At 46.0% G+C, this 497,030-nt stretch overlaps 10 protein-coding genes, 1 long non-coding RNA gene and 1 pseudogene across 62 annotated transcripts; 5 read left to right on the top strand and 7 right to left on the bottom strand.

Annotated features, from left to right (window-relative positions):
- Positions 1–57,843: 57,843 nt before the first annotated feature.
- Positions 57,844–136,344, top strand: PPP1R13B (protein phosphatase 1 regulatory subunit 13B). Its single transcript, XM_081291733.1, has 17 exons — positions 57,844–58,129; positions 86,308–86,455; positions 94,428–94,547; positions 100,299–100,375; positions 116,053–116,154; positions 119,239–119,413; positions 120,352–120,548; positions 122,194–122,334; positions 124,173–124,353; positions 127,876–128,045; positions 128,365–128,866; positions 129,950–130,719; positions 131,353–131,490; positions 131,566–131,699; positions 132,819–132,985; positions 134,743–134,942; positions 135,688–136,344. Exons 1-17 carry the CDS (start codon positions 58,121–58,123, stop codon positions 135,727–135,729), a joined length of 3,273 nt encoding a protein of 1,090 aa, XP_081147859.1. The 5' UTR covers positions 57,844–58,120; the 3' UTR covers positions 135,730–136,344.
- Positions 136,345–136,892: 548 nt separating this feature from the next.
- Positions 136,893–151,676, bottom strand: ZFYVE21 (zinc finger FYVE-type containing 21). 2 transcript variants are annotated; one of them, XM_081293409.1, is made up of 8 exons: positions 151,441–151,676; positions 141,587–141,637; positions 140,980–141,148; positions 140,373–140,448; positions 140,192–140,283; positions 139,702–139,752; positions 137,617–137,759; positions 136,893–137,451 (listed from the first exon to the last, which is right to left on the bottom strand). In XM_081293409.1, the coding sequence occupies exons 1-8, from the start codon at positions 151,576–151,578 to the stop codon at positions 137,416–137,418; spliced, it is 756 nt and encodes a 251-aa protein (XP_081149535.1). In that variant the 5' UTR covers positions 151,579–151,676; the 3' UTR covers positions 136,893–137,415. The 2 variants fall into 2 exon arrangements, with proteins under 2 accessions (XP_081149535.1, XP_081149536.1); XM_081293410.1 differs by lacking the exon at positions 139,702–139,752.
- Positions 151,677–153,894: 2,218 nt separating this feature from the next.
- Positions 153,895–163,649, top strand: XRCC3 (X-ray repair cross complementing 3). The gene is given in 8 exon segments (XM_081293408.1): positions 153,895–155,773; positions 156,970–157,107; positions 158,279–158,491; positions 160,050–160,204; positions 162,387–162,599; positions 162,766–162,812; positions 162,896–163,106; positions 163,108–163,649. Coding segments are annotated over 8 exon segments (1,086 nt in total). The 5' UTR covers positions 153,895–155,718; the 3' UTR covers positions 163,162–163,649.
- Positions 160,832–217,476, bottom strand: KLC1 (kinesin light chain 1). Of its 29 annotated transcripts, none has more exons than XR_014021868.1 (18): positions 216,903–217,476; positions 194,492–194,753; positions 191,786–192,016; positions 189,002–189,080; positions 188,307–188,544; positions 186,396–186,483; positions 185,718–185,819; positions 183,344–183,517; positions 182,911–183,010; positions 180,809–180,858; positions 180,666–180,733; positions 179,285–179,393; positions 176,253–176,363; positions 170,405–170,535; positions 167,345–167,411; positions 165,905–166,394; positions 161,450–161,516; positions 160,832–161,226 (listed from the first exon to the last, which is right to left on the bottom strand). XR_014021868.1 is itself a non-coding variant. In XM_081293405.1 (17 exons), the coding sequence occupies exons 2-16, from the start codon at positions 194,750–194,752 to the stop codon at positions 161,481–161,483; spliced, it is 1,896 nt and encodes a 631-aa protein (XP_081149531.1). In that variant the 5' UTR covers position 194,753; positions 216,903–217,473; the 3' UTR covers positions 160,832–161,226; positions 161,450–161,480. The 29 variants fall into 29 exon arrangements, 22 of the variants coding, with proteins under 22 accessions (XP_081149531.1, XP_081149510.1, XP_081149511.1 ...); XR_014021869.1 differs by having other exon boundaries at positions 176,253–176,387; positions 216,903–217,475; XR_014021870.1 differs by having other exon boundaries at positions 176,226–176,363; positions 216,903–217,474.
- LOC308648601 lies at positions 216,191–229,067 on the top strand. Its single transcript, XR_014021875.1, has 3 exons — positions 216,191–216,722; positions 224,164–224,310; positions 224,413–229,067. It is a non-coding gene; the product is annotated as an uncharacterized lncRNA (long non-coding RNA).
- A 4,573-nt stretch (positions 229,068–233,640) lies between these two features.
- Positions 233,641–263,155, bottom strand: COA8 (cytochrome c oxidase assembly factor 8). 3 transcript variants are annotated; one of them, XM_081293382.1, is made up of 5 exons: positions 262,983–263,155; positions 249,927–250,124; positions 248,730–248,793; positions 237,508–237,598; positions 233,641–233,900 (listed from the first exon to the last, which is right to left on the bottom strand). In XM_081293382.1, the coding sequence occupies exons 1-5, from the start codon at positions 263,103–263,105 to the stop codon at positions 233,795–233,797; spliced, it is 582 nt and encodes a 193-aa protein (XP_081149508.1). In that variant the 5' UTR covers positions 263,106–263,155; the 3' UTR covers positions 233,641–233,794. The 3 variants fall into 3 exon arrangements, with proteins under 3 accessions (XP_081149508.1, XP_081149507.1, XP_081149509.1); XM_081293381.1 differs by lacking the exon at positions 262,983–263,155 and adding an exon at positions 262,495–262,976; XM_081293383.1 differs by lacking the exon at positions 262,983–263,155 and adding an exon at positions 262,126–262,468.
- On the top strand, positions 263,057–268,877 carry BAG5 (BAG cochaperone 5). 4 transcript variants are annotated; one of them, XM_081293380.1, is made up of 2 exons: positions 263,057–263,190; positions 264,621–268,877. In XM_081293380.1, exon 2 carries the CDS (start codon positions 264,649–264,651, stop codon positions 265,990–265,992), a length of 1,344 nt encoding a protein of 447 aa, XP_081149506.1. In that variant the 5' UTR covers positions 263,057–263,190; positions 264,621–264,648; the 3' UTR covers positions 265,993–268,877. The 4 variants fall into 4 exon arrangements, with proteins under 4 accessions (XP_081149506.1, XP_081149503.1, XP_081149504.1 ...); XM_081293377.1 differs by lacking the exon at positions 263,057–263,190 and adding an exon at positions 263,202–263,374; XM_081293378.1 differs by lacking the exon at positions 263,057–263,190 and adding an exon at positions 263,389–263,647.
- A 21,831-nt stretch (positions 268,878–290,708) lies between these two features.
- On the bottom strand, positions 290,709–297,537 carry TRMT61A (tRNA methyltransferase 61A). Of its 3 annotated transcripts, none has more exons than XM_081292207.1 (4): positions 297,392–297,537; positions 296,535–296,891; positions 293,894–294,160; positions 290,709–292,089 (listed from the first exon to the last, which is right to left on the bottom strand). In XM_081292207.1, the coding sequence occupies exons 2-4, from the start codon at positions 296,863–296,865 to the stop codon at positions 291,803–291,805; spliced, it is 885 nt and encodes a 294-aa protein (XP_081148333.1). In that variant the 5' UTR covers positions 296,866–296,891; positions 297,392–297,537; the 3' UTR covers positions 290,709–291,802. The 3 variants fall into 3 exon arrangements, with proteins under 3 accessions (XP_081148333.1, XP_081148334.1, XP_081148332.1); XM_081292208.1 differs by having other exon boundaries at positions 297,335–297,457; XM_081292206.1 differs by lacking the exon at positions 297,392–297,537 and adding an exon at positions 297,298–297,322.
- Positions 297,538–302,556: 5,019 nt separating this feature from the next.
- On the top strand, positions 302,557–306,004 carry CKB (creatine kinase B). Its single transcript, XM_081290831.1, has 8 exons — positions 302,557–302,678; positions 302,957–303,164; positions 303,366–303,520; positions 303,606–303,738; positions 304,079–304,250; positions 305,021–305,144; positions 305,349–305,538; positions 305,625–306,004. The coding sequence occupies exons 2-8, from the start codon at positions 302,972–302,974 to the stop codon at positions 305,801–305,803; spliced, it is 1,146 nt and encodes a 381-aa protein (XP_081146957.1). The 5' UTR covers positions 302,557–302,678; positions 302,957–302,971; the 3' UTR covers positions 305,804–306,004.
- A 12,075-nt stretch (positions 306,005–318,079) lies between these two features.
- MARK3 (microtubule affinity regulating kinase 3) lies at positions 318,080–427,861 on the bottom strand. 14 transcript variants are annotated; one of them, XM_081289648.1, is made up of 20 exons: positions 427,220–427,861; positions 426,698–427,066; positions 406,761–406,952; positions 391,778–391,909; positions 387,719–387,772; positions 367,071–367,119; positions 364,268–364,333; positions 359,681–359,751; positions 352,321–352,377; positions 350,069–350,305; positions 349,781–349,900; positions 349,216–349,315; positions 348,785–348,897; positions 348,129–348,282; positions 343,815–344,032; positions 336,525–336,628; positions 327,447–327,704; positions 321,888–321,914; positions 320,550–320,594; positions 318,080–318,623 (listed from the first exon to the last, which is right to left on the bottom strand). In XM_081289648.1, exons 6-20 carry the CDS (start codon positions 367,096–367,098, stop codon positions 318,278–318,280), a joined length of 1,944 nt encoding a protein of 647 aa, XP_081145774.1. In that variant the 5' UTR covers positions 367,099–367,119; positions 387,719–387,772; positions 391,778–391,909; positions 406,761–406,952; positions 426,698–427,066; positions 427,220–427,861; the 3' UTR covers positions 318,080–318,277. The 14 variants fall into 14 exon arrangements, with proteins under 14 accessions (XP_081145774.1, XP_081145773.1, XP_081145776.1 ...); XM_081289647.1 differs by lacking the exon at positions 391,778–391,909; XM_081289650.1 differs by lacking the exons at positions 364,268–364,333; positions 367,071–367,119.
- On the bottom strand, positions 338,055–342,436 carry LOC308646558 (AFG2-interacting ribosome maturation factor-like; annotated as a pseudogene). Its single transcript, XR_014024416.1, has 2 exons — positions 341,234–342,436; positions 338,055–338,113 (listed from the first exon to the last, which is right to left on the bottom strand). The product of XR_014024416.1 is annotated as an AFG2-interacting ribosome maturation factor-like (transcript).
- Positions 427,862–463,617: 35,756 nt separating the features above from the next.
- EIF5 (eukaryotic translation initiation factor 5) lies at positions 463,618–471,654 on the bottom strand. Of its 2 annotated transcripts, none has more exons than XM_081289666.1 (12): positions 471,405–471,654; positions 471,094–471,283; positions 470,612–470,752; positions 470,435–470,516; positions 470,010–470,182; positions 469,587–469,698; positions 468,316–468,461; positions 467,921–468,079; positions 467,087–467,248; positions 466,634–466,798; positions 466,076–466,210; positions 463,618–465,807 (listed from the first exon to the last, which is right to left on the bottom strand). In XM_081289666.1, the coding sequence occupies exons 3-12, from the start codon at positions 470,681–470,683 to the stop codon at positions 465,718–465,720; spliced, it is 1,296 nt and encodes a 431-aa protein (XP_081145792.1). In that variant the 5' UTR covers positions 470,684–470,752; positions 471,094–471,283; positions 471,405–471,654; the 3' UTR covers positions 463,618–465,717. The 2 variants fall into 2 exon arrangements, with proteins under 2 accessions (XP_081145792.1, XP_081145791.1); XM_081289665.1 differs by having other exon boundaries at positions 470,612–470,891; positions 471,405–471,651.
- Between the last annotated feature and the right edge of the window lie 25,376 nt (positions 471,655–497,030).

Genomic DNA, 497,030 nt, shown 5'->3' with positions numbered 1-497,030 from the left:
GCCTTGACAATAACTTGGTACAGCACATATCTGAGAAATGGCTAATTGGCACTAGCCCTTTTCAAGCTGGGATGTGCACTGGAATCCCTTGAAAGTCAGGCACAGACTGGGGGACTCCACATTTTTTATCCCACTGGTCTGGAAAAGAGCCTGACAATTTTTATTTCTAACAAGTTCCAAGGACATGCTGGTGCCCACTACTAGGTTTTGGAGATTGCCCATAGGAAGAACAGACTTCCAGCCCTGCCTTGACACCTACTGGAGGCCTAAAGGCCACTATTGTTCACTGTGGGAACACCTCCAACACCAGCCCTTCACCATGCAGCTTAGTGCATCTGGTCACTAGACCTTAATGAGGTTTAGAGCTCACAGAAGAGGAGACAGAGGCCAAGGAGGTAGTAATATGCCAAAGGTGTTGGAGAAGGTGAGGAATGGATAGATACAGAAGGAATGGTTACCCAAAGGGTGCTTCCCACAAGAGCTGAACTGTTGCTACCTAAGGGTTCTTCAGTCAAAATCACTTGTGGTGCAGGCCTACAATTCTAGCTACTCTGGATGCTGAGGCACAAGGATCACAAATTCAAGCCATAACAGCAATTTATCAAGAGCATCTCTATGAAAAAATAACAAGAACTAGGAGTGTAGCTAAGTAGTAGAGCAGTATTGGGTTTAATCCCCAGTACCAAAAAAAATGAAAATCACAGGTCATTCATTTCTTTTGTATAGAATGTCTATCATGCAATGGTGGATGAGAGACCAGTAGAATTGATTTGCTAGCCTGGAAACAGAGAAGCATGTCTTGTACTGAAGGTAGCCTGTAGGTGGAGCCAGAGCATGCCACCAGGCAATGGTCACTATAATGGTCTCAAAGGAACTGCAGGCCCATTTAAAGGAGTGTTTGGAGAGCTACAGGAGCACCCACAGTAGGGAACAGCCAACTTCAGGAAGGTGCGACAAGGATTCACACACCTGTTCTTAATGCAGTGCTACTACTTTGTAGCCCTAAAGGCAGAAGGGAACATGGATCCCAGGCTTCTGAAGATGGAATCTTAAACAGTATGTTTAACCTAGCCTCAAAGTGATCCTTTGGAGAAAGCACCCTGTTCCTGCTTGTCATTAAATATCCCAGTGGGATGTGCAGCTCCTGCAGCCCTCAATGGGGTTGTACCTCTAGAGCCAACAGATCCTGATGACCCAGTTGCAAACCCCGGTCTGACTACTTTGCATTGAACTCATGAATCTGCTCTGTGCCCTTTGAGCTTGTAAAGTTGCCTAGTTTCACTGATGAAGAAATGGAGGCCTAGACAAGATAGTAAGCTTGCATTAGAAGATATTCACCTGGTTGGTAAAGCAACTAGTTAACTAGTAGAACCAGGATTCAAAATCTGACCGTCTGACTTAGAATTAGGACTTGGAGTACAGTCTCACTTCCAGGTCTTTATCTGCACCAGCTCATGCATTACTGTTGGGGTCATAGGGGCAATTCGGATACAGCCCCTTTGTTCTCAAAGTTTAGGGTCTAGAGAACAGATGTGTGAACAGGCACTGATGATGTGTGGCAATACTCACCGCAGTGGATGTTTGGTTTCAGTGGTCTTTCGTGGTGGTGGGAGCATCAGGCCTGGCTGTGAGTCATATCAGGCTCAGAAGCCCAGCATCTGCCCAACAGCCAAGTCAGACATGGACCTGGTGTGGATCCTCATTCAGACACAGAAAAAGACATTTCTAGGACTGGGGTTGTGGCTCAGTGGTTTGCCTAGTACATGTGAGGCCCAAGGTTCAATCCTCAACACCACATAAAAATAAATAAAAATGAAGGTATTGTGTCCATTTACAACTAAAAAATATTTTTTTAAAAAAACAGGTATTTCTGTTGTAATTAGTGAAATTTGTACATGAACTGAGAATTAAGGATACCAAAGAATTGCTTCTTAATTACCACGATAATGAGATGGTAATTGAAGAAAATGTCTTTGATATCAGCAATGCAGATATAATTATGTAGGTGTGAGATGATATCTAGGAATTACTTTAAAATACATCAGGAAATATTAACCAATCAAAATAGATTGGGGAAGTAGCTTAATGGTAGAGCACTTGCCTAACAGGCAAGATTTCCCAGGCACTGGGGGGGGGGGGGAATTTTTGAGAGGAATGAGTGATGGAGGAAATGAAATTGGCTGTGATGTGTAGAAGTTGGGGGACAGATGTATGGGGATGTACTACACTATCTCTGCCTTGACATATGGATATATGTTTAACTTCCCTCAAAAGTTTTTTTAAATACTTAAGGAAAGGGCTGGGGTTAGCTCAGTGGTAGAGCGCTTGCCTCCCACATGTGAGGCACTGAGTTCAATCCTCAGCACCACATAAAAATACATAAATAAAGATATTCTGTCCATCTACAAATTGTGTGTCTGTGTGTGTGTGTGTGTGTGTGCGGTCAAAACTTTTGTTGGTATTATAATACCTATTTGAGAAGCCAGCACTGCAACCCTGGAAATGCAAGGTAGCATCTCAGTGAACTTGCAGTCAGTTATTTTGGACTTATGTCAGACACCCAGGATCTATTATCAAAATGATGGAAGAGTCAGCTTGTAGAATGTGTTTCCTTCTTTAATAGTGATCTAATACAGGCCTGAGCTAGTATAAATTCTTAAGCCTATGGGGAAGAAAATGTTGAAAACTCTATATTGGGGGATGGGCGGGTACCTGGGATTAAACTCAGGGGCACTCGACCACTGAGCCACATTCCTAGCCCTATTTTATATTTTATTAGAGACAGGGTCTCACTGAGTTGCTTAGTGCAACTAAATTGCTGGGGTTGGCTTTGAACTCACAATCCTCCTATCTCAGCCTCCTGAGCCACTGGGATTAAAGGCGTGTGCCACCATACCCAGCTTCTAGTCTATCTTTTAAATTAAATTTACAACTCAAAACTGAAATGGTTGTGACAGTGATTGTTTCTATACTGTCGTCTTATTCTTTCTTCCCTTAGAATATAATAACACTTTGGGGCTTTTCATTTGAAAATATATTCTACTCGATAAGAAAAAAGTCAAGTATTACAGCTTTGAGAACTTCCCATATAACTTGTCAGATGAGTACCGTTGGAGAAAAAATCAAATTTATGTGTTATTTTAAAGGAAATGAATCCAAATAATTAAAAATTTTGAGCAGGGGCTAAAGTTGTGGCTCAGTGGTAGAGCACTCATCTAGCACGTGTGAGGCACTGGGTTTGATCCCCAGCATTGCTCAAAAATAAATAATAAAATAGAAGTATTATGTCCATCTACAACTAAAAAATATTTTTTGAACTTTTTTTTGATAGGTGGGTATATTAGAACCCATTAAAGTGGAGGCAAAGGTCGGTCATGGTGGCACACATCTGTAATCCCAGCAGCTTGGGAGGCTGAGGTAGGAGGATTGCAAGTTCAAAGCCAGCCTCAGCAATGGCAAGGCGCTTAGCAACTCAGTGAGACCCTGTCTCTAAATAAAATACAAAATAAGGCTGGGGGTATAGCTCAGAGGTTGAGCTCAATCCCTAGTACAAAAAAAAAAAAAAAAGATTGCACATCCAATAAATGACATTCATTTCTTTAAAAAAAGGCTGCCAGAGCTCCCAGCAGCTGGGAGCAAGCATTGCGCCATCTCCTCAGCCACACACGCTGCATTGGTAGATCCCCGGATTCCAGGGCAGGTCAGGAGGTAGGTGGCAGGCAGACATGGCTGGGGCATCCTATGAGAACCACCTCCTCACTCCAGCATCCAAAGGAAGCAGGTTTCACCCAGTGGAAAAAGTGTATCATGTGGAGGTGGCAGTCAGCTGTTCATTTCCATAACCCCAGCAGCTCAGTTATCCAGGCCCCACCAGCAGCAGACTGGCAATGGTTCTCACCCTCCCTCCCCAGAAGAAAGCAGGAGGCAGGCGCTGGCCTCTAGCACTGCATCTGCCACTGCTGCAGCACCACAGACATGGTGTGGCCCAAAGAGTCTGTGCTCTTTGTCCTTAGCCATGCTTCCTGAACCCCCAGCAGGGTGCACACTCTGGTAGAGACAATGGCCCTGAGAGGAAGTAGAAGATGCTATCTCTACCTCAGCCAAAACTGCAAATTAGGTCAGAATGCTGGGGTTGGAATATTACAAGTGTTTGAAGAACTGATAAAAATTAGAAATGGTAAAAGAACAAGGCAGTACTGAGGTATCTTAATGTATGATAACATCCTATGTGGCATGCAGAATTTTCTGGTCTTATACAATATAAGGGTTTTTTTCCTGTTACTTTGGGAGTAGTTTTATTATGGGTTTGATCTCATGGCAATTTTTCCTCACTGGCAAAGTATGTGACAAAATTATTTTTAACATGGCTTTTTGCATGTGTGGTTTTGTGCAGTGCTGGGGATCAAACCAGGGTTAGGCAAGTGCTGAGCTACACCCCCGTTGTTGTTTTTCTTTTTTTTCAGTTGTCAATGGAACAATATGTGGTGCTGAGAATCGAACCCAGTGTCTCACACATGCTAGGCAAGCACTCTACCAATAAGCCACAACCCCAGCCCAACCCCAGTTTATTTAACAAAAGTTTAATGATCTGTATTTATAGAAGCAACCTCATAAACTGAGGCTACCATCAACCCATGTTTTAATGAGCTCCTCATTTCTGCTTGCACCTGCCACTCCTCTCACCAGGAATCCTGCCTCCAGGAAATTCTGCATGTATTTGCAACCATTTATCTTAAAAGGAGATGTCTGCAAATGCCTTATTCATATATAGCTTATGTCCCCCTGTACCTGAGATGATTCCAATAAGTTGGGTCCAGGTTTTGGGTACAGCTGCCACTTACTGCTTGTGTGGCTTCAGACAAACTCCTCAACCTCTCTGGGCCTCTCACCTTTCCTGTTTCTAATATAGGGATTTGGATTGGATGACCTCCAGAGTCCCTCTCAGCTCTATGCTGCTATAGCTAATGGATTTGTAATGAACTTGAACTCCATTATCCAAAAATAAACTAAGCTGTGAAGCAACTGTAGGACATTCAGATTTAGCACAGGTCATGAATTCATCTCTTTATACCTGATATCTAACATCAGACTAGGCATTTATAGTAGGCATTCTGATTTTTAAATTAATTTAATTGAATAGGTATGCCAGTTAAAAAATAATTTCCCAGCCAGGCAAGTGGTGCACACCTATGTCCCAGTAATCAGGAGGCTGAGCCAGGAGGACCAAAATGTGAGGTCAGCCTGGGCAACATAGCAAGAGCTTGTGTCTTTTTTTTTTTTTAAGTGTTTAATTTTAAAATTTCCTAGCTCTAGTGACTTTTTTTTTTTGGTACCAGGGACTGAACTCGGGGTGCTGGCCACTGAGCCACATCCCCAGCCCTGTATTTTATTTAGAGACAGGGTCTCACTTAGTTGCTTAGTGCCTCGCAGTTGCTGAGGCTGGTTTTGAACTCATAATTCTCCTGTCTACTACTCTACTAATACTAATGACAGTGAAATGAGAGTGGTTTCTGACTTCACTAGCCAGGCCAGATGGGAAGATCAGGTTCAGTCCAGTGATCTGATTCTTTCCATTACCAGAGCAGAAATTTGATTTAGTTTGTCTTCCAGAGCTAATCAGCCTGAAGGCAATGAATCTCACAGAACTGAACTCCCAAGACATTGCTGCTCAATCTAGACTCTACTGGATCAATTGACAGAAATCAAATAAAACTGCTCAGCAGACCAGAGATTGAGACTTAAGAAACTACAAAGAAAAAAGCAAACTATGCCCAAAGCAAGCAAAGGATAGGAAATAATGGCCAATAATTAAAAAAAAAAAAAAAAAAAGGAAATAAAGGGCTGAGGTTGTGGCTCAGTGGTAGAGCACTCACCTAGAATGCTTGAGGCACTGGGTTCAATCCTTAGCACCACATAAAAATAAATAAATAAAATGTATTGTGTCCATCTACAACTAAAAAAAGAATTTTAAAAATACTACTCATTTTTTTTAAAAAAGTAAATAAAGACATGAAACACTTTAATGAAACAGAACACAGAAAAACAATGAAGGAAGGTCAATGAACCCAAAAATGGTTCTTTGAAAAGATCAATAAAATAGATGAACCTCTAGCCAGATTGATCAAGAAAAAAATAAAGAAGACACACTTGCTCTCAGGAATAAGAGGGGTGTTACTGCAGGTTCTACAGATCCTCAGAGGAAGACAGGGAGGGCTGGGCCAGCTCTGGCCAGCTCTGGTGGGCACTTGCCTCCTGTGTCAAGGCCCTGGTTCCATCCCCAACACTGCAAAAAATCAATTTAAAAGGATAATAAGGGAGTATCATGAGCAGCTTTACACCGATAAATTCTACAGTGCATAAGAAATGGTTAGTTTCTAGTATGACACAAACTGCCAAAGCTCACTCAAGAGGGACTAGAACCCAATAACCCTGTACCTTTAAAGGCATTGACTTGTAGTTTAAAACTTTTTCTCACAAATAAAGCTCCAAGCCAAAACAGCTTCACTGGCAAGTTGTACCAGACATTTAAGAGCAAAACAAACCAACTGTACAAAGATTCTTCCTGAATAGGAGGCAACACCCCCAACTCAATCCATGAGGCCAGGATTATTCTGATATAAAATAGATAAGAAGTTAGTAAAGAACACTGTGGGGCTTCTCACGCTGGCCCCGCCGAGTCCCAGCCGGCCTGGCTGCCCTCCCCTGCCCGACGGGGGTGGCTGCCTGAGCAGGCGGGGAGCGGGGCACAGGGCCTGCAGGCAGGTGACCACGACCCCAGCGGACTTCTGCGCTGTCCCTGACTGCCCAGGACGAGCATGCAGTCCGACCTGGCCTCCTTGAGGTTCCTGGGGGATCCAGCCAGATGCCAGAAGTGGGTGGAGAATTGTGGGAGAGCTGACTTAGAAGATAAAACACCTGATCAACTAAGTAAACATTATCGATTATGTGCCAGACCTCTGTGATCTGTAGAACTTGTAGGACAGTTCTTCAAGTTAATGCAAACCATTGAGATGATATGATTATGTTAAGATCTGCATTCTGGGGCTGGGGATGTGGCTCAAGCGGTAGCGCGCTCGCCTGGCATGCGTGCAGCCTGGGTTGGATCCTTAGCACCACATACAAAGATGTTGTGTCCACCGAAAACTAAAAAAATAAATAAATATTTAAAAATTCAAAAAAAAAAAAAAAAGATCTGCATTCTTATGGATATTAGTCCCCTGCTGTCCACCTCGGCCTGCTAAGGGACTCCTGGAGAGTTCCCATTGGTTGGGGAAGTGCGGTAGGAGGGAATTCCGGAGGAGGGACTTCCTGTTGGCAGTTGGGGAGAACACCACTTGTGGCGGTGGGCAGTTTTTTTCCCCCATGAGCGTCAGGGGCATTGGCAGCAGTTTCAAAAATAAAGTTTGTTCCTGCTTGAGTGGCTCCTGATTTTGTGCCCAGCCAGACTGCGGCATTTTATATTTGGAAGAAAAACCATAAGGTGTATGTAGGTCACTTAATCACTAAATATCATTGTCTACAGGCCTCTCATGAACACATTAGCCATTGGTAATCTGCCTATGTACATGGCACCTGTTTGAGCTCTCATGCTGTGAAAACTTGTCTATTCTTCCAGAAGACCCCATTGGAAGCACCAGTTTCACCTCTGCATGACCTCTGCGACTAGCACTCTGGAATTGTTTTAGTTGAGTCTTTTAAAATATAAAACGTTTTATTACCGTGGATTCAGTTGTCAGGTATTATTATCAATTTTGAAGAAATAAATTTTGAGGAGGTATAAGAAAGGAATGCATCTTATGAAATGTTACAGTGAAGCCTACCTACTATTGACCTTTGACTACTGGGAGTTTTAAGTGTGTTAGAATCTGTAATCTACAATTAAGGGAATTAACCAGAGTTGTGAGCTATCACACAGATTTAAGTATAGATTTTGTCTTTATCAAATGAACTGAAAGAACAAGTTATAGTTAAAGTTTGAGTGGAAGAGCCGGCTGTGGTTGTTCCACTTCTGGTTGTTGCTGTTTACATTCCTTTGTTTAGCCTACCTCTTCATAAGCCTACACCTTCATTTTAGCAAGTAAATGTTGAATACTTCTGCTTCACAGTCAAGACAGAATCAGAAGCCATTGATATGGGCAACTTGTCTATTTTCTTTTTCCATGACTATATCTACTGCCTTGTCTTGATTTATAAGCAAAACCTGAAAACCTACAAAACAAATGTTTTGTGGTGTATCTAGAAATAATACAGAAAATATTGCTGTTATTTTTGGTGAAGAAAATCAATTTTGTATAGTTTATTTCAATCTAAATAAAATGTGAAATTTGTTTTAAAAAAAGAAAATTATATGAACACAGATGTAAAAGAATCTTAACAACAACATATATCAAGGATAATACATTATGATCAAGTGGACTTTATCCAAGAAATGCAGAGTTGTTTTTGTAAATTAAAAAATCAATCTGTGTAAATTGCCTTTCCCCCACTACTGCTATGCTGGAGATGGAACCTAGGGCCTTGGACATGCTGAACTACTGAGTTACAGTCCGGTATCACCATATTAATAAGAAGAAAAATCTTTTTTTTTAATATTTTTATTTTTTAGTTCTCGGCGGACACAACATCTTTGTTGGTATGTGGTGCTGAGGATCGAACCCGAGCCGCACGCATGCCAGGCGAGTGCGCTACCGCTTGAGCCACATCCCCAGCCCAAGAAAAATCTTATAATCATCTCAGTAGATGGAAAAATTAAGCCTTGGGAAAAATTAAATATTCATTCATGATGAATACTCTCAGCCAATGAAGAATAGAGAGAACTTTCACACTACTGGTGCATCTATGAAAAACTAACAATATTCTTAACAGTGAAAGACTAAATGGTTTCTTCTTATGAACAGGAACAAGGGAAGGATAGGTACTCAGACCACTCAACATTATACTAGAAGTTCTAGCCATTGCAACAAAGCAAGAAAAATATTAAAAAGGCTCAAATATTGTAAAAAAGTAGAAATTTATTAACAGTGTCTTGATCATCTTTGTACAAAATCTTGGGGATGCTACCCTGTGGCTATAAGACCTGTTATGTGTTTTTAGCAAGATTACAGAATCAAAAATCAATATACAAAAATCAGTTGTATTTCTATATAATGACAACAAATGAAAACTGAACTTTCAGAAGTTCTATTCACAAAATTATTACTATAGAAATATGATACATTTCAGATAAATTTGGCAAAAGATGTGCAAAACTTGACTACTGAAAACCACACAACATCATTAAAAGGAATTAAAGACCTAAATCAGTGGAGAGATATACAGTGTTGATGAATCAGTCTTGTTCATATGTCAAGCTTCTTCAAGACAATCCCAGTGAAAATCTAAATAGGCTTTATAAAAAGTGTCAAGTTGATTCTGAAAGTAATACATAAATGCAAAGGGTCCAAAGTAACCAAATGTTTATTTTTTGTTTTTGTTTTATGGGGGGTGTCTTGGGTTTTTGGTTTTGGTTTCGGTACAGGGGATTGAACCCAGGGGTGCTTAACCACTGAGCCACATCCCCAGCCTTTTTTATATTTTATTTTGAGACAGGGTCTTGCTAAGTTGCTTAGGGTCTCACTAAATTGCTGAAATTGGCTTTAAACTTGCAATCCTCCTGCTGGAGGAGCTGCTGGGATTACAGGTGTGCACCACCGTACCCAGCACCAAAACATTTTTGAAAAAGTACAAGTTTGGAAGACTACCTGATTTCAAGACTTATAATAAAGCTACTACAATCAAAACAGGAAGCAAGTAGTGAAAAGACCAGTGGAATGGACTAGAGGGTCCAGAAGTAAACTCATCCTTACATGCTGATTAATTTATGATTAGGTTAATTTATAATTAGGGGAGAATCATCTTTCCTATCTCAATAAATGGTTCACGATTGTGAGCTATCCAAATGAGACCAAAAAGAGCTGTGGCTGGAAACAGATCACAGAAATAAAAGCAAGAGCTGAGATTATAAATCTTCCAGAAGAAAAATTTAGAAAGCTCAGGTTAGATAAAGATTTCTTTTTTTAAAAAAAAATATTTTTTAGTTTTAGGTGGACACAATATCTTTATTTTATTTTTATGTGGTGCTGAGAATCAAACCCAGTGCCTCATGCATGCAAGGCGAGCACGCTACCGCTTGAGCCACATCCCCAGCCCCAAGATGTCTTAAAAAGTATACAACAAGCACTTATAATGAAAGAAATTCAGTAACTAATTGAAAAAACAGGTAAAAAATTTGAATAGATATTTCACAAAAGGGGGGGGGGGGCAAATAAGCACCAAAAAATTGCTGACTATCATTAGTCATTACAGAAATACTAGTTAAAACCATAAGCACCCATTGGCATAGCTAGCATAAAAATACTGATTACACCAAACATTGATGAGAAAGTGGACCAACACTTCCATGCACTGCTGGTGAGACTATGAGGTGGTACAACCACTTTGGAAGCAGTTTAGTCATCTCTTTAAAAGTTATTTGTATTTAGCATGTATAGCTTTTACAATGTTGAGGTATGTTCCTACTGTCCCTAGTTTTCTAGTGTTTTGAACATGAAGGTGTATTGTATTTTGTCAAATGCTTTTTCTGCATCGAATGAGATGATCATATGATTCTTATTTTTAAGTCTATTAATATGATGAATTATATTTATTGATTTGGTATGTTGAAAAAACCCCTGCATCCCTGAGATGAATCCCACTTGATCACAGTGTACTATCTTTTAATTATGTTTTTGTATGCAATTTGCCAGAATTTTATTGAGAATTTTTACATCTATGTTCATCAGGGATATTGGGCTGAAGTTTTCTTTCCTTGATGTGTCTTTGTCTGGTTTTGGTATCAGGGTGATACTCACCTCATAGAATGAGTTTGGAAGGGTTCCCTCCTTTTCTATTTCATGAAATACTTTGAGGAGTACTGGTGTTAATTCTTCTTTGAAAGTGGTGTAGAAGAACTGGGGAAAGCATTCCCGCTAAAAACTGGAATAAGACAAGGATGTCCTCTTTCACCACTTCTATTCAACATCATCCTTGAAACTCTAATGAGAGCAATTAGACAAAAGAAAGAAATTAAAGGGATACAAATAGGTAAAGAAGAACTCAAACTATCACTATTTACTGATGACATGATTCTATATCTAGAAGATCCAAAAAATTCCACCAGAAAACTTCTAGAACTAAAAAATGAATTCAGCAAAGCAGCAGGATATAAAATCAACACCCAAATGTATTTCTATACATCAGCGTTGAATTCACTGAAAGAGAAATTAGGAAAACTACTCCATTCACAATAGCCTCAAAAAAAAAATACCTGGGAATCAATCTAACAAAAAAGGTGAAAGACCTCTACAATGAAAACTACAGAACACTAAGAAAAGAAATTGAAGAAAACCTCAGAAGATAGAAAGATCTCCCATGCACCTGGATAGGCAGAATTAACATTGTCAAAATGGCCATACTACCAAAAGCAACAGATTAAATGCAATTCCTATTAAAATCCCAATGACATTCTTCAAAGATATAGAAAAAGCAATCATGAAATTTATTTGGAAAAATAAGCGACCCAGAATAGCTAAAACTTAGCAAGAAAAGTGAAGCAGGAGGCATCACAATACCAGATCTTAAATTATATTACAGAGCTATAGTAACAAAAACGGCATGATACTGGCACCAAAATAGACTTGTAGACGAATGGTACAGAATAGAGGACACAGAGACTAACCCACATAAATACAGTTATCTCATACTAGACAAAGTTACCAAAAACATTCACTGGAGAAAAGATAACCTATTCAACAAATGGTGCTGGCAAAACTGGAAATCCATATGCAACAAAACGAAATTAAACCTCTATCTCTCTTTCACTTCTCTTACCCTGCACAAAAATCAACTCAAAGTGGATCAAAGACTTAGGCACTAGAACAGAGACCCTGCACCTAATAGGAAAAAATAGGCTCAAATCTTCACCATGTCAACCTAGGATCTGACTTCCTTAACAAGACTCCTAAAGCACAAGAAGTAAAATCAAGAATCAATAAATGGGGGCTGGGGATGTGGCTCAAGCGGTAGCGCGCTTGCCTGGCATGCGTGCGGCCCGGGTTCGATCCTTGATCCTCAGCACCACATACCAACAAAGATGTTGTGTCCGCCGAGAACTAAAAAATAAATATTAAAAAATTCTCTCTCTCTCTCTCTCCTCTCTCACTCTCTCTTTAAAAAAAAAGAATCAATAAATGGGATGCATTCAAATTTAAAAGATTCTTCTCAGGGCTGGGGAAGTGGCTCAAGTGGTAGTGTGCTTGCCTAGCATGCATGAGGCAATGGGTTTGATTCTCAGCACCACATAAAAATTTTAAAAAATAAAGATATTGTGTCCCTAAAAAATAAAATATTTTTTAAAAAAGATTCTTCTCAGCAAAAAAAACAATAACATGAGGAGAGAGCCTACAGATTGGGAGAAAATCTTTACCACATGCACCTCCAATAAATCATTAATCTCTGGGATATATAAAGAACTCAAAAAACGTAACACCAAAAAAACAAATAACTCAATCAATAAATGGCTAAGGAACAGAACAGACACTTCACAGAAGAAGAAATACAACTGATCAACAAATATATGAAAAAGTTTTCAACATCTCTAGCAATCAGAGAAATGCAAATCAAAACTACTCTAAGATTTCAATCTCACTCCTATCAGAATAGCAATCATCAAGAATACAGGCAACAGGGGCTGGGATTGTGGCTCAGCGGTAGAGCGCTTGCCTCGCATGCAAGGCCCTGGGTTCGATCCTCAACACCACATAAAAATAAGTAAATTTAAAAAAAGGTATTGTGTCCAACTATGACTAAAAAATAAATATTAAAAAAAGAATACAGGCAACAATAAATGTTGGCCAGGATGTGGTATAAAAGGTTCACTCATTCATTGCTGATGGGAATGCAAATTGGTGCAACCACAATGGAAAGCAGTATGGAGATTCCTCAAAAAACTGGGAATGGAACCACCATTTGACCCAGCTATCCCACTCCTTGGTTTATACCCAAAGAACTTAAAATCAGCATACTATAGTGACACAGCCACATCAATGTTTATAGCAGCTCAATTCACAATAGCTAGACTATGGAACCAACCTACGTGTCCCTCAATAGATGAATGGATAAAGAAAGTGGTATATATACTCAATGGAATATTACTCAGCTTTAAAGAAGAGTGAAATTATGGCATTTGCCAGTAAATGTTTGGAGTTGGAGAATATCATGCTAAGCGAAATAAGCCAATCCCACAAAAATCAAAGGCCGAATGTTCTCTCTAATATGTGGATGCTAATTCACAATAAGGTGGGGGATGCTAGGGAAGAATAGCATTACATTAGATTAGGTAGAGGGAAGTGATAGGAGGGGAGGGGTGGGGATATGGGGATAGGAAAGATAGTAGAGTAAAACAGACATTATATGTGATATATGTGACTATATGACTAATATGATTCTGCAACATGTACACTCAGAAAAATAGGAAATTATATCTCATCTATGTATGATATGTCAAACTGCATAAATGCATTCTACTGTCATGTATAATTAATTAAAACATTAAAAAAAATTTAAAAGTTACTTGTACACCTACTGTATGACCCTGCTCATTGGACTCTTAAATTTTTTTATAGTTCAATCTGATAATTTTTTTATTTTTTATTTTAATTTGTTATATGTGACAACAGAATGCATTACAATTCATATTACACACATAGAACACAATTTTTTATATCTCTGGTTGTACACAATGAAGAGTCACACCATTTGTGTCTTCATACATGTACTTAGGGTAATGATGTCCATCCATCTCATTTCACTGTCTTTCCTACCCCCATTCCCCCTCCATTCTCAATCAATAAATGGGCCAAGGACATGAACAGACACTTCTCAGAAGAAAATATACAGTCAATCAACAAATATATGAAAAAATATTCAACATCTCTAGCCATTAGAGAAATGCAAATCAAATCTAAGATTTCATCTCTCTCCAATCAGAATGGCAGCTATTAAGAATACCAACAGGGGCTGGGGATGTGGCTCAAGTGGTAGCGCGCTCGCCTGGCATGCGTGCGGCCCGGGTTCGATCCTCAGCACCACATACCAACAAAGATGTTGTGTCCGCCGAGAACTAAAAAATAAATATTAAAAATTCTCTCTCTCTCTCTCTCTCTCTCTCTCTCTCTCTCTCTCTCTCTCTCTCTCCTCTCTCACTCTCTCTTAAAAAAAAAAAGAATACCAACAACAATAAGTGTTGGCGAGGATGTGGGGGAAAAGGCATACTCATACATTGCTGGTGACTGCAAATTGATGCAGCCAATATGGAAAGCAGTATGGACTCTTAAATATTTACTCAAAAGAAATAGAAGTATATGACCACAAGAAAAATTGTACACAAGTGTTTACAGAACCCTGTTTGTAATTGCCAAGAGCCTAACCACCCAAATGTCCATCAGCAGGTATGTAGACAAGCAAACTGTGGTATAGCCACACGTGGAGTACTACTCTACTTTCAAAATTCATACAACATGAGTGCATCTCAAAACCATCATACTCAGTGAAAGAAGCCAGACTAAGATGGATGCATGCTGATATTCCATTTGTATGAAATTCTAGAAAAGGAACATTAATCTGTAATGACATAAATACCAGTGGTTACCTAGAAACAGAAAGGGAGAAGGATGTATTATAAAGACACAGGGGGAAACTGGGGTGATGAATCTGTTCCTTTTCTTGATTGTGGCAATGGTGTGACTAAGGTGCACATACATCAAATTGTGCAATTATATGTAAAATTTATTACATATCAATAACCTCAATATCACATGGACCCAATATTAATATGTAAGCATATTATTATACCCTAATAAGGCTATAAAAAATCTTTTTTAAATGATAGACAAACTCAAAATATGAAGACCTGCTTGTTCAGTGAATGAATTGAAGAGGACCTGATGTGAGACATTAGATCTTATCAATTGAGCATCCACTCTGTTAAAACCAATGATAATCCTAAGAATGCCTGAGCTGAAAATTACATTTATTTCAGCAAATCGTTTCTTAGTAGTATTATTTAAATAAAAATGCAGCAGTAGCATTAAGATGTTTAAGGGCTCCTAAATAGAAGTATCCACAAGCATTCAGAAGTACCCATTTAGAGCCAGGTGCAGTGGCAAATGCCAGTAATCCTACTGACTGGGAAGACCAAGGAAGGAAGATGGCAGGTCCAAGACCAGCCTCGGCAACTCAGATTCTGTCCCAAATAAAAGTTCTAGGGCTTGAACATCTTCTTTGATATGAAGAGGCTGATTCATAGTGTGGTGGGAGGGGAGCAAGGAACTGGGGCTGGAACCTCTTCTCTGATATGAGGAGGCTGATTCATAGTGGGTGGCGCATGGGAAGATTAGACGGACTCTAGATAGGACAGAGGGAAGGAAGGGGAAGGGGGAGCAGGGGGTAGGAAAGAAGGTGGAATGAGATGGACATCATTACCCTAAGTCCATGTATGAAGACATGAAAGGTGTGACTCTATTTTGTGTACAACCAGAGATATGAAAAATTGTGCTCTATATGTGTAATATGAATTCCAATGTATTCTGCTGTCATATATAACAAATTAGAATTAAAAAAATAATTTAAAAAAATGCTGAGGCTGGAACTGTAGCTCAGTGAAGGAGAGCTTGCCTAGCATGTGCGAGGCACTGGGTTCGATTCTTAGCAACATATACAAATAAAATAAAGGCATTCTGTCCATATACAACTACAAAAATTTTTTTTTAAATGATGAAGTACTCACAAGTAAATGTGTGAGGAGGTAATTAATTACACTCCATTCTTTTTTTTAAATAAATATTTGTTTTTTAGTTGTAGTTGGACAACAATACCTTTATTTTTTTATTTTTTTTAAAGAGAGAGAGAGAGAGAGAGAGAGAGAGAGAGAGAGAGAGAATTTTAATATTTATTTTTTAGTTTTTGGCAGACACAACATCTTTGTTTGTATGTGGTGCTGAGGATCAAACCCGGGCCGCACGCATGCCAGGCAAGCGCACTACCGCTTGAGCCACATCCCCAGCCCAACAATACCTTTATTTCACTTATTTATTTTTTCTATGTGGTGCTGAGGATGGAACCCAGGGTCTCCCACGTGCAAGGTGAGCACTCTACCGCTGAGCCACAACCCCAGCCCTACATACCATTCTTATCTAGCTGGATAGACTACGTGAATTTGAAAGCCGCAGAGGCACAAAGCGGCCTTCTTCCTAAGGATTAAGTGAGTCGTCAACAGCTATTTTTAAATAATTCATTACTCAGTGTTATAGAACTCAAACTTACTTTCTCTTCAGTTCAATGAAAGATTTCATTATATTCACTGGTTGAATTCAAAACAGCACTCACTTAGGATTGATTTGGAAACATAATCTACTTGGAGCACAACAGAGAAGTCTACAGGAGTCACATATGGAAAGACAGGGACTCTGGATTCAGCTCTGCCAAAGTGCCTTCCAGAACATTGTTCCTGCTGGATCTGCAGGAAGTGAGGAGGGGTTTCAGGATGGCACCCATCATGCAGAGATAGTGCAAGCGCACATAGCACGTGAGAGGTTCTCAATCCTACAGGAAGCCAAATAAGATTCCACCTGTAGCATCCCCAGTGAATGTCACCTTGCACCCCCTCTGCCTGGAGCACACTCTGGAATGCAGTGTTCCAAGATCAGGAGTCTTGGCTCTTCCAGAACTCACACCCCATATTGAACAGCTCCTCTTTAGCCAACCCTTTCCCTTGAAGCCCAGGATCTGCCCCAGGAGCCCCAAGACAGAACCCACGGCTTCTGTCAGCCATGTGCTTTGCATATGCCTTCCTGTGACACAGAACTCATTACACACCTTCTTTGATTGAAAGAAGAGTTTCAAGGATGATTTCCACCAAGCTTGAAGGGTCTAGAAAAGACCCAGATAGAGTGAACAGTGTCCTGATTTAGATGTGTGGGACTACTCTCGGTCCCCGAGCACCCTTTTAACTTGGCTAACTTCCCGAAAATAGAGCCAGAGTGCTAGGAGATCATGCCCCCAGGGTGGCCTGTGACCACTGGTTGCCCAGGCCCATGCTGGGATCAGGCCTCCTGCCATTCCCCTGAACAAAGTGTCCCCTACCCAGGGCCCAGATTAACTCCTTCTGCTTCCATATAGAAACCTGCTCCCCACTGCTCCCATCCCACCCAGTCACCTGCACAAGAATCCTCATCTGGGAGTGGCCTTCTGACAGCCACCCAAAAACATTTTGAATGAATGTACCCAGAAATAGGGCTTGTAGGGAGGACCCGTGAGCATGTAGTCACCACAGCCTTCTCTTCTGCTCTTCCCGTCCTCTGCCTGTGGGTGACCCAACAGCTCTAAAATGAGGCTTGGGAACATCACCACAGGCCTACCAGTGTCCTCAGGTATCTGAGACACTGGCAGGAGGCCCACCACCTCCCCTACTTCACAAAGGGAGTGCTGTGGGGACAGCAAGGAGCCACAGAGGAGCTGCCTGTCCTGGCGGGCTCAAGTTCTCATGGGTTCAATGAAGACATTCTGCTATAGAGTACAGCCTTTCTTTCACTTGAAAAAGGATAGAAAGGGAGCCTGTATTTCTTGTCCCCACTCTGGCCTTAAAATCAAATGTCTTTTCCAGTGAAACTGGCACTATGGCCTCCCATGCACCCACCCAGAGAGGCTGAGCAGTTCCAAAGCTCGCCCTGTTTGCAGAGGCACTGCTGGCCTCGGTACCTGGGCAAGCTGTGTCTCCTCACCCACACGGGCTCCCCAGGCCCACTGAACAGCCGGCCTGAGCCATGGGCACTTTACGAAGGGGCTCTGCCCGCATGCACTGCTCCCTCCCCTCAGGCCCAAGCATGGGAAGCCAGGCTGTGGGAGAGCTCCTGTGTTCCCTGTGAAGAGAGTCTAAAGGCGGTGAATATCTGCAATCCACTTCTCTCTGCAGTGGCCTGCAGCCCGTAGCAGTAGTCCTCAAAGTGGGATTCTGGGGTGGAAGCTGCAGCAGCATCTGGGAACCTGTGAGAAATGTAGACCTGCTGCCTAAGGCCCTGGGGAGGGCCCAGCATCTGCATTTTGAGGAGCCCCTGGGAAAGTTCTGATGCACATTCAAGTTCAGGACCCATTGGCCTAAAAGAGCCTGCCTCTGGAGGAAGCCTGGAGGAAAGTCTGGGAACAAGCCTTCAGCAAAGCCGTCCCCACTTGCAGTTCTGTGGTGGGTGAAGCAGATGTCAGTAGCGGGTTTTCCTAACACAGGGGGCCCTCCCCTCAGAAGAGAAGCCCCTCTGGCCTGGGCTTCCAGATGTCTAAGCTCTGGGCACCTGGGTGCTTGCTCTGCCTGCCTCACCTGTCCTATTTATGCTAGGAACATCACCGTGCCAGGAGGCTCCATGGATTGTGTCCTGAGCTCCATCTGTGGTGGGCCTGGAGGGAGGCCCAGTTAGCCTCAGGCTCCTACTTTGAGGTTGACAGGTCATAATGGGTCAACTAACAACCCCGATCTAGAAGTCCTGAGCTAGAATGGGGACAATGGCTGTGCTACACCTGGGATCAGGAGCCCACACAAACTGTTCCCTCCCAAGTGTCTGGCAGGAAGGAGACCTTTGTTGGGCCTCTATTTCACTTGTCCTCCCACCAGTCCTTGAGGAAGGTCCCTAGGGTGGCTATGGTGCTCTGGTTCTCAGGGTCCTGGTGACAGCCACCCCAGCTGCTCCTGGGCTGCTGAGGAGGTGGCTAATCAACATCCAGGCTGGCAATGTGATACCTTTCCTCCAGGAAATTGGTTCAGGAAAGCTCTGTGGCCAGGATCCAGTTGCCTGTTAAAGAGTAACTTACACCCCATATTACATTCCAGTCCAGGAGTAAATATGCAGGGGAAGTGTTTGTTTTAAGGGGTGAACAAAGCATCCTTTGTCCATGTTCTGTCAGCTCTAGGCTTCAGTAGACAGGAACTGGCCAGTGCGGCCCCAGGGGAACTCGAGCCTCACAGGCGCCCAGTTAACCAGTGCAGGTCAGGCTTATCCTGCAGGCTGTTGCCCACCCAAAGTGAAGGGTTGACAGTTCAGGCAGCACCCCCACAAGGCCAGAGGGGTCAGCCTCTCCCTCCCAGACCCCCACGGAAGAGGAGGTGGCAGCAGGGGCCTCTGTCCCCACTTGGCAGCAGCTGGTCTGTGGTTTCTTTGCTTGTCTGGAGGGAAGGTGCTAGTCACTCCAAGTGGGGCCCTGGCAGATCCTTGTTCCTCCCCCTTCCCCTGGGGTCTTGCCACATCCCTGATCACTCAGCCCTGGCTCGTCCTCAATCTCCCAGGGCACTCTGCTGAAGCACTCCTTTCCTGGGCCCCACCTGGATGGCTGGGTCAAATTCCTGTGAGTGGGAGTCTGGCTCTTGTGCATTTTTAACAAAAAGCTCCTCAGGCGGCTTCAAAATAATATGAGAAGGGAACTGGGTGGAGGAGAAGTAAAACAGGCTGAGCACAAGCAGATCACTGATGAGTTCCTGGCGGTTCCTTGCAGGTTCTGCCTACATCCCCAAAAAGCTTGCTCTTCAACACCAGTGATGCTGGGAATTTTATCAGTGTTCAATATTCCATAATGGAAGTTTTTATCAATGCTTCCCAAGAGGTCCTACTGTGCAGATTGAGACTACACAGTGAGTGGGATTTGACAGGACAGGCTAGGGGCAGGGATGCAGGCTCAGGCAGCAAGAGGACGTCTTGTACCCCAGGCCAGGACTTGCTGTCATTCCTTTGGAACCCAAGCAGGGCCCTGGGAAGCGGAACTCAGGGTCTGCATTTTATAAAGAAGTCTTGGGCGTGCAGGTAGCCTGGCTAGTCTCCTGCTGAACAGGAGACTTGGAGTGGCAAGAGCTGGGCTGGAAGGGCTTCACAGGGGTTACTGGGACACTCAGACCCAGCTCAAGGCTCTGAGGTGCCCAGTGCCTCTGCCCAGGAACCTGCCCTCTGTGGAGGGGAATCACCGGCTGGGAGCAGTGCCCTTCAGCCACTGAGCACCTGTGGCTTTGTGAATGAGCCAATGGCCTCCAGGGAGCTGAAAACCAGGCAGTCAGGTGGGGCCCAGCCTGGGAAACCAGGTCAAGGACACCGCACCAGGCCTAGCACTACAGACACACCCTCGCCTCACCTAAGTATGTCCCCACCCCTTTCTAGGGGATGGCCCTGGCCTCAGTCAGCCACACACCAGGAATGGAGGAGTTCAGCTGACACCCATTTAGTGACAATGGGGGAACACCCAAGACCTGGCAGGTACCCCCCCCCATCTGTAGGCCAGCCCTGTGTCAGAAGGAGGCTGGGCTTGGGAGATTGGAGGCCACTTCCCTGCATTCCTCGAATGCCTGCCTTAATTAGCACCTTGGCCAGCTGGACCTTCATGGGAAGCTCTGCAGGTCACACCCTTGGCCCACCCAGCACCCTGTCCATTCCAGCATGTGCCAGGCCCTGACCCAAGTCCTAGGAGACGGATACCCAGCACAGAGGCCACACTAAGCTGGTGCGGTGGGAGGACTGGCATTCTCCCATGGGAGTGCCATGTGCTCAACTGGCACAGAAGTGGGCAAGGCCTCCCATCCTGGAAGGTAGGGCTCTCTGAGTCATCACTTATCTCCCAGGCCAGCAGAGGTGGCTCAGGGCAGCCTAGTGCCCAGAGGAGAGAGAGAATATGGCTGGACAGTGTCTGCATGACTCGCCAGCGTCCTCCAGAGCACACAGCATCCTGCCCCACTGACAGCAGGAGTCAACAGCATATCCAAGGCCCCCATCCCCTCCCTCAGGCTCTGACCCCCTTTGCTTGACACTTCTGACCCTTGCTCAGGTGGGTGGCAACCCTGAGAAAGTCAATAATCTCTCAGAGCCTCAACTTCCCTATCCATAAAATGGGGTCCCCATTCCTGTGGAGGACAACTGTCGTAGACAGGATCCTCTGTGGCAGGGGCAGGTGGTAGAGTGGAGCTCCACATGCCCCAAGAGCCCCAAGATGCAGTCTGTAGAGAGTAAAGGCTATTCACATGCCCAGTCACACAGCAGTACACTTGATCTAACACACACACACACACACACACACACACACACACACACCCCTAAAGCTGCAAACTTCCACAGGTGTATGCATACAGATAAGCAATGCTTGGGACAAAGTCTAGCAAAACAGACACCAAAACAACAAGGAAAGGGGCAAGATAAAGGGAATTGACCAAGATAGACCAGAATTTTATTGGTAATGCTTTAATTTTTTTGAGACTGTGTTTAAGAATTACTGTCTGGGGCTGGGGATGTGGCTCAAGCGGTAGCGCGCTTACCTTGCATGCGTGCGGCCCGGGTTCGATCCTCAGCACCACATAGACACAACAAAGATGTTGTGTCTGCCGAGAACTAAGAAATAAAAATATTTTAAAAAATTCTCTAAAAAAAAGAATTACTGTCTGATTTTAAATAAATAAAAATTTAAGTAGCAGCTTCTTGTAAGAGTGTGGGGAGAATGACACCCCATGAGTCTAATGAGGCTCCCACCCCTCCTGCCCTGGCTCCTCCCACCCCTCCTGTCCTGGCTCCTCTCATCTTCCTCGACTGTCAGTCGAGGTCATTTATTCACTTAACAAGAATGGGCTGCCCCCTCCTCTATGGTGCCCTCAGGCTGGGCTCCAGATCAGAGAAAATTCCAAGTGGCCTGGCCTGGAGGGGCCCTAGCCCTGTCTGAAGTTGCAGGAAGTCCTGGAAACCCAGCCCTGGACACTGGTGACTAGCTCCAGAAAAGGTGTGGAGAAACTGGAAAGCCCAGCTCTCCGGGCTGGGGTTGTGGCTCAGTGGCAGAGCACTTGCCTAGCACGTGTAGCAGCACAGCATACAAATATAAACAGCATTCCCATTATAGTAGCACCGCAAACAAATAAATAAATAAAATAAAGGTCCATAGACAACTAAAAAATATTAAAAGAAAGAAAGAAAACCCAGCCATCAGGTCTTTCATGCCAAACACCGTGAATATTTCCTACAAAAGAGAAAATGTGTCAGATCAAAATGAACTAATCAGAGGCTGGGACTGTGGCTCAGTGGTAGAACTCTTGCCGAGCATATGTGAGGCACTGGTTCAGTCTCCAGTATCACATAAAAAAATTAAACAAAATAAAGGTATCATGTCCATCTACAACTAAAAATATTTTTTAAAAAATTAACTAATCAGGGCTGGGGTTGTGGCTCAAGCGGTAGAGTGCTTGCCTAGCACTGCGAGACTCTGGGTTCAATCCTCAACACCACATATAAATAAAGGTATTGTGTCCAACTACAACTTAAAAATTAATATAAAAAATAATTAATCAGCCAGGTATGGTGGCACATACCTGTAATCCCAGTGGCTCCAGAGACTGAGTCAGGAGGATTGCAAGTTCAAAGCCAGACTCAGCAAAAGTGAGGTGCTAAGCAACTTAGTGAGACCCTGTCTCTAAAATAAAATACAAAATAGGGCTGGGGATGGGGCTGGGGATGTGGCTCAAGTGGTAGAGGGCTCACCTAGCATGCGTGAGGCACTGGGTTCGATTCTCAGCACCACATAAAAATAAAATAAAGATATTGTGTCCACCTAAAACTAAAAAATAAATATTAAAAAAATAGGGCTGGGGCTCAGGGGCTCAGTGGTCGAGTGCCCCTGGGTTCAATCCCTGGTACCAAAAAAAAAAAAAAAAAAAAAACCTAACTAATCAGACAGTAAAATGTACACCAAAACCAAAAAGAGGCCAGTGAAGAAGTATTCCAACAACCAAGAAATAACAACAGGCATGGTTGTTGTAATCCCAGAGACTCAGCAACTTAGCAAGGTCCTAAACAAACAACTTAGTGAGAACCTGACTCAAAAAAAAACGTAGGGAGCCGGGGATATGACTCGATGATAGAGCGCCCCTGGGTTCAATCCTCAATGCCAGAAAGAATAAAGAAAGAAGAGGAAGCAGGTAAGACCGCGGGCCTCTCCAAATGCCTAGTACCATGCTCCTAGGGCTGCAGCCCAGAACTTGAGGCTCTGCTGAGTGTCCTTCAGAGGCACCTCACTAACCACAGTGCCCATGAGTTCTGCCATTGGTCTCTCCCAGATGGACATCCAGGCCCTGCCCAAGGTCTTTCCTCCAAATCTTCCTCAGGACCCAAACTCCCAGATGAGGGTGTCCAAATCTATACCTTCCCTATGGGCACATTCAGCAAACACTCCTGGAAGACCTGCCCTGGGCCAGACTCCAGGATGCAGCACAGCCCAGGCTCCTGGGCTCCACATGGGCTGATGAGTTCCTTAGATCTATCACCTTGGCCTGAAGGATCAGACCAAGGCCTGGAAGAAATGTGTCAACTCGTAGAACATACTGCCAGGAGGGTACCAGGAAAATAAGTTCCAGGGACAACCTCCCAAAAGACCCTGCTTGCTGCCCAGTGACCACTGGGCTCCTGGGAGCATCCTGGGAGACTTTGTTCCTTGTAAACAGGCAGCAGAATTGTGCCCAGAGGGTCAGACCCTGGAGAACAGAGCTGGGGCAGGGAGCTGGGAGGGAGCATGAAGCCTGTCCAGGGCTTGGAAATGCCCTAGGAGAGGGTGGAGGAGGAGGCTGCCTGGGCAGGCAGGTAGGATGCCAGCAGTGGCAGGGGGAGCTCAGGGCCAGGGATTTTCCCTGGCAGGAAGTAGGGACCCAGTGCCCATGTGGGGGTTGGAGCTCAGAAACAGGCGCTGGCTGAGGCCTGGCCAGGAGAGTGCTGGGACTAGGTTGGGGGTCACAAGATGTAGCATTCATGGGCCTCTTCTGGCCAGATGCTCCCCAGAGACATGGCGGATCGGATAGTGGGCACCCAAGGGCCCCTCTGGTGCACCTGTGGGAGGTTTGGCTTGTAGACAGCCAAGTTAAGAAAGACAGCAGCCCACTACCATCCAGCCTACTGCTGCTTCAGGGTAGCCTCTGTGCCAAGCACGAAGGCCAGGCCTGCCTTCCTCAGGACTCTTGCCAGGATGTATTGGTCACTTCCAGTTGGCCTTGTCCCCCAGTGCTCTCATCCCTGGTCCATCTTGGTCCACCTACTGCTTTGTTGGCCACACTCCCACACAAGCATGTCCCCTCAGCTAATGCTTACACAGCTCAGGAGATAGATGAGGTCATCATCCCCACACTCTAGATAAGGAACTGAAGCCCAGAGACATTGAGTAACTTGTCTAAAAGCACAGAGCTTATATCAGCAGAACCAAGCTTCAGACCTTGGCAGACCAAAATTCCAGCTTTGGGCAGGCCCAAAGAAAAAACATGCTGCTCCACCAAAGCAGCATCAGAATAGGTGGTCCTGGCCCTGGCCCAGGCTGCTGACCCACTGGTCACATCCCACTTTCCAGTGATGGGCCCTTGCCTCTCTGGACCTGTCGTCTGGGCCTCAGTAAGATGAACGGGCAGCTGTGACACCTTATCAGCCTCTGGTCAAACTCAGTCTAGTGATGCACAAACTGGGCACTTGAACTTCACTTTCCCCAAGCTTCAGTGTCCTTCCCTGAAGGTGGGGTTGAAATGTCATGTCAGCAGGTCATGGTGAGAGCCCACTCAAGGAACTGAGATGACCTGTGTCCTTCAGGGCACAACTGCCTGAGGTAGGCTAGAGAGCAGGGGTGGAAGTCAGCCCTAGGATGGGGCCAGAGAAGCAGTCCCAGTGTAGAACTCCCCCGCAGGACTCCTGCCCCCCCCCCCAGCTCAGGAGGAGAAAATGGGGGACTGAGCTGTGCACAGGCAGAGCGCCCCGCCCACAGGAAGAAGGGCTCCCTCTGAGCAGCAGCAGACCCTCCCGCAGCTCCTGCTGGGCCGGCCACTGGGCACAGCACCTCCTGCTCCTGGGTCCCCATGGAGTCCATCCTCTCCCAGGCCACTCTCCACTGGGGCTGAAGGTGAGTCAGACGCAATGATGATCCCAAGAGTGGAAGGAGCAGGTGAGTCACCTGGGCCAGGAGAAGGAAGTGGGTTTTTACCAGAACTGTCACTGCTGAGGCCCAGAGAGCGAGAGCGTGACATCACAGCAGTGACTTCATCAGCAGGGACAGGAAGCACCTGCCTGGCTCCCCAGGGGCCTGTGCTCCACTGTCCCCTGTCAACCCACTGTGCCCTGGGCCTGCATTGAGCCCTTGGGCTGAGAGGACCATGATGGAGGACCGTGTCCAGGCCGATGCAGGTGGGCAGGAGGTGGGGACATGCAGCAGCCACCCTCACGAAGGCCCCAACTGTGGGCTGGCAGCACCATCTCCAGGCTGCGTGGGGGCTGCAGCAGGGAGAGGTTGCGCTATGAAATGGAAACTTTGGGGAAAGTTGCAGGTTTCTAACTCTGGTTTGAAATTTTTCCCTTTGTTTTCCTTTGTTGTTGTTGTTGTTGTGAGTTTCTGCTTTGGTTTTGTTTTACCCAACTATGATGGAAGTGGCTCTGGCCTCAGAGGCCCATGGGAAGAACCTCAGAGGGTCCAGGCTCCCAGAGCTGGAGCAGCCAGAAAGCCCCAGATGGCCCAAAGGAGAGCCAAGCCACAGCTTGGGGTGACCAGTGACCCCAGATGGACCACTCCCCACACCCTGGCCCCAGGCCTGCCTGCTCCTCTGCGTGACATGGGGGAAACAGAGGCCACCAATACTATCAGTCTGGGACAGAGGGGTAAGGAGTGCTACTCAGTGGGACCTGGCCGTGACCCACTCACACTGCCCCAGGGCCCCAACCCACCCACACTTGGCTGGACGCTAGCCTCACAGGAAGCAGAGTCTGTTTTCCTTCCTGGCGGGAGGCAACCTGGTGGGAAGGAGGGCACCCATTACAGGTAGTGCCCAGGGCAGAGTCATTCACAGCATCTGGGTGCAGCCTCAGGTGCCTCGAGCCCAGCTCTCCAGCCTGGGAAGACCAGGGCAATGGGGCAGCTCTGAGCTCCGCTCAGTGGCAAGGGAAACCCAGCCCTCACCCCACCCCAGGCCTGGCAGCAGGAAGCATCTGGGGAAACAAGATAGGCAGCATGCTGGACAGTCAGGGCGGCCTGGGGACTGGGGTCCTGTCCCGCCTCACCACTCGGAGCCTTCCACCAGCCCAGCCCACACAGTGTTAAGAAAATACTGAATTGTGAGTCAGTGTCAAGTGGGAAGGGCCAGGGTTCACCGGGCCTCTCTGCTAGGGGCCTTACCGGCCCCAAAAGGACACTGATGCCAACACTGGCAAATTATGATTGGGCGAGTCACCTCCTCCTGCCCAAGCTGAAAACACCACCCACTCAGTGCTTAAAGGTCTTTATCAGGAGCACCATCACCTCTGTAGTCACAGGGCACTTCAAAACAATCAAGTAATAACCCCTAGCCCAGCGCAGGAGGGCCAGACCTTAAGCTGGTGTGGGGGCAGGGCTTCTCTGTCCAGATGCCTGAGGCCACCAGCCTGACCACCCCAATGCCAGCATTGGCACAGTGACCTCGGCTGGCCCCTGAGGGTGGCTGAGGGATTACTCAGCCTTCTTTGCACCCCTGTAGTAGGTGCCCTTGTTCTACACTGAGGCTGTACAAGGCCACCACCTGTGGGGAGGTGCGACCTCTCCAGGCCGAAGCCTGGAGATGGTGCTGCCAGCCCACAGTTGGGGCCTTCGTGAGGGTGGCTGCTGCATGTCCCCACCTCCTGCCCACCTGCATCGGCCTGGACACGGTCCTCCATCATGGTCCTCTCAGCCCAAGGGCTCAATGCAGGCCCAGGGCACAGTGGGTTGACAGGGGACAGTGGAGCACAGGCCCCTGGGGAGCCAGGCAGGTGCTTCCTGTCCCTGCTGATGAAGTCACTGCTGTGATGTCACGCTCTCGCTCTCTGGGCCTCAGCAGTGACAGTTCTGGTAAAAACCCACTTCCTTCTCCTGGCCCAGGTGACTCACCTGCTCCTTCCACTCTTGGGATCATCATTGCGTCTGACTCACCTTCAGCCCCAGTGGAGAGTGGCCTGGGAGAGGATGGACTCCATGGGGACCCAGGAGCAGGAGGTGCTGTGCCCAGTGGCCGGCCCAGCAGGAGCTGCGGGAGGGTCTGCTGCTGCTCAGAGGGAGCCCTTCTTCCTGTGGGCGGGGCGCTCTGCCTGTGCACAGCTCCATCCTGCACTGAATCAAGGCAGGGGCTGGGATTTCCAGTGGGTTACAGAGGTTCCAGGGGTCCCAACTGTCTGGTCAGGGCATAGTCAGAATGGAGCCCTGGCCTCCTGGTCCTGAACCTAGTGCCCTTCTGGGTAAACCAGGCCAAGGCTAGAGCAGGGAGCCCCAAGTCCCTGCTGGACAGCAAGATGAATGTGGCAGCAGCCGGGACAGGACCAGCAAGTATGGTGCTGGCACAGTGTCCATGAGTCCCCAGCCCTGCCAAGCCTTCACAAAGAGGCTGAAGGGCATACCCAGCTGTGCTGGAGTGGACTGGGAAGGTCAGAGGGGCCCACACTAACACTGCATGCCTTGTCCCTAGCAGGGCAGCAGCCCCAGGGTGAAGGTCCTGGTGTACAACCATTTGCTCAAATTTTCCTGTTAGAGGTCCACGGTGACAGGGTCTCTCTCCTACCTGCTCCTTCAAAGGCTGCTTCCTGTGCTACCACAGGGCTGACCTGGAGGGACCCACAGGCCTGGGAAGCACAGGGGGCGGGCACATGTCCTGGACCCACGTTCTGAACTGGCCCTTTGGTCTGGGGCTGGCTGGCCATCCTCGTGAATCAGCACCCCACCAAGTGTCCAGCTGAGAAGGCCTCAGTGGCCCAGAAGGGACCCAAGGAGCAGAGTGAGGAGGCTCAGTGGCACCTGGAGTGGCAATGGGTGCCTGAGCCCTACCTCTGGGCAGAGGAAGGGAAGAAGTGTCGTGGGCAAGTCCAGGCCTGGGGGACCAGAGCTTCTATTTCATCCCCACCTCCACCTTTTCCCAGTTGCAGATAAACCTGGTGGAGCTCCCCAGAGCCTTTCTCTGAGGAGCCAGAGGCAGCACCACTGGTTTCTCACCCAAACCTGATTCCACTCTGGACAGAGCCAGGAAATATATGGTTGTGCCTGTCCTCAAAGGGAATCCTTCTGCTACAAGGTGGCCTTGGGACACCTCTGTTTGCCAGTTTGAACAGGGGTCAGATCCAGGGTGCTGGGGGACCAGGAGCTCTGGAGCAGCCGCTGCCCACTTATCCCATCTGCCCTGTCCCTGCTCTCCTCTTATCCCAGACTCATTCTCTCCCACCCTGATTGGCTTAGAGGAACAGAGAGGAAGGAAAGGGTGGCCCTGAGGAATGGGGAGGAAGCTGCTCGCTTTCTTTACAAAGAGCATTCTGAGTATTAATTCTCAGGCACCCAGCCTTGGATCTGCAGGACTCGTCCTGGCACCCAGTGGGCTGCTCCAGCCCTGAGCAGCAAATGCACCCTGTGTCTTCATCCATGGATGGGGCGCTGGGTGTGGTGGTGATGAGAGACACAGCCTCCTGCACAGGTCAAGCCAAGGGGAAGCCACCAGCACTGACGTCAGCTCTGGGCAGTCCTCGGGGGGACTACCGGGAGGATCTGAGGGGCCTCCAGCTTCTGATACTGCCTCCTGGAGATGGGCCGCTTCCAAGAAGCCCACTCCCTGTGAGGCACAGCAGGCTCAGTGGCAGCACCCCAGAAACATCTCAATTTCTCCAAAACCAGAAGAAATCAGGCTTTCAGACTGAGAAAATTGCTTCAATGTATAATGTTGATGTATGCATCTTCATACTGCTACATAAAAATAGGAGAGCACACCGGGCCCACCAGAGCCAGCTAAAACTCCAAATGGAGGCGTTTCGTGAAGTCCCACATCTCCAGACTGAGCCACCTTGTTATCTGGCCTCCCGAGAAAGTGGATGAGATAACAAGCAGGTTTCCCAAACAGACCAGTCTTAACCCGCATGATGATGATGCTTCATTCCTTACCAAATAAAGCCATCTGATGTCAACCAGCTAGTCATTTCTCTGTTGTTGTCTCTGCTGGTCCCCTTCATTACAAAAGAAGTGACTTCAAAATGACCAACCTGATTTTTTTGTTGCTACTATCGGCAGCTTTCCTGTCTGTAAGCCAAACACCTTGGCTCGAGCTGCCGGAACACTTATGTGTTTTTATGGAACAAGGCATTGTCCAATTCTAGAATTGAAAATCAAGCCTTAAGCCATGTGTGTGGGACAGTGCAGCAGCTGGTAGTTAGGGGTCCAGTCAACCTGTGTTTCGGACAGGGAGCGGTGCATGGCCGACCAGCAGTTGACAGACCTGCTTGTCCTGAAGCTCCATGAGTGCCAGGCAGGGTGTGGGGGTGCATGATCTCCTCAGGAAAACAGGAAGAAAGAAAGAAAGAAAGAAAGGAAGGAAGGAAGGAAGGAAGGAAGGAAGGAAAGAAAGAAAGAAAGAAAGAAAGAAAGAAAGAAAGAAAGAAAGAAAGAAAGAAAGAGAAAGAAAGAAAGAAATGTGCTATAATTGGGGGCTTTGACACTGCTGGTCCAGTTACAGTCCTGCCTCTGGGCTACGGCCCTCAGGGCTCCAGGACCCACACAGGCACCCATAGCCTGAAGCTGCTAAGGCAGGCTGACATGCCCAGATGTGTCTGTGGGCCAACCCAGGTAAGGGGTGTCCTTGGACAATGGGATGTTGCCCTTAGAACCTCCCGTCTCCAGACCAGGTACCGCCCTCTGTTTGCCCCTCGTGCAGTGAGCAGCTACAGCAGATTCACCTGGCCTCCCCAGGTGCACACCCAGAGCTGCAGGCAGCGTGAGGTTCTCCCCACAGCATCAGCTCTGCTGCCTTCAAGGAAGCCCAGTAGTGGCTATGACCACTTTCAAGGTCAGCATTGCCGACCACAGCTTTGCTCATGCCTCAAGGATGCCCCTGAGCATGGACCCCAGGGAGAGGTCTCCACCAGGCTTCCCTGGTAGCTATGGGAGTGGCATGGGGGTTCTTTGGGCCAAAGAAATTTGAGGTATGATATAAGACAGACCCATCCTTTCTGGCCATGGATAGAGCCAAGATCAGTCCCTTCTTTGGTTCACTTTGGGTCCCTGTAATAAAACCTCCTCAGGCCAAATCAGAGTCCAGAGTGGGTGACAAGTGGCCCCATACAACACCTCCTGGGTGTCCTAGATCAGTTTTTCAGAATGCCAGTTTCCAGGGCCTGGAAAAAGAGGTGTGAAAATGCAGGTTTACGGGGGTCAGTGACTGAGGTATGTGGAGATAGCCCGGGGCAGGCATGTCCCTCCCTGGAGCAAACAGCATCCCTTGGACCCCGGGAAGGCTCCTTAGAAACCCTGAGGATTCAGGGCGGGGGACCCACTGGGGAAAGCCCAGCTATTATTTCTGGGACTTGTGCAGCTGTCCAATACAGAGGGTCTAAGGCACCATCATTGTGTAGATAAGGAAACCAGGTCCACAGAGTGGGGATCGGCTAACTGAGGGACACACACCAGTTATGGCAGAACTAGGGCTACCCCCAAAGGATGATGCCTGAGGTCAATTGGGGGGCTCTGGGGAGCTCTTTCTTCTCTGAGCTGTGACTCTCTCTTCTGAAAGACACCAACCATAGGGAGCCAACTGTGTGGCATTCCTGGGTGGCAGAGAGAGAGTGCCTGGCAAACCTTGTGGCACAACAGATTCTCAAGCTAACAGCTACTGATCCCTTAATATGGGGCCCAGGCTGACTCCTTCAGGGGCATCCTGAGACTCTCAAATGGAAATGAACTAGCCCAGGCCTCCTGGGGTCCAGAGGTCCCAAGTGCAGCAGGAGCCAGGGAGACACCTGAGGGTGTTCGGGCAGGCAGGCCACCTGGCCTGCAGCTGGCTCTTGAGACCCTCCAGCCAGCTGGGCCCTGGCCACCCTCCTAAGCTCAGCCCCCTTGAACACATTTTCTGGGGCCTCAGAGTCTGCCTAAGTCTGTGTCCTGTACCAAGGTGCCCTTGTCCACGCATTTAGCCCAGTCCACTCCATGCAGACATGGGAGTCCTGCCTGATTCAGCAAAGCCCCCTGCCCCTTGTCTGGCTTGCTGCACACCTGGGCATACCCAGGATCTCATCCAGAGTGTCAGCACCCAGGCTGTGCCACCTCATCCTCACCATGCTCATGGGGAGGTGCCCTGATTCTCACCCCCATTTGGCAGGGTAGGGCAGGGGGCTGGCTGTGCTCCCTCTACAAATCCATCACCTCGATCTGTGGACCGTGGCAGCTGATGAAGAGCGGCCTTCACACCCATCTTGCTGGATCTCAGGAGACTGGGGCTCTCCCCAGTGGCACCCAGTCAGGTGTGCAGGAGTCCCCAGCCAGCCTCCTGCCCCGCCATCTTCCCTCAGGAGCCAGCTCTACTTGGCAGTGAACTAGAGTAGGCTGCCCTGGGGCTGTCCCAGCTGGGTGGGGAGTGCCTGAGGGCAGGTTGGGCCCCCAGTGCTGATCCACACAGGCCCATACTGAGTGTTTGCCAGACAGGGGACCCCGCGTCCCATGCTGCTGCAGGGCCAAGAGTCACTACTTGACTCACACACAAAGTATTCCGCAGGAGCTCAGCCTGGGTAGGGCTGGGGGTGGGAGGCGGCTGCCGACACATCTGGAAAGCATCATCTCCCTGCAGATAGCACAGCCTGTTTGCTGGGGAGACGCGCACCCCGCCCACGCCCAAGCCCAAGCCCACGGTCTTTGTATCCAAACTGTTCTTGGTGATGAGTCCTGGGGAGCAGGCGCTGGTGCCTGTGCCCCTTGGAAGCTGAACGTCCCTCCCTGGGAGTTTCCCACATCCATCTAGCTTATTCTAGAGGCTTCAGAGTTTTGAGTTTGCTCTGGAATGTGTCTCTGAGAATGGTGTGGAATAAAGCTCTGGAATAACCAGCTCACATCTCTTGAGAATTACCTTGACTTTTTAGAGAATAATCTACCCTTTCTCCTCTGATTTGCAGAGCCGATTTTAGGATTGATCCTAATCCCAAGAGCCAGGGCCTGACAGTGGACAGGTACAGCAAGAGCTAACCTGAGAGGCCAGCTGGTCATCTGTGGGGGGTGTAGAGGCAGCAGGGCCAAGGACACTCAGAAGGCCTGTTCTTTCTCTCCTGGGAGCATCCTGTGGGCAGGGTCTGCTCTAGAGAAATGGGTCTGGCTTCCCAGTCAGGGTCCAAAACAGGCCCAGAGTCCTGTAGCAGGGCACAGGTGGTGCTGTCAGAGCCCCGGGTCTCCTGTCTGAGTCCGCCTCAATTTCCTGGATTCTGGGAAGCCTCTGGGGGGTGGGGTGGAAGAGCATTGATCAAGCCCCTAACAGGGGTGTGCCCATCCGGCAGCTCTGGCTAGCCCTTCCTGTGAAGACTGACCACACGAAGCTGGGTGGAGTTTCTGGGAGGTTGTCCGGCCATCTGGAGTCAGGGGCTGGCCAGCAGAAAGGCCCTACAGGTCACACAGGCCCAAGCCTCACAGAACAGCAGGAAGTGAAGCCCAGGGATGGCCCGCAGTCACAGCCAGAGCCACACAGGGAGGGCCTAGTGCTACTGGGGAAAGCAGGCAGTGGCTGTGACTGGGCCCAAGCACTGGCCCTGTCTGTGCGCCATAGGCCTCTAGCCCTCCCATCTTAGAGCTTTTGACTGACCATCCCCCAAGGCTGGTCTTCCAGCTGACCAACTCCAGAGTGTCCTGGGCTATGCCGAGCTGACTGTGCAGTCACCCCGGAGCCAGGCCATGCCGACCAGGACGGCCAGGCCCTGGAGAGGCTGAGCAGCACGCAGGAGGATGAAACAGGTTCTAAGGCTTCAGTCTCAGGTTAGGGGTGCAGTGCTGGGCTCAGGAGGCAGAAATATGGTAGGACAGGAAGTTGGGGAGATGCCAGATGGCTCTAGATGCCTCAGTGGGGGCCTGATGGGGTCCCCTCATGATGCTGGGTGCTTGAGATTTCAGGCTGGGCCGTGGGGAGCAGGCAGATCTCGAAGGGCTGAATCTGAACGGAGATGTGCTAGGGCACTGGGGGGCTGACTAAGAGGATGTAGAGAAGGAGGGACCTAGGACCCTTGAGAACAAAGCCCAGGCAGGAGGGCAGGACACTGTGGAGGAGACTGGACCACCACCCCTCCTCCCATGCAGGCCTCCCTACGTCACCCCCACCCCTCCAGCTAGCTGTTCCCAGAATGCTGGAGCAGCAGAAATACAGCGGCCGCTGCGCCTGTTGGCCCCATGCTTGGTAGGACTGCCCTGGGGACGGGGTGGGCAGTGGGCCAGCTGCCACTAGGGTCAGGGGAAGGAAGGAGAGCCCGAGCTTTGGGCTCCTGCACTAGGATGAGGGAGGCAATTGGGGCATCCCCGTCTGCTGGGTGCCCATGGAGGGGCTCACAGCCAGACCCCTGGCCTGACTGGGAGTTGGGGAGCACAGGGCCCTCCTTCAGGAGCCCAAGAGCAGGGGGCAGAGTGGGCACCAACTCTTCCCCAGCCCCAGTGGATCTGCAGAGGGGGCACCTCTCCAGGGCACCCTGACAGGCTGTAAACCACAGGCAACACGTGCAGAAGGTCTGGAAGCAAGTGCCCTGCAGCAGCCCTGGGCACGTGTTTAAGCGCATCCGCTAGTGAGTTTTCACAACCCCAAAAGGCCACCTCCCAGGCAGCCCCAGATGCTGAGAGGCCAGGGCCGGTTAATGAACCCCTCTTTATTTCAGCTTTATCAGCTAAAAGTGATTTTACACAAAATAATGTGTCAGAGGTAATTGCTCCTGGGCACAGATCCCAAATTCCAGCCTGCAACCAAAGGCTAAATGTGTCCATTAATGATTCAGCCTCTGGAGCCAGTCCCAAGGGACAGAGCACAGGGAGTTGTCAGAGAGGAGACCCCCCCACACACAAGTTCCTGGCAGGAGGCCAGCCCAGCCCTGCCCAACAGGAACTGATTCCTGCCCAGTGGGGGCGGTGAGGGTGGAAGCTTCTCCACAGGGGAAAATTAAATATTGTCTGATTCCAGCACCCGCAGGGCAAACAGGCTTCCCTTTGTCTGTCCCAGAGCAGGTCACAGTCACTGCCCAGGTGCCACCTGCCTGAGGTCAGGACGAAGGCCCAGGGAGCTTGGAGCAGAGGGGCTAGGCCTTCCCCCACCCCCAGTTTCTCTCTGCACTAAGAGCTGTTCTCTGGGAAATTCATGGATGGAGAAAGGACTTGAACCATGTACAAAATCAGGAGTATGGAGCACAAGCATGAGGAACCCAACTGAGCAACAGAAGCAGAGGCAGGCACCTGGGGTCCTGTCCCCCCAGGAGATCAAGAGCTCCTGGACAGAGAAGTCTGGGCTCCACCCAGCTCTGCTGAAAGGCCCCTCCCATCATGTCTCTTAGCCTGAGCTTCCTCATCTGTAACCCGGGACAGGGCACTTGACCCCCGCCGCCACGAGGCTCCATGAGGCTGGGCATACCAACACCTAGCTGGCTTTCCAGCATACAGAGGTCATTTGTGCTACAGTTTGATCCCCAGGCTCCGGCTCCGGTCCTTGCCAGATCCTTTTCCAGCCTCAGCCCCTGGCGGGGGTGGGGTGGGGGGGTATATTTGCAGGTCGATATTGGATGGCGTTCACATCCAGCGCTTGGGGCTGACGGGGGAGTCTGGGGGGGGCACCAGGAATCTGGACGTCCCCAGAGGAGGTCAGGGCCAGGGTAAAACTATGCATATTTTATATGCAACAAGTTTATTGCTCTAGCACATATACATCAAATGGACACTTTCATGTAATTAATGGGATTGAACCCAGAGCCTCAAGCATGCTAAACACATGCTCTACCACTCAGCTGCCCCAGCCCCAAAATGTACCCTTTGAAAGTGTACAGTCGTGGGGCTGGGGATGTGGCTCAAGCGGTAGCGCGCTCGCCTGGCATATGTGCGGCCTGGGTTGGATCCTCAGCACCACATACAAACAAAGATGTTGTGTCCGCTAAAAACTAACTAACTAACTAAATAAATAAATATTAAAAAAAAAAAAGAAAGTGTACAGTCGGGTGGTTTGTAGCACAATCCCGAGGCTCATAGCCACTACCCAATTTCGTCGTTTTCACCTCATACCTGTTAGCTGTCCGCCTCCCCTGTCCCACGGCCCTTGGCATCACCGATCTACTTTCTGCCTCTGTGGGTTTGCCCATTCTGGACAACTCACAGAAATGGAGTTAGACAAAATGCAGGTTTTTTTTTTTTTTAAACTGTCTTTTCCCACTTAGCAAGTCATCAAAGTTCCTCCATGTTGTGGCCTGTACCAGAAATTTATTCCTTTTTATGACTGAATAATATTCCACATGTTGTTCTTCATTCATCAGCTGATGGATGCTCGGCTTGTTTTCCTTTGGGTCAGTGGTGAATAATGCTACTAACAAACACACATTCAAGTTTGGGTATGAATGTGTGTTTTCATTTGCCTTCATTATACACCCCGGAGTGGAATTGCAGGGTCACATGGTAGAAAGAATATCAGTTACCAAAAAAAAAAGTAGAAGAAATAGAGGAAAGTATGTATAAATGTTAAAGGTTACAGGGCAACAGGAGTCTACTAAAACTCCCCAAGTCAGTGTGCATCTAAGAGCCCAGGGCACAGCAGGACTCAGTGCAGACACACAAGGCCCTGCACCTCACCTGCACAGGGTGCTAGGAGCCCCTCCAGCCCCCCCTTTCTAGCCTGTGCCTGCAGGCTCTCCCAGGGAAGACTCCCCAATGACTGGCGGTGGTTCTGGAAACCTCCTTTCCCCCTTAAAAGTAGTTGGGACCAGGCAGGCGTTGTAGCTTGGTGGTAGAGTGCTTGCCTAGCGTGTGCAATGTCCCCAGTTTAATCCCCAGGAGTGGGAAAAAAACAACTAGGGACCTCCCAGGTTTGTGGAAAGGGACATAGATGAGATGTGGCCTCGCCACCTTCAATCTCTTCCAGCTCAAGGAGAATGAAGGCCACCACTAGGGGGATTGAACCCAGGGACCTTTACCACTGGGCTACACCCTCAGCCCTTTCTATTTTAATTTTGAGACAGGGTCTCCCTAAGTTGTTAAGGCTGGCTTTGAACTTGAAATTCTCCTGCTTCAGCCTCCTGACACCTTGAGTCTAGTAGGAGAAGATCCTGTGGCTGAGATGGGCCACAGCAGAGGTGGCCATTGTGGAGGTGACCTGTGGATGGCCATTAGCGATGCCATTTGCTCTCACATCCATCTGTCACCATGTCACAGGCTGTTGGGGAGAGGTGGAGGAGTGGGACTCTTTGGGGGTAAAGAGATTAAACTGAAGGAGAACAGGGGCAAGGAGAAGCCTGAGCCGAGGGGTCAGCAGTTGGGTAAGACGTCTGGGTGCAGGCAGAAGTCGGGGGGACCGAGGGACAACTGATGAAGGACGTCTCCCTCCAGGGTGGGAGGCTGGGAAAGGGGGTGGTGCTGCCGGAGAAGCCCAGGTTTTCCTTATGCCCATGTCGCCATGGTCACCCAGTCACAGACACAGGACTGGAGGAGAAAGGGTGGCTGCAGGCAGGGGAGGGGCCCCAGGGAAAGCACAGCAGGACCCCTGAGCCAGACAGAAGCCCCCAGAGGGAAGGAAGGTGGTGGGCAGGAGGAACCTGAGCAGGATGGCCCCAGAACCACCTGGAGGCATGACCTCATGGGCACCCCTGCAGACCCTGGACACCTGCTGCAAAAACCAGGCCTGCGTCCTGTGGGCCCTCTGTGACCTGCAGAATGGTGTGTCCAGGGGCCTTTGGTTGGAACTTTCCACCTCACCCCCATCCAGTGTGCCCCCACCCTCATCCTGTCCCCTGCACAGAGGGGATGCTGTCTCACCACATGGTACGCCCTACGTTGGACATTCACATCCTAAGGAGGGGCCTGCCCGGCTGGACTGTGCCTGAGTGTGGTGTCAGGCTGTGGCCACCAGGACAATAGGAAAGGGTTCAGGAATGAAGAAGGCCAGGTCCTGACCATGGCCTGCACCTGAGAGGCACTTCCTACTAGAAGAGGCTCTCTCTTAGAGGGTGAGCTGCTCAGGGCCCTTCCCCGAACCCCTCTGGACAGGAAGCACTGAACCACGGAGCAGGAAAATGTCCTGGTGACTGCCCCAGTTGCCCACTCACCTAGATTATTGGTCCATTAACAGTGATCCCAGGGGGCCATGGCTGGGAAAGATGGTCCCAGAGCCCACCCAGCAGGTGATCAGGGCCAGCCAAGAGCATAGGGTGGGTGTGCTCAGAAGTCCTGCTAGACGGCCATGGGTCACAGGAAGGGCAGCCACAGGATGCAGGTGACCGAGAATGGCACCCAGAATGAGGCCACAGCCCTGAGGGCCCAGCAGGGTCTGGTGGTTGGACTAGTCAGGCTTCTGGAGTCACCAGCTTGGAGGGCCTGCGAGAGGATTTGTGCTGAGCTGCAGGACAGGGACCCACTGCTCAACCCCTCCCACCTCAAATCTGGTGACACCCCTGGGGTTGGCAGGAGCCAAACAGGAGGCCTGAGAGAAGGGTCAGCCATGTGGCCCCAGTGACCTGGAGCAGGGAGCCAGGACAGGCCTGAGACTGCACCCACAGTGGTCAGAGGCCTGACTTGGGGCCCCAATGTACCCTCCTCTGGCAACCTGCTGGCTCTTCTGACCAAGGCCAGACCTTGCCAGTGAGGGCCTCTGAGCCCAGGTCTCGGGGGGAAGGCAGAGGTGGAGCCTCAGGGGCCAAACACCTGGAGCAGGTGTCGCACTGTCTCCTACCTGTGGAACCTCCTGCCCGTGAAGGGCGAGGAGTTAGAGAGCCTGGATGCAAGAGAAGGAGCTCAGACTTTATCCTGTGGGCAATCAGGAGCCGGAGCCTTACAGGATGGCCTGATCAGATCTGTGGGCAGGCCACTGTGTGGACACTCAGGAAGAGTATAATGGGGACAGGAAGCTCAGAGGATGGCACTGGTGTCCAGAGAGAGGGGCACAGGGGCCAGGACTGGACAGGGAGCTGCTGGAATCCAAGGAGGCTAAGGCCTCTGGCACGCACCCCAGGGTGACTAGCGGGACATCTGGGGACACAATGTGCCACCCTGGGTCTTGGGGTCCCCTTCCTCTCCTGGGAGACCCCCAGAGGGATGCCACTTGACATCCCAGCATCCTTTGTGGGGAGTGCCCCACCTCTGCGCTCCCTGCTTCCCAGACTGCTATAGTCCCCCAGATACTGGAGCTCTGGCAGGCAGGCTGGGCAACCGTGTCCCCAGGTTGCCCCACACACTGGCCTGAAACCCAAACTGTAACTGCAGCTCTTGGTGGCTTCCAGAGCCCAGAGTCCAACTGTGATCCCCACAAGGGCATGGCCAAGCTCCCTTGCTTGGCTTGCTGCTTCCCATGCTGCCCACCTCACTGCACAGCTGGGCTAGCCTCCTGGCCTCCTGGCCTCTGCGACCTCGGCTCACCCCGTGTGCAAAGTAAGCGGGGCTGAAAGGTCTCTGCTACTTCACCCTTACCCCCTGAACTTCCAAGTGCCATGCCCTTGCAGAGTGCTGGTGTCACAGAGAGATCAGAAGGGAAGGACAGACATGTGCAGAGAAGGTAGCTTATGTGACCAGGGGACAGAGAAGGAGGGGGAGGTCAGAGCAGGGACACAGAGTTGGTGCTCGAAGCCTGGGGTGAGGCAAGACTGGAGTTACTGCTCCTTCTCTCCCCCAGGCGTGAGCACCTAGCACTGGCTCTTGCCCATAGGCATGTTGCTGAATGGATTAAATTGTCATTGTGGCAGCTGCCAGTACTTCAATATGTGTGAGTTACAGACCTGTCGTGCTAGAACCTGCACCTGGCTTGGAGGTATATCTCATTATTTCCAGTTTACCAATGAGGAGACTGAGGGTCAGAATGGTATAAGTCCCTGTCAGTGAGAAGCCTTGCAGAGTAAGGTGGCAGGGCTGGTTCCAGAGGCCCAGCGAGGGATCTGATCTAGAGCCTTGGGACAGCCCAGTCCTGGAGACCCCTGAGGGAGGAGCCCCTGGTGACCCCTAGGATGGCTGATCCTCAGGGCCAGCCCCCCTCCATCTAACCTGACCTGCTTGGAGCAGGAAGCATGGGCCAGGCTGAGCTCCCCAAGCCCAGTGGGTCAGAGACAGCTTCTTGGAGGGGGGAGGACCTGAGCTGAGCCTTGGGGGCCAACATGATCCTAACTAGAGGAGACAGAGGCCAGGGCATTGCGGGGCCAGCCACAGCAGGAGTAAGGGGGGCCGGGAGGCTCCGGAGCTGAAGAGGGAGTGATAATCCAGAGGCTAGAGGTGTGCAGGGCCCAGGAGCTGGAGTGGAGGGCCAATGGGAGTAGGAGCCACCAGCCCTCTAGCATGTGGCCCTTGGGATTCTGGAGATCATGTTTGTGGGGACTCTGAAGCAGACTCTGGGGAGACCTTGGCAGGGTCATGACCTCCAAGACCATGCCCACTTTGCCTATAGGACCAGCCCTCCTGGGGTGCACCAAGCCTGGTGGCCGCCAAGAGGCAGGGAGTTAGGGTCTAAGGGTGCTCCAGGGTGCCCCAGAGGAGCCCTGTCCCCTGGCCTCTCCTCATAGCGGCCAGTGAAGGAGACATGCACCCCTGACAGCCACGTCTGATCGCTCACAGATGGATTGCTCTTCCCAGGCAGCAGGCCCCAAGCCCAAGCCTGCAGCCCCAGTGGGACTGCGTCCTCAGCCCGCCTCGCACCTGGCACTGCCTGGCGCACGGCTCCACCAGGCCCCAGGCCAGGCTGCTTTGCCGGTGGAACTGCAGGCAGGTGGCGGCCACCCACAGATCAGGGAGCACCTGAGCCAGGCTGCAGGGCTCCAGGTGCACTGCCGCCATGTGACCTCACGCATCTCTGCATGGGTGCCCTCCTCTGTGGGGTGGGATGGCAGCAGTGCCCACTCAGAGGCCACAGAGAGGGAAGGAGGTCATGTGTGTAAAAGTGCCCCAGGGAGCCAGCAGATAGGGAGACACGTAGGAAGCATTCAGCTGCACAAAGGGTCACCTGCAAGCCCACCAGCTTCCAGGAGGCCACCAGGCGGCGAGGGTGCCTGCCCAGAAGGCACCCAGTGGGAGAGTTCTGGAATACAGGCCATGCTTGAACCCCTCAGTGTCCCTCCAACAGTGACCTCCTCACCCCTCCTCCAGGTACAGCCCTGACTCCTCCCTCTCCAGCAGGGCCTGGTGTGAGTCTCCTGGCTCCCTCGGACCCTGCAGCACATCCCTGGGCTCTGGAGACTGGAACCACCATAGGACCCACAGTGGCAGTGGTGCTATATGTGGCCTGTGAGCCCAGGGCAGGTTGCCTGCACCATCCTGTCCTGGGGCCTTTGCCATTTGCCAGGGTGCCCAGTGAGCCCTCTTTACCCTGTGCTCAGCATGGAGCTGTAAGGTGCCCCATCCTTCCTGCAGTGCTGCTCTAGGCTGCTTCCTTGGCTTGAGGGAGGCAGACATTGGCTCTGGGAGACTCCAGGAAAGAGGAGCAAGTTCCAAGTTCCCCTCAGCAGCCCAAAAAGCACTTGGCAGGCAGTTTAGCCTCACACCAGAGACCTAATTACAGAAGCACTATACCAGGGCCTTCCAGCAGAAGGCTTGCCGGGGCAGGCACTTACCACCACCATCTCAAATCCAGAAAAACCCAGCCAGGGGCATGTGAACAGTTAGAGTCAGAGGCTCTGTGGTCAGTGGCCAACATTCAAGTCCCCACCCCACCACTTAGCAGCTGTGTGGCCCCAGGCAAACTGCTCAACCTCTCTGATTTTGTCCACTCATCTAAAAAGTGGGGGTGACAATTGTAGTATCTTCTTCTGGGCATGGTTATGAGGGTTAACCAAGTTGGCAAGGGACTGGAAAGGAGCCTGGCCCCCAGGGAGGGTAACAACCGCCTTTTAGAGGAGGGAGACAGGATTGAAAAAGGGCTAGGGACCTGGTTACAGTACACAGGGGCCTACTGCCTTCCAAACGCCACATCAGTGAGATCTGGGAGGTCCACAGGGCAGAGACAGGGAGGAGAAATCAGAGCACTTTTCAAAGGCACATGGCAGCTGGGGTGACGGGCCAGGTCTGCGGACCCAGGCCCCATGTGGCTGCAAAGGCCCTGTGGGAAGAGAGCCCACCAGCTCCTGCTCACCCGCCCACCTGTTCCTGCAGCACATTCTCAGGGCACTGAGTGTGTTGCCCGCAGGCTGGAGGGTTCTGCCTGGAGGAGCAGCTTCCAGGTGCGAGAGGCAGACGTTAGGCCACACATAGGAGGCCACCCAAGGAGGGTTATGCCAGGAAAGGGCAAAGGCTGAGGACGTGCCCCTGATCAAGGGGGCTTTCCCCCTGAGCTGGTATTTGCACAGAGATCTGACAGAGGGGAAGGAGGAGTCTGTGCCAGGCTGGCTTCAGGGACAGCATGGTGACAGGACCCATGCTACGGAGGGCCCACCTGGGGCCTGTGCGGGCAGGCCCACCTCACACCCTGGATCACTGGAGTTTGGAATCCATGTTTTGTAAGCAAATCCAGCGGGATCCTGCAGCACGCCCCGCAGGTTGGAGCCTCAGATCCTGAGTGGCCACTTTCCACTGGCTGTTTGGCTGTCCCGCCCCAGGTGACAGAGCCACAGTGTGGCGGGTGGATGAGTTGGTGGCCTGAGTGTCTAGCCCACCTCCTGTCCAACTACTGCTCAACTTGGGGGTTGAGCGCAGACAGAAGAGGAGGCTTCCTTGCCCTGAGGCTGGGCTGCACGACATGCCAAAGAAGCCGAAATTGAAAGACCAAGGACAGGGGGAGCCTTCCTCTGTAACAACCCTCTCTGGAGAACCCACCTGGTCCTGTGGAAGTTCATCAATGCCCTCTGAGGACAGTGTCCCCATAACCTAACCACCTCGCACCAGGACACCTCTCAAAGTCCTACCCACTCACCACCACCACTGAGACCAAGCGTCCAGAAACCCTGGGACAACTCAAACCACATCCAAACCACAGTGGGGATGACACCCATGGTGGTAGCTCTGGAGTTGGTGACAATGGAGACATTGAAGGAAACTGAAGGACTTTCCAGGTAGACTGGATATAGGGTGATTCCCAGGTTTTGGCCTAAGCACAAGGAAAGATGCGAGTGCCCCAACTGATGTGAGGAAGGTTATGGGAGAAGCATGGGTGAGGAGTAGATCTGATTGCTGCTGTAACAAGTGGCTCCAACCATGGGGGCTTAGAAAAATGCTCAGTAGATCTCATACAGTTCTGGAGGACAGAAATCGCACATCATCTCACTAGTCTAAAGCCAAGGAGTCATGGGGCCAGTTCCTTCCTCATCTTTTCCAGTTCCTGGAGGCCCCCTGCATCCTGTGACTTTTGACCCCTTCCTCTCATCCCTCCAGCCACTTCCTTCCGGTTGCCACGCTTCCTCCTGTGACCTTCTCACCCTCCTCTTATGAGAATGCATAAGATGGCAGGTAGCCCCCACTTGAATGATTCAGGATCCTCCTCCATCTCAAGATCCTTGGCTTATCCACATCCGTAAGTCTTCTTTTGCCATATAAAGTTGCAGCCAGAGATTCCAGGGATGAGGATGTGCTGATCTTTTCAGCTGACCACAGGGGTGAGAAATAGGAATTTAGGTTTGGACATATTAATCCAAATGCCTTTTGGACACACAAGTAGAGATGTCAAGAAGGCAGTTTGATGAAGGAATCTGGAGTTTCCTGGAGAGGTCAGGTGGACACGTGCATTTGGGAGTCATGAGTATATAACAGCATTTAGAGCTGGGAAGCTGGACACGATTTGTTCAATATTGTCATTCCATCCAGTTGGAGAAATCTCCCAAAAAGTGGAACCAAAAGAAAAAGAGATAAGAACTGGGGGAGAAAAGATAAAATTGGAAGAACTAACTGGTAGAACTAAAATCTGCATATCAGATTACATAAAGAAAACAGAAAAAATGAAATCTGTTAGAGTCTGTAAACAAGTCAGGATGGCGCCTGGCATTTTGCCAGGGGGAGTGGTTTGTGAGGTGGTGCCAGCGAGCCATTAAGTGTGGAGATTTCTTATTGGTTGACTGCTGTATCTAGTTTATGTTAATTAAGATAAGCTGTGTGGAATGTATAAATACCTCTGTTGTCCTACAATAAACGGCTCCCACTCCTGCTGTATCAATGTACACAAGTTGTTCGTCGTCACACACCCCCACCCCACCCCCGTTATTTTGCTGCAGCCGGACTGCCGCAGAAATCATCAAATAAGCCAGGCATGTTAGCAAAGGCTGTAATTCCAGCCTCAAGAGGCTGAGGCAGGAGGCCGGGTTCAAGCCCCAGGGCCACAAAAATACAAAAAGGGTTGGGGATATAGCTGTGTGATAAATCACCCCTGGGATCTATCTCCAGTCCCAGAAAGAAAAAAAAAAATCTAAGAAATAGCACTGCCTTACAAGCAAGGAGCAAGGAAAATCCCAGCACACAGCAGACTGGGGAAGATCTGTCAGGTTGCAGCAGGTATTAACTCCCAGAAGAACAGAGCAGAAAGGAAAGAAGGTGTCATCGTAACAAGGACATTTTACAATAATTAAATAAATGTCCCTTAAAACTCGCCTTCTACAAACCATTCGCTAAAAATGCAGGGCTTATGAGAAAAAGTGGCTTAGGAACAGACTGCTCAGAACTTAGGGAACATTTTATAAAGGGATATTGACGTGTAATTTACATACAATAAAACTCCCCCCTTATGAAGTGTACGATTTGGTGAGTTCTGAGCAGCATACGGAGGCCCCCAAGCACCATCAGGAACAGGAACCATCTCCTTACCCCACAAGACTTTCCTCGCACCCCCTGTAGCCATCTCTCACCCTCCGCAACTGTGGCCCTGTGGCAATGGCTCCAGTGTCCCAGGAAGGGCACCCACGTGGCTTCTGTGTCTGGCTCTTTTCACTTGGCCTGATGTTCTTGGATGCCCATTTTTCTGCATTTGTTGGTTTGTTCCTTGTTATGCTGTCGCATCCCATTATCCAGACGTTCCACACTCACCCGCTGAAGGGACCTGGCAATATCTCCAACCGGGGGATGTTATGGCTGACCCTGCTCTGCACATCCACCTTCAGGTCTGCGTATGAACATGTTTTCATTTCTCAAAGGCAAATGGCTGGAGTGGACTACATGCACATTCGTGCACACACACACACACACACAATTTCATAAGAAAATTTGAAACTGGTTTCCAAAGGAGCTGAACTCCCTCTGCTTTCTCGGTGACTGGGAGTTACAGGCACGTGACATTGCAGGTGAATTGTGGTCTTATTCATTTCAGACTTTATAGCAGGAGTGATGAGCCAGTAGTGAGCTTCTCATGTGCTCATATGTCATCCACATCTCTGCTGAAGCATCTGTTCAAGTTCTTTTGCTTATTTTTATTGGGTTGTTTGTCTTACTATTGAGTTATGAGAGTCTCTTACATGTTCTGGATACAAATTCTTTATTAGGTTTATGTTTTGCATCTTGGAACTTTGTAACCAGAGCCCTCATTAAAGCAACAATGATACCAATAAAAACACTAACATAGTCATTTCTTCTCTGCTTTATTACCTAATACTGCAACTGGTTGTGCCTCCTCCTGGGACATGTAGATCCTTGAAGACCAGTTTCAACATTAAAAACATACACCAGGGCTGCGGCTGTGGCTCAGTGGTAGAGAGCTTGCCTAGCATGTGTGAGGCCCTGGGTTCCATTCTCAGCACCACATACAAATAAATGAATAAAAATAAGGTCTATCAACATCAAAAAAATTTAAAAAAAAAATCCATACGATGTTTTAGCATGGGTGGAGGGGTCTCCTGTGTTCTTGGAAAGGTCCCTTGTGTCCTTCCTCACCTGGACACTCAACTTCTCCAGAGTGAAGGGTGGGAGGGACATGGTTCTGCCCTGCACTCTCAAGCTAGGGAAGGGATTTTCCATAGGGTTTTCAGCTTGCCTTTTTTAAAGACTCTTCATTTATTATGGAATTAAGTGTTTTAATTGATACTTGCTTCTCCTGGCTTAAAACATGCTGGGAGAAACTACACATGAGCAACTTGACTTCCCAGTGACATTGACCTTGCCCCCTGCTTGCCAATCATCTGTGAGCTAATTTGTGTGAACAAAAACCCTTGCTACAGCAAGAGGATCTGGATACAGTTGGCATCAGCTGTGAACAGTATTTGCTGGGCACAACGCTGGAATCCTGAATGTCATTTTACCAAACATATGATGTAACTGCTCTGTGAAAAGGCCAAACATGAGTTTAGAAGAGGGCGAGTAAGAGGGCTACCCTCACCTGCTGTAGCAGGAGCCATTGGTATACTTCAATGGGAAAAATAAGAATTCACAGTGTAAGCACGATATTTAGAAATACAAATATAAAACAAACAAACAAAACCTAACAGAACTAGAAGCAGTTGCCCCTGGGGTGTGTGACTCAGGGATGGGTCTGAGTCTGTTGTTTCTCACTGCAAACCCATATACTCTTTGTCTGCTTAAAATGAAAGAGATAGAAACAACAAAATATAACCGCCATATAATCCAGCAATGTCCCCCCTTGGTATTTCCCAAGTGCATAGAAAACTTATGTCTACTCTAAAACCTGCACTTTGGCCCTTATAAAGCTTTATTCAAAATGGCAAAACTTGGATGCAATTGAGTTGTCCTTCGATCTGCAGAGAAGGGAAATATATTCAGTGCTAAAAAGAAATGAGCTACTAAGCCATGGAAATACGCGGAGGAAACTTCAATGCAGATTCCTCTCTGAATGAAGCCAGTCTGCAAAGACTCTAGGCAGTGATTTCAGCAATTTCACATTCTGGAAAAGGGGAAACCATGGGAAATTAAAGGAACCCGGGGTGGTAGGGCTGGTGAAGGGGACAGCTACACAGGAGAGCACAAAGGACATTTTGGCAATGAAGCTACTCTGAGGCTGCAGCGGTGGGTTCATGTCAGTGCACATTTGTCCAAACCCACAGAATGCACAGCACCAAGAGTGACTCCTCAGGCAAGCCAAGGACTCTGGGTGACCATGATGTGTTCCATGTGGGCTCACCAACTGTAACAAAGGTCCCCTATGAGGCCTGTTGGAGACGGGGAGGTGGGGTGCATGGGAAATATGTGTACCTGCCCCTAGATTTTGCTGTAAGCCTGAAACTGCTCTAAAAAGTAATCTATAAGAGTATTTTTAAAAATGAAGAATACAGATTATTTTGATAAAAATATGAATTAATAAATTACTTTAAATTTTTTTTTAGTTTTTGATGGACCTTTATTTTATTTATTTATTTACATGTGGTATTGAGAATTAAACCAGTGCTTCACACATGCCAGACAAGTGCTCTACCACTGAGCCACAACCCAGCCCGTGAATTACTTTTAAACATAAAAAAGGTGGATATTTCATCCAAGCAACAATTTTTGTGTTTTGATATTTGAACTGAAATCTGAATTCAGATCTTTCTGACTCCAATTACTATGTTGCCAGTAAAGAGCATTAGAAGCCAGTTTGGAGGCGACAAAGAGCAATTATATGCTATAACATACCTTTGTGTGTGTGTGTGTGTGTGTGTGTGTGTGTGTGTGCGTGCAAGCGCGCGCGCCCTGCACGTGCAGAGCGAGTAAGAAGGAGAGGGGTGAGGGGACGAACTCTGGCCCACGTCCAAGACCAATGCTCTCCAGCAAAGCCCCCAGTGAACTTGACTGTGTCCACCCCTCCTTCATCTAAACAGCCCTGCAGGCTAAGGGCTTGGCAGTTCCCCTCCAGTGACTAGGAGCCACACACACAGCGCCCTCCGTGTTCACTTCAGAGGAGTTTGCTGAGCTTTTCCAGTATTGTCTCAGGCACCTTGGTACAGCACCCGTTTCATTAGCTCTAAATACCAAGAGAGCCAACCGGTTGCCAGCTGCCTTCTTCAGTGTTGGCACAGAGCACAGATCACCCTGTTCCCAATAGTACTCATTCGTGTGGGGGAGGCCAGTGTAGGCGATCAAGGGAAGAAGATGCTGTTGTTCAGCTGGTGGGGGTGTCTCAAGGTCAGGCTGGGGTGCCAGAGCGCCCAAGGCTATAGGTCGATGGATACATGTGTTGATTGGAGACCTAGGACCCTCCTGGCCAGGTGGCAACATCCCACCCAGGAAATACCAATGTGGCTTTTGCTGTGGAGCATGCCATCATTTTATGTAAGTATGATAAAAGTTCTCAAGGTAGGCATGATGATGATGATGATGATGATGATGATGATTTTCCCCATTTTTCTTATTTATTTATTTTAGTTGCAGATGAACACAATACCTTTATTTATTTTTATTTGGTGCTGAGGATCAAGCTTAGCGCCTCACATATGATAGGCAAGCGCTCTACCACTGAGCTAGCTACAGCCCTGGCCCGATTTTCCCCATTTTTCAGATGAGCAAACTGAAACACAGAAACATTATTTAACCTGCCCAGAGCAGCACAGCCCAAACGAAATAGCAGGTGCTCTGGCTTCCCAGTCCGAGATCACAGGTAGTATGTGAAAGCACATTTTGATAACCTTTCCTTCCTTCCTTCCTTCCTTCCTTCCTTCCTTCCTTCCTTCCTTCCTTCCTTCCTTCCTTCTTCTGTACTAGGGATTGAATCCAGGGATTCCCACATTCCAGGCAAGCTCTCTACCACTGAGCAACATCCCCAGCACTTTTTATATTTTATTTTGGGACAGGGTCTCACTAAGTTGCCTAGGATCCTCTTGCCTCAGCCTCCTGAGTATCTGGGATTACAGGTGTGCATCACCATGGGCAGCTACATCTTGATAATTCTTGTTACAAATTATCCACATTGTTATTGCAAAATGGATCCTGAGCTCATAAAATGGGACAGGGCACCTGGTAGGGTTCAGGATTCATAGAAGAAGGGGATCAAAACCTTGGCCTCCCACTCCGGCTGAGACTCCAGAGCTGCCTCCTCCTTGCTGTAACAAAGGGGAAATGTCATCTCCTTCCAGGGGTGGAGAAACTGGCGAATAAGATAAAATCTGTCCAAACACCTGGGAACAGTACAATGACAATTTTTAAACTCAAGGTTAAATTTCAACATAAGAAATTAAGAGTCCCTCAGAGGTGGCCTGAATTCCATGTCTGGAAAGCACACCCCAGACAGACCAGGCGAGAGATCCCCAACGCAGGGAATGGAGGAAGGTCACAGAAGCTCCAAGGAAGGTGGTTTGTTTTATGAGGCAGAGGACGGACTCGGCACTGCAGCTTGGGATGGCGGAGAGGCACTGTCCTTGGGAGTATGAGCCAGCCTTGATGTGGACGGCAGATGGCCAGCTGGAGGGCACAGGACAATGGCTGGGAGCCAGCGTGCAGGCCCAGGCCCTTGTCCACAGGCCTCAACTTCCTCCCAGCTGTGGGCACCTGTGAAGCAGGTGCAGCTGTGGGCAGCTGTGGGGAAGAACAGGGAGCTTCGGCAGAGTTGGGTCCAAATAGACCCTTGGGTGCCCACTCAGGGCATTACAGGAGGCCAGCACTGGATCAGGTGGGGTAGAGCCTGGGACCTGGCTGGGGAACAAGCAGCAGGTGGGCTGAGCACCAGAAACAGCCACTCCTCTCTGCCACTTGGTTACATGTGAGGGAGCCAGGATCAATGCCAAGGGGCGGGTCCCCAGGGAGGTGGTTGGTCAGCTTCAGAGGTGTCCTCCTCCCTTGGGTCTCCTCCCACCACACATTTTTCCATTCACATGTTGTCCACCCTCCCAACTGACCCCTCCCCAACATTCACAAAAAAACCACCAAGGTTCCACCAAGGGCTGTGGCTCCGTGGTAGAGTGCTTGCCTCGCACATGTGGGGCACTGGGTTTGATCCTCAGCACCACATAAAAATAAACAAAATAAAGGTATTGTGTACATGTATAACAAAAAAAAAAAATTTTTTTTTAAAGTGAGTCATTCACTGAGGGCCTTCCCTGTGCCCAGGGCCGTTCCAGATGCTTGGGATACAGACATCCATGCCCCCCCTGGGACTTACATTCTGTGAGGAGCAAGAGACAAGAAACACATTGAACTTTTAAGCAAAATGTTGTATTAGAAAGTATCAAGTGTTATGGAAAAACAAAAAGTAGAGCCAGTATCCGGAGATCCAGAAGTCACTGTGAGGACTATACCTGGGTCTCTGCATCCTGTGCAAGTGGCCTCCCTCCGCCCTCAGGGGCTGCCAGATGGATGGGGTGATGACAGTGTTTCCTAAAGTACAGTCCCTGGGTCACCAGGGCCTAGTGAGAAATGCAGAGCCTCAGGCTGGGCCCTCTTGAATTAGCCACAGGTGCTGGCACTCTGCCTCCCAGTACTTCTGAATTCTGCAGATGGAGAAGCACTGGCTTTCAGGGTAAAGAGGTACCACTCGTGCCTACTGTGTAGGTTTTGGGGTGTTGTATTGTGGGGTGGGAAGTGGCTGTAACAAAATACCATAAACTGGGTGACACAACAGGAATTTCTCACTTCCTGTTCTCCAGTCCAGGAAGTCTAACATGAGACCCCAGCAGAACTGGGTCCATGAGAGCCTGCTTTGTGGCTCACAGATGTCCTCTTTTGACAGAAGGGAGGAGAATTTTCTTTCCAACCTCTTTTACAAAGTCAGTAAGCTGCCAGGTGTGGAGACACACACATGTAAACCTACAGTGGCTCGGAGGCTGAGGCAGGAGGATCACAAGTTCAAAGCCAGCCTCAGGAAAAGAGAGGCACTAAGCAACTCAGTGAGACCATGTCTCTAAATAAAAATCAAAATAAGTCTGGGGATGTGGCTCAGAGGTTAAGTACCCCTGAGTTCAATCCCTGGTAACTCCCCACCAAAAAAAAAAAAAAAAAAAAAAAACCCAACAACAACCCACAAAGGCCATACACGAGGTCTCATGACCTACTCACCTCCCAAGGGCCCACCTAAAGTACCATCACCTTACGGGTTAGGATTTCTTTCTTTCTTTCTTTCTTTCTTTCTTCCTTTCTTTCTTTCTTTCTCTTTCTTTTTTAATACTTTCTTTTTGGAGTTGTAGTTGGACACAATAACTTTATTTTATTTATTTGTATTTGGTGCTGATGATCGAACCCAGGGCCTTGCCATGTGAGGCAAGCCCTCTACTGCTGAGCCATAACCCCAGCCCCACAGGTTAGGATTTCAACACATGAATTTTGGAGACACATTCAGTTCATGACAAACGGTGATGTTAAATGTATTTGAGCTTCAGAACAGGGCCTGATGGATAGGCTGGGGTTCAGTAGATACACCTAGAAGGGAAGAGAGGGGCCACTGAAAACCACAGCCCAGGGCAGGCAGATAGAGCATAGCAGTCCAGCTTGCCAGGTGTGGGGCACAGTGGAGCCAACTGTAGGGGTCTGGCAGATAAGGCAACCAGGTATGGCTGCTTCATAGTGGGCACTGATGGGACAATGGTAGGGTCTTAAAAAAGGAGCAAAGCCATATTTTTGAGTCTTGTTAAAATGCAGTTGCTTTTATGGCCTAAGATGGTTCTGGCTTGGGAATTCATTTGTGGGAGCTTATCCTACAGAAATCCCCTAAAAACAAAAAAACTTGCACAGGTAACTCCTGCAACCCCTATGCTGGGGGTCTGGCTCTCCTCCCCGCAGATTCCAGCTCCCTCCTTCTCCCTGTTCTCCAGGACTGTGCGACCTTCAAACCCAGGCCCAAAGAGTTACCCCAGCAGGAGGTCAGTAAAAATCAATCTGACTTCTCCCTGTGGGGTCACCTCTGACAGGCTGTTTCATTGGAGCAAATGTACTTGCTTCAAGGTCAGGCCTCTTCTGGATAACACTCCTCTGCCACTGGTTGGAAATGTCCCCTCCCTCTCACTCTAACCCAGGGGATGAAAACAGTCCCCATAATGCTGGCTTCAGAGCCCCACACCCTCCCTGTGGTCCCCCACTTCTGTAAGCATTGCCCTTTGTAAATAACCATCCTGGAATTTCCCTAATTTGCGGAAGCCATCTGTTTCCCAGGGGACCCTGACTGATGTGACATCGTGGAGAATAACAGCGGATACTGGAAGCACCTGAGGCGGCTGACAGCGCGGGGAGACTCCACAGCTAGTTGTTGGGTGGAAGGTGAAAAGAATGTCATCAAAAACGCCAAATAGGGCTGGGATTGTGGCTCAGTGGTTGAGTGCTCACCTACCATGTGTGAGGCCCTGGGTTCGATCCTCAGCACCATATAAAAATAAATAAGGGGATGTGTCCAACTACAACTAAAAAAAAAAATATAAAAAAAACCCGCGAAATTGGGGCGGAGGGGGGATGCCTCGTGAAAAGTAAAAGACGGGAGTCTAGGGGATGGTTGAGGCTGTGGCTCAGTGGTAGAGCGCTTGCCTGGCATGTGTGGGGCACTGGGTTCGATCCTCAGCACCACATAAAATAAATAAAGGCATTCTGGCGGTTACAACTGCAAAAAATAAAAAGAAAGAAAGAAGGGAGACTAAACTGTGCACTCACAACCTCCCAATGGAAAGCTGTCTGTGGGGTAGGGACTGCGACACCCTGGGTCCTCCAGTCTAGCATGGGAGACAGGAAAGGTCAGGAAGGAACGAATGAATGGATGTAGTGTCCGGGTCCACCATGGGCCCCTTTCCTTCATACAATTCCCCGTTTCCCAAGAGGAGGGGAGAATGGGGTTCAACCCCGAGAGGACTGACCTCTGTGCGTGCGGGATGGAGACTCCCAGCTACCGCAAAAAGGCTGGAGGCCCCGCCCCGGGGCGGAGCTGCGGGAGCCCGGGAAGCTGGGGCCAGGCCGGACCCGCGATCTGGCCGTGGGTTCGAGCCCACTTCCCAGTAGACCTCGGCTCCGGGCCTGGCGAAGGGTGACCTCCCGGGGACGACACCGGCGATCCGTCCCCCGCCCACCCCAGGGGGCTTGCTTGTAGGCACCGAGACGGGCGGGCCGGCTCCCGGACTGTCCCCGAGGCCCAGGACTCGAGCGGCAGCTCCCACGGGATCACGCCCTGCTAACCCCGCAGCCTGAGGTCGTGGGCCGCCGTCGAGTTGCCCCAGGTGCCCGCGGCAGTGCGCTCCGCTTGGTCACCGGGCGCCTGCCCCGAGCCGGCTTTGGAATCGGCGCGGACACCCGCGCAGCCCAGCACAAAACGCGCCGCTCGGGCCCCTCGCTGGGCGTGCAGTGCCGGCACTTTCAGCCTCGGTGACGAAAGGAATCCCTTAATGCCTCAGAGGAGGGATGGAACCGCGCGGCCTCACGGCCGGCAGTTGTAGAAACAGGTCTCCCGGGAGCCGTGGGGGCGGAACGTCCCCATTGTCCTTCTGCCCCACCCCCACATCGAGGGAGGGGCTGCCAGACGTGGGAGGTGTAGGAGTTGGCTGGGTGGGAGTGGGGTGGGGGTCGGCAGAGGGAGGGGCTGAAGCTGGAGAGCCGGTGACCTAGGTGCGGTGGGGGTGGGGCTTAACTACGCCCTGCGCGGGTGGGCGGTGGGAGGCCCCCCAGGGGGCCCAGCTGGGAGTGCTAGGTCTGTTTCCGCTTTAGAAACCCCCTTCTCGCCTCTGGAAGGCTAGATTGGGGGCCAGAGATAAAGCTGCGAGGTGAGCACAGGGCGTGGGGGACGGGGCTGGAGAAAGAGTGCGGGTAGGAAGCAGTTAGGGGAGGGGGTGGGGGTGGGGCAGTGCCATACTGGTTTCTGGCTGCAGGTGGACAGCCTGGGGTGGGGTGAGGTCCGGGCTGAATAAGAAGAGGAGTGCTGAAATACAGGCTTCCCGGGACAGCAGGCAGTACTGACTTCAGCCCTGAACCTACTGTCACCCACCTGGTAAACTGAATTCGGTTCCAGCAGTAGGCAGGAGCCATCTGAGTCCTTTCTTTGCACCTCCCAAGTCCATGGTTCAAGCCATACCACAAATAGGACTCCCCCATTTCCATGCCTCGGCCTTAGTCTTCCTCAAGGGCCTCCTTTCTCCACTCTCTGCAGGCTAGCCAGCCTTCCCACACTGGCCACTGAAAAACATCAGTGAGACCTCTTTAATCCTTTGGAAGCCCTCCAGGACAAAATGTAGACTGGCCATAGTATATATAAGCTGAACTTAACTTCATTTCCCCACCCCTACCCCACCCCATCAAGCCTCTAACACAGGACAGACCCCTACAATGCATCTCTCTCACCTGCCCTTCCCCCTCCTCCGTAGCCCCCACAGACTGCCTCCTCAGAATTCAGGTCCCAACTCAAATGCCACCTTCTACTGGTAACAGCTTCTATCTCTGTCACATTATCTGTCCATTTCTTTCTTTTTCTTCTTCTTTTTTTGTACTGGGGATAGAACCCAGAGGCGCTTTACTACTGAGCCACTAAGTTGCTAAAGCTGGTCTCAAACTCACAATCCTCCTGCCTCCGCCTGCAGAGCTGCTGGGATTACAGGCGTGCACCACAATATCATTTTTAATGTCAGCATTATGTTCTTATTTCTCATCTTCTCCCTTGACCAGAATACAAACCCCATGAGGACAGGCAGATCTTCTGTCTTGCTTGAGATTGTGTCACTAGGGCCTAGCACATAGGGGAAACCCAGTGGACACTTGTTAACTGAGGGCTCACTGGCCCTTGGGGAGACACAAACACTGACAGCTCTAAAGCTGCATGTCGTGACAGGGGCCCCAGGACTGAACAGACCAGGAGAAGGTGGGGGGAAGGTTCTCCTGAGGGGTCAGGGGAAATGTTGCAGAAGGAGGATTTGAATTGTGATCACAACAGGGACATGGGCGAACGCTTTCTCACACACAGGAGGTGGATAAGCAAAGACTTTAAGGAGAGAGTGGTGGGGTTCTCTGTGGCTAGGGCAAGGATGAGGTGTGGGCTGCTGGGGAATGGGAGATGAACTTGAAAAGGGAGGGAAGAGTCATACTGTGAAAGGTCCTGTTATGGACTGTATTGTGTCCACCAAAATTTATATGTTGGAATCTAACCTCTGTATACCTCAGAGAGTGACTACACTTGCAGACAAGGCCTTTAGAGAGGAAATGAAGGCCCAAGGAGGTCCTGTGGCTGGGTCCTAACCCAACATGACTGGGGCCCTATGAAAAGGGAGACACCAGGATGTGCGCCTGCTGGAAGAAAACTATGTGGAGAGCCAGGCAGCCACCTTCAAGCTGAGGAGAGGGGCTGCAGAAGACCCCCTGCCAGCCCCTCGACCAGGGACCTCCAGCCTCCAGAACTGTGAAAAAACACATTTTGGTTGTCTGAGCCCCTCGGTTTGCCACATGTTGCTATCATAGGCCTGGTAAACTAACATAGGTCTTAAGCTTTTTACATTTTATTTTAATACAGTGGTAATAGTCACCTGATTAAAATGCCAAGCATAAAATGCAATAGTGATAGGATAAAAGTTGGCTTTAACAGTGAGATTCGCATTGATAGCACATGCCCTTGACATGATGTGATAAGAATGGCGTTCACCTCTGTAATCTTCTTCCCAGAACCCTCTAACCTCAGTGCAGTCATGAGTACCACAGACATAAATCTCAGTTGAGGGATATTCTACAAAATACCCGACCAGCACTCCTCAAAACTGCCAAAGTTATAAATAACAAGCAAAGTCTGATAAACTGTCACAGATAAGAGGAGTCTAAGGAAACCTGCCGACCAAATATGAGGTGGGGTCCTGGAACAAAGGTCATTGGGTAAAAACTAGAAATCTGAAAGAAGTATGGGCTTTAGTTAATAGCAGTGTTTTGATATTGGTTCATTAATTGTAGCTGATGTGCCATACTTATATAAGATGTTAATAGGGAAAGCTATACAGAAGGTCCCCAACTTATGATGTCTCTACTTCAGATTTTTTTACTTTACAATGGTGTGAAAGTGATACACATTTAGCAGAAAACTTTCTCAGATATTGAGTTCTGATCTTTTCCCAGGCTAGCTCCATTCAGCCTGACACTCTGTTGTGATGCTGGGCAGTGGCAGTGAGCCAGAGCTTCCAGGCAGCCAGGCCCTCACCAGGGGAGACCACCAGGGGTATTCTGCAATGTGCTGTGCTGCCAAGGTAGGGCGTTGGGTAGGTTAGGGCGTTAACTGCATCTTCCACTTAGGGTATTTTCATCTATGATGGGTTTATTGGGGAAAACCCTATCATAAGTCAAGGTGATCTGCATATGGTAATTCTCTGTTATCTTTGCATTATTCTATAAATCTAAAGCCATTTTTAAAATGAAGTTGATTTTTTTAAAAAAAGTAATACTGAAAAGCCTCACTCTCATTTATGTTCCTTATCTACACAGTTCCCACTTTCACCTGAAATCATTACTTTATTAGTGTTCTGTGGATCCTTTCAGAATTTCATTAGGCAAATATGAATATATACTGATTTTCTCTCCAAAGGTCCTTTTTCTTTGTTTTGAAGAATACTTAGTCATTTTTAATATACTTCAAACATGCAAAGTAGAGAGAAAGGTGCAACGCACCCCATAGAACTGTTGCCCAGGTTCAACAATTATGGAGAATTTGCCACTTAGGCCTCAGCTATTCCTAACTGTCTTGCTGTCTTTCCCTCTGCTGAGCTGTTTTTAAACAAATTCCAGACCTTTCACATATACTAAGATGCATCTCTGAACAATATGGAAATTTTATGTAACCCTAATACCTGCATTGTACCATTACAGGTGCTTCCTGACAGGCCTCTTGTGAACTTTGGCCTGGGCCAGGGAGACACCTAGGGTTTTATGGTGTGTGTGTGTGTGTGCGTGCGCGCGTGCAAATTCTGTCTGTGCTCCAGGAAGGTTGAGTGCAGGAGTATGTGGGAGGTGGCTGGGGCTGGAGGAGTTTACAGCAGGGAGAGATGAGTTCAAGCTGATGGGGCCTAATGCCTGCTGTGTCTGGCAGGATGGACAGGAGGAGGACTAGCTGAAGAGGAGCCATTGGATGCCTGCCTTGAATGGACACCTGCCTGTAGGCTATCCTGGAAGCTGGAATTGGAGCTTTGGCCTCTGCCATCCAACCTTGGTTTGAGGGCCAGGCAGCTGCCACCACCTGTGCTCTGGGGTCCTGCAGTAAAGAGTAGGACCCTTGTGGTCAAGGGTCTCCATCTTAAGAGAATGGGCTCATTTGGATCACCTTACTTCAGGTGGCACCTCTCTGCAATGCCCTAGCAGAGCCTGGCCTTTGTTTGGCTTAGTGGGCCAGCACCAATCCATTCACAACTCATGGACATTAGTATGTCTGAGTTGGAAAGCACTCAAAGATCTAACCCTTCTCCTGTTACAGATGGGTAGATTGAGGCGCTCCACAGGGAGTCAGAAGCAGAGCTGGAATTGGAGCTTTGGCCTCTGCCATCCAACCTAGGATCAATCATTGCCCAGAGCTTCCTCTTATCTCCAAACACTGCTCCCAGAAAAGTTGTGTCACTAGCCATTTATGTCCCGGTGTAAGTTTAAAAATCCCAGCAACATCTGTACTCTAAGCCTGGCTGTAGGAACATAACTATAGGAATTCAATTTAGAGGGTAGCTACCCTGTGTGGCAGATTGTGGTAGGTGCTTTTCAAGCATCATATCTGAGCAGGATTATCCCTACAATCTCCTATTGCAGAGTCACCTGAGATGCAGAAAGATGTGGCTTGCCTAAGATCACACAGCAAGGGCGTGGCAGAGGTGGTGCTGAACCAAATCTGTCCAACTGGAAAGTCCACGCTCTCAACCACTAACCCCCGTGGCCTCCCAAGCACAGGCCTGGCTCCTCACCAAGGGGGCTGGTGGTAACTCCCTGGCCTCCTCCCTTTCTGCCCCTAACTTGGCAGCAGCCTCTCAGAGGACCAGACAAGCTACAGACCGCCCCTGGTCAACACAAGCTGCTCTCTACAGGGAGCGGGGCGCTTCCCAAGGTGGTTTCCAGCTTCGGTGTTTGCGGCTATCCGTAGGCCTCCGTGTTCTGGGTGCTCATGGAAGTTTGTGCTGCAGAGGGAAGTCCATTAGCCACTTGGCTTCCTCGTCTGTGAAGGTTCAGGGTTATGGCACAATGTGGAACGTACAGAAAGGGTGCCTGCCAGTTCGGCAGCCTTTACTGAGGGTATGCTCTGGGTCCTTGTCTGACCTGTGTCACTCAGGCTCCGAGGCCAGACGGCGAGGTGACACAGGAGGCAGAACTGTAAAGAGAGACCTGGACACTGGAGATGGGGACTGGACCTTTCCCTGGGACTTTGAAGGCGGACCTCGAAGGATGCTGGTACAGGTGGGCACAGGCATTTTAGGCGGGGGTTCGCTGGCCTACGCTGAGAGTCGACAAGAGTCCAGCAAGGCCAGCGTGGCCCTCGTGAGTCGCGCGGCGGGATCAGGTGTCTTGGGCCCGACTGCGCCAGGAGGGATCCCGAGTTCGTCCTGAGCAATGCGGAGCCGGTCACGCGGACAGTCGGGGGCACTCCGCATCCATCCCCCAGGCTCGAGTCTGCAGACCTGCGGGGCGCTAGCACCCGGGGGTCAGGCTGCGGTCAGAGCAGGGATGCGCCCCGCCCACCCGCCGGCCCCGGGGCCTGCGGTTCGAGTCCCCGCCTGCTGGGGCTCGCTGCGGGACTAGGGCTGGCCTTCCCTTTCCGGCCCATATTCCCTTGGTCCAGGATGCCCGAGGTCTCCCGGAGTCCGGCACAGAGCCCTAGCACTGCCCCATGTCACCCGCCCCCATGCAGGAGGGGCGGGAGCCCGGCAGCCGCAGCGCGCCCCTCCCCCGCCGCGGGAGCGCGGACGCGCACGGGCGCGCTCGCACCTGGCCGCCGCCGGGGAAGCCCCTCCCCTCCCCGCCCCCGTGGAGGCACGGCCAATCAAGAGCGGCGTAGGTCCGTGGGGGCGACGCGCGGGGCGGGGCCTGCGCGGCCGGCTGGGCGAGCGCGGCGGGCGGCTGGAGGCGGCCGGCTTCGGCGGAGGCGGCGGCGGCGGCAGCCGGTCCGGGACGGCTGCGCAGCACGCGAGCGGCGCGACAGTGCGGGCGAGGGCTCCACAGCCCGCCGCAGCCGCCGCCTCGCCGCGGCCCAGCTGGAGGACGTCGCGGCGGGCGCGCGGCCTGTGAGGGCGGCTAGAGCGGCGGGCGCGGCGCGGCGCCAGCGTCCTGTCAGGCGGCGGAGGGCGCCGCGGACCGCGCCGCGATGATGCCGGTGGGTGCGGGCGGCGACGGCGCTTCCTCCACGGCCGCGCCTCCTTTCCCCGCGGCTCCCCGCCCCCGCGGGCCCGCGCCAGGCGGGCCGAGCCGGGAAGGAAGTGGCCTGGCTGGCGCGCCCGGCCTCACGGCCCCAGGGCGGGCAGGTGGGGGCGGTGCCGGGCTGTCAGCGGGCCGGGCGGTGGCCGGGGTCCCGGGGGTCGGCGGCCGGGGGCTCGAGGCTGGTCGCCAGGGCCGGGGCGGCCTCTCCGGAGCCGCGGAGACCAAATGGGAGGTAGCGCGGGGTCCAATGTGTCCTGGCGATCGGTCAGACCAGGTGTGGGTCTCGCGGAGTATCTGCGACCCCGACCTCGATTTCCTCGCGGCGCCCGGGAGCCGGCAGCGTGGGCATCCCAGGGTGGGCACCCCGGGTGCTGCTCGGCGCTCGGAATCTACATTTCCCCTTCCGGATTTTGGAATTCGGTTGTAATGAGGAATGCGCTTAGTGCACGGAATCGGAGAGCCATCTTAGGAGTCCCCTTTCCCCGGTCTTCCCCATGGGCATGTTGTGCTCAAACTGGTGTGCTGTCCCTGTGTCCTGAAGGTTGAGCAGGGTCCTTGGTGCTGCTAGCGCCTTTGTCCAGCTCTCTGGGATGCCTTCGGCGAGAAAGATGCTGGCCTTTGGAGTTGCCATCCTCCTACCCAGCCTTTTCCTTTACCTGCGATCTAAATAGTAGTGGTCACTGAATTCTCATTTTTACAATTTGCTTTTTGTTAAGTAAGCATCATGACTTATGAAAAATTATGGGACCGGTTGTACCCAGTATGTATTGGGGTTTGGAGTGCCTATAAATTAAGTAAAATTCTCAAACAATATAAAGTAACAATACAATTTTTTTTTTAAAATATACAGCTATTACATTGAAAAATCACATTTCAGGGGAAGGTACATTTTCTACTAGAATACTATTGTTCTGCACCCAAGGACATTTAGATTGTATATTTTCCCACCTGATCTTTCAAGTCATTGCCTGACTCTTAGTAATTTCTTTTCCCTTTTTTGAATTGATTAAAATGCCTGGTGTTTTTCAAAGTCTTAAGATTTGACCTAGTCGATCCTCCTTTGATCCTTCTTTGGCATTAAGCTTGTTGGGATTCAAAACATGGTTTTAAATGAATGATTGTTTTAGAAAGGGAATCAACTAGCATCAGAAGATCTGGGGTCAAATGCTGGTTCTGCTACTTTTTAGCTGTGTGACCTTGAATAAGTCAAAGTCTCTGAATTTGGGATTACCTCTAAAGTAGAAATAAAAGCACACCAATATGTAAGGGCTAGCTTAAGGATCAGATAGGTTGATGTGTCCAAAAGTGTTTGTAAAGCAGAATGCCATGCAAATATGGCTTTGAATTTTCAATTTCTAATTTCAACCTCTAGAGACCAGGCATTTGGAAACTATGCCCTCTGTAATTCTTGCTGGCTAGATTTTGAAAAAACATTGTGGTGTTTTGGAATTTTGAAAAGCAGTTTTAGTTAGATCCTATGATAGTTGATTGATGCCCTGCTATAGTAATATTGAAGGATATCAAAAGTTTGGCTGGTTTCATCGTAGTGTAGTGTTTACTTAGTAATGCCCTGACAAGAAGCTTGACTTGTATTTTCCATATGGTACATTCAGGCATTATCCCTCTCTTCAACATGATCAATTTCCAGTCTACTTTAACAGGTTTCCTTTTAACAAGTTTGTTTAGCTGGCAGTTGGAAAATTTCATCCTACTATTCAAAATAATCAAATAGTATTTTTTTAAAAATGTCTATTATCAGCTATTAAAAGCACTGCTTTTGTTTTAAAATGCCTTTTCAAAACAGATGGTATTTCTCTTAATCCCGCTTTGAGGCTTTTACTTTTGTATTTCCTTCTTGATCCCTAAAAATACTACTTGTAGGATTGAATCTTTCCTTTATTAACATAGGTAGAGATGGTTGTAAATTTAATAGAAGTTTCAAGAACATGCCATTCTTACTTGAGAATATCTTAAAGAATGTATCCAAAGTGTAAATAAGATTTTTCTTGCTTTATTATATATTTGGTATTCATCATTATGATGAATCATAAAAGGAAAATTGGGTCATATTTTGTGGTTTGTATAAAGCAGCTCTGTTTGATAGAAATGTAATGCAAGCTAACAATTCAATAAAAATTTTTAGTAATTACATTAAAGTAAAAGATTAAGATATGAATCTTTGTGTCTTTATTAACTCAGTATATCCAAACTTATTATTTTAACATGTAACTGATATGAAAAAATCACTAATGTGCTATTTCACTTTTTTTTTTAACTAAGTCTTTGAAAGCTTGTGTGAACTCCAGTGAAATTTTACATTTACATCTTATTTCCATTCAGACTGGCACATCTTAAGTGCTCAATAGTTAGTTGGTGGCTACCATATTGGGTTATAGATTTAGAATATATTTTATTTGAAAATTGGTAATTCATGTGTAATATCTGTGTTAACTTTAATTGATCAGTTAGTTCAGTACAGCAGCCAGTCTCAGCTACTGGAAATAAATGAGTATATCTGGCTAAGTTCTCGTCTGCCACAATAAAGTCTTTGTAAAAGTTTATTTGCTTGTTATACAAAGTTCCCTGTCTTCTTTTAAGCAAAATTATATTTTGGAATTTTCCTTTATGAAAATAGTATTGCATTCTGCTATCTGTAGTCCCCTTTCTGTCAGGGGACTACTAAGTAAACATTTTAAAAATGTTTACTTAGCCAGTCTTGGTGGCACACTGGTAATCCCAGCTTCTCAGGAGGCTGAAGCAGAGGATTGCAAGTTTGAGGGCAGCCTGGACAATTTAATGAGACTCTCTAAACAAAATAAAAAGGTCTGGGGATATAGAGTGCTACCTAGCATCATGGGGTACAGTACCTAGTACCACCAAAAAAAAACAAAAACTTTTACATAAAGTTGGAAAGGATGAAAACTTCCTAGATTCAGCATCATTCTTTTTGAAAGATGTTCAGAAGCTGGTAAAACTTCATGAGGAGGTAGGGTTGTCGGTAGGATGGGTCTAAGGATACTTTACTCCTTTCCAAAGGAGTTGATTTGAATGGGGGAAGTCCAGTATTTCTGAAGTGTTTTATTCCCAATGAAGGATTCTGGTGGACAGACACACCATGCCATGTGACTTCCTGGTTCCACTCACTTCTGTCCTAGGAGCCCTTTCAGCTTTTTTTACTGTGGGGTATAGATAACATTCCTTTGTGATTGATATTTAACTTTCTAAATACTTAATACTAAGGAAATACTTATTTCAGGTATTTAAATGAATGATCTTTCCTTTTTTGGTGGTGCTGTGGATTAAACCCTGGGGTGCTTTACCACTGAGCTATACCCCTAGCCTTTTATTTTTGATTTGGAGATGGGTTTTCCTAAGTTGCCAGTTGGCCTTGTGCTTTTGATCCTTCTGTCTCAACCTTCTTGAGTGGCTGGGATTATAAGAATGCACCCAGATAACTGAATGGATATTTTTCCCCCAACAATGTAGAAACATTTTGAGGTGTAGATGTTTCTCTCTCTCTCTCTCTCTCTCTCTCTCTCTCTCTCTGTCTCTGTCTCTGTCTCTGTCTCTCTCCTGAATTTTCTTTTTTATTTGTTCTTTTTAGACATACATCATGACAGTAGAACGTATTTTGACATGTTCTACATACTGGGCCTTTCTCTTTTTAAACCATTTGTCATATAGTTGACAACACTGAATGGGAATTAGTGAGACTTGTTGGTAACCTTTGGATTTTATCTCTTTGGGCCTCAGTTTCTCATCTGCAAAAGATGTGTACGTGGCGATTTCCAAGTGTCTGTGGCTGGGCTGGTTGATTTATAGTGGATATTTTCATGAAACTCCAACATTCATATTGGCTTCATACAAGTTGAGGCTTACCTGATTCTTGTTTTGGCAGTCTTTTGGTAAACCCACTGCCTAAGGATCTTTGTATGGTAGGGCAGATAGTAAGAACTCAAGAAATGTTGGCTATTATTGTTAATTAATAATTCAGCCACTTGATGAACTTGACTTATCAACTTAATTAAGTAAACAAACACTGAAGACTGGACAAGATTTTTTTTTTTCAATTTCCAGTTTTGGGGGGAGGGGGGTTATGGATGTAGCTCAGTGATAGAATGCTTGCCTAGTATGCATGAGGTCCTGGATTTGATCCCTAGTACTTCATACATACCAAAAATCTGATTTCTTTAAAATAAAAATTATATATATTACCATTTAAGATAATCTGTTTCTGACCTTGGAATACCCAGAGATTTCTAAAATGAAGCAAAGTATCAATGATTCAAAGATGGGTTAAAAAAGCCTTTATTACAGTGCTTCTCAACTTAAAATATCTAAATGGATAACTCTCCATAAAACTATAGTTCAATCAGAATTTTTTTTAAATTTATTTTTTCTTTTTTTCTCAACGAAAAAGTTTTGTAGCTACTTGTTACAGTTTCGTTTGGTAGCAGTGAGTGCTTAGTAAATGGCATTTGTCCTTGTGTGCTAAGGTACTGTGGTCATAGACTTTGTTGTGATGCCTCTGCATGGAGAGCTGATGCTGAAAAGGTAAAGAAACTTGACCATTATCTCCTAGCTAGTGAGTGGCAAAACAAGATTGGAAAACAAGCAGTCTGATTCAGATGCCTTGCTCCTAGGCTTTGTACTAGTCACTGGGAGAGTCAGCTGTAGTTACATTGCTAGAGATGCTGGTATATTGAATTTGCTAGAAGTTTTTCCCTTTATTTATGTTAAATGGAGCTTAATATTTAAAAGAATCCCAGGGTGAACCCCAGAAGTGATAGCTTTCTTCATCTTGTGTTTACATTTAAATAAGTCTTCTTTCCTTTTTTAGCATCATGCTTTGAACACTCCATGACAGTATAAGTGATTAACAGGATTTTTAGCATCATAAGAACTCAGAAACCACCAGGTCATTGTGTTGAACTTATATAAGGGATTGTCAGTGTGCATCTTTGTCCAGCTGGGGAATAGTTTCTCAGCTAAAGTGTGGTGGGATTTGGGGGCCTTGAAGTGCTGTTGCCATAGTTATTTCACAAACAGTGGCTCTAGGGCTAAACTGAGTCTATTGCGACACTTTCTTGGCTTAATAGCTTTGCTTTATTTTACTGCAAAGATGGCTTTACAATTGTTGTTCATACTAACTGGAAAGCAACAGCTGCTGGTGCTTATTTTAGAAAATATAAACCTTTGCATGGTGATATTATGCAGAACAGTAAAAGGCCTGGAAAGATGAGGCAGGTTTCATTAAAATTAATGTGGCATTTGAAATATTAGTGTGCAGTTCAGAGCAGGATTTTGTTGGTGGCATTGTTGGTATGCTTAGAGAAAAGTTTAACTGAAGTTTGGGCAATAATGATTTGTACCATATGTTGTGATTGTCATCATCATCATAGTTCAGGCAGATGCAAAGGCCCAGTGACAAGGTGAGAGGGAAAATAATTTACATATGATAGAAATTCATCTTTTTTTGGTGGTGCTGGGGGTGGAACCTAGGCCTCACACACACTAGGGCAAGTGCTCTACTACTGAGCTATGTCCCAGCCCCAAATTCACCTTTTAAGATGTACGAGTTTAGTGGTTTTAGTGTTTATACAAGGTTGTACAACTATTGCCACTATTTAACTTGAGAATATTTTCCCTGGTATATCTTTGCAGTAACCCTATCCCTCATAACCTAACCCTGTCCCTCATCTGAATTGCTTGTGACCAAAAGTGACATTTGAAAGTATGATTTCAGACTATTTTTGATTTTAGAATATTTGCATATATATAGAGAGAGGCGGAGAGAAGATATTTTGGTGGTGGTTCTCAAATCTAAATGTAGAATTCATTTATTATTTCATATATACCTTATAAACATACCCTGGAGATAGTTCTGTACAATATTTGCAACATACTGCATTTTGACTACTCCCATCACATGAATCAAGTGGAATTTTTCACTTGTGACCTTGTGTGAATGCTCAAAGTTTTGGGTTTTGGAGCATTTTGCATTTCATTTTTTGGGCTAGGGATGTTCAGCCTATAGTTATAGTTGTAATCTTAAACATTTGTGTGTGTGACTGATAAATTTCTGTTTCTTTTCTTGCCTATAAATGTCATGAGAACAGGAGTTCTGTCTTTTTATTCATCATTCTACCCTCTTCACCCAACCTAATTACTGGCACATAGTTGGTGCTCAATAAATATTTGAATGAAGAGAGAAATGACATGCAAAGTAGAATTGGCCCTGTTGTAAAGGGGTGTGTAGGTATGTGTGTGCATGCCTACTATAACAGGATTTGGAATTTGTCCTGCGAGTGATCATAAACCACCAATGATTTTAGAAAATGAAGTGCTTCAGTCAAATTTGTACAGAAGGAAGGTAATTCTGGAGCCAGTGGAGGATAGAGGGTCTGTGGAGAAAGGGAGATTAAAAGAAACAGGGAAGAGCAGTTGGGAGACCAGTTGGTACAGGCCTGACTAGAGGATCTGAGGCGAGGTGGAAGTTCCAGTTGATAGGTCTGTTGGAGTGAACATGAGTGCCTGTGAGTGTGTGTGGGAGAGAGGAAGGAAGGAAGTAGAGGGGCTGGAGCTGAGGATAACAAGTTTATTGCTTCAGTGTCTAGGCTTGTCTTTCCTTTAAGTTAGAGAATAATTGAGAAGGAATAGGTTTAAAGAGCTATGGGAAGAATGAGCTTTGTTTTGGCTGTGTGGGAGCTTGAGATACTGGCTATATCCTGAAAAGTATTGCTCTTAAATCTTAAGCTACAATATACGAAGTTTTAAAAAGTCTTTGCCTTACACTAAGTGGATTTATATATGTTTTGGGCATGATAGGTTGCTGTCTGGGCATCTGCAGCACACCACACAACATCACCTTGGACTAGTTTGCCTGGTCAGCCAACTCCCAGACCCACTGACCCAGCAGGCTTCCCAGGAAGTGGCTTGACAGGCTCTTCCATCTTGGTGCTGCAAGAACCTGGCAGTTTCCTGTGTACTTTTTTATAGAGGTGTAATTTGTGTCTGCAGGGTAGTTTGTGTTCTTCCTTTTGCTCTATTTCATATTTACATTTTTATCTAATGACAACCTTGAAAATAGTATTGGTAAACAATAGTTCACATCACAAGTGGCCAAAGTATAGACAGAGATTTTTGGGATAGAACTAGAAGTAAAAAGTAAAGTTTCATTATAATGTAAAGAAAGATGTTTGGCAACTTTAGGATTAATAAGGGGAAAAATAACAATTGGAGCAAAGTGCCTTGTGATGGAAAGACAGACGAGAATATGCACAGCATACGCTCACCAGCACAGCCCCAGACCAAGGCGGGTATCTGCTTCTGGCTTTGCACTTAGAGCTCTGTGAGGCTGTGGACAAATTATTTAGCTTTTTTATGTCTTATCTTCTTTAAAATGGGTTTAGTGGCAGTGTCTTTGGTAAGGTTGTGAGGTTGTCAGGTGCTTAGAGTGTTAACCTGCCTAACGAGCTTTTGGTAAACTTGGCTTCTCTTATATTTTCTCCATTGACAGTAGGGCTTCATGGCAGACAGCATTCAGTCAGAAAAGGTCTTTATTGCATTTGGAGCATGTTTATGCCCTTCCTTGTGAGGAAAACATGAGTGTAATTGCAAAATATATCAAGTTGATAGGACAGAGAGGGATGGTTTGCTTTTCTTAGAAATTAGAGTTTACCTTCCCTGTCCAGTACTTGTGTTATTCAGATCCAGCTAGAAGCAGAATATGATGCACTTCACCCAGTGTTCACTCCCCATGAACTGAAATCTGAAGCTCACTCCCTTTTTTCTGATTAATACCTAGATGGCTCCTCTCAGGCCACCTTGTAGGAAACACCCCTCCCCTCACAGTGATTTTTTTTTTTTCTCTGTATAGTACTATGTCTGCCTGACAGTTGTGTGTGGCTGCCCCTTGAAAGCAGTTTTGTTTTCTTCTCCCAATGCAGTGTCCTGGTACTGAGGATATCATGCCCCTGGTTGGCATTCAGTAAGTGCTTGTTTACTGAATGAGCTCAACAGGCATTTAGGATGCATTAATTACACACTGTGTCTGTCCCAACTCTCAGTGATCTCACATGTGGAATGTAAACAAAAAATGCCAAAGATCAAAGTGATAGAGTACCGGGTGCAGCAAAGCACAGTGGTGAGAATGGTGTTCACAACCTTGAAAAGTAGAGAAAGTTTCAGAAGTGACATGGAGTGTGTTTGAGGAGGAAGCTGGGGGTAGAGAGGATGGGGAAGAGCTGGCAGGTAGAGAGGTTGACATGTGCAGAGCACTGCCGTCTCAGTGTGGGGGGAAGGTGGCTGGCATGAGGCCTGAGGGAAGGATGATGTTAGAAAAATCAGTGGAGGTCAGAATCTGGGGGTCACAAGTGACCTGCATAAGAGTGTGGTTGTGATCCCTAGGAGAGTGAAACTGGTGAGGGTTTTTTTTGTTTTGTTTTTTTAAATATTCGCAAAATATACATGACATAAAATGTTACATTCAAGTGTGTGATTCAGTGGCATTGGGTTCATTCATGTTGTTCAGCAGCCATCTCCATCTTTCATCATCTTCTCAAATTGAAAACACCATTGATAAGTTTAAATTGAGTTTTACATTGCTGGGGTTAGAGATGTAGCTGGGGTTAGCATGTGGAGTGGAAGAGTCCCCCTGGCTGGCAGAGCAGTGCAGTCAAAATAGTTGTCAAGAAACTGAGCACTGGAGCAGAGTTGAGCTTGCCGCAGACTCCTCCACCTTCACAGAACCTTGATTATTCCATGTCTTGAAGTTCTAGTTGCCTGGCTGCTACATGTGAGGGTGCTGAAGGGCGGTAGCTATAGCAGACGGATGCTGGAGAGCGTAGCTGTGGGCTGGAAGTCATACAGAGACACAGCTTCAAGCATGCCCAGAGACTGTGGTAGGGGAGCCTGACCTGTCAGCACCTGAGGCATCACAATTAGAGATCACACACAGGGTGTAGTTTAAGTTTCTGTGATGCCTGAGTCATCAGAAAGGAGTAAATAATATCGGTGACATAGACAGCTGCTCGGTGCATTGTAGATGAGTTGTACTCAGTGGAATCATAACTGGCCACAAATGCAAGTCAAAAATTTCTAGGAGTTTCTGGGCACGTTGGCACACACCTGTAATCCCGGCGACTCAGAAGGCTGAGGCAGAAGGATCTCAAGTTCAAGGCCAGCCTCAGCAACTTGGCGAGGCCCCAAGCAACTTAATCTTTTTCTCAAAAAGGTGTGTGTGTGCTAGGAATGTAGATCAGCAGTAAAGTGCCCTTGGGTTCAATCCTTAGTGCAAAATAAATAAATAAATAAATTCTAGGAGTTACATAGAAAAGTAAAAAGATGTAGGTGAGGGCTGGGGTGCCTAGCATGTGTGAGGCACTGGATTCGATCCTCAACACCACATAAAATAAAATAAAATAAAGCTATTGTGTTCACCTACAACTGAAAAGTAAGAAAAAAAGATACAGGTGAAATTAGTTTTAACATATAAATAAACTAGGCTGGGATTGTAGCTCAGTGGTAGACTGCTTGCCTAGCATGTGTGAGGTACTGGGTTCGATTCTTAGCACCACATATAAATAAATGTCTGTCTATAACTAAAAAAAAATCTATCTATATGTATATATACGTACATATATGTTTAAACCTATTTTATCTAAGATATTTCAACATATACTTAATACTAAACTATCATTGGTGTATTTTGCATTTTTTTTCCTTGTATTAAGTCTCTTATATTCTGGAACATTTTATACATCTATTCCATCTCAATTTGTGTTGACTGTATTTCAGGTTCTCAGTAGCCACATGTGGCTAGTGGCCATCAGATGGCCAGTGCAGTTTCAGAGTTTGGCTCAGAGAAGGGGGTTAAACCCCCAGCCGTGCAGAGAATGCTGTTTGTCCTAAGAATTAATTCCATGAGGATTATAAATGGCTGGGGCTTTAATATAGTAGTCCTCACTTGCTAATCTTTACTTTTAAGTTTGTAAAACTATTAAGAGGCAATATAGTCAAGGAGTACAGATTTTGGAGCCGGTGGTGTAGGGTTTGAATCCCAATTCTTGTTATTTCTTGGGTAAGTGACTTACTTTTCTTTTGTTTCAGTTTCCTCTCTCATTGAGTTTTGTGAAGATTAAATAAATGAGTTGTCATTGTGGAAGGGACTTACAGCAAGACCTAGTGTGTTAACCCAATATGTTTTTCCTCAGAGTGTTAAATTGTTTCGATTCAGTACATTTCAAAGCTATTCTTGGTTTGAAGACTGATTAATTTCAGATAAGCATTTATAAAACAAATTTTCACAGGTGAAGAAAAATGTTAAATTGTCATTTTGTGAGAATGCATTCAAATTGTCTTTGGGTAACTAATTGTTTGCTACAACATTTGATTCTGCCTGACAACAACAGAAATAGTGCAATTAATAATTAAAGATTTAAGATTATAATTAAAAATAGGAAAATTTTGAAGAGGTGATTTTAATCAACATTTAATTGCTAGTACTGTTATAATTAAGCTACTCTTTTTCTCTGAAATACTTTGTTAGTCTCACTATGTCTAGGGAGACTTTAGTTCTAACTTAATTTTGCCATCAGTATATTCTAGCACACTGGATTATTTTGAGTTTTGCCTTCTTCTATTTTTTGTAAGTAGACTAGAAAAGCATAGCAAAAATAAAATCAGTGGGTAAAAAGGTTACTGTTTAGCACTGGATGAAGCTGTGAGCCAGTCCTGTATCACCACGCAGAGTGACACAGGCTAGATGTCTGGCCACAGGGTCCTGTGGTTGCTCCACTGTCCAGTGTTTGCCACAGAAGATAGCCCCCTAATAGGGCCATCGAGTTGGGCCCTGCTCTCCAGTTTTTTCTCTCTTTCTGGCTGCTACAGCACGTCTGCTCACCTCCCAACCCTGTTCCATCCAAGGCTAACTCCTTTTCTGAACCAGCCTGCACGTTGCTTCCTTTGGGAAATCTTTCTTGACCCTGAAGTCTGGAGCAGATCACACCATGTGTGATCTCATGGTGCTCTGCACTGTGGGTTTCTGGTATCCCTCATCTCTTTGCTCCAAATTCAGTGAGGATCAACTCTTTTTGAGAGTTGCTAGTAATTAGATACTTGTGTGGAGAGGGAGAATGGGATTTTTTAATAATAGCAATAGTAGATGCTCATGCTTTTGATGATAAAGTCAAAAGTAGTTAAATTCTAGGACTAAACGTAATGGAAAAGTGAACTTTTGTGTTTTGCCTGCATGTTTTACCATGTGACAGCTGTTATTAAGTGTCTGAGCTTTATGGTTAATGACACAATATAAGAACCTGTTTCTAAAAGTTTATGAGGTATTATTGGCCATTACTTAAAAGAAGTGTGGTGCTATAAATTATCAAAACCAGAATTGCCTTGCATGTGGAAGGCACTGGGTTCAATCCTCAGCACCACATAAAAATAAAATAAAGGTATTGTGTCCATCTACAACTAAAAAAATATTTAAAAAAACAAACCAAATCAGAATTCTTTAGTAATACCAAGATGGCATGACAAGGCATAAAGTGGGGGTTTGTAGTTTTTGGAGGCTCAAATAGACATTTGAATCTATGCAAACTCGCTACCCAACCCCGAAAGTAGTACCTAGCATGATCTAGCTTCATTGCTTCATACTTTTATTTAGAAATTTTCATTGTATTTCTTGTGGTGTGCAGCCTTATTGGTTTGCCATGAAGCAGTAGTTTATGACCCGTGTCTCTCCAAAATGAGGAGGGATGCAGAGGACTGCTAAAACTCTAAGAAGTGCTTACTTCTTGGGGTATATGAATGGAGCAGAGGGCTCTCCATGTGAAAGCCTTTGCTGGAGAAGCTCCTACTGAAGCAGGGGGTCTGAGTCTTGAGTTGCAAATGATCCTGGGAACCTGGAAGGCCAACAGGCCCCAGCAGAGTGGGAGGTGGTTCTATGCTGGGATCAGTGCTTTCAACTCTGTGCTCCATTTATCTGAGAAAGATAGGGCTCAATAGGGAAGATAAATGTAGTACCTTTAATGTGGCATACAGCATATATTTATTAATATATATTTATATATTTATTTCCCACACAATGGTAGGTACCGTCTCCAAGGTGTTTGTAGTCTAATTGGTGAAAACATGCAAAGCAGCTACTTCATAGGGAAGGAGTGCTTGAGAACATGGTCTTTGGAATCAGGTAATCCTGGTTCCAGGCTTGGCTATGCCACTTACTAGCTGTGTGACCTTAGACAACTTATATACCTCTTGGAACTTATATTCTGTTGGGGATTGCACCCAGGGGTGCTTTACCACTTAGCTACACCCCCAGTCCTTTTTTTGAGTCGAGATCTAGGTATATTGCCTATTGTTGATTACAGGCATGCATGCACCTCTGTGCCTTTCTCAGCAACATGTAAGATGAAAGGAATAAGTCCTACCTCTAAATAAAGAAATAACATATAGCCCATAAAAGGACAAAGTAGAACTATGTAAATGCTCATGAGAAAATGCCCAAAATATATTGTCAGTTAAAAAACAAGTATTCTACCTTCTGTGGCTTGTAAGAAAGAAGAAAAGTATTTTGTGTTGTAGAAGAAGGTGTGAAAGGATATATGCTAGCTTTGCAGTATGGGTCACAGGAGACTGTCTCTTTTTTATTTCCTCTATTGTTGACACTTTTAAAAAATGTGTGTTGTCACATAAAAAGTAATAAAGATACTTAAAAGAAACAAAAGCCTACTTTCCAAGATTTCTGGTGGGACTGAGAGATGTCATATATAGAAAGTGCTCAGTACGAGGTTTCGTGCATGGTGTCAGCAGATGGGTGCTGGTACAGGGCTACGGTTGTCAGAGGGGGCAGCTGAGGAGGAAGACTGCTAGACTGCGTAGCCCTTGATGGTTGAAATTGGGTTCTGGGGATTTGAATCCCCAAGGTCAGTTGATTTCCCAGGTATAGGATCTTGGTTGTCAGGTGCAGACTAGAGTCCATGAGTTTGGCTGGCCTCTTGAGAAGAAGCCAGCCAAGACCAGAGAGGATGAGTGTGCCAAGCACATGCGGACACTGCCCTTTTCTTCCTCTCTGTCCACCCACCCCTGGCTCTTTTTTGAGAGAACATCACCGTCCATCTCTCCTTGAAGAGGGGGAGAGTGGCTTGCCAATTGTGCTGTCCTAAAAGAGGCCTAGGGACCCTTGTAGCAATGTGCTTTTGCAGGCACACTGTTGAGTCATCTCTGCTTGGATCCTGGTATGGAGCCAGGGCTTCAGCTTTTCTTGAACCCACTTCTCCATCAGTGAGATGGGCATGCTGCTGCTTGCTGCATCTGCTCCCAGGTCATCAGCGGTTCTGTTTCTTGTTCTTGTCAATTAAGGCAAGATAAGGAGAGTTTTTTTTTTTTCCAGGAGGAATTGATGAATCTTTTTATAAGGTTGGCCTTTTATCTGCTGGTGAAGTAGATAATTGGAATGAAATGTCATGAAAAGGTAAATTTATTCTGTGGGTTTTTGGTGTTTTTTTCTTAGCATTGGCTTATTAAATATGTGTTGCTTTGTGATACTCATCTCTTAAGAGTGTGTGTGTGTGAGAGGGGATTTAATAGGTGAAATAAGGCAGATATCCATAGGCATGATTCATATCGGGTGGCCCTCCCTCCAGATGTACAAGGGAAAGTCTTGGTTTGACCAGTTGTCCTGGAAAGCTGTCCTGTTAGCTCTTTTTTTCCTCACTCAAAAGTGGCATATTTGGTTCTTAATTATATGGTCACTTCAATTATGCCCCTAAATCAGGTGCCTTTGATTTATTCATTTAACAAATTATTGTCACTTAGCTTGTATTTTCTAGGATCCCACTGGTATTTATGGAACCCTCTTATATTTTCAGTGCATATCTTAGATATTTTTGTGACTGGCTACCCTTTCTTTGTAATTTGTATTTGATCATGTTTCTTATGTTAATTTTGTTTTATGGTTCTCTGGTGACTTAATTTCTTAATTTACAATTTATAAAGTATTGATAGGTTTTCCCTATTTTTTAGTGCCCCAAAGTATTGTCAGATACGGAAATAAAAAAAGGGAGGGGGAATGAGATTTGAGAGAACATCACAGGCCAGGTTGTGCTAGGCTTCAGAGACTGTCTGATGTGATAAGAAGCATAGCTAGTACCCATGGTAGGGAGCCTGCTCTGCTGAGTCCAGAGACCCTGTTTCCATTCTTGGTTCTGTTGCTGATGAGGTTTATTAATCTTGACAGCTTGTATCTCTGTGCTTCAACTGACTCCTCTGTAAAATGGGGAAAGGGTGTTGGATTGGGTTCTAGTCTGGCTTCAAGATTTTATGACTGATCTTTTTAATAGCTTGTTTGAAATTCTCAGTATAGCCCTTTGAATTGAACTGAATTGAATGCTTTACAGAGGATTAAGAAGCAAGTGCCACTCATCTGATCACTAACTCAAAATTCCAAAAAGTATTTTTTATCACTTCTTTCCCAAAAAACTTTAGTTTGAAAAGAATTGAGGCACCAGGGCTGGGGATGTGGCTCAAGTGGTAGCGCGCTCGCCTGGCATGCGTGCGGCCCGGGTTCGATCCTCAGCACCACACACAACCAAAGATGTTGTCTCTGCCGAAAACTGAAAAAATAAATATTAAAAATTCTCTCTCTCTCTCTCTCTCTCTCTCTCTCTCTCCTCTCCCTCTCCCTCTCTCCCTCCCTCTCTCTAAGAAAAAAAATAAAAAAAATAATTGAGGCACCTATAAACAGTTGTCTCAAATTTTCAGTTTAAAGTGTAAGTTTTTCTTTTAATAGGCCTGGTATGAATGTTACCTTGGTGGACAAAACATTTTGTTTTGAGTTAAAATATGGATTCTTGCGAGAACATTTTATGTGCTGAGCCAATACTAATGTGGGCTATTTTGAGACCATAGAGGAGAGAAAACTGTTTGTAATGTGTAGGAAGATGATCATATAAGCAAAGGCTATCTGCCCCATTTTTTCCTCTTTGTATAGAAACAACCAAAGCCTTAAACTGGGTGGAGCTGGGCTTCCCTGTGTTTGCTGAGCAAAGGAGCTGAGGCCTGAGCCTGGCATGGTGGCCAGGAAGGAAGGGCATTCTCCATGACAGGATGCACCCACTTCCCAGGCCTGCCCGGGAGCTCTGGGGGCTGTGGGATGTCTGCTTGCCCTGCCCCTCGTTGTTAAGCTCCGTACCTGTGGGCAGGTAGAGGACCAATCAAGGTCTCCAGGGCAGCTGTCCTAATGCCCCAAGCACAGCTTTGGAGCTGGTCATGCTGTCCACATCTCAACACCTTCCTGAGTGTCTGAGATGCCTGGGGTGAGGACTGGGCCTTTCTCACCTGATGTTTCTTTTCATAAAGTGATAATTGTGATGAAGTTCATCTTGGTTCCAAGTGACAGAAACCAGCTCTTATTTTATAACCTTAGAAAAGAGAGCATTAGAAAGATACCGGAGGGAGAGCTGGACAACTAGACCTTCAGATGGGGGCAGGAATAGGCAGCTCTGGGGACCTTGTCAGCAGGGTTGTAGGGCTAGGACATGGCTCTTTTCTCTTGTAGTTCACATCTGTGCCATCAGTGGGCCTTGTCCAAGCTACCTTCAGAGTCTCCTAAGACTCTCTCTGTCCTGAATTCTTAGCTACTGAGGTATCTTCATAATTTGTGCTTGCTCCCCCTCAGTCTGTTCTCAGCAGAGCAGCCAAAGTGATCCTGAAAATCCTCATGTCAAAATAGGCCATGGTCTTCTAATTTCCTTCCAGGAAAAAGCCTAACTGGTTGCTTATCTCATTTCCTGTCCTCCTTCCATTTTTTCCTCTCCCCGGGCAAAACTGGGCTCACCAGTTTTGTCAGGCATTCATTCTGCCTCAGGGCCTTTGCACTTGCTGTCTTTGCCTGCGTCCTCTTCACAGTCTGTATCATCATCCACTATACTATATGTTTTATTTGCTTTGTGGCTTTCCCCGGTCTGTAATAAAAACTCTAAAAGGGCAGGAAACTTTGTCTGCTTTGTCCGTGCGGTTTCTCCAGCACATGGTAGGCACTCAGAATACTTGAGGAATGATGAGTGTTTTTCATTGTGTCTTAGTTGAGCCAGCAGTGGTAAAGGAGACAAGGCAAGTAAAATAAGAATGACCCCTGGGAACTGAGTCCCAGTGAGGGAGGAGAGTCGTCATGTGAAGGCTGTCCTGGTTGATGTTGCTGTGAGGACTGAATCAGTGGTGTATGATGGTCTCATAGGTGTGGAAAAATGCTCATTATTCTCCCTCTGTGAAAATCACACCTGTTAGCATTCAGAAATTCAACCATTCACAAGACAGCTTGTGTGGAAGATTAGAAATTATGGCTGTGTGATATATGAAACCTAATTTTCAGCCTCATATTTTACTAAGTTGTGGAATACGTAATTTTCTCTTCAAAAAGAATAGTGATAAAATTCTGCAGATTATACTTGAGTTTTTTTTTTTAAACTTTATTTTGTTTTTTTATGTGGTGCTTAGGATCAAACCCAGTGCCTCATACATGCTAAGCAAGTGCTCAACTACTGAGCTACAACCCCAGTCCTATATATGAGTTTTTATAAGGGCCCTTTGATACCAAAGTAGACCCAAACCTCAGCACCCAGGCCATGTTTATAAAGAGGTGAGTGTATAAAGGGGGAAGACACTGAAGTTTTTATTTTTTGTTTTCTCCTCCTCCCCCCCCCTCTTCTTCTTCTTCTTCTTCTTCTTTTTTTTTTTTTTTTTTTTTTGTTGTTGTTACTGGAGATTGAACCCAGGGGCACTCCACCACTGCACTTCATCTCCATCCTTTTATTTTATTTTATTTCTATTTTGAAACAGAGTCTTGCTAAGTTGCTGAGGCTAGCCTCAACTGTGGCTCTCTTGTCTCAGCCTCGTGAGTTATTGGGAAAACAGGTGTTACTCACCATGCAGCTCTTTTCTTCCTAGGAAGTTTCTTGCCTGGAAACAGTCTGTGCTGCCGAGTACATTATCTTTCGATTTTAATGAATATCTACCAGTTTACTCTCTTGTTGTCATATGTTTTGATTTCCACAGGTACATGTACATTATATGTTATGAAGTGAGTTCATGGTTTGATTTTTGTGTTTCTATCTGGTCACTTCTGGATAAAGCATATTTTCTGCAGTTTTCTCAAGATGAAGAACGAGGCTAGTTGGTATCCATGAGCCAGTGTTCATGTTTTGTTCCTGAACTCTACTTGAAGCCGAAATGTGAGTCTGGAGCAGATGCTCTTGGGTTAGGTTTTTGTGACCTTGGACAGTCTGTTCTATCCTCAGGCTGGGATCATCCCAGTATCTGAACCATAGGTCTGTTGGGAGAATTAAATGATATAGTTTGGATATAAAAGGGGACCTGTTTCACATGCACAAGCCCTGCATTCAATCCCTAGCACCACACACACACACACACACACACACACAGGGGATGGGGACCTGTTATTTATTTATATAAATTAATGATTGGTGAAAGTCTTTTGACATTATGTATCTTATAAGTTTCATTCTGACTTTAAGCACCTAAAATATGTCAATTTCAGCAGAATTTAGAAAAATAGAATTTGTAGTTATGTATATACCTTACTCCAAACACTCAAATAATTTTAATGATTATAAAATATTTATTGTAGAGACTTATTTTAAAACTTTTAGGCCTTACTTTAAAGTTGAAAAGCAAGTTTAGACAGACTTTTTAATATAATACTTGAAATAGAAATTAGCAAATTATAGTCTTCATTTTGATAGTGATTTCTGGTCCTGCTTGCAGTTTTTGAACAGTGCAGACTCTGAGCCCTTTCTCTCCTGGAACTCACCTCATTAGGTGTGACTTAACCCCCAGGTTGCTCTGCTGTAACAGTGGGGATCTGTCTTGTTCCATTAGGCGCCTTATCATGGCTCCTGTCACTGGTGCCTGAGTAGAGATTCCACAAGGCCTAGGGACATCCGTGTAAGTATTTTCTCTTTGTAAATGGCATAGAGAATCTCCAGGCATTGGCCCTTTGTTTTCCACATTTCACTTTTGCTTAGTTTTCTAAAGATGAGAAACATTTTGAGAACAGTAGCTTGAAGCTCTATGGAGCAAATTCAAAGTAGCATCATCACTTTTAAAAGCTTACTACCATCTGAAAGAGAAAGTGGATAGAGACATTTATAAAAAGACAAGGGGCTGCTGGATTTACTTTTCTCTTGGAAATTGTATTCTGATTTTGATGTATCTGTACACATGATTATATAAAAGTGCTCTTTGAGGATATTATTTTACTAATTTGTTTTAAGCCCCATTTTCTTGCTGACAAAAGGATTATTAGTGAATTTGTGGCATTTGCATCATGAAAAAAGGGGATTTGTACAACTGTCAATGTTTACTACTAGAAAAGTAAACATTGACAGTTGTACAGAAGGAAATAATACAATGTTTTATTTAAAGTTTTCAGTGAGGAAAAAATACTGATTATATAGTTGAATAACTGGCATAGCTAGATATGTTTTTTTGATACGTAATTTATATGTCATAAATTTAACCCCTTTTCAAAGTGTACAATTTGGTGTTTTTTGTATATTCACAAGAGTTGTGTAACCATCACCACTATCTAATTGTAAAGTATTATCACCCCAGAAAGAAATCCTGTCCCATGGGCTTTCACTCCCTCTCTCTCATCCCCTCCAGCTCTTGATAACCACTAAGCCTCCTGTTCTGCACAGTATTTTTGTGCCTGACTTCTTCCATTTGGTATAATGTTTCCAAGGTTCATCTGTGTTGCAACTTTCATTTTCTTCCTTTTTTAAAAAAATTTTTAGTTGTAGGGGCTGGGGATGTGGCTCAAGCGGTAGTGTGCTCGCCTGGCATGCGTGCGGCCCGGGTTCGATCCTCAGCACCACATACCAACAAAGATGTTGTGTCCGCCGAGAACTAAAAAATAAATATTAGAAATTCTCTCTCTCTCCTCACTCTCTCTTAAAAAAAAAAAAATTCTCTCTCTCCCCTCTCTCACTTTCTCTTTAAAAAAAAAAAAAGTTTTTAGTTGTAAATGGACACAATACCTTTATTTTTATTTACTCATTTTTATGTGGTGCTGAGGATCGAACCCAGTGCCTCACATGTGCCAGGCAAGTGTTCTACCACTGAGCCACAATCCCAGCCCCATTTCCTTTCTTTTTTTTTTCTTTTTAAAATATCTTTATTTTGTTTGTTTATTTTTATGTGGTGCTGAGGATCAAACCCAGGGTCTCACACATTCAAGGTGAGCATTCTACCGCTGAGCTACAACCCCAGCCCTCCTTTTGTTTTATGGGCAAGTAATATTCCATTGTTATGGGTATACCACATTTTGTTCAGCCATTCAGCAGTTTGGATTGAATGGCTGTTATGAATAATGTTACTGTAAAAATTTGTGTACAAGATTTTGTGTGAACATGTTTTTAACTCTCTTGGGTATATAAGCAGGAGTGGATATTTACATATATTTTAAAAATACATATAGGGCTGGGCCTGGTTGTGCACATTTGTAGTTTCAGCTAGTTGGGTGAGGATTACTGAGTCAAAGAGTTTGAAACAGCATGGGCAACATCGCAAAGCCCCATCTCAATCTCCTTCCTCCCCAGAACAGAATTATATTTTACAAAGCAATGGAAGAAAGAGGAATTCTTATTCTGAGAATTGTTGATGTACCTGATATAAATTTTTGGAAAAATCAAGAAGATTTGATTAGAGTATTAATGTAGTTTTAGTTAATTTTATAGTTGATTAATTAGAAAAAATGCCATGATTCTTTGTTCTGGTCCCCTTGTAATGATTATATTTAAAAAGTTCTCACCTTGTATTTGATAGTTTTACATGTAAACACTAGGTAAAACTTGATTAGTACAGAAGTTATTAAATAATGGGGGAGTATATTTGGAAGGCATTTGTTGAAACTTTTTTCCTTTTCTTTCTTGTAGTGCTGGGGATTGAACCCAGACATACCAGGCATGTGCTTTGAACTATACCCACAACCTTTTATTAAATTAACTTCTTCATTTTGTGGTTCTGGTGATTGAACTCAGGGCCTTGCCTGTTGCTAGATAAGTGCTCTACCACTGAGCTACATCCCAGCTCTTATTATTTTAAGACAGGACTTGGCTAAGTTGCCCAGGCTGGCCTCAAACTTTGATCCTCTGCCTCAACATCCCCAGTAACTGGGATTATAAGCATGTACCAGAACATCTGGCTCTTATTTTATTTTGAAGCAGTTCAGAGTAGTAGTTCAGAGCCTAAGCTTCGGAGTCATAGACTGGGTTATATCCTGGCTCTGGTATGTATTAGCTCAGTGACTGACCTTGGACAAGTTATTTAAACTCTCCAAGCCTGTTTCCCTGATCTATAAAATGAACAGTAATACCTTATCTCACAAAGTTGGTATGGAAATTGAGAATATGTAAGGTACATATACCTCAGTGCCCAAAAATGAGCACCAAAAAATAATGATGGGAATGGACTTTTTTTAAATTCAGTGACTTTTCATTAGTGTTTTGTTTTTGTGAAAGTTTTATTAGGTTTCGTGAGAACTTCGTGTTTTTTTTTTCAAACGTGTTGGACCATGACCCCCACTAAGAAACATGTTTGGCAAGGTGACTCTGTACTTACACTCCTCCCCCCAGCTACATACAGAAAAATGGGATAGAAAGTACAGTTTTCCAACTACTGCCTCCTCCCACAGCTTTCCCTATTAAATATATGTATGTATATATGTGTGTATGTATATATATATTAGTTGGACACAATACCTTTATTTTATTTATTTTATTTTTATGTGGTGCTGAGGCTCAAACCCAGTGCCTTGCATATGTGAGGCAAGCGCTGTACCTCTGAGCCACAACCCCAGCCCCCTATTACTAATGTTGAATTAATGTGAGATATTTATTACAGTTGATGGACCAATGTTGGTACATTTTTGTTGACTGAAGTCTATAGCTCATACCATGGTTCACTTTTGGTGTTGTAGAATTCTGTGGATTTTGACAGATGTGTAAGGAGATGTAGTTGCCATTGTAGTGTCATACAGAATAGTATCACTGCCCTAACAGTCTCTTAAGGTCTACCTGTGCTGCTGTCCCTCCCTCCTAACCCTGGAAGCCAATGATCCTTTTACTGCCTCCATAGTTTTGCTTTTCTAGAGTCTTATAGTTGGAATCCTACAGTACTTTTTCAGCTTAGTTCCTTTCACTTAGCAATATATATTTAAGGGTCCTTGTGTCTTTTGTGGTTTGACAGTTCATTTCTTTTTTACTGATGAATATTATCCTGTTGTCTGCATGTTCCAGTTTGTTATGTACCTACTGGAAGATATCTTGGCTGCTTCCGTGTTTTGGCAGTTATGAATGAAGCTGTTATAAACATTAGTGTGCAGGATGTTAATTTTTTTTAGTTGACAGACATCTATCTATCTATATATCTATCTATCTATGTATGATGCTGAGAATCGAACCCAGTATGTCATCATGCTAGGCAAGTGCTCTACCACTGAGCTATAGCCAGCCCAACCCTAGTGTGCAGGTTTTTGTGTAGATATAAGTTTTCAGCTTCTTTGGGTAAACACTAGGGAGCACTATTGCTGGATCACATGGTAAAAGTCCTTTTTGTTTTGCAAGAAACCATCAAACTGTCTTCCAAAGTGGCCATGGCAGTTTATATCCATGCCCATGTGTTTTTTTGCTCTGCGCTACTCTCACCTTTGGCGTGGCAGTGTTGAGGACTTTGGCCCTTCTAATATTGAGCATGGTGTCTCTTTGTTCTGATAGTAGTTCCTGGTGGCCTGTGATATTGGGCATCTTTACATATGCATATTTGCTGTGTGTCATCTTTAGTTATATGTCTGTTCAGATCACTCCCATTTCAAAAATTGGCTTAGGATGTTTCTGAGTTTTAAGAGTTTTTTTTCTTGTTTATTTATGATACAAGTCCTTTACTAAATGTATATTTTCCAAACATTTTCTCTCAGCAAAATGGTGCTGATCCACGATTGATTTTGCAGTCCACCGGTGGGTCATTGTTGCAATTGGAAGTTCAGTGCTTGTTCTGCTTCTGTAACATTTGTAGGGATGCCAGTAAAGCAAGTGTCACCGCAAGCAGAGATTTCCAGTACTGCGGAGCCTTGGTGTCAGAATAGAGGCTACTCTTTTTTATTTGTTTATTTATTCATACATGCATGCATACATACATACCTACATACCAAGGATTGAACCCAGGGTCACTTAACCACTGAGCCATATCCCCAGCCCTTTTTTTTTTTATTTTTTTTTTAAAGAGAGAGTGAGAGAGGAGAGAGAGAGAGAGAGAATTTTTAATATTTATTTTTTAGTTCTCGGCGGACACAACATCTTTGTTGGTATGTGGTGCTGAGGATCGAACCCGGGCCGCACGCATGCCAGGCGAGCACACTACCGCTTGAGCCACATCCCCAGCCCCCCCTTTTTATTTTTTATTTTGAGACAGGGTCTTGCCAAGTTTCTTAGGGCCTTGCTAAGTTTCTGAGGCTGGCCTTGCATGTGTACTACTCCTGCTTCCTCTCATGAGCCACAGGGATTACAGGTGTGTGTCACTGTGCCTGGACTCAAAATACGTTTTTTAGATAATGGTAGAATTATGTGAATAAGTTAAAGGGAAACCGAGATGTCTTTCTATTCTCAGCAAATGTGCCAGTTCAAATTGGCGAGAGGAAATTTTTATATGATGGAATGAATTTATGTTAAATGTTAAATTACTAAAGTAAATAGTGACTTGAACTAAACTGATATGGTTATTGGGGGTCTAATTTAATGGCCATTTAACTTAGACTAGATACTTCTGAAATATTTAAGTACACATGTCCTCTTAAGAGGGTTAAATATGTACCTCTGCAGTCTTATGCTTCTCATTTTTTTTAAAAAAAAGTTTTTTCAGGGCTAAGGTTGTGGCTCAGAGGTAGAGCACTCACCTCCCACATGCGAGACCCTGGGTTCAATCCTCAGCACCACATAAAAATAAATAAGTGAAATAAAGGTATTATATCCAACTATAATTAAAGGGTAAATATTTTAAAAATAAATAAAAAGATACATTTAAAAAATAGGTAGTATTTAAAAAATTTTTTTCATCACTTTCCTAAGGTCAGTTCTGCTTTTTTTTCCAAAAAAGAATTCCATGATTGGAATTTGTATTTAATTTGATCCTACCTCTGAGAGAGAGGGGGCGGGGTAGGGGAGTGTGTGTGTGTGTGTGTATGTGTGTATGTGTGTATGTGTTTAGGGGCACATGGTTTGGATCAGGCTTGGGGAGGAGTGAGGGGCAGGATAAGATGGGTAGCAATGGGGATAGAATAATTAAGATTTATAAGGGTATATGGTTAGGATATACAGTAAGGGTTAGGATTATGGATTAGGGTAAAGGATTATGGTGAGGTTATGTGTGAGGGGTTACGGTATGAAGTATGAGGTATAGTGTGAAGGTTAGGGTTATATTTTAGGGTTTAGGGTCTTCAGAGTTTGTAGCAGGTGGGAATCACACCCCACCCCGTTACCCTGCAGTGCCACCTTGTGGAAAGAGGAAAGGCTTTGGGAAGGAATATCTAGGTATGAGTGAAATCTGCTGAATATCATGTCCTTGATTTGTTCAGGGCACCTGACTTTCACACTGACAGGTTTTTTTTTCAGGATTTTTCTTTCTCTCTGATGTGGACTAAGTAATCAAAGGGGTAAAATATTGACTAGTTTTTTGTGTATGAAAAGGCAGACAAGCCTCTATGTTTCATAATTCAAAAAACATAATATGAAAAGGTATTTTGTATATAATTAGGGGAGTTGATTGAGTGCACACTATGTGCTTGGCATTAATGATACAGTGGTGGATTAACTAGAATTTCTGATCTTGGGGATATTATGCTCTAGTGGCAGGAGACAGGGGTAAGCAGATGAGGATATGGTGGTGAGTATGGAGGCTAAAAGGACTGAGAGGTGGAACACTGCCATTTTAGATGGATTGTTAGGGAACACTTCCTTGACCAGGTGTTGAAGGAAGAGGTAATCCAGGCATGTGAGCAGCTATCCAACAGAACAGTGGGTGCCCAGGCCCTGAAGTGGGCATTGGCTTGCTCTGTTGGAGGAGGTGCAAAAAGGTTAGGTGGCTGGAAATGAAGAGTGGCAACTGGAGGTGTCCAAGAAGTGTGAATGTATGTGTTGCAGGTCATGCGGGCCTTGTAGACAGCACTTAGGACTTGGGAATTTTCTCAGACGAGAGCAAACCACAGGAAGGTTTCCAAGGAAGTGATGTATCTAAAGGGCAAGCATCAAAACAGAAACTCTTGCACACATCCTGTCTGAGAGGTGGTAGAGGCTTGAGCTAGGGTGGCAGCAGTGGGTACATGTGGCAGATTCTGGGTATGTTTTGAAGTTAGGGTTGACAACAGGCTCCTGTCCTTCATTTCTGAGAATCTCTGTGTGTCCAGTGTTCTACTCAGGTGCCAAGTTAGAGAACAGAAGGCCTGTCCTCTGTAGGCTTAGGATCTAGTTCTGAGTTTTTCAAGATTTTTTTTTTCAATTAAAAAAAATTGAATACACAGGATGAGATACACTTAGGTGATTTCAACATGAGGTAATGGGTCACAACTCACTCTTGGGAGTTTCAAAACACTGAGTAGAGGATGTAGTCAAGAAAAGTGCTGGTTATGTAATGTAATAGTGCTGTACCACAGAGGAGGCTCCTTCCCAGGTTGGGTCAGGTGGGTGGACAGTGGTGGTCGTGAGCAGGTGTGTTCATGTGATGTGGGCAGAGGAATGGTTTCCAAAAAGAGTAAAGAGCACCCCGTCAGCATGCTGTGTTCCTTACAACGTGGTCGCTCAGCTCTGCTTTCCTGCTGTAGCTAACCAAATCTCTATTTATAACATATTAATCTTTTAGGAAGGATAACATATTAACTTCTTTTTTCCTTTAATTGTTTTCCTCAGTTCCCTAATCCTATTGTGTTTCTTCTCTGTTCTGTTCATATTATTAAAGAGAAAGTTACATTTACCCATTAAATTGTGATATGCCATCAATTGTGAAATACATTGTGATTTCAAAGATGTTTAAATATGAACAAAGGATGCTTCTAGAATTTGCACAGTACGACATTTGTATTGAAGATTCTTTAGTTCATTAAGGTAGAGAGCCCCAGCACACAGAAAGAAAACGTATTTAAGGAGGATGGATAATGCAGGTTTATTGAGTAGACTGGGTACATCATGCTCTGCTAGTGTATACGAATTTCTCAGGCATGGTGGGGTTCTGACTTTTGTGTCATTCATGAAATTAGCTAGATTTTAGTGTGCGTATCATGTGTCAGGTACTGACTAAGCAACAGGAAACTAAAGATGAGACAGCAAATTGCCAGGAAGGCATGGTCTAGAGAGGGAAGGGAGACATGGTAATGCTCACTGAAGTGAAGAATGATTGGGAAGAGTTATAGATCACAGAGTAAGGAGCTTGTGGCTTCCCTGGAGAGAAGAGGAGATACATGAAGTTTTGCAGTTGGTTGCTGTGAGCTGAGTTTTGAAGAGTGAATAGGAGTTTACAGCAAAAGGGAAATGGGTAGAGGGACCATGACCAGTGAAACCTGACTCACTCCTTTGGAGCTAAGAGTGAAGTTCCATGTTGAGAGGAGTAAGACCTGGAAGGCTAGGACTCTGCAGTTTGTCCTATCCTCTGGGTTTTCTCAGAGTGGATATCTTGAGCCCTATGGGATTCTCTGAGGGGAAGTTAGAGATTCACACAAATATCACATTAGACTCAAGAAGAAAAAAAACCTGTTTCCTGTTTATATACCATTTCCTGTTTATATACCAAATGTTTTGGGAACAGAAGACCTGAGTGTTTTAAGCAAGTGAATAACATTGCTGATTTTTACATTTAGAAAATGACCCTTTGATGCAGCCACATTAATGTTTTTTTTTAAAGGATTATAATTATTTGATTATTCTTTTTTTTTTAAAGAGAGAGTGAGAGAGGAGAGAGAGAGAAAGAGAGAGAGAGAGAGAGAGAGAGAGAGACACAACATCTTTGTTGGTATGTGGTGCTGAGGATCGAACCCGGGCCGCACGCATGCCAGACGAGCGCGCTACCGCCTGAGCCACATTCCCAGCCCCCACATTAATGTTTATAGCAGCTCAGTTCACAGTAGCTAAGCTATGCAAGCAACCTAGGCACACTTCAACAGATGAATGAATGAAGAAAATGTGGCACATATACACAATGGAATATTACTCAGCTAAAAGAACAACAAAATTATTGCATTTGCTGGAAAAATGGATGGAACTGGAGACTAACGTGCTAAGTGAAATAAGCCAGTCTCCAAAAACCAAAGGCCAAAATGTTCTCTCTGATATGTGGATGTGGACTCACAATAGGCATGGAGCATCTGGGAACAAGGAGTGAAGGTTCACTGAATTGGACCGGGGAATGAAGGGAAGGGAGTGGGGAGGGGAATAGAATAGATAGTAGAATGAATTGGACATAACCTTCCTATGTCCATATACGAATACACGACCATTGTAACACCACAACATGTACAACCACAAGAATGGGTAGTTATACTCCATGGATGTATGATATGTCAAAAAACAGTATACTGTCATGTATAACTAAAATGAACAATTAATAAAAACCAAAGTAAAAAAAATGGCCCTTTGGTGATGGAGGATGGGCTGGGGTCCCAGAAACCAGTGTCAAGGAAACCAGCTTAGAACTGTTACATAAAATCCCACCATTGATACAAACATGTTTAATCTAAAATGCTCCAAAGCATTGGAGCATTTCTAAGAAAAAAAATTTAACAATGAACTGAAATTACATTTAGTTGGCATATATTTTAAGGGAGGAGAGTTTTGGGACACCTGATCTTTGATCAAAGAATAAATACAAATACTCTGCAATACTTTCTGATTTTCTTTTAAAGAAAATTTTGGTTTAAATTGAACATCTAGGATATTGTTTTTAAAAAATCCCTTCCAATATGATATCTTGAGGTCTTAGATCAAAGTAGTAGAATTTTGAGATTTTTATAAAATTGACCTGGCAATTTTTATTTTTTAATTTTTTAAAATGCATTGTAATTTATTTTTATGTTTGAGACCATTTATTTTTCCTTTACTGTATTAATTTATATCTTTGGAAAGTTTTTTAATGGATTGGATTTTTAGTCTTTTTATCAATTTTTAGGAGCTCTTTATTTATTGAGATTAGCCACTTATTTGTAATATGAGCCACTTATTTACAATATTTTCTTCCCTAGTTTATCTCTTTATCAGACTCTTATATTTAATATATTTGAATATGTCAATCTTTATCTGTGGTATTGGACTTTAAGTTATAGTTAAAAGGGTTTCTTTTCCCCCCTATATTAGGGATTGAACCCAGGGGCACTCACTCTACCACTGAACTACACTCTCAGCTCTTTCCAAAAAAGTGTTTATTTTGAGGCAGTCTTTGAGTTGCTGAGCCTGGCATTAAATTTAAGATCCTTCTGCCTCAGCTTAAGTGGCTCAGATTACAGGCATGCATCACTGCACCTGGCTAGGAAGAGTGTCTATACTCTGAAGTTACAAAAAGGGATTTACCTCGGTTTCATTATGGAATTTTTATGATTTTGTGATTATATCTAAGTACTTGAGCAAGCAGGAACTTATGTTAGTGTATGAAGTATAGTATGAATTCATTTTTTTCCCATGTGGATATTTTAGTTGTTCAAACATCATTCATTGTATCATCTTTTCCACTTGATTTTGAGGCACCTCCTTCGTCTTTTGTCATTTTTTTTCCGTATGGAATTGTGTCTGTGGGACACCAGTTTGTCCCATTGATCTATTTGTGTGCTACTGTGATATGGCTTTGAGGCTGTATAACACCTGGGAATACTAGTTCTTTGCTAATGTTATTCTTTTTTGGCATTTTCCTGGTTTATCTTACTTTCTTAAATTTTTTACATGAACTTTAAAGTCAATTTATCTATTTCCAGAAAGTAATCCTGCAGGCATTTGGTAAGGGAGGTGTTAGAGGGATCATTTTAAATTTACTTAATCTCTTCATAACAAGTAAGCTAAATTGGAGTTTTGATCTCTTTTCTTACAGATGATATTAACCGTGTTCTTGAGCAACAATGAACAGATTTTAACAGAAGTTCCCGTAACACCAGAAACAACCTGTCGAGATGTTGTAGAATTTTGCAAGGAGCCTGGAGAAGGCAGTTGTCATTTAGCTGAAGTGTGGAGGGGAAATGGTATGTATTATGTTTTATAAGAATGAGAATGTTGTCACTTGGTTGTATGAGGTGATAAGGAGTTGCGTAATTAATATAAAAACAGTTATATTACATGAGGGTAGGGTTTTATAAAATGGTATTTGTTAAAAAGCAAGGTGTGAATTGACTCTTACCATAACCATTTAAGATAAGCAGGGAGGGTAGATCTAGCTTTTTGTAAGATGTCTTTTCCTTTCCCCATCAACCAAATGAGAAGACCCCGGTCCTCTTAAGCCTTCATTGTCATAACACATGTCAGGTTGGTCAGTGACTCTTCTTTTCTCTTCTGATAATGTCATGGAGGCACTAGCTTTGTGTTCCCTCACTTGAGGAACTTTGTAAATGGTGTGTCTTCCATAAATATTACTAAATTGAGAAAGGTAAAATCCTGATTCATGTTGAAAGAAATTGTCAACAAGCAGGGCAGAGAAGATCCATGTAGGTAATATGATTAGCAAGCACCAGAAATTCTGCAAAATAGTTTGCACTGTAAAGAAGGGGTTGAATTTGGATAGGATAGTCTATCCCAGATAGCAGAAGTAATGCAAATGAAGAAAAGAGGGGAACAGAATATGGTGTGCTGCCAAGACAGCTAAGACCAGGAAGGTTGGCAACAGGCAGAGGCTGGAGCAGCTCGTTATACCAGACCTTCAGCACTGCAGAGTGGTGTGGCTTTTTCTCAGCAGAAGGAATTCGTATGGATTTTAATTAAGGAATGACATTCTAAAAATAATGTTGGTCAATAAACAATGAGCCTGAAAAAAGTACCATGCACATGGGTCTATGTTAGACAGCGAGAGAATGATCAACTGGAACATGCTGAGTTTGAGGTGATGAGAGATGTATAAAATGAAAGTGTCTAAAGGACACTTAGAGATAATCAAGTCTTAGCATTTTTTTTCAACAGCCTTTTTGAGATGTAATTCACCTACCATACAGTTCACCCATTTAAAGCATACAGTTCAGAGGTTTTATTATATTTACAGAGTGTGCAACCATCATCACAGTTATTTCTAGATTATTATCCTTGCCACCAAAAGAAAAAAAGAAACTCCTTACCCATTAGCAGTGACTGACTCCCTTTCCTTTTGACCCCCTCATCTGTCGGTAAACACTAATGTACTTTCTGTAGATTTGCCTATTCTAGACCTTTCATACAAAAAGAATCATATAATACAATCCTTTTTAGATTGGCTATTTACTCAGCTTAGTGTTTTTGAGGTTCATTCATGTTGAAGCACATATTAGTAATTCATTTCTTCTTGTGGCTGAATGTTCCACTGTATGGATGTATTACATTTTCCTTATAGATCGGATGGGGAGTTACTTATTTTGTTGATAGACATTGGAGTTATTTCCTTTTCAGGGGCGTGTTCTATGAACGATGCTCTGTGAACTTTTTTTTTTTTTTTTTTTTTTTGGTACTGGGAATTGAATATTCAGGGGCATTCAACCACTTACCCACATCCTCAGCCCTATTTTGTATTTTATTTAGAGATAGGGTCTCACTGAATTGCTTGGTTTAGAACTCACAATCCTAGTGTCTCAGCCTCTGGGATTACAGCCATGCGCCACCATGCCTGGCTGCTCTGTGACAAAACGCAAGTTTTTGTGTGGATATTTTATCACATCTCTTAAGTACATACCTAGGCCTAAGTCACCTTGCTAGGGCTTACGGTAATTCAGTGTTTAACCTTTTCAGGAACTGACAAACTGTTTTCCGAAGCAACTGTACTATTTTATTCCAGCATCAGTGTATGAGGATTCTGATTTTTCCACATTTTTGTCAACACTTCATATTGTCTGTTAGATTTCAGCCATCTGACTGGATAAGAAGTGGTATCATGGGTTGAGATTGTGGCTCAGCGGTAGAGTGCTCACCTCGCACGGGTGGGACCTGGGTTCGATCCTCAGCACCACATTAAAATAAAAGCATTGTGTTGTGTCCATCTACACCTAAAACATAAATAAATATTTTTTAAAAAAGAAAATTTAAAAAAAAGAATCCTTGTGGTTTTGGTTTGTATTTCCTTAATGATGAATGATGTTGAACATCTTTCATGTTTTATTGGTCATTCCACATCTTCTCTGGATAAATGTCCATTCATACCTTTTGCATGCATGTGTGCGTGTGTGCTAGGGCGTGTGTGTGTGTGTGTGTGTGTGTGTGTGTGTGTAGATAGACAAAATGCCTTTATTATTTTTATGTGGTGCTGAGTATCGAACCCAGTGCCTCATACATGTGAGGCAAGTGCTCTACCACTGAGTCACAGCCCCAGCCCAACCTTTTAATTTTTTATTATTTTGAGAAAGGGTCTCACTAAGCTGGCCCCTTATTTGCTGTTCTCTGGCCTCAGTATTCCAAGTAGCTGCACATCACACCTGGAAACTTTTGTCTCTTTTTAAGTTGGGGTATTTATCCTTTTTTTCTTTTCTTTTTTCTTACTTATTTACATACTTACTTACTTTTTGTGGTATTGGGTATTGAACCCAGGGATGCTCTATCACTGTGTTATATCCCCAATCCTTTTTAGTTTTAATTTTGAGATAGATTCTTGCTAAGTTGCCAAGGCAGGCCTGGAACTTGGATCCTCCTGACCTAGCCTCCCAAGTAGCTAGGATTACAGGTAGGGTATTTGGTTTTTTGTTATTAAATTGTATGAGCTCTTTATATATTCTAGATACCAGTCCCTTATAAGGAATATGACATGGAACTATTTTCTCCCAAAGTCCTATGCTTTTAATGTTACCCTTAGAAATCAGAGTAAAATCTTCAAGGATAGATTGAGTGAAACTTGACTTCAGTAAACATTGGATTCTTACTTAACTATAAGGATAAATGTCCATTATATAAGGAAGAGGACAGGTCCTCAATTGTCAACCTGATGATAGCCATAGGAAGGGAGATAGTAAGTAGAACTAGTGTTTTCTAGGAGACCAGTGTTAGAACCTGATTATTCCATCCTCTGGACTCTTAGCACTCTGTCACTTCTGATTCTTTTTATTTGTCTCCCTCTTCTCTCTTACTTAGCTTGAAAAGAAGTAAAATTTTGCAAAGGTATCATAGCCTCCAGTGGTCCATGGCTACCCAGGAATGCTCATCTCCCTGATGCAAACCCTTTGATTGGTGCCATTCTTATCTCCAAGCCTATCTCAAACCCTTGGTTTTACTGCAGCAGGGATAAGGACTGCTATCTGAAGTACCAAGGGTCACTGCACATCTATTGGCTATGCTCTTTACATTGGGTATAACATTTCCTAGGAGCTTGACTAACTTCTGTTCATTCTTTGCTTCTCATCTCTTCTTTGACTTTCAGAGGATGTTAGTTATCTCTCCCCTGTGCTCCAATACTGTCATGGTGTTTATTAAACAATTATTTATAAATTAAACCTCATCTTTTGTTGAACTAAAATTTTTGAAGGCAGGAACTTCTCTGTTCACCATCATATCCCCAGTGCCCAGCCTAGTGCTCATAATAGGCATTAGGAAATACTTGTATCATTGAGTGAAATGAGGAAGAAAAAGATTTTCTAATGAGTACAATTCAAAGGGAGGGGAAAGCTCTACCAGCCTTTCTCAATTTTAACTTGGAGGAACCCTAAAAGTAATTTTCAGGCTTCATATAATCAATATGTCATAGATATGGTAGTCCAGTATTTTTTTTTTAAGAGCTTTGTCTTGGCTCATGATTCTGGAGGTCCAAGATCGAGGGACTATAACTTGATGGAGAGACCTGAGACAGTGCAGGGCATCACGTAGTGAGAAACAGTGCACCTGTGTACTTGTCTGTTTTTTGGTGCTGGGGGTTGAACCCTGGACCTCATGCATTCTAGGCAAGTCCTCTACCACTGAGCTATATCCCCAGCCCATTGGTGGTGTTTTTGTTTTTGTTTTTTTAATATATTTTTTTTAGTTGTAGATGGACAAATACCTTATTTTGTTTATTTATTCTTATGTGGTGCTGAGGGTTGAACTCAGGGCCCCCTACATGCTAGGCAAGTGCTCTACCACTGAGCCACAACCCCAGTCCCCATCTGTGGTTTTCTTGAGTATTGGGAATTGAATCCAGGGGTACTTTACTACTGAGCCATATTCCCAGTCCTTTTTATTTGTTTTATTTTGAGACAGGAGCTCACTAAGTTGCTAAGGCTGGCATTGAACTTGTGATCCTCTTGTCTAGTCTCCTAAACCACTGAGATTATAGTCATGCACCCCATGTCTAGCCCATCACTGCTTTTGAGTAGAGAACATTTCTCTGTAAATCTTGTGTTTGTTTACTAAGGCTGCCATATCAAAGTACCATAGGCTGCATAGCTTACACAACAATTTTTTTTTTTTTTTTTTTTTTTTTTTTTTTTTACAATTTCAGAGGCTAGGAGTCTGAAATCAAGGTTTTAGCAGGTTTAGTTTCTTCTGAGGCTTTTCTCCTTGACTTGTAGGTGTGTCTCCTCCTCCCTGTGTCCTCAAGTGGTTTCTTTTCTTCTCTAAAGGACACTAGTGATGTTGGGTTAGATTGGATTAGGGTTCACCCAAATGACCTTATTTAACTTATTACCTCTTATAAAGACCTTATCAGTAAATGCAGTCACATTCTGAGGTACTGGAGGGTAGGACCTCAACATCTGGATTTAGGAGGGATACAGCTTAGCCTATAGCAGTGTTAATTTGGCCAGTTTATCATCCTACTCTTTCTGTGGTTCCCTGCCCTACACAGGTGTCAACCCCAATGCAGATCTGTGATGTGATAGAACCTTTTGTCTTCTCATTTGTTACATTTCCTCCTTGATTTTTTTTCACCTTATACAAGAATGCCTAAAAATTTTATCATAGATTCCCACTTTACAAGATGTTAATGAAGAATATTTTATATATTATGGTATGTATAAGGTAGATTTTTTTCACTTTAAAATGAAAATAATGTTAATTAATTAGACAACCTTTTTTAATATTTATTTTTTAGGTGTAGATGGACACAACACAGTGCCTTTATTTTTATGTGGTGCTGAGAATTGAACCTGGGTCCTGCCCATGCTAGGCGAGTGCTCTACCTCTGAGCCACAATCCCAGCCCTTAGACAACCATTTTTTAAAAATATGTTTAGCTGTAGATGGGCACAATACCTTTATTTTATTTATTTATATTTATGTAGTGCTGAAGATCAAACCTGGTGCCTCACATGGGCTAGGCAAGTGTTCTACCATTCTTATAATTTAAAAAATAGTGAAGCTTAGTTTACTTTTAAGAAATTAATCTTTCCTTCTAAAAATTTTATAAATTCGTAAAGTGAGACAATAAATTTCTCTTAAATAACTGGGTTAAGACAAAATGGAATTTAATTTTTATTAAGTTATGTTCAACTTGGTGGATTTAAATAAAACTTGTATATAGATTTTGTGTGTGTGTGTGTGTGCGTGTGTGTGTGTGGTGTTGGGGATTGAACCCAGGGACTTGTGTATGCGAGGCAAACACTCTACGAAGTAAGCTATATTCCCCAGCCCCTATTGATAATGTCAACTAGTAAAGCAACCAAAAATAAACCTAAAACCATAATTCAAAGCAATAATAATAAAAATATGGCCTCAGACACAATTTTATGCTAAACTAAGGGACATGGTTAGATTAAATACAGGCCATGCTATTGAAAAAGGTAAATACACATGTATTTTAAAAATCATTTTATAGGCCTATATATATGAATTGTATTTACTTCTGAAACTAAATATATAGAATGAAATTCACCTCCTGAATATTTCATCTCATGCTTGTTTTGTTTTTATTTTTGTTTTCTGTACAAATACTCAATTCTGAGTTGAACTTGAGCTGAGCACACATGGGTTCAGCCAGACTGTTGCTTTAGCGACACAGCCTGCCTGAATTTGTAAGACCACAGCAGCAGCCATATTCACAGTGCGTGTTGCATGTCTGCAAATGGCAAGGCTTTCCTTATGGGAATTAGACTGGACCTAGGAATAGAGCAGGAAGTCACACCTTGAATGTGTGAGTAGATTGCAGCTGATAAGTTTTTTCTCTTCTCTACACATCAAGTTCTCAGAATGACCCAAAGATTTAGAGGAAGGGTCTCTTGCTCAACCACACACTTGTGTTGAAAGGAAGGAAGCACTGTCCTTTGTGCTTAAGCTCTCCCAGGTGGTTTCCTAAGCCTCAGGGCTGCTGAGCTTTAAAGTGCTTCCTCACTTTTAAGCATAAGCATAAGTGGTGATGTGCCTTGAATTCCTTTTTATATCTTTAAGATAAAAGTCACATATGCGAACATGACTGCGTAAACATATATAATTTAGCAGTTTTCAGTGCAGTCACTATGTTGTACAAATATCATCAAACTCTGTGCCTCCACATCCTCCTCCCCCACTCTCTGGCAACACTGTCCTGTACTAACAGTATGTGTTTGACCATTCCGGGTACTGAATATAAGTGGAATCATATAATATGTGGCCTTTTGGGTCTGGCTTCTTTAACTTAGCAAGTTTTCAAGGTTTATCCACGTGGTAGCATATATCAGTACTTCATTCTTTTTATGGCTGAATCATATTCCATTGTTTGTTGTACTTTGTTTATCCATTCATAAGTTACTGGGTATTTTGATTGTATCTTAGACCTTTTAGGCTGCTATAGCAAAATGCCTGAGATTGGGTAATTTATAAACAGCAAATTTTTTGCTCAAAATTCTGGAGGCTGGGAAGTCCAAAATAAGAGAGAGCATAGGTTTAATCCCAGCACTGCTAAAAGAAAATAAAAGAAAGAAAGGGCCAGATGTAGTGATGCGCACCTACAATCCCAGTGTCTCATGGGGCTAAGGCAGGAGGATCATGAGTTCAAAGCCAGCCTCAGTAAAAGTGAGGCACTAAGCAACTCAGTGAGACGCTTTCTCCAAAAAAAAAAAAAAAAAAGAAAGAAAATAAGGTTGGGGATGTGGCTCAGTGAGTTCAATCCTTGGTATACACACACACACACACACACACACACATAAAAATCTCAACAAAAATCAAAATGAAAGTTTATTGTCAATATGTGTAACAAGCCCAGGATTAGTTTCCAGAACATAAAGAAGTACTTCAAATGGCTAAGAAAGAGGCAGACCACCCAGATTTTTTTTTAACTGACTCGGAGTACCTGAGACAGTTCACAGATAACAGTGGAGTGCATTGTAAACATGAAAGTGGTGCTTTAAAATTTAACAGCTATGTGTGTGCTCTTCTTGAGTGTTTAACACAGAGAGTGATTCTGTGAACAGTATTGGGAATTGAACCCAGAAACCAGGGCCTCACACATCCTAGGGAAAAACTGAGCTACAACCCTAGGCCCTTTTAAATTTTATTTTGAGACAGAGTCTTGCTAAGTTGCTGAGACTAGCCTCAAGATTGAGAGCCTCCTGCCTCAGCCTGCTGTGTAGCTGGAATTACAGGCATGTGCTACCACACTGGGTATGAGCCTTCCTTTTTTAAAAGAAATGTTTGAAATACTTTGAAGTTCTGTAGAATTTGATTTTTATTATTAACTTGGTAAATTTTAGACTCTACAAGTACTGGCAAACATTCACAATAATGTTGCCAGGAAATGCCCTGGTCAGCCTTTGTATAATTGCCCTGTGTAACATTTTAATGAATACCATGGTGAGGGCAATTTGTTGCATTTCTTTGAAGAATGGGAGGCACACTTGCTTTGTGATAAGTAAATATGCTGAAAAGCCTGTTTACATTGTTCACTATTTAATGTTGCAAAATTACTTTTATGTATCCTTCTTATGTATACATATTACTACTACTTTCCCATTCACACTCTTGTTGTTACTCATTAAGGTTCAGTGCTTAGAATGTCCTGGATTCTATCATATATGTATATGTGTGTACATGTATACCTCTGTTTAAGTTTCTTTTTACTTTTGGCTAGAGTGGTGTTTCTGGAGTGAGTAAAGTGTGGTCTCTCTCCTAGAGCGTCCTATACCTTTTGACCACATGATGTACGAGCACTTGCAGAAGTGGGGTCCTCGCAGGGAAGAAGTGAAATTTTTTCTTCGACATGAGGACTCCCCAGCCGAGAACAGTGAACAAGGTAGATAAATACTTTCTTCCTCATTTGCTAACTTTTGCCATATAAGTTAATTTCAGAAAAAATGGAATAAATGCTAAAGTAAGTCATTCACACTTTTTTTTGACCCTTTCACTTACAAGGGTGGTGAGAGGGAGAGTTAGTATTTCACGTTTTTTAAAATTCTGTTATTGCAGGTTAAAACCGATTTCCTTCTCAGGACTCTAAATTGGTCAGATAATGCACTCAAATATATAAAAGGACGTAGTGTGTAATGGAATTATTTTTAATAAGTACCAAATGGGCCAAAATATCTAGATTTTAAAATAAAGCCATGAGGGCTGGGGATGTGGCTCAAGTGGTAGCGCGCACACCTAGCATGCGTGAGGCACTGGGTTCGATTCTCAGCACCGCATAAAAATAAAATAAAGATATTGTGTCCACCTAAAAACTAAAAAATAAATATTATTTTAAAAATAAAGCCATGAAATGAGTAGAAAAAGTTCTGAGGAAAATTTTTATTTTTAGATTGAATTAAGCCTAAGTGTAGCATTAAACCATAAAGACAAGACTGAGAAATGAATTATTTAAAACAAAACAAAAAAGACTGCCCAAACATAACCATCCTGAGCAAAGTCAGAAGATAATTTATGAGCTGGGAAACGGCATGTATACCTCATATTGCAGAGGTCTGCTTTCCTTTCCTTGTAAAGAATTCCTAAAAATGGGGGGCTAGGATTGTGGCTTAGTGGTAATGCTCTCACCTAGCACATGTGAGGCACTGGGTTCAATTCTCAACACCATATAAAAATAATACATAAAATAAAGGTATTGTCAATTGATCAACAAATATATGTAAAACTGTTCAATCTCTCTAGTAATTAGAGAAATGCAAATCAAAACTAAGATTTCATCTTACTTTTGTTAGAATGGTAATCATCAAGAATACAGGCAACAATAAATGTTGGTAAAGATGTGGAGAAAAAATTACAGTCCTACATTGCTGGTGGGACTGTAAATTGGTACAACCACTCTGGAAAGCAGTATGGAGATTCCTCAGAAAACTGGGAATGGAACCACCATTTGACTTAGCTGTCCCACTCCTTGGTTTATACCCAAAGGACTTAAAATCAGCATACTATAGTGACACAGCCACATCAATGTTTATAGCAGCTCAATTCACAATAGCTAGACTATAAAACCAACCTAGGTGTCCCTTAATAGATGAATTGATAAAGAAAACGTGGTATATGTACTCAATGGAATATTACTGGCTTTAAAGAAGAGTGAAATTATGGCATCTGCCAATAGATGTTTGGAGTTGGAGAATATCATGCTAAGTGAAATAAACCAATCCCACAAAACCAAAGGCTGAATGTTTTTTCTAATATGTGGATGCTAATTCACAATAAAGTGGGGGGGGCACTAGGGAGGAATAGTGTTATCTTAGATTAGGTAGAGAGAAGTGATGAGAGGGGAAAGGAGAGGATGTGGCGATAGGAAAGATAGTAGAATGAAACAGACATTATTATTCTGTGTATATATGTGACTGCAATGACCAATATGATCCTGCTACATGTGCACTCAGAAAAATGAGAAATTATATTTCATCTCTGTATGATATATCAAAGTGCATAAATGCATTCTAGTGTTATATATAACTAATTAAAACAAATAAATTTTTTTTAAAAAAATAAAGGTATTATGTCCATCTACAACTAAAATTTATTAAAAAAAAAAAGTTCCTAAAAATTGATAACATGCCTAAATCCCCAGTTACTGGGGAGACTCAGGCAGGATGATCCCAAATTCCAGGCCAGCCTGGGCAATTTAGCATGATTGTCTCAAAATAAAAAGGAGTGGGAATATGGCTCTGTGGTAGAGCACTTGCCTAACATGTGTAAGGCCCTGAGTTCAATCCCAAGAATCAAGGGAGAAAAAACTGAAAAGAATGGGGAAAATACATGCAGAGTTCACAGAAAAGGAAATACACATTGCCCTAGAATGTGTGAAAAGATGCCATACTCCTAATTTAAAAATGCAGGGACAGCTGTACTGAGATGCTCTTGTTTTACCTGTCATGGTGGCAAGGCTCAGCACGGTTGCTAGCTAGCACATGTTGATGGTGCTGAGAAACAGGCCCTGTTCAGCAGTGCTGGGGCACAGCAATGCTCTGCAGCACTGCATACAGAGAAACCTTGTGCCCTGGCTTGGCCCCTCCTGGAGATGTGCTCAGGGACCAGAGTATGGTGCAAAACCCGTGCTGCCTTTTCTGTGACCTTGAAAAGAACAGCTTTGTGATTGGGTGTGGATGTATAAAGTGCCTTTTCTATATCTATATAAAAGAAAATTGTGCCCCTCAGTCTAGCTGATCTCTGCTTTAAAATCATCTCCCTGTGGCTGTAAGCATTGCTGACTTTACAGAACACTGTCACATCTGTATTTTCCTCCACTGCTTCTGGTCATCTGGAGTCAGGCCCCCAAGGCTCTGGACAAGGGCCTTCCTCTGTGGGAAAGTTGCCCTGAGAAGCTTTGCTAGCTCACAGTGGAAGGGCTGCTCTAGCACTAAGGGTTTATTTTAATTCTACTTGAGCTTTCTAGGTATCTGTACCCCCGCTTCCTTAGCTATACTTAAATAAAAAGTTTTATTTCTCACTTTTATTGATGTGTAATTTCTGTATGTAAACCTTAATGCCCCAGAAAAGGGTTATTTTTTCACTCCCTCTGCTGCTCAGTCTAGGTGTGGAGATGATAGTACACTCTAGAGAAGGGCCCTACCCAATGTATTTTGTCACCATCTTAAGTTCAGGTCATGATAAATCTTGAGACTCAAAAAGATCTTCAAACCGCTGCTGGACAACTTAAATGTGCGGGGACTGGGCCCCAAGGTGCTGAGATCCGTGTGACAGAGCATTGAGAAGGATGTGGGCCTTGAGGAAGAGTGGGGCATGAGGGCAGAGCGAAGGCTGTTGCATGCCAGGCAGGGATTATGTGGAGGGCCCCTGAGGGGCCAAGCAAGACTTGGGTGGTGGGGAGCACCCCTTCTCCATCCAGGCTAGATCAGGAGTTTGGTCAGCACTGGAAAAACTGAATTCAGTACTTATCCTTCACACTGCACTACCTGGATCATTCAGTAGAGTGCCTGTCCCTTTGTCAGTGCCCTTCAGATCGGCTTCACTAGCATTTCTAATGTGACCTACCCAGATACCCACCCTCGCTGTCCCTTTCTCTCCTCCAGTCAGGCTGTCTTTCTCATTCATTGTCTTGTGTACCCTGACGCAGAGTCCCAACCACCTGACCCTGCCAGGCTCCACCCTAGGCCTTGTTCCTCTGCCGGTGCCAAGATGTGTTCCACCCCTCAGCTGAGGAGCATCTGGCTCACACACCATGTTGCCTCTGCCCTGGCCCACTCTGCTGTGTTCATGACTTATCTCCCCAGCTTATGTTCTAAAGCCACATTTGGGACTCAAGACTTGTGCTTCCTGCTGAGGGCAAGGCAGTTGTCTCTGATTGGTGTCAATTAAGAAAAATCTCAAGTGAATGTTGCATAGAACTATAGGAATCAAAAGAAGTAAGAGACAACTCTTAACTTGAAGGTTGGGGACTCTCTGTTTAGAAGTCAGAGGAGAATGTAGAGGACTTTACTTCAAGTCCCCTTTACACTTGGGAAGCAGAAGCACAGAGCTGTGAAGTGAGGGCCACCTGTCCAGCCAACCAGAGCCAGGAGGTGTGTAATGGAGGTAGGATCGAGAGCACGTGGGTTTCCGCCTGTGCCTCCTGGTGGGACCTTGACAGATGATTTCTCACCCCTGTGCCTCAGTTTCCTCATCTGTAGAGTGCACAGGTTAAGAGAGGTACTGTGAGTGCATAGAGGGCTGGGAGCATGGTGAAGCACTCACTAAATGTCAGCTTGTTATTATTTTCTGACTCTGAAATGTAAGATTATATTAAGTTTCTGCTTTACCATCAAAGATTAAGTGGCACTTGGTTTAGTTTAATGCTGTATATTTATATAGTGTTCTAATTTCTTGTTAGTTTACTCTTTGGAAGAGGAATAGTATTAAATTATCCTGAATTTCTTGTTCCTTAAAAATACTAAGAAAAATAAAAATTTAGAGTGTAAACTGATAAACACCATAGCTTTTGTAATCGCTTATCATTATTGTCCCCCAAGGAAGATTTTTTGGATATTATATTCTTTTTTAAATCATTTTTATAATTTGTTCAGAGATACGGAATTAAGGAGTCATTTAAAATAAAAACATCTGATAAACATAAGGAATCCTCTAATATTTGGAATCCATAAGATTCCAGTTCTCCTGTGTGTCTCTCCACATGTGAACATTTCTATGATTAGATATGTGGATGTTGGGTTCTTACTTGTCCTTCCTTCTCCCTCCATTAGCTATACTGTTTATACATTTATGTACTATATATCTTTGCTTTGTACATAAAGAGTGAGGTTTTTTTTTAACCCCTTAAGCACCAGCTTCTGCCCTGTGGGGCACTGTCATCACCATTTCGAGAATACATGGTTTAAGGAAACCATACATCCAAAATGTGAATTTTGTTTACACTTTTCAAAGTAGGCAAGGAATAAAAGGAAAACATTTTTAAACATTAGGCATGACCCTTAGGTCATGTGTTCTTGGGTATTAAAATAGCTCTGGGCTTGACTTTTCTTTATGGCACCAACTGCAAACCAGGTGGTCAGGCAGGAGCAGCCCTGCAGCACCTCAGAGACCCAGGGCCTGCTCTGCAGAGCCACATACTGCTGCATCCTCACTATGCTTTACCTTTTTCAAGAAGGTGCCAGAACAAATAGGGAATTTTTCCAGTTTAAATTGATGCCTTTTTTTAAATAAAAAATTTAATTTTTACAGAACAAAGGGAGATTCATGACATTGTCAGATTGGCGAGGGTATACCATCTCAGTTTTAACCCAATAAGTGTAGGTGAGTTTTTTTACATCCATTTTTTCATTAGTGGATAATAAATTCTGTTTTAGTGTCTTCTGAAATATAAAAGCCTTTTTTGAAAATTTATTTTATACTGTGGTAAAATATACTTAACCCCAAATTTACCATCTTTGCCATTTTAAGTGTTAGAAACCTTTTGACAAGTCAGTTTCAAGATTGAGATAAAATGTAAAAAGAAAGGATTCCATTTAACAATTTTTTGTTGGTTTGTTGTTGTTGTTGTTGTTTTTGTTTGGTACTGAGGACTTAACCACTGAGCCACATCCTTAGCCCTTTTTATTTTTTATTTTGAGACAAGGTTTTACTGAGTTGTTTATTAGGGTCTCAATAAGTTGCTGAGGCTTACCTTGAACTCAAGATTCTCCTACCTTGGCCTCCGGAGTTGCTGAGATTATAGGCATGCACCATTGTACCTAGCTAAATAATTTTATGAAAGATGAATGTGGAACAGTTTTTAGCTGTGCTTTTTTGGGGGATGGGTACTGGGCATTGAACCCAGATTGTTTTACCACTGAGCTATATCACTAGTGCTTTTTGTTTATTTATTTTTATTTTGAGATAGGGGCTCCTTCAGTTGCTGAGATAGGCTTTGAATTTGCGATTCTCCTGCCTCAGCCTCCAGAGTGGCCTGGATTACAGGCATGCACCACTGTGCCTGGCTCAACTGAACTAAGTCTTGACTTTCTCAACTTGGCATTTTAGATTTGTGTTCAATAAGTATTTAAATAGAGAAATGGGAGAATATTTTTTTTTCTAATATGCATGTTAGTAAATCTGGTTCTTTCATTTCTTTTAGGTAACCGTCAGACCCAAGAGCAAAGAACTCAGAGAAATGTAATAAATGTACCTGGAGAAAAACGCACTGAAAATGGGGTAAGTCATGGTGAACTGTTGTTTTTTTTTGTGTGTGTGTGTGGTTTTTTTTTTTTTTTTTTTTTTTTTTTTTTGGTACTGGGGATTGACCCACGGGCACTCAACTACCAAGCCACATCCCAGTCCTTTTTTGTATTTTATTTCAAGATAGGGTTACTCACTGAGTTGCTTAGGATCTCACTAATTTGCTGAGGCTGGCTTTAAACTTGCAATTCTTCTGCCTCAGCCTCCCAAGCCACTGGAATTATACGTATATCCCACTGCACCCCACTGAATTGAATTTTTTTATTTTTTTATTTTATTATTTTTTTTTTAAAGAGAGAGTGAGAGAGGATAGAGAGAGAGAGATTTTTTAATATTTATTTATTTTTTTTTAGTTCTCGGCGGATACAATATCTTTGTTGGTATGTGGTGCTGAGGATCGAACCCGGGCCGCACGCATGCCAGGCGAGCGCGCTACCGCTTGAGCCACATCCCAGCCCTGAATTGAATTTTTTTAAAGTAGCATTATAGAAACTAATGGATTTTTTTTTCCTTTTGGAGGGTACTGGGATGAAACTCAGGGCCTCACATGTCTAGACAAGCTGTCTACCACTGACTGTATTCCTAACCCCAGCAACTAATGAATTTAGGTTGTAATTGATTTTTATTTTATTTTTTAATATTTATTTTTTAGTTGTAGGTGGACACAATATCTTTATTTCATTTTTATGTGGTACTGAGGATCGAACTCAGTGCCTTACGTGTGCTAGGCAAGTGCTCTGCCTCTGAACCACAACCCCAGCCCCTATAATTTATTTTTAAAGAATTATTTGAGGGAATAGAAATTCTCATTTCCATTAAGGATTTAAAAATATTTTATGAAATTATAAAGAAGCAGTCCCTAAGTGATTTTTGCCTGTCTACACTGTGGTTCATAATGCAGACAGAGTCTCCACCAGAGCAGAACCCTCTGGCTTCCTTCCACATGCTACCCACTCCCCATCTTAGAGCAGTAGACATGTGCCTGATGTATATAGAAGAGCAGAGGGGTTTCTGAATTAGTTGTCAAGTGGCATTCTTACTTCATGTCTTCAATGTTGACAAGATGGGTAGTGAGTGAATTCTTCTGAACAGCTGGCTCAGAGAGAGGTGTCTTCCTTTGTCACTCTGGTGCAGAGGTGATGAGCAGGGTAAATGTTGGTTATTGGTGAGGAAGAAAATGGAGAGTTAGCCAGGCTCGGTGGTGCTTGCCTGTAACCCTAGCTACTCAGAAGACTGAGGCAAGGAGGATCTTAAATTCCTGGTCATCTTATGCAATTTAATGAGACCCTGTCTCAAAATAAAAAAAATAAAAAGTGGTGGGGGCATAGCCCCAGGGATAGACCACCCCTGGGTTCAATTCCCAGTACTATACAAGAACAAGAAAGGAAAAAAAGAACAAGAAATGAGAGCCTTTTTAAGGATGTGCATTGAAAGAAAGAGCAAGTAGGAAATTTTAGTAATAACTTTTACAAGTTGTTTAGTAGTTTTGTTATTATACATTTTGCAGATATGTACTGCAGAGCCATGTGTTATAGATTATATTTTAATTTCTTTTTGGTTTCAATGTCATAGTCCTTTTGTGGTCAAGGAAGAAACATCCTTGATATCAAGATTGTGGTGGATTCTCCTTTCCTACATTCCAGAATATAAAAATCATTGCACAAGTCCTCCTCTTACTCGTGCCATCTGACTTATTTGTGCAGCCCAGCTCTACAGCCCTGTAGCAGTCTGCCAACCTTCTCTACTTTAGGAGTCTTTTTTTTTTTTTTTTTAGAATTTTTTAATATTTATTTTTTAGTTTTCGGCGGACACACATCTTTGTTTGTATGTGGTGCTGAAGATCGAACCCGGGCCACACGCATGCCAGGCCAGCGCGCTACCGCTTGAGCCACATACCCAGCCCTACTTTAGGAGTCTTAAAGAGTAGAGGCATTGATGGAAATTATGTTTCAGTAAATTGGATGGAGTCTAGAACACTCCCATGTGACTGTGTTGTCCTGCCAGGTTTGAGAACCTCCAGGTCACAGGTACACACTATTGTAAGCATTCAAAATTTACTTGTCTAGCAGAGGTTTGAAGATCTTTTTGAGTCTCAAAATTTATCATGACCTGAACTTGAGATGGTGACAAAATACATTGGGTAGGCAGTGTGTTAAGGTGGAGTGACTGTGTTTATATGATACATTGAGGGGACTCAGAAGGAAAGGATTCCAGTGGTACAATAAAATACGAAGGCCGATTTTGATGTGATGGGTCTATGATCTTTTCTCACTTGATGAAATTGATTTGTTAATTTGGAAATAATGTATACATTTTAAGAGCAACAAAACTGAAACCTTAAATCAAAAATTGAAATATGTATATACACTTTATGTGAGTTTATAATAGAGGAAGATATGAGACCTGGTCTAGAGGAATAACCTTGTGCTGGAAGCATCACATCAAAGATGTTGCTGTCTTTTATAGTACACACACCTGCCTTTTAAGCCTAGTAACACATTCCCTTGTAAAATACTTCCTTGTCTACAAAGCACTTTTACATGCATTTTTAAATTAATACTATGTTAAAATTTCTTTCCCAAAAAAGTTTTGGTTTTTTTGGTGTGTGTGTGTGAGTGTGTGTGTGTGTGTATATATATATATATATCCTATATCCTTGGTATAGAATAATGGTACTACTGAATTGCTTCAGCACTTGGGGCTGAGGCAACTCAGAGCAGATCAAGTGGCAGCTATGAGGAAAGGGTGGGTTGGAAGCAAAAGGCAGGATGCTGAGTTAGTATGATTCATGGCTATTAGCAGCTGCTGAGGCAAGAGGCTGGGAAGTTCTAGTCTCTGAAAATTGCAGGCTAATCTGTGTGGCGGCTTTTTTTTTTTTTTCCTTATAAAGGCACACTGCTTTATTCTCATTGTATGTTCCTGTATTGGGGTTCCCAAGAATACCCCCAAATTCCAATTTGCTAGGAGGACTCATAGGATGATGTACTATAGCAAAAGGACATAGCCCAATCAACAAAGGAGAAAACACATTCTGCTTAGTGTCCTGGAAATACTGTCCTGTTTTCTTAACCAATCTAGCTTAAAATAAATTGGTTTCTGCTTTATTCCTATATACTATACAAGTTCCCAGGACCAGTTAATCTTGCCTTCCATGTTTTCTTCTAAGAGAGTTTTATCTCTTGCATTTCTGTCATCTGTTTTGAGTTAACTTTTGTGTATGGTATGAGGTAGGGATCTGTATTCATTCTTCTGCATGTAAATATCTCATTATTCCAGCACCATTTGGTGAAAAGACTGTTCTTTATCTCACTGAATTTTCTTAACACCTTTGTCAAATCAATTGACCATAAATGTCTGATTATTTTTGGAAGCTTTTGTTATTATAGTCACTCAACCCCCCTTTTACATTATGGTATCCAGGACTTAGCCATACCTGTCAGATAACATTTTAATTGTCTAGAAAAAAACTTATAGACTTCTGCCAGGGTAGGATGTCTAGAAGGGGAGGAGATCTAGGGGTTTCCCTGCTGTCTTTTACTCAGTCTGCCTTACCTCAGTGCTCTCCATTTTATTCGCCTTTACAGAGGTGTTGGCACTTTCTGTGGCCATGACCATCTGTGATATGACTGGACTGCTAATCCAGTTTCACTTCTGGCCAAGGGTTGTCTCAGATGTACTATGGCACAGCTCATCCTACCCTGCTGCTTCCGGCCTGATTGTTGTCTGTGCTCCTAGAGTCCTACTTCTTGGTTTGGGGAACTAATTAAATTAGGATCAAATAATCCTCCACTTGGAGCAAAACTAGGTACAGATTTCTTTTAATTTCTCTGAATTTCTTTTTAATATTTTCATTTTGTATTGTATTCAGGATATTTGTAAATATATCAAAGGTGATTACCTTTGTCCTCAGCCATGTCCATTTGGCTGTTTAGTTCACATAAAGTGCTTTTTAATATTTATTGTAAAAAGACAAGACAAGGTCTGGGATTGTGGCTCAGCAGTAGAAAGCTTGCCTGGCATGTGTGGGGCCCCAGGTTCAATCCTCTGCACCCATAAAAATAAATGAATGGAATAAAGGTATTGTGTCCAACTACAGCTAAAAAAAATTAAATAAATCTTTTAAAAATAAATAAATAAAAATAAAAAGACAAGAGAGTTCCTCCTGTACTTACAAATCTTATACTTGATGAATGTTATCCATAATATATAAGGAACTCTTAAAATTCAACCAGAAAATACACATCCTGGTTTTAAAAAGAGATGGACGAGAGATTCAACAGTCCCTTGACTAAAGAGGATATATGAGTGTCAAGCTCATGGGAAGGTATTCAACATCATCCCTTGCCTTTGGGAAAGCACGAAGCACTAGGATGTCTGACGTTAAAAGATTGGATCATAGCAAGTGCTGGTGAGGAAGGAGAGAGTAGGAACTCTTGGGCATCGCTGCTAGGAAGGTAAGACTCCATGATCTACAAAACAGTTTGGCTGTTTCGCTAGATTTAATCAGTTATACAACCCAGAAATTCTCCTCCTAAACATCTGCTGGAGTGAAATGAAAGCAGATGTCTGTGCCAACTTGTGCATCAAATGTTCACTCCAGCTTTTGGAGTTCGAGTGTCCACGTGGGCAGAAGCCTCAGGGCAGAGCCAGCTTTGGTGTTCCTTCAGTGCTCAGAGTATCTGCTTTCTTATTTTTTTTAAAAAATATTAATATTTTAGTTGTAGATGGACACAATACCTTTACATATTTATTTATGTTTATGTGGTGCTGAGGATTGAACCCAGCGCCTCACACATGCTAGGTGAGCACTCTACCACTGAGCCACAACCCTAGTTGTTTATTATTGTGTCAACTTGGTAATGCTTTTAAAAATATCTTTCTTATGTTTTGTATTGTCTTTTATTTATTTATTTATTTATTTATGTGGGGTTTTTTTTAGTTGTAGATGGACACAATGCCTTTATTTTATTTTTTATGTGCTGAGGCTCGAATCTAGGGCCCTCCACATGAGAGGCAAGCAGTCTACTACTGAGCTACAACCCCAGTCCCTGTCTTTTATTTATTTTTTGGCTCTGGGTAGGGTAGCGCTTACCAGCGAACTTCTCCCCAGATTCCTCTTTTTTTTTTTTTGAGACAGGATCTTGCTAAGTTGCTAAGGTTGGCCTCAAACTTGAGATCCTCTTGCCTTAGCCTCCCAAGGCACTGGGATTCCAGGCGTGTACCACCTAGGCTTGTGTTGTGTTTTAGATGCTGTTATTGCAGGTGCAATTTAGAGTGTCCTGTCCACCATGCTGCTGGAAGTAGTCCCCCCGCTGTCTTGCTTGCAGTTGTCTAGCAGCGGGGTATGGTGTTTTTCTTATTCTGTTGATAGCTCTATTTTCCTACTGATCCCTTAGCCCTAGCTGTTCCTAGCATCTTGCCTTAGGTATAAATGTGTGTTGAACTGAACTGATCACTCACATATATATAATTTACACTTATAGTATATATAGTTTACACTTACAAAACAAAATGACATTTTGTAGTAGTACTGCATGGGGTAGGGTTATATAAGATATATATGTTTTAGATATCTAATTGGGTCCTGGGGGTTTTTGATTGTTTCTTAGTGCTGGGGGTGGAACCCAGGGCCTTGCACATGCTAAGTATGTGCTGTACCATGAGCCATGACCTCAGCCCCAATGGGCTCTTTCTAATTTGTGAGGTTTAGTGCTTATTGGAATATGAAATATTCAATTTCCAGAATACAGTGATATGTTAAAGAATCAAGAGCCTTAGTTTTACTAAACATTTCTTATATATTGATGTTATCATCACTTTTTTATTTGCTTAACAGATAAGTAAAAATACTCTTCAAACCTGAAAATTTATAACCTTGAAAAGGTAGGGAAAAAGAGGAATGACTTAATATTCTAGAATATTTCATGAGCATAAGTAGATTTTATCCTAATGATTTTGCATGAGTTGTGTTTTAAGAATGTTAGTTTTGAAATGACATTATGCTTGAGAAGCCACTTATACTTTAAAAAAATAATTATAGCTTTTTAAAAAATATTATGACAATTAAATTACAGTGTAATTACAAATAATATAGGATACTGGACATTCTGTCTAATTCTTTTTTATAGTAAGAGATTCACATAGAAGAAGAACCTATGAAACATGTCAGTATAAAGAATTACTAAGGGTTACTTAGGGGATTAAACCCAGGCTTAGAATTTCTCTTTTATTTTTTTTAAACTGTTCTATCCAATTTATTTTAATTTCAGAGAGACCAAAGAAATTATAAAAGATGTGTGGTAGAGGCCAATTGGAGTCTCCTCTCTGATTTGATAAAGAAAAGCTGTTTTTAGAGATATGTATATATGTATGTATATACATATATACACATATGTGTGTGTATGTATATATATATATATTTTTAAGTTGTTGATGGGATTTTTATTTATTTTTTTATTTATATGTGGTGCTGAGTATTGAATCTAATGCCTCACACATGCTAGACATGCACTCTACCACTGAGCCACAACCCGGCCCTGGAGATAAGTTTGTAAACAAATAAATTGTCTGAAAAGTGTAGAGAAAGTAGAACAAGCACCGCAGTAGTAAGGCATGTTTGATCAGCTGCATCCAGGAGGCTATCCAGAAAGATGTCCCAGAGAGCAATCAGAGGCTTCTGCAGAGGCAGAGAAGAAGCAGGAGATTTTTTGGTAGTAGCTGTAAACTGGGTGGGTCAGGAAGGAAGGAGACCCTGAAAGAGGGGGCAAACAGAGTACTACCTGGGAGGTGCTGGGTCTTCATTTACTAAATGCTTCAACTAAATTCTACAGATTTTAAGTGAGCTGTTTCAGAGGGGTCCTGGTACAGTCTGCAGCAGTGAAGGATGGACAGGGAGCTGGGGATAGGAAGCTGCCAGGAGGCCCTGGTCTGTGGTGCTCCAAGAGCAGTCATCACTACTTGAATCCTGGGGAGAGAATCATTTTCAAAGAAAAATATTGGAAAGTAAAATTTACAAAGCGATGGTGATATAATCATAAAAGGTGTACAGCTATCTACAAATTACAATTTAGAAAAAATATGTCTTGAGATGATATCTTAAACCAGAAACATTATCAGCTAACAAAATGATCATTATAGAAATCTTTTTGTCTGTGTTTTTGCACATGGGGGATTGAACCCAGTACTGCTCTCCCACTGAGCTGTGCCCAGTCCTTTTTTATTTTTTGTTTTGAGACAGAATCCCACCGAATTGCCCAGGCTGGCCTCGAGCCTGTATTTCTGCTGGGCATGATGTAGTGCACACCTATAATCCTAGCTACTCCTGAGGCAAGAGGATGGGGAGTTTGAGGCCAGCTTCAGCAGCTTAGCCAGACCCTATCTAAAATAAAAAAGTAAAAGGGGCAGGAGATGTGGCTCATGATAACGTACCCCTAGGTTCAATCCCCAGTACAAAAAAAAAAATCAGTTCATTAGCTCTTATAATCGATTCATGACTGCTTCAGTGAAGTTACCCTTAGAAAGATGAGGATGAGGTTAGGCTTCCTCTGGAGTGCCCTGGCAATGTCACCCCAGCCATCACTACCCTCCAAAGCCCCTCAATGCCTCTAGGCAGGAGACATTTAATCTATTTTGTTATTTCTCAAAATCTTCCAAAAACTGTCACTCTTATTTCATTACTCTTTCCTCTTATCTCACTCACACTCATTTTTTTTTTTTTTTTTTTTTTTTTTGCTTTGCTGAGGATGGAGCCCAGGGCCTCATGAGTGGTGGGCAAATGTTCTACCATTGAGCTTCATTTCCAATGCACTCATCATTCTCTCTTTATTTTATTCTCAATCAAGTTATCTTTAGCATTCCTAATTTTCAAGGGGGAGGATTAATCCTTTCCTGTTAGGTTGAACTGTATGAAATTGTTGATGTATATGGCCATATAAAAACAGTATTTTCATGTGATTAAGGTAGTAACTTTCCATGGTGTTTAGAGTGTTTACCCTCTGATGTGATAAATGCTCTTGGTCAGGAGCAGTCAAGAGTGCCTGTGCTGCAGCCTGGCACATAGATAGGTGGCAGTGTCCTCTGTGTGATGGAAAGATCATCTGCCAGCTATCAGGGGTTTAGCTAGGGTCCTGGTCTGCTATAGACCCACCCCAGAAGGTTAGAGCAGCCAGTCACCAGCTGCCCAGAGCTGTAGCTTTCTTATCCCTAAAATAAGCTTAAGAACTGTTTACCTAGGACTTCTGTAAGCTTAATTAAGGTATATAAAAATGTTTATACAATCTGCATATGTGCTGACATGCAGTAGACCCTCGTTATGCATTAATTGTGGACTCTCTAGAATTCAGAATTAATTTAAAAGTACTGAGTTCTTCCCGTCTCTGAAAGTGAATAAACATCCTGAATTCAGAACAATTGTATGGGCAGTTCCTTTGTGAATCAGGAACAATTTCAGGAAGCAGATGGTCTTGCCGCTAGGTCTTTCTTTAAGGATAGGCAAAGTTTAGAAATTAGGGGCATGGGAATTATAGACATCAGGAAGAATGAAGCAAATACCCATGTGGAGAGGAACGGGAAGAGGCAAGCCCAGGCATGAGAGGGTAAAGAGCACTTAAGCAACAGTTTGAATGTCAGGCAAGGGAGGTTCAAATCAGTGGCCATGCTGGGGTCACAATAGGGAATTTAGGGAGGAAGCCAGTCCTGGGAAGAATGAGAGGAGTTTGGCTGGAGAGAGGCTGGACTGTAGTGGAAGTGTGCTTTCCAGTATGACCCGAGTGCTGCAGCAGGCAGGACAGAAGTGGAGCTGTTCTGTGTCATCTCACTGAATTCATCTTTTTTTTTCCAAATAATATAACAGTGAATTTCTTATTTATTATAACCAAAGGGGAGGTAGGTTGGTTGAGTATTAAAATTAGAGAAATCTGAAGTGACCCATTTACTAGTAGGTGTTTAATTGCTAACAAAATCTACTGGTCTTTTCTATCAACTGATTGCCAAGGACTCTATGATGGGCTTTGAGGGATAAAAGTACCATTTATGTTTAAAACCTCTGTTGGTGGTAGTAGCTCCCTTGAAGATAGGTACATTAAGACATTGGGTATGGAAAGGGAAAAAAGATAGGCATACTCTTTCTCTGGATTGTGATAGTGCTGTTTGGAATAACATCTGAACTCCTGTAAGTGGGGAATAATTAAGAAATAAGTTTAGGTACATAGAGTTATTGTAGGAGTTTACAGTAAATGGCTGAGGTGGTTTTTAAGAACATCTGCAGATTTTTTGACATACCTCCTTTCAAAGGAGTTTAATTTCCCTCCTCTCACAGACTTGGTGACTTGCTTCTCCTTCTGAGGCTAGTTCATTTACAAAAAATTCAAAAAGATAATTTCCTCCTGGTGCTCCTTCTTGATTGCTTGCTCTGGGGGAAACCAGCCATCATGTCGAGAGGATGCTCAAGCAGTTCTATGAAGAGGCCCACTTAGGGAACAAACCATGGCCTCCAACAGCAGCCAGTACCAAATCACTAGCCATGCACGTGAGCCCTCTTGGAATCAGATCCTTGATCCCCAATCAAGCCTTGAAATGACTGCAGCCCTGGCTGACATGGGACTCAACCTTGGGAGAAACCTTAATCACCCTGCCAAGCTGCTTCCAAATCCCATGCCTACAGACACTAAGCCCTAAGAATATTTTTTGTTGTTTTAGGCCACTAAGTTTTGGGGTGACCTGTTCCTCAGCAGTAAACAGTTAATACATGGTACCTGTGGAATGGGTAAAGATGGACTGTTGATTCCCAAATTATTTTCACAAATACAAAAATGTATGACCAATAAAGGCATGAAGAAAGATGGATTGTTGTCAGATGTGGTGGCACACACCTGTAGTCCCAGCTATTTCATAGGCTGAGACAGGAGAAGCACTTGAGTCCTCCCACAAGTTCTAGGCCAGCCTAGGCAGCATAGCACATAGCAAGACCCCATCTCAAAAAAAAAAAAAAAGAAAAAGAAAAAGAAAAAAAAAAGCCTCTTGATACACTAGTAATTTTCCCAAACCTAAATAACATACAGATTCAGTCGGCACATAAAGTGCTGTGTAATGAAAGTGTGGTGCCTCCCAGAGGAAGGACGGAGTGTTTCACATAGGTGTGATTAGTGGAGGCAGGATACAAGGGAACCACTCTTTGGAATGACTTCAAAGTGTGATTCCCTTCTGCATCTTATTCTTCACCAAATTTTCAACTTTTGGAAGATTGCACTGGCTGAATAGTCACAGGACAAGAAAGCACCTTTAGGGTAGCATGAACAGGAGCACTTGAGAGTCACACGTGCATATAAATAGAGAAGCATGGAGAGCGCAGAAGCTGCCTGTTGGATTCATCTGTGCTGTACAATTTCAAGTTGTACCATGGTCTGTGAGTAGAAGGATGGGTTGAGTAAGATGGTGAGTGTGTCTGTTTGCCTGAAACTGTAATATCCAAGTATCATTTCTTTTTTAAAAAAAATTTTTTTTATTAGTTGTTGATGGACCTTTATTTATATGCAGTGCTAACCGCAATTGAACCCAGTGCCTCATACATGCTAGGCAAGCGCTCTACCACTAAGCCACAACCCCAGCCCTGCAAGTATCACTTCTTATACAGTATTTAGTTAGTGCATTTTTGGATGAAAGAGTCCTTATGCCCACCCCCAAAAAATATATGAAGAATGGTGTAGTTTAAAAAACAAAAGTCTGCAGTGTTAAGAGTTAAAGTCCATAATGTGACGACCCTTCTGTTTTCTGGATGAAATTACAGTCTTTGATAAAGCTATTACTTTTGGTACATATTGGCAGATTGTTTTCCTGTTAAACAGAATGTAAACTGTCTTCTTTATAATGTTTGGAGAGACTAAAAAATCTACAAAAACATGTTATTATGGTGGAAGATGTGTATTTTATATTGCATAATTGTTGATCATGACAATATATCTTTAATACCTGGGTTGCTGTACTACCAATTTAAAGTAACATTTAAAACATTGCCTGGAGAGGCAAAAAATGTGCTTGATTAAAGCCATGTCACCAACTGACCTGTGATCAAAAGCCACAACTATAGTTTTTAAGTGAGTTGTAGCTGTTTTTAGTATCTATAAAAATCTCATTCTGGTAGCCTAGTTTTCAAACATTATTTATTTTGGTAGCTTCTCAAGTTATGATTTACACACACATTAACAAAGATGAGAAATTAACATGGAAAATAAGCCTCCTTTTCTTATCTAACTTTTGGCAAATCACAGGCTAGCTTCTTTGTTGAAAGTCTGATCCTTAAATACCATTTATTTGTAATCCCTTCTTTGTCAAAAACAGTCTAACAGTTACTGCAATTAGACATATACCTGCCATACCACACACCTGGTCCACCTCTTGATATTGGTCACCCAAGAGAAGTAGAAGCCTTTGTCCATGTAAATATCAGTGCATGATTGCTCGTCGCACCTTTTATTTATCATAGCCACAAAATGAAAATAGTCCTCTACTATCCATTTATAGAAGAATGGGTGAACAAAACAGGATGTGTCCATGTGTTGGGAAACTAGTCAACAATACAAAGGAATAAATCACTGATAACCTCCATCTAAATAAATGAACACTTTTGCTGAGACTGGCTTTGAACTCACTATCCTCCTGCCTCAGCCTCCCGAGCTACTGGTATTCCAGGTGTATGCACTGCGCTTGGTGGAATGTCTGCTTTTATGTGCTTCTCATGAGCTTTTTGGGATGGCTGCTTAGCTTGAGCAGTGCACTTCTCCCAGAGTGCATGGTGATGATCTAGGTTCTCACTGTTACCTGGGAAATGCTACTTTTATTTTGCAGTAGAAATACAAAAGAAAACCTGAGCTCCGTTTCTCATGGTCATAGTTGAATATGATGGAGTAATCTAGTTGCTTCCCACATGAGATTCTCTTTTCTTTCATCAGAAGAGAGTGTCATGGAAAATAACAGGAGAGCAATTTTACCTTTGTGTGGTCCTCAGGGTCTAAGATTGTGTGTCTGGCGCATGGGAAGTGAATGGATTATTACAGTATTGTGCTGTGCGTGGATAGTTTAGGACCAGGAAACAAGCATTGCTCATGCCTTCTCAGCCTTGTGTGTGGAGTGGGGGACTGCACCCAGTTCTTCTTTGGGTGCCAAGTCTCAAGCACATCGTTTAGCTTTTTTGTTTATGAACTGCCATGGCACCACAGCATATGGCCATTGTGGACAGACAGGGATTGGGGGACATGGTCAGAAGGAGGTGATAAGGGCCCGAAGCCATTTGGGTTAATGAGGGATTGGGAGAGATCTGTAGGGAAACCATAATGACAGGAGGATGTAGACTCTTCAAGGAAGATGGAATGAAAGAAGTCTGGGTGTTTGAGTTTGAAAAGAGGTCATCCATGGCAGACTATGACATGGATCTGGTGGAGGGAGAAAAAGGATTGAGTCACTTAGAAAATTCTGGTCCCTGGTGGCTGTGGCCAGGGCCAGGACAGGACTTATTGCTCCTATAGCTTATAGCTTCATGAAGCTTCATGTTAGCTAATAGGCTCTTGGTACAAGCCTTCCATCAGCTAATACTATGTATGTAAAAATGTTGCACAGCAGAAGTTAGTCTCTTGAGTTCCCATTTCCACAATAGATTTATGAGAGTTAGGAGAAAAGGGTGATCAGATGAGCAATCAGAAAAACTGTCTTTGGCCACTCTGCCGGTGCTACGGTATATGTGTGTAGTCACACCTGAGTGGGCTGAGCTGCATCGACCATGGGGAGTGAGGATGCCCGCATTAGCCGGAGAATGAACCAGGTTTATTAGGAACATAACTGCTTTCCCAGAATCCAGAGCTCAGATAGTGAAGAGGGACATTAGCAAGGTCCCTGAGCCCTGGGTGCAGGCAGCTGTTCTCAAGGAGGATCCCAGGAGCAGACAGAAGGCTGCCAGCCCTTTCCTTTGGGTTCTGGCCATGTTGCCATGCTTGCCTGGCTGGCTGAGAGGACTTTCTAGCCATTTCACTCAGTGATGGAGGTGGCTGTCCTGGTCTGCACTGGGGCCATATTCATTGAGTGATTCTGCCATCACCAGGGTCCCTGAAGGGCCTGGTTGCAAGATCTAATCTCATCCTGCAGTGAAGACAAATAAGAACAAGTTAGGGCATAAGTTTGTTTGAATAAGTTGAGATCAAAGGGAATTTTAAAATTGTAAGCTGGGATTGTTTAATGTAGTACAGTGATATATCCCTGTTATAAAAGGATCAAATTTTCACTGAAGCATTTTTGTTTTCTTAAAAAACTGAAAAAGTGGGGCTAGGGTTGTGGCTCAGTGGTAGAGTGCTTGCCTCACATGTGTGAGGCACTGGGTTCAATTCTCAGTACCACATATAAATAAATGAATAAAATAAAGGTCCATCAACACTAAAAAATATTTTTAAAAAACTGAAAAAGTGCTTTGTGTTGCTAAATGTTCACAGTGAATAGTTAAGGGAATATATACTAAAATATAAATTGCTTCATGTTGGTTGGCTGTATGTTTTTATAACCCATTTAAGTACAATTGAATAACACAAAGTGAATTATTCACTTTGAAATAATTGATTCAGTTGTATATTATGGTTTACCACACTTTTCTGCACATAAGATCTACTTCACTAAAATATTAATGCTGTATATTAGTGTATATACACAACACCGGAATGCTTTCTGACAACATGGTATAATTTAATTTTGTCATTAGAAAAACACATGCAACCTCTGCAAAGAGTATAAATGTTTATGATGGTGAATAAAATGTTTCAGTTTAAACAAAAATAAAATATTTTATAAGCTCTACATTTTTTTATGTTAAGCGCCAGAATACAAACAGTTAAAAGTTTCACTTCTATCCTTTTGATTGATATTCTAAGCATTGATGGAAGCAGGAAGATTACAAGTTTGAGGCCAGCCTGGGTCACTTAGTGGGACCCTGTCTCAAAATAATGGAAGTTAAAAAAAAAAAAAACCTAATTTTGGGGCTGGGGATATAGCTCAGTTGGTAGAGTGCTTGCCTTGCATGCACAAGGCCATGAGTTCAATCCCCAGCACCACAAAAAACAAAAACAAAACAAAACAAAAACTTAGTTTAAGAGAGGTGAGCTTCACATTACTCCTTAGGAGCTAATTTAGATACATAGAATGGTAAGACCGCTGGACTAATACCTATTCCATTCTTCTGGAGTAAAGAATGTGCTCTAATACATAAAAATTTGGGAAGACATGGAGCCAGAGGGACAGGGATTGGAACTGACTCAAGAATCATGAGAGATTTAAGGGTGGTAGAAGGCGAAGGGTCTTGAGAGTTGATGTGGCCGCCATGGTTGGAACTGAAGGGGCGCAGGAAGGCAGTTTGATCAGAGCAAGGCTCTGCTGTTTTGTAAGCTGCCTCCTCTGGCGTGCCCTTCACTGAGTGGTCTCATGCCTTGCAGAGAGGCTTGTCTTGGAGAATGTGTGGCATGGTGCCCGAAACACTGGGCACAGTGCAGTGCACACAGTGGGATGTAGGGAGATGCCTCTGCTTCTTTCCTTTTCTGTGAAACGGGGATTTTATAGCACTTGCCTCTGGAGTCCACTGGCTTATAGGGCATTGCTACAGAAGAAGGTGTGTGGCCAGCTGCCACTCCAAGGTATCACCTTTTTGTATTCATCTCACATACTTGATTCTGTCAGATCATGTGTCACTTTTTCCTGTAGGCCATTCTAATCCTTATTGAAGCACTTGTATTTTAGAAACTGTTATGTATTTCATTTTCTCAAAAGCAGATGACAGGGGCTGAGGCTGTGGCTCAGTGGTAGAGCACTCGCTTAGCACGTGCGAGACCCTGGGTTCGATCCTCAGTACCACATAACAATAAATAAAAATAAAGGTATTGTGTCCAACTACAACTAAAAAAAAATAAATAAAAAAAAGCAGATGACAGTAAGTTGATGCCCTTGGGTATCATCCATACAATTGTGGTTATATGTTCTTAAATATTTTGACAGCCCCATCTGTTCAAATACATTTATTAAACCTCCAGTCCATACTAAATAATTTACTTATAAAACATTTTTTTTACAGGTGTGTGTGTGGGGGGGGGGGTGCTGGGGATTGAATCCAGGGCCTTGTGCATGTGAGGCAAGCACTCTACCAACTGAGCTATATCCCCAGCCCCAAGACACATTTTCCTAATGTTTATCCCTGTATTATTATAGTGTCTGGTTTTTATGCATTAGGAAAGCTGTTCGGGAAAAAAAATTCAAACCTGTTATTCATAGTTAATAAAAATAGTCAACAATTAGGAAAAAGTCTTTTTTTTTTTTTAAAGAGAGAGTGAGAGAGGAGAGAGAGAGAGAGAGAGAGAGAGAAGAGAATTTTTAATATTTATTGTTTAGTTCTCGGCGGACACAACATCTTTGTTGGTATGTGGTGCTGAGGATCGAACCCGGGCCGCACGCATGCCAGGCGAGCACGCTACCGCTTGAGCCACATCCCCAGCCCAGGAAAAAGTCTTAAGAGAAAATAATTTGCATCCTCTTAACTTCTATCTAAAATCTGGATTTGTGTGAATTCTGGCACCACAGAAAAATGATTTTGCAGGTGAACATAGATATCAATGAATACCTTTCATTCTTGGCAGGTTGGGAATCCACGTGTTGAACTTACCCTCTCAGAGCTCCAAGATATGGCAGCTAGGCAACAGCAGCAAATTGAAAATCAGCAGCAAATGTTGGTTGCCAAGGTAAGTTACAAATACAGAGTTATGGAAGCATTATTCAAAATGTGTGTGCCTCAAAAGTCTTTCAGATTAGAATTCATCTATTTTGCACGAGTGTTAACACAGTGTCTTTTTCTCTGTGTGATCCCTTCTGTGTTAATGGATGCTCCTTAGCATCGTGATGGTGGGGAGGCATCCCAGCAAGAGTCCCTGACCCTTGCCATGCAGGCACTCTAAACAGGAGATAGTTGGCCCTTTTCAAATGAAGGACAGAATTTGGAAAGGATACTTTCTGCTGTTACCTCTGCTTTCCTCTGGCATGTTTTCTGCCAGGGGTTGGTGTTGGTATTGTAGAGGAGCCCCACAGTCTGTGCTGGAAGGTCTGGCTGAGCCCTGGATGTAGACAGCTGGTGAAAGGCTGCCTGGCGTGCTGCTCTGTGCTGGACCTATCTGGTTGATGGCGTGCGGACTTAGTCTATTCACTGCGTTCTGCAATTGTGATTGGGATTCTGTAAAGCTGGATTTGGAATTTTTCTAAATCATATTTTAGTCATACTTGATAGACTAAAAAAATCAGACCTGTTGCCCATGCCTCCTGGAACTGACTCATGTTGTAAATGGCCTTAAAATGCTCTGAAACTGCTCTAGGGAGAACCTTTAAACCTTACCAGCTAAGTTCTTATTGCTTTCTTCTGTAGAGAGATTTACTTAGTTGAATAAATGACTATTGCAGGGTGACCAGCACCCTACCAGGATAGGTTCCTGCTCAGGAGGTGTGAGCTGCCCGGGAAACAAAAAGTCTGAAATAATTAGTAAGAAATAGAGCCAGAGCCAGAAATTGATTATAAAAAGGGGAGCATCTGATAGGTCTTCCAGTCCTGGTAGGAGCTGGAACTGAACAACTTTAAAAGGGCTCAGATTCTTTATTTAAGGGGGAGTACATCAAAGGCAGAAATAAGGTTTCAGCTGGAGGAGTCTTGGTTGGTGCTTGCTTCTTGGTGTGGCAGGGGTCTTGCAGTAAACAGGTTGATTGGCATTTTAGCAAGCCAGACCCATCTCCAACAGGCAGTGTGGCTCCAGTGGGTCACCTCCTCTCTGGTGCTGTGCTGAACTTGAGATGGAGCTGGGTAGGAAGCCACATGAACCAGGCATTCTCAAACCACTGGGGTTGCTGCTGGAGTTCCTGATACCACCAGGCTTTCCTGCCTAATGGCTTCAACAGCACTTTAGTTCACATACAATTCACAGATGGCCCCCAGGAAATTACCAATTCATTTTTTTCATGCATTGGATATACAGTTCATTGTACTATCTGTCTACTTTTATGTAAATAATAATTTGTTGGATTTGTTTAAAACATTGTCTCATAAATTTTATTGGATTTATAAGAATAAAAGCAATTAAAATTAGAAATTATTTCACCCTCTTGATAATTTCTAAGATGAAATACACATAGTATTATGTAATTATAAATTTTCTAATTCTGCATATTTCCTTTCAATATATTGATCCAAGAATATTGCTATTAAAAAACAGCAAAAAGAACAATAAATAGGCTAGGTGAGGTGACACATACCTGGAATTCTGGCTACTAGAGAGGCTGAAGCAGGAAGTTTGAGGACAGCCTGGGTCACTTAGCAGGACCCTGTCTCAAAATTTAAAAAATAATGGAAAGGATTGGGGTTGAGTATAGCTTAGTGATAAAGTGCCCCAATTTCCAGTACTGGGTAAAACAAAATCAACTTTATAGCCAGATGTATTATCACGTGCCTAAAATCCCAGCTACTCAGGAGGTTGAAGTAAGAGGATCACAAGTTCCAGGCCAGCCTGGGCAACTTAACAAGACCTTGTCTCAAAGTTAAAAAAATAATAATAAATAAAAAGGGCTGGATATATACCTCAGTGGCAGAGTACTTGCCTTGCATGTGTGATATCTTGGGTTCAACCCCAGAACCACAAGAAGTAATAATACATAAAATAAGGGCTGGGGTGTAGCTCAGTAATAGATAGCTTGGCTAGCACATGTGAGACCCTGGGTTAAATCCCGAGTACCACACACACAAAAAATTATAGATATATTTATTCAGTGATGCAGACCACAGTGAATGCCAGATCTTAAATACTCTAACCCTAACGTCTTTCCTTTCCTTCAGAAAGTGGTATGTAATGCCTGCAAAATCTTACCTAAGCCTCTCTTTGTTTGGGTATATTTCATGCATACATGTGGGCATGAATATTTAATTTTGACTGTTATCCTTAAGGTATGTTTTCACATTAATAAGGGAAAAACTACTGAAAAGCATTACATATATTTTTTATTTTAGAAGTATCCTTTTTTAAAATGTTTTATCATTAATACTTAAAAAAGCAAACACTTCCTTGATTGTTCAGTGTCCCTGGAAATTGGAGGCTCATCTCCTGACTGATGGCCTTTTCTGTTTTCATGTAAAACTCTGCTGCTCACGCTCATTTCCTTTGGGAAGTTAAGGAGTGGTTAAAGTGTTGTAGCAGCAGAAAGCCTATACTCTGGTGGAAACAAGTTTGACAGAGACTTGACAGGTATGGTGGAGTGCAGAGATTTGGCATTGGGCACATGCTCTCTGCAGTGAGCCTATCTGCACCTTCCATAGTGGTGCTGATATCGACCAAGTGATGCAGAGCAGTGCACTTAGTCAGATCCTCTTGAAAATCCCCAGACTCATCTCACATTAATACCCAGTAATTTCAGGCTTTTGTGAACTACTCTGTACAAGATTCCTTTAGTGCTGGGTGTGGTGGCACCCATTTGTAATCCCAATGGCTCAGAAGGCTGAGGCAGGAAGATCGTGAGTTCAAAGCCAGCTTCAGCAATTTATCTACTCTGCGAAGACCCATTCTAACAAAATACAAAAGGGGGCCTGGGGATGTGGCTCAGTGGTTAAGTGCACCTTAAAGAATTTTTTTAAAGAAATTTTTTTAAAGATTTTTTTTTAAAGAATTTTTAAAAATTCTTTTAGTGTTTCTTAAATATTTGTTAAAGTAGGAATGGAATACACTCAGTTAAAAAGTATATACATGTAATTGTAAGTTTTAATTTGCAAAGTTAAGATTTTTTCCCTTCTTTGTCAGGAACAACGTTTACATTTTCTAAAGCAACAGGAACGCCGCCAGCAGCAGTCTATTTCTGAAAACGAAAAGCTTCAGAAACTGAAAGAACGAGTTGAAGCCCAGGAAAACAAGCTGAAGAAAATTCGTGCCATGAGAGGACAAGTTGATTATAGCAAAATCATGAACGGCAATCTATGTAGGTTCCCGCGGCCCACTGTGTCCATACGCTCCAGGCCTAGATAAGTCAGAGGCTGGTTGCTGATGGTTTAGGCATGAATTCATGTGGAATTTTGCTATAGCAAGTGCACTAAAGTTTTACTGTTTTCTACACCTAAGAAAACTGGGTTGGTTAGGTTAAGTGATTTTTTTTTTTTAACTATACATTCCCCCAGCCCACAAAGAAGTAAATATAAAACTAGTGAAATCCAAATTAGGTTGTATTTGAATTCATAATGTAGTGTTAACGTCAATTTTCTGGATTTGGTTTTTTAAATATAATTTTAATTATACATATTTTGGGGATACAGTGAGATAATTTGATACAGGTATACATTGTGTATTGATCAAATCAAGGTAATTTCTTCTTTGAAAATTTTTATTAACAGTAGCAATTGTGCATATTCATGGAAACGGTCTATTTTAGTCCAACCCTGATGATGCAGTCACCTCTTGTACACTGGTGACTGGAGTCCTTTGGTTGGCCAGGGCTGCTCCAGGACTCACTCATTATTAGTATCCTTTGTCATGAAATGGCTGAAATTTTAAGCTTCACCACGAGATTGCTGTTTTTTGTTTCTGTGTGGGCTCTGTGGTTTTTTCAGTGATTACATACATTATGTTACAGTGATTAGCAAGACCTTCACCAGGCCTTTGTTCTGTTGGTACCTGAAACTCCTGAGTAGTGTGGCCAAGCTAGCTTCTGAATCAGTTGCCTTCAGGAACATTCAGTAGTTACAGAGAAAATGGTTTGCTCTGTAAGTCATGTCATGTCACGTGTTCCAAAGACTTGATAACGCAACACTTAATCCATGGTCTGGCACTAAATAATACCAGAGTTGAGTGCAGCATATAGATATTAAAAAGACAGAATGTCAGTTTAAATGAGTTTTTTTCTTTTTTGGTGGGCAATTATAGCTGCTGAAATAGAAAGGTTCAGCGCCATGTTCCAGGAAAAGAAGCAGGAAGTACAGACTGCAATTTTAAGAGTTGATCAGCTTAGTCAGCAATTGGAAGATTTAAAGAAAGGAAAACTGAATGGGTTCCAGTCTCATAACGGCAAGCTGACAGGACCAGCAGCGGTGGAATTGAAGAGACTTTACCAAGAACTGCAGGTGATACACCTGAGTCTGGGGAATATTTATATAAAACTTTCTCCTCTTTCTGGCTTTCTCCTGAGTAGAGGATGGATATAACTTCAGCAAGTCCCTAAGCAACTTAGTGAGGTCCTGAATCAAAATCAAAATAAAAAGGGCTGAGGATGTAGTGCAGCAGTAGAGCACACCTGGGTTCAACTCCCAGTAACTGCCCCCCCCCAAAAAAAAGTAAAAAGCAGGTGTGGTATAAATATATATATTTGGTTTCCAAAGAACTTCTTCAATAAGACATGTAGAGGACTCTAGAAACTTGCATTTTTAACAAGACTTTGATTAAAAGTAGGGTCTGGGGAAGAAATTTTAACCTTCATTTTATGTCAGATTATATAATACAATAAAATAAAATTAAAAGTCATATACTTAAACAAAATCTTTTTGTACAAAGTAATAATAGATACCTAAATATAATCTGGTTTGTAAAATGAGGTAAAATGGAATCATGAGTGTATGGTTGTAGTCATAAGACACATGTATTAAACCAAAAATCACACAGCAGTAAGGAACATTCATGGGTTAAATTCAACCACAAATGAATCCAAGTACCACTCCTCTAATTCCCACATTCCATCACATCAAAACCCACCAGGCTTTTGGTTCTGTTCTTGTCCACAGGCTCTGCATCTGATTGGATCCCTGAATTCTGCTCATTCTCTGTGTGACATACATACTTTGTGTGATATACATCTCCGTAGACATATATCACTGGCTGCTGCACTTTTTTTTGCAAGTGAACCCAGCACTTTTTTTTTTTACTTTGAGACAGGTTCTCACTGAGTTGCTGAGGTTCTAAGTTGCTTGGGCTTGCCTAGAACTTGGAATCATGCCTCAGCCTCCCCAGTGATTTACATCTGATGACAGATGTACATCACTGTGCCTGGCTCTCTTCTTAGAAGGACACATAATCAACACATTGTTCGGGCTTGCCCTCTGACCTCCTCCAAACCTCATCACCACCCACAGGCCCCACCTCCAAACAGCATCACATTGAGGGCTTCAAGGTATGAGGTTAGGAGGGCACCAACATTCAGTCCATAACCTCTAGATTTCTATTTCTCATAAGTTATCATTCAGGTGAATTTCCAAGCCGGAAACAAGTTTTGTGATTTTATTAGTACTTGCTAAGAAAAGTACTATATCATTTTATGAAATGAAGGTGTTGAGAAATAAAATGACTCGTGCTTGCTGTTAAGTTCTTTAACATTCTTTTATGTTTGAAGCAATTGCTAAGCATGCAGACTTTTTAGGGTTTTGGTGAGGTATGATGAATGTATGTGATTTACTCCTAAATGGAGCCCTAGGTGGTTGTCCCCAAGGCTCCAGGATGGTCTCCTAGAGTTCCTTTTGGCCCTAGTCCCTGTGTCTACTTTGAAGAGAACTTGTAGTTCCATGCATTTGGTCTCTTTTTGTTCCATAAGAACTCTGTTCTGGCTTTGCCTGTGCTGATTTACAGAACATGTAGCACATGGATGGCAGTACATTTGTCTAAACACATCCAAATTTAATTCTACTTTTTCTTTTTTCTTTCTTTTCTTTTTCTCCCTGCAGTGAGAATTTGACCTCTTCATTAATACAGGTCTTAAAAGTTGTTCTTTCTGTTTTGCAGATTCGTAACCAGCTTAACCAGGAACAGAATTCAAAACTCCAGCAGCAGAAGGAGCTCTTAAATAAGCGCAACATGGAGGTGGCCATGATGGACAAGCGAATCAATGAATTGCGTGAACGTCTTTATGGCAAAAAAATCCAGGCATGTGATAGAGAAAATGTCTGTGAGATAAACCTCAAAAAGTAGCTCATCTACAAATGCTAATCTCACTAAATGAACCATGCTCCCTCCCCTTACTTGCCACAGCTGATCAGACAAAACTGGCTATAAGCCCATGAGAGCAGAGCAGGTGCTGATAGCAAGGATGTCTTCCTAGAGTTCCCATACACATACTAAGTGATTGATGCTTTTGTGGTGTGGTGGCAGTGTCTTCTTGTCAGCCTCTGCTATACTGAAGGATGCTGTGAGGAGGCAGGCATGGATGTCAGGGCCTTCCCTGGGGGGATGGGTGTGGAAGATGGTAGAGGAAGAGGGGAGCTGCCGTTCCACAGCAGAATCCATCTTTTACTTACGCATCTACCCTTCTTTCAACCCAAGCTTGAAAGTCAGTAGTTTGTGTAACTGTGATTTCAGATGATAGTTTTCCTTTTTCTCTCTTACCAATAGCACAGACCATAGGTGAGAGGATTCATGCATCTGCTCCACACTGAGTTACATGGCAGAACTTTAGTAATGGTATGATGTTCAGGGTTTCTCAGAGAAGTAGAATCCATAGTGTGCGTGCATGTGTGTGTGACTGTGTGCGTGTGTGTAGAGAGAGGGATTTATCTCCAGGAGTTGGTCATGTGAACATGGAGTCTAGCAATTCCAAAATCTGCATGCAGGCCTGTAGCCTGCCGGCCCAGGGGGAGTTGGTGTTGCAGCTCACGTTCAAGGCAGTCTATTCTAGCACCCCTTCTGGGGGATCCTCAATCTTCTTTTAAGGCCTTCCACTGACTGGATGTGGTCCACCTTTCCATGGAGAATCATCTACGTTACTCAGAGTGCATTGATATGAATGTTAATCTCCTGTAAAAGCCAAAACTCTGATAACATCCAGACTCCTATTTAGCCAAGTCTCTGGGCACCAGAGCCAACCAAGTTGAAGCATAAAATTAATCATCAAAATGTCCTTATCTGGACTGGGGTTGTGGTTCAGGGTAGAGTGCTCACCTAGCATGGGCAAGGTCCTGAGTTTGGTCCTCAGCACCACGTAAGAATAAGTAAATAAATAAAAGACATTGTGTCCATCTACAACTAAAAAATAAATATTTAAAAAAAAACCCCAAACAAAAATGTCCTTATTCCTTTTATCTGCTGCTCCAGTGGATCTCTGAGAAGCCAGTCAGTGCTTCTGCAGAGATGTGCCTCCCCCTGAAGGTCCTAAGTATTCTGAGCAGTTATGAGAGTCTTGAATCCTCTCATCATAGTGACACATGCAGACGGTTGTAGGAGGTTGTGGACCTCCACAGAAGGTGTACCTAGGGACCCTAAGGAATCGGGCCTTTTTGTTCTTGTGCAGTATTTTGTAGCCAGTATCCTCTGTCTATGTCCTTGCTTAGAAAGGCACAGCTGCCCTCAGAGAACCAGACTCACCATCAGGAGTCAGAGCCTCACCTGGGCACCTTGCCTCTTGTCCTAGGGCACCTCTCATTCTGAATTTACAGGCAGAGGCTCAGTCACTAGCCCAGGGCAGCACAGTAAGTGGGGAGCAGGATTTGAAACAATGCTTGGAACACAGGCTTTGACACAATGCTTGGAGCACAGGCTTTGACAAGTGCCTCTGCCCACCCAGGGGAGAGAACATGTCCCCAGGACGAGGGAGGTCATTGTGGTCCTTGGAAGCTATGCTGTCATCACATTGGTCCCTGCTTTTGTAGCTCTCCAGGGTGGCTATTACTGAAAGAATGACTCCCACACTTGGGGTCCAGTGAACTGAAGGATTAGTGTTTTTTTTATTTTGCAGTATCTTAACTCTTCCATTTCCTCCTGATTTACAGTTGAACCGTGTGAATGGCACATCATCACCGCAGTCTCCCCTGAGCACATCTGGCAGAGTTGCCGCTGTGGGGCCTTACATCCAAGTTCCAAGTGCTGGAAGCTATCCTGTCCAGGGGGACCCTATAAAGCCCCAGTCTCTCACTATTGCCTCAAGTGCTGCCCATGGGAGATCTAAATCTGGTGAGTGGCCCAGGCCCTCTCTTGGGGGAAGTGCTGGAGTAGGGTAAGGGCCCTGAAGCCCTGCCTCCACACCAGGCCCCAGGCTGTCCCCTGAGGGGCTTGGTCTTCTAGACAGTGTTTGAGCAGTTAGTTGTGTGTCACTGTGATAATGATGCTCCCAAAACAAAAGTGAATTACTCTTATTCATCTGAGGTCTTCATTGACATTTCAAAACAAATGGTTGAATAAAACACTGCTTTGTGTGCCCTGAGGGCTTCAAGTACAGCTGTGGACAGGTAGAGACCACTGCCCTTTAGACAGTGTTTTAGCTTGTCTTTACTTTCCCTACTCAGCTAATAGGTCTTCCTTGATCAGAAAGTCCACAAGCCGTTACTCTCATCTTGGCACGGTAGTGCTGTGTGATGAGCCCAGGCAGGCTTGTGTAGAGAGCACCATGCAGCATAGCTGGGCACCAGGTGGGTTCTGCATTGATAGTCTGTCTTTTAAACCCACCACATTAAAAATTTGGAGCTTCTAGCCAGGCACCATGGTGCACACCTATAATTCTGGCAACTCAGGAAGGTAAGGTAGGAAGAATACATGTTCAGTACCAGCCTCAGCAACTCTATGAAACCCTGTCTCAAAATTAAAAGGGCTAGAAATGAACCACGTGATACATACCTTAATTTCAGCAGCTCAGGAGGCTGAGGCAGGAGGATCACAATTTCAAAGCCAGCCTCAGCAGCTTAGGTCCAAAGCAACTTAGCGAGACCCTGTCTTTAAAATATAAAAAAAAAGGTCTGGAAATATAGCTCAGTGGTTAAGTGCCCCTGGGTTCAAACCCCAGTATTAGAAAAGGGTGGTGGTGGCTAGGGATGTAGCTAAACAGTAGAACACTCTTGGCTCAGTCCCCAATACAAAAATAAGAGAAAGAAGTTGGGGCTCTTTTACAGTAGAACTTTCTTTATGACTCGGGTTGACTCGTCTTCCTATAACACAATGTCAGGAGGTCAAGTCCTGACACATTGGGACATCTCTTCATTTATGAAAGCAGTGCTGCTGCTTGTTTGCTGTTGTGTCCTGTTTTCAGGATTGGTGACTGATATGTGCTGGTCTTTTGTTTGTGACACTTGCTCCTACCTGGCACCTAATAGTGATACAGTGATACATCTGCTGCTCCCACTGGGAGGCTCAGGGCTCCATCTGAACCAGCAAGTCCTTGGGCGCCACAGCCCCTGCTCAAATCCCTCCGAAGCCCTGATCACAGTGGTGTTCTTTGATAAGCTGTTGCTTATGGTTTGAGCCACCCTGTCTGTGGGAGGTGTGGCTGTCTGTGTCAATGCAGGTAATGAGCACAGCCAGCTCCTTCCAGATGAGAAAGGCTCCCGTGCCCTCCCCTCTCTGTGTTGTGCTGCCTTACCAGCTTGCTGGAAGAAGACGGCCTTACAGAGCCCTGGCCTCAGTCCTTCCACTGTGGTGTAAAGCGACTGGACCCAGGAAACCTGAGTCCACCCAAGCTGGGGGCAGAACTTCACACATGGAGCTGGGACATGAAATCTCCATGTGGGGACTCTAACCCCTTGCTGTTGGCTGTCCTGGTTCTGTGTCACACAGATGGCCACAGTAGATCCAGAGTGACCAGCGCGTGGACAGTGTCAGACCTGGACGTCAGGCTTGACTGCAGCTCCTTGGGGCACTCTGCAAGCCCACTCGTAAAGCGTATGTGGGCTGACGGGCTTAGCGGGGTGCTTTTGATCTCCTTTCACACAGACTGAATCAACAATCATTTGTGTTTCCAAACTGACAACGGGCACGACTATGGGTCCGGCTGGCTCCATGTTCATCACATCTGGACATGGAAACAGCACTGTGCAAATAGGTGTCTCTTCCCAGGCAGGTGTGGAGTTAGGCCCCAGGCCCAATCACTGGCCGGGAGAGTTGGACACCAAGTTATAGGCCCTGCCACACAGGGTTTTGGTTATGGAGAGTGTTTGCTTCTTTTTCAAAAGTTAATATGAGGACAGGGGATATCACTGAGTTGGTAGAGTGTGCACAAGGCCCTGGGTTCAATACCCAGCACCACCCCCCAAAAAAAAAAAAAAAAAAAAAAAGTTAACATGATTTTGAGTTCATGATGAGGCTTTCAGTTTTATGTTCAGTGCAAGAATCTCCCATCACAATGAAAAGTATTACAGTAATAAGAAGCAGCATCTGGCCTTTTGTGCCTCCAGCTCTGTCCTCAGGAAAGGAGATTACTTCATAATTTCATAAAAACTTCCATTGCTGTGGGCTTTCAGAAGCCACTGAACATCCACGTGCCCTCAGACCCTGAAAGGATAGAAATCCAGGTCCTTTGGCTGGCACCTGCCCCTTCTGCTTGTCTCACAGGGTCTCAAGTGGGCTCTGCTTTTCCCCGCCAGCACAGAATGCTCCTCTCAGAGGACACTGAGAGGATGGAGGCACACGCATGTGTGGTCTGCAGGAGGCTGACAGCTTGTGCTGGCCCAGATGCTGGTGCCCTCAGCCCTGTAGGAATCATTCAGCAGCACCACTGTGGGTCAGGCTGGCTCCAGAGCAGCCTGTGTGTGGCTTGCTGCACTCAGACTGTGCCAGAGCACATTTGGGAAGCTTACTCTTCATGTTTTGGCTCATTTTTGGCATGAAGACAAATAGTTGCCTGTGCTTCTTAGTTACCCCTCCTACTTATGCTGATTTCTGCCCATCCCAAACTGCTGGTGGCTAGAGCAGTCTCCGCGTCAGAGCAGTTCAGCACCTTGCCTGTTGAAGCGAAGTAGGTGTCCACTCAGGGTACACATCTGTGATCCATAGATGCCATGACACACACAGGTCATGGTGTGTGGCCCCACATGACTAGGGAACACCTCTGCACCCTTTTTCAGTTTGGAAAATGCTCTATAAAAACAAATCTTTTCAGTGGCTTTCCTGGAAACTTGGGGATGATGACGGCTTTCTAATCACTGCAGCACTCAGTGGGAACTGTGCTGGCCTCTTGTGATTGCAAATTATTTTAGTAGAAAAGACTTCCTCACTAAAGGAGAAACTTGATTGATCATGCTACTAGTATAGGTCAAACCTGTTAGGAAATCAAAAGATAAATCTTTAAGAATTAAAAAAAAAAGATCTTTTTTTTTTTATTGCTGAATGCAATTGTATTTATAAACAGTGTTCAAAAGCTAAGTGCTGGTACTTGGTTTATTCTGTGGGTTTAATGGACTTGACCTGTACTACAGTGGGTGTAGCCTGTCCTACACCAACCTTAGCATGGTCTTTGAGTTGCTAGCCTTGCTGGCCACACAGGCCAGGAGTTACCCACAGAGGATGCCCCTGGTCTTGTTCACAGGCCTGTGGGGGTCTGTGCGGATCGATAGCTCCATGTGCCAGATGGTGGTTGTCCATTTGGTTAACAGAGCTCCCTCAGAATGTGAAGTCCCAGTGCTATTTTTATTTCTGGCAGGGTGTACTTTTAGGTTGGTTCAACTAATATCAAGAAAAATTTCACTTAAATTCTGTGCTCTTTTCAAGCTAATGATGGAAGCTGGCCAACATTAAAGCAGAATTCTGGCTCTTCGATGAAGCCGGCGCAGATGGCCAATGTGGATTGGAAGGACCCAGGCGTGGAGGGGGCTCTAAAGCAGGGTGCGATCTCAAGCCAGCCTCTGCCCTTGTCTGCACTGGGAGCCACAGAGAAGATGGTAGGCCATCTGTACTAGGAGTTTAAGGACCAGCCCCTTCTGCCTTAGTCATACTCAGAATTTGAGGCAAATTAATACACATTACCCCCAGAATCCTAGAGTCACTATACCTTTAGGGCCTGTGCAGACAGAACACAAGTGCACATGACTTTTGCCTCAGTTTTGCAAATGATGAGCCCAACAGTGTTCCCTGTGTCATAATCGCAAGCTGATTTGAACGATTTCAGATCTTACTGTGGATTCTTTTGCAAGTATGGGTATAAACGTGCTTCACTTTTCAAAGGGTGACTTTGTTTTTCTTCTCAACACCTAAATTTAGGGTGTGGATATTGGTAAAGGACCACCTCCCATCCCTGGTGCAGGCAAGCCGCTGCCTCCAAGCTATGGAACATACCCAAGTCCTGCACCCCTGGGCCCAGGATCAGCAAGTTCCCTGGAGAGGAGGAAAGAAGGCAGCTCACCCAGACCCAGTGCAGGCCCACCCAGCCGGCCGAAGCCTGCCCCGCTGCCCCCTACAGCCAGTGTCCCACAGCCAGGCTCCTCACAGCAGATCCAGCAGAGGATTTCTGTGCCTCCAAGTCCCACATACCCGCCAGCAGGGCCCCCTGCCTTTCCAGCTGGAGATGGTAAACCCGAACTCCCACTGACGGTGGCCATTAGGCCCTTCCTGGCTGATAAAGGATCAAGGCCACAATCTCCCAGGAAAGGACCCCAGACCGTGAATTCAAGTTCCATATACTCTGTGTACCTCCAGCAAGCCACACCACCTAAGAATTACCAACCAGCAGTGCACGGCACCTTAAACAAGTCAGTTAAAGCAGGTATGATGAGTTTATCCCCTCCTTGGGGGGCTAGGAAGTTATACTCTAATTAAGAAAGTACAGATTCACATCCTGACATTGGAGCCACTTGCTGTTTAGGTTAAAGCAAAAGCTTACATTTCTTACATACATCTCTCCATGGGTGTCGGGTGGATGAGTGGGCGCTTTGCTGCTCTGACTACCTTTCTGACCACCCTCCCACACTACGTGGAAATCCAGCTTCTAGAAGGGTGAGATTCTAGGAATTTTGTTTTTCCTCCTGCTTTGTGGAAACTTGTGCTAGAAGCTATCTGGTGAGCAGAGGCCAGGGGTAAGCCTTGACCAATGCCTTCTGGGCTTCCTCTCTGTGACTAAGCCAGACCTGGGTGTGGGTGAGTTGAGGAAGGTGTTACTTCTTTGGAGCCCCCACCCCCAGCCCATGGGGGAGAAAAGCTGTGGGGGTGGGTGAGGCCCTTCTAGGAAAGCAAATGAAAGAATGTAGTTCAGTGCCATACACCCTGAGCTGAAAGTACCTCTGACCCTCGCAAGAGGGTCCTTTGGGCCAGATCTGGGTTGGGCTGCCTCAGGTGTTCTCAGGCTCTGACTGCAGTGTGCAGACTCATAGTTCTTGGGTTCCCGGGTGTGCCCAGGACCTCCCAGGTGGCATACAGTGTTATCAGTGGGCAGGATTCTGGCTCCTGGGGAAGCTCCTAGGCTACCAGGTCCCACCTTCCTGCTCCCGGAGCCAGTGTCCTCATGTTGTCTTGTCTAAGGCTCACACATGAGTGTAGCAACTTTATTCTTTCCCTTGGTTGGAAAACAAAGCAGGCTTGTTGAAGGCAGCGAGTCAGATCAGCAGCCTTTTTTGCCTTTGAAAAAACCCACTTCTAGGAACCTCAATATAAAAGCCACTACACTGGAGAGAGATTCACCTTGCAGAAGGAGCCAGAGGAGGTTCTTGTAAGAGAAGGTTTCCACGGGGTTTAAAATCAGAATCCTCAACAGCAGTAGGAACCCATCTCTGATGGAGTAGGTGCTTAGGGACTAGCCCCAAGACCCAGCAGCCAAGTTGAAATTGTGCCCTATCCTCTGTCTCTCTTCCAGTGTATGGCAAGCCTGTCCTACCATCTGGGTCAACATCTCCATCGCCCTTACCCTTCCTTCATGGGTCACTGGGCATAAGCACCTCACAGCCTCAGCCATCTTCAGAATGTGCTGAGAAAGAGCCAGAGCAGGAGGGCCCTGCTGCACCTGGAGAGGGCACCTCGGTGGAGAGCCTGCCGCGGCCACTCAGCCCCACCAAGCTCACACCCATCGTGCACTCACCGCTGCGCTACCAGAGTGATGCGGACCTGGAGGCCCTGCGCAGGAAGCTGGCCAATGCACCCCGGCCCCTGAAGAAGCGCAGCTCCATCACAGAGCCAGAGGGCCCCAGTGGACCTAACATCCAAAAGCTGCTGTACCAGCGTTTCAACACCCTGGCTGGTGGCATGGAGGGCACCCCTTTCTACCAGCCCAGCCCCTCACAGGACTTTGTAGGCACCTTGGCTGACGTGGACAATGGAAACACCAACACCAATGGCAACCTGGATGAGTCTACTTCTGCCCAGCCCACAGCCCCACTCCCTGAGGAGCCTGCCCCATCCTCAGATGCCAACGATAATGAGCTACCTTCCCCTGAACCTGAGGAACTCATCCGTCCCCAAACCACCCACCAAACTGCTGAGCCCGCAGAGGATAACAACAACAATGTGGCCCCAGTCCCCTCCACAGAACAGATCCCAAGCCCCGTGGCTGAAGCCCCATCTCCAGGAGAAGAACAAGTCCCTCCAGCACCTCTTCCCCCTGCCATCCACCCACTGTCAGCCTCAGTGGTGGGTGTCCTTGTGAGACGAAAGCAGGACTCCCCTCAGCACTCACCTTGTTAGGGGCCAGGCGTGTCCCTGCCACCCACAGTTAGGTCTGAGAGGGCTGTCGGGGTAAGGAGAGACCAAGGGGCCCAAAGGAGGGGTGCACAGTGCCCCTTGGAGGCTGCCTTTGGGACCTGGGAAATGGGCAGAAGGAGGGAAGAACCTTCTGGACAGAGGCCCCTAGGTGAGTCAATTTTGGTGGACCAGAGAGCAGCTGGGTGTCCTCTCAGGATCCAGTAGTCCTTTCACCTGCAATCTCAGTGCTACTGCTGACAGCTATGTTAGGTGTCCCTAAGGATGAGCTGCCAGCTCCCTGGGAGCTGCATCTGCCTAGCAGTTGGCTGTGATAGACCCCATTCCTTCCCACAGGGTCTTCCAAAAAAGTAGGCTAGCAACTCACACCAGCCATTGCCCTCTGTGAGAATAGTCAGGAGCTCAGGCCCATGCCACTGCCCTCCTCAGGTAGCCCCTGGGCTGCTCTTGGAGAGCCACTGCCTTAGGGTTTAGTTCCTGCTGTTCCTTCCTATGGGTTTAGGTCTTGGACTAGCCCTCACTTCGTAGGTCAGCTGGACATTGAAGCATGCTTCCTTTCCACAGAGCAAGCGGACCAACCTGAAGAAGCCCAACTCCGAGCGGACAGGGCATGGGCTGAGAGTACGCTTCAATCCCCTGGCACTGCTGCTAGATGCTTCTCTGGAAGGAGAGTTTGATCTGGTGCAGAGGATAATCTATGAGGTGAGCCACACCCACCCCATGGGTGCTGCAGGGGATGGAGGACTGGCTCTAATGTGTCCCATGTCCTTGTCCTAGGTGGAGGACCCCAGCAAGCCCAATGATGAAGGGATCACCCCACTACACAACGCGGTCTGTGCCGGCCATCATCATATTGTGAAGTTCCTGCTGGACTTTGGGGTCAATGTGAATGCTGCTGATAGTGACGGATGGTGAGGGCCCCCAGCGGGTTAGGTTGAGGCTCACTTTCTCCTACCTTATAAAAGGAAAAAGCGCAGGTCAAGAAAATTGGGGGGGCTGGGGATGTGGCTCAAGCGGTAGCGAGCTCGCCTGGCATGCGTAGGGTGCTGGGGGCGCTGGGTTCGCTCCTCAGCACCCATAAAAAAATAAAGATGTTGTGTCCACCAAAAACTAAAAATAAATATTAAAAAATTTTTTTAAATAATAAAAAAAAGAAAATTGGGAAGTATGTATGGCAAGAATACCCATCAGTCATTCCCCAAAAGACAGCTGTTGCCAGCATTTTGTTGCATATCTTTCTTCTAATTATTCACTCTTCCTTTATTCAGACATTTTGTATGAAATACGAATTCACATGTATGAATATGTGAACAGTAAATCCAGAAAGCCCCCTTTGTTATTGGTTTAGGTGTATGTGTTCTTGTTTCCATTTGCCTTCAGGATCAGGACTCGGCTGCTGTGCAGGGCCTGTGGTCTCATTGGGGGTATTTTGAACTTATAGCTCTCACTGTGCTGTTTGTCTTTTTAAAAAAAAAATTATTATAAAATATACATAAGATTTGCCATCTTAGCCGTTCGTAAAAGTCCACTCAGCATGTTAAGTGTATTGACATTTCTGTGCAGTGAGCATATTTATAAGCCATTCCTTAAACTGTTCTCTGCCTGTCCCCTTCTCAAAAACTGATATGTGGCCAGGCACGGTGGCACACGCCTATAATCCCAACAGCTTGGGAGGCTGAAGCAGGAGGATCATGAATTCAAAGCCAACCTCAACAGCAGCGAGGCGCTAAGCAATTCAATGCAACTCTAAATAAAATACAAAAAAGGGCTGGGGATGGGGGTCAGTGGTTAAGTGCCCCTGAGTCCAATCCCTGGTACCAAAAAAAAAAAAAAAGAAAAAAATCAAAAAATAAAATTGATATATGGTCCACAATCCATCAGTGGAGGTCAGACCTTTAAAAACACATGGAGAAACTTGCCCAGTACGAAGGCATGGTACCTTTGTAAGGATTCCTTTGAGGGTAGCATCACATAGGAGCCAGGTAGGCCTGGACAGCACCAGACCCACACCCTTGCCCCTCTGGTTCTAGGACACCACTACACTGTGCAGCCTCTTGCAACAGCGTGCACCTCTGCAAGCAGCTGGTGGAGAGTGGAGCTGCCATCTTTGCCTCAACCATCAGTGACATCGAGACTGCCGCGGACAAGTGTGAGGAGATGGAGGAAGGCTACATCCAGTGTTCCCAGTTTCTGTATGGTATGTAGGGTGTCTGGTGCATCTTGGCTTCTTCGCCCAGGCAGGGCAGCATCGTGTGCAGAGGTGCTGCCACAGTAATCCCAATGGCCAGAGAGTGTGCTTGAGTGCTCCTGGTCTTTGAAACTGGGTACGCTGCCCACTCACTCCTGCAAACATATTTGGATATCCACATTGTCAGAAGGATTCTGTGCTGTTGCTAAAAAGTAAGTGACCTCACTGTGCTTTGCACAGAGGTTCCCCTTGGGGCACAGGGGCTGGGTGTGTGGATGGCTGGGCAGCACTCATCTGTTCACTGGCTGCTGTGGCGCACCAGCACTTGCAGTGGGGCCACTCCATCCCTGTGCTGGCCTGGAGTTGGCCACGTATCCCCTGAACCATTTGATGGGTGAAGCTCTTCCCCTGATCAAGCTGTTGTAGCCAGGGTCAGGTTTCCCCAGAGCTTGGATGTTTTCTCTGTTCCAAGGGTTAGGCAGTCATAGGCATTCATTTTATATATGCCAAGCCCTGTGGGAGGCCCTGGGAGAGTGACATAGAGCCAGCTGACAGGTTCCTGCATTGTAGTGGGACTCAGCAAGCACAGAGGCTGCCATCACAGCAGCACCTACTGAGGGAAGATGGCTCCCCAGTGTGACTCTGCTGCCTCTAGAAATGAAATGTCCCACAGAAGATGCTTTCTCCTTTCTCGGGGCACTCCATGTAGTGCTTGGCCATGCATTCACTCTGCAGCCACAGCACAGGGTCGTGAGCAGTTGCTGCTGCTTAGCCACCAACTTCTGAAAGTTTGTTCTAAGTTTTAAGTTTTATCTTAAAAATGCCCTTTAGGGGCTGGGGATGTGGCTTAAGCGGTAGCGCGCTCGCCTGGCATGCGTGCGGCCCGGGTTCGATCCTCAGCACCACATACCAACAAAGATGTTGTGTCTGAGAACTAGAAAATAAATATTAAAAAATTCTCTCTCGCTCTCTCTCCTCTCTCACTCTCTCTTTAAAAAAAAAAAAAATTCTGTCTTAAACAAATAAAATGCCCTTTAGAACAACGTACCTCTACCTCTGGAACCAGCATTTCAGTAGAACTTCATATCCAGGAGTTCCACATCTGGATTCAACCTATACCATGGATCGAAATCTGAAAAGCCAGGCATGGTGGCACATGCTTGTAATCCCAGCAGCTCAGGAGACTGAGACAGGAGGATAGCAACTTAGCAAGGTCCTATCTCAAAATTTTAAAATAAAAAGGACTGGGGAAGTAGTTCAGTGACAAAGTGCTCCTGGGTTCAGTCCCCAGTACAAAAAAGAGAAAGAAAATATCTGAAAAACAGTGACATCTGCACTGAATGTATAGATTCCCTTTTCTTGTCATTATTCTCTAAACCCACTTACCTTGCATCAGGTATACTAAGTAATCTAGAGATGATGTACACAAGGATACATGTAGGTTATATGTGGACACCACTGCCATTTTGGCAAGGAGGACTCAAGCACCTGAGGATCTTGGTATCTGCAGGGTTTCTGGAACCACACCTCATGGACACAGAGGGAAAGTGTACTATCTTGCAGGGATGGAGAGAGGGTTGTGTGCAGTAAGCTGAAGGGCTCAGCTAGGCCTGGGAAGTGTCAGGTGGAATGACCCTGGTTTCTAACCTCACTGGCCTACGGCCCGTGTGAGCCACCTTGAGCAGCAGAGTGTCGCCTTGTTCCTTGGTGGGCTGCTTTCTCTGGACTGCCCTTGCTGAGGCCTTACTGTGGCTTTCTGGTCCCAGGGGTACAGGAGAAGCTGGGAGTGATGAACAAAGGTGCAGTCTACGCCCTGTGGGACTACGAGGCCCAGAACAGCGACGAGCTGTCCTTCCACGAAGGCGATGCCATCACCATCCTGAGGCGCAAGGACGAAAGCGAGACTGACTGGTGGTGGGCTCGGCTCGGGGACCGGGAGGGCTATGTGCCCAAAAACCTGCTGGGGGTAAGCACGTGGTATGCTAGAAGGTTATGTTGGAAAGTCGGCTGGTTTTGTGTACTTGGCCAAAGTCACAGGATCCCCCCTCTTGGCATGGGTTCTGGTTCTATTGGGGACCAGGGCAGGGGGCACCTTTCTTAAAGCCTCAGCAGCCTGCTCTGCACATGGGCAAGCCCCTGCTCTGCAGAGTTGAGGTGCTGGGATTCAGGCAGAGCTCTTGGAGATGACTGGCCTGCACCCACCCCTGGAGCAGCTGGGCCATGTGGAGGCCAGGAGCACTGGCCAGCTGCTGCCCAGTGTGCTCTGCTCATGGCACACTTTGGCAAGCAGCTAGGCCACCCACCTAGACCTTCCCCATCTTGACGGGTGGCGGGCTGGGGCAAATTCTGTAGGTTGCCAGCTGTCTCCTTCATGGCAGAGGGCCACCCTGCTTGCTTTTCCCGTGTGCTGCAACAGGACTATCAGGTGTTCCTCATCCACTGGCAGGCGCCTGCCCTGAGGGAGCTTATGCTGTCAACGGCCTAGTGGACAGTGATGCATTTTAGGGTGGCATGAAGTGCTGCCAGAAAGATAGGAACAGATCACTCTGGGGTGGGATCCTTTGAAATAGTAGTTTGGGAGAGTCTCAGAGGAGAGGGGCAGCTGTGTTTGGGCCAAGGAGGACAAGCCTTCCGGGGGCATGCAGAGGCAGATGTGAAAGGCCCCTGGAGGCCAGTTCCTGGTCACCCCAGCTGTGTCCATTTCTTTCCAGTTGTATCCACGGATCAAGCCCCGGCAGCGAACACTTGCCTAAGCTTCCCCCTGGAGCACCATGGTCTTGCTGGCTCCCAGGAGCTGCTGGAGAGGATCAGCTGTCCAGGGGAAAGCTGACACTAGGATGGCTTCATGGTGCTCACTTTAGCAGACACCACCCACAATGTGAATTCCTGCACTTCCCAGGTGAGGCCTTCTCCAGTCCACCGCAGCTGGGAGAGGTACTTTTGCTTCCAAGAGGACCGAGTTTTGCCAATTACTGTAAATCCAAATAAACACCCAACTTTCAGAACTCCCACCCCTGTTGCCAATAAGAAGCCCTGTAATTATTAGGACCCCTGTTGGTTGCCAGTGAAAACTGAGCTCTGACCTGGCCCCGAGGCCACCTCTTGTACCCCCACCGTGAAGCCAAGCTGCTGCCAGATGCCCCCACTGCAGCCCACCTCTGAGAGCCCCAGAACCCACCCTTCCTTACCTCCCCACAGTTGTTCCTTTTACTACCAAAGGAGCCGCTGTGGGCATACTGTCCTGTGGTTATCCCCAGGGATCTTTTGCACAGATGAGTGGAGTGTCCAGCTTCTTGCTGGCCCTGTGCTGGGGCTGGACTTCCATTTCTGGGCACACATGGTTCGGATTCCTACAGCCTCTGGCTACACACCTTGAATCTGTTTTTGTTCTGAGTATAGTCAGACACAAGTCTGGGCAAGGACAGGTCAAGGCCTCTGAGGCAGCAGCAGCAGGGCAGGGACCAGTCCAGACAAAGCCAGCTGGAAGGCAGCAGTGCTGGCCCTGATCCCTGGTTCCACACAAGGCAGACCCTGAATTGTGTGGACAGGCTTTTTATATACCAAGATTATTTTTCAACTAGATCATTCAAAACTACCAGAACTATGTTGGAAATGTTCTTTCTCATTAACACACAGGCCCTTAGGCTTTATTTTCCATGTGCATCTTGTGTATGATGTGTGTGTAAATATGTGTATGGACTCAGAGGCAGAGCTGCAGTTGATGGCTGACTGCACGGGGTGTGGCACTGAGTGACACCACTGGGAGCAGCTCTGCTGTCCCCGACACTGCTGACGCTGTGTAAATGTGCACAATAAACTGCTGTCTCACACCCAGCTGTGTCTTGTGTTCTGGAGGCAGGATTGAGCTAGGCCACACACTCAGGTTAGAGGGACACAGTAAGACCAGAGACTGCTCTGTACTTCCAAAATAGGTTTTAATCATATGCTTTATATACAGATTGCTGTACAGTCATTTTAATAAGATGAAAGAGTAAGTGAAAAGTAGAAAACAAGGCTGATGCTGTCTGCTTTATGAAGTATCAAAGGATTGTTCATTGCCCCAAATTAGTGACAAGGTCAATGGAGAGTCTATAAACAGGCTAAGGCAACATTGTAAATTGGCTACTGGAAACGGGCAGGCTCCAGTGCAAACCAGAGGCCCTAGTTACCACCACTCTCTCTGTTTCTGTGGGAGAACTAGTGAAGTGAGCACTGACGGGCCTGGACACGTCATACAGGTTATGGTAAAATTAGCTCAGCAGTAGTAGCTCAGCCTCCAAGACTCTGAAGCTGCGTGCATACGGCACTAGGTAAGTGAACACTTTGCTGCTCTAAATAGGTGGATTGTATTTCTCAACATAGCAGGGTGAGGCCCTGTGGTGCCTGGCCAGGGGCAAGTGGCTTAGCCCTGGTGACAGTTGCACTCCTTCAGCTCACGGTCACTGGTCCCGAGATTCATAGAGGAGCTTGGCGGCCTGCAGGGTGACCAAAAATAAACACCAGGAAGCACACCCAGCCCCGTACCCAGCTGCACCAAGCCAAGCCCTGTGCCTTCCAAAGGCACTGCTTTGGCAGGTCCTTCTCTGGGAAAAGCGGGCTCTCCCCTGAGCCCACAAGCTGTCCGCCCACACCCATGGTACCTTATGCATGGCTACCAGCCATGCTGTTGCCTGCCTCCTGCTGGTATTTGCATCCTCCCCTGCGGTCAGTTTCAGCTGGGCCTCGCCCTCTGTCCCTGGCACCGTGTACTGCAGGAACATGCCTGTGGCCCGAGCATTACCTCCTGGAAGAAGGGGATAATGTGAGATGGCCAAAAGGGGCCCTAATGAAGTGGTGGCCAGTGCTGACCCACCCTGTGCTACTCAGGAAGCAGCCCTGTTGGGACCATGAGGTGATGAGAGCCCCTGTCTCTGTGGAGAACACAAGTTCAATCTGGTCTGGTGCCTCCAGGGACAAACTCGTGGAGCTGCATCACCAAGAAAACTGTTCTTGGGAAAATCCAGAAACTGCTGCACCTCCTGAGTTCCATGGAGCCCGTTCCTGCCTCCAGAGAGCTCCCAGATAATACCTGTCCACAGCCAGGGCTGCAGGAGTGCTGAAGCCACCTCAAGAGCACTGGTCATCAGACAGGCCAACTGGACAGTCACTTCATAGCTGGTTTCATACCTAGAGGTCAGAGGCTACAGCCATCCTCTACTGAGACCAGGACCTCAGCTGAGCAGACCGTTGATGTCAGAGAGACGCCACACCATCCTATCACGTGCTGCTCCCTCAGACCTGATGGGATGCCATTAAGGTCTGGTTTGGGAGCTGGGTGGCAAAGACCTAGTCTCCTGTTCCTGGGCTGTGATCAGCTGCCCCAGACACTGTGACTTGACTCTAGCACCTGCTCAACAAACAAAGCGCTAGAGAAAGGACCACAGGTCTCAAAGGGCCCCTGTGCAGCTGCACCTGTAGCCGCCTACCTGATGACAGGAGGAAGCCCCACATTCACGCTGAGTCACCATGGAGATCAGTCATAGCTGATTCCCACTGGTTAGCAGGTGAGTGCACTGACTATAAGGCCGGTGGTCTTTAGGAAGCGGCCTGACCAACACAAGAGCACCGTGTCCGCTGCAGAACTGTGTCCAGAGCTTCCTGAGCTGCTCCTGCCGAAGATCTCAGGCTGAGCTGCTCCCCGAGACTCTGCAGCAGGCAGACCTTAGCTCTGCCCACCACCTGTAAATACTGGAACATGGCCATGGGCCCCTGTTGTCTATGAGGGTTTTTGCCCTTTGACCAGAAAACCCTTCTTTTCTGGCAACAAGTGTCATCCTGCTCTAATAGCCTGGGCTGCTACAGCTCAGGAAGTGGTTCACACTATCCCTACTCCCACCCTCCACAGGAAGAAGGGTTATGGGACTTTAAGGGTTCTAAGAAAATGCTGGGCAGTACAGGGGTCACTACTCCCAAAACCTTCTGAGGACATGTGGTGCCAGTAGTCCTATGACCTGCCCAGCAGAAAGTCTACCTATACTCACAGGATCTGAGGAAGGTCTACCTACACTCACAGGACCTGCCAGAGGCCATCCCTGTCCTGGCCACCTTCCTCTTGGCCTTGGGAGGGGTTGTGGTGAATTGTATTCCTGGCCTTGGGCTCCCTAGGTGAAGGCAGGCAGCAGGGTCATGGGGGCTGACCCTAACTTATCCAAATACTACCCTTGGCACCAGGGTTTCTTCAGCCAGCTCGTTGCCCCATGTGTGTCCCTACATTCAGGGAACACAGGTAGCACAGCATAGGCCTGATATACTCTGTCTCAGCCCCTGAAGCAGCACTAAGGTGCTAGGAGCCAGGAAGTCACAGTGGGCACAGCTAGCCAGGCCACAGGGCAGCAAGCTGCTGCCCTCTCCACAGGCCCAGTGCCTCTGGGCTTCCATGGCTACCCACAGCCCTGGCCTTAGCTGCTCAGGGCTGGCAGACACTGACAAAAAACCAGCAACTATGTGGTAATGCTTCTTCCCTGAGATAGAAGAACTAAGCAAATATATTTTTTTCTGGGACATTTTCATTTATACTCTGTAGACCCATGTACTGGGCCCACTGTTTACACAAATCAGCCAAAAGAAGCAAGTTTTACAAGGAACCTTGGCATGAACCATCCACCCCAGACAGAAGCAAAGTGGCCAGAGGAGAAACAGGGCCCACTGCATGCTGGAGGGAGTGGCCAACAGAAAACGAGGCTGACCTTTGGAGGCGGGCTGGCTCTCCAGGACGCTGTAAGTGTGTGTGTCTTTTTCTACGTCAAGAAGGTAGGCAGGCAGTGGAGAGAAGAACAATCAAGAGCCACTCAGAAAACGGAGAGCAAGAGGTTAGGTCAGGTGGTTTCTTCAGCACCATCTTCAGGTTTGGAACAGGGACATGTGCAGGTCAGCCACCTCAGGAGGAGGCAGTGGGAGCATGCGAGTGCCGCTTTTCTGCCAGCCGCCACTCCACCAGTTATAGCAGTAGGAGCACTGTCCAATAGTGACAGTGGGACACCATCGCGACAGGCATGCAGAGCTTCCTCCTTTATCTTAAGGTTTTAAGTCCCCGCTCACCTGGCACATTCTAAATCCACTGACTGAAGACAAGCCTCACAGAAGAGAAAGGCAGGCCTCTTGGGCCCGAATGCTCATGCCTGCTGTCCCCCTCATGTGATCATACCCTCCTGCTCAGGAAGGCCACCAAGCACATACCTCCAGGAGCAAAGCCTTCCGTGAGAACCTGCACAGTGGAGATGTGTGCGACCTCAATTTCACAATGGCTGTCCCCGTCCAGAATCAAGCATCTACCCAAACAAAAGGGTTCCAACTACATGACTGAGGCCCACAACACGTGACAGCACCATCCAGCACCAAGTGGGGTTCTGGCTCTTACCTCTGGTTGTTGGAAAGACGACAAACCATGGTTTCAGATTTTTCTGAGTTTCCAAAAGTCACAGTGAAGGTGGCTCCTTGGGAGACAAAAACCAAATGAGCAAATTCCATGTGCTGCTTCCACTTGCCCTCTCCAGGCTGCGCACGCTCACCCTCGCCTCCCACAGAGACAAGCGGAGGCAGGGTAAGCCCCATGGAGCAAAAGGCAGCAGTGAATGGAGGCCGAGTGGAGGCCAAGAAATCAAACAGGGAATCGGTCTTGCTGCCTGTAGAGCACCTGGGATTCATTTATTTATTTTTTTCTTAACATCCTTTAAGGAAAGGACACAAGGCCCAGACCAGAGCAGCAGTAGGCCTGTGGTCAGGGGGTTCTACCCTGGGGTTCTCCCACCCTATCCCAGGACAGCCTCAGAGCCAGGGCTGCACCTGCTGAGGTGCTGTCTCTGGACCACTTCTCTGAGGGCCAGTCACAAATGACAGCCACCTGAAGGCTATGCCCAGGGAAGTCAGAACCACACTGTAGACAGAGCAGGCTCTAAGACTGCTCCTAAACGAATCCAGAGGGCGAGACAGAGGTGGAGTGAGGGGCGCCTGCCCGCTGTGCTTACCACTCAGGAGCACCTTGAGCTGCCTGTCATAGAACTCTGCCTCGCGGTGGGACACAAGGGCGCACTCCGCGCACTGCCGCACAGGGTCCACAAAGCACATGCGTCGCAGCGGCACCTTCTGGCTGCAGCACCTGTCACAGAAGCACTTCCCGCAGCGGCGGCAGTGGTGCTAGCGGCAGAGGCAGGCAGTGAGCACATGTCCTGAGCCTGCCCTGCACCTGAGGCTCTGTGCCACTTCTGTGGGAGCCCAACAAGGGTCTTCCTCACAGGCTGGGCTCTGCTTGGCTTGGGTCTTTTTAAAAAAATAATCAAAAAGGCCACTTTCCAACTTTTTTCAACTTTCAAACCTTGCTGCCCAGGACACCCTTCTGTGTGCTGCCGAGGCAGGAAGGGTGCTCCTGAGGGCAGCCTGTGGGACCTGTCCCTGCAGGAGCCCCACCAGTGCGGAAGCAGCATGTGACGCATCAGGACCCACCAGAACAAGGCATCACTTGAATCCAAAGGATCCTACAGTATCATCCCCTCCCAGAAAGAGGCTTACTGTCCCACACTGGGTCCCTGCCTGGTGAATGCGCCTACCACCACCCACTGGATGGCCTCAGCTCACCTTTCTTGTGATAAAGTCAAACTTGGCATCACATTGCATACATCTCGGACACTAGGAGAGAAGGCAACAGAGTATTAAAATCCAGCCGTTACTTAGCTAATCTGCTGAGGCAGGGGCAAGAGGGACCGAGACTGTCCAGAAAGCTAGTCTCCCGTCCTGCACCTGGAGACAGCCAGCAGCAGGGCAGCTTGCCTTAACTCAGGACCCAGCTCAGAAGCCAGGTTCACTGGGCCCAGCCCCAAGGCCTCAGATGAGACAGATGATTCCAAGACCTGCAGGAGCACCAGCTGGGACTTGGCCTGAATGCCTAGTGGCCAGAGTCTTGCAGGGTCCCCAGGGCATGGGACTAGCTGTCTGCATCACAGTGCCTTGGGTCATTTTGACCCCAGATCCAGTGGCAGCGCATGCTAGTGGCTTCTGTCCAGCCCTCGTGCTGTTACAGCCAAAGGCTGGCATGATGAAATGACCATGACACTTCACAGCAAGGATTAACCTGGACCAGGAAAGGACATATTACCACTCTGATTTACAAAGGAAGAAAGTCCAGGGAACCTGCTCAAGCAGCGGAACTCCAAGTGATGAAAGTCTACACACTTGAGAGTGGATTCTGGGTTTGGGACCTAACCAGGGCCTGTTAGGGAATATCTGGGACAAGGGGTTTCAATGTGGATAGGTGCCTGGCCTGGAGATACCCTGACACTGCTTCCTCGAACAGGCACAAGGAGGGGACTGTTGCCCACAGCCCAGGACTCTAGAGGCTACACCTTCTGGCAATTAGACTTCTTCTATGCATTCAGCATTTGCACATGCAGACAGAATGGCTGGTCATGGGATTGGATGTGCACCTGCCACGTGGTTAGCATACAGGGCCAGGCCACATGGTGAACAGGGCTGGACAGAGCCCCTCGCAGTGCTTGCTTCCTCTGCTGCACTCCCTCCTGCCTCTGCTGCAGTCCCTCCCATAGAAGCAGCCAGAGCGCTGTGTGTGCTGCGTTTGGCTCACACTTGAATTTTCTTCAAGGCAGAACCTCAGAATCAAATTAAATAGCCCCAGTTTAGAGAAGCCGTTTCATAGCAACGCCCAGAGCAGAGCAGAAAACAAATGTTCTCTCTAGGTGGCCTGGTGCCAGTGAAATCCAGAGAACAAGAATGTCTCCCAGTACTCTAGGGCCTCAGGTTTTGTGGCTGGGCACCACCAGGGTCACTATGACCCTGAGGAAGTACATTCTCTTCACTATTCCAGAACAGAGCATAGCACGGGAGGCTCTGTGGCTCCTGACCATGGGGAGTCTGCTCACTCCCAACAGGGCTTGATCATCACCTTCTTTCTGAATTGTCTAAAAGAACCCCATGCCCTGGATAGCCTTGCACACACAGTGCATGACCCCAGCTGGGGCAAATGGGACGCGGGCACCCAGGGGAGGCCTGAGCCTTCACAGACACGGGACAGGGATGTCCTGACACTGAGGAAGCACTGCAGGAAGGGAGGCTGAGAGGCTACAAACCACAGAAACCTGCTTCCAAGCTTGTTTCAGACCATCTGGTCTTCAGCAGTCAGAACTGAAATGGATCAATCCACTTAGAAAGCAAATTAAAAGGCTCACTACAATGCCCAGCATGTTGACCCAACACCCCGCAGTGATTCATGGGTGGTGGTGGTAGCCCTCTACCCAAGACCCTGTGGACTGAGGCCTGTCCAATTCCTGCTGCTGGACCCCTGCCAGCGCTGAGCTCGCAGCCCTCGCTGGACAGCCCGCAAGCCCAAGGTCATGTTGCACTGTGTGTAGCCTCAGCTAGAAGGCTAGCCAAGTCTGCAAGGTCTCCTTGCAGGCAACAGAGACCTTGGAACAAGTCACAACCCAGTCCTCATGTCACCACCTAGGTGACAGCGCTGCCTCGAGCTTCCACTTGTGCACATACAGCCCTCGGTTGCTTCTAGAACCAGAGGTCCTAGCTTTGTGTACAGTTCCCACTCAGAACACAACCAGGACACACTCAAATTCAGGTAGGTATCCTGGCACAAACTCCTGTGGCCACAGGGTGGTTTCTGGGAACTTGTTCATCCCCAACTGGGAAGGTTCTGTCCTGAAATGGCCTCCTGCTGGTAGGAGACACGTTGGCTAAGCCAATACAGAGCTGTTCCCCTTAATTCCCTGCCTGACACTCAGGTGGCAGACACTAGGACCCTGGCTAGTAAGGAGTTCCATCACACTTCCCTCTAACAAAGCAAAGGAAACTATCACCATGAAAATGGAGACTCTCATGCCACGAGCTGTACTTACTTTTCCCCATGTCCCGCTCATTGGGCTCCCCAGGCCAGGACCTATAGCCCTGGAAGCCTCACAGCCTCTGTGTGGACCTAACTAAAAATGTGCCAGGAAGGCTGGAGGGTGGGCAGGGTGGCCTCTTGGTGTGATAGATGCATCCCTGTGATTAGACTTGCCAGAGACCCCAGGTCAGGACATGGGCCTGGGCAGCCAGTGGCAACCTGGACACAAGTGCACAATGAACAGGTTCCTCAGCAATAGATCCCAAGAGGAACCCGAGAGAGAGATGAAGGCCACTTTGCCCTCAGTGACTAAGGACTCGGTTGAATATTCATCCGGAATTGTCCGCATTCAAGACGTGAGCAGAGACTCCTCCACGGAGAGCCTCCTTTCCCATTCCAGTGGCCAGGAAGACCAGAGATGGCTTGAAGAACTCAAAGAGGAGGCAGGATTGGAAATGGCCACATTATAACAGAGCTAAAAAAAAAAAAAAAAAAAAAAAAAGAGCTGACTCTATCTCACTCACACTGACTATCTAACATGAGTGGCTCCACATCTTACAACTAAGGACAAAGGGCAATGTTACACTGTCATCTTGGCACTCAGCATCCAGTTGAGACGTCAGCTCCTCAACACAGATCTGCAGCTCTGACAGCCTGCACCTGGGGCTGAAAAACTGACAAATGTGGCATGGCCCATCTGCCCTTGCCTCAGTCCAGAGGAGGAACACGGGCTCACTATGGCCACTGGGCATCTTCTATAACTGGCGACATCAGGTCTGCACAGTGCAGGGACCACTTGTCCCAGATATCTGCCTCAATTGTCACCAGCCATATTCACTCTGGTCAGTCAGAAACACAATAAATCATACACTGGCTGCCGCTACAAGTCCCAGAGGCTCTTCACTGTCCTCTCTGCTGCCCTAACTAGCAGGCTCATGAACACTCCCCCTGCTCTGCACGCCCCTCCAGGCCTCAGCCTCTTCACATGCAGACCTGGAAGACAATGGCAAGGAGCACTGTCAAGGACATAGAACTACCATCACCTACTGCCCTGCCTCAACTCCATGAGCTCTGCATGTTTCCCAAAGGCAGGGGCTTCCCTCCAGTCCATGGACCCCTGTAGATGGTGTTTCCAGCACCAGGCTGGTGCACAGGTACTCTGCAAAAGCTATGCATGTGAACGGGCAGCCTTGAGGAAGTTCCATCAGGTCCTGAGGGCCTGCTGTAGTACTGGTCCAGTGCAGAAGCCAGTGGTGCTGGGACTCTGCACGCCTCAGGAGGAAGTCCTCGGAGACCCATAGCTGCAAATGTGTCCTCATTTGGAATGCCAGGAGCCTTTTAGGACATCGCTGCACTGCAAAGACAGGCGCATCACAACTCCACTCTGCCACATTCCACATGGCACTGTACACGGCTTCCAACTCTGAGCCTCCATGACTAATGCTCTTTCCCTCTACTGCCAAGCTGGCATCTGGACTTGGAGACCAGGCCTGACCCACCACAGCTTCTGAGCACCGCAGAGGCCAGTCAGCAGCTCTGCCGTGGGCTGCCTTCACCCTCAAATGCCTGTAGGTTCCAGAAGGCTCTGTGTGCTGGGCACAGTCCTCTTGGCTTCCTCCTCAACCCCAATTGTCTGTCAATCACAGAAACTACTAGCATACCCTGGAGGAGGTCTTACAGTGTGTGCCTAGAGTTAAATGAGGCAGCCGTGACCCCACCAGCTGTGGTGAGAGCAGCTCTGTTCCCACCTCTCCACAGCTAACCTGAGGGCCTCCAGTACCACAGCACTTTGCTGAGCTGTGCTACTCAAGACCCCATCTAGGTCTTAAATCTGCTCCCTTAAAAATATAAAATGATTCACAGGTTCTTATTACTCTAAATAACGATGAACTTATTCAGAAAATGAACAGTGGTTTCTTTTGAGGGCTGGGGTTCTTTTTGGTACTAGGGATCCAACTCAGGGCCTTGCACAAGCTAGACAACCACTGAGCTACATTTCCAGCCCTTTGGTTTTTTAATTTTTCGAAACAGTCTCACTAAGTTGCTGGGGCTGACTTTGAACTTGAAATCTTCCTACTTCAGCCTCCTAAGACACTGCGATCACAGCCAAAAAAAACAGATTTTTAAACAAGTTGATTCCATTAGTTAAAATACAATTTTTAAATTTCAAACAGAGCAATTTATATGAAAAGAGAACAAGGAAATAAAGCAGGTGAAGCTATGAGAACAAAATTCCTGCCAAAAGCCAGATGCAGCAACACATGCCCACCAGACTCCAGAGGCTGAGGCAGGAGGATATCTAGGTCAAGGTCAGCCTGGGAAACTTGGGGAAACCCTGCCTCAAAATAAAATAGAAAGGACTAGGGATGTGGCTCAGTGGTAGAGTGCTTGCCTAGCACATGTGAGGCCCTGGGTTTGATCCCCAGTACTCAGTACCCAGACAAAAAAATTAACAATGACAATAGTAATAATGAAATCCTGCCAGATACCAACCCCAGGTCAGTAACAAACTTCTCCAGAAGGGAAAAAGGGCAACATGCCAGAGGCTGCCAGCTCTTGCCTGCTGCTTCCAGAGCTAGGCTTGTGGGCTCTGCAAGGGGCAACATAGCTACTTCAGGAGGCTGAGAGGACACACCAAAGCCCAGAAACCTGCCTGACTCATCTGCCTCCACCAAGTGCAGCAAAGGGTATTGGCAACACCAGCCTGTCAGCCCACACAGTCACATGTCCCAGCAGGAGGACACCAGCAAGAAGAGCCACCGGGTACGAGGTACAGATTGTAACAAGTGCTCAGGGACGGGGAAGCCCAGGAGGAAAAGAGGGGCAGAGAGTCAACTTGGGAGGTGGCCTGATGAGACCCATCTGCGATTTGATCCTCTGGACAGGGATAGACAGACAACCCACCCAGGACAGACTGCCCACCAACAGCAGAGGGAGAGCAGGGAGCCCACTGTCACCTTCTTTAGAAGCCCAGCAAAGACTGGGCAGGATGAGCTATGAGGAGCTGCCCAGAGGGCCACCAGATGAAAAAGGGAGGAGGAGGTGGGGCTCCCAGTAAAATCCCCACCTCAGAACCCACTTCCCTGCAGCCAGGCCCCTGAAGGCACCTGCCAGCTCCTTGCTGATCCAGTCACTGACACTGACTCCTGCCACCTGGTCAGTACCTACACTAAGTGTCCTGCTGAAAAGTGAGATGGCCGTGGGCACAAAAGAAGTAACCGCAGAGGCTGTGGGCAAACTCAGGCCAGATAGAGTGCTGATGAGTCAGTACTCTGCCTTTCTAACAACCAGAGGCTCCTGGGGCCACACCCTCACGCAGTAAGGGGCAGTCCCCAAAGGCAAGGCTCACGACTGGCTCTTCAGGACTAGCCAGAGTCCACCTGACAGCAGGTGGGAGACCAAAAGGTGGACATAATCTGAAAATGTCGTGTGGAGGGCTTAAATGGATGTTCAGAGAAAGTTCCTATAAAAAGGACAAGCTTTAGGACACATACCTCCCTCCCTTGGAGGCTGGAGAGACACAGGGCAGGTCTGCCCTCTTCCCCACTGTTCTCTTTCGGGCCACTATGAAAACACCGTCAGCTGGGCTCTCGAACAGCACTCAGGGGTTCTTCAAAATTCAGTTATTAATGAGTGTTTTATATGAGTTTCAACGTGCCATCAGTTAAAGACCACTCTTCAGGGCGAAAGCACAGCTGCTACCAGTTTAAAATGAGCCCATATCAAAGACCTAACTAACTCCTTGCTTAGCACGGGAACCAACCAGATGTGAAATTCTGAAGAGCAGGCCCACACCTGACCACCCGTGAAGAAGTGCATGTGATGAAGCTGTGAAGCGGGCTTCCTTCACAGGGCAAAGCTGAGAGGACACTGCAGAAGGGGCAGGCATCATCCGCACCTCGTGCACTAGAACCTTCTGCCTTGCTCTCCGGTTTTCAGTTTACAGGGTTGTCAGGCAACTCAGCCAGTGAAAGGTGATCCAGGAGGAGGACACATCCAGGATCCCCTGCCTCGAAGTGTCAGCCAGCTTCTCCTAACATTATCAAAAGCTCAGCCAGCCACAGGGCTTCAGGAAGCTCTGTGCCCCAGGCAGCGTCCTGCCACAGGTGGGGAGGCTGTGGCAGCCCTTGGCACCTCACAGGGTGAACCTTACCTGTGGTCCTGGAAAACAATTATGAAATCCCTGCCTTCAGCACTGGCCAAGCCCTCCCCTTCCCTGCATGACCTACCGAAGGTTACCAGTGTCCTTGACCCCCCTCCACTGGGCCACGCTTGGCAGGCCATCCAAATCCCTACTCTCTGCCCACAAAGCACTGGCTCAACTTGGGTCGCTACTGACCAAGTGGGGCAAAGGCCCAGATACATGATTGACTGGAGAGAAGCTTCTCTACCAGCAGCCCCGGCCCGCCTCGCTGCTGGGTTCAGGCCTTCGACCTATTGATTTACTGTGGAGCTGCCATACTTCCATCCTGAGCCACTGCTCTCACAAGAGAAAAGCCTTTCTGGCCTGACCTGTGAGACACTTGCAGAACTCCCGGTCCAGCTGCCCCATCACACTACTCAGTTCCTCTCGGGCTGCTGTCCTATTGAATACAACCCCTCCCAAGCCCAGTACCTGGATCCCCACTGGTTCTTCATCTATAGGACCCGTGTGTGGAAATGACAGCATGGGCAGCCACAGCTGTAGGCAGTGCCACAGATGGGAAGGAAGGGCAGGATGGGTTTCAAGGATCAAACTCAAGTCTTTATGGCAGCATGCCCAGCAGCCTGGCCCCAGCCTAGCCTCCAGCTCCCAAAGCACCTTCCAAACTTGCGTGGCATGAGGCCCCACAGGCTCCTGGGAGCACAGCCTTCTTTACCCAGAGAAAACTCTCAGCTCTGGGTCATGATCTCACTGAGAGCCAGAGAGATTCAGGCCCCCCTCTGGAAGGACACATGCATACTCCCCTCAATTTGCAGCATCTCTAAGCCATAACCTTTGTGGGCCACAGTGATCACCTGGCAAGAACCCAGCAGATGCGGGGTGGGCTGGACTTAGATTGACCCAGCTGAAGAAAGGCCAGAGAGAACAGTTAGCGATGTAGGTGCAGTCTCCAGGTGCGGGTGATAGGAGGTAGGGGAGGAGATAAGTGGCAGGAGTGACCCTGCTACTCTGTCCTACTGCATTCTCCACTCATTCCAAACCACCAAAAAGCCAGTTCTCCACAGCTGGCTACCTCTGTGCTTGGGTCACCTCCCAGCACAGGTAAGCACAGCACGTGGCCTTCAGAGCAAGGTGGGTGCATCCTGTTCCGCCAAAGGCCAGCAACCAGTACAGGAAGTGACCTGGGGACTATCCCGACCAGTCCAACCTGCTCTTCTTCAAGGCTCCTCCAGAAAACTCTGGCAGGTTCTAGACTCCAGGACCATGCTCCAATAAAACTGAAGAGATTTTTCATTTCAGTGCTAGGGCTGGAGCCCAGGGCCTCATGCATGCTAGGTGAGCACTCTATCACTGAGCTACATCCCAGCCCTTGAAATACATTTTCTGAAAGTCAGAGCTTTAGGTCCCTCAGATTCTTGGGGCTTCTTGGACTACTCAGATTGGTGAGTCGTAATTCAGATGCACTGGGGTGAGGATGGTCCTGGGAAACCCCGCCTGCCCTCCAGGGTGGGAACCAAGCTTATTATGAGAGACACCACACCATCAGCATTTCAACCCAGCTTGTTAGCCATGCCAGCATTCCTAAGACAGCCTGGGCAGAGCCCAGTCCCACCTCACCACCCAGCACCTTTATAAGAGGCCAGCTGCAAAGAAAGGCACCTTGCTTAGAGGAAGAGGTGAAACCGTTATCACAGGTAATTCCAGAAGGGCTCACAGGCATAACTGTGGAAACTAAAATCAGGAAAATATGCTTCGGTAGAAAACACCTTGTCCAGACCACATGTTCTCACACCATCCATAAGGTCCACATGAATGTGAGCATTGTGCATTTGCTACTAAGACTTTATAGGGGCACACCACAAATATATAGTTTCACTTGTCACCTTAAAAACTCTTATTATTCAAAGATATCATCAGGAGGGCAGGGGATAGCTCAGTTGGTAGATTGCTTGCCTTATATACACGAGACCCTCTGTTCAATCCCCAGCACCACCAAAAAAAAAAAAAAATTTCATCAGGGATTGCTTCTTAGCCTTTGGCTTAAGGTCATGTGCAAATGTTTCATTGGGGGCTAGTTAGGGAAAGAACAGTCTAAAAAGTTAAATTCTTAAGGGGCAACAGGACAAAGGTGAAAAATTTCAGTCTAGACTTGCTGGTCTAGCCATGCTAAGGGCAGCACTTTACCACCCACTTCGGAGTTCTGGTCCCAGCTCTTCCCTATCTGATCTGTCAGTTTATGCTACCAGCCTGCCGTTGAACAGGTTGTAAGGCCTGCAGGGTTCCTGAGTGAACCAATGAGCCGAAGCGCATGTTTACTTCTATCCACAGGAGAGTCACATTACCTTTAAAAATCATCTTTTTCCTCATTTTTTTTTATTGTGATACAACACACATAACAAACTTGTCACCTGCCTCATTTCTGCACACACTCTTCAGGGATGCACTCTGTATTACTGCTTAATCAGCTTTAGGGCACTAGCCAGGCGGCCAGGTGGAGGCAAAGAGGCGCTGTGAGCTCTGGGGGAGTGGGGGGTGGAGAAGCACCAAGGGTAAAGTGCAGAAGGGGAAGGGCAGGAACCCCAGGTACACAGGGACCTGCTCAGAGGGTCAAGGGTGTGACCCCACCCAACACATCCAGGAGTGGCCTGGGCACCCTCTCTGGGCTTCTGGGAGCAGAGTGCTGATCTGCACCATCTTTCTAAAGGGCTCTGATCTAACTTCAGAGGTGGAAGGTGGCTATCTTCCCCAGCTTCTGGGCGCACAGGTGGCTTCGCAAGGGGCCTGCCAGCTGGCTGCACTAAGAACACCTGATTTCACTCCTCTGCGGTCTGTAGCAGATTCCCTCCAATGGGAGGGAGGAAAATCAGTTATCAGAATTTGTTCAGGGCTTGTAACTTAGAGCATTTCCAAAAGTCACCAGTACTTTGACTTTTTTAGGCATTTTTTATTTTCTCTGGAATAAGAAATTATAATAAATGCCTGGAATGCCTCCGTTTTCTTAGAAGTGGCCTGGCTTTGCAGACTCCAGAACTTCTGAGAGTGCAAACTCCGAGGTCTCCAGAGGGCCGCACCCACCCCAGGCAGGAGACCTCATGGCGCCCCCGTCCTCCCGCCGGCACAAGTGCGGGCCGGCCTCGCTTCCTGGAGACCGAGACTCGCCCCTGCCACTTGCCGAAGTGCACGCGGCAGGCGCGTCTCTAGTCCTCGCCGCCAGCTCCCGCAGCGGTGCGGGGGCAGCGGCTCGGCCCAGGACCGCCGCGGAATCGCAGGCGAGAGGAAGCGGACTTCGAGAGTGGGAAGACAAGAGTGCGGGAACCCCGGAAAGGGAGCCGCGGCCGCGAGGCCAAGCGTGTCAGGGCAGTGGCCGGGAGGAAGGGGGGCGGGGGGGTGTCGCGCGCGGGCAGGTCCGAGGGGCCAGGACCAGGCCGGGCGGGGACGCACCTCCTTGTCTGGGACCCACTGCGGTTCCTCCAGGCCGAACGGGCTTCCGAAGGCGCGGTGCTCGGGCACCATGCGCAGGCCGCTTGGGGAGCGCACCAGCTTCTTGGCGTCGTGGCGCGCGGCCACCCCGGAGGACATGTCTCCAACTGGGATCCCAGCGCCGCGGCTTGCGCTGGGCCCCGCACCAGCTGGGCAGAGCAGGGCAGCACCGCCCCGCCTGCGCGGTCTGACAACGCTGGCGCCCAATCGCTAAGCCTGGCCCAGAGCGCAGACCAATCGGAGTCAGGGATCCGCCCATAGCAATTCTCTCCAGTCCGCGCAAGGGCCCCACCTCTGCCACCCTGCGGGCGGCCACCAATCGGCGACGAGGGCCGACCCTGGATCGCTCCGCCCCTCTCCGGGCGATTGAGACTTTTGACTGGTCGGTCACATAGGCTCGTCTTCGTGTCTGATTGGTGTGGCCGGCTCAGAGAGCTCTGCGCTCATTGGAAGAGAAGGCTGAGGGGGCGGGCCGGCGCGAAGAGGCGTGAGGAGCGCGCGATTGGTGAGAGCCGGGGCCGTGGGCTGCGATCGCGGCACCGGGGCAGCGGGTGGGCCGCTGCCCCGCGGCCGAGGTGACCTGAGAGGTGCCGGGCAGGCCTCCGCGATTTCCGGAGTTGGTTGGCGAGTGGGCGCGCGGAGTCCTGAGGCTGAGGAGAGAAGGGGCCCCGGGGCCCGCTCCGCGGTTCTCAGGACCTGCCGGGGGGAGGGTTTCCGCGGCCGGGTGTGTTACGGGCGGGCGGAGATCGCAGGAGCCGGAGGCCAGGCCCGGGTTGCTGCAGCTCCCGCGCTCGGAACGGACCCGGGAGCCTGACTCCCAGGCCAGCCGCAGCGTGACTGGCTGTGTGAGCTAACCGTATGACTGGACCCCTCGGCGCTCACGTTTCCTCTTCATCGAAACGGAGAGCCTCCATCCTGGTTGTGAGGCTTGTGTAAGTTGACCCGGGCCCGGGGCTTCCAGCAGCCCTGGGAACATCCCAAGTGTTGGATAAATGTGAGCGCTCAGCTTTGTTACCCTTGGTGGGTTTTATGGAGATGTCAGTGGACTTGCCTTACCTGAATTTAGCTCTGAACTTAACAATAGAAAGAAAAATAACAGTTCCAGTCTTGAAGGTCGTGCTGCCCGGGCAAGTGTGACCGAGCATGGCGGCACCCCTCCATGCACACTCTCTGGTTTCTTTGGGTAACAGTACCTCCTGTGCAGTACTTACCCTGGAGATGAAAGCTCAGCTGGACACTCTGGAAGACAAAAGTGGGGCTGTCAGACACAGCAGATGTTCGGCATTAAAAATGTTTTTCAATGGCACTTGTTAAAGCCCAAGGACCATCACTGTCTATCCAGGAACCAGAGTAGTGGGTTTGTAGTGAGAGAGACAGACAAGGCTCACCTGGAACACATGGGCAGGTGGGGTCAGAGGGTGGAAAGTTACCAAGAGGAGGTGTCGGGGGACCCGGGAGCCCCCACCTGTGTGGTGAAGGATGAGGAGCCTGGTGGGCCCTGGGGACTGGATGTTTAGAGTGGGGTTCCCACTGCACTGAGCAGGGACCTCACTGACACCTGGTTTCACCAGCATGAGTCCAGGTGGGGCTGGAGAGGACTCAGGAACCTGGAAAGATTAGCCAAGTGGGGCCAGGTGTGACTTGGTTGCCTCGCATGCTAGTGGCCCTGGGTTTGATATCCAGCACAGCAAAGAAAAAAGACCAAGTGGAGGGTCTTGATGAATAACCAGCCTGCTTCCAGATGCCCTGCCCCCTTGAAGGCTCCAGGTGCAGGGTCCTCTGTGGGCCTTTCTGTGCTGCCTGGTGTCCAGCCCAGCCTGAGGCAGCAGCCTCCTGCCAGCCCCAGGCCAGTGTCCCAGGAGCTTTCCACACATAGACCCTCGGAGCTCTGGCAGTAAGACAGATTGGCTGTTGTTCTGGAGGCTGTCTTTACCTCTGGTGTATGCCCTGGGGTCCCTGCCAGCTCGCACCCCACTTTGGTTCACACCCTAACCCTCCTCCCAACTTCAGGGCTCTCAAATTCCCATATTCTCAAAGGGATGCTCCTGCCTTGCCACATGAGGCCCAGCCAGGTTTCTGATGACCAGGTGCCTTCTGGAGATGTCCCTCCTCCGCTGTTCTCTGCTTGGGAGTCTAACTCCCCCATGCCAGCTACCAGCTCTGTCAGCAGCCCTTGAGCTGCTTTGAACCCACATCACCCCCTTCTCGGCTGCTTCCTTTAGAACATGTATCCCAGTATTAATGCTGTGGTTCTCTGTAGCTGCTAAGCCAGCTTCTGCTCAGATCCACGTCCATTGTCTCTTGACTACCCTGAGTGGGCCTGGGAGCTCTGTGTGTCTGCTGTCCAGCTGGGCAGTACTATCAGCCCAACGCCAAGAGCCTCCCCATGTGTTGCCCCAGGAGCTGACTTGGAAGGCCCACAGGTTCTGGGCCCCAGGAGCCTTGTGACCCCATCAGGAAGTGTGTCCTCCAGCTACTGCTTCCTGCTGCCCAGCAGCTGCCTCCCGGGTGCTGTGGTGGGCGAGGAGCAGCTGTGCCTGGGTCTTCGCCCAGGCTGGAGCTGATTCTGAACTGTGGCTGTTCTTGGCTTCTCAGCTCTGCTCCAGCCTGGGAGGATGCAGAAGGCCACACCCTGAGTCCATGAGGGAAGCCTCACCCACTGCTGCCCACTTCCCCTGATAGACCTAACCCCCAAATGCTGGGCTCGTCCAGGTCACTGGCCTCAAGTCTGTAAGACCAAACACTTCCCAGCACCCCATGTACATTCCTGACCTTGCTGTGGGGAGGACAGCAGCTTGTTGGAAAGGGCTGAGTCCCTGCGCAGCCGTCCCACACCAGAGGGCAGGAAAGCCTTCTGTGGCCTGGCCACTGGTGCTCCTTCTTTGGAGGGCACCCACGTGTTGATGGGTGAGGTGGGCAGAAGCCTTGCCCTGCGGCCCCTTACCTCGGCCTGGCCAGGCTTCCTTGACTCTGCTGAGGTCCTCAGGCTCCTGCAAGATCCTAAGCGCACTTCCTCTACACTTTCTGAATGGGGAGGGAGACACATTTGAGGGAAATTAAGCCAGAGATTGCCAAAGACTCTGAAGTCATGTGATCCCCATAAAAGGGGATCTGGGGGCTGGATATCATCCCGATGGTACAGGGCCAGAGCCTTCCAAGAAACTGAGGCAGCATGAAGACCCTCTCTTAACCCTAATTTTTGCGACCAGGCCAAAGATTTCAGTCACTCAGAGCAAGAGGAATGATTTATTGAAGGGATGGGGAAGGGGGAAAAGGACAGTCCCAAGGGAGAGAGGGGGTCCTCAGGAAGGAGAGGGACAACGTGCCTTTCTTGCACACCAGCTTTACTGGGGATCCCAGGGAAGTTTCCAGAGTCCTGCCTAGGTCCCCCTCTTGACTTTTGACTGACAGCAGGATGACATCAGACTTTGAAGTCTCCACTGCCATAGCCACTCTAGGTCACCTGGCCCATGCTGACCAGTTCTAACTGGATTCTTGTTTTTTAAAGAGAGAATTTTTTAATATTTATTTTCTAGTTTACGGCGGACACAACATCTTTGTTGGTATGTGGTGCTGAGGATCGAACCCGGGCCGCACGCATGCCAGGCGAGCGCGCTACCGCTTGAGCCACATCCCCAGCCCATCTAACTGGATTCTTAACCGTACATTCTTGCAGACTTTATGGTTAGGAGGAAATGTTCTTGTCTCCCTTAGTTTCAGGAGCTGGTCACAAACGTCCCCTGGGTTCTTCCCTGGACAGTACCTCAGGCCTGCATTTCTGCTGCAGTTAACAGGTAGTTTGCTGAGGAATGTGACTTAGCCTGTCACCAGACCAGGCCGGGCTGCAGGTAGATGGCTTCTTGGAAAAGAAAGCCCGTGGGGGTCAGCACCCTGGGTGGTCCACAGAGTCCCTCTCTCACCTCGTGTCCCTACCCTGCTTCTCTATCTGGTCCCCAACACCAAGAGAGCTGAGCTGAGGAGAGCAGGGTGCTGGCAAGGACATGCTTCTCTTGGGCCAGGTGTCCTCAGCACCCCAGGCTTCCTACTGCCACATCACTCCTGGAGGTAGATGCTCTGGACTTAACTGGACAGTGTCCAGGACAGCGACATTCCCTCTGGCTGCACAGATGTTGAGCACACCCTCTCACACTCACTCCCACAGACTACCTGGGCTGGGAGTCAGCACCTCCAATCTGCGGCCCCCAGAAGTGTTCATCCTGGTGGCCAGCCATTGAGGACATGGATTTGGATCAGCTGGACCTGAACCCCAGGATTATTGCTGCAGTTAAGAAAGGTATTTTAACTTGCCTAAGACTGAAGTTGTCACGTGGATATGTGGGTGTGTGCGCAACTTGATGTAGAACAAGGTCACAGAAGATCGACTTTCCACGGTGTTCCCCTGAGACCCCGACCCCGACTGTGGCCTCAGCATTGGGACATGCTGTGGCTCCTCCATGTGCATTGATGGAAGGGACTTTTGAGGTCCTTCCCATCACTGCACACGTGGGTGTGGCCTAGGAAGGGGAGCGAGTCACCTGTTCGCTGTGGCTCCTCAGCTGCTCTGCAGTCTGCACAAGCTGTCTCCAGGCACTGTTCCTGATCCCCTCGCCTTTCCTGTCCCCTGGAGCCTCAGGACACTTGGCACACTCAGGGCCTTGCTCCTCTGCCTGTTGACCTCTTCTCCTGCTGGTGGTGGCCTCATGATCGTAGGGTGGCTGCAGACACCACACTTGCAGTCTGGGACATCTGCCATCTGCTGGCTGTCCCCAGAGCCTCCCTCAGGCAGCATTGCTTGCTGGGAAGCCATCTTCCTCTGGCCCCTCCTGTCCTCTGCAGATCTCCTTCAGAGCGTGCCTCAGGAGTTCCATTCCTGTGGTCAGTCCCACCTGTCCGGACTGGAGCCTCCTGTCCGTGGCTGATGGTGGTATCTGGCTCTATCCCCCACTCCCTGTGAGCCCTTCGTCCTCCACTCCCCCATCGCCTGGGCGTGTGTGCAACATTGTTTTTCTTTCCACTAGTGCAGAAGTGGAGAGCCATGCCCGCCCAGCCCAGAGCCTCCCCTCCTCCCCTTTCTGGTTTTGACCCCAGGGCCTTGCACACCTAGGCAGGTGACATCCACTGACTGTTTGAGTCTCGCTGTGTCACCTAAAGCCCCTGCTGCAGCCTCTTAGGAGCTGACACCAGGGGCACATGCCACTTGCCAGGCAGCACTGCCCTCTGGAGACATTTCTAGGGGGTGGACATTTGTGACGGAGGCCACCTCACAGCACCCAGAACTTGCCCGCCTGTCTCCAACTGCACTGGGGGCACAGGAAGGTGCAGTGAGGGCACTGTCCCTGAGCCTCCTCCCCCACTGCCCTGCCCACTCCACCCGACTGCCCAGGGCTGGCTGCAGGTGGTCCCTGACCTGAGGCAGGGCCCTGCCAGGCGGTGCCGCCTTGCCTTGCCTCCCGTGAGCACCGTCCGACTCCTGGTCTTTCCTGGTGTCAGCCAGACTGAAGGCCGTGAAGGAGGTCCTGCACTTCTCTGGAGCTGACCTGCAGAGACTGACCGGCCTGTCCAGCCCTGATGTCCAGCACCTGCTGACAGCAGCCTCCTCACACCTGCGTGGGGGCCCCATCCTCACAGGTAGGTGGAGAGTGTCTGGCAGATACCTGGGGTCCGTGCCAGGAGCCATGGGGGTCCCCAGAGCCATGGGGTCCCAGGGCCAGGTCCTGCCACAAGACGTCCTGCACTGGGGGAGGGAGGGGCACCTGGGGCTGCTTTCTTGGGTCAGAGAAGAGCTGAGGCTGCAGGTGTGGGGTGGGGTGGGGTGGGGGTGGAGCAGATGGTGCAGCAGTGCCCAACTGGGGCGGCAGAGGGACCTGCCCAGGGCCACCGCCACAAGAGTGGGAACCAAGTGCCCACAGAGCCAGGCTCCTATTATCAGTGTGCAGGGCTGCCAGCTCCCTGTGATCTGGTGCCTGGCCAGGCAGGGGTCCACTGTGCCCTCCCTTGCAGACACTCAGTGGTCCTGGGCACCCACTCAGCACATTGCTGCGGCTGGGACTGGAGCCTGCCTCAGTGCTGACCTGCCCAGGCTGGGCACAGGGGGCTGCTACTCCTGGCCCCACTGGCTCTGGACCTTTCCCTGGGTCCTCACCTCACCCCAGGGTGTCAGCGTGACCAGCAGATGGCTGCCACATGTGTGTACGTGTGCGTGCTTATGCGAACACACCTGTGGTCCCAGTGGGGCCCAGAGAGGGCTCAGGCCAGGGACTGCACAGCCCCTCCCACAGAGCTGCCCTCGCAAGGACGATGATCCTGGGGTCTGAGTGGCCTTGGCTGCTGAGACCATTGTGGGATGCTGCACAAAGCCTCCTGCTGTGGGACATGCTTCAGAATGATTGTTAGTTGTGCCTTGTTGGTTTTTAGCCGACTTCAAGCCTAATCAGATCTCTGTGCAACCCTGGGGACTGTCGGGGTTTGAGGCGCATCTTAATTTCACGAGATCTCTGGCAACAGCCAGCTGTGGTATCCAGCACCACTCAGCTCCGGGCCCAGGGTGGGCTTCAGCCTGGTGCCCTGTCACTGGGGGCAGCAGTCTCTCTGAGAATGTCTAGCTGCGTTGTTTGGCCAAGAACTGGGAAGTCTAGCAGGGGCAGGTTCTCCTGGGTTCTATCTGGCACACAGCCACGTGGCCAGGCCACCTCCCCTCTGCCCACCCAATGTGACCCCCTTGCCAGCCTTCTCACACCTGCAGTCTGGACAGGGGTGGGGCACTGGGCAGGAAGCCATGTGACCCCACCCCTCCCTGCAGCGCTGCACCTGTACCAGCAGAGGGAGCGCTTCCCCGCGCAGCACCAGCGCCTGAGCCTGGGCTGCCCCATCCTGGATGGGCTCCTGGGCGGCGGCTTGCCCCTGGAGGGCATCACAGAACTGGCTGGCCGCAGCTCAGCTGGGAAGACCCAGCTGGCACTGCAGCTCTGCCTGGCTGTGCAGTTCCCACCACAGCACGGAGGCCTGGAGGCTGGTGAGTGTCCACCCTCCTCCTGGGGCAGGGAGGGTCCTGATCTGGTGGCTCTGGGGTCCTGGCTCTACTTTCAGCTGCTTCCCAGTAAGTGGGCTAGTGGCCGCCTCAGGCGTTTCCCAGGATTCCCATCTTCCTCTTGTAGAAGAATAAGGGGAAGGAGAGCTGGGGCCTGGCTACCTTCAGAGGCAGCCTCCACAGACCTGAACCCTCTGGCATCTGGTCGCCAGGGTCACTGGCCAGCCCTCGAGGTTGCCACCCAGTGTGAGCCCTGCAACATATCACACCCACCTGCCAATGTCCCCTGCAGAGTATGTGGCCACAGCCAGAGTGCAGGGCCAGGGCACGTGACACATCTACCCCTGGGTGACAGTCAGTGTCTGGAGCCTCCGGAGGGATGGTCAGGAGCCCAGGACAACTGAGACACCAGCTGCCACACTGTGCGCACGCGCAATAACCTGCACCATGAGTGGCCAACATGACCAATTCCCAGAGCTGGGCTGGTGTCCCTTCAGTCCCACACCTGACTGCCCCCCAGCATCACGCATGTCCCCAGCAGTCACACACCAGGTCCTTGCTCCCTGGTCCTCTCCATCTCTAGAGGCACGGGGCAGCGACCCTTGTGGTCTGGGCTCCTATCCCCTGGTCCACAGGGATGTTGGGCATTTCCTGTGCCTGATGGCCTTGCAGACACATCTCTTGGGGTCCTTGCCATATTGGAACTGCCTTCTTATCGAGTTTTAAGAACTCTGTGCCCTGGGCACACAGCCTGACCACGTGTTCTCCTGTGGGTCCTCTTTGGTTGCTTGTGCTTAGTGTCAGTTAAGGTCATGAAGATTTATTCGGGTTTTCTCCTAAGAGTCTTGGCACCCACGTGTGGCCCATTCTGAGTGCATTCTTGCACCTAGTGTGAAGTCCAGCTTCGGTCCTTTGCAGGTGTACGTCATTCGGTCATCCTGGCGCCATCTGTGCAGAGGTTCTTCCTCCCCCTGAGCCCTCTGGCCTCTGTGATCAAAGTGAGATGCCCACCAACACAGGGTTTGCCTGGACGGCCCTGGCTCTCAGTGCAGGCTCTCAGCATGCCCTGGGCACAGAGTCTAGGCCCAGGCAGCTGCCAGGGGCTGCACAGGGCCAATGACCCTGTTCTCACCACTTGTTCCAATCACCACTGAGGTGCAGTGTCAGGAGCCCAGAGAGTGGAGCAGAGGGTCTCTGTAGGTCCAAGGGAGGGACATCTTCAAAAGCCCCTTGGCCCTGCCCATCCACTTGTTCCCCTGCCCAGCCAGGGGGTGGAGGGAGCAGGAATGGGCAGAACAGGAGCCCACCTGTAGCCATTCTGGCCCCGGGCTCAGGGCAGCAGGTGTATGCACCTGGGTATCAGAGCTGAAGTCCAGCCGCGTTCCCAAGGGAAGTGGCTGCAGGTGGGACCGGAATTGGCTCTGGTCCGCCAGCTCAGGCTGGAGGTGAGGATGTGGAGCAGCAGAGATGGGAGCAGGAAGATGTCTGTGGTGTGGCCCTCTGAAGCCGCGGGTCCTCTGAAGCGTGGCGCATGGCTTCCCAGGGGCCGTTTACATCTGCACGGAAGACGCCTTCCCCAGCCGCCGGCTGCAGCAGCTCATGCAGCAGCAGCAGCTCCTGCGGGCAGACGTGCCGCAGGATGTGTTCCAGAGCATCCGCTTCGGCAGCCAGATCTTCGTGGAGCACGCGGCCGACGCGGTGAGTGTCTCTGTGGTGCTGCAGCAGCCAGGACAGTGGGGGACAGGTGGGGACGCGTGGCCAGGTGGGGTCAGAGGGTAGAAAGTTACCAAGAGAAGATGTCAGTGGTCGGGGACCAGCCCCCACCTGGGTGATGGAGGATGAGGAGCCTGGTGGGACGTGGGGACTGGATGTGGAGAGTGGGATTCTCGCTGCAGTGACTGAGCAGGAGCCTCGCTAACACCAGGTTTCACCCGCATGAGCCCAGGTGGGGCTGGAGAGGACTCAGGAACCTGGTGACTTGGGCCAAGCAGAGGGTCTGGGCCTGAATATGCCTGTGGCCCCGCAGGCAGGGCACTGCCCACTGTGCATTCTTTGAGCAGCACTGTGCCATCTGGCCCAGACTTAACTGGGCTGGACGTTCATTCGCCAGCGCCCCCAGGAGGAAAGAGTGGGAGAGTAGCCCAGGTGGGACCAGGGCGTCCCCTGGTGCAGGGAACCTCTGCCATCCCCTTCTGCTTCTGATGGTGTCTGTCCTGGTGAGTGTGGCACTGCCCCTCCCGGCCAGCAGGGCTGCACCAGACATGAACATGGAAGGCAGAGCCCACCTTTGAGAATTGCTATGGAAAGACGCTTTCAAGTAAAGGATGAGGTGTATAGACTTTTAATTTTTAAAATTTACAATAAAATACATTATCACACAGTGCAGGAGCTAGCAAAGAGCACAGGGAGGTCAGGCAGGCACAAGACATGGATACCCTGTCCCTGAGAGCCTTCCAGGGAGGGGCAGACTGCACCTGCCTGCCGTCCCCTCAGGGCTGCCTGGGTGGCACCTGCCCAGCCAGCTGATTGCCTCTCCAAGGCCTTGCCAGTGGGGTGGTTCATTATTAGTATGGCGCTCCGCGGTCGTGGTCAGGAGAACTAAGTTAGCGCTGCAGCCCCAGCCAAGGGCCCTCCCAGCCTCAGCCTGCCGGTCCCAGGGCCAGCTCCGGGGCTGCACAGGGCAGCGTCCTGGTACCCTAGAGCAGAGCAGGCCAGTATCACTGCAAGAGAAGGCAGCAGGTCAGGCCAGGCCCTATTCTGGAGACAGCTCAGGGACTCCCCACTCTTGCCTGGAAACAGGTGGCTTAGGGCTGGGGGACGTAGGGGACCTGTGCGTTCATCTCTGTAAAAGGAGCCCCCTTTTGCAGAAGCAGGGCCTTAGGCCATGCCTGTCCCCCTCCACCTCCTCTGTGGCCTTGGCGGAGGCCAGTGTATGGAACTCACGTTAGAATTGGCATCCTCCAGGCTGCTGCTGTCATTCTCCACACAAAGAGGCTCCGCTGGGGATGCCCTGGGGAGAAGCACAGACCTGGTATCACGCTGGGCTGGACTCCAGGCCCTCGCAGCTCTTTGGAGCTGCAGGTGCCACAGCCTGTGTGGCACGGCACAGCTGGCTGGGATGATCTGCAGACCTGGAACTGGTGCCTGTGTCCTCGGGCCTGCTCACCCATGTGTTCCTGCCTCATCCCCTCCACCATGCAGACCTCTGCCATCATTAGCCACCTACTGCATCACAGCCCACCTAGCCCTGGGGCCAGAAAGGTCCCCAAACGGAGCCCTGAGGAGGGTCTGCCTTGGAAGGGGCTCATTTCCACCCCTGGCCAGGGCTGTGTGAGCACAGGGTGGTGGAAGGGCTGGCCCCCACCTGCATGGTCTCCCAGGGTGCAGCCCCTGCATATGGTCCTGGCACTTGACACAGTTAAATTTGGGGGCAGTGCCTGCCTTATGAAGGATAGACTCTGGGACCCCTGCTCAGACCTGCTTGATGGGCACACCTGGTTATCAGGTGGCCACCAGCTCTGGCCTTTGTAGATGCGTCTGGCATTGAAGGAGGTGGGCTGGTCTCTGATGGGAGGTGAGATGACAGCCCCAAGGCAGAGAAGGGCTGCCCGAGTCTGGTGTGAGCACAGGCAGTTCAGGGAAGGCTGTGCGCGGGGGTGGGATGATGCTGCAGAGGACCCCTGCTCGGAGGGCCAGCGGAGGGCACAGTGCCAGCGGAGAGCTGGGTAGGCCTCGAGCTTATCAAACAGGAGCCTCTGGAGAGACGCAGAGGTGGAATGCAAGGCTCTGGTGCAGTGTCTGGGGAGGACACAGACAATAGGGCAGTGCCAGGGGACCTGGGCACCTGGAGGGGCCATGATGCCATCCCTAACTCCCACAGGACACCTTGCTGGAGTGTGTGAGCACCAAGGTCCCCGTCCTCCTGTCACGGGGCATGGCCCGCCTGGTGGTGGTAGACTCTGTGGCAGGCCCCTTCCGCTGTGAATTTGATGGTCAGGCCTCGGCCACCCGGGCCAGGCACCTGCAGTCCCTAGGGGCCACGCTGCGCCGGATGAGCAGCACCTTCCGGAGCCCTGTGCTCTGCATCAACCAGGTGGGCCAAGGCCAGAGCTACTTGCTGTGAGCCAGGGAAGGCAGGGTGGGCAGCACACCAGGAGTGGGGCAGTGGCGTGGGAGTGTCCGTGCACCTTTCTGTGTTGACACAGAAACTTCCCAGAGACCTTCAGCCACCACAGCTGACCCCACTGGGCTTTTTCCAGGTGACAGAGGCTGTGGAGGAGCAGCGCGCAGCACTTGGGCCACCAGGGTAAGTGCTGGCACCTCCTGGCACTGAGCGCAGGAGGGGGACACTGTTTCCACAGCAGCAATGGCCTGTTCTCCATGTTGCAGACCCTGGGACGAGCACATTTCCCCAGCCCTTGGCATAACCTGGGCCAACCAGCTCCTTGTGAGGCTGATGGCCCACCGGCTCCGCGAGGAGGAGGCCACCCAGGGCCCCCCTGGCCACCCGGCCCGGATCCTGCGGGTACTCTCTGCCCCTCACCTGCCCCCCTCCTCCTGCTTCTACACAATTGAAGTGGAAGGGGTGCGAGGGGCACTGAGGGCCGAGTCCTGCTAACGTGGACCAGGTCCCAAGAAGCCCAGAGTCTGGCTGAGCCCTGGAAGCGGCCAGTACAGACGCACAGCACTGCAGTCCACCAGGGTCAGCGCACCATCGGTCCTCCTCAGACAGAGGTGAACAGCGAGCTGAGGCTGCACCCCCTCTCCCACCTCACCCACCAGCTTGCTGGCCCTTGGCGGACAGGAGACTCATAGGGGCTGGGGGCTCTATAGAGACTCACAGGGGCTGCTCTGGGCCCGTCCTCAGTTTGCCCCACCCACACCCTGCTGGTCAGAGTTGCCAGCCTCCCCTCGACCTGGGAGCCTGTGTCCTGCAGGGTGGTCCTCAACCCTGCTAAAGCTACCCGCACACACTGCCCTGGACCTCTGGTCACCTCAACCACCCCCCGTGGTGTAGGCAACTTTGGGGAAGCTGATGAAAGGATACAAGGAACCAGCAACATGCACCTTGGGGGATGCAGCCAGATGTTTGCCAGGACCACCTGCACAGGCCAGCCTAGCCTCCCTTCTGGCTAGAAGGGTGGACCCTGGAATCTGACCACCTGGCCATGACCTGAGGGACATGGCCTCTTCACAGGCAGGGCTGCGAGTTAACAGTGGGCTTCTCATTAAGAAGCTGCTGTCTGCTAGGTACTGCGCCTGTGACCTAAGCCATCCCTGCCGCTGCTCTCCAGTGGAGAGACTGAGGCACAGGCCAGCCAAGTGGCTGGGAGGTCCTGCAGCCTTAAGACAGACCCCAGGGCCCCTGCAGGGAGAGCCCCCACTAAAGATGGGAGGCTGTGCGTTCCTCCAGGTGAGACAGTCCATGTGTGGGCGTCACATCACCAGCTCCCCAGAGCACCATGGCCCCAACAGGCCAAGACTCACAATCACCAAGCTGTTCTGGGGCTGGACTTTCCCCGAACGGCCTTCCTGCAGAAGTGCAGGGGCTCCACGGCAGCAAGTCAAACACTGTTTTGTGTAACCAGAGAATTCCAAGTGATTTTCGAGGCAAAATCTATCAATTAGAAAATAAACTACAGCTCTCGTCCACTCAGCAGAGGACGAATGCACCTGCCTGGCTTGTGGTCTGCACAGGGTCTGCTCTGCAGGCGGCCTCTGGGGAGGCCCTGGGAGCCCCTGGCCCTGCAGGGTCCTCTGCCTGTCCCCCTTAGAACGCCCGAGTTCCTGCCCCCAGCACCACGGAACCACCCGGCATGTGGAACCACCCTGCACATGCTGCGTCTGCTGGCCAGCACAGCAGGGGCTGGGGTGTGGACACCCCGCTCTCAGAAGTCTGATCACTGTGCTGCTGCAGAATGCAAACGTGAGCCCCAGAATCCAGGACGCCTGGACCCCGAGGCACAGACAGTCTCTGCAGCTACCTGTGTTCCGTGAACTCAAAGAATTCCTGGTGGCATGGTACCCCTCACAGCTTTCACACCAGATGCAGGGGTTTATTTTTTTAATTCTTTTAAGAAAAAAGTAAGGTACAGGTTTAATCTCCTCCAACCCTGTCAATACCAGGACCACTTGGGAGGAAGTCCACGCAGTGCCCAGCCCAGCCCCAGGTCTGGCTTCTGCCTCCCTGTGCTGCCTACCTGGGAGCTCTCCTGTGACATCTATGGATGATGGTCCATGAAGTGACTAGCACACTTGGCCCTGGGCAGCAGCTGCTCCACCTTCCTACCACTGTTAGGTGGTGGTGAGGGTAGATTCCCCGGGCGGGCAAGGCAAGCGCTCTACCACTGAGCAACACCCAGCCTTTGTGAGGCACAGTCCCACTAAACTGCCCAGGGTAGCCTTGAACTTGTGATCCTCCTGCCACAGCGTCCCCAGTGTGCACCACCTGGCTTAGATTGGCTTTTAACTTAGGGTCCTCTCTCCACCAACGAGGACACTGAGGAGTGGGGACATGGCCACTTCTTTCCTAAGAGCATTAAGATGCAGACGACCACACTGGAGACAGGCTACCCGCAGCCCCAGGTCCCATGCAGCTCCCCCTGTGACTGAAGTGTGGCTCCTTGGGTGCCACAGGTTTTGCCCCCCACCTGCGTTCCCACAGAGACAGCCCAAGGCCATCTGGGCTGGGCCAGGTGCACAGCAGTGCATCCGCAGGGGCCTAGCTCTGTGCTCTGGGTGCTCACAGCCTGGAGTGGAGGGAGCTGGGCCTGCAGCTTGTCACACTGTGGAATGTCCTAAACCTCACTAGACAGCATTTAGTAAATTAGTTCCCGACCCCTCAGTGCAAGCCTAGACAACAGCCTCCAAGCGGCAGTACAGAAGGAAGGCTGGCCAGAGCCCTGGGGCACACGCGGGCCTGCCAGGAGCAGACACCCTTCCCAGTGCCACAGTTGGCAACCAGAACTGATACCCAGTCACAGGGCACATGAAGACATCTCAAGTCCAGCTGCTGCAAAAACCCCCATTGCTGTCACCTCCGGCCCTTCCAGCAGCCCACATCCAGCATACCAGCCCCTCGCCCAGCAGCATGCAAAGGGATGCTTCAAGGTAGCTGGAAGCAAACAAGGTAGGGCCATGGCTGCTGCCAGGTGAGCACTGAAACCCCACGTCCCGGCAAAGGCTGCACAGCCTAGGATGCACCTGGCACCCGGCTCCCTGAACCTGCCGTGGGTTCACAGCCTCCTGTGGCTCACACGCTGCCTGAAGCAGCAAGCTTTTGAGGTGGATCTGAATGGTTCTCGTGAAAAATCCACCCTTCAAAAGCTTTTCAAAAAATGAAAGACACGTGTCAAGGTGCTTAGCTGAAGGGGCCAGCAGGCAAGGCTGGGACCATACCCTGTCAGTCACCATGCTGGCCCTGCAGAGGCCCTGAGGGAACACCGCGAGGTAGAGCCTGACGAGCCTCCTCCCTGCCACGCCGTCTCTCCTGCACTGGTTTCTCTAACAGATACCTTGAGCTCCCTTCCGAGAGGACATTCTCTGTGTCTCTGGTTCATTACAGACTTGTCACAGTATCAAAGTCTAAAAGAGGCCTGGGATCAGGGCAAGAGGGAGACAGATGCAGGCGTGTCCGGCTCTCATGTTGGTGGCTCTCGGGCGCCAGATGCAGAATTCTGGGGCATGGCTGCCCACTCTTTTCTAAAGGCAGCCCCTGAGGTTGGCCGTCACTATCTAGGAAAGAAAGCTCGGCCACCACCAGGGCTGCGAGGGTCTCAGTGCTCTGTTAGTCTCGGGGATCCTATTCAGCTCTGTCCTGACCCTCAGTGCCCAGGTCAGTGTGGCTGGCACTCAGAGCTCTCGAGTCTGCCCAACAGTTACTTCGTTCCTGCATGAAGAAAACAAAACGTCATGCTTAACCAGCAACCCCAATGGCGCCAGCTCCGTGGGGTCCCAGGCCTGGCCTACTCCTCGGCTCTTCAGCTCCAGTGCTCAGACCTGGAGGCTAGAGGTCTGCATCAACCACAGCCTTTGGGCTGGGCCACAGCAGTGCGCAGTTGTGGGGTGGTCCCCAGCACCGAGACCTCTCCATCTCACTGCCAGGAGTGCTCAGTGTCCTCCAGTGGCTGCCCGGAGCCCTGGGGAAGCTCTGGGCAGTGCCTCCCAGGTGCTGCCAGGCCCTCCTGTCAGTGACCACTGAAGGGCTGCCAACTCTCCAGGTGTGGTATCTGGGAACCAGCAACTGTGGGTGAGCTCTGAGCAGAGGGAGTCAAGGCCACTGGGGCTGCCAGGTCTACTTGGAGACCTGAGCAACAGGGCCAGTTTCTGAAGCCCCCAAGGGATGGCCACACCAGATGTTCTAGAGAAACAAAAAACAAAACAAAAAGGCCACTTCTGATGCAGACAGAGGCCAAGATGAAAACAAAGTGCACTGCGTGTGTGCGGTGTAGTCCGCGGCCAGGCACTGACATCTTAGTGTCCAAACGCACACCAGCCGTGTGCCACCTGGTGCTGGCCATCTAGAGGACTGGGTTACAGCTCAACTAGGCAAAGGACCAGTTAGAGACTGAAATCATGATTCCTCACGTGAGAATCGGTCGAGCTTTGACATTACTCTATCAGAACAAATCGCTTGAACTAGGTCAAGCCACATGCAAGATCACTGGGTTAACCCCTCTCCCATGGGTGTTCGCAGCTTGAGCATCCCTGGCTCACACAACCAACGTGGCAAGTAGGAAGGGCAGGCTGGCACAGCCGGCCATCCGACTCATATCCCTGCCGCATGGGCAGAACGGCTCGGCGCTGAGCGGCCAGGGCAGGACAGGGAAGACTCCTTACTTGGGAATGATCTTCTGCAGCCTCGCCACCCACGTTAAGAGCATTCAGAGAACTGGCATGCTTCATGCTGCGACACCGACGCGGACATGCAAGGACAAATGGATCAGCATGTCAACCAGCCAGCAGGACACTGGGGTCCCTGGGGACTGGGCCTTCCCTGGAAGTCCCTGCTGTTTTATGCCCCAGACAAAAGCCCAGTTTCCTGCATCTCCCAACAAAGAGCCCATGGTTCTCGGACACACCAAGCCCCTCTGCCATGCCTGCCCTGGGGCTCTGGAGGCCTGGGGGGCCTCATGCAGGGCTCAACCCACCCAGGCCAGACACGGAGCTCACTGTGAACATCCATGAGACACATGAGTATGTTCTGTATTTCATACTTTTTATATATTAGGAAAAGCAATTTTATCATCAGTAAGAAAAACTCTGAAGGCAGTATTTCTTACTTTAGAAAACCAACATTTAAAACAAATTTTATGGCTTTATGTGTAAAAAAACACAGCCATTTATATATACATTCACTTTCCCCACCGTTTGATGACTACAGTACTTGAGCTGGCCTAGGAATGACCTGTAGCCTGGGTTTAGATCACGGAGGCTACAAAAATCACTGCACTGTTCACCTCCTTCACGGACACCTCTGGACACGAAGCCACTTCCACTTTCACACAGTGACGCGGTGCTGAGGTCACTGGAGTGCTCCCGTGGGACCCTGGTTCTAAACGTGGCTGCATACCAGTGAGCATGGGGACACAGAGGACAAGGGTGCCCAGCCAACACCTGTGGGCCAGCTCTCGCTGACACAGTGACACGCAGACCACAGCTTACCTTTCCCCAAGCAGAACCCACCCAGGGTGTCCAACAGAACGGACTGTCCAGCAGCCGCCCGGATGCTGCCAGAGGCCCCCACTAGTTCTCCTCTACCTAGGCCACTCCAGACCAAGTGCAGCCACATCAGCTCAGCCCTGTCCACAGCTCGACTGCTCTCTTCTCCCTGCAGCCAGCTGGTTTCTTCTAAGAAGGCAATGCAGCCTTCTCCCTCAACTCTGCAGGATGAAAGCAGCGGCGGGACCCCTCACAGTGACTCTGTCTTTCACTCTGGGGCATCAGGATGATGGCACGCAAGTCCAGCTCAGCAGTGGGCCACCAAAGCCTGCTCCTGGAACGTCCAGTCAGCAACTCCTGTGGCAGCCCCAGGCCAATAGGCTCAGCCCCACCCAAGCACTGGCTAGAAAAGCAAGTGCTGGGGCCCCCAGAAGCCAACAGCAGGACACCAGGGAGGGCCAGGCAGCCCATGGGAGTGCCCGAGAACACTGGCCTTGTGGTCTCATGGGATGGGAGCCCCAAGGCCACTGAGGACGCACTGGGCTGTGTGAGCACAGACACCACTGCCATCCTCAGGCTGACCCTGCAGCAGCACTGGACACAGTGCAGGGCGGCCGCACTCAGCATGTCAGAAGCCAGGTCTTGGAAACAACAGAAAGATGCTGACTGCTCTCACGTGGGAAGTGTGGCCGTGTCCCAGGGCTCAGAGGCAGAACTAGAGTGTGCACACCAAGGCCTTCAAAACGTCCACAGCCTCAAGCCACCAGGGTGCCTCCCTCTGAGGAACTAAAACCCTGGATAGGGTGTTCTGATGCACAAATTGTTCTGCTCAGAAAGGTCACCCTGCAGGGGCAGACCCAGCAGCCGTGGGGCACTGTCGGCCCCTCCCAACATTGTAAAAAGGCAAACATCCAGCCGTTCCAGAGTCACTCAGTGTACCTGTCACTCTGTGTGACCTGTCACTCCAGGTCTGGGAACAATCAGACACCTCACCCCAAGGCAGTCCAGGGCCACCTTCCAAGTGAGAGAGCACAGCAGCACTGCACCTGGCCAGCCAGGGGCGTTGTGCCAGGGCCCAGGCGGTTTCCACCAGCTGCAGGGACCCTGACCTCCCCCACAGGTGTTCCTGAGGGGCCCACAGCAGCGTAGCACTGCTTCTGCCCAGGGACACCCAGCTCCCAAAAGCCACCAGAAGTTTTCACCCTCAAGTGGAGTGACTCCTAGAGGGACAGAGTGGCCAAGAAGGCCAAGCACAGAGTGGTGGCCACTGTGGACCCTCTGGCCAGACCCTCTACTGGCTACGGAGGCACCAGGTGTGGATGATGGCAGGGTCTCGGGCACAGGTCCTAAATGCCACTGAGGGGATCAGACTGGACATGGTTTTAAAGGGCAAAATAACAAACAGCTGAAAAGGACAGGACTTGGCATTTCTCACAGGTCCCTGGTGGACTGACAGCCCTGAGCTGACCAGAATTTCGACCACAGAAGGTTTCACGTGGGATCGCCTCCCCCCCACAGTGGTGGGCATTGAACCCAGGGTGCTCTACCACTGAGCATATGCCCAGCCCTTTTTATATTTTATTTTAAGACAGGATCTTGCTAAGTGCCTCCAACTTGCGATCCTCCTGCCTCAGCCTCCTGAGCTCCTGGGATTACAGGTGTATGTCGCTACACCCCGCTGAAAACTGGCAGTGTGGATGTGACTGTAGAGAAGAGTCCAAGACCCATGACTTAGGCCTTTCTTCAAACACATAGAAACTGAAAGTATGAAAATACAAACTCTTTTTATAAAAGCCATAAAACTACAGCCCTTCTTTCAAAACCCTTTTGGCTCCTGATAATGATATCTGCATGAGAGTTAAAGTAGTCATAGCTAACGTGATTTTGAAAGATTAAAATTTTAAAGGATCTGAACTAATGCTAATTAAAAAAAAAAAAGTAATGCCTATCAAGGGTAAACAAGTTCCAAACTCGCAGTGTTGTAGTATTCAATACCCATTTTTCCCAGCAAAGGCTTTCTTTGAACATGTAACAAAATTGAAGTCCACAAATTTCTTTTGAAGGCATCAATCCTTTGGGCCTCTAACAGGAAGTTTTACAATTATTTCCATCTTGGACAAAGATGGAACCTACTAAACCCCTCCCCGTTGCTGAATCTGGGCCCATGCAGGAGGTGCCTCAGGGGGCCTAGTGAGGAGCAAGGGCCTGGGTGGGCAGGAGGGCTGGGGAGATAGTTACCCGGGGTTCCTCGGCTCACTCTCTCGTGAACTTCCTCCCTTCAGCTTCCTAACCAGCTTCTCACTGCTGCGTCTAATGGAGGCCCGGAGTTTGCTAAAGGAACCACTGCGTTTTAAAGATCCAGTGCCATCCTGAAAAAAATGTGAACAAATGTGAAGCTGCAGGAGGACCCCCCCCAGGCCCAGCTGGGGGCAGACCAGGATGCCCAGGACGCCCAGCCCACCCAGCCCACCCAGCTCAGCCCAGCCATTCTAGTCCTGAGAAGCCACCAACTGGCCGTGGGCACAGAAATCCATCCACGTGCAGTTTCATTACAGATGAGCCAATGGTGGTGAGACCCCTTGAGTGCGGAGCAACTCACAGAAACCAAACCATCACATTCCCCAAGGCAAGTCAATTAGATTGCTGCCCTGAGACAAGGACAACACACACTTTAGGAAACTAGGGCAGCTTCGAGGAATGTCACCAAAATCAAATCCTGTGTTCAATAAACAGGTGAACATCTGGTCTAGACAGTGAATCCTCTGGACCCTTCCAGCTACAGGCAGCACCCAGCAAACAGAAGGGTCTCCTTCAATGTCGGTATCAATGTAGTGAGAAAATTAGGTGCAATGTTCATTTTCTACAAATAACTAAACATCCTCAGACACCCTGAAGAAAGCAAGTAAAGAGGGACCACCTGGCACCGTGACCAGCTCAGACACTAGGAATGAACTCCTGACAGAACCCAACAGAAATCAGACACAGAAGGAAATGTGTGTGAACAGCGACGTTTATTCTGAGAACAGCCCCTCGGTGGGACCCAAGGGACCCGTGGCTCAGGGGCTCTGCAGCACGGCGCTCATGGACCCAGCAGACAGACGCAGGACACAGGTCAGCCGGAGTGAGTTTATTAGAAGTTAGAAAGACACAAATACACACGTCACTGAGCACTTGAGGATTAGTAGAGCAGAGCAGAATCGCTAAACTTCACACAAGACTACACAGCAAACTACTGCAGCGTGTCCTGGAGGCCCTGCAGGGCCCCGCCAGGCCTCTAGCACAAGGGGGACGTGCAGCACATGCCCTACTCCTACAGCTCGCCACTGTCCACAGGTCACCATCATGCCACCATGGTAACTCCTGTGCGACACTTCTAACTACCTGGAATCAGAGTGAACAGCTAATCGCTCTTAATTTTTGAACTTGTGTATTACACAGTAAATGGATTTTATTAATACAGTTCTTATTACTAAATACATATCTGGCAAAGCTACATGTATACAGAAATCAGGAGCCCCCAAGAGGACAGCAGCACCGAGAGGAATGGCCAGTCACAGAGGTGCAGCTCTGACAAGCTCCTAGGGGCTGCTAGACACAGCGGGCAGCACTGAAGAGAGAGGGAAGCCGGAGAAGGCGCCACCCGTCATGCAGGAGCAGTGTGAGAGGCACACGGGCGGCTAGGCCTGTCAGACAGAAAGGAGAGAGAGCCACGTGAACCCGCGGTGAGGACAGGGCAGCAGATCACGCTCTGCACAGCTTGGTTACAGTACTTCTAGGTCACGGCTCTCACAGCACTGTGCAGCCTCAGCAATGGGCACTGCCTCTGCCACCTGCTTCTACCAGCCCTGCAGAGAGCAGGTGCCCAGCCCCAGGGCACCCTACAGAATATCGGTGGGTACTCCTGATGGTCGTCAGAGTAAAGGGAGCATTCTGGGAGTGCGGGCTGGCAAGTCAGAAATCTCCTTGAGGCCCACTGTGAAATTTCTCACAAGTAACTACGTCGAGCAGACTTGGCACTGGAAGGCATCTGCTGGGACCAAAATGTTGGCCACCTGGACCTCTCCGAAGTTCTCCCTCTTAAGCCTCTCCTGGTACCCCACACTGTGACTGCTCCCCAAGTCAGGCAGGACTCCCACTCTCTTAAAAACACTAACATCTTAGACATTTCAGAACTTAAGAACCACTGATTTTAAAAGTCGACAGCACATTTTAAACATGCAGTTGACATCCTAAATAAAATGAGTTTCCACGGGCAGCAAGGCCTCCTGGGTCTGGCCCGAGGACAACCGCATCTGACAGGAGCCCAGATGCAGGCCTGTCCCCAGCCACTTGACTCACCATGGGGCTCACGCTGAGCAAGTCACTTAACCAGCCCGAGCTTCATCTTTCTCATCTTTAAAATGGAAAAATAAAACTTGTTACCAAAGCCTCAAGAATGCTGGGAGGAAATAAATCAGAAGTTCCTGCTGCTCTTCACAGAAAGGAGGCTGGTGCTCTGTGCCTGCCATCCACTGTGCCCACAGCAGGTGCTCACCTTCCCCAAGCTTGACCCTAGGCTAACCACAGGGTCCAGAAGGATCTCAGGGTATGGGTACGCACTCACATGCACACGCACACACACGCTTGCAGCTGCTGGGGAGGAAGGTGACACTTGTGCAGGCCAGCCACCACTTCCTATGAGCCCTGCAACCAGGTCTGCAGCTGGTACTCAGGGCTGGGCTGGGCTGGGCCAGAGGTGGGCACATCTGCCCCCTGAGGGTTGGTCCCCACCCTGCATGTGCCACCTAAGGACGTGACCACCCAGAGACTGGACAGAACTCCACCGGACGGACTGGGAACTAGGAGGCCCCTGCATCCTGACACTTCTTTACATGCCATGAAGACATTCGTGTCACACAGGGGGCCTCTGAGCAGGGAGGCTGCAGGTGCTGCAGTTATTAAATTTCCCTTTTGGTATAATCTAGTTGTCTTCCTAGTGTAATTTTTCAAAAATAAAAATCTACTTCTAGTTAACCATTATCACCTTCCCCAATAATCCTGGGTAAAAGGAATTCAGTATATTACAAACTTAGTGAAATCTCAGCAAAGAGCAGCCTGGGAGAAAGGAGACAGCCAGGGCAGCTTCTGAGCTGGCAGCAGAACCAGCACAGGCCAGGGAAGGAGGCTCCCTGGGCACAGGGGGCTGGAAGCGCATCCTGACACTGGCTTAGTAGACCTCGACCCAGGACAGCCCAGAAGGGCCCCGTGGTGCCTGTGACTGAAGCACCCACTTCACAGGACACAAAGCCCCTGGACAGAGGCCAAGGAAGCTCAGTTTCACCCAGAAAAGGGTTCCCAAACGGGGGCAGCTGTGCTCACTCCAGGGGGCTCGGGAGCCCCAGCTGCCTGCGGAGCCCCAGGGAGTCGAAGCCTTGGCAGGGCAGACAAGAGAAGAGAGCTGTGCCTCCTCAGCAAGTGACCCCAGTGTTCAGACCTGACACCCACGCTCCCCAAGTCCTCAGCATGCCAGTGACCTTGCTGGCCTTCTCCTTTGTTCACATGACCCCGCTTAAGGGGACTCACAGACAGGAGCGCAGGGGCAATGATCAGGACCGTCTGCCTTATCTCTGACCATGGCACCCTTTGTTCTATGCCACTTCTGAATACTGAGAAAAACTAATGTCCTGTGGAAATGGCCACTGTCACTTAAGCAAAAGGCCTTGCACTGGCTCTGCTGAAGCTGCCACAACCCAAGAGAGTGACAGATGGTTTCCCCCACGTGGCGGGTTCCGAGGTTTTGAAGAGCACTGAGGAGCTGGGTGAAGCTCAGTGTTGGGGTGCTGGCCCAGCATGTGCCAAGCCTGGGTTCCCTCCCCAGCAACCCCTCCCATTATCAGATACAGAAATTCTTTTTCTAAAAATTAAAAAAAATTTATGCAAAACCACAATTTAAAATAAAAACTTGAAATCTGAGGTTAGAGGTGACTAGTGCAGTCTTGAAATCTGAGGTAAGAGGTGACAGGTGCACTCTTGACATCTGCCTCAACACCCAGTTTGTTTGTTTTATCTCAAATGCATAATCCTGAAAAAAATCTTGAGACACACAGTGGTTGCCAGATTTTCAAATGGCCTGCTGTGTGACCTCGAGGAAGCCTTCACTTACAGCCGGCAGGAGAGACCATTTGATCGTTGGTGCAGACAGACGAACACACTGGGCTGCAGCATGCTCACATCTGAACCAAGTCAACTCCCTTCCTCGTGTAACCACACCTCTCACAGCTGACAAAAGAAATGCCTGAGTGTGCACATGGCCTCCACTGCCTCTTTAAAATAATGGAAGAACAATTTGAAAATAAAATGCAAATCAAAAGCCCGGGGAGGGGAGCTCAATGCTGCAAAGAGCAGTCTGAAGGCCACAGCCATCCCAGGACTCAAGGCCTTGGCCACTCCATAGGAAGAAGGGCACCCTGCCCCATTCAGGAACCCCTGAACTGGGTGACCTATGGTTCACAGATGGTTTCAATAATTCAACCCTGCAGCCAAGGCACCCTGAGGCACCACTGTCTGGAAGTCAAGTGTGCTACTTAGAAAGTAAAGCCCCAAGTCACCACACAGGTATGTCCTATGTGATAATGTATCCAAAGTGAGAAAGGAAACAGGACAAGAGAGAGTGGGGGCACTGCTGCCCACCACGTGGCCACCTCCAGCCACATCCAGCTGGGAAGGTGCCCAAGCCCCTTCCCAGGTGGACAAGAGAAGCCCCCCTTCCTTCCCCAGCACGTCCTGAAGACATGGTGGAGCCCTGGGCTGTCACAGTCTCACTGCCACAAGAGTCATATAGACATGGACCTAGAAATACTGTCTCAAGAGAAACTCCTCCAGAACTTCATACAAGAGAGTCAAACTCTGCACGCAGGTGTTGAAGACCAAGCAGGCAGGCCCCTCTTTGGAAAAGCATGCAGGCACAGAGCAGCCGAGAAGAGTACAGTACACAGCTCCAACAGGGCAGGCATAGGCAGGAGGACTCCCTATCCTCACTGCAGTTTGGGACCACTGCCCAGCTGGGATTCAGCAGTCAAAGCAGATGCTGATTGGTTGTCTTGGCACAGAAAGATCCAAAGCAAGGAAGCTGCCAGGTTAGGACAATGGAGAGAATATTCTCCCTGAAACTCTGGCTGCTCCACTTTCCAGACTGCTCAGTTGGGATGCAAGCTCCTACCAATCTGCTACAGCTAAAGAAAATCCTGAAGAACAAATGGATTCTTTATAAGACAGACATAAGAAGCCCCAAACTGCAGTTTAACAAAACTGCACAATGGCAGCTAATCAAACCACTGCTGCAGCTTCAAAACTCGATGGTGCACATGGATGGCAAATCCTTGCTGACGAGGACACCAGTTCCATGTACAGAAAAGCAGCTGGGGTCGCATGCTCCCTGCAACACTGGGTAGACTGGGCAGTGGACTTCCCCAGAGCCAGCCAGTGCAGCTCTCGGGGGTCTGCTTGTTTCAAACACAAGCAGTCTCCACCTGAGAAGCTGGACAGGCAACAGTGAAGAGTGGGATCGCCAGACGCCCCAAGAGTGAAGACTTGGCAGGCAGGACTAAGGTGGGTCAGTGGGAGGAGTGGCCACCCTGATGCTTTTGTCCATGAGCTGTTCTTCTCTAAAAACAAGTTCCAGCATCTCTCTGAAGATGACCTGGTTAATTCTAACACATCCAGAGCAGCCAGCTCAGTGAAGTCGGGAGCACTGAGTTAGCAGTGAAACAGGCAAGTTAGAGAAGCCAGTTAGTTGTCTGCCACACCGACTCCTGGGGTGACACGAGACCTGAGTATGGCCAATGCTTTGAGTCGCCAGGACACTCAGTCAGCATGGAGAGCTCAGGGGTAAGCCAAGCAGCTCTCGTGGGCTCCCAAGAAGAGGCTACACTGCAAGCAAGCGGGAGCCTGGAGTATGAGCAGCAGTGAGGCTGTGGGACGCTGCAGGCACTTGATTTAGGAAAGGAAAAGGCCTAGCAAGGAGACGGACGAGGGCCGCGAGCACGCCCGCCAGCTCCGTACACCTGTGCACTGTACTTACCCCGTTCCACTCTACGCTCATACTCACTTCCTCCCCTCCGTCAGGGCCACTCTCGTACTTGACCACGTCCACATTGAGACTCTCCCGGCTCCTCCGCTTCTCCATGTTCTCAGGGTCATTTAGCACTTCAGCCACTCTCTGTTTGTGAACAGTGTCAAGACCCTGTGAGCCAGGCAGGGGAAACGTGGGACCCATTAGCAGGCAGGTCTGAGCAGGGGTTTCTCAGATACTTCAAGAAAAGACCAGTTGGTAAATTATCAGGAGGAAAAAAAAAATCAGGAAAGGGCACAGGGGAGGGCTTCCTAATGATAATGACAGGTCGGGATTACACAGTGTCCACAATGCCACAACTCAGGACTGCGGTACACTCTCTGAGTGTCCACTTCAAATTAAAAGCTGTAAAGAGGCTGGGTGTGGTGGCACACACCTGTAATCCCAGCAGCTCAGGAGGCTGAGGCAGGAAGATTGTGAATTCAAAGCCAGCCTCAGCAATTTAGGGGGACTCCGTCTCAAAATACAAAATAAAAAGGGCTGGGGATGTGGCTCAGTGGTAGAGCACCCTGGATTCAATCCCTGGTACAAAAAAAAAAAAAAGAGGCAGAAAGCTATAAACAGATACTGAGCTCTAGGTAATGATTTATACTGAAATATTCAGTAGGAAGTGTACGGATACCTATAAATTATCTGAAATGCTTCAAAAGGATGGAAGGATGGCTGAGAGAGATGGGGTCAAGTGTCTGAAACATGACACAATCCAGGTGGAGAACCAGGGTGAGCCCTATACTTCCTCAGGTGTGAGGAGTTCCACGGGATGCTAGGAGACACCTGGTGTCTCAGGTACATGCTTGAAAACTAATAAGTGTTTTTTTAAAAAAACAGGGATTGAACCCAGGAGAACTTTACCACTGAGCTCTATCCCAACCCTTTTTATTTTTTATTTTGAGACAGGTTCTCACTAAGTTGCTGAGGCTGGCCTGGAACTTGTGACCCTTCTGCCTCAACCTCCAGAGTCCTTGGTGTCATAGGTGTGTGCCATTGTGCCTGGTTTTACTTCTATTTTTTTTTTTTCAGTTGTAGATGACACAATACCTTTATTTTATTTATTCATATGTGGTACTGAAGATGGAACCCAATGACTTTCACATGCTAAGCAAGCACTCTACCACTGGGCTACAACCCCCAGCCCCTACTTTTATTTTTCTATTAGTTGTTGATGAATTTTATTTTATTTATTTATATGTGGTGCTGAGAATCGAACCCAGTGCCTCACACATGCTAGGCAAGCGCTCTACCACTAAGCCACAATCCCAGCCCCTCCCCCTAAATTTCTTCTTTTTTTTTTTTTTAAGAGAGAGAGAGAATTTTAATATTTATTTTTTTTTAGTTTTTCGGCGGACACAACATCTTTGTATGTGGTGCTGAGGATCGAACCCAGGCCGCACGCATGCCAAGCGAGCGTGCTACCGTTTGAGCCACATCCCCAGCCCCTAAATTTATTCTTGATAGAAATTTTTTTCAACCAGCCACTAACTCTCAAAAGGTATATTTTACAAGCACTTTTTCACAGCTTAGGAAGTGATGAGCAACTCAGGATGTTGAGCCAAGAGGATCGCACGTTGGAGGCCAAGCTGGGGAACGCGGCAAGACACTGTCTTCAAATACAAAATAGGAAGGGCTGGGGGCACAGATCAGTGGTGGTGCACTGGGCTCCAGCCCCAGTACCAAAATAAGAAAAGGGAGTCACCAGCGGAACGAACACGCACCTCTCCTGTCCATGGCCCCTCCTTGGTGTCTGCATGAGGCCCAGTGCACGGAGTCCCAGCAGGAGACCCCTATGGCCCCCCCTGCAGCCTGGGTCACAATGAGCAAGTCTGACGTCCTGCTGTGGACACTGCCCCTTCCCTGCCTTCTGTGGCTTCTTCCCTCTGAGGCACAAGCCCAGAAGAGACAGGGACTTGAAGCATTCCCAGGTCCTTTCTCTGCACTGCTTTAGCCCCCAGTTCCACACTCCAAACACACCACATGTCGCCTAACCCCAGTGCCACCACCTGTCACAGGACTAATATCAACCCTGCCCCAGGCCCCACCTGGGACCCCTCCTCACACAGGGAAGCATTCTGCACACCAGCTGCAAATGGAGATGGCCCAGGAGGAGGAGCATGGTTAGGGCAGGGCAGGGAAGAAAGGCTTCTGCCCACACTCACAAGTATGTTGTCTTCTCTCCTCACCTGTGAGACTATAGGACACGTCACTCAGCAAAATAGTGGCTGTAAACCCACAACTATAAAAATAGCCTATAGGTATTCCAGTCAGAGAAAAAATACCTACACCTGTCCCCCAACCCTAAAAATACAAAACAGAAACTGCCACGGTCATACATATACACACACACACCTCTGCATAAAAATAACTCCTTACTCCTGAACTGGTGGCTAAAAGGCACGAACAAGCATCTTTCCTGTCTCAGCACTGTTGTTTTATCCCTAGATGAGGAAAAAAGGGCTTCTTTACAGAATCCCCACTAATCAGGTAGCAAAAGGTCCAACCAAGCTTTTAGCCTTCTGACAATGGCCACCTGACAATGGCCAGCTGCCACTGGAGGACAGCCAGCCTCCACAGCAGCCATGCCACAGAGCAGGCAGTTCGAAGGGATGCCCTCCCTGGAGTCTGTGTATGGCCCAATCCGTGCAGGGCACACACAGGGGCTGTTCTCCATAGGCATCTCTAGTGTGCACAGTTAGGGGATTTCAAACAGGTTAAAAAAGAAAACTATGAAGCAGACATCTTTTTCATCTAACTCCTTTAAAAAGAGACACAATGTATTTAACCCAGAGGTAGGCAAGTGCCAATGACTGTCAGCTTTGTGCTATCTCATTCAGGAACTTTCCCCACCCCAAAAGGGGCCTTTTACCACTGCAACTGCTCCACTCCTCTCCCCAGCTCTGCATGCCTCACTTCACCTGGACAGAACCCTACATCTGTCCTTCAGGGCTGAAGGTCTCACAGCTCACTGCCACAGCTGTCAGTACTCTATTCCTTTTGATCGCAGGATGACCCACCTGTTTACGAGACCTCATGGCGGCTTCTTCTAATGTCTCTGCAGCTTCAAATTTCCCTTGACGTCGGTAAAGTGCTCCAAGGTTTTTCAAAGTAGTTGTAACAGTCGGGCTGTAAAAAAAAGCATACAACATGCAGCACTGTTAGGGACATGGCTTAGGTGGCCACCATCACAGGTAGGCAACCTAGAAAAACCCCGCAGCACTGCAGTACGGATGAGTACTGCCATATTCCAGGCCCTTGCTTCCCTTTGCGCTGCACAGCCTGCTTCACTGTCAGTGCCCTGGGCACAGAGGGCAAGCAGGAGTCACCCACAGTCTGCTGGCAGGGGACGCCATGGGACATGTTCTTCCTTCAACTGCAACATTCTGAAGAGCACTCCCAGCCCAAATAGGCCTGCTGCCAACGCCGTCAGACCCTGCTGCTTCCAGCAAAGCTCACAGCAGGCAGACACTGAAGCCATCCAGGGCCTGGCTGCTGATGGTCCCCTGGCCACCACAGAGGCATGTAGCTGCCCTAATCAGGGGTCAGCACATGCCCCTGGAAACAGAGCTCAGCCTGTGCTGGGCAGGATTGAGGGCAGGTTGCCATGTTGCAGTCATAACCTCCTGTCTCATTAGAGGCTCATCAGCTAATGACAGGTGTGAGTTGAAGAAGCAAGAGGAGACTGCAGACAAGTTGGACTCCTAACAGGAAGGTCTATTATGTCAGCAAACCCTGCAGCATTGCAGTACGGATGAGTACTGTGAGAGCTGTTTTCCCTCATCAATGTCGGGCCTTTCCAGTACACTCCCATATCTGTAAGACCAGTGCTCAGGGGGTAGGAAGAAGAGATGTGCTTGTCATGTACTGTCTATTTTCCTGAAATAGACAAGAGGGGAGCCGAGTCTTCGAGAAGGAGGAAGTTGAGACAGGGAGATAGAAGCAGACGAGGGGCACTGCTCTGATGGGCCTTGGCAGCCCTGCTGCATGTGAGTGCAGGTGACCACAGGCTTGGGAGACTCACCCCCAGAGCCACAAGGGCAAAGCATGCCCCGAGCAGCTGGGGAAGGCTTTCCAAGTGCTGGCCTTCTGAGATCTGCTGCACATCTGCCCTGGGAGCTGCAAGGCTGCCTCAGTGCTGTTCTCCTCATTTAAGTCCCACACTTCCTTCCACTGGTGGTTTTCTTTGACACAGCAGCAGCGGGCAGACCCACTCTTCCATAGTGGGCTGTGTGCATACAAATAATCCACTAGCGGAGATGGTGGGATTTCATGAATGGAACTGGGGGAAATCTGGGACTAACCAACACTGGGGACATCCCCACATCTGACCTTCCCAAGCTGCTCCTACAGCCCTGCAGCACCTCTCTGTAGTGCAGGTCTTTGGCTGACCAGACCCACCTGTCAACTTTGCAGGCTTTGTACCAGCCTCCGTACTCTCCAAAAGACGACCCGTCCTTCTGCTTTCCCTAAACCGTAACAGAGAGTTAACATGAAGGCTGTGAGGGCCAAGCACCCACACCTCTCCGCTCAACCAGCCTTACTTTGCACTCTTCCCTTTCCTCAGCGTGCATCCAGATGGGCTTGTTTTCATCTGGGGAAGAATAACAACATTCGGTAAGCCGCAGAGCAAGAGCCCAGTGAGCAGAAATTGTTAGGTCTCAGTGACTGCAAGGTTTGTGGACAACACTTCTTCAGTATTACTCCTTACAACTTGAACAGATCAAGTTCATGCTGGAGGAGATGCAGAAGCATTCCAGGCAAGTGCCTGGCCAGACAACACAACAGATGCAGGCTCATGTCATACTGGAATCACTCAGAAGTTGAGCACCTCACATTAAACCTAAGTCTGAGAAAAAGTAGAAGAATTGGGGAGCAAAAGCAGAAAAGATATAAATCAATATTCCTTCGAAGTCTCAACTGCTCAGAACATGAATACCTCCCACTAGACAATGAACCCACGCCACAAAAGAAAAAAGAATCTTAAAAATGAGGCTTATGAAAAGGCCTTTCTGTCCTGTGTTTTAGGATTTGCACGGAGAATAAATTCGGTAAAGAAAACTGCTTTAAACTTGAGCCCGACTAACTAAACTGCCCATTACTACCCTGAGCATCAGCAGACAGCAAATCCAAGAAATTACTTAACTCCAGGGGAACTTTTGAAAAGGAGCATCAGGAGAGATGACCTGGCACCTCTGTGGCTGGTAAGTCAGAATGCTCCCTGTGAACTGTGACACTCCAAGCAAGCGGGACAGTCAACCCTGCCACATGGCTACACCAGACCTCCTGGCCTGGCAAATCCAGGGCCTACTGCAGCCTCGGCAGCAAACTGACCACTCCACTCACTAGCAGAGAAACAAAGTATGTTTTTTGTGGGGGTTTTTTCCTTCTTTTTTTGGGGGGATGGGGTGGGGGTGACTGGGGATTGAACTCAGGAGTACTCAAACACTGAGCCGAATTCCCAGCCCTATTTTGTATTTAGAGACAGTCTCACTGAGTTTTGCTGAGGCTGGCTTTGAACTCTTGCTCCTCCTGCCTCAGCCACTGGAGCCTCTGTGATTACAGGCCTGCACCATGGCACTTGGCTACAAAGTACATTCTTGAAAAATGTTTCCAAAGTGGTTTCTAGAAAATCTGTAAAAGGAAAAAGTAACAGCTGGCAGCTGTCCCACACAGCTTTGATGAAGCACAGACACGTGCTGCTGATGCCCCTAGAGCAGCGCTCAGGCCCACACTCCAGCACCATCAGCCCACATCTCACTGTGGCCAAGAGGCAGGTTACACTCACAAGTCTCACACAAGACACCAGTAGAGCTGGGGAACTGCTGGGGAAGTCCAAGTTACACCATGGAATGACCAGTTCCAGATGTGACACAGAGACCCAGGAAATGGCAGAACCACCTGTTTCCATGCCGTGAAGAAGGAAAATACTGAAATTCTTTTTCTAGGATGCAACACATTTATATAAAAAGTGCCTTAGCAGTTAAAAAAAAAAAAAAAAAAAAACACTCCATGTGCATCAGTGACCCACATTCTGCGGTCCCTGAATACCATACCACCAACTGGCCCTATCCTGAAGCCTGGGTAACACCCAGTGAGGGAAAACTAACACAATTATTTAACTGAGCAGTTTAAATTCAGTAAAATATTTAATCCACAACTATGTCTTAAGCACTTGCAACACTTGACGGATCTAAAGGGGATATGGCCTGGCTCTTTGAGACAGACAAATGGCAGGTTACATTGCCAACAGGCTGGGCTGCTGGGGTCACAGAAGTGCCCTAGGCAGAGTGGAGGCTGCAGCTAGGTGCTCTAAGCTAATATGTACAGGCTGTGGATAAAGAAAGCAAACTTAAGCAGCAGCAAGGAAAGACTTAAGAAGTAGGTGGCCCTAAGTTCCTCAGCAAGGAAGGTCTTTTCAGAGCTACCAAGGAAACCCAGCAAAGCACACTCAGGGCTCTCACCACACTTACTGAGCAATGGACACTTGAACAAGCAAACACGTGAATCGACACTTGATTGACCATGCTCTCTTCTCATTTAGAAAACCATGAGATTCAAAGCAACTTCTATCTAGAAAACACTGTGAGAACTGGGTATTGCATAGTTAGAAATCACACTTTTTAATACATGAAAGCTTTCTTACCATCCACAGAACCAAACTCCCGCTCATGTGCACGAGTGAGAATCTCTTTGTACAATGTTTCTGCTTGCTTGAATTTTCCTTGTTTCAGGTAGCAGGATGCCTTAAAATAAAATATTTAGTGTCTTTCACATGTAAATAAAACAAACATTTTCATCTACAGGTGAAATAACAAAACATTTGTATTGTTTTATTTTCAGTTCTGGGATTGAACCAAGGTCTCTGAGCATGCTAAGCAAGAATTCCACCACTGAGCTATACCCCAGCCCGGTTTTTTTCTTTTCTTTTTTTTTTTAATTTTAATTTATCCTTATTTTGAGACAGGGTTTTGCTAAATTCCCCAGGTTGGCCTTGAATTTGCAATCCTCTTGCCTCAGCCTCCAAGCAGCTGGGATTACAGGTGTGCAGAACATGCCCAACCACATCTGTAACATACCAGGTTGTTTTTCGTCTTGGCCACATTGGGGTCGTCGGGTCCCAATTTTGTCTGGTAGATCTCCAGGGCTCTCTGGTAATAATATTCTACTTCTTCATATTTGCCCTGGTTCTGGCACAGTAAGGCCAGGTTATTTAACTGCTTAGCAACATCAGGGTGATCCTTTCCTAGAACCTGGGAATAGAGAATGGTAAAATGGAAACATTAGCCCTGTCACCACCCTCCTGTAGGAAGGATCCTTCTAAATCATAAACATGGCTGAGTTCCACATCCAGATTTAAAAATCCTTAAATGGCTCCCAGGCCACAAAACAAAAATAACCAGAGGGCAGGAAGGACTGTGCTGATTTTCCTTGGCTGCTTTTAAGTGCTCACTTCCTGTGACAAGCCTCCCGCAGGCAAATTACTGCCCACTACACTGTGAAAACAGAGAGCTGGGCTTCACAAAGGCTTGCTTTACCTGAGCCCAAATGCTCTCCCAGCTGCTTGGGCCATCTTCTCTAGCCTCCCTGCTCCCAAGACTCATCCTGCAGGGCCCTCTTCAGCCCTGGAGAGGAGACCCCACATCCAAGGCCAGGGAGCCTTCGCCCCATCCCCACTGCCTCGGGAGCACGTCACCTGGCTGTTCTCTTCTCTCTGGGGAGTCTCATGACCCAAACCCTCTCCTCATCCTTTACTGCCAGACCCACCCAGGAAGAGACAGCCCACCATACCCTCCACCCTGTCCATCAATCCTGTCACAGGACCCTGGTTAGAGAGGTGCCAGGTGCAGAAGAGTGAAGACATGCCCTGAGGCTCCCTGAACCTTGTCAGCATAGTCCTCAGCTCTGTGCCTCTCGCACACAGTCCCCAGACAGCACACAACCCTGCACCCTTTACACCCCCACTTCTCCCTGCTCAGGAAACTGAACTCAGCTATCCAAAATGCAGTTCAAACACTGACCTCCTCTGGAAAGCCATGCCCGGTGCCCAGCCATGCCCTAAGCCTGCCCACTCCTCTCCCACTGCTTGATCTACAGATGATGGGCCCCTGGTCCTCAGGTCTGACTAGTGGACGGTGCAACGAGGCAGGGACTCTAACCAAGCAAGGGGCTCTGAATAAATTGAAGAGTAAATATCTGAATAAACTTGGAAGAACTTTTATTTCTTCTTTGAGACAGGGTCTCACTGTGTTGCCCAGAGCCTCCCATCTTAGCCTCCTGTGCAACTGAGACTATGGGTGTGCACCGCCACACCCAGCTCAACTGGCAGATGATCTTATAGAGCTCATGATCCTTGCTACCTTTGTGTGCTCTGATCTGGACCTCAGCCAACTCAACTGTCCATTTTCTTTTATAAGGTATCATGTGATGACGACAAAATATTACCTACACAAGCCACGAGCTCCCTTTCACTTTCTCCCCAAAGTCCTTGCCATGACTCAAAATTAAGTGATTAATCTTTCAGCATGACTGATAAACAATCACAAAAAAATGCCAAGTTAAGCTATTACTTACTCTTAGGCACCCAGGACAGGCCTGACACCAGGTTCCACGCCATCGGGACGCACTCATACAGTGCTGCAGAGACCACCACAGTAGTTTCTAGTTTTAGTTTCTATTTGTTTGTTTGTTTTGGGTTTCGAGGTTTTTTTATGTGTGTGTCGTGGTAGAGACTGAAGCCAGGGGCATGCTACCACTGAGCTACACTGCCAGTCCTTTTTGTTTTGAGAAAAGGACTTGCCCAGGATGGGCTCGAACTTGAAAACCTCCTGCCTCAGCCTCCTGAGTTGCTGGGATTATAGTGTGCACCATCACACCCAGCACAGTTCAATATCAAGCACCAAGAACTGGAGCAGCCACTAATAAATACCCATGGCAATGACCTGGCCTAGAGCTCCGAGTTAGTCTTCAGTCCTAACATAATCACTCCACTTTTTAAGCTGTAAGAGGAACATGGAGTGAACTTACTGAGAAGCACAAACACTGTTCAGTGCAGCTCAGGAGCCCCTTGTCTCTGGGCCAACTGGGACTGTGCCATCCTGAACACTCCCCTAAATGGGCCTTACACTCTGACTGGGCCAACTAGGCTGTGTTGGGAAGCTATCTTTTTATTTTTTTCAGACGGGGACTCGCTATATTGCCCAGGCAGGTCTTGAAATCCTGGGTTCAAGGGATCCTCCTGCCCCAGCCTCCCAAGTGTTGGACTATAGAGTAAATATCTGAACCACCATGCCCACCATGCCCAGCTTATCAACCTTTATAAATGAGTTATTTTCAGTAAATGATCAGCAATGACTCATCACAGTGCTCATTTCTCAAAATTTAAAAAAAAAATCTTTTCAAAACACAAAAAAACTGAATCTCAGAGAACACGAGTTCTTCATTGTTCCGCACCTTTTCTCTGATCTCCAGGGCCCTCTTACACAATGGCTCTGCCTCTTTGTACTTCCCTCGTTTACCATACAGGACAGCGAGGTTATTCAGGGTCGCAGCCACCTGCCAACATAGGAGGACACAAGGACCATAGGTAAGAGACGTCAGGAGCAGCAGCCACACATCCAGCAGACCCGGGCATGCTCCACACCGCAGCAAAGCACTCATCACTGATGGGAATGTGATTTCAGGACCACAGAACAGTGATTTGCTCACACCACTCACAACACACAGCACAGCAGAACACAGTTCTAAGATTAAATAAATCAACATCAACTTAACCTTGATTTTTTTCAATTTCTCCAAAAGCCACAAATAGATCTCTGCAAATCTGACCAGATTTTAATTTAAAAAAAAAAACACAGATTCTTGAGAAACAAATCTAGAAGAGGACATGCAATTTGATTTAGGGTCAGAGAGTATGTCTGGTGAGCCAGGTGAGGGGTAGTGATCCACAAATCAGGAGTGACTGGTACATGAGCACCAGAGCTTGCCTGCTGCCAGGCAGAGCCCTACCTGTGCACCTGGGAAGCGGCTCTCAGCCCTCGCTGTTGAGTGTGACACTGGGTGAGCCGGACAAAAATCACACTGGGCAAAAAAAAAAAGTGTAAAAAGATCAAAAGAACCAGATATACAAACCGCAGGGTGATCCTTGCCCAGCGTCTTCTCACGGATGGCCAAGGCATCATTCAGCAGATTCGCTGCATCTTTGTATTTGTTCTGGTCCCTGAATCAAAAACACATCATAAGTGTCCTGATGTGGGTTACTAAACCCACCCAACTACCTACCCACCCACCTACCTTCCAACATCCTTACCCACCTACCTACCCATCTACCCATCTACCTACCTACCTAATGGTGCTGGCACTAGACCCAGGGCCTGGTGCATGCCACACATGTACATGCTCTAACACTAGCTACAGCCAGTTTCCTAACTCCTTTTAAATGTAATTTTAGAACTATAGAAATTAAAGTTAAGCTCCAAATATATAATTCAATATATAGAAAATATATATATATATATATATATATGTGTATGTATGTGTGTGTGTGTGTGTGTGTGTGTGTATATATAGATGGAGAGATATAGATATATGTGTGTGTGTGTGTGTGTGTGTGTGTGTGTTTTGTTGTTGTTTTTAATCTAGTTGTGACAGAAAAAGAGAAAAGTTCATGCACTGGGGCAAGGTAAGCTCTGGGTCACACCTGACCAGTTTCTGAACTTGGCCTCTCCTCTAGACCATGGAGACAACACTGCTACCTGCACTACGTGGGCCAGCAGCTCCACACAGAATACCGGAGGCAGTCTAAAAAGGGTGGAGCCCACATTTGGCATGAGTAGGAATGGACTTCAACATCCAAGCCAGGCCAGCCAGCAGCATCAACACAGCTGGAGCTTGCTTGTCCAAAGACCAGACCCACCCAGACCCACCTGGCCAGGAGCTTTAGGAGCAGGGCCCAGCATAGTGGGACTTGAAGAGCCCACCAGAAATTCAGATGCAAAATGAAAACAAAGGCAGAACTATAAGCATTAAAATTCTAAGAGAAGAAATGGGCAAGTCACACAGAAATTCACAGGAGAATATGCATGACTCAAAGAAATACCAATTAAAACAAAAAGATAGTCGACTAACACCACCCAGATAGGAGATACTGCAGCAGGAGGACAAAAAGCACTGTCCCCTGAAAAGTAGTTCAGCAGTATGATTTACACGCTGGCCCATCTTAGGAATTCACTCTAAAAGCACAGGGGCATCCCAATGCAATCCCAGCTACTCAGGGAGGCAAAAAACAGGGGGATCGTATATTCAAGGCCAAGCTGGGAAGTTTGGTGAGACCTGTCTCAAAATAAAATTAAAAAAGGGCTGGGATTGGGCTAGGGCTGTAGCTCAGTGGTAGAGCGCTTGCTTTGCAGGTGTGTGAGGCCCTGGATTCGATCCTTAACACCACAAAAAAATAAATGAACAAATAAAAATATTGTGTCCATCTACAATTAAAAGAAATAAAAAAAAAAAAAAAAAGAACTGGGGTGTGGCACAGTGGTTGAATGTTTGCCCAGCACACACCATGCACCAGTCCCTGGGTTCCATCCTCAGCACCACCAAAAAAAAAAAAAAAAAAAAACCAAGGCTGACCCAGGTGGATAGATACTGGCAATGCCTACTCCAGCTTAGTGAGACCCTTGCCACAGAGTTCGCTAAATATTTTGTATGTAACCCCTGGCTATTTGAAGAGAAGCAGATGAAAAGATTGGAAAGTAGCTCACACAAATTTATAAAACATATTTTAAGGGGCAAGCTGATTAAAAAGTTATCTCCAGATAGGCAGGGAGGCACATGTCTATAATCCCTGCAGCTTGGGAGGCTAAGGCAGGAGGATCACAAGTTTGAGATCAGCCTCAGCAACTTAGTGAGGCCCTAAGCAACTTAGACCTTGTCTCAAAATGAAAAATAGAAAGGGCTAGGGATGTGACTCAGTGATTAAATGCCTCTGGGTTCAATCTCCAGTACCAAAAAAAGTCATCTCCAGGTACAATTCAGCATAGAAACCTAAGGACTAGCCTGTACACCAGGGCCAGGATGTTGAGCATGGTGGCCACATCAGGGTGGTCATGGCCTGAAGTCTTCTCCAGATCCTCCAGGGCCTGTTTGCAGAGCGGCACAGCCACCTCGTATCGCCCCTGCGAGGCATACTGGATCACCAGGTTGTGGAGTGTGCGTAGCCGCGCCGGGATCTCGTAGCCACCTTGCTGGGCAGCAGCGGCAGCACTGCTATGCTGCTGCTGGACTGCACAGAGAAAGCACAGTTCAGAGGGCTGGCAGGACAGCTACACAGAAGGCAGTTAGTTTGACATTTTTCCACTACCTCTGATTCAAGTTAGCTCTATGCCAATTCAACCTGCAAATATCCCCTGGGCAAGATGGGAAAGAACCTCAGCCTGACAGGGATGGTGCCCTGTCCGCTGCTAATTGCATCAGACTTCCTGGCTGTAAAACTGATAGGAAGAAGTAACTCCAACCTCTTCTACCTGCAAGACCTGCAGGCCACACCTGCACCATGAGTGTACATTTGGTTCTTAGGTCCAGCCTACGCACCACCATAGCCCCAAACACCTTTAGGGGACAAAGACAATCGTGTGTGCTGAGGCTTTTGTGCTACGGCTCCCACTGACTGTCAGGAGCATCCTCAGAGAGAAAGTGGACTCCAGTAGACTGCATGATGAACCACACTACTCGCCACTCACTTCCTTGGCCTGGCTCGTCCTCGTCATTTGGGAAGAGATCATCTAGGGGCTCTTTGGCAGAATCGGTGTCCTTGTCCTCCTACAAAAGAGACCCAAAGCATCTCTTATTCTATAGCAGTACACATCCTGCCTGAAAATCTATAACATAAAATTCATTTAACTAAAAATCTTAGGAAAGATTGGCAGTGTTTAAGCTCACATAGAGTCACCAGCCATGTGGCTCACCTATCAGTTCAACAGAACAATGAAGTGCTCGTGAGAGTAGACACCAGAACACGTAAATACAGGCCAGGGTTTGATAAGACAGATGGCTACACTTCTCTACCTCCAATTCTTCACCTGTGCTCTAAGAAGGCTCCAGCAAAGCAGAGCAAGGCTTATTTGAAATAAAGTCTTATTTGCAAACAGACTACTATGGAGCACCTCTGATCGCCACAGCTTGAACTCTCTGTTTTTACCCACCACTGCTCCACTGCAAGAGCCCACAGAGCAGATGGGAGCTATCGGTCTCTGCTCTGTGATCCCGCCTCCCCACAGACTGCTGGTAGTGCATCCTGGATGAGGGAACAGACGCGGCTGGCCCAGGTAAGGTGTTAGCAGTCATGGGGCAGCAGACACTGCTGCTGGGAGGTGAAACCTGGTAAATTCACGTACTTTTAGAGTGTACCTCTGGGAGTACAGAATCCAAACATGACACAGACCCAAACTGGCTAAAGTGGCTGGGCCGCACTAAGATACCAAGGTCACTAGAGACAAAAAAATGACTGAGGGGGCTGGGGATGTGGCTCAAGCGGTAGCGCGCTCGTCTGGCATGCGTGCGGCCCGGGTTCGATCCTCAGCACCACATACAAACAACGATGTTGTGTCCGCCGATAACTAAAAAATAAATATTGAAAAATTCTCTCTGTCTCTCTCTCTCCCTCTATCACTCTCTCTTTAAAAAAACTATGAAAGAGCCAAGTCTTAAAAAAAAAAAAAAAAAAGACTGAGGGCTGCTGCAAATGAAAGAGGGCTAAAAAGTGGGGACAACAGTGTGCAACACACAGTCCCAAACTGGATCCAGGATGCAGTGACAATACGCCGGGAAGGACACTGCTGAGACAGTTAGCAGAGAGGAATCCAGGCTGCAGAGGAGAAAAAGTGCCCAGTCATGTTCGAGTGCCTGAACCAGCCCTGTCCCTGGGCTTCTACAGGAGAACAGCCTCACTAGGGAACTGCACCCAGAAGCAGCAAGGGGCAGCACATGAGGTGCCTGCCTCCTACTCCAAAGGTTCAGAAGGAACAATAGCTCATGAGAGTCAGCTCTAAACTTGTCTTCTCCAAGTCTGAATTTTTTTCAAAATAAAGAGCTTAAAAATCTTTGAGAAGCCCCCTTCTCAACACTCTTCAGTGTTGCAGGTAAATCACTGGCTGACACCATGAACTCTTATTCCCATAGCAGTCTAAGGGGGATAGAGTAAGTCTAACAAATCAGAATGATATCACCTCAACTATTTCCCCTGGGGACTAGAGCTAGATGAGCCAAAGTGTGAGGCTCATGATACAACGCGTGTCCTCATGAGAAGAGGACCCAGTGAGTTGGTTTATATGTATTCTTTCCACCCCACCATGCGAGGGCAAGCAAGAAGGTAATTGCGAGCCAGGAAGAGAGCCCTGATCTCAGATTCCCACCTCCTGTGGTATTTTGTCATGGTGACCCAAGTAGAAGGCAAGTGCAGATTTGCTGGTGTTCCACACAAGGATGCTCCAGGGGTCTTAGGACAAGGTTCCAACTAGGGACACCAATGTGGAACTCACTGTACACTGATCATGCATGTGACTATGTCTGGCACCCAGAGAGGCATAAAATAAAATCCAGTTCCAAATACTCTATAAAGTCCTAGAGGTAGGATCCTGGAACAAAGAGGGTCCACTACTGGAAGGACTGACAACATTCCAATAAAGTCTACAGTTTAGTCAAAAGTAGCATATCAATGTTAATTTCTTGGTTTTGAAAAACGAATGCTGGGGCTGGAGCTGGAGCTCAGTGATAAAGCGCTTGCCTCACATGTATGAGGCACTGGATTCGATCCTCAGCACCAAATAAAAATAAATAAAGCTATTGTATATTCATCTACAACTAGATAAATATTTAAAAAAAAAGAAAAAGAAAAACGTATGCTGATGTAAAATGTCAAGGTTGGAGAGAACTAAGTAAAGGGGATTTGGGAATTCTCTTCACTGTCTTCAATTTTTCTCCCAATCTAACATATTATTCCAAAATAAAAAAGAAGTTAACTGAATCAGAAATAAATGGTGGAAGAAAAATAATTGAGAGTCGGATGAATACTCAAAGAGAGCCAACATAAAAAGAAACAACAAGACCTCTGAGGCACCCTGACATTCCAGGAAGGGAAAGGTGAGCTGGCTAGGGAGGCCTAGGAGACACAAGAGAGGCAGCAGGAAGACCTGGCAGTGTCCTAGGCGGGCATCAAGGATGAGGTCGAAGATGAGGTCAAGGACAAGCCCAGAGTTGGACTTCAGATGGTGGCACTGGCCCTGCTGACCCAGCAGCCAGTGGGTATGGAAGCCAGCCCATGAGGGCAGGGAATGTCAGGAGCAGTGGAGCAGAACTTGGTGATGCGAGGCCTGGTATTGACAAAACGTCCTTTACACCTTCTGATCACTGTTCTAAAAACACACAAGAAAGACACGATAGGACGCCTACCCCTTGCTGAGCCTCCATTCGCAGCCCCCAGCTATACTGCACACCAGCACCATCTCATGATGGAGCCACTCACTCACCGAGGGGGAAATGTCATCGTCATACTTTTTGAGCTGGTTCATAAATTCCAGGTGTTTCTTTTCTTCCTCCAGCTGAGCCACGGACTGCTCACTCTTCTGTAACTTCTGTTGTGTGTTGGCCAGCTCATCCCGCAGCCACTGATTCTCCTGGCACAGGCGACGAACCTGCGCACGTAGTTTCTGTTTCTCTGACTCAACAGCATTCAGGTGATTTGACAAGGCCATCATAACCTGGACAGAAGAAATACTATCGGACAACAGCCAACAAGAGCCCCTCCTATCCACTTGAGCACCTGAGAGCAGCTCTAACTGACACCTGCAGGTATCTCCTTCGATTCACATGCAATTCAGCCACAGACAACACTCCGGGGCCTATGGAAAGTTATCACGTGCTCACATTTACAAAATACACCAATTCTTTTTACATGAAAGCACCTCAAGGTGATTATCAATAGGCACACATCTACTCTCTTGACACAGCTGCAATCTACCTCCACATGGGCACTTTCCACATGAAAGCGGGTGTCCCAAGCACAGGTAAGTGAGGGGCTGGTGGTAGAATCAGGAAGGGGGGCATTAGACCTCCTTCCACATATGGGAGGAGTTTCTAGCCACCACAGAGCATCAGAAGGCACCAGCATGTTCACTAGATTATGTCTGCTGCACAATCTGCTGGCTGCTCCAGATCTCTGCCAGCTGTGTACTCACTGGCACCTGGGGGCAGACCTACCTAAAGCTGTTCTGAGCAAGCTGCAAGGAACATAAAGGCAAAAAAGGGGTGAGGAGCCAGGCACAGCAGTGCACACCCATGATCCCAGTCACATGGGAGGCTGAGACAGGAGGATTGCAAGTTCAAGGCCAGCCTGGGCAACTCAGCAAGACCCCGTCTCAAAAACTAAAAGGGCTGGGAATATAGCTCAAGGGTAGAGCACCCCTGGGTTCAATCCCCAGTACCAAGGGAAAAGAAAGAAAGAAAGAAAGAAAAAAAAAGCAGGGAGTCAACTGGCCTCAGCCTAGTCCCTCTGCAGATCGTGCCACTCTCCTGTGCCAGCACAGAAACTACATTACTTCTAGGTCTACAACTTGAAACTCAAAGGGGGAAGCTGAGGTGGGAGTATCCCAAGTGTGAAGTCAGCCTCAGCAATTGGTGAGACCCTATCCCAAAATTTAAAAATAAGTAAAAAGGACTGGGGATGCAGCTTAGTAGTAAAATACCCCAAATTCAATTCCCAGTAAATTCATTCATCCACTCAAAACTCCAGGAGGTGGGCTTTTAGTTCCTCCCCTTCCAGCCATCCTAGTACTGAGGACTGAACCCAGTGGCACTCTATCAATGAGCCACATCCCCAGCCCTTTTTATTTTTTGAGACAGGATCTCACTAAGTTGCTGAGTCTGGCCTCAAAATTGTGATCTCTCCCCCTCAGCCTCCTGAATTGTTGGGATTACAGGTGTGAGCCACTGTGCCCAGCTTCTTCCTGCCTATTTTTTTAAACCTACCATCTGCCAAACTGAAAAAAAGGAAGCTCATGTTCACACTATCTTTCAACAACAGAACTTGGGAAATAACAGGGTCACAAAATCCAAAGTTCATGATCTACAACCAGCATTTGTACAGAGTGGGAATGAAGAACTCTAAAATTGGGGCCTAGACGGTCACTGAAGAACCAGTGGCTCAGCAGCTACTCTTCTGCACCATTCCTTCATTATACACACAAAAAGCCAAGAGAGAGCCATGTTTCAGTGTACTTTTTTTTTTTTTTTTTTTGAGAGAGAGAGAGAGAGAGAGAGAGAATTTTAATATTTATTTTTTAGTTTTTGGTGGACACATCTTTGTTTGTATGTGGTGCTGAGGATCGAACCCGGGCCGCATGCATGCCAGGCGAGCGCGCTACCGCTTGAGCCACATCTCCAGCCCCTCAGTGTACTGACTTTAACCTCAGATCTGCTGACAAAGCCAGAAGCTGTCAGGGGTGGGGAAGCGACCAAGACATTTCCAGTGTTTTCATGTCTGTGTGGCACATGACAGAAACAGACCTTTAATCAGATACATAAAGCAATCTGGCCTGGCTACTGCAGAGCCTACTGGCTGTTGACCAGCATCCACTCTCCCCCAGCTTCTTGGGCTCATGCACCTGGAACTGTGAACAAGACAACATTCCCCAGTCCCTCACAGCCAGGGCAGCCACAGATAGAGGATCTGGCCAATGCTCCGTGAGCAGTGTTGCACATGCGTTAAGGGGCGGCCTTGAAGGAGGTAGCACGTCCCTCCTCTCACTTCTGCTATCTTTGAACAAGATCATGTGGCTGCCACTGGAGTTCCACCTAGTCCCTGAGATGGCTGCCAGCTTGTAGTGCAGCAGGTGGCAGCAGCCTGAGCATCCCTGATGACAGGGCAGCGGCAAAGACCACCTAGGACAGCCTACCTGGTGCTCATTTCATCCATGTCTTTGTTGCTTAAGCTATTGTTTTTGTTGTTTGACACAGGATACCAAATCAAACCCTAAATGATACACAGGGATACCACCATGTAAAATTCAAGTATGTTAAAGTGAGTTTTCATTTATATGATAGACACACCTCGACACAAGTAGATCTCTAATATTCTACAGGCATCTTCTCTCTACTTGAGTTAAACTGCCTATTTCAAGACTCCACTTTTCCAAACCATCAAGTCCACTTTCACGACAAATGGCTCTTCCACTTACCTGCGCCTCACTCAGGCCGAGCTCTAGCATCTCCAGTGATTTCCGTATCATGTTGGATTTCTCCTCCACCAGGTTGCTCTCATCATCTTTCTTCAGACACTTCAGTGTCTCCAGCAAACTCTGCAAAATGGAGTTGTGCTCATTCTTCAAAGCCTCCAGGCCCTGAATTACTTGCTTGGTCTTGGAGATGATCTCATCCTGTGTAAGCTTCTCCAACTTGTCTTCCTTTATGTACACCATTGTGGACATGTTGTCATACATTCTAGAGGAAAACAGGAGAATCAAATACCTTGTTATAGGCTTCCCTCCTGTGATAGCATTAAACAGAAACACTTGTGAAAACTTTTAAATTACATTTCATAGGTAAATAATACCTGTGCAATTTATGATTTTGAATACTATGTTCTATATTGTTTCTGTTTTGCCTTTGCAGGCCCATTAAATTACTTTTCTGGTTTAATGCCTGAATTCTTTTTTATGGATAAGTAACTAAAATTAACACCAAAGATTAAAAGCAGCAAAACATCCAAAGGTCATTTCCAAAACATACAATTTCAGTGAACATTTTATCTGAATATTTGCAAGCTTTATTTTCTCAATGAAATTCAGTCCAAGAAGAAAACCCAGTAGAGGCACAAGGGGGAGTTAGAGGGGCTGGAGAGGACTAGACCATGAGGCTTAAGACCCAGTGATGCAGCAGAACAGTCCATGTGGCCATGACCAAGGAGGACAAAGTCCAGGGGCTAAAGTGACTCCATGTTGGGGCTGCCATGACACCACCACTGTGAGAAAGAAAGAAGGAAGGAAGGAAAGGGCACTGAAATGGAATCAGCCAAGTGCTGGTAACTACTGGCACTAAGCAACAGTGCCTTTTACAGTCTTCTCTAGTTCTGTCTTCAATCTCATAATAAAGCTTAAAAACTGGGTCACATTAAGACCATTTCTACACAGTAGCAAGGGGCACAGAGGTCAGGTTATCCATCCAAAACAGGTCCTTTGTGCCACCTGCCACTTTCTGAGATGTCAGTGTCTTCACAAACTATCTTACAGCCCCAGAACAGACACTGTTACAAATGAGGGGAGGAGGCTGGGGTTTGGCTCAGGGAACAATGCTTGCTGGGTGTGAACCTTATACCCTACAGAATGCACAGCACCTAGGACAGCTCCTGGCCCAGGCATCATCAGGAAAATGGACAGACGTAAGTTGAATGAAGGAAAGAAGGGGAAGTAGTGGGTGCAGACCACACATGCACAAGTTTGGGGTGCAAGCTGAAGGTGTTTGAGAACAGGACCATGTGAGCCTCTGCATCACCAATTTATTTCACACTGGAAAAATGATTTTTTTAAATTAATAAGACAATTCCTTTTGACACTGGGAGGCTACCTGCAGGACTATTCAGAAATCTATCTCCTCCACATTAACAAGAGCCCACAGAACAATGAAGGAACAAGGGCAAGCCTTCTCCCTAGCAGCGCATCATCTGTTATTATTTTTAGTGTATAGCTACTCAGCATATGATTTTCCTACTTCACTGTAGCCAAGTACCAGGCTGGACTACAGCACACTGCTGGGCAGTGCTATAGCTCCCAGAACAGGGGCCTGTCTGTCCTGTGCAATGTACATTACCAGCCTGCCACATGGCATGCCTGTGCTAAATGACTGCAGGAGACAGTTTAGAATTGTTGGGCTTTTTGTTTGTTTTGGTTTGGTTTGGTTTGGGTGCTGGGGATTAAACCCAGGGGCACCCTACCACTGAGCTACATCTCTGGCCCTTTTTAAAATTTTACTAAATTGCCCAGGCTGGCCTTGAACTTGTGATCCTCCTGCCTCAGCCTTCCAAATCACTGGGATCACAAGCAAGTGCCATAGCACCCTGTTAGGATCAGTTTTCAATGAAATCACACTGCACTAGATTAATAAAATGCTTATCTGACATCTCTAAGGTTCCTTATATTGAAAGGAAGGGGTCTCCAGGATTCATGTCCATGAAGAAGAAAAATAAAAATCAAGTCCGCCTTCTCCGCCTTTCTCTATCCTTGGCAGCACATCCCTGGTGAAAAAACGGCTGGATTTCTGTAGACATACTTGCTACAACTGAGCTTGTTGAACTGATCCAATATTTAGTTATAAAGTTATTCCTTTTCCTGAATTACAATATCCCTCCTTGTAACTTCTGTCCATTGAGCCAACTTCTTCCCTCTAAAATAAACACAAAACATTTTCTGCCTCATCCATATAACATTTCAAGTATTACATTGCAGAAACAGATATTACCAAGCCTTCCATCTCCTAAGCTCACACCTCTTACCACCCTCAGGTCAGGACCATTTCCATATTTTTCATCCAAGTCACCATGATGGGAGGAAGACAGTGGCATATACATTTATACTGCTTGATATCTCTTGTTTCTGAGCCATTATAACCAAAGGTAGGTCACATGATTGTTAATCAGCTTTTTGTGACTGTGAGAAGTATCTAAGAAAAACAACTTAGAAAAGATTTATTCTGGCTCACGGTTTCAGAAGTTTTAGTCCATGGTCAGCTGGCTCCAAGGCAGAAACATCCAGACAGAAGGGCACAGCAGAAGAAAGCTGCTCAGTTCATGGCAGCCACAAAGCAGAGACAGAAAGCTAGACAGACACTGAAGAAGGGAACACGAACAAGATACAGTCCCCAAAGGTATGCCCCTAGTGACCTACTTCCTCCAACCATGTCCCTCCCACCTGCCCAGTTTTCACCTCCTCCCAGTTATCTATTCAAATTATTAATCCAGCTGGGGACTATAGTGCACCCCTGTAATCCAGCAACTCAGGGCGCTGATTACAAATTCTAGGCAAACATAGGCAACTTAACAAGACCCTGTCTCAAAATTAATATATTAGAAAAGGATTGGAGGTATAGCTCAGTGGTATAAATACCCCGGGCACAATGCCCAGTACTGCAAAATAACAACAACAACAACATTTAACCACCCATTAAATGAATTAATTCACTGAAGAAACCAAAGCCCTTACGATCCAATTATTTCCTAAAAGTCCTACTCTGGACACTACCATACTAGGGACTAAGTCTTCAACACAAGAGATTGTGAGAGACGTCCATATCCAACCCATAACAATGATAAATAATACTAAGGCAATTAGCTATTAGAATAAAATTAAGGGAGCTGGGCATGCAGCTGTAGTCCCAGCCATGAGAGGCTGAGAAGGGAAGACTGCTTCAGCTCATCAGTATGAGGTCAGCAAAACAATATAGCAAGACCCCATCTCAAGAATAAAGAAAGAGGGTTGGGGTTGTGGCTCGGTGGTAGAGTGCTTGCCTAGCTTATGTGAGGCACTGGGTTCAATTCTCAGCGATAGATAAATAGATCCATCCATCAACAACTAAAAACTATATAAAAAGAAAGAAAGAAAAAAGGGCTGAAGCTATAGCTCTGTGGCAAAGCGCTTGTCTAGCATGCATGGGGCACTGGGTTCAATCCTCAGCACCACATAAAAATAAATAAAGGTATTGTGTCCCTCTACAATCACACACAAAAAAAATTTTTAATAAAAAAAGAGAAAAAAATATTCTACCCTCCCTATACACTAAATTAAACTCCAAATTTTTGATTAAAAAATTAAATGTGGGAATTTGTTTACAGTACAGACTGACCCAAGGCCTTATACATGCTAGGCAAGCACTCTACCACTGAGCTATACTCCCAGCCCTAAATGTGCTTTTTCTAAAAACACACAAGAAACTAGAAGAAAATACAGGCAAAGGTCTATATGCACATAGGCCAAAGTACATCATATTTGCCAGGCATGGTGGCACATGCTATAATCCCAGCAGCTGCAACTTATCGAGACCCTGTCTCTAAATAAAATGTAAAAAAGGGCTGGGGATATAGCTCAGTGCTTAAGCGCTCCTGGGTTCAATCCTTGATACAAAAAAAAAAAAAAAAGTAAAGCACATTCTGTGAATAAAAGCAACAGCAAAAAACTGAAAGACTGATGAGAGTCTACTCAAATTTAATATAGAAACGAAACCTGTTTCTGAGAGAACACTATTTTGCAGCCCATCACAGTGAAGAGTCCAAAACTGCACAGACTCTGACTCAAGGCTGAGGCACAGCTGGCTGACCTCTGAAAGCTCCCCAGAAGCCTTCCTCACACTCACACAGCCTGCCTGCTTTCCTGATCTACAAACCACACAATCCTGTACCTGTTTTCAACTTCTGACGTGTATGCCTCCAGATGATTCGGTAAGACAAAGAAGCAACCAGAGCCATGCCATAAAGATATGTTTAGTGAACGAGGGAAGCTGCTTCAGAGGCTATGTGTCCACCTCCCACATGACTGCAGAGCTTTTACCTCCTGGATATTAGGTGGCATTGATGCTCCCCCTGATCTGCAATATACTACAGGCTTAAAATATTCCCACGCCCTCTTCTCCAAGTACAAAATATCTAGTCCCGAGTTATTAATTAACCATGGTGAATTTTTTTTAATATTTATTTTTTAGTTGTAGTTGGGCACAATATCTTTATCCCTCTGATTTATTTTTAATTTTTTTTAGCTGTAGTTGGATATAATACCTTTATTTTATTTATTTTTATGTGATGCTGAGGATCAAACCCAGCGTCTTGCACATACTAGGCGAGCACTCTACCTCTGAGCCACAACCCCAGCCCTCCCTCTGATTATTTTTATGTGGTGCTAGGGATCAGACCCAGGGCCTCACCTGTTCTAGGCAAGCGCTCTACCACTGAGCCACAACCCTAGCCCACCATGGTAAATTTTTTTATTGTGTTTTTATTCCCAAAGATAAACAAACTCCTTAAAGTCAATTATTTGCTCTGTGAGAGCAAAAGAATTTAATGCAAAATGCCCAGTGTAGAATCTGAGAAACTATATGAATCAAACCTCTAAAAGCCATTGTTCAACAGGCTAAGATCTGGGACAAATTAAAGCCCTGGCTCCAGGAGGTCAAGGAATTGCATACGGTGTCGGTAGATCACACTTAAAATAACGAAGGTGAAAATACACCTGAAACAATTATTACTTTTATCTCATTTTATTTTTTTTTAAGAGAGAGGAGAGAGAGAGAAAGAGAGAGAGAATATTTTCAATATTTATATTTCAGTTTTCGGTGGACACAACATCTTTATTTTATTTGTATATGGTGGTGAGGATCGAACCCAGCACCTCACGCATGCCAGGTGAGAGAGTTACTGCTTGAGCCACATCCCCAGCCCCTTTTATCTCATTTTAGAACTCATTTGTCTTCATTATTTGAACAGTGACTCAATCTCTGCAATGTTTACTGCGACTGATTTTTGCAGAACTGGAACTGAAGCCAGGGCCCCTTGCATAGACAAGCAATCTACCACTGAAACACATCAGGCCTGTTTTTGTTTTTGTTTTTTAATATTTTTTTAGTTATAGTTGGACACAATGCCTTTACTTTATTTATTGATATGTGGTGCTGAGGATCGAACCCGGTGCCTTGCACATGCTAGGCAAGTGCTCTACCACTAAGCCACAAGCCCAGCCCTTGTTTTTGTTTTGTTTTGTTTTGAGACAGGGTCTCACTGAATTTCCCAGAGTGGCCTCGAACTCCTGGGCTCAAGTGATCCTCAAGCTTCAGCTTCCTAAGCAGCTAGGACCACAGGCCTGCACCACATGCCTGGAAGGTTTATTTTAATGTACATGGTTTTCCTGTCCATGGACTCACCTCACCACCCACACTATAAGGATGTGGACTGGGAATGACAAAAACCTATCTTGCCTGGCTCCACATTCAGCCCTCTAATTAAATCCCACCTGTAGCAGTCTAAAACCTAGAAATAAAACAATTTGACTCTTCTAAATACCACTTGAAAAATAAAAATAAACAGTCTTTAAACACTAATCCAATGGGAAAGTCCAATGTTCTTCTTTCAAAGGGCTCACTTGTCCTTTGAAATCATAGGAAACAATTTTTTAGAAAACCTTCATAAAAAATAATAATTAAAACCCATGTCTGCGCCGGACATGGTGGCACATGCCTGTAATCCCTGGGGCTCAGGAGGCTGAGGCAGGAGGATTGCAGTTTCAAAGCCAGCTTCAGCATCTTAGTGAAGCTATAAGCAACCTAATGAGACCCTGTCTCAAAATAAAAATTAAAAGGGGCTGGGGATGTGTCTCATTGGTAAACCACCCTTGGGTTCCGTTCCTGGTACCAAAAAACAAAAAACCATAAACCGGTGCCTGCACTTATGATAAGATCTAACAGTTCAGGCAGACAAGGTAATGAATTAATTGTACCATCTTTGCATTAGAAATTCAATATCTTACTTGACAGTGTGATGTGTACCTTTAGAGCAAACAAAAAGGAATAACATCCAATATCCAGACCCACAACTAATGCGCCACAATTATATTTCAACAAAAAGCAACAGACATTAATTTGCACATTCAGTTGATTTACTTCTACTTTGAAGTAATCCAAGCAGAGATAATATACAAAACAGAAAATAGCTCTTACATGTACTAAAACTGTCCTTCTGACTTAAGACGAGCAATTTTTTTTTTTTTTTACTCCTTCTTCTGGTGACTAGAAGAGAAAGCCTTGACTGACAGCTGCCTTTCTTCCCAAAAGGAACAATGAGAATTGACAAGTTTGGGGTGAACCCATATCCAGCATCAAGCTATGCTTAATTAAACTGACAAATGTCAGGCAAAGTGGCACATGCCTGGGACCCCAATGACTGAGGAAGCTAAGGTAGGAGGAATGAAGTTCAAGGCCAGCCTGTGCAACTTAGCAAGACCCTATTTCAAAACAAAAACTAAAGGGCTGGGGAATGTAGCTCAATGGTAGAGAATTTGTCTAGCATGTCTGAAACCCTGGATTCAATCCCCAAAATGGGCTGGGGATACAGCCCGTTGGTAGAGTGCTTATTTTGCATGTACAAAGCCTTGGGTTCAAACCCCAGGAAAAGAAAAGAAAAGAAAAGAAAAGAAAAGAAAAGAAAAGAAAAGAAAAGAAAAGAAAAGAAAAGAAAAGAAAAGAAAAGAAAAGAACAACCAATCCCCCAAAAAATTCAAAACAAAAAAAAAGGGTTCACACTTTTTTTTTTTTTTTGGGGGGGGGAGAATTGGGAATTGAACATTGAACCCAGGGGCGTTTAACCACTGAGCTACACCCCAGCCCTTTTAATTTTGAGACAGGGTCATACTAAGTTGCTAAAGGCCTTGCTAAGTTGCTGAGGCTGGCCTTGAACATTCAATCCTCAGCCTCCCAAGTTGCTGGGATCACAGGCATGTGCCACTCACTGCTCCTGGCTTGGTTCGCACTTTTTGAGAGCAACACTGGATGCCAAAGGCAATTAAATAAATGCCTCCAAATTTCTGAAGAGAAACTGTTTCTAAATTAAAATCCTAGGACCACACTTTCAATCAACTATAACTGTAAAAGAACATTTTCAGACAGACCAAAGCTCAAAAACTTTTACCTCCAGAGCACCCTTCTCAGGCTACTGAAGTGTGCTCAAGCAGAACAAAGGGATGAATCAAGAGAGGGAACAGAGGACACAGGCATCCCACACAAAAGATCCTCAGCAGGGGAGGAAGGATCCAAGGCTATACCTAGGGCTGAATGAGTGCCAACTCTACAAAAGAAGGAGCTCCAAAGAAGGCAGAAAGGTGAAGAGGAAAAGGAATCACCATTGACTTAGAAATGTTAAGACTGAGCCAACCAAACAACAAGCTGATCTGCGGGAGGCTGTGGAGAAGCCCACTGAAATCAGTTGTGGAGAGGAAGAGCAGAGAAAGAGGCAGACTCCAAGGGTCAACATGAGAGGTCACTAATGAGAAAGACTCAGGAAGTAAGATACATGTGATATTTAGAAACAGTGGCAAGCATGCAAAAATCAACGCTCACTTCTAGTGAGCAACCAAGTGAGCAACCACTTCTGGGAAATAGAAGAGAAGGCAAATTGCCCCAAACAAGACGCATGTGCTGTTCTCACCTTGGCAACTGGCTCAAGTGGTGCATGCAGCCTGCCCCTGTAGGACTGCCATACCCACACCTTACTGAGGAAGACTACTCAGTGCAGTCAAGAAGCAAGGGCAGGAGGGGCTGGGGATGTGGCTCAAGTGGTGGCGCGCTCGCCTGGCATGCGTACGGCCCGGGTTCGAGCCTCAGCACCACATACAAAGATGTTGTGTCCACCAAAAAAAAAATAAATAAAAAATAAATATTAAAAATTCTCTCTCTCTCTTTAAAAAAAAAAAAAGAAGCAAGGGCAGGAATGAAGTTCAACTGGGCTCTATTGCTATAGGAGAGTGGAGCAGCTGCAATTCATGAGAAGTGTCTAGGACAGATCTGTCTGTCTACTGCCTCTGCCCTGGTGATGTATTTCATCATTTATATCAGTATGGACTTAAGGATATTAGTTTAGGTTATACCCATCTGCCAATTATTAAAAGTACATTATTTAAGTCAGGCACAGTTACACAAAGTGGTAATCCCAGTAATTTGAGAACTGCAAATTCAAGGCCAGCCTGGGCAACTTAGCAAGGTCCTAAGCAACTTAGTGAGACCCTATCTCAAAATAAAAAATAAAAAAGGCTAGGGAGGCCACTCAGTGGTTAAGGCATCCCTGGGTTTAATCCCCAGTACAAGAAAGAGAAGGAAGAGAAGGAAGGAAGAGAAAGAAGGAAGGAAGGAAGGAAGGAAGGAAGGAAGGAAGGAAGGAAGGAAACCACATTACTTAGTGCGTTGCTCAAACTGTTCTGGCTCTAGCCACTGGGAGCTCTCAAACTGGCTCCAGTATCTTTTTTCTTTCTTTTCTTTTTTCTTTTGTTGTTGTTGTTGCTGCAGGAATGATCCCAGGGCCTTGTGCATGCTAGGTAAGTGCTCGGCCTCTTAGGTATGGGGTACCCCAGTCTGTGTCCTTCGACTCACGCCTATCCCCTGTGGGTCTTGAATGCTACTTACTTCCTGGTGCTACAAGGTTCAGGCTCATCTTGTATCATCTTGTATCTCCCCTGCCCCAGCCCAGAATCACTCACTTCACCAAGGAGTTCTGGCAGACTGTAACACTGGTCTAGTGATGAGAAAAAGGCAAACCAAACCTGAAAGACATTGTACCAAATGCCTGACCAGCACTCCTCAAAACTGTCAACGTCACCACAACAGACTGAATGTGTGATCCCCCTACTATAGTTTGGAACTTAAATGTCCCCCAAAGGTTCATGTGTGAAAGACTTGGCACTACTGGAAGGTGATAGAAAAGAGATGAGGCCTAATCTGGGCACAGGGGCACACACATGTAATCCCAGCTAATCAGGAGGCTGAGGTGGGAAGATTACTTGAGCACAGGAGTTTAAGGCTAGCCTGGGCAATAGAGGGGGGAGGGGAAAGAATGACAGTGGCGGGGGGGGGGGGGGGGGGCGTGTCCTTGAAAAGACTTTGGGATCCTAGTCTCTTCCCCTCTTTTCTACCACCACCCCAGTCCTGGCCAAAAGGTTAATGGCTTTGCTCTACAACACACATGCTGCCTTGTCATAGGCCTAAAAATCAACAGACCATGGTCTGAAACCTCCAAAGCTGTGAGCTAAAATAAACCATTTCTATCTATAAGTTAATTATCATGGGTATTTGTTACAGTAACAGAAAGCTAACACACCCTCAAATTCATGTTGACATTTTTAACTCCCAATGTGATAGTGTTAGGAGCTAGGGCCTTTGGGAGGTGAATGGATGACGAGAAGAATCTTCATGATAGAATTAGTACTCTTATAAAAGGGACCAGAGAGCTCTCTCACCTCCTTTCCACCCTATAAGGACACAAGGAGGCAGTGGCTCCCCACAACCTGGAAGAGGGCTCTTGCCAAAACCATGCTGGGCACCTGACCTCATGGACTCCCAGCATACAGAACTGTAAGAGACACATTTCTGTTGTTCATAAGCCACTCAGTCTTGGGTATTTTATCATAAAAGCCCTAACAAACTAAGACAGTCATCAAAAACAAGGGAGGTCTAAGTCTAAGGATCTGAAGTTAAGATGACTAAGTGGATGTGTGTCCTGGATGGGATCCCAAGACAGAGTGAGGACATGAGGGAAGACCTAGTGACCACAAATAAAGTAGATTTAGTTAATAACATCCTCATGTTTATTGCACTATTGCCACAAATGCACCCATCGATGCAAGGCGTCAGCACTTGGGAAGCTGGGTAAAAGGCATACAGAAACTCGATCTTAAAAATCTCCCCAAAATCTAATGCCATTCTAAAACAAAGAGAAAACCAAAGAATGCATAATTTGATAAAAGCAAAACTGAAAAGTATATATGTAGTACGTATATTAAGAATTCATGCTAGGCATGGTGGCACACACCTGTAATCCCAGCAGCTCGAGAGGCTAAGGCAGGAGGATCAAGTATTCAAAGCCAGCTTCAGCAACTAAGCAAGACCCTAAGCAACTCAGTGAGACTCTCTCTCTAAATACAATATAAAAAAGGCCAGTGGCTAAGCACCCCTGGGTTCAATGCCTCATACCAAAAAAAAAAAAAAAAAAAAAATCATGCCAGGCCCACATGTGGTGGCACATACGTGTAATCCCAGCAATTTGGGAGTCTGAGGCAGGAGGATCACAAGTTTAAGGCCTACCTGAGCAATTTAGTGTAATAAAAAATAAAAAGGGATTGGGAAATAACTCAGTAGTAAAGCATCCTTGGGTTCAATCCCCAGTACTGCAAAGTAACAAAAAGATGATTGTTAGACAGACAGACAGACAGAAACAAAGAAAAAAATTCATACTAGGCATGGTGGCACACACCTATAATCCCAGCAACCCAGGAGACTGAAGCAAGAGGATCCCAAGTTCAAGGCCAGCCTGAGCAACTTAATGAGACCCTGTCTTTAAATAAAATCTAAAAAGGGGGTGGGGGAGTAGCACAGTGGTAGAGTACCAAAAAATTAAAAAATAAAGAATTCACATCTGTCCAGCATTTTCATTTTTATACATCGTCATATGGGTATTATTTTACTGAACAACAACAAAGTCTGCAGGTGGTTCAGTCAACTGGCACCATAATTCCCACTTACACTGAGGAAACTAACCGATGCAATGATTGGCACTCACACTGCCAGACTAGGAATAGAGCATCCGTCCACTTCAGGAACACACTGCTCTCATGTGTATGTGCACACGCTCCACAATTCTGAAGTTTTCCATGATGGAAAAGCACCTAACTGCCAGTCTAGGCCCATGGGCTTTTCTTAAACCCTCAAATTCAGAAAGGACTTGACATTCTGCCACAGTAAATAAAACAACCCAACACGGAGCCAAGAACAGAACTGCTGAATGCACTGAATTCTTTATCAAACAGAAAGATGAAAGCAGAACTGGTTGGACTCTAAAAACTGGAATATACAGCTGGACAGAATCTTCAAAAACTACTCCATATCTATAAAGGCTTAATCTGTCACAGCTGAGCAGCGGAGCCTAGAGGCCATCGTTTCATGCGATGACATTTCCCATCTCCAGAGCCTGGACACTGATCTACTTAGACTCCTTTCAAACCAGGCCCAATGAGCGCACACCACATCTCACTCTGCTCATCCTCAGGCAACACAATTTTCAATAGTCCGGTAAATTTTACCACAACCTTCCCCCTTTCTCAAAAATGAGTGAAAATAAATCAAAGGTCAGAGAAGGAAAAGGGAACCAACTCTGGTTTTATAAAGTGCCATTCAGCCAGTAGGTGAAACTCCCATGGTAAAAATAAGTTAGAAAAACCAAGTGCTCCCAAGGAATGTGTGGGATTAGATGGAGGTGGGTGGCAGCACGAAACAGAGAACATACTAAAAATCACTGAACTGACCAGACAAGGTAACAGATGCCTGTAATGCCAGCAACTAGGTGAGGCAGGAGGATCACAGGTTCAAGGCCAGCCTGGACAATTTAATGAAATGCTGTCTCAAAATAAAAAATAAAAATAAAAAGGGCTAGGAATGTGGCTCAATGATAGAATGCTTGCCCAGCCTGGGAGAGCCCTGGATTCTACCCTAACACACCACACCACACATATGCATACAAACACACAGAGAAACAAAGTACTGACACACGCAACAATAAGGATAGTATGCCACCTGGAAGAACCAGATACAAATGGCCACATATTATATAATTCCACTTGTATGAAATGTCCATGAAGACAGAAAATGGGCCAGTAGTTTCCAAGGGGGATGGTGAGTGACTGCTAAAAGATACAGGGTTTGGGGGGAGATAATGAAAACATTCTTAAATTAGTGCTGATGGTTGCAAAGCTCTATGAATTTTATCATACCTGATTTATACCACAATAAAAACATGTACAGGTTCTGTGTGTTTGTTTTTGTTTCTGTAGTGCTGGGAATCAAACCCAAGGCCTCCTGCATGCTAGGCAAGCACTCTAACTCCAGAACTTCAATTAAATGAAGATCAAACAAAACAACCCATTTTGTGATCTAATCTTTTTTAGCTTTGTCAAGGAGTTGAAGAAAGCTTCACTTCTCAAATCCTTAGTTTATTCTACGATCCCATTTAAATAAAGAACATCAACAAAATATATTATGTTGTCTTTAATATATTTAGAAATTTCCAAATATACTACCATCATCACTGAGCCAAAGCAATGATAATACCAGCAGTAAAAATTACATATATATTGTTCTAAAATTTCAGAACAAAAATTATATAGTAAAGAGTCAAAGGGGGAATACAACTTGAAAGTAGTGAAACATATTCATATTGTAGGTCCAGTGGAGGTAGAGGAGAGGGGATGAGTGAGGAAGATCTAACAGTTTAAACATTAAAGTCAAGGTTCATTTTCCAGCAAAACCCCAAAAGGTCTTCTGGAGAGTCTCAACCTTTTTCAAACCATGATATCTTTAGATAAACATGAAAATATGGGGCTGAGGATATAGCACAGAGTGCTTGCCTTGCATGCACAAGGCCCTGGGTTCGATCCCCAGCACCCAAAAAAAAAAAAAAAAAATACAATAAGGCACTCCTCTGTAGTCTGTATTTTTCTAAATGGAAAAAAAAAATGTATATAAAAGGGCTGGGGATAGCTCAGTTGGTAGAGTGCTAGCCTTACATGCACAAGGCCCTGGGTTCAATCCCCAGCACACACACACACACAAAAAAAAAAAGAAAAAAAAAGACAGAACAATAAATAAGTTCTATATAGCTACCCATTTTCCCATGACTTACCCTTTCCCAATGAAGAATCACTGTAGTGCTGGAGGTGTGGCACAGTGGTAGAGCACTTGCTTAACCTGCCAGGCCCTAGGTCCCTTCCTCAGCAGAGAAAGGGAAGCAGGAAGGAAACGGATGTACACATTCTGCCTGAGGGCAGGGCTCCTCCAGCACTACCTCCTAGGCAGGAAGCTCATCTCCAGAGCTTCCCAAAAGAGCCCCTACACCTGAAAGTGTTCTGACTCATGGTTTCCTGCTTGTCCTCTGCTACTCCTTTCCTCTAATCTAACTTAACCTAACCCTTTTATCCCCTCTTCAAACTTGAATCACAAGAATGAACCAAATAGAGGTATCCATGATGGCCAAGTAACCACAGAAAGTAAAACATATTCAAAAGACAGACAACAATACGTGCAGCAATTCTGAAACACCTCGCACTACTGTATAAAGGAAAAAAAAAACAACATTTGTTTGCCTTTGAGGGATTTTGTTGTAAACAGACTTTCAGAACCAGGAAAATGAGGCACTTCCCCTGAGCCTGCTCACAGAGCCAGGGGGGTTGTTTGGAAATCTGCCACCTCTGTGCTAGACCCTCCAGCTCTGCAATAACCCAGACTCACCACCAGTTTCAAGGTGTGCACATAACTCTGCAAGAGCTTACTTGCTCTTTTAGAAATTCACAGAGGACTGTCTAGAACTGTGGCTGCACATGGGTGAAAAGATGTTTGCATCTCTAGCCCAGCTGTCAAGTGCTGACCCCTCTGCAGCAGAGGGACTCCTGAAGCAAGATCACTGATCTGCTAGACCACAGGTCCATCACCTAGGAGCAAATTTTAAACACAACACTCTATAGGGAGAAGGACTATATGAAAATATAGAACATGTTTCTTCCTAAAATACGAATGAGTGAGTCCTAATGATCCAAATGTCCCTGGTTGAGCAAACAGGAAAGAATGAACAGCTTCAACTAACTATATGACTAAGAGGATGAAGAGCAGGGTGTCATAGGAATCTGGGAAGAAGACACTAGTGTGGGCAGTTTTAATTCTAGGCAGGGAAAGCAGTTCTTGATTGAACAGGAAAAATGTCAGCAGATTAACCTAATGCCACAAAACTAATTTATGCATTTAAGTGCTAATGAATGGAATAATTTTCTTTTCTAAAGAAAAATACAGAAAACATTTCTCAAAATGTTTTCTTTATTTTCCATGTTCTAAAAGAAATTATGAAGTTATTTGATTTTTTTAAATTTTTAGTTATAAAAATTTTTATTTATTTTTATGTGGTGCTGAGGATTGAACCCAGTGCCTCACACATGCTAGGCAAGCAGTCTACACTGAGCTACAACCCCAGCCCCAGAAAATGTTTTTAAAAAGCAGTTCTTACCAGGCACGGTGATGTAATCCCAGCAACTCAGGAGGCTAAGGAAGGAGAATCTAAGTTTGAGGCCAGCCTCACCAATTTAGCAAACTCTAAACAACTAGTAATTTTGAGACCCTGTGGCTCAGTGGTAAAAGGACCCCCGAGTTCAATCTCTAGTACCAAAAAGAAAAAAAAAACAGGCAAAGAAAAAATATTTCTTCCTGCACACAGTGAGTTTAATCCCAACCACTTGGGTGGTTGAGGCAGGAGGATTACAAGTTCCAGGCCAACTCACAGCTCATATAGCTCAGCAGTTCAATTCCCAGTACCATCAAAAAAAAAAAAAAAAAAAAAAAAAAAACTATTGATTTATTAAAAGGCACAACTAGTTAAGTGACAGAGTGGGCAAAAATATTTGCAACACATGTATCTGGCAAAGGACCTCTATCCAAAATATGTAAAGAACTTCTATACTCAATAATATTTTAAAAACTCAATTTAGGGGCTGGGGATGTGGCTCAAGCGGTAGCGCGCTTGCCTGGCATGTGTGCGGCCCGGGTTCGATCCTCAGCACCACATACAAACAAAGATGTTGTGTCTGCGGAAAACTGAGAAATAAATATTAAAAAATTCAAAAAAAAAACTCAATTTATATTTTTTTATTTTTCTCTCTTTCACTTTACAGAGATTTATCTTGTTCTATGTTTTGTCTATTTTCTCTGTGGTGATGGAGATTGAACCCAGTGCATCCAGAACATTAGGCTTGTGCTTTACCGCTGAGCTACACCCCCAGTCCTAAGAGATTTATTTTGGTCATGATTTTGCAGCTGAAGAACTCCAGTGTGGGCAGCCTCATCTGACGTGGTTTCATGCTACATCCTAATATGCAAACAGTGCCACTCAGCCAGCCCAGCTTTTTAGAGAAGCAAAAGCCTTGAGTAGGCACTTGACAAAATCAGGTTACAAAAGGCCAAGACACACAGAAGCCGCCATCAGGACCTGCCACACACCTCTAGAGTACCTAAGATTTGACAGACAGGTAGTATCAAATGCTGGAGAGGATGGAAACCACCAGAACCACACACAGCTGGATAGAGCACAAAGAGACACAGCCACTTCGGAAAATAAGAAGCATCTCTAAAAGTTAATCATACATCTACCGTGAGGCAATTGCATCCCTGGGTATTTACCCAAAATAAATTAAAATATATGTTTCACAGTCTGTACAAAGAGGAATAGCCCCCCAGATGCACACCAAGACAACTATCATGGCCTAGTCAAACAATAGAACAATACTCAGGAGTAGAAAGGAATACCACAGAGACACATGCCCCAACATGAATGAATTTCAAAAATAGTATGCTAAAAAAAAAAAAAAAAGAGGCTGCATGGAGCCAGATATGGTGCCCACGCCTGTAATCCCAGCAACTCAGGGGGCCAAGACAGTATCATTGCAAGATCAAAGCCAACATAGGTAACTTAGTGAGGCCCTCAGCATCTTAGTGAGACCCTATCTCAAGACAAAAAATAAAAAGGGCTGGGGATGTGGCTCAGTGGTAGAGCCATATCCCGGGTTCAATCACAGTACCATGAAAAAGAAGGGGAGAGAAGGAGGGAGGTAAGGGGCTGGATGGGAAAACATATAATATATAGCCTTATGTATATTAAACTGGAGCGTAGGAAAACTAACCTATGGTGATAGAATTCAGTGGGTGCTACTTGGAGGGGGAATGCCTGGTGGCTGACAAAGAATCATAAAAAAATTTCTGGGCTGTATCTTGATACAAATTAATCACCAACTGAATGGTATATGTAAAATGTTAACATTTTACTATATATAAATTATATTTTAAATTTGTAAAAAATGTTTTTCAATATTTAATGCTGTATTATTCAGAAGTTACTCAGATGTTAACTGGAAGATGGTTACAAACTGTTTAGGAGACACTTCTCCCCAGGATTCTCTTACACACACTTACTCCATCAAGACTTTACAGATGACCTTAAGACAGGGAGATTATCTAGGCAGGCCTGACCTAATCACATGAGCCCTTTAAGAGGGGCTCTAGTGGTCAGAGGCAGGAAGGCAGACACTCAAAAAGTTGGAGAGGAATTCAGAATAGGAAGCATCTCCACTGATGGCTTTGAAGAATGGAGGAGGCCAGGGAGCAGGGACAGCACTCTAGGACCAAGAGCAGTTCCCTGCTGACAGCCATTCAGCAAAGAAAGGAGTTCCCTGGTCCTACCACCAAAATTAGTGAATTCCGTCACAACTCAAGAGCTCAGCAGAGTACCCTAGCTCCGGAAGAGAACAGCAAGGACACACAACTAGCACGTGAGAACTGAGCAGGGTTCCCATGGGAAATTAATATGAAAAGCATACCAAAAGTCCTTAGGACTTTATGACGTTTTAGTTAAAAGGACCAAAGTTACGGATGAACCTTGTAAACACTATAAGGAGTGAAACACTTGGTTGCAGAAGGGCAATTACTGTAAGACTCCATGCATTTATTTATCTAGGCAGCCAGAACCACAGAAACAGAAGCAGAAAGGTGGTTACCAGGCAGCTGGAGGGAGGAGGCCTAGTGTTTAGTGGACTCAGAATCTCAGTGCCATGAGATTAAACTGAGTTGCAGAGAGGCTGCAAACATGCAAAGATCCTTAACACTATTAAACAGTGCATGTATAAGTGGTTAAAATGTAACTCTTTAAAAAAAAAAGTGAAAGTGGGGGCAAAGCTTTCCCTGATAAAGACAATTACAGGATTCACTTGAGGGTGAAGCTTCAAGTACTGCAAGGTGCTTCCAAGCTTGACTGTGGAAGCAGATGCATGGGTTAGCACCCTAACCTCGCAGCACTAACATGCCCTCTCACCTCCCACTCGTCACCAGGAAAATGGAGGTAGCCACAGCTCTGATCTTACTGGAACAGTGCTGGCATCACTGTGACATTTTAGTGATAGTAGTGCAGTGATCTCCAGAGGTGCCTGGACACAAACACCCATGATGTGCAGTGGAAGTCAGAACAGCCCACAATCTCAGCTGGGCTAACTGGGATATTTTAGAACCAAGGAAGTGACTTCTACTTTATCCACGTGCGCAGCTCTGCCTAAAATGTTGGTTTTGCTGCCAGATGTGGTGGCACACACCTGTAACCCCAGCAAGTCAGTAGGCTAAGGCAGGAGGATAGCAAGTTCCAGGTCAGCCTGGTCAACTTAGTGAAACCCTGTCCCAAAGTAAAATTTAAAACAGGGCTGGAGGTATAGCTGAATGGTAGGATATCCCTGGGCTCAATCCCCAGTAGTAGGGGAAAAAATTTTTTGTTGTATTAATATTCATTTATCCATTTTGTATAAGTGTGGATAGCACATCAAGAATATTTAAAAAGTACAGATCCAAATTGCTTTCATCTGCCTCCAAACATATGTTAAAACCAAAACAAAACAATAATTCATTTCTGACTCATGAGTTTGCTACCTGGGTGGAAAGACATAAGGATACCCTGGTTAGGACACAGGGCTCTGGCTTGGGCTCCTACTTCCAGGGAAACCTGGAAGATTGCTGGTAACTTGTCTAGAGGCCAGACCCAACAGATGTTTTCAGTCCTACTCCTCCTCGACCTCTCAGCTACTGAATGGTGACCCCTTTCCCCAGTGTCCCAAAGTGTTCTTCTCCTTAGGGCTGTTCCACTATCTATATACCAGAAGGTCACTTCACCTGGCCCTCAACATGGAGTAATCTAGACCACCAGCCTCAACCCTTGTCTAATTCCAGAACTGCATGTCCAGCTGTCCACTGGGGCCCCCACAAGCACCCCAGATTTATCATATCCAGAAGTCAGACAATCTTGTCCTCCTCTCACTTTCCCTATTGTGATGGGTGTCACCAACCAATGAGTCACCAAGTTAGAGATGAAGAAGTCATTGTAGATGCATTCCTTCAGCAAACACCTATGAAGTGCCTACTGGGTGCCAAGCGCTGCCCCTTCCTGAGATGAGGACTGCACAAGACAGTAAACAAAACAAGAAAACAAAAGAGCAGGGCGGGGGATGTGGCTCAAGCAGTAGCATGCTCGCCTGGCATGCGTGCGGCCCGGGTTCGATCCTCAGCACCACATACCAACAAAGATGTCGTGTCCGCCAAGAACTAAAATAAAATAAATAAATAAATTCTCTCTCTCTCTCCCCCTCTCTCTCACTCTATCTTTAAAAAAAAAAAAAAAAAAAAGAGCAAAACAATGCAGCATTTAGGTAGTGAGGAGGAGAAGAAAAGTCAGGCAAAGCAGAGACTACAGAGTAGAGCATATTGCTCAAAACTCCACAGCTGGGTATGGTACCTGAGTGGGGCCAGAGCGGCCAGAGGGAGGCCAGACAATACCAGGTCCAAGAGGGCACTCTTGAGAATCTTAGCAGAGAAGTGACATGGCCCACTGGTGCTTGCACAGGTCTGCTCTGATATAAGGATGGGGTGTCCTTGCCATCCCTCTACCTGGACCTGCAGCCTCTCCCCGGCACCAAGGCAGCCCACAGTACCCTAAATCATTTCCCTGGATGAAACTGCTCCTCTGCACCTCCTGCCACTGCCCTAATTCCAGACTCAAGGCCTCACTTCAGGTGAATAGCTGCCTCACTTACTCATCCCAGCCACCAGCCCCAGCCACACCACCTGCCTCACACATGTTAAGCCACAGACCCAGGCCCTGTCCATTCTAAATGCCACCTAGCTCCTTAGTCCTCCAATCCTCCTTGCAGCCCCAGGAGAAGAGCAGCCTCTGAGGTCCTCCACAGCAGACTGCCCTTGGGCCTGTTTCCTCCACTCAGCCCATAGCTCCAGGCCACCCTGACAATTGACACTTTCCTTCTAGTGTCTCTGAGGAATAGCTGCCTATCAATTGTCTCTAACCTCTATGGCTCTGCCCTGCCAGATTGACTGTCAGCTTTCTTCTCCAAATCTCTGGCCACTTAGCAGTGCCTGACATTCAGGGCATTCTCAAATCATTTAAAGCCAGGCCTTCCCTGTAACCTGTCAAAAACTTACCAGGGGGCGCTGAGGTTGTGGTTCAGTGGTAGATCACTCGCCTAGCATGTGCAAGGCGCTGGGTTTGATCCTCAGCACCACATAAAAATAAATAAATAAGGGCTGGGGCTGTAGCTCAGTAGCAGAACGTGTTCGATCCTCAGCACCATATAAAAACAAACAAATAAAATAAAGGTGTGTTGTCCATCTACAACTACATAAAACAAAAAAACAGATTTTTTTAATAAATAAATAAAATAAAGGTACTGTGTCCAACTACAACTAAGAGAAAAAAAATTTAAATAAAAAAATTTAAAAAAAAAAATTTTTTAATTCATCAGGTCCTATTGCTCAGGCTTTTAATAATCCTGTCTTTGTAACATAAAATCTAGGTTTCTGATATTTCACTCATCTACTAAGAACTAATCTTAGCTACGTATAGTGGCCCACTCCTGTAATCTCAGTGACAGAAGGCTGAGGCAGGAGTATTTGAGCTCCTAGCCAAGCATGGCACCACACCTATAATCCTATCAGCTCCAGACCGCAAGTTCAAGTCTTGGCAACTTAGTAGTGATTCCCAGTCTGGAAATAAATTTTTTGAAAAAAAGAGGAATACTGGGGCTGGAGTTGTGGCTTAGTGGTAGCACACTTGCCTGTGTGAGGCCCTGGGTTCGATCCTCAGCACCGCATTAAAAAAAAAAAAGATCCATTTACAACTAAAATTTAAAAATATATTAAAAAAAAAAGAGGAATACTGGGGTTACAGCTCAGCAGTAGAGTGTTCGATGGGTCAATCCCCAGTGATAGAGAGAAAGAGAGAGAAGAAAGAAAGCTAGCTTGCTAAAGACCCTGCCTCGAAATTTAAAAAAATTTTTTTTAAAAAATTGGGGGTATAGCTCAGTGGTAGAGTGTCCCTGGGTTCAATCCCCAGTATCAGGGGGGGAAAAATTAATCCTACATTAACTCAACTTTCAAATTTCTATTTCTCATTTTCTGTTTAAACCTTCACATTTCAAAATTCTTTATACCTTTTAGAAAGTTATACACCTTTTTCCAACATGATGAACATGCTTAAGAATGTATCTTTTTAAAAATGAAAACATGGGGCTGGGGCAGCAGCTCAGTGGTAGGGCACTTGCCTAGCATGTGTGAGGCCCTGGGTTCGATCCTGAGCACCACATAAAATGAAACAAATAAAGTCATGCTACCCATTTTTAAAAAAATGAAAACATTTAGATAACTAAAGTAAGTGGTAATTGTGAAATACTTAGGATACTATGTCCCTCTCCCCAGGAAAGTTTCCTCCCTCCTTGCTAAAGAAAATCCCCATCCTTTATACTCTTCTCATGCCCTGTGCTTTCAGGAGACACTGCCAAGACAGGAGAGTAACAGGAGCTGCAGTGAAGCTACAGCCCAGTCTCACACCAATGGGGACCATCACAGGGCTGCCAGGCTCAACTGCAAGATGATGCTGCATTCTTTGATGGTTTGCAGAGTGCCTGTCTTCACACATATTATGTGAAATTTTAAATATTTAGTACCACTTTACCCTTACAAATGTTTAAGAAACAGCAATGAGTCAAATGTCCCACCATAACTGAAGCTTACAATCAGTCCACCAAAGAAGTAAATCCTTAGCTGTAATATGATTAAGAAGACTTAAGGTCGTACCAATTTCCTAATGGGTTTTTCACTGACCTATTACAATGTATTCAGAGTTGATTCTGATCAAAGGCTTAGTCATGCTGCCAGGGGAAAAACAAACAAACAAACAGCCTTGGAATTTAACAAAAAGAATCAAAGATGCAACCGGCCTTTTACACAGTAGTTTTAAACGGTATATCTCAAATACTTTGTTCTCACACTTTTTAAAGATACCATTTTCGCAGGTGCTCCTTGTTGTCACTTAATATGCATATTATTAACACATTTAAATTAAATAGCAGGCTGAAATAACTCTAACACAATAGACCTGGAATGATCTAAAACCCTTGTTATAAAACCAACCACTCCATGACGTATTAATTTTATTTTTTTAATGCTTTAATGTTTTAAGGAAAAGGGAACGCCACGTGCGACACAGAAAAACACTCCAGGACTGGGGCTGCTGCACGTTCAGAGGCCACGATGGCCCGGGACGTTCTGAACCCGGTCCGTGAAAGAAAAGGCCCGCCTGACAGCGCGGATGACAGTGTCGCCCAGGGCGGTGCCGCGGAAAGGCGGGGACGGCAGGAAGGGAACCATGGACAAAGCCGCCCGCCGCCCCTCGCCGCCTCCCCGGGCGGCCACAGCCCAGCCGCGCGGCTCCTGGCCCACAGCTGTCGCGGCAGCGCCCGCCGGGAACCCCAGTCCCGAGGAACACGGATGGAGAGGGGAGAGGGACCTGAGGCACGCGAATGGGGAGGGGTCAGGCAGAAACCCAGCCTTGACCGGAGCGAATGAAGATGGACAGGCACCCGAGCCTGCACCGACGCGGGTGGAGACGGAACAGGGACCCGCGCCCAGAAGGGTGCGGACGAGGAGGGAACTGGAACCCGCGGCAGGAAGGACGCGGAGGAGGAGGGGACAGGGACCCAAGGCCGGAGGGGCGCGGACGAGGAGGGGACATGGACCCGAGCCTGGAAGGGCGCGGGTGACGAGGTGACGGGACCTGAGGCCGGAGGGGCGCGGACGAGAGGGGGACAGGTACCCGAGCCTGGAGGGGCGCGGGTGACGAGGTCACGGGACCGAGGCCGGAGGGACGCGGTGAGGAAGGGACGGGAGCAGGCCTCCAGGGCCGCGGTGGGCAGGGCCGGGCCCGTGTCCGTGCCGCGCACTCACCGTCCGTTCGGAGGGCCGCGCTCGCTCGCGCTATCGGCTGGGAGCGGCCGCCCGAGACGCCGCGCCGCGGTCACCAGCGAGGAGCGCCTCCGCGGCCACCCCGCTGCATCCCCGGCCGCCGGCCCGCGCACCCCGTACACTCCCAGCGCCCGCTCCGCCGCCGAAAATGGCGTCCCGGCGCCGCCCGCCCACAATGCCGCGCGCCGTGACGTCACCCGCCCTCGCGCCGCCGGGCGGGGCGCGGCCGGGGAAACTGAGGCGCGTGCGGGGCTGGGCGGCGGCTGGTCCCGGCGGGTTGCGCGGGGCAGCGCGCTCGGCTCTTGCTGGGGAGCCAAGCCTGCGAGTCCGCAACGACGCCGGTCTTCCGCGAGACCCCGCCCGGGGCCACGAGACGCTAGGGGTCGAGCTCCGGTGGTCGCCCGGCACTCGGTCCGCGCCTCCTAAGGGAAGGGAGGAGGCTCGGGGCCTGGCCGAGCGCTCGGCCTCCGCCCGGCCTGCAGGGCGTGCCCGCTGGCCAGGAAGCCCCTGCGCTCCCACTGCCGCAGGCACCCCAGCTGCAGGCCTGACTCAGCAGCCGGCTGGAGGGCTGAGTCAGCGGCAAGGCTCTGCTTGCCTGCCGGGGCTGGAAAACCTTCCAGGCGCTTTTCACCCGGAGGGGTGAAGGTACCAGCCCCCGCCCCGCCGTGGGAACTGCTGCCCTCCTAGATAGTACCAGCAGCGCCTGCAGCCCTGGTCATCCTGCAGTTACGCCTGCAGCAATAAGGAGACAGAGGCTCCTGGGTTTTCCCAGGGAGCCCCGTTACTTTGGTCTGTTTTATAAATGCAAAGATGGGTGAACAAGGGTGGGAGCTCCTATGGGTAGCAGAGAAGCTCGGATCGGAGCAGGGAAAGGCATAGATAGGGCCAGTATCAAACCCTCTCCACACTGCCTTCAGTGATTCCAGATAAGCTGCAGGTTAGATGTCACCTGCTCCTCAACCATTGCCGTAGGGCCGGTTGGACAATGCACAATAGTCGCCATAAATGGCACCTGCAAAGCATCCACCGGTTCATGCCCAAGTTCCCCTGGAAAGAGAAGAGCCAGCTGAATAGGAGCCCTTTATTTTTCTGGGCCTCTGGGCCCCTTGCTTCCTGTCACCCCAGCAAGATCCCTTGATGACATGTTTTCTCTCTGATTGCACTCTGTATGGGTATCCAAGACTCTATCTCTTTGACATTTCTTTTCTTCTATCCCCATTGCCACCATTTTATTTTTCTTGTTCCTCTGTCCCCTCAACCAGTGTCTGTTCATTTTCTGTGGTCCTTCTGGGAAGAAGAACAGGATGCACTGATGAACCAGGCAGATAAAATCCCTGCTCTCCAGGAGTTCAGTTCTAGTGGGGAGAGACAGGTGGTAAAGACAGGGTAATATCTGACCTTTCTGAGATCTGAGACCCAGAGGATAGGAAGAAGCCCCCACAAGGCCGGCATAGAACACTCCAGCACGTCTTTGGGCAGGAAGAGCCTGGTGTGTTGGGGAAGAAGAAGAGGCCAAGTCATCCAACACATACACCAGTCCTGCCATGCTGCTCTCAGCACCAAGTCCAAACTCCTTAGCTTGGTCTACAGGGCCCACAAAACCTAATGCTGCCAACTTCTGTTCGCCTGTCCCCTGGACACCCTCACCTGTCCCTGAGTTCACCCTGCCCTTCCCCAACATCTCACCCCTACGGTGGTGTCCTCTCTGTCTAGAATGTTCCCCCAGGTACTCTAGGACTCAGCCAAGAGTCATTTCTTTCAAGAAGCCTTCCCTGCCCATGCCAGCCTGAACAGTCCTTCCTCTGAGTTCCTACCTGTCCCTTCCCCTGAAGTGTAGTGTGGTCAGTTTACAGGACCGCCTCCCCTTCAGCCTACAGGCAGTAGAACAGGAAGCACCTGTGTCCTCATCAACTCCAAGCCCTGCCCAGCTCCTGCCACAGACTACACAGAGGCTATGAAGGCAAATGTAAGACGGGAAGATCAGACAGTCCCTTCTCCAGGTCTTCTTTGCCTGGCCCAGCCTCCTCTGATGAAATAGACATGAAAGATCCTTTTGAGTCCCTGAGTTCTGCGGTGGTCCTCAAGAGTTCCTGCTAGTCCTTGGAGCCATTAATGTCTGAAGTCCCCCCTTCCCTCCCCAAGTACTGTCTAGGACCAAAAGACATGGACATTCTGCTCTACTCTCCTGAATATCCAGCAGTTCTAATGGAGCCTCTCAGGATGTCTGTCCAGCAGGGGGCTGAAGCGCATGAGTTTCCAACTCATCCTCAACTGGGGTCCCTCTCTGAGATGAGGAGCACCCCACTCACTGAACCACCTACCTGTGCTTTGACCCTCACAGCAACTAAGCAGGGCACCACACCACTGTCCCCACTTTTTGTTTTTGGGGGTTTGGGTTTTTTTTTTTTTTTTTTTTTTTGGCACTGGGGATTGAACTCAGGAGCACTGGACTACTGAGCCACATCCCCAGCCCTATTTTATATTTGGTTTAGAAACAGCATCTCACTGATTTGCTTAGTGCCTCACTGTTGCTGAGGCTAGCTTTGAACTCGTGATCCTCCTGCCTCAGCCTCCCAAACCACTAGGATTGCAGGCATGTGCCACAATGCACGGCCCACTGTCCCTATTTTACAGATGCTGCAGGGGCCTGCAAGTACCAGCATTTCCTTGTTGTCCTCTAGAAGCATCCACATTTCAGAATGAAGACAAAACCCTCCATGCTTCCCATGCAGGTACCCGAAGGGCCAAGAAGTTGGTGTCCAGTGGGAGCTCAGCAGGGCTACTACAAGGCAGCAAACCCATTAATCTGCCCCTCCCAGTAAGCCTAGAGGAACAGGGCCCTGAGGACAAAAACTGGGGGTTACCAGGATGAAGCCTAAACCTTATTTATGCAGATGCTGGCACCTCTGATCATCTCTGGGGCAAGCAAATGACTGGAGGGTTGCAGAAAAGGCTATGCCCTAAGGAAGCAGCAAGGGACCCTGGCCCTGCACCCACCCCACAAAGCAGGAGTAAGGGTTCCTCCAGCAGACAGAGAGAGAAGCAAGCTCTCCCCTTGCTCCCTTGAAATTACTCTCCCATTTGACAAAGGCAGTCTGTGTGGTGGGCACTGCCACCTCTGTCCTGCCTGTTTCTCCACCTTCCCCTTCCATGGCCCCTCCTGGCCTAGCAGGAGGCTTGAGGATGAGGACGAATCACAGGGTGTGCCGGCTTGGCATCCGGACCTTGGCTAATCTGGGCTCAGTCCTGCCTTGCTGCCAGCAGGTCACACCCTTTCTGGTCTCAGGCTTCAATTCTAAAAATGGAACTTGTGTGGTTTCCACATTTTTTTTTCTTCACAGAGCTAGAGTTGCTCAACACAAAGCTCCAGGGATGGCTTCCTTCAGAACAAAGCAAAAATCAGTAGCAGCACATGGATGAGGAAGGGGCTCCCACCAGCCCTCACTGTCCCTGCCCCAACCTGTTCCTCTGGAAGGCTGGGGGTTGAGGCCTGGGTCCCGATGGAGAGCCCAGGTCTTCTGAGGGAATGGGGCCTGAGGTTCTCCAGACGCTGGCAGGCCATCATGGCCGTTCCTCCATGTTTTGAAGCCCAGGTTGGTGGCAGCTGGGTTCTTCAGTGTACTAGAGCCCAGGTCCCTGCAGTCATGCCTTGAATGCACACTCACATGCTGGGCAGACTGTACACCTGGAAGAGGAAACCTCAGCCTCAAGAGGGCCGCTGCCCAGGGCTGGGATGTAGCTTAGTCATGATATGACTATATGCAAAGAAAAGAAGAAGAAAAAAACAAAAAGGATGGCTGTGCAAACCAGGTGCAGTGGCACACACCTGTAATCCCAGCAGCTTGGGAGGCTGAGGCAGGAGGATCATGAGTTCAAAGCCAGCCTCAGCAACTGAGGCCTTAAGCAACTTAGCAAGATCCTGTCTCAAAATAAAAAATAAAAAGGACTGGGATTGTAACTCAGTGGTTATGTACCCTGGATTCAATTCCCAGTATCAAAAAAAAGAAAGAAGGAAGGAAGGAAGGAAGGAGGGAGGGAGGGAGGGAGGAAGGGAGGGAGGAAGAAAGAAAGAAAGAAAGAAAGAAAGAAAAGAAAAGAAAGAGGGTACATGCCCAGCCACATACAGTACCCTGAGCACAGAGGTCTATAAATGAGGACAGATGCATAAAGGTGGACAGGAAGGACTTCTCTGCCACACAAAGGTGGTCCTGGCTGCATGCACATTTGTAGAGTCACCTCACACTTACTGAACCCAAATATGTCTCTGGACCTGAGCTGGGTGCTGGAAGGCTCACCCTTCAAGTGGCCAGGAGAATATTTATCCTACTTCGCTTCTGAATCATGAGATGTGCTTGGGAAGTGCTGAGCCTTGTGTGCCTCTGGCATGGAAACTTGACCACTATATGTGGGTATCTAGAAAGGGCCCTGCTAAAAGCTGGGAGAGAGTCAGGCGTCAAGGTGATCCCAACAGTTCCAACTTGGCTTGACAAACACCATAATAGACAAACACTGGAGCTGGTGCTGGGCCCAGGTCCTGGGAACTGAGATTCTGCATCAGCATTCTCAGCATTATGTTACCATAATACACATGGACAGAAGCGTTGAAATATGTGCAGCAAACCCCCACTTACTCATCACGGAGAGTCTACCATTTTGCCCTATTTGCTTATCAAGTGTCTCTCTTCCTATCTGTGTCCATCAGCTCTTCCTTTACGTGTGCATTTCAAATTAATTTGCAAACAACATCAGTACACTTCACCCCTAATTTCTTCAGCAATTCATATCCTTAAGTTCATATCCTTAAGTTCAATATTTGTAATTTCAGAGAACATTTACATATGGTGGAATACACACACCTTAAGCATGCCATTCAAAGAATTTTGTTTTACATTATATGTGCCTTTATTTCAGAAACTGAAGAGCTTTTTTTTTTTTCTCCTTTCAGCATTTGGAATGGAACCCAGGCCTCATGAATGCTAGGCAAGTGCTCTATCATTGAGCTACATCCCAGTCCTTTAATTTTGAGAAAGGATCTTGCTGCATTTCCCAAGTTGGCCTCAAACTGACAATCCTCCTGCTAAAGCTTCCCATATGGCTGGGATTACAGGTGTGTGCTGTCACACCCGGTCAGTTTCTTTTTTAAAGCCATTTTATTGTTTTTTATTTTTTGTGATGCTGGGAATTAAACCCAAGGCCTTGCATGTGCTAGGCAAGGGCTCTATCACTAAACTACACCAATCCCAGCCATAGAGCCATTCATACTTTCACAGAAAATTTGAGCAAAAAGTACAAAGAGTTCCCCCATACTTCCCCTTCCCATTATCATACTACTAGTGTAGTGTGTTTGTTAAAATTGATAGATCCATACTGATACATTAACCAAGCTCCAGAGTTGACCTGAGGCTCACTCTGTACTACACATTGTATTGTGAATTCTGTAGGTTTTGACACATGCACAGTGATCTGAAGAGTTTTGAGAAAACATTCATCTGTGTATTGGAAACCCTACCAAGCAATGGGACATTTCCACCACAGTTCAGAGTCTGCAGATGAGAAGCCCCCCTCCTCCAGTATGACCTCATCTCAATCAATTTCATCTGTTGTGTAACTATTCCAAGTATGATCATGTTCTGAGTCATGGAGATAGGATTTCAATAAATAGATTTTGGGGGACACAGCTCAGCCCTAAAGAAACACAGCAGGGGTCAGGGCAGAGCATAGGGTGGCCAGCACAGTTCCCCCGTTACCCCACTCCTCTCCTCCTGCCCTCTTCTCTACTCCCCTAGGTGCTACATCTCCAAGAGAGGGGGGTATCTGTCCCTTCAGCCTGCTGCTGTCACCAGGCAGGCCCAGGAGCTTCCTCACCCACCTGACATCCCTGGTTGGTTCCCAAATCCTCTTCCTCTGTCAGCCATCTTCTCATCACTATAACTAAATGCTTGAGATGACAACTTAAAAGAAAGGAGGTTTATTTTGGCTCACAATTTTGCAGGTTTCAGTCCATGATTGGCGGACCCAGTTTTGGGGGCCTGTGGTGGTACATCATGGCAGTAGCACATGGCACAGCAAAGCCACTCACCTCATAATCAGGAAGCAAAAAAGAAAGAGAGGAAGAGATTAGGGTTCCACAATCTCACCTTTTTAAATTTTTTTTAGTTGTAGATGGACATAATACCTTTATTTATTTATCTTTATGTGATGTTGAGGACCGAACCCAGTGCCTCACCCGTGCTAGGCGTGTGCTCTATCACTGAGCCACAACCCTAGCCCTCACAATCCCCTTTAAGGGCATGCCCCCAACCACCTCTCAAAGACTCCACCACCTCCCTACAGCATCACCCTGGGGAACCAAGTTTTAAACACTGGAACTTCAGGGCCTGTTTGTAGCTCAGCGAGGGAGCATTGCCAGCACCAAGGAAAACTTTTTAAAGTAATTAAAAAAAAAAAAAAAGGAAAGAAAAGAAAGAAAGAAATTCGCTGTAATCCCAGTGGCTCAGGAGGCTGAGGCAGGAGGATCGCAAGTTCAAAGCTAGCCTCAGCAACAGCGAGGCACTAAGCAACTCAGTGAGACCCTATCTCTAAATCAAATACAAAATAGGGCTGGGGAATGTGGCTCAGTGGTCAAGGACCCCTGAGTTCAATCCCTGGTATGCCCCCCCCAAAAAAAAAAAACAAAAGAAAAAAGAAATTTCCCAGGCTTCCCTTGGTCCTCAGGTCACAGGCCACCCTAGAGCCATCTCTACAGTCGGTCTTAGGCCTAGGAGGACCCACCTTGGGGACAGGCTGTGCAGGATGGAAACAGGAAATGCAGCAGGGCTGCCTCTATCTCTGAGTCCAGGAGCCCTGTTCCCTAGGCAGCACCCCTGCCCTCAGGCGGTCCGCTCTTAGGATGGTCCAGCTTACCCAGTCAGGCTTCTAGCAGAGCTTCCTGGGATAAGCTCTGGGGTGAGTGTAAACTGGTGGATTAACAGCCATGTTGGCAGAAGAGAGCCATGCATCTCTTCCTGCTGGACTCACAAGTGGGCCCAGCAGGGACCACAGGCCTCTGGCAGCATCAAAAGCCAGAGGTTGGGATGGGACACTGGCCACAGTGGGGCTGAGGCTCAGCCGTGGCGCATGCAGCTGCAGCCACCACACAGAGGGAATGCTAGCATCCACAGCGGGGACAGAGCCAGTCCCCACCCACAGGGGGTGGGTTGCAGTCAAGTTCTGTGAATAAGCCCTAATGGTGCCATCTGCTTAGGCCTGCAGGACAGATCCTGATGGGGCCTGGGCCTGGGAGAATATAGCAGACACTGAGCAAGAAACCAAGCAAAGGAGGTGGCTCTGCTGTGGGATAATCTGGAAGATACTGAAGAGGACACGCTAGGCTTCAGAGGGAGACCTGGTGGTGAGCCACTGGGTTCAGGGGAGGTCCATTGCATCCAGTCCCCATGACTTCCTTATCTACAGAACTTCATTAACCAGGTATGGCTTATGTCCCCCACTGCAGGCCCAGAACACCATTTCTCCTATTTCTCATGAATACCACCCAGGGCAGAGAGCACCTTCCTTGTACAGATGGAGAAACTGAGGCTATCAGAGTGGGGAGAACTGGTGGCAAGGGCTTGACTCCAGTCTGGCCATCGGACCCACTGTAGGCTGCAGGAAGTAAGTCTGAAGCATTTAGTGTGGCACACTTTGGGAGCTGGCTCCTCAGGGAGACCATTAGCCATGCCTTGGCAGCATCCTCAATCAATACTCTAGAAGCTGCTGCGCAGGAGGCCAAGTCCCTGGCACACAGGAAGCTCCTCTCCTTTCCCAGGACCACACATCAGCCAGGTCTCTTTCAAATGCTGTGGAGTCCTGCTGGTCCCCTCCTCAGCTCTGATTCTGGAAGTGTGGTCCTGTGGCTGTCGTGACAAATTACCATGACCTGGGAGCCAAGAACAACAGGAATCCATCCTCACAGTTCTGGAGGCAAAGGCCCAGCATCAACCAGTGGACAGGCTGGTTATCTGGAGGCTCAGGGATCCTGTTCCATACCCCTGTCTTGCTCCTGGAGGCTCCTCATGGCCCTTGATGCTGCTTGGTCCGCAGACACACCTCTCTGGTCTCCGTCTTTGTGGCAACATGCTCTTCTTTTTTGTGTCTCCATGTGTAAAATTTCTCCTCCTCTTCAAGGACACTGTCCTTTGGATGTAGGGCTTCCCTAAATCCTGGGTGACCTCCTGAGATCCTTGACACCCACAAGGACCTGATTCCAAGTGAGGTTACACTCAGGAGAGGGATAAGATGTGGATGCAAGTTTTGGAGGACCTCTCAGCGGTCAGAGGCCTCTCCACAGGCAAGCTGGTCAGGAGGCCACAGACCTCCTAGACGGAGGAGGCAAGTACATCTCCTGAGGGTTGACTGCTGATCTGTTCTCAGTGCAGCTCCATCCCAGGGCCTGTTCTTTTTTTGCTTTTAATTAAATCTATTTATTTTTTATTTGGTACTGAGGATTGAACCCAGAGGCACTTTACCACTGACTTGCATTAATTTTCAGTTGATATATAGCAACATAAAAATTGTATGTATTTATAAGGTGTATTTATAAGCTGTTTCTATACATGTGAGCACAGAGCCTCTTCAAGGAGAAGGAGGAGGAAGACAATTGTTTTCAGCTTGTCCTGGCAGATGCTTTTTGGGGCCATGGGCCACCTCTTGTGCCAGGCAAGTGCCCTGGGCAGAAAATGCTCCTTGACCTGAATATCTAACAGACCAATGAACTTGCCCACTGAGGCCCAGCTTGACCATCAGCCCTTTGTGAGACAAGCTTATCTGTCAGCAAGTCCTGGCCTCTGTGAGGGCTCTCTGCAAGCTGAAATGCTCTCGGCCTATCACTACAGCAGTACTGCCTAAGGAAGTCACACTGTGAACCCTAGTGTCACTAGAAATTTCCTGAAAGCCACAATTAAAAAAAAAAAAAACAAGACAGGCACTATGGCACACACCCCTAATCCCAGCCACCCGGACTTGGGAAGCTGAGGCAGGAGGATGGCAAGTTTGAGACCAGCCTAAGCAACTGACTCAAAATTGAAAAATTTTTAAAAAGGGAGTGGGGGATGTGGCTCAGTGTTAGAGTGCTTGCCTAACCTGCAAAGTCCTGGGTTCCATCCCCAGTATCACACACACACAGCAAGAAAGAAAAACAATAAAGAAAAAAAGCAGGTGTCATTAACTTTAATATGCATATATGTACATATAATCATATGGATATGCACACCCACATATATCGTTCATCAGAAAATTTTATAAGTATTAGAAATTTTAATTTTATAAGTATTACACTCCCAAAATTAGACTGGGAGTGTACCTCAGTGTAGTGTGTGTGTCTTGCATGCACAAGGTCCTGAGTTCCATCCCTAGCACCAAAAATAAAAACAAATATTAATCCAGGTGTAATGGCACACGCGTGTAATCTCAGCAGCTTGGTAGGCTGAGGCAAGAGGATCACAAGTTCAAGGCCAGCCTCAGCAACTTAATGAGGCCCTAAGCAACTTAATGAGACCCTGTCTCAAAATAAAAAAATAAACAAAAAGGTCTGGGGATGTGGCTCAGTGGTTAAGTGCCCTGGGTTTAATCCCCAGTACCAAAATTAATTAATAAAAATTTAATTGTGGCAAAATAACATAACATTTTCACTTTGGCCACTTTAATTGGGCAGTTGGTGACATTATGTACAGTCATACTGTTGTGCAACCCTCAAATCATCACCAGAGAACTCTTTCATCTTCCCAAATGGGGCTGGGTCTTTGCAGGTAGCATGCCACATTCCTCCACCTGGGACACCAAGCCAGGCCAGGGCTGCTGGATCTCCTGACCACAAGGCCACGCTTGAGGAGCTTCCAACTCCATTCTGGACACTGCTTTTTAAAATCAGATGTTTGTTGGCCCAGTACTGTTCCCAAGCTGCTGCCTGTCTTTCACAGCCAGCCTGGGCCGCTGTGCTGCTCTGCTAGATATGGCTAGGGCTGGGGGCAAAAGCAAAGGAACCGTCAATCTTCTCTGGGGCTCTCTGCCTACCACTGTGGCTTTCCACAAGCACCAAGCCTTGGGCCTCACTCAATGACAAACTTGTCCTTGGGGATGAGTGGGGGCTTGGGGCAGTAGTGCAGTCAACCAGGGATGGAAGCTGCTCTGGCCAGCCATTCACCTCCTTCCCCCAACTCACCCTCCTCCCCCTGTACTTTTCCACCAATGGGTTGACTCAGGACAAAGTGGAAACAATTATGACGATCAATAGCAAGTGTCTCAGAATGCAGCTGGAAGCAGCTGGAATGTTTCTGGAAGATGGATCAATTCATTTTCAACAGTATAAAAGCAAAGAGATGACTTTGGTGAGCAGTGTCTGCCCTGTGAGAAGGGTGCCATCCAGTGGGTGGGCAAAGGGCCAGAAGGGAGGGGCCTTTGAGAGCCAGGTGGTAAAGTGCACAGCTGGATTCCCAGGGCAGTGACAGGTGGGGCAGGCATCAGTGCTGCTGAGCACCTGCTGGGTAAGCACGTTCTGACAGAGCCTTCAGGCACACCCTGCTGTGAGGACCTACTGCTCTTGTGTGTAGTGGCTGGCTGCAAACACATATTCCCTGGCTACAACAGAGTGGCCTTGAAGACGCTGTGCTGCATGACGTCAGCCAGTCACAGAGACAAGTCCTGTAGGATTCCACTTAGGTGAGGTCCCCACAGCAGTCACATTCATAGAGGTAGGAGGCAGAGTGGGGCACTAGGGGATGGGGGATGGGAGTCCAGGTTCAATGGGAAGAGTTTCCGTTGGGGAAGATGAGAGAGTTCTGCAAAGGGCAGCGATGGCTGCACCAGTGTGCACATGCCTCACGCTGCTGAGGATGGCTAGAGTGGTGTTTCTCTGCCCAAAAGACGCTGTCTTCATTTGGCCTTTCTGCAGTGAGGGCAGGAAGGGAGACTCAGAGGGACACCTCCCAGGAGGGTCAGGAAGGGATTCCTAAAAGGGATGCACCCCACCTCCCAGCAAGGTGTGCTGGGCACAGCACCTGCTCTCCTTTGCTCTCTCCAAGGGTTAGGCTGCCGCCCTGGACTAGGAGCTTTGGCCACTCCTCCAGGCACCCTCCAGGCCTCTGGAGGCTTCAGCAGACACCTCCAGCCAGCTGGGTCCTGCCTTCAAGGTGCTGGTCCTGATGTCCACTGGGGTTCTCCTAGTTGTAGGGCCAGTTGAGCTGCCCAAGGTCCTGAGGAGGACTTTGCACAGGAGGCAAACTGCAGGGTCCTGAGCGGGGAACAGAAAACCTCCAGGAAAAGGGGTTATCTGGGCACCAAAACCCCAGGACTGCCCTATACAGCTTGAGTATGGCACTGGGGCTGATTTCAGCAGCTGGAAAGGTGCAGGAGCTGGCCCTGCAGGTAACTGGTGACTCCTTTACAGGTTACTTCACCACCAAGTGTGACTTGGAGGCAGAACAGGTCCCAATTTGGGGCAGGAGGAGGGAAGGCACAAGTGGGTAATGGTCCAGCAGGGATGGAGACAGGAACTGCTGCCATCTGGCTCTTGATAAGGTTGGTGGCTGACAGGGGTAGTTTAGGCCAGGCCCTCCTGGCTGTGACCTGCTATGAGCCTCAGCTGCACCCTCCATAGTGTTATGTAGCATGGTGTTGAGAATGGGGCCTGGCACTTGTGAAACACTTGTTAAAACCATTAGGGAGGGCTGGGGATGTGGCTCAAGCGATAACTAAAAAATAAATATTAAAAATTCTCTCTCTCTCTCTCTCCCTCCCTCTCTCACTCTCTCTTAAAAAAAAAAAACATTAGGGAAAAAATCCAGATTTCTTCATTTGTAATTAGCAATAGCAGAAAGAAAAGGACAAGAAGAGGCGACCCAGATGGCAGTGGGTGGAGTAGGGAGAGGACAGTCCCTGAAGAGAATGGGAACCAGCTGTGTGGCATAGGGACTGCAGCAGCAGTGGCAGCAGCTCATCCTCTGAAAGTTGGTGGACAGGGAGAGGGCAACAGGGAAGAAGGGTTCTGCTGTGCAGGACGGGACCAAGGGAGGTCTGTGCAGGGAGGGGAGGCTGAGGGCTCAGGCGGAAAGTAGGGGTGCCAGGCAGGGCAGTCCTGGTGGAGGAACTGCTTGGCAGTGAGCATGACTGGTTTTGTTTCTTAAACAAACTTTCTGTTTTAGAGAAGTTTTCAGCTCCCAGCAAGACTGAGCGGAAGATAGAGAGCTCCCATGTACTCCAACCCCCACCCCCACACAGTCTCCCCATCATCACACTCTTCTTTCGACCAAGACTCTGTTGGTCTGAGTGTGTCAGGGAGCAGCAATAAACTGATGTGGTGCAGAGCCTCACCCAGCACAGAACAGGGCTGGGTGCTTGCTGGATCAAGGGACAAGCTTCTAGATGTTCCCTCTTCTATCTCTTCAATGCCGGAGCCTGGATGGATCCTGGGAGATGCCAGAGTGGCAGTCAAGAGCAGGTCTATGCAGCCAGACAGCACAGTTGTTCAAGTTGAAGGTAGACATAATGACCCTCAGAAAACATGGATCTCACCATGAAGTCTCTGAAGAGGGCTGGGGATGTGGCTCAAGCAGTAGTGCGCTTGCCTGGCATGCATGTGGCCTGGGTTCGATCCTCAGCACCACATACAAACAAAAACGTTGTGTCCGCCGAAAACTAAGAAAAAAATTCTCTCTCTCTTAAAAAAAAAAAAAAAAAAAAAAATTAAAAAAGTCTCTGAAGAGAAATCCAGGCATTCCAGCACAAATTCAGAAGATATATGTGAAAAAGCAATTACTTAGAAATAAAATATAGGGGTAAAATAAATATAGGTATAAAAAGGAATCTTACCAGGCCTAAGGGAAAAACATTGGGGGTGTTCTGAGCAGGGACCCTGCTGCCAGAAGCAGGAAGCAGGAAGTCTCATCTCCACTGGGCATTGTTAATACCAAGGCCTGGGGCAGACTGGCTCCTGCCCCAGCATCAGGACAAGGAGGAGACTTGCAGTCAGAGACCACATGCCCTACTGCTATTGACCTTGGTGCTTCAGAGGGCCACACTATAAATGAATGACACTGTCCACAGACGCACCCAACACAGAGGGGGGCAGAGAGCCAATTTTAAGACCTTTTTAATTTTTTTTTTTTTTGGTAGTTGTAGGCAGCATGCCTTTATTTATTTATTTATTTTTATGTGGTGCTAAGGATCGAACCCAGTGCCTCACACTTGCAAGTGCTCTGCCACTGAGTCACAGCCTCAGCCCCACATTTTAAGACATTTTTATTCATAGTCTAAATATCAAAAAATGTAGAGAGAGAAGAGGGGAGGGGAGGGGAGGGGAGGGGAGGGGGGATAGTAGAGGATAGGAAAGGCAGCAGAATACAACAGACACGAGTATGGCAATATGTAAATCAATGGAAGTGTAACTGATGTGATTCTGCAATCTGTAAACGGGGTAAAAATGGGAGTTCATAACCCACTTGAATCAAAGTGTGAAATATGATATATCAAGAACTATGTAATGTTTTGAACAACCAACAATAAAAAAATAAAAAATAAAAAAAATAAATAAATATCAAAAAATATTTTATCAAGCAAACATTTTGTGGAAAAGTCAGTATAAAATACATTACTGAGATAGCCTTTATTTTATAGATATTTTAAAAAGCTCACAGAGCAACCTAGGAGGCTGAGGCAGGAGAATCACAAGTTCAAAGCCAGCCTTTAGCAATTTAGTGAGGCCCTATGTGACTTAGCGAGACCCTGTCTCAAAACAAAAAATAAAGGGCTGGGGTTGTAGCTCAGTGGTAGAGCACTTGCCTAGCATGTGTAAGGCATTAGGTTTGATTCTCAGCACTGCATACAAATAAATTAAAAAGTCCATAAAGAGAGAGAGAGAGATAATTTTTTCAATATTTATTTTTTTAGTTTTTGGTGGAACAACATCTTTATTTTATTTTTATGTGGTGCTGAGGATTGAACCCAGCGCCCCACACATGCCAGGCGAGCACACTACCGCTTGAGCCACATCCCCGGGCCCTAAAAGTATTTTTTTAAAAATAAATTATAAGTAAATAAATAAAAATATTTTTAAATAAATAAAAAGGGCTAGGGATATATGGCTCAGTGGTGAAGAGCCTCTGGGTTCAATCCCCAGTACCAAAGTGAAAAAATTCTCAGAAACACTTTATTTGAACTATTCTGGCTGTGGACAGAATAATCTTAACCAAAAATAAATAAATAAATAAAAGAGTAAAAGTTTTAGAATCAAGGTAACCTCAACTACAATTTAGCTACATTTATTTATGACCTGAAGCCATTAACTTTTTTTTTTTTTGTACTAGGGATCAAACCCAGGGTCTTATGTGTACAGGCAAGCACCACCAACCACTCTACCATCCCCCTGTCTTCATTTAACTCTTTTTTTTTCTTTCTTTTTTTTTTTTTTTTTTTGTACTGGGAATTGAACTCAGGGGCACTCAATCACTGAGCCACATCCCCAGTCCTATTTTGGACTTTTACTTTAGGGACAGGGACTCATTGAGTTGCTTAGTGCCTCACTGTTGCTGAAGCTGGCTTTTAATTTGTGATCCTCCTGCCTCAGCCTCCTGAGCTGCTGGGATTACAGGTGTGCCATTTAATCTTAAATGTTTAAAAGTCCAGGTTGGGAATATATCTCAGTGGTACAGTGTTTGCCTAGCAGCACCAAGCCCTGGGTTCAATCCCCAGTACTGACAGAAAAAAATAAAAATAAAAAGACTGTACTTTTTATTTTTTAAAAAGCACTGCCACGAAGCACTGCCATGGCAGTGCTTTTTTAATTTACCATGGTAAATTTTGTCCTCATGATCTCAAGCGCAAACATGTAAAGTGACGATAAAATCCCACTGAAGGGCTGGGGGCAGCTTGGTGGTTCTGTACCAGCCCAGCAAGCCCAAGGCCCTGGCTTCTATCTGAAGTACCATAAAAAAATAAATAAATAATAAAAAAGGTTGAAGAATCCAAAAAGGTAGCACAGTGAAGCATTTCTTGACACTCTGCATACAGCACTTAAAATCCAGCAGCACACTGAACACCAAGAATCAAGTCGAACCTCTTGGCACCAAAGACAGAACACCACTCAGGTAACTGCGACTACTACTCGCAGGTCTTCAGCCGGAACTATTCTGCCAATGCTGGACCCCAATTTACCACATGGCTCATGTCAGATGACAAGTGCAGGCGATGCACAGGGTCTGTACAGAATGGATACTTCTGAGCTGGGTGCGGTGGCACACACCTCTAATCCCTGTGGCTCAGGAGGCTGAGGCAAGAAAAATGCAAGTTCAATGCTAGCCTCAGCAACTTAACGAGGCACTTAGCAATTCAGCTTTGTCTTCACACAGCTGTGCTTGTCTCTGGCTCACTTGTGAGCCATCCTTGAATACAGAACTCTTGGCCTGAGATCTGAGGGGCTCCAGAGGGCACAAGTGAGAGTTCTGCTTGGCCCACAGCTCTGCTTCCCACTCTGTGCTTGCAGCCACTGCTACTGGATGGGGACTGGCTCTACCCACCAGTCACCCATTGGCTGGAAGCCAGTGTCTCTGCAGGTGGTCCCTGGGATTGACACTATTTTGGGGCTTTGCTCACTGTGAGGACGGGCAATTCAGGTTGGGAGTGTAACTCAGTGGTACAGTGCTTGCCCAGCAGCCACCAAGCCTTGGTTCAAACCCCAGAGAACTCTAGTCCTGACACTTCCTGCCCACCTCTGACCAGAGCTCTTTGACCTTTCTTTCTGGAAACCCCAGGAAGAAAGACCCAGGATCCCTGAGGACCTTAGGGAGGTGAGCTGGTGATGAGATAAGCTATGTTACAACAGTCCTTGCACCATATGAACATCTGTCCTGGCCGCCAGCCTCCAGCCACCAGCTGAGCTGAAGGGCACAGCCCATTTGCTCATGACTGTACTGTCTTTGCACTAGGCAGACCACTCAGGGTCTGAGAGGACCCTCAGCAGAAGCACTCCCCAGGAGTGTGCTAGCCAGTTTCCTATTGCTGTGACAACAGGAACTACCTGAGGAAGGAAGGTTTATTTTGGCTTCAGGGCTTCATCCATGGCCGGCTGGTCTCCATTTCCTTTACCTGTGGTCAGGCAAAGCATCATGGCAAGGAGCACGTGCTGGAGCAAAGCTGCTCACCCTATGCTGGCCAGGTAGCAGAGAGGAAGGGGTGGGCCCCAAGAGCCCCTTGAAGGGCACACCTCCAGTGACCTACCTTCTCTCAACAGCATCATCAGCTGGGGGTCACTCCAGACCCAAACCTTAACATACGTCATCCAAGAGTCCCACAGTCACAACAAACACTGTGTCCCCCTCTACCCTTACAGATACCCAGCAATTCTCCTCACCAGACTATGAGGATGGAAGCTGAGGTCCTACCTCCCTAAGACAAGGCAGGAGAGCTCGAGGGCATTTCTCTGTCATCGATAGTCTCTTGGACAGAGATTGCCTCACCTGCTCATGTTTCAAGATAACCATGCTATAGTCAGGGCCTGGGCCCTGCACACTCAATGACGCGCTACTAACTCACAGGTTTCAGGTAGTAACACTGCAGCCAGTGGACACTTCACTTGGCAGCCACAAGCTTCCAAATATATTCCCATCACTGAGTCACTTTTTTCAAGTGAATTTTATTAACATTTGTACACTGTTCTATCCTAAATTGGTGAAATTCAAGACTCAGAAAACAGACATGCTGTGCTAGGCTTTATTTAACATTGCCTCTGTGATGACAAGCCAGCTTGGGACCAAGGTCAGGAGGGAGCAGGTGGTCCTGCCAGGAGACGGAGGCCCAGGGCTCTCGTAAGTGGAACCCAGGCTCTGGTGGGCCAGCATCAGCATGGGCTCCTAACTGCTCCTCTTCTCTTGTTTCCATCTCAGCCTGTTCCAAATCCTCTCCAGGGCCACCTTCCCCATGAAGAAGGTGATGACAAAATTACGCTTGTACCAGTCTCTGCAGGGAAACAGGAGGCATCCAGGATGAGCCCCAGGGATGGGGCCTGACAAGCAAGCAGCTCCAGCAGAGGTGAATTTTGCTCTGCCCTCCTCCCCAGGTCTTCCCCTGCCCCAAGCTGTATCTCCACAGAAGGCATCTTTCCTGCCCTCCCATCAGGACAGGTGCAGGTGAAGCATCTGCCCCCATCCTCTGGTCTTGCTAAAGGACTCCTAAGAGCCTGCCCTCTGTCTAGTGGCCTTCTTGGAGAGATAACTGAGGAGGGATGCAAGAGGACCAAAGAGCCACAGCCAGCAGGCTCTGCAGGAATCGTGGGTCAGTCTTGATGTGGCCCTTATTTGCATGACAGCACACAGCAGAAGCACTGCAGTGTGAAAAGCTAACTCCTGGCGAGCCTGACATCGTGATGTTCCATGTGCTCCTCTTGTGGGGGACCTGTGCTTCTGCGTAAGCTGATTCTAAGGAAACAGTTCATACTGTGCTGGGGGAGTCTGCACTGCCTGCCAGTTACTGGACAGAAGCTGACAGAAGCCTATACATGGGAGGAGCCTGGAGAGCTCACGTGAGGGGAGGTGCACAACAAAAGCTTGGGTCAAGCTGGGGCTACCGCAAGGACGACACATGCCTGTGCAGCTTCTATTTCAGAGTTACACAAGTGATTTCAGGACCTCTGTGTGAAGGAAGGAGAACAACCCAGGGTGCTAAGGCAGCCACAAGAGGTGAGCCACCTCCACACTCCCTGACCGAGGACATCTGTTTCCACCTGCTGATGTGAGGCTGCAGTGAGGAGCAGTGCCTAAGACAAATGGCTCGGGAAGGCAACCTTGAGGACCAAGGTCTGGGGTTCAGGAAAAGCCAGACTCCCCTGTCACTAGTGCAGACACCTGCCTGATGTATGGGTGGGAAGGGTGCCCTGTGCCATCCACATCAAGCCTGTGGGGAGCAGGTCTGGTGCAGACAGGCTCTTGGTCCGCACACTCACTTGGCTAAAAGCTTAACCAGCACAGAGAGACGCTCCACAGTCTTAGGAGCAGGACCCAGATGTTTCAGGACTAATCTTTGATCAAGGCTCCTTTCAGGAGCTCATTCAGCTTCAACTATCATCAGTGTCCTCTTGGTCTTCCCTCACTTGCCCATCTGACTCTGTCACTGTTTTATATTTTTAATTTTTTTTTAAACAAAGCCTTTTTTTTTTTCAAAGAGAGAGAGAGAGAATTTTAGTATTTATTTTTTAGTTTTCGGCAGACACAACATCTTTGTTTGTATGTGATGCTGAGGATCAAACCCAGGCCGCATGCATGCCAGGCAAGCGTGCTACCACTTGAGCCACATCCCCAGCCATTTTAAAATTTTTAAAAATACTTTTTTAGTTGCTGATAGATCTTTATTTATTTTTTTTTAATATGTGGTGCTGAGAATCGAACCCAGTGCCTCACACATACCAGGCACATGTGCTACCACTGAGCCCCAGCCCCAGCCCCTGTCACTGTTATATTTTAAAGCAAATCTAAACTACCAATCTATCATTTCACCTGGATATACTGGTATTTTACATGTTATCTTTTTTTTTATTCCATCTTGGTATACATGTCAGTATTTTAATTTGATATTTATTAATATACTGTTTTGTTTTTATTTACTTTGTTTTCTCAGTTTCCTTCTTTCTGTTTAATGTCCTTAGGATTAACTGTTGAGATCATATTAGATTGTTACACATTCTCATGTCTTGACATTCTGTAATCTCCCTACCTGATTGTTGTTGTGGTTTTTGGGGTTTGTGTGTGTGTGTGTGTGGGGGGGGTGTATGCGTGTTTAGCCTCTCTAAATGTACATGTATTTTTTTTCCTTTTTTAAAAATTTATTCTGATTTGTAATATATGATGGCAGAATTGCAATTCACTTTATATTACACATATAGAGCACAATTTTTCAAGTCACTGATTGTATACAAAGTATTTGTGTCTTATACAGGTCCTTAGGGTAATGATATCTCACTCATTCCACCATGATTCCTAACCCTTTGCCCCCTCCTTTCCCCTCCTTCCCCTTGCCCTATCTAAAGTTCTTCCATTCCTCCCATGATCCCTCCCAATCACTATTATGTGACTGCATCCTCATATCAAAGAAAACATTTAGCCTTTGGTTTTTTTGAGATTGGCTTGCTTCACTTAGCTTTATATTCTCCAACTTCATCATCTGCAAATGCCATGATTTTATTCTCTTAATGCTGAGTAATGTTCCATTGTGTGTATATATACCACAGTTTCCCTAACCATTCATCTATTGAAGGGCATCTAGGTTGGTTATTATTAGCTATTTAGCTATTGTGAATTATGCTGCTATAAATATTGATATGACTGTGTCCCTGTTTTACATGTTATCTATAACTCACTAAAATATTTTTTAAAAACCCATAATCACCATACCATCACTGCATCTAAGATGATCCATAACTAATATATAGTCCCTGCCCAACCTCCTCCATCTGCCCAAATCTCTCTTTCATCCAAACATTTCTTTACAGCTGCAGTGTGTCAATCAGGGCCCAAACAAGCCTAGACATTGCATGAAGCTTCTTTTAGTCTACAATAGCTGCCCCCTGTCCCTGCCTCTTTTTTGGTGCCAGAGATGACACTAAGGCCCTTGAGTATGCTGGAATGCTCTACCACCCTAGCCCCTTTTTTTGTTGTTTTCCTGGCTACTTGTTGAAGAGCCTGACGCACTGGCTTGCAGAATCCTCAGTGTTGGGCATCTTCGAGCTTCACCTCAAACACTGTCTTCTACGTTGCCCCTTTAGTATTTCCTTGCAAACCAGCATTTTGTTTGAAGGCCCAAACACATTGTAACTCCATCTTCTGTAAGAACCATACACAGGGCATTGTCTGTGCTTCCGTCCTGTCACAGAGGCTGCCCTGCTCCATGGTGTGTGTGCTGGGGCTGCAGGTGTGTCATCCTGACCCTTAATTATTCCATCCCCACCAGTCTTCCAGCCAGGGGTGTTGGCTGCCAGGGTAACTGTTGCGTAGGTCTGTTACTTCATTAGAAAAATGGGAACTTGCTAAGTCATCTCTCTGTACTGGTTGTCTTTCTCCTACAGAGGCAGTGCTGCTTTGTGTGGTCACCATGATACACTGCTGGTGCAGGAAAGGCAGAAAAGTGGGGCATTCTTTGGAATCTTTCCTTCTGTTTATCAATTTCCAGACTAACGACTTGGTAGTGTGGCCATACTGAGGTGACCTGTAAGCTTCGACCAGTCATCTGGAATGCAAAGGTATGTGTCTGCCTGACATCTTGTCAGCCACCACCTTTGGGAAGCTGACTGACAGCCTCCTTGCTTCCAGCCAGTCAATGTCTGCACTCAGCCTGCACCCTTCCTACCCTGCACAGGCTTTTCGAGGAAGCACAATGAACTAGTGTCCAAGGACTAGGAACAAGAACTGCCATGGCATCATGCCAATAATCCGTGGCTAGCCATTTTATTTTAAAGTGCAAGTGAAGTGGACAAAATCATGCACTTCTACCTCTGATATAAATCTCAAAACTGCTAAATTCAGGTCAGAAAATAATTTTGCCCAATCCAACTTTTAGGAAGGAAAGAAACACTTACCTATTATAATACATGTGCTTCTGAAAATTTTTACTTAAAAATTCCTTATAAAAGTCAGCCATTTCTTCTGCATTCAAGGTTGCTTTTTGACCTGAAAGTAAAATTCAACATTAAGACTTCAGGACAAGTCAGGCACAGTGGTGCTTGCCTATAATCCCAGTCACTCAGAAGGCTGAGGCGGGAAGATCGCAAGTTCAAAGCCAGCCTTAACAACTTAGCAAAGACCTAAGCAACTTATAAGACTCTGCCTCAAAATAAAAAATAAAAAGGCTGGGGATATAGCTCAGTGGAAGTTCCCCTATCTTCAATCTCTAGCACCAAAAAAAAAAAAAAAAAAAAAGACTTCAGGACAAGAGATATTCAAAAAACCTATTAGAGCTAATAAACAAATTCAGCAAGCTTACAGGATACAAAATCAACACACAAATATCAATTTTATTTCTACACACTAGCAATAAACAATCTGGTGTTGATTTCCTTTTGTTTGTTTTTTGTAGCATTTGGGATTAAACCCAGGCCTCACACACACTAGGCAAGCATTCTACCACTGAGCTACATTCCCAGCCTTTTTTTAAATTTCACTTAAACATAGTGTCTCACTAAGTTGCCCAGGCTGGCTTCATCTTGTGATCCTCTTGCCTCAGCCTCCTGAGTAGCTGGAATTATAGACATATGCCACTCACCTGACTGCAATGAATAATCTGAAATAAAATTAAGAAAACAACTCCACTCACTATAACATCAAAAATAATAGACTTAAAACCAGACTTGATAGGACACACCTGTAATCCCTGCTACTCAGGAAGCTGAGACAGGAGGATTGCAAATTCAAGGCCAAAGTGGGCAACTTAGTGAGACCTTGTCTCATGATAATAATTAAAAACAAAAAAGGGGCTGGGGATGTGGCTCAAGCGGTAGCGCGCTCGCCTGGCATGCGTGCGGCCCGGGTTCGATCCTCAGCACCACATACAAAGATGTTGTGTCCGCCGAGAACTGAAAAATAAATATTAAAAAATAAAAATAAAAAATAAAATGAAAATACTTAAAAAAAAAAAAAAAAAAGGCTGGGAGATGTAGCTCAGGGGTAGTGTGCCCCTAGCTTCCATCTCCAGTACCGCCAAAAAGTAAAAATTTAAAAATTACTATGGATGTAGTTTGGCAGTTCAGAGAGTAAGAACACTTGTCTAGCATGCACATCACACTGGGTTCAACCCCCAGTACCACACACACAAAAAGACAGACATGAATGAAGCTAGAGACTATCATGCTAAGTGAAATAAGTCCATCCCAAAAAACCAAAGGCTGAAGGTTCTCTCCGATATGCAGATGCTAACACACAACAAGAGGGAGTTGGGAGGGAAGAATAGAAGTTCACCAGATTAGACAAAGAGGAATGAAAGGAAGGAAGGGAGATGGAAATAGGAAAGACAGTAGAATGAATCAGTCATAACTTTGCTTTGCTCATATATGAATACATGACCACTGAAACTGCTCATCGTGTACAACCACAAGAATGGGATCCAAATTGGAATAAGTAATACTCCATGTATGTATACTATGTCAAAATACACTCTACTGGGGCCGAGGATGTAGCTCAGTTGGTAGAGTGCTTGTCTTGTACACACAAGGCCCTGGGTTCAATCCCCAGCACCACCACAGAAAAAAAAAAAAAAAAAAAAAAGAATGAAAGAAAGAAAGAAAACTGGGCTGGGGATGTGGCTCAAGCAGTAGCGTGCTCGACTGGCACTGGGGCCCGGGTTCGATCCTCAGCACCACATACAAACAAAGATGTTGTGTCCGCCGAAAACTAAAAAATAAATATTAAAAAGAATGGTAAGAAAGAAAACCAAGATGACAACTGAAAACAGGAGTGATGTTGAAGGCAGGAAAGAAATTTGAATCAGTATAGCTACACTGGAAGGCAAGGGACCCTGGTCCACAGCCCTGCCTTTTGTGGCCCTGACAAGAAGCTCTAGGTTTAAACTAAGGGAGAGCTGAAGTGGGGCAAGAAGCATGCATAATAACGCAATCTTGGTCAAATTGTGGCTTCTTTTGCTCAGATGAGACAACTCTTGGTGGGCTCCTGGACAACTTTAGGATGGAGCCTGGGTGCCACAAAGACCAAGTCTTGGTGAGGATGTGGGGAAAAAGGTTCACTCATACACTGTTGGGGGGACTGCAACTATTGTGGAAAACAGTGTGAAAATTCTTCAGAAAACGGAATAAAACCACTATTTGACCCAGCTATCCCACTCTGTGGTTTATATCCAAAGGACTTAAAATCAGCATACTGCAGTGATGCAGCCACATCAATGTTTATAGCAGCTCAACTCACAATACCTAAACTATGGAACCAAACTAGATGCCCTTCAACAGATGAGTGGATAAAGAAAATATGGTATATATACACAACAGAAAACTACCCAACCTTTAAGAAGAATGAAATTTTCATGTTTGTTGGTAAATGAATGGAGCTGGAGAATATCAGGCTAAGCGAAATAAGTCAATTGTAAAGAACCAAAGGCCGAATGTTATCTCTGAAATGCAGATGCTAATTCACAATAAGGGGAAGGGGCTAGGGAAGAATAGAAGTACTTTAGATTAGACAAAGGGGAGTGAAGGGAGGGGAGGGGGTGTGGAGGTAGGAAGGTTAGTAGAATGAATCGAAATTATTACCCTACGTGCATATATGATTTTGCGACTGGTTTAATTCCACATTACAGGGGCTGGGGATGTGGCTCAAGTGGTAGCGCGCTTGCCTGGCATGCGTGCGGCCCGGGTTTGATCCTCAGCACCACATACAAACAAAGATGTTGTGTCCGCCAAAAACTAAAAAATAAATATTAAAAAATTCTCTCTCTCTCTCTCTCTTAAAAAAATAATAATTCCACATTACATGTACACATCATGTATAATCAGAAGAATGAGAAGTTATACTCCATTTATGTATGATGATACATTCTACCATCATGTATAACTAATTAAGGAAAAAAAAAAAAAAGACCAAGCCTTGATTAGAAGTCTAACTCAATCTCCAGGGCAGGGCAGGACTGGAGATGGAGCTGATCACAGATGCCCAATGACTTAATCCACCATGCCTGCCTAATGAAATCTCCAGGAAGCCCCTACACCTTGGGGTTCAGAGGGCTTCCAGGCTGGCACAATCTTCAGGTGCTGGGAGGTGGCATGAGGAAGAGGCATGGTAGTCTGTGCCCCATACCTAGCCCCCAAGTGTCTCTCTTCTAGCTTTTCCTGATTGGTATTCTTTGTAATAAACCAGTAGCAGTAAGTAAGTCACTTCTAAAAATTCTGTTCCAGCAAATTACAAAGCCTTCAAAGGGGGTCAGGGAGACCCTGACTTATAGCTTATCAGTCACAAGTCTAGGAGGTGGGACTGGCCTTTGAAGTGGGAGCAGTCTTGGGGATTGAGCCCTTTAACCTGTGGGATTTGACAGCAACTCCAGAAAGAATGTATCAGAATTGAATTGAATTACTAGACACCTAGTTGGTATGGAGAACTGGACAAATAGGGTTGAAAAATATAACCATGTAGCTGGGAACACCTGTAATCTCAGCTACTGGTGAGGCTGAGGCAGGAGGATCACAAGTTTAAGATCAACTTGGGATCAGTGAGATCCTTTATCAAAATAAAATAAAAGGGCTGGGGTGTGGGGTGTGGCTCAATGATAGAGTACTTATCTAGCATGGAGGCCCCAGGTTCCATCCCCTATAAGGCAAAAAAAAAAAGAAAGAAAGAAAAAGAAACAACCAAAACAACAACAACAAAACAATACCAATACCATGAACTTGGTGTCAGGAGGAAGAGACCTGTGGATCCAGTAGTTCACCTGTAGGTATACTACACAGCACACATCTGCTCACAGCTGCATGAGTCATAGTCAAAGAAGGAACAACAAATATCCTTCAACTGAGGACAGAGAAAACGCACTCCATCCATAGCATGGAACAGCATTTGGTCATAAGGAAGGGTCTCGGAAGCACTGTAACATGGACGAGCTGGACGCAGGGTAAGCCCAGGTGGGGGCAGCAGGCAGATATACGCTGCATGATCCATCATCTGCCATGTGCAGAACAGGTAACTCCAGAAACAGACAGCAGACTGGTGCCTTCGGGGTCTGGAGGGAACTGAAACTGACTGTTAACAGGTAGAGGTTTCCCTCTTTGCAGATGGAAATGTCCTGGGATTAGACAGTGATGTGCGGATGATCTGTGAACCCTAAAAACCCAGAATTACACACTCTCAAAGGGTCAATTTTAAGGTATGTGGATTATAACTCAGAAAGGAAAAAAAAGACTAAGGGCCAAAAAGTTAGATGCTGTATCATCAGACCTACTAATTACAGGAGACTCCACACCCTACGCAGGCCATGGCACGTGCCTGCCTTGCCATGCTGGGCCAGTGTGCACAGACCCTCACCAAGGAGCTGTGACGGGGCAGTGAGGAGCCTCCCAGCCCGGGGAAGGCAGGAGCCTGCCTGCTCAGTGGGCTCAGAACACTGAGTGAGGGTGCTGGGCGGGGGGCTGGTGCAGGGACAGACACAGCCCATCCCCATGGTTGGGTGGTACCACTCTCGGAATCACCCATTCATGAGCCCCAAGAAGGCCCTGGCGGAAATCCGCAGAGCAGCTCAGGCCCAGGCTCTTACACCAGCAGTGGTGGGTGAGAGAATGAGATTGTGTGGTGGGGAAAGGGTGAGAGACTGCACCCTGGCTTCCAGGCCCAAGTCCTGAACAAGAACTACCATCTCCTGTAAGAGCCTGGGCACTACACTCAGGGCTAGGGCAGAGAAGCAGCCAGGCCTGCTGCTCCCACCCTGTAGGGGTGTTATGCTCTAATCCCCTGCCATCCACCTCCAGCAGAGTTATGGCCTGGCAGCATGGCTATGCTGAGGCCACAGCCCACTGGGATGCTCAGGTCAGTCAGCTGGGAGCTGACCAAGTGCATGTTCCCAGACAGAAACAAGCACACTGTCCCCTCACAACAGAGGCCAGGAGCCACACTGCTCTGGCACCCGCCAGGCCCAAGCAGTAGTGTGTGTGGCTGGAGCAGATGGTGGCTCAGCTCCGCAGCACTGCTGTATCCAGCCTCGGCTCTGCCACTCACTAGACAGTGCAGGCGACTTCCTATCTATACCTCTGTTTACTCAATTGCACAATGCAGGCAATGGCCACGGCGTCCCATGCACTACTGCTGACACAGAGCAAGGTGAGTGTCAGATTCTTGTCACGGCTCAGCAGTTATCTACTATGCAATGCACACAAGGCAGTTTATTCACAAGTCCTCTCCTGGCCAGTCTTCCTATTACCCTGTCTTCCCCTGCTGCCCTCCTGCTCAGCACCCTCTCCACTTACTTCCTCCCTACTTTCCTGCTAGTTTTCTCGGATCTACACACCTGGCAGTGCAATGTCCCAGTACCCTCTGTCTGCAGACTCCCCTCCTGCCCCACTGGCATGTCCACAGCTCTGCCCCCTCCAACCTGTCCCCAGTGAGGAGGACCATGCTGGGACTCAAGGACCATGACTGACTAGGAGGATGGAAGCTACTTGAGCAAAGATGGGAGCAAGTAGTTAACTGAGGGGCAAGAGGTGACAAAGGCTTGCAGGAAAGATGACTTGTGGGCTGGTGTGAAAGATGAACAGGGCCCTGCAGGATAGAGGGGGTCACTCCAGGCCAAGGACCAGGCCAGGCAGGAGGGCAGGTGGAGGTGCAAGGAGGCGCTCTGAATGAGGGACAGTGGTGCCAGGCTGAAGAGTACCAGAGCGGAGTCCAGAGGTAGGCACAGGGTGGATGAGGGCAAGCAGCAGCAGCAGCTTTGAGGGAGGTGGCCTTCATGGTCCTTAGAGCTGTGTGCCTCCCAATAGTTGGGTGCAGTAGTAGCACATGCCTGTAATCCCAGCAGCTCACAAGGATCACAAGTTTGAGGCCAGCCTCAGCAACTTAGCAAAACCCTAAGCAATTTAGCAAGACCTTATCTCAAAATGGAAAATAAAAAAGAGCTGGAATGTGGCTCAGTGGTTAAGTGCCCCTGAATTCAATCCTCATTACCAAAAGAGAGAGAGTGAGAGAGAGAGAGAATGAATTGTGGCCCCCAAGTCAGCTTCTGAGGCCGCTCTTAGCCTTCCATGGCCACGTGAGGAACTGAAGAGGTGGGAAAAGCAGCTCCTCCCAGCAGCAGCAGTGGAACTGTTCCACTGGATAGACAGAGCCAGTCTCTGTCCCCAACTATCTGTGTGGCCTTGAACGATGACTTCCTGTACCTGTTCCCTCATCTCCAGCATGTGGTCATAAAAGCACACCCTCACAGGCAGCTCTGAGACCTGACACTGGTCATCGAGGCAGGAGGGACACGGAACGCAGACTAAGCAGCACTGCCATGCCCAAGGACTCCCAAGGGGTTCTCAGGATAGGCCTGCGGGCACCTCAGTGCCAACACCCCTAGGCAGATGCTCTGTAGAAAGCAGGGGTACCAGGAATCTTTGCAAGTGGCTCATCTCCACAGCTGCCAGCACTGCAGCTTGTTACTGAACATAAGTGGGAGTGGGGAAGGGGAAGCAATCCATCCCATCACCACTGATGGGGCGCCGACCGGGTGCTTCAGACACCAGCTAATAGGGAACCCAGCTCCTGAAGAACAAGTACACAAGTGATAAAAGAAACAAGAAGGAACCCTCTCGCCCACTGTGCTGCCCACCTACAGTGACATTTAATTTAGGGACAACAGAATGGAAGTCAACGTATTTTGTTTTCTGTACCTGGAGAAGACCAAGAGTTTCCCCCATGGCTAGTCATCCAGTAAATATGCAGTGAGTGAATGGGCCACCCAAGCCCTATCTATCCCACTATTTTTGGATTCAGAGACACTTTCTGCCCTTTGCAATTAAAGATAATTCTGCAAGGGACACCCCGCTAAACTTGCATATTCCCCACAGTGAGACAGATGTTGGCGAGACAGTTCTGGCCTTTACTCTCCTACTTTCTGGCATGTGGGTGACATGTGCAGCTAGACCCTCATGTGAACTTCATGCTGCACCAACCATCAAGCTCACTCCACCAGCACAGTCTCTCAGCAGGAAAACCATCCTGTGAATGCAGAAAACACAAAACCATGCCTTGTTTCAGATATACTACAAAGTTTGGAGTCTGACAGCTTTTTCTCCTCACAATCACTTTGTTACTAACAAAAACTTGGTGCAGCTTTTTCAAAAGTCCAAATGGGCCGTGTCATCTCTGCCACCAGTGCTCACCCATCTACTGTTCATGGCTAACTGTACAAGTCTGGATACTGACCCCTTTGTCTGCCCAGCCCCCCAGGCTGCCTCCATCCTGCGTTTCCATGGCAGCAGCCCGGCTCATTCAACACAAGCCTGGCTAACAGGGTTCAGCAGCTGGAAGTCTGCCTGGGGAAAGGCCAGCCTCAGGCTGGCTTCACTACTGTGGGGAGGACAAACCGGGGTTGGGGGAGGCATGGGAAGCCAGTTTACAGATGGGTAAAAGAGTAGGAGACAAAAGTTTAAAAATGAAAAGGAAAAAGGAAGGAATCCAAGCATTGCTGATTCCACTAAAGACAGGCCATGGCAGAGGCTCTCTCCACCAGCTCCTGGGTGCTGAGCCTCCTGCAACATCACGGGAGATATCACAGGAGTCCTAAGGACACAGGATGTTTTCACTTCCCATGTTGCTACAGTTTGGCTCTAGAATGTCCCCAAAGGCCATGTGTTGAAGACATGGTCCTCAGAGTGGCACAAGAGGAGGCAGAGAAACCTTTAGGAAGTGGGGCCCATGGGAGGTCATTGGGTCACAGGGGCATGCTCTCAGAGGGGACTGAGGGCCACTTCCTCTCACTCCTGTTTCCTGGGCATGAAATGAGCAGTGTGCTCTGCCACATGCTCCAGCGACTACCATACAAACAGAGGCCCGAAGCAACAGGTCCACCCAATCTGGAGCTTAGACCTGCAGAACGTGAGCCGAGCAGGCCCCCTCTCTTCTGTTTTTTTTTTTTTTTTTTTTTTTGGGTGCTCTTCAACCCAACTGCACCCTCAGTTCATCAACATTACGCTTTTAATTATACATTTTAGAATGACTAGCTGACACACACCACCCTAAAGAGCTGTTGTTTTTGTGGTAATAACACTACATCTACTCTTAACACCCTTTAGGAACAGTACACTACTAATTGCAATCACCATGATGTCCAATGGGTTGCTGAATGTACTCAACCCACCCCTCTCACTGGGACTTCCTGTCCTCTGACAAGCAGCTTCCCTCCCCACAACTGAACAGCTGCCAAAATGGATGCCTTGGTTCATGCTCCCTCTCCCTAATACATGCTGTTGTTTTGTTACCAAATTAATTTTAAAATCTCACTTACGGCCAGCCTTTCAACATTTAGCAGAACATCAATAGGATGCTGTGCTATTAATAAGACTGAAAACAACCTCTCCCATCTGCTAGGAGAGTAGCTAGTTCCCAACCCACTTCTGCAGCAGGAGCCAGCCTGCTACCACCTGATACAGACCCCCCCACACACACACACACACCAAATACACAAAGAAGAAGATGAATTGAGGGCTGCTGAAACCCAGCAGGCCCTGGAGACCTGACTCCTTCAGGCAGAATCTAGGTTCTACCTCCTCACTGTGGGATCTGGGGTGGGGATTCTGCCATCAGTAAGCTTCAGGCTCCTCAACTGTAAAATGGTAAAATCATCAGCACCTCCTTCATTTGGTCTTCGTGGATGATACATGCAAGGACTTAGCACAGTGCCTGCAGAGCCAGGACCCCCATTAAGTCTGAGCTGCCATTCTTGTGTTATTGACAGGGCACAGTATCCTTTCCTGCTGCTGCCCTCCCAGATCTGGCCTGTCAGTATACCTAAGATAGGTGAGGCGGAAGCCAGGTTTCTCATGCTGTGCTGGGGTGCAGTTCAGTGATGGAGACCCTGCCCAGCAGGCATGGAGGAGGCCTGGGTTCAATCCCCAGCACTGCCCAAAAGAGAGAGACAGAAAGGTTGCCCCCGCCTCCCCCAGCACATTCTTCTGCATGAATCCTGGCCAGACTAGGAGTAAACAAGAAGGCAATGGTACTTCAGCCCAAGGACAGACTTGGCTTTTGGGGTCAATGGTTCTGGATTTTCCATGAGAATAATGTCTTTCTCTCTCTCTCTCTCCGTCTCTCTCTCTCTCTTTTTCCCCCCTTGGTACTGGGGACTAAACTCAGGGGCACTCAACCACTGAGCCACATCCCAGCCCTATTTTGTATTTTATTTAGAGACAGGTTCTCAATGAGTTGCTTAGTGTCTCACTTTGAACTCATCATCCTCCTGCCTCAGCCTCCCGAGCCTCTGAGATTGCAGGTGTGGCCACTGTACCTGGCTCCCAGCCCTTTTCTATATATATTTTAGTGACAGGGTCTCGCTAAATTGTTTAAGTCCTCGATAAGTTGCTAAGGCTGACTTTGAACTCACAATCCTTATGCTTCAGCCTCCCAAGCCTCTGGGATTACAGGTATTTGCCACTGGGCCTGACAAGAGCATAATGTATTGACGGTAGACATCTACTTAAAAAACAGTATGAATTTTTTTTTTTTTTATAAAGAGAGAGTGAGAGACAGAGGAAAGAGAGAATTTTTTTTTAATTTTTTTTTCTAGAGAGAGGAAAGGAGGAGAGAGAGAGAGAGAGAGAGAGAGAGAATTTATTTATTTATTTATTTATTTTAGTTCTCGGCGGACACAACATCTTTGTTGGTATGTGGTGCTGAGGATCGAACCCGGGCTGCACACATGCCAGGCGAGCGCGCTACCGCTTGAGCCACATCCCCAGCCCGAGAATTTTTTTTTTAATATTTATTTTCGGTGGGCACAACATGTTTGTTTGTATGTGGTGCTGAGGATCGAACCCGGGCCGCACACATGCCAGGGGAGCGCACTACCGCTTGAGCCACATCCCCAGCCCCAGTATGAAATGTTATTAAGGCCTGATATCAAAACCTAGAGAAAATGTCAAAGCTTATTTTGAGCACTAGACTTTTTGGCCAAAAAGAAAATGACAGGGCTGGGGATGTGGCTCAAGAGGTAGCGCGCTCGCCTGGCATGCGTGCGGCCCGGGTTCGATCCTCAGCACCACATACCAACAAAGATGTTGTGTCTGCCGAGAACTAAAAAATAAATATTAAAAATTCTCTCTCTCTCTCTCTCCTCTCTCACTCTCTTTAAAAAAAAAATTCATATTAAAAAAAAAATAGAAAATGGCAGTATTGGTAGATAAAGGGAACTGAAGTAATCTGGCACAAAAAAATGCCTGGTTAGGGGCAACAGGCCAGCAAATAGGTGAGAGAGGCAGGGACAGGGTGCCATGCTAGGCAGGTTCCTTCAGAGAAATGGGGCTGTCATGCTGTGGTGAAGAGAGACCAGGAACGTAAGCTGGGAGGCAACTGTCATACCTGTATTAGGTGGAAAGTCTGCTTGTGGTGCATAAAATGGACTTAAAGGGAAACACTTACAGGCTAAATTCTGGGTGTCTTAGTCCTGTCCACTCCCATACGCTGTGTGTGTGTGTGAATAAAGTTTCACTGGGACACAGTACTTCATTCAACAGCAGCATGGAATATTTCCGGCGGATATCCCATAGAGCCCACAAAAGGTAAACTATTCACTATCTAGTCTTTACAGAAAAAGTGTCCTTGCCTCTGATTTAAAGCTTGGACGTTGGGCAAAAAAAAACTAGGAAATTACTGCAACAGGCAAGGAATTAACAAGGACCTGAACTTCAGCAATGTTTCAAGGGCAGAAAGCAGCAAAAAATGTTGAGAAATGCTCCAAAGGTGAACCTGGAAACCAGAGGAAGGGCAAGGAACAGCTTCTCTTCCTTTCGCTTTCCCACTTATGAACTGACTCAAGAATCCAGGAGGAAGAGCTGGAGTTGGGAGGGGGTTGCAGAGGCCCTGGGAACTGAGGCTGGAAGTCCCCTGAGAGGGCACCACAGTACTCCGAGAGAGAAGAGGGAGCAATGGTCTGGAAGGGAACTCCCAGTGGTAAGAGGCAACGAAGGGAAAGAAGCCCTTGGGGGCAACAGAAGGGAGGAGATGACCCTGAGGCTGCAGAGGTGGGTAGGAGGCCTACCATGGATTCTCCTGCTGCCCTCCCCACCCAGCTTTCCACCAGCTCATACCACACCACATCAGCCAGAAGCACGGATGTACTGACCTGATCCAGGGCACAGGCCCAAGCCTTTGGCCTTCAGTCTTGAATGAATGAACTCCTCCTTTTCCTAAAAGAAGACACCGTCAGAATCCCCTCCGTCTCCACTTCTCTCAGGCCACAGCACATTCTGAAGCAGTCTGACGTGGGTTTGCTGAGGAATGGCTCACCTCAAGCCTGTTTTAAACCACCTGAATTTGGTTGAAAGTTTCATGCTTGAAACAGGATTTTAAAACTAGATGTTCAATAAACTCTGGGAAGCAGCTTGTTTATAAATCCAAAGAACATGATGAATAGATTCCATTTGACTTCGTCCATCCAAATGGATAAACGAAGTTCAGATGTTTTCCTTCTCAATTAGAATATTTATACTTCTTTCTCATATAGTTTACTTCTGAGTAAGCAGTTAAGAATTTTGAAATCTCATTGGGTGTGGTGGCCCACACTTATAATCCCAGTTACTTCAGAGGCTGAGGCAGGAAGATGATAAGTTCAAGTCCAGTCTCAGCAACTTAGGGAGACCCTGTCTCAAAAAATAAAATAAAAAGCGCTAGAGATGTGGCTCAGAGGTAGAGCACCCTTGGATTCAATTCCTAGTACTGCAAAAAGGAAAAAAAAGAGGGGCTGGGGATGTGGCTCAAGCAGTAGGGTGCTCGCCTGGCATGCATGCGGCCCGGGTTCGATCCTCAGCACCACATACAAACAAAGATGTAAAGATGTTGTGTCTGCCAAGAACTGAAAAATAAATATTAAAAAATTCTCTCTCTCTCTCTCTCTAAAAAAAAAAGAAAGAAATATCAGAAATAATGATAATATGTCACAGACACTAAATTTTTATAAACATGAACACACAGGTAAGACAGGTACTTCTGGTTCTGGCTTTACTGCTCACTTTCCTTCCTCAAAATCTTGAGATCTGTGATCTATGAATGGCCAGTGCTTCTCATGTACAGCTACAAGTTAAAAGGTCTACCCAGGGTGGAGTATCACCTAGTGTGTATGAGGCCTGGATTTGACCCCCAGCATTGTAAAAAGTAAAATTTAAAATAAAAAGGTCTACACACACACACACACACACACACACACACACACACAGTAAATGGGAGGGGGCAGGACTAAGACACACTAAACAGACATGAAAGAATCAGCACCCTCCAGTGGCCTCCTGTATCATCTCTATTCTCATTTGAAACCTGTACTTACCTTACTAAAAGTCAAATTCTGGTTTGCCCAGAATTGCTGATTCCATTCCTGCGTTTCTTGTCTTAATTCTCTAAGCTTTTGTTCCAACGGTGATTCGTTTTCAGGGACGTAAAAGTGAACAGGTCGAAGGTTTGAATATTTATCTGGGGGTCCTATCCAGTCATGGCAAGATTTTCTTGAAGGGCAGAATCTTGACACCTTGAAAGAATGCATGGCATTACACACAATCAGACAAGCCCCAGATATGATGAAATCAGCAACCCATATTTACTGAACTCCCTCCCTGGTTTTCTTGTTTTAAAACCACAGTATGCCCAGAGAATTTCCAAATTTATTTATTTATTTATTTACATACTAAGAATTGAACCCAGGAGTGCTTTACCACTGAGCTACATCCCCAGTCCTTTTTATTTTTTATTTTGAGACAGGGTCTTTCTGACTTGTCTAGGCTGGCCTTGAAATTGAGATCTTCCTGCCTCAGCCTCTGGAATAGTTTAGACTATGGACGTGCGTGATCAACCTGATGGAATTTAAATAACTAAAATGAATAATAACATCATTACACCATGTTCAACATATGGTGCTGGAATAATTCTGCTTCCAGTGCAAAAAAGGAAGAGGGAGAAGTGGAGGAATGGGAGGGAAGGGAGGAGAAGAATCTTATTCAACCTGTACCTTGCCCCATATACAAAAATTAACTCAAGTCCCAGGCATGGTGGTGCACACCTATAATCTCAGCAATTTGGGCGACTAAAGCAGTAGGACTGCAAGTTCAAGGTCAGCCTCAGCAACTTAATGAGACCCTGTCTCAAAATATAATTTAAAAATGACTGGGGATGTAGCCCAGAGGCAGAATACTCCCAAGTTCAGTCTCCAGTACCACAAAAAAAGAAAGAGGACTGAGACTGTAGCTCAGTGGTAAAGTGCTTGTCTCGCATGTATGAGGCACTAAGTTCAATCCTCAGCACCACTGTGTGTTCATCTACAACTAAGTAAATATTAAAAAATATATATATATATATAAAAGAAAGAAAAAAGTTAACTCATAGACTTAGATGTAAAATCTAAAATTATAAGAGCTTCTAAAAGAAATCATAGGAAAAAAATTTTGCAATCTTAGATTAGGCAAAGACTTCTTAGATGTACCAAAAACACAATCCATAAAACAAAAATTGGACTTCATTATATTAAGACATTTTGTTTTTCTGGGGTTGGGGTTGTGGCTCAGTGGTAGAGTGCTCGCATAGCATGTGTGAGGCATTGGGTTCAGGCCTCAGTACCACATATAGATAAATAAATAATGTTATTGTGTCCATCTACAACTACAAATTTTTTTAAATGATATTTTGCATTTCTAAAAACACTGTGTAGAAAATGAGAAGATAAGCCATAAACTGGATGAAAACATATGCACATCTGAAATAGGGATTGTCCCCAGAATATCTAAATATCTCTCAAAACTCAGTAAGAAAAAAAGAACCCGGGCTGGCGTTGTGACACAGCACTCGCCTAGCACATGAGAGGCACTGGGTTTGATCCCCAGCACCACATAAAAATAAGTAAATAAAATAAAGGCATTGTGTCCAACTACAAAAAAAGAATATTAAAAAAAAGAAAAAAAGAACCCAACTTTAAAGTGGGCAAAATATTTGAGTAAAGGTGGGCTTGGTGGTACACACCTATAATTCCAGCTACTCAGGAGGTGAGGCAGGGGCATCACAAATTTGAGGCCAGCCTGGGCAACTGAGTGAGACCCTCTCTCAAAATAAAAAGGGTGGGGGGCTATGCTATAGCTCAGAGGTAGAACACTCCCGGATCCAATCCCTAGTACTGAAAAAAAAAAAGGTTTTTTTGAACAATTACTTCACCAAAGAAGATATGGAGGTGACAAACACATAAAAATAAGCTCAGGGCTGGGGATGTGGCTCAAGCCGTAGCGCGCTCACCTGGCATGCATGCGGCCCGGGTTCGATCTTTAGCACCACATACAAAGAAAGATGTTGTTTCCGACGAAAACTAAAAAATAAATATTAAAAATTCTCTCTCTCTCAAAAAAAGAAATAAGCTCAATATCATTACTTATTAAGGAAATACAGACCAAAACCAAAATGCCATACCCTGTATCTATCAGAATAGTTAAAACAAAACAACTGTGATACCAGTATCATCAAGGACTAGAAACAATTCAGCTCCCATCCCATGCTATTCAGTACGCAAAATGACAACCCCTTCCGAAACAAGGCCAGCACAAAGACAGACATACATAACATGCAACCCCATACTCCGCTTCCAGGTGTTCACCCAAGGAATGGATACACACATGTTCATACAAAACCTTCATGCAACTGTTGGAAGAGGCTGTGTTTATAACGACCAGAATCTGGAAACAGCATAAACACCCTTCCCCTAGTGAAGAGAAAAGCCAGTACAGTGGGTCCACACAGGAGCCACCACTCAACATGCCACAGGATGAATCGCAAACACAGCATACTAACCGAAGAAGCCACTCTACTATCCTGTTGATGTTGTTTTGGAACAGACAGGTGCTGATGGCAGGAGAGGAGGGGCAACAAGGAGTGTGGGTGATGACAACCTTCTGCATCTTGACACAAATGCATGCCACTGGTCTCCAACAATGTGACTTCCACCTCCAACAGAGCACTCCGAGCCCTTCCTCCATGAACAACTAAACTCCACTCAGCAACAAGAGTGACCCACTGGGGCATACAACAGGGATGTACTGCACAACAGACACACATTGTGTGATTCCACTTGTACAACATTACGAATTTTCTGTGAAGATAACTGAATAAATCAAAACCTTTTTCAAAAGTCAGTGAACCACACACTAAAAATGAGTGTATTCATTTTATTATATATAATCAGACCTCAATAAAGTTTAAAAAAAAAGTTGAGGAGTGGGTACTGGGGATTAAACCCAGAGGGGCTTAAACACTGAATCACATCCCAGCCCTATTTGTATTTGAGACAGGGTATCACTAAGTTGTTTAGGGCCTCCTCTAGTTTGCTGAGTCTTGAACTTGAGATCCTCCTGCCTCAGCCTCCCCAGTCGCTGGGAATACAGGCATGTGCCACTGTACCCGTCTATAAAGTAAATTTTTTTTTTAATATTTATTTATTTTTTGTTTTCGGCGGACACAACATCTTTGTTGGTATGTGGTGCTGAGGATCGAACCCGGGCTGCACGCATGCCAGGCCAGCGCGCTACCTCTTGAGCCACATCCCCAGCCCTAAAGTAAATTTTTTAAATGGGAAAATTTAGCTGGGCATGGTATGCACCTGTAACCCCAGTGCCTCCTAAGGATGAGGTAAGAGAATATCAAGTTCAAGGCCAGCCTGGATGATATGGCAAGACCTTACCTCAAAATAAAAAGGGCTGGGGGTATGGCTCAGTGGCAGACCACCCCTGGGTTCATTCCTCAGTAATAAACAAAACAATTATATTTTCAACCCAGCTACGCACCATATTCTATTGCTGGGACTAACAATGCGCGGCAGGACACAGCCCCACCCGCACCCCAACAGCGGACCCTACTGACAGCTCCCCGTGCACACAGCGCCCTCTGCCGACGGATCCCCGAGCCCACAGCAACAACACTTTGGAGAAGCTGAAAAGAGTTTACCCACAGAAAGGAATTCACAGAGGGGGCCAGAATAATAACACTAGCCCGCATAAGAGGATTGAACAGTAAAATATTGGAGGCTCCAGCTGGGACACAAGCAAGAAAGATCTGACTATGTCTCTCTATATGGGGAAGTTGTAGTGCACAATTAAAACAGATGCAGTCACTGGACGATCAAGAGGATTTGGATTTGTCCTTTTCAAAAATGCTAATGTTGATAAGGTCTTGGAATTAAAATCTGGAGAGCAAACTGATAGTCCTCAAAAGGACAAAGCTTTAAAAGGAAACAAACACCCTAGCAGGCTTTTGTGGATCCAGACACTTCTGAAGAACAAAAAGAATATTTTGGAGCCTTTGGAGAGACTGAAAACATTGAACTTCCTGTGGATATAAGAACAAATGGAAAAGAGGATTTTGCTTTCACACATTTACAGATGAAGACCAGAAAAGAAAATGTGTGAAAGCAGATATCAAACTGGTTGTGGGAACTGTGAAATTAAGTTGCACATAAAAGAGGTACACAGGGGCTGGGGTTGTAGCTCATTAGTAGAGTTGCCTTGCATGCATGAGGCATTGGGTTCCATCCTCAGCACTACATAAAAATAAATAAAGATACTGTGTCTATCTACAATTAAAAAAAATATTAAAAAAAAGAAGAAGTACACAGGTGGCATCAAGAACAAAGAGGGACAGCTGGAGATATAGCTCAGTTGGTAGAGTGCTTGCCTCACATGCACAACGCTCTGGGTTCAATCCCCAGCACCAAAAAAAAAAAAAAAAAGAGCAAAGAGGGAGAAGCGGTGCCATAGCTGGTGGCCCAATCCAGGGCCACACTGGGACCAAGGGTTTAGTAATCATAGGATGAAGGATGTAGAAACTCCACAATGCCCAAGATGAAGATCAGAAATACAGTTGCTGTGGCAGACAGGACGACACTGGGTGTAACTGCAGGCACCGTGGATGGGATATGCAGACCTTAGTGGTCAGCCAGCACTTGAAGGCATCTTGAGGATTGGCAATTGTCAAGAATTCCCAGTCCTACTAAAGGAGGATGCTGGAGAAATCCATCCTGGAGGACCACACCAAAGATTGGTCTTCTGTTGATCTAAGACAACTGTTTAACGTATAAGACACAACGTATGTCCAACTGCATGTCACCACCAATTAGTTTTGTTTTTACTTTGTCCTTTGCTTTTATGACTCAATGGGCATTTGTTTATACAAGCTTTATTTGTATGATTTCATGTTAAACCTTTTATGATTGTTTTTAAAAAAGCAAAAGAAAAACCCAATCACCATGAATACGATATAGTGATGAGTTTTGGATGTTGTGTCAATTGTTATCACAAACTGGAATGTTCTATCAAATTTAACCAGCATTTGCAGAGCAGTCATGAAGCCTACACTCTGAAGATCCCTGTGGGCAGATGAGAGGTCTCTAGGTGTGCTGTGGCTCTGAGCGTGAGCCATTCTCTATGGGCAGGTGGTGATGGTATGGGAGCTACAGGGACAGGAACAGAGAGAAATCATGGGGACATTGGTGGCCCATGATGAAGACCCCCTCTGGCAGCGAGGCGGTAGGAAATGTTGCACATGGTGGATATATGATGTTATACAACTTTTCTTCATATAAGAATGTACAGCACACAATTTACAAATGATAACAAAACATGACATCTTTTGTATAAATTCCATATAGTCAGCTGAGTTCCACAAACTACTTCATTAATTTTAAAACTGGGATGCAGCTCAATGGGTTTGATCCCCAGCATTGCAAAAAAAAAAAAAAAAAAAAAGTTTCTGGAATCAAAAAATATATTTTAAAAAAAGGCTTCTGGACTTCCCCAAAGCCTCTGCAGCTATAGTATGTAGATACTGGCAGAGACAGGAGTCCCAACAGACAGGCAAGCCAGTGCCCCACTCTGTGCTGTCACCAAGTGCCCTCCCCTCCAGCAGACAGGCGCTACAGAGGACTGTTCCCCCATCTTCCCACTACTTCCCTCTCCTCCTCCTCCTGCCAGGAAGGGCCTTTCCAGGCTGCCTGCGGTAACAAAGCAAGCAGTGCTTTGTCACATCTGTCTACTGCTTCTTATTTTTCCAGTCAGTCTCCATTTTTTTCCATTGTACTTTGAGAGATTTTGACTTCAAGCATGGCAGGCTCTTTCTCCATTTTTCCCCATAAATAAATACATCTCTTTGTTCACCAGGCAGCTGCTATTAGGGAGGCAAGAGGCTTTTGTAAAAGGCTGACTCCCTGGTAGCAAAGATAATGACTGTAATTTACAGCTCGCACAATATAAGCCACAATGCCTGGTCTTGGAACTTGGGCAGGAGGGTTGTGCGTGGGCAGGACAGGCTCCCTGTGGGTGGGCCCCTGGGAGGCATGCTAGAACCTGACACTTCAGGGACAGGCAGCCTTGCAGTCCTGCCCCTTTGGGGGAGGCGGAACCTACATGTCCTCGCCTGTCAGGCTGAACTTCATCCCTGAGAGGGAGGGGAAACTAAGCTTCCAGTTGTTGGAATCATTTTTTTTTAAATATTTATTTTTTAGTTGTAGTTGGACACAATACCTTTATTTTATTTATTTATTTTTATGTGGTGCTGAGGATTGAACTCAGGGCCTTGCACATGCTAGGTAAGCACTCTCCGGCTGAGCCACAACCCCAGCCCATGCTGGAATCATTTTGATTTTTTACCAGTGACCTGCTGGGCTGGACAACCCCAGGACATTGCCCTCCCACCCACACACACTGGGTATGGGCTTCCCCAGACCCACCTCTGTGCCCCAATCTGGCTCTCCACCAAGGAGCACTCCCACCCAGGGATCTCTCCCTCTACCAGCCAGGGTTCGGAGCAGGAGGTAGTGAGTTTTCAGAGAGGAAGAAATGACTCAGGACCAGCAGGTACCCGGGTTTACATGACAATAAAGAAGGTGCCAGAAAACAGCAAAGAGGGAAGTTCAGAGAAAGCATATTCTTGTAGGCCATCTAGGGAGTGAGAGGCGCATTTTGAGGGTTACCAGATTTTCTTTTATGTGAAACTTGGTTGGGGTGAGGGGTACAGTATGGAATGACACATAGGGATGATCTAAGTCTGTGATCTCACAATGGTTTATGGTCATTCTCAGGATCCTTAAGCTGATGTGGTCTTCACTATCTGATGAGTAGATAACACTGGAAAACTCCCTAAATTACGATTTCTTAAACTATCATCTCTTGCCGGGCACTGTGATGCACACCTGTAATTCCAGCAGCTAGGGAGGCTGAGGGAGAAGGATCACAAGTTCAAAGCCAGCCTCAGCAAAAGCAAGGCTGCTAAGCCTTCAGTGAGACCCTGTCTCTAAATAAAATACAAAATAGGGCTGAGGATGTGGTTCTGTGGTTGAGTGCCCTTTGATTCAATCCATGGTACCCCTTCCCCAAAAACATGTCATCTCTTTTTGCTTAATCTATTTATTGGAAGGTTGATTAACAGTACACAGGTAAATTTACAGATTTCTCAGGAACTTGGGAGAAACAGGTCTGGAAAAGCATGTGGAACTCCTGAATTAAAATCATATTACCTTCTTCTTCCTGTATGTCTCCCATCTGTTTATTTCCTCTACCTTACCTCACTTCTTGCCCTATCACTCCAGACTCCTCTGAGACAGAAACTCGAAGCTTTTCCCTCAGTGGGGGTGATGGTCCTCAGTTCCCTATTCTAGCAAAAAAATCAGCAAACCAAATTTAGCAATTCATAATTGCAAAAGAAAGCCACCTAGGCCAGAGGAACACCTCGCTTCTTCATGGCAATGACCCTATACAACAGGAGCATGTCCTCTCTGGTGATACTCTGTTCACTGTTTTTATTACCTTTAAGGACCTACTCAACAGTCTCTTTCCCACCCGCTCTGGATCCAAGTCCTAGTTAAAGGCCCACACCCCAGAGCTGTTCAATGACTTCATTCCATCAATTCCTGTGGGCTTGCCCAAATCCTACTACTCTCAGATCCGGGTCAAGGCTAGAGGCCCAGTCTCAGTTGCAGACATAGTGAGCTCCCAATGCATCCTCAGAGTTGTAGTACCTGGCACCACAACAAAGGCTCAGATGTCTTTAGTGTGTGCCAGCCTGCTTTTCCCTCCTGCCATCTATGGGCGGGGGGTGGGGTGGAGGGCAGCAGGATGACAGTCCTGCCTGCACAGCCAATCGTGAGATACCATGCACTTATTTTTCGACTATACCCCTGAACCTCAAGAACAACTTGTGCAGGAAGTTTTAGCCACAGACTACAGATGTGGTTTTCAGGAGTGCAGAAAAGGCTTCCTCAGATTTTTTTTTTTTAATATTTTGTTGATGAACCTTTATTTATTTGTATGTGGTGCTGAGAATTGAACCCAGTGCCTCACACATGCTAGGCAAGCGCTCTGCCACTTAGCCAAAACCCCAATCCCCTTCCTCAGATTTCTTAAGTCAGTGTGCAAAGCTTCACCCTTACCTGCCAGTTTAGTAATTCTAAACCGCCATCCAAAATCAAAAGGCTAAAAATGGCCCATTCTTATAAAAGCTCAAGCCCAAAGGGCTCCAAAAGGTTTCACAAGTCACAGAAGAGCTAAAACCTTAGTGAACAACTCCTGGGACAGGAAGAAAGCACAGGCTGCAGCTCATTTTGAAGCTAACAGTGAATTTGATAGCAAAAGTTGGGGGACACACCAGAAAGGAAAAGTAAAGGCAGTGTCACTTATGAATTACAGATGGTAGACAAATCAGCAAACCAAACCCAGCAATACATAAAAAGGAGGATCTATCAGACCCAAGCAGGGTTTATCCTGGAGGGAAATACCAGTTTAACATCAGAAAATCACCTGCTTCTGAAGGTGCTGGGGATGGAACCCAGAGCCTCACACATACTAGGCAAGTGCTCTACAGCTGGGCAGCCCTATTTATGTGTTTTAACATATCTTCAATGTCCCAAAAGTTAAACAACAACAACAAAAAAAAAAACTGTAATAAATCAATGTATTCCTCCCCATGAACAAAAATAAAGGGTATACAATATAATTAATTCAATGAATGAAGAAATAATATTTAATCCCATCAGAACACTGGACCAGGAGTGTGAAAACCTACGTTTTAGTCCTGCCTGTAAATAAAATACAAAATAGGGCTGGGGATGTGGCTCAGTGGTTGAGTGCCCTTTGATTCAATCCATGGTACCCCTTCCCCAAAAAAATGTCATCTCTCTTTGCTTAATCTATTTATTGGGAGGTTGATTAACAGTACTTTTTATGATGCTTATACTGCTGTGTGATACCAGACAAGTCACTTTACTCCTCTGAGCCTCAATTTCTTCTTCTATAAAACAAAAGGGCTGGGCTGGGGTTGTGGCTCCACAGTAGGTAGGGCACTTGTCTAGCATTGCGAGGCCCTGGGTTGAATCCTTAGCACCACATAAAAATAAATAAATAAAACTTTCTGATGTTAAACTGGTGTGTTCAACTACAACTAAAAAAAACCAAAAAAACAAAAAAACAATAGGGCTGAGAATGCAGCTCTGTGGTACAGGGTTTGCTTCATGAGGTTCAATTTCCAGTACCATAAAACATCAATAGGCATGGTAGTATGCACCTGTATTCCCAGCTACTCAGGATTCTGAGATGGGAAAATCACTTGAGCCCAGGAGTTCGAGACCAGCCTGGGCAACATAGTCAGACCCTATCTCTTAATTAAAAAAATAAAATAAAAATACGGAGCAGGAGGTAGTGAGTTTCCAGAGAGAGGAAGAATTGACTCAGGACCAGCAGGAACCCTGGCTTACATGACAATAAAGAAGGTGCCAGAAAATGGCAAAGAGGGAAGTTTAGTTATGAACTACATGCTTCTTAAAGTCCTACCCCACTTTTATTTTCTCTATTACTAAAAGTCTTTAAACATCAGAATATCCATACCTGTAGGGGGCTGGGGATATAGCTAAGTTGGCAAAGTGCTTGCCTCTCATGCACAAGGCCCTGGGTTCAATCACCAGCACCTCACACACACACACACACACACACACACACACACACACACCAAAAAAAAAAAAAAATCCATTTCTGTAGTTTATCCTGAGTTCCATTTCCTTCCTATGATGCTTATTCTGAATTGGCATGTAGGGGTTTGAAAAACATTCTCCTTAATGAAAACATGAGCAAATTTGTGAGCCTGTGGTTCCATTACTGTTGTTTATAAATACTGCCTCCCCATGCTAAAGGACTATTTCTTTGTTCATTTTCAACCAAAAATTACTAGAAGAACATTTTAAATTACCCTCCTCATATAGGATACACACATTCTCTACACACAGGCCTATGGCCTGAAGACATCAATCTGCTTTATTGAGCCTGAATTTCCACATCTATAAAATGGGGATGATAAAAACACCTACTTCATAAAACTGTGGGTATTAACTTAAAACACAGCATGAAAACACTCGGTCGAGTATTGGGCTGTGGCTATGGCTCAGTGGTAGAGCACTCTCCTGGCATGTGTGAGGCACTGGGTTCCATCCTCAGCACCACATAAAAATGAAATAAAGGTATTGTGCCCATCTACAACTAAAAAAAATATTTAAAAAAACAGAACTATAAGCAGTTGATGCACATAATGAAACCAGTGGTGCTCAAACTTGCACCACTGAAAAGACTCATCCTCAAGAACGCTGATAAGCAGGCGACACTCCAGAACAATCATCTCGGAATCTTCTGGGAGTGGGCCCTAGTACTCCCCCCCCCATACTAGAATGCTCTACCAATGTGCCACATCCCCATCCATTTTTTAAATTTTGAGACAGGATTTCATTAAGTTGCCCAGAGGGCCTTGAAGTCGTGATCCTTCAGCCTAGTGGCTCTGATCACAGGTGTGTGCCATCATATCAAGCCCCAATACTACAGTATTACTTTTTTTTTTTTTTTAGTACTAGAGTTGGAACTCAGAGCCTCAAGCATGCCAGGAAAGCGCTCTAATACCAAGCCACCTCCCCAGGCCTAAGTACTTACTTTTGGGTACTGGAAATTAAATCCAGGGGCACTTGACTTTGAACATGCAATCCTCCTGCCTCAGCCTCCTGAGTCTCTGGGGTTGCAGGCTTGCACCACCTGCCCAGCAGCCCTGAGTACTTCTTAAAGTCTTCCAGATTAATTTTAACGTGCAGACAAGTTTAAGAACTACTACATAGATACTACATGGATAAAAGTATAAGCAGGCACGGAGTAAATAAAGAACACTTTATTTAAGAGCTGTTTTTTGGGCTGGGGATGTGGCTCAAGCCGTAGCGCGCTCGCCTGGCATGCGTGCGGCCTGGGTTCGATCCTCAGCACCACATACAAACAAAGATGTTGTGCCCGCCGAGAACTAAAAAATAAATATTAAAAAATTCTCTCTTTCTCTTTATAAAAAAAAAAAAAAAAGAGCTGTTTTTAAGTTGGGTTTGAAAGGAAGAGTGGTGCCTAATCCTTAAGATCTATAGTCTTTTTAAACTGGTACCTAAGCCAGGCACAGTGGCATACACTTGTAATCCCATTTGTTCGACAAGCTGAGGCAGCGGGATCACAAGTTCAAAGCCAGCCTCAGCAAATTAGAGAGGCTCTAGGGCTCTAAACAACTTCTAGAGATCCTGTCTCAAAATCTAAGAAGGGCAGGGGATGTGGCTTGGTGTTTAAGTACCCCTGGGTTCAATCCCTACTATCAAAAAAAGAAACTGGGGGCTGGGGATGTGGCTCAACTGGTAGCGGGCTCGCCTGGCATGCGAGCGGCCCCAGTTCGATCCTCAGCACCACATACAAACAAAGATGTTGTGTCCGCCGAAAAACTGAAAAATAAATATTAAAAATTCTCTCTAAAAAAAAAAAAAAAAGAAAAAAAAAAACAAGAAAGAAAGAAAGAAACTGGTGTCCTGAGATCAGAGATGGGAGTAAATTATGTAGGAACTGAAAGCCGGTCTCCTTTACTGCAGTGGAGGGCAAAGAATTAAAAACCATGCAGAGTAAGCTAGACATAGGGATTAAAACATAAAATCTACTTAAAGAAAACCAGGTTTGCGGGGCTGGGAATGTGGCTCAGGCGGTAGCGAGCTCCTCTGGCATGCGTGCGGCCCGGGTTCAATCCTCAGCACCACATACCAACAAAGATGTTGTGTCCACCGAGAACTAAAAAAATAAATAAATAAATATTAAAAATTCTTTCTCTTTCTCTCTCTCTCTCTCCTTCCTCTCTCACTCTCTCTTTAAAAAAACAAAAAAAAGAAAGAAAGAAAACCAGGTTTGCAACCTGTTACTTTCAAGATTTGATACTTATACTCAAAGTTATCTAAGACAACAATCTTTCTGCGCTGCAGAAATTTAATTACTCAGGAAGCAACAAAGCTGGTAACAAACACAGAGGAAATACAAACTGCCCTGAGGCAAAAACTGTTCCCTTAAGTGTCGTCCAACATAATGGAGCATTTAGATCCTAAATAAACAAGGCTCCAGTCTTCACCGTAGAACCAGGCAAGTTCTGACTCAGCCAGACGCCCCCCAGCCATCGTCATCATGATCCCTCACCTTCCACAGAACAGGCAGTCCAACAGGTGAGCAGCACATCCGACTACCAGAGAACCAGACCCTGGTAAGACCTATTTTACTTTAAAAGGGGCATTCTGATCATGCAGAAATCCTTGTTAGGGTGCTGTTCTCTTTCTGTTTGTTTAAACTGGGGAATGAACCCGGGGGCGCTTTACCACTGCGCTACACACCCAGCCCTTTTAAACATTTTTCATTTTGAGACAGGGCCTCGCTAAATTGCAAGGCTGGCCTGGAAATGGTCCTCCTGCCGCGGCCTCCGGAACTCCTGGGATTACGGGGCGCCAAGTGCCGGCCCGGGTGCTGTTTTTTCCAGCACTGGTTCACCACAGACGCCAGGGAAACCTTCACCTTGGGCAGGTTCTTGGCTAAATCCACTGCGCCCTCCCAGCGCGCGCTCCGGCTGCTGGGGCACCCGGCCGCGCCACGGCGCAGGGGCTGGGTGGGTTCTGCCTCCTGAGGACCGCCGACTTTGGACGCGGTCGGGGGAACGAAGCCAGAGGCCCGGGCGGGCCGGGGTGCGTGGCCCTGGCGATCGAGGCTCCACTGCAGACGGGGCGGAACTTCAAGGCGTGCTAAGAGCCCGCCCATTTACCAGGCGGACACGTTTTGCAACCCTTAAATGGCTTTTTGTCCTTCCTTAGTTACTGTTTGGCCACGCCTTCCGGCCTCCCAGACCGCGGGTGACCGAGCTGCAGGAGCCCGGCCTAGTTCGCTGCGCACCGGGCTCCTGCAGGCCGGCTCCCGCTAAGGGGCGCTCCTCACAAACGCTGCGGGTTCAGGCCCGGGGCCACGCGGGCTCCCTCGGGCGGCGCCGTTCGCGCCCCCGCCCCGCTTACCCGGCTCGGCGCCACGTCCCCGCGCTCGGCGCCGCGGTCCGGGGCAAGCCGCCAGCCGTGGCCCGCAAAAGCGCGGCAGAGAGGGGGGCCCAGGGCCCTCACAGCGCGTCGCGAGGCTGCCATGGTGCGTGCCTGCCGGGTCCCGCGCCGCACGACAGAGTCGCGACGGCGCGCGGGGCTGCCTTACGGCAGGTCAGCCGAGCTCTAGGTAGGGAGCGGCGCGGCCAACTAAGCGCACGCCCCGCGGACAGACCCGCTGCGAGGGTGGTGCAGCTTGAGGGGCGGTGCCACGGGCTTTCCTCGGGCTGAGTGCTGCTCGGCCGGGGGAGGGGCGGGCCGCGGCGGCGCTGCGGAAGTGGAGGCGACGGAGCGCGATGGCACCGGCGGCACAGGTGAGCGCCGTATGGCGGCGCGCGGGCCTCCCGCGCTGCGCCTATTGTGAGGTCAGGCAGCGGGCGGCGGGCCCGGCCGAGACGCGGGGAGCGGCCGCCGCGGCCAGTAGCTGCCGCCGCCGGCCCCTTCACCGGCCGCCCGGGTCAGACCTAGCCGGGAGGGGCGAGGGGATGCAGCTGGGGGCCGCGCTCCGGCGCCGCTCCCCGTGAAGGGCCGTCTGCCACCTCGCCGCCCGCCGCGGCAGCCAAGACCGCCGCCGCCCAGACCTCAGGGTAAAGCGCGGCGGGGACGGGCGGGGGGGCTGCCCGGGCCCGGCGCCCCCGGTCCGGGCTTCGGTTCCCCGTCCTCCTCGAGTGAGTCGTTTGGCCGAAACCAAGAGCGGGGGAGATGCGCCCGGCCTTTGCGGACTTTTGATGGGCGGCGAGTGGCGGTAGCGCGCAGTGCCGGGTGGGGGAGCGTGGCCGCGGCCCGGAGGGCCGCCCGGGAGGGAGCCCGCGACGTGCGCTTGGCGTGGCCGCCCCTCGGTGCAGCCCGGCGCTCTGCGGGAGGTGCGTGAGGAGCCCAGGGGAGGGCTGGACACGCGGAAGGGGTGCGGAGGGACGCGCGGAAGGGCGCAGGGCTGGGCCTGCTCCTGCCCGGTGACTCCCGAAACGTGTGCAGGCTGGCGGGGTGGGTCCTGTGGGGTTTGGAGGCCCCTGCCGGTTCCCAAAACAGCTTATGATCTGAAGACTTTGTGCTGGTCCTAAGGCGACAGTTGAGTTTATGAAGTCCGAATGCAGCCTCTATGGTTGAAGAAACTCAAATTCACAGACCCAGAGCCCCAGCTCATACTGGACTCTGAGTAACTGCTGTTCTTTAAATCATGTCCTGCCGAGCGCTGAGGCGGGTGGATAACAAACTCAAGGCCAGCCTTAGCAACTTAACCAGACCCTGTCTCTAAATAAAATACAAAAAAGGGCTGAGGAGGTGACTCAGTGGTTAAGCACCCCTGGGTTCAATCCCTGGTACCAAAACAAAACCACACCAGGTATTTTCAGGATAGGGACTTGGTAAGTCATTTCCCCTTCTGTACTTGATTGTCTATTGGATCGCAGTGACAGGACCTTTTTTAATTTACAGGCAAGAGCCACCACACCAGGCAACTTAAGTGTGTCCTTTAAAAAAGAGAATTGTGGAATGAATTAATATGATTTTCATTTTGCAGAGACTTTGTGCTATAATGTTGTTTTTCTTATTATCTTTTAGTGCTTGTGAAACTGAACACAACAAAAGTATGGATATGGGAAACCAACATCCTTCTATTATTAGGCTTCAGGAAATCCAAAAGGAAGTAAAAAGCATAGAACAGCAAGTAATCGGCTTCAGTGGTCTGTCAGATGACAAGAATTATAAGAAACTGGAGAGGACTCTAACAAAACAACTCTTTGAAATAGATTCTGTGGATACAGAAGGAAAAGGAGACATTCAGCAGGCTAGGAAGAGGGCAGCACAGGAGACAGAACGCCTTCTCAAAGAGTTGGAGCAGAATGCAAACCACCCACACCGGATCGAAATACAGAACATCTTTAAGGAAGCCCAAGCCCTTGTAAAAGAGAAGATAGTGCCTTTTTACAGTGGAGGCAACTGTGTGACTGATGAATTTGAGGAAGGCCTCCAGGATATCATTCTGAGGCTGACACATGTTAAAACTGGAGGGAAGATCTCTTTACGGAAAGCAAGGTATCATACTCTAACCAAAATCTGTGCTGTGCAAGAGATTATTGAAGACTGCATGAAAAAGCAGCCTTCCCTGCCGCTTTCTGAGGATGCACATCCTTCTGTCGCCAAAATCAACTCTGTGATGTGCGAAGTGAACAAGGCCAGAGGCACTCTGATTGCACTTCTGATGGGAGTGGACAGTACTGAGACTTGCAGGCACTTATCATGTGTGCTCTCAGGCTTGATTGCTGATCTGGATGCTTTAGATGTGTGTGGGCGTACAGAAATCAGAAATTATCGGAGGGAGGTAGTGGAAGATATCAACAAATTATTGAAGTATTTGGATTTAGAAGAGGAAGCTGATACTACGTATGCATTTGACCTGGGTCAGAACCATTCCATTTTGAAAATAGAAAAGGTCCTCAAGAGGATGAGAGAAATAAAAAATGAACTTCTCCAACCTCAGAGTCCTCCTGAATTGTACCTGAGCTCCAAGACAGAACTGCAGGGTTTGATTGGACAGCTGGATGAGGTGAGTCTTGAAAAAAATCCCTGCATCCGGGAAGCCAGGAGAAGAGCGGTGATTGAAGTGCAAACTCTGATTACGTATGTTGACCTAAAGGAAGCCCTTGAAAAAAGGAAGCTATTTGCTTGTGAGGAGCACCCATCACATAAGGCGGTCTGGAATGTTCTTGGAAACCTGTCGGAGATCCAGGGGGAAGTCCTCTCCTTTGATGGAAACCGATCTGATAAGAACTACATCAGGCTGGAGGAGCTGCTGACCAAGCAGTTACTGGCCCTGGATGCTGTGGACCCGCAGGGAGAAGAGAAGTGTAAGGCTGCCAGGAAACAGGCTGTGAAGCTCGCCCAGAACATCCTCAGCTATCTCGACCTGAAATCTGATGAGTGGGAGTACTAAAATTCCTGAGATCTCACATTGATCTTGCTGGTTTTGCACTTTATATAGACTTCTATGTATTTATAGAGAGCTTTCAGTTCATGGAGCCTACATGTGATTTATACGTGCATATCTCAATCTCAGTATTTATGATTTAAGCAAATTATATTCAGTATCTTTGCTGCTCTTGATGTTGCAAAACAAATGTCATTACAGCACATTAACTTTTCCATTTGGATCATTATCCAAACGATGTGGTGTGTTTTGTTTGGTTTGTGTTTTTTGTGTTTATTTTGTTTTGTGTGTTTTCACTCAGAACATGAAATAGAGGCAGCATTTGTGAGTTTTTAGGTGGGTGGTACAAGCATAAAATGCAGAAATTTCACAATCTAGGAATAGATGGAACCTTACATAATACTAGGGAAATTATGAGAAGGGGGAATTCATTAAGTGGGAGTAAAGTCATAGCACAAAAGCAGTACAACAATAATTTTTATTATACTAAATGAACCAAAGGGTTTTTTTTTTGTTGTTGTTGTTTTGTTTTGTTTTGTTTTTGTTTTTTAATACAGGATTGGTCCTACCCAGTTTAATGGAGTGGGGTTTTTTATTTGGATTGTCTGTCCTTTCACGAACATTTTTGTTGAAAGAACAGTGTCTCTGCTTTCCTCCGTACTCTGTATTTTAGAGGGAATGGGTCTTATTTTTGTGTGTAGCACAAGGAAATTATGAAAGCCAAAGCCAAAAAACCTTTGGAGGCTGCACCAGAGAAGGGACAAAGCATCATAGATGCCTTCAAGTCATTCTGTTTGTAAGATCTGAACTTAAAATTTTCCTTAGTGATTAGAAAGGAGGGGAACATACAAATAAAACTAGTGGGCCTTTAAATAAAAGGCAACCCCCCGCACCTGTAGAGAATGAAACTGGAGTAGTTTACCAACATCAGGTTACACTGAAACTGAGCAGAAGCATCTGACTGTAGAACATGAGAGATTTCTTCTGTTGGTTGAGGCTGTAAAGCAGACAGACCTGGTAAACACCCAGTCATCTTGGAACATCAGAGCAGAAACTCAGTAGCCCAGCGGGACCAGTGTGTGTAGCTAGTCAGAGGAAGTTAACTGCTGCTACCAGCACACTCAGTGCCACCTGCGCCTGGTGAGACTTAACAGCTGCCCTGGTACCTGCTGGACTTCTTAGCTCATGTTACTGGTGTGGGAATTTCTCTGTTGCCTGAAAGAACCATTAGAATCTGTCAGGCATGAAGTTTTTTTCTTTTGCCAAATGGAATATATATTTCCATAAAAACTTTCTGAGGATCCAGTTTTACAGACACTTGCTAATGTGAGCAAAAGAATTCCCCCCAAATTCTGCAGTGCCTTGACAATGTGGGTCCCAGTCATAACTGACAGACCACTTTTTCTTTCACTAGATGATCCTGTGAGGGCACATCCTTTGAACCCTATGGGGTAACTGTGTAGGGAAATTATCACTTTAAATAGCTAAAGTGTGACAGATAAAAGGAATGACCTTGAATACCTTGAAGGTGATGGAAGCATAGCAGTCATCTTCACACTCATTAGAAACCCTCCTTTTACCTTTCCTACTGGAAGTGTTCTAGAAGCATTGGAGCCTGGGGTCAAAGGGCAGTGGGGGTCTTCAGGCTGTGAGCCCCACCCGCAGCAGGCCAGCTCCAGGCAGCAGCAGGCTCTCAGTGCAAGCCATTGGAATTCTCATTTAGGCCAAGTTGTTTTAGGATTGCTCTTCTGTATTTTAATTTTGGAATGCTCTTAAATCTTGAGTTTTTAGATTATACCCACTGGGAAACCAAGGTTATACTATAATCACTTCAGGCATATCCTTCACTAGGTTCTGCTTAATTTTTAATTTTATTTTAAAGAGTCAAAATGCCAGCCTTTAGAAGGTCCCATGAAAGCAGATTCCCCATCCCTTGGATGTGTTCTGTAAGGTGCAGAGATGTTTCCTGCCACTGAGCTTGGAGTCTGCCTGAGCACAGGATGCTGACCACCTCCCTGGGCTGGCTGAGGGTTTCATGTGGGTTCTTTTGGTCATGGAGATGATCATTTGACCTTGTGTGATAGTTGGGCATGGTTTTGTTTTGTTTCACTCTGTTCTAGTTCCTTATACCCAATTATCTTCTGTAACAAGCCCTAGCAGATGCCAGACAGCTTCTCTCGTCCCTCTTAGGAGCATGTGTATTGATGTGGGCTGCTGCATGTCATTTTTAATTTGGACTCATCACATTGTATTGTATTTTTATGATCTTTCATGAAGAGACTCTGTACTACCAGTAAAATTTACTCTCCCAAAATGTGTGGCCTTGGGTCTGCATTAAACAGTGTCATCCATGTTCATGCAAAAAACAGCTGGGAATGTTTGCTTTCTTTACCCAACTCAGTGAGCTTTGCTTTCAGATTATCTTTGTCCAGATAGATTCAAGTCAACCCTATGACAAAGCAGTTACTACAATAAATGTAATGAATGAGTCTACTAAGTGCAGTTTAATGCTTTATTTTGCTAAAATGCCTATATATATTTGCTATAGTGGAATTCAATCACTTTTTCTCGTTTGTTTTATTTTGCAGATTTCTACCTGGTTTTTGAAGGTCTAGGCTTCTGTACATAAAAAATTTTAACAGTTTTGCAGCTTTTTGTCTATTGGATATTCTTCCCTTAATAATTGGAGAAACGTTTGCCCATGGTTTTGATGTGTATACAGGTGTGTCTCCCCGTGTACTGGTTCCTGTCTTGCCCCTGTTATTGTGTATGACTGTTGTATTGGTATATCTAAAATAGTTCAGTATTATCTTGACATAGACAAATTAGTATTCCCTTAATTATTACTGAAATAAAACAAATCTCTTAGCTTCTCTTGGTGGTAGAGAAAGGATGCGAGTCCAAGGTGTGTTCTGTTCTCTGTTGGCCTCGTGTCCTTGTTTATGTCACCTCTGTTGCTCCTAGGGGAGGAATTCTAATGCCTGGGTGGGTGAGGCAGGGGGGTAGTTGGTGTAACTGCTGGGCAGAGGTGAGAGTCCCTGGGTGCCCACCTCAACAGCCCAGGAAGTGTGTGTATGGCCGGTGTGGTTCATACTCTGCTCCCCGCTCCCTAACACTGCCCAAATTCTTAGCACAATGTGAACTGTATTTGAAGAAAGCATCTCTGTAGTGTGGTTCTGGAAAGATCCTCTCCCTAACAAGAGTCTTAAGCTGTGCTTTTAAAGGCACTTACATCAACCCAAGTGGAAGTGTTGGACTCTGGTGCCTACATGCCTGAACTGAGGACCTTTCAGGTCCCTCTGTGTGGTGGCCTGATTCCCAGGAGCCTTCACTTGAGAGTGAACATCCTGTATCCAGCATTTTCCTGCCAGTGCCTCTGTCTCCTTGCCTCAATCTTCCTCCTTGTCCAGACAACAGAGGCAGCCTGTCTGGCACTGCAATTGCTAAGAGACCAAAACTAAAAAGCAAGTTGCACAAAAGAATGTTGCCCCCCACACACACACATACACCCCTGTGTGGTGGCAAACAGCACCACCCAGCAGCTCCAGAGGCTGAGGCAGGAGGGGGATCTTGAGTTCAAGGCCAGCCTTAGCAATCTAATGTGGCCCTGAGCAACTCAGCAAGGCCCTGTCTCTAAATGAAATAAAAAGGGTTGGGCCCAGTGATTAGCACCCCTGGGTTCAATCCCCAGTAGGGGGTTGGAATTCCTGGTAAGTGCCATGCAGGTGAGTGGAGCAGGGCAGGCTCCTGTCATAGCACCTGCTATGCCTAGTGTGCTGAGATTCCCACAGCATAAGTCATACCCCACAGAAATGGCAGTATCCTTTGGAGCTGGCTGCTCTGGGTGTTGCAGAAGGGAGTGGGTAAAATTCCAAGAAATCAGTGCTCCCACAGGCTGGTTGGGGATGGCCTAGGAGGGGTCCTGGTGGGCGGTATAGGCTTGAGGTCTCCCTTGTGGTCAGGATGCCTCTGAAGCCATATTTATCCCTCCCTGTGTTGTGGTCAGATGCCTCTTTTTCAAGCTCTTGTCCATTGAGTGTCTTCCAGGCCTGGTGAAGTGTCAGACATGAGTTCTCAGAGCCTTTCTGGTCTTGTCTCTGTTCCTGGGTTATTCCAAGACCCAGGAGGTCAGTTGTTCCTAGGGACTGCCTGCCTGAGGTCTCCTGGCTATGGAGAGGCTAACGCAGCAGCTGAGGGAGGCTTGGTACACCCCCCCCCCCCCAGAGAGGTGATTTCATTGGCTTGGGGTACAACCTGGATGTCAGGCATATGAAAACTCCCATGAGATCAGGCACTGCCTATAATCCTAGCAACTCAGGAGGCTGAAGCAGAAGGAGCACAAGTTATGATCAGCCCGGGCAACTTAGCAAGATCCTGTCTCAAAAAAATAAAAAGGCTGGGGATATAGTTCAGTGGCAGAGCACCCCAGTATGGGGGCAGTGGGGGACCAAAAGCAAAAATCCTGTGAGTTCCTTGGTAGTTTCCTGAAGCCTCTTTCCAAATGAATGTTGCTGGTTTTCCTTCTGTTTCCTGGGGTGGGGGGGGGGGGGTCTCAGGACATGGAACTTGGTGGTCCTAAGTGTGAGCGGAGGGGAGGGTCACCGCTGCCTTCCTGTTCATAGCCTGGGTCCCACTGCTTTTCCCCAAGCCCCCACCCATCCTTGGCCAGGTGTTCTGTGAGCTTCACCTTTCTCTACCTTTCAAGGCAAGAAGCTCACCTCTAGGCCCTGTAGCCTCAGGGCCTGCAGGAATGGGCAGTCACATGGCTGTGGATGAGCTGCATTTAGAAATGGTGTCCTCTACTCCTGGCACGTGACAGGCACTTACAAGATATTGCCAAGTAAACGGGTGGAAATCTGAACTCTTTTTGTGGTTTCTGGGGGTTAAACCCAGGGGTGCTTCACCATCAAGTCCCATTTCCAACCCTTTTGTTGTTGTCATTTTGGTTTGTTTTTGAGACAGGTTCTTGCTAAATTGCTGAGGGTCTCAGTAAATTGCTGAGGCAGACCTTGTATTTGGGATCCTCCTGCCTCAGACTCCAGAGTTGCTGGGATTACAGATGGGCGCCACCCTGCAAGCAAAATCTCACTAAAGTGGTAGGATCACAAGTTCAAGGCCAGCCTTGGCAGCTGAGTGAGGCCCTAAGCAACTTAGTGAGACCTTGTCTCAAAAGTAAAAAAGGCTGGAATGTGATTCTGTAGTAGAACACCCCTGGGTTCAATCCCCAGAACAATAATGACAATAAGAATCTCCAGTGCTCCGACAGCTTTGCCTAGCCTCCAGTCAGGGCCTTTGCTCTCAGGATGCAGAGAGCCTTTTCTCTGCTGGACTCAGACGCTTCCCAGCACAGGATGTGGCGCAGATGACAATGCAGAGCGCAGGAGCACAGCCAAGTTTGGGGCAACTCCACCCATTCAAACAAATGCCTTCTGTCTGCCCATCAGGTGCCGGGCACAGAGGGAGCACAGCCAGCACTCGCACCCACTATAGCAGGGACGGTGCAAACGATGCCCACGTAGGGCCACCACACAGGCCACATCTGACTGAGAAGTCTGGGAGGTTCCTGGCAGACCGTGGGCCACTGTGCAAAGTGCAGGGCTACTCCTTGCAGAAGGGCATCCCCAAGTCCATTGCAGTGCAGTCAAGACGAAATTCACACACATCCCTGAGGTGACCACCCAGTGTTGATAAGGGCACCTCCTGCCTCTGGGGCAGCTGTGGCAGTGTGTCCATGACCAAAGGCCCAACCCAGCAGGGGCAGCGGGTGGTACAGGAAGGCTGCTACCAGAGTGCTGTGTGGTATATGGGTGCTTGGGGACCAGGAAGGGGGAGCCAGCACCGAGAGCTGCCAGGGCAGTGGGAAGGCCAGGCCCAGAGATCAGAAGGACAGAAAGCAGGTTCCTCACTGGGCTGGGGAGAGGGAGGGAAGATGGAGTGAGGAATAGGTCTGAGAGCCTGGGAACAGAGTGGGCTGAACTCCAGCTGTGAGGACAGGGCAGCCATCAGTGGGTTTAGCCCAGGGAGTGAAGGGGCCACACTGCCCTTGGGACCAAAGAGCATCAACAATGCCCCCAACTGGCCTCATCCCAGTCCCCACCCACTGCTCCCAAATGATAGCAGCCAGACCAGCAGGGGACACTCCACCCCTTGAGCCTTGCTGCAGGTGCCAGCTTCAGGTGACACGGGAGCCCCAACCCGCAAAGGACTGCTCCCACCGCTGGTCCCACAGGCCTGGGGTCAGCTGGCCCTGGTGTGACACTCCAGGTGGATGGGCTCTTGTCCTCAGGAGTCCCGACTCCACCCACAGCTGCAGAGAGCTGAGCTCAGCCGCCTACGTGCGCTGCCTTGGGGGAGGCTGGAGGTGGCAGTCACAGATCGTGGAGCTTCCACTGGGAGGGGTGAGCACATGACTTACCCAGAACCCTCCTGCAAGTGGGAGGGAGAAAGGTGTGAGCTCTGTGGACAGGCTCCTGAGAACCCATACTGAGCAGAGAGCCAGCAGCAAGCTGAGCACCTACTGCATGAGGATGTGGCCTCAGACATGTGCCCCCTCCAGGCCCCACCCTCTGGAACCCACTGCTGCCCTTCTCCTTCCCTCAGAGCCCACCAGGCCTCACACTGTCTCTGCCACTGGACTTTCCTCCTAGAAGGCCTGGGGTCTGCCTGTCCCCTCTTTTGGTGTCAGCCTGAGGACTCCAGGCTGAGAACTGGACAGAGGGGCTGTGGTGGCTCTGTGGGTCAGACAAACCAGTGTCCCCCTAGGCCTGGAGGGAGGGAGTGTGTCTGTCTCAGGAGTCCAGTGGCTTGACAGTGATAACAGTCAGAGACCGCCCATCCCTATGTGGCAGTGTGACCTTGTGCTTTGAAGGTAGCCCTTGTTCCTCTGCCACTGCAACTTTTTTTTTTAAAGAAAGAGAGGATTTTAATATTTATTTTTTAGTTTTTGGCGGACACAACATCTTTGTTTGTACGTGGTGCTGAGGATCAAACCCGGGCCGCACACATGCCAGGTGAGCGCGCTACCGCTTGAGCCACATCCCCAGCCCTGCCACTGCAACTTATTTTAAAGTGGACATGTTTCCTTCTCTTCCTCTCTGCCTGCTCCTCCCTAATCTCCCCTCCCTCATCTCAGGATTACCTTTCTTTCCCATCCTAGGCAGAGCTATCTGTCCCTGAGCACACACCCACCATAGGAACTGACTATGGGGATGGCACCAGAAGATCTCTGAAATGACTCTCCCAAATAAACAAGTGAATCACAACTCCAGACTGAGCACGTGGAATGAAACATCTGTTAAAACCCCTTGTTCCCGCTGATGGGCAGAATTGCAGCCTGTGAGACAGGAGTCCCCTGTGTTTTTCCTTTACTAACAAAGCAATAAACCTTTTTCCTTTTTCTCAAAACCATCTCTTCATTATTGGATTTGCATCAGGGACAAAGATCGAGCTTTCGGCAACACCTAGGTGCTGACTTTCCCAGCCAGCCTGGTGAGAGAAGGAACCATCTCTATTTAATTTAGGAAAAGAAGACATTTTCATAACTAAGTTCATGAAAAGTTTACACACTTTGCACCTGTCATGTGCTCGGCTCCCTGCTTCCAAATCCACCTCCATCATTTCCCCCACCCAGTGAGCATGTGCCTGTCAGAGAAGCCCTGCGTCTCCAGCGCCCACACCTCAGGGCACCTGGCATACCCCACCGTGCTGCCTGCGCCCACTCTAGAACCACCTCAGAGCTATGCTTACTGAAGCTCCAGGTGGCCAGGGTGAGACAGAGAGGCCTTTGTCTCACTGTGGCCAGACAGGAGGACAGGGGGCTGGGCTGTCTTACTTGCCACCCCCTGTTGGTTCCTCCACCCCCTTGTAGCTGGTAGGACCCAGCGCACCTGTCTGGAGGTAGGGGCAGTGCACAAGGGCTGCTGAATTAGTCAGTTTTCTAGGTGCTGGAGACACCAGCTGCCCATCCTCTCCTCCAGGAGTGCAGGACACCAGCCCACGGGTCCCCTTGCTCTGTTTCCGCAGAACTGGCCTGGGCCTGCCATTCCTTGTGTGAGCTTCATGCCCTGGCTCAGGGCTGCCTTCCCGGCTCGTTCCCCATGGAACACAGCTGGAGGTAGGCCAGGTTCACCCCATGCTGCTGCCACATGGGCACCCACACCCTGCTCAGTTGAGCTTGGTGGACAAGTGGGTGGGACACACAGGAGGCCACTGCTGAGCTGGAGGGGGAGATAGGTCTGGGGCGAGGCAGGTGCAGGTAGGTCCAAGCCACCAGGGCCAAGGAGGGGTCAGGAAGTCTCCAGAGGGAGCAGGAGCTAAGGAGGCCTGTGTCTGGCAGGATGGAGGCTCCAGTCAACTCTGTTCCCACAGAGGCTGTGCTGGGGAAAGAGGCCAGCAGAGCTGGAGCTGACTCTGGGGCTAGGCAAGGTCAGGGGGGTCAGGCCAGGTGAGAAGGGAAGGAGCCCTGGGATGCACACTATGATCTTCTCTGTCACCTCATCTTTCCAGACAAGCCCGAGGTAGGGAAGGTGCCCAGCAAGGTGTCCGTGGTCTAGATGGCAAGTGGCAGAGGCCAAGTGGGGCCAGCTAAAAGCAAGGACAGGGAGGCACCTGCCCCACTGCTCCTTGCATGGCCTTTCCCCAGTTCTGCAGGCTGCACTGTGAGGGCCCCATGCTCTCGCTCACTGGGTGGAGGCTGGTATGAAGGGCCAGCAAAGGTCCCTGAGGCCACTCTCACGACTGCTGTATCCAGAAACTCTGGTCACCAATGGAGGGTGAAAAGTGGCACAGCTGGTGCTTGGTCCTGGCCGACACACCGTGAAAGGGGCAGCTCCTGTGTTGGGGCTTCAGAGTAACAGCCCAGAGGCCAAGCAAGCCACTGCAGCTGGCCTCAGATAGCAGAGCCCTGCACTCCACCCCACTGCATCCTCGGCTTCAGTTAGTCACTTCAGCTAGTCGCTTCAGCCAGTCATTAACTGAAGCTGAGGATGCAGCTGGGGTGGAGTGTGGGGCTTTGCTGACTAGGTCACCTCATGACCCTGAGGACATGAAACTGCTTTGTTTCTGTCTGTACCCCTAGCACCTGACTCAACAAATACCTGTTGAATGAACCCATGCCTGCACACAGGAAGTGCTGTGGGACGAGACAGGAGCTGGGTGACCACCAGAGGCCTTCTGCATTCATTCAGCAACCCCCCACAGACCTTTGTCCTGTGGAGATATCAGGGGCCAGCAGAAATGGCAGCCTCAGACCTGGAGACAAGGCAGGCATGGTCCTGACCACACAGGGAGGTGCAGCAAGTGCTGTGCAGAGGAGAGGATAAGGTATGCCCTGCAATGGGCCACAGACTTCCAAAGGGGCCACCTGCCCAGAGGAGTCAGAGAAGGCCCCTCCTGGGGCAGACCCTCTACAGAGGCCAGCAGGGTGGGAGGCCTTCTAGTTGGGGTAGCTGCCATGCAAAGGCCAAGAGCCAGGCCAGCACACTGGAGGGCCTGGAAGAACACAGGGTAGGGACATACTGAAGCTGGCAGAGCCCCCAGGGTGCTGCCCCTGGTGAACAGCAGGGATTTGGGAAGGACTGGTCACTATGTCCACAGCTCCTCTCACAGCAGCAGGCCAGGGGATCAGGGTGGCAAGAGGCAGGACAGAGACCCAAGGGAGAGGATTTGGGGATCATTGGGACAGAACCTTGGGACGGGCCTCCCAAGGTCTGGTCTTCCAGACAGGGTCTAGTTATGGGGACAGGGTCACCTTAGCAGGTGAAGGGTGCCAGGTGTGGTGGCACATACTTGTGATCACAGCTACTTGGGAGGCTTAGGTAGGAAAATCACAAATTTGAGGTCAGCATCAGCAACTTAGTGAGACTATCTAAAAATAAAATTAAAAATAGCTTGGGGCTGGAGATGTGACTCAAGCGGTAAAGCGCTCGCCTGGCATGCGCGGGGTACTGGGTTCGATCCTCAGCACCACATAAAAATAAAAAAATAAAGATGTTGTGTCCACCGAAAACTGAAACATAAATATTTAAAAATTTCTCTCTCTTAAAAAAAAAATAGGGCTGGGGATGTGGCTCAAGCGGTAGCGCGCTCGCCTGGCGTGCGTGCGACCCGGGTTCGATCCTCAGCACCACATACCAACAAAGATGTTGTGTCCGCCAAGAACTAAAAAATAAATATTAAAAATTCTCTCTCTCTCTCTCTCTCTCTCTCTCTCTCTCTCTCTCTCTCTCTCCCCTCTCTCACTCTCTAAAAAAAAAAAAAAAAAAGAATATTAAAAAAAAAATAGCCAGGTGTTAAAAAAAAAATAGCCAGGTGTGCGGCCCATGCCTGTAATACCAGCAGCTCTGGAGGCTGAGGTAGGAGGATCCTGAGTTCAAAGCCAGCCTCAGCAACAGTGGGGAACTAAGTGAGGTCCTGTCTCTAAATAAAATACAAAATAGGGCTGGGGATGTGGCTCAGTGGTCAAGTGCCCCTGAGTTCAGTAGCCACACCCCAAAATAAAAAAATAAAATAAAATAAAGAGCTGGGGATGTAGCTTAGTGATAGAACCCTTGCCTGGCATGTGTGAGGCCCTGGGTTTCCACCCAAGTACCCCACCCCATGCACACAAAAGGTGCAAAGAATCTCAAGGCACAGATCCAGGTGCAGCCCTTGGTCCTGGGACGGCGAGCTGCCTGGCTGCCTTCTCCTGGGCTGAGGTCTGCTCTCAGCACTGTGTATGGGTCACTCAGAGCAGTGGCCCTCAGGCCCTGGGTGCAGGTACCCCACTTCCTCTGAGGATTCCAGTTTCCACCTTCATGGGGAAGGGCATCTTCCAGCCCTCACTCCTGATTAGGTCACCCCAAAGAAGGGCAGGGGCCAAAAAAAGGCCAACGGAAGTGGGTTAGCAGAAGAAACTGTAAAGATCCTGAGACCAGAGCCAGGTGGACAGTCAGGTGAGTCTGTAGGGAGGGGTCCCTGGGGCCTCTGTGTGGGGGGACAGTGTGGGCAGGGTCACCTCCCAGGCCAGAGGCTCCCTACCAAGAACAGCCAGGCACAGGCACCCCTCTGGCACTGGGTACTCTCTGGCCTCAGCTACTTAGGAGGCTTAGGTAGGAAAATCACTCCTAGTCTGACCCAGTGACTTTTGCCATGGATATTTATACAGGTGCTGCCTGTAGAGGGGGTCCTTCTAGGTGACAGTGCAAGGACCAGGGCCTGTAAGGGGTAGGGCCTGCAGCCCAGGCTCTTCTGTCTGCCTGAGCCCCACTGCCCACTGGCACCTGCAGTGACAAGTGTCAGCTCTGGCCAGGCCAGTGGGAGAGAGGACTCCAGACAGAGCTAGCCACACACCACCCTCCACCAGCCTGCCCTGCAGGATAGCTCACCGGCACAGAATTTGGGGCCCTTTGACCTTGGAACGCCCCCAACAAGGCACACATAGCCCCTCTGAGCCCCTACATGCCTACCTCATTCTTTCATGGAAGCCACCAGGTGGCGCCTGAGGCCATGCTTTGCTAAGGCCAGGGCACTGGAAGGGCCAGACGGCTGGGGCTGGTGCAGCTGTCATGGCTGGGCCACCGCCAGGTGCACCTGTCCTAGCTAGTGAGGACAGGTGGCCATGGTTACCACCTGTGCTGCAGCTTCTGTGTCTGGAGGTGGATAGCACTTGAGCTGGGCTTCTGGTGACCACCTGCTGCAATCTCATGTTGGCATGGAGCCCCTACAGACCTCGCAGTTCTGACCCTTTGAACTACCTTCACTTGGCCACAGGGTACCACTTCAGGCCTACCACACCAGCTTCCAGAAGGCCCACGTGTACCACTGCTGTAGGTGGCAGTGGCCTGAAGCCTGGGGGGCAAGAATACATCCTTCCCCAGGTGGGGCCTGTCTGCCCCACGTCTCTGCACAGGCTGGACCCTTGTCTGGCTTCTGACTTTCCTTCCTGGGTAATTTGTGCTCCTTGCCCAAACCAAATGCCACCTCTGAAAGAAGACTTCAATGACCTCCCCAGCCCTGGCCCTGTGTGCCAGCCTCACCCGACTGTGTGATGCTCTGCCTCTGACAGATGCCCCAGAGCTGGACTATCCTATCCAATCCTGGGTCCTTGGGGCAGGGAGCCCGTCATGCACCATGGGTTGGGGGTTGAAACTGGAGGGCTGAGAGGGTCCATGAAACTGGAGGGAAGAAAGGGGCTGAAGACCTGGGGCACAGGGACTGGGAACTGGTCTAGCCTGGCATCAGGAAGGCTGCCTGAGGTGACAGGGAAAGGAAGGGATGGTCTCCACCCTGCACAGGCCTCTCCCCGTGCTACTGGGTCTCCAGGGGCCCTAGAGAGCCCTGTTGTACGGCAGGCCTCAGTTCCCCTGCAGCAGATGTGGAACAATCAGGCCTTGAAGGACCTGTTTTGTGCAGGCATGGTCCCCATATGACACAGTGGGCTTGGCAGCTCAGGGGAGAGTGCACAGGCAAGGAGTCATGTCCACAGCATGCCTGTGAGGCCAACTCTACACTGCCCAAGGCAACTGGATGCTGCAGGGTATATAGGGCAAAAGCATTGCCCCAGCAGCCTCGCTTTCTCCCGTGGGGCCTGGTGGGTGTCCCAAGGCACAGTGATGGAAACTGACCTGTCCCCCAACCCAGTCTTGCAGAGCAGACACTACTGCCAAAAATAAGGCTTAGTGCCAGGCACTGCAGCTGCAAAAGCAGGCCAGGCCCTCCTCTGGCCATCTCCCATCCCCAAGTCTGGCCACCTCCTGCCTTGCCCTTTCTCCCTAGTCACCCAGGAACCCAAGCCCAGTTCTGGCTGACCCACTCACCACAAGGTAGCATGGGCTGTCCATGAAGCCTCTCCTGCTTCTCACTCCTAAGTGGTTTCCCTGCCCAAAGAACCCACTGGGCCTCTCAGCCCCTCCCTGCCCTGCCCAGGGGCAGCATGCCTTGCAAGAGCTCCTCTGCCCTGCCCCCTGTGCTGCAGTAGACCAAGCTGAGGCCCTGCCTGAAAGCCTGGGCACTGCAGCCTTGCTCAGGCCTCTCCACAGGACTGACAAGTCTGGGAATCCCATACTTTTCCAGGGCCTGGGGTCTAGCAGACCTGTGTTGACTCTGAAGACCATGCTGGACAGATTCATGGGGAGAGGTGCAGGTGCACCACTGTTGGTGGGGGCTGTCTGTCCCTCCTCTTCCCACCTGTCCTGCTGAGCATTCCTGCTCCTCAGATCCACCCTCTCTGTGTGATCAGACAGGGAGGCTGAGGCAGCAGACCAAAGGTTCCAGACAGGGTCTTCAAAGAGGACCTGGGTGTGTTCTCCCCCTAGGAAAGGGCCCTAGCCTCCCCAGCTTGCCCCTTCCAGGGCACCAACCACAGGGAAGCCACCCTCTCCTCACCCACCTTTAGTGAGGGCCTCATTAGCAGGGATTTGGGGAGGCCAGGAACGCTTAGGGCCAATTCCCTCCACAGTCGCTCAAACCAGCCACTGATGTCAGCTGACCACGAAGTTGGGTTGGGCCATCCAGGGCCTCTGTGTGCCTCAGCTCCAGTACTCTGCCAGGCCCAGAGACCACCCTCCCTCACACTTAGACAGAGTCCTGCCACCCTGCCACCAGTGCTCTCTGGGCCACTGTGTCCTGCTTATAATGGGGCAACAACACCCACTGCATTGTGGGGTTGAGGATCAAATGAGGTGACTCATGTCTAGTGCCAGGTGTGACACACAACATTGTGCAAGGGGTGCCTATATGTGTCCCTTCAGCCCCGCAAGTCCCATGCCTCTCGGTAAGGGTCCCTGAGTCTCCCATGGGTCCGAGTCTGGTGGTGGCAATGCCCTGCACTCACACTCCCACTTAGGCCCCTCCCCAGATGCAACCATGACCTGAGTCTCAGCAAACTGACAGATGTGGTGAGGTGGTCTGGGCCAAGGTCTCTGGTCCTCTGGGTTGGGCTGTCCCTTGGGCCCTGGGGGTCTTTGGAGGCTCAGCTCTGTGGAGGGCCACCTGAAGAGCCCAAGCTCTTAGGGACTTGTGGTCCTCACTTCGGTGTGTGCCTGTGTAGCTGTATGCAGGTATGCAGTGTGGATGTGTGAGTGTGTGTGTGTGCTGTGCGGCACGTGTGTGCATGCATGGGTGCACGTGAGGTATACAAATGTCTGCAAGTATGTGGCACCAGTGTGGACAGCACTGTGTACGTGACAGAGGTGTGTGTGAGTGTGTGCTTGGTGGCTCAGACACTGCCCCTGAAGCTTGGGGACAGCCAAGGGCTCCAAGACTGTGAGCAGCCCCTGACTGGATGGGGCCTTGGCAGGGGCTGGGAGGGCCTGCGGCTGGCTCGGGGTGTCCTGGGAACAGGTCCAAAAGGAAGCTCGCACAGGCTGCAGTGGCACCATGGCAACGCAGGCTGCACAAAGCACTGTCCTACTTACGCCCCGCCCCCGCCAGCTTGCTCGGCTAGGGAGGGGGCAGAGGGCTGTTCTGTCTCCTGGTGGGGCTGCACACCCCAGTCTTTGGTGGATTCGTGCCCCGGGAGCCTTGGCCTGGGTCAGATCTGCAGAGACTCACTCTGTTAATCCATGAATGGGGGTAAAGATGGGGTGTAGGTGGGCTGGGGATGTGGCTCAAGCGGTAGCGCGCTCGCCTGGCATGCGTGCGGCCCGGGTTCGATCCTCAGCACCACATACCAACAAAGATGTTGTGTCCGCCGAGAACTAAAAAATAAATATTAAAAAAAAATTAAAAAAAAAAAAGATGGGGTGTAGGGTGGTCCAGTGCCCAGTAGGTGCACCCTGCCTCTGGGTGGCTGTAGACCCAGCAGGGCTTTGAAAGTCTCCCAGCCCCAGAAATCTCAGGGTCTCTGCTGCTGGTGACTGCAATGCCTCTGCCATGCCAATCTGAGACCCCGGGTCAGGACTGAGTCAAGCCCAGAGACACCAGCTTTCCTCTTTTGCAGGCAGGACCTTTCGTGCCCCTGGGCACCCAATTGACTCTCTGTCCTCAGTGTGGCCAGGACACCAGGGCTGAACTTGGCTTAGGGCAGTGGAGAGACCTCCTGGGCATCAGCTGATGGTCCAGCACACCAGGGCCTGCCTCTCAGCCTGGCCTGACCCCCCAGGGCCCACTGCCTCCTCCTGCTGAGTCATCAGCACTCAGAGCTTCAGGGTTGGGACAAGGGTCCAGTGCCTGGGGAGGCTGAGGAGAGGCTTGGGGATCCTGGGCAGTGGGCCTCCACTAGACACTGGACAGAGAAATGGGCACTTGTGAGGCAGCCTGAGGGTTCAGCATGACCCCAGCCAGTCAACCCTCTAGGCCACCCGTCTGTTCTGTCCCCTGCTGGCCACCTTGATGCCCATTCCTCCAGGGTCTCCAGCAGGGGTGGGGACAGTGCCCCACAGAGGCCAGGAAAGGCTGAGGGCCAGCAGGACTGTGAGGCGGCTTTGTGAAGCACCCTGGGGACAGGAAGCTCTCCTTGGCCCCACATGAGCGGTGGAGGTGTCACTTGACACCACACATAGAAAAGCAAATATTTTCTTGGCCTCTCTGAAGCCCCTCAGAGGCCTCTGTGTGACCTCAGGCTGGGTGGCTGTGACATCCCCCCCTCCCTGCTGGTGACAGTGCTTGCTAGGGCTACAGGGTCTCTCCAACTGGCCCAAGTACTGGGGCAGTGAGAAGCTGTGATCCATTTGTCCCCAAACTCCTCTGGACTGAAAGCCCCCCCACTTATCACCTCTACTGCATCCCCTTGTGCTGGGGCCAGTGCCTGGCATCCATCTGAGGAATGAAGGAAGGAAAAGCCGTGAATGAATGAGCCTGGAGAGGCCAGCCCCTTACACCCCACATGAATTGAGGGGTGTCTTCCCAGGCACAATCATGCATAATTCCCCCAGGCGCCAGCTGTACCGGCCTTCCCCTCCTCCACTCCTAATTTATGCCATGAGGGGGGCGGCCACTCACTGGTTCCCGCCTGGCAGCGGCTTTGTCCCCAGGCGGATTCCCAACTGCCGCCTTTGGGAAGAAAGGGCCCTTTTCTGGCCGGTGGTGAGGTCACCAAGAGGGGCTGGGCACATACAAAGACTGTGGGCCCCCACCCTGCCTGAATGGCAGCTGCCTCTTTGTCCCCAGCTCCTGGCCTAGGAGAGACCCTGAGGGGCCCGGGCTCAACAGTAGAGAGCCTGGACTTCCTCCCTGGGAAGCAGAGTGGCACTAGAGCTGCTACCTCCCCCTAAGTGACAGCACCTGCTGCGAGCAGACCCCCATCACAAAAGGCCTGGTGGAGGGCTGGGCCAGCTGTCTGCCTGGGTCCCCAAGGCAGTCCCCAAGGCAGGCAGGCAAGTTCCCAGGACACGGTAGGGTCCAGTAGAGGGGGACTGAAGCATTAGGACGTGGACTGGGCAGCTTGTGTCCCCTGGCCCGGGTGGGCTCTGGGTGACCATCCCAACAGTGCTGATCAGCTGTCAAAGCCATGTCTCCAAGGCCCTTGGTGCCCATGTGCATCAGGGGTGGAGTGAAGAGCAGTGGGCCTGGGATGTTCCTGGGCACTTCTCTGGGCAGCTCCTGGGCACTGAGGGGGACTAAGGCTCCCGGAGGGTGAGCACTTGGCTCAAAGCTCCCAGCCCCACCTTCTTCAGCCTTGCTGCTCCCACATTGTCTGCAGTGGAGGAGCAAATGTCACCTCTCTGCCCTGGGCTGCACTGACACCCCTGAGGAGGGCCCAAGCCCAGCCAGCAGGTCAGTGAGGACCAGGACAGGCACCGGTGGCAGAGATCAGGTAGTAAAAACTGTGCTAACAGTAGCCGGGACTCCAATTGCATGTGCATGTGAGGACGGAATGTGGCCTCGAATGCGCCACAGTGTATCTATACCAAGCGCCAACTATAGGACCTAGAATTGGACAGTATCCTGGACCACCAAAAACATGCAGCTCAGCTGGGACCCAGCACCTCCCCACCATGCCAAGATGGGTGTCTTGGGGAAGGATTGGGGTTTTTGAAGGCCCAACTCCCAATGCAGGAGGTCCCCAGAGGCACTGGAGGATGTGCATCAGAACACGGTGAGGGCAAAGGCCTGGGGGTGGGACCTAGGAACTCAAGAAGCAACTGTGGTGGGCCAGTAGGAGGCTACAGGCCCTCAATGACTGCCCCCAGGGCCAGCTGGCAGCACCAAAGCCCTGGAGCTTCCTTAGCAGTCTCTCCGCGGAGGGAGGAAGTGGAGCCCTACCAGAGCAAAACAAACCCAGTCTCTGTCCCAGACCAGCGGTGGCCAGCAGGACACTGGGAAGCCCTGGGGCCTCAGGTGGGCACTGAATCCAGAGTTGGGGATGGGGATTGGAGTTCCACTACAGCTCCAAGCCCTGCCCTGATGGGCTACATGCTGCAGGTGGGAGGGTCAGTTGTCAAAGGAAGGGAGGAGGGGCAGAGGACAGGCCTCCTTGTCAGGGTAGGAGTGAGAGAGCAGGCTGGATAGCAGGGCCAGCTGGTGGGTCTGGGTTAAAGGCCCACTAGAGGCAGACCACATTTCACCTGAGGGGACAGGCAGCCAGTGCACCTGGACCTCCTGGGGACACCAGTGGCCTGAGTTGTCAAGCTTTCCCCCACCAAGAAATGCCTCCTTCCCTGTTGCCTGGTGCTCTGAGCGTCCACTGTGCCTGTAGCTTAGTAACATGCCTCTGTTGCCCCCACTGTCCCCACCCCTCAGCTGCCCGCCACCCACAGTTGGGCTGCATTCCTCAGCAGGCCAGGCCTTCACAGGCCCCAGGCCTCTGGGCAGAAGCCAGGCCAGGGACCTCGCTCACCCTGCATGTCCAGCAACCCACACTGTCCAGTTCTCTTGGGGATCATGGAGACCAGTGCAGGCAGCTGGGCACTGCTGACTACCATGAGCCAGTTCCTTGCCACAGAGGGGCTTTCTGGGCAGACCAGTCTGTTCAGAAACCGCACATTTCTGTCTCTTGCCCCAGTGTGCCAATCTAGCCACTGCACAAGTGTGATTGATGTAACAGGAAGCAGGCCTGGGAGAGGGTTGGCAGGGCTGAGGTGGTCTCATGGGTGTATATGCTGGTCAAGACGCTTGGATTGTTAAATGGGCATATCCTACTGTCCACAGATTAGGGTGCAAGGAAACATGGTTCTGAGCTATCTTCTGGGGTGACAGCAGGGCTGGGGAAGGCAGAGCAGAACTGCCAGGAGGGTCTGGAAGGAAGACACAGGAGGTCCCTGGCATTGGAGCGATCAGAAGAAGCCAGCACCTCCTAAGGGGCAAAAGTGGGGGCAGCTCAGCCTCCAGCTTCTGCTCTCCTCCTGCCCCAGTGCTGGGCCATGCTGGGGACACATCCTAACCCACAGTGAACTTGTTCCTGGCTGACAGCCACGCCTGGAGGAACAGAGGATGGACACACAGTGACCCTTGCTAGGGACAGAGCCACCCCCTCTCTCCCCACCTGCTCTACAGTACATGACCCACTGCTCTCTCCTCCCCAGGCTCTGATGCCATCCCAATGCTGGAGAACCTGGGAAGCCCCACAGTTCACCTATGTGGAGGGACCCTGGTGAAGGCAAGGCTGGGAGCAGTGGTGCTGGGCACATCTGATTATGGAAGAGGTCAACGAAACACAAGAGAGAGGCCTGGGGAGCCCAGCACCCATCTCCCAGCAGCATAAGGGCCCACCTCCCTTCATTGTACCAACTCTGCTCTTCCCCTGCATCCATCCACCTGAGTTACCTGTAAAAGTTGTTTGTGGTGCTGGGGATTGAACTCTGCCACTAAGCCACATTCCCAGCCCTTTTTATTTTACTTTGAAATGATGGAAGAGGGCTTTGGGTTCAATTCCCAGTTACCTCATTTTTTAAAATGAAACATTTGGTTTGCCGATGAGACTTCATGAGGTCCTTGCACAGCACTGTGCTGAGCCTCCAGTTTCTGCCTTTGGGGGTCCCAGGGCAGCTGTGAGGTGGAATCACCTGGAGAGACAGCAATCCCAAATGTGGTGCAAGGACCACATTTGAGAACCTCAGGTTCATGGATGTTTCCTGAACATGAAATGGCTGAAGCTTAGGAATGGTTCAGACCCCTGGAACATGAGAACTGCTTTGTGGTCTGTAAAGAATCAAAACACATGTGCCGGGGCTGGGGATGTGGCTCAAGCGGTAGCGCGCTCGCCTCGCAAGCATGCGGCCCGGGTTCGATCCTCAGCACCACATACAAACAAAGATGTTGTGTCCGCCGAGAACTAAAAATAAATGTTAAAAATTCTCTCTTCCTCTCTCACTCTCTCTCCTCTCTCACTCTCTCTTTAAAAAAAAAAAAAAACAAAAAAAACAAAACACATGTGCCTGACATGTAGCAGGAACATTTACCTAGGAAGGGCATCTACTATGTCACAAGAATGTGCCTGGCACCCTAATATACTACTCACTGGCATGTACCCAAGTGGCAGCAAGGACATGGGCTCTGAAGGCCTGTGACATCACCTATCTCAGTCTTCTCAAGGATACTCTGGGAGGAGGAGGGCAAGACTCAGGCAAAACTAGGTGAGAAGAAGAAATGATAAAATTTTGTTCATTCTTGTTAGATGGGCAGCAAATTTGGCTGAGCTTCCTAGTTGCTACAGCAAAGAGAAGACAAAGATTAGCTAAACTAGTGTTTGTCAAACATCAATGCTATTCCAGTCCCTCAGAACCCTGTCTGAAATGTGCCTTTTTAGTTATTTTTGGGGGGTACCAGGGATTGACCCCAGGTTAACTACTAAACCATACCCCCTGTCCTTTTTTATATTTTATTTAGAGACAGGGTCTTGCTGAGTTGCTTAGGGCCTCACTAAGTTGCTGAGGCTGGATTTTTTTTTAAGAGAGAGAGAGAGAGAGAATTTTTTTAATATTTATTTTTTAGTTTTTGGCGGACACAACATCTTTGTTTGTAATGTGGTGCTGAGGATCAAACCCGGGCCGCACGCATGCCAGGCGAGCGCGCTACCACTTGAGCCACATCCCCAGTCCCTGAGGCTGGATTTGAACACACAATCCTCCTGCCTTAGCCTCTGGAGCCACTGGGATTATAGGTGTGCACCACCAAGCCTGGCTGAAATGCACCTTCAGATGAAGAGGTCTGGGGTGGACCTGAAGTCGTCTCTTCAGAACTCCCAGGAGATGCAGATGCTGCCTGGGTACACCTGCACTCAGTCACATCTGGAGAGAAAGCTAGAGTCCCCTCCTCTGCAGGAGCCCAGCCTGGGTGGCTGGGTGGCCACCGATGGAGGGTTGAAGACTACCTGGGCATGACACACCTCATTAGTGCCAGAGGTGGAAGGAACTGAGCTCTTAAGAAATGTCACTCCTCCCCCAAACACACACCTGTGTCCAGACAGGGAGGGACACATGGGTTCATCCCTAGGGCCAGGGATTGAAGGACAACTGGAAACCAAGGTTCAAGTTGGGCTGCTTGGGGCAGACTGGGAGGCAGGGGAGGGGCACAGGGTTTGGAACCAGAACAGGCTGGTGAGGGCCCTGGCCCCTGGAGGACCCAAGGTGGGGATGAAGGCTGCCTTTGCTTGCTGCTGCAGGGTAGCACGTTCAGCTGGAGCCTTTGTGGAAATGTGCTTAGGGAGCTTGGGTTGAGTGAGCTGGCAAGGTGCCACCTTGGATAAGGACCCTGGGCCTGAGAAACTTGAGCCCCTAGAGTCTGAGGAGGGTGTCTGCTTAAGGTCTCCTTTATCCATAGTAGAGGGGAGAGCCCAGGATGGGTCAGCAGGGCTCAGAGGATAGGGGACTTTGGGAGGCAGCATGTGGCCACCCAACCCTCAGAAGACAGGACCAGGCCAACCAGGGCACAGGAGGGGTGGCCCAGGTTCCAGCCTCCTGGCTGACCCCACCTGACATCCTCAGGGCACCCATAGGTGCTTTGCTCTCACCACCTGGCTCACATGGGAGGTTGCTGATCCTGGAAGTGGAGGGAGGCACAGGGTAGGCAGGAGGGGGAGGCTGCCGGCCTCTGGGATGGAGGGTGTGGGACCAGCCACTGGGGTGCAGGTGAGGCAAGACTCCCCGTTAAAAATAGCCTCCTCTCCCCACCACTTTCTTCAGCAAATATGCCAGCTCTTGCCTCCCCCTGGAAGGGACAGATGTCGGGAGAAAGCTGATTATTGTCAAAGGCTGGAGGCTGTGACCGGAGCTCTCGGTGAGCGTGACCCAATTCTGAGCTATTCTCAGCCTGGTGGGAGCTGAGTTATTCCCTCCCGCCTCAGAGGCAGCCTGACTTTGAAACGCCCTCGTCCCGGGCTGAAACCCACAGGCCCCTGGGCACAGAGACTCTATGTAGGCTGTCCAGGCCAACGCTAGGGCTGGGCCAGCAGCAACACCACAGTCCCTGCTTGCTGATGACCCTCTGTACAGAGCCTGCTTCCCAGACTGGCCAGGCCAGCTGTACTGACAGAGGCTCTGGGGCCAACACACCCTGCTCCAAGTCATCTCTTGAAGCTCAGCTCTTGGGTCAGCAAAGGCAGAAGGGTCCTGTTCCTTCACCTTCCAGCCCTCCTGCCTAGCTGTGATCCTGCAACTCCTCCTCCTAGCAACACAGGGTCTCTCCAACCTTTGGGCTTGGGTTCAGCATGAGATGTGCATGACCAGCACAGGGGAGTGAGCAAAGGCTTGCGAAGACCTGTGTATCTGGGCTGGCCCCTGCCATGCCTGAACATGCGATGCTGGCTGCCAGTCCCAGCAGGAGGAGAGCAGAGCACAACACAAGAGTGAGCCTTGCTGAGGCTGCCCAAGAGCACAACTCAACACCATGAAGAGTTCTGGGGGTTGTGTGCAGGATGTGTGTGGTGGCCACTAACCAATACATCTGCCTGGAAGGTTGTAGAGGTCAAATGTGGTGCCATCTGCCTGTGCCTAGCCCAGGCAGTATTGCTTCCAGCTCCAGTCCACAGCACCCATAAGCAGATGACCTGGATTTTCCATAAGTCTCCATTGCAAATCTCTCCTGTAATCCTGATAACCACGCAAACGCCCTGAGGTGCAAAAGATATGCAAGTGTCTAAAGACCTCACATGGACCCAAATTCTGGCCTTGAATTCTGAAACAGATGGAAAAAGGAGGGCTTCTCAGCAGCAGCAGTGTGGTCTCACTAGGGCAGAAGCAACCGTGGCAAGCTGTGAGCTGTGCTCCCACTGCTGATAAGACTCACTCAGGAGCCCACTGAGAAGGCACTGTCTCATCCACAGGATGCCACCCACCTTGAGCCCAAGTGGCTCTCCCAGGGAGCCCAAAGGCTGAGCCCCCCAGTGCCCACATTCTCCAGAGGCCTGCCTATCCCTGATAAGAGCAGCTATCCATGTGAGCTACACTGCCCACAAGATCAAGTACAGATTTCTGCCCCTTCTTTGTGGGGACTCCTTGGACCCTCCTGTTTCCAACCTCCACTGGCCCACTGGCCACATTTCACCTGAACCATGTGCCCACCTGTGCCTAGTTCTTGGGAGTCCCTGGAGGCAGATCCAGGCTACCCTGAGCATATTTAGGAGGCCTGGTAGAGGGCAGGTGCCCAAGGCACACCTGCTGGATGAAGGCCCCCCAAGTTTGTGAAGACAGTCTCGAGGGCCACACACAAGCAGCTCTCCTGCATGCTGTCCTGGGGCACTGCAGGCCCAGACCTGGAGCCAGGCCCCTCCCAGAGGACCCTCCACTCTACCTACCAAGAGGCAGGGCACCCCCAGGCTGGCCTGCAGCCCATAGCCCCCAGCCTGTGCTTGGAGCAGTTCTCCAGACCGGGCAGGATGTGGGTCAGCCCAACCCCTTGAGCCCCTAATGAGGTGGGGTGGGCAGAGGCAGGTGAGACTCTGGGCCTGTCCCTTCACCTGTATAAGCAGGCCATGCTGGGGTGACAGTGGCATCGTCTCCCTGGCCTGGCAAGCTCTCCAGCACACAGGAAAGAATGAGGCCTCTGCAGAGTGCCAGGCAGAGGGGGAGGAGGGCAAGTTGATAGGCTGGCAGACAGTGTGGCAGCATGACCTCCCTCAGTGACCTAGTGTCCCTCATGCCACCCATGCCCCATCAAGACCCAGCCCTGGTTCCTGGTTGAGGGGTGGAACATCTTGAGGCCCTACTGCTTCCTGGAGCCAGGCCCCCACAGGTAGATTCCTCCTGTCCCCAGGGTGGGATCCTCATCTATGAGCCTTGGAACAGGTAAGCCAGGGTCTGACTTGGGGACATGCTCAGGGCCTTGAGGGACTTGGAGCTGGGAGTCAGGCTGGCAGGAAGCCAAGTGTGTCATTTCCTTGGCCACACAGTGGGAGATGGATGTTCATCAAGGAAAAACTGAGGCCTTAAGGAGAGCAAGCGTCAGGCTGAGCAGGGAGTTTCCAACACTGGCCCCATGACAAACTCTGTGTTATTGACTCAGGTGACATCAAGGACCTGCTGACTGGTCACTCACTGGCTGTGAGCCTGTCACTGCCCCCTGGGAGTCAGGCTCCAGGTCTACAGACCTGGGCATCACTTGGTCTCTGCTCCCCTGCTATGCAGGCAGCCCTGCAGGGTGATCAGGGTGAAATGGGGACAGAAGACGGCTGTATGAGGTGCTCCAGCTGGGTGTGACCAAGTCTAGAAAAGCAATACCAAGGGCTGAGGATGTGGCTCAAGTGGTAGCGTGCTCGCCTGGCATGTGTGTGGCCTGGGTTCAATCCTCAGCACCACATACAAACAGATGTTGTGTCCGCCGAAAACTAAAAAAAAAATATTAAAAATTCTCTTTCTCCCTCTCTTAAAAAAAAAAAAAGAAAAAAGAAAGAAAAGAAAAGCAATACCAAGAAGGGACATTTATGTGGGTCTTGAAGGATCCACAAGTTTGACACTGGATGAGATGGAGCTCCAGACAAGAAATGGCAGGATTCATGGTTGGTGGGGGCAGGAGGGCTACAAGCAGCCCAGATCCAAACAGCAGCTGTCCTATGGGGCACCATGGGTGGCCTTGGCTTTCCTGCTGCTCATCCCCTCAAAGGTACTGAGTCTTTTTACCTGAAGGCAGGCTTGGTGACTTAACCAGGGCAGCAGTTTGGGCTGCCAGCCTCAGTCACCTGGGCCCTGCAGTCCTTGAGATCTGTGTGCTTGTGACTGTGTAGTACTGTGCCCTGAGGGTCACCACAGGCTCTTCCTCAAGGCCAGCAAGCCAGTTCAGGCAGAATGGAGCAGGTATGGGACAGCATGAAATCTTCAGGGTGCCCTCAAGCAGTTCATGACCCTCTGGAACTCCTGGCCTATTCCCTAGGCTGGACATGAGGTTAGAGGTCAGGCCAGGTCCCAGAGAGGGATAAAATCCCTAGAGCAGGACCAGTCATGCTAGGGACCCTGAACAATTCTGAGGGGACACAGGCTTCTTGGGCTATGTCAGCTCCACCCAGAGGCGACTTGCAGTGAGAGACTTCAGGGACTAGGGACCAGGACACCACTACCAGGAAGGTCAGTGGGTTCTTTAGGGGAGGGAGGGCACACAGGACATGGGCCATGGAGGACTAGCACTCTTGGACCCTCACACTCCCCCCAGGTCTAGAAATGAGGGGCCCCCCTTGCAGCTAGAGAGGGGTGGCCACACACTTGCCCATTTGTCCACTGAATCCCAGGATGCCACTGTCCTGGAGTTTGGAGCCCCTACAGTGCCAACCCTGGGACAGAGGCAGAAGCAGGGGGCAGGGGCCAGGAGGGCCAAGTGCAGGGCAGATTGCCCTGGAAACTAGCTAAGGGTGGACCAGTAGGCAGTGAGAGGCCAGTCAGCATAGCGGGAGAGCACATTTATTGTTTAGGCATACATAGGAGCCAGCCATGCTGGCTTGGCACCTGAGGCTCTGACAGCTAGCTCTGCACAAGTGGCCTCAGTGCTGGACACAGGCCCAAGGCCATGCACTGGGGTGACCACCAGGGATTAAAGCCCTGGTGACTCACCCTTCATGTCCCCCCCTCCTTGAGAAACATGCCCTAAGTCTTCCAGAGGTGGTGATAAAGGAGCCCTCTTTGGAGATTCCTCCCCACTGGAACTACTGTCCCCATGGAGGACCTCCTCCACAAGCCAAGGAAGTCCCAGGGTCGGTCACCAGAGGTTTGGGGTTGCACCGGCTCCTACATGGAGCCACCAGGTCACCAGAAGCAAATAACCATCATACTGGGCAATTCCTCTGCAGGTCAGGCTGCGGCATGACCCCAAAGATAACTCATAAAGGGCTCTGGCTGGGCCAGGGCTACAGAATGAACCTCCTGGGGGTTGGTGGCAGGAGATCCTGCCCCTGGATGTGAGGAAACCTGAGGCCTGGGTCCTTGGAGGCCAGACAGCAGGGTCACCTCCCCAGCATCCTAGGTAAGCACGGTCCTCACAGCAACTGGAGAGGCAGAGATGGGCAGGGTAGGGCAGCATGCTCCAGGGCAGTTCCACCATGGCTTCCGGCCAAGCCCCAGGACCACCAGTGACTCAGGGATGGGATGGTCCCCAGTCCTATGAGACACTGCAAGCTCTGACCCTCCTCCACCCCTTTCTCCCATAGGTCCACCTGAGAAAGGAGTTAGACCCTGTCACTCCTTAGCCTCAACACCCAGGAGAACCTATGGCAGTGAGGTTTCACACTGACTACAAAGAGCAGTCAGACCAGATCCTGGGCTCGGCAGGGATGCGGGCAGAAGTACTCCTTCCACAGATGATGATAATGGCCATCCCTCCTTGTCTGCCCCTTTGGCCACCCAGGAGGCCCCAAGCCCCGCCCCACCATCTGTTTCTAAACACAAACCCCAGCAGGCATCCACTGCCATAAAAGGTGGCCCCTGGCGTTCCTGCTTGCCCCAGGATGCTCCCAGCTCCTTGGCGCTCCCCCCAGGACCTGTTAGCCTGGGGACTTGGTGGCGAAAGTCAGGTAGCCTGTGTGGCCGACAGCCTCCTTCATGGGTGTGCCGCTGCGGAAGGGGCTGGCGTCAGGATTGGCAGGAGTGCCTGTGCTGGCCTGTGGGTCGTTGGCTCCTAGGTCAGGCAGGGGCAGGCTGACAGTGCGCACATTGTAGACCTGTGGCAGCACCTCCAGGGTGCTCAGCTCCGTGAAGCCGCGGGCTGCCAGCGCCTGGCATGTGCGCTGCACCTGCTCAATGCATGGTGAGAAGGAACAGAAACGCCCACCTGCAGGGAGCAGGAGGTGGGTCAGAGATTGGCCTAAGGCAGTCCGCAGAGCCTCTGAGCTCTCAGGCCACAGAGAATAGGGACCTCCTGGGTAAAGGGCTGTGCGTGGACCTTGCAGAAGTCTAGCCCCCATCTGCTGGCCTGCCTTATGGCAGGAGCTATCCTGGAGCCTGGGAGCATAAGGAAGAAGCTACAGTCCACTGGTCCAGCTTGGCCACCACTCCAACCCCTCCTGTGCCTAGAAGCCAGGCCAAATCCACTGTCTGGATCTCACTGGCCTCAAGTGGGACTGCTTATTCTGCCTTCTAGGAGGCAGCCAAGGGCCAAGGCTGGGGTTGGGGTGGGGCCAGGCCAGCACAGCTGTCAGAGCTGGGCCAGGAATAGCTCCAAATATACGGCAGCACTGGGGCGGTACGTGGGCTGCTGCTGTCACAGGAAATTAGAGGCTGTCGCTGGCTCCTGAGAACAGGAGGTGCTTACCCTGAGGTTAGATAGTCTGAGCTCTCCACCGCCTCCCACCAGGGCAGCCCATCGGTGTTGCCCAGCCCACCTGAAGTATGTGAGAGTCCATCCCAGGTCCCCATCCTGGCAAGGGGTCATGGGGAAGCTGAGGCAGGGAAGAGGTGTGTCAAGCCCAGGCAGGTCTACAAACATCCCATGGCTGGGTTCCCTCAGCCATACCCCTGCCACTGGGGGATCTGGGGATGGGCATTGTGCCTGCAGCTTGACACCAACCCACAGGCAATGTCACCTCTGAGGCAGAGTAGACCATATGCTTCCCTGCCTGGCACCACAAACAAGCCTACAACTGAAATGGGGCTGGCAGTGCAGCTCAGTGGTGGAGGCTTCCTTAGCACATGAGGCCCTGGCTTCCATCCCAGCATTACAACAAAACAAAATAAACAAAACATACACCAGATCCATGAAAAAGTGAGCAGTTTCAGGACCCAGAACCCACAGATCTAGGGCAGGGGCCAGGAGCTCAACAGGACATGGGAAGGGGTAACATACAGGCACCAGTGCCTCAGTGCTCCTCCTGAGGAAGGCATCCCTGGGCCTGGGCCCTCCAGGGACCCCAAAGCAGAGGACCCCTATGTAGGCAGGGCCACACCATAGGGGGCAGGTGTGGGGATGCCAGGAGCCTGTGTACTCCCACAGGCTGCCCCTTCCTGAGGCCCAGGCCAGCTCAGCAAAGACCAGGGACACAGGAGTCCTAGGCCAAGCCTGAGCCAGCAGGAGGACCTTGGCCTGTGTCTTGGAGGCAGTGGCTGTCCAGCCCCCACCTTCTGCACTGCAACCCTTAGCTGGGGGTGTGAGGGGAGTGGCCCTGGCTCTTGGCTAGCTCCTTTTCCAGAAAAGGCAAAATCCCTGGGACTCACCAGCCGCCTCCCTGGCTTGGGGCCCGACCTTCCTTCCCTAGCCTCCTGCAGGGCTCCGCCTCCACACCGGCATCTTCCCTAAAAGGGGCCAGCTGCCTGGCTCTGTCTCAGGGGGGAGGGTAGACTACAGGAAACAGCCGGACTGCCCCATTCCTGTCATGCAGAGCCTGCCTGCACTCAGATGAGCTGCTAGAGTCCCCAGAGGTCTGTCATGTCCATTGCAAGAGTGGAGAGGGGCCTATCCCCCCCAACCTGATTCCTTAGCCAGGTCAAAAAGGAGCCTTTGCCTAGCCACTGCCACTACATGGCCTGGAGGTGTCTGCACTTTCCTGGGCTCCAGTTGACTCAGAGCTGAGGCGGCCCCAGCGCTCTACCCCAAACTCTCAGCCCCACAGGCTGCAGCCCTCCCAGAATCTCTTACACACCTTCAACCTTGAGGGCATCCCAGGCATGGCCCACAGCCTCCCAGGGTGATGGGATGTCCAAGAAGACAGCATCAGCCACGTGGCTCACACCAAAGCCACTGCGGCACACATCCTGGGTGCGCACTGTCACCCAGTGGCCCACTCGATGCTCCTGGAACTCCTCCCTGGCTTTGTCTGCCCGCTGCTGGTGAAACTCCACTGTGTGCAGGTGGCCTGTGGGGGCAATGCTGCGGATGATGGCATGGGACACAGAACCACTACCAGTGCCTGGCAAGACAAGACCAGACAGGTGTCAGGGGGTTGCTCAAAGCCCACAGCCACCCAGGAAACAGCTTAATGCTCACCTGGAGGGACCTACAGAGGGCCCAAGAGGTCAGCTGACCCCAGGGCCACTGAGGCTACAATAGATGGGCTATGTCTGTTTCAGGTACAGGTGAGGGCAGTGACACCGCTACCCTGTCCCAGCAAGGTGTAGGCCCAGGGCCTGGATTCAGCAGGGCTGACAGAAAAAGGGTTCAGATACCATGGTGGCAACCTCAACCCACTGGCCTGTCCCACCTTCAGCCTTGGCACCTTCCACAAGTTGAGGGTTCTGTTAATAGCTGCCCACCTCCTTTCCACCTCCCTCCCGTGAGCTCTTTGGCCCACTCAGGTCCATCCGACCCCAACCCTGCCCAAATCCATCCCATGTGGCTCTGCCCGAGCCTGCCCTGACCTTGGGTACATGGTACAGCAGTCAACCTACCCCACAGCTCCGTTTTCCCCCCAAATCACCCGTCTCCCTAACTCCTCTCCAGCCTCCTTCATAGCTGCCCTCTGCTCAACTCTGTCCTGCAGGGCCTGTGCTGGCCTTTGGCCCACCACAGCTTCAAGTGCCTACTTGATGGCAACACATCGATTCCTGGTGTAGCACCCACCGCACTTGCTACCTCCCCCTCAACACACAGCCACATTAGCACTGACGTGCAAAGCTGGACCCCATCCAACCCCAGATCTATTCCCTGTGAGGCTTCTCAGACCCAGGCAACAACACCCACTGCTAGGGCCAGATGTCACAGTGGCACCATCAACCCACTTCTCCCATCCCACATGCAAGTCACCAGGGACTCCTGCCACCTCCTTCCAAATCTCTCCAGAAGCTAGTCCCAACTTGCCATCCACATGTCTCACCTATGCCCCACTGCCCTCAGCTCTCTGCAACAGCTACCTTCAGTCCTATGTTGACACAGCCAGCAGCATTTTCTACAGTCATCCAGTTACCTCCCCTCTGCACAGTCAGTTGGGCTCCCCTCCCACTCAGGTGAAAGCCAGACTCCTGAAAATCCTCCGAGAGGTACCCCATTACCTCCCTAAGCTCACTCCCTGCTCCAACCATACTGGCCTCCTTGCCAACTATCGCCTCAGGGGCATCTCCCACCTCAGGCCTTTGCACAGTTCTCACTTGGCTCATCATTTTTTTTTCCCTGGGTACTGGGCACTGAACTCAGGGGCACTGGACCACTGTGCCACATCCCCAGCCCTGTTTTGTATTTAAAGACAGGGTCTCACTGAGTTGCTTAGTGTCTTGCTTTTGCTGAGGCTGGCTTGGAACTTGTGATCCTCCTGCCTCAGCCTCTGGAGCCTCTGGGATTACAGGCGTGTACCACCGTGCCTGGTCTCATCATTTTTGACTCACTAATCCCCTCCTCAGAGAAATCTTCCAGGACTACTCTAGCCTGAGGGTTCCTCTAAGTTACCCTCAAACACAAAACCCTGTCTTACAAGCTTCCCCGCAATCAACAGCTCTGAAGTGGTCATACAGGTTCAATTTCTACCTTCTTATTTAAGGACAGGAAGCTGCAACCTCACAGAAGAGCAGAAGTATGTAGACTGACAAAATAGGATGAGCATCTGAGAGGCTGATGCCTGGCTCAGGAAGCACAGGGAGAGCTGACAGAGTTGGCTCTGAATCCTGCTCCCCACGTCCCAGGCACCCCAGAGAGGTGCCTCAAAACACCAGCAGCAGAGATTCTTCCAGACCCTGAGTAACATACCACCAGGAATCCAGCTGCATCTGGGCCCAGGGTTGTTCTTGGCACATCTTGATCACCGCCCCAGGTGGTTCCAACATGCACATGCACACATACATAACAGCTCTCAATCACTCCATCACCCCCAGGCCCTGGCTCAGTGACAGTGGTGCCAGCCTTCACTGGAGGTAGGTAAATTCCTGGCTATAAATGAATACAGGGCAGGATCCCCACTACAATGAGATCCTGGAGTAGCCCCCATCTCCCTCCAAGAAGGGGTAATACTGTCTCTCTGGCAGCAAAAGGAATAGAGATGGGCAGTTAGCACCTTGGTCAGCGCCAAGTAACACCAGCCCTGCCCCACCAAGGCAAGCAGGACCCTCAAGGACACCAACTCCTCCTGATCTTCCAGGTCCAGACCTCACCACTTCTAAATTCGATGACAACACAACCAAACAGGCTTCCCTGCTTCTACCCTCACTCTCTGCAGTCACGCCCTAAAGAGGCTGCTAAAATAAAATGATTAGCCATGCCTGTCCACACCAAGGGCAGGCTGCAGAATGTCCGGACCTTGGCTCTGACCTCTACCTCCCCATCAGTTTCTCAGAACTGAGGCAGCCTGAGGCACTCACCAGACTCGCAAACCACAGAGCCAGGCCGCAGCTCCAGCATCATAGTGAGCAGGGCGATGTCAGTGGAGTAGAGGATTTGTGTGCGATGTGGTAAGTTCAGAGTCCAGAGCTCAGGTGTGGGGTGAAGCACATACACCCAGCCACCTCGGCTGCAGATCACTTTGGAGCCAAAGGGTCGGCCAATGAGGTCGACTGAATGCCGCAAGACACCGTGCCGGGTCTGGGTCTGTGCCCCTCGCTGCACACGCACTGCCACCATTGAGCCATGACCCAGTGACAGGATGGCTGTGTCACCCTCTTTGATCAGCTCTTCATAGGCCACGAAGCTCATTGTGTTGATGTCTGCAAGTGCTAGACCTGGAGAGGGGAGTATGGGCATGAACAAAGGGCCAAGAGGCAGGATATGGACAAGCGGTCCGGACATAAGGCCAGTGAGACCCAAGTTCTGAGCAGTGAGATATGGGGGTGGTAAGTGGCTGGCTCAAGAGGGATGCACTGAGATCTGAGGCCCTTCTTGGTCTGGGGCACGAGAAGGGCCAAAAAGCGGGAGAAACTGAGGCTCAGCCATGGCCGGGACCCCAGGATTCCCAGAAGGACCTGCCCTTCTCATCACCCTTTTCCGGGAGGAACCTGGCTCCATTCCCCCGCCGTGAGATGAGCTGGCGGCCTTTGCAAGGCATCCACCAGCCGGGGAGCGGAAAGCGACCAGTGGGGTAAAGCCTGGCCTGACTCCGAGCACCCCCTCCCCACACCCAGCACCCACAAGGCGGCTCGGGGCGCGAAGGGGAGGGCTCGCCAACCAGGCGCCGGAGGGATGCGGGACGCGAAGAAGGAGTCTCACGCTGCGCGGAGCTCACCCGCCGCATCAGGTACCGGGCTCCACACGTGCGCCTACGGCGCAGAGCTGCAGACACCGCACTTCCGGCGCCCGCGCGCGCGGATGACGTCGCGCCGCGTCCCCGCGCGCGGGATTCTGGGAGCGCCGCGCTGCCCTTCGCGCCCTCCCAGAGGACATTTGCTGTGGCGTCTCCCCGGCTGCGGTCGCCCGTGCATACTTGTGCGTTGCCTAAGAGATCCGAGCACAGGACTAAATAAGTCCCCCTCCCCGCCAGCCGCCACCGCCGCGAGGCCTTTAGACTCGCCGCGTACCCGCGGCCCCTACAGGGGGACCTCCTGGCTCTGGAGCGCCCTTGCGCAGCCCGTCATCCCCGGCGGCCCCACCCGGGCATGCCAGGAAACTGCCGCAGACATCTTGTCATGGCCAACGACTCGGGAACACGTTGCCTGGGCCCCAAAGGCCTCCCAGCATTTTGCAGGGCAGAGAGGGTCCCCAAAGGCTTTGGATAGGATCAGCCCGAAGTGCCTTATTAGGAGTCTGGTGGCCCCCGGCCAGACCCTGCAGACGCACATTCCTTTGGGGGGAAGGCTGCTCCAAGGAGGGAAAAGGGGTCCGAGTCCCCTCGTTAGACCCCAGACACCGTGAAGCTGGATGAACTGGGTTCCTTTGGGGGCCTGAGCAGGGGGCTAGGGGAGGGATGGCTGGAGGGCTGGGCAGAAAAGGGAAATGGGAGTGGTGATCTGTCTCAGAAGTCAGAGCCGGTTCCTCTGGAGCAGGGGCACCTGGGAGGGCAGGCATGGAGTGTTTTACTCCAGCCCCCCGCTCCCAGGACCAGGCCTTATCCTGTTAGCCCTGGGGACTGGAGACCTCCCAGCCTACCCAGCTATGCTGGGAACCCAGACCAGCTGACTCTGGGCTACACTCCTCAGCCCACCGTCTACTCTATCCTGGCAAAAAGTGGATGGGTAGCCCCTATAGAGTGGGCTGTTCCCTTCCCCAGAGTCCTGCCAGCCTGTGGGGGACCGCTGAACTCTCCTGAGGATGCACTAAGCCAAAGTGTGTGTGGCCTTTGCCATGACCCCTCAGAGTTGAAGATAGAAGCATAGGTGCTTGACAGCACCTCATACCTCCACACCTCTGCCTTGGCTGGGCCTGGGTCTGAGGGCCCTGAGAGGTTAGATGGTAAGGGGTTTTCAGTAACTTTCCACTGTGGGCCCATGTCCCTCTGTGACAACCCAGCTCCATCAACTCTGCAACCTCTGTCTCCCTCCCTTGAGGGAGGAACCACCCACTAATTGTTCCCCTGGGGGATTTAGACTTTCCACTTCTCCTGGGGGTTCCTCTTCCCCAGCCTCTCAGCTTTGGCTTGGAGAGAGGCCTGGTATAAGGCTGAATTAGGACTCTGACTCAGAGGTGGTTTCCCTCAGTCCCAACTTCCCACTTTCCTTTCTGTCCAGTACTGACTGGCCAGCTTCTCCAGTGTCCCCTCCTCTAGGTAACCTCCCCATAGGTGCCCATCTGTTCCATCTGGCTGCCCAGCCCTCAGCCTGAGCCCTTAAGCAAAACCAGCTTTCCATAGGCCTCAGCAGATTGATTGCCAGGATGGGCTCCTTTCTCAGGGCAGAGTTTGTACACTGGAACTCGCCTAACAAGAACAGATGCTTATCTGTGCCCAGCTAAGTGTCAGTGCATTGAATCCTCCCCACAATCCTAGGCAGGGGGCATTTTACAGGTGGGGAAATAGACTTAGAGGTTAGATAATTTGGTTAAGGTCACATAGCCAAAGTGGTCAAAGTGAAATTGGGATTAAAGCCAGTATACCTAGCTTCAGATAACCAATGGCACATTTGAAGAAATGGAGGAACAGACAGAGAGGAGTCCCTTAGGAAACTAAGGATGCCTTTGGGGAAAGTTGCTCCACCTGTACCCTAGGCAGGGACTGGGTGCTGGAGGTTGGAACCCTTTCCCTAATCAGGATAACACCCTTCTGCTGCGTGTCCTGTGTCCTGTCCTGTGGCCCCAGGGCAGCCCCTCCCTATCTCCTGAACCTAACCAACTTCCCCTTTGGGTTCTGCAGAGTTCCTGGGCAAGAGCAGTAGGAGGGGGCTGGGGATGTGGCTCAAGCGGTAGCGTGCTCGCCTGGCATGCGTGAGGCCTGGGTTCGATCCTCAGCACCACATACAAACAAAGATGTTGTGTCCGCCAAAAACTAAAAAATAAATATTAAAAAAAAAAAAAAGCAGTAGGAGAAAGCTTGCCTGCTGCCATTACACCCTGGGTGCAGACTTAAGGGTAGCCTCAGTTCTGGCCTGGAGCCTGACCCTTCCTGCCTCGCCTATACCTGTCTGCGCCTGCGCTTGCCCAGGACTCCTTTGAGGCCCCTTCCAGGCCCTGTGGTTAATGTGTAACCAGGTGTGATTTCTGAGGAACTTGAACCATAAACTGGCAGAGTGATGTCACTCAAATTCTTGCCCAGATGCTGCCAAACCAGATTCTGTGGGCTCCAGGGATGGCAGAGGGTCTACATTGGAAGACTAGCCTGGATCAACAGAGTAGAGTTTTTCTGTCAAGGGGGAGGTCTAGGACCCTCCCCTTGTCCTCAGGCAGAGATCCCCACCAGGCAGGGGCTTCTTGGAAGGCCCATCCTGGCAATCAGCTGAGGCCTAGGGGAAGCAGGTTTTGCTTAAGGATTCTGGCTGAGGGTTGGGCAACCTGGTGGAACAGATGGGCACCTCTGGGGAGGCTGCCAGGAGGACAGGGCACGGAAGCAGGCTGTCAAGGCTCTAAGCAGCTCCTGTCTGGTGGGGGCCTCAGCTGGACACTTGGGTCTGAGGGCCTCCAAAGGCCCTGCCCCCTTTCCTCCCTGGTGCTGCTTATGCCCCAACATAGCTTTCTGACACCCTGCCCAGGGAGTATGCCTGCATCCCAAGGGCAGGTGCCTCAGGATCATTGAGGAATGGCTGGACCTCTGACCCAGCACCTCTGTCACCAGACTGCCAGACTTCCTTTGTGTATCTGGAGAAAGGGGCCCCAAACACCCGTCTTTGAAGGCTGAGGCCTGCCCAGGCCCCGGGCAGGAGCACCATCCTAGAGTGCTCTAAGGGTAGGTGACCCTGCAGCCCTACCCTCTGGACCTTGCCTCTGCCATCCTGACCTTGCCAGTGGAGAGGGGGAAAGGAGTCCTTTCCCTCAGGGGGCCTGGGGTAGGGGTGACTCTGAGAAGCTGCAAGGGCTAGCGACAAAGAGCAAGCCCACCCCCCACACACACCTGCCCCCGAAATGCCCCCCACCCCCAGATGCCAAATCTGTCTTCTCTATGTTTCTACAGAAACTTGAGCACTTCAAGCCTTTGGGGCTAGAGACTGGGGCAGTTGCAGATATTCTAAATTTGGGGGAAGGGGCTGTAGGGAGTGCAAAATGCAGGGATTCCAGCATTAAGGGACACCTGTCGTCTGGCCAGCTGGATGAGCCATTTGTTTTTTTACATTGGTTTGTTTTATTGGTCTAAGACATGCTGACTTGGAGGTTGAAGTAGGCCAAGGTGAGTGAGGAAAGAGGCAGAGTCCCCTTGGCAGTAGCCGCAGGGACAGGACGACGCTGGGCAGCCCATACCCTTCCATGCTAACACAGCAGAGGGTAACATGCTTCTTATCCTTTGGGTCTTTGCCCTAGTGCCCTCTTCTTAGAGGCACCAGCACAGTGTTCCCTTTAAGCTAGGATTCCTGTCCCCTCAGGGCCCTGCCCACTAGAGGCAATGTCCTACCATTAATTAGTTCACTTGGACACTTGCTCATGCCGTCTCCTTCCAGCAGCTGGGCTGGGGTCCTTTTCCCCCTTGATTTCCTTCATGTCCCTAGAGCCTGGTGCCTGGGAGGAATACCCTATATAATGGCTGGAGGGATTCTTTAGAATATCAGCAGGGATGAAGGTTCTCTTCTCCTTGCTTTGTTCACCCACACCAGAGGCTGTGGATGAAGTTAACCACTAGCTTCATTCTCTCTTTTAAATGGCTGCATAATGTTCCACAACAGGGAGATGGCTTTCTATTCATGGCCACACCCCCAGTGATTGGCAAGTGACCTTTCCTTTCTGGATTTGCCTGTTGTTGTTTTTTCCAGTACACATCTCTTTGTCTATTTGCAGAGAAAATCGACACTGTTCTTTCTATAGGCTGGATTCCTAGAAGTGGGATTGCTGGGTCAAGGAGTTTGAACATTTTTAATTTTAATAGTTACTGCCAAATTACTTTCCAAAAAAGGATGTAGCAACTCAGCTGCAGGCAGGGTGTGAATGCCTGTCTCCACACATTCCAACTCTGCTCTACTGGCAGGGGTCAGTCTTTTAAATTCTTGCCAATCTGAGTGTGTGGGGTGGGGGAAGATATAGTCATCTCAGTTTTAATTTGCATGAGTCTGATTAGTGAGATAATTTTTTAAATGTCACATGTACTTATTGATGATGTTTTTTCCCATCTTTGCCTAGTGTCTCAGGGCTACCTTTGAGGCTGAGGTTGTAGGAATCTACCCCTCGATGAAGAGGGTCCTGGGGTTCGGTTCTGGAAACTCACCAGCATTCTCTCAAGACATAGGGTCCTTTATCTATCAGAAGGAGTTTGGCCCAAGGGTCTGCAGCTCGGTTCTCTGGGAGCCCTGAGACATGCCCAAGGTCAGGGCATCGCTTGTGCAGCTCAGCTGGGCCACAGCCAGACTGCACCTCCCTCTGCACCAAGAACACCCAGGAGATGCCTGGGGCACCTTGAGGAAGGTCGGAGGCTCCTGGCCAGCTCTGGGTTGGGGTAGGGGATCTGCTGCAGGACCCTGGATTCTTTCGCCGGACCCCTGGCCGCAGCCACCCCCTGGGGGATTGGCAGGACAATGGAAGACAGGAACCGGGGTGAGCATGAGCCCGAGAGTCCTAAAGTGCCTGGTGGCTTTCCAGACTCAGTTTCCCACCCGCAGGCACTGTGTAGGAGATGTGGGGTGTGTTTCAGAATGTCCAAGGGCCTGTAGTTCCAGTTTCGGTGTCCTGGACGGGCGCTTGGCTGGGTGGCCTGGCTGCACGGGGTCCCTGCGACTTCGTGCTGTGGTGGGCGGCTTGGGGACTTCGGGGGCTACCCTGCGACGGACAAAGCGGAGGCACCACCCCGAAGCACTGGCCAATGGAATGAATGGGCTATAAATAGCGGCCAATGGGCGGCCCGCAACGCGCCCCTTAAGAGCCCGGGGAGCGCCGAGCGGCCGCTGTTCGCCTGCGCCGCACTCGGAGCTGCTGACTGACTGAGCGCTCCCGCCCCTCCAGGCCGCCTGGTGAGCGGGCCCGAGGGCTGGGGGTGGCCGCACCGGGTGTGAGGCGGGGACGCTACAAGGAGGGGTGCGGGATCGCGGCGTCACGCGCGGGGCGCGCCTCCCGGAGCGCGCACTGGACCAACGGGGGTCCTGGGCTACGCGGGCGTTCCCCCCACCCCCGCGCGCCGCAGACCCCTCTGACCTTGGCTGCGTCCCCGGAGCACAGTGGAACCCTGAGCGGTCTGCTTGACCCTGGAGGTCGGGTGCACCGGGCCCCGCTGACCCGCGCTTCCCCGCAGCCCGCCGCCGCCGTCATGCCCTTCTCCAATGGCCACAACGCGTTGAAGCTGCGCTTCCCTGCCGAGGATGAGTTCCCCGACCTGAGCGTCCACAACAACCACATGGCCAAAGTGCTGACCCCCGAGCTGTACGCAGAGCTGCGCGCCAAGAGCACGCCAAGCGGCTTCACGCTGGACGACGTCATTCAGACTGGAGTGGACAACCCGGGTACGCGCATCTCTTATCGTGGTCAGACTTCCAGAGTCCCCCCCCCCCCAAAGACCCCCTTGTGGTCCGGGCTCTCTGCCCTTTCCCTACCTTCTCCCGGGCCGGGGTCCCGGCGCCCCCTGCCCGCGTACAGCCACAGGGTCCTCAGCAGCCCTCTCCAGCCTGGCGGTGACGTCACTGTCCCCCGCACCCCTCCCCCAGGCCACCCGTACATCATGACCGTGGGCTGCGTGGCGGGCGACGAGGAGTCGTACGAGGTGTTCAAGGCACTTTTCGACCCCATCATCGAGGACCGGCACGGCGGCTACCAGCCCAGCGATGAACACAAGACCGACCTAAACCCGGACAACCTGCAGGTGTGGGGCGGCCGGGGGCCGGGCGGCCGGGGGGGGGGGAGGGTCTCCCGCCGCTCACTCCCTTCCCATTCTGCCGCGTGCCCAGGGCGGCGATGACCTGGACCCCAACTACGTGCTAAGCTCGCGGGTGCGCACGGGCCGCAGCATCCGCGGCTTCTGCCTTCCCCCGCACTGCAGCCGCGGGGAGCGCCGGGCCATCGAGAAGCTCGCGGTGGAAGGTAGCGGTCGGGGCGGGCCGGAGCGCGGTTCCCCGTCTGGGTCTCCGCTGGGCTTGTTTACCAGCCAGCCGAGCTTCTGCGCTCTTATCGGCGCGCGCCTGTGTCCAGTTTCCCCAAGAGACCCAGGGACCAAGGCCCAGACCAGCGCCCCCAGCGGCCTGAGGCCCAGGGAGGGCGGGTCCTGGCCCTCGGTCCCCGCCAGGGACCGCTGCCTACTCTGCTCTGGCGCCCCCTCAGGGGCGGGCGTCGGAGACGGGGGAGGGGCATGCAGCACGGGGCTGGGGGCCCGGAGAGGTGGGGCTGTCAAGCCCCCGGATGTCCTGAGCGCGCCCCTCCGCAGCCCTGTCGAGCCTAGACGGCGACCTGGCGGGCAGGTACTACGCGCTCAAGAGCATGACCGAGGCGGAGCAGCAGCAACTCATCGACGACCACTTCCTCTTCGACAAGCCGGTTTCGCCCCTGCTGCTGGCCTCGGGCATGGCCCGCGACTGGCCGGACGCCCGCGGCATCTGGTACGAGACCCCTTCCTCCTCCCGCGGATTCCTTCCTTCCCCCCGCCCCCCCCTCGCGGATTCCCTTCCCCCCCCCCGCGCGGATTCCCTCCCCTCCCCCCCCCGCGGATTCCCTCCCCTCCCCCCTCCCCCCTAGAGGTGGGGCCCTCTGGGCAAAGTAGGAAGAGGGAGGGGCGGAGCTCCTGGTCCGTGTGGGGCCGCCCCAGACCTGAGCAGGTGACCTTGGCCGCGCAGGTGTGTGAAGGGCCCAGTCTGCTAGAGGCCTCAGTCTCAGGAGATTTTCAGGGTGGGGACGGGTCTCGTTGGCGTCTCTCCTCCACCCTCTTGGGAGCCAGAGCTTCTTGTTTTCTTCTTTCTCACCCTCTCCCCCACCGGGATTCTGCCAGGTGCTTGTGACGCAGAAGCCTCCTCACCAGTCTTGGCAGGGCTCCTACCCCGCTGTCTGCGCGATGTCTGCGCAGGGCGGCGCTGCGTGGAGCTGGCTTACCCCTGGTGGGCTGGCCTGGCTGCCCCTGCCCCTTGCTTCTTAGGTGGGGAACTGTCCTCATAAGAAGGGATCAGCACTTGACTGACAGGTTGGGGCACACTCTATGAGATGTCCTGTGGCCCTGCCATCCTCTAGTGTTGTTGGGGCTGGGCAGCCCACATTCCCCGGCATAGCTGGAAAGAGCACGTAAAGATTTTGAAGTTCTTTTTGTCTGAGGACGCCAGGAAGGTTTTTCTGGTTGTCTTGAGACCACCAGCCTTGGCCTGACTGTGCCTTCTCCCAGGCACAATGACAATAAGACTTTCCTGGTGTGGATCAATGAGGAGGACCACCTGAGGGTCATCTCCATGCAGAAGGGGGGCAACATGAAGGAGGTGTTCACTCGCTTCTGCACTGGCCTCACTCAGGTCAGGCCTGGCTGCCTCCACCCTGGGCCTGCATGCTGGGTGGGGGCTTGGGGCTTGGCCCAGGGAGGAGGCAGGCTGGGATGTGACTCCCCCCCCCAAAAAAAAAACCCCAGGTCTCCTAGGGTTCCAGCCCCACCTGCGCTGGTCCCTTGGGGCTCTCTGTCTGGCCTCCCCTCCCATGTCCCCTTCCTTCTCCACCTCCAGATTGAAACTCTCTTCAAGTCCAAGAACTACGAGTTCATGTGGAACCCTCACCTGGGCTACATCCTTACCTGCCCTTCCAACCTGGGCACAGGGCTGAGGGCGGGTGTGCACATCAAGCTGCCCCACCTGGGCAAGCATGAGAAGTTCTCTGAGGTGCTCAAGCGGCTGCGGCTTCAGAAGCGGGGCACAGGTGAGGGGCAGGTGTCACAGGCATCCATCCCTCCTAGGCAGACATCTTTTTCTGCCTTACTGACCTGGCTGTCTCCCCATCCCCAGGTGGTGTGGACACGGCTGCTGTGGGCGGGGTTTTTGACGTCTCCAATGCAGACCGCCTGGGCTTCTCAGAGGTAGAGCTGGTGCAGATGGTGGTGGACGGAGTGAAGCTGCTCATCGAGATGGAGCAGCGGCTGGAGCAGGGCCAGGCCATTGACGACCTCATGCCTGCCCAGAAGTGAAGCCTGGCCCACGCCACCACCAGCCTGCTGCTTCCTAACTTATTGCCCCTGGCAGTGCCCGCCATGCACCCCTGATGTTCACCGCCTGGCGGCTGAGCCCTTAGCCTCTCTGTAGAGACTTTTCTGTCGCCCTGGGTAGAGTTTATTTTTTTGATGGCTGAGCTGTTGCTGATGCTGAAATAAACTAGGGTTTTGGCCTGCCCTGCCTCGAGTCCTGCCTCTTGTTTCCCTGGGAAGCCAGTGGTTGGGGTCTGAGGCCCAGTTGCCTTTTCTGCTTCATCTTCTGAAGGCAGGACTGGAGCTTGCTCCTCCCTGGATCCCTCTTTGCCCTCCCCTTGGCTTCTGCTGGAGGGTGGGGGTGGAGTGGGGGAGAAGAAGGGAGGAGCTGCGAGGCCAGAGCTTCAGACTGAGCATCTAAGGGCATGTGGGCCTGGGGGTGGAGCCTGGCACTTTCCTCAGCCCCATTCTGGGAGGGGGGTAGGGGTATGATGACTGGCAGGAGTCCAGAAACTTGATACATTTCCAGTCCCTCCCTGTTCCATCTCTTTTCCTAGCAGTCTTGGGATCCAGGCATCTTCTTGCCTCTACCCCCAACACCTACTCCATTTCCTAAATAAACTTCCATCCTGCTTCCTTCCCTCTCAGTCTCCCCCCTCAGGCTGGACTGCCCCCTTCCTGCAGGCAGGCCCAGTTCTCTGGCCCCTTCCCAGCCCTGTGTCCCTTGGGTTCTGTGCCCATCACTTGCACCTCCACTGCAGGGCCCTCCTGGTAAGCACTCAGTCCCTTGGCCTCCATGGCAGGTCCCATAATGCAATAGGGACACTGGAGCAAGAAGGCCCTGGGCTATCAAGGGCAAGATCTCCCTGGACTGTTTTCACAGTCTCTGGTTCTGGTGACTTGTGGTTGGATACCCTGAGGGCTTGGTCAGGGTCTGGGGCTAAGAGGCTGCCAATGGCAGCCAGGGCTGGGACCCCTGTCCCCTATCCCCTCCAGTGCCTCCTTTCTGACTAGTCTGTGATGCCACCTGCTGGCCAGGGCCTCCTCACACCCAGGGAGCAGGGACTGGGGGCACCCCTACCCCTTGTTCTTGAGCTTTGTGGGCTCACAAGCGCCATGTCCACCTTTCCTGGCCCACTGGACTGTGGGTTAAGCCTGCCACTCATCTGGGGCACAGGGGCATGTTGACCCAGAACTTGGGCTGACCAGCAGGTTTGTAGTTGGTGGGCAGTATGGGGTATATACACTGCAGGGGACATCCTGGCACCTCTCCACTACCAGTGTCCAGTGAGAGGTTCTTTCAGGTGGTGTGGGGCTGAGGAGGAAAGGGGCATGGGCCCAGATAATGGACTTTGTGTCGGGGGGGCCCTCAGGGCTAGACTTAGAGGGGCATCCCTTTCACTGAGAGAACACCTGGGGGGGGGGGCGCTGGGCACCTGGCGGATCTCTGCATCCATCCTTTAGACCCTAGGTTGGCACCCCCACCCTCCCTGGGAGTCCAGGCCTGTTCCCAGATTGCCCTTTTGCTAGGAAGTCCCTGGACCAGACCTGGATGGAGGCCGCCTCTCTTCTTCTGGCCAGGGGACTGCTGGGCTGGGCCACATTGTGGACTTCTGTCTGGTGACTCAGGGAAAAAGGGTTATGACAAGAGTTAGCCCCAAGAGCCAACCTAGGTGAGCATAGTCCCTCTGGAGGGGAGCTGTGGGCAGGGAGGGTAGAAAGCTGGCACAGGGGTTGGGGATGTGGCTCAAGCGGTAGCGCGCTCGCCTGGCATGCGTGCGGCCTGGGTTCGATCCTCAGCACCACATACCAACAAAGATGTTGTGTCCACTGAAAACTAAAAAATAAATATTAGGGCTGGAGACGTGGCTCAGTGGTAGAGCACTTGCCTGGCATGTATAAGGCACAGGGTTCGATTCTCAGCACCACATATAAATAAAGATCCATTGACAACTAAAAAATATTTAAAAATAAAAATAAATAAATATTAAAAAAAAAAGAAAGCTGGCACAGTGGGAATATGGCTCTCCTGTCTTGCTGTCCCTGCCACACAAGGCTACCTGTAAACCACAATGGGTGGCACTGTCAGAAGGACAGAAGGGATGGGGATGTGGGCTGGGGTGGGGGGATGGCGCCTCTGCAGTGAGATGAAGGCTTCCTGGCTGCCGCGCCCACACTGCCCTCCCACCTGGGACCACCCTTCCCCACACTCTGGACTTTGGAATCCTGTGGAGAGTGAAAGTCCCTCCTGCTGCCTCAGCACTGGGGTGGTGCAGACCCCACCCTGACCAAGGTGGGCACAGCACTAAGGGGCCTGGCCAGGCAGGCCTGGCACTTCATTGGCGGATGCTGTCAGGCGGGGAGTCCTGGGAACACAGGTGCAGGAGCTGGATCCTCCAGCCCCCATCCCCCCAGTGGCCTTGGCCATTCCCAGGCAGTGAGTGCAGGAGGCCCAGCCTGCATTCCCTGACTGGTTGGGCAGGTGCAGAGCCCCGGCTTGCTGGGGAGCCAGGGCGGGGCCTGGGGAGACTGCCACTCCTGGGCACGAGGGAGGTGTTTTCTCTGGAAGTTCTCCTTTGCCTCCCTTTAGTTTCTTTTTTTTCACTTTGCTGCGTTAATGTTTGGGACAAGCCCCAACACACCTCTGTCAGGCAGCTTCAGTCCCACCACCAGTGCTCCAGGGGACTCCCTCACACCATCCAGGAAGCCCCCTTCCTTCCTCCATTCCAGAGGGCTGAGTGGGTATGGTCAAGTCTCCTTCAGATCATGATTAAGGCCCTGAGGGGCGGCTGCCGCCACAGCACCGGCACCTGCAACGCCAGGAATTTGGCATTGGTTTGGAGTGATCCCACAGAGGTTCTGTGGTGGAGGTGTCCTGCATGAGCACGACAGGCCAGAAGTCTTACTTACCCACACCTGGGGACCCTCTGGATGTTTGTAGACATTGACATTTGAGTACTGTGGCCAAAGAAATAATAGGAAATGCGATTACTAAGAACAGGGAAGAATGGGTCAGCATTCTGTGTCAACAACAAGGGTGGCAACTCTGCTGTCCAGGGGGCCCAGGCAGACATCGCACCCGTGTGGAGTGTTGGGAGACCGGGACAGAGGCCAGTGAAAGCAGGTTATAAAACAGCTCGTGCCCTGAGATCCCACTCAGAGTATGTGGAAAAACCCCGCGACAGTTGTCGGCTGTGGGTGGTGGGGTAACAGGTGATTTCCTTCTTTATACTTCATTTTCCAAATTTTCTGCAGTGAACATGTATCCTTATATAAGCCAAGATAAAATTTTCTTTGGCAGTGCTGGGGACTGAACCCAGGGCCTTGTGCATGCTAACCAAGTGCTCTGCCACTGAGCTCCACCCCCAGCCCTCAAAATAGATTCTAAAATGGTATTTTAAAAAAAAAAATAGTTGCCATGTGTCACAGCCCATGGGAGCTTACTGAGGCAGCAGCCACAGGACTTCACTATGCCCCCCAGCCTGGGAGACTGAAGCTCAGAGAGGAGAAAAGACTGGCTCTGGGTCCTCAGTGAGACAACTGGCTCCAAGTCCTGGGCTCATTTTGCTGCTCTATGACTTTTGAACATTCCAGACTTCTCATGGGTGGGACCCCTTCTCCTAACAGCAGCTTGGAAGGCTGCAATTGCCTGGTCTGCTCCTCATTCTGCTCTTCTATTTCTGGGCCAGCCAGGTACTTACCATGTCTCCTAGAGTGCCCTGAGGGGGTGGGTGTGTACTCACACGCACTCCAACTGCATTTCCATCCACAGGTAAAAAGGAAACAATCTTCTGATGGATAGCAAGTCCTCCTCAGGCTGTGGGGTTTCTAACTCCAGGGAGGGCATTTCAGCTTAGAGAACAGGGCTTTTTACCTGTGGCCCAGACACTAAAGTACTGGTTTGCAAGTGTGGCTCTATGGTCACAGTGACTGGCCTGGGCACCTCCTCCCCACGTCTTGGCCCTGCATACCTGGCTCTGCCTTGCTGAAGGGAGGAGAAGAGGAGGAGGAGGCCTTGCCTGGGTCCAGACGAGCTGACCACCACCCAAAACTTAACCCTAAGACCCAGCCAGACAGGGTCAAATTATGACTATCAGCAACTCACTCTTCTGGCACTATTGGCTGATGTTCTGTGGCCACTCTGCCCTCTGCATTAGTCACAAAGCCCTAGTGCTTAGCCACCCTCGTTCCCAACACCTGGCCAGGTGGTGAAACCTCCAACAGCCTGAGAATTAGGATGAGGGGGTATTATGAGCAGCAGGGTGCCCTGCCTGGTGGAACTCATAAGATGCCTGCACCACTCCTGGGGGGGGGGGAGGTACTGGGGCTGTGATCCTGCTCTGCCACTGGGAAGAGTGGGGCCTAGTTCTGGATCCTGTAGGGCAGGGAGAGGAATCTGTCAGGAGTTTAGGTGGAGCAGAGACCCATGGCTCCAGAAGCATAGGCCAGCTCAGCATGGCTCCGGAGTCCCAGCCCAGCCCATCCCCTTGCAGGATGGCTTGGATGGCTGATGGCTCCAAGGTCAGGCTTGGTTTCCTTGGCCTTGTGTCTAACCTGGGCAGGACTCCATGTCAGCTCTCTCCTTCCCACAGTCTGCCCAAAAGCCCTCCGGGAAAGACTGCCCTGTTTGCCCCCAAGCTCGCTGTCCTTGAGCTGTGTGCACTGTCAATTCTTCCTGCTTTTTTTTTTTTTTTAAAGAGAGAGTGAGAGAGGAGAGAGAGAGAGAGAGAGAGAGAGAGAGAGAGAGAGAGAGAGAGAGAGAATTTTTAATATTTCCTTTTTACTACTCGACAGACACAACATCTTTTTTGGTATGTGGTGCTGAGGATCGAACCCGGGTCGCACGCATGCCAGGCGAGCGCGCTACCACTTGAGCCACATCCCCAGCCCCTCTTCCTGCTTTTGAGATACTCTTACACTGCTGATCTCAGTTGGGCAGGAATTAGGTTCTCCTTCACTGCCCTGGCCTACCAAACTAAACTGCACCCATCATTGGTACAGGTGGTTGGTGTCAGCACTGCCAAGGTTTGTCCGCAAAATCCAAACAGCTAATCCAAACCAACCCTTGCACACCTGCAGCCCTGGCTACTTAGGAGGCTGAGGCAGGAGACTGCAAATTCCAGGCAAGAATGGGCAACACAGGGAGACTGTCCCAAAACAAAAAAATAAAAAGGGTCGGGGATGTAGCTCAAGGGTAAAGGACTTGCCTAGCATGTGTAAGGTACTGGGTTCCATCCCCAGCACCACAAAAACTAACAAAAGTGAAGTCTAAAGTCTAGTTTTGTTCATACTTTTTTTTTTTTTGTACTGGGAACTGAACTCGGGGTATTCGACCACTGAGCCACAGCCTCAGTCCTATTTTTGTATTTTATTTAGAGACAGGGTCTCACTGAGTTCCTTAGTGCCTCACTTTTTGCTGAAGTGGGCTTTGAACTTGAGATCCTCCTGCCTCAGCCTCCTGAGCTACTGGGATTACAGGTGTGAGCCTGGCAGCTCCTTAGTACTTTTGACTCGTCAACTGCCCCAAACATTGAATAACACTTCAGATGCTTGACTCTCTGAGGAAGAAAGAACGTGGGGTCTCATCCAGACCTGAAGCGCTAGCTTGACAGGGACCAGCTAAGCAACTGCCCCAAAGTCACAGCAACAAGGGTCCATCTTGGAGCAGCAGAAGGGGCCAGTAGTTAGCCCCTCTCCTGGAGACCAGGAAGGAGGAACAAGGCGCTAACTGCTTTCCTTTATTCCCCTGGACTAGTGGAGGATTATATACAGGACTTTTTCACCAAAGTCGGAGTTTGGTTCACCTGCAAGACACACCCTCCATAAACACTGGGACAAAGGATGGGCAGTGTGGCTGTCCTGGACCACAGGAACTCCCAGCACTCTGACAGGCGTGCACCTCCTCCCCATGTCTTGGTCCTCCAAAGTGCACAGAATGAGCAAGGACCCAGGCACACAGGGCAGTGGGCAGCAGGCTGGGGCTGAGGCCTGGGCCACGGGAGCTCTGTATAAAGAGCCTGGCCCAAGAGGGAGGGGAGCAGGGTGAGGGATCCCAGAGTGCACAGCCCAGGACGCGGTGCTGTGTCTGCAGGCATGACTGCACATGCTCCTTCCCAGCTCAGTTCCATGCAGAACTTGGCTGCTTGGAGAGTGAGCTCGCACCACCCACATGGGCAGCAGCTCCCTTGGGGGGGGGGGGATGAGGCACGCCCCTGCTCCAGGAGGTGCCGTGGTACAGGTGAGACCCAGGACCCACCTATTCCATGCTGCGGGGTCTGTCCTGTACTGGCAGGGCCAAAGCCCTGCTCCCTAGATATTGGGTCGCTTCCTGGTGAGGTAATGGGGACTGAAGCCCCCAGCAGAAGTGCACTGTCTCGAACATGTTCTGCTGGGATGGCGACAAGATGGAGCTGCCTGGGAACTCAAGGTGTCACTGCCCACACAGCCCAAGTGGGACATGAGACAGGCCCTTGGCACTGCCTTCCACCTGCTGTTCCTGCCCTATCCACTGTGCACCTGTCTCCTCTCCCCTGTCCCCACCTAGCAGGCCTCCCCCACAGCCCCCTGCTGCCCATGGCGCTCTGTGTTCCCCTGCCTTGGGTGACCGGGTATCTCAATGACAGGGTTTTATACCTTGTTTATTTTTGTACTCCTAGCCAGCACAGGGTCCTCCAGAGTAGCAGTTAGCTTGGAGAAACTAAATTTCAGGGAGGGGATGAGCATCTTATTTTGGATCCTGGGATCAAACGCAGAGCCTCCCGCAAGTTGGGCAAGCACTTCCCACTGAGCCCCACCCCAGCCTCAAGCAGCACAATTTAACCTTCAAATACCTGAACCTCGACCAGTTAAAGCCCCCAGGATCAGAAGACCCCCAGGGTAGTCTAGGAAGTGCAGTGCTTCAGGAAAATGCAGAAGCAGTCCAACTTCCTAGGTCCCTGGGGTGCTGCTGAGTACCAAATAAGCTAAAGAGAGGCAGCTGGAGACTTCCCTTCTGCTTGGGGGTGGATCTGGAAGGCTGACTTAAAAACTCCTGGGTGGGTTCAGAGGATGGGGTATGAAGTAACAGGAAGTTGCAAAAGGCAGGGGTTTCTCACGGTCAAGGATCATGTGACTTTCCTTTTCTATAAGTCTCAATCTGGTTCACTGACACCCCTCGATTCTTCTACTCACTGGGTAAGAAGACATTTATTTCCCCACAGCTGGGATTCATTGGTATGAACACCCAGGCTGCTTAAGTGCTTGCCAACCAAGCACTTAAGGTAGGCCACAGTCGGTCAGCAGAGCATCCAGCCAGGCTGACATCCACGTCCCAAGGTGAACCTCACGGTGAACCTCAGGGCCACCTTTCTGGTCTCTGGCAGGTGGTGGGAGTCATGCACAGGCTCCCCGGCATAGCCTGGTTTATCCGAGAAAGCACTCAGAAGCAAGGCCACTGCGGGAGACCGTGGCCTGTTGGGCCCAAAGAGGCTGGCTGCTATTCTGTTCTTGGGTTGAAATCCAAATGCCACATGACAGTGACCCTCTGCAGTATGGGGCATAGACTAAAGTGCTAAGCCAAATGTTCTTAACCCCCAGAGGACTGCTGATGGCAAATGTCATCCCAAGGCAGGATCAACTACTCTATATCCACAGAAGTCATCGTTGGGACTTGGGTGGTGTGACTGACCTGGGCGGAAGGACTGTGGGCATCAGCGATACTGGCAGCTGGATGTACCCTGCTTAGTTCCTGTCCTGGCCTCAAGGCCTCAGCCTGTTACCAGACAGGAAGGGCTGGTGGAGATGGTGGTTGGGCCAGAAGCCAGACCTAATCCCCCACAGTTGGCGGCAGGGGCAGCTCTGACTGCCAGTCACCAAAGCTGTCCTGTGCTCTCCAGATATCTCCTGGGCCTGGTGAAGACTTCTGCAAACACAGTTGCTCATTTTGTACTTAGGGCCAGGGTGCTACTCGAGGTACTCAGGATACAGAAGAGCTGAAGACCTGCCTCCCAGGGCTTCCTGACCCTGTGTTAACCAGGACTGGGAAGGGCGGTAGGCAGTCTCTAAGTTTACAAACAAAGGTGACTGCTTGTGGAAGCAAAGCAGCAGACAGCCCAGGAATCTTTGCCTGTCTTCACTCCTGCCCAGGCTCACTCTTTAACTGACCTGGGGCAGGGAGGGCAGCACAGTCCTGTTACTAGGTTCAGACAGCAGGACTGTCCACCTTAGACACAGCGACATTCCTCATCAAGACTCCTCTCTGGCAGTCTTCCCCTGAAAGCCACGAGTGTGCCGCTCAAGACCTCAGTGCTTGGCTGGGCTAGGAGGGAAGAGGTTGGCATGGGTCCCTGTTTCATGATCCGTGCAGTAGGAGATACTGTGGGAGCCTACTACCATCTGCTAGGAACTCTGCACAGCACATGCCACCTGCCTGGTGGACTGCCCAGCGGCCCTGGGTCAAATGTGATTAGTGTCATCCTGACTTTTAGAGCTGTACCTAGGGGGTTTCAGTCATGTAGGTGGTCTCCAAGTGGGCATCAGGAAACCAGGCTACCAAGGCCCAAGGCACACACCCCAATCACTAGGCCATTCTAATTCATTTGACTTTTGTGGTACCCGGGACTGAACCCAGGGTAAACCCATTCACTTTAACAGGGTGAAGCATGTTAGTAGTGGTCCTGCTGCAGAATGGAATCACTGTCTGTGACTTTCCTGCCACCCAGACCTAGCCACAGCAGCTGAGCAGAGAGGCATGGTGCCTCTGCTGGGCTGGGTCTCACCTCCTGCCAAGAGTGCCTTCCTGCTTCGAATTCACAGTGGCATCTGTGCAACATCCACTTTGCTGTCTCTTTTTTTTTAAAATTGATATTTTTTTTTATAGCAGATGGACACAATACCTTTATATTTTATTTTTATTTGGTACTGAGGATCGAACCTAGTACCTCATGCGCTTTAGGCAAGCGCTCCACCAACTATGCTACAGCCCCAGCCCCTCTGGTTTCCCTTCTGCCTCAAGCCGCCCTGAACACCTGCCTCCTCCCAGTAGTCCTCTGCATACTCCCAGGAAGCACAACAACTTCCCCCACTTAAAGGTGGGCCCTGTGGTCTAAGGGACTCTGGATTGTCAAACTGTAAAACCAACAACTGACAGACAAAAAACACTAAAAAAAAAATGACAAGAGCAGCATATTGCGAGCCCTTTCTCCAGTCTGAAATGTGAGCTTGTGGGCCACCAAGGGTCATTGTGTGGCCATTCACCAGGCAGCAACAGCCCAGGGCGAATTCCACAGCCATGGTCACTGTTCACACACTCCCCATGGAGACTTCACTGCTATCCACACCTTCTGGGCTTCTAGGCACAGGCTTTGAATGCTCACAGCAAGGGCCCCTCAGGTTTGCCTCAGGGTTCTGCCATCACCCCTAGTGGTGAGAGGAAGAGGCCCTAGAGCCCCACTTCACCTCCTGGCAGGAAAGCCATTTTGGCTCCTCTGGCTCACCTCACCTGGAGAGGAAGTCTGCATTTACTGGCCAGTGAGCACTGTTCTCAGAACTAGGACAGCACTCTGCTTGCTGGGTCAACAGAATCAGGACTATGGCTTGCTAGGTACCTTACTGCTGAGATTCCAGGGGAGGGGTCAACAAAGAAATGTGGCATTGTCTAAGTCTCAAATGACTTTTAATTTATTCAAGAATATTCTCTTGGGGCTGGGGTTGTGCCAGTGGTGGGAGCCACTGGGTTCAATCCTTAGCACCACATAAAAAATACAGTTATTGTGTCCATCTACAACTAAAAATATATTTTAAAAAATAAAATGCCATATTCTGATGTGCAATCTTAAGGCAAGCCTGGGCTCCTCGGTGATGCCGAAGGTGAAGGCCATAACCACCCTTAAAATCACACCAACACCAACTGGTAACAGACTTCAAGCAAGCTACAGACAGCCGAGGACTCCTCATATGAGCAGCAACATACTGAAATGCAGCCACAAGGACAAGCAACCAAAGGCCGTGGAACACCTGCGTGCATGTGAGGAGGGGACACTTCACCAGGGCACACGGTGAGCACACTTCCTTCAAGTCTAGCTTCTAGTGTTCCACTGGCCCTGTGAATGGTAAGATGAAAACCATTCTAAACAAGCCCATTTCCACAAGTGTCCGTAGGGTGACTGCAGTGTTTTGGGGGGCCAGCCCCACAGTGCTGGATTTCAGAGTGGCTCAGAAGCCTCTGCCCTGAGGAAGTGATTTATGGCTGCCTGCCCAGAGGAAGGATAGTGACAAGAAAGACTGCAGGGGGTGCACACTGCACATGGACCTCCCAAAGAGGCCCTGTGTACCTGGACAGCACCCTGTCCTCTTATCCAGTAAGTCAGTAGAATATAAACATAGCACCAGGCCATGGTGGATAGTCCTTAGGTCAGAGCACTGAGCTGCTGCTTAACTTTACTGTAAAAGAGCAACTCTGGGGAGGGGCTTGGCATTCTCCATTAAGCAGGCTAGATAGTTCTGGAGACATGACACATTTGACCACTAGGTCATGGGTGAGTGGCTGGCCGGTTCAGCTTCTTCTTCCCATCGACCTGCAGAGGCCCTGGGTGTTCCTGGCTGGTTCACACAATTGCCTGCTTGATGTCTCTGAAGGCTCCTCAAACTCCAGTGTGCAGACCTGCTGTCCTGAGACTCTTCCCTTCCGCCAGGCTCCCTCCAGTCACCTTCTCCCTTTAAAGTCACAGCAGCACTCTTCCTTCCTCTAGCTACTCAGACCAAAACCCACACGGGCACCCTTGTTCTTCCCTCTCACTGACCTCAGATCCAATCCAAGAAAAATGCAGTTGTCTCTTATTTCAAAGCACATATAGAGCCCAGTGAGCGTCTGCAGCGGGCCCACGCTTGCCTGGACCAGCATGACCTCCCGCCCATTACTGCCAACAACCTCCGCAGGGCTTTCCTGGCTCTTCCTCGCTTGCCCATGATGAATTCCAAACATAGCTCTAGAGCAGTCCCTCGACCCTGAAGGCATGCCACTCTGGCTGGAATCCCCAGCAGCTCCCATGTAAGAGCATCTACAATGGCCCACAAAGCCCACTGACATCCTGGTGCTGTCCCAACATCTCTGCTCCAGGCCATGAGGGTTCTGGCTATTGGGCTCTGCAGTGCTCTCTGCCTTAGCCTGGACAAGCTGCTGTTCAAGGAGCCCTGCACCTACCCTTGGAGCTACTCATCACACGACAGCCTGAATGCGAGGCCCTCAGGAGCCTCCGGACTGCTCTGTGGTGTCCTTCTTCACATTTTTGTTCCGCACTAAGTAGCTCATTACTTCTTGTTTGTTGACCAGCTGTTGGAATGTATGTTGCAGTCCGACAGAGGTCTGTGTTTTCTGTTCACAGATGGGTCCAGCACAAGAGTGCCCTGTCTGTGGCAGACAGTAAGTACCTGTGACCCAAGGGCCGTCCAGACTTTCATACTCCTGGCCACAACCAACCCAGGATCTGAAACAGCACCCTGATTAAAGTGATAATTTCCCCAAGACACTAAAGCATTAAACTAAGTGACAAGTTCATTACCTCCTCTCCATGACCATATAGGTGTTATAAAAAAAGCTGTAGGACTGATGTGTGATCCATGAGGAAGGAAAGAGGGACATCATACACTGTACGACAATCAACCCAGGGCTGCCTGAGCCAGCCTCTCTCCACTGCGGGGTGTGCTCAAGTGCCCTCCCTCTCAGCACATAGGGAAGGCTGGGAAGAAAAGGGGTTCAATGCCAGGATCCACGATGAGGACACAGTGGCCCTGAGCCTGCAGATCTTTTCCTTGGCTTTTACCCACCTTGGTGATGGGGGCAAGGAATGTGCTTTAGGGGCTACCTTAATCTAAGTCTTAAATACAGTATTAGGAGACAATGCAAGTTTTACTGAGAAAAAGTGAATTTTTAATTATCTTGTGAATCTACTTAGAAAAACACACACAAGCAATGTTCACAACTATAAATTTAAACCTTTTTGCACTAAAAAAAAAAAAAAAAAACAAACACAAAACCACAGGCATGAACTGTAAACCTGTATTAATATCAACTAGTCTTAAGGTTAACTCTTAGCAGTAATTCAGTATTTTCCTCCTTGGCAATTGTAATGTTTTAGCACCAAATGATCTCCCACAGAGGTACTAGTAACAACACTGGCTGCCAGTGTAAGGAGATGTTTCCACACACACTCCTTGTACACATACCTTCCACTCACACCAACAAGGAGACATGTGCAGATGGTGTCACACGCTGACTCCAGGGCAATGGAAACAAGACAGAGGCACGGGGTCACACGACTTTAATGTAGTGCATTTGTAGAAAAGGCCAGCCTCCGCTCCCAGGCGTGCGCTTGTCCTCAGACTTTAATGTCATGATTTAGAAGATGCAGACGTTATTGCCTAAATATTATTCTATACATTTCCATCAGTGTTCAGGAAAACACTTTAAATTGCTACTTAATTTACACCATAGTGACCGGGTTACAGCTTTAGCTCATTGGCAATTTTGGAAGCAATATTTTTGAAAGCTATGGATGTCCCTGATATCCGCTTGAACCGGACCCCATTCAGAGACAGTCTCGGCAGCTTACACACCTCCATCTCCCACTGCACCATGTTCTCTGCGTGCCCGTCGCCCTGGACACAGAAGAGCAGGAAGCGCTCCCTCTGCTCATAGTCGCAGTTATTGGCGTCCAGCACTTTGCGGATTTCCCGCATCATGTCACTGGGATCCATAGAACTAGTGGTTTTCATGCTCCAGGTGAAGCGCAGGGAGCGAGGCTTTGCTTCTTTGTTCTCATCCTTCGGCTCAGCATGGACGTTGCGACTGGAATGCACAGGGGCAGGGTCATTCTCTACTGTACAGGACAGCGAGCCCTTTCTACCATCAACACAAAACAATGACCTCCACCCTTTGCCTGTGCAGACTTGCATTTGCTAGGAAGTGTTCATTTGTTCCCACCATCCCAAACAGAAGCCATATGCACAAGAATCTACCTGGCTAAAAAGTCTTCACCAGCCCCTCTACTGACTAAAACTAAGAGAGTGATTTACTCAGCAGAGTCCTTGGAATCAGCACAATGAAGACAAGGCCCAGGCCTTTGCCTGGGAAGTACTGGTGGCCTGCCTCCCACTCTGCCTAACCCACTGTTGCGCTGCTAATCTAGTCCTGCTCACCATGACTGTGGCAGAAACTGGTACTCAGGATTACCAGGGGACTCCATGCCTACAGCTCACAATCACTCTTCCCTGTCAACAGCCCCAGATGCTGAGAGCACGGCCAGGTTGGCCATCCTTATGGTCACTTCCATTCCAATGTTTTTCCTTTTCTCCATTTTGCTAAACTTCCAATTTCATAGTTAAAAACAAAAACAACATCTGGTGGCATGTGCCTGCAAGTCCCAGCTACTTGGAAGCCTGAGGCAGGAGAGTCACCTGAGCTCTGAGTTCTAGACCAGCCTGGGCAATACAGAGAGATCTCATCTCCTATCCCCAAAGAAGAAAAAAGGAAGAATTCTTAGATGTCACAATCTCATTAGTGGAAAAGATGGAAAAATGAAAAATTTCAGCTCAACCTATGCCACACAGGAATGATCTACCCAGTGAGTGGATTATTCAGATCACAAGCTAAAATTCTGTGTTGAGATATTTGAAAGGTCATAAAAAAGAGCTCCAGCTCTCACAATTTGGGACTGTGATTGAGGAAACAGCACCAGCTCAGGAGAGGAAGGGCAAGATGCTGGAGGGTCACAGGAGGGGAGTCCAGCCTGGCAAGACAGTGAGACCAGGCAGGACAAGAAGAAAGGGCCTCTGAAGAGCCCCTAAATGGGATTTCAACAAAATACCATTCAGCCAAGGATGAGTTTTGTTTTGAGCAGAAAAACCCAAGGTATGGAGGCAGGAAGTACAGGATGTGTTCCTGGGGCAGAGTGCACAGGTTGCCTGCAACAGGCACAGTGGTACCCCAGGACAGTCCGAGGCCCTTGCTCAGCAGTTGCCATGGTGGGCCTCATCTTGCTTGGCATAGGAGGCTGGTCCCATCACCCCCTTCCTATTGAGGATAGGCAATGAATTTGTACAGCAAGAATCTGATCCAGTCTGGGACAGCAGGCCCGGGGGAGGCTGTCTGGCGCTCACCCTAACTCTCTTCAACAGGATAGCCGCACCAGCACTCAGGGCCTGGAATTCTATCACCAGAGCTCACCCTGGAAAGACCAGGAGGAGCAAAGGGGTTAAGGAGGTCCTGACATAGCATGGTGGTGACTGGTGTGAAGCAGGCCAAGTGGAGGAGACCTACAACTACAGAGACAGTCCTAGGCCCATCTGTGACTCCATATCCACGTAATGATAGCCACATAAAACCAAAAAGCAAAATATGACTTCTATAATCATCTTAGAAGAGGAAAATATATCTGGAAAAACGAAAATTCTACTCAGTGTTCTATATTTGTTCCTTGAGAAGAGAACCATGTGAGGAGCCAGGGAGGAGTCCAGGGCCACCCCCACACTCCCCACTAGGCGCAGGGCCTGAACACAGCCATGCACTCAATACACAAGCAAATTCAAAAGGGGCTGGGAAGGCTTCTGCAGCACGCCAGCGCCCTCGTGTGGCTCTGTACCAGGCCCACCTCACAAGTCCTCTCCAAGGACCAGCAGGATTAGGCTGCAAAGCATTCAGAAAAGGTCACCTTTGCCACAGAAATGAGGCAAACACTAGAAAAAGTTTTAAGTAGATAGAAATCATTTCCCTCACCTTGAGCCCTCATATCGCCCGTTCCTCTCATACTCAGTTGGAAGCCTCAACGAACAGAGTGTGGAAGCAAAGAGAAGTGGGGAAGAGAAGAGAGATCTTACATAGTAGCACAACACTGTCCTGAACACACACATCATGCAGTGAACACATCTGAGTACTTTCTAGTCACCAGTGAGCCTTCAGCAGTGCTGTGTGCTTCTCTGGGAGGACACGGGCATGCACAGGGCTGGGCAGCATGCCACATTGTCCTCCCACCTCTTCACCTGGGCACCTCCATGCCTTGGACCAGAGTGGCTCTGGCTTTTGTACCTCACCCACAGAAGAATGGGTTTCCAATTGAAAGGAAATAAGGCTATCAGTTGAACTCTGCATTCAATTGTAACATTTTCTGTCCAAGGGAAAATTTGACAACGAGGAAGATCAACTGAGAAATAGTCAAGGAGTGGAATTCCCAGCAGGAAGAAAGCACTTTTCCCACAGAGCCTTCCAGTGACCAATCAGTTTTGTAAACACAAAAACTGGCAGCCTGGCCTTCCTGCTCCGAATAAGCACAGGCACACTGTGGTCCTTAAAGGCAGACTTCCTGCCTCATAAGTATGGATTCCAAAGGCAGCAGTATTTTTGGCCTCTTGATTGTCAACACCAAAAACATTAATGAAATCAGAATGCCTCTTATTGCAGTGCTCTAGGGAAAACAGTGAGAGGTGCTTCTTCAGTGCTAGTAGGAAGTGGCTTTAGATAGAACACTGTTTACTCTTCAATTCTCCAAAAATATTAAAACACTTCTGTTCTGCAGCTGCTCACATCTTAATATCTGAAAAAGTCAAACGTAATGAGGCTGTAGGTTTGGATTATATGCTTGTCTCCTATATTGGAGTATTAGCCAATTTCTGTCATTTTTAAAGCCTTTCGCCAATCCAATCCTCAGTAAAATAAAAACGATGACTAACTCAATTACCACTTACCTTTTGCATGCTTGTGGCTAATCATTAATTGTACATTCATGTTACTGAACATCCCGTTCTTCAAACAGGAGCATGCTAAGTGTTATTAGTATAAAGACAGAATTATTTGGATGCTAAATAATTCTACCAAAGACAGGAAACGCAGAGCATGCACAGGCCTTTCGCTGCAGGGGTGCCACAATTCTTTCAAAATGTCTGACAGAGTTAATCTATTTCTTTCCAGTTTCCCCTTGAGGAAATAAGTATTTAGTTCTCAGCAGAAAGTTTAGTTTTTAAGGAAAAAACAGGGCCAGAAAGCCAAACCTGATGTTAATTGCAGGAGCCATTTGGTGGGATGAGGATTGAAAAATAAGTGTGCATATATAAATCCTACCTTTTGATAAACCTGAATGACATGTTTCTAAAAGAAATTAAGCCAAAAAAAAATTAATAGAAAGGACTCGCACAATTTATATAGAAAATCTAATCAATTGTAGAGAAAAAAGAAAACAAAAACCAAAAACCCAAATAGGGCTCCTCTTCCAGCCAATAATCAATGAGACAATGACATTCATTGAAAAAGTAAAAAGTATTACAGGTAATTAAAGGAGTATGTTATCTTTTAATTAGAAATATATTAAAAAAAACTACTTGTAAGAAGAAGTTTAGAATATTGACATTGGCTGTAATTAAATTTACTTAAAGTTGTTCAGATGGATAAACTTTTAAGAAAGAATTCAATGTCTTAGGTTCAAGAAATGATATGTCACTTGTAACATACTCGTAATAACATTTCTAAATTTTCTTCAGAACGTTATGAACAAAAATCTTGCTTTCTCATACATAAACACAAAAATCTCACTACAAAAGATTTAACTATCAAGAGCATCATTAATTATTTCAGGTAGATGACTTAACAGAAAGTTTGTTACAGTGGTATGATATAAATTGCTTTTTAGGCTACTGAGAGATTTAGATCTCAAAATGAAAATAAACTACCAAGATAAAACAGTATGGATTTATCTAATAAACTGGAAGAACTGTATTTAAAAGGGGTCACACTAAGGTCACTGAAAGAAATTTAAGGAGATACTCAGGTTATGCTGAATAGATTCTGACAATACATTTTTCAAGCTATGGATCAGGTTCTCCTAGTCACATGATCAGCTGCCTTAGGCTCAGCTCAGATCCAACAGGACAGAGAGGCACTCAGATGTATCTGCTAGAGACTGAAGTAATGAAATCCCTGGATTTTTTTTTTTTTTTTTTTTTTTGTACCAGGGATTGAACTGACCATGGAGCCACATCCCCGGTCCTATTTTGTATTTTATTTAGAGACAGGGTCTCACTGAGTTACTAAGTGCCCCGCTTTTGCTGAGGCTGGCTTTTTTTTTTTTTTTTTAAAGAGAGAGAGAGAGAGAGAGAGAGAGAGAGAGAGAGAGAGAGAGAATGAGAATTTTTTTAATATTCGGCAGACACAACATCTTTGTTTGTATGTGGTGCTGAGGTGAGGCTGGCTTTGAACTTGTGATCCTCTTGCCTCAGCCTCCCGAGCCACCATGCCCGGCAAATCCCTTGATTTTTTTTCCCTTCTAATTTGGATTTAATGGGGCTGGGGATGTGGCTCAAGCGGTATCGCGCTCGCCTGGCATGCGTGCGGCCCGGGTTCGATCCTCAGCACCACATACAAATAAAGATGCTGTGTCCCCTGATAACTAAAAAAAAAAATAAAAAAAAAATAATTTGGATTTAATGCTGGCATTGCTTCAGAGATTAACTGACAAAAATTGAACAATGTTTAACTACTATAGACAACTGCAAACCACCATCAAATGTGCCACACTGTAGGCTGTCTACTTTAAAGAAACACATGTGAAATATTTTAAAAATAACACTACATAACTATTAAGGTGGCATTACCTGAAAGATTATTTTAGTTGAAAAAATTGAAGATTAAAAAGAGCTTTTAAAATACATTTTCGTATCTAAGTCTTCTGTCTGGGAAGTCCGAATTATTTTTCTGACCCACGAGAAAGGTGAAAGGTGCTGGCAGAGGGGAGCCTTGTACCCTGAGGGGGAACAATTTTGTTCTGGACCACTGTAAATGGTCCCCAACTCTCCAAAGCCATGCACTGTTCACACCTGACCAGTGTGTTAAGGTGCCAGGGTCCACTGTTTTAGCTCTCCAGGCACTGCAACTTGAATCCTAGCAATTTTTGCCATGAGGAGAAGCAGCTTCAACAGCAGCGGCAAGGATTTTAAGTATTTTTAAGAACAAGCTGTTTGTAACCGAAGTATAGTACTAAAGAAGATGACAGCCCTCAATTTGTGAACTTTCACACATTAGGATAAAGAACTCTCTGCAAAAATTTAGGGGTGAAAATAGCCTGGAAATTCTAAAATAAGAAGACTACTTAGTTTGTCTTTTTTTTTTTTTTTAAAATAAGAAACTTTGATCTTTAATTTCAATTCAAATACCGTATCATATGAAATAAATGTAATTAGGGGGCTGAGGTTGTGGCTCAGTGGCAGAGTGCTCCCTAGCACGTGTGAGGCCCTAGGTTCAATCCTCAGCACCAAATAAAAATAAATAAATAAAAATAAAAGGTATTGGGTCCAACTACAACTAAAAAAGAAAGAAAAAGAAAAAGAAAAAGAAATAAATGTAATTAGAAAATAAGCAAGCACCAAGAATTCATGCCCCCAGTGGCCTTTTACTGAATTCTCCCAGGGGAGTGCAGGGCAGGGCAGCAAGCTCTGCTCCAGAGCCAGACAGAACTGGTTCAGCTGTGTTTTTGCTATAGAATATGTGCTCCGCCTTAACCTTGGCTTCAATTTCTTCTACAAAATTGGGAATATCACCGTGTGCGATGGCGCACACCTGTAATCACAGCAACTTGGAAGGCTGAGGCAGAATTGTGAGTTCAAAGCCAGCTTCAGCAATGGTGAGGCACTAAGCAACTCAGTGAGACCCTGTCTCCCAATAAAATACAAAACAGGGGTGGGGATGTGACTCAGTGGTCAAGTGCCCCTGAGTTCAATCCCTGATACCAAAAAAAAAAAAAAAAAAAAAAAAAAATCTACCCCAAAGGGTGGAATGTGAATAGAAAATATGAGGGTGGGTACTATATTACACAAATAGATATACTCTTTGTATACACAGATATGTGTATGTATTATTTTATAGAGAAAATACTCATACATAAAAAATCTGTGCACACTACACACACATCTCTGGATAAAATGAGTATATTTACATATCCATCTGAGCTCACAGTAGGCATTCAAATAATGGTAGTTCATTAACCAATGATAGTCTTAAGGTAACTACAAAATAAATTTAAGGGTTCTAATAGTGTGCAAGGTCTTATTTAAAAAGCCCATTACAATCAGACACAATGGTGCACGCCTGGGCTAGGGATATAGCTCAGTTCGTAGAGTGCTTGCCATATATGGACAATCTCTAGCACCACACACACAGACAAAAGGTGCACGCCTGTAATTCCAGCAGCTTGGGAGGCTGAGACAGGAGGACGCAAGTACGAGGACAGCCTCAGCAATTTACCAAGACTGTGCCTCAAAGTAAAAACCGAAAAGGACTGGAGATGTAGCTCAATGGTAAATTATTGTGAGTTAAATCCTCAGTATCAATCAATATAGAAAGCCCATTATAAAAACCAGGTGTGGTAGCGCACATCTGGATTCTCAGTGACTCTGGAAGCCAAGGCAGGAGAATCACAAGTTTGAGATCAACCTGGTCTCAAAAATAAAAAGGGCATAAAGGTAGCTCAGTGGTAGAGGTAGAGCATGAAGTCCTGGGTTCAGTTCCAGTACAAAAAAAAAAAAAAAAAGTCTATTACAGAACAAAGTGTATGGGCACCTTTTCTGAATTTTGACAGACTTTACTGCTATATATTCCTTTGGCCCAGAGGAGACAACACCTGCTCATATTATGCAGTGATGGGGAGGTAAACTGCCAGAAAATTATAGTATCTCCTCCATCTTGTGTCACTCAAGTTTAGAGGCAGATTACATTTCAGCCTAGTCCTGAGGAAGGAGCTGGGGGACACACAGGTCTGGGACAGGCTGGTCCTTTTAGGGTGACCCCAGAAGGAAGAAAGAAGCTATCCTGGAGCCTCCTGACTGTGCTTGGACTGAACTCCCTAGTTGGTTACTGAAGTGTACCCTTTCAACCATTCTCTTCTGCCTACTATGGAACAGGGTGTCTTAGTAAAGGGGCTGTGAGAAGAGTGAGAGGGTCAACTAAAGCCTCCAGCTCATTTGACTTGTAGTTAGAGCCAGCAGGCTTGGAAGTCCTCCCTCATCAAGTGACTGAAGTCCTGACAACAGACAGACTTGACTGTTGAGCACAACTCACTGAAGTTCTAGGTGACTGATCTCAGATGAAATAAAATGACTGGAGGGATTAAGGAGACTGAAAAGTGACATCTGGCTCAAGTGTAAATAATGGAGATGGTATGAAACTGTGCAGGGAGCTAAGGGACCAGAGGAGGAAGGGCTCTGACCACTTAGGCCCCTGAGAAGATCCTGTTGTTGCTCCCTAGGACACAGGTGGTAAGCAAGAGTGTCTGCACGGGAACACTTGCAAGAGACCCTGGTCACACTGATCAGAGAGGCTGACTTCAAAGAATTTCCTCAGGGGACTTCAACTTGGGTTTCAGGGTACACTGCTGCCTAATGGTGCATTTCACTGCCTGCTTGTGGTGCAAGCAGCAGCCTTTCTTTTTCTCTTGTATCAGCCAATGTCATTATGTTTTCTGCATATTCTACACTAGATTAGAAGTAAAACCACCTCTAGAGACCTTAGTTTCCCAAGCTCAAGGCCTACTGAACACATAAGCATTGAATACGCAATTAGATATTATTGAGAATAAGCTGGGATTTTATCTAGAAAACTACCACATTTAAGAAAGTTATCTTGGGGCTGGGGATATGGCTCAAGCGGTAGCGTGCTCGCCTGGCATGCGTGTGGCCCGGGTTCAATCCTCAGCACCACATACCAACAAAGATGTTGTGTCCGCCAAGAACTAAAAAATAAATATTAAAAATTCTCTAAAAAAAAAAAAAAGTTATCTTGGGCTGGGGATGTGGCTGAAGCGGTAGCGTCTTGCCTGGCATGTGCGCAGCGCTGGGTTCGATCCTCAGCACCACATACAAATAAAATAAAGATGTTGTATTCGCCGAAAACTAAACAATAAATATTAAAAAATTCTCTCTCTCTCAAAAAAAAAAAAAAAAAAAAAAAAAGAAAGAAAGAAAGAAAGTTATCTTGCTTTCAATGTTAACTTCCTGAGACCAAGAGAGAGAACAATTTCCTGATTTAGCCTCTGAAAAACTTAGTGCTCATTACTCAATGATGATGAAGTCAGAGAAGATAAAATGTCTCGATTCTCTGTGTCTTGGGATGATCACAATGGATCTGTCTTCTGTCCTGGTGACTGCTAGGGAGTGCCAACAGCTTGCCCACCTGCCCTGAACATGCCACATGGACAGATAAGTAATCAGAAAGAATAATAATTAAAGAACAATAACAGGGCTGGGGATGTGGCTCAAGCAGTAGCACGCTCGTCTGGCATGCGTGTGGCCCGGGTTCGATCCTCAGCACCACATACCAACAAAGATGTTGTGTCCGCCGAGAACTAAAAATAGATAAATATTTTAAAAAATTCTCTCTCTCTCTCTCTCTCTCTCTCTCTCCTCTCTTAAAAAAAAAAAAAAAAAAGAACAATAACAAAAACCTTCCAAGTGCCAGGCAACTTGTAGGGCTATGAAAACCTAAAAGCTTGGAGCTCTATACTTTCTCTTTTAAAGGTTTTAAAGGACAAAGTTAAGACATATGAAACAAAACCACCAGCACCAGCTCGCCACATAGAAAACACATTCCTCTTTTGCTCTGTTTGCTTGAACACCCCCAGCACCACCTGGCACTTACCTTCTTGTGAGTTTTGAAGTTAATTTACTAAAAAGATTAGTGGAGCCTCTGCTTCGAGTCTGAGACAGTGGTGTGGCTTCGTGGGACAGGCTGGGTGAGGCAGGAGGGCCGTTGTATGTTGCAGTTCGCCGTTCCCGGGGCTGGCCATGGAAAGTGCTACGAATGGCAGTGCCTCTTGGGAAGCGGATTCGGTCCGGGGTGGTGGCACTGCTAATACTATGGGTTGAAGCAACCGGAGTTCTCTGATCAGGAATGGTGCTAGGAGACCAGAAAAGAAGAGACTCTGACATCTTTGTTCACAAAATCATGGCACATGAAAATTTATAATCACTATGCGGAGAAAGTCAGGTATAGAGAAATCAGTAGAGAAAATCAGGTATAATGTATCCAGATCCAAGGGGAATTTTATAGAACTTAGAAGCAAAAGGTAAGTTCAGTGGGAAAGGGTACCAAAGGAACAGGACAGAATGGACAAGGCCTCAAAGAGATTAAGGGAAAAGTTTGAACACATTTTTCAAGAACAAAATTAAAGCAGGGGAATTCCAGGACAGAACTCACACTCTTCTCCCCCTTCACTTCCCTCTCAAATTGCTCACACACAGAGAACCGTGCCAAAATGAAAGGAAGGACTGCAGGTCCTGAAGAACTGAAGAACAGGCAACTAAAAAGTTTGGAAGCACACAAATGGCATAAAGTTCCACATGCTGAAAGCAACTTGGGGAGGAGAGGGAATGTCTCACACCCTCTGTAATACGCAGACACACACAGATGACCAAGGACACCATGAACAGGATGCGCTTAACTAAAACCAGACAGAGGAGGACATCTTGTGGACAACTGCAACAAAATCTTAACTATAGAATCCACGGCACAGAATTAAGCAGCAGCGGGTGACACTGGTTTCACGAGGAATGTGAGTTTTCTTACGTAGCCTTGAAGTTATCTCCTTCACTGTCTATTGAAGGTAACATCATCTTGGGATGCCCAGAGGCTGACATGGACATCGACTTCTGATGTCTCAGCTGACAGGTAGAAGATGTGGCACAGACTGAGGCAGGGCTAGCTGCATAAGCGAACACTTCCGTCAGGCTGGGGGGTGGGTCAGGCAGAGGCAGAAACAACAGCGTGCTGAAGCAGTGGCCACGGAGCAGCCTGCTAAGCACACGCCGCCCTCCCCAGGCCCCTTCCAGACACGTTCTGGAGATTCTGGGGCGATTGCTGACCTGTTAGCTGCTTTTTTTCAAACAGTAATTTTAAAAGTTTATTACCTTAGAGAAAATAAGAGCTCTGGATATTCATGTGAGAGGAATGGTGTCTTTTAGATTTGCATAAAATAATGTCTACTCAAAAAGAGAGATGTTTCAATACAAATCCAGATGGTAAAGTGAATAAGTGATAAGAATACCATGCTCTCAACCTAGTTCCCAAATGTAATGACTATTTTTTTAAAAAAATATTTTTAGTAAAAAAAAAAGAAAAAAAAGTATATATTTAGTGGTAGATGGACATAATACCTTTATTTTTATTTTTACGTGGTGCCGAGGATTGAACTCAGTGCCTCCCAAGTGCAAGCGCTCTACCACTGAGCTACAACCCCAGCCCACTGTAATGACCATTTATTTACTGCAGTCCTAGGGGTTGAAACCAGAAGTGCTCTACCATTGAGATCAGACAGAATCTCAGTGAAAGACCTGGCTGGCCCTGAACTTGCAATCCTCCTGCCTTGACCACCCAAGTCACTGGGATTATAGGTATGTGCCACCATGTCCGGCTACAATGATATTTTTTGGTACTGGGGATTGAACACAGGGGTGACTGACCACTGAGTCATACCCCCCAGTCCTTTTTCATATTTTATTTAGAGATAGGGTCTTGTTGAGTTGCTTAGGGCCTTGCTAAGTTGCTGAGGTTGGCTTTGAACTCACAATCCTCCTGTCTCAGCCTCCCAGGCCACTGGGATCATAGGCATGAGCCACTGTGCCCAGCTACAATGACATATTTTCAATGGACGAATGAAGTCATGGGTATAGGGAGCAGCTGTTATATATCAAAATATTCTATTGCATTATGAACAACAGCTTAGACCCTCCTTTATAAGGAATAGTTGAAAAAATGAAGGAACTGTGATTGGGCAAAGGGGAGGGAAGAAAAGGGTGGGGGTATGGATGCAGGAAAGATGGTGGAATGAGATGGACTTCATTACTCTAGGTACATGTGTGAATGCACATATGGTGTGACACTATATCATGTACAACCAGAGAAACGAAAAGTTGTGTTGCAATTGTGTACAATGAATCAAAATGCTTTCTGCTATTATGCCTAATTAGAATGAATGAATGAATAAATAAATAAATAGTTGACATTCCTAATAAGTCAACAGTCCAGGGGCACTTAGCCACTAAGCCACATCCCTATCCCCTTTTTATTTTTGAGACAAGGTCTCGCTAAGTTGCCTAGGGCTTGCTAAGGTGCTGAGGCTGGTCTTAAACTTGCATCCTCCTGTCTCAGCCTTCCAAAGCACTGGGATTATATGTGTATGCCACCATGCCAGCCAGAGCCTCATTTTTCAAGATGGTTTTTACCATCTTGATCAGAGCAAATTAACCATTTGCAGGAAGAGTGAAAGAGTGGCTGGTAGCCAGCAGTTTCTACTGGCATAGATGGCTCTAGACATAACTACCCATGGGAGCGACACAAGGATCACACAATTCCTCAATTTCAGCTCTGCCCCCGTGTCCTAGGGTTCCAAAGGGACACAGTTTCTTTCCTTAAGAATGGCAGGATTGGGATTCTGACACTATTCTTAGTGTATTCCTCCTGGCACCCTTCCCATGTCTGAGCCCTAGCACCTGATGGTGCTCCCCTTCTGCCCCCGTATCCTAGCCACTGTGGTATCTTGCTGGTGTTGACATGGAGGATTCAGGGGGTCCTCCTCTCCGCATCTACTTCTGTGGTTAATGTGGGGCTGCCCCCTCCCACTCCCCTCTGGTCTCCATGCCTTTGTCCCCAAATCTCCAGTTTAGCTACCAGAGCTGAGACCTTCCTAAAACATAAACCCAACCTTGCAGTTTATTTGCTCATGACCTTTCTCAGGGGTCTTCAGGAAGTTCAGATCCTCACTTGGCAGAGCTGTCATGGCCCTGTCAGGCAATGCTCTAGCCCCTGCCATCTCTCCAAGTTCCACCTCCTAGAACTGGACTTCCAGGTCATCAGAACTTTCATTCTCTGTCTGGTGAGCTGCCATCTTTCTATTCCTGCTTCAAAGTTCAGCCAGAGGTGGTCTCCTCTTGAAGATAAACCTGACACTCCCCATATGAGCTGAACTATTTCTCCTTCATCGTTAGCTCAGGCTTGCACCTGTACTGTGGTGATTCCTTTCCTGGAAGAAGCGCCTGCAGGTGCATTTCATCACTGTCTCGAGTGCATCAGAAAGCCCTAACTGCAGCAAATCTCCCCCTAACAGGTTGGCCCATTAGCCACTGGAATTGTGATGGTCCCAACAGGAGGGAGACAGAGGTCTTTGAGATGAATGGCTCAGAAGAGCTGCTTGTCCCTGTGTTTTGCTTGAGAATTTTTCTCTGTGCCTTGGGAGAGAGGCTCAGTTAGCTAAGAAAGAAATGAAAACAAATGCATTATAAATAGAAGAACCTATTCTGTTTTGCTTTTTTTCCATTCAACATCTCTTCTCCTCCTGTGGTGACAGTACTTACAGTTTGTTCTGGGGGAAGCAACTCTAGGTGCCTGGGTTGCAGGTGATACTGATCCCACCCAGTCCTCCCAGCTACCTTGGCCCATAGAGGCAGACCTACACAGCTGAAGGAGACAAACTCAGGGCTCCTGTCTGAGTAGAGCTGTGTGGGGGCGATGCCAGGTCTGCAGCAAGCCCCATCATGGAACTGCTACAGGAGGCACAACTAGGAGCTGGACCTGACTAGCCGAGAACATTTTTTTGATTATTTTTTGGGGTACATTATAATTATATATATCTAATAGTGGGATTCACTGTGACATATTCATACATGCACACAACAATAATTTAAATAATTTCATTCCCCCATTACCCCCAATTCCCTTGGTCTTCCTTCTAATTTCATAAGAACCCCTTCCACATATGAGAGAAAACAAAATCTTTCATTTCTGAGTCTGGCTCATTAACATAATGCTTGGATGTTCCAATCATTTTCCTAAACTTTTTTTTTTTTTTTTTTTTGGTACCAGGGATTGAACCCAGAGGTGTTTATAACCACTGAGCCACATCCCCAGCCCTATTTATATTTTATTTTGCTTAGGTGCTCGCTAAATTGCTGAGGCTGGCTTTTAACTTGTGATCCTCCTGCCTTAGCCTTTTGGACTGCTGGGATCATAGGCGCGCAGCACCCAGAACTTAATTTTTTTTTTAAATTATAAATATTTTTAGTTGTAGATGGACACAATATCTTAGTTTTATTTATTTATTTTTATGTAGTGCTAAGGATAAAACCTAGTGCCTCACACATGCTAGGCAAGTGCTCCACCACTGACTTACAACCCCAGTTCTACCCAGAACTTTTAAGGATACATGAACCACTATATGAACTTTTTTGTCTTTATTAACCCAGTTTGGACTGTCACACACAAAGGAGCCTCTAAACTTGGTTTAAGTATTTGACAAAATGATTGGCTGTTACCTATACATGATTTGTAGGCATACACAGACACACACACACACATACTCTCTCTCTCTCTCTCTCTGTTTTTCTAAGAAGTCACAGATGAGCATCATTGTCTCTTGTTCTCTGATCTGTTCCAAGCAGGTCAGTGGTCAGTCAATACATTTGGGTGCCCTAGCCAGCTGCTAACATTTTTTGCCAAACTGGGAACTAGGATCAATGACTGCACTGAGGAAAGCAGGAAAGGAGAGGCAGGAGTTGTCTGGCATTTCCCCTGGAGAATATAAACAGCTCAAAGTTTCTGGAAAAGGGTAGCCCTTTCAGGCAGTGTCTGGCCCAGGAAGCATACTACAGATGTCTGGCTGAGGTGTCGGCAAAACCTAGAGGGCATGTAAGAGTGAGAGTAGATGCACAGGTGCCTTGCAGCAGAGACCTGATCCTCCCTGAAGGGAGAGGACTTTCTAAAATGGAAGTGTAACTTACTTGTGATCCTCCTACTTCAATCTCTGAGTAGCTAGGATCACAGGTGTGTGCTACTATACCCAGCTCCAATAATATTTTTATTTAGAAATTTAATTCATGTTACACCATGAATTCCACAAAGCAAGCAATGAAACAGGATATGTATTGCTGACTTCTGAAGCAGGCTTAGCATTCTGCTTTGGAAACGGTAAATTTTTGTTGCATTTCAAGCTCGTACAACCAAACTCACAAAACACTATCTTCAATGTATACACCCTATACAATAATGGGCTAATATATATTCTACAAGCTCATTAAGTTGGTTGTTGTGAGAGTTTAAACAATATTTCCCTTACGAAGAGTACCGAAAATGATGTTACGTTTCATAGTTTAGCCCATAATAATCCTCAACTGCAAAATAGTATATTGCATTTGCTTTAATAGATAATGGGTCCAAAGAGGAATTGGTTTTTAAGTTGCATGAAGCCAAGTTCCTATGAGCCTTCCCAACTGTTTTGTATTTGTGACTGATAATTTCTTCTTTTTGAAACTCTAATCCACTTACAGCTGCTAAGGGACAGGCACTTTGAATTGTTTGCTATTCAGACTCCTCTCCCACATCAGAACATTTTGATGTGACATGTGCTCACTAAAAGCATACTCGGGTCAGGCAAAAGCAGAATTAAAACTATTCCTGTATAAAAGGCACATGTATTCACTGTCATTAGTCCTTTTCCCTGTGCCCCAATGCTAACCAAGCAGATAAAATAGTAAAATCACTTTACAATGAAAAATTTTAACCAATGATACCTAGTTCCCAAACTTCTTTTAGGACTCTGTTGTGTTTTACCTTAAGGGTACAATATTACTTCCTTAAATGAGAACATCCTTTTGCAGTCTTATGTAGCACGGGGGCTGATGAGCAGAGTGCCAGGGTAGGTTGCTCAGCAGCATGATTAACTTGCAAGGTTAGGCATAGTCTATGGAAACCAGGAAAAGTCTTCACATTCTTTCTGAGCAATTTATGATTCATAACAAGAGCTAAGATTTATTGAGCACCATGTGTTAGTGTTAGTGTTTTGCTTAGAGGTCAGGAGCAACACAGCAGAAAGCAGGCTGGCCATCAGCATGCCTGGCTCCAACATTAGTCCCACACAGAAAACCACGCACAGGAGCTTGTGCCAAAGCAAGAACCTGCCAAGACCTGTGCTTCCCGCAGACACCAATGACAAGCTCCATGTTTTCTCTCACACAGGAAAGCTGACAATCAAAGAAAGATTGCACTAGAATCAGTACATAAAGCTGATTTTAAAAAGAAAAGAAAAAAAAACTATATATATAAAAACCCACTTGTGCTGTCTTGTGGCAAAAGGAAAAATAATCTGTATTTGGTGAGCCTTTGAAATAACATCCTATTTTCAGAGTAGAATTTTGAAGGTGGTTAGGGCTTGTTAAGACAGGCATAGGCCTTGGTTTTGTCAGCCCCAATCACTTATGTTGGAATTTTGTATGAACAGCTGCATACAGAATAGAGTCCAACATATTTAAGGTTGAAAGTGGAACAATGTGCTTGTTCCAGAAGTTAACAGGCCCAGGCATCCTGCAACTCACTTGCATTTTCAAGTAGTGAAGTCATAAGATGTGAGGTGGGAGAGGACAGGACAAAGCAGAGAGCTTTGAGTCAATGATGCAGAGGGAAGCCTCAACCATCAATGTTAAGGGAGGGAAAATTGTCCCATTCATGTCTTCACAAAATGAAAAACATGACCACTAGTTAGCCTTCAAACTCAATACTTGTACAGTTTTTCAATTACTCTATAAAATAGAAAGAATAAAATACAGATATTTTGAAAACTACAAGCCCTGTTTTGTAGGGTGTGGTGCTAAGGTTCTGTTTGGCTGAAGACAACATCTTCCAAAGCAAAGTATTTCAATGACTGATGCTGAGAGAAGCAAGAAGGCCCAGGAGACAGTCAACCTCATCTGGCCCAGGTGATACAGGGCAGTCAACCTAATAAGGAAGGTGTCTGTAGGGGATGCAGAAAGGAAATGACTCAAAGGAATTAAAGAAGTCTTCAAAGTACTTCCATGAATAAATGGAGTAATTTTAAAAAAGGTGAACTGGAGAAGGGCACGTGTGCACTTGGCCTGTGTGTGCAATGTGCACACACTCAGTCACAAGGGTGGAAACAATGAAAGTCCTGCAGCCCCCATTTTGGTAGTAGGGATTGAACCCAGGACTGCTTAACCACTATGCCACATTCCCAGCCCTTTTCTAAATTTTTTAAAATTTTGATACAGGGTCTCATTAAGTCACCTAGGGCTTTGCTAAGTTGCTGAGGCTGAGGCTGACTTAGATTTGCCTACCTCAGCTTCTGGAATCACTCGGATTATAGATGTATGCCACCATGCCTGACTCTTTAATATTATATATATATATATATATTTTTTTTTTTAAAGAGAAAGAGGGAGGGGGGGAGAGAGAGAAAGAGAATAATTTTTTTTTTTGAGAGAGAATTTATTTATTTATTTATTTTAGTTCTCGGCGGACACAGCATCTTTGTTGGTATGTGGTGCTGAGGATCGAACCCGGGCCGCACGCATGCCAGGCGAGCGCGCTACTGCTTGAGCCACATCCCCAGCCCATAGAGAGAGAATAATTTTTAATATTTATTTTTCAGTTTTCAGTGGACACAACATCTTTATTTTATTTTATATGGTGCTGAGGATCGAACCTGGCGCCCTGCGAATGCCAGGCAAGCGCGTTACTGCTTGAGCCACATCCCCAGCCCTAAATAGTTTTTTGTCACAAGGAAAAAGACAATGTTAAGACATACACACAGAAGTCAGAAAATAGGACACCATAATGTAAATATTTCTTAAAATTCATTGACTGATTAATAATGTTACATAACAAACAGCCTCTTATCAGTTCAAGCCTAAATTACCTATGAAACAGGGACATGATGGACAATTAGGGTTTAAGCAGGGGAGGGTCTTTCTCAGGGGTCACAGAAGTTATGGGTCACATGTCATCTGACTAATAGAAACAGAAACCATCAGTGCCATTTTAGAGAGTTAGTGTCAGAAGGAAAAAAAAAAAAAAACTTTGATGTTAGATATGACCAGATGATGTTCATGTCCCTGGGAGGCCAAGAGACAACAAAAGATGTGAACTTATTTCATGGATCTTCATTCCAGAACTCACTTTTATCTTTTCACTTGGAATTTGGATGATACACTACTTTTCCAAAAATAAAGAAGGAAAATCCATACCAGTCTAGGAAAACTATTCTATATAGAACATACATTTAATTACACTCTATCAACTCAAGTTTCTTTTTTTTCTCTCTCCCTAAACTAGTCCTACCTCATGGTCTCTGGACCTACTTAATCCTACTTTTCTGTTTACTTATTTTATTTCATAACCCAAGACAGTTGTTTGCAGTTGTCTGATGCTCCTCTTCTGCCTTACTGTCTTTTAAACCATTCAGAATATAAGACTCCCTTTCTTCTGGATGCTCCAATATGTCTGAGGGAGGGACTCTGCTGCTACCATGGCCATTGGTGTCTTTGTGGCACTGGTACCCTTTCTTGAATACTCACTGCCCTACCTCGTACTCCCTGCTTCAGGCCCCCAGCCTCCCACTTTCAACCCTGCTTAAGTAACTGACATGTACAAAATCTGACCTCCCTCACCCCATTCACTGTTCTGCAACAAGCCAACAGCCAGCCACGCTCTATCTCATGGACTAACCTAGTCCTCTTCTCATCAGGCCCTGCCAGCCAGGAGGGTATACTTGGGACAGTAAGAATTTGGAAACCTAGCATCTTGCAATCAAATTTACTTACCTTCCAAGAATACTTACTATTATTTGAATTTTGATTATAAAACCTGAGAAATAAACAACATACTTCCATTTCTCTTAGAAAAAGAAATTTTTGTGCCAACAGGTCACTGCCATACCTGTTCTCCTTGCCATTCTGGATGACTGAATGCCTGTCCGCTGTGGTTCTCTCACTGCAAACATAAGTATTCCGCCGTGTCATCCCTCCAGATGCTGTGCTACTCTGTAAGAAAAGGGCGTTTCTCTGTTAAACTATTAGGTTAAGTACAGACCAATAAGGAAAAAAAGAACACATCTATGTAAGCACAAATACTCAGTCTTTAAAAACATGCTAAATTATCAATAGCAATGGCCAAAAGACAAAAAAAAAGGAGACGTCAACTTGTATAACTCTCATCTGGCAGACCCAGTGAAAAGTAGCTATGACAGAGTGACTTTGAAAAGCTGGTCTATTAATAACAAATAAAATAATCATCCACAGATTACTTAAAATCAGGACAATAGGGTGACCCACTATTTTTTAAAAGCAAATACTTTCAAAATAAAAAATTATATATATATATATAATTATAAAGTAAAAAACTCTTGACATAAAACATCTGCATGATATTAGATTTGATAACAGATTCATAGACAGGGCACCAAAAACATGAAGAACTTAAAATAAATAAATAAATAAATAAATAAATAAATAAATAAGGCAGATTTTAGCAAGTGGATAAAGTTATGGGTGCAGTGGTGCACACCAGTAATTTCAGCAACCCAGGAGGCTGAGGCAGAAGGATCAAATTTGAGGCCAGCTTTAGCAATTTTGCAACTTAGTGAGACCCTGTCTCAAAAAAAAAAAAAAAAAAAAAAAAAAAAAAAAAAAAAAAAAAAAAAAAAAAAAGACTGGGGATGTGGCACAGTGCTTAAGTGTCACCAATTTGATGCCAGGTACCAATCTCTACCCCCCAAAAATGGAATTGTGTGTATCAATGAACATTAACAAGAAAATAAAGAGAAACCTCTAGGCTCAAGTGATCTTCCTGCCTCAGCCTTCCAAGCAGTTGGGACTGTACAGGCACATCACCATGCCTGGCTTCAAACAACTTAATTAAAAACGGGCAATATGCTGTGCGGGGGGGATTAAATGAACTCTAGATGGGGCAAAGAGGAAAAGGGGAGGGAGGGAAAGAGAGCAGGTACAGGGGTAGGAAAGATGGTGAAATGTGATGGTTATCATTATCCTAAGTATATGTATGAAGACACAAAGGATGTGACTCTACTTTGTGTATAACCAGAGATATGAAAAATTGTGTTCTATATATGGAATGTGAATTGTAAGGCATCCTGTTGTCATATATAACAAATTAAAATTAAAAGAAAAAAAGGAAGAAAAAAAAAGAAAAAAGAAATAATGAACAATAAAAAAAATTACAGATTAAAAAAAAAAAAAAAAAAAAACAACAACAAAAAATACCCCCCCAAACGGGTACTTGAAGGGCTGGGGGATATGCTAAGTTGGTAGAGTGCTTGCCTTGCATCATGCACAAGGCCCTGGGTTTAATCCCTAGCACCACCACAAAAAAAAAAAAAAAAAAAAAAAAAAAAAAAAAAAAAGGCAACTTGAGCTGGATTCACACCTGCAATCACAGTGACTCAGGAGGCTGAGAGGCAGGAGAATCTCAAATTCGAGGTCAGCTTCAGCAACTCAGTGAGACCCTGTCTTAAAATAAATAAAAAGGGCTGGGGGTGTAGCTTAGCACCTCTGGGTAGCAAATCCCCAGTAACAAAAATAAAAATAAAATAAAAAGTAAAAAGGGCAACTTGAATAGAAATTTATCCAAAGAAGTTATACAAATGGCCAAAAAGCACAGAAAAAGATGTTTGATTGGGGCTGGGGATGTGGCTCAAGCGGTAGCGCGCTCGCCTGGCATGCGTGCGGCCCGGGTTTGATCCTCAGCACCACATACCAAAGATGTTGTGTCCGCCGAGAACTAAAAAATAATAAATATTTTTTAATTCTCTCTCTCTCTCTCTCTCCTCTTTCACTCTCTCTTTAAAAAAAAAAAAAGATGTTTGATTATCATTGGTCATTAAGGAAATATAAATCAAAACCATGAAATACTACTTCATACTCACTAGGATGGTTATAATAAAAATGAAAATAGTGTTGGCAAGGACGTGGAGAAACAGGAACTCTCATATATTGCTGGGAGGAATGTAAAATGATGCAGATGTTATGGACAGTTTGGTAGCTCCTCAAAAAGTTAAACAGAATGACATGACCCAGGAATTTTATCCTTTGGTATTATGTCCAAGATAAATGAAAAGCTAAATAATCCACATGGAAATTTGCACACAAATGTTTATAACACTTTATTTGGGGCTGAGGTTGTGGCTCAGTGGTGGAGTGCTTGCCTAGCATGCATGAGGCACTGGGTTCCATCCTCAGCACCACATAAAAATAAAATAAAAATGCAGTATCCACCTAAAAAACTAAAAAATAAATATTAACAAAAGAATGTTTATAACACTTTATTGAACATAATCAAAAGGTGGAAATAACCTAAATTCCTATCGACAGATATTCAGACAAATTGCGGTCTGCATGTACCCAAAGGCATATTAGTTAGCTGTAAAAAGGAATAGAGTACTAATACATGTTACAACTCAGATGAATTCTGAAAACATGCTGAGTTAAAGAAGGCAGACACAAAAGAACACACATTACATGGTTCCACTTATATGAAATGTTTGGAACAGGCAAGCCTGGAGAGAGAAAACAAACTGGTGATTTCCAGGGGAGGAGGAATGGGATGATATTTAATGGATAGAGGGTACTCTTTGGGATTGTTGAAATCTTAAGAAACTGGAGAGAAATGGTGGTTGCACAACACTGAGCACAGTAAATGCCACTGAGCTGCATACTTTAAAATGGGTAACTATATGTCATGTGAATAGCATATCAATCTAGCTCTTGAAATAAAAACGTTTTAAAAAGGAACTAAAGTCAAAATGATGAATTTTATCATTTTCTCCCATCCTTCCCTCTTCCCTGTCTGTATAGGGGATTGAACACTCAGCGGGTGTTTGTCATTGAGCTACATTCCCAGTGGCTTTTTTTTTTTAATCACGAGACAGCGTTTCCCTAAGTGGTTAGGTCCTTGCGAGGTTGCTGAGGCTGGCCCTGAACTTTCAATCCTTCTGCCTCATCCTCCAGAGTCATTGGAATCGCAGGTAGGTGCTGGCTTCGTATAATTTATTATTATTATTACTACTACTTTTTGCAGCACTGGAGATGGAACCCAGAGGTATGCACATTTGGCAAGTGCTTTACCAGTTCTTTTTTATTTTTGAATTAGGGTCTCGCCAAATTGCTAAGTCTGGCTTAGTCCCCTGAGCCACTGGGATTACAGGTGTGCAACATGATGCCCGTTCCAATCTATAATCATTTCTTTCTTTCTTTTTTATACCTTTAGTTTATTGATTTATATGTAGTTCTGAGGATCAAACCCAGGGCCCGGCACATGCCAGACAAGTGCTCTACTGCTGAGCCACAACCCACACCCCCATTTTTTTTCTTTTTAAAATATTCTTTTAGTTGGGCTGGGGCTGTAGCTCGGTGGTAGAGCACCACCTTGCATGTGTGAGGCACTGGGTTCGATCCTCAGCACCACATAAAAATAAAGATATTAAAAAAAAAACATTCTAGGGCTGGGGATGTGGCTCAAGCGGTAGCGCGCTCGCCTGGCATGCATGCGGCCCAGGTTCGATCCTCAGCACCACATACAAAGATGTTGTGTCTGCTGAAAACTAGAAAATAAATATTAAAAAATTCTCTCTCTCTCTCTCTAAAAAAAAAAAAAAGAATATTCTTTTAGTTGTAGATGGATATGATATCTTTACTTATTTATTTATTTTTATGTGGTGCTGAGGATCGAACCCACTGCCTCACATGTTCAAGGCAAGTGCTCTGCCACTGAGCCACAACCTCAGCCCTATAATCTTTTTTCTAATCATATAATTTCTGAACAAAGGTAAAGCACTCACCCTTAATACAGCATGAGTGGACCATGTGCAGTAAAACATTGAAAACTAATGGGACAAATTATGATAATGTTGTTGCTATCATCTGGATGACTGTTCCCCAAGGACCAGACGTTAAAAGACTAGGCTCTAGTGTGGCAATATTGGAGGTGGGGCCTGGTGGGAGGTACTTAGGTCATCAGGGTTGTGGCCCTGGACCATCCACTCTCTGTTTTCTGGCTAATGAAGTGAGTGGTGTGTTCCACCACATGTTCCTGCCATGATGTGCTGCCCTCACTGGAGGCCCAAAGCCACAAAGCTGCCCCGTCCTGGACTGGAACTGCTAGAACTGTGAGCCAAAACAAACCCTTTCTTTTTATAAGTTAGTTGCTTCAGGTATTATATTCTAGCAATGCTAACTAATACATGGCTAATTACTCTGCTATTTTATATTTCATCAAAATCTCTTTTTCGTTCTTCAAGGTGTCAAGTACAGACACACAGCCAGGATCCGATATCAGTCAGACTTGGTGCTTCAGATAATGCCACAGGTGACTTCTGCCCTTTATCTCCTGTCCTTTCCCTCCCTGCCGCTTGGTCCTTACGATACAGACAGGTTTATCAGTACTGCCTTTCCTGCTTTCTCTCTATCTCCTCCACTGCCCTGAACCTCAGGAAGGGCAAGCAATGGCCCAGGAACCCTTGGCACAGTCTGGCATGGAGAAGCCCCAGAAACATTTACGACCCAGTCCTTAGGTTTTAGGCATTAATATTTCAAACATGTTAGGTTGTTATGCTGATGTTTCTTTAGAAATACCACAATGCAGCAATGTCAGTCTTCAACTGTGGTGCTTCTGGTCTCCACATAATCGTGAAGTTTCCTTATTCTTCCAGGAAGAAGGAAAAATTCAGTAGGATATCTTGTACAAGATCTTGGTGTTCATCTGCTGAAATTTGGTCCCAGGCCTTGGGCAATGCTTGGATGCCTGCCAAGTCTCCCCACTGGATAGAGGAAAAGAGATACTTTCTCTTCAGATACGAACTTCAATAATGTCTCTCAATATCTTGCAACCATTCCAACATGTCAGCCACAGAAGGGCTCCCAGCCGAGGGCTGCAGAACAGCATCAAGGCCGACCACATCTGCATGTTGCTCATAGATCTGAAACACTTGCTCCACATGGCTGCTGACCGTGTCACGCATCTTGAGGAGGGTGGCTAGCCTCTCTCCTAGCTTGTCCAGGACAATGTCCCCAGCCGCCAGCGGCTTACGCCTCAGCCACTCCTGTAAGTCCGGGAAGGCCCGGAGCGCCAGCACATCTTGGAACCGCACGCTTTGCGCGGCCTGCAACTGCTCTGCCAGGTTGCTGAGGGAGGCCAGGAGCAGCAAGCAGTCCCCGCAGGGTGCTCTCCCACAGGCCATGCTGCCGGGAAACACTTCTTCAGGGCCTCCTGTGCAGCAAGTAAAGGCCGGTCTTGAGCCATCTTCTTCCGGAAAGCGCAGCGGCTCGCACTCTCACTCTATTTTATTTTTGGGTAGCCCAAGGCAACTTCTCTTTTATGAACAAATATAGGTAGCTGATAATGCTCAAGATGTCCTTTCGCAACAGTAGCATGCAGAAAGGTAAGAGCAATGACAATGGAAAAGGCATGAAAGCAGAGAATGAAGTCCTTCTTTGTCTTTTCTGCTATCAACAAAAGTCGAAGAATGAATTTAAACCAAAGGGCCATGGAATGACAATTCCATTTTATGGCATTCAGAAGGCAAAATACAGCCAGGCATGGTGGTGTATGCCTGTAATCCCAGTAACTTGAGTGGCTGAGGCAGGAGGATTGCAAGTTCAAAGCCAGCCTCAGCAACTTAGCAAGGCCTTGTCTCTAAATAAAATATAGAAAATGAATAGGGATATGGCTCAGTGGTTAAGTGCTCCTGGGTTCAATCCCTGGTTACCCCAAAAAGAATCAAAAACAAAAAAGAAGCAGCAAAATACAAATATTTTAAACACAGGGTTTACTACGACTAAACACAATGTTGGAGGATGAAGATGAAAACCCTGGAGCTGGGGCTGGGGATGTGGCTCAAGCGGTAGCGCGCTCGCCTGGCATGCGTGAGGCCCGGGTTCAATCCTCAGCACCACATACAAAGATGTTGTGTCTGCCGAAAACTAAAAAATAAATATTAAAAAAAAAATTCTCTCTCTCTCTCTAAAAAAAAAACAAAAACAAAACAAAAAACTTGGAGCTCTTTTATGCACCTCTGTCCCATTCAGTATTTGATGAAAAGCTTCCAAGGGAGAAGCAGCCTGCCTGGGGCTCCTCTCTCAGGTTTTTCTGGGGCAGAAGAAGGGCTGCCTCACAGTTACCTTTGTAAATAAGACATGCTTGCTGAATAATCTTAACTTCACTCACTTCTCTGCAAATTATTTCCAAATAATACTTCTAGCAATGCTAAAAACAATTATCAGAGAGAAACACTTCAATTCACAGTAAAGTGTTCTGAATCAGAATGGATTCAATTTAATTAAACAAACACTACCTACTCACTGGGGATATTTTTATTAAGGGCAGAGATTAAGGTCAGCAATGTAACTTCAGGCAATTACCAACTGCCTTGCATTTTCTTTACGTTATAGTCTAGCTAAGTCATGGTCCCTGGCATAGGGCACACATGCCCTGCTAGAGCACAGCCTCCAGGTGCCATGCCCACCAGGCTTGTGATCACTTCACCTGTCTGCACTGCAGTTTTTACTGACTTCCTCCATTAGACTGTGCGGTCACTCCATGTCTTAGTACCAGACACAATCTAAAGCTCAGATGTCTGTACAGTTAATTGCAAAGAGCCTTTACACACAGGACCTGATCACTCACCCAGTGTATGGGACATGTGCTATGTTTAAATGTTCGCATCCCTCCAAAATTCATGTTGAAGCGTCATCTCCAATGTAATGACACTAAGTGGGGCTTCAGAAGGTCATCGGTGTTTTATGAATGGGCTTGTCAGCGGCAAATTTGCCCCTTGTGCTGTGTGTGCACAATGTTCTTCTCTGGAGGATATAGCAACAGGGTACCACCTTGGAAGCAAATGCCCATGAACCTGGAAATGCTTTGCTTTGCCCTGGGATTTTCTGGCCTCTAGAACAATAAGAATGAATTTCTGTTCCTTATACTCATCCAGGTATTGTGTCATAGCAGCAGGAATGAAGTAGAACAGGGGGTATCAACCAGAAATACCTACAATGTAGCAAGTGGAATTTCTATAGGTGGAGATAGTATGCAGCCTAGTGGATGGATGTTCCAAGCAGAGGAGAGCACAGGAGTGAAACAGACTCAGAATAGTGGTGTCTAGCTGGTTCTAGCCCAACAATCCTAGGGACTACTCCTCAGGCTAGCAATACTTACACTGGGGACAGCGGGGCTTTTCTTGCGTTCAGGAATATCCGCCTTGTTGGGATTACTTGCATTCCCAAGCATGGGACTGGCTGGAGCAATTGCCTTTCCTCCCCCAGCACTGCCACCTGATTTCCGGGAAGGAATTCCATCTTCTTTGAGGTCACTATCTGCAGTGCTGGTCTGACTCCTCTTTGGATATGCCACAACTGAAGGAATAGCTGGTCCAGCTAAAAAAAAAAAAAAAGTTCATGCTTTAAAAGACAGAAAGTAGCTGATGCAGTGGCACAGGCTTGTAATCCCAGTGACTCAGGAAGCAGGAATTGCTACTTAATGAGTCCAGTCTCAAAATAAAATAACAATAATAATAAAAAGAGCTGGAGCTGTGGTTCAGTGGTAGAATGTCCTTGAGTTAAAAAAAAAAAAGGCAGTTTCACATATTATTCTGTGAAAAAATTTGTAAGATAATCTAAGATTCATCTAAAAAGTATAAAACAGTAAAATCCTTAAAATGGTTCCCATTTACATATAATATTGACCCTGCCCTATAAAATGAATCTGATTGCCAGTCACAGTGGCACATGTCTGTAATCTCAGTGACTCGGGAGGCTGAGACAGGAAGATTTCGAGTTAAAACTCAGCCTCAGCAACTCAGGGAGGCCCTGAGCAACCTGGCAAGACCCTGTTGCTAATAAAATATTTTTAAAAAGAGGTGGGGATGTGGCTTGGTGGTAAGCACCCCTGCGTTCAATCCTTAGTACCAAAAAACGAAAACAAAAACAAAAAAACCCCACAAACAGAATTTGATTTTAAATTTCGCTTACTAGGGGTTGGGGTTGTGGCTCAGCGGTAGTGCATCTGCCTGTGACAGGCATAGGGTTTGATTCTCAGAACTGTGTATAAATAAATAAAGGTCTATCAACAACTAAATATATATATATATATATATATATATATATATATATATATATATATATATATATATTTATATGTGTATATATATATATTTTTTTGAGGGGGGTGTTAAGGGTTTTAAAGAGAAATATGATGAGTTGTATGACAATTGAAAAGGGAGAAACATTCCAACCCCTTTTTTAAAATATGAGATTCTGAATGGAGATAGACACCAATCCACTCTACAGCCTCATTCCAATTTCACATTTTAGGGCTGGGGATGTGGCTCAAGCAGTAGCGCGCTCGCCTGGCATGCGTGCGGCCTGGGTTCGATCCTCAGCACCACATACCAACAAAAATGTTGTGTCCGCCGAGAACTAAAAAATATTAAAAAAAAAAAAATTCTCTCTCTCTCTCCCCTCTCTCACTCTCTTTAAAAAAAAAATTTCCCATTTTATTTGCACTTGTGTGTCTAATACTACACACTTTATCATATGTGTACATTCCTATGAGTACCACCAGTCAATTGTACACGACAGTTCTATTTCAAAGACCTTGTGGGGCCACCTTTTCATGGCCTCAGCCATCTTCCACCCCAATTCCCTGATCTTTAGCTCTGATAACCAATAACCTGTGCTCCATATCTATCATTCTGTCATTTCAAGAATGTTATATGAATATAATCAATAGCATGTGACTCGAGACTGTTCTTCCCACTCAGTATCCATCCACATCACTGTAGGTATCGAGGTTCCTTCCTATTTACTGTGCACCAGTTGGTGGTATGGAGGTAGCACACAGTCACATATATAAGTCTTTTCCTCATGAATTTATTGTTTGGTTATCATATTTAAAAAGACTTTTCCAGTCCAAGTTACAAAACTTTTTTTGACTTTTTTTTTTGTGGTGTTGGGGATTGAAACCAGGGCTTTATATATGCTAGACAAACACTAACACTGAGCTATGCTTATAGCTAAGGGATTTCATTTTTTGTATTTTCATATCATGAAGCCCAGTTGGAATTTATCCTTAGATAAGATGTGAGAAAGGGATCCAATTATTTTTTTCTGATTATTTCCAAATTGCTCATTATCAAATTTATTAATTAATAAATCAATTTCTTTTAAAACAAGACAAAGAATCCTTTGAAAGTCTGATTGAGATCACCCTTCTCAGGAAAGTGCATATATATACACACTGGGGTTTACACCTGGGCCCCACATTAGGAAGCACTGGGGGTCAGAGTGGTCCTTGGTCCTGTGGCTTGTGGTACAGAGGCAGAAGGACCTCAGTGCTTTTCAGTGGGCCTGCTTCACTGGGAGGCTCACTGGGGCCTGTCCTGCTCAGAGCACTTGAAAGACAGTGCTGGGGGCATTGTCAGAGCTTTCTTTTGCCAATTACTTCATCTCCAAAAAGAGTAAAAAAAAAAAAAAAAAAAAAAAAAAAAAAAAAAAAAAGCCAGGAACATGGTCAGTGATTTTTCTCTATAAATCAATTTCTGGAAATAGTCCTGCATGAACTTCCTTTTAATATTAGAAGGTACAAGAAAGGATTCTGAAATCCTTTGAAAATTATTATTAAAAAGACCACTCCAATGAGGTGGTTTAGTAGACAAGCCACAGGACCAGGGACCAAGTGTCTTGGGTTTTGCCCTGGGTATTCTTCACTTGCTCTGTGACCTCAGGAGACCTAGTGACCTTCCTTGACCTACTTCTTTATTGAAAAAATGGGGGACTGGTGAGTATATGGCATCAGGTCCAAAGCTCTTTTTATTTCTAGCATTTTATGAGAAGGGGAAAGGCATTAATACAGATAGAACCTATGGGCCTAAGGAAGAACAAACTTATTAAGGCAATGCCTAAAGAAATGAGAAAATTGAATTACTAGGTTTCTTTCAGCATTTAGGAACAATGCCCTTTAAATTGAATGATTTTAGGAAAAAAATGTGGGCATCTGCTAGCTTATTTCATCGGCAACTAACAAGAACACACAAGGCGACAGACCTGAATCCCCACTTCATTCATAGATGCTACAAAGCCTGGTGTCAGAATGGGTTCTGAGCTCAGTTCTACCCTGGCAGAGCAGACACTGCAACAGCTTCAGTCCAGCCAGGCATTGGCATGCACTGGCAGGAAGAGCAGTGGAAACCAAAGCAAAGTAGCCTCACTTTATTTTATTTTAGGTGTAGATGGACACAATACCTTTTATTTTATTTTATTTATTTTTATGTGATGCTGAGGATCGAGTCTAGTGCCTCACACATGCTTAAGCAAGCTCTCTGCCACTGAGCTACAACCCCAGCCAGCATCATTTTTAATGCAAAACCAAAGCATGTCTGGAATGCTTTGTGTAGCTCAGTTTCAAATCTCAAGATCAAAGAATGGAGGTAAAAAATGTCCAGAGAAGGGAAATGAAATGAACAAGGGATTAATGGGGAGTCCCACAGGAGGTCATTCTTTTAAATAGGACCAGGTCAGCCTGGGAAAGATCCCAATCCCAGGGGCTTGGGAGGCTAAGGCAGGAGGATCGCAAGTTCAAGGCCAGCCTCAGCAAAAGCAAGGCACTAAGCAACTCAGTGAGACTCCGTCTCTAAATAAAATACAAAAAAGTGCTGGGCATGTGGCTCATTGGTTGAGAGCCCCTTAATTCAATCCCTGGTACCAAAAAAGAAGAAAGAAAAAAAAAATTAGGACTAGGTCAATATAGATTTACTTTCTGAACCCTAGAATACTGGAGTTAAAGGAATACCCACAATTTTTACATTTACAGCTACACATATGCTAGCATCTCAAGAACCCAAAAGAGCTGCCTTAAAGGTAGAATAACCACAGGGGTAGATCAGCCAACCCATCGGGGCCTTCAGCTTCCAGCTTCCAGTGAAGTTTAAGAGTGAGGGTGGCTTAACCAAACCAACAACAAGAGTGAGGATGAGGATGACACCATAATAATTAAAGCCAATTAAGACAAAACTGAGGTACCATGGACTCCCTAAGGTTGCTTTAACCAACATGGTAGCTACTGGCCACATGTAGTTCTATGTATTTACTTTAAGTGAGATTTAAAAACACTGTTAAGTCCACTTGATTGGGCTGCACAGATATAGAACATTGTAAGAAGCACAGAGAATTCTACCAGAGAATGCTGTCCTACAAAGTAAAAACAAGGCAGGGGTGAAGAAGAGATGGATAGAACTCCAGACTACTAAGTCAGGGGTCTCAGAGGGTGAAAAGCCTTGGGGAGCTTCTGCCCAGCTGAGCCTTACCCAGCCAGAGTCCACCAAATCTGTCAAGGAGATAAGAGCCTTGATTGTGCCAGAACCTGAGAAAAGCCAGGCAGGCAATGCCACAAAGGAACTTCACACCAATTTCCACCCTGGCAGACCACAAGCAAAAAAAGGGTGCAGCCAGAACTGCTGAACAGCCTCAGACTTACCATGGTCACTGTACCGTCTCTGCTTCTGGCTGGAAGAAACACTTCTCTGCACTTTGTGGAGAGGAGATTGGCCAGTGCTGTTGCTGAGGTCACTGCTTGGCCGCACCTTAGCAAGTGAAAGGTTGCTGCTAGAACTGGAGTCGCTAGCGTCCAGCTACGGGAGAATGAGAAGAGCGGCAACCATACACGGACCCCAGTGGCTTGTCAGGAAGCTCAACTTCTCATGACCACACAGCTCTCATGAACATTCACTTAGAGAGGGGGCACAGCGATGTACAAGGTGACAACCCTAAACTCAGGCAAAAGCATTTTTCTGACTGCTGGGAAAACTCACAAAAGGTTATATATTAATGATCTTTCTAAGCTTTTTCAAACTAACGATGCTTTGTTTGCTTGATTTGACAAATCATTTCTAAACTATTAATTACTACAGGTTAATTTATGAATACTCCTATATATTTTAAGGCATTGTTATTTAAAGTTAAAATAGTAGCTCATAATGGTCACAGGAGTTAAGATTTGTTATTTGTAGGTAAACTTAAAAAATATTGCATCAAATGTTTTATATATTAAAAAAATAACCAAAGAAAATAGTTTATATAAACTGATCATTCATATAAAGGATATTTTAGCTCTTCCTCTTTGATTACTCTTACCTCTGAAGATTTTCTCCCCAACAACAAGTATGTAGCTGTGATTTCATCATATTTCATTTTACTGAGAGATTCTTGAATTTCTTCTTGTGAATATCCCATTCCTACCATAATATCTAAAAGAAGGGTATAATATAGTTTATGTGTTTTGTTTGCATAAGAAATCATCTGTTACAGAGTAAAATAATTTTCCTTATTTGACCTAAAAAAATCATACGCTTCCTAACATAAACAAATGGTTGAATGTGTTTCTGTTTCTGGTTACTGACGCAGGAAACTACAGATGGTAATTCATGAATGGGGCAGAACAGAGAAGCCAGACAGTATGTCTTGTACACATTTCTCATTATTCATACTTGAGGTGCGCATATAGGAGTGAAGACAACAAGTCATGTAAGTAGACATACACAAACATGTAGGCACAGAGGAATTACCTATTCTCTTCTGGTCTGAGATGTCTAGTTCTGGTTCAACAAAGGGTTTAAGCTCATCTTCCTCATGCCCTGCATTGATCCACCTGTCCTTCATGATTTGCTGTAAAGGTGAACGATTCATTAGCAGCATAAAATAAAATATCCCAATGACCACAATTTAGAAAAATTTATTTTCAACATTTTATTGATTACAGTTCAAAAGGTAACCTAAGCCAGGCATGGTGGCATGCACCTGTAATCCCAGCTATACAGGTGAAAGGTTGAGGCAGGAGGATGGCAGGATCTAGGCTAGACAGGCAATTTTGCAAGATCTGCCTCAAAATAAAATAAAAAGGGCTAGGGATGTAGCTCAGTGGCAGACTGCTTATCTAGGATGTGTGAGGCCCTGGGTTTGATCTCAGGTACCACCCTCCCCTCACCAAAAAGAGGTAACTTAAAGAAAAGAAATATATATTTTTTATTTCACTTCATGCTTAAAAAAAGCCCAGGAGAGATTTTAGTATGTCATACAAACCAAGCAAGTTCTGAAAATACTCATGACTCTCCAAGTCACTTGTATTATTACCTCTAGAGTGCCTCGCTTAATTGGGTTTAGCACCAGGAAGCGTTTGAGAAGGTTTTCACAGTCTGTGGACATGTAGAAAGGGATTCTGTATTTCCCTCGTAACACTCTCTCTCTAAGTTCCTTTGGGGATGTAGAGGAAAGAAAATGAGTCAACTTTAAGGTTAAAAAAAAGAAAAAAAAGAAAACCCATTAAAGCCCCCATACCAATATAACATAAAAACATCAATTCATACAACTTCATAAAAATCCTCTTAATTTGGAGAACATGGCTATACCAAATTCTTATACCTTCAGATTTTGCCCGTCAAAGGGAAGCGACCCGCTGACTAGGGTGTACAGAATCACGCCAAGACTCCACACGTCGACTTCCGGCCCGTCGTACTTCTTGCCCTGGAAAAGCTCTGGGGCTGCGTATGGAGGACTACCACAGAATGTGTCTAGCTTACTGCCAAGAGTGAACTCGTTGCTGAAACCAAAATCTGCTATTTTAATGTTCATATCTGCATCTAACAACAGATTTTCAGCCTAGAGGGAAAACACCAAGATAAACACGAAAGTTAACCAAAAAACAATTACAATTCTGACTCATTATGAGTCAGCATCCTCTCATGAAAACTTTTTGTAATGACATGAGATCGGTATCTCCTAATAATAAAAATGAGAAAACACTGCTTCTAGAGAAAAAGCAGGAGACAAATTAGAACTCTTAATTTTATAACATGAATAATTCAAAACACACATCAAATACAGATTAATTATAACAGTAATTTAAACATTCAATATACCCCCAAGATCAAGAAAAACACAATAACCTTTATGATTAACAATAAGGCTTTTAAAAAATATAGGCTCTTGCTTTAAGTAGACAGCTGTATTTCATAAAAACTGCTAGAGTTGAGAAATGGCTATTATTGGGAAGGGAGAAATCTCACTCAAGAGAAAAACCAGCCCCTTTCATTTACTTCAACCAACATGTACGAAGCAGTTACCACACAGCAGGGGTTGGACTGGTGATGGAAGTGTAAGGATGAGCCAGACAGGGCCCTGCCTCAGTTCAGAAGGGGAGAGAAGAAGGGCTGTGGTTGTAGCTCAGTGGTACAGTGCTTGCCTAGTGTGTGTAAAGCATTGGGTTTGATCCTCAGCACCACATAACAATAAATAAAATAAAGGTACTGTGTCCATCTACAACTAAAAAAAGTGGGAGAGGAGCAAGATAAGCAGCTGCCAGCTGCCGGAGACTCATGCACTGTGGCAGAGGTTCTACACACCAGGAGCTCAGCACTGGTGGGCAGGCAGCTTCCCAGAAGAAGTAAAATCAAGCCTGAGACAACTGATCGAAGAGGGTGGGTTTGCAGGTAGAACAGTCTGAAACCTATTCTTTCTAGAACCTGAAATCCTATGTGAGATGCACAGGTGGCCAGGCTGAAATGCAAAGGGCTGCCAAGTGACTTGTGCTTGAGAAGTATGGGTTTTCATTCTGAGGGAAAGAGGAAGCTACTGTGGAGTTGTTAAGCAGAGATGTGACAATCTTATTTATGTTTTCTAAAGACTACTCTGGATGCAATGTGGAAATCATACTGGTGAGGAAGGGGCAAAATCAGAAACAGAAGATGTTAGGAAGGAAGAGCTCAGGCTTTGGATATGCTGAGATGCCAAGGGGTGCTCAGGTAAAGAGGCTTTCATGCCACCTGCATCCTGGGAAGACACCAAAGGTCACTGGTACATAGGCAGCCACCGGAGCTCCTAGAATAAAATCAAATGCACTGAGGGTGGGCAGCAATAGGAGTCAGTAAGAGGACAGCTTGCATGAGAAGGGCACAGAGAAGAGTGCAAAGTCAAGACTGAGTATCTAGTAAATAACTGGAGAATGTGCTGTGAAGGTGGAAAGAGAGGGGTATTATATCTGGAAGGTACCTAACGGAGAAACTGGGATGAACTGCAATATGGGGTAAACTCCAGCATGTGGAATGTTCTTGGTGAGAAGGTGGAAGAGAAAGAGAGTAAAGGAAGAAACAGAGCGATGAGGCAGCAGACTGCACAGCCCTGCAGGGTACCACATTCCTGTAAAAAGGAGGGAAGTGAAGGCTGTCTGTGGGTGTGTTGGGCAGATGGGCCTGGTGGGAAAGTGCTCTGCCAGCCACACAACCTCTTCCTTCTCTGAGTAAGGGCAGAGGTGCAGGCCCACAGGAGGCCTCTAGCAGGACTGCTATTGGCAGAGGAGAATGCTCACTTGGGCAGAAAGGGTAAACACAGCACTGGAGATACTGTCCAGGGGCACCTGTGCACTTCCCGGGGATTTTTTTCTCTTTGGTTTTGACCACTGTGCTCCAGAGATCAACTACTAGCTGTCACTAAAACAGGAAATACTTTTAATAAACTTCACTTTTATTTTAATATTCCTTTCTATAATTTGATGAATAGGATTCAATTGTCATAGGATTTATTTTTTCCTCTTTAATAACACATCTAATACATGCCTCATTTGTGAAATAGCCACTGAGTGAGCTGAACATCCACTGAGCAAGGACACTTGGACGTACCTTGAGGTCTCTGTGAACGATCCGCTTTTGGTGGCAATACTGTACTGCAGACACGATCTAGGTGGGTAAGAGGAGAAGATTAGTTACTCCTGGTACAGATGTGTAATTAAGAGGAAAGCTTCGTGGGCTGGGGTTGTAGCGGTAGCGTGCTTGCCTAGCATGTGTGAGGCACTGGGTTCAATTCTCAGCACCACATATAAACAAATAAAGGCCCATTGACAACTAACAAATAAATAGCACTGGGGATGTGGTTGAGTGGTTAAGTGTTCCTAGTATCAATCCCTAGTATCAAAAATAAAACAAAAGATGAAAGCTTCATCAATGTTCCCATGTTAAAAAAAAAAAAAAAAATCCAAGCACTTGAATTGTGTGAATTTTTGAAAACAATTTTAAAAAATATTTTTCAGCTATAGATGAACTTCTTATTTATATTTATTTTATGTGGTCCTGAGGATGGAACCTAGTGCCTTACATGTGCGAGGCAAGTGCTCTGCCACTGAGCCACAACCCCAGGCCCCTGAAAACAATTTCTTATATTTTGAACTTTTCAATTTTGAGAATGTAAGGATGAAAGCAGGAAGGTAAATGTAAGGATTTTTTTCCAGTCTTCTCCAGTTTTCACTGAAGTCTTTTCTTTTTTTAAAATTTTTTATTTTTAAATATTTTTTTTTTTTTTAAAGAGAGAAAGAGAGAGAGAGAGAGAGAGAGAGAGAGAGAGAGAGAGAGAGGGAGGGAGGGAGGGAGGGAGAGGGAAGATTGTTTTTAATATTTATTTTTTTTTTAGTTTTCGGCGGACACAACATCTTTGTTTGTATGTGGTGCTGAGGATCGAACCCGGGCCGCACACATGCCAGGCGAACGCGCTACCGCTTGAGCCACATCCCCAGCCCCCACTGAAGTCTTTTCTTGGACTCTGTTAATATTCCACTTATTTTTCAGAGAGGACAGGCCCAGTGCTTCTGGGCACTTATCATGACCTGTGAGCTAACCCACCACCAACCAGCAGTGGCAGACCCTTCATCCGGGTGTCTGCTCAGCACCCCTCTTCCCTGCTTCTCCCCATAACACTCCCTTGTTCCTGTCAGCTAACGTTACTTACCTCTCCGGTGTCAGTTTCCTCTTTCTTAAAATGGAAGAATGGATGCTGATCATATGTGAACTATGAACTGTGAACATGCATCAACAAGGGCTCCACTCACTTTCAGAAAAGATGTGTTTTTCTTTAGCCAACTTGCAATTATTACTACAATTAACACTGTTAATTAAACAACTGTTTACTGACATTTCACAATTACTGGTAACTTTAAATAGTTGGAAGCTTTATATGCTCATTAAGGAAATTTTAAAAAATATAAAAAAATACATGTAAGTGTATGCCTACACTACCATCAAATATTGAATACCTCCTGTTATTTTGTTGTATTTGCTTCTAGTCTTTTTTTTTTGGTATTTTGCATTTGCATTTAGATGTACATGATTTTGTACATACAAAACTGGGATTACAATGAAAATACTGTTTGTTTTTCCAAATCACCATCATTCCAAAAATATAAACCAAATGGACACACTTATGCTGGACATAAAAGCATAGAGAGGACTGATGTATATTTTGGTTCAAAATAAGCAGAAAGGAGAAACTAGGTTGGGGTCAGAATGGGATAAATGCCAAAATCAGGGCTTCATTAAGAAGCTTTAGTACTTTATTTTCTAAAATTTTTTCTTAATACTTATTTTTTAGTTGTAACTGAACACAATATCTTTATTTTATTTATTTATTTTTATGTGGTGCTGATGATGGAACCCAGGGCCTGGCACGTACTAGGCAAGCGCTCTACCACTGAGCCACAACACCAGCCCCATGAATATTTATTTTAAATAAAGTACTAAAGCTTCATGGGGCTGGGGTTGTGGCTCAGCGGTAGAGCGCTCGCCTAGCATGTGCCAAGCCCTGGGTTTGATCCTCAGCACCACATAAAAATAAATAAATAAAATAAAGGTATTGTGTCAACTACAACCAAAAAATATTTAAAAAAAATTTCAGAATATGAGACCCACTCATAATCAAATAAAGGTCCAAACATTCCAATGCCAAAACATGGGTTTCAGAGCATGTATTAATCTGGATTAACACTACTGCTATTGAATTCTATCAACATGAAAACAGGGAGATGAAATAGCTTTGCTTTCCCAAACAAAATCTACCTATGACACAGGTAAATCTTACCTTACTGCTGCCTGGTCCCATTCAGCATTTATATTAGTTTTCCCTCTTATTTTTCCCCCCTCATATTGAGATTTCTTTTTGTAGGTTATTTTTAAATTCTGCTTTTGAATCACATTTGATAATTTCCTGTCCATTCCCAGTTCATTTCTCTTCCTTTAGCTCTAAACATCTCAAAGCTAACCTGTTGACACAATCCCTAAAAATATGCAACTTAAACCCACTGTTTTCTTGTGTTCTGTTATTAGCTAGAGGCATGCTGAGATTCTAGATGTTTTCTAGGTTAAAATAAGAATGTTAGCCTAATTCACTTTTGCTCACTCAAGAAAGGACAGAAACATCAACATTACCAGCCCACCAAGAAATAGATAAGAAAAGAAGATGTAGCCAGGAGTCTATTCCTTGTCTTGGAGAAGAGCAAGAGTGCAACCAAGCAACTGAGATGGCAGATGTAGTGAGGAGAATGGAAATGGTGAGCAGTGGGACAAGGGATCCTTTGAGGAGGAAGGTGGAACCAAGGGCCTCTGCATGGCACAAAAAGGATCACACCCAGCATCTTGTGCATGTAGAACACCTTACTCTTTGTCATAAATAGAAAAACTTAGACACTTTTTTTTTTAGTCAAAATTGTGATGATTTGTAGAAGGCACAGCAATTAGAAAGTAAAAACACAGTATTGCGCCTGGTGCTGCCAGGTCTGAAGGAGCTGTCTAAGGCCAGTAGCCACCAGAAGGGAGGACAGTCTTTCTATGTACACAAACCAACTAAAGGCACAAACAAATAAGCCATTTTTAGGTTCCTCAAACAGGCTTCACAATTTCTGCAGGGAATTTCAAATAAAAATCGGAGTAATTTTCACAACATAAATGTCCAAGTCTCTCTGACAAATCTGAGGGCTGGAGGTGGGGTGGTAGAGGTGGGGGGTTATGGTGTAGGTCCTCAACTGCTGCCTGCTCTGGCTACCTGGACATGCCCTTTCCCTATAATCAGACTACCCGTGCAAATCAGATTCTCTTGGATGGAAAGAAATTTAAGTTGAAGGAGGGAAAATCTCTTGGCTTAATTTAGGTGGCCAGTTTCTATTAAGAATAGAGTTATGGGGGCTGGGGTTGTGGCTCAGTGGTAGAATGCTCGCCTTGCACTGTGTGAGACCCTGGGTTCGATCCTCAGCACCACATACAAGAATAAACAAGTGAAATAAAAGTTTAGTTGTGTCCAACTACAACTAAAAATAAATATGTTTTTTTAAAAAAAGAATAGAGTTATGAAAAGGAACAGACTGGTTTTGTTTTCTAATAAAAATTTGAGTTTCCTTTCATGCACAACAGAATGAAACAATATTAGAAATAGAAAAACTACAGAATTCATCAAGTGTAATTTTATCTTTTTATGGCTAAAAAAAGGATCAGAGGGCTGGGAATGTGGCTCAAGTGGTAGCACGCTCGCCTGGCATGCGTGCGGCCCAGGTTCAATCCTCAGCACCACATACAAAGATGTTGTGTCCGCCAAGAACTAAAAAATAAATATTAGGGGCTGGGGATGTGGCTCAAGCGGTAGCGCGCTCGCCTGGCATGCGTGCGGCCCGGGTTCAATCCTCAGCACCACATACCAACAAAGATGTTGTGTCCGCCGAGAACCAAAAAAAATAAATAAATATTAAAAATTCTCTCTCTCCTCTCTCACTCTCTCTTTAAAAAAAAAATAAAAATAAATAAATATTTTAAAAAAATCTCTCTCTCTCCCCCCCACTCTCTCTTAAAAAAAAAAAAAAAAAAAAAAAGGACCAGAGAAGTTAAATGATAACCATAACCACAGTTAGTTGATTTCTTTCTTTTTTTCTTGGTGGTGACAGAGATAGAACACAGGGGTGCTCTACAAGTATCCCCAGGCCTTTCTGTTTTTTATTTTGAGACAGGGTCTTGCTAAGTTGTCCAGGTTGGTCTCTAACTTGTGATCCTCCTGCCTCAGTCTCCTGAGCAGCTGGGATTATAGTACGCACCACTATGCCCAGCTCAACTTTGATATTGAAAAGATTTTTAATTCAAAGTACTATTAGTAGCACTTTGAATTTAAACTTTTAAATTAAATTTAAGCAACAGCAAAAGTTAAGAAACTTATAGATGAACCCTTAACTATAAACACGAGACTAGCAAATCAAAGGAGACACTCTTAAGAGAAAACTAGAAAACCAGCTAAAATCACCTTTCCAAACATATGAAACTTTAAATAAAATCTCCTATTCATCCTGACAAACTTATAAGTGAATAAAACAAAAATTTAAAGGTTCTAAGAGAAATGAGGCCATACTGCCTTTTAAATACAGAATTTTAACTGTGAGAGCACTGAGTTAATTGATTGATTTATTTTTGATACTAGAGATTGAGCCCAGGGCTGTGTCCCTGCTATAAGCACATGCTTTACCTCAGAGTTACATCCCCAGCCCAGAATTAATTTAAAAGTAATAACGCACCTGTGCCTTTTCTTTTATTTAAGTCTGTTGGCAAATTATGGCCTATGTGCTCAATCGGCCCAGCCCTGGTTTTGCAAATAAACTTTCACTGGAATACAGTCACACTCGTTTGAGCCGTGGCTGCTCCTGTGCAACAGAGCAGAGTTTAGTTGCAACAGAAACCACATGGCCCATTGAGACTGAAATATGCATTGTCTGGTCTTTTCACAAAGAGCCTGCTGATCCCTGATCTTCACATTAGGACAATGCACTGATGAACACATTGTGTCACATCATCCCCTAATGGAACACCTAAAAACTTAAACTATGCAACAAATATATCACTTTTCATAACTTTAAATAAATGCCTATGTTTTTAGAGTTCTATTCTTTTGAGAATATTAACAGGTGAATAATTACTGAAAATATTCATTGATATTAGTAATGATAATACGTTAGATTATGATTTCCAACCTATTTTAATGCAATATTGAAATATTCTCAATATTGAAAACTTAGAATTTAAAGAGTTAAGACTAGTTTTGAAGTGAGAGAGCCTGGGTCTGAATCTATATCAGGTCTGCCATGTGACAGACATGAAAATACAGGGTAAACTGTTAAATCTTTACATGTCTTAAGTTTTTTTTATCTTTAGCAAATGAGCATTATGCTAATCCTTAATCCACAAGGCTGCTGCATGATTTACATTAATTTATACAAGTGTCTGGGAGGTGATGGTCAATTGATAAATGATTATTAATGGAGAGTTATGTCACCTTTATACTTAAAATCAGCTAATTAAAATTAGAGACTCTTTAAAGTGTGGGGTAAAGAAAAAACTAAGGGGCTGGGGATGTGGCTCAAGCGGTAGCATGCTCGCCTGGCATGTGTGTGGCCCGGGTTCGATCCTCAGCACCACATACCAACAAAGATGTTGTGTCCGCCAAAAACTAAAAAATAAACATTAAAATTCTCTCTCTCTCTCTCTCTCTCTCTCTCTCTCTCCCTCTCTCTCTCACTCTATCTTTAAAAAAAAAAAAAAAGAAAAAACTAAGTGAATTTTGGGACTGTGATATTCTTCTTGCTAAAAACTGAAATCGGGGGCTGGGGATGTGGCTCAAGCAGTAATGCGCTTGCCTGGCATGCGCAGGGCGCTGGGTTCGATCCTCAGCACCACATACAAATAAAATAAAGATGTTATGGGGGCTGGGGATGTGGCTCAAGCGGTAGCGCGCTCGCCTGGCATGCGTGCAGCCCGGGTTCGGTCCTCAGCACCACATACCAACAAAGATGTTGTGTCTGCCGAGAACTAAAAAAAAAAAAAAAAAAAAAATTAAAAAAAAAAAAAAGATGTTGTGTCCAATGAAAACTGAAGGAAAAAAAAACTGAAATAGTTTGCTTTTTAAAAATTTTTAAAAGGAGCACCCTACTATGCTTGGCTAAAATGGTTTTAATTAATGTAATCACAGGCATCTTCAAAAGATTGTAGATTTTGTTTTTGTTTTTTGTGGTACTAGGGATTTAACTCTGTGTGTGTGTGTGTATCTACAAATTTATTATTTTTAAAATCTAATTTATAATATTTATTTATTTATTTTAAAATTAACCCAGGGGTGCTTAACTACTGAGGCATAACTCCACAGCCTTTTAAAATATTTTACTTAGAGACAGGGTCTTGATGAGTTGATTAAGGCCTCACTAGTTGCTGAGGCTGAACTTGAACTCACACTCCTTCACAGCCTCACGAGATGCTGGGATTACTCAGGTGTGTAAACACAGTGCTTGGCTTTATTTTTTATTTTATGTTTTTTATGGTGCTGGGGATTGAACCTGGGGCCTTGTGGAAGCGAAGCAAACACTCTATCAATTGAGCTATATCTCCAGCCCTTATTTTTTATTTTTGAGACAGGGTCTCGCCAAGTTATCGAGGCTGGTCTTGACTTGCGATCCTCCTGTTTCAGCCTCATAAGCTGCTGGAATTACAGTCCTGCTCCATTGCACCTGGCAAAGCTCTAGATTTTTAAAGTTAAACTGCCAAAGGTCAATGTTTAGAGACTGATGTCTCAATTACAAAGCTCTGGGGAAACACATGGCTACCACTAACACCTGCCTCAGGCATGAAAGGTACTTAATATATATATATATATATATATATATATATATTTTTTTTTTTATGGTACTGGGGTTCAACCCATGGCCTTGTGCATGAGAAGCAAGCACTCTTCCAACTGAGATATATCCCCAGCCACTTAATAAATTTTTTTTTAATATTTATTTTTTAGTTTTTGGCGGACACAACATCTTTTGTTGGTATGTGGTGCTGAGGACTGAACCTGGGCCTCACGCATGCCAGGCGAGCGCGCTACCACTTGAGCCACATCCCCAGCCCCATTAATAATTTTTTTTAATATTTACTTTTTAGTTGTTGTAGGACATAATACCTTTATTTTACTTATTTATTTTTATGTGGTGCAGAGGATTGAATCCAGGGCCTTGCATGTGCTTAGGCAAGCACTCTACTGCTGAGCTACATCTCCAACCCCACTTAATAAATTTTTGTTGAACAAAATGGTCATCCTCTGCTCCACCCAATGGGTGTCATGAGCACTAATAGAGGCAAACACTTGTTTGCTTCAGGGTTTGTCAATATAAATTAAGTAAATTAATCAGCTAAAGATGTGAATTCATACCTGTCTAAATTTAGCTCTTGCTTCTTTTTCCTTCATTCTTCCATGTGCAACCAAATAGTCAAATACTTCACCTATAATTGAGAGAAATAAAAGGAGAAGTTTTACTTCTGAGCATTAATTTTCCCAGAAATTGTTAATGTTTCACTTTGAGTACTACTCTAAATTTTGGTGGTGGCAGGGAGACTGTATCCAGGAGTACTTTACCACTGACTTACATCCCCAGCCCTTTTTGAGACAGGGTCTCACTAAGTTGCTCAAGGCCTCACCAAGTTGCTGAGGCTGGCCTAGAACTTGTGATCTTCCTGACTCAGTCTCCTGAGTTGTTCCGATTACAGGTGTGTGTTACCATCCACAAATAATTTTTATTTTTTTATACCAGTATGAAGTTAGCCAGAAATATGTGGAATGTGAATTAAGCTAGGATAAAGTTTCACTGGGTATTTAAGTTCACCAGTAAAATCTTTAAGCTGGAGAAAAGCCTTAAAATTAAATTCTCATATGCTTAAATTATACAACTTCCATTTAATAGGTTTTTTTTCTAGGTTTTTTTTTCATTTTACATGTTTTCAATGTGCTTTATAAAAACTGAGCAATGAAAATGGAAAGTTAAAATGAATTAAATTATTTGGGTTAAAAGAAGCCGTTCTCCTTGTTGGATGATGGCCACAAAGTATTTCCTGAGTGTGTTAATTCATTCAACAAACATTTATTGAGTGCCTAGTAACTGCCAGGCACTGTCCCAGGTTCTGGAAAAATGCAACAGTGACTTTGGCAAAGCCCCTTGCCCCATGGAGTTTGCCTTTTAGTAGGGAGACAGTGAACAAGCATGCACCTAGTACATGAGAGGAACTGAAAGTGTGATGTAGAAAAGGTGGGAATAAACAGGAAGAATGTGAGCTTCCTTGCACTCTGCTGGGGACCTTAGAGAGTGAACAATGAATGTAGTTCTCTGAGAGGAAGAGTCTATGGTAAGTAGGAGAAAGAAGCAAGGGAGCCATGTGGCTAGTGAGGGATAAGCAACGGGGAGAGGGCAATTGTGGAGGACCCAAGAGGCTTTGGAAAAAACTCTGGCTTTACTGCAGATGAGACGAGAAGCAGAGATGAGAAAATGACTGACCTCTTAAAAAGATCAATGGATATAACAAGGGGAAGGAGTAAGCCAAGAGGAAGGACAGGGAACCAATTGGAAGACCTGTGCAAAAATCAAGCCAGGCATGACAGTAACGGCCCAGAGTGGGATGTGCAGTGGATGAGCAATGGGGCTCAGGACATAATGCAGATGACACTGGCAGAGCTCGCTATCCAACATTCAAGTGCATTTCCACACAGTGTTAACTCCTTGGGGAAGAGGAGGCACCTCAGAGAACACAGTATTAGTGCTAAGTGCTCATCAATTTAGAATGAGGAAACACCACCCCTGCAATCCACAGAAACAATCCTTATTTTAAAAATTTAAAGGAAGATGCTTTTGGGAACCATGTCTACCTAATAAGTGAAAGAAACATGGACCTCCATCAGCTTAGTGACAACATTCAACTAAAATATTCCGAGACTTAAAGTCATTCTGAATTATACATGAGTATCTTTGGCTTTAAAACTATTTACCCTAACTCTGAATAAATACATTTTAAATAATGGATGAGTAAAAATATTTCCATTTATCACTCAACTGCATGGTCTTTTAAAAGACTTTCCATATTAATTTACATTCACAATGCATTTAATTATGATGAATTGTGAGCTAAATGTCAATTCAGTAAAGTGTCAGCATTTTCTAAGTAAATGATCTTTCTATTTATAGAGAAGCATACATCGTCAAACAAGTGGTTAGCAAGTAAAAAAAAACTAAAGATGTGAAGATGCGTTATTATTATATATACAGAAGGCAGTCTGACTTAAAAAACAGCTCATTTGCTGTCATAGAGAAACAATGACAAAGTCTAAATATGTCAATATAATTTTTAAAAATTATATTGTTTTTATAAATTCCAAATGAATGGAACATAAACCTCTTATGAGATTTCTAGAATCACAAAGCACATTTACAATTACTAAGTTGTAAGTAAGGAATCCAACTTATAAGCCAGGAATGCAACCAAGATCTTTTTTATCCTTATTAAAAATGTATTAACACTCAGATTAAGCAGCTGAACTGAAAACATCTAAAGGCTGTTTACTAGAGAAAAAAAGCAGAGTGGCACTCCTGCCCAGGCCAGGGAACACACAATTGGTAAGACACTGGATAGAGCAGTTCAGAACGCCCTTAGCTCTAGTTCACATCCTGCAACCAACAAGCTATGGACCCTTGGCACAGCACAACCTTTTGGAGACTAGACTCTATAAAAATTTCGATAGCTACCCTGAGTTATTTATTTCTTTTCTTTTGCCTTGGATGATTTCTAAGATTCTTTGCAGTTCTAAAACTTTACGAGTCCACCAAATCAAAAGGTACCAAGCTGGAGGGGAAAGGGCAGTCAATTTATTTTTTAAAATAAAAAATAATAATTTTTTTTGCGTGTGTGCGTGGTGTGTGTGTGTGTGTGTGTGTGTGTGTGTGTGTGTGGTGGGGGCACCTTGAACAAGCCAAGCACTCTACCACTGAGCTACACCCCAGCTCAAGGGTAATCAATTTAATGAAGTGTTTGTGGTATGTCCTAGAGATTGACAGTGTTTGCTGAGGTGGTTACAAGAACTCCGTCAATGAAGTGCTGTTATAAATGCTGAGGGCTGTCAGCATGCCCACTGTGAAGCTCCCAGATGGATTACTCCTCTGGTCACAGAGCCAATGAGGGTCACTGGCTCAACTCACAATTCTTTTCCAAAGTCCATCCTCTTTCTACTAAACATGGATGCTTCTCAAGACATGTTTGTCTTGATTATAGAGCAATCTGTGGCCTGGGCACCTAAAATAGGTGGGAACAGAAAGCCATGACCAACAAACTGGAGAGACTACATGCTGTCATGACATGTTTGCTCCAGGTGGGGGGGTGTGACTCTAGAGCCTACCCAGTTTCCATTCCTCATTGGTAAAAGCCATGGCTTACAGCTTGGTCACATCATGGAATTGCTGTGAAAGTCAAAGAGGCCAGAGAGAATAAGCACCTTGAACAAGACCACACAAACAAGGAGGTTATAAGGGTTATTCTGTATAGTTTGCCTGTGGGATGAGCAAGTGCTGGAACTCCATACAGAGTTCAGCTCTTCCTCCCTCCCACTCCTCAAATTTGAAAAATCCCAACTAATTTCCCAAACTGCAAATTTAAAATATAAAATACAATTCAATTAAGAGTATGAAAGAGTGGTGCCAGAGGTACGCTTACAATAATTCTTTCTTTCCCAAAACAGGTTTAGAATCTTTTAACTTAATGGTTAACTTGGTACAATGAGGCTGTGATTCAACCTTCCATCCCCAGATTTTGCAACCTTGATCAAAGAACAAACAATAAAATAAAACTATGATTCTATAGAGTACAACTGGATTTATCTCCAGGAGTTTATAATTTCACAAATGCAGCCTAATTCTTATTTTTTAGTATCTGCTATGTGCTCAGCACAGTGCTAGAAGTAGGGAACACAAAAAAAGATGAATGGGAAAGCTTCTGCACTACATTGGCAGAGCAGCCCTATCAACCTCAACCCTGAAACCAGAGTCCTTATAAAAGACAGCAGCTGTATTCATGCACTGCTGATAGATAAAAAATCTAGTTTTTACAACCTTGTAGGCAAATAATTACTTGCCCTTAATCTTCATTTTAAAGAAAATCTGTCATTTGTACTGTAATCATCATTTCTAGCCTTTGCAAAGATGGACATCAATGATTTGAAAATCTGATAAAGAAAAGGATCTAACATGTAGTACACATTTTTTCCCAACACACTAATGTGTTCATATATTAAAAAATTCAAAACACCTGTGATAAAAGAGGTATGGCGTGTGTGTGTGTGTGTGTGTGCGCGCGCACGTGCACACACACACACACACACACACACACACACACACAAAGAACATTACTTGACCTTAAGGAGGAAGGAAACTCTGACACATGCCATGGTGCAGATAACCTTGAGGACATTATGCTAAGTGAAGCAAGCCAGGCACAAAGGACAAACACTGCATGATCCTATCATACTGCTACCTACAGTGTCAAACTCACAGAATCAGGAAGTAGAAGGCTGGCTTCCAGGGACTGAGGAAGAGGGAAATTAGCTGTTAGGGTTTAGTGGGAAGGGGTATGGCTTTAGTTTAGGAAAATGGAAAATTTCTGGAGATGGATATTCATGAGGGATGAACAGTAATGAGAATATGCCGAATGGCACTGAATCATACAGTTGAAAATGGTAAGACATTATGTGTTGAATATTTTACAACAATGCAAAAACCCAAGAACTTGGATATCATTATTGCTAATAGTGAAACACTTACTGCAATCCATAGAACTGCTAAGGGTCAGCTTTCTGACCCTATCCTAGAGTATTATAACTCTGGATGTTAAATAAAACCTTAACAATTACTTGCCTATGGGCAGTGTGCTGTGCATTCTTTTGAAAAAGAAGAAAAGCAACCCTGATTCACACAGATGTGCTTACCTCCACTTGCATACTCCATGATTAAGTAGAGTGTTTTTTCAGTTTCAATGACTTCAAACAACTTCACTGAGGAAGGGGAGAGGATGCAAGAGAAAAATAAAAACAAAAACAAAAACAGAAACAAAAGTCTTTAAGCATAAACCATGCACATACAAACTCCAACTATGAGAAGCAATTTTTCCCTGGCCTCTAAAATAATGTTCTCAGGAATTTTTCCCATACTAAAAGTTTTTACAAAAATAAAGAATTCTATAAAAATAAAGACCACTTCTAGGTGATCTGATGCTGTCAGGGTGCTGCCAAGTGTATGTGCTCTATTTCTTCTATCCCTGTCCCTGTTCCTATGTCTGTGTGGGCCAGCTGCACTCAGAAGCCTACCTTTCATACCTACTTCTCTCAGTTGGCAGGGGTGGCCCAGATCTACTCTGCACTGCAAGTATGAGTCTGCTTACTTGTCACCACAGCCTTACAGAGGTGATTCCAACTGAGACTTGCTGCTTAGGGAGCTTAACTCTCAAAGAACAAGGGTTTCTTCAACACTATGCTAAGGCCAGTAATGGAAAAAGGTAGAAGGGATTATGAGGCAATTAACTGAAAAAAACTTTTTTTATAAGAATGATTTTCAGGGCTGGGGTTATGGCTCAGTGGCAGAATGCTCGCCTAGCATGTGTGAGGCCCTGGGTTCAATCCTCAGCACCACAAATAAATAAAGGTATTGAGTGCAACTACCACTAAAAAAAAAATGAATAAAAAAAGATTGATTTTCAAGGGGATAGTATAATATTGTTCATTGTCACAGATTAAAATATACCTCTAAAGCTATCAAGTCATCATTTTACATATTTGCTTTGTTATACTGTCTTTAAAATTAAATTAATCCAAAAGAGGAGAGGTATGCTCATCTGTTATAGAGCAGGTGATTTTTCTGATGCCTCAGTAGAGTACTAGGTCAAAGTTCACAATGGCATAATCAATAAATGTCAGATGAACTGAAGAACAAAACCATCAGACCATTTCTTAGACTGGAATATGTTCAGATTTTAAGAAAAACCATTTGGGAAAGTTAAGGTATATGTGTTGATAAACCAACAAAAAAATGAAATTCTTTAATATTCTAATGCAAATTTTGGCTCTTATGGAGAAGGATTTTTATATTTTGGGTGCTGGGGATCAAACCAAGGGCCTCACACATGCCGGGCAAGCATTCTACCACTGAGCTACATCCCCAGCCCTGGAAAAATTATTGTAATACAATAGAAATTTAAAAAAATTTTAATATCAAAGATATTTATCATTTAATAAGTAGGAAATTCTATAACCAGGATACAATTTTAACTAATTAAAGGATAAATTAATATGTTAAAGTTAGTTCTAGGTAATAGTTTTGTTTTCTTGGTGAAAAATTGAAATGTGAAGCTCAGAACTGGCTGGCTAACCTCAAAGGGTTGAAATGAAAAGGGAAAAAAGGCAGCTTTCTTCCTGTTGTTACATTCCTTGCGATCTTTCTTCTCTTCAAGTATATACTTCATTGATTTCTGAGCTGTGCATTTGTTTCACATTTTAATTACTATCCCCTGACATAAGGATGATGGCTTGGTAGCATTTTTTGTTCTTTGTATATACAAAACAACAATGCCCTTAAGTGATGGTAGCTGACTGGACGACACAAGGTATACTCCCTTTTTCAAGTCCACAGTCGAGTCCAGCTCTGAGTAAGGACTCTGTGGTTCCACGTTGTCCTTCTGTCCTTATGCCTAGCTGTGCACAGCCTGTCCTCAACACTACACACCAGCCCTCTCACTTAGACTGTAGTTGCTACTACTATATAAAATGGAGTAATATTATTTAAAAAGCCCTATTATGATATATATGACAACAAAATTGTCATTGGGATACATGTCAGTGTTAGATAATTTGCATATTTAATCTTGTTGCAACAATTACTACAAGGGCAGCAAAACCATATTACTTCATTTTTAAACACCTGGCAATGTTGTGTACACAGAAGACACATAAAATAAATCTCTTTTTAAATAAAATTCCTATAAAAATGTCATTAGATAATAACTATCCCCCCTGCACCACCCCACTTTTTGGCAGTATTGGGAATTTGACCCAGCAGCACTCAACCACTGAGCTACATCCCCATTTTTTAAAAAATTTGAGTCAGGGATTCACTAAATTGCTGAGGCTAGCCTTAAACTTGTGGTCCTCAGCCTCATGAGTTGCTGGGATTATAGGCATGCACTACAGTCCCTGGCTTCTAGTACCCCATCTTTTTTTTTTTTGTATTGTTTTGGTTGTGCTGGGAATTGGACCCAGGGCCTTATAATTCGAGGCAAGCACTCTACCAGCTGAGGTATATCCCCAGCAAGTATCCCATCTTTTAAATGTGATTCAGCATACAAGTATTTTGTAGTAACACAATCACAGCAAAAAAATTATATCTTTGAAAATATTATTCTTTCTATAATTCCATTCTATTAATGAAATACAATTATATTTTCTAATACATTAAAAAATTAGAAAATTATAGTCTTGACTATGGATGTTTCTACTACATTAAAACTTTAAATTCTGATGCTTATTTAATGCCTGAGCTTTTAACCTGTCTTCAGTAATTTTGAAAGGCTAATACAAATGATCAACTTGTATACATAATTTATTAAAAGTGTACCTGGGCTGAAGATTGGGAAGGAGTGTCCTATCATGTCCTATCACTTTGGGAATACCTGTTTAGTTTTATGACATACTTTTCAAGAATGCATTTAGACCCAAAAATATTTAAGAAAGCAGAAAGTACCTATGTTTGGATGATTTAAAATCTTCATTATTCTTACTTCTCTGAAGAGCTAAAAAAAAAAAAAAGAAAAAGAAAAAAAAAAGAAAGACAACCCCCCATGTTATTAAACATACTTCACTGTTGCAAAAGAAATTTAAATTTTCTCTTAGATGCTGATTTGTAGCTAATATTTATTGTCCCATACCTAAGACTAACATGAAAGTCTGGAGTAACTCTGAAGTAGGTTTGTAACCTATTACCAAACATTATTTCCAAATGCTTTCATTTATGGATAACAGCAGTGATTCCAAAGGGGAGAGTACCAGACTCTTAAATTCTCTTTGTGATCTTGAAAACAGCTCGGACTTAAGTTTAATCGCAGGCTAAATCACAGGTTAAAGTTTAATTGCTAAGTTGCTGAGGCTGGCCTGTGATTAAACTTAGTTTGATTCAGCATCTATTCAGGAATTTCACTTCTGTGAATCAAACTCATGCAGTCCCAGGAACTACATCGTCAGCATATGAGATTAACAATTCCAAGAGTTATATGACAATATTCTGAACAAAACCAACATGGGAATCCTCATTGGAGATGATGAGTAATGCAGCATGGAGGCTGCTAGAGTGCAGTATTAGAAACTCTTGTGAGCCAGGCACCTCCAGGGACATGCAGTTGTGGAGTACCCCTTTCATGCTGACTTCAGACTTGGCTCTATTACTTGCTGTGGCCAATGCAACATTAGCAGATTTGAAGCAAGCAGAGGGTGGATAAAATGCATGGGCATTAGGAACTGCTCTCTTGCGATGATGTGAAGAAGCAGGTCTAGTCTCTTTGATGATGAAAGGTAGTACATACAAAGAAGGACCCAATGTCCTGAGTCCAACCCCTGCCAGCTGAACAAAGCCATACTAGTGAACCCAGGTGAGACCTCCAATTTGGATACCATATGGGGACAGCATGGGATGCTGCATTCAGAACTAAACCCTGTCCATGGCCTGACAGCCCTATACTTTGCAGCTTCTGTCCTTCATTATTATCCTTCATTATGTCCTTCCAGCATCCATACCAGGCACCCTGACTCTTTTTAGTTGCTAGAACATGCTAAGTTAAAGTCTCTTCTTTTCACTGTTCAAGTCTTGGGCAGATTCTCAGAAGCTCTCTGGGTAAGTCTCCTTTGTTTTATAACAGAACCATCTATTCACTTTTTCCTTAGAATGTCTTTTTAGGTTGTGATTATGCATTTTTTTTAATATTTATTTTTCAGTTTGTGGCAGACACAACATCTTTATTTGTATGTGGTGCTGAGGATCGAACCCGGGCCACACGCATGCCAGGCGAGCGCGCTACCGCTTGAGCCACATCCCCAGCCCCGATTATGCATTTTTGTACACCTGTTTATTATAACCTTTTCATCCACAGGAGCCTGAAACCAAGCCTGGCACCTAACAGAACACAATTTGTTTGATAAAAGCCTGCAAGTAAGTACTAAATACCAAGAAGTGTGGTGTGAGCCTGCCTCCATGGCATTCTAATGGCCACAGGGCTTCAATCCTGTTAGAAGAACGGATGCTTGCTACAGAGCTGTTGCTACTCTGCTTGCTGGCAGGACAGCAGGTCAAATGAAGGCAATTATTTTTTAATTCCTATTAGTAGTGCAGTATGATTGAAACAAAGTGAATCAAAGTCAAGACCAGGGGAAAGATGAAATGTTGTAAAAATTCAAGAAAGGAGGGTCTTACTTCTGTCTAAGGATTTATGCAGACTTAAAAAGGATGTCTACCTCCGAATAAGGGGTTTATGTGTGCTGAGTAAGTGAAGATGGAGAGATGTGACCAATTCAGGCATTTAAGGAAGACCAAGCAATCCCATTCTGGTCAGAGCAGTGTTTCCACGTGGGAACTCCTGGCTACCCACACCAGTCAACAGGGTGTTTGGGGCAAAGTACAGATTCCTGGTCCTACTTACCATTCCATGTGAAATGGGGTATGAGAATCTTTGTGTGTGTGTGTGTGTGTGTGTGTGTGTGTGTGTGTGGTGTGTGGTGTGTGTCCTAGGGACTAAACCCAGGGCTTCGTGCATGCAAGTGCTTTACCACTGAACAACATACCCTGCCCCTTTTTTGTTTCATTTTGAGACAGGGTCTCACTAAATTGCACAGGCAGGCCTTGAATTTGTGATACTCCTGCCTCAGCCTCCCAAGTAGCCACCATACTAGGTAGAATACTTTTTTTTTTTTTTAAAGAGAGAGAGAGAGAGAGAGAGAGAGAGAGAGAGGGAGGGAGGGAGGGGGAGGGAGAGAGAGAGAATTTTTTAATCTTTATTTTTTAGTTTTTGGCGGGCACAACATCTTTGTTTTTGTATGTGGTGCTGAGAATCGAACCCGGGCCGCACGCATTTCAGGCGAGCGTGCTACCACTTGAGCCACATCCCCAGCCCGGCAGAATAATACTTTTCAACAAGCACTTCATTTCAAAATGTCCACAATTCCTCCCCTTAAAAGGTAGGGCTACCGGGGATGGCAGTGCATGCCTATAATCTCCTCTAATCTAGAGGCTGAGGTAGAAGGATCAAAAGTTCAAAGCCAGCCTGGGCAATTTGGCAAGACCCTATATCAAAAGAAAAGAAAAAGGGCTGGAGATGTAACTCAATGGTAGAGTGCTTGCTAGCATGCACAGGCCCTTGATTCAATCCCCAATAGGGGGTAGATGGCGGGGGTGGGGGGTGCTAACCTTAGTTACTTGCTTCTAACCAACAAAATGTGGCAAAAGCAAAGAAGGGGGGCCCTTTGAAGGCCAACAAGGTCCCAGACAGTACTCCCTTCTTGCTCTCAGATTACTTGCTTGAGCATCATGAGAACATTCAAGCACCACTGTGGATAGGCCCATATGGCAAAGCAGTAAGTCCACATGCCCACAATCAGTGGTGAACTCAAGTCCCAGCAACAGCCATGTGAAAGCACCCTCTCTCGCAAACATCTGCCGGCTCCAAGCAAGCCTTCAGATGATGGCAGCTGGGCTGACGTCCAACCAAAACCTCTTGAGACAGCTGAGTCTGAGTTGTTAGACAACACATAAAAGTTTGAAAACCTTTATGTTAAAGTAGGAGCCAAGGATTCATGCTGTAAAACCCATCAGGAAGGGACCAGAGTTCCTAGCAGGGTAGAGTCAGGACATTACCACACTAACATCACATATTTCTCTATCAGAATTATGTACTAGGTAGAAACTGGCAAGCGGCAAATGAGTTAATAAACTCTATGCCAAATTACACAAGGACAGTCAGGGGCAGAAGCTAACAGTCACCCAGTCCCTCCAGCGTGTGAAGTAGTTAGATACTTCACATCTATGATCTCACCTAAATTCTACAAGTTGAAGGGGGATATAATCATCCCTACTTCACAGAGAAGACAGACAAGAAAGGCTAAGCATCTGTCTAGAGACTGAGTTGTTGGGACTCAAAGATCCACACTCTAAGGCTGTTGTCCTAGAAACTGACAACCAGAATAATTAAACAACTTACAAATATATGCTGCTGACACAGAAGATCAAGAGCAACTTGTGGTCTCTGGCACAGAAGCTTTTTAGAAGTTGATAATTTGCATACAAGTAAGATAAAAAGATGCCAGCTATTTCACAATCTGTGAACCTGATAGATCATTAAACGTGAACAGGAATAATTTATTAAAAGGAAAACATGCACTTTAAGAAGAGTTCCTATAAGGGACCATACAACATATTTTTAAGTTCTGTTATCTTATTTTTCTACACTTAAAGAGACACTAGTTGTAAAAAAAAAAAAAAAATCAAAAGCACAGAAATAGATAACATTAAAGAATTCTTCCCTCACTGATTAATCTGCGTCCTCAACACATTTTCACATACCTTTGAAGAGAGGTACAGGATCCTGGTGAAGAGAGTATCAATCACCCTAAGCCTATTGTGTCAGAGGAGTAAAGAAATGTCCCTACAGCCAGGACTTGATATGCACAGGTGTTATCTTTGGAAAAAGACAGTTTTAACCAACAATATGAAAATAAAATGGAATATAAAAGAACATGAGGGAATTACAGATACAACATTGGTCTAATTACCATGCCATGTATTTAGGTTCCCTTCTCTGGGTATACAGGTATGGGACAGAACAGAGGGCTGCTGAGTGGCAGGCTGAATGACACCTCAGGTGCTAGAAATCATGGCAGGAGACACAATGACATCAAACCTCTTCTTTGGAAGAGGAGATACCCAGAAGTAAAGGGAGGAGGAGTGGCCCAAGCACACACCCTGTTCTGCACCTCAACTCCTGCAGCCTGCCCACTAAAGTGCCTTCCCCTCTTCTGCCCTGGTGGAAGCTGGCAGCCTAATTTTCCTAGAAAGCTGAATCAGAGCATCTAGGCATGGGGACCTTGTCCTGAAAACAAGAGCCCATGAGTGATGACATATCCTCTTTACCCATTTTCTTTGCTTGTCTCTCGGACTCCGCCAACCCTTCTCACATTGTATTGAAAAAGAGATGAGAGTGTCTCTTTACCCTTATTTTTTCCTGGGAAAAATCAGCTTAGGTGAAAGATATCTAGAAATGGACATTCTAGTATCTTCTAGTGGAATGACTTAATCTCTATCTAGTCACCTATGATCCAGTTCTTATGTACACGACACTCAGTTCTGTGCTTCTGTGCCTTGCTCTTGACAGCCAAGAGTCTTGGGATACTTGTGGACAACCAGAGATTTAAAAAAAGGGAAGCCTGGTACAATGGCAAATGCATGTAGTCCCAGCAATGTGGGAGGCTGGGGCAAGAGGACTGCAATTTTAAGCTCAGCATGGGCAACTTAGTGAGACCCGGTCTCAAAATAAAAAATTATAAGGGCTGGGGGTATAGCTCAGTGGTAGAATGTCCCTGGATTCAATCCACAGTATCCCCCCCCCCAAACAAACAAGCAAACAAACAAATAAAAAAATGAAGAGAAAAAGGAAAACCAGAAGAAGAAATAAGATCACTTTAAACAAAAACAAATTACAGTTGGTGTTTTAAATATTTAGAAATGAGAAAGAAAAAATAACAGCCACCACATTCGCAAAAAAAGAACATGATTGTACTGAAGAAAGATCACTGGCTTGGGGATGAATTATGGTATCAGAAAGAAATTCAAAAAAAGGGTTGGAGGGCTGGGGATGTGGCTCAAGCGGTAGTACGCTCGCCTGGCATGCGTGCGGCCCGGGTTCAATCCTCAGCACCACATACCAACAAAGATGTTGTGTCTGCCCATAACTAAAATAAATAAATAAATATGTTTTAAAAAAAGGGTTGGAAAGCAGTCAGTGAAATCTTTCAGAAAGCAGTATAAATTCAGATATGAAAATTAAAACCTGAGAATTTCTATGTAGAAGGTATAATTTATGATACACAGGACTTGAGCAGTAAATGAATAGAGGACAGGAGGGAACTACGAGGGACTAACCAGAGATTCACAGAACTGCACCATGTTAATTTCCAACTGTGAGGCTTCAGAGTGCTCAGTATAGTAAGTGTATCTGAACCTGCTGTCTCTTCATCTCTTCCCTGGCTTACTAGGTCACTCATGGCCTGAAGAGTAAGTCATAAAGTCGTCTGTGTTTCTAATGTAGCTCAGATTTATACCTATATGTATTTTCTTTTAAGAGAGAGAGAGAGAGAGACAGAGAGGGAGGGAATATTTTTTAATATTTATTTTTTTTAAGTTTTTTGCAGACACAACATCTTTGTTTTTATGTGGTGCTGAGGATCGAACCCGGGCCGCACGCATGCCAGGCCGAGCGCGCTACTGCTTGAGCCACATCCCCAGCCCCCTATATGTATTTTTAAAATATGAACATAAAATATAAAAATGGTCATTGTGAAGTGAACCAGAATAATCACTTCTGATGAACAAATGTGTGTAGGTGCTGTGGGAGAGAGTGTGTACAGATGGAAACTCCACACTGCAGAGCAGAGGAAAGGAGTGACAGGTCACAATGAGTACACAAGAAAACCCATGCAACTGATCCCTACCTCTTAACACACACGACTGTCAGGTGATTTAAAGATCATAAAACTTTGAAGACAACAGACAAGGATCTTTATGATGCAGGTTGGGAAGAACTTCTTAAAGAAGACACAAAAAGTACAAACCATAAGAGAAAATCAATTGCATGGAAACTAGGAACCTTTTTGAAAGTTTTCACCATAAAGAAATGATAAATGTCTGAGGTGATATGTTTAGCCTTATCTAAACACTACAAAATGCAGACATGCATCAAAATATCCTATTAATATGTAGTATTTTTGTTTTATTTATCAGTTTAAAAATTAAATTTTTAAAATGGTTAGCCTGGCATAATGCAGCACAACTATAATTCCAGTGACTCAGGAGGCTGAGGCAAGAGAATTGCAAGTGCAAGGCCAGCTTCAGCAACTTAGCGAGGCTCTAAGCAACTCAGTGAGTCCATGTCTCAAAATTAAAATAAAAAGAGCTGTGGTTGTAGCTCAGTGATTAAGCACCCCTGAGTTCAATTTTTAATTATCCACCCACCCCTGCCACAAAAGAAAAGGTTAAAAAAAGATAACAAACAAAACAAAACAAAACAAAACAAAAATAGGAACCTTTGCTTCATTGAAAATACCATCAAGAAAGTGAGAAGATAAACCATCAAGTGGCAGATATTTGCCATACACAACAGTATCCAGAATATAAAATGACCTAAAAGGAGTAAGGGGGAAAAAAAGAAAAAACACTAGAAATTGAAAAAAAGTTGGGAAAAGTAGCGCGTATCTGTAATTGCTGGGACTACATGAGCCACTGCACTAGGCTTCCCTTTCGTTTTGGGTGGTGTTTTTTTTTTTTTTTTTTTTTTTTTTTGCTTTGAGATGCTGGGGATTGAACCCAGGGTCTTGTGCATGCAAGACAAGCACTCTACCAACTGAGCTATATCCCATCCCTCGCTTTCATTGTAATCTCTGGTTATCAACAAATATCCTAAGTCTCTTGGCTGTCCAAGGGCAAGGTACAGATACTCAGGAGGCTGAGACAAGGGGATCTCAAATTTCAGTTGAGAACTTCGTTGGGGGAAAGGAGAATGGGCTGGGGGTGCAGCTCAGTGGTAGAGCACCCCTGGTACCAACCCCTAGTACCACACACACCCCTGAACAAAAGACTCGAGCAGGCACTCACAGAAGAAACAAAGGCATACACAGATGTACTCTAACCAGTAATGCTGAATTAAAGTTAGAATCAGTTTTATACCCACCAGAATGGTGGCAAGAATTCAGAAATCAGAGAAAATCAAACTGACAAGGATGCAATATTACTCACACCCTCTCTTCTATGCCTCTAGTGGGACTATAAATTAGCACAACAATTCTAGAAATAATTCTGTCCTTTAATGAATAAGGATGTGTACACTCTGTAAGCTAAGACTCAACTCCTGAGTCAGTGTCCTTAAGAAACTCTAGCACAATTGTACCAAGGCACATAAAGAATGGCTGGCAGCATGTTTGTGATACAGACAGCTGTCAGCAATCCAAAGGCCCCTGAACTACAGTTTATATAACACGTATGGCTCATTCACATGCAATCTTTTGTATTTTTAAATTTTTTTCTTTTTAGTTATAGATGGACACAATACCTTTATTTTATTTGTTTATTTTTATGTGGTGCTGAGGATGAAACCTAGTTCTTTATGCATACTAGGCAAGTGCTCTACAGCCCCATCCCCACATGTAATCTTGAGCATGGACATAGCAATGAAAGGAGATTATAGAGTACAGTGCAGGAGGGCAGAGGAAAAAGCAAAAGCAAACAGGAAGAGAACACATGTAGCATGATTCCACTTATACACCACAGGTACACTTAGAAATGTATTTGCCTAGGAAGATTCTAAAGAATTCGCCTATATTCACTGTATTGATGAGGGAACCACGTGGTAAAACTGAAGAAAAACGAAGAAAACAGTAACTCAAAATCCTTGTTAGTGGTTACCTGGCAGATAGGAAATGAAGAGGAGGCTCAGGTTGGGGAGGGCTCAATATGGGACTGATTTAAGACAATGCTGAAGGTCTGTTTCTTGAGTCAGGTGGTATGTGGTTGGTTCATTCAGTATATATGTAAATGAACACATCTACATCCTAAACATGGAACATTCTTTTGTGCAGTACTTAATAAAAACTAAAAACTCAATTTTAAAAAGTTGCTTAGATTTTTCTGATTAATATAATGAAGTTGTTTTTTTTTTTTTAGAGAGAGAGAGAGAGATTTTTTTTTTTAATATTTATTTTTTAGTTTTCGGCGGACACAACATCTTTGTTTGTATGTGGTGCTGAGGATCAAACCCGGGCCGCATGCATGCCAGGCGAGCGCACTACTGCTTGAGCCACATCCCCAGCCCATGAAGCATGTTTTTTGAACATTAAGAGTAGCAGTGCCTGGGCTTGGTAGCACAAGCCTGTAATCCCAGCAACTCAGGAAGCCGAGGCAGGAGAATCCCAAGTTAAAGATATCAGCCTATAATAAATGAATTCAGCAAAGTGGCAGGATATAAAATCAACACGCATAAATCAAAGGCATTCCTGTATATCAGCGACAAATCTTCTGAACTGGAAATGAGGAAAACCACCCCATTCACAATATCCTCAAAAAAATTAAAATACTTGGGAATCAACCTAACAAAAGAGGTGAAAGATTTATACAATGAAAACTACAGAACCCTAAAGAGAGAAATTGAAGAAGATCTTAGAAGATGGAAAAATATACCCTGTTCATGGATAGGCAGAACTAACATCATCAAAATGGCGATATTACCAAAAGTTCTCTATAGGTTCAATGCAATGCCAATCAAAATCCCAACGGCATTTCTTGTAGAAATAGATAAAGCAATCATAAAATTCATATGGAAAAATAAAAGACCCAAAAATAGCAAAAGCAATTCTAAGCAGGAAGTGTGAATCAGGAGGTGTAGCGATACCAGATTTCAAACTGTACTACAGAGCAATAGTAACAAAAACAGCATGGTACTGGTACCAAAACAGGCGGGTGGACCAATGGTATAGAATAGAGGACACAGAAACCAATCCACAAAATTACAACTATCTTATATTCGATAAAGGGGCTAAAAGCATGCAATGGAGGAAGGATAGCATCTTCAACAAATGGTGCTGGGAAAACTGGAAATCCATATGCAACAAAATGAAACTGAATCCCCTTCTCTCGCCATGCACAAAAGTTAACTCAAAATGGATCAAGGAGCTTGATATCAAATCAGAGACTCTGCGTCTGATAGAAGAAAAAGTTGGCTCCGATCTACATATTGTGGGGTCGGGCTCCAAATTCCTTAATAGGACACCCATAGCACAAGAGTTAATAACAAGAATCAACAAATGGGACTTACTTAAACTAAAAAGTTTTTTCTCAGCAAGAGGAACAATAAGAGAGGTAAATAGGGAGCCTACACCATGGGAACAAATTTTTACTCCTCACACTTCAGATAGAGCCCTAATATCCAGAGTATACAAAGAACTCAAAAATTAAACAATCAGATAACAAATAACCCAATCAACAAATGGGCCAAGGACCTGAACAGACACTTCTCAGAGGAGGACATACAATCAATCAACAAGTACATGAAAAAATGCTCATCATCTCTAGCAGTCAGAGAAATGCAAATCAAAACCACCCTAAGACACCATCTCACTCCAGTAAGATTGGCAGCCATTATGAAGTCAAACAACAAGTGCTGGCAAGGATGTGGGGAAAAGGGTACTCTTGTACATTGCTTGTGGGACTGCAAATTGGTGCGGCCAATTTGGAAAGCAGTATGGAGATTCCTGGGAAAGCTGGGAATGGAACCATCATTTGACCCAGCTATTGCCCTTCTCGGACTATTCCCTGAAGACCTTAAAAGAGCATACTACAGGGATACTGCCACATCGATGTTCATAGCAGCACAATTCACAATAGCTAGACTGTGGAACCAACCCAGATGCCCTTCAATAGATGAATGGATAAAAAAAAAAATGTGTCATTTATACACAATGGAGTATTATGCAGCACTAAAAAATGACAAAATCATAGAATTTGCAGGGATATGGATGGCACTAGAGCAGATTATGCTAAGTGAAGCTAGCCAATCCCTAAAAAACAAATGCCAAATATCTTCTTTGATATAATGAGAGCAACTAAGAACAGAGCAGGGAGGAAGAGCAGGAGGAAAAGATTAACATTAAACAGAGACATGAGGTGGGAGGGAAAGGGAGAGAAAAGGGAAACTGCATGGAAATGGAAGGAGACCCTCATTGTTATACAAAATTACATATAAGAGGTTGTGAGGGGAATGGGAAAAAAAAAAACAAGGAGAGAAATGAATTACAGTAGATGGGGTAGAGAGAGAAGATGGGAGGGGAGGGGAGGGGGGATAGTAGAGGATAGGAAAGGTAGCAGAATACAAGTTACTAATATGGCATTATGTAAAAATGTGGATGTGTAACTGATGTGATTCTGCAGTCTGTATTTGGGGTAAAAATGGGAGTTCATAACCCACTTGAATCTAATGTATGAAATATGATATGTCAAGAGCTTTGTAATGTTTTGAACAACCAATAAAAAAATAAAATTATTTAAAAAAAAGAAGATATCAGCCTAGCAATTTAGTGAGGTCTTTTTTTTTTTTTAAAGAGAGAGTGAGAGAGGAGAGAGAGAGGAGAGAGAGAGAGAGAGAGAGAGAGAGAGAGAGAGAGAGAGAATTTTTTTTTAATATTTATTTTTTTTTAGTTCTCGGCGGACACAACATCTTTGTTGGCATGTGGTGCTGAGGATCGAACCCGGGCTGCACGCATGCCAGGTGAGCGCGCTACCGCTTGAGCCACATCCCCAGCCCTTTAGTGAGGTCTTAAACAACTTAGTGAGACCCTGTCTCAAAATAAAAGGACTGGGGGTGTGGCCCAGTGGTAAAGCACCCCTGGGTTCAATCCCCAGTACCAAAAAAGAATAGCAGCAAAGTTGTTTTTTTTTTTTTTTTCATGATCAAATAGTTCAAAGACAAACTTTGCAATTCTATCCTTCAAAACCGATGTTCTGGTGGTCAAGCTTCCTACAATCAGTGCAACACCAGGAGAATTAATTTAGTATGAAAATAAATTTGGTACTAACAAAACAAACAGATTTCAGTGGACATCTATCACATGTGAGCTGCATGTCAATTCAGTTCTGCCATAGGGAAGATGATCATGGCAAAGGAAGCTATGTGGAGTTAGGATTAGGGTCTGATTCTGCTCAGTCATGTACTCATTGGGTACTGAACAAGCTTCAAAACTGTAGAGCTTCAACCTACCCATCTTCAAAACAGATTAATAAAATAACTATTTCACAGGACTACTGTGAAAAGGACATTCAGAGGGGCAGGTTGAATGTATAGTTATGAAGAAGTTTACCTCTGGACCCATAGTAGCTGGTCCCAGCCTGGTTGCCACCACTCTCTGAATCTAGGTGACTGGAATCCATGGTCCTGTCACCTGGCAGTGGAGGAATACACCATGCAGAGGGCATGGAACAGGATCTGCACACAACGAGCCCTAGATACAGGATGGGGATTCTAGCTGATGTCACTGCTGTAATCTCCTGGTTCCAAAGTCTTACTCAGTGCCTGTTTTTCTTTTGTTTGTTTTTTTGGTGGGGGCAGGTTGCAAATGGGTCCATGCTATGCTGTTTAACTCACTTAAAAAAATTTGTTCTTTGATGACTTTTCTAAAATAATAAAGAATACTATCTATAAAACAAATTTTAATAATTTAAATTTCATAAACTATTTTAAATAGCAAGCTATATTATTTCTTGCCAAAAGAAAATAAGTCTGGCAACCAATTTAACAGTTCCCTATAAAGAAGGGGCAACACTGAAGATGATTTTCTTCCATTTCTAATACCTCTTGAGAAATCCAAAAGTAATAAACCACACATTTTTATACTCAGTACTTTAAGGATATACATTTAAGGAGTGTATCTTAGCATCCCCTATTTGTATTACTTTGTCAGATTCACCGAAATGACCCAAAGGCAGACATTGGATTGAAAATAATAGGCAGGGACTGTTTTAACTACTTCAGTTAACAATCTGAATTGCTGGCTTGCTAAAAGTCAACATAAGAAAAGGAAAGAGGGGGGTAAGAAGAAAGACTGAGATTCCCCAAATGACCTGAGCTTCAACTGATGGGAAAAGGCATCTAGGAGCCAGGTGTCACAGTGTTCCCGACAGTTCCGGGAGGTAGGGAATATTTAGCTGTGGAGTGGAGGCAGTCTGTGAGGCTCAGGTCCCTTGGCTGCCTAGTGGAAGAAGTGAGGTGTTCAGATCTGGGGACTGTGGGCAGTCCAGGGGCCACTTTCACCTGACTGTGCACTGGTATCACCACACCCCTCCCAACTACCCAGCCAGGACCTCTAGGGAGGAAAGTACCAGAGCTGTGAGGGAAACACTTCTTTTTGCCCCCCCCCCCCACCACCACTGAATTCCACAAATGATTCCAATGCACAGCAAGGGCTAAAAACTACTGGTTTAAGAAAACTGAAGCAACAGTGCCCTAAATACCCCAGAGGCGGCAGCAGTACAAGTAATTATACTGTAGACCCCAGAAAAAGCATGAACTGGTTCTCTCTGCCTTTAAATCAGACAATTCCCTAATTGTACCACAAATAAGATCCCCTAGAGTTGGGCACAAGAATCATAAGTTCAAAGGCAACCTTAGCAACTTAGCGAGACCCTGTCTCTAAATAAAAAGGGCTGGAGATGTGGCTCAGTGATTAGGTGCCCCTGGATTCAATCTCCAGTTTAAAAAAAAAAAAAACCTAGAATGCCAAAAAAGGCCACTAAAGCTACAGAGCTCCAAACACCAACGGTGGCTCTAAAATATCAGCCTTAAAAAGAAGAGTTAAGTGAGTATAAGTAGGCTCTCCCCACAGAAGACCCTGATGGGAAGAGATCTATAGTCAATAATGCTTAAAAAAAAAAAAAAAACTACATATGGCACCCTACTGTGTATCCTGCATATCCTTATGCTTAATTGTAATTTTTTTCTTTAGTAAATTTGGTAACATTCTTAAAAACATAGGGATTTTTTCCTTTCTTTCTCACTAGAAGTTTAGATTTAAGAATAGTGGCGAAGGCCAGACATGGTGGCACATGCTTGTAATACCAACTACTTGGGAGGCCAAAGCAAAAGAATCTCACGTTTGAGGCCAGCCTGGGCAATTTAGGGAGACCCTGTCTGAAAATAAAATTTATAAAGTATGGGGTTATAGTTCAGTGCTTGCCTATCATGCATGAGGCCCTGGGTTCAATCTCCAGCTTCATTAAAAAAAAGAGAAAGAAAGAAAGAAAGAATAGTGGTTCCATCCTACTCAAATATACTCAAACATACAACATATTTCATTACTAGGTCATCAGTCTTAATTTGAAAGGATAGACTCTCCACTGACATGTCTTTGTTCCTGCCTTGTTGAATATTTTAATTATATTTAAATAATTCAATTTAGACAGGATCAAACTGTGACAGCTAATATAAAAGATTCATCAGGGTGCTTGCCCTAATGTGTGAGGACATCCCCAGCACTGTCTCCGCCAATTAATCTTAGCAAGAATCATCAAACTCAGGCCGGTGACACATGCCTATACACATATACAGTGACACATGCCTATAATCCCAGTGACTCAGGAGGCTGAGGCAAGAGGATCTCAAGTTTAAAGCCAGACTCAGCAACTGAGTGAGGCCCTAAGCATCTTAGCAAGAGCCTGTCTCAAAAAATAAAAAGGGCTGGGGATGTGGCTCAGTGGTTAAATGCCCCTAGGTTCAATTCCTAGTTATCCCTCCCCCCCTAAAAAAAAAAAATTTAAAAATCATCAAACTCAGGTTAAAAAAAAAAGTGTAAATATGGAATAAACTAGGCCTATGTTGAGGGCAACTCCTTTGTTGGCCAAAAGGCTAAGGCTATTTATCTCTCTGGGAGAAGGGGAAATCAAGAAAACCAAAATAGCAACCTCAACAGGCTGGCCATGTTGGGATAATAAATTTAGCCTCTATACCTCCAAATGGCAAAAGAGAGAACAGTGTTACAGAAGTTTCTAGAAGACAGATACTGGTCTCAAGCAAGGGAGGAACTGTCCAACAACAAAGCTACTGAACAATGAACAAAATGCTGTGGGAAGGATCATCCCTGGATGTGCATAAGGCTGGCCGATAAACCAGCCGTCAATAAAAATATTTCTTTAAAATCAATTATTTTATTAACATTACAGATTTCTTTTTTTTAGAGAGAGAGAGAGAGAGAGAGAGAGAGAGAGAGAGAGAGAGAGAGAATTTTAATATTTATTTTTTAGTTTTTCGGCAGACACAACATTTTTGTTTGTATGTGGTGCTGAGGATTGAACCTGGGCCGCAAGCATGCCAGGCGAGCGCGCTACCGCTTGAGCCACATCCCCAGCCCCCAGATTTCTTGCTGTTAATTAGGTGATTCCAGTTTTTTTAAAAAGCTGGGCCAGGCATGGTGGTGCACATCTGTAATCCTAGCAACTCAGAGATTGAGGCAGGCAGATAGCAAGTTTGAGGCCAGCCTCAGCAACTCAGTGAAGCCCTGTCTCAAAATAAAAAGGGGCTGGTAAAGAACCTGGGGTTCAGTCCCTGCACCCCCCGTACTGTTTAAACCCCCCGTACTGTATCATAGGGTAGTGATAATTAAGTTTCTGTACCAGAAGACAGAATCAGGACCTCTATGTCCTGTGGTTAGTGCTCTTCAGGCTACATGCAATCCTTCACTGCACCTTACCAAAACTCCTGTGCCAAGCCCTGCAGTGAGGTCTGCAGGGTCTTTTTCCTCTCCTGTTCACCTGATGAAAACTCTTTGGGTCTCTCAAGACCTAATAGAGTCTTACTGTACATCACATGGGCTGACCCTGAGCCAGCTGCACTTATCTGACTCATCGGAGTCTCACACAACTTGGTTCGGGAGGACAAGGGCGCTTCCTAAATGGGTTTCTAAGAGGATGCCCCTACTTTTCATCTGAGGCTGATAGATCAGGGCAAAACTGTCATTGAAAAGACAATTTCTTATAGTTTCCAGAGGGTGGGGACCCACCATATCATGTAAGGAGCAAAAAAGCACCAAGGTGAGTCGGGAGGCAGAAGGTACCAGGGAAAAGCAAGGCCAAGAAAGGGTCTTGCTGTGAATGGAACCCAGGGTCTCAGGCATGCTAGGCAAGTCTCTGGACAGGGCCACATCTCCCACTTAGAAGGCCTTTATTACAATTTCTGTGGGAAAGGCAAGGCAGAGTAAAACTCTAAGCAGGCTCTGGGGTGCAGGAGCTGTCTTTGGTTACCTGGTGCCTGGCCTGGGGTGATTAGGGCAAAGGAATACTGCCTTTGGGAGTGCACTAGCCAGATAGAGGACTGGTGCTTTGAAGCACAAGCTCTGAATCAGCTGGTTTACATCTGAAAAGCACACAAAGGGCAATAGTTGGTTATCTCTAGGAATTAGTTCTCCCTGGGAAGGGCCAGCAAGGCCCCAGACATGGAAACATTTAGACTACAGAAAAAAATTATATAGTTAATGCACCCTACTAAATTTTTCTTCATACCACTAACATGACATTGTATGTGTGTTTACTGCTGCTCCCTTTTGATATGTCTATTTCACGAAAGCAGGTACTTCATTTTGTTCAATGTTATATCCATAGCACACGGAACAGTACAGGGCACAACAGCAGGGGCTTACTGTCTAAATGAATGAGTGAATAAACAAACTTGGATAAAAACATGGTTTTTGCAGTGTTTAGAAGGGGAAGGGGACAAGCCCCTGTTAAATACTTGAAATATTCCCCAAATTTGATGTTTTTGTTCTTTTTATTAATGTTTTTGTTCTTCTTTTTAAAATAATACCTTTATTAATTTATTTATTTTGGTACTGGGGATTGAACCCAGGGTGCTGAATCACTAAGTTACAACCCTAGCCCCCCTTTTTTTTTTTAAGAGAGAGTGAGAGAGGAGAGAGAGAGAGAGAGAGAGAGAGAGAGAGAATTTTTAATATATATATATATTTTTTTAGTTCTCGGCGGACACAACATCTTTGTTGGTATGTGGTGCTGAGGATCGAACCCGGGCCGCACGCATGCCAGGTGAGCGCGCTACCGCTTGAGCCACATCCCCAGCCCCTGAGGCTGGATTTGAACACACAATGTGGCTTGAGCCACATCCCCAGCCCCAACCCTAGCCCTTTTTATATTTTATTTAAAGACAGGGTCTCGCTGAGTTGTTTAGGGCCTCACTAAGTTGCTAAGGCTGGCTTTGAACTCACGATCCTCCTGCCTCTGCTTCCCGAGCTGCTGGGATTACAGGCATGCACCACCACACCTGGCCTACAATACTTTTATTCATTTATTTTTATGTCATGTTGAGGATTAAACACATTTGAGGCAAGCACTCTACCACTGAGGTATAATCACAGCCCCTTAATGAACTTCTTTATAGCTACTCAATAGGAAGCTTCAAGTCATTTCCCATCAAACTTTCTGTAAATCCTGAATTACAGAAATTTAATTAATTATGGTAAGGCAGCATAAGGGAGTGGAAAAAGTTCACATTTTGGAGTCAATCCAAGATTTCTATTTTTGCTCCAATATTTACTAGCTAGAGGACTTGACTACATCAACTCCTTTGTCTGTTTCCCCAGTGGAAAATGAAAATTGCAATGATATCTACCTAACAAAGGTAGAGAAGAAAGATGTCTATCAGACTAATTAACGTGAAAAATCCAGGGTTTGTAAGAGTAAGGACAGGGGAGGGGCACATTATCTAACAGCAATGAGCTCCTATGCTAATGATTCAGCATGTCACTCACTGTCTGTTCTCTAACATCTCAACTGAACAAACCTGCTTGACTCAATGCCAACTTCACCTATCATAGGTGGAGTTCTATTTCAGAGAGGTTACTTCATCTCCCTGGCTCCCTTTACTGAAGAACAGAATTGACCTCATGAAGTTATAAATGAGTAATACAAGTAAAATAACAGTGCTCAGTCTGTACACAGACTAAATGTGCAAATGTTAACAATTGTTATTATTAGTACAGCTAATTCCTACAAAAGAGACCTAGCTAGAATCTACCATTCAATGATTAAGCTTTACTTACTTTCTATGATGGGGAAATTTTTAAACAAAAAACATTCTCCATCCTGCAGAAACCAAGCAATGAAAACCAATTATTTAGCTGAGCACATGATAATGTCAAACACTCAGAGTCCTTATCATGTGCCAGGTATTATTCTAAGCTCTACTATGGGCTTAATATATTAACTTGCTTCTCACTACAACCCTCTAAGGCGTTATTATGAAGACAAAGGGAGGTCAGTGGCTTAACACACAGCTAGGCAGGCTGAAGCCTGGGTTTGTATTGATGCTTTGCATGCTCCAAAGCATCACTCTTGTGTTAACAGTCAGTCTACTCCCAAGACTGAAAGACATTATTAGGAACTTCAGATGGGTTACCCTAAGTGTTCTGACATGTCTTAATAAAGTCTAGCATTTTTGAATAGGTATATACATTTTCTTGAAATGAGCCATGATCTGCTTTTTTAAAAAAAATAAATATTTATTTTTTAGTTGTAGTTGGACGCAATACCTTTATTTTATTTATTTTATGTGGTGCTGAGGATAGAACCCAGGGCCTTGCATATGCTAGGAGAGTGCTCTACCGCTGAGCGCCAAAACCCCAGCCCCCATGATTTGCTTTTTAATGAAACTTGGATTTAATAAGGTAATACCCAGCAAAAATACCTAATATAATTAAATTGAAGCTAAAAATAACTTAGACTAATGTTTTTGTTATTCCTGATGTTTCCAAAACCATTGCAGGTATACAACATTACAGAATTCTTTAAAAGATGGCTGAAAAGATGTTTATGAACAGAATAGTATCCCAATAATAGTAGTCAGAAGTTGAAAAGTACAAAAACAGTGGGGGAAAAAGAAATCACATATAGAATCTACTGTTTCTTAACTCAATAGCTGGAAAAATGGGAAAAATGAAAAGACTCAAGTGTGGGACAACATCAAATTGCAAATATGCTTCAACTAAGGTTTATTTATATGCTTTGAATAAAGGCACATGATTCAATGTACCAGCCTAATATTGTGAACTTGATACTATTTTAACATGTATGTTCAAATATTGAATGACTCAACCCGTGCACATCCTCTAGTAGTAGTAGTGCAAATGAACTTCATGCTGTTGCTAGCAGAATGTTCCTTAAAGTCAATGTATCTTCTAGGGCTGCTCCAGGGCTTTAAATCACTATCTAGAGGGAGAAATGTTTCTGGTGCGAGTGAGATACAATTGTGAATGGTGCCAAGAAAAGAAAATAAGCTGTCAGAACACCTGTGTATACTATCCTATTACTATTTTCCTATGGAAAAGAAATTAATGAAAAAGAATTTGAGCCAGGCGCAGGGGTGCATGCCTGTAATCCCAGCGGCTCAGGAGGCTGAGTCAGGAGAATAGTAATTTCAAAGCCAGCCTCAGCAACAGCAAGGTTTTAAGCAACTCAGTGAGATCCTGTCTCTCTCTTTTTTTTTTTTTTTTTTTTTTTTTTAAGGAGAGAGAGAGAGAGAGAGAGAGAGAGAGAGAGAGAGAGAGAGAGAGAATTTTTAATATTTATTTTTTAGTTCTCAGCGGACACAACATCTCTGTTGGTATGTGGTGCTGAGGATCGAACCCGGGCCGCACGCATGCCAGGCGAGCGCGCTACCGCTTGAGCCACATCCCCAGCCCCCTGTCTCTCAATAAAATACAAAAGAGGGCTGGGATATGGCTCAGTGGTCAAATGCCCCTAAATTCAATCCCCAGGACCAAAAAAAAAAAAAAGAAGGAAAAGAATTTGAAGTCAACGTGTAAGTAATTTACAAGAGAAGAATGTACACATGATTTAAAATAATGCCTTATAAACTGAATATATTTTACTTATCAAGTTTATGACTTGAATAGATCAAGCTTTGGGATAAGTCTTCTATGGATAGTTTGTACTTCAACTATACCACAAACTAATCTTAAAAGTTTTAATTACTAGATTATCATAAGCCAAAATTAATGTTGTACAAATATGCATAAACACACTATTGGGCTAACAAGATAACCTCCCACATACTAAAAATAATAATGGTGTAATCTAGAGTAATTTGCAATAATAAAGAATAACTGCAATTAAAAACTAGGAGCAAAAATAATGAAAAAAGCAAGCAAGCAAAGCATGAGGAAGGAAAGACCACAGCCAACCTGACACAACCATAGGATAGAACTTCTTGGAAAATTGCTATAGAGGTCCAGGTCTCTCTCCAGGCACACATGAGTTGGGGAAGATTTCTAACACCACAGAATACTGAGTTGAGTCCCCACTAAACCTGGTAATTTGAATTCTGAATACTACATTTTAGTAGCCCTTAAATGACTTATTAATATTAAATTCTTAAATATATGAAGAAATTAAAGTTTGAGCAAACAGGTAAAATTTACTCTCCAAAACAAAGGACTAGGGCTGGGTTGTAGCTCAACAGTAGAGCACTTGCCTAGCATGCATGAGGTGCTGGGTTTAATCTTCAGCACTGGGTTTGATTTAAATTAAAGGTTTGTGTCCATTTACAACTTAAAAGACAAACAAAACAAAACAAAACAACAACAAAAAAGAAAACCACCTAGAAAAACCCACAAAGGATTAGAATTTCAGAATCTGTCCCAGGGCTATCTTAAGAAACCTTAATGCCCACTCTGGGCTGCAGACCACAAAGAACTACTTGTTTTAACACTGTTTTTGTTTTTATTTCTATGTTCTGCAGTGCTGGGAATTGAACATAGGGTCTCATATGTGCCAGGCAAATGTCCTCCCACTGAGCCACAGCCCAGGCGCCAGTACCATTTTTAGTGTAAGATCAAGTCTATGTTCTTCCCCACCTTCTACACACTAAGAGCAACACAGCTTTAAAATTACCAGAATATAAGTAACCACTAGGAATCCATTGGTAATATATAGTAATATATAAACACTTATCAAAATACCTTACAATAGAATGTTTGCAGTTTACAAAGCTCTTTTATATGCATTATGTCATTAAAACATCCATCTTGAGAAGACAAAATTATCACTTCTTAATTTTTTTTTTTTCCCCTAAGAAACAGGTTCTATCTATGTTGCTCAGGCTGGCCTCAAACTCCTGGGCTCAAGCAACCTTCCTGTCTCAGTCTCCTGAGTAGCTGGGACTACTGGTGCATGCCCGGTGCCTGGTGATATTTTCTGGCTTTAAAGATTTCAGTATTAGTTATAAAAGTATACAACAAAATCTGCATAATAGATGAAAATATATTTGTATGCTATTTTTAAAAAACTCAAAATTCTAATCAATATTTAGAATATTCTCTTTTAAATCTGAGCCTTTGTTATTCAGCACATTTAAAATCACTATTTTCAAATGAAGATAACACTAACATTTTTATAAAACACTCCACTTAAACTGTATTCATTTGAAGAACAGAAGTTTTACTGCACTAACATAATAAACAACAATTGAGACTTAAGAAACAAATTAAATGGCAATTAACACCAAAAATCATTTTTAAAAACCTTAATACTTTTCTTACCTTTTGTAGACTTGTTGGATTCAACTGAGTTTTGTCAATTATTTTTATTGCAACCTAGAAAAAAAATACATATTTATGGATTTTAAGAATTGGTAAGCACAGACTACCTGGTAACAGTTTTATAAACACCCACATATATGGCACTGTTAAAAAGCAAGACAAACCTTGGCTGGTTACATCAAGCAATCAAAAATTTATAAAACTATATAATTGAAGACAGGGGCTTTAGGCAAGTAATGCTATTACTATAACATTTTATATTTAAGTTACTTATACAAACTAGGAAAAAAAATTCTTCTGACTCCCTCCCCAAAACAGGAGAGTGACAAATTATACAATGAAAATACTTCTAAAATATATGCAACGTAGGAAATCTCTTGAGTATTTGTTGGGGGAAAAGGGGGCATGGGTTGGACAGTGCTGGGGATAGAACCCAAGGCCTTGTGTGTACCAGGCAAGTGCTCTACCACTGAATCCCAGCCCCAGCCCTCTTCACTTTACTGACACTAATTTCAGTTGACTCTGGGATCTGGGGGCAGGAACTGTACTTTGACAGGTATGTATAACTCAACATACCTCACAAAGCATCTTGCATACAATGAGGGCTTAATAAATAAATATACAAATAGGTTCGTGTTGAATCCAAAACTTTTAAAAACATTACAAAAATAATAATAAAAGGCCTGGCATGGTGGTGGCTGTGCCAGTAATCCCAGCACTCAGAATGTTGAAGCAGGAGGATCACTTAAACCCAGGAGTCAGAGACCAGTCTGGGCAACCCAGTGGAGACTGGTATCAAAACAAAACAAAATCCCTTTAGGCAGTTAAAGAAAGACTAGTTCTAGACCAATCTGTGAGCTAACCATGTGCAGAGGCAACAAATGTGTCACCTGGTAACCTTTGTCCAGAAAGGGGTGAGCACACCCCTAGGTGATACAAAAAGAGCCAGTAGGATACATGAATAAAGAACCCCAGCTTCTATTTATGTACATTTCTAAACTTTAAAAAAGGAAATCAGTTTTACCAGTTCTACTAAGCGAACCTGCATAGGCATCCTCACCTGGTAGTTCATTACTTGTTGCATAAAAATAATCTCTCCAGGTGACAGAGGGGAGGATAGATAGCTTAGTGGTAGAGCAGTGCTTAGCATGCACAAGGCCCTGGATTCAATCCCAGAGCGTGCGCGCACACACACACACACACACACACACACACACAAATTACAGACAATGAAAGGGAACATAAATGGAGAGAGGTTTTGCCATGACCTAGGAGGATAAATCAACTCAGTTGGCACCTGAGGCCCAGAACAGCCCATGGGCCTACCCCACTAGATGAGTAGGCCCTGCTTGCACATCCTGTAGAATATAGACCCAGTAGGACACAACACTTAAGAAAATGCCTAGAGCTAAAGTCTGGGGACAAGGGCTTAAAGATTTTCTATGCTGGGTTGGGGTTGTAGCTCAGTGGTAGAATGCTTGCCTAGCACACGTGAGGCCCTGGGTTCACTCCTCAGCACCACGAAAAACTGAAATAAAGATAGTGTCCACCTACAATTAAAAAATAAATATTAAAAAGAAAAAAAAAAGATTTTCTATGTCAATGGTTCTCATGCTTTTTGGACCCCTTTACTCTCTTATTAAAGATTATTGATAACCCCAAATGTGGTTTATGTATACATTGGTATTTGTAATATTACATACAAAAACTGAAAAATTGTAAAAAATAAGCACTTATCTATTCATTACTTTTTTTGTAGTGTTGTGGATAGAACCCAGGGCCTCCTGAATGCTAGGCATTCTACCACTAAACTATATCCTCAGACCGTTTTATTCGTAGACAGAGTCTAAGTTGCTCATGCTGGCCTCAAAGTTGTAATTCTCTTGCCCCAGCCTTCTAAATCACTGGGATTATAGGCATGTACTACTACGCCCAGCAATAGAATACATCTTAATGATTTTTATTTTTCCTTCAGTGGTACTTGGGATTGAATCCGATGGTACTCTATCACTCAGCTACATCCCTAATCCCCAATCCCTTTTCTAAATTTTTGAGATAGAATCTAAATTGTCCACACTGTCCTCAAACTTGCAATCTTCCTGCTTCAGCCTCCCAAATGGCTGGGAGATGGTGTGTGCCACTGCACCCAGGTTAATATATGTTTCTGCATTCGATCTGTTGCAATAATATAGATCATATGGCCTCTGGAAAATTCCACTCCTCACTTGTGAGAGAGACTGAAAAAGTGAATGATTTAATAGTCTTAGAATATAAAAATAGTTTTGGCTTTGCAGCCTCCAACAGGGTCTCAGTAAGTCTTCAGTGCCCCACTCCCAGCCATGCTTTGAGAATGGCTGCACTATATATGTTAATGCAATGTTATTTCCCCACCTCTGGAAAAGGCAAATCAGAACTGGAGGAGCAGAGAGTGAATGTGTATGACCTTGGGGAAAAAAGTAAAGTCAGAATTCTAGTTCTGTATTTGGAATAAGAAAATATTGGCTGCTAAAATATGTGAAAACTGACTACCAGTGTATATCTCAAATGGGAAGAAGGCATCTTTTCATCTTTACAGCACTGGCATAATGCATGGGCACAGTGCTCAATAAATGTTTGCTGAGTTGATCTGAGGGCCTGAACACTCATAATCAGTAACCAAACACACCTGAGAGAGACAGAATAGTGAAGAAGGAGTGCTTCTAGTGTTTTAACAAATAGGAAGATGGTTTTTAAAGGTTTACTTTATTTCAAAGTCAAATGAATTAATTTTCTTCAAACTTTCTTTTTTCTAAGTAATTTTATGTGGTGTACTTGGATCTTCCAATTTCTAAGAAACTCTTTACCTATGCTGCTCTTTTTTTTTTTTTTTTTTTGGTGGGGTGGGAGGGTTATGGGGTATCAAACTGAGGGGCACTGAGCCACATTCTCAAACCTACTTTTTTATGTTTTATTTAGAGACAGTGTCTCACTGAGTTGCTTAGCACCTCGCTGCTGCTGAGGCTAGCTTTGAACTCACGATCCTCCTGCCTCAGCCTCCCGAACTGCTAGGAATATAGGCGTGTGCCACGGCGCCCGGCTACACTGTTCTTTTATGACCACCATTCTGTTTTCATCTTCCTTCCTGGGACCAAATACAACAGCGCGGCTGCCCTTCCCATTCCTCTTTCCTCTGATCTTCTGAGAGCCAGTTTCTAGAGCATGACTGGACTCAAGATCACTAGCTTCTTCTGATTCTATGCCATGTCCTCTTCCTATTCTAAAGATCCTACTCTGCTTCAGTTCTTACACATTTCTTCTTCAGGAAGCTTCTGCAAAAAGAAACTCAAAGCATTTGGCTTCTCCAAACTGTAGAAAAGTCATTCTATCAAGGCCATGGTATTCCCAGAGTAAAACACTATCACTTAGTGTATGTGCAACAATGAAGCCTGAGGGAGACATTTCTAATCCCTTCTTCCTCCCAACTCCCTGCTATGATGACTCAATCATCAAATTAACTTGGTCCAGACCTGGAGATCTCAGAGGTGAAACCTTAATGTCACCTAAAGAGAAGGCGACTGTGGAAGCATCACTGAGGCAGTGCCTCAGAAAGGGAGATAAAAGAGAAGACCACTCATTTCCATGGTAATGGACAAGCTAGAGTATAGGGACAAAGGGACACAGTGAAAGCCAAGGCTGTTCACTAGGTAAGAGGAAAAAAGTCTCTGCTCTGGGAAATTCCATTTATTCACCATGATGCCAGGAGCAAAGTGGAAAATTACAAAATAGGGATAAAGATAGTTCATGCATGAGAAGGGAATCCCCAACCTGCTTCAACAGACAGGATCTGCTAGAGAAAAATCCTTATTTTCCATTTCCTGTCAATTCATTGCTAGTCAAAAGAACACGACTCCTACCCTTGAAAGGTATTAAAGCATCCATAACTCCTAAAAGAGCAGGTAAAAAAAGATCTCAAGTCCCTTAAAGGCACATGGTAGCCTGAAGAATGCTATATTGGTCTGCATGGACTGCCATAACAAAATACCATAGATTGGGAAAATAAGCAGAAATTTATTTTCTCACAATTTTGGAGACTAGAAGTCCAAGATACAGGTGCCAGCTGGATTGGTTCTTGTGAGGGCCACTTCCTGGCTTGCAGACAATTGCCTTCTCACTGTGTCCTCACATGGTGGGAGAGTCAGTTCTCTGATGTCTCTTTTTATAATAAGGACACAAATCTTATTGATCAGGGCACACCCATGTAGCCTCATTTAACCTTCTATAAAGACTCTATTACCAAACATAGTCACACTTCACCATATATAAGGTCATGGCTTTACCATATGAATTTGAATGATTACAACTTAGTTCATAATGGTTAGAGATCACACCAAACAACTAACAGTTGGTTGCAAAATAAAATTTCAAATTAAAACCTAACAAAACCCAACATGGGGGAAGGTTATAAGCAGAAAGTATAAGTAGCAGACAATAGGTAACATACTGTATGATTGCATTAGTATATTTAAAAAGCCAAAGAGACAAAACTAACCTATAGTGTTAGAAAAGTGCTCCCTTGTACATGAGGGACTGTGAAGTAATCCGCAGGAGACAAAGTGAGGCTTCTGGATATGGGTCATAGAATGTTTCTGCCCTGGGTCAGGGTTACGTATAAATAGGCACTTTTTCTGTGTGTTACATTTCAAAAATAAAAGGTCTGTTTATTTTTTAAGTCAATGACTTTAAAAGTCAATAGCTTATGCCTAAACTAGAAAATGAACATGAGTACAATGGGCATATTATTAAAGACCAGAAAGTAAAACCTGAAGAATCAGTTTAAAATACGAAAAGTGGCTGTCTTGGATGGGGATATCCAGGGCAACACTATTTTTTATATCAAGCCTGGACTCTCTAAACAGAACTTAAGTAATTAAATGCAAAGTTTTCCATAACCATATGAGGACATTCAGTTAAACATGGTATACTGAATGATCACATGCATCTCTCTCTTCTCCCACCTGATAGGTCAAATGAAGCCCTGACAGAATGACAAAGAGAACGGAAGAGGTGCCATTATTAGACAAGTGACTTCCAACAATTTCTATAGTGACACAAGTAGCAGACCCAGGAAGACAAGTGTACAGTAAGTTTAAAGAAGGAAAAAAGTAATAGTCCAGGGCTGGGGTTATGGCTCAGTGGTAGAGCACTTGCCATGAATGTGTGAGGCACTGGGTTCGAACCTCAGCACCGCATAAATAAATAAAGATGTTGTGTCCACCTACAACTAAAAATTATATTCATATATACATACACACACATATATATGTATATTATTATTATTTTTTTTGGTGGGGTTCTTTTTTTTTTGTCTTTTTTGGAACTGGGGGTCGAACCCAGGGCTTTGCGAATGCAAGGCAGACGCTTTGCCACTGAGCTACATCCCAGCCCTATTATTATTATTTTTAAAGTAACAGTCCAAGAAAAATAACTCTGGGTCATGCAGAATGAGGAAGATCCCAGTAGAAAGGCAAACATTCCTCCCAGCTACCATGAGGCTATCTGGGCACTCACTAACTCTTCATACATCCCACCTGTGTTCAGTTTCCTCAATTTGCTTCTTAGGACTCCAGTTTTGGAAACATAAACAGAATCAAAACTCTTCAGACAAATGAGGAAAGACTATAATGTTTCCTAACACTTTCCTCCGTGTGTGGGATACTAAAGGAAACTATCAGAAATCATTAAGTTTCCTTTTTCAAAACAATACAGACAATTCATATTATTCACAGAAATGTTTTATGAAGTTGCTGTGAACACCAATTTAGTGAATGCTGAACCATTTGCTGCCAGGGACAACACAGGGTCCTAGGTGACAGTGCTAGCCTCTGGTCACATTTTCATCAATAGTGAGCACACAAGCCTCCCCAGGGACATTCTATGCTACTCAGATGGTTAATGTTGAGCTCACACCTGAGTGAAGCTCATTAATAACACAAACATTTCCTCTGAGAGGAACATCACAGACTTCCACTTAGGCAACCGGACAGCACTTCAAGCACTATGACTGGGAACCACATTCAACAACAAAATCACCACCAAACAAATAAACAAACAAACAAACAAATAAATGTGTCCCAGAGTAGAAACTCTACTGCCTCAGATCCATACTGTTAGATGGAGAGACACACAAACAACATGAAAAAGCAAGGGAACAAATTGCTCCAATCGAATCAAGATATTCCAATAACAGAATCCATCAACACCACAGTGGAAGAAATGTCAGAGAAGGAGTTTAGAATGTACATAATTAAACTGATCTGTGAATCAAAGGAAGGTATAAGAAATGAACTCAGATTGGGGCTGGAGATGTGGCTCAAGCGGTAGCGCGCTTGCCTGGCATGCGTGCGGCCCGGGTTCGATCCTCAGCACCACATACAAACAAAGATGTTGTGTCCGCTGAAAACCAAAAAATAAATATTAAAATTCTCTCTCTCTCTCTCTCCTCACACTCTCTCTTAAAAAAAAAAATTAAAAAAAAAAAGAAATGAACTCAGAGAGGAAATATAGGAAGTGAAAGATCAATTCAATAAAGAGGCAGAGATTATGTTAAAAAAATAAGCAGAAATCCTCTAAATGAAGGAAACAATAAATCAAATTAAAAATTCGGGCTGGGGATGCGGCTCAAGTGGTAGCATGCTCGCCTGGCATGCGTGCGGCCCGGGTTCGATCCTCAGCACCACATACCAACAAAGATGTTGTGTCCGCCGAGAACTAAAAAATAAATATTAAAAATTCTCTCTCGCCTCTCTCCTCTCTCTTTTTTTTTTTTTTTTTTGAGAGAGAGAGAGAGAGAGAGAGAGAGAGAGAGAGAGAGAGAGAGAGAGGAGAGAGAGAGAATTTTTTAATATTTATTTTTTAGTTCTCGGCGGACACAACATCTTTGTTGGTATGTGGTGCTGAGGATCGAACCCGGGCCGCACGCATGCCAGGCGAGCGCGCTACCGCTTGAGCCACATTCCCAGCCCTCTCTCTCACTCTCTCTTAAAAAAAAAAAAAAAATTCAACAGAAGGGCTGGGGATATAGCTCAGTTGATAGAATGCTTGCTTTGCATGTACAAGGCCCTGAGTTCAATCTCCAGCACCACACACCCAAAAAAAATTCAATAGAAAGCATCACCAACAAATTTGACCATTTGGTAGACAAAACCTCAGGCAATGAAGACAAAATATATAATCTTGAAAATAAAGCTGACCACAGAGAGATGTTACAAAACCATGAACAGAACTCCCAACTACGGGGATAACATGAAAAGACCAAATTTAAGGTTTATCGGGATAGATGAAGGTACAGAGATACAAACCAAAAGAATGCACAATCTTTTCAATGAAATAATACCACAAATTTTCCCAAACCTAAAGAATAAAATGAAAAATCAAATACAAGAAGCTTACAAGTCGGGGGCTGGGGATGCGGCTCAAGCGGTAGCGCGCTCGCCTGGCATGTGTGCGACCTGGGTTCGATCCTCAGCACCACATACCAACAAAGATGTTGTGTCCGCCGAGAACTAAAAAATAAATATTAAAAATTCTCTCTCTCTCTCTCTCCTCTCTCTTAAAAAAAAAAAAAAAAAGTTAAAAAAAAAGAAGCTTACAAGTCGCCAAATGTACAAAATTACAACAGACCCACACCAAGGCATATTATAATGAAAATGCCTAACATACAGAATAAGGATAGAATTTTAAAGGCTTCAAGAGAAAAATTTCAGATTATGTACAGAGGGAAACCAATACAGATCTCAGCTGAGGGCTGGGGATGTGGCTCAAGCGGTAACGCGCTCGTCTGGCATGCGTGCGGCCCAGGTTCGATCCTCAGCACCACATACAAACAAAAGATGTTGTGTCTGCTGAAAACTAAAAAAAAAAAAAAAAAGATCTCAGCTGATTTCTCCATCCAGACCCTCAAAGCTAGGAGGTCCTGGAATAACATATACCAAGCTCTGAAAGAAAATGGATGCCAACCAAGAATCCTATATCCAGCAAAATTAAGCTTCAGATTGGAAGATGAATAAAAACCTTCCATGATAAACAAAAGTTAAAAGAATCTGCAACTAGTCTGCACTACAGTACATTCTCAACAAAATATTTCATGAGGGTGAAAAGAAGGAAAAAAAAAGTGAAAACCAGCAAAGGGAGGAACTACACTAAAGGAATACTAAAGGAATATTAATCAAAGGAGAAACTAATTCAAATTAAGAGCTAGAAATAAACCCAAATGACTGGGAATACAAATATAACTTAATAATAACCAACTCATCAATCAAAAGACACAGGCTGGCAGAATGGATTAAAGCTCAAGACCCAACAACATGCTGTCTCCAAAAGACTCACCTCATAGGCAAAAACATCCACAGAATGAAGGTGAATGGATGGGAAAAAATATATCACATGGAACGTGTAAACAAGCAGGGGTTTCTATCCTCATATAAGATAAAGAAGACTTTAAGCCAAAGTTAATCAGAAGGAACAAAATGGACATTTCATACTGCTTAAGGGAACTATACATCAACAAGACAGGAGAGCACCACCTCACTGGACATCAACTTGGGGATGTGCATTACTCACCACTCTGTGTGTGTCCAAGAATTATTGCCAAAGCCCTGTGAGGACTGACTTTGGGTATAACTTCTATCAGATACATAAATTTGCAAATATGAAATGTGGAAAAAATGAGGACTGATTACCTGTTCTGGAGAGGATGGTGGAGATGGTTATTCAACAACTTCAAGTATTTAATGCCACTGAACTGTACACTATAAAATGGTCACTATTGGGAATGCTATGCTACGTATATTTTACCACAATTAAAACAGTGTTTCCCAGGATTGTTAATTTGTAGGTTTTTATGTTCATTTTTCCCTGTACTGATAAAGTTTAATGCTTTTTAGTTGTATCTGTTATGAGAATATAAAGCTTTCTTTCACTCTGTTTGCTTACTCTCAAATCTGCTACTAATAATTTTGAGCTAAAACAAACTGCTGTATTAATTTTTTTGGTTTAGTGATTAATAAGTGTCCACCACTGCAGAAAGAAACTACTATTTGCTGAGATTTAACATAGTATTAAAGACAACACCCACAATGACCTGAAAGAGTATTAAGACCCTCCTCTATGCTTATCACAATAGTAAGCACTTATAATCGCAGCAATTGGAGGCTGAGTCAGGAGGATTGCAAATTCAAGGTCAGCCTCAACAACCTAGTAAGACCTTCAACAATTTAGCAAGATCCTATCTCAAAACAAAACAACAATAACAAAAAATACTTGGGATGTAGTTCAGTGGTAAAAGCACTCTTGGGCTCTATCCCCAGTACCAAAAATAGGGAAGACACTCCTCCCTTTTCTTGCTACATATTTTTTCATACATTTCAATGAAAACAACATATCCAAATAGTTCATATGCAGAGCAGATACAAAAATCCAGAAAATCCTTCTGTTAAGCCAGACAATAAAGAGATTTGAAAAAAACTTAAACAATGTTACTCTTCTCATAATCTGTTTTGGTAAAGTTGTTTTTCATTAAAATATATTATACATTAACATATGACAGAATTGTTACCATATTTTAAGTTTCTTAGTGTTAACTTCTAATATAGTAAATATTAACAGGTCTCAATTTGGAGTTTGCAGGAGTTCTGAGAAAGCCTGAGAACAGATGTTCAAATCAATGGCATTTTGCACAGGACCAGAGTGGAACACTAGGACAATTATGCAGCAGCACAGAAGACTACTAGGATAAAACAGGATCCAAGAGTATGACCAAAAGGATACAGAAGAAAACCTGCATATGAATAAGGAATATATTAAAAAAATGAAAATAGTATTCAAAATATTATGACTCTGGGATTCCCTTCCCCTCTATTCTCCAAACTTTCTATCAAGCTGTTAACATATTCTTCAACAAAAATTTTGTGACTAAAAGATAAACCAGGGACGGGGCTGTGGCTCAGTGACAGAGTGCTTGCCTAGCATGCGTGAGGCAGAGTTCGATCCCCCGCACCACATAAAAAAACTAAACAAATAAAATAAAGGTATTGTGTCCATCTACAACTAAAAAAAAAAAATTAAAGAAAAGATATAATCATTTATATTAAATCTCAAGACATTTAATATATCCCAGAATCATGGTTTTATCATTTTTTTAGTTGTTTATGCACCTTTATTTATTTATATGCAGTGCTGAGAATCGAACCCACTGTCTCACACATGCTAGGCAGACACTCTACCACTTAGCCACAACCCCAGCCCAGCTTTATCATTTTTACAACTGAATTTAAGGCACAGAGTAAACAAGGTTCAAGACGTAACCCCACCCCTCTTCTCTCTCCACAACAGGACAGAAAAGTGGGAACAGGACACTTCCCCTGAAATGCTGAGTGCTGACAGCAATGGAACATAGCTGTGGAAGCACAAGAGAAGGTGGGAAGACAACAGTGAGAAAGCTGTGTCTATATTTTCTTAACAGAGAGAGAGAATGAGGAAAGGGCACATGGAGACAGTGTGGTCTGCCCAGCATTACTGGACGGGGCTCCAAACCTGGAGATTCAGGTGCACAGAAAGTGTGAGACCACTGGGCTAACCACAAGGTCAAGAGTCATACACAGTAACTGGGCTCATTAAACCACCAATAACCTCTAGCTCTTAGAAAGCTGGAAACTGCTTCTGTGGAAATGGACAAGGCTCTGGGACTCACAATCACTGGCCAAGCAGCGGCCAGGAATGAGGCATGGAGACAGAAAATGAGCCTGACAGAATGCCACCAAGGGCTGGGACAACCAGATGCCCTACTCAGCTCCTGCTATGGAAAATAAAGGAGTCTAGAGAAACTGAACATTCCCAGAGAAGAAACCTAAAGACACAGGTATCTGGAGTCCCCCAATAAAAGTGGACAACCCTGAACAGGTGAGCACATGTCCTGTACTGCAAACAGCTTCTGGGCAGTTTCTCAGGTCTGGCTTTAACACAGGCAGACAACTAGAGATACCAGACTTCCAAAGAAAGTCTCTATGAAGAGAAAGCAATGGAGGGAGCAAAAATCTACTTCATAAAACAAACAAACAAAAAACATTTTCCTATCCTCAGGAAGTCAACAGAAGAAATAGCATTCAGAGGGGCTGGGGATGTGGCTCAAGCGGTAGCGCACTCGCCTGGCATGCGTGTGGCCCAGGTTCGATCCTCAGCACCACATACAAACAAAAGATGTTGTGTCCACTGAAAAACTAAAAAATAAATATTTTTAAAAAATAGCATTCAGAGACCAGAATGGATAACAGAAAGAGAGAAACAATAAACAAATGAAAATAAGCAGAGGCTGGGGATGTGGCTCAAGCGGTAGCGCGATCGCCTGGCATGCGTGCGGCCCGGGTTCGATCCTCAGCACCACATACCAACAAAGATGTTGTGTCCGCCGAGAACTAAAAAATAAATATTAAAAAATTCTCTCTCTCTCCTCTCTCTCTCTCTCTTTAAAAAAAAAAAAAAAAGAAAAGAAGCAGAGAAATAGGAAAACATACACATACACACCAGAAAGTTTGGAAGATAAAATTAAAGTCATCTCCCAGAAAGCAAAAATAGAGACAGAAAAAAGCTTTTTTTTTTTTTTCTTTTTAAAGTTCAAGAGTCTCCATCTCATTGGCTGGGTCCAGTGGCACACACCTGTAATCCCAGCCACTCAGAAGGCTGAGGCAGGAGGACTGCAAGGTCAAGGCCAGCCTGGACAACTAACCAAGACCTCTGTCTCAAAATAAAAAAGGCTGGGGATGTGGCTCAGTGGTAGAGCACACATGGTTTAACCCCCACTACCACCAGAAAAGAAAACAGACAATCCCTAAAACTGAAAAGACAAAATCTCTATATCAAAAGGGTCTAATGAGCACTAAAACAATGAATGAAGACCAACTCCATGGCACTTCACTGTGAAATTTCTATGAACCAGAGATAAACTTCCAGAAAAGAAAAAAAAAGTTACATCTCTTAAGCCACTTACATGGCTATACCCAATCTTTGCCTTCACTAATCTCTGAAGACCCTGTGAGCTCACTGTGGAACTGCCCAGCTCTCCAGACAAGCCCTCCTACCTCTCCCACTTGCTCAGTGCAGTCACTCCTTCCACCCAGTCTGAGCTCACTGAATTTGTGGTCCATTGACCCCAACGACTTCTTGTGGTCTGCCTCTTACTTCCATTTCCTACCTCTTCCTGAATCCCTCCAGTGTTCCCTAACAGTGCCCAGCTCCTTCCTCTATTCCTCACTTCTGTGTGACACAGCCCCAACTCTGTAAATGTCCTCCCTGCAGCTGGGTAACTGACTGGATGGAGAGTGAGTACAGGTGAGCCCATCTTCCCACTTTAGTACTTTGTCACCAACCCCAGGGAAGCCTGAGGGCTGCCTGGCAATTTATAGATTTCTCTACTCCCGTTACTCCCCTGCTTGTCTGGTAATTATTTTAGCCTTCTCAGATCTATGTCCTCAATACTCAAACTCTTAGCTGATGATTTGGCTTTCCAGTTTACTAAAAAAATAGCTTAGCTCAGAAAAGAATCTGTAGAAACTACCACAAGGAGCCCTTCACCTGCACCATAGCCAGTACACCTGCCTTCCTCTGGTGTCTACAGAAGGACAGCTCTGTTGCCCAAAGCTAATGACTCTACTGTCTCCTCACCCACTCCAGTGTCTTTCCCACAGCACTGTGTTTCCCCTTTCTGTTAGATTATTCCCATTATCAGACAAACACGTTGACATTTTGCCCATCTTCTAAAAAGTACCTTGACCTAACATCTTCCTATAGCCACCAGCCCATTTGTCTATGCCTTGGAAAGAACTATCTTGCTGTCTCTGGTTTCTACCCATTAGTTCTCTATTGAACTAAAATATTACATGATATGCAAGGGTACTGTGTAAGATATTTGAAAAATATGCTAGAACATTTGGACCAATCAACAGTAAACTTATAGAAACTAAAGAAGTTTTTTTAAAAAGCAACTAATCCTAGAAAAAATAAGAAGTTATGTAAGAAAAACTAATTGGGGGCTGGGGATGTGGCTCAAGCGGTAGCGCGCTCGCCTGGCATGCGTGCGGCCCAGGTTCGATCCTCAGCACCACATACCAACAAAGATGTTATGTCCGCCGAGAACTAAAAAATAAAAAAATATTAAAAATTCTCTCTCTCTCTCTCTCTCCTCTCTCACTCTTTAAAAAAAAAAAAAAGAAAAACTAATTGATCATAGCTGACACAAGTATTTAACATAGTCTTAAGCAGATAATCTAAATTTAACCAAATATATAATACTGCAGTACAGAATAAACCTTAAAACTGTGAAAAGTTGGCTAAAATCAAAACAGCAGATAGATATGATAGATGCTTTCATTACAAGGATAACAGACAGCACTTTCATCTAAGGGCTAAATGAGATGAACTAAAAATTAAGAATTAAGGATTATCTGGGGGGGGGGGGTGTCTCCAAACAACCATTTTATCTAAAGGCCTCATTTAAAACAATTTTAACATACGTATTAGAATCTTTGTTATAATACATTTTTAATAGTTTTCCACAAGTATCTTTTTTGTTAACAACATTCTTGTGACTTAAATACATGATATAAATTATACCCACTGTCTCCTTTCAGGGAATTCCTTCTACTATGTAACTCTATTGTATTTCTTTTTCCACCCAAGCACAGCATTAAAACTGTTTCAGTGTAATATCCTTTTTCTTCTACTGACTCCAAGTAAGTCCTGGAATCACCAACATCATTTCCTGCAACTCTTTAGAGATCTTAGTTACTTCAAAATAGGCAAGACACGTGACATTCCCATCAAAGGGCTAGAAGTTTTAGGTCTCTTTCTATTTATTAGAACGAATGTTCTAATAACAATTCACTTAATTTTTAGCCATATAACCCAGCAATGTCATTAATGGATAACTACCCAAGAAAAATTAAAACTCATATTCACACAGAAACTTAACCAGGAATGTCTAGAGTGGCTTGACTCATAATTGCCAATGCTGGAAACAACTCAAATGTACCTCAGTGGGGGAACAGATATAAACTGTGGTCCCATCACACAATGGAATTCTTGGTAGAGAAGAAAGAACTATCAATATATGCAATAATTTGTATGAATCTCAAAAGCATGATGCCGAGAATCTGTATAATCTCCTCTTCCTTCACACTCCTGACTATTTTTGTTTGTTTGTTTGTTCTTTGAGGTACTGGGGATTGAATCTAGGGCTCTGCACATGCTAGACAAGTGTTCTACTATTGAGCTACATCCCCTTACTTTACATTCTTTAAAAAAAAAAAAATGTCACACTTGGAATTGTGAACACATAGGTGGTTACAGGAGGTGATGGTAGGGGAGAGAGACGGTGGGAGACCAACCTTGCAAGTGACTGAGTCACACTCCCTGGCTGGGTGCTGAGGCGCTCAGTCACAGAAATGTGGCAGAGCTTTCCCCACCCTTCTTGGGTCGGTGTCTCCGTGCATGGGTGTGACTTGTATAGTCCCAGGGGTGAAGCTACACTCACCCGTTTCTTTGTAATATAACCCCTTGCCCTGTTTAGGATAGAATCTTCCATGGAAGTGCCTTGTGTGTGTCCCCTTCTCTTACAGTGCCTTTGGGTGTGGCCTACCTAGATGTCAGTCAACCTGCTGACAGGGGACATCATGAAGATAGACTCAGCCCCCTGAAACCTGACCCCTTGCCTCATTTGAATAGCTTCTCCTCAATAAAAGGGGTCAGGGCTTGCTCTCTCTCTCTCCCTGAGGACCCTTAAGGTATTTGTGTCTCTATTGTGGTTATTTTGCGCAACGCAGTTAGCCAAGTTCAACTGGAGTGACCCCTGAGCCTTTTATCTGTGAGAACTGAAACCCAGCAAGAGACCATAAAGGGAGAGTTTGAGAAGTTTTTTTGAGTAATGGGGATTGTTCCACATCCTGACTGTGGTAGTGGAACATGAATCTAAAATTCAAAGAACTGAAAACAAAAAAAAAAAAAAAAAATTTTTTTTTAAACAAAGTTGGTGTTGGGGCTGGAGATGTGGCTCAAGCGGTAGTGCGCTCGCCTGGCATGTGTGCGGCCCGGGTTCGATCCTCAGCACCACATACCAACAAAGATGTTGTGTCCGCCGAGAACTAAAAAATAAATATTAAAAATTCTCTCTCTCTCTCTCTCTCTCCCTCTCTCCCTCTCTCTGTGGCTCAAGCGGTAGCGCGCCCGCCTGGCATGCGTGCAACCGGGTTTGGGTTCGATCCTCAGCACCACATACCAACAAAGATGTTGTGTCCGCCGAGAACTAAAAAATAAATATTAAAAATTCTCTCTCTCTCTCTCTCTCTCCCTCTCTCCCTCTCTCCCTCTCTCTGTGGCTCAAGCGGTAGCGCGCCCGCCTGGCATGCGTGCAACCGGGTTTGGGTTCGATCCTCAGCACCACATACCAACAAAGATGTTGTGTCCGCCGAGAAGTAAAAAATAAATATTAAAAATTCTCTCTCTCTCTCTCTCTCTCTCTCTCTCTCCTCTCTCTCTAAAAAAAAAAAAAAAAAAAAACAAAGTTGGTGTTATTTTATTTGGATCTTTATTTTGTTCATTTATATGAGGTGCTGAGAATTGAACCCAGTGCCTCAGACATGCTAGGCAAGTGTTTTACCACTGAGCCACAACCCCAGCCCTGAAAATCAAAATTTTAAAAGTTATATAATTTAAAAAAATAGGGGCTGGGGATTGTAGCTCAGTGAGAGTTCTCATTTAGCATGTGTGAAGCACTGGGCTCGATCCTTAGCACCATATAAAAATAAATAAATAAAATAAAAGTATTGTATCCACCTACAACTAAATAATAAAAATAAAAAAAGAGAATGGTTGTTTTAAAAAAATAATATAAGCTTGCTTTATTTTGATGTTCCAGATGAATGTAAGTTCAATAGATGCCCAAGTAAAAGATGTTATATAACTATTGCAGCCTTCCCACATATTCACAATAGCTAGAAGAGAACATCCTATTTGTAAGAACAACAAAAATTACAAAATAGCCAGATGCAGTTACAAAAGCCTGTAATCCCAGCAATTCCGGAGGCTGAGGAAGGAGGAATGGAAGTTCAAGGCCAGCCTCGTTAACTTAGCAAGATCCTGTCTCAACACAAAAGATTAAAAAAAGGTGGGGATATAGCTCAGTGGCAGAGCACTCTGGGTTCTGTCCCTAGAACCCCAAACAAAATAAAAAACACTGGAACAAACTTAACAAGACTTATATAAAACCTAAAGAAAAAAAGATATGAAAACAAAATCAAGACACACTTGATATTTCTGGATAAAAAATCTGGTATCATTAAAATATCAAATTTTTGAGCTGGGGATGTAGCTCAGTGGTAGAATGCTGGCCTAGCATACACAGAGCCCTGAGTTTGACTGCAAAAACAAACAAAATATCATATTCCCCCCCAAAATTTTAAATCTAACTTAATTCCATCCGAAGTAATCTAATCAAAATTCTGGCAAATCTATTTGTAGAATGTGGCAACAAGATTCTAAAATTCATCTAGTAGTATAAATAACAAAAAGAAAATTTTGAGAAATAAGAATAATCAACAGGGGACTTGACCTACTCCAAAACATCAAAATATACTTTCAAAGCTGCAGTGATAAAAACACCATGGTATGTTAGAAAACTAATACTTAGACTCTGATGTTCTGTTATAGCAGAAAAAATGGACCAAGACAACCAGACAAAAGTGATTTATAAGAGCTCTTAACAAAAGTACACAGTTATGTTAAAGAATGTTTACTGCAGTTGTGTTTATGGCAAAAATATGAGAAATAACCCCCAGTTCACTGTGGTTCACCCACACGGTGGAAGACTATGCAGCCTTTAACCAAGTGTGAGATCTGTAAGTAACATACCCTGGACCTGTGTCTGGTCCAGATAATGTAAAAATATTATTATTATGTCCCATATGACTGCTTTTTTATTAAAATAAACAAAGAATTAATGGATATATATGTGTGTGTATGTATATATGTATATATATATAAACTATGGGAATATACACCAAACCTCTGTCTATAAGTGATTCTCTTGGAAATTTCAAAGAACTTTCACTTTCTATATAATGAATTTCTACAATGTTTACATATTATATGATTCTGGCTCATATCTACAACAGGGGTAAGGAAACAAGAATAAAATAACTGTTCAAAGATTAAAAAAAACAAAACCAAGGATATTTTAAAATTAAACCATCATGGTAGTAATATTCAATTATTTTTGGAGAGAGAGCCTCCTAAAAGTAAATATGGGCATGGGGCAGCGGTGGTGGAGGGGGTGTCTGTCTGTCTCAGTACTCTCCTGGCTTACCATCTGTGCCACACAGAAAAACTGGAGTAATCATTTGCGATTGGTGGGAACTAAACCAGAAGTTTTGTCCCTTATCTCAAGAAAGCTTTGATCAAGGAGAGCAGGGACAGCTCCAGTCCACTCATTTTTTTTTTTTAACAGATTCCAAAAGCAGTCCAGGCAGCTTAACAAGGAATATTAACCAAAAATCCAAATGAATTTATTTTGTCATTGAGACAACTTACTGACAGAATGACTGGCCCTGGGTTCCTGCTCTAACAGCCCCAGGCCTGGTACGCAGCAAACATTAGAGTCAGGACATTTTTGTCACATGGTCAGCCAATGGGAGATCATTTCTCTTAGAAGCTTCCTTCAGTAGTATTACAGTAATTTAACAATATTTATTAAGTATATAACTGGCACCAAGCACTCTGTTATATACTGTAATCTACCCTTACAGACTCTAGTGGAGACAAGTAAGCCAATTTCAATACAATACAAACTGTGTCACATAAGGGAAGTATCTTTAATGATCCCATGGATTCAATCTCCAGTACTAAAACCAAAAAACCCCAGATATTAAGTAGACAGTTTCTTCTATGATTCAACTTTATTATGGTACAAAGTGACACACATTCACTAGAAACTGTACTTGGGATTTTGAGTTGCCTGGGGGGAAGAAGACTGCCAACGAATATTTCACAGAAGTGATCACCACACAGAAGGGTGAAGAGTACTTCAGACACCAACATCAGGTGCAAAGATGCAAGGAGTGTGCTGAAGCAGCAAAAATAGGCTCTGATCACAAAAGACTATGGAGTTAATTCCATAGTTTTAATGGATGTACTTTTGATAAGAAACACAGCTGAGTAGAAAGCCAATATCACAAAAGCTAGAAAAGTGTGTGTCTTCCTAAACAGAAACTTATCCGTCATGGGCTACCAGAAATACTCAGCTAAGAAAACCTATGGGAATAAATCTGTAAATAAAAACAATTCTACTGGGGCTGGGGATGTGGCTCAAGCGGTAGCGCGCTCGCCTGGCATGCGTGCGGCCCGGGTTCAATCCTCAGCACCACATACCAACAAAGATGTTGTGTCTGCCAAGAACTAAAAAATAAATATTAAAAATTCTCTCTCACTCTGTCTCTCTCTCATTCTCCTCTCTCGCTCTCTCTTAAAAAAAAAAAAAAAAAAAAAAAACAATTCTATTGATTTCCAAGTACCATTAGCTCACATTTAAATGCATGCATAAAGTTTTGTCCAATTTTTGTGGTAGCAGACATTTCTATTGAAAAAGACCAAAACACTACTCTTTTTAAAAATGTTTTTCTTTTAGTTATTGATTTACATGCAGTGCTGAGAACTGAACCCAGTGCCTCATACATGCTGGGCAAGCACTCTACCACTGAGCCATAACCCCAGTCCCAACACTACTCATTTTTAAAGGTAAAGATTATTCACTCAATATTAATATTTACAACCTTAAATAAATGTAAATGAAAACAGGAAAGTAAAAAGACTCCTAGACAATTAAAGCATTTTATGTTCTTTTAAAAGAAGTTTAATTAACTTAGAAATAATCATAAATACGTACGTTCTCTTCCTTTTTCTCCTATGTGGAAATAAACAAAATAAGTGGTCATAACAGAAATAGGCACAATTCATATTTATTTACCTCTCTGCCTGTAAGGATGTGTCGTGCCAATTTCACTTTAGCAAAGTTCCCCTTGCCGATCGTTTTCAACAGTCTGTAGTTTCCGATGTGAGGCTGCTCATCCGCACAGGAAGCTATGGAGTTTCTACACCGAGCTCCAGAGCGCCCAGTGCGGGAGGTGACTTCTTGTCGCCCATCTCCATGTGAGGTGTGCTACAATGCAACATACACAAAGACAAGGAAATGAGGGAACACTTAGTGCCTGCCAAGTTTTAAGGGCTCCTAGCTGAATAAACAAAACATTACTGCTTTAATTTTAATCCTAAGGTATCTAGCACTTCAAAGAAATTTAACCACATAATATATACACTTATGAAAAACCAAGAAAATGTTATAAGAAAAATACAGTGTTGCAATTCAATTGGGGGTTCCAAAAAGATATTACAGCCTGGGGTGGGGGCACATGCCTGTAATCCCAGTGGTTTGAGAGGGTGAGACAGGAGAATCATAAATTCAAGGCCAGCCTCAGCAATTTATTGAGGTTTTAAGCACCTTACTGAGATCCTATCTCAAAATAACAAATAAAAAGGGATGGGGATGTGGCTCAGTGATTAAGTACCCCGAGTTCAATCCCTGATACCAAAAAATATGTATATACATTACACACACACACAGACAGTTTGTGATCTATGATTCAACTTTACCATGGTACAAAGTGATACACATTCAGTAGAACCTATACTTGGAATTTTGAATTGAGAGCTTTCCCTAGGATAGTGCAAGCAGCATGAACTCTCACAAGAGCGCTCCCCAGTCCCCCTGGCAATCATGGGAATAAACAAGACTGCAGTGTACTATACTGTCAGCATTTTGGGAATGCAGGTATTCAATAAATTACATGATATATTCAACACTTTATTATAGAACAGCCTTGTGTTAGATGATTTTGGCAAACTATAGAATAATATAAATATACTGAGGACATTTAAGGTAAACTAAACTAAGCGATGACATTTGCTAGGTTAGGAGTATTAAGTGCACTTCTGACTTAATGGTATTTTCAGTATTAATTCTTTTTTTTTTTTTAAAGAAAGAGAGAGAGAGAGAACTTTAATATTTATTTTTTAGTTATCGGCAGACACAACATCGTTGTTGTATGTGGTGCTGAGGATCGAACCCGGGCCGCACGCATGCCAGGCGACCGTGCTACCGCTTGAGCTACATCCCCAGCCCAGTATTAATTCTTAATGGTATTAAGATGGACTTATTAGGATATAACACCATTATATATTGAAGAGCATCTGTATTTTGAATATGTGGCCATCACATAAAATAGGAGTAACAGGACTGCCTTCTGGTCAGCCAGAGTTTAACTCTTCTACATGCTAGCAATAGCACTTGCACATCTGATACTCACACCACAGCCCATATAAAGCAGCAAAAGCTAATGCCATCATTCACCGTTCATCAGATGAGATTAAGGCCATATAACAGTTCAGTGAAAAATTCAAGGGGAATCTAGATTCCCAATTTCTTTCTACATGATGCTAACAATAATTTATTCCATATTCTATTTTAATATTAGTTCTTAAAAACTTTGCTCATTACAATGTACCAATAAAAATAGGAAGAAAAAACTTTGTTCATATTTAGAAGAGCCACAGATCATAATCATTAAATAATCAGGAAACAAATTAAAATTTTACTTAAGTATATCTATTTTAAAAATCTTTTTAAAATAATCAATATGGTCCCCAAATTGTTTTACCTTTGTTCATATGGGACAGAGAACCAACCTGAATTTGAAAAGACTCAAGTACCTCCTACATGAGAAGAAATCAGGTCTCCAAATTTAAAACAACTTTATATTGCATTCCTTCCTTAGTCTCTTCCCTAAAACAGAACATATGTGCCCATATATATGTCCTTTCTATAATCCTTAAAATAACAAGCCATCTCCTTAATACAGGATAGGTTTTTTTTTTTTTTAAGTATTTTTTTTAGTTGTAGATGGACACAACTAATTTATTTTTGTGTGGTACTGAGGAGCGAACTCAGTGCTTCACACAAGCAAGGCAAGCACTCAGCCCCAGGCAAGGACAGGTTTTTTGAATGTGATAAAACCAAACTATAACAAGTGGACCTCCTCCAAGTATTTCATACTTCAGAGATATTAAAAAAGTTAAATTTCACTTTTGAAAGAGCAAGGCAATTATTCCATGCACTTATAGACTAAATGATGTGATTAAAAAAATAAACTCTTATCCACCTAGGGGTAGAATGGAATTTCCTTAATTTGACAAAAATCATAGACCAAAGACACTTTGAGCAAATATTACACTAAATGGAAAATTTCATAATCATTTCTTTTAAGAAACAAGGGGGATGGGGCTGTACCTCAGTGATAGCATACTTGCCTCACACGTTTGAGGCACTGGGTTTGATCCTCAGCACCACGTTAAAAAAATAGACATAAAAAGATATTGTGTCCATTTATAACTGAAAAAATATTTTAAAAAAGAAAGAAAGAAACAAGATAAGGTTGCCCATTATCATTACAGGTTAAGCATCTCAAATCCAAAAATTAAAGTCTGAGAAATGGGATACTCAGAAAATTTCAGATTTCTGAGTATTTTGGATTTAGTATGTTTGGGTTGGGGGATATTTAGTTGGTAAAGTCTATGCAAATATTTCAAAATCTTAAAAACTCTGAAATGCATTTCAGATAAGGGCTACTCAATCCATATTACTACTATTTAACATAATATTAGAGGTCAAGGCCAATGCTTTAAGGTAAGAAAAAAAATTGTAATGAGACATGAGAATTGCCAAGGAAGAACTATAACTATCATTTCTGTCCTCTTTTGATAGTTTTTCTGTAAATTTAAAATTATTTCAAAGTCAAAAGTTCAACAGAAGCAGGGTGTGGTGGTACACATCTGTAATCCCAAGGACTAGGTAGGCTGAGGCAGAAGAAATCAAAAGTTGAAGGCTAGACTCAGCAATTTAGCAAGCCCTGTCTCAAAATAAAAAATAAAAAGGGTTGGGGATGTAGCTCAGTGGTAGAGTGCTTGCCTAGCAGATGTGAAGCACTGGGTTCGATCCTTATCACACATATAAATAAATATAATAAAGATTCATTGGCAACTAAAAAAATTTTTTTTAAAAAAGATACAACAAAGGGGAAGCCCTATTAAAAATGAAAGCCTCTAAGAATATGACTAAGAAATGGGACCTGGGCTGGGGATGTGGCTCAAGCGGTAGCGCGCTTGCCTGGCATGCGTGCGGCCCGGGTTCGATTCTCAGCACCACATACCAACAAAGATGTTGTGTCCGCCGAAAACTAAAAAAAATAAATATTAAAATTCTCTCTCTCTCTCTCCCCCCTTCTCTCTCTCTCTCTTTAAAAAAAAAAAAAAAAGAAAAGAAAAGAAAAAAAGAAATGGGACCTGTCCCAGAAGTTCAGTCAAATCACTTTCTTTCTTCTTTGGTGCTGGGGACCCAAATCCTTTACATGTGCTAAGCAAGCACTCTGCCACTGAGCTATAACCACCAGTTTCACTTTTCTTTTTAAATTTTTTATTAAAAAAATTTTTTTTAAGTTGTAGATGGAGGGCAGGGGATGTGGCTCAAGCGGTAGCGCGCTCGCCTGGCATGCGTGCGGCCCGGGTTCGATCCTCAGCACCACACACAAAGATGTTGTGTCCGCCAAAAACTAAAAAATAAATATTAAAAATTCTCTCTCTCTCTCTAAGAAAAAAAAAAGCTGTAGATGGACACAATGCCTTTATTTATTTGTTTATTTTTTTATGTGGTGCTGAGGATTGAACCCATTGCCTCACACAAATGAGGCAAGTGCTCTACCACTGAGCCACAACCCCAGGCTCAGTTTCAGTTTTAAAAGAATAATTGTTACTGATATTGCAGGTGAACTAAAGTGTAAAGAAAAATAATTTACTTGTCTAATCCTCAGAAGAACTATAAGGCGCAATGAATTGACCATATGTTAGGGACCTATTAAGTGCCAGGCACTACCAGGAGATGAAAACAGAAAAGTATGGTGCCAAGGCTTCAAGGCACTGGCAGTCGCAGTGGGGCACTAATAAGGGGAATGTAACCGAAGGTGGGGCAGACTCTGCCCCATGAGAAAATCTGAGTAAATATATTAAAGCTGTCCAATAGGCATATAAAGCAAATCAAACACATGTAATTTTTAATTTTGTATTTGTCCACATTAAAAAAACAAAAAACAGGTTAAATATATTTTTCTCAACCCAATACATCCCCAAATATTTCAACACATATGGGCTGGGGATGTGGCTCAAGCGGTAGCGTGCTAGTCTGGCATGCATGCGGCCTGGGTTCGATCCTCAGCACCACATACCAACAAAGATGTTGTGTCCGCCAAGAACTAAAAAATAAATATTAAAAATTCTCTCTCTCTCTCTCCCCCTCTCTCACTCTCTCTTTAAACAAAATAAATAAAAAAAAATATTTCAACACATAATATAAAAAGGTAAAAATTATACGTAAGTTTTACATACACAAACACATATTTTTAAAAATAACACTGTCTGAAATCTGTGTTTCATGCTTACAGAATGTTATAATTCAGACTGGCCACATTTCAAGTGTTCAATAGTCATATGTGACTAAGGGTTACTGTGTTGAATAAAGTAGCTTTAAACACCGAGAGGAATGATCACATATAGAAGAGGACTGATCACATGTAGGTGAGATGGAAAAAATAAGGTATCTTAGAAGTGAAGGGATGAAGTCTTGGAATGACAAGCAGAAGAGTTCTAACAGGAGATGAGTAGTTCCAGGCCAGACACCAGCACAAGAAAAGGTAAGAGACAGTTTGAAGAGAAGAGGGCAAGACTTCCCCGGCATGACTCCCACCACGAACCAAATTTACCATCAACTTCTCAAGAAGCCTATCAATGTCACTTTTTATTTATAACAATTGACAGTAAAAATTCAAAGACAAGAATTGACATATGTAAATATCTAAACCACTTATGGTTAAAGATCATGGTCACATGTAGTTCTTCTCTTCTCTTTCTCCAACTTTATTAAAATGACAGTTCTAAAAAATTAAGGCCTAAGACAAAAAACAGAATGACAAAATATTCTTTTAGAAACTAGAAAACAGAAAGAAAATGCCTTAACACATAAAATAAAGGTGAATTCTTAGCCAGTTGTGGAGGTAAGGGGAAATGCTGCTCTGTACCACACAACCCCCAAGACCCTAAGGAATTAGCAGCACCTACTGCCTCTGCTAGTGAGAGGGAAGGCAAGGCAGAAACAGGACAAGGTGCCATTCTTGAATGACATCCCTAGATCTCCTCTCCTACTCTGGAAACAAAACTGGAGGTTCCCCAGAAAGGGCAAAATGGAACGTCTAATGTACTTGGTCACAAGCACAAGTGAGGACAAAGGTACTAAAAACAGAAAAGAAATCAGAAAGCCAGAGACCTTTCCTCTTGCCTTCTTCCATGGCTCAACTCCTTGGAACATGGTTAGCTAGGCATAAATCTATAGTGGAATCTGAGATAGGACAAAATATATATATATATATATGGAGAACAGGAGTTCCCCAGAGGAACTCCTCTCTAAGGCCCAGCTTGTAAAACTCACTAAATGCACAGAACCTTCAATCAGTCTTTTAATGTCTCAGCCTTAAATATGGGCAGAAAAATAAGACTCAAAATGGCATTAGACCACTTAAAGCTCAAAGACTAAGCTTTAAGACAAAATTCTGAGAAAAAAGGCTACTCAGTCTAGAATTCTATAGGTAACCACAGTATCAATCAAAAGTGAAAACAGAATAAAGATGTTTTCAGAAATGCAAGGATTTTAAAAATGTATTTCCCAGCAACTTTCTCAAGAAATCTCTGGAGGAGCTGGGTGTAGTGGTACATGCCTGTAATCCCAGCATCTCGAGAGGCTGAGGCAGGAGTTCCAGACCAGCATCAGCAATTTAGTAAGGCCCTAAGCAATTTAACAAGACTCTGTCTCAAAATACAAATAAAGGGCTGGGGATATGGCTCAAGTGGTAAGGTGCTCGCCTGGCATGCGCGGGGCGCTGGGTTTGATCCTCAGCACCACATTAAAATAAAATAAAGATGTTTTTAACTAAAAAACAAATATTAAAAAACTCTCTCTTTAAAAAATATACAAATAGGGCTGGGGATGTGGCTCAGGCGGTAGCGCGCTCGCCTGGCATGCGGGCGGCCCGGGTTCGATCCTCAGCACCACATACCAACAAAGATGTTGTGTCCCGCCGAGAACTAAAATAAATAAATAAATAAATTAATTAAAAAAAAAAATATACAAATAAAAAGGACTTGGAATGTGATTTACTGGTAAAGCACCTCTGGATTCAATCCCCAGTATTAAAAAAATCAATCTCAAGGGCTGGGGATGTGGCTCAAGCGGTAGCACGCTCGCCTGGCATGCGTGCGGCCCAGGTTCGATCCTCAGCACCACATACAAACAAAGATGTTGTGTCCGCCGAGAACTAAAAAATAAATATTAAAAATTCTCTCTCTCTCTCCCCCCCCCCCTCACTCTCTCTTTAAAAAAAAAAAAAAAAAAAATCAATCTCTGGAGGAACTGCTCCATTGAGACTTGACAATGAACCAAAAAAGAGGAGGATAGGAGGTCAAGGAAACAGGGTCTAACAGGAAAGGAAAAGGGAGTCCCGGAAAAAAAGGGTGAGGGGAGATTCCGGGATGACCACTGTGCAGCAGGCCTAGTGAGCACAACTAAGAATTCCTGACACCTCTAATACAGAGGAGGAGGTGCAGAAAGGAACAAGTCACAAAAACCTAAGCAAATCATTAACTCTGGGAAGGAGAGAAAGTGAAAAGAGGTCATCATGGCATACTACACACCTCAGCTTTGAACAGCTCCATACAGCCCCAATAATGTGCAGACTGGACAATGATCTAACTACAACAGTGACACAATTAGAGGTGGAGGCTAAAGACAGATGGATGGAAGGACAGGAAGGAAGGGGACAAAGAGCTAACTGGCAAACTATCATCTTCTTTAGTGGGAAGTCAACATAATATGCCTAAAACTGGCAGGTGGTGGTGGAGAGGAGCAAGTAGTAGTAGCAGTATATTTAGTTGTTTAAAATTAGAGACATATATGTCAAACAACCGAAGGAATTTTTCTTCCAACTATGTCTGTCTGTCTGCATTTTATAAATTCTCACAATCACCCTGGACAGTCTTTCTTGCAATTAAGCACATTTGAGGTCCTCATCCATTAAGCTGAGGTTGGACAAACTGATAAAAGGATGCATCTATATCCAGAAAAGAATATTATAATGGATAATATTATGAACACAATGCATGTTTTATACACATCACCCATACATATGAATTCATGAAAAAGTAAACAGTAAACTGATTAAAAACAAAAACCACTAAAAGATAGGTAAAGTTAGAAAATGAAAGGGCAAGGGCTAGAGTTGTAGCTCAGTGGTAGAGCACTTGGCTGGCACGTGGGTTTGATCCTCAGTACCACATAAAAATAAATTAAAAAATAAAGGCATTGTGTCCTTTTTTTAAAAAAGCGGGTGGGGGGCAAGTAATAGTCCCAAAGATATTGAGACAAGGAGAAGGAAAAAAGGGAGGATTAGAAAAGCATCAATATAAACTAAAAAAGACTGTCCAAAGGAAATGCCAACAGATGGGTTATAGCTCAGTGGAATAGTGCTTGCCTAGCATGTGTGAGGCACTAGGTTCAGACTTCAGCACCACATAAAATAAAATAAAGGTCCATCAACAACTGAAAAATACTTTAAAAAGAAAAAAGAAAATGACAAAATACTGGTTACTAGTAATGAAAATATTTTTCTGAATAATGAATATATTCATAAGCTCCTTAATTTTCTCATGACCCTTAACTTTCAACAAATTTAACATTCCTCTTAATGAAAACAAATCAACTAGAGGGGCTGAGGATGTGGCTCAGGTGTTAGCGCGTTCACCTAGCATGCGTGAGGCACTGGGTTCAATTCTCAGCACCACATAAAAACAAAATAAAGATATTGTGTCCACCTAAAACTAAAAAATAAATATATTAAAAAAGAAAATAAATCAACTAGAACAGCATAAATCTTTAAAATCTGTTAAAAGTCTCATTTAATACCAACTGTTGGAAACTTTCTAAGTAGTTGGTAAATCAATAAAATTTGATTAATCAATCGTTTGAATTGGTCATCAGTATACTGGTTTTGAATGAACTGACTTTTTTGGCAAATCAACTTTCAACAAATTGACCTAGGCTTTAGGGTAGTGGGTCTCAATCAGGGACAGGATGACTTTGCTCCCACAGGGGACATTTGACAATGAATGAAGACATTTTTGGTGGTCATGACTGAGGGGATACAGCCGGGTATAGCAGCCCGTACCTGTAATCCTAGCAACTCTGGAGACTAAGGCAGGAGGATCCTAAGTTCAGGGCCAGCCTCACAAACTTAGAGTAAAATTCTCAGTAACTTAGTGAGACCCTGTCTCAAAAAATAAAAAGGACTGAGGATGAAGCTCAGTGGTAAAGTCCCGCTGCTGCGGGACTAAAAAATAAAAATGTAAAACAACTGAGGGGATGTTACTGGCATCTGGTAAATAGAGGCCAGGGATACCATTAAAATCCTCCGATGCATAGGACAATGGTCCACAACAAAGAACTGTCTGTCCCAAAGGCCAAGGTTCAGATAACCTGCTGTAGGGAAATAAAACTGATTATCCTCACCTCCAAGCCTGAACCTCCTATAGTCTGTTGTTGTTGTTTTTTCTGTTAATGAAATCATGATCTATCTTGTGCAAATGAGAAACTTAAGGGTTCATCTCTCATTCCTCCCTTACCCTCTCCCCTCACTTCTAAATCACATTTGTGGTTTTATCCCCTAAATCTCTCAAATATCACTTCTCCATTTCTACCACCACCAGGCGTATCTTCCATAACTCAGCCCCTGCCTCTACTGTGGCCTCTTCAGACTACTTTCCAACAACAAGGCTCTCCCTAACCCACACAGCAAAGCCATTTCATCTTTCTCAATTCTCATTTCATGTGCCACTAAGAAGGCAGGGGGGCCTTGATATCATGATTGATGGCAATTTCTTATCATTATGTTTTTTTTTAAGAGAGAATGAGAGAGGAGAGAGAATTTTTAATATTTTTTTATTTTTTAGTTCTCGGCGGACACAACATCTTTGTTGGTATGTGGTGCTGAGGATCGAACCCGGGCCGCACGCATGCCAGGCGAGCGCGCTACCGCTTGAGCCACATCCCCAGCCCTTATCATTATGTTTTTTCCCTTGGCATCCCTTTTGCCTCGCTCCTCCTTTTTCCACCACTTCTTGCTTAGTTAATTCATAGCAGCACAGCACACAACTTCAGATTTTGGATTATTCTGTTAGCACACTATAAAAGCTATCCTATGAAGGAAGGAATAGTTACAGAATCCCCTACCATAACAGGGTCAAAGCACTGTTATTTTTTTTTCCTCTTTTTTTTTAAGCTACTGTCATCTTTTAATAGTTATTTTTTAGTTGTAGATGAACATAAACCTTTATTTTATTTTTTATTTTTATATGGACTGAGGTTTGAATTCAGTACGCCTCACCCGTGCTAAGCAAGCGCTCCACCACTGAGCCACATCCCCAGCTCCCTTTTTCCCTCTTTTTTTGAGTTGGGAATCTGACTACGTTGCCCAAGCTGGTCTCAAACTACCAGGCTCAAGGGATCCTCCCACCTTAGTCTACTGAATAGGAGGGACTACAGGCCTGGGTCACCACGCCTGGCTTATTTTATTTAATCACAATGATGCTAAGGGATAGATGAGACTTTTTTCTTTTTTTTTTTTTTTAATAAATACAAAAGATGAGGCAGGGCTTGGGATATGGCTCAGTGGTAGAGCACTTGTGTAGCATGCACAGGATCCTGGATTGAATCCCTAGAACTGCAAAAATGAATAAATAAATAATATGAGGCACAGCATAAATCTGAAGACCTGTTTCAAAACCAGGTCTGCCACTTCTCTATCTATACCCAAAGGACTTAAAATCATCATGCTACAGTGATACAGCCATGTCAATGTTTACTGCAGCTCAATTCACAATAGCTAAACTATGGAACCAACCTAGGTGTCCTTCAACAGATGAATAGATAAAGAAAATGTGATATATTTTTTTTTCAATGGAATATTACTCAGCTTTAAAGAAAAATGAAATTATGGCATTTGCAGTAAATGGATAGAGTTGGAGAATATCATGCTAAGCAAAATAAGCCAATCCCCCTCCCAAAACAAAAGCCAAATGTTTTCTCTGATATGCAGATGCTAATTCACAATAAGGGGCAAGGGTGGGGGTGGGGTGGGTAAAAATAGAGTTAACGTAGATTAACATAGATTAGGTAGAGGGGAGTGAAGGAAGGGGAGAGGAGGGAAAACTGGAATACAACGGATAGTGGAATGAAACAGACATTATATATATATATGACTGCATGACCGATGTGATTCTACAACATGTACAATCAAAAAATATTATAAATTATATCCTATCTATGTATATCAAAGTGCATTCTACTGTCATGTATAACTAATTAAAACAAATTAAAAAAAAAAAAACAGGACTGTAACTCCAAATCCCAATTTCTCCCTTCTGTGTTGTTGCTCCTTCTTTTTGCTCCACCTCTTGTCCACTCCACCTCACAAGTGTTTTCAGATTTTTCCTCAACCACAGTCCCAGGCTCTCACCCCTCTCAGCTCCAGCCCAAGAAAGCAGACCAAGGTTTTAAGAAAAGAGAAAAAGGCCATCTCCTGAACTGTGGAGACCTTGACACTAGGGGCAACCAACATTTACATATTAATATGTGTCCAGCACTGCTCTGAATGTTTTCTATTTGTTTCAATCACTCAATTCAACCAATATTTACTGATCACACACAGTAAAGTAGGTATTTTGAATAATATCAGTAAACAAAACAGTCATGCTTTTATGGAGCTTTTGGTATGCCAGGGGAAAATGACCGAACATAATAAACATAAGAAATATATAAATCACATGATATGTTAGAAGGTAATAATGCAATGGAGAAAAGATCAGAGTTGGGAAGCTGGGAAGGCAATGAGTACTCAGAGTAAGCCTTAGCAAGATGGCAGTGGAGGAGCTAAGAACATCTGGACATCTGAAGAAAGATATTCCAGGCAATCAGCAGACCCAGAAGCTGGAGTGACCCTGGTGTGTTCAAAGAACAGCAAGGAGATTCCTGGGACTTCCCATGCAGTAAACATGAAAGACAGAGATGTGGACAAAAAGGTAAAGGAGACCAAATCATGGAAAGCTTCATTCCAGGGCTACTATTTCCAAATGTTTCATAGACTGAGTAACTAGGGCACAAGGAAGTTAATAATTTGCCTAAGGCCACATAATAAAATACTAGGTCAGATATAAACGCAAACAGTCATTATTGTGGTGGTTTAAAAACCTGACACCAAATTCTGTGACACACCTCCCACAAACAAAGTCCATGCCCCTTCCCCTTAAATGTGAGTAGGAGTGCTTCAACCAAAACAGAATGGCAAAAGTAACACTGTGACTTAAAGCTATTTTAACAGGCAGCAGTATAGCTGGGCACCGCCATACGCCTGTAATTCCAGCAACTCAGGAGGCTAAGACAGGAGAATCACAAGTACTACACCAGCCTCTGCAACTTAGGGAGGCCCGGAGCAACTCTGTGAGACCGTATCAAAATAAAAAAATAAACAGGGCTGGGGGATGGAGCTCAATGGTGAAGCACCCCTGGTTTAAAAAAAGTGCACCCCAGCACTTAAAAAAAAAGAGAGAGAGAGAGAAAAGAAAAAGAAAAAGAAGAAGAAAAGGCAAGCAGCTTCTGCCTTGTTTGCTGGACACTGAGCCCAAAAGCAGCAGCCAACAGCATAAGAGAAGTATGGCCAAACCAAGGCTTCCTGTGCAGCTAGCTCTGGCAAGAGTTCCGGCTGAGCCAGTTTTCTAACCATACCTGCCAAGGTGCCAGATTAGTGAGCAAAGAAAAGTCTAGAATGTGTTCAATCCCCCTAGCCTTTCAAGATCCTTGCAACTGAGGCCTCAAACATAGTATAAGAGAGGTAAGCCATCTCAGTCTGAATTCCTTCCACACAATCTGTGAGCAGAATAAAATGGTTGTTGTTTTACACTACCAAGTTGTGAGGTAGTTTGTTCCACAGCAATAAATAAAACTATGTGAGCAGCAAAAAATAAATGTTAAGAACCTGAAGTTAATAAAAATGAAAAAAGATATTGGAATACATTACCATGATATGTGCACGTTTTTTTTTCATTGAATATCTTCAATGTCTTTTGATGATTTAACAGAAGAGAAAATGAACTCCTAAATCTACAACTAGTAAAGCTAATAAATAAATGCCTGTGGGTACCACTGGCAGGCAGGCTTAGGATAGGTAAGGGCAAACAAGGAAAGAGTTGATGACAGAATGTGAAAAGAATGTTATAAAAAATAGCCTCAAATGTCTTCTATAACAAAAGATGCTTGCCCAGCTTAAAATTATCCTTCTAGGTAAGTCTAAGAGCAGAAAGCAAATGAAGAGTGGTTCTAGATCCACTCATTTTCAGGATTCTCATTCTAGAATCTGCTACAGTCAATGCAGTCATAAAAACACTGACTGCATAAAGGATGGTTATATACAATGCTGGGATCAAAACTCCTGGGTTCAGGTACAAAACTTCACATCAAGTTCTTCAAGATTTTCATGTCAAATGTCCATAACACAAACCCCACAATATTTAGACTCCACTCAAAACAACAGCTTCGTTATTAACAAGAAATACAGAAAAAACATCTCCTGCTTTGAGCTTCAACTTTGAACACTAAGATCCCACATAACCCACAGAAACAATGCCTTAACTAATCTACGTAAGATTAAATAAGACTGAGCAGTTATATAAGGCTGAGCAGTTTAGTGGCTAGAGGGCAATGCTAAAGAACACTAGGTTGAAGAAAGAATTGGATTCTATTAGTTAGCTGTTGCTTAATGAAATACCTGAAATAACTAACTTAGAAAAGGTTTGGGCTGGGGTTGTGGCTCTGTGGTAGAGCACTTACCTAGCATGTGTGAGGCACTGGGTTCAGATCCTCAGCATCACATAAGAAAGTAAATGAATAAAATAAAGTTTAAAAAATGCACAAAACCAACATAATGAGAGAGAGAGAGAGAGAGAGAGAGAGAGAGAGAGAGAGAGAGAGAGAGAGATAGGTTTATTTAGCTCACAGTCCTGGAGTTTCCAGTCCAAGACTGGATAATCCCATTGCTTTGGGCCTCTGGTGGGGGTGTGGGATGGCAATATCAGAGCAAACTAATCACTTCATAAGCCAGAAAGCAAGAGAGAATGAGAAAGGGGAGCAGGGTTCCACAATCACCTTAGAGGGTATGCCCTGAGACCTAAGTAAGGATCTCCCAATAGTGCCACCCTGGGGACCAAGCTTTAATAAGTGGATCTTTGGGGGGCATTCAATACCTAAACTACAATTCCAAAAGAGAAGTCCTTTCTTTTTTCATGAGAAATATCATCCCTTGCCAACATCCACTGTCCCCATTACTTCACACAGGAGGGTGTATATGGGCCAGTAGATCAAGTCCATGCATATTCTTTAACTTCTTGAAAAAAAACAAGACATTAAAGATTTTTAGTTAAGAAATTTATTTTCTCCTTCGAGTTTAATTTGAAATTGTACAATGGATGAGAGAAAAGCTATGTCTGAGCTATGTAATGCTTTAAATAATCAATAAAAAAAAAAGCTATGTTATGGTATAATAAGAACTATGTAATGTTTTGAACAACCAACAATAAAATAATTAAAAAAAAAAAAAAAAAAAGCTATGTCTATGTAGTCTTCCCCATGGTGATAGGAAAGGGCTGCATCCCTTGGCTCTTATCCTGCCTGCGGATAAAACCCAGGGTTAAATTCGACTATCTTAGAATGTTAAAATTTTGAACAATCCTTTGAAATAAAGCTAACAGGCACTACTAGTTTATAGGACACTTTGCGTATCTCTTTAAGTAGTTACAATGTAAATCAGGTGCTATGTAAGTCCAGTGTAAATAACTACAATGTACATCATGAGGTACATAAATAATCCAGAAGACCAATAGTTACTTACTATAAATTTCAATATTCACCTGATTTACATAAAGATGAAAATAACCCTCAAATGAAAAATCCATAAAATCTTCCCTAAATTCTCTGATGCAATATAAAATATGAATTCTTCTAAGGTAAACTTTCTTTTTAAAGGCTCAAACAGCTTGATTCAATAAATAGTGTGCTCAGAAATTAAAATGCATATTAAATGAAACTATAATTACTGTTTTAAATGAGAGTTATAGTACAGTTGGGTGCAACAGTGCTACCTGTAATCCCAGCAAACTGGGGAGGTACAGGCAAGAGGATAACAAGTTTGAAGGCAGCTTCAGCAACTCAGCAAGGCCCTAAGCAACTTACTGAGATCCTGTCTCAAAACAGAAAATAAAATAAAAAGAGCTGGGAATGTGGTAGAGTACCCTGTGTAATCCCCAGTACAGCATGGGTGCACACACACGATCTAATTAGCAAGCTTCACTGAATAATAAGGCAGTGATTTTTCCCCCCTTTGGGGGAACCTTGGATCAAACCCAGGACCTCATGCACATGAGGCACCCTCTCTACCACTGATCTATATCCCCAGCCCAGTAATGATTCTTTTTTTTTTTTTTTTTTTGTGAGAGAGAGAGAGAGAGAGAGAGAGAGAGAGAGAGAATTTTTTAATATTTATTTTTTAGTTATCGGCGGACACAACATCTTTGTTTGTATGTGGTGCTGAGGATTGAACCCGGGCCGCACGCATGCCAGGTGAGCGCGCTACCACTTGAGCCACATCCCCAGCCCCCAGTAATGATTCTTAATCATAGATCCTGGACCTGCAGCATCAACATCACCTGGGAATTTGTTAGAAATGCAGTCTAGAGTGCCAACTGTAGAGTCCAAGGTCTGGGAGTGAGGCCCAGACATCAGCACTTTAACAACCCTCTAGGTTATTCAAATGTTTGCTCACGTTTGAGTTTACAAACTAGTTTCACAGAGCTCTAGGTGGTTTGTTCTGCAGGAACTAACAGGAATGACCTGGTTCCCAGATAAATAGGATATCCTATGAAGTACCTAGCCCCATGTCATACACATAGTGGGTACTCTATTTGCTCAACAGGTTAATTCAGCCACACCCAAGTAACAAATGGCTATAGAATAACTTCATCAGTTTGTCTATTTCACAGAAGAAATTTTGAAGACTCTTTGCATTGACTAATAATAAGTACATAATGCACACATATCCAGAGCTGTTAAAGAAATAACTGGAAAAGCTGTGGGGCCTCTGGTCCTTTAGCAAATAACCGAGGCATACAAAGTGTTATATGCTTTGAAATGTAAGTGAAAAATGTTTCTAATTTTGCCAGTACAGAAACAGATACACCATGGCTCTCTATACAAGCCAAATGTAGGACATGAACTAAAACACAAACTTTCTTGTTGCGTTTTAAAAGCATCCTATTTCCAATTGTAATAAATGAGTTCAAGGTGGATTCTAATTTGAACAATTTAAAACTCAGAAAACTGAGGAAACTTTAACACTGACTTTATATATATGATAAAGGTACTAATTATATTTTTAAAAGAGGTTCTATTCTAAAAGCTTGAGAAATGAAATGATATAATGTACTAAATTTACTTCTTGGAAGAGGAAGTAAATAAGACTGGACACTGAACTGCTGAATATATGGAGCTCACTACACACCAATACAAGGGTTTCTTAACTTTGGCACTAGTGACATTTTGGGCCAGATAATTCTTAGAGGGGTAAGGTGCTTTCCATGTATTCTAAAATGTTCAGCAGAATTCTTGATGAGCAGCAACCTCCCCTTTAGCTATGTCAACCAAAAATGTCTCTAGACATGTCCAAATGTGTCCACTGAAGGGCAAAACTCACCCCAGTTGAGGATCATTATTAAATATCCCCATTGTCTCTACTTGTTTAAATTTTTTCAAAGTAGGGCTATGGTTGTGGGTAGTGGGAGAGTGTTTGCCTGGTATGTGTAAGGCACTGGGTTCGATCCTCTGTTCCACATAACCAAAAAAAAAAAAAAAAAAAAAAAGCAAGTCGTGCTGTCTGTCCATCTACAACTACAAAAATTTTTTTAACTTTTTTAAAAAATTTTTTTCCAGACTTAAAAAAAAGGTTTACTTTATTTATATTCTGGGAATTGGTACATCTACATCCCCTTTTTTAATAATCTGCATATGAGGTCTTGAGAAATAGCCTAGTACAGCAAAAAATCAACAGACTGAGTCAGAGATCTGGAGTCTAGTGGAGGATTTCCTTTTTTTTTTTTTTTTTTTAAGAGAGAGAGAGAGAGAATTTTTTAATATTTATTTTTTAGTTCTCCGAGGACACAACATCTTTGTTTTTATGTGGTGCTGAGGATCGAACCCGGGCTGCACGCATGCCAGGCGAGTGCGCTACCGCTTGAGCCACATCCCCAGCCCCGAGGATTTCCTTTTAAACAGCCTATAGTCTCAAGCAGCTCCTGTGACCTCTCTTAGTTTCAGCATCCTTACTAGATTATTTGACTAGTTCTTTGGGCTATAAAATGTGATGACAGTGAATTTTTATATACCCACCTACTAAAAGTGGATATTGACATTTAAAAGTCAAATAAAAACAATTGTATACAAGGATGAAAATAATATTCTTGTTACAAATTACCTATTAAATTCTTTTTTTTTTTTTTTTAACTGTACTGGGGAATGAACCTAGGGACTCGTGTGGCAAGCACTATACCACTGAACACACCCTCAGCCCTCTTTATTATTCTTGATCTAATAAGCAATATTATTATCATAAGTGTATATAATCATTTAAAATTTTAATGAGATTCCCAGGATAAGCAAAAGGGAATGTATTTCTATAAAATAAAAGCTCTAATAATCATAATAGCTACAATGTCCATCAACTGGTGAATGGATAAAACATTGTGGTATGCTACTTAGCAATAAAAAGGAATGAACCAGCTGGGTTAGATGGCTCACACCTGCAATCTCAGCAATTCAAGAAAGGCTGGATAGGAGGATAGCAAGTTCAAGGTCAGACTGGGAAACTGGGTGAAATAAAACAAAAACAAAAACAAAAAATGGCTGGGGATGTGCAGTAGTAGAGCACTCCTGGGTTCAATTTCTGGCATAGCAAAAACAAAAAAAAATATTATGATAAATGAAAGAACTCAGACTCAAAAGATTATACACTACATAACTCCATTTATAAACATTCCAGAAAAGGTAAAATTAGAAAGACAGAAAACAGATAAGTGGTTGCCAGGGGCTGAAAAAGAGAGGGAAGTGACTGTAAAGGCTCACAAGGGACCTTTTGGGGTGATGGAAAGGTTCTATATCTTGTTTGTAGTGGTGGTTACATGACTATACATTTGCCCAATTCATCATACTGTGCACTTAAAAGTGTGGACGTCATATCTCGATAAACCTAACTTTAACAGAAGAACTTCTCAACAGACTGAGAGCTCCCATTCATTCTTGTACACTCACCACTCAACTGGCAGGAAGTATAACACTAGTTGTCCATGGGCTATGACGAATGTGAACCTGAGGTGTAACACTGACACATGCACTACAGCTACTTCCAGAACATGCCAACACAAGAGTTAAAAATGGAACATGGCACTAGACATGGAAGCACATGCCTGTAATCCCAGAGACTTATGAGGCTGAAGCAGGAGGTTCACAACTTCAAGACCAGCCTCAGTAACTCAGTGAGGCCCCCCCCACCAACCTAGCAAGATCCTGTCTTAATATAAAAAGAGCAGGGGATGTAGCTCAATGGTAGAGCACCCCTGGGTTGAATTCCCAGTACCAAAAATATAGAAATGGCACACGCCTATAATCCCAGCTGTTCAGGAGGCTGAGGCTATAGGATCTTAAATTCAAAGCCAGCTTTGGCAACTTAGCAAGGCTCCAAGCAACTGAACAAGACCTGGTCTCTAAATATTTTTTTAAAAAAGGGAGAAGAGGGTTGGGATTGTGGCTCATCGGTAGAGCGCTCGCCTAACATGTGGGGAGCCCTGGGTTCCTCAGCACCACATAAAAATAAATAAAGGTGGGGCTGGGGATGTGGCTCAATCGGTAGCGTGCTCGCCTGGCGCTCATGCGGCCCAGGTTCGATCCTCAGCACCACATACCAACAAAGATGTTGTGTCCGCCGAGAACTAAGAAAAAATAAATAAAAATTAAAATTGTCTCTCTCTCTCTCTGTCCCCCTCTCTCTCTCACTCTCTCTTTAATAAATAAATAAATAAATAAATAAATAAATAAATAAAGGTATTGTGTCCAATTAGAACTAAAAAATAAATATTTTTTAAAAGGGGGGTGGGAGGCTGCTGAGGATGTCTCAGTGGTTAAGCACCCTGAATTCAATCTCCAGTACCAGAAAGAAAGAAAGAAAGAAAGAAAGAAAGAAAGAAAGAAAGAAAGAAAGAAGCAAGGTGAATGAATGTAATGATTGTAATGATGTACTATGAACCTCTTGATTTTAACAGTATCAATACTCCAATTGTAAATACATTACATGATATTAAAGAAAGACACACACTGGGGCTGGGGTTGTGGCTCAGCAGCAGAGTGCTCGCCTAGTGCCCTGGGTTCGATCCTCAGAACCACATAACAATAAATAAATAAAGGTTGTAGTTGGACACAATACTAAAAAATAAATATTAAAAAAATGAAAGATACACACACACCCTAGGTTGTTTTTAAAGAACAGAGAGAGTAATTCTAACAACTTATGCAAAAATTACAAAATAATTGAACAAAATAACCAAAGAATAGAGGAAGAATGAACCAAGTCTGTCAATAATAATCACAAATACCAGCTAGCCATGTATTCCTAACTGAAAATAGCACATATCTTCTCCTACTGTCCCTCACTGAAATGCATACTGAAAGAAGACCTAACTGAAAATCTTTATCAGAAACCTGCTTTTATTGACACTGGCTTCAGTTGAGCAAGTATGGAGCTCCTGCTCTGATTCAATGTAAGGTTTTTGACTAAGTGAAGATCAAAACCCAAAGCCAACCAAAACATCTTTTTGTTTGTTCCATTCATCAGGGTAGTCAAAGAACAGGAAAATGCTCAGGTCAGAAATGGGTTTCTTCAAAAAGGCCACATATAAAAGCCACATAAAGCCAGGCGTGTGTCAGTTCTCTTGAGCCCAGGAGTGTACCACCAGCCTGTACTACACAGCAGGACCCCCCATCAGAAAAAAAAGAAAAAAGAACAAGGTCACAGACTGATCTAGTCTATTACTTTTTATGTAATTTTTCTAATCCACGTGGAGTAGGAACCTAGACCACTGCCGGATTAAAGAGCATTAAATAATACTATACATTATTGTACTGAGGGGATGCTTTAGACTACAGTTTACATAAACAGATTAAGTTACCCAATAGCTATCAACCAACCAAGAGGTATTTTGAAGATTAAAATGAAGGCATTTGATGCCACTCTGTCACAACATCTCAGAACACTACTGAAAACATGAAATCACCATGAGCAAGGAAGCTTTTCCTAAGAGATGGCATTCTCCTGTCAGCAACCACCTCGTAACACTTATGATGAAAGGCCAGTGCAATTTCTTTAAGAGTTATTTGCTAGATATTTTTACTTAAGATAACCAACACTTCTGAACCTAATGCTGGAGAAAGAGTTCAGAAAACACTGGGTCAGAGCCAAACATTTCAATGTAATTTCTACTACAAGCTGTCACTCCTTAACAATGCTGTTCCTGGCAGTTTTTAAAGGTCCACATGAATAAAATCTAAGAGACCTTTTATAGACGCACGGGATGTGAGCGCTGGAAGGGACCTGAGAGCTCTTCTAAGCCAAACTTTCTAGGATGGAGGAAAACGGGAAGCCCGGGGAGGGCCGTGCTTCAGCTGGGCAGCAAGCGCAGGCAGAGCTTCATTACACATCCGCCTTTCAAAACGCTTAGCCAACTTCTCAGCCGCCGGACTGGTGAGGACTCCTCTCTGCGGGGACAACTCTCCGAGCAGAGTCGTGGAGCAACTAAGGGAGCCACAAAGATCCCACCTTGGGCATCTGGTTTCAGCGACTGTCATTAAACTTATTTCCGAACCATTTTAAAGGAGCAGAAAGGCCAGTCCACAATCCATCAACCAGATGGATTCCCATTAACCTGCACGGAGGACACATGCTTTTAACCTGGGTTCAAACGTGCACGGCCCGCGGCGGTGATCCCACACACACCGGGACAAGCCGCGGGCGGCGACGCCACTCCAGAGCGCAGGACACCCGCGACCCGCCCGCACCGGCAGCGCGGGCCACTCACGTTTTCAGTGTCTCGTTCATTCACGGTTGGCAAGGGGGTCCTAGTGGACATCTTACTGCGCTTCGACTCTGCACCACGCGAGGGCGAAAACAAAACCGCCCAGCCCTGGGCGGCCGGCGAGCAGCGGCCGCGAGTCGCCCGCCCCGCGGCCTCGGTCTAGATCCGGGGCCTGGCCAGGGCCGTGCCCCCGCGGGCCCCGGGGCTCATTCTCCCCCGGCCCCGGCGGCCGCGGCCAGGAGCCCTGCGGTGCGGGGCGCGGCGGGCGGCTGGCCGGCGTCCCCGCGCCTCAGGGCGTCCCGCGGGCCCCGGCCCGCTCGCCTCTTCCGCCGCTCCCGCCCGTCGCGCCGCGGAGCTCAGCGCCGGGGCCTCCACACAGCGCCGCGGGCAGCCCCGAGACAGGAGGAGCAGCAGGAGGATGTGAAGAAGGTGGAGCGCAAGACAGGCCGCCGCGAGCTGCGAGCGCCGACCATGGAGGGGGCCGTGGGGGAGGCGCCTGCGCCTGGCTACTTTCCCTTATCCCGTTCGCTTTCCACTTCGCCCCCACCCTGCCGGCAGCCGCCGCAGCCGCCGCAGCCGCCGCCGCTCCCTGGCACAGCCGAGCCTCACGGGCCCAAGATGGCCGCCTCTCGGCTTCCTCCGCTGCATCCGGGTACCGGAAGTGACGACATCGGCGCCTCCAGAGTTCGCCAATCAGCGGGGCCCGAGACCGCCGCCCTGTTGCTGTTGCTAGGGGCGACTCGGCGCTGTTGGACTGGAGGGGGTGGGGCCGAAGGCTGGGACCGCTGGTTCCCACAATCCCGGAGCGTTCGGCATCCCAGACAGAGCCGGGAAAAGGCGCTGGGCGGCAGCCTGAGCCCAGCTACTTGGGGTGGCATTTACAGATTACAGATCCGGGTTGAATGGATTACAGAGCGCCTACTGGGTGCAAAAGTTGCGGTCGCATCCCCAAGGCCCCACTGCACCGGATGGAGCCACAGCAGCAATTGTAGGGTCGGGGCTTCGGGAAGGAGGTGGGCTCCTGCATCATTAACTGTGATCCAGGCATTAAGCTTTCAACCAACGAACTTTCCTGCCTCCAGCCCTGGGACACCAAGGGCTGGGCTGAGCATTCAAGGGTTGCGGGCGCATCTTTCCTGAAAGAACTGTCCGTCAGGAGGGACACAGACCCCGACGCAGCTAAATGTCATCCAGAGGGAAGAGTGTAATGAGAAGGGTGGCACACAGGGGATTGGGAAAGGGCCGGTTCCTAAATTTCCGTAGATGGTTTATAACCAGGTTCTTATAGCCAGTGTGCAGCTACTGGAGAGCTTGAGGCAGCCCTGGGTGCCAACCAGGGTCCAGGTTCAGAGGACAACTTCAGCTAGAACCTTGGAGATACTATATCGCCTGAAAATTTTCCTTACCCTGACACTCTTCCTGTCCTCGCTCGATGGAATCCAATGGTTCAGGGTTCCTGGAGGGAGGGCTGGGTGGGCTGGGGTAATATGAACTGTTACTGAACTGGTATTTGTGGGCACATTACATTTATAACTCATTGAAGCCTCAGGGTGACCATAAAAGATGGGCGGACACACCAGGTGATCTGAAGTCTACACAAGTTAGTGATTTGGCCAAAACACCTGGTTGGTTAGCAACAGAATTGGGATCTGAACCCCAGTTCCTACAGCTTTGATAATAGGTAGATATGTCTTGTTTGCCTTTTCTTCTTGTCTTCCTTCTTTTTCTTTTGTTCCTCAGCATCCCAACATTTTGCTATGCCTGGAACATTTCCTGCTCTGTGAAGCATGTATCTTTAAACATCAGAAGCATTCCCAGAGAGGCCAGATGCTCCCGATACAAAAATAAAAACTAAGGAGGAAGATGCAGTCAGATATCCCGCTGCTTGCTCACAGAGGAGTGTTGAATGGATCCACATAGCTCTATTTAAACTGTTACTTTCTTTCTCCCTGTTTGACCAAGCAGAAATAGTGGAATTCCTTTAAGTTAAGTGTGTGCTCCATGCAGCAGTACAACTGAAATGTAGGTTATGGTAAGTGGGGTTGAGCACATCTGTTGTGGGAGACCGTGAAAGGGCACGTAGCCCACCTACACCAAGGGAAACTCCCAGAGGAAAGCATATTTATGCTGAGTCTACATGAGTAGACAGCTAGGTGAGGGTGGATGGCAAGGGCAATGCAAGAAGAAATCTGGCTGCACAGGGACACAGAGGTGAGAAAGAACAGGGTGGGTTTGGATAAATGTCAAAAGTGAGAGAGGCAGGAGCCAGGCATGTTTGGACATAGCATGGCACCCATTCTGCTCCTGACTCTGATGAGTTAGGAAAACACCCCCAAAAGAGTATCAGCTGCAGGTAGGAACTGAAAGAAAGCATATGGACAATTCAGAGCATTCCACATTAACTAGAGAAGTAACTAGGGTATGAAGTTTCCACCCAGGAGCTTTTCTCACCAAAGCCATACATTAGTGAGTCAGTAAATGGCCAAGTTAGGAAATGAATATGACAGTACTTAACTCAAGATGCTTCTGGTGCTTCTGGTGGTTAGAACTGAAGAACATTGGACTTTTAATTGCACTTACATCAGTGACATCATGGTCCCACAGAAAGCTGGGAATGGGAGGCAAGGTATGCTGTGTATGCCATGCAGAAAAGGAAGGAGGAAGAAAGCATTGTTCTGCCCAAAGACCTTATGTAGTACTGAATCATGTGCATCTATGATGTGGAAGGAAGAGTAAAAGCTGGAAGTACCCTTCGATTGCCTTCTTCCATTCCCTTTTCATATTCCTTATGTCCTGCCTTTATGTTAGAATAGTTTCTGTCTGGAGCATCTTAAACTGAAAAGATGTAACTAAAAGTACCAAGCTGCAGATGTACACAGACCTTACAGATGCTCCTTGTCTTACAGTGGGGCTAAGTTCCTTCCAACAAACCCATCATAAGTAAAAAATGCATTCAATAAGCCAGGCATTAGGGCTGTGGGTGTAGCTCAGTGGTAAAGTGCTTGTCCATTGTGTTGGAGGCCCTGAGTTCAATTCCCAGCACTGTGAAAAGAAAAAATAAATAAATAATCCAAGGGTAGTGGTGCATTCCTGCAATCCCAACAACATAGGGAGGCTTCTCATGGCTGCCCTTCTCCTCTATTTCTAGTTCCTTCTTTCCTTGCACAATGTTCATTTAGGAACTACTTCATGCCAAGCAGTATTTGAAGTACTGGGGATGTAACTGTGGACAGAGAAGGTGCTTCTCTCACTCACAGGACATATATGAGAGAATTCATGAATGATGTAACTTCAGTATGAAAGAACTGTAAAGAAAAATTAACCAGGATAAAGTGATAGAGATGAATCTCTTGTTTTAATTTAAATTTCATTATTTTTTGATAATAGATGCACATAGTACAAAATAAGGTGCAAAGGGATATATAGTTTTTAAAATGCTCCCGTGCCCCTTCAGCAATTTGTTTTTCAAAAACATCATTAGAAGCCTCAGACTGGGAGGAGTTATAAATCACAAAGCTTCAAGTCCATACTGTATAAAGGTTGTCTCCATTTAATCAACAACCTAATAGAAATATGGGGAAAAAGATAAGAACTTGGGAGCCTGAGGCAGGAGGATCTCAAGCTCAAGGCCAGCCTCAGCAACTTAGTGAAACCATGTCTAAATAAAAAGGGCTGGGGATGTGGCTCTGTGGTTAAGTGCTCCTGGGTTCAATCCCTGGTACAAAAACAAACAAACAAAAAAAAAAAACATAAAACAAAGTTGAAACGTAAGAAGTGTTGGTGAGGGGGCTGGGGATGTGGCTCAGGCGTTAGCGCGCTTGCCTGGCATGCGTGTGGCCCGGGTTCAATCCTCAGCACCACATACAAACAAAGATGTTGTACCCGCCGAAAATAAATACTTAAACCCATCTGTTATTGCAAACCCAAGGTGTCTTGGTCATCCAGCCTGCTGTGATAGACGACTGTAGACTGAGTGGTCTGTGAACAACAGGAATGCATTTTTCACAACTGTGAAACCTGGGAAGTCCAAGATCCAGGCATCTGAAGATTTGGTGTTTGGTGATAACCCCTGTAGTTCCTGGATGTCTTTCTTGCTGTGTCCTCAGGTCGAGGAAGGAAGGAGTCAAAGGAGGTCTCCAGTCCCTTTTACAAGGGCACTAATCCCATTCCTGAGGGCTCCACCCTTGTGAATTGATTACTTTCCAGGGCCCCACCTCCCATTACCATCCCATTAGGGTTTCGGTTTCAACATAAGAGGACACTCTGACTATAACACAAAACAAGACCACCATGAGTTACCATGTAACATCACCAGATGGACAAAAATGAAAAAAATCTGACAATGCCTAGTGCTATCAAGAAAGTAATGCAATGAAAACTGGACTGTTAGGACTAGCAGAAACCAATGATAAAGGTAAGGGCAGAAAATAATGAAACCTAGCACAAACACTATAGAAAAGATCAACAAAGTCAACCACTGGTGCTTTGGTAAAAAAGAATAAAACTGACTTCTTTGGAAATAATCTGAAATTAGCAAGTAAAATTGAAGGCATGCATTCTCTAAAACCCCACAGTTGACCCAAAATATTTTTTCTAAAGAAAAATCTGAACATGTTCAGAGGAAACATGTATAACAACATTCTTAACCTTGCAGTTCCTTATGGAGACAAGTAAGACAGCACTCAAATGTCCATTTTCTGTGTCAATAGAGAAGATGGTATCCTCAAACAAGGGAAGCAGCCAAAAAAAATGTCTTTATCAGAGCTTTACACAAGGCACATGAACCTCAGGAAGTCCTTGGTGGAAAACAGGAGACTCATGGAATCCACACAGCAAGACCCGTGCCATACACGAACTTCAGAAGCAACATGGGGGCTGGCATGTGGCTCATGGGAGAGCTCTTGTCCAGCTCGCACAAAGCCCTGGTCCCATCCTCAGCACTGCTAAAAGTAAGAAAAGGAAACAACATAAAGCCAAAGCACATATTGTTCCAGGAGGCAAACACAGAGGGTGAGACTACTGAAAAAAATCCAAGAGGATGAAAATCACAGCAGTGCAGTGGGTGAGATAACAAGGGCCACCGGAGGGAGGTCCATGTGAGCATTGGTGCATCCCCACCCCTGCAGATATTGTAGATATTTTGCATGTGCTTAATTAAAAAACATTTATTGAAGTAAAATTCACATAATAGCAGGCAACAGAGGCACACAACTATAGTCCCAGCTACTCTGAAGGCTGAGGAGAGAGGATCACTTGAACTCAGGAGTTCAAGACAAGCCTGGGCAACACAGCGTGACACTGTTTTAAAAAAAGGAAAAAGAAAGTAATTCACAAAACAAAACATCTTTTTCTTTCTTTCCTTTGTGTGTGTGTGTGTGTGTGTGTGTGTGTGTGTGCGCGCGCGCGCGCGCACGCGCTTACACTGGGGATTGAACCCAAGGGCATTTTACCACTGAGCTACATCCCCAGTCCTTTTTATTTTGGGGACAGGGTCTTGCTAAGTTGCTGAAGCTGCATCGAACTTGTTATGATCCTCCTGTCTCAGTCTTCCAGTGTCTGCAGGTGTGTGCCATGGCACTTGGCAAAATAAGCATTTTATTTTATTTATTTATTTTTTTTAAAGAGAGAGTGAGAGAGGAGAGAGAGAGAGAGAGAGAGAGAATTTTTAATATTCATTTTCTAGTTTTCGGCGGACACAACATCCTTTGTTGGTATGTGGTGCTGAGAATCGAACCCGGGCCGCACACATGCCAGGCGAGCGCGCTACCGCTTGAGCCACATCCCCAGCCCCAAAATAAGCATTTTAAAGTGAACAACTCCATGTTATTTAATACATACAATGTCATGTCTGGTACTACATCCATCTCAAAGCCATCTCCCCAAAAGCTGTTTTTCCACCTTGACCAACATCTCCTCCTTCCCTGCCTACCCTCCACCCAGCATCTGGTAACCAGCATTCCTCTCTCTACCTAAACAAGTTCCACTTCTTTATTTTCCCCTATATAAGTGAGATCATGGCTTGTCACTTCGCATAATGTCCTCTAGGTTTATCAATATTATTGAAAATGACAGAAGTTCTTTCTTTTCATAGGCTGAAAAGTATTATGTTGTATGTATGTACTGCATTTTTTCTATATCCATTATCTGCCTGTGGATACTTAGGTTGATTCCGTATCTTGTGCAACATGATTCCATAAATTGTGCAACAACAACAAAAAAAAAGAGTAGTCATTTCTTTGGCTTATTGACTTAAATTCCTTTGGATATATGGATAGAAATGAGACTGCTTGATCATATGGCAATTCTTTTTTGTTCTGGTGCTAGGAATTGAACCCAGGCCTTGTGTAAGCATGCTCTACCTCTGAGATACATCCCCAGTCCTAAATGCTAATTCTATTTTTAGTTTTTTTGTAGAATCTTCATATGGTTTTCTAAAATGGTTGCACTAATTTACATTCTCACCAGTAGTGTGCAAGAATTTCTCCACATCTTCACCAACACTTCTTTTTTTTTTTTTTTAAAGAGAGAGTGAGAGAGAGAGAGAGAAGGAGTGAGAGAGAATTTTTTAATATTTATTTTTTAGTTTTCGGCGGGTACAACATCTTTGTTTGTATGTGGTGCTGAGGATCGAACCCGGGCCACACGCATGCCAGGCAAGCGCGCTAACGCCTGAGCCACATCCCCAGCCCCCTCACCAACACTTCTTACGTTTCAACTTTGTTTTATGTTTTTTTTGTTTGTTTGTTTGTTTGTTTTTGTACCAGGGATTGAACCCAGGAGCACTTAACCACAGAGCCACATCCCCAGCCCTTTTTATATTTTATTTAGAGACAGTGTCTGGCTGAGTTGCTTTAGGTCCTTGCTAAATTGCTGAGGCTAGCTTTGAACTTGTGATCCTCCTGCCTCAGCTTTGGAAGCCACTAGGATTATAGGCATGTGCCACTGTGCCCTGTGACCTTTCTTTTTTTTTAACTTTATTTAATTAATTTATTTATTTTTATGTGGTGCTGAGGATCAAACCCAGGGCCTTGCATGTGCGAGGTGAGTGCTCTACCGCTAAGCCATAACCCCAGCCCCCTTTCATGTTTTTATAATAGTCATTAAACAGATATGAGGTGATATCTCACTTTGGTCTTAATTTGCACCTTGCTGATGATTAGTGAGTGATGTAGCCATTTCGTTTATGTAGCCATTTGTGTTTCTTCTATTGAAAAACAGTTGTTTTCTTGTTGCCGAGTAGTGTGAGTTCCTTTTATATTTGGGGTATTAGCCCCTAATCTAATTTGCGATTCACAAACATTTTCTTCTAATCTGTGTGTTGTCTCTTCACTCTGTTGTTTCCTTTGCTGTGCTGAAGCTTTTAAGTTTGATGCCATCCCATTGCCTATTTTTGTTTTCCTTGAGAGTGTTTTTGGGGTCTTATTCAAGAAGTCACTGCCCAGGCTGATATCATAGAGCTTTCTTCCTGTTTTCTTCTAATAGTTTTATAGTTTCAGGCCTTATGTTTATGTTTTTAATCCATTTTGCACTGGTTTTTGTGTAAAGGGTGAGATAGATTGGATTTTTAAAAATATTTTTACTTGTAGAAGGACACAATACCGTTGTTTTATTTATTTATTTGTGGTGCTGAGGATTGACTCTAGTGCCTCACACATACTAGCCAAGTGCTCTACCACTAACTCACAGCTCCAGCCCTAAAGGTTGGATTTTTTTTCCTGCATATGGATATTCAGTTTTCCCAACACAATTTATTGAAGAAACTGTCCTCTCCCAATTGTGTGCTCTTGGTATCTTTGTCAAAAACCAACTGATCACAAATGTGTGCGTTTGTTGAGAGCCACAGCGGAGTCGGGATGGCGCCTGGCATTTTACCAGAAGGAGTGGTTGAGAGGTGACACCATCGAGCCATTAAGATGATTATAATTAAGTTAAGCTGGTATAATTGCTGTGACTGGATGATGCTGGATTGAAACAGGCTGTGTATTCAGTTGTATATAGACCCCTGCTGTCTGGCAATAGGGCGGCTCCTGCTGCCTCATGTGCCCCCTACTTTTGAGTTCTCATGGAGTTCCCGTTGAGTTCTCACGGAGCCCCGTGGAGAGCTGGGAGAGTTCCCAGGGAGTGCGGTGGAGTGCCGGTGAGTTCGGACAACAAAGGAGTTCCTGTTTGAACCTACAAGTGCCTCCTGGCAGCTCGGTTATTCTGTGCCCAGCCAGACTGCGGCATGCGTTTATTTTTGGGCTCTATCTCCTATTTCAGTGGTTTATATTTCTGTTTTTATGCATGCTGTTTTGATTACTATAGCTTTGTAGCAATATTTTTAAATCAAGTAGAGTGATGTCTCCAGCTTCATTCTTTTTGCTAGATTCTTTGTGTTCAATAGTGTTCTGTTGAATCTTTTTTTTTTTACAGAGAGAGAATTTTGATATTTATTTTTCAGTTTTTGGCGGACACAACATCTTTGTTTGTATGTGGTGCTGAGGATCGAACCCGGGCCACACGCATGCCAGGCGAGTGCGCCACTGCTTGAGCCACATCCCCAGCCCCTCTGTTGAATCTTTTTTTTTTCCTAAAGAAAGAGTGAGAGAGAATGAGAGAAAGGGAGAGATAGAGAGAATTTTTTTTAATGTTTATTTTTTAGTATTTGGAGGACACAACATCTTTGTCTGTGGTGGTGAGGATCGAACCTGGGCCGCACGCATGCCAGGCAAGCACGCTACCGCTTGAGTCACATCCCCAGCCCCTCTGTTGAATCTTGTTTAGGTTAATACTTAACTTTTTGGACATTTACAGTTATTAAAAGTCCTGTCCAGCTGGGTGTAGTGGCATGCCTATAATCCCAGCAATTTCCAGAGGCTGAGGCAGGAAGATCTCAAATGCAAGGCCAGCTTCAGCAATTTAGCTGAGGTCTTAAGCAACCTAGCAAGACCCTGTCTCAAAATAAAAGAAAATTAAAAGGGCTGTGGATGTAGCTCAGTGGTTAAGCAACACTGAGTTCAATACCTAGTACCAAAGGGAAAAAAATCTCATCTAGTTTAAAACTGACAGATCAAACTCCACCTACCACTGGCATCCCACCTTTCCCCTTCCCACCCCATGTAAGCCCCAACAGAGGCAGGGGGTGCTCTCTGGTCTTGACTCCTCTTCTCTCCCTTCTGGGCTAGAGCTCCTTAGGGTGGTGGAGAGGGAAAAATGCTAGGAAAGTCGCATTGGCCCCAGAGGACACTGAGAGTCAGAGAAGCAGCAGCAATCCACCCAGGGAGCTAGCAAGGCACCCTGTCCAATGCCCTATGACTTGGGAGACTCTCTTTCTTCCCTGGTTGCCACATACACCCAAGTGCCCCCTGGAGGGTCACAGTGTCCTCCCTCTTCCCCGGCTATAACCAAGGAAGTGCCCTAGAAGGGCTTTAGCCTTCCTTCCCGGGGGGCCTCCTCCAATCTTCCTGGATCCTCAGCTGCAACCTTGTTTGCACCTCTCACTCCCTCCAGACTCTTCCCCAGTCACCAACCACGCCTTTGTGTTTTTAAAAGAGGGGACTCTCAACTCTGTGTTCTTGGCCTTTGTTTTCTCTTCCTGTCCCTTCTCTGCTCAGCTGAACCCCCTAGTCCTTGAAGTCCCTTTGACTGCGCCCAGGCCCCCAGAGCTGCCTATCCGGGATGCCCCGGTGCCCACTGCATCAGGCGTGCAGCTCGGTCCTCTTCACTTGTCCGTGGTATCTGGGAAGACTCTTGGGCCTGGCTGGCTTCTTCTCATCTTCCTGGCCTCTCCTGGAGAATAAGTCCATTTTACAGGTGAGAAAACTGATTCTCTAAGATGAAGTCTTGCCGGGCTCATCATCTGCTAAGTGTAGTTACCAGGCCAGCTGCAAACCTGGCTTCCACCTGCCATGCTGGGTCGGATGGCCAGGGTGCCCCAGGGAGCCCTGGGAGCCGGGTGGGGAGGCGTCGGGGCTGCCAGCAAGCTGCGTTGCTGACCAGGCTGGAAGGCCTGGCGTCCTGAATGGTGGTCAGCGAGAAAAGGAGAATGAATAGATAGATGAGTGACTGATCATAAGGCGTCAGAGCTAGGCCGAGGTGCACGCGGCTCCTGAGGTTAGACCGCAGCTGAGCCCGGACTTGCCTGGGCGGAGGCTGGCAGGACGTGGGCATCTCCTCCGCCAAGCTTCAAACACCTGCCTGGGGCCGCAGTGCTTAGGAGGCGTGGAAGGCTCCCTCTGGCTGGGGGCGGGGCATCACCTAGCTGACCCGGCCAGTGGCCACCGGAGCGGTCCTCAGCAGCGATGCGCTGGTTGATGCGCCCTGGGCCTCCCCAGCATCAGCCCTGCACTTCGCACCAGCACTTGCCAAGGATCTAACAGACAGAGGTCTTGGCATCTCCGTACTTTGGGCACTGTAATAAATGACCACAGACTGTATGACCTAAAATAATGAGAGGGTATTCTGAGCCCTAGAAGCCAGAAGTCTGAAATCAAAGTGTCTGCAGGTCACACTCTCTGGGAGCTTTAGAGAAAATGGAATACTTGCCTCTTAAGCTTTCAGAGGCTGCTGGCCGCATCACTGTCATCCCTGGCCACATTTCCGCCTCCTCTTTGTGTCTGTATATTCTTTTGCATTTCTCTTATAAGGACACCTGTGATGGCTGTGAGGCCCACCCCTCCCCCTTAAGATCTCTAAGGTAGTAATATCCTGCAACTTCTTCACCATACAACCCTCCCAGGTTTCAGGCATTGGGACCCAATATCTTTGTGGGCTATTATTCAGCCTATTACACTCAGGCTGAATGGAGCTAATAACCTGCCCAAGGTTGCCAACCTTAAGTGATAACAAGAACAAGAAAGTGTGGCTAAACTATGCAAGCCATTTTTGTGTTTGTTTGTTTGTTTTTTTTTTTTAAAGAAAGGCAGGCGATTCTTCACCTGCTGGTAAGGGGGTAGATGGAAGCTTGAAGTCAGCGCACTACCGAGGGGCCAACAGCAGGCAGACCCCCTTTCCCTATGGTTGCACACAGGAAGCTGATGGGAAAGGGTGTCAGCGACAAAGCTGCCACTTGTCTTTGCATCTGACTGGCTCAGTGACCTTGCCTAAGCCCCTTCCTGCCCTCCTTGAACTTGAGCTTCCCCATGTGCTGATCCTGACCATTCGTGTTGCTCCCTGCACACATCAGCTGTCATCAGGACAATGTTTGCTGCCTTCAGGGACAAGGGTGAGCTGAAAGAGCAGACCCAGAGGTCTAGCCTTCCATGGGGATGAAACCTCACATGGACAACTCAGGAGTGGGAAGTTGTTAGAACAGGACTCTGTTCACCAGGCTCTAGTACCTCCTCTCCCGAGGTGTGATCTCAGACATGAGCTGTCCAGGGCTGGTCCTCTGAGTCAGCTCTGAGTCCCACCTACACACCTTCCCTGTGGGGTGGCCAGACTCAAAGCCTCCTTTCACAAAGAGGGCAAGAGAATGATGACTCGGAGTGTGTAATGTGCCCAAGTGAAGAATGAATAATTGATGTATTTGAATATTAATAAACAGGAATTGGCTTTTGTAGCCAGCAAAGCCCAAAAGAGCTTCTGATAAAGCGAACTCTCCAATCTAGACCTAAGACAGACAAAATGAGACATACTAAGAGCAACAACAAAACTCCCGAACTTCCTAAATCTACCCTAAGAACAGAAGTCTACTTAGAAGAGGTCCTATTTTTGTAAGCATGTTATTTTTGAAAATTACAGTTTCAGGGTTGAAATAGAAAAAGGCTTACTGTATGGGCACGTGTGTGCACACACACCCATTGTATGTGTAAGATGGCATCGCTGGCTTCCCACACCTGGGCTGGGACCTGAACAGCATCCTTGTCTCCTCCTCTTGCCCTTCTTTTCCAATCATACTCTTCCCCACCAAGAAGACCAGATGGAACCTGGCATGGTAGCACACACCTGAAATCCCAGTGACTCTAGAGGCTGAGGCTGGAGGATTGCAAGTTCAAGGTCAGCCTCAGCAACTTGATAAGATCCTAAAATAAAAATAAAAATGGCTGGGTATGTGTCTCAGTGGTTAAGTAATTCTGGGTTCAATCTCCAGTACAAAACAAAAACAAAAATATCAGGGCTGGGCTTGTGGCTCAGTGGTAGAGCGCCTGCCTAGTATGCATGAGGCACTGGGTTCAATCATCAGCACCACATAAAAATAAGTAAATAAAAGTATTGTGTCCAACTACAACTAAAAATATTTTTTTAAAATACCATATGGTGCTGTCTGAGGCGGCCTCCGGGAGCCAGTGTGCCTTTTGACCTGCCACAGCCACACTTCTGGATTTCTGTGTCTTCTGCACCAATGTCCAGCCCTCAATAAGACTTCATGCCCCCAGAGTAAGCTAATTCTTCCTCCTTTGGTTCCTGCAATTGAACCCAGTGGTGCTAATCCCTGAGCCACATCCCAGCCCTTGGAGACAGTCTGGCTAAATTGTCCAGGCTTGCCTACTATTGCTGAAGTCCTCTGGGGATTACAGCCTTGAGCATGTCCACCCTGGCCTCAGCTAATTGTTCACATGAAGGTAAGACTAGCATATTGAGTCACCAGTGGGGGTAGAGAACCCTGGTCTCATGGACCCTATTAGGCTACTAGGACGCCCACTAAAGAGGATATGCAGGGGTGAAATAGGAATGTGGTTTCCCCTAGAGGCATTATTACTGGGTACCCCTAACTCTAGCCTATTTTCAATATGCCTAATTTCTAGTGGCCACTAGGTTTGACATTCATGTTCCAATTGGGGAAATGTCCAATCCTAACCCTCAGCTACTGAGGGAATTCAGAGATTTACAGACTTTTCAGTGTTGCCTGGATTCCCTGTGCCTTTGATTTCCCCCTTTCCAAAGGGCCCCCAAGGGAGACTGGGAGTGTGGGGAGCTGCCAGAGGCTTAGCCATTGCTGAGATCTGCTTGGGAAGGTGGCTCCCTGCACTGGACATCCTCCGACCTGGGCCAACTAGTTGGCATTGCAGGCAGGAGCTACAACCCAGCTGAACATTGTCTTTAATAAACTGTTTAATTGGGGCTGGGAATGTGGCTCAAGCGGTAGCGCGATCGCCTGGCATGCGTGTGGCCCGGGTTCGATCCTCAGCACCACATACAAATGAAGATGTTGTGTCTGCCAATAACTAAACAATAAATATTAAAAAAATAAATAAATAAAAATAAACTGTTTAATTGAAAAAAAAATAAAATACCAGATGGATTCACTAACAAGTTTATCCAAACATTTAAAGAAGGATTAAAACCAATTATTCACAAACTCTTCCAAAATTTCGAAGGGGAGGCTGCATTTCCTTATTTTTCATATTTTTATTGGTGCATTATAATCATACATAATGGTGGGAGGCTACATTTCTCAACTTATTCTACAAGGAAAGTATTACCAAAAGAAAGCAAAGACCAGAAAACTGAAAACCAATAACTCTTTTAAATATAAATGTAAAGATTCTCAACAAAATAGTGTAAAGAATTCAGCAATTTCCAAGAAAACATGTACTATCACCAAATGGTATTTATGTCAGGAGTGCAAAGATGGATTCATATCTGAAAGTGAATTAATATATCAATAGAATATAAGACAAAACCATATCATCATATTAATAGGCACAGAAATAGCATTTAACCAAATTCAACACCCTTTCATGTTAAAAAAAAGTTAACAAACTAGGAATAGAAATGAACTTGGTCAGCATGGTAAAGGGCACCTACAAAAAAAAAAAAAAAAAACCCACGCTTAATAGTAAAAAATTGGATGCTTTCTCCCTAAAGTCATGAGCAAGACAAGGATGTCTGCTTTGGGCACTTTTATTCAGCATTATACTTGAGGTTTTAGCTAGCACAATTAGGCAAGGATACAAAATAAAAGGCACCTAGATTGAAGAGGGGAAAAGGGAGACTATTTCCATTTTCCAATCTCATGATCTTGTATTCAGAAAATACTAAGGAATCCATGAAAAACTAACAGAGTTAATGATCAAGTTAAGCAAATTTGTTGAACTTGTTTAATATACAATATACCAAAATTAAGATTTTTGTATAACATACAAAATCAATTGTATTTCTATTGAGTAGCAAAGGGAAAATTGATTAAAGAAATTAGGAAAAATGTTATTTACAATATAATAAAAAATAATAAAGTAATAGAATAAATTTATCAAAAGAAGTGCAACCCATAATTTAAATTACAGAAAATTGTTGAAAGAAATTAAAGAAGACTTAAATAAATGAAGACATTTCAGGTCCACAGATTGGAACACATAGAGATAAGACGACAATATTCCCTAAATTGATCTACGGTCAATGCAATTCTTATCAAAGTCCCAGCTGATGGGAAGCTGATGCAGGAGGATCAGAAGTTCAAGATTCACCTGAGCAAACTGCAAGATCCTCAGCAACTTAGTGAGAACCTGTCTCAAAAAAACTCTCAGACTATTGGGGATGTAGCTGAGTGGTAAAGTGCCTCTCAGTTCAATCTCCAGTGCCCACCCCCCCAAGAAAAGGAAAATCTCAATTAACTTCTTTTTGTGAAAATTGACAAGATGATTCTAAAATTCATATGATAATCCAAGGAACTCAGAATAGCCAAGGGAACCTTAAAAAGAGAAACACAACAATAGCAACAAAAAAACAGAGTTAGAAGACTTATACTTTCTGATTTCAAGAATTAATATAAAGCTACAGTAATTGAGACAATGCATCATTGGCATGAAGGAAGATATACTTGTAAGTCAGTGGAGGAGACTTAACCTCCTTTACAGTCAACTGATTTTCAATGAATATTTGAAGGTAATGCAACAGAAAATAAAGATGCTGAGACACAGGTCAAAGAATGAAGGTGGATCTCTTTCTCAAACCACAGGCAAAATTCAACTCAACATGGGCCAACTATATAAATGTCAGACACACTCTAGCCTTGCTGACCTAGAACAAAGCACAGAAAGTATGACTAAGAATTAGAAAATGTAAACAGTAACTACAAATGTTCAGAGATTTAAAAAGAATATGAAAATGCTATAAGCAACTTTGTATCAATAAATTTGAAAGCTTTTACAAAACCAATTAATTGCTGGAAAACTATATCATAACAATCCAGGAGGATAGAGAATAGTTCTATAACTATTAAAGAAATCAAAGGAAGCCAATATTTGCATTATTGGAGTTACAGAAAGAGAAGGGAGACAGGAAAAGAGATTTTTGCCATTAAAAAAAAAAAAACAGAAAAAGAGATCACATAAAAAAATGGCTGAAAAAATGTCTCAGATTTGATGAAAGACATGAATACATATATTCAAGAAGCTCCATGAACTCCGAGTAGTGCAAACTCAAAAAGACCTTCACTGGAACACATCGTAATCAAATGCCCCAAATCAAACAGAATAGAAACTTGAAATTAGCAAGAGTGAGTTGTTATATACAAGCGGTCTCCAATCATATCATCAACAGATTTCTCATCAAAAATTTGGAGGTAAAAAGATATACAAAATACTGAAAGAAAAAAAATTTTCCAATCAACTGTCCCATATCTGATAAAACTGTCCCTCATAAAAGAGGCACAAGTTAACACACTCCCAGAAAAACAAGAGCTGAGAGAGCTCATTACCATTAGATCTGCCCTATGAAATATGCTAGAGGGACTCCTTCAGGTTGAAAATAAAGGGAAGTAAACAATAACTCAAAGTCTAAACAATTTTACAGGTGAGTTCTACCAGATTGTCAAAGATGACATTATTTCAGTTTTACACAAATGCTTTTAGCCAAGAACAGAAGCTAGAAATCCATGAACTAAGCAAATATTTTAGAAAAAAGAATAGCCAAGACAGTCTTGAAAAGAACAAAGATGCTTCCTGATTTCAAGACTTACTACAAAGTCAGAGTAATCAAACTAATGTGGTATTGGCACAGAGATAGACATAATAGACCAATGGAATAGAACAGAGGACCCAGAAATAAACTGCCCCCATGTATGATTCAATAAGGATGGAAGGATTATTCAGTGGGGACAGGACAGTGATTTCATTAAATGGTACTGGGAAAACTGGATATCCATATGCACAACAATGAAGTTGGTCCCATACTTTACACCACATACAAGGCTAACTCAGAATGGGCCAAGAGCTTAAACATCAGCACCAAAACTATAAGACTCTCAGAAGGGAACAGAGAGAGACCTTCCTGAGACTGGATTTGGTAATGATTTCTTGTACATGATGCCCAAGGAACTAACCAAAAAGGAAAAACAGACAAATTGAATATGAAATGTTCAAATTCAAACATTTGTGAATCAAAGGACACTATCAACAGAGTGAAAAAGTATCCACAAAATGGGAAAAGATATTTACAACTTGCCTATCTGATAAAGAGTTGCTATCCAGAATATATAAAGAACTCTTTCAACTCAACACAAATGAGTGAAATATAAATAAAAAATGGGCAAAGACTGAGAGTGTAGTAGAGAGTGTGCTTAGCGAGCTCAAGGCCCAAAGAGGGCAAAAGACTTGAATAAGCAAGTTATGGTTTGGATACAGGGTATCCCATAAAACTTCTGTGTGAATGCAGGAATATTCAGAGGTAAAATGAGCTCTGAGCGTTGTAACCTAATCAGTCCATCCCAGTTGAATGGACTGCCAGTGGTAACTGTAGGTAGGTGGGCATGGCTGGAGGAGGTGGATCACTGGGGGCATGTCCTGGAAGGATGCATCCTCTCTATGTCCCCTTCCCCTTGTTCTCTGCCTTGCTGCCTGGTTGTCAGGAGGTAAGCAGCCTTCCTCCACCATGATGTTCTGCCTCTCCTTGGCCCAGAACAAAGGCCTCTGCTTACCGCAGACTGAACTTCTGAAACCATGAGCCAAAATAAACTTTTCCTCCTCTAAATTATTATTATTATTTTTAAAAATACTTTTTAGTTTTTCTTTTCTGATGGACCTTTATTTTATTTATTTGTGTATGGTGCTGAGAATCGAACCCAGTGCGTCATACATGCTAGGCAAGTGCTCTACCACTGAGCCACAACCTCAGCTCTAATAATAATAATAATAATAATAATAATAATTATTATTATTATTATTATTTTGGTACTGGGGATTGAACCCCAGGGTGATTGACCACTGAGCCACATTCCCAGCCCCTTTTACTTATTATTTTGAGTCAGGTCTGGCTAAGTTAGTTACTTAGGGTCTCTCTAAGTTGCTAAGGCTGGCCTTGAATTTGTTATCCTCCTGCTTCAGCCACCTAGGTGCTGGGAAGACAGGCATGTGCCTCCACGCCCAGCCTCTAAATTGTTCTTGTTGTATATTTTGGTCATAGCAACACATGGTATTTCTCCATAGCGGGTATACAAATGGCAAATATGTATGTGAAATAATGAAAGGTGCCCACCATCATTAGTTGTTAGGAAAATGCAAATTAAATCCAACAGGATAAACATTACACATTCATTAGTAAAGCCATTATTAATAAAATCAACTACAACAAAGGCAAATAAGTGTTAAAGAGAATATGGAGACACTTGAGTAAGTACTTGTGCACTGCTGATGGGAATCTGAAACAGTGCAGCCACTGTGGAAAATGGATGGTGGCTTCTGGGGCAAAAAAAAAAAAAAAAAAAAGATGAAGAATTGCCATATGATCAGCAATTCCATTTCTGGGTAGATACCCCAAAGAAACAAAAATGAGGTTTTAAAGAGACATTAGCGGGGCTGGGGATGTGGCTCAAGCGGTAGCACGCTCGCCTGGCTTGCGTGCGGCCCGGGTTCGATCCTCAGCACCACATACCAACAAAGATGTTGTGTCCGCCGAGAACTAAAAAAAAAATAAATATTAAAAAAAAAAATCTCTCTCTCTCCTCTCTCACTCTCTCTTTAAAAAAAAAAAAGAGAGAGAGACATTAGCACACCCTTGTTTGTAGCTGCACTTTACAAAATAGCTAAAATATAGAAGCAATGCAGGTGTCCATCAGTGGATGAATGGATTAGCAAAATGTGGTATTGCCATATGTTAAATTATCATTCAGCCTTAGAAAGTAAGGAAATTCTGACACATGCTGCAACATGGGTGAACCTTGCCGACTTCATGCTGAGCAAAGGAGTCGATCACAAAAGGACAGATACCACAGGACTCAGCTGACACAGGATGTCTACAATGGTCAAGTTCATGGAGATGGAAAGTGGAATGGTGGTTTCCAGGGTCTGGTGGAAAGGGAGAATGGAGAGTTATTACTTAATGGGTATGAAATTTGGGGTTGGAAAGATGAAAAACATCCTGGAAATGGATGGTGCTGATGGTCCAGTGCATGGTGAATGTGCTTAATTCCACCATACACTTAAAAATGATTGAAATAATAAAGTTTGTTATGTATATTTTACATAAATCTAAATATTTCTTTAAACTGAAAATATTTATGAAATTTTTTATATATTTTATTTGTTCTAACTAGTTATTCATGATAGTAGAATGCATTTTGTCATATTGTACACAAATGGAGCACAACTTCTCATTCTTCTGGCTGTACATGGTGCAAAATCACTCGAGTAGTGTAATCATACATGTATATAGGGTAATAATGTCTGTATCTTTCTTTTTTAAAAAAATAACTCAGTAGTGTAATCATACATGTGTATAGGGTAATAATGGCCTAATCTTTCTTCTTTAAAAAAAATATTTTTAGGGCTGGGAAAGTGGCTCAGGCGTAAGTGCGCTCGCCTGGCATGCGTGCGGCCCGGGTTCGATCCTCAGCACCACATACCAACAAAGATGTTGTGTCCGCTGAGAACTAAAAAATAAATATTAAAAATTCTCTCTCTCTCTCTCTCCTCTTTCACTTTCTCTTAAAAAAATAAAAAAATAAACTTCATTTTTTTAAAAAAAATTTTTAGTTGTAGTTGGACACAATATGTTTATTTTATTTACTTCTATGCAGTGTTGAGGATCAAACCCAGGGCCTCAGATGTGCCAGGTGAATGCTTTACTGCTAAGCCACAACCCCAGCCCCTTTCTGTATCTTTCTACCTTCCCATCTCCACAACTCCATCTTTCCTTTCAACTCCTTCTTTCCCCTTTACACAAACCAAAGTTCCTTCATTCTTCCCTATCCTCCAGTTCCACTATGGATCAGCATCCACTTATCAGAGAAAACATTTGGCTTTGGTTTGGGTGGGTTGGCTTATTTCACTTAGCATGATATTTTCTGGTTCCATCCATTTACCTTCAAATGCCATAATTTCATTCTTATTTAAGGCTGAGTAATATACCATTGTGTATATGTACCACATTTAGTTTATCCACTCATCTATTGAAGGGCATCTAGGTTGGTTCCATAGTTCAGCTATTGTGAATTGAACTGCTAGAATATTGTTTTTTAAAATTTTTATTTTAATTTTTTAGTTGGTGATAGACCTTTATTTATTTATTTTTTTATTTATATGTGGTGCTGAGAACCGAACACAGTGCCTCAAACATGATAGGCAAGGACACTACCACTGAGCCGCAGCTCCAGCCCCTAGAATATTTATTTTTAATAAAGGAGTTCTTTCATATTCCAGATAAAAAGTACTTATCAGATATATGTTTTGCAAAAAGTTCTCCTACTCTGGATTTCCACTTCTCATTCATTTTATTTTATGCTTCATAGTTTATATATGCATTCTATGCATCTTCTCTAGCATATATCAAATAATATATTTCAAAGGAAAGCAAAAAGAAACTTAAAGGAGCAAAACAATTGTAGAAGCTCTTAGGAAGAAAAACAATGAACCTAGATGGGAACCTGAGCCCAGTTGCATCATACTTTCATCATTGGCTCTGAACATTTGAAGACCCCGAATCAAGGTCTTCAGTGTTCTGAGTAAAAGTGAACTTCAACTCAGAACTCCTCATCCAACTTATTTATCCATAAAACGAGGGGGCAGGATAGAAACATTTTCAGACCCACATACTGTGGAAGAACAGATAATGTCTAGCAAATACTTACTCCCTTCCCCTGACCTCCAAGGGAGGACTGTGCTTCCTTGCCCATTGGCACTGGGCTTAGCCATGTGACTTGCATTGGCTAATAAAATGTAAGCAAATGTGACAGCTAGCAGAGGCTTGAGCTAAGCCTGATGGGGACTTAGGCTGACTCTCACCAGAAGAGGTATCTATCGGGGCTGGGGATGTGGACAGTCGTGTGGGTCCTTGGTAGAGCACTTCCCCAGCATGCCTGAGTCCAGGGAAGGCAACACAGGGGCAGAGAGGAGGAGAGGAGAGGTGAGGAGAAGGGGAGTGGAGAGGAGGGGAGAGAAGGGGGTGGGAGGGGAGAGGAGAGACATTCCTCAGGTAGTCGCTGGTTCAAGCTGAATAAGGGACCAATGGAGCAGGGCTTGTAAGTCCAGCCCAAATCAGATGCGTCATCCAAACCTCCCCCAAATTGCAGATGTGTGAGGGAAAACTAAACGGTCGTTTCACCACTGAGTTTTGTGATGGTTTGTCATACAGCAAAACCAAAGACTCAGAATTTTAGCTCCCAGACCCTTTCTTTGAAAGTTACTTGGGGATTTGAAATGACAAAAAGAAGGACACAGGGCATGTAGGCAACCGAAGACTCAATTGTCAAGAGAAGCTCCAGATGATGGTGGCCTGGGGTTTCACCTGGAGCAGCGAGAGGATGGTGTGAGAGGGAGGCATCCAGAAAAGGGGACCCGGCAGGCTTCAGTGTGACCTTCAGATTCTGGAAGTGCTGAGAGGTGTAATAAAGGAAGAGAATGCAACAGACAAAGAAAAGTAATTTGAAACTCTAAGGGGAAAAAATAAAAACTGAATAAAGAAAAATGTGGTGCTGCCCAAATTGACTCTACGATGATAAGAATTTTATAATCTTTATAAAGAAAAGTATTGATGGAGCTTCATCTTTAGAATTAGGCTATAGATAAAGGACTGAAAGCTTTCTTCTAATTGCAGATGATTAGAAACACTGCCAACCTTGAACAGGTAAAAGCTGGGAGGCAAAGCCAGAAGGCAAGGTGAGAGGAGTGAAGGTTTTCACCTTCCCTCTGGGCAGAGGCTTCTGGGATAGAAGGACAAATAATACAATTGTAAGTACTATTTTTACACCTACAAAAGTGACCAACAGAGGTTCTGAAAATAGTAACTGGGAGTGAGAAGGGATGTAGAAGGATGGGGTGGTGAGTCAGCTTCTCAGGTCATGGACAGGCAATAGTCGTGCAATGCATAAGGACCTGTAGGTCAATGACATACCACATGTATGACAGTGTTGAAAAATTCCTATCTCCTTGTGACATCACAAGAAATGAATTTCTCAGGTGTTTGTGATGCTGGTATAAACAAACCTGTGCTGCAATCATATAAAAGTACAGCTCTTACAATCACATAGAGTGTATAATAGTTGGCCATGATGATAAATTACATGTATTTTTTATACTACTTTTTTTTTTTTTTGGTACTGGGGATTGAACCCAGGGACACTTTATCACTTAGCTATCTCCACAGTCCTTTTTATTTTTATTTTATGTTTTTATTTAGAAATAGGGTCTCACGGGGCTGGGGATGTGGCTCAAGCGGTAGCGCGCTCGCCTGGCATTCGTGCGGCCCGGGTTCGATCCTCAGCACCACATACAAACAAAGATGTTGTGTCCGCCGAGAACTAAAAATAAATATTAAAAATTAAAAAAAAAAAAAGAAATAGGGTCTCACTAAGTTGTTGAGGCTGGCTCAAACTTGTGATCCTCTTGTCTCAGCCTCCCAAATCACTAGAGCACTTGGGATTACAGGTGTGCACTGCTGTGCCTAGCTTAAACTATACTTTTAATCAGTATTTTAGATGCTACCCCTACTATTTTAAAAAAATGCTGAAGAACATTTCACTGTAAAAGAATATGCTATCTGCTGGTGCAGTGGCACATGCCTTTAATACCAGTGGCTCATGAGGCTGAGGCAGGAGGATTGCAAGCTCAAAGCCAGCCTCAGGCATTAAGCAACTCAGTGAGACCCTGTCTCTAAATAAAATACAAAATTGGGATGGGGATGTAGCTCAGTGTTTCAGTGCCCTGAGTTCAGACCCTGGTACCCCACCTCTAAAAAAAAAAAAAGAATATGCTATTTTTGGAACAGTAACACACACCTGTAATCCCAGTGACTTATGGGTAAGTCAGGAGTATTGAGAGTTTAAAGCCAGACTCAGCAACTCAGGGAGGCCATTAACAACTTAGCAGAAACCTGTCTGAAAACAAAAATAAAAATAAAAAGTGCTTGGGATGTGGCTCAGTGGTAGAGCACACCTGAGTTCAATCTGTGGTACCAAAATCATCATCATCATCATCTTCATAATATCATCATTACCTAAGTCTTCCAGGGCCTGGGCCTCATGTATCTAGTGCTCAGAGCATTTTAGATGGCATAGTTTTCTCCTGTGTTTGATTTTGTGGGTTTTGTTCATCATAGCCCTAGGAAGAACAGAAGGTACACACACACCATGTAGCCAAGACGCGTAGGCCAACTACACTGAGGTTTCTGTAATTCTACTCTATGAATCTGCACAAGGATGAAACCCTCTGAGGACACATTTCTCAGAAGGGGGTTCATCACGAAGCACAGTGTGATTGTGGTCAGATGCCACTCACCAGCAAACCTCCAACAGAAAGATGAGTTTCTACAGGGAGCTCTAAGGTGGGGGCAGGGCTCAGTTGCTTTTCAGTACAAGTTTGGGGCTCTATTTGGGTTTTTAAACGCATATCCACATGATTTACACAAAAGAAAAGGAAAAGAAAAATATCCAGGCTATTTGATTCAAAAGCTTTTAACCTCTGTGCTTAAAGACAGATGGAGACACACACACACACACACACACACACACACACACACACAAAAGAACAAAGAAACAGGAGAAGGCACAGCAGTGGACTCCTCTAGAGGCAGGTAGCCTGGGGCAGGGGGCGGTGGGCGGAGGGGACGCAGCTGGTGGACCCGCGCTGGCAGCGCTCCCTGCGGACCTCTGGGTGGTTCAGGCCCCTCCAGAGCCCTGGGCAGGGAGGCCCGGAGCAGCCCACAGCCCTGCCATCCCTGGGGACCTGGTCAGCCCGCCCCTCGGTTCGGCAGTGGAGCCACCAGGCCCACCGGCCCCAAGGATGCGGCTGCACCAGCCCCACGTGGAGTTTCGCCTGCCCTCCAGCCTGGGCCTCCATCCAGGGATCTTCAAGGGTCTCTCTTGGTGCTGTTTTAGCATCTTTCTGTGAGAAAGCCTTGGTCGCTGTAGCTGATGGGGAGGAAAAGGGCACGGGGCAGGGAGGACCCGTATGCTCCGGAGAGCCAGGGGCAAGACTGGCATCTCAAGAGACAACAGGTGTGTGTATGCCAAAGTACCCACTTGTTTAGTTTTCTAAAAAAAAGCTGAGCTTCCTCCATCCACAGACACATATATCTCTGGGAGACCCCCCAAAAAGGCCCAGGGCAGCTCCTCTCTGCACCTGAGCATACAGCCGGCTCAGCTCTTGGTAGGCGCCTCTGCACCGGGAGGGCTGCTGCTCCTCTGCTAACCTCCTGCAGTGCTCTCCCATGGGGACCTACCCAGCCCCTGGGGGGAGGGGAGAGACAGAGAGAGAGAGAGAGAGAGAGAGAGAGAGAGAGAGAGAGAGAGAGATTGATTCAGAAAGAGAGATAAAGAGAAAGAGATTTTTTTTTAATTGTAGTTGGACACAGTTCCTTTATTTTTACTTGTTTTTATTTTTATGTGGTGCTGAGGATCTAACCCGGTACCTCGCATGTGCTAGGCAAGCGCAGTACCGCTGAGTCACACTCTCAGCCCAGCCTTTGATCCATTTCCATTTGACTTTTGTGCAGGGTGAAATAGGGGGCTAATTTTATTTTCTGTATTTATCTATCCAGTTTTTCATTCCATTGTTGGATTCCTGGTTTGAAGAACATTCTCATGTCATGGTCCCCTCTCCCTGTATTTCTTTGCCCTTTATTTCACATGCCTGGTGATCATCTCACACTGTCAGATTCTCTTTCAGCGGTTCCTATTCTTTTTCTTGCTGTTTGGGAGTCCATCCGATATGTTGTGTCCGTGGCTTGGTCCTGGGGGTCCTGTCTTGAGCTCCCATGCTGCCCAGGTCTCTCAGTTCTGTCACACAGAAGTGCAGTTGGGCAAGTTCCTTTCTGCCATCAGTTGAGTTTCCTCCACTCTTGTTCCTATGCTTGTCTTTTTGTTTTAACATGGCTGAATTTTCCTTTGCAGATTGAAAAACAAACTGCAGAATGCAGCGCAGGATCTGAGCTTGCATTTGGTAGGAAGCGCTCTTTGGTCTTTTCCAGCTGCCACAACAGAACAGCAGTATAAACAACAGAGGATTGCTTTCTGACTACTCCAGAGGCTGGGAAGTCCAAGATGAGGTGCCTATCCTCCTGCCTTGGCAGGTGTGTTCTGGTGAGGCTCCCTTCCTGGCTGTGGATGACTGCCTCCTTGCTGGGTCCTCACTGGCAGGCAGAAACTGAGCGCTCTGGTGTCTGCTTATCAGGGCACTGATCCCTTTGTGAGGCCCCACCTCTGACCTCATCTAAGCCTAACTACCCCCAAAGGTCCTGTCTCCAAATCCTCTCACACTGGGGGTTAGGACTCCCACACAGGGATTTTAGGGGGACACACTGTTCCGGTCACAGTAGCCACCTCTGAGCAGCAGTCTCCCTCAGCCTTTCTTCTTCTTTTCGTCCTTCATGGCGCTCAGCTTCTGGCTTCATTTCGGTGGCCCTGCACTGTGCTTGAGCATCAGCCGAGTTCTTTCTTTCCATCTGGTTCAGGGTAAGCCAGGCCCTGGCTTAGGCCTTCTGTCTGCTCTGACATGGGGTGGAGAAATCTTCCATATTCCTCCCATCTTGTAGGGGACTGTTTATCTTCCCCTCTATAGGAGTTAGGACTAAGTTCAGCTGCATATATCAGAAAAAAATATAATAGTGGCTTAAACAAGAAAGATTTATGTCTACTTGCATGCTCTGGAAGAAGTCTGGGCATCTGGGCAGAAGCAGAGCAGAGTGGGCATGGTGCCAGCACTGGGGAGGCTCCTAATAGGCTCAGACCCACTTGCTTCTCACAGCAAGGCCACCCTGACCAGGCACGACTTCTCCAGTATTCTGGAGTGAGGACATTTACAGAAGGAGGATTAGGGAGAAGAATCCCACCTGGCTGCTGCCTTAGTCCTGAGGCTGTGGCGCCCCTCTCCCTTTCCTGTCCTCCCCTCATTCTTCTCTCTCTGCCTTCTGCCCATCCCACTTTCTCCACTGGGTTCTTCCCGGTTCCAGCCAGCTCCCTTAGGAGGCCTTCCTGCCTATGGACTCTAAGACCAGGATTGCCCAGCCTGGTTGTCTGTGGGGCTCTGCTGCTGTGCTCACAGAGCTGGCTGAGCCCTCCCTGCTCTGCCTCCCTATGTAGCACCATCAACAGTCCCGAGGAGGAGCCCTAAGTGACTGGGTAGCAGCCACAGCTTTAGGGCCAACAAAACTTGTACTGTCTCCCATGGCATACGACCCATTCTAACCCCTGGACCTCAACCACAGGGCCTGGAGGTGGTTGACAGTGAGCTGCTTCCATGTCTTGTTCTCCAGACCCGTGACGTGTTTACCCATCAGTTCTCTGGGTAGCTCTGATGTCAGTGTTGGGGGATATTTTGTTTAATGATGAAAACAACAGTAAGACAATGACCAAGAAGCACATTAGAACTTCACTTGCATGTCCAGGATGCAGGTGACCCCTTTGCTCAATCTGACACAGTTTTAGAATACTGGAAAAATAAAAATATTTCCTCAGGGGCTGGGGTTGTGGCTCAGCAGTGGAGTGCTTGCCTCGCATGTGTGAGGCACTGCGTTTGATCCTCAGCACGGCATAAAAATAAATAAGCAAATTAAAGGTGTTGTGTCCATCTATAACCAAAATTTTTTTTTTGAGAGAGTGAGAGAGGAGAGAGAGAGAGAGAATTTTTTAATATTTTATTTTTTTAGTTCTCGGCGGACACAACATCTTTGTTGGTATGTGGTGCTGAGGATCGAACCCGGGCCGCACGCATGCCAGGCGAGCGCGCTACCGCTTGAGCCATATCCCCAGCCCTATAACCAAAAAATTTAAAAAGAGTTTTAAAAAACTTCCTCATTTTTGGGGTGCAATTAACAAAATAATGGCTATAGGCAATCCATCACTTTCTTAATTCAGGCAATCCACACAAAAGAAACAAATCAGGCCATGATTTGCAGTGTTTGCTAGTTTTCCTAGTAAATATCAATTTAAACTACCAATTTGCTATACTGAGCGCAGCGGAAACATGTGGGGAGCTTTTCCCCAGTTCAAATATATTCCCCACTGTCCACAAATTCACACATGGTCTCACTTGGCCATTTTTCTCCCTATTCAAAGTGAATGACAAATTACATGGCTGGAAACTCTGCCTTTGGGAGAATGTCCTCCATCCCTGTCTTTCAGGAACACCTGACTGAGGCTGTTGTGTATTTTCTTCTGCCCCCAAATACTGAGGTGATCCATCTGGAATCAAGTGGTGCTTTCCCCAATCAGCTGGTCACTGTGAAATCTCCCGAGGCCATAGGTATGAGTTGAGGAATGATGTTGGTGTGATTGTAGAAGGAGACCTGGGAGCGGCCTATTTGTGTCCTTTGGGCTTGCTGTGCCATGCCCCAGATGTGTCACTTCAATCAGATGGTGGGTTGCTGTTGGGCCCACCTGAGTGAAGACTCGGTAGGTCTGGCAGAGGCAGCTCATTTTGGGAAGTTCTGACCATTGCACACTCAATGTCTCATAAGAAACCTGTTTTTTTTTTTTTTTTTTTTTGTTTTGTTTTTTTTTTTAACCAGGGTCCATATAAGCCAGGGCTACTTTTTGGATGGCCTATAGTTCTCTGCTGCATAATACACAGACTTTCCCAAGAACCCTAGGGGGCTACACTGGGACTCTCCTATGGGGGCTCACCAGAGACTCACATAGCATCTTCTTCAACCACAGATATCTCTTGTCTTTTCTGTTGCTATAATAAAGTGCCAGATTAATTGTAAAGTACCTGGTTAACTATAAAGAATAAAAGTTTCTCTCACGGTTCTGGAGGCAGGGAATCTAAAAGCCTGGTACCGGCTTCTGGTGTGGGCCATGCTGCTTCATGAGAAGTCACAGGGCATCATGTGGTGAGACAGGGTTAACTGTTAGCTCAGGTTTCTCTTCCTCTTCTTATAAAGCCACTGTTGCAATCACAAGGCCCCACCCTTGAGATTTTGCCTAATCCTCATTATCTTCCAAAGGCCCCACCTCCAAACACCATCAGCATATGAATTTTAGGTTGAGTTTCCAACACATAAAACTTGGGGGACATATTCAAACTGTCTTACCTCTGGTTGTACTGTATCTGCTGGGCAGCTCTGGTGCTTGTGTGGCCCCTGGAACAAGCCCTGTTTACTCTTGACCCAATTCTAAACACGCCCCCTATCCCTGGCCAGTCCTAATAAAGGGTTGGATCCACATTCCCAAGTGAGAACAGTGCTCCCCCATGATTCTGGAGAGCCGGAGCAGACCCTGTGCTTCCTCCTAGTGGTGGGAGATGCCAGGTACAGTGCCTCACCTTTCATGGGATGTGGGGGGAGGCGTTTCCTGGCAGGCCTCAAACCTGGGGAGGCTCTTGACTCTGTCCTTGAAGCTCAGCATCTCACGGTGTCTTTTGCCCCAGCCCATTTGTGTTAAAGTCACACGTCAGTGAAGTGGATCAATGTCCATTTTGCAGGTGGTTTAGGTCCCTTTGTCTTTGACAGAAAGCAGAAGTAGAACCTTTGGGCCAACCATGAGTAGATGTCGCTGTCCACCCGGGAACACGGGTGAGCCTTTCGGCTATTGCCCTTCCACAGCACCTTGGGGACTGCTAGTAGCCTGCCTACCACCACGTCATAGGGCCATCTCTGGCTCTAACTACTTTCACCCAGGTTCCAGAAGCACAGCCTGCAACAGGGACTCCTCTCAGTGATGTTCTGTCCTGTTCCTGATTTAAATGAAAAAAGGTTTTAATATTTTCCACTTAATATTGCCTGCTGATGTTTGTTAAATGGGCTTAATCATATTATAGTTTCCTTCTATTCCTATTTTATATAGTGACTAAACTTTCTTCACATGTTAATATTCATCTGTTTGGTGCACTTTCTTATGAATTTCAAGGAATGCTTGCAATCTGAGAACAATTTCATCCCCCTCTGAAGTCGCCAGCTGCCGATGTTCCTTTGTAACCGCTGCTGCCTGTGTCTGGCACTCACCTGTCTGTCCTGACCTTTCCCACAGCTTTGCCTTCCTAGAGCACCAGGGAAATGGAGTCACAGGCAAGAGGCTGCTGTGTTTTGAACATGGTTTGTTTCCCCCGAGGGTCTACTGGGATTAAAGGCTTATTCTCTGTGCATGCTGTTGGGAATGGCGAAACCTTCTGCAGGGGGCTGGTGGCAGGTCCTTGGGTCACTGAGGCATGAGGTACTCTAGGTATCCCTTTGGTAATTCTCATGAGAAGACTGTAATGAGTTTGGGTTTGGTCCTACCCAGACTTCTCTGCTCTTGATTGGAGATGTAGTTGCTTGCTTGCACCTGCCCAACTCTGGCCATTGATGTCACCATGATGTAACCCAGCTGGGAACTGACCCAGTACCAGTACCCTACCCTTGAGTCTTCAAAACTGTGAGCTATGGGCTGGGGCTGTAGCTAAGTGATAGAGCGTTTGCCTAGCATGGGTGAGGCACTGGGTTTAATCCTTAGCACTGCATAAAAATAAACATAAAATAAAGGCATGCTGTCCATACACAACTAGCAAAAAAATGTTATTTTAAAAACTGTGAGCTAGGGCAGGGGATGTGGCTCAAGCAGTAGCGCGCTCGCCTGGCATGCGTGAGGCCCGGGTTCGACCCTCTGCATCACATACAAACAAAGATGTTGTGTCTGCCAAAAACTTAAAAAATAAATATTAAAATTCTCTCCTCTCTCTCTAAAAAAAAATAAATAAATAAAATAAAAACTGTGAGCTAAATAAACCTCCTTTACTACATGAGTAGCTCGTCTCAGTTATTATTTCATTGTAATACTGCAAGCTAGTGCCTTCTAATCCTGAATTTTATACTTGGCGCAATATAAAGGTGGCATATCTGAGATCTGAGATGCATCCACGTTATGGCATACAGCAATAGTCTGTTTCTTATAATGTGCTGCAGTTTGCTTACTCAGCCATCAGTTCAAGGCTACTTGCATTGTTTCCAGTGTTTGGCAAATATGAATAAGGCTGCTATACATACGCATGTGTGGTTTTTGTGTGTGTGTGTGAATGTGTTTTTTTTTTTTTTAAGAGAGAGAGAGAGAATTTTTCAATATTTATTTTTTAGTTATCGGCGGACATAACATCTTTGGGTTTTTTTGTATGTGGTGCTGAGGATCAAACCCGGGCCGCACGCATGCCAGGCGAGTGTGCTACCGCCTGAGCCACATCCCCAGCCCCGTGAATGTGTTTTTTTTAATATTTATTTTTTATTTTAGGTGGGCACAATTTCTTTTATGTGGTGCTGAGAATCGAACCCAGTGCCTCACGCATGCTAGGCAAGCGCGCTACCACTTGAGCCACATCCCCAGCCCCGTGAATGAATTTTCATTACCCATGAGTAAAGACCTGGGAGGGGGATTGATGGGTCACAGGGCAAGTATATGTTTGACTTCATAAGAAACCACTCAGACAAGTAGTCTGCATTGGAGAAGTGAAAGGATGTGTGTTCCTCAGTTGTTGTGGGGCATGTTCTGTAGCTAAGCTGCTTTGATTTCTGAACTTTTGGGTCTAGACTATTGGTCTGGTTCTGGAGACTAATTCTATCAATTTTTGTTTCATGTATTTTGAAGATGTCAATCATTTCCCCTTTCTGTGAATTGATCTTCTATCTTTAGAAAGTGTCTTTTGTATCTCTGGCAATATATACATTGTGGTGCTGGGAATTGAACCCAGGGCCTTGTGCATGCTGGGCAAATCCACAACTATTGAGCTAGTCTTCCCAGCCCCTTTATCACAGTATTAGTGATTATCTAATTCATTGGTATTTCTTTTTCTTTCATTTTACTTTCAATTGTTGTTGTTAAATGTGTTCCTTAAACAGCATATAATGTGTGTGTGTGTTTAAATCTAGTCGTAATTCTTTCTTTTGACTGTAACTTAGTTCAGTTAATGGTATGCCTGGGTTTAGATCTACCTTATTCCTTCACACCTTCTGTTCAACACGTCTGCTGTGCATTGTTTTCTTCCTTCCTTGACTGCTGTCCTCTCCCTCCCACTTTTACTATAATTTAGGTGGTTGTTCTGGAGGTCATGTGCATCCTCCACTCCTGCCACCTGGGATCTTCCTCTTTCTGCAAGAAGCAGGTCTTCAGCATTTCCTTTAGTGCTGGTCCACTTGCTGGTGGACAGCTCTCAGTTGCTGCAGGTATGACTATGCCTTATCTTTCTCTCATTCCTGAAAGATGGGAATATCCTTTTTTCTCCCTCAGGACAATTGAAGGCATCCTTGAGTCTTTTTTTTTGGGGGGGGGGAGGGTACTGGAGATTTTGAATTCAGGGGACTCGACCACTGAGCCACATCACCAGCTATATTTTGTTTTTTTATTTAGAGACAGGGTCTCACTGAGTTGCTTAGCATCTTGCTTTTGCTGAGGCTGGCTTTGAACTCGCAATCCTCCTGCCTCAGCCTCCTGAGCCACTGGGATTACAAGCATTTGCCATCGTGTCTGGATTACTTATTTATTTATATGTCGTGCTGAGGATCAAACCCAGTGCCTCACACATGCTAGGCAAGTGCTCTACCACTGAGCTACAACCCTAGTCCATGTTTTCCAATGTTATTATTATGAAAAATTCAAAAGCATGAAACTGTTGAAAGAATTGTAAAGTGATTATGAATGTTATATAGTTAACATTGTACTGTATTTGCTTTATCATATATCCATCAATCTATCCCTCCCTCTATCCATCAATCAATCCATCTCTATTGAATGCATTTCAAATATAGTTGCAAATATCAATATATTTCATTCATAAACACTTTTACATGTATATCATTAACTGAGTTCAATATTTTCTTTTTTAAAGGTAAAATTGACATGCAATGAAACAAAAAAAAATTGGAGGTTCTAAGAATTGAACCCAGAAATGCTTTATCACTGAAGTACATTCTCAGTCCTTTTTATTTTTTTTTTGAGACAGGTCCTGCCGAGGCTGGCATCAAACTTGACTCTCATGCCTTAGCCTCCCAAATTCCTGGGATCACAGGCATGGCCACTAGGTCTCACTTGAAAAAAACAAATTTTTGACAAGCAAGCACACACTCTTATGTAACTCCAACTCCTCCTATCAATATAGAGAATACTGCTGTCACCATGGGATTTTTCCCTGCCCTGTCCATTAACCCTCACCCCATTCATCTGTAGAAGCAATCTTTTTTCATCACAGATTAGTGTAGGCTGTTCTAGCACGTCACATACATGGGATCCTATGTATTTTTGGAAAGGTCCGTTTTTGTGATTCATGTATTTGTGTGATCATCTGTAGTCCATTTCTTTTTATTGGCAATATCCCAATTTATCAATGTGATATAGTTTGTTTATCCACTTTCCTGGTGATGGGTCTTGGATGTTCAAGGTTTGGGATACTATAAAAAAGGCTGATCTGACTGACCATTCCCATACAGTGTTTCCATGAACATATGTTTTCATTTTTCTTGGTTGTGGAATTCTCTAGGAGTGGGATCACTGGTTCATGAAGCAGGTGTTCCCTTTTTGTGAGAAGCTGTCGGATGTTGTCAGACTTTAGAGCTTAGCTCTTCTGATGGGTGTGTTATTTTACTGTGGTGCTTCCATGTACTTTTGCTTTACATTTTGAAGGTATGTCATCAGGTGCATCATAGGACAACACTGCCATTCTTTTTCTTTTCATAGAGATGGGGATTGAGTCCAGGGCCTTGTACACACTAAGTGTGCACTCCACCACCAAGCTACACCCAGCTGGAACTGCCATTCCTGATGTGTCTTTTATCACTTCATAAGGATCCTCTTTCTTCCCAATTTCTTTTCATTATAATCTATTTTTTTCTGAGATTCAGTTTGTGCATTTCTACTATATAGTAAGCATTTTCTAATCCTTTTACTTTCAAACTTTATCAAGTAATGCTTTTATAAATAGTATATTGGGGGCTGGGGATGTGGCTCAAGCGGTAGCGCGCTTGCCTGGCATGCGTGCGGCCCGGGTTCGATCCTCAGCACCACATACCAACAAAGATGTTGTGTCCGCGGAGAACTAAAAAATAAATATTAAAAATTCTCTCTCTCACACTCTCTCTCCTCTCTCACTCTCTCTTTAAAAAAAAATAAATAGTATATTGCTACACCTAAAAATCCAAGTTTACAAAGGCAGGTGCAACATAGTGAGACATGATCTCATAAAAAAAGCAAGTTTATTCTCTCACAGATTCACTCCATTATGGGCACTTAACCACTGAGTCACATCCCCAGCCCTTTTCACTTTTTGAGAAAGGGTCTCACCAAGTTGCTCAGGGCCTTGCTAAATTGCTGAAGCTGCTTTGAACTTGTGATACTCCTGCTTCAGCCAACCAAGTTGCTGGGATTATAGCCATGAGCCACCACACCCAAAATACTTTTTCAAAGTATTTTGTCTGGTTACTATATCTCATCCTTTTAGTCTATGGTGTACATCAGAGTCACTCTTGTACATTGTATGGAATTGGACAAATGTGTAATGACATGTCCATTATGGTATCTCATGGAGAAGTGCTATTGCCTTCAAAATGTGTGTTCCACTTGTTCACCCCTGATCTTTTCACTATCTTCAGAGTTTCACCTTTTCCAAAGTGCTTTGGAATTGAAACCACAGTACACATCCACAAGGCTGGACCTGCTGGTGCCTCTGGCCAGATTTGTGCAGTGAGGTTCCTCAATGATCCCATTATCGAGTGAATCTTTGGAAAGCTGTTCCCTTCTCCCAAATTACTTAGCAATTCAGGATTACTTTGCACTATCATCAAAAGGACTTGTATAACAGAGGACCAAATCTGAGGACTCCAAACCTGCAACTTTGTTAGGTTGTCCCAACCTGGAGACAATAACAAAAAAAAATCCTGTGGGGCTACTTAAGACTGTGAACTTCTGGGGACCCCTCCTGGTTGCTGGTCTCTAGGCAGGTTCTCAATAGGAGACCCTGTCCCCAGAAAGGGAAGGTCTATTGCTCTGGGCGTTTGGAAATGTTATGCCTGTGGGACAGGGGTTGAACCTGTTCACCTCTCCATCCTGACACTGCCTTGGATAGACATGGCTACCTAGGACCCAACCTGTCCAGGCTCAAGTACACATTCATCTGTCCTCTCTCTCTCTCCGTGGCTGCTACTGGGTCAGTCACACAGCACCCCTGTTCTTGTTCTCATAGCAATTTCATCTCCTGGGTAGCAGGGGGATACAAATTCTTTCTTGCCTATGAGGGCCTGTCATCTTCCCCAAGCCACATTCCCATCTTAGACATGGGAATTGCTTTCACTTTTCAGAAGTCAAGTCAGTTTTCCATTGCTGTGACAAAATACCTGTGGTACATCCCAGTGGGGAGCCCATGGCCAAAGCTGCTCACTCTTCATGAGAATAATTCCTCTATAGTAATCATGCCCACATCACAGCACATGCTTTGGTGTTCAATTTTTTCACCATGATTCATGGAGATTTAGCTCCCCAAAGGCCCTCAGCTGGGTCAGGACCCTGTTGCAGGTGGATATAAACCTCAAGCTTCCAACCTGTTAACAATGACTCAGGGTGGGACTCAGGCACACAAGGTAGCGTGTTACTTTTGGCAAGTAATTTACCCGTCACTCTATAGTGTCTTTTTTAAAAATCAAGCTCTACAAAGTACTGGAAATTAACAAGACTGTACTACCATTGAGCTACATTCCCAGTCCTTTTTAATTTTTGAGACAGGGTCTTGCTAAATTGCCCAGGCTCGTCTCAAAAGTTGCAGTACTATTCTTGGTACTGAAACTTCTTGGGAACTTTGGAGCAGGGAGAAAGGCTATAATTTTCATGGTGCCGGGGATTGAACAATCCTAGAAGCTGGGACATGGCAAGTGCTCTACCATTGATCTACACTGAATCTACATCCTGCCTTATCTACATTCCCAGTCCTTTTTCAAGACAAGGTCTTGCTAAATTGCCCAGGCTGGTCTCAAAAACTTGCAATCCTGCCTGACTCCTCAATAGCTGGGATTACAGACTACATACCACTACACTAGTGGGAATTTAAGAATTGTCAAGACAATAGACAGGCCAACTTTACATTTTAGAGTTACTATAGAATATTAAACAGGTAGAACTTGATAAGCAAGGATTATCTGCAAAGCTGTCAGCAAACTTTTTTTGTGTGTGTGTAGGGGGTGGAGTATACTGGGGACTGACTTCAGAGGTACTCAACCACTGAGCAACATCCCCGTAATCTCAATATGGTTTGCTTTGTTAAAAAAAAAAAAAAGTCGTAAGTGAACTGCACGCAGAACTAATTTATTTGGTTTCAAACCTCATGTCATCTGGGTGCAGTGGCATATGCCTCTGTAATTCCAGTGACTCAGGAGGCTGAGACAGGAGGATCACAAATTGGAGAAGCAGTTTAGTGAGACTAAAGGGCTGGGGTGTAGCTCAGTGATTAAACACCCTGGGCTCAATCCCCAGTACCAAATAAACACAACTCAGCACTAGGTGTGACCACATGCAGGAATCAAGACTAGCAGCAGCTCAAGGCCCAATCTCCATATCCCCTAAGAGGAAGCACTGGATAAGGAAACACCTTCCCACCCATTCTCAAGTTTATCAACTTCAGAAGGGCCTGTTTGAAAACCAGTCATTCCCCATCCCTTTATTCTTGGAGATTCATGCTGTGTCCCAGTTATATAGGTATTTGGAATCTGAATTCCCTAGAAAGCACCAGATTTCAAGAATTAACTGGCATGGCACATGCCTGTTAATTCCAGACACTGGAGAGGCCAAGTCAAGAGGATCCAAATTCCAAAGCCAGCCTCAGAAACTTAAGGAGACCCTGACACAAAACAGGGCTGGGGATGTAGCTCAGAGGAAAGCACCCTGGGATTAAATGCCTAATTCACCACCCCTAACAATAAACATTCCTGGGCAATTTAGCAAGACTCAAAATTAAAAAGGGGGCTGGGCACATCAATGTTTATAGCTGCACAATTCACAATAGCTAAATTGTGGAACCAAGGTGTCCTTCTGTAAATTAATGGATTAAACAAATGTGGTATATGTACACAATGAAATATTACATAGCAATTAAAGAGAATAGAATCATGACATTTGCTGGTAAATGGAGTTGGAGGAGACAATGCTGTCAGTCAATCCCAAAAAAAACAAATGCCCAATGTTTGATATAAGGAAGCTAATTCATAATGGGGTAGAGAGGGGAAACATGGAAGGAAGAGATGAACTCTATAGATAGGGCAAAGGGGTGGGAGAGGGCATCGGGTTAGAAATGGTGGAAGGAGATGGACATCATCATCCAAAGTACATGTATGAAGACATGAATGGTGTGAGTATACTTATTGTATACAACCATAGATTTGAAAAATTGTGCTGTATATGTGTAATATAAATTACGCATATAGAATTTTAAAAATTTAAAAAAAGGGGGCACTGGGCCACACAGCTCAATTCTGGTAGAATTGTAATGACCAAGATTCACTTGATTCTCTATTCTTTGTGGCTTTGAAACTTACACCTTTTCTTTTCCCTTAACTTCTCCTCCCTAATCCCTCATTTTTTTTCTGAATCACCTCTATAAAAGCCTCCTGTTCAGATGGGCAGAATCATAGCCTTTGAAGGGACAGGAGTCCTGTTTTTTCCTTAATAGCCAAGCAATAAACCTTCTTTTTCTCATAAGTGTATCCTTGTTATTGGATTGGCATTGGGGACAAGGACTAAACATTCAGCAACAGAATGTTTGCCCTGGGTTTGACTCCCACACCACACAATACAAAACGTTGGGGGGCAACTTGCATTTCATGGCCAACTCATGCTACTACAGCTAGAACTTAAGACGAATCAATAACCAATGAAATTTGCAACACTTTGTGTGTAGGACTAATATTTATCCCTACAGAAAGAACAAACTACAGCCACTACAGGGATTTCAAGGTTTTGAACTTATAAAATTATAAGTTTTTGTTAAAAAACTTGGGCTGGGGTTGTGGCTGAGTGGCAGAATGCTTGCCTAGCACGTGTGATGCACATCAATATCCTAAAACAAAAAAAACCCCCAAACTTAGGTTAACTTTAACATTAAAACAGAGACAAAACAGAATTTTAACATTGTTTTAATCAAGTAATGCAGCTGTTTGAAACAGGAAATTTTAAGACAATTCAATAGAGCAAAGTGGATTACTCTATTAGGTTAACCTGTGAATTAAATCCAGATCATGTGAATTTGAATTCCACTAAAGTTTGGCACCAGACTTAACACTGGTCTAAGCCCTAACCCTCTCCCTTAGTGTTGAGAAGCCCTGACACATTTCCCTTAGAGTAAAAGCCACACAGCTCTACAACAACCACTTCATCAGCTTGACAAGTGTAGTAAGTACACTCTACATGGGTCACCAGCACCTCTGATAGAATCTAGTTAATGATGGCAAATGGGCCTTGCCCAAAGAATCTGACCTAGGTTACAGGAGTTTGCAAAAGTCCCCTCTTTGGTGTAACACAGCATGTTCCCTTCAGATATATAGCTCCTGCTCTTCACTCACTAGAATCTATCAAAAGGCAGAGGGAGATCTATGTTCTGTCCATGTTAAGATTGTTAGGTTTTTATTTCTGTAAAGTGTCAAGCTAACAAGGTTTTATTTTCAAATATTTGTATACTTTCAATGTGAAAAACTTTTATATACATGTCATTAAAGTCTCATAATCTGTGAGATGGGTCACAAACAAGAGCTGAATAATGTGAGCCAGTGCTCCACACAAAATTAATCATATGGACTTTGCAATGCCTGGAATGCACTTTTTGTGGAAAGGAATAAATACAAAGTTTTTATAAACTCAAAGTCAGAACCCCAATCAAAAGTTTTCATCAGCTAACTGCATAAGAAATTCACCTGTGTCAGTCCAAATCCAAGGCCCTGGATGGGCTGTCAGACTCATCACCTATACCCAATGGCCATCATCCAAACTTCTTGGGAGCCCAGCTATATTCAATGTGAAGTAAAAAATATCCCTCCCAAGTCTTACACCAAAATATAGGCTCTGACTTAGAAATATGCCTTTAACTTGTTTCTTTTTTAAATAAGACTTTTTTTTTTGGGGAAAAAAAAAATCCAGTTTGAAATATAGCAACACTTATTTTGGCAAGGCAATAACCAAAATCTAAAACTGCATAAGCTACGTGTCCAAATGTAAAAGGCATTGAATAAACCACGATATTTTTTTTTTTGGGGGGGGCGCACAACATACTAAACACAAAATGTCTCAACATTTTGAAATTATAATTTAAACCTTAAGGGTAAAAGCTGAAAAACTGCTCAGTTCTTGCTAGAGATTAAACGCACCTTTCCCTGTTTCCCCCCAATAAAATCAGAATTTATTATTTAATCACACCTCAAAGTTTGAGTTTTCTCTTGGTACAAAGCAACCACTACATACACATTAAAATACTTATTTGTTAATGTGATAATTTTTCCCTGGCTCATCCAACGTGCAATGCACATGACTCCAAAGACTAAAATTTGGGGCTAGTGTACATGAACTGAAAAATCACAACTCCAAACTTCAAAACTAGTTCTTAAAATTATTTATAGGACACTCAGGTTATTTTTATTTCAACAAGATGTTGCACTGTCATTTGATTATCAGTCTACCTCAGCACAAAAAAATTACCAGATGCCAATTTGAGGGACTAAAAAAATTCAAAAGTACTAGATTTAACAGCTCAGTAAGATCATTACAAACAAGTTTGTTTACATTCTGCTGAAAACCCCTGAATGGTCTCAGCACCTAACAAAATCTACCAGGCTCCAAGGACCATGTCAGGTTAAATGATGGCACCACTTTTTAAAAGGAGCCAATTACTTTAGCTAAGTCATTCAGAGCCCAAAATCTGAAGAATGACCAAAATCAAATCTTTATTTTTATAACTGTATAAATGTGATCCAAATGTGTCCGCCACTAGTTTTTCCAAAAGAAACATGCTATAAATAAGCAAACTACATCTGCTCACTGATGTGTGTATGGACTTCCTAGATGTCTCATTGGGCTAATTACAGACCACTCACAGTAATAGATTTTTAGTATTAAAGTGTAGCATGATGTTTAAGCCATTTTAGCTTTTACACATACATGTTGCACTTCTGGCTGATTATGGAGAAAAATTTGCAGCATTACACTGTTAAGCTAGGTTGCATCCATTCTTTTAAATGGCGTCAATATCAATGTCATCATCCTTGTTGTCAGACTTCACAGTTTCAACTTTCGGTACACTGGCAGTCTTTGAGTACACCACCTGATAAAATAAATGATTTTACCAATTACATACCTTGCCCCAATAAATTTTCCATTAAAATATAAATCAAGTGGTAACAAAGGAGAACTGCTTCAATGTAGCTATCGTTCTTCCTAGAGTTTTATCATATAAAACCCAAGTTACCTAACATGCTACCCATCACTCTTCCTATTGAAAGGCTGTATTTTATCTCATCTTTAATCTTTTTTTTACCACCACTCAGACAGGCACCATCAACACTGCACTAACCAACTTCCCCAGAGTTTACCTCAATGTTCTCATCTTCATCTTCTTCTTCACCACCAGAAGATTCTTCCTCTGCTTCCTTCAACCACTTTATAAATGGTTCTGCTTTGACACGAATCTCTTTGGCAAGTTCTTTTGATACATATTTCTTAGAGGCCTAAAAAAAGTCCAGTACAATTTTCTTAGGAAAGACTTTTTACTACTGAGCGACATTCCCAGCCATTTTTATTAAGACAAGTTTTTGCTAAATTGCTGAGATTGACCTCAGATTTGCTATTCTCCTGCTTTAGCCTCCCAGGTTACTGGAGATTCCAGGCTATTTTACCTGGCATCATGATACAATTTTGAATCCTCCATGGAATGTGTATTATGTATCTGGCAAACGCACAAAGTATAAGCAATTTCTGCTGTTGCAATCGTCAAGATGACATTACGGAAATCACAAGTTACATCAGATAAGCACAGGGGATTATACTTTAATGCAGACAGATTATGTAGTAATTATTAACTCGGACAAAAGAACCACAGTGATCTTTTTCAATAGTTTTGAACTGGAAGAGCCCACTTTTACATTCCCCACCTTTTCCGACCAGCTGATGATGACTTCCTCTTCTAAAAGGTCTGCGTCATACATTTCCTTCAAGATATGTGGAATCTTAGAGAGGAGCTGAGCTTGATGCATTGCCACCACACACTCCAAACCATGAAGAAGGTATCGTTGAGCTTTTTTGTTATTGTGACAAAACTGCAAACAGATACTTGGCATTAACAAACATTTTTTACATGGTGTAACTTGACAATTCTAATACCCAAATATATTCATTTCCTTAAGACTGCTTTTTTAAAAGCCAAAACACAAAATATCCCTACATTACTTACTCTCTACATCAAAGGTCAAGTACACATTTGCAGATGCTCAAAGGTTTATAAAAATTACCTCCTCTTTCAGGATGACAAAAAATGAACAAAAGTGATTAAAAACAGTACCAAGGACACACACCATAATCTCACGAGTCTAAAACAATTTGCTTACTCTTAAGAAATGGCGCCTGTATTTCTTAATCTGTTCTCTAATTTTCTCATTAAAAAGAACTTCAGTAAGAACAAGAGGGCCCATGGCTTTTACATCCAGCCTTTCTGCTTCTGCGACAATTTCTTTGTCTGATGAGTCAATGATACCCTCTTCTTTCTTTTTCTGCAAATAAAAAGAAAACAATTCAGTGAAATGTTGGCATGTTTTCACTAGGCTCAAGATACCAGTTAAGGGACTGGGGTTTTTGCTCAGTGGTAGATCACTTGCCTAGCACCTTTGAGGCCCTGGGTTAGATCCTCAGCACCACATGAATATAAATAAAGGTATTGTGCCCAACGGAATATAAATAAAAGAAAGATATCAGGCTGGGGTTGTGGCTCAGGAGCAGAGTGCTTGTCTAGCACATGTGAAGCTCTGGGTTCAATCTTCAACACCACATAAAAATAAGGTACTGTGTTCAACTACTTAAAAAAAAAAGCTATCAGGTTAGTCTCCTTATTTCTTCTACCCAATTTGCATTTCTAAATGATACAAAATTGCAAGTGACACAACCCTTAATGACCTTCCAAAAACTTCTCTTGGATGAAGAAAAAGAAATGTGAAAATAAGAGTATTTGAAAGTAACAGAAGTTACTTTTCAATTATTGGGCTGGGGTTGTGGCTCAGTGATAGAGCACTTGCCTAGCCTGAGTGAGGCACTTAGGTTCAATTTTCAGTGCTGCATATATATGAAAATAAAAACAGAGATCCATCAACAACTAAAAAAAGTGAGAAATATCTAAAAAGCACAAAAGCTGGGCTGAAGCTCAACAGTAGATCAAGCAAATGTTTTACCTTAACAAAATCAAACAGGATATTGACACGCTCTTCTACAGTTCTTTCCAAATCATCACTGAGTGTCAGAACTTTTGCGTGGTCACTAATTTCATCCATTCTACGCCTCTGAGCTTCCTCAGTTGTATCCTCTCCCCAATCATCATCCTCCTCTTCTTCCTATTTACAAAACCGAAATGTTTGGTCAAAGGCACACTTTTTTAAAATATAAAAAATACTTCAGATTTACAAAGATTATTTTCCCATCAAAACTCAAGCAACTGGCAACACTTGGAATCCAAAATACTGTTCTAATATTTAACTGAAGGCTAGTTTCATCATTTCTGCCCACTTCAACAAAGTGCCAGCTACTTTATACAACTGAGTGCCCACTAGGCTCTCAAGCCTACACTCACCACAGCATGTGGAGGAGGACTGATTTCATTTGATGGTGGTGGTGGTGGTGGTGTCTCACTGCTGGATACAGAACCATTTTCCTTGTCTTTGCCCTTTCTATTTTTCTTTTCCTTTTCTTTCTTTCCTGTACCACTGTCACTATTCTCTATAAGGAAAAATGAAGGAAAAAAAAGTTTAGTTCTGCCAGGCATGGTGATACATGCCTATAATCTCAGCAACTCAAAAAATAAGTAAAAAGTAAAAAGGGCTGAGGGCGTAGCTCAGTGGTAAAGTGTCCAAGTTTAATCCCCAGTATCTGGGGGGGAGGTACATTCCTACAGTTCATATCACCTTACTGCTCATCAGAACACTTAAACATCATGCCCCCCTATTGATCTCAGAAAATATCACAAGACACCACTGTAATTTTTAGGGGCTTTCCATCTACTGTATTTCATAGGTAACAAACTCTCACAATGAATAGAGATACATAAAATATTAGGCGTATTACAGTAAGAAAGACCAAGATTACAGTGATGTCTGACGCCTCGATGACCAGATTAGTCAAAAGTTGGACCTCCTACTAGGTGCAATGGCACACACACGCAATTCCAGCAAGGAAAAATGAAGGAAATAAAAGTTTAGTTCTGCCCGGCATGATGATACATGCCTATAATCAATGTGGAAAGCCGAGGTAGCAGGATCACAAATTCAAGGCCAGCCTCAGCAATTCAGCAAGCCCTCGTCACCTGAATTCAATCTCAGCACCAACAAATAAATAAAATGTTGGGCCTAACCAACTTGAACAAGGCGTATCTCAATCTGGCTTTTACCCAACACTTTTCAGAACACTGTTTAAGCCCACATAACGGCTTGTCTCACAGAAAAGAGAACACCGGAATAGGTTAGACTTTCTTGCTATAGCAAGCTCAAATTGTGTCAGATAGTTTCAATAATCTGCCACAGAGTGTTGCTTGCAAAGTTCTAAGGTCATTTAAGCCTAACAAAGGAAGCCCCATTTACAAACAGTACCAGAGTAGATGATGCAACCCCATCATACTGTTTTACAACTTGAACTATGTTTTCCATTCTAATGTGTCTTAAAAACTGATGGCAGATTCTTCTCACCTTTAATAGTGTAAAAACAAGAGTACAATTTCCAAGGAAGTCTCACAGTCAATAAAATGCAACCCAAGGACTAAAAACTCCTTACACTCTGGCTTTATAACAACAAATACTTTCCACTTTTGTTACCAATGATCATTGCTTTAAGCTCATCATAAAGACTTACCAGGTGGGTTTTTGAGAATAAATGTGCAGAGTTTATGATGTGTGTCAAGCATGCCTCGGTAGCCACAGGCTTTGCAAGAATTACCTATTGTTTGCTTCTTTGGATTGACATGCTGCCAAAATAATAAAAATAGGTATGTTACCCATAATGTAAGATGAAAATTCTAAGTGAATTTTTGGAACAAAGTGTGAAAATATCTAGACATCTAAAACACTACCTTTACGTACATTTTTTTTAAGGTGACCTACTTGAAAGTATAAAAAAAATCCCCCAAAATGTGAGGTGTTTTACTTACAATTAAGTCTTCTGTGTCTTCTCAGGAACGTGTTTTAGCTTTAATACAGATCTGATCACAAAAGCAGGTATGGTCTCACCACTCCCTACCCCCCCTTTTTTTGGGACAAAACCCTCAATGGCACTCACCAGTTCCGTTTCAGGATTCTCACACTCAGGACAGAGAACAAATTTTTTAATGAATCCATCCAACATGTCTTGCAGCTTATTCGCCTCATGAGATCCATTGACAATGTAACGGTCATTCTTAACATCAAACTGGGTCTGTGCTCCCAGCTCACAACCAAAATATTTGGTGGGATCTATGTTAAGAAAAGAAAGGCTTGATTATATTAAGGAACTAAATAAACCAATCTCTAGCTGCTTATTCACCTTTATTCAAGAACCACCGATGTTTTAAAATGATGAGGGTTCATGAAATGTTGGCTAGGCAGTGAACTTATGGCAATCCTTAAAAGTCCGAGGCCTAATTGGCATATAACTCAGGAAGTTTTACAATTCAAAGACTGTCCTAGACCCTCTAGTGTACAGGCTTCTGGGAAAGCTTTACTTACACGTTGGAGGCCGATTAAGCGCCTTTGCAACGTCAACCATGTTGACTATAACTGTCTTGATTCCATTTCCTTTGCCCTCAACCTAGAGGAAATAAGAATTTCAGTTTTGGGCTGTCTTCCCTGAAACCCCACAGAGAGCTGCGGCTGCCTCCCTGCCACCATGGCGACCGGTACTACCTTGGCAATCAGACGGGGCATCTTGTAGCGATAGAACTGGTCTGACACGCTGCGGTTGACGTTGACAGACATTTTGGCTTATTAGTGGCTTTATCAATAAGATGAAGAGATCTTTGATTGCAACTTTTTGGTATCTTCTGTCTGGAGAAGAAGGGATGACATAAACGACTGCAAGAGTTCTCGGTCTCTGACATGAAAAAATTTTCGCCGCTGAGGCTGTAAGCTCCTTGATTGTACGCTATGTTTCCCCAATACAGGTACCAATGGCTGCGCAACAGCTCTGCAAGAGAAGAGGGGCGACACGCCCCGCGGTTCAGCATCGCCGGGGCCGAGGCGGCCGCGGCCCCGCCGCCCGCGCGCGCTGACTCACAGCGCCGGCGCGCGCGCCCCCGAGCGGCCCCCCCAAACTGCGCCACACGCGCGCGGGTCACGCGGCCGCGCCGCCATCTTGCCGCCGCCATGGCCCGCCGCCCGCGACTCACCGTTTTCGTCAAATAAAGACATAAACCCAACGCGGCTCGCCCGGGACTGGGAGGAAGAGGCGCTGGAAACCGGGTCCGGAGCGGCGGGGCGGGCGAGCGGAGGGCGGCCGGGCAGGTGCCGCCGCCGAGCAGCGGGAAGGGCTGTCCCAGCGACGTCCGCGTCCACACCGGCAGCGCCGAGCCTGGCGACCTGGCGGGGACACGGCCGTGAGCCGCGGGCGGCCGGGCGGCGCCTGCCCCGCCGGCGGCCCGCGGGTGGAAGGGCGGGAGCGCTGGGCAGGGGCGCGGGCCGCCGCCCCCCGTAGACTCACCTCTGGAATGTTCTCGCTCTGACTGAACAACGCCGCCGCCGCGCTCAAGCTACCCTCGGCCCCGGCGCCCGCCCCCCGCGGCGGGCTGCACTGCCCATTGGCCGGAGGCCCGCCCGAGCTCGCTCGTCATTGGTCTGCAGGCCGCGTCAATCGCATCTTTCCCCGCCCCCCGCTTCCTGGGGCTCCACTCGCGGCCGCGGCCCGCCCCCGGCTCCGGGCCCGGCTTCCTTCCCCTCCCCTCCCCCGCCCTTCCCATAGGTCTTCGCGGTCTCGCGAGAACGGGGCCGCGCGTTGTCGGTTCAGGAGCTCCGGGAAGATGGCGGTTGCCCCCTCCCCCTGCCGGGGGGGGGTGCTCCACGGCGGCATCGCGATGACCCTCGGCCGCGCGAGGCTGGCGAGCTGGTAGCCGCCCCCGAGGCAGTGTTCTTCTCGGGCAGGCGCCCGTCGGAGCACATAGGTTGTCCCTGCCTCCGGCGCCCCGGCTCGCTTGCCCTCCTCGACCCTGCCGTCCTGGTGCTGCGGCTGCCCCAGGCGCAGGTGGCGTGGACAAGGGAGCCGGCCGCCTACTGCACTCCCCGCGTTCGCGGCTTCCGGCTCTCCCCCGGGGAAACGCCGACTTAGCGGGGGGTCTGCGCCCTGCCTAGCCCGCTAGGTGCTTCGCCGCCACTGGCCGCAAGTGACCGCCACGTCGGGCCTCCTAGAGCCCGGCCCAGCCTGCTTTATCGGCTGGGTTCCTGGCTGGGAGCCGTGGCCAGGGCAGGTGCTGGCGATGAGATTCCATACTGCATTTGACAATGATTCTATTTGGAAAGAGCCTCTAAAGTTGCAGCTCATAGAAACCCTCACATTCTTTCAGAAACTTGGGTTTTGGGTGAAAGTTTCGGTCGAGACTTTAAATCGTACCCTCGTCCATCCTGAACCTCTCAAAACCCACGGGGGGAACGGGGTTCCCGCCGACCCCTCGCTGAGGCCTCGGGGTCCGCGCGGTGCGTGGTCTCCCAGAGGGGTGGAACGTCAGGGCTGCCCTTTGTTCTAGACCAGTCGAGTTTGCAGAAAGGTTAGAATTCAAAGATTTGTTGATTTCTATCAAAATTATTCTTGTATGATTTGAAAGCTTTATAAGCCGTTTAAAAATAGACAGTGTCAGAATAAATCAAAGATTGAGAAGTGATTTGTGTCCTTTCCTGCAGGGGCTTTTGTTACAATCACGCTTTGCGTATTGGTCTGTAATCGTTATATCGAATGCATAGTGCTTTATGGGTACCAGGGCTCCCCTCAGACAAACTCAGAGGTAGAGCCCAGACTCGCTGCTTCTGTTCCACTGTGGAGCATGACTTAGCAGTATTGAGACAGATTTGAGTTTATGCTTGGCTGCACACGAATGACATTATTTTAGAAACTGTTGGAAAATATGGGTTGAAAGTAGTCTGGAGCAGAGGCTTGTTTCAGAAAAGGTTTTAAATAACAATTCAAAGTGATTAACTTTTTATACGTTTAATTTATTAAGTTTTGGATTTGGTTTTGTATTGGTACTGGGCATTGAACCCAGAGGTGCTTAATCACTGAGCCACATCCTCAGCCCTTTTTATTTTTTATTTTGAGATATGATCCCCCTAAATTGTTCAATGCCTCCCTGATTTACTGACACTGGCCCAGAACCTCTGATCCTCCGACCTCAGCCTTCCCAGAGTCATTGGAATTACAGGCATGTGCCACCATATCTGCAGAAGTTTGTACTAATTTATAATGTGTGAAGTCTTGGACAGCTTTTAAAAATTACTCTTACATATAATTTGTTGAATGCTTATCATACCCTGGAAATTTGCTAAGCCCTTTGAATACATTATCTTGTTTACTTCTTGGTCTCTCTCAGGAATTTATATTCCCATTTCACAAATGAACAAACTGAGACTTGGAAATAATTGAGCCACTTGCCCAAGATCATATTCCTAGTAAGTGGCAGAGCTAGGATTGAACCCAGATCTCCCTGATTCCAAAGCCTCTTCCCTTAACCATTAGGTGGCATACCCTCTCCAGATAAATATAAGCATAAGTACAGCTAGGCAGTTTAAATACATAATCTCACATAATTCATTAATGGACCTGTGAGAGGGTGTTGCTGTGCCCATATTTTACAGATGAGGACAGAGACTCAGGAAGGTTAAGCAATTTTACCTAGTTGCCTATGTAATAAATGGTGCACAGTGTTTGAACTCCAGCTTGTTTGACGCCAAGCTCATTGCACAATTCCACCTCCCTTTTCTGTCCCCGCCTCATTTGGCTGCTGTATTTCCTTAATCAGATGCTCACAGGTTAAATAATGGACACTTATGAAATCCTTGTCAAATGCTTGCATGAACAGTGCATTTCAGCACATGCCCTGGACAACGGGTGTGAATAACTGCCAGAAAGGTAAATTAATCAGCTAGCCCTCTGGTTTTTCCAAGTTGGTGTCTGCTGAGTGTGGATTAGTCCTCTTAAGCAAGGTCCATTCTTCCTGGACTGAGAACCTTGTGTTTCTGAGTGGTGAGCCATTGAATTGACTAAGGTAGTGTCCACTGTGAGGGGTCATCTGGTTGGTCAGCTGGCTCCCCTCTGTGACATCCCTCTCAGCACGTGGCTGGTTACTTAAGTTCCTGTCTCCCTTGTTTGTGGACAAGCTACAGAACATAGCCTCATTTTCCTTCTGGTCCTAGCCAGTCACCCTAGTGTGCATAGAGCAAATCTTCTGAGGTGCTGGAAGGGAACAGATTGTCTGGTGAGTATAGAACTTTGGCTGACCTCGGGGTTAGTGTCCTAGACTGTGATCATCTAATGCCCTCTCATCAATAAACATGTCTGTGCTATGTAACAAGGACACAGGCCCCCCTGCCCAGTCCCTGCCAGAAGTTCACTTTTCAACTAGTGGAGGCTGGTGCTTGCCCTCCTCCATGAAGGCTATGACCCCCTGGGCAGGATGCCTCCCCGCCTCAGTGACTGCCTAGCCTACACCACCCACACACCACAGCCCTATTGAGGGTACTTTTTGTTGTTGCCTATTTACTTGTTTGTCTTCTTTACAAGGCCAAGCAGCTTGAGGACAGGGAACTTATCCTCAGGAGAACAAAGGAATCTGGAACTTTTGCCAAGGAATGCAGGCCTCCAGAGATAAGAAGCAGAGGCATGTGGGGAAAAGATTAAGGTGTTTAGGTGAGGAATCACTAGGGGCTGATGTGTGTCCCTCCTCCCAGGTACAGTGCTGTGATCCTTCAAGAGTCTATCTTGTTGCCATTCCTGGAAAGAAAAAATACAAAATTGTGTGGCACTGCCTGCATGCACTGCAGCCCCAGTAGGTGATGGGGGCTGGATGGTGGGAGGTTGTCTCTGCTCCTGAGTTGGTTTGGTTGCTGGCACCTGGAAACCACTCAGAGCACCCAGCACAGGGCAGCCTCTCCACTCTGGTGCTCCTTGCTCGCCTCTGGTCAGTACTGACTGAGCTGGACCCCTTCCCGTGTGATTTCGGTGGCCAATCTTGGCCTGAGTACTGCGGGTGCTGGCCACGGCCAGGGGCTGTCCTGCCTGAAACCCAGGCAGACCTCTGCAAGGGAGCATCACACCTACCCTCCTCTCAGACACTGTCCTCATAAGTTGTGAATCTGGCAGTTTGTCCACCCAGGTGAATCCTGCACTGCCAGCCAGTAAGTAAGCCCTGATCCCTGGTAGTATGTGGGGAGTGGACCCTGTCTGGTTAGTTTCTCAGTGCTGAGTCCCTTGCTGCCTGGGTGAGGTGTCATCTAGGTCAGTTCTTACATGTACAGATATTGGTGGCTGCATTTAGGCTCCCTTAAAGGAATACCCTACTTACCTGTGTGACCTGGTTCCCCTGGGGCAGAGGTTCTCAAACATGAACATCTGAACCCTGGATTGTTAAGACAGAGATTGTGGGGCCCCCACCCAGAGGGTCTAAGTCTGGGGCCAAGCACTTAGATTTCTAACAAATTCCCGGGTGTTTAGGTTGTGGACCCTAGAGCTACACCCTGTTCAAAAGCCAGGGGTCTGTAACTTTGGAACCTAGGTGGCCTCTGACCCTCAGCATGGATGCTCTCAGCAGTTCCTTTTGTGATTCAGGCCATCTGTCTGCGAATGGAAACGAAGAGCAAGATCTTAGCCCTTGGTGAGGGGTGCGGAGGTGGGGTGGGGGACTGGAATTAATGATGATTAGAGAGCTGACTTTCCTTCTGTGTGGGGCTACAATGTCCTGACTTCCAGCTTTTAAATCTTTCCCACCGTTTAGGGACCTGTTATCCTGCTTGGTGCCTGCAGGTTCTTAAAGTTCACTTCTCTTGTCTTAGTTGGTTCAACTGCTGTAAGGCTCTTTTTCAGTCAGGTCAGAGGGGAGGCAGGCTCCAGGCATCAGCACAGGGTGTCCATGTGGCCTGGAGGTGCACTAGCGTCTCCAGAGCTGAGAGGATACATCTACCACGCGGCCTGCGCAGTGGTTTCATTAATGAGGTTCTGGCATTCAGTTAGTTAGAAGAGATCAAAATAAAACACACAGACAGTACCTTATTTTAATGCTAGGTCCAAGACGGCTCGCCTCTCTCTGTTTCCCTCCTCAAGCCGCTCAGCAGGGCAGCGAGGATTACTCTGGGCTAGCAGGAGAGAGAGAGAGCGAACACGCCGGGGAGTAGCCTTTTATTTGGGGGGAGTCACCCAATCACGTGTCAGAATGGCTCCCCACAGATACATTTTCCCCTCTGCTGCTGATTTGCATCCATTGGCCACCATGAGTCCTGCCCAGGGCTGCACTACATGTTAGGGACGCAATAGGCCTTCCAGGGTGCAGCTTCTGATAGTAGGTTTATTTTGATTGTAAGCCAACACTTAAAAACTTAGGAGATTTTCCATAAAAACCCAGATTTATGACTTCTTAGGAAATTGGAAGCCTTGGCATGCAGGGATGTATCTCATAGGAATGAGATAGCGTGTCTAGAAGTCTAGTCTTGGCCAGCCATTCAGATCCTAAGATGGATCCCAAGTTCTCATGGAGCACCCATCCAGGGGTATAAATACACCCACACTTGCCCCTTCACTCAGTCATCACTATTTCTTACTTCTGTGTTCACCTTCACTCATTCATTCATTAATTCAGCCAAAACATATCACACATCCTCTGTCTACGCTAGAGAATTTGAACATTTAACACGTTGTGTGTTAGTCTGTTTTTCATTAGGTAGCCTACCTTAGGTAGGCTAACTTTATAAAGAGGAGAAGTCTGTTTAACTCATAGGGTTGGAGACTCCATTGGTTGGGCCTCTGGAGAGGGTCTCAGCATGGCAGAAGCCTGTGTGAGAGCTACCATGTTGCGGGAGTAAGTGACTTCTTGAGACAGGAGCCTGGGGCCCCACAACCCCTCTTGCAGGCATGGCTCCAGTTGACCTTAGGACCTGCCGCTAGGCTTTCCTCTAAAAAGTTCACCACTTCTAACTGCCACATGAGGACCAGACCTCCAACTCATGAATCTTCTTCAAGGGACATATTTAAACTACATCCAAACCATGGCACATAGTTTTAGTTTCAAGAGCTGCTGTAACAGCATGGCTTCAAACAACAGATTTATTTTCTCATAGTTCTGGGGCCAGAACTCTAAAATCCAGGGGTCCCAGGCCAGGCAGTCTCCCTCAGCTTCTGTTTGCTTCTGGCAGCCAGAGGCCTGTGCCTTGAGTGGCATGGGATGCTTCCCTTCCTGTGTCATCTTCACGTGGCATGCCCCTCTCTCTGTTGCCTGTCCTTGTGTTTCTTGTCTTACAAAGACACTGGACAGCCAGGTACGGTGGTACACACCTATAAACCCAGCGGCTCAGGAGGCTGAGCTGAGGATCATGAGTTCAAAGCCAGCTTAGCAAGGTCCTAAGCAACTCTGTGAGATCCTGTCTTTAAATAAAATACAAAAATGGGCTGGGGATGTGGCTCAGTGTCTCAGCACCCCTGGGTTCAAATCCTGGCACCAAAAAAAAAAAAAAAAAAAAAAAAAGGACACTGTACATACTGGATTAAAGGCCTTTGGTGTTTGCTATGACTATCTGTCTAAATTACATCAAATTAGAAACCCTTGCTTGTTATCACTCAAAGAGAGGTCAGCACCTGCCTCAGGGGCAGCTCGTGTTTGTCAGCATTCAAAGTCTGACCTGTGACCTCAAGTCCCCTTTTTAGGTTGGCTCATGAAGGCTACTTATGTGTTTGGGTGTTTCATGCAGAAGGAAGTCTTTGGGCTGGGTCACTCACATTCCATACTCTCTTGCTAGATATTTACAGAGCTTATGGCTATTTTTAACACTTACCTTTGCTGCCTTAAAATCACAGCCATGACTGGCTTTACCTACATGAATGTGTTCAACCCCCAAAGCAAGTCCTGTGGGGTGGATTCCATTATAACTGCAATGAGGAAACTGAGGCACAGAGAGGTTGTACAACTTGATCGAGGTCACAGCATGGGGGATGCAGAGCTGGTGGAATGTGGAAGGCAGTGGGGTCTGAAGGAGCCAGAACAACTGTGCCAGGTTTGTGGGTGAAGGTTGGCAGCCACCATTCTCTTTCCCATCATACTCCTCCCTAGTGACAGGGATGGCAAGAAACCTTTGCCCTGACCACATTCTTGAAGCCCAATCCCAATCTCTTTATTCCCTGTGAGCCAGAGCAGGCTGCCCCTGTGGCCCTGCCCACTTCCCAGGGCGTGGGCAGGACTTTGGGTGGTGCACAAGCACTACCTGGATGTCTTCCTAACCCCAGGGCGAAGTTCCTAAACTTCTTTTTTTTTTTTTTTTTTTTTTTTTAAAGAAAGAGTGAGAGGGGCTGGGGATGTGGCTCAAGCGGTAGCGTGCTCGCCTGGCATGCGTGCGGCCCGGGTTCGATCCTCAGCACCACATACCAACAAAGATGTTGTGTCCGCCGAGAACTAAAAAATAAATATTAAAAAATTCTCTCTCTCTCTCTCTCTCTCTCTCTCTCCTCTTTCACTCTCTCTTTAAAAAAAAAAAAAGAGTGAGAGAGCGGGAGAGAGTGGGAGAGAATTTTAATATTTATTTGTTAGTATTTGGCGGACACAACATCTTTGTATGTGGTGCTGAGGATCGAACCCGGGCCGCACGCATGCTAGGTGAGCGCGCTACCACTTGAGCCACATCCCCAGCCCCCCTAAACTTCTACTTATCAAGATTATGTCCAAATTTGGGGTCACTTTCTGCTGTATTCTCTAGTATTTGGAAGACCCATCCAGAAACCATGACTATGTGCTCTAAATAACCTTTATTTTGCGCTACTGATCTCTCTAAGCAAATATAGCTAGTACCAGATGGGACTGTTGCAGTGTAGAATTCTTAAGGAAAGAATGGATTCATTTTGAGTTTTCTTAAATTAGGTGAGAGAGTTTCCCCCCCAGGCGATGAACTCCCACGTTCAACACTCTCAGTGTGACATTTTGTGCTGTTAAACTTGGTAAGTAAAGCTCAGCTATCCTGAGCTTTATGTGCCAGAAGCCCCTGCTAAGATTCCTTTTTTAGGTTAGTTCATTAAGGCTGCTTGTGTGTTTGGGTGTTTCATGCAGAAGGAAGTCTTTGGGCTGGGTCATTCACATTCCATACTCTCTTGCTAGATATTTACAAAGTTCATGACTATTTTTAATACTTACCTTTACTGCCTTAAGATCACAGTCATGACTGGCTTATTTCCCTTAGCATGATCTCTTCAAGGTTTGTTCCTTATGCTGAAGAAAACAAGTCACAAAAGGACAAGTACTGAGGAATTCTACTTACATGAGGCAAATTCATTTGGACATATAGTAGAAAGACGGTGGCCAGGGGCTGAGGAGGGGAATGGGGATTTGTCCTTCATGTTTCAGAGGGTCAGTTTTGCAAAATGAAAAAAGGTTTTCTGGGATGGGCGGTGGTGGCAGCTGCACAGTGTCAGTGCACTTAATGCCATGTAACTGTACACTTAAAAATGGTCAACTTGGCAAATTCAGTGTTTTACATGTGTATCACCACCATAAAAACCCCACAGCTGTACAGTAGCCCAAGTGACTATATCCAAGTAGGTACACAGTGATGGTGGCTATAGAAACATTCATATTCTTGCAATTAAAATATGATGTACATTATAAATATTACTAATAGCTGCTGATATACTTACATATTTTTTGTTTTTGTTTTTGTTTGTATTTTCAAGTTTGCTCCTTGGCAAGTGGCAATCCATTTTAGCACTTTGAGTTGTTATTGTCCTGTGCAGGAGGGAAAGTAATATTCTACAGCATTATCAAAAAGTTTTTTTAAAGCCATGAAACTCCCTCAGCAACACAGGCAGAAATCCTCAGTAGGGTCTAGGTGAGAGCCAGAGTAGAGAGCAAAGACAGAAATCGCAGGCCCTGAGGCCCAGTGCTGAGACCAGATCTCCTGCTGATTCCCTATTTAACCTCATTTACTCCCTCTCTTCTACAATTATCAGGTTAGTGTGTTTTCTTTTTTTGCCTGACTTTTGTGATCTGGAGGAGGGCCTTGGGCAGTTATCCTCTCTAGCTTATCCATAGTCAAAGGAAATATTTATCATTGTTCATAATTCTTATAGAACTGAAAAAAACTTGGGTCTAAGTACTTAGGATCAGGTGTGTGCCATTTGACCATGAACCTTCACCTGTGAGAAGGTGCCTGCCAGTCTGTAATCACTCATATAAATGGGCTCTAAGCCAGCCTCCAGGGAAGACAGCCCTTGGGGTGAAGCAGTCCTTCATCTTTTCCATCAGGTGGTTTATCCTCATAAGATCCTCTACGACCACTTAGCCTGGCCTCTTGGTTACTCAGCTGGTTTCTATCCTGTCCTGCAGCCATCAGAGCCAGCCTTTTGTGAGGTAATAGGCCTATAAGAGCAGGACTTTTATCCCAGGCTGAGGTAGGAGGATCATAGTTTGAGGCCAGCCTTGGCAATTTAGTGAGACTTTGTCTCAAAAAAAAAAAAAAAAAAGGGCTGGCTGGGTGCAGTGGCACATGTTTGTAACTCCAGCATGATGATTGGGAGTTCAAAGCTAGTCCCAGCAACTTAGTGAGGCCCTAAGCAATTTAGCAAGACTGTGTCTCAAAATAAAAATAAAAAAGGCTGGGAATGTGGCTCAGACATGAAACACCCCTGGGTTCAATTCCTGGTAACAAAATAAATAAAAAGTATTGGGGACATAACTGGTAGAGCATCCCTGGTTCCAATCTCCAGTGCCACAAAACAAAACAGCAGGAGCTATAAACCCAGGTCCTCCAGGGGCTGGGCAGGTGATAGCAGAGTGAAGAAGGCAGTGAGGATGGCAGGGAGGACAGACCCTAGAGGGACAGGGAGAGAGATTGAGAGTTAAAGGCATAGGAAACAAAAACAAAAACTCTGCAGGCCAAACAAAACATCAAGGTGAGGTCTGGCTAGGGAGCCCCAATGGGGTGTCTATGTGCAGCGGGAGCCTTCCAGTCCCGCCCGTTGGCCCGTTGGCCCATTGGCCCATTGGCCCATGTCCAGGCGCACTGTGGGTCCTACTGACTGAGGGTATACTGCTGCAGAAAGGGCTGGCCTGGAGCCCACATGTCGGACAGTAACTTCAGGGCTCTCTTCCACCTCACTGCCAGCTAAGGCATTCCCTAGATAACACATCCTTCCATGTTTGAGTTGTCTTTTTAAACATAAATATATGGGTTTAATTTCATCTTATGCTATTGTCAGCTTTGGTACTTTTCTATTTTAATAATAGTCACCATTTTCCAAAAACTCTCAAGACTCAAAGTTTGGCAGAAATCTCGATGTGCATACTATGTGCCTTTAAAAATTACAATTATTTTCTCTTGGTTCTTTGGATTAAAAAATCAAAGGAATTGCTTTCGAACATTATTATAGGATGATTATGTTGGCCTTCTCTGAAATTTAACATGTCTTAAGATAGAATTTTTTTCTTTGGCTTTTAGGTTAACATCTACTGTGAGAAACTGAGATGATTTCAGTAGAATTCTAATCTAGGACACAACTTGGCAGACCTAGGATAAATGTGGCCCCTGCAGATGTGTCATATTTGGCCAACACTGTTTCAAATGCTTTTTTTTTTCTTTAATGAAATGCCTTCAGGGCATGTGTGCTGGTGGGCCTGAAGTACCCCCCTACCCCCATACAATAGCTTCCTCTTCTGAATTCAGTCTCTCCCTGGCTTGTGAAGCCACATGTGGTTGTGATTGGGGAAGCATAGCTGTCAGAGTGAAGTCTGGAGTTGAGAGCAGGTGCAGGAGCTCACCCTGCCACACACTGCACAGGGCTAGACCAGTTCAGCTGCTTGAACTTTATAGAGCTGCCTCCTGGCCATGTCGTTGGAGTGCCATGTGGCCTCTCAGTCTAGAGCGCTGAGAGGACCAGTGAGCAGCAAAGGATACCCCGCTTCAGCCCCGTGCCACCCAGTTGACACCTGTGGCAAGCAGGCACCCTTGCAGTGCAGCCCATGGGGCATCACACGGGAATGACAATGCAGCAGCTGCCAGGGAACAAGTGCTGAGCCAAGTTCTTTCTGTCTGTGGAATGGTGGACTCCACGTTATAAACACAGGGTCCCTTCTTTGTTTTTAATATTTATTTTTTAGGTGTAGTTGAACACAATACCTTTATTCAATTTATTTATTTTTATGTGGTGCTGAGGATCGAACCCAAGGCCTCGAATGTGCTAGGTGAGAGCTCTACCGCTGAGATACAACCCCAGCTCCACACACAGTGTCCCTTCTGATGAGGGACCTGCTCGTCCAAGTTTGCTTGGGGCTTTCCCATTTTAGCACCCAAAATCCCCCCACCCGGGAAGCCCCTCAGTCCCAGGCAAAGGAGAATGGTTAGTCACCCTTGGCAGGGTGTGGGTTGTACCTACATTACTTGTATAGTATGAAGTAGAATTAAAAAAAAAAAAAAACACAAAACAACAACAACAAAAAAAAACTAGACCAAAGGAACAATCGCATTCTATAGCAGTGCAGGAGGCGGGGGCGGAGGGGGAGGGTAGAATAGAGTGGGGCCAGAGGAGCACTTAACATTCTCTCTCTTCTTTCCTTCTTCCTTTCTTCTGTTCTTCCCTTTCTTTCCTTTCTCAGTACAGGGAATGGAACCCCAGGCCTTGCACATGCTAAGCAAGTGCTCTATCACTGAGACATCCCCAGCCTGCACTTAACACTTTTTAATTTATTTATTTATTTTTGAGAGAGAGAGAATTTTTTAATATTTATTTTTCAGTTTTCAGTGGACATACATCTTTATTTTTTATTTTTATGTGGTGCTGAGGATCAAACCCAGCGCCCCGTGCATGCCAGGCGAGCGCATTACTGCTTGAGCCACATCCCCAGCCCTATTTTTTATTTTTTAGAGTAACTTTATGTTCAAGCAAAACTGAAGTGAAGGTGCAGAGATCCTGAGCATCCCTGCCGCCCTTCACAGCGCTTCACTGCCCCCACTGCCTCCTTTCTCACTCAACACCCCTTCCAGAGTATCGCATCTGCTGCTGTCAGTGACCCGTGCTGACACTTCATCACCAGAGTCAGCAGTTTACATTAGGGTTTACATTCAGGGTGACAAGTTCTATGCAGAAGAGCATTTTTAAAAAGTGAAATAGGCTAGACCCACTCAGAGAGCTCTGCAGGAGGTGACAGTATTCTTCTCTGAATACTTGATCTCAGTCATACATTGGCATGTGTGTCCGGGCAGTAACATAAAACTCTTCCCTCACTGTGTGTTGTGGTGACAAAAGCTTGAGAAGCTGCATGGTGTTCAAGCTGCATGGGAGGCATGTCAGGTCAGGGAGACCCCAGAGGAACTTTATGGGGGCCTGGAAGGTGGGGAAGAGGGAGGAAATCTGAGAGAGACCCAGAAGTGTGGAGGAGAGATTGCAGGGCAGACAGGAGGTAAGGGGCTGCTCAGGAGGGATGGCGGCAGCGGGGGTAGAGTGGGGCATGGTGAAGGACAGCCAGGCCTTGGACTTGCTGGATCCTAGGGAGCAAGAGGGACTGGGGTTTGAATTTCTGGTTTCATCTCCTGGAGCCTCTGCTGCTCAGCAGTGAGGTGGAGAAGCAAGGGCATGGGGCAGCCTGGGGCCTGAAGGATGGGAGGGTCATTTAATGTATTAGGGTCAGGCTTTGTTGAGGAATGTTTGTGGTCAGCTATCTCTAGGATAGCTCAGGGAGGGCAGAGATGGCATGAACCAGGTGGAAGGCCAGCATGGGATGCAGGGGGGAGACTGGTGTCTCACCCCCAGGTAATGACATCACCATGCTTAGGTATTGACTTGCTTCACAGTGTAGAGGCTTTATTTGCAGCACAACAGGAGGCAGAATGCGAACAGGACTCCAGAGACTTCTGCAGGCCCCTGGCTTCCTCCTGAGGAACACCAACCTGGCTGAAGGTGGTAGTTCTGCCCTGCCATCTTTCCCAGGGGTCCTACTGCCAAGGCAGGATGTCCTTAGGTGTCTTCCTACACCTGGGGAGAGCCTTGGCCATTTTGCCTCTTAAACTATTGGAATGCAGATTTTCCTCTTTCCCTCATTAGGATACCCTACTCACTGGTCCCTATTTTTGTTTCTTGCCTTTAGGGACCCCACACCCCCCACCTGCCTGGCAGCTATATGATATTCCTTTTTTTTTTTTTTTTTGGTGAATAAATATATGTGGTACTGAGAATTGAACCCAGTGCCTCACACATGCTAGGCAAGTGCTCTGAGCCACAACCACAGCTCCTGATATTCCTTTTGAAAACACAACACCAAGAACCCTCCCAACCTGAACCATAGAATTTGCTGATTTTAGAGACGGGACCTTTGAAACAAAAACGCCTGATCATCACACTCGTGCCACCTAGGGTAAGATGGGGACTGTGCATATCTCTTTCAGGCCAAAAGAAACTGGGCACCACTTCATCCAGAGCAGGTCCCTCCACCCTGCCCACACACGCCTTTGCCCTCAGATTGTTGGCTCTTTGTGACCAGACGCTGTACATGGTTATAGGCCCAAGGAAGGTTCCTGTCCTTGTTGGCTGCTAAGTAATGTTGGAGCCAGCAGTTTTAGGATGTGGCCCAGAGATAAGCTTCCTGCTGACACAGCTGCACAGGGTCACTGCTGGCTGCTTGGCACATTAGGAAAGTTGGTGTCGGGAATGGGCCTGAGGAGGCATCTGCTGAGGAGGGGTTTGCAGTCGAGGGATGTGATGCTGGTGCTGCTGGCAACTGGTGTTGGCTTCTCATCCATCCGTCCACACACCTGCAGTGCCAGAACCTGCACTTCAAAGAAGACCCGGGACCAGGATGCAGTGTGATGCTTGGTCAATAGAAATACTCAGAGGTCCCAGAGCAGTGGCCCTGTCTGGCTGGCTCAGGGAGACACCCATGCCTCCCTCAGGTGCAGTGGATGGTGTGAATATGGAGGCGAACAGTGGGAAAACAAACCATGAGTGGCTCCAGCCAGCTACAGGCAGGTCCTAGGGGGGCACTTATGGGGATAAGGGAGAAGTCTATGCCTATGATCGCTGGTGATTAGCATTCATTGACCTTTGCTGGGCACCCCAGAGTATGGTATGAGCTAGACAGGTAATTCCAGGTAAGCTGGCTACTGTACCTGTTCTCCTCACCCTGTGATCAGTATATTGGGGGTCTGCAGAGTCCTATGGCTACTGGGAGCTCATACATGGTGTAGCTGGGGGAGGTGGAAGACCCATAATAGTATATTTAATATTACCCTGAAACCTGGAGAGATGTCAAAGACACAAGTGAGGCAACAGCTTCTTCTGTTCGAACCCAGACCAAGGAGGGAAGTCTGGGGTCTGTGAAGATTCCCTGTGCAAACAGCCTGGTGGTATGGGAATGCCCAGGAGCTCAGGTGGGCAGAAAACAGGGTCCCTGCAGTCCTTCCCAGAGGCCTGACTCTCCTGTATGCTGAGTCAGGATTATCTCCAAGCAGAAGGCCAGGAAAGAGAGGGGCTGGTCTCTGTCCAGGGCACAAAGATGAGAGCCATGGTCAAGCTGGGCTAGGGAAGGAGGCAGGAGCTAGGCACACAAAGGGGAGGAACTCATGGGTAGTAAAAGCCCAGTTCCCGTGTCATGACGGCTTTATCATATCTCATAAGAGCATTTCCACCCAGGGCCTCATTTCATACCACAGGTGCCTTCTGATAGATGGGATTTGGGTTGAGGGCAGGGGGAGCCAGGATCAGTTCACCTCACAGATAGTGCCTGGGGTTTCCTTCTGCAGTCAGATGATTCTCTGTTTTACACATGTAAAATAAGATGGGGCAATTACTTATTTTAATTGTGTGGTTAGAAAGATATGGGGGTCCTGGGTGACTTCCCATGATGTGATGGGCTGGGCCTTGAAGGGGCCAGTGATTCTGTTCTGAGCTTTGGCCCCGGTCCTCTCCAGGCTGTGGGTTGTGTGCACCATAGGGAGCCTGGGTGCTTATCTTTTCATGACAAACACGACTGACAGCCTTCAACCAACCAGGAAAATCATCATATCAGGGCCACACATGCCAGAGAAGGGGGCAGTTCCTTGGCGTTGGGTGTGTATGAGCATTCTATCTTCCTGGCTGCCTGGACACCAACCCCACCACCTCCACACACCATGCCCACCTGGACCCTACACTTGGTGGTTCCATTTCTAGCCCCACTTCCCCGCCTCAGGTGCTTTGCACTTCTTCCTGGAGTGTAGTGTCTGTCCCCATTCCCAGAGGGCAAGGGCTGGGCTTTCTGAGTCTGGGTGTTAGTATCATTTCTCAATTCTGGAAAATTTAGTGATTGCCACTTTTCTTCTTGAATTCAGCTGTATCTTTTCACTTAGCATTTAGGTGTTTTTAACTTTCCAGATGGATGTGCAAGTGTTTTCAAATTCATCTTTTTTGTTAGGAACATCTCATCTTAGAGGCATGTGATCCAAGCTGGTGGTCAGGGTGAGACCTGGTATTCCCAGTGTGCTGAGGCCTGGGTAGTACAGGGCAAAATTTTGTTCTTTTTATCTCTTGGTTTCCAGATCTAATTTTTTTTGGTCAGTCTTTGAATAATTCATATTTGAAGGATGGGGCTGGGCTATAGTTCAATGGTAGAGCACTTGTGTAACATGCCTAAGACTCTAGGTTTGATCCCCAGCAGTAAAAAATAAAAATACCCCCGCTCGGGAGGCGGAGGCAGGAGGATCGTGAGTTGTAAGCCAGCCTCAGCAATTTAGCAAGGCCCTAAGCAACTCAGTGAGACCCTGTCTCAAAATAAAAATACAAAAAAGGGCTGGAGATGAGCCTTGGTGGTTAAGTACCCCTGAGTTCAATCCCAGGTACCATAAATAAACAAATAACCCCCATACATTTGAAGGCTGTATTGAAAACTTCCACTAATATAGTAGTCCTGTTGTTCTTTTCTCTGTTGTTTATAAATTTCAAGACCACTTTATAAGGTGCATATGTGTTTAAAATGGCTTTATGGACTTTGCAAGTTGAATCTTTTGTTTATTTAGTAACATCTCTGTCCCTAATAAAGCTTGCTCTTAAAGTCTCTTTCAGCTGATGTTAATTTCTTTTTTAGTAGTAACTCACCTGCTTTGTTGGTTTCCATCTTTCATATCTGATCTCTGGGTGCCCTTAGACTTTGTGTATATCTTTGGCAAGCAGCTTATACTATATGTGCATTTTTAAAATCGTGTGTGTGTGTGTGTGTGTGTGTGTGTGTGTGTGTGTGTGTCTTTGATGAGTTTAATCCATTTTTTATTGTAATTATAGATGTATTTAAGACAGTTTCTACCACACTAATCTGCTATTTCAGTCCCACCTTGTCTATATTTCTTTTGAATCCTCTTTGGTGTTTGAATTAGTTGTGGCCCCCTGAGCAGACAAGATTGTGCCAACTGCTCACATCCTGTGGCTTTGTCAGACGCCTCGACTTCTCCTACATTGATAACACCCGGCCTCTGGTTTCTGGCTTGCTGTAGATGTATGTTTCTTCTGGACTTGGATAGTTTTCTTTTCATCTTAGTCTCTGTGTGTGGATTTTCTTGAGATTTCAGTCTTGGGTCCTTCCTTTACTTTGGTTCTTACTTCTGAGAACTATCTTCACTATTCATTCCCTTAGATGTATAACTCTGACTCCTCTTGAATCTTCTGCATCCAGATTCTGTACCTAGCCACCATCTCTGTTGGCATTTGTTTTTCTCTATCTCTCTCTCTTTTAATATTTTCTAGTTGTCAATGGACCTTTATTTTATTTTTTTAATGCAGTGCTGAGGATCAAACCCAGGGCTCACCCATGCTAGGCAGGTGCTCTACCAATGAGCCACAGCCCAGCCCTGGCATTTGTTTTCTGTTTCTTTGTCCTACTCTTCTTCTAGGAAGTTTCCTCCATTGGATCTTCCGATTTGCTGATCTGCTCCTCAGCTGTGTCCAATCTGCTTTTTATTTCATTTATTGTGTTCTTAACTTCCAGCCATGCTTTTCATTGTTGAACTTTCTGCTTGGTTTTTTCATCTTAATGCTTTCCTATTATTATTTTATATTTCTAAAATTTCCTTTATCTCATTAGCTATGTTTAGTAGGCTAACTTCAAACTGTTGGTCATTTGTTCTAATATTTCTGTGTCTGGTCAGATCCATAACACAGGTTGTCACTTTTTTATAAGTATTGTATTATTTAAATTTTTTGTTATTTTTTAGTTGTAGATGGACACAATATATTTATTTTTATTTATTTATTTTTATGTGGTGCTGAGGGTCCAACCCAGGGCCTCTCGCATGTGAGGCAAGCGCTCTACCACTGAGCTACAACCCCAGCCCTTATATGATTTTTTCAAAAAAAAAAATTTATTTTTTAGTTGTAGTTGGACATAATACCCCTATTTATTTATTTATTTTTATGTGGTACTGAGGATCGAACCCAAGGCTTCGCATGTGGTAGGTGAACTCTCTACTGCTGAGCCACAATCTCAGCCCTTTGTATGATTTTTAAATATCTTTATTTTAATTTTTGATGTGGTGCCGAGGATCAAACCCAGTGCCTCACATATGTCAGGCAAGCACTGTACCACTGAGCCCCAGCCCCAGCCCCAGCCCAGGTTGTCACTTTTGTTTTGGAACACTCCTACTCTGCAGTGTCTGGATAATTCTCCTCTCTTCTCTCTGCAGGTATCAGCAACTCTCTCAGGGTGTGCACATGTGTGGAGGGCTTAGAGTGTGTATGTCTGAATGAACTTCCTGGGTGGATGAACTCTAGACAGAAACCCCTGGACATGAGAAAACCTGAAGCAACTCTGCAGGACAGGGCCTGTTGCTCCCAGGGAGACCAGGTCTGGTTCCAAGAGAAGAGAGAAGGTTGGCAGGGTCATCAGGGTCACATAGCCTGATGAATGTCTGGCAAGGCCATTAGTGAATCCTTGAGCCAGAACAGATCTAGAATCCTCCAACCAATGTTTCTTTGGAATGGCCTGAGTAAGTAACCTTGGTGCTCTAGGTCACTGGCTGGGGGCAGCTCCTAGGAAGCATGAATGTCAGTGCTCGGTAGCTGGGACCCTCCCTAGAGTGGCGGGTAGAGGAAGTATATTCTTATGGCCACCACATATTCCCAGGCATTACTGGCCTTGGCTTGTCCACCCCCTGCTACCTTCAAGGCAACTGATGAAAGATTCAGGGGAACAGCCATCTCTGTCTTTTACTTTGAGAGTTAAGCCCCCATTTGATGGGTGCTGGGGTCAAAAATGGGAAGTGATTCTTTTGCCTCATTCAAGTCTCCTGAAGAGAGAGGATGGAAAATCAGGTCATGAGGTCTGGGAAAAAAACATAGAATGATTAAAGCCATATCTTTCTGTAGCAGTTCTATGAGAGCCTGGAGCTCAGAGAGGCCGTGTTGCCCCAGTGTCCTACCTGCCGCAGGCTGTGGTCTTTGATGGCACCAGCACCAATGTACCTGTGGAAGAGCAGCCTGATTTGCCATCAAGCTCTTTTGCTTCTGAACAGCATTTAAATTCATCCCAGTACTTCCTCGACTGCCTGGGAAACGTCCTAGTTCAAGCTGAGAATCTGGGTCAGCTGTTTATGAGCCGAGTGTTTGCTCAGTGGAGCAGGCAGCCTGGGCAATGGGTGACCCCTGGGGGCCAGGAGTCTGGGCAGGGATCAAGCCATGAGCTCATGTTTGACATCTGCTTTCTGCCACACTGTTGCTTTGGTTGTGGGAGTGGCATGGCCGGAGCATTGCACCTCGGTGGGGAATAGCAGCAGGGTGTGTGAGGAGGCTTCTCCCAAGGATCACTGAGGTTTGCAGGGTGGGAGCTGCAGCTACCTGTAGCACAGGTGAGCTGGTCACCATATGCAGCTTTGTCTTCTACCTTGAGCTTGCTCAGGACCTGAGGCCTCCTTTCCCTGATTGAAGCCTTTTCCACCTGGCGTGCCTTCCTGGGCGAGGAATGGAGGCTGACCCTTGACTCTGGCTTTCTACATTTTCCCACTGACCTTAGGGGAGGAGGCCTGCCAATCTCTGGAAGTGGGGGTCTTCATGGACCCCTGACATCTTCCTTTCAGAAAAGCAGCCCTATTCATGGGAGAAGCCACCAGTCTGTACCTTTGGCTCCTGGTGATAGGATCTCTGCTGTGATTATATTTAAATTGTGTGTGTGTGTGTGTGTTTTAGTATTTTTTTAAATTTATTTTTTAGGTATAGATGGACACAACACAATGACTTTATTTTTATGTGGTGCTGAGGATCGAACCCCGGTCCCACCAGTGCTAGGTGAGCGCTCTACCGTTGAGCCACAGTCCCAGCCCTGCTTTTTAGTATTTTTAAGTTGTCAATGGACCCGTATTTTATTTATTTATATGTTGTGCTGAGAATTGAACCCAGTGCCTCATATGCTATGCAAGTGCTCTGCTACTGAGCTACAATCCTAGCCCCAAACAGTGTTTTGATACCCAAGCATGTGTGTGTGTGTGTGTGTGTGTGTGTGTACATGCATGCACAGCTCAATAGTGCAAAACACATTCTTAGAGCGAGTCATTCAAGAGTTTGAGAAACCTTCATTGGAGCTCTGCCTGAAGCTGTATCTCTGTGGGGGGGGTGCAGGTGTCTCCCCCACCTGTCTTAGATCTTTGAGTTGGGAAGAATCTCTTGGTCAAACCCCCTTGCTTATTTGAGCGAAGGGCAAATGAGCCTTCAGGCAGACTGCTGCTCTGCTTGGGATGCAGAGTCTCCATGGCTAAAATCGGACTAGCTGGTCCCTCTAGAAAGCCTGTTGTACTCAGAGACCTCTCAGCTTCAAAAGCATTTACACACTTGAGGGACATTCTCGGGGAGAGTTGAACAAGGAGACAGCCTGGTTTTGGCCAATTAGTCCCCCAGCATCCTGGCCAGAGCTGGGTATCTACATGCAAGGACTGACCACTGGTCTCTTGGACCCTGAATGTGGAGCTCGGTTGTGGATCCCATTTGTGGGGACTTCCACCATGGCCTGGCAGAGCAGGCAGAGTGGGGGCTGAACTTTACCCCTGCCACCAGGACCCCCTCAGCACTGGCTCCCCTGGCCTGCATGGTAGTCCATGCCCTTAGTCTTCCAAGCAGTTCTTGGGCACACACCAGCCTTGGTCCCTTCAACCTTCTCTGTTGCCTCTACCTGGGGAGGGGAGGTGTCTGGCAGAAGTACCCAAATGATGGCACTGGTGGAGCTCTAACTTCAAGGATCCTGGCCATTTTTGCTGGGAGCCCCTTCCGTGGCTGCCACCCTAGGAGTGAATGCCCACTCCCAGGAGTCCTGAGTTCAGGGCCAGTAGCTGGGGTTCTATCTGCCCTCAGATTGACTTTGTCAAGGCCAGTGCAACGAGACCCCCTTTGAGACTGCACATGAGAACAAGCTCCTTACACATGGGGTGCTTCTGCCATTCCCAAGGTGGGGGTGAACTGTTCTGTACTGGGACCTGACTTGGGGTGTTGTTTGCCCTCCAGGTTGTATAGAGTGATACTCCCATTGTTGAAAATTATCCTGCTTTTTTTTTTTTCTTGGGGGATGTAACTGGAGATTGAACTCAGGGCACTCAACTACTAAGCCACATCCCCAGCCCTTTTTTAAAATTTTATTTAGAGACAGGGTTTTGCTAAGTTGCTTAAGGCCTTGCTAAATTTCTGAGGCTGGTTTTGAACTCGTGATCCTCCTGTCTCAGCTCCCAAGCTGCTGGCATTCCCAGGCTTGCGACACTGGAGCCCTCCTGTTTGTTTTTTAAAAGGAAACTTCTTATTATGGAAATGTGTGACATTCACAGGAGCAGAGCAAAAGGAGTCCTCCCATTGAGTCATTTGGTTTCCACAGCCATCCTCACTTGGCCTGGCTTGTGCCATTGAGCTGCCCTCCAACACTTTGGTTTTGGAGTGTAAGCCAACTTCAGACATCTCAAAAGAGAGCAGTTCTTTACAAGTAGATGCAGTGCTGTTAGGCCTTGCAGCATGAATGGTAGAACATCCCAACTCAGCACCACCCAGGCCACCTGGGTGTGAAGGACCCTTTATGTTTTCTTATGTTTAAGTCATTTTAGAAATAATTGCATAAGAATAAAGGAACTACAACAACCAACTCCATCAGACATCTTTCTCTTTCACATTTATGACTTTGAAAGGTATGTATGCCTACATCCTTAGAATGCCAGCAGCCACTCGCCACTCGCCTGTCTTGCAACACCTTGTAAATGCTGATTCCAGGTCTCCAATGCACCCCTTGTGGGCTCCAGAATGCTATTGCTTCTCTTCCTCTTTGCATTGTCAAGATGTAAATATTTGAAGGAAACTGTAAAAACAAACAAAATATTTTACATTACTGAGGATTGAACCCAGGATGCTATACTACTAAGCTACCTCCTCAGCCTCATTTTAAATTTTATTTTCAGAAAGGATCTTGCTTAGTTGCTGAGGTTGGCCTCAAATTTGTGATCCTCCTGCCTCAGCCTCCCAGGTTGCTGTGAGTGTAGGTATGTGCCATTATGCCTGGCCCCTTTTGGAATTGTTGATGTGATTTTTTTTTTTTTTTAAGAAAGCAGTTATTTTCTTTACTGCATGGTTGCAGAACATTTTCCTTTTTTTTTATTTATAGCACCCATTACAATGATCCACTCATCTTTAAAATGCTGCATCATCTATTCACTCCTGTATCTGTTTATACACTTGCCTTCAGTATTTGTCCACTGAGCAAAAGCATTGCATTTTGTTCACAAATGTAAAAAAAAAAATGTGAAAGAATGCTGTCACCTTCCTTTTAGAAAAATGGATCATTCAAATTCTTATTATAAAACACTGAAGTCTTTCCTGTTTACTGGAAACAGATGATATTTCCCTTTTGTCCTTGGAAGTAAGCTTGGAGAAAATTTAGACCTGGTCATCTTAAGGATGCACAGAGATTTCTCTCATTCAATGGACTTCCCTATCATGGCTGGTGTCTGGCTAGAAAGCCACTCTATCCTCCCTTATTTCTGATTACCTGATGTTAGAAATATTGGGATGTCTCAACAAATCAGGCACGTGCTCAAAAGTTACTCAGCAAGGCAAACTTTACTTCTGCAGAGGGTATGCTACCAAAGTCTGGCAAGCAAGCACACTTGGGTGGTGTGCCTGCTTTTATCCCTAATGCAGCACTACCCCTTGCTCTGACAGGAGGAGTTTGGGGTTACAGTCTATGCGATTGGCTACTTTTAAAATTGGGGAAGGTCTATAGTTAAAATGATCCTTCTATGATTAGATACAGGTTGGGAAGCTCAAAATGGCTATTGGATCTTACAACCCAATTTTACATTTAAGATTAAATACTCTATTCTGAAAATGGACGACCAGGCTTTCTATTTCTCACAAACACTCCTCCTTTTCTTTTTATACTTTGGGGTGTAGCCTTTGGTATTGCCCTCCATCCTAGACATTAACTTTTGGGGATGAAACCGCCCATGGAAATGAGTTCTCCCCTTTTTAGCAATTTGGATAGTCATCCTGGTAATCAGGAACACCTGATAAGGTCCTTTGCAGCTGGGTTGAAGCTTGTCTTCTTTCCAGGTCTTTTTTTTTTAAATATTTTATTTGCATTTTAGTTTTCGGCAGACACAACATCTTTGTTTGTATGTGGTGCTGAGGATCGAACCCGGGCCGCATCCATGCCAGGGGAGGGTGCTACCGCTTGAGCCACATCCCCAGTCCCTCTTTCCAGGTCTTGAATAAAATCAAGTTATCAGCCTGAAAGTGATGAATTGTGAACTCCAGAGGAGGAGTGTAAACAAGAAGTCCCTTTAACCTGAGGGATGATAAAGTGGAGGATATGGCTGGTATATATTTTCTCAGAAATTGGCCTTTAGTTCCCATAGTAGGGAAGTCTGCAATTTTTTTCTGAGGCAAGGGAGCCCATATTGCAGCACATACTAATCATACCAGAAACAAACAAACAAACAACAGATAAAGTTCACCTATGTAAGAGGTTAGAAAGATTTGTAGTCTCAGATTGACTCAGAACAAACTTGTGACTCTGACAGCTCTTTGGGATTTTATCAGGCACTCCTGTCTAAAAGCCCTTCCTTTATAACCTTCTAGTTTTACTTACTTTAGGGAATACTGTCACAAGTGTACATCTCAAGTTACACTAAAGGAACATTGTCTTTTTTTTTTTTTTTTAAATATCCATGTATGGCTGTGCTTTGGTTATACTCTCCTGCCAGGTATTCAAAACCAAGTTAGGGGCTGGGGATGTGGCTCAAGCAGTAGCGCACTCGACTGGCATGTGTGTGGCCCGGGTTTGATCCTCAGCACCACATACCAACAAAGATGTTGTGTCCGCCGAGAACTGAAAAATAAATATTAAAAAAAATTCTCTCTCTCTCTCTCTCTCTCTCTCTCTCTCTCTGTCTCCCCCCTCTCTCACTCTCTCTTTAAAAAAAAAACAAAAAAACAAGTTAGTCACAATTGACCTTTCTCTTATCTACTCTAAGGATCAGCTGAAATTCCTCAGGGTTCACTCTTGGGAACCTGTGAGCCTCTTGGTCCCTTTATCTTTTCCTGTATAAGTCGTGCCATCTGCCAGAATGGGTCACAATCTTGCTGACCACATGTTGCTTCCCTTGGAAGAATCAGGGAGATTTCCTTCTCTCGTGACCCTCCACTTTGCAGAATGTGCAAAAAACCAATCAAGAGGAGCTTCTCCTTATGTGCCTTTAAAAGGAGGAGGGAGCTCTGTAAGACTCAAATGGCACTCTCGCCTTTCCCAGATGCACTGCAATGAGAGTTGTGAATCTTCCTCTCACCTTCCTTTTTTGATAAAATTCCTGCTTACTTACCTTGGTGGCAATCATGATGTTCATTCTTTGACTCTCTAGAACATGAACCTGATCCTGGCTCCTGTCAGTAACACTTATAACTTTCTTATATCTCTTTTCTAATTTCAGACCCTTTCTTAAATTTACATTCTGAAACAATTTCTGAATTTAGACAAATTATTCCTTTTTAATAAGATGAAATACTTTGTTTCACAATATTTAAAAATATACCTGACACTTTTGTACTGTTTGCATATAGAATTATACCTGTTAGAATTTTAACTTAGTAACCTTGCTTTCAGTGAAGACCCAGAAACAAAGTAGTCTTAAATTGTTTTCCCATTTTTCAGCAACTTATAAAAACACAATTAATAGGCCCAAATATATTGTCATATAGCCCTCAAGAAACCAAGAGTACTTGAATTTATATTTAGCAGTTACTATTTTAGTATTTTAACTTTGAAAATTAATCAGATGTCTCCTCTAATGAACACATTTATAAATGTTTATCCCAATTATGTTAAAACTTACTTACACATTTTTAATTAGGTTACCCATGAAAACCCAAGGTATCAGAAAAGTCTAGCTAACACTTTTTTTTTTTTTTTTTTGGTGGGGGTGGTACCGGGGCTTGAACTCAGAGGCACTCAACCACTGAGGCACATCCCCAGTCCTATTTTTGTATTTTGTTTGGAGACAGGATCTCACTGAGTTGTTTTGTGCCTTGCTTTTTGCTAAGGCTGGCTTTGAACTTGTGAACCTCCTGTCTCAGCCTCCCAAGCGTTTCCTGCCAAAGAAAAATCCTTAAAAGCAATGGACATTGCACTTTTATAACATTTATAGAAACTAATATTTTCTTGATTGGCTGTCCACCTAGAAAAACATGTAAGTTAGTAATTTAAAAGCCATCTTTATTTTTATGTATTTACATAATTTAAATTGAATTTTTTCTTAAAGGTTTAAGTCATGTGAACTAAGAGACATTTAGATCCATTTTTTAAAAAAATTATGATCTCTCTTTTATCTATATCTATTTTGGTACCATGTAAATGATATGCAGACAAAAACATGTAAACACAATATATGATACAGAGGTGAGCAGAAATATACATAAAACCGGGGCTGGGGATATAGCTCAAGCAGTAGCGTGCTTGCCTGGCATGCGCGGGGCGCTGGGTTCAAACTTCAGTACCACGTAAAAATAAAATAAAGATGTTGTGTCCACCGAAAACTATAAAATAAATATTAAAAAAAGAAATATATACAAAACCAACAGGAAACAGACTTTATAGCTTTTCATTGAATAATTGACCTTTGAATAAGGACAGCAGGAAAAACAGATAAAGGACTAAAAACTCCAGTCAGACAAAACAAGACTATTTATAACAAAACATATTAATTTTGGCACATAGGACTGAACATGGACTCACCATAAAAACTGTGAGCTCAAATAAGTTGGAGACTTTGAAAAAAAAAAAAAAAAGACAGCCATAGTTCTTCTAGTAAAAGAGAACATAGAACCTCTCTTTCAGACCAGAATGCACTTGTGGGTCAAATTAGAGACAGCCCAGGTATTTAAAGAATTTCTTCAGGAAAAGAAGACTTGACGATATGGGATTTTCCCATTTTCATTCCCACTCCTAGGCCTGGAATGGTTATTCCCCAGATATAGCATTAATTTCCTCCTTTTCCTTATCTCCTAGGCTATATTGAGTGGGGTCTCTTTTGCCCCTGGTTTTTAGGGCCTGCTTTTCTTTGAGTTACTTGTTCTGGTAGCCAGCATAATTTTATCCTCTGTTTTTTTTTTTTTTTAACTTTTTTTTTTTTTTTTTTTTTTTTTTTTTTTTTTAGAGAGAGTGAGAGGGACAGAGAGAATTTTAATATTTATTTATTTTTTCTTAGTTCTCGGCGGACACAACATCTTTGTTTGTATGTGGTGCTGAGGATCAAACCCGGGCCGCACGCATGCCAGGCAAGCACGCTACCGCTTGAGCCACATCCCCAGCCCTCTGTTTTTCTTCATCCCTCTTTACATACACCTTTTGGGTTTCCTCAGACAATTCCTCTAAACTTGTATCCTTACAAATTTCTAGTAATTTTCTAGCACTGTCAGGCCAGCCATTAGTCACAAAGTATAGTCTTAACATTCCTTGCCCTAAGAGGTCACCAACATCTAATCCAGAATATTTTCTCTTCTGTTTATTTGATCTGTGCAAAAATTCTGCTGGTCCTTTATCTTTTCCTTGTTGTGAATAAAGCCTTGGCTGTATTTTGGGATCAAGGGACTGTCTTCCTTATTTCTTTTACAATTAAATCTCTCAGATCTCTC

Source organism: Spermophilus citellus (genome assembly GCF_964194105.1).
Source record: "Spermophilus citellus genome assembly, chromosome: 4".
NCBI classification, from domain to species: Eukaryota; Metazoa; Chordata; class Mammalia; order Rodentia; family Sciuridae; genus Spermophilus; species Spermophilus citellus.
Note: the sequence above shows the minus strand (reverse complement) of the source record. Positions and strands in the feature narration are given on the sequence as shown.

What these genes read in the sequence shown, in the direction of transcription:
- PPP1R13B (XM_081291733.1), top strand. An exon ending in GACTTTACCAAGAACTGCAG is followed by an intron (nt 120,549 to 122,193) that starts GTGATACACCTG and finishes TCTGTTTTGCAG; the next exon opens with ATTCGTAACCAGCTTAACCA. An exon ending in ACCCACTGTCAGCCTCAGTG is followed by an intron (nt 130,720 to 131,352) that starts GTGGGTGTCCTT and finishes TCCTTTCCACAG; the next exon opens with AGCAAGCGGACCAACCTGAA.
- COA8 (XM_081293381.1), bottom strand. Translation starts at nt 262,734, where the DNA reads ATGGGCGGGCTCTTAGCACGCCTTGAAGTTCCGCCCCGTCTGCAGTGG. An exon ending in AGAATTTGACTTTTAGTAAG is followed by an intron (nt 248,794 to 249,926) that starts GTAAGTACAGGT and finishes GTCTTCTTTTAG; the next exon opens with GAAAAGGAGGAGTTCATTCA. An exon ending in AAGCACATGTATTATAATAG is followed by an intron (nt 233,901 to 237,507) that starts GTAAGTGTTTCT and finishes GTTTCCCTGCAG; the next exon opens with AGACTGGTACAAGCGTAATT.
- MARK3 (XM_081289646.1), bottom strand. Translation starts at nt 427,270, where the DNA reads ATGTCCACTAGGACCCCCTTGCCAACCGTGAATGAACGAGACACTGAA. An exon ending in ATCCAACAAGTCTACAAAAG is followed by an intron (nt 367,120 to 387,718) that starts GTAAGAAAAGTA and finishes TTTTTTTTTTAG; the next exon opens with CTCTTCAGAGAAGTAAGAAT. An exon ending in CAGAATGGCAAGGAGAACAG is followed by an intron (nt 327,705 to 336,524) that starts GTATGGCAGTGA and finishes CTGGTCTCCTAG; the next exon opens with CACCATTCCTGATCAGAGAA.
- ZFYVE21 (XM_081293409.1), bottom strand. Translation starts at nt 151,578, where the DNA reads ATGTCCTCCGGGGTGGCCGCGCGCCACGACGCCAAGAAGCTGGTGCGC. An exon ending in GAGCCAGCCCGCCTCCAAAG is followed by an intron (nt 137,760 to 139,701) that starts GTCAGCCTCGTT and finishes CCCTTCTTCCAG; the next exon opens with GAGGTAATGCTCGGGCCACA. An exon ending in GGCTGGTAGCCATGCATAAG is followed by an intron (nt 137,452 to 137,616) that starts GTACCATGGGTG and finishes GTCACCCTGCAG; the next exon opens with GCCGCCAAGCTCCTCTATGA.
- KLC1 (XM_081293403.1), bottom strand. Translation starts at nt 194,752, where the DNA reads ATGTATGACAACATGTCCACAATGGTGTACATAAAGGAAGACAAGTTG. An exon ending in AGGAAAGGGAAGAGTGCAAA is followed by an intron (nt 180,734 to 180,808) that starts GTAAGGCTGGTT and finishes GTTACGGTTTAG; the next exon opens with GGAAAGCAGAAGGACGGGTC. An exon ending in AGTGAGCCGAGGAACCCCGG is followed by an intron (nt 161,517 to 170,404) that starts GTAACTATCTCC and finishes GCTTCTCCCCAG; the next exon opens with GGCATCCCCAGCGGAGCCTC.
- BAG5 (XM_081293380.1), top strand. Translation starts at nt 264,649, where the DNA reads ATGGATATGGGAAACCAACATCCTTCTATTATTAGGCTTCAGGAAATC.
- EIF5 (XM_081289666.1), bottom strand. Translation starts at nt 470,683, where the DNA reads ATGTCTGTCAACGTCAACCGCAGCGTGTCAGACCAGTTCTATCGCTAC. An exon ending in TATTCTCAAAAACCCACCTG is followed by an intron (nt 468,462 to 469,586) that starts GTAAGTCTTTAT and finishes TTTTCCTTATAG; the next exon opens with AGAATAGTGACAGTGGTACA. An exon ending in GTCCTCCTCCACATGCTGTG is followed by an intron (nt 468,080 to 468,315) that starts GTGAGTGTAGGC and finishes TTTTGTAAATAG; the next exon opens with GAAGAAGAGGAGGATGATGA.
- TRMT61A (XM_081292207.1), bottom strand. Translation starts at nt 296,865, where the DNA reads ATGAGCTTCGTGGCCTATGAAGAGCTGATCAAAGAGGGTGACACAGCC. An exon ending in CTCTGTGGTTTGCGAGTCTG is followed by an intron (nt 294,161 to 296,534) that starts GTGAGTGCCTCA and finishes TTGTCTTGCCAG; the next exon opens with GCACTGGTAGTGGTTCTGTG. An exon ending in GGATGCCCTCAAGGTTGAAG is followed by an intron (nt 292,090 to 293,893) that starts GTGTGTAAGAGA and finishes TGCTCCCTGCAG; the next exon opens with GTGGGCGTTTCTGTTCCTTC.
- CKB (XM_081290831.1), top strand. Translation starts at nt 302,972, where the DNA reads ATGCCCTTCTCCAATGGCCACAACGCGTTGAAGCTGCGCTTCCCTGCC. An exon ending in CCGGACGCCCGCGGCATCTG is followed by an intron (nt 304,251 to 305,020) that starts GTACGAGACCCC and finishes GCCTTCTCCCAG; the next exon opens with GCACAATGACAATAAGACTT. An exon ending in TCTGCACTGGCCTCACTCAG is followed by an intron (nt 305,145 to 305,348) that starts GTCAGGCCTGGC and finishes CTCCACCTCCAG; the next exon opens with ATTGAAACTCTCTTCAAGTC.